The sequence below is a fragment of the Pogonomyrmex barbatus genome, unplaced genomic scaffold (assembly GCF_055798465.1).
Source record: "Pogonomyrmex barbatus isolate J1 unplaced genomic scaffold, ASM5579846v1 scaffold12, whole genome shotgun sequence".
NCBI classification, from domain to species: Eukaryota; Metazoa; Arthropoda; class Insecta; order Hymenoptera; family Formicidae; genus Pogonomyrmex; species Pogonomyrmex barbatus.
This window is the reverse complement of record NW_028297108.1, coordinates 4340568-4917283: the sequence shown is the minus strand read 5'-3', so window position 1 is coordinate 4917283 and position 576716 is coordinate 4340568. Positions and strand designations below refer to the sequence as shown.

General features: G+C 35.6%; 37 protein-coding genes, 1 non-coding gene and 4 pseudogenes across 96 annotated transcripts in view; 16 read left to right on the top strand and 26 right to left on the bottom strand.

Moving 5' to 3' along the window:
• Mp (collagen XV/XVIII-type protein multiplexin) overlaps positions 1 to 17229 on the top strand; it is a 215302-nt gene extending 198073 nt beyond the window's left edge. For 9 of the 16 annotated variants that reach the window (XM_089071493.1, XM_089071495.1, XM_089071489.1 and 6 more), the window contains 18 exons: positions 1 to 69; positions 884 to 978; positions 1899 to 2075; positions 2405 to 2602; positions 8735 to 8764; positions 8917 to 9277; positions 9795 to 10186; positions 10470 to 10481; positions 10754 to 10858; positions 12332 to 12587; positions 12898 to 12972; positions 13116 to 13210; positions 13304 to 13396; positions 13473 to 13595; positions 13687 to 13704; positions 13919 to 14113; positions 14226 to 14341; positions 14589 to 17229. The exon at positions 1 to 69 is cut by the window's left edge and continues 13 nt beyond it. In XM_089071493.1, the coding sequence (XP_088927619.1) occupies positions 1 to 69; positions 884 to 978; positions 1899 to 2075; positions 2405 to 2602; positions 8735 to 8764; positions 8917 to 9277; positions 9795 to 10186; positions 10470 to 10481; positions 10754 to 10858; positions 12332 to 12587; positions 12898 to 12972; positions 13116 to 13210; positions 13304 to 13396; positions 13473 to 13595; positions 13687 to 13704; positions 13919 to 14113; positions 14226 to 14341; positions 14589 to 14886 (2708 nt within the window). In that variant the 3' untranslated portion in view covers positions 14887 to 17229. The remainder of the gene's footprint in view (positions 70 to 883; positions 979 to 1898; positions 2076 to 2404; positions 2603 to 8734; positions 8765 to 8916; positions 9278 to 9794; positions 10187 to 10469; positions 10482 to 10753; positions 10859 to 12331; positions 12588 to 12897; positions 12973 to 13115; positions 13211 to 13303; positions 13397 to 13472; positions 13596 to 13686; positions 13705 to 13918; positions 14114 to 14225; positions 14342 to 14588) is intronic. The other 7 variants (XM_089071490.1, XM_011644685.3, XM_089071498.1 and 4 more) reach the window with 5 other exon arrangements.
• An 840-nt stretch (positions 17230 to 18069) lies between these two features.
• On the bottom strand, positions 18070 to 21275 carry Hpr1 (THO complex 1-like protein Hpr1). 2 transcript variants are annotated; one of them, XM_011644683.2, is made up of 9 exons: positions 21031 to 21275; positions 20261 to 20953; positions 19933 to 20180; positions 19759 to 19785; positions 19392 to 19685; positions 19160 to 19309; positions 18756 to 18903; positions 18422 to 18658; positions 18070 to 18352 (listed from the first exon to the last, which is right to left on the bottom strand). In XM_011644683.2, the coding sequence occupies exons 1-9, from the start codon at positions 21064 to 21066 to the stop codon at positions 18197 to 18199; spliced, it is 1989 nt and encodes a 662-aa protein (XP_011642985.2). In that variant the 5' UTR covers positions 21067 to 21275; the 3' UTR covers positions 18070 to 18196. The 2 variants fall into 2 exon arrangements, with proteins under 2 accessions (XP_011642985.2, XP_088927627.1); XM_089071501.1 differs by lacking the exon at positions 19759 to 19785.
• A 687-nt stretch (positions 21276 to 21962) lies between these two features.
• Positions 21963 to 29629, bottom strand: LOC105430903 (aminopeptidase N-like). Its single transcript, XM_011644681.2, has 13 exons — positions 29525 to 29629; positions 28809 to 29299; positions 27751 to 28212; positions 27376 to 27559; positions 26945 to 27101; positions 26585 to 26666; positions 25884 to 26233; positions 24884 to 25161; positions 24479 to 24663; positions 24026 to 24352; positions 23861 to 23930; positions 23511 to 23624; positions 21963 to 22375 (listed from the first exon to the last, which is right to left on the bottom strand). The coding sequence occupies exons 2-13, from the start codon at positions 29297 to 29299 to the stop codon at positions 22241 to 22243; spliced, it is 2835 nt and encodes a 944-aa protein (XP_011642983.2). The 5' UTR covers positions 29525 to 29629; the 3' UTR covers positions 21963 to 22240.
• A 488-nt stretch (positions 29630 to 30117) lies between these two features.
• On the bottom strand, positions 30118 to 39929 carry Smurf (SMAD specific E3 ubiquitin protein ligase). 2 transcript variants are annotated; one of them, XM_025219255.2, is made up of 12 exons: positions 39710 to 39929; positions 38685 to 38723; positions 38505 to 38613; positions 38291 to 38424; positions 37219 to 37483; positions 36675 to 37147; positions 36322 to 36571; positions 36077 to 36240; positions 35470 to 35660; positions 34947 to 35344; positions 34396 to 34856; positions 30118 to 34312 (listed from the first exon to the last, which is right to left on the bottom strand). In XM_025219255.2, exons 1-12 carry the CDS (start codon positions 39762 to 39764, stop codon positions 34125 to 34127), a joined length of 2727 nt encoding a protein of 908 aa, XP_025075040.2. In that variant the 5' UTR covers positions 39765 to 39929; the 3' UTR covers positions 30118 to 34124. The 2 variants fall into 2 exon arrangements, with proteins under 2 accessions (XP_025075040.2, XP_011642980.2); XM_011644678.2 differs by having other exon boundaries at positions 36077 to 36243; positions 39710 to 39927.
• Positions 39930 to 40979: 1050 nt separating this feature from the next.
• Positions 40980 to 48774, bottom strand: LOC105430900 (protein snakeskin). Its single transcript, XM_011644677.2, has 4 exons — positions 48633 to 48774; positions 45229 to 45282; positions 42529 to 42687; positions 40980 to 42053 (listed from the first exon to the last, which is right to left on the bottom strand). The coding sequence occupies exons 2-4, from the start codon at positions 45271 to 45273 to the stop codon at positions 41865 to 41867; spliced, it is 393 nt and encodes a 130-aa protein (XP_011642979.1). The 5' UTR covers positions 45274 to 45282; positions 48633 to 48774; the 3' UTR covers positions 40980 to 41864.
• A 133-nt stretch (positions 48775 to 48907) lies between these two features.
• On the bottom strand, positions 48908 to 67001 carry LOC105430899 (uncharacterized). The gene is made up of 6 exons (XM_089071503.1): positions 54162 to 67001; positions 52538 to 52738; positions 52013 to 52231; positions 51559 to 51753; positions 50916 to 51224; positions 48908 to 50181 (listed from the first exon to the last, which is right to left on the bottom strand). The coding sequence occupies exons 1-5, from the start codon at positions 54336 to 54338 to the stop codon at positions 51111 to 51113; spliced, it is 906 nt and encodes a 301-aa protein (XP_088927629.1). The 5' UTR covers positions 54339 to 67001; the 3' UTR covers positions 48908 to 50181; positions 50916 to 51110.
• Positions 67002 to 67256: 255 nt separating this feature from the next.
• Positions 67257 to 109073, top strand: LOC105430898 (uncharacterized). The gene is made up of 3 exons (XM_089071500.1): positions 67257 to 67288; positions 67554 to 68672; positions 104215 to 109073. Exon 3 carries the CDS (start codon positions 104331 to 104333, stop codon positions 106698 to 106700), a length of 2370 nt encoding a protein of 789 aa, XP_088927626.1. The 5' UTR covers positions 67257 to 67288; positions 67554 to 68672; positions 104215 to 104330; the 3' UTR covers positions 106701 to 109073.
• A 726-nt stretch (positions 109074 to 109799) lies between these two features.
• On the bottom strand, positions 109800 to 110938 carry Mrm2 (Mitochondrial rRNA methyltransferase 2). The gene has a single exon (XM_011644673.3). It carries the CDS (start codon positions 110646 to 110648, stop codon positions 109908 to 109910), a length of 741 nt encoding a protein of 246 aa, XP_011642975.2. The 5' UTR covers positions 110649 to 110938; the 3' UTR covers positions 109800 to 109907.
• Positions 110939 to 111807: 869 nt separating this feature from the next.
• On the top strand, positions 111808 to 114985 carry LOC105430895 (WD repeat domain phosphoinositide-interacting protein 3). The gene is made up of 6 exons (XM_011644670.3): positions 111808 to 112078; positions 112725 to 112901; positions 112971 to 113228; positions 113306 to 113507; positions 113596 to 113819; positions 113900 to 114985. The coding sequence occupies exons 1-6, from the start codon at positions 112009 to 112011 to the stop codon at positions 114004 to 114006; spliced, it is 1038 nt and encodes a 345-aa protein (XP_011642972.1). The 5' UTR covers positions 111808 to 112008; the 3' UTR covers positions 114007 to 114985.
• LOC105430896 (uncharacterized) lies at positions 114820 to 117589 on the bottom strand. Of its 3 annotated transcripts, none has more exons than XM_011644671.3 (6): positions 117288 to 117589; positions 116876 to 117004; positions 116624 to 116798; positions 116416 to 116501; positions 116206 to 116341; positions 114820 to 115938 (listed from the first exon to the last, which is right to left on the bottom strand). In XM_011644671.3, the coding sequence occupies exons 2-6, from the start codon at positions 116954 to 116956 to the stop codon at positions 115745 to 115747; spliced, it is 672 nt and encodes a 223-aa protein (XP_011642973.2). In that variant the 5' UTR covers positions 116957 to 117004; positions 117288 to 117589; the 3' UTR covers positions 114820 to 115744. The 3 variants fall into 3 exon arrangements, with proteins under 3 accessions (XP_011642973.2, XP_011642974.2, XP_088927628.1); XM_011644672.2 differs by lacking the exon at positions 117288 to 117589 and adding an exon at positions 117140 to 117280; XM_089071502.1 differs by lacking the exon at positions 117288 to 117589 and adding an exon at positions 117079 to 117216.
• Positions 117549 to 120262, top strand: LOC105430894 (UPF0193 protein EVG1). The gene is made up of 6 exons (XM_011644668.3): positions 117549 to 117674; positions 118429 to 118545; positions 118703 to 118833; positions 118906 to 119002; positions 119085 to 119228; positions 119422 to 120262. The coding sequence occupies exons 1-6, from the start codon at positions 117566 to 117568 to the stop codon at positions 119646 to 119648; spliced, it is 825 nt and encodes a 274-aa protein (XP_011642970.2). The 5' UTR covers positions 117549 to 117565; the 3' UTR covers positions 119649 to 120262.
• A 159-nt stretch (positions 120263 to 120421) lies between these two features.
• Positions 120422 to 134908, top strand: LOC105430893 (sorting nexin-8). 3 transcript variants are annotated; one of them, XR_016138069.1, is made up of 10 exons: positions 120422 to 120779; positions 122065 to 122192; positions 128203 to 128335; positions 130602 to 130792; positions 130930 to 131047; positions 131267 to 131726; positions 131990 to 132206; positions 132448 to 132636; positions 132922 to 133130; positions 133434 to 134908. XR_016138069.1 is itself a non-coding variant. In XM_011644664.3 (9 exons), the coding sequence occupies exons 1-9, from the start codon at positions 120755 to 120757 to the stop codon at positions 133003 to 133005; spliced, it is 1545 nt and encodes a 514-aa protein (XP_011642966.2). In that variant the 5' UTR covers positions 120422 to 120754; the 3' UTR covers positions 133006 to 134908. The 3 variants fall into 3 exon arrangements, 2 of the variants coding, with proteins under 2 accessions (XP_011642966.2, XP_011642967.2); XM_011644664.3 differs by having other exon boundaries at positions 132922 to 134908; XM_011644665.3 differs by lacking the exon at positions 120422 to 120779 and adding an exon at positions 120791 to 121251 and having other exon boundaries at positions 132922 to 134908.
• An 87955-nt stretch (positions 134909 to 222863) lies between these two features.
• LOC105428261 (dipeptidase 1) lies at positions 222864 to 345994 on the top strand. Of its 5 annotated transcripts, none has more exons than XM_089071859.1 (13): positions 222864 to 223004; positions 248306 to 248849; positions 255046 to 255354; positions 293920 to 294200; positions 294763 to 294919; positions 318578 to 318710; positions 322553 to 322703; positions 327350 to 327419; positions 331799 to 331975; positions 335022 to 335106; positions 335707 to 335782; positions 336806 to 336944; positions 337591 to 345994. In XM_089071859.1, the coding sequence occupies exons 2-13, from the start codon at positions 248520 to 248522 to the stop codon at positions 337678 to 337680; spliced, it is 1998 nt and encodes a 665-aa protein (XP_088927985.1). In that variant the 5' UTR covers positions 222864 to 223004; positions 248306 to 248519; the 3' UTR covers positions 337681 to 345994. The 5 variants fall into 5 exon arrangements, 4 of the variants coding, with proteins under 4 accessions (XP_088927985.1, XP_088927983.1, XP_088927984.1 ...); XM_089071857.1 differs by having other exon boundaries at positions 222865 to 223004; positions 248265 to 248849; XM_089071858.1 differs by having other exon boundaries at positions 222935 to 223075.
• A 1052-nt stretch (positions 345995 to 347046) lies between these two features.
• Positions 347047 to 364252, top strand: LOC105428257 (uncharacterized). Of its 4 annotated transcripts, none has more exons than XM_011640451.3 (9): positions 347048 to 347689; positions 353199 to 353247; positions 354127 to 354202; positions 355009 to 355111; positions 355991 to 356122; positions 357337 to 357776; positions 357969 to 358191; positions 358511 to 358772; positions 359101 to 364252. In XM_011640451.3, the coding sequence occupies exons 3-9, from the start codon at positions 354128 to 354130 to the stop codon at positions 359753 to 359755; spliced, it is 1890 nt and encodes a 629-aa protein (XP_011638753.2). In that variant the 5' UTR covers positions 347048 to 347689; positions 353199 to 353247; position 354127; the 3' UTR covers positions 359756 to 364252. The 4 variants fall into 4 exon arrangements, with proteins under 4 accessions (XP_088927988.1, XP_088927987.1, XP_011638753.2 ...); XM_011640450.3 differs by having other exon boundaries at positions 347048 to 349179; XM_089071862.1 differs by lacking the exon at positions 355009 to 355111 and having other exon boundaries at positions 347047 to 347689.
• TRNAT-UGU (transfer RNA threonine (anticodon UGU)) lies at positions 356789 to 356861 on the bottom strand. Its single transcript has one exon. It is a non-coding gene; the product is annotated as a tRNA-Thr (tRNA).
• Positions 364253 to 377711: 13459 nt separating the features above from the next.
• Positions 377712 to 385458, top strand: Sans (SAM_USH1G_HARP domain-containing protein Sans). 2 transcript variants are annotated; one of them, XM_089071710.1, is made up of 8 exons: positions 377712 to 377995; positions 380302 to 380445; positions 380606 to 380619; positions 381784 to 382056; positions 382329 to 382596; positions 382802 to 383113; positions 383733 to 383934; positions 384123 to 385458. In XM_089071710.1, exons 2-8 carry the CDS (start codon positions 380392 to 380394, stop codon positions 384368 to 384370), a joined length of 1371 nt encoding a protein of 456 aa, XP_088927836.1. In that variant the 5' UTR covers positions 377712 to 377995; positions 380302 to 380391; the 3' UTR covers positions 384371 to 385458. The 2 variants fall into 2 exon arrangements, with proteins under 2 accessions (XP_088927836.1, XP_011638751.2); XM_011640449.3 differs by lacking the exon at positions 380606 to 380619 and having other exon boundaries at positions 377714 to 377995.
• Positions 385459 to 388444: 2986 nt separating this feature from the next.
• LOC105428253 (HUWE1-associated protein modifying stress responses) lies at positions 388445 to 393911 on the bottom strand. Its single transcript, XM_011640448.3, has 5 exons — positions 392939 to 393911; positions 392527 to 392598; positions 390403 to 390574; positions 390078 to 390217; positions 388445 to 389734 (listed from the first exon to the last, which is right to left on the bottom strand). The coding sequence occupies exons 1-5, from the start codon at positions 393129 to 393131 to the stop codon at positions 389589 to 389591; spliced, it is 723 nt and encodes a 240-aa protein (XP_011638750.1). The 5' UTR covers positions 393132 to 393911; the 3' UTR covers positions 388445 to 389588.
• A 3321-nt stretch (positions 393912 to 397232) lies between these two features.
• Arp1 (Actin-related protein 1) lies at positions 397233 to 400420 on the bottom strand. The gene is made up of 7 exons (XM_011640447.3): positions 400243 to 400420; positions 399869 to 399933; positions 399286 to 399612; positions 398849 to 399158; positions 398558 to 398731; positions 398355 to 398417; positions 397233 to 398246 (listed from the first exon to the last, which is right to left on the bottom strand). The coding sequence occupies exons 1-7, from the start codon at positions 400288 to 400290 to the stop codon at positions 398103 to 398105; spliced, it is 1131 nt and encodes a 376-aa protein (XP_011638749.1). The 5' UTR covers positions 400291 to 400420; the 3' UTR covers positions 397233 to 398102.
• A 532-nt stretch (positions 400421 to 400952) lies between these two features.
• GCS1 (mannosyl-oligosaccharide glucosidase) lies at positions 400953 to 405675 on the bottom strand. Of its 2 annotated transcripts, XM_011640445.3 has the most exons (4): positions 405213 to 405675; positions 404426 to 404633; positions 404118 to 404308; positions 400953 to 404045 (listed from the first exon to the last, which is right to left on the bottom strand). In XM_011640445.3, exons 2-4 carry the CDS (start codon positions 404621 to 404623, stop codon positions 401990 to 401992), a joined length of 2445 nt encoding a protein of 814 aa, XP_011638747.2. In that variant the 5' UTR covers positions 404624 to 404633; positions 405213 to 405675; the 3' UTR covers positions 400953 to 401989. The 2 variants fall into 2 exon arrangements, with proteins under 2 accessions (XP_011638747.2, XP_088927825.1); XM_089071699.1 differs by lacking the exon at positions 405213 to 405675 and having other exon boundaries at positions 404118 to 404304; positions 404426 to 404567.
• A 1752-nt stretch (positions 405676 to 407427) lies between these two features.
• On the bottom strand, positions 407428 to 415857 carry SecS (Sec synthetase). 7 transcript variants are annotated; one of them, XM_011640434.2, is made up of 6 exons: positions 415719 to 415857; positions 413831 to 414077; positions 413476 to 413749; positions 412812 to 413187; positions 412133 to 412629; positions 407428 to 411891 (listed from the first exon to the last, which is right to left on the bottom strand). In XM_011640434.2, the coding sequence occupies exons 2-6, from the start codon at positions 413942 to 413944 to the stop codon at positions 411626 to 411628; spliced, it is 1527 nt and encodes a 508-aa protein (XP_011638736.2). In that variant the 5' UTR covers positions 413945 to 414077; positions 415719 to 415857; the 3' UTR covers positions 407428 to 411625. The 7 variants fall into 7 exon arrangements, with proteins under 7 accessions (XP_011638736.2, XP_088927834.1, XP_011638737.2 ...); XM_089071708.1 differs by having other exon boundaries at positions 413831 to 414018; positions 415719 to 415851; XM_011640435.2 differs by lacking the exon at positions 415719 to 415857 and adding an exon at positions 414357 to 415310 and having other exon boundaries at positions 413831 to 414018.
• Nt5b (5' nucleotidase B) lies at positions 415519 to 432769 on the top strand. Of its 11 annotated transcripts, none has more exons than XM_089071700.1 (11): positions 415519 to 415921; positions 418402 to 418527; positions 428841 to 428899; positions 429039 to 429112; positions 429192 to 429405; positions 429481 to 429904; positions 430211 to 430367; positions 430466 to 430706; positions 430795 to 431032; positions 431126 to 431245; positions 431329 to 432769. In XM_089071700.1, exons 1-11 carry the CDS (start codon positions 415658 to 415660, stop codon positions 431494 to 431496), a joined length of 2085 nt encoding a protein of 694 aa, XP_088927826.1. In that variant the 5' UTR covers positions 415519 to 415657; the 3' UTR covers positions 431497 to 432769. The 11 variants fall into 11 exon arrangements, with proteins under 11 accessions (XP_088927826.1, XP_011638738.2, XP_088927827.1 ...); XM_089071701.1 differs by lacking the exon at positions 415519 to 415921 and adding an exon at positions 417096 to 417289; XM_011640436.3 differs by lacking the exon at positions 428841 to 428899 and having other exon boundaries at positions 418402 to 418523.
• On the bottom strand, positions 432484 to 435281 carry LOC105428245 (protein FRA10AC1 homolog). The gene is made up of 4 exons (XM_011640429.3): positions 435025 to 435281; positions 434248 to 434413; positions 433949 to 434108; positions 432484 to 433850 (listed from the first exon to the last, which is right to left on the bottom strand). Exons 1-4 carry the CDS (start codon positions 435129 to 435131, stop codon positions 433555 to 433557), a joined length of 729 nt encoding a protein of 242 aa, XP_011638731.2. The 5' UTR covers positions 435132 to 435281; the 3' UTR covers positions 432484 to 433554.
• Positions 435282 to 435366: 85 nt separating this feature from the next.
• Positions 435367 to 437732, top strand: LOC105428246 (bridging integrator 3). 2 transcript variants are annotated; one of them, XM_089071711.1, is made up of 5 exons: positions 435367 to 435521; positions 435634 to 435785; positions 435865 to 435972; positions 436179 to 436353; positions 436422 to 437732. In XM_089071711.1, exons 2-5 carry the CDS (start codon positions 435778 to 435780, stop codon positions 436926 to 436928), a joined length of 798 nt encoding a protein of 265 aa, XP_088927837.1. In that variant the 5' UTR covers positions 435367 to 435521; positions 435634 to 435777; the 3' UTR covers positions 436929 to 437732. The 2 variants fall into 2 exon arrangements, with proteins under 2 accessions (XP_088927837.1, XP_025074313.2); XM_025218528.2 differs by lacking the exon at positions 435367 to 435521 and having other exon boundaries at positions 435557 to 435785.
• LOC105428244 (activating signal cointegrator 1 complex subunit 2) lies at positions 437104 to 441573 on the bottom strand. Its single transcript, XM_089071698.1, has 14 exons — positions 441177 to 441573; positions 440955 to 441032; positions 440676 to 440836; positions 440214 to 440598; positions 439705 to 439919; positions 439312 to 439497; positions 439070 to 439225; positions 438908 to 439001; positions 438664 to 438837; positions 438456 to 438578; positions 438260 to 438381; positions 437974 to 438175; positions 437727 to 437901; positions 437104 to 437356 (listed from the first exon to the last, which is right to left on the bottom strand). Exons 1-14 carry the CDS (start codon positions 441189 to 441191, stop codon positions 437220 to 437222), a joined length of 2223 nt encoding a protein of 740 aa, XP_088927824.1. The 5' UTR covers positions 441192 to 441573; the 3' UTR covers positions 437104 to 437219.
• A 703-nt stretch (positions 441574 to 442276) lies between these two features.
• O-fut2 (O-fucosyltransferase 2) lies at positions 442277 to 446054 on the top strand. Of its 2 annotated transcripts, XM_011640425.3 has the most exons (9): positions 442277 to 442383; positions 442868 to 443162; positions 443296 to 443432; positions 443511 to 443636; positions 444157 to 444421; positions 444506 to 444698; positions 444768 to 444945; positions 445269 to 445398; positions 445548 to 446054. In XM_011640425.3, the coding sequence occupies exons 2-9, from the start codon at positions 443020 to 443022 to the stop codon at positions 445696 to 445698; spliced, it is 1323 nt and encodes a 440-aa protein (XP_011638727.2). In that variant the 5' UTR covers positions 442277 to 442383; positions 442868 to 443019; the 3' UTR covers positions 445699 to 446054. The 2 variants fall into 2 exon arrangements, with proteins under 2 accessions (XP_011638727.2, XP_011638728.2); XM_011640426.3 differs by lacking the exon at positions 442277 to 442383 and having other exon boundaries at positions 442764 to 443162; positions 443325 to 443432.
• Positions 446055 to 448184: 2130 nt separating this feature from the next.
• On the bottom strand, positions 448185 to 456822 carry LOC105428242 (insulin-degrading enzyme-like). Its single transcript, XM_011640424.3, has 15 exons — positions 456175 to 456822; positions 455289 to 455661; positions 454781 to 454974; positions 454482 to 454678; positions 453806 to 454090; positions 452866 to 453201; positions 452151 to 452284; positions 451912 to 452053; positions 451418 to 451531; positions 451221 to 451341; positions 450805 to 451017; positions 450127 to 450413; positions 449482 to 449691; positions 448876 to 448999; positions 448185 to 448772 (listed from the first exon to the last, which is right to left on the bottom strand). The coding sequence occupies exons 1-15, from the start codon at positions 456353 to 456355 to the stop codon at positions 448567 to 448569; spliced, it is 3117 nt and encodes a 1038-aa protein (XP_011638726.2). The 5' UTR covers positions 456356 to 456822; the 3' UTR covers positions 448185 to 448566.
• A 927-nt stretch (positions 456823 to 457749) lies between these two features.
• LOC148937661 (insulin-degrading enzyme-like) lies at positions 457750 to 466403 on the bottom strand. Of its 2 annotated transcripts, none has more exons than XM_089071696.1 (13): positions 465811 to 466403; positions 464446 to 464940; positions 464128 to 464327; positions 463429 to 463704; positions 462931 to 463320; positions 462157 to 462281; positions 461918 to 462059; positions 461179 to 461292; positions 460951 to 461071; positions 460519 to 460722; positions 459898 to 460181; positions 459052 to 459261; positions 457750 to 458494 (listed from the first exon to the last, which is right to left on the bottom strand). In XM_089071696.1, exons 1-13 carry the CDS (start codon positions 465983 to 465985, stop codon positions 457967 to 457969), a joined length of 3264 nt encoding a protein of 1087 aa, XP_088927822.1. In that variant the 5' UTR covers positions 465986 to 466403; the 3' UTR covers positions 457750 to 457966. The 2 variants fall into 2 exon arrangements, with proteins under 2 accessions (XP_088927822.1, XP_088927823.1); XM_089071697.1 differs by having other exon boundaries at positions 464446 to 464954; positions 465811 to 465907.
• Positions 466404 to 467002: 599 nt separating this feature from the next.
• On the bottom strand, positions 467003 to 475979 carry LOC148937660 (insulin-degrading enzyme-like). Of its 3 annotated transcripts, XM_089071636.1 has the most exons (14): positions 475513 to 475979; positions 474960 to 475378; positions 473667 to 474161; positions 473349 to 473548; positions 472650 to 472925; positions 472152 to 472541; positions 471375 to 471499; positions 471136 to 471277; positions 470404 to 470517; positions 470178 to 470298; positions 469746 to 469949; positions 469125 to 469408; positions 468285 to 468494; positions 467003 to 467754 (listed from the first exon to the last, which is right to left on the bottom strand). In XM_089071636.1, exons 2-14 carry the CDS (start codon positions 475132 to 475134, stop codon positions 467188 to 467190), a joined length of 3303 nt encoding a protein of 1100 aa, XP_088927762.1. In that variant the 5' UTR covers positions 475135 to 475378; positions 475513 to 475979; the 3' UTR covers positions 467003 to 467187. The 3 variants fall into 3 exon arrangements, with proteins under 3 accessions (XP_088927762.1, XP_088927761.1, XP_088927763.1); XM_089071635.1 differs by having other exon boundaries at positions 474960 to 475979; XM_089071637.1 differs by lacking the exon at positions 475513 to 475979 and having other exon boundaries at positions 473667 to 474175; positions 474960 to 475056.
• Positions 475980 to 479256: 3277 nt separating this feature from the next.
• Positions 479257 to 500552, top strand: LOC105428239 (uncharacterized). The gene is made up of 8 exons (XM_011640419.3): positions 479257 to 480053; positions 493953 to 495655; positions 495897 to 496366; positions 498311 to 498426; positions 498635 to 498772; positions 499283 to 499484; positions 499629 to 499853; positions 500000 to 500552. Exons 1-8 carry the CDS (start codon positions 479931 to 479933, stop codon positions 500086 to 500088), a joined length of 3066 nt encoding a protein of 1021 aa, XP_011638721.2. The 5' UTR covers positions 479257 to 479930; the 3' UTR covers positions 500089 to 500552.
• Positions 500375 to 503679, bottom strand: Vps52 (vacuolar protein sorting 52). 2 transcript variants are annotated; one of them, XM_011640422.2, is made up of 10 exons: positions 503449 to 503679; positions 503042 to 503217; positions 502552 to 502936; positions 502287 to 502469; positions 502091 to 502216; positions 501777 to 501961; positions 501584 to 501668; positions 501270 to 501473; positions 501008 to 501185; positions 500692 to 500916 (listed from the first exon to the last, which is right to left on the bottom strand). In XM_011640422.2, exons 1-10 carry the CDS (start codon positions 503677 to 503679, stop codon positions 500912 to 500914), a joined length of 1758 nt encoding a protein of 585 aa, XP_011638724.2. In that variant the 3' UTR covers positions 500692 to 500911. The 2 variants fall into 2 exon arrangements, with proteins under 2 accessions (XP_011638723.2, XP_011638724.2); XM_011640421.2 differs by having other exon boundaries at positions 500375 to 501185.
• A 775-nt stretch (positions 503680 to 504454) lies between these two features.
• Positions 504455 to 508930, top strand: LOC105428238 (DIS3-like exonuclease 2). The gene is made up of 8 exons (XM_011640418.3): positions 504455 to 504943; positions 505100 to 505746; positions 505923 to 506184; positions 506260 to 506795; positions 506907 to 507192; positions 507286 to 507476; positions 507562 to 507841; positions 507920 to 508930. Exons 1-8 carry the CDS (start codon positions 504455 to 504457, stop codon positions 508010 to 508012), a joined length of 2784 nt encoding a protein of 927 aa, XP_011638720.2. The 3' UTR covers positions 508013 to 508930.
• MARCH6 (membrane-associated ring finger (C3HC4) 6) lies at positions 508916 to 514523 on the bottom strand. 2 transcript variants are annotated; one of them, XM_011640414.3, is made up of 7 exons: positions 514322 to 514523; positions 512966 to 513414; positions 512547 to 512868; positions 512049 to 512422; positions 511286 to 511942; positions 510755 to 511208; positions 508916 to 510595 (listed from the first exon to the last, which is right to left on the bottom strand). In XM_011640414.3, the coding sequence occupies exons 2-7, from the start codon at positions 513350 to 513352 to the stop codon at positions 509847 to 509849; spliced, it is 2943 nt and encodes a 980-aa protein (XP_011638716.1). In that variant the 5' UTR covers positions 513353 to 513414; positions 514322 to 514523; the 3' UTR covers positions 508916 to 509846. The 2 variants fall into 2 exon arrangements, with proteins under 2 accessions (XP_011638716.1, XP_011638718.1); XM_011640416.3 differs by lacking the exon at positions 514322 to 514523 and adding an exon at positions 514065 to 514268.
• Positions 514524 to 515860: 1337 nt separating this feature from the next.
• Positions 515861 to 518888, bottom strand: Ndc80 (kinetochore protein Ndc80). The gene is made up of 2 exons (XM_011640413.3): positions 518518 to 518888; positions 515861 to 518190 (listed from the first exon to the last, which is right to left on the bottom strand). The coding sequence occupies exons 1-2, from the start codon at positions 518738 to 518740 to the stop codon at positions 516467 to 516469; spliced, it is 1947 nt and encodes a 648-aa protein (XP_011638715.2). The 5' UTR covers positions 518741 to 518888; the 3' UTR covers positions 515861 to 516466.
• Positions 518889 to 519653: 765 nt separating this feature from the next.
• Top3alpha (topoisomerase 3-alpha) lies at positions 519654 to 525489 on the top strand. The gene is made up of 11 exons (XM_011640409.3): positions 519654 to 520534; positions 520850 to 521196; positions 521410 to 521528; positions 521623 to 521969; positions 522036 to 522324; positions 522415 to 522916; positions 523014 to 523353; positions 523430 to 524033; positions 524110 to 524338; positions 524488 to 524744; positions 524885 to 525489. Exons 1-11 carry the CDS (start codon positions 520304 to 520306, stop codon positions 524923 to 524925), a joined length of 3306 nt encoding a protein of 1101 aa, XP_011638711.3. The 5' UTR covers positions 519654 to 520303; the 3' UTR covers positions 524926 to 525489.
• Cby (beta catenin antagonist chibby) lies at positions 524792 to 526090 on the bottom strand. Its single transcript, XM_011640412.2, has 3 exons — positions 525656 to 526090; positions 525457 to 525572; positions 524792 to 525238 (listed from the first exon to the last, which is right to left on the bottom strand). Exons 1-3 carry the CDS (start codon positions 525837 to 525839, stop codon positions 525146 to 525148), a joined length of 393 nt encoding a protein of 130 aa, XP_011638714.1. The 5' UTR covers positions 525840 to 526090; the 3' UTR covers positions 524792 to 525145.
• A 271-nt stretch (positions 526091 to 526361) lies between these two features.
• iPLA2-VIA (calcium-independent phospholipase A2 VIA) lies at positions 526362 to 530897 on the top strand. 2 transcript variants are annotated; one of them, XM_011640408.3, is made up of 3 exons: positions 526362 to 526820; positions 527678 to 527768; positions 527928 to 530897. In XM_011640408.3, exons 1-3 carry the CDS (start codon positions 526597 to 526599, stop codon positions 530010 to 530012), a joined length of 2400 nt encoding a protein of 799 aa, XP_011638710.2. In that variant the 5' UTR covers positions 526362 to 526596; the 3' UTR covers positions 530013 to 530897. The 2 variants fall into 2 exon arrangements, with proteins under 2 accessions (XP_011638710.2, XP_088928076.1); XM_089071950.1 differs by lacking the exon at positions 527678 to 527768 and having other exon boundaries at positions 526683 to 526820.
• Positions 530553 to 534695, bottom strand: LOC105428230 (cytochrome P450 9e2 pseudogene; annotated as a pseudogene).
• A 153-nt stretch (positions 534696 to 534848) lies between these two features.
• On the bottom strand, positions 534849 to 539516 carry LOC105428231 (cytochrome P450 9e2 pseudogene; annotated as a pseudogene).
• A 135-nt stretch (positions 539517 to 539651) lies between these two features.
• Positions 539652 to 540976, bottom strand: LOC105428259 (uncharacterized; annotated as a pseudogene).
• Positions 540977 to 541095: 119 nt separating this feature from the next.
• LOC105428229 (cytochrome P450 9e2 pseudogene) lies at positions 541096 to 544279 on the bottom strand (annotated as a pseudogene).
• Positions 544280 to 544646: 367 nt separating this feature from the next.
• On the bottom strand, positions 544647 to 559591 carry LOC105428228 (uncharacterized). 2 transcript variants are annotated; one of them, XM_089071954.1, is made up of 4 exons: positions 559466 to 559591; positions 548064 to 548241; positions 547629 to 547716; positions 544647 to 546575 (listed from the first exon to the last, which is right to left on the bottom strand). In XM_089071954.1, exons 2-4 carry the CDS (start codon positions 548168 to 548170, stop codon positions 545856 to 545858), a joined length of 915 nt encoding a protein of 304 aa, XP_088928080.1. In that variant the 5' UTR covers positions 548171 to 548241; positions 559466 to 559591; the 3' UTR covers positions 544647 to 545855. The 2 variants fall into 2 exon arrangements, with proteins under 2 accessions (XP_088928080.1, XP_011638706.2); XM_011640404.2 differs by lacking the exon at positions 559466 to 559591 and adding an exon at positions 554006 to 556584.
• A 306-nt stretch (positions 559592 to 559897) lies between these two features.
• On the top strand, positions 559898 to 575845 carry LOC105428227 (transcription factor SOX-10). 4 transcript variants are annotated; one of them, XM_089071952.1, is made up of 6 exons: positions 559898 to 562311; positions 566573 to 566719; positions 571547 to 571883; positions 572437 to 572765; positions 573079 to 573357; positions 574964 to 575845. In XM_089071952.1, exons 1-5 carry the CDS (start codon positions 562079 to 562081, stop codon positions 573344 to 573346), a joined length of 1314 nt encoding a protein of 437 aa, XP_088928078.1. In that variant the 5' UTR covers positions 559898 to 562078; the 3' UTR covers positions 573347 to 573357; positions 574964 to 575845. The 4 variants fall into 4 exon arrangements, with proteins under 4 accessions (XP_088928078.1, XP_088928079.1, XP_011638703.1 ...); XM_089071953.1 differs by having other exon boundaries at positions 566591 to 566719; positions 573079 to 575845; XM_011640401.3 differs by having other exon boundaries at positions 572452 to 572765; positions 573079 to 575845.
• The last annotated feature ends 871 nt before the right edge of the window (positions 575846 to 576716 follow it).

Here is a 576716-nt window from a genome sequence, read left to right as displayed (position 1 = left end):
CGGACGAAGACAAAAGTGAGGAGAGTAACCCACCGCCATTCATCACGCCCCCGCCTCCGAATCCAGATTGTGAGTAAGGCTCAAGTAGCCGCGCTAAACTGATTTTTTGACCTCTCATAGAATATAATGTCTTATCTATAAATTACGTTCTAATAATTTAGAAGACATCTAATCTATCACCTATAATATCACATATGTGAAGGGAAAAAAATGCTTTATTTATTCATATATTTTTAATTAATATAAATTAAAATCCTTTTGCTTTGATACTTTTAAATCAATTGATGCTAATATTCAATCCTAGTTTTTCTTTTTACTTTTTTTTTTATTTCTTATCACATATCATGTACATTTTATTATTTGACATTTTAAAATTTTCAATCTTTTATACTGAAAAATGTAAATCAAAATATTTCTATAATTTTTCTTTTCCGCTCGGATATATTTTTTATTATTTCCTCTCACGCTCGTAATACTTACTCTTTTAATTTATTGCGGAGATATTTAAATAATTTCAAAATATCACTGTAATATAGACATCATGTTACTATTTATATTATATTATATTATATTATTTTTAAGACAGTTTTTTAATTAATCAATGCACCGAAACATCAATATCTTTTTATTTTTTTAATTTGACATCCCCCAGCTTAGTAAAGATAGGGCAACGCATTAAAAATCGTTTATTAATTTTGCTATAGTCAACATCGATGCGTGACGTCGACTTCGAAGATATCACGTCGAAGAAACGATGATAAAATATGAAGCAAACTTTTTTAATCTACTTTTCGCGCGCATAAATCACCCTGGCGTGTCAAAACAGAGAACGACGAAGTTGCGTGGACTTATGGCGGTGCATTCGTATTTTCTTTTTTCTCAGATAAAGGTCCGAAAGGCGAGAAGGGCGACAAAGGGGAAAAGGGCGAGAGTGTCAGAGGTCCCCCGGGGCCTCCTGGCCCTCCTGGTCGCGACGAGGTGAGTGCTTTACTCAATCAACGGACTTTTTATGAACTAATATCAAAGACAACCGCAAAAGAAACGGTTATTTCTTAGACTTCCCCTGATAATAAAATCGATATATTTGAATAATTAATAACACAATTAAATTAAATTATCGGCTAAAATTGCTATAATTTATTAAACATAATAAGAATTTATTCCAATTTAATGAGGATAATATAATCGCTTTTATTTTATCGTGGTTATTATCGTGGTCATCCATTTTGTAATTATCAGATTCATTTATAAATTGGCACGTATATTCGTTTGTGATAAAACATGAAAAAATATTAAATAAAATAGCTAATTGTTTATTACTATTATACATGTATGTATATACATATATATAAGATTAAAAAATGTTTTAGCTTATTCTAAAATTTATCTATTTCTATTTAGCTATTCATATCGCGTAGATATCGTAGTAATAAGACTTTATTAGTGAAGCGGAGTATCTGTGCTTCTCCTGTGGTTGTAGACACATCTCGTTATATTAACTGTAGGGACCGCGATCGCATCCACAGATCCGAGCGCAGGTACGATATTGAAGGCGGCCTGAATGCACCTGAATCCGGGATCACTCATTTATCTTGTTATTCGCGTGAGTCAATTTAGCATCGACACCGGAGAACCGACGCCTGTCGCGTATAACACTGATTACACCAAAGCCGCTTTCACGGTGCTTACTATCTTCCGCTGTTATTGGTACGTGGCGTACATGCGTATTTGTTCGGTTTTAGACACCATCGGAACTTGATTGTATCGCTTTATTTATTATTGCAACAAATAGCTCGCTGATACTTAGTCGTCAACGCTATTACAAGTGATTTATTTGTGCAGTTAATAAATCATGATATTAAATGATATTAAACAAATTTAATCTTTCCGCTTTCAAGGATTGGCTAATGAAGATACCACAGGGACCACCTGGTCAAAAAGGAGACACCGGCAGTTGCACCTGCAACGCCACGGCCTTAATGTCTTCCTTTACGATGCCAAAGATGATACAAGGGCCTAAGGGTGAGCCAGGAGTACCCGGACAGGAAGGCAAACAAGGCTTAATGGGCCTCACGGTAATAATTTTTATTTTTACGATTTTGAGATATTATTTAATGAAAGAGTTAAAGATGATACTTAAGCTGTTTGTGATAAATTAAAATTGGTACAAAAATTTTTATACTCCCAAGATCATCTGAAATGCAATAATTGTTAAAATATAAGTACAAAAAAAATTATTTACAAATTTATTTAAGTTACAAAATTTCTTAGATTTCTTTTATTTCTTTTTCCAAAATTTAATTTTTCTGGTCTAAAACTGTATCATTTTCAACGCTGTTGTATTTTGTGTAGACAATACTGTGGTGCATAATTGTATTATGCTTAATTAAGATTACCATTTCAGGGTGCGGCAGGACCGCCAGGGGAAAGAGGACTGCAGGGTCCGTCCGGGGCTAAAGGTGATAAGGGTGATATTGGAATACCGGGACCGGAAGGTCCTCAAGGTCAAAAGGGCGAACCGGGTCGAGATGGAATACCCGGAGAAAAGGGTGCGCAAGGTCCGCCGGGGCCGCCTGGAAAAGGAGAATTTTCTGGCTATGACGTAAGTAGATTGCCACACTGGAATATGATCTGTCATGCTGAGACCGAAAGCCAAGTTAGAATATTTTCTCCGGCACCTTTCCGTGGCTTGGATTTGCCATTTTCGCTTATCCTCGCGAGATTTTCTTTACGTTTGCTATTCGCGATGAGAAGTTATTTTCATTGGGACTTGTATTTATTTTCTATTATTGCTAAATAATAGATGACTGCGTAGGCTATTTTAACGAAAAACGACACGGTAATAACAATCGTCCAAAAAAAAAAGATTTGATTCTTTTTATATCTTATTATAAAAATTGCATTTCTTCGACAAAACGTTCATCAATTTTTGTATGTGGATTATTTAATGGTTTAACTATATTTAGAACAATAGGAAATGGTCATTGTTATCGTGCGCACGTGTGCGCGTTATGGAATTAAAAATTTAATACATTCCATTATTGTCAAATGAGACTCTGGAAGGAAAAGCGGGATGTTTGTCTAAATGGTTTCTGCAGGATATAGCAACGGCATGAAAACGAAGGCCGGACGAATGGAAGGGTAATGTTAACGCAAGAGATATGACATTGAGAAATTTGCTAGAGAAGAACATTTATTGTGTACGCGATTACTGCGAAGTAGCGGAAATTCAAGCGCGCCCGACCGTACGAAGTCGTCGCTATAATAAGTAGATAAGTATCTCCATTCAAGAAATTTTCATTATCCTCGTATGAATCTAGCTCAGTCGTATTATTCGCTATTTTCCCGAAACGGACACGCGGCAGCGAGAAACTCGGAGGGAAATGGAGGGCCATATCTTCTCTCAGGGAATTGTCGAGCTGTTATCAAAAGTATACTATTTAAACATCGCATTCGACGCCATCCACCGTATATTAACTCAAGCAAATTATCCCAGTTAACCATTTTTCTTCTTCATATTTGCAGTTTATTATTATATGACTTTTAATATTTGTGAAAATAAGAAAAAAAAATGAAAGTTGAGCTTTTTAAATAATCTTCCTGCAAACAAGTTGTTTCCGCGCGATGAGAATTGTTTGTGTCACAAATAATTCTATTATTTAAACTACTTATTTGGAAAAGTTAACTTTGAAATTACGATAAATTTAAAGTGGTGACGATCAAAAAGTGGTGCAATACAACACTCTCATCATATCTTTTTAAATTCCTACTATTAAATATAAATAATCAAAGTTATGCTGCATTAGATAAATGATATTTATAATATTAATGATACATGGAATTTTGATGTTTCTCTAAAGAGAGCGAATATCCAATTTATATCCGGTTATTGAGATGGCGGGATATTATTGCTATATTATCCATGCTATCGCGTTTCGAAGTGTATGAAAATGCACGCAAAGGTGTATTCCAAGCCATCGTCGTAATACTCGGCTCTCCGTGCAACCGCTTTTACGTGTACCGAAATGACTACTACAGCGATCCTGTCCCCACCCGACCTGACAAGAAATTCGTTGAATGGGAATGGAAACGCGTATCGCCCCGTGGAGAATAAGAAACTGTGCACGTAATAACGGCCAAGTTGTAAGTCCGATCCTCAGCCTCCTCCCTTTTCTCGTTCGCATTTCCCATTGCGCACCTTCTCTCCCCCCCCTCTCTCTCTCTCTCTCTCTCTCTCTCTCTCGTTCTTCACTTTTCTAGTTCGTTGCAATTTATCCCGATCCGTTCTTAACAATGCAGCGAATCTCACTCGGTCTTTTTTTTTTTTTGCCAGCAACGAAAAATGGCCCCGAATCGCGCTGACAGGCCTGCGATATTAAAATGGTGTGCAGCATACAGCGGTACATCTACATACGTGCGATATTAATGGCGGTAAAAGTTTTAGTAGTGAGAGAGCGCTCCATATGAGCGATGTGGTTTCAGGGATTGCTACGCAAATATATATATATAAAACACGGAAAATTCCTGATCTCTTCCCATTTTTCCAATAAACAAACTCTTTTTTCTGCCCGACCTTGCAACGAAGTGTAGTTACAACATTTCCGACTTTCTCCATAACAATATCAAAAGAGCATGGGAAAAACCTTCGATCGATAACAGAAAAATAAAAGTACCGGCGCGCACGCATGAAAGAAAATGACTTTGTTTTCTCTTATCTATATTTGTATTTATAAGCATAATATTTAACAAAACAAAACGCAGATAAACATTGTCCATTAAACATCGTACTTGTGTTTTTATTCATCGCGCTACGGTGGTACGTTCACGAGCATTTTACATCTCCCATATTTCATCGCGTATTTTCAATACCCCCGGATTATCCTTTTTGATGTTTCGATCTTTCGATTGCAACGGCTCTTTGGAACTGACATCGATCCCGCATTGAACGAGTTAAATCTACTTAAGATTGATATTCCACGCTGTCAAAGTCAGCGGGAGTGGTTCAATTCCTGAAACCACGTTTCTGGCCACGGGAGAGAAAAGAAATCTCCGCGCTGTCGTGGGAAACGTAACGATCCTGTCGCGCTTCAAACCGTCAATTTACCTCCGGAGATGTGGTCGTTTTTCACCTTGTTCTCTTGTTACGCGATTTTCGCGGCGGAAAGCGCAACGACGTCGTGCAGAAATATAGTGGCGAGCGTGAGGCAGAACGAAGGGCATCATCGCCGGGCACTATCGAACCGCATCGCTTCGCTTTATCAACGACACAAACCCGTGACGCGGATGCACCCGCATATCGCTGAAAGATCGGCGATGACGCAATATTTATCCCACCCTCATACTCGGCTTACGAAGGTATAAAAAAAAAAAAATAAAAGAAGAAGGAAAAAAGAGGGAGAGAGAAAATGCAGGGGCGCGCGTTACGGTTTTGCTGTTTTTTATGCCGGTGACACGCTTCCAAACGTTACACCGGAAAAAAAGGCCGAGCTGACTGGTAATTGCCAGCCTGGTAATTGTTGAGACGTCGCAGCGAAGGAAAAATCTTGTTACTCTCGTAGCTGAAAGCGCGGAAAACATTGGAAAACTTCCTGCTGTTGCAATCGTACTCGAGATAATATCCATCGTGGGATTAATACATATATTTGAATTTTATATTATGATAAATGAATTCGACAAATGTCATTTAATATAATTCCTGTGTCATTATAATTCTTCGATTAAATTCTATTGCTTACGACTGTCAACTTGATCCATTTGATGTCATATCAAATGGAAATTTTTAATTTTATTATTTGATTAAAAATACCGCGAGAAATAATGCAGACGATGCGTAATGAACAATTTTATTCTTGATCAATTTAAATAAACTTTAGAGATTACTTTCTAAATCTTTCTTTGCTTATACAGATTCTTTCTTACAAAGAACTGAGCATGTTGCAAAGATGATCACTTTGCGAATTAGATCGTCTGTCGTATGCGTAATATATTATCATATTGTAACTGTGCGGCAATATCGATAACTTAAGCAGCTATAAAAGAGACATACGTCTTTACGACATAACGAAACGGTAAGCTTGCAGTTTTGCTCGAAATCGAGGAACCGAGGAAAATTGTAACTGTAACACAATGATCTATATCCAGATATGCACATCGTGGAATATAGGATAGCATGAGACAATAGAACTGTGTCACTGTTGGCTAATGCATTAACGCCAGATATATGCCATTGATAAAGATCCCCAAAAAACCGCGGATAATCGTTCAAATCGTTATAATATTCCAGATTATTTGATTCTAAAGCTCTGCATCGTTAATTCTTTTTCGTGAAAAAAAAATTATTTTATCCATCACCAATTATGTACATTTTGTTCAACGAATTGATCATTGTGAAAAAAAAATCTAAATTAAAATGTAACAACAATATATGTAGTTTATTTTAATTTTTCCAATGTTATTTTTTAATAATAAAATAATTCTGTTCTCGACGAATGTAAAATCGACTATTTTAATAAATATGTCTATAGCTTCAATTAGTGATTACATTTTTATGGAGAATGATGTCAAATTGATGTTAAATATATCTTATCATGTTATCTGTCTTTTTTTTCATAAGCTAGCAAGATACATTAGATTTCATTCTTTATAAATATGACAGTATCTTGTATATTTAATCGTGTAGTAGTTATTGTTAATTAATAACATTTTAGTTTCGATTGATACTCATCTCATTCGGATGATAACGAAATTAGGATTTCCTTTCTACCGCGGGATTAAACAACGTTAATCGATTATTTCGATTTACGAATAATTAAACTACCGATCGATCACGAAGGTACGGAATCCAAATAGAAAGATTGAGAATACGAAGATGCGTTTGAAGAAGGCTCAAGTGCTTCACGATACGATCAGAAATCATCATTGTCGCCAGAATCCTCAGTTCATGCAAAGACAGATACCCGGTTGCGCATATGTATAGAGTAACGGTTATCTTACATGACCCTCCGGCCTCGCATCGGTCCTTCCTCTGGATGTGCAAGAGCCCCGATTTCCCCGGGGAATACAGAAACCAATTTCTAGGCTGCCTACTGCATGTGCCGACTAGGTGTACGCCAGGTAGGAAGGAAGGAAGAGGCTCGGAGATGCGCGGGTGTTGCGTCCCCCGGAACGTCGGGCTAGTAGTTGAAGACGGGCTAGTAATACTCGATTCAGATGTTCGCGCGTGTTTCGATGTGTGCGTGTGTGTATATGTGTGTATGTACGGGCGCCGCCGATCGGTTCGGCAGATGTTTCCCAGCGAGAGCGATCGCGCGGACTAGAATTTGAATGAACAGAACGGAGTAGAGGAGAAAATTCGGAAATTGTATTAAGGCCATGCCACGACGTATTACTGCCAGAGAGAACTGCTTTAAAGCAGAAACGGATTTATAGATACGTGCTGTATATGTATATACGTATATACATATATAGTGAGAGGGTAAAATTCGATTCGCGAATGAAGTGTCATTGAATTCTAACAAAAAGAGAAAGATACGCGCGGAATGGACTGCCTAATTTTACGATCTGAACAAGAGCGACTTCGATTGGATTTTATTGTGAATGAAACTCGTTAGATATTAATCGTACAAATTTGCAAATAACGAACGCTACATGCATATCCAATATCAAAATGAAATATTAATGAATTACGAAACATGTGGTTAATTGAATCAAATAATGTCATATTTGTTAGCATAATGTGAACTGCTTCCGAACGACAAAATCGTTCGTTATAAAATAAGATAAATATTACGTAAATGATTTTCATAATTTTATAAAGAGGAAGAACGTATGTCGGCACATATGTCGATGCAGTTGTACATAGAAAACGGAAGAGAAGCTGTACATATATTGCTGCTCTATCAATAGCCGAAGAAGTCTAAAAGTTTCAAATGTTCGTGAGAAGCTCTGAATGGATATGACGAGCTATGAAACGAATGGTGGCGTTGATATATAGATACATAGAAATCACAGCGACGTGATTTATATAGTGAGATGCCGTACTAATGCGAAAAAAAAGAATAATCGCTTCGCGAAGCAGATACGCGAAAATACTATTTAAAAAAAATTGAAAGTATTTACTGTACCAATATATTTTATTCGATTTCGATGTATTTTATTCGATAAAGAGTTCATATTAAAGTGAATTTTTACAGAATCATCTTAAATGTAAGAAAACATCAAGTATCTAAAAAGTATCTAAAAAGTAATACAATGTATTTATTTCTAAGTTTTTCCGCATTGGAAAATATGTAGATTAAACTCTGAATATTATCTTCGAAACATTTATATATAATTATTTACTATATAATGCATATTACATTTTCTGCAAAATTAAAGAATTTCATAAGCGATAAGTGACAATTTCCTTTTCCGTTATTTTCCGCATGCTTGAAAACTTATTTCATCATCAAATCTTATTTCTTTGAAAGGATCCGAATTACGTATCGAAGGAAAAAGGTTAGCGTATTTAAGAATGAAATTCGCACTTATGATTCTAATAAAATTCGATTTATGCTAAAGCGATTGTGAATCACGCGCCATCAACAATTGTTCGCGCAACAATTGTTCGCCATTAATCAATGGCAATGGATGCAAACGTGTAGACGGCAATGTCGGGCCGGCCCGTAAGGCTTTCAGTCTCGCAACGTTATTCCAACGATCTAACAGGGAAATTTCGATTATTATGCGCATGCAGCCGAGTTGGAAACCTCGAAATATTTACAGAGTGAGTACGGACCAGAGCATTCTGATTGCGTCGTAAATACCTTCCCCGATACTTGAATTTCCTTTTTCAAATTATAAGATCTTAATAAATAGCTTGTATATGCAATTTCATCAATTTAATATAATTTTTTATTTAAATTTTTGCCTATCTAGCCGGAAGGTATTACAATGAGACCAGGACTCCCAGGACAAAAGGGTGAACCAGGCACTTCGGGAAGTCCCGGTCCGAAAGGCGAGTCTGGAATACCTGGGTCTAAAGGTATCAAAGGCGAACCCGGACACAAAGGTGCCAAGGGCGACCATGGGAAGGATGGTCCTAGAGGAATTCAGGGCTTCAAGGGTGAGCCTGGTGCACCCGGTGCACCTGGGTTGCCCGGAGCACCCGGTGAAAATGGACGGCCGGCAGAAAAGGGTGATAAAGGCGATACGGGACCTGAAGGCAAACCAGGACCTCCAGGACCACCAGGTCCATCAGGTATAGGCGGTCCCGGTGGCATAAATGTGGGAGATTTAGGTGAGCGAATGCTTTTTTTTTAATATATCAAACAATAATGAATTTAAGTACTAATTCATTCATTTATTCATTTTATTTATTATTTTTACGCAATGTTAACTTTAATAAGCAAAAAATTATTTGAAACTTTTTTGATTGTTGTTAGTCTATTTTGTCTTCAACATAATTACAACAAGTCAGCTTGATATGAATAAAACACTAAATATAATTAAATAAATATATTGTAGTTGCTTTAAGAAAGCATTGGCAATTATATTATTTATTACTTGTGATTGTATTTTATTATGTTAATAATTATAAACAATAATAAATATAAATTTTTAAGACTTTAGAAGATATTGTAAAAAATTAGAAACTCAATTTCTCTCGATTTTTTTTTTTATTTACGACATAGACGTGACTCTATCACAATAGTTGAGGATTATGTATTATTAACGATATTTTCTTACCACGAAATATCTCTTATGTTAAAGAGAAAGACAATAGGATATAACATTCGAAATGTTATTTAATCAAGGATTTGGCATAAGAGGAGACAAGGGTGATTCTGGAGCGCGCGGGTATAAGGGTGATAAGGGCACGAAGGGTGAGAAGGGCGATAAGGGTGATTCCGGGCCAGCTGGCATTCCCGGAATAAACGGTATTCAAGGACCTCAAGGAGATAAAGGCGAACCTGGTAAAGACGGAGTATCTGGATTACCTGGCATACCTGGTACTAAAGGCGAGAGGGGTGAAAGAGGTCCTCCTGGAGCTACTACCATCGCCAATTCCGGAGACTATATTACTATCAAAGGCGAGAAAGGCGCCGAAGGAAAGCGAGGCAGAAGAGGACGACCTGGACCACCTGGTCCCGTGGGTCCTCCTGGAAAACCAGGAATTACAGGAGAAATCGGTCTACCAGGATGGATGGTGCGATATCACTTTACGTTATAGTAGTAATAATTAATTTAGCTCACTAGATGTAATTATGTATAATTAAAAAACAATATTAACTAAAATAATAATATATTTATTATATAATATGGCAATATTATTGATGACTTAATATTATTTGTACAGCATAATTATCACATTATAATAATATATTAATATTTAATATTATTAACGATATAATAACATCAGATAAATATTCTGCATTACTTTGAGATTTCATTTCTAACTCTTGTTATCGTTTTCATAATACCCATTGAAGAACACGATAAAGGTGAGCTTTTAATTAAATTGCATGAAATAATATGAATTTTGTAATGTAACATTTTTTTTATAATTCTTGGGGTGAATGATTACAAATGGCCTTTTTTGCATCTTCTTAAAATAAAATGTGAATTCAGTTGTCGTAGTTAACACAATATATAACAGAAACATTTATTAAACGTTTAAACGCAGATCAAAATTAGATACACTGTGTCATAAGTATCAAATCCCTGCGCTAATTAAAACGCAAACGAGCGACTCATCTGTCACTGTCTTCCACAGGGTCGTCCTGGGACACCTGGAATTCCGGGAAGTATCGGACCAATGGGACCCAAGGGAGAAAAGGGGGAACCTGGCGCACCAAGTCCTTACGGTGTTTCTCTCGGTGTAAGTATAAGTTTCAGTTTCAGTTTCAGTCGTGATATCGCCCGTGTAAACTTCTTGCGCGCTAACTTTACATATAAATCCAAGCGCTCACTAAAAGGCGAGAATCGAGAAACAAGGAGCCTTCAAACCGAAGCTTTCTTTCGTAAAAGAATCTCACGTGAGTAACCCGTCAGTTCATCGTCCGTAAACAACGAGAACGAGGAATGTTACCTTCCTCCGTTTCAAAGGGAAAAGGCAGAGATAGGGGCGGAAATAAAAATAATACTTTTCACCTCGCGCGGTTTCGGTCTGGCAGATTAAAGTGGCGGGGCATATATATATCCTTGTGAATAGGATGATGCGGAAGTCTTTGAACAACGGGCGGCGTAACGCGAGTGATGGAAATTAATGCAAGAGTGCGCCTGGCGTGCGCCCTTTTTTTCGCGTCTTCGTCGTTGGATTTATTCGTTGCGCCGAACAGAAATTTTCTCCGCCGCGGCGCGCGCAGTTTCGCGAGCTGTCACAGCCGACAACTGACAAATAACGCATGCTGATACGCGCGATAGCGCTTTGCTGCACGAGCCTGCACGTGTGTGTGTAACGTATTCTGCCAGATGTGTCAGAATAACATTCTTTTTAAATATTACAACTTCTACAAAGTATGTAAAGCAGTCCAATAATTATGCTAAATGAAAAATTAAAATGTCATGAAAGCAGTTTATATGGGACTAACTGACTGAACAACATTTTAGAAACCTTTACGAATTAAAGTTTAAAACTGTAAATGGAAACCTTTGGTTAATTTTAATTTTATTTTGATTAACTTTATTTTCAATATTTCCTCCAAAATTTACTCACAAATTTCGTAAGATCTGAAGAAAGGCGACAAAAATCCTTGAACAATTCCTAAAATATTTTTTTATGTATCTGGGACATTCTACTTATGCAAAATTTCTTACGATGCTATCGGCAGATATCTACTGAATGTAATAAAAAGAAATCTCCCTGATAGAAATTCCATAAAAATACAAAGTACAGGGTAGAGAACGATAAAAATTGCTCGAGATATCCATCATTTTTCTAAGGGCATAATACAACATTGATAACGACAAGGATAGATTATTTCTTGAGAAAGAACGCAATCGAGCAACAGGAAATTCCGATATCGCCTTTCCAGGATCGAAAGGATGCCTCTCGCGCCTAGCACGTAAACCGTCTTGGTTGAACATTCGTGGAAAAGAATGCAACGAAGGAATGTCGACAGAAAGCCGACGTGATGCGCCTAAGCGATTGTTGCATCTCATGTTTCCGATAAATCACTCCTGTTCTCTTGGTAACACTTGGTTACTTATTGACTCCGCAAAAATCGATCTGCCTATCTGCGGAAGGAAAGGAGAGAAGGAAATCGACAATTGCGGCTTTAGAATTACATCGACTATTCTTGTGAAAATCGGCTGCAAAAATATTGTAGTCTATATGTGTGTACTGTTTTAGATCAAAGGCGACAAGGGAGATGACGGTTTTCCCGGAATACCCGGACAACCGGGAAGAGACGGTCAAAGAGGGCCTCCAGGACCTCCCGGACCTCCTGGAGCACCATCTCAAGGAAAATATATACCAGTTCCAGGACCTCCGGGTCCTCCCGGACCCCCCGGTCCGCCTGGTTTGTCTTTAATTGGGCAGAAAGGTGAACCTGGAATCGGTAGGAGCCACGTTTTCGGAGAAAGAGATTACTATGGTCCGAGACAAGGTAAAGACAAATTAAAATATTAGAAAATTGATAATTATTATAATATTCAAGTACACTACTTCGATAAAAGAAATTAATTTGAAATTGTCAGATAAGATTATGAAATAAATTATGGTTAATTTTAATTACAATGTTCAATAACATTGGATCAATATAATATTTAACAGCATTATAAATTAACAATTAATTTTACTAATAAACATTTTCCATGCTGAACTATTATTAAATGCATCTGCTTCTTATCGCGAGCGCACTTATGCCTATCGAATATTTATAACATAATTAAATTTCACACTCGCATACCCACAAGGAGCCAGAAGTAGTCTGGACGAATTGAAAGCTCTACGTGAACTCAAGCAACTGAAAGAACTGAAAGAGCAATTAGGTAATATCAGCACTACGATACCAAAGTGAATATATATCGAAACTGTCGTTCTTTCGAACGCTTTATAAAATAGCTTTTATCAATTGCACATTAACATCGTTATATTCACATTTTTTTAATAATTCCAAAAAAATTGTTTCAAGGTGTTGTTACTGCCGCTACAAGAGGACCTTTAGAAAGTACAACGAAAATCGTGCCAGGAGCTGTTACGTTCCAAAACACAGAAGCCATGACGAAAGTAAGATTCTTCAGTTAACAAAAAATTGTTTCTTTATGCAAGTGTAAAATATTTATTATAATATTTTTAATATTCCTGTTTTACATTTTTTAGATGTCTAGCGTTAGTCCAGTCGGGACATTGGCTTATATCATAGATGAACAAGCATTACTAGTCAGAGTTAATAACGGATGGCAATACATAGCGGTCAGTCAATCAAAATTTATTATCATTACAAATTTATAAAATAGAGAAATATTAAAATTGAATTTCTCTTCTTTAGCTCGGATCACTTCTGCCTATCACAACGCCAGCACCACCAACGACGTCACCACCGCCAGCGAATCCTCCTTTCGAAGCATCCAATTTAATTAACCAGATACCTGTAAAAGCTGACGGAACAGGAGTAAGTTGACGAGTTTAATTTATTTCGCATAACATAACGTAGAAATTAAATTGTATTAATATCAAATTTGCACTTCTTTTTTCATGCTAAGCAGTGGTATCCGCGAATGGTGAGATTATATTATATTTATTATCGAGATCTTTCTATTCGTTTATTCGTGTTATATCTGCAATATTTCGTTTTTTTCTTTAATTTATTATGCATAAATGATAAAAAAGATTTTAGATAGATTTAATTGGAATTTTCATATAAATACTTTTAATTAATATATATGCTATTATTATGATTGAAAATACTTGCTCAATGCGGCTTATGCTTTCCAGTTGAGGATGGCTGCACTGAATGAACCATTCACCGGAGATATGCATGGTATACGAGGAGCAGATTACGCTTGCTATCGACAAGCAAGGCGAGCAGGTTTGAGAGGTACTTTCCGCGCTTTCCTCAGCTCTCGAGTCCAAAACGTCGATAGCATTGTAAGACTGGGAGATCGAGATCTTCCTATAGTTAACATAAAGGTAATTACGAATGAAAATAATATTTATTGTTATAACATTTATTGTTATAACTTTCTATTGAAAATTAATTACTTTCTATTGAATATTAAATATCTTGCTAAATAATATTTAGGGCGATGTGCTATTCAATTCCTGGAAAGAGATGTTCAACGGAAATGGGGCGTACTTCTCTCAGAATCCCAGAATCTACAGCTTCAATGGGAAGAACATCCTGACTGACTTCGCGTGGTAAGTTCAGAGAAAATATATATATAAAATATGAAAAGAGGAATATGTCGATTTTGCTGCTCAAAAATTTAACATTTCTCAGATATAAATTTAAAAAGAAATTCTAAATCGTTTATCGAAAGTATTACTAGTTTTGTTTTATGCTAAAATAACAAAATAAAATTACATAAAGCTCCATAAAGTTATCATGTAATGATATTTACCTATAAATTAAATACGATAAATACGACATACTTTCGATCGACAGGCCTGAGAAAGTCGCGTGGCACGGCTCTCACAAACTTGGCGATCGAGCGATGGATACCTACTGCGATGCCTGGCATTCGAGCAGCTCGGATCGCTATGGATTAGGCTCGCCGTTGACCGGCGGTCGACTGTTGGAACAAGTACGATACTCGTGCGACAATAAATTCGCGTTGCTCTGCATCGAAGTAACGAGCGAGCTGGCAAGGAGACGACGAAGCGCCGGCAATCGACCAGACGACGACATCGAGATGACGGAGAACGATTATATGGAGTACCTGGAGGAACTCATGCAATACTGAATACACGCACCTTCGACCATCCACTCGCGACGCGAAAATCCGTTATGTAAATAGGAATGCAGATGCGCGCTCGCTACATTTCTTCGCGCGCCATATATAATAATATATATATATATATATATATATATATATATATATATATATATATTATTATTATTATACAAAGAAAAATTCCACATTCGAATAATAATTCATATCGATATACATATCGTGAAGTCATAGCGTGTGCAAGTCATCACGAGCAGCATCGCATCTCATTTCTCGCGTTCTCAAGATTATGAAACTGATCACGAAACGATTCCGAAAGGTATAATTACTTGTATTTTCATCGCGAGTTCATCACTAGCAATTCGCTTCAACCGCGCCTCAGTTCTCTTTTCTCTCGATCTTTCTTAAAAATAAAAAGAAGACTGATCGTCTAGATATTCGTCAGTGTTTCGTCGTATCGCGTATTCGCACCGAGTACTCCCCCTTCTATCAGTCGCTTTCGAAAGCTCCGTTCGCTCGAGATCTTCCGAGGAAGCTATCGCGATTCAGCATTCGTTAAGCACTTCCCCTCATCACGATAAACGTCCAAAAATACTTATGGATTGTGAAACGAGCGACGTAAAATCGAACAACGCATTGTTCAGGCCCGCGTTTATAGCGTACTTTAAATGCTGAAACCGATTATCTATTTTTTTTTCTTATTAAATATAATACGTAGCGACGTCTCAGCGATTCTGAATTATTCAAAAGATAGAAAATGCAACCGAATAATTTTTGTAAGTAAATCCGTATCGATCGCTCATTATTTCAAAAATAAATGATCTGAATGATGGTAATTTAAACAAAAATAATAAATTTTCGAGGAAGAAAAAAACTTAAGATTTAATCATTTTTACCTCTAATTTCTTTTATATGATGTATTTAGAAAATTCATACAGTTTTCCAAATAAATAATATATAAAATATAATTGTTTCAATTATGCGATATTTTTTTTTTTAATTATAATAGATAGACATGCAATTATCAAATTTCAAATTGCATTTTTATAAATTTATTTGATATATTGTAAAATAGTAAATTAAAAATGTTATCTTTATATAACTTTATATCTTTCTAATAAAAAAGAATTAATTTTTGTTTTTTAATACAATCCAAAATTCAGGTTCTCTGAATCGCTCGCATAAATTCTCTTCATTTTTGATAACCTAATACAAAATAGTTGGCGTAATTACTTATGCAAACCTTCAAGTGATTGAAAACTAGGTAGTTATGTTTCGTACAAATGTCGAAATAGTATAAGTACGCTGCGAATGCGGACTGTACCGTTTAGGGAAGTAATTACCTAACACTGCCCTAAATAAACCTAAATGAAGTTCGTATTCGCGATCAAGTTGCATTTACATTTTAGCTGATACATATTGAGTGTGTATGTTAGACGTAAGAGGCACATCGATTAAGGAGTTTCAGACACGAGTCGCTCAACTTGCTGTCGAAGATTTATGCTCCGTGTATCTTGTGGGTCATCGAGAAAGAGATCACTTGTATCTTAAATCATACATCGATTTCACTTTTAGACTAACTTACGCTCGACTTTTAAATTATTGAAGAATTGTCATTGAGATTTTCGTAAAAATTCTCGAAAATTGGGAAAACTTAAAAACAGTTATTAAATTAAAAAACATTATACATAGTTATTAAAAGAAAAAAATAAAAAGTATGAGACTATGTTATTCTTCCTGTATTTATCTAAAAATTTTTTTCCTGAAATCAATAACTTCTTGTATAAATTTAATCTATATCTATTATAAAATTAAAAAAGTATCCTTAATATACAACTCTTTAATACCCATTTAATGTAATATAATTTATGTTACATGTAAACTCATCAAGTTGGCTTAAAAACGTATAAATTAACAACTTTACCAAAGTTTTATTGTCATGAAATAAGTATAATAATTTATTATATATCTCTCTCTCTTATATTTATTTATCTTTTTAACTCCGTAAGATTTATGTTTCTGGTCCTTGGATTACACCGAGCATAAATCGGATCTAAGTCAATGTCTATAACTCGAAGGTATACTGTTATTATTAACATAATTTATTACAGTTACATAGAGATTGATCGTGAAACTATTATATGTATATTTAGGTTGTCAGCAAGCTTGTTGGCGAATATTTCTTACGTATATACGTAAACTTTTTTAAATGTCAGTAGCAATTCGTGACATGTCCAAGAAGAACGTACAATCAATTGTCCTTCGATATAATTTGCATCGAAAATGTTTCGTTTCCAAATTTTATATTATTTGTACAATTTATTATTGTCTTTCTAAATAAAAGACGAAAAGGAGTCTTCTCGAGTTATATCTTCTTCCTTCGTTTTATATAAAAGCGATGCACATAACAATTTACAGGTTTGTACGTTTTTATCAAAAAATTTTATGTAGCGTAATATTATAGATCTTTGAATCAGAACAGAAATAATAAATTTTAAATAAATATTTCAAAATTACTAATTTTTAATTATCTTGTATTAATGATATATGTAAATACAAGCATCTCTTAAAAAGAAAATAAATTTCTCACCTTGAGTCGTAACAGACTACAAAAAATTAATGAGATTGCAGTGTCTCATTTCATCTCCAAAGATTTTCAAGATATCGCAAACACAACTCATATAGGCTCGCAGTCCATTTTCGCAAATATGATGAAAACGATTAATTTTGTTTTACATCACACAAATGGCTTTATATTACTTATTCATGCTAATTATTATTTGTTTCAAACTTATCATGTATGTAAAAAATGCAATTTTGCAAGTACTACTACGATCGCACGGAATTTATTTGAAAATCTCATACATACGCAAATTTACGATCGTCGTAAAAATATTATATCAATACATCAATAAATACATCACATACACAATAAAAATTTTTATATTTTATTGACTGATACATTTTTTACAGTAGGTTGCAACCGTGTAAAGTCTTGACAAAATATTGTATATTCGCTCCAAAAAAAAGCATGACGCGATATACAACTAAAAAGCACCGAATTAATTTAACCGAAATTAATATTTTCATTATTTTTTGTATTAAACTGACATAATTCAAATAATTAAAATTTAATAAAACATAAAATTTAATGAAAGCGAAAATTTAGTCTTTTATAAATTTAAAATGCATATATATGACGAAAAAATTAAAATTTTATTAAAAATTTTATTACAAATGATAATATATTGTACAATTTTCATAAATACGTAATCAATATAATAATACAATTATCATTATTTAATAAATTAAAAGAGATCACCTAAGATTTCAATATCATTAATGCTTCTGTGTATTTTAAACCTTCTAAAATATAAGCCAAATTTTCAACTGATGCATCTTCGTCTTCTTCTGCCCATATCTCGAGCATAGTTTTACATTGCTCGTACGGTGTTGTTTTGCTTTGGAAGAAAGCAATCTAAAATGCGTATTAAAATTCCATAATTGTAATACTAGTATTACAATAAGAAAATTAATATTTATATACCTCATCATTTGTATAACCAAATTTCGTAGCTAACTTTTTCCAATCATTTTTCAGACTTTCCGATAATTTCGCTACCATTTCCGATGTGACTTTGTTCAACTTCCTCGTTTTCATGTCGGCACTCTCAGCATCTACTTGTTCACTTTCCTGCTTTAAAACATCTTCATTGAATTCCTGATCGGTAGATTCTGATGGTGGCGTTTCTTCAGTTTCCAATTTCACATCAGATTGTGTCTGCTATAGAATATAAAAAAAAAAAAAAAAATATCAAGATTAAATATAATATACCCACAGAAAGAGTATCTAATAAACATTCTAATGCATCTATGCTTACTGGACGATCCTTGGCAATTTTCTTGATCATTGTCTCAAGATATTCAGGCAATTTATTTATAGGATAATTGCCATGTACAAAGAAATGTGGACTTCGCCTCGCTAATAGTCTCAACGCTCTCCAACCAAAATTACCATCATTTACTTTCCTATAATACAAAATTATTTTATCATTATTAATCATGAAATAAGGAATGATGAGTAACTCCATGTTCAGATATTCATATCTCTTTCAAATTCATATGTCTCATCCCTTGTATTTTCTCAACTTACGAGATTGATTGAAAAATTAATATTCATGAATAGGAACATGAATTGAATTAAATTTTACTTGTTTCAGAAACAATAAACTAATATATTAATAATCACAACAAAATCAGATGTAACATAAATAATAACATTTACTTGTATTTATCATCAACCATCGCCGCAGGATCTAATTCCATTATGGCATCTTCGAAATAAGTTTCTAAGGATGGAAGAAAATCTCTATCCTTAGATTTGCATGCCTCGAGATTATTTGGACATAGATTCCATAATTTCGTAAGTTCTGGACTATTAAAAAATAATATAAAGTTTAGTTATTCAATCTTTAACAAAATGTTAACTCCATTTTTATATTTTAAAGGCTATTTACTTTCCCACGTGATATTTGCCAACTGCTTGCGCATCTCTAATTACATCACCAATACGTCGTCTTGGTCTCTTTGGTTTTCGCGGTTCCTCATCACTGACATCCGATGTCGGTTTTTTAAATGGCGGACAACCTTCATTCTTCCATGCGTTCCAATGTTCCTCACGTTTCAAAATATTTTTCACGGTCTCCGCAAATGTGGGACCATCTGGTGGTGTCTCAATTAATAGATTATAAACTTGTTCAGTAGTGGTCTTCACCCATTCGACTTGATCCGGCTTGAGCTCGTGTGTTTCACTTTAAAGTGACAAATATCATAGTGATTTGACAATGCACACATAACACAACATTTAATTTAAGGAAAGCAGACCTTGTCTCATAGCCACTGGCAAGGAAGCTTTGAAAAACAAACATTTGTATAACTATTCAAAGGCATTTTACTAATTGTCGAATAATTTATCAATTTGATAAAGATATAAATAAGATTTGTAAAATTATTAAAAAATACAATTCACCATATTGCATTAATACAGATAATACTTACGCCTTGAATTTTACAGTGCTATTCAGATACTGGAAAAGAATGAGAAATTGCAGCAATACATATCGTCTAAAATTGGAGTCTGACAACTGCAATTCCAATAATTTTTGGTTAGTTAAATATTTTGCAAAATAGTGAGTTTCTTTATGAGAGCCTTCCATAGAGGTATCCATCTTGATGCATGTTGAAGGGTAACTACGTTGCTCCTCCAATTTAAAAGAAGCAAATGCTGACAGTACATTAGATGCATGCTATAAAAAAAAACATACACACATATATATTATGTTAACAAATCTACAAACAAGTATATATTTAGAAAATAAATAATCACAGCTGAAAAGACTTTCCAATGCATTTTACTATAACACTGATTCGGATTTCTGAAGAAATCTTGTAACGCCCAAAACTTTCTATATAAATTATAATCAATTGGTATTTTGTTCTCTGATTTGTCATCGTCCTTAGTTATCTGTTCCAAATCATCTTCCTCAGTTTTTTCTGAACCAAACTCGGTATAATTTTCCAAATTAAACTCGCTAATAATATTCAAACCAGATCTCTCGGAAAATGGAAAGAATTTTGCCAGGAAAAGTAGAATTCTGCCGCAAAATACAGTTTGCTGCGAACGTGATAGCCTTCTCAGCAAGTCATTGCACATTCTCAATAAGTTATTTTTACAGGCAGTAAAAAACAGATCCTCTTTCCACACGGTGACATTGTTTTCCACAAAGGTGAATAACTGTTCGCATCTATCTAATGTCATTGAATCAAAGATATCGCCGAGTAGCATTACTGGCATACTAGCTGTTGCAAGATCCTTCCTGCATAATTCTATACAGAATGTGATATACGATTCGAGAGAATGCACATTGCCAGAAACGTTTTCCGCCAACACCACCAGTAGAGTGTCTCGGAGTGCCTGATCGATCGCCGCTTTCCTATCACCGTCGTTCGCACAACGTTCGATGCATTTCTTTTGGAACAACGAAACGTCCAACAGCTTGAAATGCTGCTGTAAATAATCCTAAAAGAAGAAATAAGATGTAAATATGCAATAAGAATTCGTCAATGCAACGCTTAATTATTATTATTGTTACTTACACTATAATCTTTCCGCAATACTTCGAACATTGCCATGATTTTCCTATAACTATATTACAGATGTATAATTATTTTCATTAAAAATTACTTCTAATTACACATTTTACATATTTTTGTCTTTTCAAACAATCCGTGAAAATAGAAAAGTAAAATAACTTTTTATATGCATTCCGCAATCGACTTAGGTTAGGGAAGAATTCGATATCGGAAAGAAGATTGAACAAGTCTGCTCGCATTTTAGCTGAAAGCTGTCCACTAGCGCCTCTATGTATAATCAGTTTAACAAATCATTAGTACGAAAAATCTCATTTTGTTCAAAGTATAGAATATGTGCGTACTTGGGAACATTTCATCTTTTTTATTAATAATATAAGACTCTGAATAGGTATAAATTTATTAAAAAAATACAAAACGTCTTTATAAGAGATATATAATACATAATAAAAGTAAAATTGTATAATATATAGAAATTCAATTCAAAATTATCTAAGAAATTTATGTAACAAATATTATATTACTTATTTTCTTATAAATTTTAATACTGTTAAATATACAGTCATATAATGCTGTCCAAAATTTATAGAATTAGATTTATGATTGATACGTGTTGGTATTTATACATGTTATTAATTTTTTTTGCTTCTCATTTTGTAATTATTTTATTATAATGTGCGACGATCAATTTCAGAAATAATACTAAATTGAGATTGTTAGAAGCCATTTTTGATAATAATTTTAATAGATAACTAATTTCTCAAAATTTGTTAATAAAAAGTTAATAAAAACTCAAATAAATAAACTTGTAAACTTAAATAAACTTATTTTTTAAGAGATATCAATTCAAAGCTCCTCTTTCCGTTTTATAAGAAAATATATGTTTCCGGCTTATACCTTTACTTGCTCAAAATTATTTCTTATATTAAAAAGGCTGATTATTATGTTCAAATAGATATATTCAAATTAATTAAATAAAAAATGTTTACAATAGATAGATACTATAAAATAATTATAATATTTAAATTATAATTATATACATATATAATTATATACATATGTTATCAAAAATTTGTCAATCGACAAGAATAAATTTGTTGTCATTATATTTCACAACCTTCCATACAGTTAAATGTAATATTATTTACAATACAATACAATATAATACAATGTAATATTCCATAATTTTTACGGAAGGAGATGTAGGGAAAGAAATTTATACATATTTATTTATATAATAATTTACATGTTTTTGGATTTCAGATCGGCGTCTATCGATCTTTTGTTGAACCACCATAAATAGTAAGACATTAATCTGCCGCTTTATATTTTCTTCTATAATTTTATTGAACTGTAATATCATTTTAATATATGTAAGTAATATATATAAGTAAGTATATACATTGTAAAATATCTAATTTTTAAACTACAAAGTAAATTATTGATATCTAAAGATGATGATATTGTAACTGTATTACATTTCTATTGTGTCACATGGATTTATATCCAGTTATAATTGCATGATATTACATAGACAGTTGAAGAAATTAAATTAAGTAGAAAAGTATGTTTTATCCTAATGCGCGTTTTACTGTTACAATTATTAAAAATAAATTAAAATTCTAGAAATAAGCATGCATGTTAGATGAAAAGAAAGCGCTGTTAAAAATAACTATCCAATATTATATATTATTCGCTCTTGCTATAACTTCTTGTAAATCATACAATCAAATAGTTATATGTATAGCTAATTATTAATGTGAGTAACCTCATCGCGCAAAGGCACGCTCAATCGTGAATTTTTATTAATTGTTTTTTTAATTAAAACTTGGCTCTCTCGAGCGGCCAACTCGGTTTTATGATATCTTAGACGAGAAATGACTTTCTTGCGACATATAGCTTCATTTATTAACTTTCTCATAAAAATATAATAATTTCGTGTTCCTGAAATTTCTAAAATCAAACTGAAACATTTGTCCGATCTGTCATGTAGAAGTGTAAAATAATTTTTGAAAAAATGAGTCATTTTTCAGCCATTCTCAAATGATAATTGATTATGGTTGCAACATGATCCATTATTTTAAAAATTATTTTAAAAATTATTTTAAACTTTTAGATGACAGATTTGAAATATTTCAGTTTCCTTCAAATTTTAGAAATTTCATGATCACGAAATTATTATGTTATTAAGGAAAAACAAAAAGATAAAGCTATTTGTTGCAAAAAAATTATTGTAGATTATTTCTCGTCTGTGATAAGTCAATATATCTGCAGCGAGAAAATCAAGCTTTAAGGTGTTACAAAAATTATAAATTAATAGAAACCTTTTGTACTCAGTTCAATCCATTGTAACTGCTATTTTAAAATAAATAATGAGGACTCCATATAAACATATATGATAAACAGAATTACATGAGTTTACAACAAATTTTAATATGGAATTGGTTTTATATAAATGAAATAATATTTTTGAATTGTGTACATACCCGTTTTGTTTCTTCTGTGTTAAAAAATACTATTTTTGAACCAAAATAATCAGAATTAAAGTGAAAAGTTAGGTGTCCTTTTCTCGTTGTCATATCCTCGGCAAATCTTTTTGCCTAGAATACATTATTTTACATAAAACGTACATGAAAATACATAACTTTTCGTTTTCTACAAAGTAGAATGTAAATAATAAAATTTATTTTATTTTTATATTTTTTTTTATACAATTTGTACTTCTTGATAAAATTAATTTGAAATGTTTTGGTAAAGGAACATATTATTTACAAGAGAAGTTTAATATAAAAATGTAAGAGAATTTAATAAAAATATTATGTTTAATAATATTTACCTCAGTAAGTTGTGCCTCAGAATAAGCATTATTTATGATAGTTATTAAGATTGCAATTTCATTAATTTCTCTAGAAAAACAAAACACATATAGTAAAATAGTTTTTTCAGTGCATATATAAATCTTAGTGATTGTAAAAAATATTTATAAAAATGATAATATTACTTTAGTTTAATTTTTTCCCAATGGCTTATTATGACGTGAAGTAACTTGTCTTTAGCATGTCTCAGAATAACATCAAAGAATACGCTAATGCAGTTTCTAACAATAATATTTTTTCTTGAATTATTTTCTGAAGAAAGATTTTTGCCTAATACAGCAAGTTGAATATCAGAAGTTTTATTAGTGCAGGCCAAATATTCTAATATTTTCGAATCATTCGTTTCAAAAATGTCATTCAAATTATGAAACACTTTCGAAAAAGAAGTTGTAGATATCGACAAACCATTACAATATGTCCATTTTCTCCACCATGGTAAAAGATAGTTACTTCTGAAAACAACATTCAAGAGAGTGTGACACGATTTCAATTTATTCAAAGATATATGAAGTATTAAATATAAAAATTATGAAATATATAAAATATATAATATAAAAAGACATTATAGGAATATTTACGTCTTATTCGATAAATGCCATTCCAATTTTCTCTCAGCCATTTTCTTACATTCAATATCACCAAGAACACATGCCCATTTTACAGCTTCCTGCTTTAAACATTTAGTGAGATCGTCTTCATCAATGTTGAACTCCTCGTAACCTATTTTTTGGAGGAGTGGACGCAATAGGCCGAGTATTTTTGTCTAATACACAGAAAAGTAAGTATTAACTTTTATTAATAGATTTTTCTAAAAATTATCTATTTAAGTTAATTTATAAAAGCAATAAAAACTTTTAATACTTTTAATTATTTTTTAATTTCAATCATTATTTTTTAAATATAATTTAATTTATTAATAATTGAATTAATATAATCAATAGTGTATCAACTTTAGGATCTTCTTTTTCGTAAGATCTTTTTACCTTGAAATGAATACTTTCATTAAACGGTATAATGAATGACATACGTTCCATAGCTTTAAACATGGGATACCATGCTATATAATCTAATTCTTGATGTAAGTATGCTACAAGATACCAGAATGTGGCAGGTGAATCAAATTCGCCTGTTGTTACAAAATGAAACGTATCATCAATGATTTGAGCACGATTGAGGACATGAATATTCGTATAATTCTTGGTATGAAGATATCCTCCAATTTCTAACAAGTCATTTTTTTGATAATTTACACGATAATATCCTATTATACAAAAAGCAAATGTTAAATGTCCGTCGTTATATTGTTTTGATATTATATTTAAAATAAATCATTTCCTAAATGTAATTTTTTTATTTCAAGAAATGTTTGCAAAAATTGTTTCTATGATAAATTTTCCACGATTACAAATAAATAAAATATAATGTAATGTTAATATTATGTAATGTTTATGAAATAATGTAACATTAAATTTTATGTTAAATAAAATTAAATTTTATATGGAGTATTGAATATATACTTATATACAAGATGGTAATAGAAAATTTTTTGCAAAATTTGTCTTTATAAATCATACATTTTTCAATTAAAGTACTGTCAAAAATCTTGATTAATAGTGCGTGTATGTAATTTACACACACACACACACTCACCCACACACACACACACACACACACACACACACACACACACACACACACACACACACACATTTTTTTAAAATTAGTTCCATTTAAATCTTGAAATAAAAAATTATTTTAATATAAGTTAATAACTTTGGAAAATTTAGATAATTACAAAATACTTGACTTAATTAATTAAACGTTAATAAAAATTTTAGAATTACAGAAGGTTGATGTAGAAAATAACGAAAATTTTTCTTTCTTTACATTTAGCAAGCTTGGTTTCATAAAAGGATTCAATTAATGGCTACATTACTGAATAATTTATTCAGTAATGTAATAAAATATTAGAATATTATTTACCAGTCTGTTGCAGATTAAGTAGCAACCATGTAACATATGGGAACACAAATGTCAGTCTTACTACACTTTTAAAGTATATCCAAAACTTTGGTAAAATATTATGGAAATTAGGTTTTGGTAGCCTAATGTATGTCACTGGTATTTTGAATGTTCCAGACATATTTTCCATTATTACATTAAGTTTCTTCGTATTGCTATTAAGCTCTGTGTGTGATTTAAGAACAGGGTATTGCTTTTTCTTTACCCAAGGATCCATCAGGTTTTTCAAAGAAATATATCCTCTGTCCGTATTCTGCTGTTTATCCAAAACAGATTGCATCAGATCCCAGAAATCATCTAAATTACTCCATCTAAAAATATTTCCATAATTTAATTTTACTTACAAAACAATCAGTTTAAAAGATACTAAATTTACGATGAGATGTTTGAAGATTTAACAAATGTCACTTATAATATTTATAGTAAAAAATATTTAGAGAGAATTTTTATAACTCGATCCACTTACACACAAGCACTGAAAAATTATCAGACTTCCTATATGTTATAAATCACATAGAATATATCGAAAAAGCAGTAAAATATGACAAATTATTATATAACAGAGTTGAGATTTCATCAAAAGCTATCAAAAAAACGATAATTATTTCTTTTGATGGAAAAAAAGGAAGCAAAAGAGACAGACAAATATGATATATACTTACTGTTTTTTCATGTATACTTTTATACCTTCTAGAAAAATTTCTTCTTTTAATACATACTGCAGCATACGCAATATACAAGGTGCTATAACAAAAAAGAACATTAAAAATAAAATGTATATATAAATAAACTAAATAAGATATAAATAAATTTACCAATAATAAATTTATCAATTAAATATCTTGCACTTTTAGGATAATAACTTTTTAAAAGTCTCATAGATTTTAATTCTATCTAAGTATCGTTTTACTTATGTAAATTAAATTTAAAAAAATGAAGAAAATAAAATAAAAAGTTACTTTCTAAACAGTATCTAAATAATTTTGCAATTATATTAATGTTGCTTATTTAACATTATGTACCTTTTATATAATAGACAAAAGAGAAGAGAGAATCAATTTCAGAAATACTGTTAATCTGTGATGTAAGAGGATTCATAATTTGTCCATCGTCCAAATGGAGAGATTCGTGTTGAGTTCGTACCACAAATAAATCCAACGAACGAAAACTTGGCATAATCTAGACATTGAGATATTTTAATTATATTATTTAACTAAGTGATATCATTATCAAACAAATTCGCATTAGGAAAACAATAAAAATAGTTGAAAATGTTATAAATAAATTTTAATATAATACATATGCAACGAAATTGTCTTATTATTCTGAGAAAAATATTATAAGAGTATATCTAAAGAGTATATCTATTTATTTTATTATTTCAATATAAGTATAAGTATGTGTTTTGTTTTTAAAGTATTTGATAAGTATTACTACCGACGTTAGGAATTACCTTATTAATCGTATATATCCCAAACAACGTGGAAATACCTTCGTTCAACCACATATAGGACCACCATGATGGAGTAACTCTAATATCAAACAATTTACTAATCACTTTACGTCCTATTAAATGTGATATCTCAATTTTGCGCGCAATGGGATCTATTATATCACTGTAGATAATATCTTCTTCTCTAAAAACCGATTATAAATTTTATCGTTATATGTTTAATTCAAATCAAAAGTATTTATATGTGCATCTGCTATCTTCTACCAATATCATTATCTACTACATTTAGCAACTTTATCTATTCTGTAATTGTCTGTTTTGTTATAAAGATGTAGAAATTTATTTGTATATATTTTTCTTTAAAAACATATATACCTATAAAATACAAAGTTCAATTTATCCATGCCATCGGTTTTCAAACCTGCGATCGTAAAGTGATTTGCTAATAAATATCCTTCTTGTAATTGCCAATCGGCTTCAACAGTATGTGTAACATTTGCAATATAATTAAATGCAAAAATTTGATCTTGTATCGTCAGCTTTCTGCACCATAATCTCTGAACGATTTTCATGGAATTCATGAAAATATAGTCATTCCGATCAAATAACAAAATTGCCATGCGATAACTTGGTATTTTAGAAATTTTAAAGTGTGTCACTACTACATCCTTAACGTCTGTCGAATGGACTTTAGGAACAGAAAGTGTATTTGATAAAGCAGTATAATTTTTATGATGCTTTATATAAATGCTAAAATTAGTTTTTATTCCTGGCTCATCCCAGCATGGAAATACACGTCGCATTCCTATCGCCGAATTATCTGATGCGATAAACCACCTACATATTTTTAATAATTTTGTTGGTACATTATATAAGAATAAATTTTTAATTTGTATAGACATTGGAAATATAAAAATTGAAGAAATTATAAATGTTTGTTAATGGAAGCGTTTTTTTCCGGTTGTTAAATTAATTACGAAATATGCCTTTCCTTTTTTATGATTTTTTTTTAGTATTTTTTTAGTATAGTATTTACAGTTTGATACTATTAATTTACTTGTAACAGCTATAAACTGTGAATAATATAAAATTGAAATATTGATATACTAAAGGATTTCAATGCTATAATGTCTACATATAATAAATTAGTTTAACAGTACGTCTTTGAGGAAAGGGAAATTTTATTTTATATGTTTCTTGTTTTCTCCAAACTTTTTGCAGAATATTTATGTGATCTAAATGTATATTTTAAAACTATTAATTATTGCCAAATCTTCTTAAATATTATAGTTACTGTTATGCTCTTTATATGTTTTGGAAATTTTTATTACGTATATTACATAACGTGAATTGTTAATTTTGCTAATGGATATAGTTAATAGACTGTTTTTAATTATAACTAAATTAACTTAAATAAGTATTTTTATACTCACTTTTTATCTCCTACTTCATTTATATATGAAATCTTGACAAATCCTCCAATGTCATTAGAAATGATACCGTTAAATGTTATATTCAAAGTATATGTATCAGGTATTAGAAAAGAAGTAAACTTAAAAATAACAAGTTGCATTTCTTTAATATAGGAAATAGTAGGTGCATCATATCTTATTATATTATCAATAATAGTTTTGGTCAATGAGACCTGACTTATGTTCAAATTCATTGAACGCAAAAATATGTCTTGTGTAATGTTGAATATATTAATGTCGATAATACATATTCCATGGAAAATATCTTTTTCGGTGTCTAATTCTAATTCAATAGTATATCTTAACGGTAGTATTGTATACAAATGAAAATCGGCTACATATTCAGCATTTTCCATGTAGAATTTAGAGTTTGCATTTCCATCGAGAGGAAGAGCATAAATAATTATTATATTGCTATATAATAACAAATTTATGAATTCCATGAGATCCATCTAAACAGATTGTTGCTATTTGGACACATGTATCATAGAAAACAAGAATACGAAATTGAATTGTATTGTAAAAACTCTATTTTTTAAAACTTCTATTCAAAACTTAATATATGAATCTTCTTTCAAATAATTAATTTTATACTGTAAGATTGTAATAAAAAATAGATATCTAAAAAATTTAAAGCAATTTTAAAGCAAATTTAAAGCAAAACTAATAGTACTTACCGTTATAAATGGATGACAATGTATATATATTCACAGAATAACGATCTTCCCGTTTCGACAATTTGCTATAAAGTGACAATTGTGACAACAAACATCGATATTTATAAAAGATTATTTCATATTCATAATATAAAATATGAAGTAAACATAGCTAGTTTTTCTCTCATTGCTGCTGAGTAATAGAAATAATATTTAAAAATTTAAAAAAATTAACACATAAAAGGTTAACAAATATTTAAACATTGATAGATTTTATGCTTTGTATATTTTATTAAAATATACATTCCGCTCGAAATACAAAAGGAAAAGTTATATACACTTGTTTCCTAAAAAAATTGCGCAATTAATGTATACAATAGCATCAAATATAATTACCTGATAATAATATATCTGCAGTAATATAATAGTATGCATAATCTCGCATAATTCTAAATACAAAAGAGGTGACCATTTATAAATTAGTTATAAAGGATTGTAAATTAATTACATACATATTAATTGACAATTTGCATTTAAAATTGTTATACGAAATAAAGAAATAACAGAAATGCTAAATTAATCTTAGTTTGCGAAAGCTAAATTCAAATTCCTCGTTATTTTTTTTTTTTTGGTTGTAACACTTTTCTTCATATTCTTCATACTAATCAATAACTTATTCTTGATTAAAGAAAAAAACAAGTTTTTCCAAGGACCAAGAGATACTTTGACCAAGTCAACATTAGAGAAGAGAATAGTATTTATAATTAACTTTATTAATTATTTTTTACTTCTTGTAATATTATATCTTGTAATATTTTATCATTTACTGATATTCCTCGTTGTATTAATTGCAAAGTTCTAATATAAGTATGTACGGGATAAAGCTGTCATTTCTGTAAATAAATGCAATATCATTTTGTGAGTATAGGCTTTTCCTTACTTGATCCTAAAAATATTTATAGAACCAGCAGAATGAATCAGTAAACAATTAAAAAGCGATTAAAATTAGTTGGTAATTTAGAATAAAATAAATTGTTAATTTTTAATGTATTTCAGTTTACATAAATCTCTGTGAAATATATATATGTACGTATTCTATGTGAATTCTAAATATTGTCACACTCGATGTCTTTTTCTTAATTTCTTTTTTTAACTTTTAAATCATTTTTTATTATTTATTCAATAAGTAACAGAGTAATCCTTCTGTCATGTAAGAGTTTTACTACACGGAAATTAGTGTTCTATATATATATATATAAAACAACTATTAAATTAATATAATTCGTAAAGTATATACAAACTACATTCTGATAACGTATTTTATTTTATTTTTTTATAATAACGTCTATCAAAATTGAAAAGTATTACTACTTATTAAAAAAGAGATATTAATATGATGATAAGTTATTAAAATATTGCAAATTGTGTTCAATAACTTAGTTATCTCGAAACATATGTAAATAAATTTTGGATAAAAAATATTTAATTTTTCAGGATACTTCTTTGGCTGCTTTTTGCTTGAAGCATAATATTATTACTTTGTCATTTTTAACCACTAATGTAATCGTCATAATATAAACTGACAATTGTAACACATATATATATATATATATATATATATATATATATGTATTTGTTTAAATATAATTTTGAAAAAGATAGATAAAATTTATTTTATTCGAAAATATTAAAAATATACTGCAGCATTATTAAGGCCAATAACAAGGCACTTTCAAGGCCTTTATTGCTATCGATAGATCGACAAGATAACAATTAAAGAAAGCAGTGAAAAAATTATAAAAAAAATATATTATCTTTTTTACTAATAGATCCATATATTGAGTTAAAAGATTTAATATAAAAAATTACTTTTAAAAAATAAAAATAAAAATAAAAATCCATTATTCTTTAACATTCTTCTTAACATTTTTCTGAATTTGACGAAAGATTTCGTTGAACCTTTCTTATATCTTCGTCACTTTCCTTAACTTTCCTGATATTTTATTATTTTCGAAAATAGTTCTCTTAGTTATATTATATTTGGCGCATAAAAAATTAGTGTGTTTACTGCTAGCATATATTATTATATATCACTCATAGAATATCGAAGCGTTGACTGCATCTGATAACAAAAAGCAGACTATTACATATGAGTGTTCATGTACATTTTAAATTAAGGCAACAGATATAGACATCATTAGAGGTGTCCGTTTTATCCGAACGATAATGTTAGATTAGCGCTACAGCATTAGCGTTAGCTGTTTCCATTATTCTACTTGAGTAATAGCTACGTTTCCCGTTATAGCAAGTATTCAATATTCAGACCATATTTCAGACATTAAAAATGAATGATTTTGAATGACTTTACACTCAGAAAAAGTGCGAAACGCATTATTCAAGAAATAATTAACAAATTATATATATATATATATATATATGTGTGTATATGTATGTACACATACACGCATATATATATATATATATATATATATACATATACATATACATATATACATATATGTGATATATGTACATATGTACCGTGTGTATAAAAATGAATATAAAATTATGTATTAATTCTCTAGATTCAAAAAACAGATTTTGAGTGCCCTTTCTCATTGGCATGTTTTTCATCTATGATATGTTTCATCACAGTTTTGTGCATAATACAAATATAATAATGCAATTATCATTATACAAAACAATGATGCATTAGATATTTTTACAACAGCGTCACATGCTAAACTAAATGAAAAATGTATGAGATAAGAATGTAGCGCTATATCTTACTAAAAGCAGTTTAGTAAGGTATAGTCATGTTTCGTGAAGTTCTCAAACAAAAGAGTCAGTTCGATCGAAACATTTTAAGCTTACATAAACCCGTCGAATGAACTCTTTCCTTAAATAAATATGCTCTTAAATTAAAGCTAATGTACACGATTTTAATTGTCATTGTTAAAATCCGATCACTGTCTGATTCGCACGCGAAACGCTATTACATTACTCTATTATATTAATATCTAATAAATTATTTACATTTTGTTAACGCACTCGGTGACATTAACTCTTAATAAGCAACAATAATCTTTTTGCTGCATAGATTGCGCAGCAATCATGTTTTACCGATTACGTTACGGAAACTCCGAACGAAAGTGTCATAATCTCGAAAAAATATACGTGATTAATTTTAAAGCATTAATTATGTTCGCGATTAACCAATATATTCTAATGGAATTATCCAAATAAATAAAATATATATTAATTTACAAGGTGGGCCTAAATAATTGAAAGGAGTTTATAAGCTAAAGACTTTTTCTTTGTTTTGTAAACTCGAGGGCTCAAAAAAAATTTATTATATTATTTTAATTTATTTTTCACTATAGACTCACTCCTCAGTTATAATATGTACTTGATTCCATTCTGTTTTACTATTTTTATTTGTTATCCCAAATTGAAGATTTAACACCTAAGTAAAAATATATGTCAATATATAGCAATATTATCTTTTTGTCATTTTTATATTTTTCATAAATTATAACAATTTTTATTTAACACTTGCGTTCAGAATTATACACACATATATACAAACTCTCTATTTCTTTTCTAGGACAACAAGGTCCAATAATACATTTTAGAATACTAGATTTTCATCATTTTGTCTAGCTGATGTCTGCCCCTTACGAATGAGCGAATTTTATATTTATATGTATTTTTCGCTCGCAATACTAAATCCTATTATTAAATAGATATGGAATTAATTGACTGTGCAGTTTGTTATGATACTTATTGTAAAATGAAATTGAAAACTTCCAAATGTAAATGTAAATTGATTTCCTGTCATATATTGCTTCGTTTACTACGAGATTCTCGGTACTACTCGTTTTATATTTTAATAAAAAAATTTATATGAAGATCATAGAATAATTATTATCGTAACTTTTGGAAGATTTCATCTTTCACAAATACTTGTGCATGCTTTTATCATGTGCATCCTATATACTATAATTCAAATAAGAAAGCTGAATTTCAATGAATTAAACAAACTTAGTGATTTAATTTGATAAAGATTTGAATCAATAAGAACTTTGATAAGTGTATTTGTGCGTAAGTAGAATAATTGAAATATTCATTAGAAAAAGATAATAATTCTCATACATTTAAACAAGTAATAAATAAATATTTATATATGTATAAATACAAAATGTGTCAAAAGCCTGGAGACTTGATTTAAAAGCCAATGTAATTATTTATTTTCAGAAATCATTATCCAAATTTATGTCCAAAAAGAGATATGTAAGATATATGTATGAGATATGTAAGATATGCAAGACTTCTAATTGTAAGGCCATTTAAATATTGGTATAACACGAAACAATTTCGCTTCGTATATACAGCTCATGTATTAATGCTATAAAACTCATTAGATCTCATTGAATCTCTGTAAGGTTTATTGGATTTTCCAAAGTTTCTTTTTAATGTTTTATAAAAAATAAATATAATTTTCTCTCTTCTTTTATCAAAATTTATAGAGTATTATCTATTATGGAAATTTAGAATTGTCGAAATGTGTATCAGAAGCGTGATAGAAACGCTTAAGCTAAAGCTGTATTAATCGTACCGATCACTCGACAGCGAAGCCACAAGTTTCTTCTACTGCTTGCGTAAGTTTGTCAAGCATCTTTTGATAAGTCGGATAATTCTGTGGTATGTCTATTCTATTAAAACATGTATGCGCTTTGGGTAGATTTTCGCTCGGAGCATCAACGGCATGGATCGTGAAAAGTCGTGGACCCGCAGCTCCTGTCGATCCTATATAATCAAATATGATACATGACATTATTTACATATTATATTTTTAATGTAATCTGTCTAAATATAAAATAAGCATTTACCTTGTAGTGCCTTGAATCCTTGTAAGGGAACTCTCGAGCTGCCAGTAACGAATTGAAGCAACCTCGCCCTCATTTCTTCACCATATGATTCCACTATCTGCCAAAACCATTGCACAACCGGTGTATCGGGTGTACAATGTTTGAGCCGAGTATGCATCTTCCAATCATTTATATCGATAGTACCCAAACCGCCAATAACTAATTCCAATTCACGCTCATCGAACGGTCTTAGTAAGAGGGGAGGTATCAATTCGTGAAATCCTTTCTGCAGCGCTAAGAATTGTTGTTCGATTCCACGCATGAATCGATAGTTTACGTATAAACGAACGTATTCTCTCTTATTCTCTTCCGTCACCAGAATGTCTTTACCACCTGGCTTTAGCTCGTGATTTTTCAATACTCCGAAACTACTGTGTTCTACAGAAAACGTGGCGTCCAACACGCCGTCTATGCTATTTTCCCTGATAATGTAAAATATAGTAAATTAAAAATTTTTTTTTATTATCTTCAGAAACATTGATAAAATCTTTGTAAGTAAACATGTTACTTACAACATCCACGTGAGACTTCTGTGTAATTCTGGATCAACTCCTTCTATATCGCTCAATGTTATAGCTTTATTGAGCAACATTTTATAAAACGGAGTCGTGAAACCGCCATCAATGTGATGACCGTGAAAAACAGCGATACCTATAATTCTGCCGGCAAAGTGAAAGTACGATAGGTGTTCTGGATTTATTCCTGAATCCGGATTAATTTGAAGAGTATAATTGTCATCTCTCGAATATTGAAAGAGTCCATATTGTGGATTCAGCATTTCATGAGACAATAAATATAACCATTCGCGTGCCACGCCGCCATAATCAAGACCTTCTTCACCGCGGAATTTTACCATAAGCCTTTTGCGCATATCTTTTGGGCGCATTTTCATAATCAGCCTATACGATTCCTGTAAGAACGAGAAATATTATTCATAAACTAAATATTCCCGTAAAACAAGATGTTTTTCTTTCATGTTAATGATATTCAAAATATTTTTGGATACAAATATGTAGATGTTTAACGTTTGCGTACTTCGAATATTTCATTTCTCGACACCTCCAATCTACAATGCCCACTCTGAGGCTGAAGAGCATTCAATTCCGCTCGAAGGCATTTCAACTTTGCCACTAAATCACGTTTATATTTCGGAAGAAGCTCATTGTCCATAAGCTCCTTCGGCAATTCCGACACTGTTTGAGCATTTTGAGACGAAGCGCTTTCCACTGAAATGCAAAGAAACGCTTGTTACACCGATCGCACTATCCACATATACTCACGGAATTAAAAATCCCGATGTTTACGATAATGCGCCCTGATGAACAAGACTCTTCCAAAATGAAATGGCATTTTGCCCGAATGACAAAATAACCGAGACTGATTACTGGGTCAGATTCACGGTTATTGCATAGATAACTACGCTCACAGATAAGATAAAATTGTGAAACGTACATAAATGTTCTTTTGTTTTGTTTTTGCGTGGAAATGAGTAGATTATGCGATCCATATTGTGCAAAAATTATCAAAATACATAAGACTTACGTAAGTCAAGGATGTACGCGCTTCGGTTATTCTACATTGTAAAATCTATTTTTCTTTTCTAAAGAAAATACGTTTGAAAAGAAATTTTGTGTTTACTCACTCGTTGGAGAATTGTTGTTACTTCCGTTTTCATTTCTCGTTGATTGCTGCGGCGTGGTAGGCTGAACTATCGATGAATTCGTTGTATCCGCCTCGGCGGTTTCGCTCGTTACCGAATTGTTTGCATTATTCGCCGTTTGATTGTTCATGTTGTTATTTTGCCTCCTACTATCGATAAAATAATAATTTTACATTTTTACGTAATCTCATTTATATATTTTTATTTTATTATTTTTCCGTGCTTACTTCAATAGATTGCTTATTATTTGACTGGACAGCCTGGGATCGGTGAATTGCGTTGTCCTGTTATTGTGATCTACGAAATATACTCGTCCACTTTGGGTCTGTCTCATTTCCCAACCGCTAGGAAGAGGTCCAAGCTCATTCGCCAATTCGTTAGCTTGCAAGTCACGCGGAATCCTCGGGTCATGCCAGGTAGAAGATCCAGTTGGTATGTGATAGAAATATACTTGACCTTGTTGAGTTTTCCTCATTTCTACAAGAGTAGATAGAAGCGTTTTATTATATATGTGCATTGTTTTATTTAAAAAATTTATACAAAAGTTTATATAAGAAATAAAAAAAGTCTTCATTTGTACCGTAACCACGGGGTAAGTCTGGCGGTTGTGGCGGATCAGTTCGTCTATCATGACTCAACATGACGCTATTTCTGTTCCTGTTATTGCGATTGGGCCTTCGAATTTGACCTCCATTGTTAAGACCACGTTCTACTCTTCCGTTCACGTTTTGATTGCCATTTTGTTCATCGGTGCCTCTGACGGCGCGTCGCTCCCTCGCGGAGGATGCCGGCGTCGTCACATTTCTTATATTGTGCTGATTATGATTCTGCTGTTGCTGCTGCGTCGGAGTGTTTCTTGGGGTGTTTTGCGCCGAACCGTCTCGACTGGGTGTTTGATTGAGTGTCTCGGCCCCGCTGTTCCATTCGGGTGACGCATGTCTTGCAGGACTTTCCTCGTTTCTTACATTCGGTGAACTGGCGCTACTACTGGGAGATGTAGGCTCTGACAACGGTGGTGGTTCCGGAGTTGTTGATATAATAGCATTGTTAGGCCTGTCAACGATATCACTCGAATAAATTTATATCGTATGTATCACACTTTGATAGTAGATGTCGAATATTACCGAGCGTTTGGACGAATCCATTGCGTACTCTTCGTGTGATGATTTACGTAGTAAAGTCGACCACTTTCCGTTCTTCTTTCCTCCCAACCATCAGGCAAATCATTTGGACAACTCAAATCTCCAAGTACGTCAACCACGGCATTATGACCGACCGTATTGCTAACGGCACCGTTGTGACCATCTCGCGACATCAGAGATACTACAATTTGTCCTTTCACAACGTCCGTGTCATCGGAATGAGCCTTGCATAAGTCCAAACGTTGATCTAAGAAAATATATATCGTAAATCCTATCGTAATCCTTGAAAACATAATTTAATATATAAAATAATATTTTATTTTTATTTTATTTTTAAAATTAAAAAATATATATTTCTTATCTGTATCTGTAATAGATTTTATATTTAGAGAGAGAGACAATTTTAATTTATTTTGAACCATTTAAAATCAAGTGTTTCTTTAAATTTTTTAAATTATATATTAGAGATTATTTTTTAAGTATTGTAAGTATTGGATTGTAATAAGAGCGATTCTGATTAATTTTATTTTGCTAAATACAAATTTGAAAACTAATCTATGGTTATTGATTTCATTAAAATTTATTTTATTTTTACTTTATTTTATTTCACAGATAATTATCTCGCTAAATATATTAAATAACAAAAATTAAATAAATAACATGATAATGTACTAGATTATTATTTTATCACTTCTAAACATTTTTTTACATATTCATTGTTTTGCTGAAATAAAGAACAGTTATTCTATAATATTTTTATTCATGTATCGGCCATTTTTAAATTTAATAACTTTATTAATATATGGATCTTATTACAATCTTAAAAAATAAAAATTTGTTAAATTTATTTGAATAAAGATTTCAATAATACAATACTTTAAGAAAATATAAAAGAAATTTTTACTCATGAAAGTAAATTATTTTTAAATTATTTTTAATTTTATTTCTCGCGCCTATACATTTGCCTATTAACCGCAAAATGCTATTATATGTTTTTTTGTTTTATTAAAATTAAAAGTTAATTATGTAATATAAAAGAAGTACAAATACATACATCCTGTATCTTTAAGTCTTTGGATAGTGTTTGATAATATGCGTACACATCCTAGGAACCCTCCATTTTGTTTCTTATGAAATTTTCTATAATTCCACACTGATATGGTAATTCCATCGTTCTTTCCGATATATCTACATAAAGAGATAATAGTGATTCCTTTTCTTATGCACTCACACAAAATGTTTTCATACTCGGTTTAAAAAATACTCACAAATCATAGTGTTGATTCCATTTGGGATCAAGGGTAGCTTTACAAGTATCTGTACTATGACACTGTCCAGAACCTTCAACAGTTATTTTAGCAAAAGGGTCGGGTAAACCTAAAAAAATCATTATTTTAAATCTTTAATTTATATTCCTACTCTTATTCATTGTGAAAAGCAATACTCACGAAATAAATCCTTTCTAGCGAGATTGCGGGCACATAAAACTAAAACATATAGAACATTATGTAATTGTGTACTTTTGTAACATGCGCAAACTAGTATCGTGATAAAGCACTTCTAATATTATTAGTTTTCCATCATGCACAAATTAGTAACGATATCTACATGTTATTTATAATAAATTAATCATATATTATTTTAAAGTTTTATATTATTAATTAATCATCAATATGTTTTAATTTAAATTATTTGATAATGTGTGCAATTTAAAACATAATAAAACATAAATGTGTGCGAATAATCTAACTTCACTATCTTCTGCTTGTATCCATTCCATATTTGTTCTATTTAATTATATTTCCTGAATTATAAATATAAATAATATGATTAATCGCACAATCATGTATTTCTACTATTATAACGAAATCGATTCGAGTACGGTGTTATAATTTATGTTAAATTGTTAATTATCATTAACAATAGTTTAAAGAGACTAATTAGAAAATAATCTTATAAGTTAATTCAAAAATTAGTAAAAAAATTCACATTAGCCATGAAAAAAACAAGTTTTCTTAAGGAAATTTTGTAAGGCAAAGATATATGAAATAATATATCCGTCTTAAATTTGTATTAAATCCTCGTTCTCGTCGGTCCCCCGGAGAGTACTCGCAGGAAGGGGTCTCCCATTAGCCTTGTTGCCGAGGAAAATTAGCGCAATCGAAGGGCAAAGGAGAAGTCACGACGGAAGTCGTGTCCTTTGCCCAGGGCATGCATTGCACCTACGAGACCTCCCGGGAACCAAGCGGACGTGTGATTTGACGTTTCGCGTCGCCCGTCAGGAACCCCAACCGCCCGGGAATCGAGGAAACGAGGGCGGCGCGTGGTGCCAGGGCACGTTGGATAACGCAAAACAAAAACAGGCCGTGCGTGGGCAGGTGCCCTCGTCGTGCGTGCGGGTCGCGTCGGCCCGACTTTCACGCAAGACGAGACGCACGGACGCCCGAGGACGAGACGGCGCCGCCGCACTCACTCGTCAGACGGATCTTCATGGCCCCGTTCCTCCTGCTACCGCTCGGGTTCGACATCTTGCACGCACATTTAACGCACCGCACCGCGCATCGGCGCTATAATTGACAAATAAAATGCGGACTGCTCTCTCCTGCGAAGAGAATGCGCGACGGCGACGGTGTTCGCTGCTCGCCCGCACCATGCACATACATACACATGGACACACACACACACACACACACACACACACACACACACACACACACACACACACATACACGCGCGTATGTACGAACGCGAGTGAGAACGGTCTCTTGTCGAACGTACTATCGACTTGAAACCGCCGGTCGATTCTTAGAGCGAATCTTGCACGCGATCTCGAAAACTCTCCCGAGTTCGTGCAACGATTCACATAACGTAAGATTTACTATTTTTGTCGTAGATATAAATAAATGACGGAATGTGTGTAAGATAAGCTTTTTAGAGGAGAACGAAATTAAACGAAGAAGAAAGGGAGGGAGAAATGTTCATAGCAAATTTAATCGACTACATCACTTCTAACTGCTTTATTTCGATGTATCGAATGAAGCGATTGTACCTGTTTCTTGTGTCGCCATTGCGTGACGCGCGCGTTTACATTTAGCTGAGTTAAAGAATTAAATTGAATATTTACTAGTAATCGAGAATAGAAAAACAAACATATTTTATTTTCTCATATTAAATATTTTAAATTCTCGTTTCTACATTAAAAATCTTTTTCTACTTTAAAAACATCAATTAAATTTATTTACTCCAATATTTAATAAAAAAAACTTTATATATGTATATATAAATTAATATGCTTATATATACAAGAATAATTTAAACGTATTCTAATTAATTTAATTAGTATTTAATTAACTCAGATAAAAATTTATTAGAATTTCAAATTTATTGGAGAATTTTTAATCTAATTTTTCTAATCTAAATTATTATAATCTAATTTTTTTTTTATTTATTAAATTTCAAAACATTAATTATTTTATTTAAATATAAAACATTCACATATAAACTGTTAATTGTCAATTAAGTCAATTGGAGTTGAAATTATGCTAAGACTATTTTTCCAAGTGCGCTATTCTCGAACAAAAGTTGCGTTATATAAAACTTTCATTGCTGTATTATATAATGTTGCGTCTATTTTGTACAACGCGATAACAAACAAATCACTTGCAAAAATTTTACATTCTTTAATAAACGAATGAAAAAAGAGAGCTTGAAAGGAATGCGGATACTGAGATGATACAAAAACATTATCTATCGTTTCGTAATTTTTCTTTATTATTGAAGTCATAGCGTAAAAATATATAAATCAAGGATAAATATTTCGCAAATACTGAAAGAATGGCAAATATAATGAATTTGTTCAGTGTCGAGATACATTTCAAATGATATCGTATATAAAAATTTTCTATTGTTTTCTTATCTTCTTGTTGTCGCTGTTTGTCACACCTTAGAATAACTTAAATTTTATGAGTGTGATATCAGTATATTATTTATGATTATGATACTAATTGGCCTGCTTCTACAAAGGGACTGCTTCTTATTAATATTAACATACATATATAGATATAATATGCAAGTATATATCATTATTATATATAGATATAATATGCAAGTATGTATCATTATTATATGACCCCTGCACATTTTTGTACTATCATCGATTAGATATTGTCGCGAAGTCATATTTATACTGAAAAGCGTAATTTATACCAGAAATTTGCCTTTATCAATAAGATACAATTAGACTTGCAAATATTTATCTTCATTAAATTTTCAAAAGTTTTAAAATAAGAATTTTCCAACAAGTTAATAAGTTAAAGAAATGGATCGGTCTCGATAAAATGGACACTTTGCGAGAAATACAAGATAAACGGCGCAAGTCGTGAGTTTCACAAAGCTTCGGAACTCGTGCTTCGCACAATTCCGATAAAGCAGCGGAACTTCGCGACATCATGTATGATTTGTGTTTGCCCACATTTGGCTACCCGGTTGTAAAGAAAGTTCCCTTTGGGAAACTCTTTGGCAGTTTCCAATCTCTTACAGATTAGAAAAAAATTTCCGTCAATTGCGGAATGTGATTAACACCGTTTGGCCGTGCAGTCCCTCGATGTACTTAAAAGGCGATTCAGATCTCAGTTCTCTCCCCGAAACGTGAGGAATGCGTCCACGAGGAAAATGGCACCCTCGATAATACTGAGAGAACCCTTGGCCAAGCCGGTATCGCGAAGTGTTGACTTGTATGTCAGCTTGTGGAAATGATCGATATTCAGCGAACCCGCAGCGATGAACAAGGCGCATCCAACGAGTGAAAAGAAGAGATCCTAAGAGATAAGAAAACGCATTTAATGAAAATCTATATCTAGATCTAGCTATAGTATACTATAACACTTTGTTATTATCACCTAATGTATAAATATATGAATAAAAAAATTTTATTCATTTAGCTTATTAATAGATAATTATAATTAATAATTAGAAATCAATTCGAGTTAATTTATTAAACTCCTTTCATTTGTAAATTATTATGTTAATTACTTTGTAATTACTTTGTTATATAAATTTATACACATAAATTAGGAACTAATGTATCAAATTATAGTAATTAAGTAAATTATAGTAATCAAATTATAGTATAAATTAAGAATTAAATATATCTTTTTAAATTTTTTATAGCTCTCTTTAAATATTCTGCTTTTGAGTCTCAAGTTTTCTATATATTTATACTTCGTTTATACATAATTCTATGCTGCGATTTCTCTATCTAGTGTAAAAGATATATTTTGCAATATTACATACCACGCGACGGTTCACCGGTGTTCCCATCACGCTACCAATAAATAAGCCGACCAAAATAATCAGATATCCTCCAAAGGTGCCCATGGTTACCATCGCTGTGTGTTGATCTCCCACATTGAAGGAATTATAGTGCAATCCAATAAGGATGCATACCAAGAGCTATGATAAAAAATGGACATTGAATAGACAAAAATTCATTCATAAATTTTCTTTAAAATATCTCCTTGCTTTTTCTTTATCATCACCAAAAATTTCATCTTTTGCTTTTACCATTTGCATACTTTTCACTTTTATAACAACCTTTTTTTGTTATAAAAGTGAAGATACAGATTGCCCATAAAAGGGGGTCGACTTGAGGGGAAAGTATATTGATTCTATTTCGGTTCGTCATAAATAAAATATTGCCCCAGTTGACAACTTTTTACTTCTATACAACAGGTTGTAAATCTAAACGTATATTGGTATAGTTCATCGGATCATTAACACAGTTATAAAAATAATATCTACTTCGAACATATTGTTAACCGCGATGAATAAAAGACATTCATGATTAATAACAATTCAAATTTTAAAATGACTTTAATCAAAAGATTTTCAGAAATCATGGAATTCATGGAGTATTTATATTATCATGGAGTATTTATATAAAAATAATAAGTATGTATAAATTTAAATTTTTCATTTAGTAAAAAAGAATCAATTTTCTATAATATAAAATATTATAGAAACTTTTTTATTACTATGACACACAATATTTTCTTAAAATTTATAATAATATATAAAATTAAGTAATAATGTAAAATATTGCTGTAACAAATTGATGTATAATAGCGACTAAAATTAAAAAATGTAAGCAAAAAAACGTAGAATAAATCTATTTCATGTTTTATTTCGTAATTACATAATTTTTATCTTGAAGTCATCCATGGCGTCAACATTAAAATTGCATCGACCTTGACGCGATGAGCGTATTCGCTTGACGCCAAATGTATCTCAAAGAATCCTGGGCTTGGTCACCCATATGTATACCGATAAGTATGCGGTACGTCACATTTACTACACAATACTCGTCGCTAAGGAATGCTATGATGTGGTATTAATACATATTAACAATATAAATATATATTCCAATGATGTGTAGAGGAAATGGCGCGATAAATTCGATAAATTTCATTTTATTAATTCATATTTATATGATATTTTCTTAATTTTATGCAGAACAAGTATTATTGTTATTATTCGTATTTATTTAACATAATATATTCATTTAATATACACTAATAATATTTATTAATTATTTTTAACTACGCTTTATGAATAAAGCGTATTTTTCGTCAGCAAATCATTAAAATATTTAACTGAAAAATTATAAAATAATTTTGCATCGTTAGGAAGACTTTAATCAAAAATTAAACAAAAGAAAACAAGGTAAAATTAGTAAAATTAGGTATAGTTAAAATATCACAAGTGCTGAGAATCATCGTTAATTTGTAAACAAAGCTAGATAAATGTTTAATAAGATAAATATAATTGATTAATAAGATAATTATTTTACAGAATAGCTGTTTCTAAAAACTTGGTTGATTTTGATAAATAATTATAATAAGCTTTTTATCAAATGGCGCATTCACGCTTTCGATATACATGTTACACGTTTCGTTAAATATTAATGTTATAATTGTATATTAATGTTATATCAATATCAATAAATATAAAATAAAATGTATAATATTTTATTTGCAATTATTAAAATTTAATATCAAACTATTTTCTATCACTTAAAGATGCAATAGAAACATTATACAAAAGACACGGGATTCTCACGGCACTCATCCTTAATTTCAAAGAATCCTAACGGAAGTTCTCGTACCGATCGGCTTCCGGGTGACTTGAAGCGAATCGTAACAAGAGAAGAGAGAAAACGCTCTTGTGCGATAATCAACGCCGATTATGTCACTCTCCATTCTCGTCGGCTTACGATTCGTGAAAGATATGCAGCGCGGAATGTCGCACGACTAACAATACCTCGACTTTGAAATATGCGCCGATTTTCTCGAGAAAACGCGATTCAAGTCGAATGGACGCAAGCAACGCGAGAAATTGAATCAATCGATCAGAAGAAACAGCGCAGTGATGTTAAAAATAAATTCGAGGGCATGATAGAGTTCCTGAAGGGGTACGACGCGACCTCGAAGATAGTGTTTCTCTGGAGGCTGGAAATATATATACGCAAGGAACGCTGATGGTTTTATGACGGTTTTATGTCAAACTTGCACTTTCTTGAAAATCTGATTTTACGCAATTTAATGTAAACGCTAAGAATAGAAGAGCTCTTCTTCTAGAAGAGAACAATCTATTCTTGTGATTTGGAAATGATATAAGTACGCGTTTCCGATTATGTTAATGATTATGTAATATGACATCATACGGTTGAACGTTGAAAAAGAAATCTGATTTATCACATTCATAATTTTTTTTTTTTTGCTTATGATGCATACATATACAATCTATGTTAAGATAATTATATAATAACATTTGTACAATTCATCATCCAAGCGATCGTATTGATGTGTATTAGCTTATATTTCTTCATAAAAATAAAATATTATTACATTTTCGAAGTTAAAACTTTAAGCCAACGATGTCATGTCAACAAATGATTAAAGAGGAGTAATATTTAAATAATTTATTAATGCTTACCAATTCAAGGAATTTTATGATTGACAACCTCGTAATGGTAGCCATTTTTCTGATCTGTAAATAGGAAAGAAACAGAAATTAGAGAAATTAATTAATTAGGTGTGTTATTTAATCACGCGTTTAAACAAGCAAAAATGATAAACCTTATAATTTTCTCGTATCTTAAATTATAAAATTACGATTACGTGTCCATTGACCGAAAATGCGCCGTACAAATGCAATTACAATGACTATAAGCATGGAATGTAAGTCAAATGAAAGCGTAATAAATAGTAAAGAGGAATGGAGACACAGCAATCGATATAGTCTTATTACAGTCGTATAAATGAAACTGGAAATGTGTAGTATTAAAATAATATATTTTCTATCTAAGAAGGCATAAACATATTGTAAAATAATAATGCACCGTCTGAGAAGAGAAGTGACTAATGCATAGTGATAAGATTCAGTTTGATAAACTTCTGCGTAGTGCAATTAGACTTTGACTGCATTAATTTATGTACATAGCAAAACAGATTAAAAAAAATTTTAATGTGGTGTAAAATTATCACACAGATCTAGATTAAATTCTTTTTCTCTCTTATATATAACTGCTAAATTAAATATCTAGCATTTATCTCTTATAAAAATATCCTAATTAAGATGCGTTAAAATACTACATATATAAATAAAAATTCTTTCTATAATTAATAATATTGAAATATGATTTTATATTTTATTATAAGGCGAAAGATGCACACTATAACAAATTTGTGTCTGCACAGTTTGCAATGACATGTTGCGACTGCGATGACCTTAATATATCATCGCAGCATTTATTACTATTTTAATGACTGTGAGTCTAAATTCAACTCTTTGATCATTTCCGCAGAAATTTCTTTCCGCAGAAATTAGTTTGCTCCATTTATATATATTTTATTTGCTTTTTCACATAGAAATTATTTGTGGCTAATTTTGCGACGTTATTTCTTCAGGTGATGAAAATATTATACAACGTGGAATATATATATATATATATATATATATATATATAAAAATTATTTCATTAGTAATATATCTTAAACATATTAAAAGCTATGGCATTGGAAATAAAAAACTGAAGCACCAAAATCACCAATCATTGTGTTATATTTTAATATATTGGGCAAGTCTCAAGACAGGCACCATAAGTGAAAAGTTTATGAAGTATTGAACTTCGAAATTACGAATTACTTTTACAATGAAATCAAAATTAATACATGGAAATGTACTTATATAATATAATCAATGTGAACCGAATGACAAGTTTCAAAGAACACATCAGAGAAAGCATTAGAAGAGATCTATCTAATAATTCTTTTTATTGAACTTATATTTATCTATAAATTCGGAACAATTGATTATATCGTAAACTACATACTATTATTTTTAACAGACTTAAAACGCAGCTCAAAGTTATAGCCAAGAATTTATTCTAACGAAAATGAATTCATGAAGTCGATTAACTCCCTATAGAAAATTTTTATTGCGAAAAATATTATCTCAGCCAATTATTCCGAATTTATAGATAAAAAAATTCATTAAAAAGGATTATTAGACATTTAAGATTTTAGTCCACCGAATATAATGCTCTCTCTGATTTATAATATTAACTATATATTAATAACAATCATAATCTGCAATTCCTAATAGAAACAGAAATAATTATTCTGAGACATCATCGATTACATAGGTAAATATTATGCGTGCTTAATTGCACTGAATCAAACTTTACGTCATGCCTTGTTGGATGACTTGAGCGGGTCGGCACGATGACCATGACATACCCAAGATGGATAGAATGCAACGAAACTAGTAAAAAATAGTGCGATGTGTGTCCTGCATGTTCATATCGTTGAGCAAGAAATGTTTATCAGTCAATACATCAAACATTTATAATGAAAGTTTTAATCGCAGTTATTTGAGTCATCAAAGTGATATTGATATAGCATGTGTCAGTAAATCATTTTTAATCACGTTAAAAAAATGTTGTCTCAGCAGAACATTATTATATGCTAAAGAATAAATATGCCAGATATATTTCGTCGAATTTTTTTGTAATTGCACTAATCTTGTATATAAATATTTAAATGCATTAGCAAATATTTTTAAGTGTTTATCTTATTTAATTTTAAAAGATATAAAATGTAAAATATATTTTAAAAATACGAATTATTTAGATTGTTTATCTTCTATAATATATAATCTATAATTATGCCGAATATCTGATATGTATAACGAAATTTCATTGTTATTCTCTATAATCTGTGATTTTAAAGGAGTACATAGACATAAATTAAATGTCTAGAGATAAATCGCGGTCGAATAACGCTTAAAAAGGAGGAATGCATTTTGTACTGAAAAGGAAGACACTTTCACGTTACATACCATTGCCTTGACTTCGTTTTTATAATTTTTTTTAAACTTTTTCTCTCGAAGTCACAGATTATATTCTTCTAAAAAATACATTAAAATTAATTATATATACATATATATATATATAAAACTAAATAAATAGAGAACATTGCAAAAATAATGAAAACAAATTGTCAAATCATTAAATTTTCATATTCATATAATTATTAATATTAATAATTTTAAATATTTCTTTTATATATTTAAACAACATTATTAAAATTTTGTAACAAATAATTTTATATTTTCGATTTTAAGAAATAACATTAAATATAAAATATTTCAAAACTAAATTTTGATAACACGTAATACGATGCTATCCTACATCTTTTTTAACTTAATTTTAATTAATTTAAATTAATTTAATTTAATTTTTAAGATCTTTACATTCTGTAACAAATATCATTTAAAAATATCCTATATCCTGCGTATATAAATAAACAATACTTTCAAAGTTTACATACTTATTTTCTTCATGAATTATGTCACTTGAAATATAAAAAAAGATAGTACGGCATCATCGGAGTTATTTAATAAAAAAAAAAATTAATATATATTTATCCTAACAAAATATTGTTTCACTTTTCTAATAAGACGTACATATATACAAACATGTTTATATATATTCTCTTTTAAAATATCTTTAAAAATAAAACCTTGACATTCAATTTTATAATCGATAATATATTCTATATCTTTTTGCAAATTTTTTTACAATAATTTTCGTGCGTTTGTGGAGCAGCGTATCGTTTGTTATTCTAATATCTTATTCCAACGGGTCAAGGCTAATCCACAAACCAGCACACAAAAGAACAGTACGAACAAAGAACCCGCGGCGTTGGAAGCGTCTTAAAACATTCCCAATATCAATATTTTCGTTAAATTTCCAATTGGTGAAAAGTGTGTAAGAAGATTTCGGAAGGCCATTCATTCAAGCGTCGGGCGTGTTCGGCGTCGTGAAGCGTACTTACGTGTTCACACTTTCGATTCGCCGGACGATCGTAGCTGCTCGCGAGACGAGGGTTCAACGACGACTGATGCTGAAGACCGACCACGCATTGTGGAGGCGCGTCAGCTAGCCTCGATTTTTACGATCGACGGAAACACGTCGACTTTTACATCATGGTGTTCACGCATCGAGTGAGCACAGACGCTACGGTCCAGTGGCGCTCATTTTGGCTGTGGATGGGCTTGGCGGATGTTACCATAAACAAATATTTTATCGGGGTTTTTAATGTAGAACGAAATTAAAATACGATTAGCAAAGCAACGAAATGACAAAGTTGCGTGTACAAAAGTAAAAACTCATAAAATCCAAAGCAATCGTAATTCGTTCTGAGAAATAAACTTATCTATTTTCATAAATTTATACTTAATCAATTGTAATTAATATCTCTATGAAAGAAAAAAAAATTTAAGAAAGAGAAATAGTTTTGCTCATAGGATTTACTTTATTATAATTTGAAAAAAAGCTTCTCTAATTTATTTTGTAAGTTTGTATTCAGTCAATATATCATTGCAAAATTATATGTTACTATTTAGTCAGCCACTTGACTTCTAAATTGGTCATTTATGTCATCTCGTTTTATCACAAATGTGAAGATTCTATTTAGCGATTACTTATTTTTTGTAATCGTGTGTAATTCCGAGATATTATCTGTAAGCTTAAAACAAAATCCCTGGAATTGGTAGTGACTCGAAAATTACGTCGATCCTACGCCTTGAGTGTGACATCACGCCGCTTGCTATACGATGACATTACGTATTTTATCGAGTTAGAAAAAAAAAATAAGATAAATGTGAGGCTGGAAGCAGGAGTAGTTTTATGAACAGTTTCTGATACATATAAAAAGAAACTTTTTATTCCAAATTTTTAAATTTATATTAAATATTTTAAGATGTTTAATTAAAAGTCCGTGAAAACATAGAGTGTTTAAATTTAAAGATAATTATAATTTAATCATCAAATATAATTATAATTTTAATCATTTTCAATCTCAAGATAATCAAAAATATTTTGTGGAAGAATTTACTGTCAACATTATATCATCAGTAATTTTTGAAGAGCCTGTTATCAAACCTTATGATACAATTCTTTCTTTATATATCGCACAGATTAACAATCATTGGGAAAATTACAAATGTGCGTAATAAGTGTCATCTGTTCATGCCTGATATACAAAAGCAAAGGCATTCTTTAACACATATTACTCATGCGTGCGAAAGGATACGACGATTGTAGAGCAGTCTCGAAATATTCCGTATGCCTGCGTCCAATAAAGTTTACTTCACACACAAGTATCTTCGCATGTTCGTGTTACGTTTTCGCCGTCTTTATTTCCGCCATCGTTCTTCCACACCCACCCGCACGCATACATGCACAAATGCATGTATACGTGTGTACGCCACCAGCAAATTACCCACGATCGTTCGCGTTCGCGTTCATTAGCCTCCTTTCGCCAGTTACTTGTGATACAACACACATTTTCGCCGGATCCTCGCAAGATTAACACGCCCACCCTAGATATAAAAGAGTCTCTTATTAGGATATACGGTCCCCAAATACCTGTGTAAAGAAAGTGTAATTAAATTTAAAAGTTAGAATTATTAATATTAATATAAAATAGATAGAAATATTATATAGAGTATCTTGCTCAATTTAACTAATTTTCTGTTTTTTTTTTTTATGGCATTCTTCTTGTAAAAGTGGATTCTTTTGGAAAATGGAAATAGATTTGTAATTAATATAAAAATGCGATTAAACAACACACATATTGTTAATGTCATAATTAGTTGAAGTAACAATGTGGGGTATTGATTTTTTCTCTTTATTTTTCTCTCGTTCTGTTGAAAAAATTAACTCATCAAATAGATTTAATCTACCGTGTATATGCTGTTTCTTATCGATATGAATCATTTGTGTGAAACATTAGTATACTGAATATTGATGTTATAAATTTATCATCGTACTTCGTAAAGATAATCAACTTAAAGATTATTAATTTAGGAGTTTTAAAATAAATCATGTTTTATTATTTAAAAAGTCTTAAAATATAAAAATTTGTTAAAAAGATATGTAAAATGTTGTTTATGGCACGTTTTTATTGTTGTATTATTCATTTGTGTTAATTATTGATATCATATCAAACTACAAAAAAAAAACTAAAATTAATAGTAAAATTATTTCTAATAGAATTGATCATCCAAGCAGATTTGAACGAAAAAATGCGTTTATTTTATAAATAGCTCCTTACAAATAAACTGTTTTATTCACAGAGCTGAAGTTCAGTTAGCTTCATTGATTGATATTTCAAAATCTCTTCAGATGGCGTGATGGATGTCTGTTCAACACTTCAGAAAAGCAGCGACTGGACAATGTACCAGCAATCGCTATTCTGAATATGTTTAATAAATCGGTAATAATTTTCATAAAAACAATCTCAGACATGTCACATGACGTGAATTACTTGAAATTCATGCTTCGGTTTACTTTCCATTTTTATTTTAATATAATTGTACCAGTCGACGAAACAGCAATAAATGATTGGTTCGTCATCCACATCCTAAAAAAGAAATCAATTATTTTTGTATTCCAAATTAAAAAATTCTGAGTTTTATTTTTTACAGAAGAATTTTTCTCAAAACTTTTTTATACGTCAATATTTTCAATGCACAAGTATATTGTACATCTCAGAGAAAATCTTCAAGTCAGGAATCGTTCTACTGATCATTTGATAACCTTAGAACGACCAATGCCATGGATTCTATAGATGGAAAATAGAATTCTTATCCTACATCTGAACATGAAACGCTTCTTTTTTTATTGGCACAGGAAGACGTGACCTGTTTCAAGATCTAATGTATCGATAAAGTTGTGAATAGATAGTAAATTCTTACAACGCTATCAGCGATTATAGCGAGAGCAGTCATTTCTTTCAGGGTAGGAATCGGTGCCAATTCTCCAATCTTCTGTTTCGAATTATATTCACTGATTTTTTCTTCTATTACGGAATGCTCACTTTTATCAGTGTCTGCACTAGAATCAGAACTTCGACTTTCATCCGAAACACTTGTATCTTGCTCCTTTCGAATCTAGAACCACAGATATTTACGTCACGTATCAATCCAATTATGTAATTCAAGGAAGACAAAAAATATTTGTTTGAACTTTCAAGTTTGAAATTTCTTTTTAAAGACTTCAATAAATGATCGTGATTTATAATTTACCTAGACTTTTGTAAAATATCGCATATAACAAAATATATATTCTAAATGTGATAATTTAACTGGTAATATTATATAAAATAAAAAAATTTGTCTTATATAACATTTAATAATTATTTTCACGCACCCATTGCCAATAGTCGAAAATAATCCACGCTTGAATTAGGTAAAGAACCATAACGAAGAGCGATAATATGCACATTACAAAATTATGAATGAAGACAGGATGCTCCAATATTTCTTCGTCAGTAAATTCGGTAACATCGATGTACATATCGGCATGTTTCATCTCCATTATGCCTGTCCCAAGCATCAGAACAGCTCCTGTCGCGCATATTGTGAGAGGCTTTGCAAGTTTATTTTCATAGCAACACATAATTATTTAATGTTGATACATGCAGTTAAAATTTTATTTATTATACTGATCGCGTTTGTAGACTTATTCCGTATATAAAACGTAAATATAGAATTAAATAAAAATTTGTTACGCTAAGATTGTCACTATAGAAAAATTTTGTTTATTAATTATTATTATTAAAGTATCTAATTTTTAAAATTGTGTTAAAAATTATATTCATCGCAAAATTATATTCATAGTCAACTAATAAAACACTTGTACATCTTTTCACGTATTTTTAGAAAAAAGACTCACTATCGCAGGCCTCTCAGGTAATATTTTTTTAACAAGCCAGAAGATCATAAGAAGCAGACTCAGCAGCATGCAGACAGGATATAGGAAGAAAATAGGATTTCTCTCCTCCGGCAATGGTGGAATCGTGTCATCCTTTTCTCGCGCACATTTATTTATATAGTGATGTGTGTAATGAAAAATTTCGATAGCCGATGTAAATATCTAAGAATATTCATAATAATTCCGATATGTCTAACAACAAGAATATTCTCAGCAATAAATGTAATTTAAAAATGTCTCTCTTCAAATAAAAAAACTAATTTAAATTAATCATTATTAAAAAAATAAATTAATTGTCCTTAAAAGGATAAATATAAAGAAAAAAGCATTGCATTGTAGTTTTTTTATAGGCGCTCGCGAGATATCTTCGCCAATATTTGCTGTATTATTATGCAATTTTCGAGTGTTCGATAACGCTATCTTTACGACTACAATTTATTACAAAAAAGACCAGATAAAGAGGGAGAATTTCCGCCGCCCATTGGAAATTCAATATTTATGAAGAAAAATTATTTATTGGTGAAACGCTATCTACCCTTTTAGCAAAAAAAAAAAACATATTCTTATTGGACTTGTCTATTCTAGAATTTCCATTTCACATCGACACCAAGATTTATTTGTCTTTTACGTGAGAAATCTAGACTTGATCGAACAAGAATACGCATTCCCTGAATTTATTAATAGAAAAAAATTAAAAGGAAACAACCTGACGGTTGTTGCAATAAATATCTGTTGTCTTTGTCGACCAATAATTTATTTTATTACGTTCTTCCGCCGAAGGATTTTATGAAATTGTCGAAAGAAAGGAATCGTAAAGTATCGAGAATGTAACAGTATATTGAAGTAACGAGGCTCTTAGCAGGTTTCCACTGATCGTGACAAAACTGTCAGCTGAAATAGAACGCGGGTAATCAAACACTGCGAGAACCCGCCGGTCTCCTGAAGCGTTTTCAATTCGCGGAGTACATCGCATCGATTGACACGTGCTCACACGTAAATACGTCCGATGCGTGTCCTTATCCAACGCACATGATATCCGATTACATAATAAAAATATCGATGTCACGATTATCGCGGAACTGTTGCACTGAATCACGGCACAGCGACGACAAATCCCGACTGAAAAACTGGGTCGGTTGCATTGTTTCCAAGACTAAAATTATTTTATCTCGCACGGGAGACACGTAACGATAGCGATGTGCTATCTTAAGGTGTTATGTGTCATGTTTTTTTATCGTGTCAAAGAGGAAATCGTGAAATATTATACTCCTATGATGCATTTACTTCATATGTTGTGAGAATATTTTTAGATTTGTGCGACCTAATGAATGTTTAGTGAATATTATATGAGAATACTATGTACAATAAATTCAGTCATTTTGTTATTTTTTGCAATATAACCGCATATTTTTACATTTTACACATTTTCCTATTAATTACGTATTGCATATACTGAAGATAATGCGTATTATTTTCTATCGTCTTCAGTTCTTATTTGGAGATAAAGTTTGGAGATTTATTGCGCATATAAAAATTAAATTCGCTCACAAGTAAAATAAATTTTTTATCACGTTCGATTTCTTACAAGTTGAACGAAGTGTAAACTGGCGTGCACAATATGCGAAAGATCCGTTCTTCTCTCAAACTTTTTTTCATCGTTGTAATGTATAGCCGCAAGCTTGGCAATTTCTCGGAATCTGTGAAGCTCCAGGACATCTTCATCTTCTCTAATCGATTCTCTATTTTTGGCTTGACTCACCATTAAGACATTAATTATTAACTCAAATTGTCGGTATAACCTAAATGCAGTGACTGAACGTGATATTCCTGAATTATCTGACAAATGAACAATGGCAGAAACGACATTCACAATCAATTTTAACGCCAATTAAGCTGTCTCCATTAAGAATCAGTATTAAACAGACATAGAGAATCAAATAAAATTATTCAAAAAACCGGTTCTTAGATAATTTAAAAAGATACATGAGATGCAAGAATATAATAGATACAAAACCTAAGTACAATGCGTAATTACTTACATAACAATATAATTCTTCATAACAATACAATTTTATTTTACGAAATAAATTTCTATAAAGTTTTGTATAAGGTATTGACTATAATTTAAATTTTTGCTTTTTTATTTAATCAATGTCTCAAAAAAAAATTTATTTATTTGAAAAAAGGTTAAACAGATGGCAATAAATTGTTTCAAGTGGTGTGTAAGAATCGCTATCTTCATCTTCTTCATCTTCGTATTCGTCTCCGTCAAATAGTTAAGAAACCGACATACATCATTCTCATGTGCGATAGGCTCATACGTGTGTTTTGTATTAGGTTCGCGTCAAGCAGATAGAGATTTTTTTTCCTTCTCAATTTCAAGCTTTCTCGATCTTTATCTCACCTTTTTGCTATATTTCGACATGGCATACTTCGTTGCACAAACACGTATCCTCCATTCTTAAGTTCACAATTTCTCTTTATATCTGCAACATTAGAGAAAATATGTAGATTCTCTTAGGTTAGATGAGCAAGTGAGAAATAATATTATCTCTCAGTGATATATAATGACAAATAAAATAAAATTAGCGAACATTTTTCTTATATTCTTCAATTTCTTCTATTTCTTCGCTGACGCTCCGTGCAATCGTTCCAGAAGCGTTTGCAGTTTCATGAGAGTTGAACAAATCTGAAATCTTCGACAACTGCGAAAGCGAAGTTTATGATCAGATTTCGATACGACCGGCGAACATGCGACACACTGTGAAAGGCGTTTTGGAAATTTTCCAATGGAACGTCCGTGCTTTTAACAAGAGAATGGCGAGGATATAAAAGAAGGTTGTTGGCACTATTGCCGAAAGTGTTCCCGAAATAACGCGCTGATCTTTTTCGATGATATATTAAATGATTTTCATCTGTGAGAAGCAAGATCAATATGACAAATATGTTACAATTTGATGTTACATTTGACGTCATTTCTGCTCTATTTTGATTTTGTCGTGCATTAAGTGAAATCGAACGTATGAGTCTGTTGCTTATTCAAATTATAGAATCGCAAACGTTACGTGATACATTAAATATTTAAATATTTAAAAATTATTGAATTATTATATTCTTTCTTTTATCCTTAGAGATACGAAAAAAGGAATTAATTATTATTAATTAAATTATTTAATCAAAAGAAATTTTCAAAAATCTCTAGCAAAAATTGTGACTCTTGTTAAAATTTCTCTGACAATTATAACCTTTTTTATTATTAAAATATCAATATTGCTACTTTAAATTAAAATTTAAAATAATATTAAGGAACTATTAATAATATCAATACAAATATGCACTTTTACTTTCTAAAAGAGAACAAATTTCTCTGTAATAAATTTCAGGTATATATTTAGCATAACGGACGAATGAGAACGATTACACGAAACTGTAAGTCTCACAGAATAGTTTTCCGGGATGATATAAATACTTTCTTTAATGAAAGCGAACGTTTTACACCGGATAATAAGCTTTACGATCCCTTTCGAACGTTTAAACATTTTTATAATACTTTCACGGATGTTCTTCGACATACATTGGCGCGTAAAATCCTTTTTTTGTTTTTCTTTTTGTGACATTCTTACAGATTTATGAGAAACCCTTAAAACTTTTATGATGCTTTTTATGATACTTTTTATAAGACTTATGCGTGTCGTTTAATATGTTGCTGCAATTTTTATAATATCGTAAGTAAATTTTAAAAATATATCTAATTTATTTATCACACATTTAAAAATATATGTTATTTTAAAATTACTACAAATCGACTATTTTTCTGATTTTATTATACATTACAATTGCATAAAATGAGAAAATTATACAATGTTACAATTAACCAACAAAATACCTTTTACATCCAATGATATTTTCAAATAATTCGAACATGCATTGTCGATCAGCATGAGATCGCTCGTGTTAGGCAAATAATTTTTTATGGGTCAGAAAATTATGCGTCCTTTGCTATTCTTTTCCGATCGATTAAAAATCTAACATTTGATTTATAATCATTTCCTACTATTCAAATAAAAAGTTATTTATGATAAAATATATTATTCAAAGCTGCACTCTACAGTTGCGTATGTTGCAATTATAATGCGGTCTATTCTCGAATGCCCGATGTAAGGACAAATAAACTCGGAGGTAAGATATTTTATTATTTTGCTTATCCTTCGAGTTGCCGTTCAACATGTAATTATAATCAAAGGTGACACATTATGCTGTAGTATGTGCATCCAGGGGAAGAATGCGTGTCTCTTTTTTCTAAATTTATCATTTTCTCCGTATAGTTCTCATTCTTTCGATACTTTTACGAAGAGAGAAAGAGAGAAAGAGAGAGAGAGAGAGAGAGAGAGAGTGAGTGACAGAGAGAGGGAGAGGAGAGAGGGAGCATGGATGCTCCGTGTAATTGCGCCTTTTGAATGGCGCCTCCATTCCTTTCTCCATCGTCGTTCAGACGACCTTGGCGATGCGATCGAACAGAAAAATCCGATTTGCTTCTTTTACTGATGCTATTACCGATTCGATAAATCTCGGGGTAATCGTCGACGAGACATCGGCGAGTAGGAAGACACCGCACGAGGAAGAAATCAATTTTCCAAGTGAAATTTATTTCTTGCCGCCACGGTAAAGGCACGAGAGGCAAAAACGTCTCTGCTCGTCTCGGCTAAACAAGTGGCTCTTAAATAACTTTCTGTTACGCAATTTCTACTTACATATATTTTACCATCTTCCGTTATTGCATGCGTTATTACTTAACGAGAGATGATTATAAATGAAGAAAAATTTACAAAAGTCTACTTCTTTAAAGAAGGATCAGAAATGTGTTAAATGCACGAGAAAGAAATCATATTTCATATTTTATCAAAATAATATATCGTAGCTTACAAAAATAAAAATTTCTCTGTTACAAGCAGAAAAAGGTAGGTTTGTACACAAAAATATATTAAGAACAATATATGAACATATGTGACAAACTGAAATGTAATGACAGAAAGATTGACAAAGAATTTTCACAAAAGATTGTTATGACCGGAAGCATACATATAAACACACACATACACGGTGATTTCGGAACAAGCAGTCTGAAAAAAGATTTTAAAATATCAAGTATTTATTAATTTTTATTTTTAAACAAGTAGAGGAAAAATATAAAGATATTTTTTTTCAGAAACCTAATATTTTTAGTCGCGTTTACAATAAATTCATTAAATTGTATGTATTGGTAAAAGCAAAAATTGAAATTATCCAATTTCACATGACTCTATTTAATGGACCAATTGTTTCCCGAAAATGCAAACCGTAAGTAACAAATATAGCACCGACAAATAAACGCGAAGAGTTTGCGCGATGAATCAATCGGCTCTGCGTATTTCTTGGCACGTATCGAAAACTTCGACGTTCATTTTCACCTGCGCAGCATCCTTTCCAAAACCATCGGAGATTTTGCGGGAAGTTTGCGCAACGGGTTATCCCCCCGTTTGTATTTACATCGCGAGGGAGAAGGGTGGGAGTTGTTTACGTCTCTCCCTCGGGAAACACGGGTGGAGAAACGCAGGCGTGCGCCAAGTAACAAAGACAGAAGTGTGCATAGGGCATACAGAGATATTCCCACGCGGAATAATATTTTCTTTTGAGAAAGGAAAATACGATGCGGAAGAAGAAACAGACGCGCAGTCTTCTGTCTTCCACGAAAAATGGCTCGTCTAACGCGAACAATCTCGTACCGATTCGCAAATTGCTTGTCTGAATTATTTGATAAAATATATCTTCTGCTAAACAGTGTTGCAATTTTCTCATTTAATAAAATTATAATAGAATCAGAAAGAATAATAGGTTTCGAGAAATTTTAAAATAATTTGTGTAATTCTTAATTATATATCTGATAATTAGTTTATATAAATTTATAATATTCTTTATATTATTTCATAATATTCTGAAATTAAAAATTATTTCGTTTTCAATTAATCATTTTATAATTAGTATGTTTATATATTCTTTTATTATTCACGATTAGACAGATGAGCAGAGCGTAAATGAATTTCAATTTTTGAAACGAAAGTAAGTTTGAACGCGGCATTCTCCGATTCACGCGAATTTCATCGGCAGTAAAAGTGCATTTCAGTTCAGCCTTGAGTCAACTTTTCGCCGGACAAAAGTCGTGTTTGCAACGAGTTAAGCGACCCTCTCCCGACTTTCTCGCTTCGCGTCTGCGGGAGTTTCGTCGGCGGGGTTATTTTCGGTGGCCGCCGCGATCGCTGCCGCCACCGCTTCGGCCGCCTCGCAAAATTGCACTTCCGGTATGCGCCCGTGGAATGCATCATCCGCCAGCGAACCGTGCCGTTTTCGATCGCGTTTTCACATCTCTCTCGCCGTCGTCGCCGCCTCAGTTAACCCAGTTACGATGGTGATTATTTATTGCTTTATAGCTCGGTCGTAGTTATTAACGCACCGCCCGCCGTTCGCCGGTACGCTATTGCACGTACACACACTGTCGAACACTAGGCTCTTTGTCGGCAAAAGAATTTTAACATTAACGCCACGCGGCATCGCGGCGCGGAATTACGTCGTCCTGGCGCGGGTCGTTCCCGTCTGATTTTTTATTTTACGCGCAGTGTAAACGCGCTTTTAGCAATCAGCCGCTCTGATGCCATGCCAAACGATGTCGTATATATCAATTAATTTCTCGAGACATGAATTTGCTTCCCTCTAGGGCGCGGCAACTCGTTCTCACGATGACCAGACCTACCGCGTTACTCCCTATTAGGAAGAAGTCCCGGAAACGAAGCTGAAAGGAATGACAATTATTTCGATGCCAAAAAACCAATCAAATTCATTATGTAATTGTCATACGATAATCAAGATTCAAATTTATCTTTTATCATCCGTTTATGATAGATAATTTATGAAAAATAATTATTTTTTTTAAAGATACACATAAGCTTGAAATACAAATGAATATGTCATAATAATCCAGCAAGTGTTAGCCCAGTAAATCGGATTTATCTTTAATCTTTTGAACCAAACATCCTGTTAGAAAGTGAGGACTCTGGCTTTGAGGAATTCGACTACGATACTTAGTGGAAAAAACCGATGTCGAAAGTGATTATGCGGTAGTGATAAATAATATCCAAGAAGATTGGCTTCATTTATGACTTACTACTTCTATAATGTATCTGAATATTTGAGACATTTCAAATTGCATGGTTAAAATTAAAACTTATAAGACGAATCATTTTTTTATTACTTGGAAGTGCTCAAAAAAATTTCATTGTTAATTAATATTCGATGTATTTTTAAATTTAGAATTTTACTGTTTTCTTTTTATGACTAAAGAAATGTAACCTTAAATTTTGAAACTTAAGAAATAATTAAAAAATTAATTATATATTTTATAAAATGTTTTACCAATGTATTTAATTATATTTTGAATTGTATTTTATTTAATTTTAATGGTATTTTAATAATGTATGCTTCTTCGAAAAAGTTATTATAAGATATTATTTTATTTTTCAAAATACGTTCTTGAATCAAGAATTCTTTAAAGAAGCACGATGATAAACATGAAATCGGAGTAAGGTTAAAATTCCTGCGGGTAATTAATTAACACGTCTATTAATTACTACCGTAGGCAAAAGAAGCGGGTTAGAATCAAAGGAGCACAGTGCTGAATAGAATCTTTATGACTGCAAAGAAATACGAGAAATCAGATCTCGTGTATTTCAGCAAACTTAAACTTTACTTTAATTCGTCTTCTCTTTCTCTCTCACTCTCTTCTTCTTCAATCGAAATGAAACGAAAGCCATTACTTCTTATCTCCATAACGTAAATGTAAAAATGTAAAAATCATTAGCTTTTCAGAAATTTTTTAAATATTTAATTTGATACAAAAAACTTAACCAATTTCTTGTGCATTATCGATAAGATTATTTGTTATTGGTACTGCCAAATTTAATTAACAGATTTTTGCGAAACTCAAACGTGTTCGCCGTGCATCGGCGAAGTCATTCGCGATGCAGGAAACAGGAAATCCTGAACGGTGAAGTCGTGTAGAAACATCGAGAGCACACAGAACCTCCACTGTCTAGGAATTCTCGGTCGGTGAAACGAGATGAAGCGAGCGGTGGCGGTGACCAACCGCCGCGACCAGCTGCCTTCTCCTCGCGATCGCAAGGAGGGATGTAAATGAGGGAGTACCTCCTCATGTGCGTACGTACCTATCTGCCATGTCTTTTCTAAATAGCTCATCGCAATGCATACATCTCAGTCTGTAGCAGCGGCATGCGTCCGTGCCGTTTTTATCGGCGCCGCGCGTCGCCATTAATTACGGACGCAGTCAGAATAAGAACACCCAGCGTGTGCATAAACGAGTATTTAACGAAAAATACAGATGCGGTAGAAAACTGGGATGCCCCGTGAAAAAACACAAAAAAAAATCTCCCAACCGACGTGGAATTCAAATCTTCCTCGAGATAGCTTTTAGATTAGAAATAAGAAGAGAGAAATAGAGCTCTACAAGAGCTCTTTATATTTCTTCAAACAGAAAATAGCAAACAGAAAATTTTCTCAAAATTAAATAGAAGATGAAATAAATATTTCTTTTATATTTCATCAAAATTTTCGATAAATTCAGAATAAGAAAAAATCAAATTTATTTTAATTCTTTCAACATTTAAAATCAATATGCGTATCATAAACATATATAATTTTAATAAATAAATATTTATTTAAGTATAATAAAAAATGGAAGATATGATCCAACTGAAATGTATTTTTCGCATCACTGACATCTAATATCATTTTTATGGCAATCTCAATAATTTAGAGAATACACAATAAGCATAATACGATGACACACGCTCTGTGTCAGACGGCACGCTGATCGGCCGGATTATATCACCTCTTTGTGGAAATTATAAGCACGGATTTATCTCGCGAATGCGATTCTGCTTTGCGTAACACAAAGCGCGTGACTGAATCGAGAGAGGGGCGAGAAAGCAAAGAACAGCATACGGTACACGCGGCCGTATCGCTGCAATTGCAGCGTGCACAAATCGCGATCGCTAATCACGAAGCAGCTGGTCGGCTCCATGGCGCATTAAAGGTCGATCGATAACGCGAAATTGCGAGAGTTGGAAAGCACGTTGCGCAACGTTTCTCTAACAGGCATCTCGGGAATATATCTATCAACACTTGGGCCGGTTGCAACGTCGGTCGGATCATATTAAATTCCGGTTACCTGAAACTTTTTTCACGTGCATAGTTTGGACTTTCATCCAGGAAAAGACCGTTGCTTGAATTTTTTCATCTGCATGTATAATAGATTGAACTTTCATCCAGGAGAAGGTAGCTCACTAAAAAAGTTAATTATTCACGTTTTACTTTTGAACGCACAAAAACATGTATCCGAATGAAAAAAATATATTTTTAAGTTTCAAATATTTATACGTATATTGTTAGACAAGCGTGCATTTTTAAAGCCGGTTGCAATATTAAACATATGGATTATGATATCTGTGACGATCGGTTGTTAACTTTTGTTAATAATAGATCAAATTTCGTATCTCGTAATATTAAAAATAAATATTTAAAATAAATTTCGTATATGTAAAAAGAACGTGTTCCTTTTTCATCGCAGATTGTGTAAAAACGCATCGTGTATATTAAGTTTGATATCATATGTGTTGAATTAGTCTAAACTATTCGCGGAATTTAGCCTGAGATGACCATCAGCTCAGGCATTTATGATTCATACACTGCGCATACCACTCCTCCAAATCGATAGCGATTTATCGCACATATTTTCTCTCTTCCAAATTAGAATGATTCGTTTCGATAAAATCCTCGTTTGTTCACGTTCAAAAATTTCCTTCACTCCCGCGCAAAAAATGCGGAAAGCAGCAATCTTTTCTTTCCCCGTCTATTCTCGTATACGTCTCTTGTTCTCTCGCAGCCCGCGGGCGATCCACTGCGGATATGCTTAACCGACAATTAAACTTTCATAACTTGTCCATTAGCGCGAATTAACGCGCCGCACTAACTCATCTGAATTCCACTGATGCAACGCACTTAATTTACGTGCAAGCGTTGACCGGGCGCGCGTGTGCGTGCTGTGAGCCAGGGGTTGCGTTTGTCCTCCTTTTCCCCCGAGGATCGCGTTCGCGCGAGCAAAACGGTAACGGAGTGGGAGCGATCGAGGGACGGAGATCGAGCAGATCGGAAGAGAATGAGAATGAGAGAAAGAGAGAAAGGGAGATGCGCGAGAGCGGGGCAAACGACAGAGGGACATTTAGAGACTGATGGCACAAACCTTTTAGGCAAACTAATGCATTGAACCTGTAATATCACAGAGGCTACTCCAACAGCTCGATCTGTTCCGTCCCGCACCCCTAATACCCTCGATGCTCGTATACAAGCGTGTACGTGCCAGCGGGTTCATTATGGGAAATGCATCGCGTCGAGTCGCACGAGTCGCTGTCTCTGTCTCTGTGTACATGAATACCCGATGATAACCAGCAACGTGCATCGCGTATTTTTTTTTTTTTTTTTTTTTTGTGAAGACTACCTCCGCAAGAAAACTACCAATTGCGAGTTTGTCGAGAAGATGAAGATACGCCAATTAACAACGATAACTTTTCTGTCTCTTATTTCAACAATTATAAAGATTCCGTAAAAATTCAAGAAATCAAATAAAATAATCATTAATAAGTTGATGAAAATTATAACTTAAGGTATTATAAAAAAATATATAAATATTATATTTATTATATATAATATATTTTTTTTCTCTTTCTTTTTTGCCGTTTCTTATTTGTATTTTTATTTTGTACTTGCTTATTTAATTTAATTAAATCTTCTTATATGAATCAATTTAGCTATTTTTCTGCGGAAAATCATATAAAATTTTTTTAAATTCCTTTACAAAATTTTTAACTAAATTTCTACAAAAGATTCATATAAATATATACAATATATATATGAATCTTTATCTCTAAAATTAATTATTGTTAATTACTGTTGTGTAATTACTATGTTTTTATCGAATTTTTCTGAGAAAAACTGCCTCTAGATAATTCCCAATAATTTGACAGAAAAAATAAATATAAAATAATAAATATATATATATATTTTTTATATTTTACTCAGAAAACTTCGATAAAAGCATAGTTCACGACAATAATTAATGTAACACAGATTAGGCAATTCTAGACTAATCTTCATGCTAGTAAATCGATAACGAAACTCCACTTTTCAGACAATTTTAAAGGCAATTTAATTTTGGACAAGAAACTAATCTAAGTTTTAATTTAACCAAGACATTTATTATATCGAAGCTCGCGATAGTGTTAAATTTAGATACTAATCTCCTACGTTTTTCTACCGTATAACTCAACGTATAAATTTTCAACGCTACACGCATTTATCCACATCGCGTGTCCGTGTAACTCACTCGTCGGAGTTCGGATACGCGCGCAGAACGCGTATCTTTTATTTATGTTATTGTGTGTTTTCGCTTAACGTTTCCACGAGTATCCGAGCGTACACGCGGACGGAAGCGAGCGTGTGCCGGCGGGATTCATTATGGCAAATGTACCGAGAGTTCGACCCCCGTATGCGAGCGCGCGCTTATGCACGCTTGCATACTGATACGCGCGCGGGAATGCGCGCGTGCAATTACCTACGAGCTTCCCCGTCTCCGCTCTTTCTCCGCGCACCCTCCTGCACCCTCCGCGCGGCGATTGTACACATAATTACCGCGCGGGAAGGCGCAATTATTAATTTAGATATTACTCCACAGACCTATATGCCGTGGCCAGTTCCTTTGCGGGACATTCCGCGGCGCGGTGAAGGTTTCCGTCTCCTCGACCGGTCGGCTTTGGAAAGCGAAAAAAAGCCTGGAAAAATGATTTAATGGCGCATTCGCTTTACGATCGAAAGATTCCTGAAAGAACAGATCGCGATACTCAACATAGGATCAATATACAGATTTAGCAATCTAGAAGCTAGGATTCCTGCTACGAGCTTCTTGTTAAGCGAATTGTTTTAAAAATCGGATTAAGAGCAACAAGAGAAATTTATTATTAATTAAACTCGTAACGGTAAAAGGCAATACGGTTAATTGCACCGAATAATTCCTGGTTTCTCGACTTTCTAGTTTACTTAAACACTTTACGTGGACCACTCTGTATAGGACGATCACGATTGGCGAATCGATTTGTGCCTCGGGCATACCGTCCCGCCGCCTCCGCGCACGAAGCTCCATTTATTATTCTATTAAATTCGTAGTTTCCCGTCGGGGGTCCACCCCTGCCTAGAGCTATCTCTCACTCACGACTTAATGCGATATTCATACCGAGGCGAGCGAATGGACCACGGCTGGGGTCCGGTCCATATGCCCCGGTCCGTAATTAAGTCGGACACCGTGCGGATCCTCTCCCGCGCGCTTTTTCTTATCCCCGGGGCGGAAAGTGGTGGCCTTTACCTATGGCGACTGAGTAGTTGCAACGAAGTTGCAACGATAATAATTCGTCGACGGCCGATCTTTCTTATCGCTATCGCGCCACCACGTCGACACCTGCAATTATTTTAATGATCGTTCGTACGATGACAGCGCGCGCTACTGTAATTGCCACGTGCGCCGCTGGGATTGCGTTAACTTAATGTGTAACAAATAAATAATCGCATTTCACCTAGAGCGATAAGTAACGGAGCCCGACATGGAATCTGGCAGGATTCGCGTTTCGCGTATTTCATGAGATCTCAAGAGAAAAGAACTCGAGAGAAGAACTCTTCTCTCCTGAAGACAAAGGCGCATCGTCAAAAAATTTATTTATATTAATAAGATACTACTTTACAACGTTTCTTCTTAGCTATCGACACGTTCGGGTGCGTTGAAGAATCAAGATTTAAATTCAGAATTTCCTTTTTCACAATTAAAATGAATTATTCGGCAATACGGGTAACATCTCGCGGACATCCCAAAGTTTACTTTCGGCGGTTCTGGAGCGCTATCGAAGAGATTCGCGCGCGAGTGAAGTCACGCGCCCACGTCGGCAGCTACTAATGCTGCAGCAGATGTGCCGCTTGGAGAACAAACACGCGTGCTATGCTGAATGCACGTTGAAAGGGCGACAGCTTGAGGGACGACGGAGGAGACGCGGCAGCGTCCGTTGCACGCTGATAACACAATTAGCTTGTCTCGTCATGCGCGACCTCCGATAAGGGCCAACTGTACCCCGCTCCCGGTAACCCCTATCCACCTTCTTCGTCGTCCCACATCTCCCACCGGCATCGTACAACCGGCAGGATTGTAGCCGGGCGGATCGTCCGCGTCAGGCAGGATCAGGCAGAGAACGAGAAGATCCCCCCCGGGACCACGCGCGCCGTTTCAGGGACGCGCGATAAGGGCGTGGGCTTAACCCTCTCTCGGACGCGAGGGGCTACCCCGCGACGTTAATACCTTCCGGCAGGTTTTCCTTGGTTGATTTATTCCGGGAAGGGGGCCCAAAGTCGCGCGCATAGACGGATTTGAGAAAGGGGCACGGGACCACGTGTATCTTGAAAGCGGAATACGAAACTAGAGATTACGGATCTCACATTTCTCATTTCTTCGGATGAGTATTTAAATACAGAGAATACGGAGATGCGTGTGTGTGTGTGTAGGCGTCGCGCCTACTGCTACGCAGCATCCAAACACCGCCAGTATTACTTGTTTTCTATCGAATCTCAGTTTTATCTGTATTTAAACACAATTTCAGAAAATATAAAGATATCTTTTACCCTTGAGTAAAATTAATTTATCTCATATATTAGATCAAGTCGGACAATAATGACGGAGAAAAAAATTTACGCTGATTCCGGAAAAACAATTTCTATAGATTTGGCTATATGCAACAATAAATTCAGAAATAGACACGTGCGCTTTTTACTACGTTTTATACATCTTCCTGTCCGGATTTTAAAATAGATAATTATTTTTATATCAGGGTCCATTTATAAATTTCCGGTTCCGAGAGGAAACCACGTCATTGTCGTGTCCCTACACATCCACGTGTCTGATTTTTCTGTATTTGGTATTGCACACGTGCATGAGCCAGCGACGCATCATGCATACGTCACGATCGTAGTCCTTTTCGCATGGATATTCGTATTTATGGGGATGGAGGGTCGACCCTTCAAGGGAGATACTTTAACGAATCGCATATCCGATGCCGTAAGCGGCATTAGTGGGAGGAGCCTGGGAAAAAACACCGCTGCAAGAACCCACATTTTAATTGAATTTAGACAATTAATATAAATGAAGTACGACTATAATTCAATATTAATTCTATAGTTTACTCTCCTCTTAAACTCTTCATCGTTTATTCATTCTTTTTTTTTTTTAGATGATGCATGAAGGGAATTGTTCTCAGAGAAATACCGCTTGGCCGTGAGGTTAGCAGTTTCATCGAGCCTACGAGAAGGCACGGAGTCCAGAAAAAGGAAAGACCAATGAATGGTGGATGAAGAGCACCAGCCGCAGGGGGTGGAACATGGTGCGGTAATAGCATAAATCCGTGAACTGTGTGTAGTCGGTTCCCGATGGTCTCGAGGAGGGGGAAGGGACAGGCAGGCCGGAGGCAGGCCGAGCGTTGGAAGAAACGACAGTCGCCACTCGACGCCTGCACCGAACGGGAGGTAGCTCTGCGAGACACTCGGGCCTTTTCGAAACTCCGTTTTGCACCGCGTGCTGTCGCCGCCGCGACAGAGAGAGTCTCCGTACGAGAGCCTCGACCACAAATAATTCACGTTCGTCGCGAATTCGTTACACTCGATACATCAAAAAAAAAAAAAAGAAAAAGAAAAGAAAAAGATCAAGGAAGATAAAAATTCGCAGCTCCGGATTTCTTCTTTCTTTCTTTCCTTCTATTTCTTTTTTTTTTTTTTTTTTTTTGCGGTAAAGATGCTCGCGGGAGGAACGATGAAACGTCGCGGGATCGTCCTGGATCCAGTGTGAGCGTCCAGAGGAGGAAAAATCAAGGTGTCGATCGATCGAGAAGGATCGATCGATCGTCCGAGCGGAAGCGCCTTTTCCGGTCGCGTCTCAAATTTCGGCGGAACGATCGCGCTTGATCGCTTTCGCGGAGGGGAGATCGAAGGGATTCCCGGAGAATTGGCTAAGATCGTCCGGTGTCCACGTTGCCGATCGGGTGTTTCGCCTGTCGTAGCGATTCTGCACACGCGACCGAAAGCAGCGCGACTCGTGAAAGTGCGCTGACAGTGGCGTCGGTCTGTCAGCCGGACAGGTGCGAGAGCAATTGACACGGGGACGAGGTGAAGATAGTAGGGGAAAAGGAGAAAAAGAGACTTGGAGTGAGTGAGCGAGCAGACTTGTTGTTCTCAAGCAAATCGATCGGGAATGTTAATGTGAAATAAAGTTCAAGAGGAGGCGAACGCGCGAGATACCTGGAAGTATTCAAATAAACATTTCAGTAAACAATTGTCGAAAAGATTGGATGGACGTGTCGCGCTAGTTTATTATTGAAGAAGAAGAAATAGCAACAAAGACAAATAGAACAAACTGTGACGCTTCACGGATAGACAGAGAGACGAATACAGGAGGGACAGAGAGAAAGTGACGTTTCTTCGATCATACTAAGAGCGACCGAGAGGAAGAGAGAAAGCAGACGACGGGTGGGTCGACGAAACAGGTCTCCACGTGACACGTACAAAAGTTCGCCGGCTGCAGAAAGAAGAGATCGATGCGATCGGTAACGGAAGCGTGTGCGCGAGTGTGACACATTCGGTTGCATCCTCGCTTCGCCTTTTTTTCTTCCGCGGCTATTCCGTGAGAAAGTGCGGGCCTGACGTTCGCCGCAAGGCGGAAGACACACGCGGATTACTCCGGGATCGGAGAAGAGAGAAATTTCGCGACCGAGCGAGAGCAGGCGAAGGAAGAGGAAGATCGCACGAACACGCGCGAGGAGACGCGATAAATTGATATTGCTTTATCGGATATCAGCGAGAACGAGAGAGGGAGCAACGGATCTGCGCTTCCCCTGCGGGCGAATCCGCGAGCGTGGTAAGTGCGTTGTTTCGTTTATGTGTACATATATACAGAGATGTAAACACGCGGCGGAAACACGCCGCCGGCGCTCGGCGGAAATCGATCGTCCTCGCGATTGGTCCCCGCGAATATCGCGAACGTCACGTATCTTACGCAGGACTGCAAATTGAGGTAGCTCCGGTGGTTTGGGTTTGCACGGGACGATCGCGAATAACGTCCGGGGGAAAAAAAAAAATTCGTGTGCGAATTGGATCGGTGCTGCGCTCGGAGTTATATTTCGGAAACTGCGCTACGACGAGAAAAATACGGGATAATAATTTACACATTTGTTAGAATTGTATTTCCCGTTGAGCGTTGACAAACTCCTCTTGGAAAATCTCATCCATATTAGTCCTATAATTTAGAATATTTTTGCAATACTCGCGACACTTTAATAATCTCGTTTTATCAATCCTGCAGTCGCAAATTCACTACACGCGACACGTGCACGCATTTAAATTTCAAATTGCACTCCGCTATATTTCGTATCGAATATATATTTCAAAATTTTTTTTTCCTTACGAGATTTCCAGCGTAAAAAATATGTGATTCTACACGTGACCAATAATATCGCGATAAATCGGCATCAGCAGCGTCGATCAGCAACGTTATACAGACTGGCCATACATGACCGATTAATTAACTCGCGGCGTGCTGCGGGTTCCCGCGGTTTGTTTGCTTGTAAACAAATGATGTGGAATCAGGCTAAAAGCGCGATTGTTGATACGCCGACCACTCTTTGCGTAATTACTTACCTCTGCGATTGTCGCTCATTAATACGAGGCACGCTGCGCTCGGCGCGCGGACGAAGGTGCCGTGTAATTAAATCCCCTCGTATATCCAAGAACAATTACGTTCGTTAACGAGCGCACTTCGCGGTTCTCAATTAGTTTCTCGAATACGATTCGAGACATAAAGCACGGATTTAATCCTTTAACTGTTAGAACGAGCTTCACCTGCCTTAGAAGACGATCGAAAATCGCTTGTGTTTTGATTAAAGTATCATGTGACATGTCGATGTGACATATCTTTTAATGTGGCTCCGATTTAAATATCACGTTACGTCTCGAGTAAGCGCGACTTACGGAGCGATTTGTGACTCTTCCGAATCTCCATGCTGATGTTTTCATGATCCTAACGTAAAACACTGACATTGATTTAATCGTCGCTAATATCGTCGGCCATTTGCCAAGTCGCAAGCGCACACAATGTGCTGTTTGATAAAACTACTTTACACATGTTATTGTGCAACGAAAATTACTCCATTTAGCATACTCGTTACTCGCCATTGAACGCGAGGACGATCAATTATTGACTTTTATATCTTTATTCTCATCGAGTATATGTGTCACGCGATAAAATCCGGTGGAATGCATTTTAACAGGATTATGAAAAGGTACATCTGTCAAAGGTTGTTTAACAAACGAGAAGAATTTTTTTTATTTGAAAGCCTTAGCTTTATTGTTAACGAACAAAAATAAAAAACAAGATGGCTTTCCGAATTAGAATTACAATTGTGTCTTTTTTGTGTAGACTAAAATATTAGACTGTACTTTTGTGTAGATTGTAGATTAAAATGCTTATATACATTTGAAAAGAAGACGTATTTTCAACAAAAGTCTGAAAATTTTTTAAATATTTTTTAATATCTAGATTTCCTATCTTTACGTTTTCAAGTTAAAAATATATTTTTTTAAATTTATCTTTTCCACTTTCAGGTAAAATTTTTTAAGTCGCATTTATAACTCTTTTGACAATTATTTTTCACCTCTTTATCGCAATATTTTAGGGATGAGTCTTCCTCGTAAAAGATAATAAATGGAGAACGGATGATAAACTACTAAGAACGTGACATCACCGGGCAGATAATTCTATAAAATGTTAGAAACTTAATGTCCTTAATGTCCATTAGAGGAGAAATAACTAGATGTGATTAGTAGTTAACGTTTGGTTGTGACGAAATACTTCTTGTTTCAATTTCTGCGTGTTATTCCTGATTTATTTAGAAAGTTTTTCTAGGGAATTTTAAATCGTTAATTTTTATTAATAACAGAATGAAAAGTATTTTATGATTAAACTAATAAAATTGCAATTTCAAATAAAATATATTAAAATAAGTAATTCAGAGATTAACAAAAGTTAAAAATAAAAATTAAAAATATCGGTTAGTAGAACATTCATTTTTCACAGAAATAAATTTTTAATCATTCTATCTTTAATTCACGGAGAACGATTTATACTGGTCCGTATATTAATTCAATTAATGTAAGCTAATATATATATATATATATATATATATATATATATATCCTGTCAAATCAAAATGTGGGTAGTCTGTATTCTCATATCGGGTTACGATCTAATCCAGTTCGACTGGTGAGGTCACCGATACCCGGTTAACGGAGGTCAGGATCCGCGTCCAGATCGGACAGTAGAGAAGCCAATCCAGATCAAAGTAGAGTGCCGTCACATGGCGATGTCAGCTTCTTAAGAAGTTTAGTTCTTTGAGTATGTTCTTTCAATAGCATACGCTTTACAATTGTATTAGTTTTATAATTGACAATCAAAATAAGTAATTGAATCTTCACATCTCTAAACAATCGATTGTTTTATTTTTTATTATTATCAATATTATTATTAGCAAATTTAAATTAATATGTTGATATATAAATATAACACGTTAATATAAATAACAAAAATATTAAAAAGAAATATCTTTTTAATAATAGAATAATAATTATGTAAATGAAGAATATATGTAATAATCTAATTATTTTGTGGCACGCAATAATAACATAATAATTATTATCATTTTTTTTTAATTTTGATCCTATTACATGCGATTTAATTTGCGAATTAAAATGTCAATTTTATGACAGGATCTCTGTTACACGTGTCTTATATAAACTGATATAATTTTCACTAAACTTCAGCGCTGTTAGAGAAGTTAAAGAGCAGCGTTCATCTTTCGCAGGTGCATACCTTGCAACAATATTATGAGTGCTGCTCGTCGATCCTGTTTTGTAACATCGGGATGATTCTCCACTGGCGTATCTACTTTGCTCTCGATTGTGCGGACACGAAAAACAAGAGTGCGGATAACATCGCGCCGATCGCCGTTCACGTTCGAGTGCACCGTCGCGTCATCGCCAGTTAACATATTCCACACAGTAATTAACTGAATATCGACGGATAATTACCTCATCTATCACGCGATTCGATCTCTCCGAGAATCTAGCGAGGCACGCGACATCGCTAGACGAGATTGAACTTGAAAATGTTAAGAAGCTTATCAAAATCAAGTCACATCGAAATCGTAATTTATAAAGGATGGACACAGGATAAACAAATAAAGAAAGTAACATAGTTCATTTTTAATGCAATCCATATTAAATTTCTATTTATTTAACTTGAGCGATATTTATGTTATATATAATTAATTCGAGAAATTAATAAATATTTATGGCATCAATTTTCTGGATATTTAATAGAGATTTACTTGCTTATACGTAGCATATCTCGAAATTGCTCATATAATTTCGTATTTTGTGATACGACGGTCGCGCAACACTTTCTAATGAGACCGGATCGAAATATCGACGGCAATTCCGGTCGTTTAATCCGCAGATTCATCTCACGTTTTCGGACTTAGCGACGAAAGTATACGTGCCATCAATTCGGGTCGACCGTGACACTCTTCTCTCGGAGCTTTCCAATGCGTTAACGGTTAAGACCGATGTTAATATGAAGAAATGTTCGTCAGGGTCCAGACATAGAAATTTCAAGATCACTCTTTTCTTTTTATAAAAATTAATACCTTAAATTATTATATCCAATAAGTCTCTTCAGGAAAGATGAATAGATTGCTTATTGCATTAAGGAATCCTTACTCGATAATCTGTACAATCGATCCAATTATCGATATTATATTATATGATGAAAAATATTTGCGTGAATCATTTTTATCTTTTTTTTTTTATTTTTTCTTCGATATTACATTATAATTAAATACGTTCTCAATCGTCTTTAGATTTAACAAAGATGATTTCATCTTTTAAATAGAAGATATTCAATCGCAAGAGCGGCTTTGTAAGAGCAATTCCGCTTGGAATTGCACGTTGTTTATCCGAACATCATTTGGAGCCATTTGGATTCGACTTTACCCTCCTTCGTTGCCCTTTCTATTAAAGACAGCAGCTGCGTTTAGACGATTGTCACGGAATTTTCGTGGCGGATCCCGGGCTTGTTCGTAGGCGCGCGGATAAGAGGGACCGGGTCGATAATTGTGACAGAAATTCAATCCTTTGCAAGCTGGACCTAATGCCCGCCACTGACCGCCAATTCAATCAAGCGCCCGCCAATCGCGGCCCCCGGAACGGGATTTTAGCCGGCGCGCAGCGCCGAGGGATTTCGTTACGGTCCGCTGCCGCCAAATAAAATTCTGTGGAACGTGTACGGACCAAACGAAAATAGGTATTAACTACTCGATGGCGTACATGATGGCTCCAAAACACTCGCCTATGTAAATCGTTCACTAACGTCCAGCGAAGCGCGACAGCAGCACATCCAGATTGGTGAAATGGATTAAAAATAAATTAAATCGCGCAGAGGTCAGTGACACGCTATCGAATCACATAGGAAACGAATATCATGATTCTACCGCATTCTACCATTGAAATCTTGCGAGCTAGGTATTCGCGAAATTAAAAATTCGCGTTCGCAGTCTGCCCTCTGAAAAAATTCCTTAAACTAACGCGTGTGAATTTCTAAGGGTTGTTATATTCATAACTTCCAGCACTTTCAGAACTATTTTTTAATATTTTGCCTCCGAAAGAAGAAGAATGCAAAAAATATATTTTATTTCATTAAAAGTGTAATGAAAGTGGAATATGAATTAAAAGTCTCGCGTACGCTGCTCCTCCTTTCCGTGAGGCGTTAATTAAAATTATCTCAGAGTATCTAAACATTCTTCTTCGAACTTCGGCGCGAAATGCACGGCAGGAGGCTTCGTCGCGCGTGGAAGCGAGAATGTTCACGCTCTCGCAGCGAAATGCAAGAGACGATGACACGAGCGTTCGTGATGTTTTCTCGCGCGGAAAGAAACGTCCAGCAGCGAGCCAGGAAGTGACGAGAATGGCTCGACGTTGCGGTACATCGTCGCATGTACACAAGATCGCGACGTTATTTTACACGAGGACGATGTTAACATCGGTACACCGGTGTTCATCGTCGCGCGAACCGATTTAAACGCTGAATCGACGCTACCTCGGCGACCGATGTTTTTGAAAAATGAAATGAATTCTTCGTACCTGCAACGCTGCGTAACGCAGTTGCGTTGCACACAACGCAGCGAGATGTATATGCGCAATTTTAACTTTCGATTTAAATTTTGGCGGATCTGTGAATGTAACATCTGATGCGTATGTTCAGAGAGTATTATATATCATTAAGTATGATTACATGTTGTATATTTGGGAGATATATTGTACTTATTCTCTGAAAATGAAACACTTTTTGTACTCGCGCTCTGCTCGTAAATACCTCCGGAAATTGAGACACTTATCATTATTTGTTGATTACAAACGTCGCGTATGAGTCGAAACGATTAAGAGAGAAATATCAATGAAACGCCAAAACACGAGCTCACAATGCATAACATTTGCGTGTGGTTTATGTGGCGGCTTGTACCGTTATGTGAAGCACAATTCGAGGAGGCAACTTAACAAGGATTTGTTTTGTGTGTTCGAAAAGGGCCACGGAAGAGGCTTCATTGTAGTCAGTTTGTGGGCAATTATGGCATCATCGCTAATTTCTACACCGTGTCGACGGGTCGTTATATGGCGCACACTGATTTTCTGGTAGCTGGAAATAATATCAGTATTACGAAAACTGTTTTATGCCTTTACAATTTAATAAATTTCACTCGCTCGAGACATTTCCAGACTGTCGTGCAGTTTAAAGCCGAAATCTTTATATACGCAATTAACATCAAATATACAGATTGCTTAATATTATTAACAAGATTAATTTCCAGTGAGTTTAATTATTTAATAAGTAAATCTAAGAGAGAAATAGATCTCCCAATTTTATTTCGTTGTGAGAATCAACGGTCACATTCTAACGAATCGCTACTATCTCGCTTTCGTGCTTTTATCCCACGGTTGCGAGCGGTTTCAGGTTCAAGGTTCTCTCGTCGTACTACCGTTTTGTGTAACTGCTGACGCGTGGGCAGCCTCGATTTTTGCTGGCGAATTTGGCTCGCGGCTGACCCCGTTCAAAGACCCACGCCAGGGCAAAGAGTTCGCCGGCGAACTCGCCGACACGATCGGAGAAAGGAGCGTCGCCGTTTGATGCGGAGGTTGGAAGCAAGCGGTATTAATTACGGTCGGAGGGGAAGAGGAACGGCGTTACATAACGCCAGGATGTCCGTTCGTTTGTTCGTACTTCATAAGGCATTCAGCGCGTGCACTTACCGCTTCCACCTTGGAACAGTTTCGGATCGGATAAAGCGCGATGGGATCGGAAAAAGAGTCTTGCTTTACGTGCAATATTTTCCGATTAGCAAATATCGTGGAAATCTTTTAATAAAACAAATGAAGCGCGAAAAGAATTTCAAGTGACCTATCTTTTGAGTTTATTTTTTCAATGTGAAAAAAAAAATATAACATTAAAACGATAAGAATCAAACGATGATTATCCTAAGTGACGATAATGATCCTATAATACTACAAAAAATATCCACCTTAATTATGCAAATACTAATAAGAATAGTTGTCACTGTTGCAACTTGCACACATACGAAGCGTGATTTCTTTTCCTCTCATTAATTAAATCCGCAAATGTAATCGCTCGAATATAATTACAATATAAAAGACATTATAAAAGACTACCGACGTTGCAGGCGAACTTTCTTTTATCGAAAGGCGTACTCTCTTTCATTGCCGCAGAGGAAATAATCAATGGAGTCGGCCATGCAGGAAAGCGTCTTCCTTTTCATTGACCGACAGCACCCGGGAGGTTCGCTATTAAAGTAATCATAAGACTTGGCGCGGGCAATTATGCGACCAGGTATTTAAACGGCGAGATACCTGTCGTGAGCGTTGAAATATGACTCAGTCCGGAGGTAGCTCTGGTCGAATCGTTCTTTTAGAGCGGATATATCCGCGAGACTGCGGGATTCTCGGAATTTGCTGTAAGGGATCTCGAGCGTGCCTCCGACACGGACTTGCCATTGTCGCGAGACACGTTCGAATGTCGAGGAGAACTTTGCACAATGTGTGTACAAAGGATAGACAAACGAAACACTGCGGGTCTGTTTAATACCGCGATGACGAAGCGACGCAACAAAATTGTCGAAGAAAGAAATCAAAACTGTCTGGAGGAAAAACGAAGAAAAATTAGAAACAGAAGAGTACACCAACCTTACAAAATATTTAAAATCTTTTAGAATTATAATTAATCGTTAAAAAATTTTAACATTACACTTTTCTATCTTTGTTTCTTTAGCCTACTTCGTAATAATTACAATAACATACTTGCTTTTTTTTTACTTGTACTTGACACACTTCAGCTATATTCGATTGTGCATATTAATAAAAAATGAAAAATGATCTAGTCTCGATATTCATCTTTTTCCATAAATGATTATATCAAATTTGTACAGCTGCGACAAACCCCTTTTTCTCTATCGTCGATCAGGGAGATCGGGCAAAGTTTACGGTCGACCAAGCATGGATATAATTCGCCGACGCGTTTACACGGACGACTTGATCGTCCCGCTCGTGCGAAGTCACCCATCACGCGTTTTCATTCCATATTCGACGCGAGCGAAATCAATTAGACGTGGCTTAATTATAGGGGCGTGCGCGCGTGCACGCGCACCATCTGGCGCAGTGATTAACGGGAGAACTATTTTCAGTCGTTTACACCGCGGTTTCCCGCGTGTAACGGTTCCCACGGGTAAGGGCCGGGAGAGTTCCCGCGAAACGGATGACGTTGTCGCTCATTCGCCCGGCAGAGCGGCCGTCTTCCTTTTGTCTTCGTGCTCGACTCGACGGCCGGCAGGAAGCGGCCAAGTAACTTCCTTCGCGAAGTGATGATGCAGAGGTAGAAAATGCGTCTATTCAGGATTCTGATTCTGCAGTCCGCATTCAGCGGAGCAGAGTGCCCGTTGTTAGTAAGATCACTTGAGAAATCCGTTAAACTGGCCATTGTTAAAACGGCAGCTCAAAGACCAACCGTACGCTGACCGTACGCAGATCCGTCCTCGTGCGTTTAGAAAACGAGATTAGAAATAAGATTCGCTACGGAATTACGAATTTCGACGACCTCGGTGTCCGTGTCCGTGGAAAAGCGCGTGATCATCGGCAACGCCAGCCGTACGCATGGTGCGTAAAGTGGGCCAGGCGGCGTGTGTGAGTCAGTGCCGAACCCACATTGAAGGTGATCATCGCGAGAGGGATGGGGCTTTCTCAGGGCCAGCGACCGCCGCTGGCGGACGAATCATCGGCTCGGTATTGGTATCGAGATCGATGCGTCGATCGCGAGATCACCCGCGTCTCGCGTTACAGCGGCGGATTGTAACGGATCGTCCGCAACCGCAGCTGCGATGACCATTCTAATCGGGTCGATCCTAATGCTTCAGGCGGAATGTGTTCGAGATAAACAAACACAGAGATGCTTCGATTCTGCCTCTTCTGCTCGAGACGACGAAACGCGCGGCTCGATCTTAACTTAAATTTGACTCGTAAACATAGCTGATCGAAATAGCTGACTATTCCCCATGTTAATTATTTAAACGCGAAAATGGGATCTCGATTAGTAGCTAAATATTCATCATCTTCTCTCCTTGTTATTGTTATGTAATTTGCGTTTTGTCTCCGAATTTGCATTCGATAATTCGCGAATTCGCGACTTTATCAAATATTTTCCTTAGGATGCAACGAAGAACGGAAGAAAAAAGGAGGGAACGGGGCATTCTGTTCACGCGGAGGCGATATATAAGATACCTATGTTTATGCAATCGATATAGCGCGCATGGAACGACACGGGATGAATTGATAAGACGCGTCGAGTGAAAGCAAGACGAATTTCAGGCATCGATGGTGTTCTCGACGGCACGTTGTCGCCCCGTACGTAGGCACCGATACACGGCTCCGCGTCGAAACGGACATAAATGTCGTCGCTCGGGACTTGTCGCTTTTTTTCAGTGTGAACGATACTTAAATCATTTTGAGACGATGCTCTCTGTGCAAGGCGGTCTGCTGGCCTTAGGCTGTCGGTCACTGACACTGTTTCACAACCCGCGCGACGGGCTTCGACGGCCCGGCTCGTATCCTCACGTGATCGCACGGCGGAACCGAAAAGCATCCATACATCCGAGATACTTCATCTCATTTCATAGGATTATTACTTTTGAACTTCTTTCAAGATATCCTAGGATATAATTCAATCAATTTGAGAATGAATCTCTCGCGTCCCATCGATCGAAAAAAACTCGTTATTAAAATTTTCTTTAACGTTTGATATAAATTTATGGAAAAAAAAAACTATTTTGAGGTTTATAGTCTAATTGTTTTAATTGTATAATAAACATGTTTTTAAATAATATTTCTCTCGAAACATGAATAATAACCATGATCATTTATATTTTTTCGCGAATATTTAGGGAGGATATGCGGTTAGAGATTCTCGCATGAGATGGGGAGCCAAAGGGAAGCTTTAGATGGAGGAGAACGAAACTTTTTCGCAACCTTGGGGAATTTCGGCGTAAATCGCGTCGGTAAGCGTCGAGGAAAAGCGATTGAGCGACGCCTCGCTACGCTCGATGAGTCTCCCCAAAGGGCATTCTAAAATCAGTCTTAAGGTCGTCCAGGAAACCGCAATACCATTTCTTTCCCCTCGAGAAACTTCTGTTGCAATATTGTTGTCGCCGGTTCTCAAATCCCGACGATATCCGTCGCTCATAATACCGATAAAATGAACGGATTACATTGAAGCGTGAAATGTTTCTCGGGATGACGAGTCTGAGCTTTACATTGATTTGAAAGCGCGATGAAATCAAGCAATTAGACGGTGAGATTAAATTGACCTTGCCGACAAGTTTGATACTTCGGAGCAACGACCGGTCCTGGTCATATAATCGATATGGGCCGCATTCAAATTGCGCTTCGAAGAAACGCGAATCTTCCTAAACTTTCGTATTAGGCCAAAGGCTATTGCGCGAATTGCAACAGAAGAGCCGAGCTTCTCTCGCGAGACTAAGAGGTTAACAATCGGGTCAATTCGTCATCTAAACCAGTTAGTCGGAAGACCAGATACGATCAACAAAACCGATCGTCTAATTGAATTACCTCTGATCGATCGGGCATATAAGACCCACTTTTCGCAGCATTAAAAATTAACAACGATATCGAATTAAAAATTAACAATGATATCGAATTTTAGAATAGAAATGTAATACTTTTAACATTATGATTCTTTTAACAATTTCTGTAGCATAAAAATTTATCTCATGAAAGATTCCAATTTAAAAATCCAGAAATTGTTTTTATCGAAAAGATAAAGAGAACGGAGAGAAAGAGAGAGTGAATAAAATAAAAATAAAAATGCAATTATCTTCTTCACGCACGATGGAATCATTCACGTTTTTATTCTTCCATTCTAAGCTGTTGCGTCGATTTTTATTACTTCGTAATTTCGAGGTCAGAGAGTAAAGCGCGTAAAGTGCGTGCGATGATGTCCATACTTATACTTCCTCGCAGCGTCGTCGCCTTCATCGTGTTATGTTTCAAATTCCTGTGTCGGCGGACTGTTATAATTGCGGTACGTAATCGCGATTGCGCAAGACTCTTTCTTTCTGCGTTTCCTCGCGTCCACAAGAATTCGCGCAAACAATAATGTTTCCGGGATGACGAGCGATGATAAATCTCCATCGAGAGAGATCAAAGCGCGGTTTGATTATTTGGAACGACTTCGATGAATGCTAACAATTACATAGACGTCATTCATGCAGCTTACTTAAACTTCCGTTCGCGATTACTACGTAGCTTTCGTCGGAAGTCTTAAATATAGTCGGCGTGAACGAATATGCTATGAAACGGCTTACTCGAAAGTCACTTCTCCTTTTCTCTGTAAGGAAAGCATATTGATCGTAAATTGCAACTTTTTGAAGAAGGGAGAAAATAAGCCAGTGAATGAATTTTTAATTTAGGATACGATTCACTCTCCGATCTGCCATGGCTATAAGCATACCGAGGCACATTGCACGTCTATTTCAAGTTGCATGAAATTTCATCGAAATTTCTGCTGTCATCGCTCGTTATGTTCACGTCTATCGCGCTTTTAACGGAAAAAAGCATCCGCCATCAACTTGACGGCTCCGTCAAAATTTTTATCTCTCCTCGGTTATAGGGTAATCCTCGGCCATACAGACTGAGTTCACTTTACGAACACGACCATTCTGGACGACTCTCTTCTTGAAAGCTCCAAGAATATAACGGCCAAGGGCTTTTACGCACAATATGAAAACCACAAGTGTTTATTATGTTCGCGATTCAGAGTTTTATGTTTATTAATATTACGTTTTCTCTTGGATGTAACAAGAGAATGATAATATTATATTATTACCTCATAGCGAGAATAATATTTAAATAATAATAATATTTTATTGCGCATACGGAATATTATTTAAATATACAAGAACTCTGCTACCAGACATGCTACACATATTTCTACCTAAAAGCACAAAATATCTGACGTTTCAAATAAGAAAATTTTTACGCGAGAGCCTTGTAAGTTTCGCCGAAAGCTCGCGTGCTCGATCCTCGATCGTTACGCATGCTTTTATCTGAGAGAGAGAACGAGGCAAAACGTAGAAACCGAAAGCTTCTTTTAACGCCGTGTATCTTGGAGCTCGTCCAAAAGCTTTCCAGACTGTTGGGCGCATAACTCATCTTGGGCGCATAACATCTCGGGGGAAGGTTACCGAAGAAGAAGCTCGTCTCGCAAATCTGAGAATAATATTTACGGTAGCCGAGGTTGATGGTTAAGGTGGATGGGATCGCGCGTGTCGGCGTTGAGATTAAACGGAAGCTGCCTCCGGAAACCGCAATGCGGACGCATGTCGGCTGGTCCCCCACTCCCGCATATATTACCTGAAGCATTTTGCTCGCCAATAAGAAAATGTTGACCACTGCGATTTTTAATTTGATATGATATGAACGTAATGTCGAGGTCGCCTAAATGAGCTGCCGGTTCGAGACGAAATTTGGGTCGACATTGACTACGAACGGAACACACCGCACTATTACTTTGCAACCTCGTCCTTGTTCGCCTCCGATTATCTTGGCACTTCTTATTACCAAGTGTTGCGCAAAACTCTTTGATTTATAATGGATTCATGGTGCTTAGGGAGCAGATGTTCGACGAAGGTAATAAATCCAAAGCGGACGATTACAAGTGAACTTGCGCCACGCGATAAAAATTGAATTGGGATAAATTGGATGGAAAATATACACGCATGCATACCACATACATAATATAAATTTAATCAAATAGGAGAAATTCTTTTTCAGAGTGTAATTAATTAATTAATTTATTAATTTTCATGCAAGTGATCTAAATTGTAAGATTGTAGATATAACGATTGTAGACGAAGTGAATTAATTTCGTTTTTGTTTAATACATAAATAAAAACATATTTTGATGAGTTTTAAATTTAAAATAATTTGTTTCTTGGAAATAATCATATATGATAAAATTTATGTCTCTTAGTTCCATTTATACCAACATGTAAAAGTCTTTTTTTGGTATTTCCTCCTTCCTATTTGCTAAAGATATTGGAAAAGTATCATGATTTATTTCATTCGATTTATGAGCTTGAGTATTCTTCAAGCAATAAATTTCCAGCTAAAACACATATTACGCCAATCGTGAATAATGTTTACCAACAAATCATACTTGATGTATCGAACACACAGTTTTGACATAAAGAAACGACCATTGTATTCAATGCCAATTTTCGTCTAAAAGCTCTTGTTTGATTAGACGATATATCTGCTACTTGACTGATCTGGCAATTTCAATATGTTACAATTTTTTCTTTTTCAAACATCTTTTTTGATATACATATTGAGATACATATTCCAATCATTTTTCATTTTTTTTATATTTCTTACAATAGATTTTCTTAAATATAATAACATACATTTTTTAATTCAAAAATCGTCGTAAATTTTAGGGTAATTGTAATGATAATCGAGATATTTAATACATGTCAGTTTCCGTTTTGGGTTTCCTATTTTTTTATCATTCTCGGGAACGGATGCGGGTCTCGATGGCTGCTAAAGCCGCCAGTAATGTTCACCGAGATATAACCACGGAGTATTGGAGTATTCGCACGCCGCATATAAATCGCAATTCGAAATCCGCACATAATACAACGTTCGAAGCGTTGGGAATCGCATCGATGATGATGGCGCATCGCGGCCTCCCGTTTTTTTCCGCGCACCTCGCTGACCCTCTTACCTTGACCATGGCACTCCTGAATTCCTGCGATAATTCCTCCACGGCGTAGCACGAAAGTAAATACCGATTGCGCTTCTCGCTTTCTCACTCCGACGTCGCCGCGAATTTTCTTCGTTCTCGTCGCTGCCGAAAAAAATGCCGGGACCAGCCTTTTTGCCGGTCGACCTTAACGAGTCCGGGTAAGAACGATTATTGAAAGCCAGAGGGGAGGGAGGGGGAGTGTTCAGTGGCGCGCCGATCTCAAGGTAGACTCGAAATTAAACTGACGACGGTACGATGCTGCGTTTTGATACGCGAACCGGACCTACAATGTGACGCAGAAGCGAATGTCGATGCTAAAGAGACCGATTCGTACTTTGAAAAAGAAATTATATAAGAGACTATCGTTTTAATCGCTTTTACGACAAGAAATTACAATTTATTATTTTTAATTTTAAATATTACGACAATTAAACATCAGATTTATAGATGGTACACTGAACTTTATAATGTTATGTTAGGTGTGTATAATAAGTATAGAGATATACCTTCGCCTCATGAAAATTTCGAAAAGTTGAAAAAAGAATCGATTTCGAGAGTTCATATGGTCATTTTGATAAATGAAATGATGTTCGTCCAGTGAGAGATCTTCATTTTATAGCCGATCACGTTCAGAATCTTTCGGCCACCTTTATAGTTCCAAGAAGTACATTTGTCTTCATGGCCATTATTTTCTTTTCTGATCGGTCCGGCAAAGGAACGAAAGTTTTTCTTTGCTTTCTACGTGACTTTGAAACTCGTTGAAGTGAAAGAGTACTACAATTCTTAGACAGTATATTACTTATTGTTACAGACACGTCCATTTGAAGGTCCAAAACTACGCAAAGCACAAAAAATAGCTTACATCTTCTGGGAACTTTTTGTTCGGAAAATAAAGCTAACAAATGCTTTGAAGACGTGATATATATAAATGTCAGATATATTTTCAACTTGTTTTTTTTTTCTCTCTACATAATAATTTTCCGTTCTCTATTGGTAGAGTGACAAAACGGATCCAGGGTGTTTTTCTCTGACGTACTTGGCACGTATCTCGCGTCGCAGTCTCGTTCAGAAAATTCAAGCTACTCTTCGATAAGCGAGATAAAGTGCAAGAGACTCGAGAGTCGCGTTCCTGCATGGTCAGCTTCCCCAACTGGAATCTCGTTCATGCCATCGTGCGATTTGGCACGTTTTTCCAGTATTGTGGAACACCCTGATTATATTTTGGCACCAACTATAATCTTCAATTACATTTTAATCTTCGGTCGTATTTTTTGGATTTTCGTTCGTTAAGTCAAATGAAACTGTCTTAGAGACCTAAAACTTCGATATATTAAAATTATTGTTATTGTTTAAGTTATTGTTATTGTTTAATTTAAAAAAAAAACATAAATAACAGAAACATTAAAATAACTAAATGATGATTTTTTTGTAGGAAAAAAGTGCGCGAATATTATTCCAAGGAAAATAGAATTAAAAATTTGAAATTTCTTTTTTGACAATAATTAATCTATTTTATAATTCTTAATTATTTTTTTTTCAGTCTCATTTAATTTACTCAGATAAACATTTAAACAAAATTAGAAGAAAATTTACATAATAAATGATATCAAAAAATAAATTAAGTATATACACTTAAATATAAATTATATTATACAATTGCAATAAATTATGAAGTCAAAAATATTTGATAATGGAAAATTTGTCTTCCGAATAAAGAATATTTGCGATTACGTAGTGACCGCAAAGTCCGTCGACTTGTGTGCGATTTGTATCTCTTCTTCAACCGGAAGTGGGTTGTATCACCAACACGATTGTCGGGTTTACGACTTTGTGACACGCTTATTGTGTTTTATTACGAACGACGGACGCGAGGCAATTACGTCTACTTAGATTTTATAGCGAATGTATCAAAGTATTCAAACAGAAGGTACTCAAATATTCCAGTTACTATCCTCTCCATATCTGGATGTACTAGCATATATTTACAAGTCTGTAAGTTTTAACTGCACTCTACATTTATTTTTGAAATATTTTACATTCAAATTTCTCATAAAATATGCTGGTAAACTTTTCCCTCGTCGACGAATTTCCGGCTTCACGAAAAGTCCACCAGTGTTCTAAAATGCAAATGCAAAAATAGTAACCGACGCGAAGGAAGATGGGCCGTTCCCACGTTTCATCCTAAATCTCCGGTGAACTCCTGCCTTCCAATCTCTTCCTTCCGCCCTTCCCGCCGCTTCCGCTAGTCCGTCGAGGCTCGACTCGCAAATCGTCACCGTCGATTTCCATAATTTCCGCGTGAATGCACGCGCGTGTCCCATTAACGCTCCGGCCATGTCCGGCTTTTGAAAAAAGCCGAAGAAACGACGTTTCACAACACGCTCCATTTTGCCGTTCTCCATGCGAGTGCGAGTTCACCGTATCATGGTGAATTATGAATGCCGATACTACGACCCTGAATCCCGTGGTGGTCCGACCGGTGTTACTTTATGGGCGGCAGCGAATATAATGCCGCAATTAACACAATGAATTGTATCGCTAATGAGGTGAGAGTTGCCGCAAATTTTACAATTTTGAAGGATATATGTTTTTGCGAGGGGGTGAATAGTACAAATGACTATAAAGCGGTCAAATTTTTTTCAATGCATATCGCATTGAATACCGCAATAAACCGCTTTTTTTCCATTGCTATTTTTTATTTTATTTTGTTTTTAAAAACGTTGAAACGAACGAACAATATAATTTAATGACTAATATTCATGATAATTAATATTATCAATATCCAATATATAACACATTATACGTAATAAAATATACATTTGTCTTTTATTATTAAATAATACTGATATTTTGATTATGAAATATATTTGTTATTAAAAATTCATTGACTGAAATTAGACTTTTATTACAAACCATAGGAATTAAGAATTAAAAAATTAGAAGAAATTTATCATTTTATAAATCGTCATCCACGAGACATCTAAACTAAGCCTGCGTTTCAATTACGATCCTATGATCAGTATAAAATAAATAAAATTCTTCTTCTCAAAGAATCAAAGCTCAATGAGAGTGCAAACGCATTCAGACCGCATTCCTCATCCTTCCGCCGTATGCATCGTCATGCACACCTATAGCGACTTCCTATTTATCGTGATCTCCGTTTTCCTCGTCACATGATGACATTTTGAAGTGTTCGTTGGCTTGATCTCGTGTAATAGGAGACCTAAATTAAAGCGAGCCGCCTTGATGCTTAGAACATATTAGAGCAATTATCAGAATGACTTATTAGAGCGAGAAGAACGGCGGTGAGACTTTGTGGCACTCATCAGTCCGCTAATTAAGTAATACCGCAACTTGTAGCCGGAAAGATCCACGTTGTGTGTTCGTGTTGTTCATTTCTTTATGGTGCTATATTTTGTAAATAAAATCAACCGTCAGAAAATTAAATAAAGACACATAAAACATGTAAAAGATATCAATTATAGATATCAATCTATAACAGTTGATAAACTTTTTTTTTCAGTTTATATAAACTCTTAAATTTCCTTCATAATTATTCATATAAGATATAAATTGAATATTTCATACGTATGTATTTGAATATCAATTTATTTAATATACAAAGTATGTAAATAACGAATATTATTAAGTATTATCAATCAATTGTAAATTACAATAGAATAGATTAACGGTGTAATTATATTACGTAACTAAATTGCTTGGAATAACCGGACGTATCAAGCGAAATAGCAAAAACTGAGATTCCTTCGTTGAGGTAGGTTCGGCACGCGACCAGATTTGCGACGAATGTCGTGATGATGGCATGCGCCATGCCGCGGCCAAATGTTCACGGATGCCAGAAATGCCTCAAAAATACCCGAGCAAGCGTATCTCTGTATCTCTGTCGGATGCACGGTAGTTTCCTCGTTTTTCTACGTAAGCACTTTATGAGCATTTGTAACTTCAAGAATGATTGTTCTCTCTGGGACAAATTTCCACAGTCACACCTATCTCATAAAATAAGCCAAAAAACGAGGTGATTTTATCATTGTTATTTTTTTTTTTTTTTTCTTTATTTGTGCTTTCTCTTATCGATTAAATACAATTTGTAATAAATAAATGATTTATAAAAAAAATATACTTAATTAGAAACTAGAGACAAAACAAAAAATTGGGAAAAAGAAGTTTGTTGTGTAAAATATGAGATTCTAGGATGTTCCTGATGTGATCTAATTAGATTCGGCCTGTACGAACGTCTAATAACGAAAAATCAAAATGCGAATCGCTTCAGAGATGAGAAATTTGGAAAAAGAACGAATTCGAACGAAGAGTGATCTTCATAACGTTAACAACGAATCGAGCTAATCCTTCCCTTGACACTATTACGACTAATTGTTTCGCGCTTGCGGCGCGAAGCTGTACGCGATCGTGAGGATGGAGTAGTATCTCGTATTATTACTTCATCGGCATGAAGTAATCGCTATTTCTCTCTCGCTCTTGGACATTCGACGGGGTGGCGGGAATCTTAGGAATTCGAACGGAAAAACTATTCGAAAATCGTAAGGCGATACTAATCGCAGGCCGCACGCGCGCGCGCGCGCTTGCTATCGCTTCTAATTTGATCAATCGGTGTAATTATCGCGCGTGAATTGTTACCTCCGTCTGTCGCTCTCCGGAGGAAACGAAAGCGCTCGCGGTTAGAGAGCCGAGGCGCGAACGCGAGCTCGCCATCGAATTGCGAGAGACTTGCGAGCGTCGAAGTCTATCAGAGCGTGTCTGAGGGAGTTGCATTGATTTTTCATCGATTCCAGTTTCCAGCGATGGCTGACATTAGCCAGCGGCCGCCGCGCGTTGCAACCGTCCTAACAGTCTCGCTTAACTTTTATATGGCTCTTACATGGAGGCTGTTCGGTAATAAGCGCGTTCATCGGTGAGCAGTATATTCCTTATCGTATCAGACCAATATACCTATCGTAAACTTAAATAAAATCTTTTTCCCCGCCCATGGAATCACAGTTGCAGACATTTCCGGCATTGGATATCTTCGTAACTATCGAGTAACTGTCTGGATTCACAAGCGAGGATCACCTGAGATTCGAAGGCTCTTATTATTTTTGTATATATTTATTTTGCCGAAATTCTCTTTATATTATTTATATCCAGACATTCTTGTTAAGAAGTTGCATTAACTTATCTCGCCCGTAATATTCATTTTTCAGGACAAGCGTAACAGTAGGAGGTCTCTTAACCGCCTACGTTGAACGTATCAACCTGTTCCTATCAAGCTAAGCTAATAAATCAAAAAGATACATTGTTCTTATTACTTGCATTCTTTAGCATAATTATTCATTTCGAACCTGTGATCTTGCAAGAATGTGCCCCAGATATCGAAACCTCCTTGTCATTGTAACATTTATGCGCTTAGGTAAAGTTTCTTTTTTCCCCCGTCAGATCGTATCTATTTTGTAAATGGCGGAATATGATGACGTTGAAAAAGATGAAGACTTTTTTAACGCTGGCTCGCGTGAAATACAGAGATAAAAATAAAAATAATACATTGCAATCGGGCATATAATTAGGGCGATATCGCGGCGCTAGCCGGTTTATATATTCATAGTAGGCATTTCACGTTATGGCATTGTGGTGTGCCCGGCGTTTTTTTTATTTTCAGTAATGAGCAACGACCGGCGGTGATAATATTCGTCACGCGATTGGCCGCGCGCGCGGCGAAATAGAGGACAATTGGAAGTGGACAATTTGCCGAACCAGTTTCCTACAGATTTTACTGCGCTCTTTTAAGCCGATCGTTCCGCCACCGGGATCACGCGCGGACGCGGGCGATAAACACGGTTTTACTGTCGCCGCGCATCTCGTTTAAATTTTCGCCTCTCATCGCATTACTTTTATTATCTCACGCGCCAGTCTTTAGTGCGTATCGGGCCGTAATATAGCGAGCGTTAACCGAATACCGTCCATCCGGTATGGTCGTATTGTCGCTCATTCCCTTTCGCCGCCACCGCTCGTTCTTTTCCCTTCCGAATTATATCGCGGACTGCCGTAATTTATCGCGAATAACGTGCCTCGAGAAAAGGGGAAATCGTTTCGCGCTCTTTCGCCCGCTCGGTTCGCGCGCGAACTGCCGGCGCCGCGACTCGCGGAAACATAACTCGCGATAAAGTCCGGCGATCGCGCGAGCAGATAATATACGACTTTACTTTACGACGTGCTTAGCACCGCGCCGATTAATTAGTTTACACGAAACACTGCTGATGCTATCAAAGCGAGACAGTTGGCCTCGAAGTCCGTCCGCGTGTCGTGCTGCGTTCCGTCAATGACGACGACGACGAGAACGATGATGAAGTCGCTGTTAAATAACGCCGCGATTCGCGCGCGTTAACTCGCCGCCTCGACTTTGTAACTGTATTTTCTACAAGTATCCAAAGCCTGTTTGCTCGCGAACGTGTTGCGCCATTTTTCTAATTAGCCGACCGCGACGATCTATTAATCTTTCTCAGTTATGAAACAATCGTAATCTCGCGTGTTCCTTATAAAATACCTTGTGACACGACGTTTAGTTGAGATTTGCCAGTTACGCGTGTACAGGCGTATGAATTTAACGAAGAAATGCTTAAGCTCCTCATTGTTCGAGATGATTTATCACTAATTACTTCGTTAAAGGTTATTTGCAATCTCTAAAGTTTCGATATGAAATATCTTTTGAAAAATTGAAACTAAAATTCTGTGGAAATTTTTTCAAAATTTTGGATAAATAAGATTTTATTTCGTAATAAAAAAAAAATGATCAATTAAAATCCTCTAACTTTTCAGTTCAGTCGTTTATGATCAAGCAATTAATCATTCGCCTCGATGACATCTTGGAATAAAGATCGTAACGGGAAGACGCAAGGTGCGTTCTAAATATTCTGAATATTCTAAGTGCATTCTTTTAAATACATACATCTAGTCAAGAGGGACTTGGAAAGATATTTCTCCATATCTTAGTGCCGAGACGTGGAGAAGCTGGCGGAATTGAATATATTATTCTCGATAAAATGGGAACGTGCCTTCGCCTCGCCGAAGAATTTCAGCGCTGCGAGGATTACAGTGTAAAATTTTCAAATCGCGTGCACCCGAAGACATATGACGGTCATAATCGTTCGATGCCGATGCCGAAATCAAAGTCGATTTGTTGAAGACGATCGTTGAAGAGATTTATACCTCAAGACAAGAATGTTCTTGTCGGAAAAAGACAACCGCCGATATCCTTCTCGTTTCTGAAATCCAAATTCACGCTCCAATAATTAATTGCTTTTCGCACATTAATTTTCAATATTAAGCGAGGCATGGATTTTGCTGGAATGAAACGTTAATCACGAGATAGCGCTTAATTGTTCGTCGGTCTTTGTCGCGCGATACTCTTATTTCATAATAGCCTCGTAATGGAGTTTGGTGTTGGTTTTCTGCGGAATCGCGCCGATATATACATGCACAAGGAGCTCCATATAAATGCAATTCGCTGCTCCAGGTCAGCGTAGTAACGGAGTCTCATTTCTACTTTCAATTTGCCTTGAACTTCTTTGTCTTCATTGCTCGCCGCGGCCCGTTGAGCCCGATCACTTGTTTCAGAGCTTGCATAATCTGAATACCTGCCGCGAGATCTTTGCCATTCGCGGAATAATCGAGATATCGTTAAACCGCAAAGTGAAAAGTTTATCTGCTTCCCATAGACGGTAGAAAATGTTAATAAAAATCACGGTACTCCTAACGGTTTCATATGGTAAACACGTATTGGTTGTTTATTTTTCAATTCCCAATGAAAGAATTACATATAGAATCCTTCTAAAATCCTTCTAACACTTACTATGTTTGCGGAGGGGGCAATTAAATTTAAGTGAACAATTAAACATTGTTATCGTTTTATTTTGCGCTCGCTTCCATTATGTAACCAGAGCCTGCACGAAATGAAAGAGAAACTTCGGTCGGTGATTGCTAATCTTTGAAAAAAAAGCCGATCATGAAAACGATCGATGGAATAATTTCCGCAGATGAAAGCCATTTCGGTGCTTGTAAGTGAAACTCAAAAGCCACTGGACTGTCAGACACTTTTACAGCCCGCCGCGTCTCGATACTGCCTATCCTCTCATTCGTTCCAAACAAGAGTGGAGATAAAACCGCACGAGATGAGGACCCTGTCAGAAAGGCAGAAAAAAGCCGTGCTGCGATCATGCCAAGAAAAAGACATTTGATTCTAAATATAGCCAGTTGTTAAACGAATTTAGAAATCCGGTTTGAGTCACGTTTTTAAGCATGCGTTTCTGACAAAACGTGTTGGGACAAAAAGGAATAGAAGCCGGGCTTCTCCCTTGGATTCCAAACACGCATCATTTTCTACGCCTGGCCGTTTAACGAAATCGTTTTTGCCCATCGAAGGATATATTTTTGACGGGATTATAATAAAAACGTTAACTTCGGTGAGAGATTAGCACCGCTCTCGCAGCAAAACGACGGAATCCGTTATGGCAGGTTCGCACGAAACGAGGAGGCGAGTCAAATGGACTAGTTAGCTGCTTGTCTTTTTCAACGAAAGAGGATAAAGGGAAAGAAAAGCATGTATCGCGCTTCTTGTACCTGTACATTGTTCTTTTTGTCAGGCGGTATTATGGCGTATTTCGTGTTGAATAAAAAGATAGATCGATCGTACAACCCGATGGATGCAAAATAATTCGATTGGCTCATCTCATGTGCCCCTAATCAATTCTTCCGATGATCATTCAAATTTTGGCACTTGTACAAATTCAAATAATTTATTAATTGCTCTGATACAATTACATTCTTTAGCGTCAATGTGTAACTAGCGCAGAATCTTATCCTAAATGCAATTTTACTTCTTTTGTGCGCCGGAATCACGTCGTTTCTCACTTCTTCCACGAAGAAGTTCCTTTCGTGCCGCGATGACTGACTTCCTGGAAGAAATACAAAATGCGTTGTGCTCGATTTTCCAGGAGTCAATCAAGCAACCGGTAGTCGCAGACCAGAGAGGAGCACGAATGGATCCAGTCGATCGCCAAAAAATTAGATAGTAATTGGAAAAGTATAACGAGAGTATAGAATCGCTATTTTCTATCTGACGTCGTTATACCATACGGCATTTTTTGTCGTCCCGTAACGGACATTATTTTATACGCAACGTCCCACATACGGTGGAAAACGATGTTCAAATGGACATAACGAATAAGGTTGCAATTGATCGATTGTTTTTCTTTTTTTCCTCATCTTTTTCCGTCGCAGCAGCGTTTATCAATACGTATGTATAAATTAAGATGCTTATCGAGTCGGCTGTGAATTGGCACAGCTCGTCAAGATTGCGTTTTTTTACCAGACACGTTTCTTAGAGCGGCTAATAACTTCTTCCCTACTTTTTATTTCCGATAGAAAACAAACGCGGTTTCTCGGTTAGGAAGAGCAGCGAGTGCGGCGCAAGGTGGAGCGTTATCTACGGCTCGTATTGTTTCCTGCCGGTGAGAAACGTCTTCGTAATGCATTCTCCAAGCTGGAATAATGCTAGGCCTTGCAGGATGCGCCGGCGGCGATCGTCGTAAAACCAACGTCGCTTATACTTCATGCAGAAGTAGTATGACAACAATAATACAAAGATGTTGATTGTCCGCAAATCTTTGGTACTTGATATTGTTGTATTTGTTCAAAACACCATTGTCAGAAAATATTATTTTTGAGATTATTTTTAAGATTTGAGACTATTAAGATAGAATTATTCACTTTCTTGTGCCAAGAGAGACAAAATAATACAGACGAAATATAGACATCCTGAAAATAACATGAGGATGACAGTGACGCTACCTTAACACGAGACAATTGCTGATTCGTAGAGCAGAAAGGATTGCAAAACGCGCTTGATCGGCGATTTGTGCGAAGAGGCCTCATCATTTTTTCAAGAACATTTAACCATCTGAAGAAGACACATACGCTCGTAACCTTGAAAATGATGTATCTGATCTGGTATGATGATGTAGTTTCTTATAATTCTCACTTGGGAATCCTCTATTACTAAAATAATAAAAGCTCGTTTCGAGAAAGTGAATCTGCTCTGAAATTCGCTCTCTCAGAGAAACTTGAGATTTATATATGATCTCTTACAAAATTTTTATTGTTTGCTTAATCTAATTATGTTTTAAAGAGAATAATTTGCATTAATTTTTATTTTCAATAAATGCGAGAACTTATATAATATTTGCAATCAAGTTTTTATCGATTTTGCTATCTATTTGGATTTATGATAACTCACTCCACATAATTTCAAAATTTCCGAATAGTGTGAAAAAAATCAAGACTCGGAGGCTGGCGTTAAATACAAATTCGATCTCATCTCCACAGACCGACGAGAGAGATATGGCGACGTCGAGCCGTCGCGATAAATTTCGGCACGCTTTTTCTCTTCGTTTCGTATATTTCCAACGCGAACAATCGCACGTCATATAAATATACTTTTACAACATATCGGCGACGGTAAGGGACACCCCGCGTCGACGCTCGGATTTAACATCGTCGTCTGCGGTATTCAACACGGAGAACAAACGTTTCGAATTATTGTGTGCGTATTTTCGGGGAAAATCCAGCATTTTTTATAAATCTCTCTTAGATAGCAAATAAAAAGTAAAAAAAAATTATTTAAGTGACAAATTTACAATGACAAATTTATAATTTTTTTTGTTTTCAAAAACAAGAAAAATAAAAATTAATTTTACTTACTATATTTTAATTAAATTTTATTTATCGTTATAACCTTTCTCTACTGGATCTTATTGTAAAAGAAGTCTTTGTACCAAAAGGTTGGATGAGAGTTTTTCCAGATGGTTTCCTATGAGTACTCTCTTCTAACTGAACTGGCGTTTGTAGTCTACGCCGACAGAGCCAAAGAAAGAAGCCACATGATCCAGCAGTCCAGACTCATAAGTCAGTCTTAGGAGCAGGTGTCTACGATTAACGTTATCGGAGGCAGCGCCGATTCCTCAGCGTGGTAGCGAGTTTGGCGACGCGCCAGAGGCTCAATTCTTACGACTCGGACAAACTTTCGGTCGTGCCGATTATTACCGGTGCGTCTTCCAACCTCCTTGGACAGCGGCCAGACATGTTGCAAACGTATACTGGAATTCCCGTTGCGGACCTTCGAGTCGCGCACGCGATATGTCATGGACTCGCGACTCGAAGCTTTTACGCGGACGGACTCCGAACGCGATTTCCGCGACGAGCATGACGATAACGCGGAAAATTCCCAGGATGTTCTGTTATATTGATACAAAATGATTGTACGAATTGGCTGAGCCTAAGTTCCAATTTTTCTGTCAACTTTGAGAAGCTGGATTTTTTTTATAAACTTGTGAAAATTTAGCAGCTGAAAAAGCTTTGAAATAATATGTCGAATTTCTTCTACAACGTAATTAATATTTTACTTTTTTACCAAGATATATTTAGTATATATTTTTTTTAATTTTTCTCGGCAAATTTCACCACCTTTTGCATTTATAATGTCAACACTGGGAATCCCCTTTGAGGATGCGTCGCGCGAGCAAGTTCGCGAGCGTATGATCCCATCGCGTCGGCGAGATGGTGCAGCGGCGAAAAAAATAAAACAGCGAGGAAGAAGAAGAAGAAGAAGAAGAAGAAGCAGAAGAAGAAGAAGAAGACGAAGAAGAAGAAGAAGAAGGGAGCCGCCGCCTCCGGGAGAGGAGGCCTCGAGGTCGCGGCTGCGTAGTTCCCCACGGCTGCGGCTCCCACGAACTCAGCCACCGCGAGTGTATACGCTTTCTAGATCAGATTCATTGACCCCGCTGAATCTCTCGGAGCGGAGACTCGGCCGCTCGTGCTTTTTCCTCCGCGACACAAACGCAACCGATCCGCGGTGGCGGTAAAGCGCCGGAGATCCAGAACGAAGAATTGTAATATATATATAGCTTTATCCGAACATAATGCGCAAATCCAGTAGTGTGTGTGTATATATATATATATATATATATATATTAAATTAACGTACTTAATAAATGTAGTACGAAATTAACGAAATTAATCGAGAGGAGAGACGAGAATGAAAGATGATCGTCCACGAATTGACTTCTGAGAAAAATGTTGAGAGTCTAGAAAAGAAATAAAAAGAGAATAGAAAGAATAAAAAAATAATATATTTTGATAAAATTTTATTTATTTTAAATCGCTATGAAATAAAACTTGATTTTTAAGTTCGAGAGTTTTTCGGCGATATTTATATATAAAAAAGATGTTTCACGGCTTGGAAACATTTTTTCCGCAGCAAATACTTTTTTTCAGAACGATAGCGCCTTCAGCTAATTAATAATAATTCTGGATAATAAACACGTTAGAAAAATGCAAAAATGTAATCTCGTGTTTATACATGACACACGTGCGCGAGACATCGGGACGATGTCTTCAGATTTTCGTTGTGATAATCTAAATGAAGGTCAACGAATAAAAATAAATTATGACGGATAATAAATGATGTGATAAACAGGAAGAGCGCTCTATATTCCAGGCGCAGAGCCAACATCGATTTTCGATTTGAGGTGAACGTACTACCACAGAAGATAAGATGGTAACGGAAAAAATGTATTGTCTGAATAATTCTGATGACGATGTTCGCAAGCAAAAGTGACGCGCGCAGTCCAATATTATAAGATATCAAATCAATAAGCGATTTAGCCACTTTCGATAAACTGTCTTTAACCTCGTGACGAAAACATAACAAGAAATCTTAATGCGCAAAAAAGAAACTTTCGAGAAGAACTTATTGGAGGAGAAATATTCAGGTTGTGCCACATAGAATTTTTTTCTTATATCATTGATTCTTTTCTAAATAGCGCTCGCAAATTCCCACTAACAACTCAAGCAGCGACACTTCTTAATTATTTTACACAGATATCTCTTTTTTTAAAAGTCTTAAAAAATTGTTGTCGATTAAATGCTATTTGTCACTAGTTCTGCGGTATAAGGCACGAAATTCTGAACGTCTCCGATCCTAATCGTTGTCGCCAACGTGGACTCGCGCGTCTCGTGATTATCGATTATCCTTGTTAAATCGATGATCGCTCATTGTCCCAAGACAACCCGAGGCCAAGTATCGAGCAGAAGTGTGTCACATCTGCTCGGTGAATGAGACGCTCCGAAGAAAATCGCACTCGCGTCTTATTAAAAGCTTAACAGTTCGTCGAGGCCGTCCTGCAGCCGGCGAATTACGGTATCGCCTTCGTTTGAAGCGGCGTCGAACTTAATTTTACGTTTAATCGCGCGCCAATTATATTAGCTGGTCGCGCCAGCCAGGATACGATCCTCTCACTGATAAGCCGGTCAGCCTTCGCGGCTGATATGACGAAATTTCGGATTCGTAGCAAAAGGGTTTCGAATCGGTTGGTGGAAAATTTTACATATTTCAAGTTCTAAAAAAAATATTTTTTTCACAGCTGAATAAATACACGATCCCTAATCTTGTTCTTCGATTTATTTATTTTGACGGGCTAAATGGTTGACTTAGTTACTCTTAACTTGCTTGACATATAATGGCAACTAACAACTCGAGCGATATAAGTCGGAAAGTTTTACACGCGTTGAGTGCCAAGGAGATACTTTTACATAACATTGAATAAATATGAGTCTAGACTCTATTTCATCGAACTTCGACAGTTTATTAGTTTTGCTGTCATCGATATTGAATACGATATGAATACGTGAAACTTTAATAATCCTTCTAAAGTCACGAACGGTTAAATAATTAAAAAAGCGAAAGATTAATTTCTCATAAACACATTTTTAGTCATCGTGATTTATTTATTAGCATGACAGACCGAAACAACCGTCGCTTTAACAGACAGACATTGCTCTAACATTTAGATCTATGAAATATTTATAGCTCGAGATAACGCTCGACGTGATTAGTCGCCGATCATTTCAGCGCGGGTATCCCCGTAGAAGTCAGTCGTGAAAATTCAGCCGCGCGAGAAAAAGCGAAAGCTACTCGGTTGAACAACACTCGTGCAACAAGTACGCAAGAAACGGTGGTTGTTCAGTCGGCGAGGTGTATCGGAGCTAGAATGCCTATGTAGCACGAGCGAGGCACGAGAGACGTTCTCTGAAATATATATATATATATATATATATGTATACGGCCACGGTCAAACTCGGCCTCAGATAAACTCAGCCAGGATGCACCGGCTCCGGGATACGTAGCAGACAAAGTGCATGCCGTCGGAGATGTAGGAGAAACCTTAGATACACCTGCTGTGCGACTTGTACGCGAGCCCCCGGCTACGGGGTGTCTCGGAAATGTTGTATCGCACTTTCAAAGTTTTACTCGCGATTTATGACGCCGATCCACGCTCCTCTCAACGAAACTTTAATAGGAGGGTACTCCATTTTCTACCTGAAACTTGTCTAAGAGACGTATGGAGACGTCGTAAGCGCGTACATACGACTTCTGTTAAGTCTCTTATGTAGTTGAACCTTCAGACTCTCTGCAAAAATGCAAACTCAATTTTTTTCAATTCAAATCAACTCAATTTCAATTTTGTAATTTTTTATTTAATCGCTATGACAGGGTAAAGATTTACCCTGTTATTTAATTATTGCAGTTCTTTGTATTAAAAATTAAAGAGTATCGTTGACGGAAACATTCGACGGTAGAAATCTACTGTTCCAGTGCCTCTATTTTTAAACGCTATATATATATATATATATATATATATATATATATGCATTATATATAATATGCAACGAACCGAATGCATACTGATCAAATGCATAATATTAGATAAAGCAGGTATGAAGCATCAGTCAAGTTTATCGTGAAAATAGGCTGACAGCTTAAAATAAGATAAATAAGTGGATCGCTTACTCGTCGATCGCAGATATCCGGATACCAAGTCTTCAATCAGTCGATTATTTTTTTCTTTTTTTTTTTTTTTTTTTCGAAATGCTCTCTGTCACCGAGCGTCATCGACGGAGCGGAAAACATGCTGCGGGAGAAACCAAGAGAGAAGCGGATTTACTAATCACGCGAGAAACGCCGAGATTACAATCCCGAGGAATGCGCTTAGAACCGTCGTTTCGAAAGGCCGCTACTCTCACATTCTAGCAGCACCGTATTATATTCGTCCACGCGTACAGATTTGTGGTTTCTGCTAGCACCAAGGATTTATTTACCGCGAGAAGTCGGGCACGGTTTAATTTAATCGCATACCCGCGACTATTCATCATACGCGATCGATTGCGTTATGATAAAACGATGATACGGCTTCGTATCCGAAAAGAATATCTTTAAAAGAAGAAGGATTATTCATATTATAGCGCAATTTTATTGTTATTAAAGCGGCGATTTGGATTGTATCTCGAGATAATCTGAACGCGAGAATTCATTGCTTCGCGATTATTGAACGAATATTGTTCGTTCTGCTAGCGTTATTTATGGAGAGGTCAACCCGCAATGAATCATCGTAGATTCGAGTAAAAAGGCATTCACGAGAGACCTCAGAGCCACGAAAGTTGAAGAAGCTGTCACCACTGGTCACCTCGAGGCCATTTAAATGGACCGAGAATAACAACTCGGGATAAACCCCTGCAATTTACAGCTACAATTTTGTAAAGTGTACCAGACTTATACCTTCTTTCAACTATATTTCTTTATTTATATTTGCAATCGATTGGACCATAACGAAAACATTAAATATATATTTTGATGTAATGATTTCTTTTTCAAAATTTTATTATTTGATAATTAAATCAAAGTTAACATAACAGTAAGATTAAAAACAAAATTTTATTAACAAAAAAATAAAATCTCACTGTTTTATTTAAATTGTAAAAGTAAGTCAAAAATACCGTTGATTTTTCTATAAATAATATTATCAGACTTTTGTTACGTCGAGTACACATAATGCATCGAATTAAAAATAAATGCCTGCGTAAACAAATTGCAAATTGCAATATGCAAGCTTCGAGACGAAGCGTAGTATTCTCCGAGTGCAATCACGATCCACTTCGAATAACCCGAATGCGAAGCGTGCAATTGATGCATTCGGAACATCACTCGGCAATCATGTGCGTTTACGCAGCCTCCTCGAGCGGTTGCGTCACAACATAATGAACCATATTAAGAAAATACAGACACTTTACATATCTCTTTCTCGATGAAACAAACGACGAGTCAAGTCAAGCAAATATCTAGCCGTGGAGATGCTTGGCTGGAGGAATTATTTTTCTCTATATCTTCTATCATCGTGTTACTTCGATAAAATTTATTAAAAAGAAGATATACACTTTCAATCTGTTAAACTTCTAAATGGATCTTCTTCATTTAATTAAAATTGATATCGCCGTTATCGATTATATTCATATCACTCTCTTGATCAAATTATAATTTTCTTAAAGAAGGCATCAATTTTCTTTCAAGAATAGTTTTATTGGCTCAACTCAATTATCTTCGTAAATTGGCCTTTAAGGATTGTGATGGAAAAAAACCGGTATGCAATCTAGGTGGGAGAAGTTCGGCACGAGCGATAATTAATCTGCATCTGGAGCGCCGGAATGTAAATGTTAGTGCTATGGATTATGAGAGCAGACGCAAGACAAATACGCGATGTTTTCTGTGTCGGTAGCGACAGGAAGATTAAAGCTGATGGAGCTTTACAGTCGGCTTGTCGTAACATAGTAAAAGTATGTGTCTTTAACTCTTCGCAATCCTGCGTCAAGGTGAATATCGTTTACAATATGAGATAAGCGATGGTAGTAAAACGCATTTATCTTTATATATTTTTAATACATGTATAATACATGTGTGTACAATAATATACGTCATAAATCATGTATTTATTTTTCAATTTTTTTTTTACCATTCGTACTTTGTGAACATTGCAAAAGTGGTGAATTATTACAATTCGTAAATTCAAATTTTCTTTGTCAAAACATTACACTGAAAATAATTATTAGTAATTATTGAGCATCATCAATGACGTTCAAATAATTGCAGAATACTTGATATCGACCTATTTCTCAATGTTATCTCGGTTCGCAAAGGGTTAATAGTTCTTCTCTGCCAGCTGTAGCCAGATTTGTCCGAGCAACAAACGTTCCAATAGATCGAAAAAATTTAATAGTCATATCAATGCGAATAATTATAGCGGATATAGTGCAAATTATGTGATAATGCATGTAAGCAAGAAATCTTTGATGTTGCACCGCATCGAAGATCTTACGATATATTTTAAACTTGCGATTTAATTTCTTATTATTTATTATTTTATTTTTTGTTTAATCATATATTTATATAACATTTATATTACATTTATACAAAAGTCTCTTGCATAAAATACTTTTCTATTTTAAATAAAAACTTAATGCAGAAATCTATATTTGTGCTTAGATTCTTCCTGCTAAATTTACAAAATGTTTAGAAATTTTGAGAAATTACATAAATTATATTTTAACAATGAAATGAGTTTATAAACGTTTTATATTAAAAGCATGCAATAGGAAAGTTTATATCACAATTGGCTTGAAATTGATCTTCTTTAATTTAATCAGTTTAATTGAACATCTATCTGACTGTAATTAAGACTTAAAAGGTTTAAACAACGACATTCATAAACGCTGAATAATTAAATCAATTTTCTATCGGCGAATCCTGTTGGTCCCCCAGTCAGCGTCACATCAAAATTAATATCTAGGAAATTAATTGCACGTACCACGTTAATTACAATCTCCTAAACGATGGAGGATAATTAACGGATTTTCCGAGAATTTTCCCTATTCCTCTTTTTCGCTCTTTGTTCTCCCTTTTCGTTGAAAGTCACAACTTCATCGGAGAAAGCTTCCGATATAGAACTGCTTGGTGGTTGGTACACGAGTAATAAAATCCGCTGGTCATTGACAAACGCGGATAACGAATTACTCGCATGCTCACATAGGAAATACTCTTGTCATCGGCTATCAGTGAAATGACTCTTAAGCATTTGTCGGAATGCGCGAACAATCATCGCCGAACCATTCACTGCTCGTGCCCCGGTCTGTAAAATATAAAAACTTTCTCGTGCCGCAAGCCGAATGTTCCACATTCGAAACTGAAATGGCAGATCAATTCAACATATGAAAACATGTATGAAAACATATCAAGAGATTATGGACAGACATTTAAAATGACGTTGATGATATCGCAGTATGAATATTTTAAATAATTTTATATACAAGAAAATCGACACATTTAAAATGTAGTAAGAGAAAAACAGATTGCTAACATTTAAATATAATAAATATTATTATTATATATAATATTTTAAAATTAGAGGGATAATTTTTAAATAAATTTTTCTCTACAAAGTCTTGTTTATATATAAACATCGGCCCGTTATTTCTTTATACTTTTGATCTGACACTATAAACATCACTCATATTCGTGCCGGAAGCTATTAATTTATATGTGTGGGAATTAAACCCCGTAAAATTCTCATTAACTTTTCATTAAAGCCACGTTCGATAACACGAATAATATTGAAGATAACGGAGAACGAAAATATGTGACAGAATATAGATTTCGTGCGCTGATGAGGAACGTTTGGAGCTGAATCTTGAAAAAGTCTCGTCGATGTCTGGTCTCTTCTCTTGCCGCGGGAGTTCGATGTTATTAGGCTGTATCTCATAAGATTCTTTATATATAGAAGCACGTATGCGTATTTTCGCGAGATAACGCGCTCGAGATCCTCCGCCACGTTACGACGACCGCATAAAGTGCCGCTTCGCGTCCGTTAATTTTCTTTCGGTGACCCCGAGCAATATCGTATTCGGCGAGCAACAAGAACTTTAGATATACTATATTTTATTTTGTTCTGTCCGAATCTCTGGATTTACAGCTGGATTACGCGCTTTGCATTCGTTCGCGCTGCGCTGCGTTAAACGTGATGTACTCGCTTTTACACTTTTTTTGTTTTCTTCCTCGGCTACGCGCATTACACGTTTTGTTTAATAATAAACGAGCGCGCACAACTTCGATGGACGAAACGAAGATTCGATTTTTTTTTATTCAAGTATGAAATCGACGACAAATTACAGTACGTGAGTACAGTCTTGCCTTTTTTCCTAATAACTGAAATTATTATTTGATTGATATTTAATGACAATTATACGAGATTATAAAAAGATATTTTAGGCATTTACATTTTAAAATAATATTTGTCTATATTTATCTGTTTATTCCACTCTCATTCTCACTCTAACATTTTATTTTAATTCTCAAAATTCTAATTTTTAAATATATGATGTAGTAAAAATTGTTTTATTAATATCTTCGCACAAACATTCACAACGTGTCGCGGTATTTTATTAGCGTAAAGTATTAAAGTTAAGCTAATTTAGCGATTAGAGCTGAAATAGGCTATAGAAGATAAATGTCCTAGCCTTAATGATTTTATCGCGATCGGCTATGAACATTAATCGAGCGCCCTTACAGCTCTAATGACCCTTAATAGAGACGCTTCCACGCACTCGCATGGTGCGTCGCGAGATAGAGTCGTTCCGAGAGAAGTGTCAGATCGATATCACGCAAAGATATCACGCAAGACGATCTCGGGAGGCACGTAAGGATACTTAGGTAGTTCTCGCATAAATCAAATCGCCGATGGTCCTCTCTCCCGTATCGACGTCGCGATAACGATTATCGGTATGTTTCACGTTCAAAATATTCCGCGTCTCCGTTCCGAACGTATCCGCGCCGATACCGCGCGTTAATCCAGCTCGGATTGTCAATATCGCACCGCGACTCGGAAAATCGCATTTTCCGTCGCCGTCAGCAAAATTATTGCGCGAAAGGCACGCGAGCGAGTAACATCGCGAACGGGTAAAGCCAGACGACGGCGCTTCCTGCCGCTGTCTGACATTTGCCTCGATGTTAACGCATCGACTTTCGTTGATTGGAAAGGCTGATAAATATGGTCGCGCGAAAGACATTCAATCTCCTCCGATCGGTCGTTACACGCGTTTTATTTATGGCATCGATTCCAGAGTGTCCCGGTGGGACGCATCGAACTTTTAGGAATGTTAACGGGCTCGCTCGCAGGAAACTGTATTTTACGTTTGCATCGGAGCGTGTTCAATAAATTGAGTCGTTTAAGTTCACCAGCACCGCGGTGTGGACACGTCGTATCAATTTGTATCCGGTTCTCCTCTAAATTCCTCGTGTTTTCGGACTAGGCGAACTCGCGCTTACTCTCAGAGCAAGCTGTTTTGAATAAATTCGATGTTCTCACCGGAAATGGATAATTTATGACGTCTTTCTTACGGCAAAACTTGATTCAAATTACACGTGCGATTTATTTTGTTAGGAAACAACGGCCAAGCGGAAAAAGAAAGAATTCCGAAGAATACACAACTTCTATCTATACTTCGTATCAACTTGTCTCGACCTTAAAATAGTTCGTGATATGAATTACCGACATAAACTGACAATAAGATGTCACGACGATTTTGCGACTTCACACTTGGAGCACTATAAATTGCCCGCTGCTCCTGTTGTTGCTACTGAAAATAGAAGGCGGAGAAGACACGCGTATTCCCGCGAGGCGACGACACGTAAACGATCGGGAAGTCGATTCTCGTATTTGTACGTCTTATTCACGAAGCAGACATAATCCCGGCATGTCTGCGTAACGGTAAAAACAGATCGGCGTGCATTCACTTTTCCTTGCTATGTATACGCACACTCGCAGGCGCATTATCCAGCCGCATATGAGGCACGCACTTTGCAGCACGCCTTTTAAGGGTATATGCGAACGGTAACGCGTCAGTGCCTAGTAACAAGCCGAAACATATTGTATTTCTCGAGAAATACAAATGGCGTATCACGCGATGCAATTGCATACGTTTAATCATCCTTTTATGCGTGTTTTAGACGCGGAAGTCTCAGTTAAAAGCGAGACATAAAAGAAGATTGAAGAGGAAATGCGGGACATCAGAGATGAGCGTCACATTATGATTTTTCTTCCGTACGCAGACACATAAATTGCACATTATATTTATGCAATATTTATGCACACATGTTATAGTTATAATTAATGTTTATCTCTCTCAAAAAGATGCTTTTAGAAACATTTTTCGAAATTAATAAACAAAATTACTATTTCAAGTTTTTTTATACATAATTTTTAATTATTTCCGCAAATTATTATGTTCTGACAAAAATATTTTAGCTGCATTTCCTTCCTCGCGTATCGCTCGCATTATTAGTACAGTAAATTAAGCAATTAACTAAATGTTCATTTGAGCAATCGAGTAAGTCACAAAAATCATAAGAGGCAAGGAGAGAAGTGTATTCCACAATTTTTTATCATTACGAGCGCTTTGCATACCTCCAAAAGGATCGGAAACAACTTTCACTTGATAATAATAGCTGACACTTATTCCTTTCCGCGTATCACGCTGCGTCACTGTGGTTACTAGTTGTTCGGGGTTCTCTTTTCTAATTATTCAAGTCACAAATATGGCTTGTAGAGACAGATGGAGGCGACTCTTTAGGGGCACTTTAGAATTGCCCGAAGCAGATGCGCAACATTCTAAGAAATTCCTGAGGAAACTCGCGGCCCTAAACTGCCTCGGGGAACGATGCGTCCCGGTATATGCGCGCCGTCGGCTAAGTGTCTATTAAGATTAGAAACTGGGTTAATATTGCTCCCTAGGATGAACCACTACTTAAGTGAAAGCCTTGGCGGCTCAAGTTAATTCATCGCCGTGTTGCGCAAACGTATCGCTAATTTCTCCGCTCGACCATTTAAATGCCTACCAAACGTGATGTGTGTGTGTGTGTGTGTGTGTGTGTGTGTGTGTGTGTGTGTGTGTGTGTGTGTGTGTGTGTGTGTGTGTGTGTGTGTGTGTAGAAAATGATTAATTTAATCCTTCTATCTGTTGGCAGATTGATTCGATGCTTTCAAGAACGAGGGACAGGTGACAAGCAAGATCCAGACGAGCGTCCTGAGTTATCTTTTTCGAACTTTGTGAGGCATCAGTCGGGAGCACAAGGACGAAACAATGCTGAGCCAATGGCGAAGACATTCTCGATGGAGAATGTTCTCCATCTTCCTGATTTTCGGATTGATCTGCAACGGCGACCTGGCGCCACTCAGTGTACCTGATGCAACATTATCATCGTCAACATCAAGTCGTTCCCTGGGTGATTTCTCTTGGGGATGGCTCTTTACGCTGGACACGCAGGACGGCCTCCAGTCGGGCATGGACTCGGCTACTCTCTTGCGAAGGATAAAACCGAAGAGCGTGTTCATCGCGCCGGCATTACCCGCCTGTGCGGATGGTTATGTTGCGGACGATAAGGGCAGATGTGTAAAAAATGTAAACCTCGACATGGACAAGCACAGAACTTTTCTCTTGGGGCGACTCAACGCCAAGTACGCCACCAATCAAGAAAGCCAGAAGACGGCATCGACTGGTCCTCTGCAGCTTAATATCCCTCTGATACCTAATACCAATTTGCAATCAGCGGTAGTCGAAGTCGATGAAATGTATTTGAAAAACCCATCCGTTACGGTGCGAGTTCGTAATCAAACTAACGCAAAGATCGAAGAGAAGACGAAAGCGACGGAGCCGCACGAGTCGAATCTGTATGATACGAAAAATGACACTCTAAACGAGCAGGAATCGACGTTTTCTTTTGAGAGCGTCGACAATGTTGGAAAGATTAATCAGAAGCTCGACCCACTAATTCTCCTCGAGAAGACGAACACTAATACGAATTTCTCGGAAGTGCAGGACTACAAGGTCCCGATAAATCTCAAGACGTTGTTGAACTCATCAAACGTAAAAAAAATCAACTTGAATGACGATACGAAAGAAGATGTCTCGATGGCGGAAAAGAAGAAGAACTCCACCGAAACGTCGTCCCAAAGTCTGCTGCTTTTGATTTCGCCTACAAAGTTCATGAACATAGTGAATGACCTGCCGTCGACACAGAACAACACCGCCGAGCAAATCTCACAAATATCCAATCAAACCTCGGACACTATCATAAAAGAGAACATCGGTATGTCGGATTCTACGCTTCCACCCAAACGATTGACGTCGATTCCGCTAGACGAACAACGAGATAATAATAACGAGACATACGCGGAAGACGAGTTGACATCGGAAACTTCCACGTTGAATGATTCGCAGGAAACGGAATTCTACGACGAAGAACAGGAGGATTATCCATACAGCACGGACATACCGGAAGACGAAGACTCGACGGAGGTGGAAGGTGAGATTTTGAAGCATGGAGAGGCCGGCATGACGATTCCCATGCGAAACATCGAGCGACTCGATCGCGATCGTGATCAACAGCAACGAAACCGGAGCGCAGATCTGCGGGAAAAAATGCCCGATATCCGCGATCAGATCATGATTCGCTTTAACGATTCCGTGCCTGAGAATAAGGACGAAGCAGAGAGTAACATCTCCAGTGAAGTCAGCATCGACGGTGACCTCATTTTAGAGACGACGCTCTTAGACGTGAACACCGAGAGGCTGCAAATCACCACCAAATCGCCGGACGTGAACCAAAAAATTGTCAAAGATAGCGATGACGAAAAAGAATCATCCGACAAGAACCCCGATATAGCGTCAAAAGTCGTGTTCTCCGAAGACGCTCAAAGCGCGAAGTCCACGAGCTCGCACGGACAGAAAAGCGAACAAACGGAACGGTTCTCCGCAAGGCTCGAGAATGAGAAAAACAAAGAGTCGAAAGATGCATCTTCTTCGTCCGAGTCACTATTATACGATCCGCCGGAGGATGATCCGATAACGGAGGTCGCCACTACCGACGAGGAACAATCGAATGTCAAAGGGAACACGCCGCAGGAAAACCCGCCAGACTCAAATGTCCTGGCAGACAATCTCAGGCCGACTACGGTGAACCTAGAATCCTCGGACGAGGATTTCGTGAGATTTCCCGATTACGTGAGACAATCGCAGCGGAGCGATTACGTGAGGTTCCCGTCCAGCAAAGTTAACAGCATACACAGTCCGAGTTACAAGCAGGATTTGCGTTCTTCTACGGACGACCTCGATCCTTACGACAGCACCAGCACCAAGAGCAGCGTTCCTGTACGTCAGAAACCAGTTTACTCTCTCACGGCGTCGAGCTGGAAGCCGGACCGATCGCAGTCCGATCGCGTCCAGGCGACGACCAGCAAGAGGCAGAAACACAGATCAGATTTGCTGCATTTCTGGAACAAGATGCCGCTGATCGAGGACCCGGTTGTGATCTATCCCTTCGATCAGGATGACGACCAGCCGATACAATTCCGATTTCCATCACGAAGGCGAAGGATGAGCTCCTCCGCGGAAACGTCACCGGAGAACATCAACAGGGTTACGCAGAAACAGAGAACGCCCATCGATGTGTAACTGTCTTCACATCGTTTCCCTTGAGAAAAAAAATCTAATAAATTGTGTTTGGAACTGTATCGAATAATTCCGAAAATAATTCTGAAACTGCGTCAAAGTAGTTCGCGGGTTATCGTTGCGATCGTACGAGGACTCCGTTGAGAATACAAAATCGACGAGGAGAATTGTCAATGAATGATATTCTGCGCTCTCTTTGAAAAGTTCATGAACCATGATACTACATGTATTGTACCTAGTATTTCTTTCTGTTGCTCAGCGAATGCTGTTGCACATCGATAGAAATTTCGACGATCTCAGGAGGAGTGATCTGAAATCTAAGTATCTTCCATAGTATTGCCTTCCGTGCTCTCGTGTGAGAAGAAAACTGGACTTGCTAAGAGCGGAAGAAATTTAGTAGAAGCGTACTTAGACATTCGTTTATTACGTTTACGTCACATCCTGTCGGCGATTAAGCTCGTATCCGAGAAAATCTTTTCGAGGGAAATCTCAAGAAGAATGCGTCTTAATAATAGTTACGTCGAGCAATTAATAGCGATAAGCGTTGGATAGAGAAAGTAGTAAGAAAGTAGTAAGTAGTGTGCTGGTGTAAAAGATTTGCGGAATCGATGATAAATTTTGCCGCCGTTAATGAGACGTATGGCTTTCCACGGAAAGTTCAAACTGCATCATGCATTTCAAAATGAAGGCATTGATGAGTCGCTAAAGGACATTAAGGATGTCTTTTGCGAAATCGTTGCGTCTGGCGATAGCGAGATATTGAATTGCGTGAAAAAAATGCGTCGCTGCTTCGAAAACGATCGAAGGAATCGATTTCTTCGAATCATTAACATTAACTAGGCTATTTACGAAACAAACGAGCGTAAGCTAAAGTCTTCTACGGTCGTATCAAAATGCGCTACACTAGAAAAAACACTGCCGAAATAACTTTTAAATTTTTAAACTTTTTAACTTTTTAAATTTTTTTACGAGTGATTTTTTACATTTTTTCGACTGTAGAAATTAATAATCCACATTCTCATCACATATTTGATTTCACACGCGACAATTTGATCTTTATATTTTTTTTTTATAACTATCGACGTGTCATTAATACAATGACGTAATATAATTACATCTAATAAAGTTGTATTCGTATTGACTCCATTTTATAATGCTATCTTTTATTTTTTCTTTTCTATTATTTTTTCTATCATCTATTATTTTTATCTATTATTTCTTGAATCTATCATATTATCTATCATTTTAATGTGAAAAATGGACTCGATCAAAACGTAGTAAAGCATAATCGCATTGAATACTAAATAAATGATGAAAATGTGGGATGATGATAATAAATTTTGTAATGCAAAATATATCATTGATAAGACTATTGCATGATAAAATAATCATTAATTTCATCAGGTTTCGTGTGGAGCATCATTGACGAATTTTTATTCTCTGTTTAGCAGAGGAATAGTTATTAAACTCGTCAGTGTTAACATTAATTACAACATAAAAATGGTTGGCGGCGTTTACGAGCACGTGAGCGATATATCGAGCTCGTTTACTAACGGAGGTGTTATTGAAGCACAGACTGATCTTTAGAATTATTATAGAATAGTCGATTTTCGATCGTACGGAATCGTGTTGCTCTCCTCAGTAATGAAATACATCGAACAGCGTCAATTTTGTATTCGTCGCTGTATGATTTGCAGAGAAGAACAGCTTCGGTTACATGCCCTTTTATAGATTCTTAGATGACTCAATTGTTTCATTTGTGTAACGAAAGTGCGCGAGCGTGTAATTTCGATGTTTCATGTCAATTTCTATCAGTGTAAATTTATTTCAATCTCGGTTTAATTTTCTTTCTCATTTACTTCAATCTTGGTTTAATTTTCTTTATGTTTCTCTAATTCTTGAATCTAACAAAAGATAAAAAACAAGTTAATCTGATCAGATTAAAATTAATTCATATTGATAGAAATAGATATTGGATTTCTCTTTTGTAAATCATGATTATACCTACATTAGCCAACCTACAGCGTAGAATAAGTGTTTTCGGTGTGACTTAATCGATCGTTTCACGTCGATAGCTTTGAAGATGACTTCGCTCAAAATAGCTGTCAAAATCAATGATCGAAAAGTTTCTTGCTGTATTTGCCTTGTCTTTCATTTACAGTGAGAGTTCCATTTCGACGAAAACGTTATCGTTACTAATACCGCTATGATAAACACTTCGGCTATGATGTAACAGATAATAAGCAAGACTACTGAGCTTTTATTTATATAGGCAGTATTAATAATATAAAAAAATCTATTTCTTATAAAATAATTTTTTATAATTATCATCGTGTGAACAAGTTTTAATAAATCAATTTTTATTAGCGCTCAAAAGTGCGCAGTATTCTTCCTCAAAATTTAGGATGTGCTATTAAGAAAATTAATTTACATTTATTTTTCTTCCCTTAAAAAAAAAAAAAAATATATAAATATTTGTATGTGTTGACAGAACGAAATATTAATTAAGCAGCATTTTATTGAAAAACCTTTTTTATTTAATCCTGTTTATATACTGAAATTATATACTGAAATTCCCTAGCAGTTTATTTCTTCAGTTTAATCTGTCGCATGCAGCATCGCAGCTAGAGAACCGCGTTTTTTTTTTTTATCGTAGCGAGTATTATCGATACTCCGTTATCAGCATCGAGACATTTCGAATCGGCTTTTGTTATTCTTACGTCGTGTGTTCCGGCTACGAACGCGCGACGGTGAAGCGGAAAGATTTTATGATACTTGACATTGTGCGGCCAGTAAGTCTACTGATCTACGTGCGTTTCAATGTGGTGTGTAATGTCTCTCGTACTATTGAATGTCGATTCGTGTACATATTAATTTTATTATCGAGGAATGTATATATGCATAGAGGCATAATATAAATAAATAAGTGTTAACAATAGCCCAATCCCGATGCGCATTAATCGTGTAACTACATTAAATCTTACCGTATTATTTATAGCAAAATATATCGATGTATATTACATTCGTCGTGTCGTGCAGACCACCTGTTAGGTAACAGAGTGAAAGGAATTATAAAAAAAAAAAAAAAAAAATCGCATGACATCCGTATGATACGAAATTATTGTGCTTTTTTTTTATTCATACAACCTGCCCACACAGCATATCGTCCCATCCTACAATTAAAATGTCATATATCTATGGATAAGTACATCAGCTAGTCTTAAGACCCTTAAACCCCCTAGCTAAAAGAAAGTTCTCAGTGGACTCGTCCCTCGTTGCATCAGGTCTGACTACCTTAACGCTATCATAAAATTTTAATAGATCCTGTTCAAATTGTGGTGCTTTGCCGCCATCCCAGATTTTTACAATGAGCGTACCTTGCACCTTGGTGATCTGCAACGCGAATCTCAGTGCGGCGTACGCAAGTAACATTATATTATCATGGTCCATCTCCCTCACACCGGATGCGTTTGGAGCCATGTCGGAAAGGACAACGTCGGCCGTACTTCCTTCCAACAATTCCTTTAGCGCCTTCTGCGTCTCGGCGGTTGTGAAGTCCATGTTTCCTAGGATGGTCGCACCTTCCACGGGATAAAATGGGAGTTTATCAACGGCGTATACCTTGCCAATGGGGCCCTCCTTCTTGCCATGTGCGTTGGTTAGATTAGTAGCGACCTGTGTCCAGCTGCCAGGTGCCGCTCCGCAATCGATGACTGTTAGGCCCGGACGGAAAATCTTGAACCTCTCGTTGATCTCCAGGAGTTTGAACGCGCTTCTGCAACGGTAGTTTTCCTGCTTCGCCTTCTCCACGTACGGATCACGCATCTGCCTCGTCAGCCATAGCTGCGAACTGTGCTTCTTGTTTTTTAAGTTCCGCGGAATCTCCTTAAGCAACGCGCAGTCAGTGTGTATGCGTCTCGTTTGCGAGACACTCCTGTAGAGAGAATTCATCTCGGGAAATGCGGAATCTGACCATCTAACCTATTCAAACGCACGTGGTCTAGATTTCTTGTAACCTGACAGGTAGCGGGAGATCAAGTTCTATGGCTGTTCGATGAATTTGTCGCATATAAATATTGTATATTACGAAGATATACACGTAAAAAGAAATAACCCACGCCGCAGACAAACAACACAAAACAATCATACGCCCCTCCATCTTACTCGATCGCTACTGCACTCTCGGTAGCTGTGTTCAGCAGAGAAAGTAACCTGCAACTGTGAAAGATTCTTTAGGCTAGCGTTCCGAAATTCATTGCCAGCACTAAAAACATATAGTTCATGTCACATATATTATAGATTTTCACTATTGGCAATGAATATCGGAACATAGCCTTAATATGATTGGCTATTACCTTTAATTCCCCCACTGGTTCTAAATATATAAACCAATCATATTAAAGATTCTTAAACAGACATTTTGCGAAGCTGCATTCTCTGCTGAATGGCCATTGGCTGCCGGATAATCAGTATCCACATCAATTAACATTCTTGAAACCGCTTTCTGTCTAAAATTTGGCACATCAATTGATAAAAAAAACTCATTTTAATCTTTCTAATCTAATCTATAACGAGATGACAAAAATATTTCACTTCGAAACCAAGGATGTAGATTTGCACTTTGTAGTTACACTTTGTTGCACTCGGAGAAAGAGAAGTATGCAAATTGATGGAAAAGAGAGGAAAGACAAGATGCGTACAAAGTGCAATGTGTGTATGTGTGCATGATGATGATGTGTGTGTGTGTGTGTGTGTGTGTGTGTGTGTGTGAGATCTGGCGGATGCGTATGTGTGCGTGCGTTAAGCTATATAACTTTATTAGTGTCGGTCCACAATAAGTATTTAATCTTTAAGTCGTAAGAAATTGATCAATCATAGTCGATTATTCTTTTCATATTCGATTATAATTGGTCAATTTCTTACTTCTTAAAGCTTAAATCACCTATTGTGGACCGACACTTACATATCAGAAAACAAGACGGTGATTGACTACCGCGTTGCCGGGTTGTCGCGTTGTTGCTGATTTGCCGCGTTCTGTGTGCAACCAGCCTTATGTGTACAGTAGTACGTGCGTACGTGTATAATGCTTGCTTGAGTGGTGTGTGTGTGTGTGTGTGTGTGTGTATGATGTTTGGAGAAAGAATCGCGCGCGCGCGCGCGACACGCTCTCGGGCATGCTCGTAGCGGCAGAAAAGGAAGAGTGTCGCGGCGGACCGGCGGCGACAATGTGACCGAGACCGAGCGGTGCGAGCGCGAGCGCGAGACACATCTTCGAGGAGGCCCGGATGTTTTCGTCGACGGACGGTGATCCATGATGAATCTTACCGCGGGCAACGCGCACGGCAACGGCCTGCTCTACGCCGGCTTCAATCAGGACCAAGGTATATCCCTCTCACGAACGGCGGGTGACAGCCGTGCGTGGACCATCCATCTCCCGTGTATTTGTCAACTCCGTCTCACTTTCGCGTCTAACCTAAGCCCAGCCATGCCATCCGTGTGTTTGCGATACAAGCGGTATTGATACGTCGATCAGTGTTGAATGTCCGATGTCAAAATAATTCTATCGCGACACGAGTTTCTGATTTCGCGCCTGTAATCTGGAACGCCAGAGGATCGCCGTGATCTCATTGATGAGGAAACTGATTCTTCGTGAAGTACCTCGTCACGAGGAATGTCGACGACCCTCGAACGTTCGGAGTCATACGGACAATTCGTTTTGTTCACTCTGTAAGCGGGCTGCGATAAAGGAATGGAACAATTCTATGTTTATGTCTTTCTTTTCTTCCCGTTTGTTCAATCTTCCAAGTGATACCGTTGCATGTAACGCGATATCGCGATATACACACTTGAAATAAATTTCACGCGATATCGTGTTTATGTGTGTTATGTGTGAGTTTATCAGGTCCAGTCATCGTGTCAGTGCGTATATGTATCGTAAATACATACGATAGTTGATTAATATTGCTAAGAAAAGAAATGTATGTATAGTAGATAAAAACTGTATCGCTGCTGTTTACTTATTTGCAGGATGCTTCGCCTGTGGCATGGAAAACGGGTTCCGAGTATATAACTGTGATCCATTAAAGGAGAAAGAAAGACATGATTTCAGTGACGGTGGTCTTGGATATGTTGAAATGCTTTTCAGATGTAATTATCTGGCATTGGTCGGGGGTGGAGCTAAGCCGATGTATCCTACAAACAAAGGTTCTATTCGCTACATGTTTACAACATAAATATTTATAGATCAAAGTTACTTATGTTTAATAATTGCAGTCATGATATGGGACGATATAAAGAAATTACCAGCGATTACTTTAGAATTCAATGCACCAGTGAAAGGGGTCAAATTGCGGAGGGACAGGATAGTAGTAGTGCTAGAAGGTGTTATAAAGGTTTACACGTTTACACAAAATCCCCAACAATTGCATGTATTTGAAACTAATCCTAATCCACGAGGATTGTGCGTTCTCTGCCCGAACAGCAACAACTCCTTACTTGCCTTCCCTGGACGAAAAAATGGCCATGTACAAGGTAAGATTTATCACAAACAAGATCGATGCTCTTTATTTATGAAATGTATTATGTAACGCCAACGTCTTGTATTTCAGTTATAGATCTGGCTAATACGGAGAAGCAGCCCTTAAATATAGAAGCACATGAAACGCCTTTATCTTGCATAGCTTTAAATCTGCAGGGTACCAGACTGGCTACTGCCTCAGAGAAAGGTACTCTGATAAGAGTATTTGACACTCAAAATGGTAATATGATTAACGAATTAAGAAGAGGAGCGAATCATGCAAATATTTATTGGTAAGCATGAAAAATAGAATGAAATATGATGAAATATACCTTAGCACTTAGCGACACAAAATGTTGATTGACGTATGCTCTATTTCAGCATAAATTTTAATCATGATTCTACGTGGCTGTGTGTTGCCAGTGATCATGGTACTGTACACGTATTCGCCGTTGAAGATCAAAAACTAAATCGCCAATCTAGTTTAGCGTCTGCCACGTTCCTGCCAAAGTACTTCAGCTCAAGTTGGAGTTTCTGTAAATTTCAAGTGCCGGGCGGTCCGCAGTGCATGTGTGCGTTTGGTCAGGATAACAATAGCATCATAGGTAAGCGAATTAGAAAAAAAATGCGAATTAAAAATCGTTATATATTCCGTTCAATTTCTGATATTTTATACCTTATATAGTGATATGCGCAGACGGCAGTTATTACAAATTCGTGTTCAACAACAAGGGTGAGTGCACGAGAGACTTTTACGCACAGTTTCTTGAATTGACCGACGACAAAGCGTGATTGGAGGATATAGAACTGCGGTGAATTCCTAACCGCGCAACGAGAGACGACTTTCGTGTTTCTTCGTTGTTTTCACTTATTTCAGCAGTAAACAGACGAGCAGATACGGCTCGAAAATACATCGCATTAGAAATTGCAACACACGAGCTGTTTGTATAGGAGAATTAATGTTCGTACTGAACGTTATGATAGAGGACCAAATGAAGAGTTCTATTAATTGTTAGTGATACCATTCGTTGGTGTATTGTGCGCGAGTTTTCGAAAAGAAAAAGAAAAAAAGAAAAGAAAGATTATTGACAGATCGAATTGACGAAAGATACGTTAATAGAGATTATGTCACAAATTTGTTACACGCGCGAGCCTATTCGCTGACACTTATTAATAAAAAAGCAAATTTTTAAATATAACAAACAGAAGGAATACTCTCTCCCCAGGTGATAACGGGGATATCGCAGGTTACTTGTTGGCGTGATACTCACGTTTTCTTACATTTTAGATAAAGATGCTGCTGCAGCTAACTAAAGCGAATATTGCCCATAAATCATCATTGTGGCAAAAAAAAGCAAATAATCACTTTTTGTAGCTTTGCAGTACGAGCTTCGCAATGCAATCGTGTATCCCTATTGATCATGTGTTTCGTAGTTTCGTAAATTTTTTCGTTATATATAAATGCAATTACTATAAATGATATACATCCCTATCCTTTGACGATTTCAGATAGATTGTTATAATCGCATTCGTTTCAAGATTCGACGAACACTTTGTTTTGTAGCCGGATCATATCATATATACGTCATATACATATGTATCGTATTGAAGTATATTGTAATTTTTATTTTTACGTTTTTCCATACATTTAATATACATATACACAAGAGAAGTGATTCTATACTTTATATCACACGGATATCGCCCCAGATAATGAGGTTGTAATTTCACAAACAAGTTGGATTTAAATAATAAAACTATTATGCCACGACTCGGAGCCCTCCGCTATTTCTCTAGTAAATTAATCTACGATTCGTATATAGCATTCTTGACATTTTACCGAGAGCAAATCTTCCGAGGAGATCTCGAATTATGCTAAAAAATTAACTTCAGTCTTGCGCGTGAAAAGAAGTGCGCGTTTGTACAGTGAAAAGAGAGAGAGAGAGAGAGAGAGAGAAAAAAAGAGATATTTTTGGATTATTGTGTGATAATTTAGTTCATCAGAATCCTGATGATAAAATCCAGAATGTATGTGTCGCATGTGAGCATACGGTGAATATGCAATTTTTTTTTTTATTGAATGAAACCTAAATACTAGCGTATCTGTGCGTCGCATTAAAGAACCACCTTAACGAACGTAAAAGAGCATGTAACTTTAATAAGGCAGAACAAAGAGAACCGTTTAAATATGAGAAGCGCATTTCTTGCAGGTCCTCTTAACAAGTCTTCACAAAATTCTTTCCGTTCGTCTTGTCCTACGTACGCGCAATACACTTTATATCGTATTGTAAATCTTTCGTCAACTTGTAATCAATTTCTCATTTTCGAGCTAACATTCCTTATATAATTTTGCAATCACTTTTAAATTGACATCTCAATTTCAAGATTTCCGAAAGCACATGATACTTCTTAAAACGCATCTACGTCATTGACAGCTTATTGCGGTTGAATCTTGCGGTTCTTTTACCGAATCACGGATTTTTTCATCCTCGTCAAAAAATAAGTTTCTCATTGCTATCTCATAATATCTTTAAAGTTCGTAGGGCTTGTTCACTGAAACCTGGATCGCCTTTGGTACCTCCAACGGTACGGGTACTGCGTACTTTTTTTTCATACTGTGCACTTCATGCGTAAGTCCTTTCTTCGTCTCGAGGCTCTTATAAGTACTGTATACCACGAACCAGACGTAAAAGCTCATGATTATCAGGAAAAAGGCGATTAGACCTGAAAATATTACAGCTTCTCTGAATAGAAAGCATCACGGATATTTTGCAATAATATTTAAAGATAAAATTCATATAAAATTCTTCAATAAAAATAAATATATAAATTGTTTTAAAATTCTTATTTTATGTGATGCTTTTTAACTATAAAAGAATGAAGACCCAGTTGAGTTTTTTTTTGAGATGGACAAAATTCAACCGGAAAAGTTTAGCGTGTTTTAGCATGTTTTACATCTTACGTTATTTTATTTTATTAATTTTTACGTACGTTCGCAAATACCCGCTCTTCCGCCTAGAGTAGCAAGGAAAGGACAATCTTCCTCTACCAAGAATAATGAGATTGCTAGGGCTGATATAATAGTGATCTTAACCATCATCCAAGGCGCCATAAAGTGACGATTGTTCTAAAAATAGAATACATTGTTAAAAAAATCTAGTATTTTATTTTATTTTATTTTTTTTCAAACAATTCGATTACCGTCAAGGCTCCGTAAAGAAGTAACATGGTGGAGATGAAGTGAATAACTGTGATGACGAGACCGCAATACATCGCGTATACCATTTCTGCAAATACATAAAATCATCTTTTCGGAAATTATATAACAAGATGAGTAATGATCATTTTATTTTCTTTTTCGTGCATGATCTTTGTGCCTTATGTGAATGCAAATATTTCTGTTAATAACCGGTCGCGTTATGATGCGCAAGGTCCATCTTTTTTGTGTTGAGATGGTTCGATGATATCTCCTCCAAGGCTTCTCTTTCGAGGGCATCTTCGGTGTCTCTCACCACCATTTCTTGAATCCCCATTGCGTGCGCCAGAGCCAGAATGAAGAATATCATACTGAATCCGGACGAAAACTGCGTGTAAAATTTTTTACGATTACGCTTAGCAAAGTAGATAATTACTTGCCAGATTTCATAAAAATTATTATTACCAATTGGAATATGGCAATTAATATCGTCCCCTGCCTCAGATTAAAATAATGCAAAAAATTCTTCAACAGCCCGATCTTCATCTTGGCTTTCGAGAATTAATCCAAATTATGCTAATTCTTCAAATACTCCTGAAAGTTCATTAATTATTTTTTACACAGTTTATAAACATCTGTGACAATATACGCATCATTGTAAAGCATACATTTCGCTGTTACAATAAAGTACTGAGATTTGCGAATAGAGAGTTTGTAAATTATACTAACATACGTGGACACTTCTTTTTTATAAATAAAATACTGAGAATAATGTCAATAACATTTCGAGATGTCCCATGCCTATTGATAATATTTCGCCGACTAATAATCCATTACGAACTTTGACAACCCCGGTTGTCAATGCGTCGAGACGCACCTTAAAGCAATCGAAGCCGCAATGATGTTGAAAGTAGGTGAAATGCACGTCGTCGCACCTCGCGACAGGTGTGCTCCGAACGTGCTCGACGAACCACCACCGTTCCTTCGCGATGGGAATCAATAACTTTCGCGCACACACCACGGCAACGAGACGTGGGTTTTCTGGCACGGTAGATCTCGGGGGTGTCGGCGAATTCTCGCACTCACTGTAATCGCGGACAAAAAATGTAACGAATATAACACGTCTCAGAGTTGGGGCGCTTGCGACGCGCAAAAATGCGAAGGGTGGCTTCGTGGTCCGAGGGGGTTGATAACAGCACTCTGCCAGTGGACTGCTCGACGTGCGCGCACGCGCTGTGGCACGCACGCTACCACATCCCTTGGGGTGCGTCTACTCTGAATTGATCATTGTTTATTTACATGCGTCGCGTTGGCGTCAGTTAATCACGACTTGTTGGATCATAATTCTTTTAAAATAAAGTTCCTGATTTAATTAAATCCGATTAGCGCTTTGGTAGACATGATTTATTTTTTTTTTCCTTATAGATGGATTAATTGAATGCGAATGTTTATTTGAAGGATTATCATTGTAAAAAAGCAATAATTTAATGAAAATTGTTTGTTTAATTTTAATTTAATTGATTTTAAAGTAAAACGAAAAAGAAATATGAGAAAAATTGAATTATGATAAATTTTAAATGTTAATGATAAAAATTTTTATATACTTTACGTACTTCGGATTTTAAATAAAAATTTTTAAGTACGGAATCCCAAAAATTTGTCTCAAAAATCCAAACGCTTAAAAAGTGCAGTAATTAACAATATTATAACGTTGTTTTATTGTACGAATTTTTGTATGAATTCGAGCGAATTTTTATTATGGAAGGATTTGCAATCTGCTGCAGAAATTATTAGATCCTTCGTAGCATGCAATTTCAAATTCTAATCTGAAAGTTAGTTCGATCGAGTTGAGTCATCTTTCCAAGTAGTCATAGAAACGTGCGCCTCAGAATGGTAGATTACGGGGTCGAGGGTCGAGGGGGTTGAATACGTGATTGTACGCTTTCGTAAGCCGCAAGAGCCGCAAACTCGTGACAGTCCGTTTCGCAATTAACGTGATTGCGCGCGTTGCTTTCAAGAATTCGTAATTTTCAAACCGATGGAACGAAAATATCAGAGAGTTGGATTGGGGGTGGGCGCGTTCCATAACCCCCCAAGAGCGAAATACAGCGAAGAGACTAGAAATCTTATTAAGCGTAAGTAAAAAATAACCAATATTCGACTCCCGAGTTAAATAACTCGACTCGATACATTAAATAAAAATAAATAAATTGAATATTGTGTTAAAAATCAAACTTATTTTTTTATATAATTCGGTCATGTTTGTAATATCTGATAAATTTTAAATGTTAGTGTTAATGGAGGAATCCAAGCTAACAATGTTGCAAAGGAAGACAATCCAAGAAGCGATAGACAAGGGAGAATCTTTACCGCCTTCCATCGACAAGACGAAAAATACGAAGGATAAGATTGAAACTTATCAAGTAAATGTCGTGACATAAGTGAGAAATCTAGAGAAAATTATCAAGATAACATTTTGTAGCATTTTCCGTTAGGTTAAATTTCCAAGTGCTTGGAAGAGACGTTCACAAGATACAATAATAAGCAGCGGTGCTTACGAAAGAGAACAATACAGACGGACAGCGCCTTTACGTAAAGATAAAAAATATTTTTTTCAAGATAATAACCGAAAATATAAAACACAGGTTGAATAATATGAATTTTACGCAATTAGCCAATAAGGAGAAACAAAAACGTCATTTGGCATGCATGATGGCTTATGGGAAGGACATGCCGGAAACTCCTCATGGTCCCAAAATCCTTCATAAGCTTAAACGAGAGCCGAAAATACCTGAGAACGCGGATTTTTTAAATGAGAGTAAGTTACCACAGTCTCTCGCGTATGGGATAATATATAAAATTAAAAAAAAAAATATTAAAAAAAAATTTTCTCTCTTGAAGTTATCATTATTTACGACAGTAGTAGAGCGTCTCAAACTAAAAATAAATTTTCGTAATGCATGTTTTTGGACATCGGTGAACGACAAATCGCGTCGATCTGTTTCTTATAGTGGTGCAAGGGATTCGCGAAAGGATGGACTTCTTGCATGATATGGAGAATCTCGGAATGGGGAAGAAATATCAGCCCATAATAAAACAGGAGATAGCGGAGAAAATACGACTGATCGAGTCGTTGGACAGTCAAATATCTAATGACTTACGAAAAGAGATTTGTGAAATCAAGCGTGGAAGATCATCGTCGAGCCCACTTTCGCTTACTGAGGTGGAAGAAAATTAATCTCGTTCTTTTTTCAACGTAATATACATATAATGCACGAATTACGCGAGATAAATCGGGTTATATGTGTGTCAAATATAATCGACCATACGTTTTATCATATTTCAAACGTCATATTTCACAAGTCTGATAAATTACAAGTGAATTTCTTTGATAAGAACATAATAGATAATAATTCAATTGTCCGAAGTTATAACTAGATCGATATATGTGTAAAATTAGATTTATAATTTTATTTTGTGAAGAGAAAAAATTAAGCGATCTTTATATTTTCAGTTTTTTTCTTTAATAAATTTTTTCTTTCTCTTATCTTTTATTATATACATTTTTTACATATATTTTTATTATTGTATTCCTATAACTAAACAATTTCTCTGTACATTATAAATTAATAGATTTATCAATTCTTTTTATATTTTGATAATTTTATCCAAGAATCTCTATTTTAGAATAGAGATAATTGTTTATACGACGATAGATTCATTAATTTTTTATTCATGATGATAATTCTTAGAAAATCATCCGATTCGCAAATTGAAATATAATTGTACGCATCTGTCAAACTATCATCTGTAAAACTGTCGTTTTAAAGAGAAAAAAAAATGTAAATTCGATTCTCTCTCTCTCTCTCTCTCTCTCTTTCTCTCTCTCTCTTTCTCTCTTGATCTCTTGATTCTGATTTCGATGTAAACACCACGGCACGCTTCCATCCGGCTCCGTTCGTCGCTTCGCGCGGGTACCGCGGCGAGACGCCGCGATCGCACGAGCACGAACACGAGGATCGGCGGTATCCCGTTGTCAGTCTTCCGCCGTGCGGCGACAGCGTGTAGTGGGTTGGCGTTTCTCGTCGCGTTGTCATCCTTATTGTTGACGTGTCGTAACGCCGTACGCTCGCGAAGTGCCGCGAGTGCGCGCGGTCCGGCAGCGAGATCGGAGTACCGAATTCTTGAAGTGTTCTTCGTGCGATCGTCGTGATATCATCAACTATCGATGCTTGTCGACGACGATTGATTCTGTCTTTTTCTCTCTCTCTCTCTTTTTCTCTTCTTCATTCACCGCACGGGTCCAGCACGGATGATCTACGGATGATCCACGGATGATCCAACATGGCGTCGACCGATCTGTCGTTCGGTAAATGATGAGCTTCTCCGAGAGCCCCGTAACAACCTCCATGACAAGGTCCCTCACGAGGTCAACCGGTTTTCTCGTCGGTCGATTGTCGTCGCGTCGCGCTGCGTCGCGTCGTCGTTGGCTCGCGAAAACGCGGTCGCTCCCTTCTCTCTGTCTCTTCCCCCCGGATGTCCCGATCTTCTTATCAATGCGAGCGCAATGAAAATACGGGACAAATCGGGCGGACGTCTCTTGTTTGCTTTCCGCTCGCCGAGAACGAGTCTCGAGAGATGAAGCTTCCTTCCCCTCTCTCCCTCTCCCTCTCCCTCTCTCTCTCTCTCTCTCTCTCTCTCTCTCTCTCTCTCTTTTTTTCCCACTCCGAAGTTCGCGTGTCCGGGATGCGCTCGTCAGATAATCAGCTGATCTTTAGGACACCTTGACATCCGCGATATAATCGCGTACACGCGGCCGATGCTGCCCGATGATGATAACGGTAACAACGGTTGCGTGCGCTTGAGTCCATCTGATTTTCGTAACGTTAACAAATTTGCGAAACAAGGGTGAATTCACCGATTTTAATGAAGTGATTTCGATATGCTTTCCGCAAACGCGAATCGATTAAATCGCAGGATTGAAATATCGAAACTTGCTGGCGTTAAAGAGAAACTGAGATTCGATTTTCGCATGTCTACGTTAATACGAGCTAATAACCCGAGATGTTTCATAATTGCTTCACCTTGAAATTTTATTTATTCTTCTTGACATGGAATCTTACCGAAGAATTAAAATTATTGAAGAATCAATCAAAAACTGCCTGAACAGCATATTACTTAAAATTTAATTTACGAATATCATTCAGTCTCAAAGACTCAATTTGACTGATTTAACCAATTACATAGATCGATTCATGATAAATTAGCACTTCGAAAACAATTCCACGTGAATCATATGCCAAAGGTTTTACTGACATAGTTTCACCTTATAGCATATTACACGTAGACAAATTCGGGACAGCGAACGTAGCTAGTAGGGAAAAAAGTTCAGCGTAGCTGCATTTCCGCGAGGAACGGTTTCTCGCAAGAAACATGGAGAAAGTCACTCCCTTTAACAAAAGCACGCTCGTTCGCGGGACGATACGAAACGCGTGCACGTACCTACTTTGCGTTTCGTCACGCGCGACCGACGAGAGCGGTCGCGAATAGAGCGGACGCCGCTCTCGAAGGCCTCGTTATAGCCGTCGAGGAGACCTGTCTCCTTCTCTCTCTTTCTCTCTTTCTCACGTGTTTCTCTCCTGCACGAATCCCAGGCTCTATACCGGCGTTCTACAGAGAAGTCTACGAGAAGGTCTGCTCACCCATCAGCGGAAACGTGAAGCTCGAGGTATTCAGATCCCTCCTCGTCAAGTCGCAGCTAAGCGGTTCCGTCGTCAATCAGGTACGATCCAGATTATCTTGGTTTTGTATATTCCATTTTCTATCGTCTCTCGTCTCCTTATTTATCTTATCTTTTATTTTTTTTGTTGAGGGTTATTTTTAATACACGAAATCGTATAGAGGAAGTTTCTTCACTGATAACACTTCCGGTGAGTGAAGAGATGTTAAAGTGTAATCCAAATACGATTTGAATGATCCAATAAACTGCACTCAGTTGAAATCGTAGTAATTTTAATTACAACAATGAATAAATAATTACTTGAAGTATAGACAAATGTGTAAGTACTTTGGTATTAAAATTAAGAAATTTATAAGAAATGTTGATCACAATTCAAATTTTGAATATTAACGTGTAACTTTTTCCCTAAAGCGAAAACGTGAAAAATGAAAATTTTTTAATATTGAAGATAATGGAAAAAAATTTTATTTTTCACATTTCCGCCTTAGAAAAAAAATTGTATGATCGATATTCAGAATCGAATTGTGATCAACTCTATTTTCTATAAATTTCTTAACAATTTACTACCACGAGCACACGATTTTAATTCGTAATTTCATTGGTTTTCTCTTCTTCTTATTTTATGGAGTCGATCAATTTCGCTTTCGAGAGGTTCGCACAAGGCAATGCTCCCTTTACTGATTGCGGCGAAGATCTTATTTATTTTCTCATCTTGCGAATCCATCAAGAAATAAATGAAGAAGATGGGGCTGAGTAAGAACGGAAGCAGGCGTTCCGTCGGACTGCTACAAAGAAATACATTACGCCGTGGAGTAAATCCGATAGCGAGTTTGAACGGACGGTACTCTCACGGGTTTCAATTTCTAGCATACCGCCCGATCTTTCCCAAGAGGAATTTACTTGTGTTATGTTTGCGATCGCACATGAAACATTTACAGCTATTCAAATTCATACTTTGTACATATCGAGTAGATATCGCGATGATCCAGTCTTTGTACTTTGTTACGTGACCTTTATCGATCTCGATTATCACTCGAGTAAACGAACAGTTATAATTAGTTAAGTTAGACTGGGATTATATTGTAATTCTTTAACCAGAAGTTACCAGGATAACTGATTTTCGATCTCCGTATTAAATAAGCGAATAGTCTTAATTGATTAATTTTATATATTTTATTTTGAATTAAACCAGGGGTATCGAAATAACTGACTGCTCACCGCAAACGATCAGATAATTATTGCTCGTTCTTGTATGATGAAGATTTTCTCTGGCGACTTTTCACCGCTCTTGAAATTAGTGCGCGACGAACATGAAAATTTAATAATCCGGTCATCCTTATTCGACTTTCTATCTGGAATAATAACCAAGCAATTTAATTATAAATACATGCGTCACAGTTCCATGAGCACGATGGTACATCGTGAATGTGTCAGATAATATAATCAAGGAATCGTAAAGGAGGAAAAACGTCATTCATGTCACAATTTTGTATAATATTAAGAGCGATGCTTGCGTCGAACTTTGAATACCGCCTCAGGAGTGAAGAAATTCGCGCGAGCGATTGTCATTTATTCGAGCGTCGGAAAGGATTTAATTTCAGCCTTATAATGATTCCTCTCTCCCCCCCCTCTCTTCCCCATAATCGGTTAAATCCCGTTAAGGCGCTTAACGTTTTCCTTCTCGCGATTTACGTCGCGGAGAAACTCGTCACGTCTAGGAACGTGTGGACCTCATTGCGACTGACAAGATAATTTGCTGGATCTATGACGAATTCACTTCTCGTGTTACCGATCATTTCGATTGTTTAATGCGACGCGCTTACTCCATCGAGAAAAATCTTCACGGCTCTGCGCGTGTCATTTAAGATTAAGATGAGCAAATTGCTATTTCCAACTATTACCGATATTATTGGTATTTTTATTTTAGCGCGTGTGTATACATATGATTAAATCTGACTTCGCTGAACGCGCGAATGAGAAATTGCAGCGAACCGAGAGACTTTTTTCTAAACGCTTTTCCTTATAAGTCATTACTCATATTCGTATCGTGCTTCGTAATGTTATCGTCATTTGCGATTTCATCATCGTCTTAAGCATCGTGCTATCTAGTTTTATTCAATAATTACCCCGCTCGGTAATATTTCTTCAAATCCGAAGCAGAATTGAGGAGACGGAAATATGACGAAACGCGAGCGAAAGAAATATTTTTCAGGCAGTTATTCTCTAACTTCCACGTTACGTAATTCCATTCCGATGACGCGAACCGGTTGCGCCGGTACCATCCACGTCGTTATCTCGCTTGCAGTTCGGGTTCATTCCTGTTCCGCTTTTTCGTTCGGCCCGTTCGCCGTTCACTCCTGCGAAAGTCGTCAATTACGCGCGGCAAATGTTTTCGTAAAAATGATTAAAATATTCCAGGCGCCTGTATCAATGGCACCTTATCATCTTTAACAGCACGCCCGGCGATGATAGCGCGCATGAACGCCCCTTCATAATGATGCAAGATTACGTGGCAGGGTCAACCGTACCGTCATGTGCAGTCTGCTATGCTGAACGACGTCATAAACGCGTTCCAGCATGTTTGCGATTGGTCTACTCACCTTTTATTTATTATACACGTTTATTCCATCGCACGCTCAGAATTCACGCGCGATTTTGCGGAAAGTTCCTGGGTCTTATCGCGCCTGAATAGCATTAATCCTCGGAAAAATACTGACTTTGACGGCGCAAAATCAAAATATGCATGCGATTTCTATTGCATAAAACATTTCTCGGCGACAAATTTCTCGACGAATATAAGATGAAGTGAACTTGGACTGGCCTCATGCGAAATGCCAACGTCCGCTAGCATTAAGTAATCTTAACAAATTAAGTCCGACTTTAACTTCCGTTAGCGTAATTCGCTCGGAACTGCGTAAAGAAATATGAGTTTAGTTTCCGCTTGTATTTTCTTGGAGTTTACATATTTACATTTCTGGATGTAGATTATGTAAAATTTCATCGAATTAAAATTTCATGAGTTTTTATCGAAATGTTAACTGGTTAATATTTTTAGATATGTACGATAGCTTTGAGAAACTTGATAGCGCAAATTGGAAATCAGTTTTGCAAAAATTTCGCGAAAAAGTTAATGCGATTCTGCCCAGAAATGTCACGTCGCATCGCGACGTCATTCGCCGTGTCCGTCTCTCGTTCATTGTGCTAACAACACAATCAAAATAGCATTACGCAGGGCCGCGCCGAGGTGTTGCGAGTAGAATAGCAATCCTTTTAGCTATAGGGTGTCTCAAGATTTATAAATTTATAAAGAAACAATCCGTCATTAAAATTAAAATTAAATACAGTTATAGTAAAACATATAGACGAATTTTTTTCCGTAATAATTTAAATAAAAATTTTGTTTTAATTTTTTTTTACTACTATTGCAGAGTTTGTGCAAAACTTGTCAGATTAGTCTGCACTCCATTTCTTTATATATATATATATGAAAAAAAGAGAAGCAAAAGGAAGAAAACATGATAAAGTCATATCTCGTTTCAAACTCTTTTGCGAAGCTGATTTACTCTGAAACTATATAATTTTACGCTGCCTCTCAATTAAGTGCGATAGATTAAAATACGCCCGATACTTCCGCAGGCATACTTTAATATCCATTTCCAACGTTCAAAACAGCAGCTGGTACGCGAGTCGTCTTCCTGCTAGGTGAAATCATTTGATTGCCGTCTTCCGCATTGGCACGCAATGTGTGCGGTACTTTTATATCGAAAAACTCTAAAACACGCGTTATTTCGACGCGAATACATTTCCCGTACTTTTCTCGGCGGTCATCCTCGAAGTAATTCGTGCGATTGATCGTTAACAGCTGAACGATCGTTCAATCGTAAAATAATTGTCTCTTCCACGTCGAGCAGCACCGCGAGAGTAAACGTCTTTAAAACGAGGCGCGACATGTGTGGCTTCGATTGTGTCGCCGTCGTGTTACAACTCGCGACGGGATGTTTGAGCATCGTCTTTTCAGATTACACGCCTCGGGCTCGCAAATGGGAGATGATAATGAGTTGCACCGGCCGATTCAGGGGCATAATTATCTCGCTTAGAGACGTTGCGTGACGAGCCGGGCACACACGCGGGCTCTCGTTACACAGGCGGGGCCTGGCGTTCACGTGCGTCCTCACACCGAACGTCACATCCGCTTCTGTACCCGTGCGCGATGTTGCATCGAACTGTATCGACTGTAGCGAATGTCAGCCCACTCCCACGTTCTCGCTAGTGTTTCGCCCTCGTCTCTCCCTCGTCTAAAAATATCCTTCGCGCGAATACGCGCGTGGTACTCCTCGAAATCGGCGTAAGTGATTTCGTTACGTTGTGTGTCAATGACATTAATCAACGCTGATTAGATACAACCCACGAATGATTCGCGGACTTGTAACGAGGTAACGAGTTATGCAACCCCCCTCCCCCTTCCGGTGATCGCGCAAAGATATTCGCTCGATATTGTACGGGCGCTGTTATTTTTTTTTTTTCCTCCATTTTCGGATCTTATCGTATTGCGATTAATAACGATAAGATCTCGCGCTTATATTCACGCGTGTTCCAAAGCGCGCGAAACATAATGTCTCGCACATGAGATAAGGCGCTCTCTCGACGCGATATCGCTCTCTTCGCCATCATAAACCTGTTTAGACGGCGCATTAAAACTAATTTGCGCATACCGGCGTGCACGTTACGTCAAATAGACGAGACTCTTTCTTCGTTCTCTCGCTTTTTTCGTTCGGCTCGCTTCATGAATATATATTCTTTTTTGCGAAAAATTCTTTCTGTAAGCATCTCCTCCACCTCTTCTCGCCGATGTCTCCATCTCGATCTCTTCCTCATTTATTCCTCATTATCTACGAGCTTTATCATATTCTTCCGACGAACAAAACACGCACTCGTGCGTGCAAGAAGAAGAGACATGCCCGCCTGATGCAAAACGGCTCGTCGATTCTCGTTGTTTACTCGTGATTCGCATACGTAATCAGAATGAGAAATCTAGTATTGTTTCAAGTTTTCCTCCTGGCTTGAACTTGATCGGCGATTAAGATTTAACAATGCTCGAGAGAGCAATGAGAAAGCGAGGGTGCCCGCAATGGCGTAGTCGGCCTACTCTTTTCAACCGCACTTTCCATACTCATATCTTTTTTGTTTCTCCTACAAAGCATCAATCATTTCGCTGTAAGTGTATCTCTCGTTCAAAGCTCAAATATAAAGTCACGCATATTTACATCAATTTAAATTTATTATTAGAAATATGTATAATTATATCTTTCTAAAGATAAAGAAAGATGACATGATTACAGAGACGTAAAATTTAATTTCTTATGCGCACGTATGTCCATAAATTGTAATAATTATAATAATCAAATTATAAAGGGAGGAAAGAGGAGTAGTAGGTCTTTTTCTTCCTCTACATTTAAGCTTCTGGATGCACTTTTGTATTCAGTGTGAGTCCGCGTGCACTCACGTCTTCCGCTCAGTGGTTTCTTTGAGCAGGAGGGTGAGGGAAGAAACGCGATGATAAGGAGAGAAGAAGCAATACGGGGGAATAGCGAGAAGGTGAGATGCGAGTGAGGATGGAAGTAGAGGTGGAATGGTGCGGCAAGGTAGAAAAATCCCCGGAATGCAGTTACTTTCATTTATGGCCTAATCCTTAGGCTTCTCTCACAGAGAATTCACCGCCGCGCTGCCCGTTACTCGGGCACAAGGTGCAGCGTGTATAATTTTATTGCGAACGTTTTTTCAAGTATCTTCTTTTTTTTATTGATATATATATATATGTGTGTGTGTGTGTGTGTGTGTGTGTGTGTGTGTGTGTGTGTGTGTGTGTGTGTGTGTGTGTGTGTGTGTGTGTGATTACTTGTGATTTCTAAAGGAATCATATTTCCAATAATTGCTTTATTTTCAGATCAAATTATTAAAATTAATTCATTAGTTTTGATTTCGCGATATCTATAGCATTAGGATGTGCTAGAAACGATCCTTTAAAAAACATTCTTCATCTATCTTTCCTTAGATATGGAAGCTAGTAGACAGCAAGACGGGTTATCTTACGAGAAGCGGACTTTACAAGGGTCTCGCTCTTGTCGCCTTTGCTCAGCAAGGAAAGCAACCGAGCGACAAACTGCTGGAAATCTCCGAATCCCAAGGTTAGTCAAATTTAAATTAACAAATTATAATTAAACTTAAATTATTCTAATTTGTTACATAAAATGTTATACATAATATATGTCGCCTACGTATCTCCAGAGGAACAAAAAAATTTTCAACTCGGTAGATACACTATTTCATTCGATGACAGGTTGTATGGATGAGAATATTTATTATATTTATTTATTTTTTTAGTTTTTATTTTTTCTACTTTTTTATATGAGAATATAATATTTTATATATATAATATTTTATTACAAGACTAAGTAAGTATAAAGACTTTATTTTTAAGAATACGTTTTGATAAAAAACTATTTTTTACATTTTTATAAATAAGATAAAACTTGGTTACTTTCGTTATGTTTTTGGATAATAAACACAAATAGACGATAATTGCGGTGGAAAAAATCGCGAGTAGCGAACATCTCGTGTTGTGTGTGGATAAGAATTAAATATTCGTGTTGAACTTGCCTTGGATTTTTTTGCAGCGATTCTCTTACGGTACCTCTTTTATAGCTTAAGTAATTTGCTTCGCAAACAAGAGAAGCCATATACATACAGACAGTCTTCCGTGCCGTTAACACAATCCGTATATAGACTGCGATGAAAGTAGGTCTTGAATAAGTCTATTATCGGACAGGTGTTTAGATAATGCGCGAACGTGCTTTAGCGGCATATCAAGAGACCAGTAGGCGTTTACCGGAGTCATTGACCAGCAAAATCATTACCGTTTTGCTTATCGTTAGAAAGTTTCGTACTGTCGCAACTCGAGAAAACGTACTGCAACTTTTCATTAAAATTACGTGTGTGGATCACTGTGCTGCGTAACGTATTTTTCATTTGATAATAACAAAACGAATTCTTTAAATTATAACTACATTATTTCATACGTTTCATCATATGAATAAGTTATTAGATTATCTCTCGCTTAGATTCCTCTTTCATCTGTAAAAAGAATTGTTTCATAAAAATTGGTGTTTATTATGAATTATATTTTGTTGAGATTACGCGTACACAATCTCTTTCCAGAGATTTTTACATTTTTTCGCACGACGAAATGAAAATTTAGCTTAGTGCGAAAATAATCATTTATGACCTGTCCTTGTTTTGAAATCGCACAATATGATCACTCTTGTTATACAATTATAGGAACTGATAAATTGATATCCCTGAGTGTGGGGACATTGGTGGTCCTGGCATAACTAAACGGGGGCGCGAAAAAAGAGACATACACTGAATGGCTGGAGTCCGAGCAAGTCGTGTCGTATCATTAGTGAAAGCTCACGCTTTACGTTTCTTTCGTTTTTTTTTTTTTTCAACAGTGACGCGATTCCCTGCATATCGTATCCCATCCGCGTTAGTTAATCCCACACAATGTTGAATTACAAATGCAAGAAGTGAAGGCGGCTTTATGAAAGTCGAGTGGTGAATGGTAAAACTGTGGGAACATAACAAGCGTAGTTGTACGTAGCTAAGTATTAGCTGAGGTCAGAAGACTCCTTCGTTATCGAGGTTGCAATGACGAAGATTATTTGCCACGTCTCATAGGAATTACAATACCGCGAGATCTCGCTTCGGACTGAGATAGACGAAGTAGAACGAGAAAAATACAGAAAGAGAAGACACAGTTATCTTTTTTTTCTCTTGGATGATTGTTTCATTCATTACCACAATTTCGTTTTTATCTGTTAAGGTAGTAACGGCACTGCGAAAAGAAACGGATTTTACTCGATGATATCGAGGTCGAAGGAGTTGTTGAATTATCAGCTTTAATACTGATTATATCTATTCACACACAACACAAAGGCAGGAATAATGGCAAACATTAGCACACTTGTAATATTTAAAAAGAAGAGGCAAAGATAATCAAAACGAGATAAACCAAAATATTGATAAAAATATTCTTGAAAGAGTATTATTTTCAATCTATTTCATATATTAAACTTTTGTTTCGTTAAATCACTTTGAATAAATTTCGCTTAAAGGATAAATATGTAAAATAAAAATAGATTTTTAATATTACAAAGATCTAAAAAGTATATGACGATATTCAAGTTCAAGGGGGCGTGTTCTCAAAGCCAAGAAACACTTGCAGTATTCCCATCCCGCAGTACTCGAGAAGAATTTAATTCGTTAAACTTAATATATATCAATCAAATTTTATTGCTACTAAGTAATCGTACAACTGTCATCTTTATTAAATGTGACCAGCCGGCAATTATCAGAAAATGCATCCTTCACTCGAGAGGATCTTCTTATTCGCAGAATTACCCGTCCCCGCTCTGGGAGATCTGTCGGAAGTGACGCTTCTGGCGCAGAGGCTACATCGAGGCAATCCCGCAAAGTTGAGTCACACCTACTCGGACATCTGTAATCTGGACACTATTGAGGTCAATCTTGTTCCCGAGAAGAAGGGCATCTTTTTGAAGCATGTGGAGTATCAAATCACCAGCAAGGTATTATCCGAGTTCTGTCCACGTACGACAAAATGATATTATTATTCAGATTGCTTTAATAAAACTACGTTGTCCGGATTCTCTTATACATCATAACGGAAAACGTAAGCTTACACGGATAAATTTTATGTTTCTAGAGGTTCAATTCTGTGGTCTACAGGCGTTACAATGACTTCGTGTCATTATATGATCTACTTCTGGCTCGGTTTCCTTATAGATTGATTCCCAAGTTACCACCGAAAAAAATCGTAGGAGGTAAATACACACATACACATGAGCGCGCGCGCGCACGCGCACACACATATAATTGTTAACACAAGCACAAAAAGTTATATAGTTTTACAGTTTTACAGTTCATTATAGGAATGTAAACAATCGTATATTTATTATTTATCGTATAGTATATTATTACAGTTTTATAATATATTATGGAAAATATTCTTGGGAAATACATTTCTTTATTTCCCGTTGCAGCGGATTCACAATTTCTCGAAGAGAGGCGACGTTCTCTCCTACGGTTTCTCACGTTGATCGCTCGTCACCCAGTGGTCAGCGACGATCCGATCGTCCAGTTCTTCTTCACGTACACCGGCGACGAGACGCAACACAAGATCCGCGAAGTGTTCAGGCGTGTGCCTGACGAATTCGCCACGTCCGAGCTGTCGTCAAGGGCGAAGGAGCTGATGCCACCAGAGACGCTGACCGAATTTGCGAACAGTCGCGATCAGATACGAGTGATACTCCTCGGGATCTCCCGACTGAAGCACATCGCCGACAGCTTGGCAATCAGATCGCATAATTATGCGGTGGACATGGCCGAGCTTGGCAATCAGTTGAGCACTTTGGCTGCGGAACAGCACGGCACCGGTACCTGGATCACCGGAGGTTCTAGTCTTTGGCAAGATATGAAAAAAGGCTTTCACGTAATCTCGAAGTAAGAATCCGATATCGATAAGGAAAGCTCTTGAGATTTTACGATACTTGTCCTTGTGTGATGTAATCGTTATTTTTTTTCATTTTAAGAAGAGTATTGATAACACGAAAATACTTGAAATTTTTTACGTTATCGTTGCGTGCTATACGATACAATCCTCCCCTTTATTTTCGTTTTTTATACTTTAGAGGAATTTAATCTCTCGCGATCGCTTTGCGCTTAAACGAGATAAGATATGAAATAAATGGACCTAAACATTTTAGAGAATTTAACCTGCTATCGACTAGAGCGCTCCAACAAGCGGTCAGAGAGGAGACTACGGTTTGCGAAAGGCTGAATCTTCTACTCGATATTTTAGTCGCGCACAGAATGTTGTGCGAGAGACACGAACGAGGTGTCAGCGCCGATCATCAACGCGCCCTGTCGACGATGCTGTCTCTCAAGAAGCGGCAGATGCAAGGCGTTATTCGCGGTACTGATGTACGTGCTCACTTAAAATTTATTAGCTGGTAATTTCCGCGCAGATTATAATCGGCAATCATGTTGTATAATTACTTGCCGGTAGTTTGCAGTAGCACAACCTGAGAAATCGCGAAGATTCTCTTATAAAGAGTAAACGTAACTTCCTGTGACCTTACGCAATCCGTCATAGTTGACGAATACGTCAACGCGGCGTACGTTCATTTCGAGAAGAGTACACGCGATCTTATCGTATGCCCAGGCCGACACTGTCGAATACCTCGAGAACAAGATGGTCTCCCAGGAGTCCGTGATTGCCAACGTCGAGCTGAGGAACTGCTTCTCGTTGCTTTGCTTGCACATGGAGACACAACTCGTTCACGCGCACCTAGAGATACTCGCCACCGTTCTACAGAGTCTCGTGAGCGTGCAAGTTCGCGGACATTCCGAGGTAAATATATGATCGACAATCAATAATTCAAATTACATTATTTAATGAACATATTATTAATGAATACATTCATTTTTCAAACAAACCGAAGAGGTCTCGGTGAGTCATTGCACATTATTCCTCGAGATTTGAATACGAGAAATTTTTTTTCTTTATTTTCCCTTTATACCTGCAATACTACTAGGCGTATATATCGAGCAAATATCTTTAATGCTAGAGTACACACGCATACATCATCGGATTTGCAAACGAATGGAAATTGCTGATGCAAACGTTTGTTTATAGTTGGCTGAGGTGTGGAAACTAATCGAACCGACGATTACAAAATGTTTGCCAGAGAAGTTAGCAAGTGGGTCCAACGGAGGATAGCACAGTGACAAAGTTTCATACCGCGACAGATCATGCGTTAAATAATTGAATACCGAAACTTGTATACAATTCCTAGTAAATGTGACTACTGAAGCGAAATATCGTTGAAGAGAAAAAGGAGAAAGGTTCAAAATTTTCATTCTATTTTCATTCTATTGATTACATAGATTCTCTACTGATTATAAATTTTTGCAGCATTTGTGTATCCTTTGATTATCAGATGTATTCTGCATGATATTTTAAATGAAGAATATTTATCTTTTATTATTATATAACGATAAGAAGCAATCTCGAACATGTATACCGCGTTCAAGTTTTAAACATTCCCTGTTGTGTACTTAATATATTTTATGAATTAGCTAATACGCAAATGATATTTTCTAATTCTCTAATAACATAAGTCTGCAAAATTTTATTTTTTTTTGCAGTTTGGAAAAGAAGAACAATTTCTTATAGTTTTCTCATAGTTTTTGTCCGCCAAATTTAAATCCGCAAAAAATGCCCCCGCGTTAAATTTTTAAGAAAAATATGTGGTAGAAACATCCCAAAACATGTTTTTAATTATTTTTGAAAAAAATTAATAAATGTGAGATTTCGAAAAGAGCTCAAATTAATGTTTAAACATTAATATGAAAATATTTAATCTTTTACCATTAGTATCGAATGTCTGGCATCGAATGGCATCGAATCTCTGTGCGTTTTATTTTCAAGGATGGGTACTATCTACTTGATAGTATCAAGTAGAGCGATTGCTCCATGCAGTCCCCAGTTTCGCATGTGCGAAACAATTGTAAATAATAAAAATTTCAATAGCGGTTTGATATTTTATTCGTATAATATTTTTTTTTCATACAATAAAATATTTCATACAAAGTTCGTTTTTTTAAAAAAGTGTTAAAAATCATTTAATTAATAATTGTTTATACAAATAAAAAATTGTACCTTGTAAACGAATAAAAATAACATTTTTATTATAAAAAACACCTTCAGTCCTATGTAGTAAATTAATTGAAATTTTTACTATGTGCAAAAAGGCAGTAGGCTACAATGACCAATCGTCATTTTATGATATGTGCGTCTAAAAACTGACCTCTGAAAACAAAATATGCCTGAGGTGCAATAATACCTTGCGATAAATGATCCAATTCGTATATTTTCATATTAAAGTATGATGTTCAAGCATTAATTTGAGCTCTTTTTCTATAGATCACATCGGCTTTATCGCATTTTGCAAAATTAAAACTTTATGAAATTTTAAAAATATTTTAAAACGTTTTTTTAAGGAGAGCGAATTTCTATCCTATTTTTTTTTTAACTTGATGTGATAAAATATTCTTATTTGTGGATCCAGATTCAGCACATAAAAAATTATTTTTAAGAAACTATTCTTGTTTTTCAAATTGCAAAATCGCGCAGATCTATGTAATTGTTATATGTACATAAAGATTTGTAGTTTGTATATACATATGTCATATCGATACATGAAGTACCTAAGTAATTGTAAATATATACATATATAGCTCGAATATTTTACAAGAAAATTTATATTCATATCGTATATACATGTAAATAGTCTGAAAATCTTTTATGTGCGCCACGTGGACCGTGGATCTTTTCCATGTATTACATATATTGGAATTTCTCTCAGAATTATCGTTATTTTATTGATTTAAATGAATTTTATTTTAACAAAATCTATATTTACAAGTTTAAGTGCTAAGATGTTTGATGTAAAAACCTTGAAGCTCAATGCCCAGTCAACATTTCTAGGCAAAAATAATTTAATTTTAAAGTGATAAAGATAACTCATAAATTCAAAACTCAGCGGTAGTTCCGAAATATTTTGCATGATACTCATGTTTATAACATAATGGTGATGAAATATATTATTATTATAAAAATACATTTTTATTTTTCTTGTCAGTAAAATCACGTGATTTTACTTAATGCTTCAATGAATATTTAAAACAAATTTTTATTGACGGAAATCGATTGGAAATAATCCGTTTGTTATCGACGAAATGGATATTATCCACTGTGCTGGTCCGTTATAATAAATTCATGATATCCAGAAATATTCAAGGCGAATAGCATATTTTTCCATAGTTTATTTATGCAAATATGCGATAGCTACAACGTTACATGACTTGAATTCGAAACAGAGGGTTTGCAACGTGCATTTCATTTTCGGAGGTAACATAGTCCGCTGTACCAGTTTGAATTGCAACGTCACAGATGTCGGCACGAGGATCTCTCGTTAAGAAATATAAAATCCTTTGGTAGGCTTATGCATCTGACATTAATTATATTATTGATGTGACGTTGAAGATAAAATTTTAAAATTTCAAAAAAAAAACATGTGCAGTTTCGTGCAATTTTATTTAGCACAGACAGTCTTTGTTCTTCGCGCTCAATTTATATTACAGAAGAGCAATGCGTTACGTTAGGGCACGAAACGTTAATTATTGCTGAGTCGTCAGAGTGGCAATTTACCATCGTGTAAGGAGTGACGACATGTAGAACTCGTAGGGTCGCCTCTCGTAAACGGACCCTGCCGAATGAGTCGTATTCGCGTGCACATCAATTCGAAATAAGGTTCTTAAAAGCTTCATCAAGCGTCCTCGCTCTTCTAGCATGACGAACGATAGCCGTGTAATGCTCTTTGAACGTCCAGCATTTTAGATTAAAGGCGGTTAACCTTTCTCTTCTACGTATCCTGAACCGTCGAGAGAATAACACATTCGAGCTTCACCCGAGCGGAAGTAACATTTATCTCCGATATTTCTTCACGAAAGGACTTGTGCCGGAAACTTCACGTAACACAAATTGGTTCACATCGGACGGATGTCCGGGGATCATGAATTGACTTTCAGAAAAAAATACAATGGAAAATACATCATATTGAAGTTATCGTATTCTTCTTGCAAATTTTGAACATTTTTTTCCCTTCAAGATAGACGTGTGTTCAAAATTTTAAAACGTCTCAAGTGAAAGACGACTGATATCATTATTATTAATAATAATTCTGTATTACTCTTTATTTCGCTAGTAATAAGTTTCGACAAGTTCACGAAAATCATTCGCGTCGATAAAACCCAATCAACATTGCAATTTGACATTAATTGGCATCCGCAACAGGATCCTCGATCGATCGTCCGCCGCGCCCAGAAAAACTCTTCGACCATCCACCTCGGAGACCTCTTTCGTTGCACTTGAATGTCAACATCATCAGATAATGTTCCTCGGCAAGCAATTGAGAACTCGAGAATGAACGAGAATATCCCCCTCTCTCCCCTTCCTCCCGTCCTCGTCGTCGAGGAATCGGCTGGAAGGGTATATGCATGAAGGATGCTAGACAGAAGGGACGTGCTATTGAACATTGCAGAGGCAATTTTCCCCGACAATACCGGCCACTTTGTTCCGGCCCCGCGTGCGTGCTTTGTGAGTCACGCGTGAGTCAGGTGTATTCCGCTCCTTCCGCCGGCGCCGTTGAAGAAATTCCGGCGCAGGAAGAGCACCGGCGCATCGGGGCCACGGGAAAGAGGAACAGGGAGGAACCGTGATAACGCGACGCGTTAATTAGGCGCCTTAGGTCATACCGACTAATTCGCCTCCTTTGTGCGTCCTGTGCCGTCCGCTCGCGTTATCTACTCGCGCTATCGTATCTCCGTACCTCCCTCTTAATTCGATTGCTTAAACAGAGTACTCGAGTATTCCGAGTACTCTCTCTCTCTCTCTCTCTCTCTCTCTCTCTCTCTCTCTCTCTCTCTCTCTTTCTTTCTCCGAGAGGATATCCCTGTCACTTTCGTTTCGCGAATTTTTACGACTCGCGTCCGCTTGGATTTATATCCTCCGTGGAAGTACGCTGAATTAAAGATCGAAGCTCCATTAGAAGTACGCCCACGTTCCAAGGAAGCTAGGTTCCTTTTACTTTTAATCTATTTATCTTCGTATCGTTATCCCAGCTCACGGATACGGTAACACAAATATGAAGAGTCAATATAATAATTCCATTAATTGTCTCTTTATTTACACATGTACATTCCCTTTCTGGTATTATTATTATTATTATTATTATTATTATTTTCCCTGGCAGTTTCTTACACGCAAAGTTTAAAAATACATAAAATATGGTAAAAACCGTTCGCGACTAGAATTTTCTAATTTATGGCACTGAAAATGAAACGGATTTTTGCAACTAAACGCAAAATTATCAAAAAGAGATTCGTAATCGGGAAAGTGAAACTTTCTTCTGAACATATAAAAGTCACATTTCATTCACTCGTCTTTCAGTTGCCTTTTTGCCTTTTTTAGAGCGACTTTTGCAGTTCCCGATCATTCCAGTACCGAATTATAGGCTCGCGATGCAACGACGCGTGGTGCTGCACCGAAATGCAGCAAAGTATGAAATCATCTTGTTATCGTGACCGGCCAGGCAAGTGCGGCTCGTTAAGAGGATTTCCTTTGACGAGCTCTTTTTTTTCCCTCACGCCGCTCCTACTCGCGCGTCTCGTTTGCAGAATTTCGCGTTGCTGCATAAGGAGATGATACGATTAAAGTTGCGCATTTATAATTGGACGGTATATACGGTATAGTGAGAAAGGCGCAATTAGACGTAAGCCTGTTTATCCAGAACGGATGTTTTGTCTCGCTGAAAGTAATACGTTACGGTTGCCGGCACGTGCGCGATTAAACTCGATCAGAATCTCCTCTATTCAATCCGAAATTGACTTAGCAGGTTTCTTGTTTTCGGTAGAATGATAGAACGATCGGTGGATGAAATCGCGTTAAGGCGGCACAATGGTTGTTTCACTCGCGCGATTAGGCAGGATTTGTTGTGTCAACCGCCGGATATCGTCAGCTCTAATTCGATAAATTTTCCTTCTCCCCTCGGAGTGACAGTCGTCAAAGTCTGCGGCCTAAAATTACAGGAAATCAGCTCGATCTCGAGCAGCATATTCGACAATGAATTTCATAACCAGAACTCTGCGGGAAACGCGCGCTCGTCAAGTATCACCGATACGCGCCGCGGATAAGCTCGCGAGAATCCATTCGTTTCATTTTGCCGGATTTTACGGGCGGACGAATCGGCGACGACGGCAAAATTTTGCCGGCTGTACTTTCATATTTTCGTATATTACGCGCGTGAAATTTGCTGGCGGAACTCGGCGACGATGACGATGCGTTGGGAAAGAGCGGCTGTAGACGTTTTACGAAACGGTGAGTGACTGATAATTTCAGTCGAATTTACACGGTTCGTTCATCCCGCCAAAGGGATCGTGATAGTTGCGGTCAGTAGCGATAATTATAAAATTTCTGGGCGGTAATTGAATTTCATTGAGCTCAGATATCTTACAGATTTTTTTTAATGTAACATCGTCGCAATAATAATTACTGCTATATCTAAGAATAAAAAAAATTAATCCTTTCATTTTTATCATCCAGGCAAGAGAGATATGATGAAAATATTTTATTTGATCTTGCAATAATATTGATGAATATAAACAAGCTCGAGTATTAGATTGTATAGAATATAATGATTATACTTTATGAAGTAGTTAGTATGTAATAATCTGTATTATATACTTTAGATGTTTAAATGATGTTTCTAGTATATCGCGATAGCATATCCGCATTGCGTTGGATAAATTCACTTCTGATAATATCCGAACGAGAATTCGTTCCGTGCAGCGAATTCACTTGCGCGGAATTCGTCCGGGATGATCATCAGAAGCAAATCGGGCAAAATTCTCTTTTGGTGGGCCGCGAGGAGAGAGAAAAGAAAGGAGAGGCGGTGGGTTATGCTCTTTTCGAGCTCTGACGATCCCGCCTGGTTTTACATTCGGTGCGCCGGATTTTTATTGTCGACCTGTTTCACCGGAAGGATGTGCTGCCTCCGGAGAATTTAAAGCGCCATCCCGGCATTCTCTATTCTGTTGCGCCGCGGGAATAAACCCCGCTGGCCTGTAAAACGCATCGGTTTTTCGGCGGTTAGGTCACTTTACGCCGCGCTGAAGACGAGGTTGTCTCCCCTGACAGTTGACAAATGATTTGCATAATTCTAACAAGGACGAGAACAAGCGAAAAAAAATCCAAAGAGTATTAATTAAAAAGTGATAAATTAAATTTAAGACACGTGACCATTAATTAATCAGAAGAAGTATAATATGCATCAAACGTATATATAACGTTATATATTTCCATAGCAAGAGAAAAGTGCAGCTATCCGTATAAAGGAAAAGCCTATGAAATATGACACACCACCGCGCCTAAGGGCTAAATAAAACACACTATCAACGGGTTACAAAGGCCATAATCTAAATATCATAGCCCCTAAAAATATCTCCACACCGTTTCGCGTGTCAAAAGGTTACTATCCACGTAATACACAGTATAAAAGGTGTACACGTCATAGCTGTGAATTTGCCTGATTCCCAATACGATTAATCAAACTATTCGCAAGATACGATTTCGACTCGAGGTTGACTCACACGAGTGATTTGAATGCGAAGACGCGATATCTTAGAAATATAATGTACGAATCATTTTTCATAGTACACAATATACCCCGTAACGGACGTGCTTAAAGGAAATACGTATGATCGAAACTGGAGACTGTAAATCCGCTTCAATGCGAAAATAAATGAGGGAAGCGCGCGTCTCAACGTCGAAAGCCAATGTGGCATATTTATCATCATACCCCACTTCGCCCTTAGTTAAACAGACGTATATCCGATATTATTGAATAATCTACTTGCGTTATCAAGCTGACAGCACATTTCAAATTTACCGTAATCGATTGTTAAAGTATCGCTTCTTAAACAGAAACGAAGGGCATAGGGTATAGTTCGCGATAAATATAGATTGTATCCGACACGTTGACGATATTATCGAAAAATGCAATATTATATAAAATGCAACCGAACAAAACTCTGTATTTCCAATATAAATAAATGCTCCGCACGATCCTATTTTCTTTCACTGTGTAAAACGCGTACGTATTAATATAAATTCTTTGAACTCTTTTCTCTACCTGTAAATCCTAAACTTTTTATTTAAATAATCGTGCAATCATTTTTCTAGAAATGAAATTTTTTAATATACGCATCGTGCGTTTTCATATGTTTTTTTTAATATATGATAAGCGAATGAATTCTAAATAATAAAAGAATTGACGTAGAAATTTACTCTAATATTTTATTTTCACATTGAATTATTGTAGTATTGTTTAACCAAGTGAATTTAAGATACGTTTGGCAGAATTGCAAATTATACTTCATGCAGAAATTAATGTTTATGTTATGCCTCTTCAAATTCTGTTTTAGAAGTCTTATGTCTTTGTTAGAAGTTATGCATTTGATATTATCGAATAATTCCTCATGATTGACTTAAAATTTCCTTTAGCTCGATACAGCATGTTCTACGCACGCGATATAAATAACATAGTTTTTCAATTGTAAATTAATTAATATAACATATTATAAAAATACAAATAAAGAAATAATGCGCTGAAAACAAAATATAAAATGATAAGCAAAGAAAGAAAAATGCGTGTCAGACGTGATTATAATGAACGCAAAAGTGTCATAAGAGATGCTCAAAGTATGCTTGAAACTACGATTATAATAATCACTCCACTGGGCTCATAAATTATCGAGACATCGATTATTATTATACGGCTTGTAGCATCATTACCGGACGATATCTTGCATTATCGGGTAACGGCGGATTTACATATCAGATTTCTGGAGCCGTCTTACCCGATGCACTCGACACTCGATTCCCGCAACAAATTCCTCCGAGATGTAACGGAAGCAAGAATAGAAATGAGATCCGAGTGGTTTGCGACGTTCGTTCGAGTTTTCCTTTTTGTTCTTCTTTTTTCAATAATACAAGGTAAACGAGTTTTCTAATAATCGTATAGCCATTAAATTGTAACGTTCTGAAGTGAACGTAATCACGAAACGATCACAAAATAAATTAAATAAATTAAATAAAAATAGAAAAAAGATATGTATCCATAGAGAAAGAAATTGAAAAGGGGAAAAAGAAAAAAGGAAATAGTCTCACCCTCCCTCTTCTACCCCACCTTCTCTCCCTTCTTCGCTTTTCATCGCTTCACATGCATACGGAATGGAAAAAGATGAACGAGCGCATAGAAAAACGGCGAACGCGAAAGGGAGACGCGACGGTGGGCGAGAGAAAGGCAGCCAGGGGTCCGGGATCGATAAGCATTAGCGACTATTTCACAAGTACAGAATCCACCCCAGCATGGACCATGCATAGCTTTACCCTCTTTTTCATGCTTTCCAACGGCCGACTTCGTCTTCTCCGTTCTTCCGCTTCGCCCTTGTAGCACGTCAACATTGTGCCAAGAAGAATCCCCTGTTGCAAAACACGACGGCCATCCTCGTCTTCATGGTGAGGGAGAGGGGGAGGGAGAGAGAGAGAGAGAGAGAGAGAGAGAGAGAGAGAGAGAGAGAGAGAGAGAGAGAGAGACGGCGAGGCGCGGGGATGGAGAAAGAAATGGAGAGAACGCACGCATTTGAAGCGCAGCGGACGTAAGTCGTGTACGCTGCATCACCAACGCCAAGGTGTATAAACCCGCGGCAGAAAGTGCGAGTCACATCCCATAGACGCGAGTACGTAGGATACGCCAGACCTACCTATCTCGCGCAAACCTTTCAGTCGCAGACAGTAGAATTTCAACTAAGACAAATAGCTGTTCTTCCGAAGTCGATAGTTTTACACTTGACGGAAAAAATTACAATTCCGAGAACGAAGCTTCTCAAAGCTGCGAGATAAATAACAGGACCTTCTTACCCGACGTTACTTTAACGGACACTTTGGATATGAATTTAGTTTTATGAGACATTTATCGAGAATGTGAAGAAGCTGTGCAAAAAATGCTCTGGGTAAAATTGAATTGTGAATTTTCTGAGGAATCTTGTGGACAGCCAGCAATTTGACGCGAGAATCAAATCGTGTCGGCACAATTAAATATAATTCCACTTTACACGGAAAGTGAATCATGTCACGATGAGGTGGTTCAAACTAAATACTTTTACTCGATAAGTGATAGTGATAACATGTTCCGATGTTACACTATTCTCGAATCCTGAATTGTCACTTGGTTAAAATAAATACGGTAACTCCCGCGGTTTAACTCCTGCAAATTCAATCGAAGGCGTAACCAATGGAGTTCAACCAGTTTGATCACTTCGATATGTTCATCCTTGGCGTGGAACCATCCTCACGGTGACCTGATTTCGGAAAGCTGCAGCCACACAAGGAACTATAGTTCATCCGTAACTTTCACGCTGAAAATCCGAGCGGCCTATATTATCTTTGTTCAACTTGTCAGCATATTTTATTGTTCTCCGTATCGATAACTCGCCATGAGACTTATCATTTACAAAAAGTATATCAATGACAAGGAGAGTCAATAGAAGAGGAAAGAGAAAGAGTGTCATAGAATTATCTGAGAAAATTACAGACACTTGCTAAAAAAACGAAAAATTTATGCATATTAGATCGTCAGCAATATTAAATTTATTTACATATATATTTATGATTCAATAAAATCATTTTCGGATCTGTCTCTAGCCACATTTCTCATCCAGCAAATACGTTCTTTCTTTTTGTAAATTAGATTTTTGCCAGATTGTAACATGCACAAAAATCGAAATCGAAAGGGATGGTACTTCCCTTGTTGCGAAACTTTTTCCCTCGTCGCGCAAAAGGCGGACGACCTGGTCAGATGACCTGCATAATTCAATTCAAGCGTAGCGAATAGACTGGTTTGTAATACGTACGACATGATGCATTCTTTAAAACGGTGCGAATCGTTTTGCAGCAGCGGCACGCGCAGTAAGAAATTGAGGTGACATGCCCTTCATATTAATGCACAGGCTGACAAGCGGCGTTAGTGCGACCTGATTTCGCGGCTCTGCAGTTTGGTAAGAAGCCGGTTAATCAAAAGTAATACTCCGTCGTTACATGTGCGCCAACTCGAACACGACTATGCGATAGGAACAGCATAATACGCAACGCTTAATTACGGTACATTTATCGTCAGCCGTATTTCGTGAATTACGATGTTCTAAGTCCACCGCTAAGGCCATCGTGCAAATTAACGCCAGACATTACGAGCCTGCTTCTCTGGCCTCCTTGAGAGAGAAAACGTGCGATATATATATATATATATATATATATATATATATATATATACAGAAACGCACACGTGTTTACGCGCATCTAGTGACACGGCAAGATAGTAGATATTATGTTATCTTGAGAACGTCTTGCGCAGCCGCGTGTAAAATGTTCGACTAGTGAACTCCTTTACATCACCATACTGCTGTAAAGGCGAAGGAACACGACGTGCGATCCATTCAGAGTGTAATTAGTTTCGTTCAGCGGGGATATACGAGTGAAATTTCAGAGTGCGAAAATTTCAAATGAATAATTCGAAACGCAAAATACGTGAGTTTACGGGATTAAAGAATATGCCAATCAGTATCTAAGGCTGTCTAATTGTCGGTCCACAATAAGTATTTAATCTTTAAGCCGTAAGAAATTGACCAATCATAGTCGATTATTCTTTTCGATATTCGATTATAATTAATCAATTTCTTACGTCTTAAAGTTTAAATCACCTATTGTGGACCGACACTAAGGGAAACGTCAAAGCCCGAGATTCAGAGGGGCCGATTAATTTAAAGAATTTGAGGAAAAGTTCGAAGCTCTCTTATGGGAAAAGTAAATACCCGCGCGTTTAACGAAATATGCTAAATTTCAAAAGCGGATCACAGGAGTTCTTATGTTTACGAATTCGGGATCTCTTAATTGAAAATTTCGCAGAAATAAGAACTTGCCGGACTCGAGAAGATATTATGAAGAAGATATAATAGAGGGCTGAAATTTTGTGTAAAATCAACGTAAACCTTGTTCCGTTCTGTCCTCATTTCTTTCTATCTTAAAGTTAAAGTTCTTTACTGAAGTAATTATACTTGCGATTTCTCTCGCAGTTAATGAAGGCACTGGACGGACAAAGTATGCAAAGGGCAAAGTACTAATTTACCATATTCCTGTGCCGCTATGCGAGAATTATGCGAATAATGCGCGAAAGTTACGAGAGCAGTTGAGAGGAGGATTTAATGTCTTTGAGCCTTTATATTATTTAAATGTAATCTGTAAACCTTAATTCATATACCATTAATTAGATTAAAACGGCATGAATTATAGCGAATAATTCATCCGTCGCAAATAAATTGCCTTTATTGATGCAAATGCTTGATTTACAATGTGTTTTAAGTACGATAACATCTCCTATTATCGTAAATCCATATTGCACTCGATGCTTCGATTACATTGCCGCAATTTATATGTTTGATTAAGCACTGCGCAAAATTTTCCTAGGGTAACATGAACGTCTATACTCCGTCCCAACTTTTCCATTTACGTGGAACGCGACAGCAAACTGCATATTTGCAAACGGCTAACTACAACGAAACGAAATGAAGGCTTTATTATTAACGTTTTCCGCTTTAAACGTTTGCGTTTGACGAGTTTATACTCGAGAGCCGGCGAAAAACTTGAAACAGGATTAGCGATTTCTCTCTAACGAGAGTTTATTTAAATATTTCACGTTCAACATCATATATTGTAATTCATTCGTGAATTGAATTTGCGCGGAAATTTTATCAGGCGTCATTTCTTTCACTTCTTCTTTAATTATTATCGCATCAGCGTCTCATTAAGCTCAAAAGGTGACCGCCGGTGAAAAATTAACTTAAACTTTCGCTTTCTTCATCTACGAGAAATTCTTTATTCGCAAATATCCTTTCCGATTTTTTTCCCCCCGACATTTTATCTCCTTCGTAAATATGAAGAGATCCATTCGCCCGCAGATGAATTCGCATTGAAACAACAATAATTTAGTTTTTATCGTCCGCGGTTCACAGGTAGCACGCAACTTCTGAGATACTCTACATGACATTTTACTTTATCGCTTTGCATTTGCAAGCGACACGTTCGGTTTTGCGCGCCAGTGCACCGAACGCAATTCCGAACGCATTCTGGGGAAAAGGGAGTTTGCAGTTTCGCGAAAAGCAATGGGAATATCTAAATTCCCACGCGAGGCGTCGTTAGCAAAAATAATGTGTCCTCGTGGCGCAATGGCGCGTTAAATACTACAACTTTCAGTTAGATATCGTGTAACCGACAATAGCGGTAATCTACCCCAAATGCACCGAGCTTCTATCCAGCCTAGACAATCTCGCGATTCATCGAAATTTCCAATTAATCTGAATTGTTAATCATCAATTGTTAATGTGCAACTGGCTCAACGTAATCACGGAAGCACGTCAAGTTTAATACAATGAATAGCATTATTATATATTTATATATATGCGTGTGCGTGCGTGCGTGCGTGCGCGCGCGCGCGCGCGCGCGCGCGCGCGTGTGTGTGTGTGGGTGTGTGTGTGTGTGGTCAATTTTTGTCATTTCTATTGAAATGGATTTGACGGAGTGCTTGGGAATTTCTATATATATAAAATTCTACATATTAAAATATTGTATGTAAAAAAATAAATGATCATATTATATTTTTAAATATTTACGGAAGATTATAGGTAATTGAATATTAACGCTTGATAAATTTTGGTCGTTAATTTTATTACAACATTTTATGTCGAATATTTAGACGCTATGACCAAGCACTAATCAATTTTAGGCGGAGAGAAACTCTATTACGTTTCGGAAAAAATCCCTCGCAAATTTTATCCGAGCGGTTCAGCTCGGCTCACCGTGTCATCCATCCTGTGTAAATAATTATCTCTCGCGAACGCAACGATTCTGAAAAATGAGTGGCGCGAAAAACGGGCCGTCAAAACTGTAGGCGCGCGAGAGTCGCGGATCGTAAAAAACGCGATCGTTCCGGCGTATCGGTTTTTTATTTTCATTTTTTTTCCTCTTTTTACTAAGTTGCGAACAACGTGAAAAAAATGTACAAGCAAGAGCGTCGGTTTTCAGTATCCGCGATCGGCGGAAGTCGTTTCGCGGCGTACGACTGCGTAATATCGAAGCTAATGCGCGCTCGTTCGCGATATCCGGCTCGTAAGAATGCGCCGAGTTATTCGAGTCGTATCGGCTCGTTCGTCGTCGCACCACCGGATGCGGCGCGATGCACCACGATGCAATCCCCCCTGGAATCCAATCCTCCACGCCGCGATAAGCCTCCGCGTAATGCTTCGACGATCCGGCCGCGTACAAAAGGAAACGGCACACGAGAAAAAAGCGCGGCGACTATTCGCAGCCATCCTCCGCCCGTCACAGCCATTTCGCCGTACGTAATGGCGAGACGGAAAAAAAAAAAAGAAACGTGCAAAGTGGGCGAATTCCGTCGGATAATAATAGGGTCGGGCTTGTGTCTCTTTTTTTAATTACGGTGAATGGACGCGTGCACGTCGGGACTTCCAGATTTTTCCTTATTACTGTACCGCGCAGCCACCATGGTGATTATCCTGATAATTGATATTCTGATAATTCCCGGCAGGAATTGAAGCGGAATGGTTTACAATACGATAATAATTATATAAGTATTAAAACATTAATTTCGCGAGGAACAACAAATTTATTGCTATTACGTGATAATAAATTTAGATCTTCAGTCCGTTCTGTGATATTAGCCTAGATTATCAGTGATATACGAGTCTCAGGTGTCAACAAAAAAGAAAAAATTTTGCAATATATGAATCTAATCCTATATAAGCAGGATATAATATACTGCTGGAGACCGTTTATACGTCGGAAAAAAACCTTGCGCTTGTCTCGGGTAACAGAACTTATGTGTATGTTCACATCCCCGTCGTGTACATCGTTGACCTTTATTCCTGGATACTAATTCCGATTACACGTGATCTACAGAAGGTCACTTCTAAAAAAGGGACTCGTATCAGGATAAAGTTTTTTTCATCTGCATTAATCTGATGGAGGCATTTGTTCGCCGTTCGTCCGACAAGAGTGTGATAGGCTTCGTCACAATTTTGAGCAAGAAGATAATATAGATAAGCGCTAAACTTATTGTTTTATATAATATTTAACATAGGTGTGAAATAAAAATGTGAAAATTATTACGCAAGAGGAAAGAGGAGGAGGGGGGGGGGGGAGAGAGAGAGAGAGAGAGAGAGAGAGAGAGAGAGAGAGAGAGAGAGAGATCGGTTCATGCGATGACATTAGTTTCTCAATATGATGTTATTCCGGTATCCTGGGAATACGGCGGATAACGCATACGTGCGATTCGTGAATCACGGACTCGCACGCATTCGTGCCTATCCATCAGAATTAACAGCGACGCACGCATTATTCCCGCGGTCAAATCTATCCATCTAGTCGAGCATATTGGAAGCCGAGCGTAGAAATGCGCGCGACTGCATTATCGGAATCATTTTGACGCGTTGCGCCCGCCATTGGATGCATAATGCACATTTTGTGTTAATGCCATTTCTAAGTGCGATCCTAGCAATGCTAATTACATACCAAGAATAGGAAATTCTACGGCAGTTAATGACGAGTGGAATTTTGAATGGGATTTTATTTCTTCTGAGTATCGGGCCAAAAAAATCATACGATGCATAAATCTCAGTCAGAGAAAGGGAAGGAAATGTCTTTCGACGATCATAAATATTCGATATTTTGATAATGGTAATCTCTTCAATTTGTTTTATTCTTGGTGAGAATTTTCAATTTTTATTTCCCACAGTATTTTTTATCAGATATAATAATTAGCGTTTCTTCATTACTAACAGATATTAAAAACCTTCAATGAAGATTATAAAATTCGTACGGTAAGATTCTCGCCGCATATTTACACCTAAACTAGTTTCCTGCTTCCCATTTCATATTGATATTAAACGCGATATCTTTACGTTAGAAGTTAAATATTCATTTTGCTCTAGCTTAATCACAGGATTTTTATTTGATGCTTAATTTCCGAAAAAATAATGAAAATTAAATGCACATAAGAGATAGGCGCGCGTAAAATATTTATTAAATCAATGATTGATTTTAATATTAACCACAAAATTTTAATAATCTCATTAATATATAAACGTAATTTTTTTCTAATATATTATGTAATATAATAAACTATTTTTCACTAATCCTTCTCGAACTTCTCGAATTTACGAACGATTTATCGAATATCGCGGTCACGCATTTTGCGGATGTGCATTACGTATCCGTTGAATTTTTGTATCGACAACGATCTCGAGTCCCCGCAAAACCAATCTCGCCCCGCGTTTGTTGTCGCTGGCGAGGACAGGAAGGCAATCGAGAGTACGTCGTAAACGGTTTTTGCACGCAAAACAGCGTATAATGCCGATATAAATTGCACAGAGGCTTAATTAATTGCGGCTCGCTCTCGCTCGCTTGCGCAAGCCCGACAAAACGACTTGGCCGAGAGGGATGTATGCACACGGAGGTTGCATGTGCAACTGCATACGGGCAAAATCAATGGCCGCGGTACCGGACGGTTCTCTCTGCCATTCTACCACCCCGTGCATCGGCCCGCTCCTCCGTCCCGCAACGGTCTGTCTTTCTCTTGCGAACGACGGGACATATCGCGAAACGTATGTCACCCATTCAACGGCTGACAGCCGAGCGGCGCACTCCAATTAAGGCTAATGACTTTACGCGCCCGTGCGCGTCCCCTTACCTTTAATTGTCATCTCTTGTCCGCGTTTCTGCTTTACTCTTCCGGTCCTTCGCACTTTCCCTTCCTTCCCTTATTTCTCTCCGCCTTTCTCCCCCCCCCCCCCTCTCTCTCTCTCTCTCCCTCTCTCTCTTTCCGTCCTTTTTTTTTATATTTCATCGATTGCGCCGCATCGGGTGTTTCGTTGCCGTACGACGGCCAAGTCGCCGATAGAGGCGTCTGGGGAGTTAGCGGGCGGAAAACGCGGGAGTGAATTAGCTCGAACCAATGAGGTCCATCGCGACGAAATGAAATTGGGTACGTGAGCGTAATACTACGGTCGTAATACTATACCGAAAGCGTAGCTCCTTCGGCATGCGTTCGCGACGGCGAATTATCATGACATGTATAAAGACATGTATGTAGGACTTTGATTTGGACTATGTCCCTTAACAGAGGTCCTCCTGAAGATCCGTAAAAAATTAGTTTACGTATAAAGAAAACTTTATAAAATAATCTGTAATTACTACAATAATAAACAGCTGTGAATAATGACGTCTATTTTCGCGGTAAAAACGACGAAACGTTCTTGGAAACGACGTTGGGAGCAAGTCAATCCGCCTTCGCGGCGGCGAAATCAAAATCTAGTATGATCGCATGCCGTAATGACATAAAAAGGAGAATGGTATAAACTGAACATTCCTTTTCGGATTTCCCAAAAGAGCGACTACAATAGAGATATAAGAATGGGCGACCCGCTGGTATTCGTCAGGGACACGTGAGGCGTTTGCGAGATTTACAAGGGACGTAAGGCGCGAGGCCTACATCCTGATGGCCAATAAATGTTGTTCCACGCGCCGGGAATATACATTATTCGATACGCCGAAGATCTTAGTTATTATCGTGGAAGTATTTCGTTACTGCTACGTGAGAGTTGCAGTGCACCAATCCTCCCCCTCTCCCCTCCCCCCCCCCCTCTCTCTCTCTATGTTTCTATCCATCTATGTATCTATCTATCTCTCACGCCATTAATAATTCCGCTCGCGGTCGTTTCCTTTGATTACGAAACGAAGAGAGGACCGCGGCGCCGGTTCTCGCACGCGTTTGTCTGCCTGCTCGACCCCCGATGTGTTGTACGACACCCAACGGCATTGCTCCATCCCACCGCGGTAGGATTGCGCGGTACAATGGCCCATTACATAATGGAATACGGACGTGCGATATACCGGGGGGCCGACGCCGCGATGCTGCACGAAGCATCGGAGGGGGTGCGAAAGAGACTCCCTGTCCCCCTCAGAACCTTTGGGGATTACATCACGCGGAATTTCTCATGCGACACGATTCTCGTGCATTAAGGCTCCTGTTTCCTCCGTTGCAACCGCACTGAATTACCGCGCCGAAAACGAGAAACCGTGTGAATGCTTCTCTTCCGATATGTGTACATTACAATAGATTTTTCCTATATCATGGATTCATCTTTGACAGTGCAAAATGGTAACAATTGATAAACTTTATTTTCTGAAGAATTGCACCATGTAATATAAATAAAAACTTTTTTTATCTGCATATTTATTATTATTTTCCTTATTCTAATGTAATCTTCGCTTTCTTGTAAAGTTTGAGGATGAGAAACGATGGAAAATTTATAAAGTTTCACATCGATGCTAATACCAATCGTCTGTTGCTCGTATGTGGACTATTCATCGCTTTGAACACGAAAGTTTAGTTTGTGCGCGCCGTTTTATTCAACCCGGGAAAGTTTGGAAGCTTCCGCGTGATGGAAAGAATACGAGAGTAGATACGAAAGTAGATGTTCAGCCTTACGTGCGAAAACATTAATGATATATCGTTCCATGTTCGTTTTTTTCTCGTTTCTAACCACTACAGAAACATTTTTTAATAAAAATCTGAGAACTTTTTTTAACATTATATGTTTCTCTGTAAATAAAATTATTTACTCTATTATTCACGTTCATATATATTATAAAAAAATTATCACTTATCCTTACGAAACAAAAAATCTAAGATATATTCGTATTTTTTACACATATTATACACATATTAATTTTTTTTTATTATAACATTAAAGAATATCGTGTCAGAATAAAAGTAGAGCACTATTAATTTTACATCCTATTAATATTTCGAAGAGTAAGAATAAGTAATCAATATTACTTTCAAAAGTACACATCTATATCTATCTATATATATTTCTCTTTCAAAATTATGAGAAAAATTAATTGGTTTATTTATATATAATAACTATAATAATAACAATAAAGTTGCTATAATAAGCAACACAAAATTGTTAAAAACCATCGGTTCTTAATTAAAATGAACGTATCAAATGATACAACAATTATATTAATTAAACTTATTTTTCTCTGGATTTCTAATTTTCCGATATCCGCGGATATAGAATATCCTTCCCATGGTTTTCCAACGTAAATCTTAACTAACCAGTTCCTAAGCGCGCGAGTTGATCTGCGGATACTCTCTGCAAACCAGCTGCCAGCGAACTCCGGAATTTAATGTATCCAGCGCATTCCGGAGGTCGTTGCGCGGTACGGGCAAATCCGCATCGGAATTACAAGGCGTTGCAGTTAATGTCCGGCCGCGGCGCGAGGATGTAACGCGTGCAAGCAAGACTTTGTTGAATATTCGATGCTACCCGATACTCGATACAGTTTCAATTCGAACTACGTGCACTTATCATTCGACTTCCTCCCGCTTGACTCGTTACACACTGCTTCTCCGCTTGTTCGCGTGCCTCCTCGTAAAAACAAATACACTCGAATTCCGTACCAGTGATGGATTTAAAATATCTCAGATTTCTGATCTTCAAGGCAAATTTTATTAGCTTTTTTAGGAAGTATATATATATATATATATATATATATATATATATATATATATAATCAACTTAGGTTAAATTTAATATTCTAACTTTAATATTTTATAACTTTAATATTTTAATATTTTAATATTCTAACTTTAATATTTTATATTATAATTGAAGCAAGAGCAGGCCAAGGCCCATAAAGGGCTGTAGAGTCACATAAAAGGAAGCTAATTGAAGCAAATCCTAAAAAATGTTTCAAGCTTAAGCTTAAACATTTTTTTTACTTAAAAAATAATGTTCTTGATGAATCATTCCATATAAATAAAATTAGGAGAGATTTTGCTCTTTTTAGCAATCATAATTTTTTGCATCTAATAATCTTTTTTTTTTTAATATTGTATACTTGACTCATTCATTTTTCGCTGCATGTAACTTATCCAAACGAAAACGAACTGTGCAAATTTGCTTTAAATATCACGGGATGTGGGCAGCGATCCGGCAAAGCGGTATGATCTCGGATTATTGTTTGCGATGCAAGCTTTACTTGCCAGTATCTGGTATGCGTTCTTGCATGCGAGTTCTTAGTAAAAGTTACATAATGGATATCAGAATCACATATTTCATAATATTCCCCAGTACCATCATCTATTGATAAATACATATCATTTTTATTAAATGTGCATTCAACAACGATAACATATATTTATTATACGATAATGCAACATTATTCAATCGAGTTATCAGTAGCACTGACAAATGTGACATTACAATATTTTCCAACAACAGAATTAATTACAGAAATAATTACATTATTCCTAAATAATTTTATCGTCGAATGAACTCTTGTCTGATAATCTCCGAATTAATATTTTACATTGAAAATGTTGCGGTGTTGTAATTATGCTGATTGATCCGTGAAAGTTTGTCACATGAAAATTGTCATCGCGACGCGTCTCCCCCAAAATATTCTCGATGTCGCATTATCCGCAGTCAGACTAGTGGAGACAAAAACGGGGGTTGAAGAAGCGGAGTTGTCGACTCATCGAGTGTGCAAAGGGAGAAATGGGAAGAGGAGGGATGCGCGCGGTGGCTCGAGCCTTCGTCGGCGTCTATCGCGAGAGAGCCGCTCTCGCCCTCTCGAAGCACGACGGGATCTCGGGGAAAAAAAAGCACTCGCATGCGGTTGACAAATTGGAGTATCTTCCCGTCGACGTCTTGAGGAGTGCGGAATGTCGACGGGTCGATGGTTTTCCCGCAGGTAAACACGGCGAACGGGTGTGTGCACGCATACTCGAGTAAGGGCCGACCAGACAGTCGGCGAAGCTCCCCGAAAAAAGGAAACAGAAGACAACGCGACGAAAAGGGCGGGCGCTTTATTTACGCGTCTCTTCTCCCCACAATGAAAAGGAAAAAAAGCACACGTTCAACACCCGTGGTGAGATTAATTTCTCTAATTCCGGCGTCTGCCGCGATGCGTCTAAAAAATAAGTCGACGCTCGGAACGTGTCGCGGAAATGGAGATTACAGTTCAGATATTCTTTTAAAGAAGAAATTAACTTCGGTTTTCCGATGCGTTTTTTTTCCAATCACGTTTGTCGATCGCATTTTTAAGTAATATTAGTTTCCGTCACAGTGAGAAAGAGAGAAAGAATACATATATTAATATATCGATATGTATCTCCTTTTCTAGCAGCTCTATTAAAGAGAAATAAAATTATAATAAATAAAGCAGACTCGGAATAATTGTATTCTTTGCATTTTAAAATGCTGCACGTGACGTGAGATATGACGTTTGTTCATTATCGATTTACTTATTTCGTATACTTCATCCCGTCATTACAATTGGAATAATTTAATGCATAGGGTAATAGAAGAGAGCCGCCTCGGGGATTTGTTTATCGGAGATTTATCATAAACCAAGTATGGAGTAACGAAATGCATCGGGAATAGGCTGCTGGGACTAAACGCCTTAATTATTAACGAACATAAGTACCGTTTCGTTGCTTATAATCCCTAATTAAACCTATCTCCCGAGAGGTATCTCGACTTACGACCCTCTTGCAACATAGAAGAGTCGTGACTGTATATCGGGAATGTTCAACCATGTCAAGAGACACAAGCTTTAAGAGCTTTGCCGAATCTATTAATGGGAGTTGCCAAGATCCGCCCCGAGAAAACATTTCGTCAAAATTACAACACGATACACGCGACGAATGACGCGAAATGAGCCTTCTATATCCAATTGAGTGTGATTCCGATGATATCGGATATCGTCAGGATCCAAAGTTCTCGAAGAAGACCTCTCGAAACTGTAACGTGACGTCTGCCCTTTCGGGGGAAATGCGAGTTATATGTAGCAATTAGTTAAACCGAATTGGTGTTATTATTATTACAGTTACGATTCCCGATTTAGCGATCGCTCGTATTACAGTCAAGAGCACACCGAAATACACTTTACCTTCTCACATAAACGTATCATCATTATCCATATGTAATATTTATATTATTCGAGAATTGCTATGGAAAAGAAATAATTCACTTTGAAGGAGCTTCGGTCCATTGCACATACGAGACCATCGAGAGACGACGTGCCGTTCCGGGGGAAAACGGGGGTGACGTTTAAAGAGACGACCGCCCCGTTTCCGGCAGGAAAATTCACGCGCCGACATTATCTCGTCGCGATCAAATTTATTCGACGTCGTGTCCGTGCGGAATTTATATTCGACGCGGAACCAGGGGCCGTGCATCATCGGCTTAAGTCAACGAGGCGATCGCAAACACAATTCGAACGGTTTCACAACGCGCAGCGCGCCCCGCATTGAGTCTATGCACGCGTGCGTACGTACGTAACCGTGTCTATTTGCGTGTATGTAATGTATGCGACGTAGGAAGACGCTCGAAATTTTCGCATCCGTGAATCGCGAATCGTGACACACGAACGGAATCATCCCTTACAATTTTTATAAGCCGATAATGGCAACTAGACACTTTCTTCCTGCTTCCAACTCAAATCTATCGAATTCCGAACCTGCATACATGCAGCATATATATTATTACGTATGTATCCTCATATGTTTTCGCGTACTTGTGTCTAAATGCAGAGAAAGAGGAAGAGAGGGAGAGGGAGAAAGAGAGAGAGGGAGAGAGAGAGAGAGAGAGAGAGAGAGAGAGAGAGAGAGAGAGAGAGAGAGAGAGAGAGAGAGAGAGAGAGAGAGAGAGATAGAGAAAGAGATTTCTACGTAGTCGTTCATTTATGATATATAAAAGAATATAAAAGAATGTGAGAAAAATGTGACTTAAATTAATATAACGGAGGAAAGCGTATGAAAAATGTTGTCGCACAAGGAAATTTAAATTCATTAACAATTTCATTATGCTAATTATAACGGATAGATAATGCGCTGCCAGACTTTTACTATAATAAAGCGAAGTTCTCTCGTCTTATCTTTTATTAAGAATGACATTTTTCACACATATCTCATAAGTGTGGACAAACTTATCCAACCATAAAAAAGTTAAACGAAATTTTTTAGTGAAACTTGGATCGTAAAATGTATATGAACATATCTGAAATATATATATCGAATTTGATAGCAGCTGCTCACACTGCATAAAATGTTCAAGATTCATGTCATTTTATTATCTTTCTCAAACGTAGTTAAAAAATACATACTAGCTCGTATAATTAAAAATTAAATGAATAAATAACGCATAATGTAACGTTTGAATTAATTTCCACTAAACTATACTACAATAGTTTAATAATAAAAAATATGAAATTTCAAAAATTATAAAGCTTTAATATTGCTCTTTAGTTTTGTGCGAGAAACGTGTTGCGTTTCAACGCAATTTTTTTCTGCTCCATTTTCTATAAGCTTTAAATAAATGTAATTAACATTATTTCTGAAAATGTACAAAAATATCTAAATTTTCTTATTACTCATTAATGCAATCCGTTCCACATCAGTTGAGAGTTAATTGAAAACGTAATTATAAAGCTCTTTGCGATTAAAAATTAAATTGTTGATATAATTAAAAAATCAAGTTCAATAAATATGCACACATAAATAGATATGGTTTTGCTAAATATAATTAGAAGCACTCAACATGCGCAGGTATGTGTTACATACATATAAACGTGTCAGACCACACGTAGCCTTTTCTACTCACGGTACTTGTTCTCGAGAGTCTCGCGTGTCACCATCTCATGTACCATGTATTATTGTATTATTGTGTAGCCGGTAGAAAACCTTACAGAAACTCCACGGGAATCGGCCAAATGCTTTCCACTACTGCGTTCAACAAAGGAGTAATATTCGCATAGTAATGGTAAAAGGCTCCGTTAATTTTTCTTCGCCACATAAAAATGTAACAATTTTGTTGAAATATGTTGCGAGATTAAAAAAAAAATATATATATATATATATATCGGGAACATCGACGATGCACTTTGTAATCTGCTATTTTCACAATTACATCTCGCGATGTCGGAGCATTACATTATGTAATTAATCCGCATTTACGTTTAAATAAAAATTCTCTAATATCAAACAAATCCATTATGAGATATTCTTGCAGTGAACCGCATAATCGTTTTATATAAAATTTAAACTTTAACATTTGAATATCATTATAATGTTCAAATATCGTATTTAATATTTAATATATGTGTGTGTGTGTGTGTGTGTGTGTGTGTGTGTGTGTGTGTGTGTGTGTGTGTGTGTGTGTGTGTGTGTGTGTGTGTGTGTATTTTATTTCCAGTGTTCCCTCTTTTTTATAAGTATAAGTTATATTTTATATCTCCAATATTGCATTTAACATTTTTAAAATAATAACAATGGTTTTCTATCTAAAGAAAAATTCAATAATTCATTTATAAAAATTTTTATCCATTTTAAATATAATCGTGCACTGAAGCTTAACGTCTAAATGTAATTCTAATTTTACTATTTGTTGTACGCAAATTTCATGTAACAAATTTTTAAATTAAATGGTCATTAAAGTATTTATTTACAAAATAATTTAAATTGTCCTTTTTTAGAGTAATGTGTTGATTGTGATTTGCAATCAGCTCGCTTCGTTGATTTTCTTATGTCCTATTAAAACATTAATACTATCAAAATAACACGAGTGCATCTAGTCTAGCTTAAGCAAGTCAATCAGCCGATCTGTCGCAGTTCGAAATGAACCGATCGCGTGTTTTCTCGAAATATTGCCGAATAGATTGCTTGACTCGCATGCACCGCATTATGTTGAATTAAACACGAAAAAACTCCCGTGAGGACGCAGTTGCACGGTCAATCACATATTATCTTAATTGTCTTAATTGTCTTCATTTCCTTTGGCACGCGATGCCAATAAAAAAATCTATGCTTCTGCAGAAGAATCAGACTTTTCATCCGTATTTCGCCTTATGCGTGATTTGAAACAAATTGCTTTTTTGCAAGAAACTTAAAGGCAATTAAATTAACTGTATTATTAAACTAAATATAAATTAAGGAAAGCCATCTATTGTCTATTTGTTTTAAATATAAATTAATTAATAACAGTGACGAATTAATATTTTTCATGAAATATTTGTGCATGAATACTATTAATATATATTTAATATACTCAAAATAATGTCATTAAATAACGATCACTATTAATATTATTGCGTAAATATCGAAGTGTCACATACAGCTCACTATTATGCGATTGACCCTAATGCCTGTGTTTATTAATCTGCAAATAATATTCTGCGAGAATCAATTGTTACAAATCACGAATTAGTTTCATTTAGTGGGAATAAATATTATATATAAAAAATCAACTTGATAATATTATATTGCAGTATTTATGTAATTTTCTTATTAATAGTTAGTTAAAAGAATGTTTAACGATACAATTTTAATTTGCTCAATGTCATGTCAATTATTGCAAATCGTTTATTAGAAACAATCTGTGTTTGTATATTTTATGTAATAATAGAGGCATAATATCAAGGCGTCACGATTGCACCCATAATTTCGTGAAATGAGATCGATAATCCCCTATCTCTCTGTTGAGAAACAGACGAGAGAAGTTGTACCCTTAACAATGTACTTTAGACCATTAGTTATATTACTTCCACTTTCGCATTCAAAATAAATTTACTTCATTTAATTTTACACGTTACTGAATAAAACATTTCTACAATTATACGATTGAATTTTCAGAACTCAAAAATACACAAAACAAAAATTTGCGAAGACGAATTATTCATTTCGCGCACTGCATCATTTCACATCCATCAATTTCCATCTATCATTTGCGAATTATAAAGCACCAGTCATTCATTCATTCATGCACAGTCAATTTTCTAGAATTATCAAAACAAAAACGAAAAATTGCGTATTGTTCCGTCCTTATAAACATATATCAAGACTGTGCAATAAAAATCTTATTATTCATACTTTATAATATTTAAAAATATAAGTTAATATATAACAATTATATATAATACATAATAAGAAATAATATTTAAAATGTTTAATGAAATCAAATATAAATTCCGTTTTTTCAACCACAGAATAAATTTAAATAACTTCGTTTCTCTTGTGTATGCTTGCTATAAGTCTTTTCGAATCGGCTCGTATTGTAGTACATCGTTTTACGCCACATGCGTAACAATGTCGATTTACTTCCAATTCCTCCTTCTCCGATTTGAAAACACCAGTAGTGTCGCTACGGCATTTGCCGAGTCTCTCTGTTCGCGTATGTTCGAGTTTTTTTTAGGATCACGTAATTGAATTTCACCGGGAAAGTCCGAGACCGGGGTTCGCTATCAATGATATACGACGAATGCAGCCGTTTCCTACCGTTTTCCTACCCCCTGCCCGCGTCTCACCCTTCCTTCTTCCGTGCGAACCAGAGTCTCGACGCAGGAGCCTATTCTCCGTCGCCATTGTTTAGTCGGTTACACGACCTCGCAAAACTTTTTTTTTTCTCCTTGCTTGTCCATTTTTCCACCCACTTTTTTGTTGAGCCACCTCCACCTCTTCTCTATTTCTCTCCTTCGTTGTCATCGTCGTTGTAGTTCGTCGTCATCGTGTCGTTACACCCCGTCCGCACAACTTTCTTTCTTATTCGTCCTGCGCCACCGGATGCATCGCGACATTCGCATGCTGTTTTATTGGCAACGCCAACTTCCTTTCCGTCCATCCCTCAAACGGAACGACACAAACCACCCCCCCATTCTCTCGCAGTTCGAAAGCTACCCTTGACTTTTCCGCATAGAAACGGATAAACTGCAAAAACAAGTATGAACAAGCGCTTGAATTTCCACTAGGTTAAATCTGTAATAGCCGACTAAAGAAGTATAATAACGTAATGCTGTTTTTCTGTGACATAGAATATAGAAAGACATATTTATTACATGAATTTATTTAGAGGAACGATATTTAGAAAATATAATTTTTCACAGGTAAATGTGCATTTTTCTGTAAAACTTTTATTTAAATAGGCTTTAGTACTATTTTAAATTTACATATCGTATAACTTAGAATTGTTTTTTGTTTAAATATTCACATAAAATTTATATTTTTACAATTATTTCATAAAATTGCTCGATTTAAACTTCAAGTTTCCCTACAACAAATATTCATTATAATTTCATTAAATTGTGCATAATATTGATATAATATCATTTCCATATCGCATTAAAATAAAATTAAAGTTATATATAATATTATTTGTCGTATCAAAAATCAAGTTTTAGTTGCGCGAATTAATTCAATTGACATGATTGTCAGTGAAATAAATTAATTGATCTCGGTCAGAGTAGTTGCGGTGTATATAATGTAACCACAAATTCACGCATACGTACTAAAATTTACACCGTGAAACTTTGATCAATTTAGCGCTTACCTATGTTTAACAAAATGTTGATTGGTATCAATGGTTTTTTTATGATATTTCGATATTCAATATTAATACCTCGATAACTAATCCCCAAATTAAAAATTTTGTTAAAAAAGGATTTGTATGAAAAATGCCAGTAAAATAATGGTTTGTTACATAACGGAGATTAAATCATGAAAATCCCTGTATTTTAATTAATAAAATACTTTCAATGATTGAAACGTCATCAATATCCGTATTGAATAAAATCTCCATATTAATGAAAGAATTTTATGTGTTAAGCATTTATTTATGGACACCCTGTAAGCGTTGCGAGCGCGTTGAAGTATTTACAGATTTCCGAACGTTTGAGATTTTTGCGGAAAGCCAAGGTTTTTCAATGAAGCACGCGGCGTATTTATTCGCCAATTAAACGCTCATGCAATCTGCATATTTATTTTGCACGGCCGCGACAGCCCGAATCGCGAGATCAATCTATGAAAGTGACAACACAACGTTATAAATTCGATGAATTCAAATCGCGGTAATTGCAATGAGTGCGCTCGAGTATATACAACCAGCATATACACTTCCTACATAGTTTTTCCCATATACTTCCCAAATAATTTTTCTCATATACTTCCTACATAGTTTTTCCCATATACTTCCCACATAGTTTTTCCCGTATACTTCCTACATAATTTTTCTCATCTTCTTCCCACATAGTTTTTCCCATCTAACGCCCACATAATTTATCCCATGTAGTTTCCACATAGTTTTTCCCATCTTCTTCCCACATAATTTTTCCCATCTTCTTCCCACATAGTTTTTCCAATCTAGTTCCCACATAGTTTTTTCCATCTAGAGCCCACATAGCTTTTCCCATATACTTCCCACATATTTTTTCCCATATACTTCGCACGTAGTATTTCCCATATACTTCTGACATAGTTTTTCCCATATACTTCGAGTAAATAAAAAAGAATTATTCTCGACGCGTTGTTGTCAGAGGTAAACTGATTGCACGTTGCTTGGCTTTCTGTCCGAACGATACGAGAGCGCGGCATCACAGAGAGCTAAGTAGATTAATTATAATTGCAACCAGACGTGATGTATGTGCATTTGGTATTGTCATCTATACAAAGCTTTTTTATTTGCAAGTTAAAATTCGTATCCCTTCAATGAAGCTTGAAAAAGTTGCTTAAAAAGACGTCGACGAGTCTTGTACGAAGAGTCGTACTGCCATCACTGAAATGTGTGCATAGCCATTAAATCCGTGCTTCTCATTCGTTTTGTTCATTTTTATAAATTCCAGTTATCGTATTTTTAATAATAAGGAAAATATTACAGGTAAAATCACATGCAATTAAAATAAAAACTGCATTACGTAAAAAAATATATTTTATTATTATAATTAAATATACACATCACATGTTATAATGAAAATTCTATATTTTTATCTGATATTTTAGTTCATATCTTACCATAATTAAAAATTGTATAAATATATTATTTGGTTTTAGATAGAAATTAAATTTTGATAAATTTGAAAATTTTTTCCTGAAGTAATATCAAAAGATATTTTTAACGCTCTTTAAATTTTACATGCCAATTGTTTATTTAGTATTGAAAGTTTCATTTACTTTCCCCCTTCATACAGCTTTATGGGATAATGTAATGCATTATAGTTTATCCCCATGGAATCGTAAAACGTCGTAAAATTACATGTTCCGTACAACTGCGTACACTGCTTTTTGCCAGCAATTTAACTTAAAGAGTAACTTCATCATCGCAGAGCCATGAAATATCTTTAATGATTATGATGCAATAAATACTTTCTTCACGCTGTCCTATGCTTTTATGAGTCATGTTTACGATCTTGTGCAAATTAATATGAAAATATGAAATTGGCATTAGTCGCATTTTGCTATTACGAACATCTGATGAATAAATCGTCTCTGCCTCAAAATTACAACAGAATAGACTTTATTATTTCAAATACGCTTCTAAAAAAGGAATTATTACGATAAACATTAAAATTATAATAATTAAAATAATTAAATAATAATTAAAATAATTAAAAATGTAACTACACTTCTCTCTCTCTCTCTCTCTCTCTCTCTCTCTCTCTCTCTCTCTCTCTAACTATATAAATTTGAAATTGAATATTGAAACAATTAAAAATAACAAATATCTAATCAAGATAGTTTTATTTATATGATTTTTAATTATATAAATAATTTAAAATAAAAATATAAATTATAAAGAATAAGTTTAACATAACATTACATTTATTTTAATTTAAACATGTACATTATTAAAATATTTTTCTCTATAATATAAAACATAATATAAATTATTAAATCTTTCTTATTATGAAAAAGTTATGAGCGCAAATCTCTCTTAATTGAAAAAACTATCCATTTCTTTATCTACGTTAAATTTCTTCTTTATCGAATGGATTCCATCCTGTTATACGTCATGGCTTGCCAGAGACTGGACTAAGGGATATCATTTAATCCGCGAGACGTTCCGAGAACTTTGCGAGGTGGACTCGTTCAATAATCTCTTAACCTAGTGTTACGCCCGACGTTAGAGAACGGAAAGAAGCAATATAAAGATCCCTAGATAAACTCGTGCCCGTTCCGCGAGGTCATTAAACGCCGACGATAAAGACCTTAAAACCGTTTCCGTTTCTCTCGCCTGTTTCTGCCCATCCTTTTTCTCTCTTTCCGACGATACACGACAGATTCCGATGTCCTAAGTACACTTCCCATTTAGGTACATGTTGCACGTGTCCGCCGCTGCGTGGGCAGCCCCCGAGTGCCGCTTAGATATTTATTATATAATAAATTGCGACGGAAGGGCCTGTGCGGAGGTGGACTTTTACCACAAAAAAAGGGTCAATATAGTCCGCTCCGAGAAAGGAATAACAAACCGCCGGGGAATTTCGGGGTACATGGTCGGCGTAAACGATTCCTCTCGCCGTATCTTTCCTTCCGCGGACATAAACGTGAAAAAAGAGTATTTCGGATCCGAGGATAAGTAAAATTTATAGCGCACTAACATAAAAGCTCAGACTCTCGTTCTTTCGACTTATATTAGTTTCGTTTGTAGATACAGGTATTGGAAGCGGCATGATAGCACGATTCGCCGAGGTATTTTATCTGTAATATTATATCAAGGAATGGGATGTTGGTACACCCGCGCGTATAGAGAGAGGAAACACCATCGCAAATTTCTAACCAACCGGTTCTGTGCACGCCGCGCTGAATTGCACGGGCATAATTCCGCGCGGCCGCGGAACGAGCGGTCGAACTTGCGCGGAATGGCCGCGCGCGGCCGCGAGATTAATATTAAGAAAAACAATGCCGCGTTCACATGCATCACGCAACGAGGCAATATCAATTTAAACTTCACCCCCCCCCAGTTCCGCGGGGTGGCGGAGAATCGCGCGGTCGTGTAAAACGAGCCACAGTGATCAAGCGCGGTCGATCGCCTTTCCAATACGATGGTAATTTAGTTTTAATCGACCCGACGATAAGCGCGATAACAACGCAAGCGCGTATCGGGAAAAATCTGCAAATTGATATAAATCGACAATAAATTTAAATGCAACCTTCGCGGAAGCGGAACGAAGGTTTATACGGACGCTCTTTAAGGGAGAGGAACGACTCGCGCGCTTGTGAAATATCGGCGAGTAATCATCGGGACCTTAAAACGCGCATATCTCGCTACGTTTCCTCTCCGCGCGATATCTTTATATTAAAATCTGGCATGCGGTTTATTACAGAACCCCCGTAATATTCTCATCCTTGGCGCGGGGCGGTCGGTATTCGTTATGCAGCCAACGTGCGTTTCGTATTACCTTACGCATACTTGCACTTGTTCGTGTGTACAATATAAGCCGACACCAAATATTATTCAATTTGCTTCTGCAAAAAGGATGTGTAGCTCGTGAAAAAAGTAGGAGCGTAACGAACGTTCGAGATATCGACTGCTGGCTCTCTCTCTCGAGTGTTCGTTACGCGAGATACGAGAGAAACCCCCGGCTCTCTCTCTCTCTCTCTCTATCTGACGCATTCTTTATTCGCGACGACTTTATTTGCATGCTTTACGTCGTATTTATGTCGCGGAGTTTCTCTGCCTCTCTTTTTCCATATCCCCCTTGTGGAGAAAGATCCATTTTCCGCCGTAGCGACACGAACCCCTCCGCCTTCCTCCCCCGTCACGTCACCGTACAATCGTCTATGGCAGACGCACCGGCGAGGTGTGAATTTTTAAATTCTAATCGCAGAGCGACGTGAAACCGCGAGTTTGAATCCCGAATTAACCCGGTCTCGTCACGGCATCGTTGTGCCGTTGATGGGACAAGTGATTGTCGATTTGCATAATTATCTCATACATGAACAATTCAATTTAACCGCGGGGAGGAGAGCTAAAATAAATCAATAAAAACATTTCGTGTAAGGCAATATCTACGATACGTTGTACACAAAGGAAATTGATGTTTGTGCCTGATTGAATTATATTAACTAGGTAGCAACTAAATGATCAATAATTGCTACATAATAATTGCACAACATATCAAAATTACACACCAATTACACATACGTGTATAAATATAAATTAACATTCAAAAATTAATACAATTGATTTTAATAACTCACGGTACTTTTTTATCATCTATTCCACGCGATCAGATTACCTTGTATATACGAGTAATGATTTATTAATAATCAAACTCCGCTCGGTGTTCCGTTGAGTAAAATTCGAAATTCCCAGATAAATCGAAGAGTGTCAGAATGAGAAAGATATTTGCATCCGGCACGCCGGATATGCGACGCCGCCTTTGGGAAACAATAACGTTATTTACGCCTCTTGAAAAATAGGCGGAGGTCACCTGCGATAGCGCGGCTTTCGGATACAAAAATAGGAATACGTATGTGTACGGGCTGCGGGATGAAATATGCTCGGCAGCGCGCGCCAAGTAGAAATGGTCGACGCTCTGGTCAGACGCGGGTGGTTCGGTATCGTCGGAACGTGCGCGGGACGGGAAATGTCGCGGACGTGAAAACATCGCGCCTCTTCTAATGTACGAGCACGTTCTTATCTAGAGGAAAAAGGGGGGAGGAATCTCTCAGCGTCGATATTTCCTCTATCTTTCCTGAACTGTCCTTTCTCGCGAAAGATCCTTAAACGGAGGAGAACTACCGCGAGTTATGAGCTCGTTCATCTTCAGCGATGAACGAGCGGCATGCAAGCGTTTCACGGCCGCGTTACAACGGGTGGAGAGGTTTCAGAGGCACGCCGGAGAAAGTGCTCCCGTTACCATTCCCGAGGCGTGGAGTACGCACTTCTCTCGTAATCGCTCGAATGGCGTCGTTTCCCCGCCCAGGTACCTCGCGACATGTTTTATTCGCCAGCGTTCTCAACGCTGGTACCTCCGTAAGCATTTGTCGCCGGCGACGGGGATGTGAGTCCAATGATGCGTCAGTTGTAAAATTTCGGAATACTCTCTCATCGATTTTCATTTATTGCGCTAGGAATAATATTTCTTTGGTTTAAAAAAAAATCTTTTCTGTAACATACGTTGTTATTTTTTATACCTGTAAACTTATAAAAAAACGTATATAAAATGAAAAACTTATGTTTTGAAAAATTTGGAATTTCCAAAATCCGAAAGATGAGTGATGAGTTTAAAATAACAAACCAAATATGATAAGTTTAAAGTGACTATTAATGTCACACGAAATTTTGATGAGAGAGAATGCAATTTCTTTCACGCATATCCCTCGTGTTACTTTACATTCGATGGAGGTGAATTCTTTGTTGATGATACGGCAAATATCGATGAACAATATACCTGAATTTGATCAAAATAGCGAAAGCTCATCAGCCATTCTGCTTTGTGACGTGAAAGGAAAGGGTCCTATCTTCATTCCCAACCGTCAAGAATATTTCGGTCTTGGCTTCCTCCTGTCCCATAAATTCGTTGCCCACCATAAACTTCAGCTATCAAATTCTCAACCGAAAACCAAGTGCGGAATACGACGAAACGTGAATAGCAAATTTATTTTTATTATTAAATTTATTATTAAATTAATTATTTTAAATATTAAATATAAATAATTAAATACAAAGTATACTCAAAATATAAAATTTACTCTAAAAATTTATAAGATTTCAAAAATGTTTAGTTGCTTGTGACATAACAATGATCGACAAACGGGAAAAGGAATCTGGACTAATTGTGAATCTTATATACGTCATTTAAAAATGGTCCATTAAAAATTTACGAAGTATTTCGTAACGGACAATACCATATCAGACGCAGTATTAAACATTTTATATCCAATCCACGATAACTACTCGAATCGCGCGATAATTTCCAATATTGGACACAACTGGTCCATAAAACGAAAACCTTTTCGCGCAATTTCGCGATTGTTTTCTCCAATTCCGCGGGATAGCACCAACCGAAAAATAGTAAGCTTATTTTAGAGTTACGCTTTTAAATTATTTGCGTAATCTTATTGAGTCAATATATCGCCACGCTGTAATTCCGCCAAGATTGAATTGAAAAGGATAAAAGAAATTTCTAAAATTTCTAAAATTTCTAAAAGAAATCGTAGTAAAATTAGAAAATTTCGCGATCATTTATGGTTGCTCAGTTAAAAATTTTCATTCATCGGAAATAACAGCGTCGTTCGAAAAGGAATTAAAAATATTGTGCAAAGCTGCTTCTTATCAATTATTAATTTACAATTAAATTGACCTGTCGGTTTTTAAAAATGTTAAAAAAAAACGTGCTGATTTCACCGGCCATCAGCGACGCATCGTGGCGTAATGCTCGCAAGCAAACCCGCAAGCAATTAATTAATCAGGCAATTTAAATGCGCGTACTTTGCCGTGACGCGGCCTCGACGCATACTTGTTGCGTTTCCCATTGTATGTCGACGGCATTGTATCGTCGACTGGAAAATATTGATTTAGTGCAGCTTCTGCGTGACCGAGCCGATGGATATCATTAGGCGCTTTCATGCAACGAAAAGTCGCCACACAGATTTTATAAAATAATAATTTGCAAGATATTAATTTCAAAACTTTTATATCTATGTTTCTATTGCGTAAAATAAGCGAGGATAAAATCGCTTTGTGCAAAGTTACACTTATTTATTTTCTTTTTCGTTACACTTATTTATTTATCACTTTCATAAAAAATGTGTCCAGATATGATTGCATTAAATATAAAAATATCCTTGTTTAGATTATTTTTGTTATTTTTATCAATTAAAGCTTAACAAAAGGTGCTCCTTACAGCTATTTTAAATATTGAACGGTAATTTTAATGTCACGCTTAGCCAGTTAATTGGAGGTAACTGCGCTGATAATGACTGTATACTCTTCGTAAAAGAGAGTAAACCAGGATTTATTATCAAACAACTAGCATGAATACTGCAGGATGATAACCTAATATTGCATGATTATTAAATATAATCATGCAAATATAATCATGTGCGTGTTTATAAGTAAATCATAGAGAATCGAATCCAATAGGCAATGAAATTAAATCAATACTATCTCTTTCTTTCAGTATATAATAATAATTTGAATCTGTAACAATTCTGAGTTATCAATGTTTTTGTATTTGTCTTTTCCATTTTATATATAAATTAGAATGATCATATTTACGATTTGTATTTACGAATCATATCTGCTTGCTGCTTTTATTTATTTTTTTGCTGTTTTCTTAATTCAGAAGCCAATTTTGATGAATGCATTATATTATAAAAAGCTCACAGATTGTTATTGATCATTTCATTCTCCGCAAAACCGATGGATTTGCATAACGGATTTATAGAGAAATAATATAGGCATTGGAATTGGCGCATATCATTTGGAAGCGCATAGACTGTCCTGGATCTGGTTCTGCGTGCAATATCGCAACGTCAATTAATTAAAATTAAAATTTCACGCGCACCGTGACCGAGTTTTTGGCGGGTTGTCCGGATGAAATTGCGATATGAAATTCTAATTTCAATTATTCAAAATTGCCCGTCACCTGCCGCCAGTTTCGCTGAAAGACGCCATTGTGTCCCTTTTCGAATGCACATGTGTCTGTAAAGATATTCTTAATATTTATATTAAGATTATATTAAATCGACTAGTGCTTTTACTAAAAGAAACATGAAGAACAGATTTACATACAGAAATAAACCGTAATATTAAAATGTAATAACTATTCAAATGTAGAAAAAAAAAAAACATTAACTATTATCTAATATATTTATCAGTTTTTAACAAAGTTACTATCAATTATAAAAATAAATTCTTGCAATGCCATAAAGAAGTAAAAGCTAATCATTATAGAAAAATAATATTTAACATTTTCTTTAAATTAATCCTAAGGAGATTTTTTTCAAGCATTAGAAATGTGAAATTTATTTAATTCATACCGATTGCGAATATAATCTCTCTTTTTTCTTAATTTTCTCTATTTTTTAATAATCTGCTATATAATTTGTCCGAACTAGTGATCAGGTCGATGTGCCAGACGAAGTTTCATTATTCATCTTTAACTCGCGACTAATCTTAGCCGATTCATCTCGCATCCGCGCGACATAGCGGAAAAGAGTGTTTTCGTGCGCGGCCGCAAATATAGCCCGATGTAATTTTCGTGCTGGCCTCGATTTCAATCCGTTCGCCACGCGCAAATTTGGTCGGCGAATAACGTCACTACGATGTCGTCAAAGCGACGAATTATCGAGCGGATAAGTGAATTATTTCGAGGCGAGTGCGACGCGAGATAAACTACGGTGCGAATAACGTTGTAGCGTCTAAGAAATTTCTTGCAGAAAGCTGCTCAAACCCAAAAAGAAATTTTTTAGAAATTTCTCAACTTTCAAGGCAATTTATTGAAAATTAAATGTATCTTATAAATAAAAACATATTTATATTGTATTGTAAAAAAAAAAAAAATATATATATATATATATATACATACACATACAGCGTGTGCCAAAATTGTGATAACAATCGAATACCTCGAAAACAAAGCATTTTTGAGAAAAATGTTTCAGATCAAAGTTGTAGAGTTTCAAAAGACCTATTTAATGGACGTGTCAGTTTTAACCTCGGGTGGTGTTGTTAAGATCAGGTCCAGGTTGTCATCATTTTTTTTTTTAATGGAGACCCCTATTTTGTATTGCATATTTTTATAGCCTATCACGAGAACTTTTCAAAAGACTACAATGAAGTTATTTTTCTTTAACAACTTTTGGATAAGCCCACTGTTAAAATTAATAATTGTTAACAAAATCGAAATGAATTTCCAATTATAATATAAAAACAAAATATCTTCAAAAAAAAAAATAACTTCAAAAGAATTTTCTAACTTTTAATAAAATCCTTGAGAATTTTTTTATTTTTTTCAAGACATAAACAAATTCTCTGAGAATTCCACGTTTTCCCAGGTAATAGACATGCTGGGTAATTTCAAGTTTCGATGAAATTTTAAGTTTCGACCATGCTTGTCAATCGTTACAGTTAAAGTATTTCAGTTCACATTTTAAGATTGTTTACCTTCTACGTCCATCTTTCACTTGAATACCGAACGATCGAAATTCTATTCACGTAAACCTCGCGAAATTCGTTTATCGCGAGGGAACATCGTAGACAGATCTCCTTCAAACCGCTTAAAAGTGCACCGAGAATATGAATAGTTTCTAAAGAAATAACCCGATACGCGTCTGTCTCTCATCGCTGTCAAATGCACGTTCGAACTCGAAGGAACGCGTATATCGTGACGTCGCCTTTGAAGTGGCGAACAAGAAAGTGGGTGGGACGGATGGCTGGGGGGAGGAGGGGGGGGGGAGGACAGAGAGAAAACGAAAGGACGCGGAAGAGATGCCCGACGTCTGCATGGCATGTCTCAATGGCATGTCTCTTCTTAGGACGGGACTTCGAGGGGTGCACGTGGAAACCGCGATGCGCCCCGTCCGCGCTTTATGTGTGCGTCGAGGGTGCATTTATACGCGGCGCGTAAATACGCCGTCGCGCGCTTGTAAACAGCATATTTTCTGACTCACTAGTGCAGACGTAACACGATGCGCATACTTAGAATTCAGTATAGCACGCGCGCTACCCCGCCCCTGTCGCTCGCCTCGTTCCGGACTTCATCCCTGGCCGCCCTTTCGATCTCCCCGATCGACTTGCATCCGCTGACGCATCGAGTTACAATGCGCCGGAATACTCGGACGTTACTTTCGATCACGAGTATGTATATCGCGTTTCCAGAATGGCGAGAATGCACCTGGAAATAGATGTTTGCTTGCCCCGCGAGAATCAAATTTAACAGCACACCCACTGCGACTATGATGGAATGTAACGTGAACTGGAGGACATTTTATACGTCGAAGCTATAAAGAAGAACTTTTTGGAAATGGAGTTTTCATAACCGATGACGATTATCAATAAGATACTTGTGTAGGAAACTTATTACTCACTGTCATTAAATTTCAAAGCTGTTTCCGGAATTATGGACTTAGTGCTTGCTGTCTGCGAACAATCAAACTACTATAAGCGAACTCTTGCTGCGCGAGTATATTGTGAGAGTTCGCATTACAACAATGTACATGTATATACTAGATGTAATAAAAATAATCGTAGATTTCTCGAAATTAAAATATCATCGTCTTTTAAAATTGTTTATATACCTTTGAAACAAAATATTTTTTTAAAATAAAATTCATCTAAAACTAAATGAAAAATATATTCGTGGGATCATATATTACAAATTACAAATCAATAAAAAGAATTTCTGAACACTTAATTATTTTCACTTTAAAATTAAATCAATTTGTAAATAAGCGACAATATTCTTTGAACGTCAAGAAAAATTTTACATTACAATTTTAAATTTAAGATTTATACATAATATATGAAAAGGGATCGCATGCAAAAGTTTTTGGAAATTTAGTCCTACCATTTTTGGTTACTGCAAGATTAATCACTTGAGATCCCATAACATGTTATAAAAAATTACGAGTGCATCATATCACACGTCATAAATTACGAATACCAAACACGCTGCAGCAATAAGAGTAACTCACAAATATGTTGTGGCAAATAGCGTAGCAGAGCTTGGCCCGTTGAGGATTGCTGACGTTTAAATATATTATTTGACGCGTGATGTAAAACGCGCGCTCTCTCTATGCGTCTTCCTTCCGTGTATCCGCCAGAATAGAATTTTATATGGCGAGGAAAGGAGGCGAAGACGACTACGAAACTGCGATATCGTGCTCCTGCAGATGAAAATAGCACAGCAACGGCATCTTGTGTACTTCAAGAAAACGTCTTGCCAGTAGAGCGGCCGAAAATGCATCCAATTATGCGTCTCTCGCACACGTAGACTCTCGGAAAAATACCGTTTGCGTTATTAACTTTCTCTGATTGCGTTTTGAACAATCATTATTTCCCAATCTCATCGAATGATCCCGTATACGATATTGCGTGTTTTTCTTTGCCAGTAAAGAAAACAATTTGACGCGAACAATACAGCTTGGAAAAGCGATATCTCTTTGTGAAAAAATTAATTGCATTTGGAAGTAAGGTTTTTCATATTTAATTGTTAAATGGAATCTAGACCAACCGGAATCGGATTAAATAAAGGATGAAAGGATTTACTCGTTTGATTTGATGTATGCACGTGCTGATTTTATACATTTAATTCCAATTTTTACAATCAAGATATTTTAATTAATAATACGTAAATAATAAATGTGTCATTCGATAATGACGTCGAATGTTGCTAAAATTTTAATAGCTTCGTTATTGCCTTATTATCAATCAGTCAGTTCTGATGTTTTATACGAAGACAACGAAAAATTCGCGAATATTGTCACGCAAAACTCACAGGCTTCCACATTCTGGGACAAGGGTGTGGAAAAAGAGAGAAGTCGATGCCGAAAACTCGGGGAGAAGTCCTTATTTATTTGCAGATGGAAGGAGCGTGCGAGGATGAGACGACACGCGAGGAATTTCGAATGGAGAACGAGCGTAAGCCCGCATCCGGGCCAAACTTTGACCCGCACGCAGGCACGTAGACACATGCGTACACCAGTCCTCGCGATAAAACTTGAACGAAATTTAACGTAATTGTACTTTCAGCACACAATTCTCTCTGCAGATAGAACGTGCGTTACAATAGGCGGGCAGTCCTCTCGATTGTTGCCAATCGATCGATCTCTCGGATTTTTATGCGCGCCTCCCTTCCGATATTACCAATCGTAAATTTCTATTCTCGCGTCAAGTCGAGTCATATTAAACTTCATCGCCACTCGGCTCGCTCTTACGTTTCCCAGTGGCCTCACGCATGTTCAGCATTCATAAAAAGGGAAGCATATTCGTGCCTAGCAAGCGATCGTACGGCACTGCGGGTAGCATGCGCTCGCAAACGGGTTTGGAGCGTATGTATGCATGACTGCCTTTGTGTTAGCGAAATGCGAGGCGTATATGCCGGATCAAAGGGAGTTCTCTTCCGTGACTTTGCAATTCGTACCTGCTCGTATTTTACTGCCGCGACCGAGGGCCGCGAGCCGAAGATCCTCTCAAAGGAGGCCGCTACTTGAGCCTTCTCCCATACTTTCTTTTCGGAATAGGCAGAGATAAAGAGAAACGCTTGGAAAATATAGTTTCTTGATATACGCACTCTTTTTCCATGCCTCTCTCCTCTCCCTCTCTCTCTCTCTCTCTCTCCCTCTCTCCCTCTCTCTCTCTCTCTCTCTCTCTCTCTCTCTCTCTCTCTCTTTTCGTCTTTATAAATACGGAAATACGTTCACAATGGCGCAAACAACAAACTTTCATTACCGGAGGCTGTACACAGCCTTCATCTTTCTCTCCGTTACATCGCGCAGATGTAGACATTGCTACAGCAACTAGTGATGATAATTACAAAATATCTTTTACTTGAATTAACGAAGTACTATATTTGTATAACGGTATCTTTAATATAGAACTGCATTTTTATAATTAAAGTTTTCATAAAATCATAACATAATCACAAAAAATATTTTAGAAGCTTTAAATGTATGTTATGTATGTGTTATCGGTAAAAACAAAATAAAATCATGATTTTTTTTAAACGTATACAATAATAATGATTTAATTTTATTATGCATCAGTATTACGTATGCGAAGTAATAATAAAAAAATGTCATTTACAAAAACTTATTTTGTTCATTGAAAAATTTGTAGATAACAATTCTGTCTCCCGTACAAAGCACGCAAATTTGGATAGATGGGCAAATTTTCTCGTCCCACGTACGTATGTAATTTTTATATATATGTATAACGTCATGTATAAACTTGTTATTTATCGTTATGCATTTCATATGATATTCATGAATAATCCGTTACAGCGCATAGAGATTATTTGCATTGCTATTCACAATACGGATATGTTAAATTTAATTTTTCTTCATTTTATGGAACTTTGATGAATTTTTTTTCATTGTACATTATGAATACTAACACATATGCTAAACAAGACTTTCTTTCAATTGCCGCTGCAATTCTACTTACTTACTTTAAACAGAACACGCTATTAGCTCGCGACGGTCGTCTGATCATAACGGTGAATATCTACTGTCTCTCTAATGCTTTGAGCTGGCGGGCCGACTAAAGCCGCACGCTTCCACTGCGTGCATGGAACTAATCACTGATAACCAGCTTACAGCTGGGCTGGCAGTGCATATTCTAAAGAGAATGTACGATAGTTGAGTGAATATAATCGCGTGCACTTACTGTCAATTAGACACAAATGTGCATTAGCCATCTTCGGAAGTCTATGATTTACCTTTCAGCGTAAATACAATTTTGAGGAACAAATCGAGGAAAAAGGACTTGAAGGATACTCATAATACATATTGCACTGTTATGATAATTGCAGTCTTTTCTGTAAGGAATTTTTACTTTAAAAGTGTTATTTTTTAACAAAATCAAATGATAATATGTTTTTAATGTTTAATTAAAGATCTGAATTCGTATTTGTGTGAATTAATCTGATGTTCTCGAGCGAACTCTCGGATGTGCAAACCAGTATTATCGGAAACAATATATTGCTAAGTATGATCAAGTCGCATTATAGAATATGGATAATTAATGACATAATTTGATATTAAATATTGTGTATATCCATTCATTAAGGCTAAATTCATCCGCGTCGTATTGATGTCTCTGTTTCGGAAATAAATAATAACAATGCATCAGGAGTGAAATTAATTAATGTTTTCGTAACTGAATAGGCGGAAAAATTATATCGTCAATGAAATACAATCGAGGTAATTACGTGTATCGAACAGAACGGTAAAGCAAAATTCCGTATACAAAATCTGACAGTCTAATTAGACGTTAAAAAATCCATGTTCGCGATGCGAAATTCATTTACGATGACTCGAAAAAGTATACACAACTTTAAATCAGAACGTAAATACGTAAACGCGATAAATTATCCGGGTGGGATAGCACGAAGAGTGGAAGCAACGAATGAAGAGCAAACCAATTTGGCGTGCGTGTCTGTCGTCATATTTTCAGTGACCCATTATAGTGTCACGTACCGATGTTTACCAGGTACATTAATGTCCGTAGAAATTTGCATGAATAAACCCAAAGACACTGAAAAATTTTTTGAAACAATATCATAAACGTTAAACTAGTACGACGAATACCTATATCCTTTTAACCGACAACGTGAGGTAAAATATTTTTAATTACGCGCCATGTCAATATTTTTATAGTATATAATTTAATCTGCTCAAATTTATTCAAAATGTTTAATTTTAAAATGTGATATTTAAAAACGTGATGGCGCCACGTTCGAAATTAAAATTTTGTTAAAACCTCTTGATTTTTAACCACAAAAAAGATTTCAAATTCTACTCGCGTGCCGAAAAATCTTTTAACTCTAAAAGATTTTCCTTTAAATTCATATAAAAAGTTACTTACATTCATATAAAAAGTTACTTACATACACAACGACTAATTATGACATCTTTAAAAAATGGCATCTTTATTAAAACATAAAAGAAACACGCCGGCGCTGGAACGCTGTTTGCACACCTATTGTCTCGAGATAGATATTAAAATCTAAATTAAGATGTGATACAAAACCGATATATCTTAGTAGTAAGCTCTTATACCTGCATATTTACAAGCTTGAAGTGTCCTTATTCATTTACATAGTTTGCATGAGCCGATCGAATTTTATGAAAGTTTCAGCACGGAGCAACTCAATATATGCGCGTCAAGCTAGCTGTCGGATACTTTCTGTTATAATATGCGCGTTGTAAGGCCTCGATATCTGATATTAAAAGTGCTTCGGCGGACTCTCGCGTTTTTAAAGCAGCGCGATGTTGTGCGACTTCAAGATGTAAGAAGTCGCATATATACATACACACACACACACACACACACACATATATATATATATATATATATATATATATATATATAAAAAGTTCGCACAGCCTTATGCGCTTTTACCGGTGAAGATCCTTCCTTTTTCTTTTTTCTTTCTTCTTTTTTTTCTTAGTTTATCATTTGCGAACTTTGTTTCTCGGTTCTTCGTGCTTACGATATTACGCGACGACTGTAACGCTACTTTCATGAGCGTACGAAAAATATATTACAATTTTAAAATAAGAATATATCTCGTATTTTGCAAAGCTTTAAATAAATGCAGTGACATTAGAATTTGTTAATAATAATTGTACATTGAAATTCATCTATTTATCTAAATAACAGTATTAAATGACATCAGTCACATTTCCGAATTTATAATTCTTTTCTCACTCAAGGCGGAACTGTGACTATAACTGTTACAATAGCACGAATCTGCAAAATACAAATATAGCTAATAATTACAACATTCAAAATATTTTTAATATCCTAAAAAATAATTCTAGTAATTAAAATAATTTTAATATTTCAATATTGTTTTAGAATTTATTGCTTGCTTATTTACCTATGTATCTTTCAAGTAGCATTAGACAAATAGTCACACACACACACACACACACACACACACACACACACACACACACACACACACACGTGCGAACAATTTTCTTAAATATCAACTTTTACAGCATGTTATATTTAAGTCTCTCTCTCTTTGGTTCTTATTTAAATTATTCTACTGAACAAGAATAAACGATTAATTCCGCAAACAACAAAAAACATATAAATAATGAATTATTCATATCGTTGTTCCTCGCTACCACCTAATGTTTCCCAAGCCCCCTCTTTCTCTTCTGATTCCCTTATTACATTTCTCACGATACTCCTTCACTCACCCACTCGAGAAACCGCAGTTAATTACAATCGCGTGTAAATTAATTGTCAGTACGGGGGGATTGCGCACGACTTTGCATGGCGCTTTTCTGAAAGCTAATTAAGATCCGATAAACCGCGGCACGCTGCGATGAAAGATTCAAGAATTGGATTGTATAATAAAGCAAAGGACGACTATAAAAGCCGTCATGCAATCCTGCCCACATGTCCTCCACAATAACACATCGAATAATCTATTCTACTTTGGGTATGTTATAGCTTTTCCTTCCGAATAAAGTATCCACACATTGAGCCTTTCTACCAACGTCTCAAAGACGTACTTATGAAAAAGTATCGTTGTCGAAAAGGGACGCAATCGAGATAAAAAGAAAAAGAATAATGATCGTTGAGAATTGTGCGGCACGTGCCAATTCATCACCGTCATGAAATATTTAATGCAAATAAATAAACGCCGAAATTACCATTCAAAAACATTTAAAATTCATTTCGATGAGCTATTATTGCTGTTGTCGTGGTTTTATATAAATTTAAATATCAAGTAATTATTAATCTGATTCAACGCTCGCTTTTTAGATATCTAATAAAAAGAATTTATTCAAAGAATATTTTTATGAATTGATATATTAAAATCTTTTATTTTAATTAAACTTTAGTATGCATTCTGTCCGGGATACAGTGATTATAGAAGATTCTATGTATTAATCTTTGATCACTATAGAAGGCTTTAAATAATCAAATCTTTTAATAATTCCACTTGGATTATATGAAATAATTGACGACACTTTATTTAGATAAATTTTAATCTTTTAAAAGATTCTTTCAAAAAATTTCAAAAATTTATGTCAAAATATATATATATATATTTATTATTTTAAAAAATGATATATATGTTCTATTTAATAAAAATAATAAATTAAATTTTATACGCGGATATTTACCCTAAATATAATCCGGCTAGATAGATTTCACTTATGTAATCTATAATAATGGAACATCTTAAATGTATAAAACAATCAGTCACGCGTGACATGTAATATACGAATGGAAGTTATATTTTTTTCCATGATTCCTGAAACATATAACTCAAAGGATGTGTCTTGCGTTGGGAATAACTACTTCAGCTCTTGTCGGAAGTTTTGTGGAGCGACGTAAACTTGTGGCGTGCGCGAGACAGATGTGAGAGAGAGAGCAGCGCGACAGATATCCCTCGAGGACAGCAGATATCAAATGAATACGACGACGATGTGTGGCGCGTTGTCGTTGCCATTTCCGAAAGGACATTGGCAAAGGATATTGCGATGCGTTTGGAGATGTTTCTAACCAGGCTCGTAGAAACATCTCCAAACATCCCCGGCGGAACATTAACGATGCGCGACCACGATGCACCTTTTGCAGGATAAACGTTGCCGATGGAATTGTCGGGCGCAAGCACACGCTTCTGTATAAACAGAATGAGTATTTCGATTTGCCGCCGCTACCACGCGAACGTTAAGCCATTATCAGAAACGATATCGAGACGAGGAGAAAAAGCCAAAGTGTTTCAAGAGACCGTAATCGTTTCTGTAAATGTTATTATTGTGTAAATTCTGATGCGATATTCCTCCCCGGAACTTTTTCAATCGGTAACTTACTTTTGAAATTGTAATCTTTCGAATTAAATAACTTTTTCGTAATTATTTCTCGCACTTACTTTTATCATTGACAAAATAATATTTATATTTTATATCGAATTTACGAATTAAATTGATTTCAATTTTCAATTTTGCGTTTTATTCAATTTTGCGTTATATTCATGAATCTATGAAAGAACTTTAAAACTCTTTGCGGGAGAAAATCCAAAGTCTATCGATTCTACTGAAATTCCAAAAACAGGATATTAACTTCACGGGGATACGGTAATCTCGTTGTCGCAGAACTTTAGCAAATGGTACATTATATCAGCGTCTAGATTGCTTATCTCGTCCGATGTAACACGTAGTCGTCGGAAATCGCCACTTAGAGATAAGATCCCAATCTCGTGACGCTATCCTTGAACGCGGTAATCGCCTAGTCGATCTATCGATTGATATCAAACAACCCGTCAAGGGTGACCGCGATGACAACGACGACGAAGCGAGCAACAGCGACGAACCAGTCGTTTTCTCGATAATGAACCTTTATTTAAGATATCGAGGTCGCCACTTCGGAGGTGAGGTCGATAGGCAGAACAAAGCCGCGGCGAGCCGCTGAAATAGTCCGATCGACATGAGGACGGGATATCGAAAAAAAGGTGTCCCCTAGTCCTTGGATGTTGCTCGCTTTGGAGACGTTAAGAAGATACGAAAGTCGATAACGTGCTCCCGAAACATCCAACGGTGTCGCGAGTAATGAACGCGGGGCAAATGTAATCGTACGAGCGGAAGGAATTTCCGTCAGTTCTGAGAACGTTTCCAGAAGAAATTAACGAGCATCGCGAAAGGGCTGCAAAATTTGTTTGCCGGCGAAAGTTTAATCCTACGGTGATACGAAGCGTGAAACATCTCACGCCAACCCGTTGCAAACCCGGATAATTTGTTTTTAATTCGATGTGACGTAAGGCAAGGAACGTTGGGATTGAAAAAGATTTCAGAATCATTTAACATCCCAAATCTTTTTTTGCATTTCGCACGCTCCTTTTCGAGGGCGTCATTCGCACCTGCGAACAGCTCCCTTCGGTCGAAGTTGAGAGCAGTTTCTGATTGCGGGAACGTCGCGAATACGCATCTATGCCGATTTCCTTCCTCGTACGACTGACACGACGCGACGTTTCGATTGAAACTGAAGGGGGGAAAAAGGCGGGACGGAGAACAACGGCGAGGGAGGCGGCGGGGTGGTGATCGCGTGACAGGGGTAGACAAGGATGAAACAGTGGTAGACAAGAATGAAATAGGGCAATCCTCGGGGGTGGGAAACCGAGGGGAATGTACCAGTGACCTGAATACGTCACGCTCGAGGGCACAATCTCTGAACATCTTCTTCTAGTAATGCTCTTGGCGCGCGAATTCCTGTACCATGATCGGCCCAACGTTTCTCTCTTTTTTTTCTCCCCTCGCGCACTTCGGCCACTCCTTTCTTCAAATCTTTCAGTTTCTGCTGTTCTTGATTCTGATATGTGCAAAAATCCATGAATATCGAGGACGCACCGTTGTCTCTCTCAATTTATAAATTGAATTATTTTATATACATAATCAATTTTAAAATAAATCAGCTTTATCAAATTGCTTAAATGGATGGAATGGACTTGCCGAGGAAGTAAATTATTCCACAATAAAATTTAACGATGATAAATTTTCCTTTTTTCTTGTTAGAGATCGATTTGCCGAACAAATTGCTCTGATCGCTACCGACAATTGATGTTTATTACAATGTTTACTTAGAGTTTCACTCTGATCGAATCACTCAATTTTAAATGTAGGTAATTCGTATCCAAATATTTCTCTTTTATCTCTACGCTTTTCAATCCTTTTGTATACGGCTGCATTATCGCTACAATTTCCATTAGCTTTCTGCACGTAATTGCACGTTGCTAATTTATTTTTCATAATTGCATTATTTTCGTTTAGTTTATTTCTATTTTTATATGCGTATTCTTAGTCTGACTGGGCTCGACCCAGCGTAATATAATAAACCGATTTCAATCTTATTTTCCCTCTGTGCGCGTGTAAGCATGAAGCTCTTCTTTACTATGTATTCTTCGCTAATTTGCAGTTTGCACAAGCATGCAAATATGTTCGCAAGCATACGAGAGATAGGCACAGTCAGTGAAGAGAAATGCGAACAACACCCACGAATTTCCGTAATAATGAAAACAGTGTGATGGCGCAAAGAAGAAGAAACGCACTTTTATCTCTCTGAAATCTCAAGAGAGCGAAGAAACTTAATTAGCCTGCTTCATTTGTTTCCACGATGTTCTGTAAAACTAGAAAGAAACGATTTTCACAAAATTTTGTCATTATACAACATTTGTTATATGTTGCGTAAATATTTTTACGAGCAACTCAAAAGCACACAAAAAATTATTATATAAAAATTAAATTATTTATGTTTCCCTAGTTCTCTAATTCTTAAATTGTAATAATAATGTGCTCATATTATTATTATTAATTTAAAAGTTTATAGGAAAACAGAGATAATTTAATTTTTATATTTAATTTATATAATAATTTACGATATTTATATAACAACTTATAGAAAGAGATTAAATTTTTTAACAGGGCTGAATAGAAAATGTCGTCTGTCTTTGTGCTATTCTCGATGAAGAATTTCACTGACGTCCAAAGAGGATAATTATATCGGAGTAATGTCAACTGCGATACAAGTCGTATATGTACTTAACGTTCTCCGATTCTACGCACGTAGAATCGGCATGCGCAGGCATAACCGTAAATGTTCGTACCCCACTGTTGGATGGTAGCTCGAATGTGTTCAGTGAAAGCGTTATGTCGCTTATACGGCGCGCGATAAGACGCAAACTCGAATGTAATTGTTTATGTAGGATGATGATGTTTATTTGTACGAATTGTTCCGCCGTTCGCTTTATCCGGCAGGTAGCCGTGAAACTTAATGCAATAAAGAAACGGTGCTTTTTACTCAATCCCCTAAAGTTACCAGCTGCGGCACGAGTCTGATAACAAATATTTGCTAAGTGCCCGGGGCGAAGCTTACGGCGAAGTTCGAAACTGGAAGGCTTGCCATTTAGGATAAAGGAAAATCGAATTCGCCGTCTGCCAAAACCATTGGCGAACGCTTAAATGCGCTACGTGCTTTTGCGCACGTGTCTCGCACAATATGTAACTAGTCGCTCTTACAAGGGACACTTCCTAATGGCGGGAGAGCTTCCCGTGTGAGCAGTCAAGCACGAGATCCAGCCGAAACGTCACAAAAGCTGCATGAGTGAATTTATGCCAATGTGCCAACGCGCGCGGTTTGCCTTTAGGTAGAGATGATTAAACGGTTTTATAACTTTCAAGACCAGTTATGAAGTTTCTCTATAGCACTTCGGCACCTATACTCTACGTGAATTCCTGCGAGACGTCAATTAACTACCGTCGCACGAATCAGGCGTCCGAATCAGAATTCTCGATATACAGGAAAGTAAATAATAAAGAAATAACTTTTATGCGTAAACTTTTGCTAAACCGTCGTGCTTAATTGCCAAATAAGAGGATTTGCATGGCTTTAATTTAAACAGTGAAACCTAATTAATTATCTCGTATGTACAAAATAGTTTTTGACAAATAGTACTTATGTACGCTTTGTTTCATCAACTAAGAAATCATAATCAAAAATTTTGACATAAAATAATGCATTATTATGTTCTACCTTTTAAATATCGCAATCATCATCATGCTGTACTTGATATGAAATTAGGCGAATTACGCTCATAAACACGTTTCATCATCGCATAAATATTAGAATTCCACATACGCACGCGATTACAATTGTTTGGTTAAAAATTAATCAAACGAAGTTCCATTAATAACCCGCAAAATCATTTCATCCAACAAGTCAATTTTATCGCTTGAGTGGACCTCTGCTTTTTTCCTCTCGCTATTCCCACAACGCAACGCACACAAAACGTCCCGCCGTGACAGGCCGCAGCATATAGCTTTTTTTTGTCAATAGAGAAATTATTTTTCTGTTCCGCTGAAAAAAAACACGCAAAAGCACACGGTACTTTTTGTTGTTTCTATCGTACATGTTTCGGCCTGCGAATTTTATGACGCTCATCCTCGGAGATACATATATATATATATATATATATATATATATATATAAAACACACACACACACACACACACACACACACGTACGTGTATATTCGTGCGTGCGTGCGTGCGTGCGTGCGTGTGTGTGTGTGTGTGTGTGTGTGTGTGTGTGTGTGTGTAAAATTTAAGCTGTTACATATATCTACGTATATACGTGTAAAGACAACGCGCGCTGAGCGTGATTTTAAAATTTTTTCCAGCTAACCGTAGTTGGATAATTAAAAGATCATATTCTTATCCCGGTTTAATTTTCGCTGCGGCATTGTGCAAAAAAATCTTATCTTTCATTCTGCGGCGTGGGATTAAACTTCACATCCGTAATTACTTGTAAAAATGACAGCTGCCGGTATTCGCACTGAGAATTAAATCAGACGTTGCTCGCCTCTCGTCTCGGAGAATATCTTTGTTGAAATTATACGCGGCCGGAAACGCGAGACGTTTCTCCTCGCGGTATTAAACATTTTTATGCGGGAAATAGTATTGCACTTCGCCGCCCTCTCAGGAGCATTGTGCGGTATCGTAATATCAATTTAAAATTGGAAAACATATTGTGAAGCCTGACACTTGCGCTAAAGCGAGTTGTTTTGAGCTAAAGTCAACTTCAAAGAATATGTGTGTGTCAATATTGACGAATATACTATTTGTATTAATGCTGAGCATACATAAACGTGTTGATACGAAAAATATCCATTTGATACATCCAATATTAATTATATAAATTTAAGTCAGTATATAGCAAATACAAATCTTAGAAGAAGTAAATATCAACATAAAATAATTGCAAGTATTGCTACATTTATTATTTATTTTGCAATTTTTATTACGCGATAAGTATTTCTTATATTATTTATTTATTCATTTAACTTATATAAAAGATATAAAAGATATAAAAGAATATTTAGTAGATTTATTATATACTTTTTACAAATAAATCGGAATATTATTGAGTATAAATTTCTTTTACGAAATAATAAATATAAACACACCGCAAAGTGTTGGTCTATACCTAACTATTTAAATGGCATCTAGATGGAAATACCAATGTGTCGGCAATAGTTGACCAACGTTGGTTAACCTCTTCAGTTTTTTTTTGTTTTTTTTCAAAAATCCATTGTCATAAAAAATATGAAAAATACATGGATGCAAGTTAGCTTATGGGATGCTATATAAAGTTAGAATTACCACATAGCATTGGCAAATGACAATATATATGCTATCATCTAAAGTTTGTTTAAGAATCGTGCATTTTACTCGCACTTAAATGCGAAAATTTCATACTTAAAAATACTCGCATATCCCAACATAAATATGAACATTGCAAATAACAAAGCATGCAAATTTAAAATTTTTGGAGAAAAACGCTGTTAATTACATCCATAGCTATATATAAAATCTTTTAAAGATAATAAAATGCAATTTCTTCCTTCCTCTCTTTCTATAATTATTTTATACAATTTGCAACACATTGTTTTACATAAATGTACAAAATTTTTGCGAAATCTTAAGTTTACTAATAATATAAATCATTTATTTTTAACAAAATTTGAATTTTATCTTTGTTCTCGGAATATACGATAATAAAGGTAAAAAAAGTTCGTGAAATAACAGGTTTAATTCTGTTAAGTTTTTAGTAAGAAAGATAGTTCATTACGAGTTTGTCAAGAAAATCTGCTATTAAAGCTTCATCTGGCAATAATAGGGCGCCAATCACGGTATAGCTAGAACATTGCCGAAAAAGGGAGAGAGTGATAAAGAGAAAGAGAGAGAGAGGATCCATTTTCGCCTGTGAAATTAAATGCCGCACTCTGATGTGAAATTGAATACTCTTGTTTCGACATCCGTCGTCATATGGACGCTGTTTAATTGGATAAATTTTACAAAATGAGATCCGTCACGTGTTATTTTCGTGATGGAATGACCGGATTCGTCTCGGTCGCATTAACGTTGAGAGGTAAACGTGCGAAATCACGGATTTAATTTATGTCGCGCGAAAAATCGCGAGGAGCATATGTTACGTGTAACGAATGGGGATTTCCTCTATCGGAACGAGTCGACGTAAAAGCGCGACGAAGATCACGCGAGTTAGGTTTCACAGGGGCGAATTAATTGGACCGGACGCGGAAAATGCAATTCACGACGCTATCGCAATCGGAAGCGTGTACAATACCCTGTATAGCGTGGTGTATTGCGTGTTGCGACGCCTTAATTGCCGCGATAAAGCGGACAGGAACCATAAAGCGTGACACAGAGATTGACTTATTATTTTCGCTACGACAATAAATCCGCGATGTACTGAAGAAAGTTAATCATCTCGTATTGTATTTTATATATATATATATATATATATATATATATATATAAAAGACTGGCACATATAAGGGATAAAAAATAAAGACGTATATTTATTCGAGCGTTCAAACATATCAAGATGATAAATTTAATTTGTTTTAAATATTAGCTGTTTCTTCCGCTTTTTCATTTCTTAGGCAGTTAGATTAGCTCGGATACCGATATATTCAATTAATTAAATTATTTAAATTAATTAATTGAAGAATAGTGATATATTAATTTCTTGAGAGATCTCAACGCGATTTGGTATTTAATCATCAAATTTATTATGTACGCACGGGTGATTTTATAGAATCACATTTTGTCAGGTTACAGTATTTGTAACGATATATCGTCGCGAATAAAGTTTCGAACGGTGAATTTAGCGACTCGGCGACCGCGCGATTCGTGTCGTGCGGAACACCATCGCAATCGCGAAACATGAGTCCAGCAGTTAGTCACTGTTAGCGGTTAACAATCGGATCGCAAAGTTCCCACGGTACTGCGGCGTGTCATGGCAGGGTGAGACGCAAAGCCATCGCGGATTAACCATTCGTGCGCGGTGATGTCGAATAAAATTTCTTCACGCTCGTTGCCGCACTCGTTTATCGAGTCGGCGCGAACGTGTGGATCTGCAGTTTTATATTTTTACGAGTTTTTTCTGAAAGAGAGAGAGAGAGAGAGAGAGAGAGAGAGAGAGAGAGAGAGAGAGAGACAAAACTATGGATTGCTCCGTGAAAATTTATTTTTACACATTTCTTATTAGGTGATACGAGATGATATACCATGACACGTAATATAACGCAATTTTCAATGCGTATTGCAGATATGCATCAAAAAATTATATATTCTAATTTAATTGTTAGATATATTGAAATGTATTATTTTTTCTCATTTTTTTATTAACGTCAGGTTTAAAATTATAATTTTAAATAAAAAGTGAATGAAAAAGCGTAGAAGAATAAAAAGCTTTTGTCGTAAAAGAAAAATCGATAAAGTCGTATATGTCGCGACATTATCCATTAATTAGTTGATTGTATAATTAACTACCTCACTATGTATTAAAAGAATAAAATATGATAATTACAGTGTTGGAAAATGCACGTTGTGTACTTTCTGCCAGAGAATATTTAAAAAATTCTATTTCAGATATTTCGCTTTCAATTTTCTTGTTAATGCGCGAAATACATCAATCAGAATCCCCTTGATTTATCACGTAACACATACATTTCCGAATTTTTTCTCGACAATGCGAAAGCCGCTTAATCACATGTAAATATGTACGACACAGGATATCAAGAGCATCGAGTATCAAGTAAAATTGTAAAAGTTGTCCCGTATATCGTCCCGTAATTCCATCTGACAACTTTGTTGCCGATTTTTGCATAACGCTAATCCAATCGGAGCATATATCTTTCATCGTTATTTATTTCTTTTATTAAGTATATCTGATGGACGAGAAGAATATTTTTCTATTAAATATCTGTAGTACGGAATTATTATTCTCCGTTAAAATCTGCGAAAATCTGAAATTTACTTGAAACAAAATAAAAAGAAATACGCCATCCGAATTCTTCAAAGATTTCATTTTGAGTACTTTACTTTTCGTTTCTCGATCGCAAATAGCTCAAGAATTATTGAACGCTCTGAGAATCATTTTTCTTAATTCTGTTTCCAAGTTAAGGTTCTGAGGAAGTGCACTTCTTTTGTACGGGAGCCATTCCGTGTCTCATTTAGAACCGTTACCACAATACGGAGGTGAGAGGCAAGTGGTCACTAGAAATCGGATGGCGAAGTTCTCGCGGCGCGTAATGTCGCGTCAAACCCCCAGGCGGATTAATTTAAGGGACAGATAAATCATGGCGCTATCTCGGCAGCTACGGCAAAAACATTTATCTTCCGGCCAGCGCGGTTGGAAGCGCGAACGCTCGCGTACGCTCCACTCAGCCGCTATAATGACGTGAATTGCGTGCGGCTAATTCAGTGATTTACAAAATGCTCATTTAAAAATTTATCCCTTCGTCAGTGAATTAACTTATTTCATCAGCAACTTAATATCTTATCTCTCGTAGAAGTCTAAATGTAAAATATTTTTGACCGGAAATTTTATTACGGCAAATCAGATTGAAATATCTCAGAAACGTGACGTTATGATATGATTAATAATATTGCTAGAAAATAGAAATTCTGAGTTTTCGAATTCATATAATAAGTATATTATCATACCCCGTGAAATATCGACTTTCCTCTAAGCGTTCTTTTCTTAAGCTTGACTGCGACAAAACAGATTACGGTATATCTATTTACGTTTTAAGCAGTTTGTATCCATATTTTCAATAGACGGACTGAACGACGATTAATATCATAAATAATACTCAATAAAGTAGACGCAAATAACCGGATGAACCGCTTCGTCCAACGTCACCCTCGACCTTTCGACCCTTAATACTTCAGCGTCGCGTCTGAACACCACGAGCACTCGGTTCTGTCTTCGCAAGAACCGACAATTCTATCGTTTAAAATAGTCGCCGACAGGCGACCGGAAATAAATGCGACGAGCGCAAGAAGAAACACTTTGCACGACCGCCGCCCGCCGGTCGGTCGCGGAGAAGTTGCGACCATTAGGGGATTAACGACGATAAAGTGACGTAATAAGGAGAGACGGGGCATCGTTTCAACGGGACAATGTGCAATCCTCCGGGATCGTAATGAATTACGGGCCGCTTTAAAGAGCCTTTTATTGTCGGCGCTCTACGCGACGAGCGGTATATTAAATTTATCAGAATCCTCGGCAACGCGAACTATCACCTTTGGCTTACACACGTTCCGCGGGGGTTGTGCGCACGTCGAAAAAAGTTCCGGCGTTCCATCATCTCTTTATCTCCGCGAGACGTCGGTTGTCGTTAAATTTTCCCCTCCGGACAACACGTTTGGTAAGTTACCGGAACGGAAATCTTCTCGGTACGTTTCACCGGCTTCCCGTTCCGCAGGATTGTAATCACGCCATCATTGCTATAACCCTTGATCATAGGGACAGATACGGTAAGCAGCGTATCTGACGTGTCACGTGGACAAAATTTCAATTTAAGTTTTGTTAAAATATTTATTTCGTTAGTGAAATCGATATTGATTGTAATTATAATAAGATAGGATTATAATAAGATTATTTTAGGATTTCATTGCATATCTATATGTCTATTTCAAATCACATTAAAATTTTCTCTTCTGTTATTTTAAGATTTTTTTCAGTCGATCATTCTTGTTCCTCTTCAAGAATAAAATAAATACGTAATAGTTTTGCGCGCATCTGCATTTTTACGATTAATATTTACACAAAAACAAAATTAGTATTTCGGAAATTAGTCAACTGAGAAATCAGAGATTGAATTGTCGAAAATAAAACACCTGCGCTCACGGCGAGAGATAACATGTCTATAATAAAAACTTAAATAATATTTTGACTCCGCAGTTTCTGTATCTTTAATGTGCCATTTCAGACTTTCAGTAGTCGCTATGTAGACGATGACGCACATAATGTTCACGAACTTATGCGCATCGCAATATCTTCTCGCGATATGCTTGCGCGGATGCACATGAAAAATGAACTGCGCAACTCCGCATACGAAACTCCATTTGGCATCTTTATCTGCCATGTATTATTAAAGGTTCCACGCAAAGATGCGAATAAATGCATGAACACCTTATGTAAACCGAGGAGCATTCTCAGGCCTCGATTGCGCGAATTCCGCTTCTCATAGAAGAATTCGAAGCAAAGCCAAGAACGTCCCTGAATGTCTATAGCTGGCGTGTTTATAGTTATCGATACGGTATGCGGAGCACCAAATCCTCTAGTTTCTCGCGTACAACTTTGTATGCACAAAGAAATCGACGTTCCGCCGACATTATTTTCCCAGCGATAGAAACAATACGAATCTACCATTGTACAAGTCCGCGCTTTTGTACAAATATCTCGATAATTAGTAAACTCAACTTGAGTAAAAATTAATTAAAATTAAAAAGATATAAATGCCAATAGAAAAGATATAAATTATAACGTTAAAATACTACTTAGATATGTAAATTACACTTTTTGTAACACTTAATTAAAGGCATGCACAAATTTATCTAAAGATTCTGATATTTGTAAATTATTAAATTAATTACATTTTTTCGTGTATAACAATTGAGAACTATGCACGCCGTTGTGATCGGCCCGCAATCGATAAAACGTATTACTTACGATGATTAGAAGGAACGTCAGCGTTATCGATAGCTATCGATATGTCGCGAACACTAAAGTACCGTAATAGCAGCGTGGCAGCGAGTGTTTTAGGTGGTTTTAAAAATTGATCGTCACATCGATCGACAGTAAACACCATGGCACATACGCGAGAAGGACTCGCCCCTCGAGCGTCCTTCTATCGTTTCGCCGTAAATGGTGTCTCCGACCGTTTCTCTTCGGAGCCTGTCGCCATTCGAGCTGGTCACACTGGAGAGCCTTGATCCATTCGTCACGACCGCAAGGATACCACGGACATTCGATCATTAATCCACGTGTCCGCGCGCGCGCATGTCGATGTATCATCCACGTGTTTGCAAAATTTGTATTCAGCATTATCCCTCAACTAATCCAGAAACGTGCTTTCTTCGCAATGCAAGCGGTAACAAATATACCGTTAGAATATATCGAAAACCTCTATTTAAATTTGACCCTCGTGTTCAAGAGCGAAGATTTAGAATTCTCCAATAGCATCTCATCTCGCAAAACGGATCGATAGGATGGAATTGCGACGATTAAAATTTGTCATTCATCATATCCGAGGTACAGGGAAAATTGTTCGAGTTCCGAATTTGACCTGATTTCCCTCATTAAAATTTAATTATCCGTCTATCCGTCGTTATTTCTTCTCGCGTCTAAAGAAAAATTTCTTTAATTATAAAAAATTTGCTGTCGCATGATTTTGCATAATTTCAGATTTTTTAGCTTACGAAGGATTTGCTCACCTCCAAGATTTTGCCTTCACCGTTGAACTTTTTTAATAGATTATTACTTATTCCCTTTCTCTCAAGGATATGCCGCTTCGCGAAATCTTTTCTTTTTTTATGAAAAGCGAAATGTATGAAATAATAATTACTTACTAATAATAAAGACGGGACAAAATTTTCTAACAATTTCAATACTAACATTGATGGCCATTTGGAAATTTTCCAGATACCTCTAACGGTTTGAGATTGCATCGAGGATTCTGTCGACGCAGCCAGCCAGCGTCAGCGCGCGGCGGGATAACATTCGACCGAGCATTCGAGTGTGTCGGATGAATTTAGAATGAATAAACGAGGGAGAATTTTCAGCGTAGACGCGGCCGCGCGTTGGATTCCGGGGACTAAGCGTAAACCCGATCGCGATCGCGATCACGCGTCCGAACATCCCCTGGCCGGCTTTATCGCTTTTCTAGTCCGGTATCTATGGTACGAGGCAAAGGTATCTCCCGCTTCGGTTTTATACCCCCGTGGAAAGAGAAATGGTGTGCAACGCGCGCGCATTCGCGCCGTGCTCGCGAGCCGCTCGGCGTGCGCTCGAGATTTTTATTCGATTGCCGCAGGACTGAGAATATACACTTTTTTTTTATCGGCATCCGGTACGCTACCGTTTGCGGAATCCATCGTTCTCCCGACGAGTATCCACAACGCGTATTACAGCGCGATGGGAAAAAAACGTTTATTCTTTCGCCCCTTTCGTGACGGACGTGTGTGGAGGCGATTTAGTGGTGCGCATTAATGCAAAATAAAGTAAGCGCTTCTTCCAGCGAGCGCGTTGAAAATTGTTCAATTTCCGGCTGTTACTATCTTCATCATATTTTTAAACGTAATACAAAAAAAAAAGAAAATTTAAATATTTTAATTATCTTATAGCAACTGTTTCGTTAATTTAATTTTCTCAATAAGTAAGTCCATGGGTTTCTATGTGACGCGTGAGAGACACCCAGTAGATCGCCATCTCGATCGATTCTTTCGCAAGTGGGTGAACTCGCAGCTTGACATCCGTGGTATATCACGGCTAATCAACGGACCTCGGTGCGCGAAGTGATTTATGTGGTTTACCGCGGCCGCCTGCCAATAATAGCTCCGGTTCTCGCCTCCTGTTCGCTCCTTGGTCTTCACGCGCGAGGTAAACGTAAAGTTTTCCGCGTAACGAGCAGGAAGCTGCCACTACGTTAAATAGCACGCAAGTGTGAAGAGCGATTAACGCTGTTCACCTATTACTGTTTACGCTACGGCATCTATAAACGAAACGAGTTCTTCATCGGATGCTATCGATTTTTTGTGTATTTAACCGCAAACGCGGCAAGACGCGAGGCAGACAGAGATAGATTTATATTATTTCTCTGTGTACTTCGCTTTTTTTTAAGAGGCAGCTCAAAGCGCTGCCAAGAATCTACGATATTTAGCGATAAAAATTCTTGTAACAAAAGAATTAATTAAACTATTATTTTCTATTAAAAAGTTATGTTAACATATAAATGACTAAGCGGTATAAAAACTAACAAATTAGCAAAACGAGAATTCGAAATAAAAAATAAATAAGGAAAACGTGGCTTAATAAATTTTTGATGCAATTTGTCATTACTTTTAGTAGTATTTCGTATCAATTATGAAAGAGCGTCCTACGCGATACGATTTAAAACGATAGTGAGAGAAAGATAAATATCAGAAACACGTTTCATCGATAGCTCCGCGCTGAGTTCCAGATCCCAGGCTATTTCTCTCTTCCGGACTCCACGCTGCGCAAATAAATACTTATGGCTACGCGAACCCAGTAGTTTTATCGTCCCTAAGCTCGGCCGCGCCTATATACATACGTTTCACTTAGAGGTCGGGGCTCTACCCACTCGAAAAGGACGACAGGACTTCCCTGGACCGTGAGGCTAGCTATCTCGAAACGTATAGTCGGAAATGTTCAGTAATCTCACTCACTTTTACAGGCTGATAGAGAGCAGTTCGAATTCCACGCCGATAGAAAATATCGCTCGTGAAGATTTATGAGATATTTCTATTATTTCTGAAAACTCTTAGGCAGCAAGGAATTTATCATCAATGAAAATATCGAAAATTCTTTGGTATATCAAACAGATATATATCATAAATTGTATTAATTATCAAAGCATACCATTTCCATACAATATGCGTTGCTGATTGTTTTCTATCGATATAAATGAATAACATTGTCAAAGCATCGACGATCGATATTAATAATGCGAAGATGCACGTTGTTTCATCTTCCATTATTTTAATTTTATCTCATCAATCCCTCAATCCCTCTTATTCTATCCGATTCTATTTTATTCTATTTTATTCTATTCTTTTCTGTCGCGTCTCCACGATAACGGTTTTTTCCATGACACTCCCTTAAATTATCGTGCCCTTAGCTTTTTATTACTTCCAAGGGCTCCCCTCCTGTGTTCCGAAAATAATCTTCGCACAGGCGACGTCACAAACGTGGTGCTCAAAGGGCAGCTCGGGCTATCTGACGCAACGGGTGTCGATCTTTATCGACGTCACACGATATCAGGGACTGAGACACCGTGTCGCAGTCGCGGCGAGATAATAAAACGGAGACGTCAGACGATTATTTAATTAACTCAAAGCCGAACGGGCGAAAGTAAGTACGTGCGGCACGATAAATCGTGGCGCGGACTTATTAGCCTTTCATGCGAATCCACCTCGTACCTCCGTTCTTGCTCCGTTGACCCGAGAGATTCTCAATTTCCTGAAGACGCAACGTGGCGACGACGAAGACGACGACGACCACGATGACGACGACGACCACGACGACGACGATCACGACGACGACGACGACGACGACGACAACGACGACAACGACGACTACGATGGTGGCGGTGGCGGTGACGGCGACTGGGGCTATCTGTGTACATTCTGTGCTATAGGGTATAGCGCCTGCTCGTCGGTGCTGCATTATTAACCGGGACTTGTTAACGTCGTTTCTTCCCCGTCTTCGGTAGCAGCTGCCACCCCGCGCCGCAGTGTACACTTTCCTCTGTGTCCCGCAACCATTGTGTCCCCTTGCAGACATTGCGGTCTACCTTTACACAGCCTTACGTAACGATGGCATTCCACTACGCACGACATTAACCCCTTAGCGGCGGAATTCTTCTTCTTAAATGCAAAGAAAAAGAATAAGAAAGAAAGAGAAAGAGAGAGAGAGAGAGAGAGGGAAATTTTTGATGAAATTCCTGGAATCATTATAGAAAATAATAATATAAAACTTAATGAGAAGATGATTAATGAAAGAATTATTTTGCATCTTTCATCAGAGATACCTTCCCTCCTGGAAGTCAAACCTGGATGTTAAATAAATTAATTCAATGAACACGAAGTAAAACCCGGAGCATTAAATAAATTAATTCAATGAACACGAAGTAATTTGAATTTTCTATGTTAGCACAATTATAATTATCATAACTTGTACAAATACATATATATAAATATATATATAAATATATATATATATATATATATATATAAATATATACACAGCAGATGAAAGCTTAAACACATTAAATGGTTATATTAAGCCTTAATTAGACTTAATTTTGAGAAAATCTTAAATCATTCAACTCTCGGTTAATGTACTTTGATATATCCATTTAATCCATGTGTTTAAGCTTTCACCTGCTGTGTATATATTTATATATGTTTGTACAAGTTATGATAATTATAATTGTGCTAGCATAGAAAATTCAAATTACTTCGTGTTCATTGAATTAATTTATTTAATGTTCGCGAATATGGTCCGCTTAATATTAATCCCGCACAGAAATAGGCCGTTTGTTGATGCAAGTGTGAAATAATTCATGACGTATCAGAAATATGTATATGCAATATCATTAAAACATCATTATTTTAATGCATCACGCAAAATAATATTCAAAATATTTCCAATAGTCCTCCTCAAATATGAATATTTTCAAAAAATAACGCCTTAAACATCAAATTTAGTTAAAGAATTTGACGCTAAACTTTAATCTGTCAATTCTCGAAAAGCACACTTGCTTTTATAATTGTTATTTAAATGGTTGAATAAGAGCTTTTTTGTACAAAAAAAAGGTTGCAGTCGCTTTTAGTATTAACGTTCCACGCAAAGTGCGAGAGAAGCAGATTTGAAAGTTTTCCGCAGACTGCGAAACGCCGCTAAAAAATCATATTTAATTACGCTCGACGAGCGCCACGCTTCACCCTGCTCTCGATTTTAATAAGGATTCCGACGGAGACATAAAATTTCACGACTATCCGTTCATTGAAATTCTACTCGGTCCAGCCCGATCGGTAGACACACGTGACGGGGCTGACAACCCCTTTTCTTGGCGTAGCAACCGCCACTAAGAAGAACGGAACGAATGTTTCATAAAAACGATCACGGATGAAAATCCAATCAAGATGGAGCTCGGTTCTTCGAGTTCGGAGGTTACGAAGGGTGAAAGGGCAATGATTCTTTCAGACAATAGAAAGAGCATCGCGAAGTATACTTTATTAATATACTTCACGACGAGCCCTTAAGAATACATCTAAATTTAAGTTTAAAATATCGCGTGAATTTTTGAGGGGAGGTTATAACAATCTTCCAGGATAAACCAAGATAATTTTTCCCTTTTCAACATTCATCGTGCGACACTCATTTTGCGATTTATAATTACAAATGATACAAATAATTATAAAGACACAAATACAAAAAAATCAGGCATTTTATTGCCATCAAGTTACGCAATAATACGTAATAACTGATTATTATTATTATATTATCTAACGAGCAATTACGTAACGTAATGAACGTTATCAATCATTCTTTTATTCGTTTGTTGTAATATAAAAGTAGAATAAATATATTGCGTATGCAGTTGAAACTTTAATTAAATTTATTCCTTTCTGTGTTCGTTAAGACTGAATAAGCTTTTTACGTAAATACGAGCCTGAGAGATTATGACTTAAACTATGCTCCAGGGTTATGTTTCTAAGTAATACTATGAAATTATACGGAACGTATTCAATGGCGAAGAGTCCTTAAGCATGACACAGCGCATCTCGAGAGATTCGACGGAACCAATATTTTATACATCATTCACATTTATGCAAGACGTATAGTTTATTTTTAAATGACGTAGAAATAAGGATCCTTCTTTGGATAGATATAAGTTCAAGAAGCTGTCGCATAAAAGAGAGAAGAAAGACTCGGCGTGGGAGGAGAGAGACTCCGAGGAATGGGGACGAGGACGAAGCGATGGAAAAGGATTGAAATATATTCCTTCGTACCGCCGGAGGCGGCACGCTCGCAATTGCAGTTATACCGAGCACTCACATCGCTCGTCTCTTCTTCTCCCCCCCCCCGTCTCGTTCTGTCCATCTCCGACTCCTAGCTTTTCCGTAGGCAAAACCTCTTTGCGCGGCAGTTGTCTTCTACGAGACGAACGCGAGTGAAAGTAGAGAAATAAAAGAAGAAGTATGTAGTAAGAAGGAGCGAGTTTCTCGGAAAAATTCAACTTACCGGTGATATAACCAATAGTGAGTTTTCGCCGAAAAATGAGCTTTTAAATACATTACTAACATAAATTAATTAAAACGATTAATGCGCTATGAAAATTCTTGCATTATTATACTAATCAATCTCGCAATCTTCTTCATGTGAAGTTTACTCAATGTCAACAGCAGCACGATCACTCCCGATCATCTCGAACGTCACTCGCTTTATGTTCACTTTTCTCCTTCCAGGAGTAACGACGAAGAAAAATCGAAGGTAAGGAAAATCGCCGCAGAATTCGCAGCTTGAAACTTGCTGCGATATCGTAAATCGGATTTTGCTATTTGCGATCTGCTTCTCCTTTCTCTCAAGCAAACATTCTCCATCCTAAGTTACGTATCATGTATTTTTCCTCGTTTTTGTATCTCTCACTTTTGAACCTGCAGGGGCAACTCTGTGCACGATTTCATCTTCTAAATTGAATCTTCTAAATTATAAATTGAGCCTTTTAATAAATTGATGAAAGTCGATTTTTATGTGTAACGTCGCAAAATGATAACGAATTTTTCAGAAGCACAATTTGAAAATTCTCCCCAAGTGTCTTTATAAATTTATATATTTTTCAACTTATTAAGAGTATCGTTATGTCAATCTAGAAGAATAAATATATAAGTTCAGTTATTTATGGGTAGACATCGGATTTTGGTACACCGATCTATAGACCTTATCTCCGAATGGAGATAAGGTCTATAATTGGGAACGAAGAGCAAAGAAGTTAAACTCGACTTTAGGGTAATTTCCCAGGTTCTTAATGAGACGGGCTTCTGCAACAGAAATAATAATCCTCCGGCTTGACTTGACAACGACGACGAGATTGCTCCTGAAGACGTTGGGCTGGACCGAGAACGAAGTTCGGTCCGTAACTTCCGCGGCGAAAGACGAGCGGTAGAGGCTCAAACGATAGCTCATTAAAGTCGTCTTTCGCGACAACTGCAATTCGCCGACCCGGTTTCGCAGCCGGGTCTTCTTATCCGTTAGTTTTAAGTTTCCTCGATGTGTAATTAAGTCCTTACTGGTCATCGCTGCCCGAAGTCACGAATTCTGCCTACTTGTGCTTTTATGGCTGAGCTTTCAATTCTATATATTGTCCCCACGACATGTAATTTTTGACAAATTTGGAGTAAAATTTTTTCCTTAATTTTCGGAATTTATTTTAAACTAAACATGAATAAACGATGACTAAATATCCATCGGTTACATAATCGCATTGACGAGATAGATTATCACATCCAAATAGATTGTTCTATGTATTAGAGGTGATACAAAACATGACGCATGTTACCTCGTGCATTTTATCGCGTGACAATTAATCATCAGCTGGATTTGATAGGACCGACCGCGATATCGAAAATAACGTGACGGTAGAAATTATTCCATGTACGGTAATTTCGTTATTCCATTCAATAAATAAGTTAAGTTTAATCCGTTTAAGAGGAACTGTATGCATTTTAGTGCCGAAATGCTCTGTAATGTCGAAACGAGGCATGATATGATTATCGATTGCACATTGCATTCCCTGACTTTTAGTGAGCCGTTTCAATCGGCAGAATCGAAACGAAACGATATCGAAAATAACACGACGGCAGGAATTATTATTGATCATCGACGAACGTCGCGAGCGACCATATAATATTAAAACAACGCTCCTCTCTGTCTCACCCCGTCCTCTTTTCTCCTCTATCCCCCTCTCGTTCTAATATCGGACAGCAATAGATTTCTCCGCATAATTTTTTAAGCAGATGACATGTTACGGCACGTTCTCGCAAAAGATGAGTTATCCTCGTGCATAAGTCATCATTCCCTATCGTATCAAACACAGCGTCCTAAAATAAATAGCAAACTCGCAATTTAAAGAACTTTATTAGCATTTTTAATGTTTTATAAATTGAAAACGTTCTTTGTATCTGTCGGAATATCAATTGACCGCCGCGAAGTTACGCTTATTAAAATCTCTTCAACTGTTTCAATGAGCGTTATCGGGACATCTGTGCACGTCCCAATAATCTTCTCGACATGTCGTGTGCAGTATTCATTCGATAATGATAGTCCGCATGCAGTGATACCCGCTTCGGTAATTTGGCTTTAAAATGGACGATTCAAAAAATGCGATAAACGCGCGCGCGCGCGCGCACATTACTCTTGTCCATTCATTAACTTCGCTGTTTTCCTAATCGAAGTGAAGCGAAACGAGCGCCCGAACGCGATTCACATAGGAGAATATATCGCTACCGAAAACGACCGAATAGAGAGCTCGTTTCTCATTATCATTCACTTTGGACGATGTTAAATCTTCCTAGCAGATCATATCTCGCGATTTATGGGAGAAAAATTAAAACTTGCGCGCTTTGTCCGCGCTCCCGCCCCGAAGTTTAGCGCTCGTGGCCACCTATTTTGCTTCAACGAATAATACGTTCGCGACTCGACAGTTCCCCTGGGACTCGATGAATAAATGATGGCGATGCGTTCCCCGTGATTTCTCGTTAAATAGTCTTCAATAAACAATACGCCACACCGAACTGCATGAGCGGGAAGACTGAAAAAAACATAACTTCCGACATCCATTAATCGCGAAGTAATTGAGTCCAATTTTTACGGCGTTATTGAAAAATAAACGGGAAACAAAGTGTAATAATTTTTTCTGTTTTTTTTTCTTTTTTTTTACTTCAGGTACTTCGTTCTTAAATATTTTACTGTCGCCAGAGAAAAGCAAGAATTTCAAAAAAACTTCATAGTTAAAAAAATACAAATATCACATATTTAAAAATAAAATAAATGGTATTGTGTAAATATATGTATACACGCACGCACGCACGCACGCACGCACGCACGCACGCACGCACGCACGCACGCACGCACACACACACACACACACACACACACACACACACACACACACACACACACACACAGTTCTATATCGAATACTGTCTCTCTTTCGAGGATGTTGTCGTTGTTCACGCGATCGATGTAAGCCGAAAGTCCGATACAAAAACAGTAAACAACGACACTGCATACTATTTTGATTGGCAGAGCGCAACGGAATTGTAAATAAATGCAAATTTCGATATAATTCCGATTTGCTAGGAATCAGAGAGATTTTGGTGAGATATTCGAGTACTTTTTGTTTTACATTTATGTGAATATCTCTGAAATCTCGCTTCCATCTGCATCCATACATCTAATCGACATTTGCGAGAAAATTTACTTTCACATACGCAAATCTCAAACCTCATTAACATTATCTTTTAATATTAATTTTGCATATATTTATATAATATTTAATTACTATTTCACAAGTAATCGATATATTAACCTATAGGCAGCTTCTATAAGCATTTCGTTATCGCAAACACTTACCCTTCTAAAATTTTCAATTTTTAATCGCTAATATATTTCTAAAAAAATCACGATTATTTAATCAAACAATATAATAAATTCATGTTACAAAATGGAAGGCCAGCAATTTCCCTTTTTTCAAAAAAAAAGAACGTGTCACGTGAACGAATAGCCCGTTCTCGGTTTTCGGCACGTTCTTCAGATTTCGCAGTTTTTCCCAGGTCGTGAAATGTGTCGCTAGACGTTCAATTTGCAAAACGTTTGCGAGACAGTTTAAAAAGAAAGGTGAGACGCGTGGGAAATCGGAGGGAAACGAAAGAGGACGGAGATTAAGGGGTTGACTCGATAAAGACGGCCGTCTCGGTGGGTGGTTGGGATTCTAACGTCGCGCTGATATTCACGACAGCGCGTTGGGAAATATTAAATTAAATTAAATTACGTATAAGTGTACGAAGGAAACTCGTAGATTTAGTCTCGCTTTCATAATGCTGAGAATCTGGTCTGTCGAGATTATTTGAACTATTTTTTGCACAATGGGAAATAAACTTATCTTATATGAAAATCCAAGTCTTATTCTATTGTTATCTTTTTAGAGTTTCATGCCTTAAACATTACAGATATTTTGATACGTTTGCAAAGAAAATATCACAATGCTAAATTAAATATAAAATTTCGATGTTATTCAGAATTACTCCGTAAATTAATTGGGATATATATATTACATTGATTAAAAAGAAATGTCATTCCTGCCAAGACTAAGGTAACAATGACTTTTTATAAAGCAATAAAATATAACACTTTACGTTATCTCTTTTTACGTAATAACACTTTAATAAGCGAAAATATCACGACGTACGCGATGGGGGTTTGTCCAATTTAGAAAACGTCGCTGCGTATAGACCGCCAAGCGAAATTTTCTCCGGAACGTTTCATCCCACGTCTTCTCGTGCCCGAGGCCCCGCCGGCATCGGTCTCGGATCCATTACCACCATCGTCGAGAACTTTCCTCGAGGGAGTATTCTGCGATTCCGAGATGTCGAGCGTGCCCTAATCTCCGTGATCTGCGATTGTCGCGCCCGTATATGAGGACTGTTCAAATAAGAAATGGACGCGCTCGCTGCGAAGCGGCGATCCGATCCATTTAGGAAGGCGATCAAAGCCACACGCGTGAAAATTTATGTCGACGGGCAAGAGTTCCACGTGAAAAATACGTATCCGGCGAATGGATGGGGAGAAGCTGTCATCATTTCTGATATTTTTATATCGTAAAGATGTAAATAGTTCAATAAAAGATAGAGAAATAATCGTAAATAACTCCATACGCGATATATTGAATGTTCTGTCATTTATCACATCGTCTCTCTCTCTCTCTCTCTCTCTCTCTCTCTCTCTCTCTCTCTCTCTCTCTCTCCGTTTCTTTCCCTTCATTGATAATGGATTCTTTAATAAATTCAATATCGATATTTCAACCTGAATTTTTTTAAACACAGATTCGATTATAGTTTGATAAATGCGACAGCTGTGAAATAAGAAAACACTTTTATACGTTGAAACTTATATTTAAAACGATAAAATTATCAGTTTGAAATCGGACGAATTTGTTTCCATCGCTGATTGTCAGGGGAAATATTCTGACAGGTAACCTGAACTTTGAATACGGTTCAACGATGACGTTTTTAAAATATTGCTCTCGCAGCAACGTAACTGAAGAGAATAAAGAAAGGTTGAAAGAGTAGGAAGGGTTGTCCTTTGGACGAGGGAGTCGTCGTTCCTTATGGGACTGAAAGTAACAAGGAAGACGGAAGATAGGGAGATGCATTGCTTTCGGATACTTCAACCGCAACAAAAGCTCGCCCTGCTCTCTCGATCTCAAGCCACCCGGTATAAACCAACGGTAAAGACGTCACTTCTCTCGTTCACATCTATTCGCCCCGCGTCCGAAGTAAGAAAAATTCCCCGCGACGCAATGTTCTTTCAGCGATTGCATGCTCCGCCGATGCGACAAGCTCTCCTTGGTAGAACCGGAGGACAACGTTAGATTCTCAGACCGAAAAGGGAAAGCGATCCAGTAATTACACAGCTCTTAGATTAATGAAAAGTATCAGCCAGAGCGATTTTTCATCAGCCACAGTACTCACGCAGATTGGTCTATTAAATTACATCACGTGCCTTCTTTATTAATTGATAACGGTAGGATTATTTGCTTGTTCAAAATTTTTGTGCTCCACTTAAAAAAATAAAAATTGACTAAACGCGAGATTCTACAAGGTTATCGACTATTCTTGAGACATTCCTCGGCTAGATTTTATCATCCCATAACGGCGATCATCGACGATGTTTCGCGATATTTCTCGTGCGGCGACACTTCAAGGAGAAGAGACAGAAGCACAGTTTGCCGCTCACGACAATTCATCTTTGCCCGCAGAGAGCACGGCGAAGGATGTTACGGAGAATAGGATTGTAAGAGAGGGTCTCGTCGCGAGTGAGTCGCTCGAGAGGAGAGAAAACGAGGAGCTGGCCGCCGAGGTCCGAGACTCTAAGTGAATACTGAGCAAACACTAGAGCGAACGAAGAAACCTTCGTGGACCGTCTGAGAGACTCTTACTTGTCGAGAATACAGTGTAAGATTATGCGAGAATAAAAATTGAAAGGAAGAGAAAGAAAGAGAGAGAGAGGGGAGGGGAAAGAAAGAGAGAAAGAGGGATAATTATGATCTTCTTCCAAGCGTTTGTTGGAGCCTTCTTATGACTTGAACGAATAAGTTTCAATTTTGATACTGATTTTGAAACTGAAAAAAATAATCTTTATTCAAAATAATGGAAACGCGATATTTTGCATAAAATCGCATATCTGTAGAAATAAACATTTTTTATCCTTTTTATAAATTTTTTATAAAATTCTCTTTGGTTGTTAATATTTTCAATGATAAATTCTTTTATTTATTTGGTACGTTCTTTAAAATGAAGCCGATGAAGCTGCATAGTTATTAATTCGCGATTGAAAATCAAAATTTTGTTGCTCATTCCGATTCGATATAAATTTAATCTACATATTCTTTCATGCCATGTGACTTTGGATTAAATTCTTGCAATTCTATTTGTGAAAGTGTCCAATTAAGATACTATCAGTCGCTTCGTGGAATAACACAGCTCTCAATATCTCTCACGATCGATATGCCGACCCCGAAATGCAAATATTGGCGACATTTGTCAATGGTGTTTCCGCCGAACGATGCTTAATGAAGCGAATTAGCAGCTAGTCTGATTTCCACGTTACAATCTCGCGACAGTCGTTAAAATCGTGCAACAAGCCGCCATCGTACTTGTTTCAAAAGAATACACGCTAATTAACGTCCTGTTCAAAGAATTTCAAAATTACTGTTCAATCCTCCCAATTTCGGAACACACGCGAACGAATGAATGATCGACGCGACACGTGAATGCTGTTATAATTATAAAAGAGATACGTGTCTAATTTCAACTCTATTAAAAGAGAATCGCGCGCGAGAACATCTCCAAAAATCGATCAAATGTTGATAACGAGATATGTTCTCCGTTTCAATCCGGATTCCGTGAACTGGGCAAGAAAAGAGGGATACGCGGGGCAAAAATAAAAGATAGAGATAATACGAAACGACGGGCGTTGTTTCATTACGGCGAGCGTCTGCCGTTCGATGTTATATCGGCCGACTTTATCTGCGCGGCGCACTCAAAGACGATAATTACCTTCGTTTTTCGTGAGCCCTTCGAATCTCGCGCAAGCCACATCGAACACGTTCGAGAGAGTCCAATTATTTCTCCGCTCTCCGCGCAACTTGGTCTACGTCTTGAAGGAAATTTAGCATCTCTATTTCGGTTACGGAGTAACCGAGATCAGTGAGCGGCCACTTTTTTTTCCATCCTTTGCAACGAGGAAGATCTCCAATCTCTAAAATGTGTCGCAATCTGAAAAATATTTTCCGAAGGTAACTTATTCAAATTTCTCTCGCTCTTCCACGTCGCGCGATTAATTGTTAACGAAAACATAATAATAACATTTCGATATATCTATCATTTGATCATGTCCTCAGAACGCCGCGTTGTTAACGTCGCTAAAACAAATCACGCGCCGATTGATATGCAGCATGCGGGATTGATGCAATTGAAACGCTAGTTGTCGAGCAATCAGTTTAAGCCTGGGTGAAGGAAGGTAAACAGCGATGTTAAAACCACGTCCAGCCGCATCGGCCGAACCTATCGTTTCGATATCGGCAGTACCGCGTCGATGATGTATTTTTAGTCAATGAATATTGTACACTCGCTCTCACCCTCTTTCCCTCTCTCCTCCCCCTCTCCTTCCTCCCCCCCCTCTCTCTCTCTCTCTCTCTCAATTTCTTCCTTTTTCCCTTTCTTCCTCGCTTTATTTCTCTTTCTTGCTGAACTGTAGTTACCGAAGCTGCAACTACCATCATCCCTCACGCCCCTCCACCCACACCCACTTTTTATCTTCTTCGGGGCTACCGCGCGGTCGAGTGGACTTTAATGAAGACACAGACACAACGCGGTTCCGGCCTCGGTTCCGCGTCTCTAACAAGATAATCAAACAAAAATCGATGCGCCGACGGGTCGAGCTTGTCCTCGGGACAAATGACGCCCCTCCGTCAGTTTTAGCCCTCCAGGCACCAACCGCTTCTCTCCAAGTGGGTAAAAGACCAGTGAGGGAGGTTAGTCGGGCGGACGGGGGTAACTAACGTTCATTTAATCGCGATGAGTTTCTTGTCGATGGGGTTTCGGAGTTAGCGTAATCGGGGACGAAAAGTCCCAAAGTTCTCGAGCGGTGATTTCCTACGGACGCTAAATACGTTCATAATTTTATCGTGCTTTCATTATTCACTTTTATCGTATTCCGATGATATCGCGAGGAATCGATATCGTAAGTGGGACTAAAACTTGAATACCTAACCGTTGTCGTTTGTCTTTTCGTGTTATCGTGATCGTGAGTTAAAAATATTTTAATTAAAACACCAGATATGAAATCTAACAATTTGAATTGCGGAAATATCCAACATTATTTTTCCGCGCCGAGCGCCGTCGAGGGAAACCATCGCTGCCCGAATAATGGCGAACGAATCGGAGTTTACTATACGTAAAAGCTGATGTATTTTTTCTAAACATTTCCGGAGGGAAAAAAAATAAAGAGGAGAAATAAAAGCGCCCGTCAAACGTGTTACATTGAAATGGTAATTCATCTAACGTGTCAAACAGAATTTCTTTACGCGATCGAAAGGAACAAATAAAATAAAAGATGTGTTTAGTATTTCGCGATTCTCGAATTTATTGCTGACAGCAAATAAATCCGAGACGGATTTACACTGGCCTGGTCACTCGGTATTTCACTAAAATAGTGATCGATGGGCAAATACGTCTTTGCCAATATCACCGGATGCAGCGGCGCGCAGCGCGTAAAGTACAGCAACGGCCAATAACAAAAGGGTTACGACTTTTTTTCCGCCACGTTTAGACTTTACGGGCGCGACGGCGATGGCCGGCGCCCGCCATAATTCGTGAGCGATAGGCATAGTTTTAATTAAAAACAGAAATTCGCCGCCGCTAGCGGAAATAACGAGGGCGGAAATATTATGTGTCTCGCGGCCGAAGAAAAACAAAACTTTAATTGGTACGAACGCGCGTATATGCGAGAGCCACACGTGGATAAGAATCTGCGCGCGAGATACGATTGGCTTAATTAATTAAAGCCTGAGGCCGCCGCGAGCGCACATCGGTCGGATATGCTTCAGGAAGTCTCGTATATTATTTAACATTTGCATATTGATGCTGTAATAATACTCACGCAATTTCTTGACGCCCGCAGGGATACATCGATAACTTCGATCTATTCCTTCACGCGTCTTAACTTCATCTCAAATCACCTTCGAGAGTTAAATTTAAATTCGAATTTTTCATTCAGCTGGTGCTTATTACTCGCTATTTAATTCCGATTATTTTCGCAAAAAGAAATATTTAACTTACCCAACTCCACGCTGAATAACTCCGTCGAATGAGATTATTCGTCAAATTATGGTATCATAGAATTACGATAAAGTTCGAAAGAAAAAGTTAGAACCAAGACGCTGCCAGGATTAAGAAAGGAAATTCGTATTTTTTTTTTTACTTCCACCGTACCGGTGGCTTGTTTGTATGCGGTATGTTCTGCAGTTTCGCATGAATTCGATGACCCAAAAAGCGTTTACGGTCCGAAAGGAGCGTAAACAAAGCCACTGTCGACGCCGGCGGAAACCCGCTTTTCCGAATTGCGCGTCGATAGACGAACCCGCTCTCTGATAACGCTCTCTCCGCGTTTATTTTTATTTGGTTTCTCCATTACACCGTTGCGCCAGTGCGAAGTACTGGTCGTTTCCGAATAATTCTTTTTTTCTTTTTTTCATGAGCATCCGTCGGCGAGGAATATCGTCCAAGTGAGCGATCATAACGCCGGCCGATTCGCGCCGAGTTTACACGCAGATTCATTTAACCCGTCATCCGAGCGTTACCGTCGAAAAAAATATATGCTATTAAGCGTAACGCTCAGCGCGATTACGGAGGACGTAATCGTAAACCGGACGCAAGCGTTGCGGAAGATGCGCGACCGCTTTACGATAAACTGTGCAGAACGAAACCGTATTCCTTGGCGCGCGCAAAACCGACTAATTCATCGCGATTGTTCGCGACGTAATTTCTCAGTGGACTCCACGGGAGTCACGCATGGCGAAAAGCCGAGCGATTGACACTCCGACAAGTTTTGCGCCCCGATGCGACTCACGTAGCGCCCCGCTGGATGAAAAATCTCGATCATAATTCATCTCAAGCTGTACTCCGTACTTTTCTTCCTAACCGGCACAGAAGTCCCCGCGCACGTGCATGTGTGCATAGGTGTGCGGGCGGAGATTGCACGAGAATATAAAATCACGTAATGGAAAACGGCGCGCGGGAAGACGGCATCGTAATGCAAGCGCGGTGTTCACCGGTCTATTCTATTTTAAATCTGATACCGCGCCTGGTACCGCCAATGATCGTCGTCGCGTATCGGACGATCCGCACGAATTTATTATTCAACTCGTAGAAAGAGGGTACGTGGTGAAAAAATTCTGTGTTAAGTTCAACATGTGTCGCGTGTCCCAAGCCCTGTATCGCTCAAATTGTGTTGATTTAGTATAATATAGATATGTTAAATAATGGCAGTAATATTATGTCAATATTTCAACATAAAATGAATTAAATCTTTATCTTACAATGAAATTAAGTTATATTTACCGTGAAAAATTAACAAATTGTATTAACTTAACACCTATTAGAACTGTTTCAATAATTTTATATCTTAAATTAATTAAATATAAAATCACGGACAATTCAACTTACATGACAAATGTACGTTGAATATTGAATTTAACACGAAAATTTAATCAGCACATTTTTTTTTAAGCCAAAGCATTCTTTTATATCATTAGATTGCCTTCATTGTATTAATCTTGTCTCAATTTTATGTTCAATTTTATTTATTTGTTATTTACTTTTTATTTTTCGCAATTATAGACGCTATCTCAGTACTAACAGTAGATTCGCCAATAGTAGACGACTAAAAGAGCAATTAACTAGTTCTACCGTAAAAATTCAAATGGGCTCTTTTACCTTCATGCGTAGAATGCTTCACACGTTTTAATTTGCTTGATTCCATGAATGTTTGTTCAAAGCGAACGTGTATAAAGTAATGTTAATTCCTTTCTCGTTTAACATAGATGATTAGTTTCGTAGGAATATTCATTAGAATTTAACGTGAGAATTAAGATCTTTGAGTAAACGGAAGATTTAATTAAGATAAAATTATTTCCTCAAATAATAAGATTAATAATACTTTCTTTAATATTTCTTCTTCATAATTTTAGGATTATTATTAAATCAAAACTTTTTTTGTAATGTCAATTCTATAATAATGATAAAAATAATGCATTATGATTCATTATTATAATATTATTATAATATTATTATTAAAAAAGTTACATGTTGTTTTAATTATTCGAAAAGCTATATGTTATTCTACATATTGACTTTTCAATACAAGCATCATGCAATAAACTTCGGTTTTATATCCCTCGAAAGCAAAAATCGATTGCAGCATGTCGCTTTAAATTAAATGCAATTGATGAGGTAATGTTTCTTGTAGATTACGAGGCTACTACAAACTAAACGATTCTGAACGATATAAAAACTGAGTCAGGCTTCATATAATATTTTTTTCTGCTTTTTTCTCCCACTTTGAATAATTCAATCATCGTCAGAAGTAAACCTTGTAAATTGGCTTTAAACACGCCCGTCTTTCGACTTCCGCTTTCCCCGCGAGCGCTTCGCGATTGAAATTATTTCAGTCCCTTTGAGGCGCGTATCCGTCAACGTCGCTCAAACGTCACACCCTTTATATCTCCCTAAAGTTACGATCGTTCGTAGTTTTATGAGATAAGAGAAAACATGAAAATCAACATTCATCATATGCACTCTGTTTTTATATTTTAAAATAATCCACGCTTTTCTGTGTTCTATTAATTTCAAACTTAAATCTTCATAAAATCCTTTATGAAGATTTGCGACATCCATTATTTTATTAAACATATAAATGCGTGTATTTCTTGAATATATATTTTTAAATTTATTAATGTTAATAAAATAAAAGGATAAGATATATATTTCTGTCACAGCAGATACTGAATTGAAATATATCGCATTATTGTCATGACGAAATCTCGCTTTTTCTTCTAGAAAATTATATTTACTGACGAACTGCTGACTGACTTTCACCAATCGTTACTGTCGCTGACAAGTCGTTTCACCGATTCTTTGATGCACAAGTGAAAATATCACTCTATTCCACCGTTTTCTCTCCTTAAGTATACACGTGCGCATTTTTCAATGGCAGAAACACCTGCGTACAGTGAATAATTCGTGTTTATTTTGTATCTCGTTACTTACGATGTCGTGAATATTTATATATGACGCGATGTTACACATCGCATTTTTCCCAGCGCGTTGCAAATCCAACAAACTCACGAACTTTGGTTGGTGATCTTATATGTGTACATTCATATCGCACTATCTTTGATATTTCAACGTTCAAATAACTACACCGTACGTCTATAATTTTGAAAGAAAAAAGGACTATTCCCTTCATTCACGTTCGGTCAGTTGTTTTCAATTTAATTTTTATATCTAAGAATATTTTTATAACAAAATATGACTTATCATATTTATTTTAAAATTTATTAAAGTCCGATCGAATATCATTTTCTGTATCTTTTATAGAAATATTCAATTTTCGTATATATTTCCCTATTGTTTAACTTCAAATTTCACGTTTGTCAAAAGAATATTATGTATATGATAAAGAATATTCTGTTTATATCTTTAAAGTGAGTAAATTCCGACGGATATTTAATTCGATCTAAGAAACCGTAGAGCAAAAGATAAGAAAATCGGAGAGCCTTTGAGGAGCTGCTGTATGTGTCGCGAAGAATTAATATCCGAAAAGCCGAAGTATCCGCGAGCGGTTCCGCCAATTCTCTGCGGAACAATCGTGAATATCATTCGTGCCTTCCGAGATGGGGAGAAGGGAATTCTCGCTCTTTTAATCTCACGACATTCGCTCCGGCTGTCTCCGCGCGAAACAAATCACTCTGGTATACGTTCGCTTATAACTCGATATCTGGGTACACATACAATACAGAGCACGGTCTCATTGTGAATGAAATATAGCGGGTGGAAATGTAAGAGGGGCGCGTACACATTCGAGCGATAAGATCTGGCATAGTTAATCCGTAAAATACGTTTCCGTATCCCGACAAACGTCGAATACTAATCTAGAAATTATGTTCTTCATCCAGCAAACTGATATCAAATAATTGTCAAACAAATGCTGCACCATATTCGTGCAAAATAAAATTATTATAATGAATTTGGATAATATTCTGTTATATAAATGATTTTTGTTACGAACGGAATCGAGAGTGGAAGTTACTTTGTATCAACTTGTGACATCTTTGATGGTCTCTTGAAAACCAACGCTACGTTGCAACAATAATTTTATTCGCTATTATATTAATAAAGATTGCGGTAAAATCATGTGGTTTACAACAAGACTGAATTTTAATTTGTATTATCTATTATTATATTGTTATCGAAGCTTGTAACCGAGTTTTGTATCTAGCCATTATCTGCCAGCCTAACGCTACCAATTCGCCGTAAGTAAAACGAGATCAATTATTCCAGTTTCCAGCTGCATGGAGTTATCGGCCGAACTTGATGCACGCAACACAATCGCGTGGTTATACGATTAGGGAAATCGAATTATTATTTCCGGATGCAAAGAGCGCGCGCGAGAAACTAAACATCGACGAGCACCGAGCCAAGATTAAATCAGTGTAAACTGGTTTGGCAGTTCGGCTACAATAATCCACGTCGTACGGTTTTGCAAAGAGCGAAAACCTTAGCTCTCGGCTAATTCAAGCGCAGTCGACAATGCGAATAATAGGGCAATATTCAGGGCGACTCGATGTTTAAGTAACGTTCAATCGGGAAGCGATATAATAACCATGGCATAACATTTGTTCCCTCCCACGCGTTTAGGCTCGCCCTAAAATATTTCACGGGGGGGGGGTCCACATCACCGGGGGAGAGAACCACCACAGAAGTCCGATGTAATGCGGTACACGAGGGCTAAATGGCGCTCAATCCAGGGTAAGAACCAACCAGCCGCTTCTCCCACGACAAGTCCACGCGGCATTCCGGCGCGTTACAAATGACCGGTGCGCCGGCTTATAATTGGTACGTGTCGAACCAATACCTGGATACTCGGGATACCGTAACTCTAGGAATGTTTGCTTTTGGCTAGCATCGCTGCCACCGCCACCGCCGCCACCGCCGCCGTCGCCCGCCACCCCCCGCCGCTCCGCCACCCCGCCGCCCGGCTGGTCTCGCAGCTTCTTGGTCCGCTGCAGCGCTGCAGCGGCATTAATTACTACCCGCGCATCCTTCCTCTCCCGGTCGCGCACCCGCGCTCACCCCCTTAGCGGCCACCCGCTCGCCCAGCTATGTCTCCCGATGCGGCTACCGCTGACAAGGTGGCATTCTGAGCAAACGCCTCTCGTTGGAGAATCGTGCAGTTATGGCATAGCGCGAGTGTAGTTACGGGTCCGATTGCATACGTCATGATATTAATGTAATGCAAATGTGTACCTGTCCTGTTGTCATGAAATATTAGAAAAAATCTCTCGTAAAAATTAAAAAAGGTTCATAAATATATTTCAGCATAATTTCTGACTCATGGATGCTGCAAGAGGATTGTAATTAAAGGTGGCGCCATTCATAGAAAAAGAAAGGAAGCTTGTGTTTTCGAGTGAAATTTGATAAAGTAATTTATTAGCTAATATAGATTCCATTGCTGAGTTCTCACAAAAAGTACAAAGTTCGAAATATAAAGTTCTTGCTCCGACTCCTAAGAAAATGTACCTTCCCGAGAAAACTTCAGTTGGCGTCAGCGATAGAGTCCTAAAGTCGCACGGTTCGATAATTATGGTATCGCGTTGGGTCTCAACAATGTAGAAAAAAATCAGTTGTGTCGTAGAGTGATACACCATATCGGTCGTAGGTTTTATCGACGCGCGATATGTAACGTGAAATCGATAACGCGAGAGGTTGTTTTTCCGAGCGCGCACTTTATGGACCGCACCGTATATCCGATAAACAAACGGAACGGATAAAGACGAATTTACACACTTCAATGTGAATAAACGTTTCTGGCGATTTGAATTAATCGCCACGAGACGAGATTTGAATTTCGTTGATTAAACGAATTTCCTTCTTTGCATGACAAATATAACGAGCAACGGTCCGACTTACAACGAGGGAAGAACTCGAAATATTTAACTGACTTCACATCTTAAGCTGATCTAAATTAATTAATTTAATAAACTTAAATTACGAATTTAAGTTACTTGGTTAAGTTACTTTAAGTTGTAACGCTGTAAGCGGTAAGCCTCTGCTGCGAATCTAGGGCATTTCCTCATGGCCTCTGTGTAATATCACGGTATCAGTTAACGCCTAACTCGCCCCGTTCCATTGTGCACGCATGCATCCATGTGTCAGATGCGCTCGTGGTCGCGAGAAGGTGTTTGCTCATAGCCTGCGGCCATCGTCGGGTTACCTTCGGGTTTCTCCCGAAATTCCTCCCCGGTGATCGCCGCTGCGCGGTTCTGGTTACCAGAATCTACCCCGACCGACCCCACGGACTGACATCGTTCGATTGCACGGCGCGCATACACGCGCACCTCGCACGCGCGTAATGGATACTAACCGCGCGCGATTATGCCCCGGCACGGAGCGCTAGTAGCGCATCCTTAATCCTTCCGCTCGCGAATCGGAAAGGGGAGAAAGGGGAGGCCGGGGGACGCGGCCGCGTCCCCCGAGAAAACAAGTTCGAATGGAGGCCAGCCGTTATCTCGAGAAGAGTTTTATGATGCAACTTATTGACACGTCCGGCGTAAACTTTATAATGGACTCGTTAGCCCGAGAAAGGGGGCTCTTAATATCAGTAAATTCCAGCGGAGAATTTATGCGGGAGCCTTACTTAAAGAAACAAAAAAAAAAAAAAAAAAAAAAAAGAAAAGAAAAGAATCGACATCGATGGAATCTGTGTCAGCCGCCGAATTATTTTCAGCTTTGATAAAATATCACGTACGAAGTACGTTTTGATCGAGCGGACATTGATGGTTGTTAGAATGAAAAATCGCACGAATAGATACCGCACTTGGGGAAAAGATTAAATATATTCTTGCAGGAAATAAAATTCGCGCGATAAAATTTATATTAACTTTAGAGCTTGCTTCTTCCTCGTTTTTTTTTTCTTATTATACATTTACTTCATTCTGCCTTCATTAGGACATGGTACATGTGTATGAATTTAATATTTAATATTTCAAACTGTATAACGTGTGATCCTTGAAGAAGAAAATCAAAATTAAATAGGATGTATTAAAAGAGAATTAAAACAAAATTATATATGTCTCGTGACTGAAAAACTAATCCTTTTGACGCTAAGTATTCTGCCGCATTGCACTCGCGGTGCGTTTTCAATGCCGTAAATTATTCGAAGCACTCACGGCACACAATGCGAATAAATTTGCCAAATATGTCGAATAATTTTGCTCGTCCTATTTTCTCGAAATTAAATCGAACGTGTGCGCTCCCTTCAAATATTCCACATCACACACTCACGATAAATCCTCTCAAAACCTCAGGTTTGATTTGCATCCATAGTTGTTTAGTTCAAAGAATGTTGAACACAGAAAAATATTCAACTCGATATCTTTTTTCAATATTCTAGATATTTCTCGTTATCTTATTTTTACTACAATTTAATATGGAATCAAAATAAAATATATAAATATTTTTTATTAAAAATTGAAAATTACGTTTTATGATAATTAATATTTTTATATCACCTCTTTTTATTTTTATCCTCAATATATTATATGTACCTTTTGGATTTTATAATTTAAATATTAAAATTTAGATATCTAGGTCAAAAATACGATACAGATATTCTAGGAAATCTGCATATGTTTTGCAGATATATGCAAATATATCTGCAAAATATCTGTTGCAAAAGTGCCTCATAAAGCCAGTGCAGGACACGATGGACATCTAATTTGCACACATTTTCATATGAAGCTGGCATTATCTCAATTGAATGAAATTTATATGACTTGTTTAAAGCTCCCATGGAAAACCTCATAGAGTAAATCTACGATTATTCGTTGCAATATTTTCCGGTAACCGCTTATGTTTGATAAATATACATCGTGAAAATAAATGCTACGATTTGCATGAGCTTCTGGCGCGATGAAAGCCGATATTTTGGATATCCCGCTTAGCGAGTAACAAAGTAACATAATTGCAAGCTCAGCTTAATCTCGGGTGCAATATTATACAGCCACGCCGTGATAACCCGTGAACATTAGACATGCGACAAACTCGATGTAACGTGTCAGTGATGCAAAGCCGCATTTTTCTCAACATAAAAGTCTGAATGCCACACATCTATCGTCATATTACCCCCTCATCGCTGACACCTCCGCAATTTTATTTTACGTTTATCAATTTTACCTCGAGAAAATATGTATGAAGATATTTCCCAGAAGAATTTGAAACTTAATCCAACAACAAGTAGAAACAAAGAAAATGGAATATTATTCAAGATTGCGAGGTAACTTCGAATCGAAGTTTCGCACAATACGAGCACACATTCCGATGTTTCGGTATTATTATTTTTGTAGTTTTGTAGTCCTACTGTTTTGCGAATTTGCTCGGATGCCATAATCGATAGCTAACTTTGCCGAAATGGAAAATACATTTCTGCACTTCCTCGCGCAGAGAGAGAGAGAGAGAGAGAGAGAGAGAGAGAGAGAGAGAGAGAGAAAGAGACAGATAACGTGCGAAGAGGCGAGCAAACTGGAAATGATCGGGTGTCGGATCGAAATTACGGGTCCGGCGCGATCGTTCATCCTGACATGGAAACGATGAAGAATAGTGGCGAAGGCGGAGAGGGCGGGAAAGTAATAGTAAAACGTTCGCAAACAGCGAGGCCGGCTTATCAGCTTTATTTATTGCAATGGGAAACCGCAGCCGGGAGCGCTTTCGGAGCTTTTCCAGAGCTTAACTCGACCGTGGCCGGGAGCTTTCGTGCGGCCAGGTTGCAGGCGAGGGTCGTCACGAACGAGCAAAATTTCACTTCCATCGACATGGAACGATTCAGCCGCACCGAGGAGTTCGTAATACGACGCGGGCAGCGAGTGCTATTGTGAAACTGGAAGAACGAGATGTCGCAGTTCAACCAATTTCCCATGGCTTATCTTCCACTCTTCCTCTCTTCCTCTCCTTTTTTCCTTTTCTCGATCTCTTCATCTCGAAAGAGAAAAGCACGGGTATTTTACTTTGACAAATTATCTCCTTTGTTATTTCTAGAAATACGATTCGATCTAATCAAAACCGTTGACCGGCTCTGTTCTCCGATTGGATAACGACACATGGAAACGCTAAACGACTAACGAAATAATTTAAAAACTGTTCGACACGATTGTACACACGAACGGAGATGCGATTGCGACAATTTTTTTTTTTTTTTATTAAGCTTCGTGAACGCAGAAACTTACGCAGCTACGACTTTTGTCATTATGCCTTTAGCTTTGCCAATGAAACCACCATAACTTCGTCAGGTTTGCAACATTGTTTCGCACCGCAACTATGTTGATGCGAATTTCTCTCCTCAACGTCTCTTAACTGACGCATTCATAGAGCGATGGCGGAGTGACGAATTCCGACCGAGACCACTTAAATGATATTACGCCGAAAATATATCAAGGGAGACGACAATCTATTCGACGACAACAACGGCTTTGCGATGGGAAGAATATTGCGGGCCATTCATCGGGCAATCTCAGCACGGCCATGATTTCGGGGATCGATCGGTATACATCGGTCGTGTTTATTCATCTTCGCATTGATTTGCGTGGAGTATTAATGTAATAAATTCATTAGGGGATCAATGTAACGTCGTGTTACAGTTAAAGGCTATTTGCTTTGTACATAGCAGCGAAGAACCCTCAAATAGAAGAGTCGGACGTGCTTAACCGATCGGGCTGGAATATTCATCCCGTTTCGTTTGCTTATGGCATGGCATGTTCAAGGCTAACATTGTGTACGTAATTATGTTTTGCACATCCACATTTACTACGCGAAGGATTTATATAATATAATAATGTAATATAATAATATTACAAAAATCTTTAATTTTTCACAGGGCCATGAGAAATGTAATTAGCAGTTGGGATCATCTAATGTATGTAACTTTTTCTCAATCTTTTTCCATCTTTATAATTTTATACGCATATAAAACAATTTCCTTTAATTATCATAAAAGCAATTAACACAAGAGAGAATTAGTAAATGTTTCTTATGGTATGATATTAATTATAGCGCTATTTAATTATCGGAATCGGAGAACATAATATCTATTGTGTAATTTCACGTTATTCAAATTCAAATGGAATTACATTTAATAAAAAAATTAAATTAATTAAATTAAAAGTTACATTTTTAATTTAATTTTTCTATATCTTTTCTATCTGTACGATTTCTTCTTTAGACTTCTCGTTACCGAATAAAAAAAATACCAGATTTTACTCCAAGATCGCCACTGCGACGAATTAAATCTTTTAGAGCAGAAGATTTAGTGCGCTCGCGAATGCTGTAAAAAGAGCTTAAACTAGGGAACAGGTTTGTCTAGCATGGTTGGCCGATCCATCCAACCCGTTTTCGATTCAGTTGAACCGTTAAACAATAGGCCAACTGAATAAAACTATTCGTCAGAGTGCCTCGGGCGCACGGCCGGTGCGTCATCTTTTTGCGCTAGTTCCAAGAAACGAAAAGGTTAATTGGTACTCGAACAAACGAACACGGCAGAGAGACGAAGATCAGATACGCTGCTTCTTCCACAAAATGCCCGGCTGCTGTGCTCTTGTTGTTTGTTGGAGTCGCAATAGAATTTATACGACGCGTATTCAGCGTAATTACGAGTCCCCGGTGTGCCGCTTGTTTTCGGGGATGCCGGAGAAGTCACAAAGTCGCGCAAAGTGCGCGAAGACGCACTTCACCGTGAATTTATCGGGGCAACTTCATCGTTATACGATTTAAACCGAATCGTAAAATAAATTACGTCACGCGAAAAAAAAATATCGTGTAATATCGGATAGATCTGAAGGTATCAACGGATCCTTCTCCACAGCGCGAGATTCAAAGGATTAATGCCGTCTAAATATAAATGTAAATTTATACATCAGATGTTAGCTTACACAAAGAGAGCTTAATTTATAGTTTGTAAATTTATAGCTAGCAAATGTCAAGTTTTATCTCATAAATCAAACTAATTTTCCATCTTCTGCTTACATTTTATCTACATGACACCAAAAAATATGTATTTATCTAAGAGCATATGCAAATAATGATATTCTCGGTGTAAAGGTAATAATCGTGAGGTCTAATATTTTCTACTTTCAAAACGGAGTATTTTCTAGCTGAAGGTAGGAAACGTATACGTCATTTTGGTGAATAAATTATTACTAATTCCGTCTCTGTTAAACATGATAGTCCCTCGCGCATTTCGTCACTTATTAAATTTTCTCTGCTCTCTACCGCCGTATTATTTCGTATTTCATGCTTTCTTTGAGCATGCACAAGATATTGAAACGAGCGACGTTCCGTCAATTAAACTAGATTTTTAAAGGACATCAATCAATTTGTCGCAAAATGACATTCAGCGTGAAATTTAATTACACGATCCAAATGCGCGCGGACGAACAACGTCAACTATCTCGAAAACGTATTGTTACGGAAGCATTACGTGGTCTATTCATTACGCGAAATCTAATATACGCCACGCATATCGGCAAATAATTGCGATGTGTTGCAAATAAGTATGCCGCTTATAATGACTTAAATGCATCTAGCGGGTGAAATTAATCGTTTGCCTTTTCTCGCGACCACACTGAGTGTAGACAATAATATATAGCAAACAAATATCACAGATATTTCATTTTTTTTTTAGTTGAGAAAATTTCACATTTAAATTATAAGTACGTTTAATCGTGACCGATTTTTATTTATGTATTTACGCTATGTTTTATTTAAAAATATTCACCAAGTGCGACGGAAAAACAATGTGTAATTTTTCTGCGCTCGACAATTTGTAAATTTCATCACGCGCAAATTCACATTTCTTTTCGAAAACAACCGGACTTCTTTATACGTGACGAAAAAGGTGACGACGAGGTCCTTTCGCGACCGTAGCGTTTTGGCGACCAACGAGAATAATGATCGCTCCGATAAGGATAATTAAGGGGTAATTAACGGCGCCTGTTCGTACTTCTTCTCAGCGATATGTTAGACAAACTCAGTCTAATCTCATTAAAAGTGTCCGACTAGGATCCGGCCAAGTCTAGTTGCGCGGAAATCTCTAGTTTTCCCTGGCGTATTTATCTTCGTATTGTTCTGCTCTTCATTATCTCTCGCGAAGTCCTTCGCGATGAAAAATATTGTAATTGCAAATTTTATTTTTGATATCCGCCCGCGAAAGCTTAACTCGTTAACCCAGAATTTCTCTCCTTCTAATGGAAAATCCACTGTTGTGATTTCGTTCGTTTCTACTATTCCGTACTCCAAACTGAAATCTATTTATTCGGTATAAATGATTGCCGACTAAGCGATGCCGCGGGGAACTACATCCGCGCCGCGACGCAAAAGGGGCGGAAATTTGCCTATTTGATTATCCGTGCGGATTACGCCCGAGTTGCTTGGACGGTTTCGTACATCTGCGTTTAAACCCTTTCGAGCAAGATAGTCGAATCGGGGGTGCGGAAGACGATCTAGAAAATCTAGAGAAAGACAGAGAGAGAGAGAGAGAGAGAGAGAGAGAGAGAGAGAGAGAGAGAGAGAGAGAGAGAGAGAAGAGGACGAGAGGGACGATTCTCTCGAGCACTATATTAAGATAGATTTATCACATCGTGATAATAATTACCTTTTAAGAGCGGAGGATACGTTCGAGGTAATCGTGACTGAGGCGAGCGAGTTTCCGTTGAAATAAGTTCGTGTATTTTGCGACACCGTGCTTATGTGCCTCGTTGAGATAATGTAAACCCCGTTTGCTTTAATTTTAGATTAAATGGCTGTGCGGGCTCCCGGCACTCTAAATTATTATCTGATTATCTGTCATAGGATATTTTATGTATATTTTTCATATATCGTATAATTCACGACGTGCGTGTACGCGTTCGATATTCTTTTCTTTACATGCAATAGAAATTTTTTCGTCGTTACCCAATTACAGTTCATAATTACAGTTCACTTCATTTCTGCAATTGTTGATTTCTGCTATTTTAATAAAAAAAAATTGGTGTCTTTTGTCGAGCTAAAAGAGTATACGTACATTTTGTTTCAAATAAAAGGACTACATATATTTGCCGTATGCTCATGTCGCCGACGTTTTGTCGGACACTTTGTTACCAGCGTGGAATCTAATCGCGGCAATTACGACAGCTTTTAACAGTATCGAATATTGCGGATAAAAGCGTACAATACCTGTGGTTTCTACAGCGATACTTTTCATATAGAAATTTGTTTCTGAATCACTTGCCGAGATTCTTTTGTTACTGTCGTTTATACAATTTTCAATAGTAGAAAAGAGACACAACTCTTTATCAAAGTGAATTAAAAATTCTATTGCAGGCATATTTTAATATTACAATGCATTTAATTTTGAATATATTTTAATCACAACATTTTCGTTTGTTGAATTTTAATCACAATACTATTTCTTGTTCACATTTGTTTATAAAATACTTACAAAAAAATATTAAAAAACACAGAAATTCTTCATCACATATTTTTATAAAAGACAAAATACATCCAATGAATAATATAAATACATCCACTGAACTTCCTCTTTTCCTTTTGAGAAACATTAATTTCAAATTGTTTAAAACATGTGATTAGGAAATGGACATAGAATTTCGAGAATATCTTGCACTACAAATAACAGAGAGCAATTAATTCTTTCTAACTCGTTAACGTCCCTCTTATCACCGTTACGTATCTTATTCTAACAGAGTAAATAATAGTGAGGAACATACAATTTAAATACGTATCCGTCTTAAATAAACTTCGCACGATATCACGTAAAAATGACGAGTTTAACGACTTCTCGCACGTAACGAGACAGAATTAACGGACCGTGTGCTTTCAATTAGAGTTTCGCGATAAAGCGGAAACAGATTCGGTGGAATTTGCGTTCGGGTAAAATGCACGGAGAATACAGACGAAAGGTATTTGGATACACGACGGGATTCGTAGCAATGAAGCTGTTTGACTCGTCGGGCGTCGCGAGAGGAAGAAATTTGAGAAAAAGCGCGCGTGAGAGCGCGCGCACGAGGTGGGACAGGCCGACATTCCAAGGAGCTGTTCCTTTGTAATCCATCCCGGTTGACTAGGAGCAGGCAGCGAGGCGGCTCCATCCGAAGCTACATGCTTTTTTTCATCGACGATAAAACGACGGTGTCGGGCGCATTCCGCGAATAGCGCGGATATTTAGTTTCATTCACCGGTTGGGACGGCAAAGAAGGCGAGATAAGAAAGGTAAACTTCGTAATGCGGCAAAGGAATTCGGGGCAACGAAAGTGTAGCGATTCGAGAAATTAACGAGGAGTAAGGTCCGAGTATCTAGAATAGATTAATAATGAATAGAATAATAACAGATGATGAAGGCACGCTCGTTTAATCGCTAGGGCGGATTTTTCGACTCTCATGTATTCCATTATATTTAGCGGCACGAAGAACGTGCGGGAAATACTAGACTCACAGCCTTGTTCATTTTCAAGTATCTCGCTGCCGGTATCGTCTCCGGATAAATTCGCGGGTTTTACGCTCGCCTCGGCATGGTTGTGCTAATGCATTTTGCGTTTACATTAACGTCGATCCGCGTAAATGGCAGCATGGAGCTGCGAAAATATGAAAACTGTGAGTCGTAACATGAAGACGCGCGTTTTACCGTAATGCAACTTCTAAGTTATTCCAACCGGTAAATTTTAAAAATTACAACGTGCGTGAGCCAGTAATATTATGTGATTAAGAGGGAAAGCAAAAAAAAAGTGTGTTTCGTTTCGCATTTATGCTTACATTTGTATTAGTACATGCCAAGATATTCTTTACGATATGGCTAGAAAAATTTACTAAAATTTAAAGATGATTTTTCTTCGATGAAAATCTGGCAATCTATTTATATTTTTTAATACATATATACACAGTAGTCTTTTAATTAATATATGTCAAAATTTATATTAAATTAAATAAAAATTAAGTATCTTATATCTTGAAAGTTTATTATTTTGGAATTTTCTAATTTCGCAATTATGTTTATATATATATAAAGTAACAATTGTTTTGAACAAATTAATTCCTTACTTTTTGTAAACTTTGTCTTATTTTTTTTATCTGGCATAAGAATAAGTTGCGCCTAAAATACTCTGCATTTACATCTGCTTTTTAATACCTTCCTTGTCATTTATTTCCTAGTATATTTTTATTTTAGTAATCTTTGTTATGAAATTGGTAGACAATATACATATATATGTATACAGTATATCGAAATCTCCATTAACACTTTAAGCCGGGCAGGGCTAACGCTTAACGGTTGATGCTTTATAAGCTCTACAATAGCACAGTATTACAATGCAGTGGTACTCACAACGAATCGTTAATATCAAAAATAATGACCAAATAATAAGGGATTTTTTACCGGTATTGTAACGTATTCTTTCCCAAAAACATTGCGAAATTGCACGTAGCGAAATTGTTCACGAGGGAATCACGGATTTTAAATGATATATGATAACGACACCGCTGCGTGTTAGAATTAAAGTATTAAAGAAAACTCAATAAATATACTACTTCTGAAGAAAATTAGCGAGCGTAATACATCTTTTCGTTACGAGCGTAATACATTCTTTCCGAAACTAGAGAGAAATTGAAGGAGAATCTGAAATATTTCGATCGATCGGCGCTTTTTTGGCATAATAAAAATGCTTCGCTTCTAAATCTTTCATAAGTTTTTGCCTTTTACTCCCGTTGCGCCGTTTTGTCCTCTTTCCTTTTTCACGAACTATAAGAATAACAAAACAACTTTAAACCATTCTTAAACGAAATAAAAGCAGCGTGAAAAGTGCCGGTGTAACGACGCGCTCGCCCTTGGCTTAAAAATGCCGTAACGTCCTCGAATACCTTGCGAAACAACTCGAATCTCATTACTCCGACGTGAGAGTTGCTTAAACCGCGGTGCTCAAACATCGACTGAAAAATTCACAGACTGAAAATTCGTTCGAGTGCAACCCGTCGCTTTTACGAGCGGACGCGAAAATATGAGAGTATATACACAAATATATACATATAGCTCCCTTTGTTCACATTTCCAACTATTACCTACTTCATGTTTAGATAAGTAAACAATACAATTTTTATTACATATTGAATTTTAATATGCAACAAATAAATATCGTATATCATTGTAATGAAACCAAATATATATATTGTTTAGAAAAAATTCGCGTTTATAAAAATTTTACGTTTTAATATAACAGATCATTCGATATGTTTCGATGAAGAAACGATGAGGAAACTAAATCGAAGAATTCGAATCAAACGCAAATCACGAGAATAAAAGAGAAGTAGGTATATGGAAAAAAAATATTATTTAAAAATGGAGAAAAAAGAAAAAAAGGGAGAAGGAGAGAGAGAGAGTTTGCAGAAACTACTCGATGTAAAGTCTAAGAGCGTACCATTGAAGTTGACCAAGTGGTCCATAGAGATGTATTTAATAGCGTTAAAACGGTAACTCAATTATCCATGGAGATCGAGGATTCCACAAGGCGGAAATTCTCGATTACCCTTCAGGTAACCTCGAGATTCCGGTGGGTACCTTTAAAGGGAAACCACGTAACAGTTTCTTACGTGGGTTTAAGATCGTCGGAAATACCGCGCGCGTCTTTGAGACTCGAAAATGACTTTCACCGTGACGCCGTATCTAAAAAGGAACCAGACGCAAAAATAGGGAAAGGGAGCGAAAACCGAAAGCCACAGGAAAGCCCATAAAAAAGTAGCGTCCCTCTTTCTCACACTCTTCTTTTACGCTCTCTCACACTCTAAGAGATATCTCGAGATCCTTTTCATGAAAAGTACTTCTTCTCTCATGTTCTTCTTTTCATGTTCCTTTAAACGTGTAATCTAACGATTTTTCATTTTAATAATGTGATAAACTTACATCCAAGTAATTTTCTTTAGTCAAAAAAATTTATTACACGCAAAATAATTTAATAAAAATTTTTATCAATTAAAAATTTCAATGATGTTAGATATATTTCAAATGTTAGATATATTTGAGAATAATGAATAATAAAAAGAGGAGAAGAAAAGAGAATATGTATATATATATATATATATATATATATATATATATATATGAAATAATAAAGGTTTCTCTATAACAGTGTTTCATTAGATAATAATTAAAACTTTGTATGAGAAAAATGTATTAATTAATGTAATATATCTTTTATATGATCAATTAAATTTTAAAAAATTATTATACAGACCATAGCCTCAATGCAATTACGAATACCGCAACAAATTTCGACTTATTAATTTATGGTAAACAACTATATTAAATTACCAAGTTTAGATACACAAATCTATATATCTAAATATAATATTTCTCACGAGTTAATAGTAAGTTTAAAGACCGATTACAAATTTGCGGCAACCGACGTGTTTATATCATGATATAGATATAAACATTTCTAAATACTTTAGATTGAATTAAGTTTAAGATTAAGTTAGACAATCTAAAACAATACCCGCGTTTGTTCTATCAATAAATGACTGTACTCAAACTTGGATGGCTTACACACAGTTCAAGTCGTCCCAATGGGAAGAACAATTTCAAGTTATTTTTTGAACATGCTTATACGTCCCTCCAACGTTTTGTCGAAATTTGTCACTTGTCTCAAATGGAAGTCTCGAACGTCCCGAGACAAAACTTCACGTAAAGCGTTTTGCGAGCGATCTACGTCGCGAAGCGTTATTCCCGAGAAGACAAACAGGATGCCGGAACGACGAGTTTGTAACGGGTTACATAGAGACTAGAGGTCTTCTTGGAAGCCGTGGTTTTCCCGCGATTTCTCTTAGTACTACGAAAGCTCCAAAACTAATGTTGCACTCTATACTTGAGGGAGAAATACGATCGCGGATGTGAAGCTACGCATTGTACATTAATACTTGAAAGAGCTAATCTACCAATCATAAACATATTACGTCGTACATCGATTTTTGTTTCGAAAAAACATCCATTTGCAAGCTCGCGTATGCTGTCGTTAGAATTCTGGAAAACGGAAAACAAAGTGGATAGAACGAAAGCGGGGAGAAACTCGCGAAATCTGCCGTAGCTTGTGAGCTTCGCAGCATCTTTTTAGACAGTAATGCAGGAACTTGTTACAATTATGAGAAAAGGTAAACTAATACGTAAAAGTTTAATATTAAAAGTCGGACGCAGCTGCAACGCCGACAGGCTGACCTAAAGAAGGTACTCTGGAAGCATCTCGAGTACGGTCGCCGTCATCCTCGGTAACCGCCGGAAGCGGAGTATTGATGTACTTTAAGCATCCCTTGACCCTTACATATCCAAAGCAAAGATACACCGATATCTCTTTCGTACGAGCATCTGCACTCCGTTTTATCGGCGATATCGAGTGGATACTCGCTCAAAGGAAATCGTTATGACAGCGGGGGATGAAGGACAGGAGTGAAGGATGGGAGAGGGTAGAAGCTGGCCGACAATATCTTGGGCCCCGTGGCGACTGTAACTGCTCGATATCGGGAGGGAAGCGACCGATACTCCGGGGCACATCACGAGCGTCTTGTAAACGCATCTCGAAACGAGATCTATCCGATACCCCCTTTCGCGCGAGCGTCTGCACTCCGTTTGCATGAAGTTGCACTCGCGAGTGGGTATCGGTTTAAGGACCATCGCTGATAGAGGAACGGGGAAGAGACGAGAGACGAGAGAAGAGACGGAAAGATGCGCCGCACGCGCCGTGCCGCTGCTGCTACCGCCGTCGCCGCCGCCGTCACCTCCGCCACCTCCGCCATCTCCACCACCTCCGCCACCGTCGCTGCCGCCGCTGCCGCCGCCGCCGCCGCTGCTGCTGCTGCTGCTGCTGCTGCTGCTGCTGCTGTGATGCGGTGGAGGAGAGCGCGAGCGAGGGTGCGCGAGACATGGAGTCAGGAGATGAAGCTTTCGGGGGTGGTTGCCATGGCAGCTACCCCGGCCGGGAACAGCAGACCCCAGTCTTGCCGTGGCGGTCGCCGAGTGCGCGACGGCTCCGTTTTCCTTTTCCCTCGCGTTCCCGCTGCTCTTTTTTGTCCGCTCCGCTTCGAGAACCGCGGAGCGACCTCCGGCACTGTGTGATACAGATTTCGGTACACGTCGCGTCGATTTCTTGGTGAACGTCCAACCCCCGGTGCCGCGGGGATCTGAGTGAGTTAACGGAGTTAGCGAACGCATACAACGTCGAACGCACGATTCAGATCGTCCGCCGCGACAGAAATGTAATGCTCTCGCAATCGTGAAAAACCCGGTCGACGACGACAGCTCCTTCTTTTTCTCTCTTTCTCTCTCTCTTTCTCTCTCTTTCGAGTCTCTGCTCCCTCTCAATTTCTATTGCTTTCCGAAAATTTCTCTTCCGTAAACATTTTAGAAACGCTCCGGAACATTCGTATCCTGATCTCGTACACGCGGTGCTCGATCTTCGTACATGGATCCCGGATAGATCTTCCTCTTTTATTTTAATCTGTAAATACGCATCGATTATGATTATGGGGAAATCGAGATATTTTTATTCAATTTTAAAATTTCTAATTTTTATTTGTTTTTGTTAAGAATACGATGTAACGAAAAATACCGCACTTATATATTAAGCGGAATATTTTTTATCATCTTTAGACCACGATTTTACAGAGAAATGGAGAAATTTTTATGCAAAATTCTAAAATTTCTAATTCTCATTTTTCTAATTTTCTTTGTTAATTTTCTAAGTTTCTTTGTTATGAATAGTACGTGAAAAATATCTTATATATTAAGTAGAATATTTTTATCATTCTTATAATTATCATTCTTGTATCGTAGATTTGCAATTAACGTAAACAATATTTCGTTTTATTAAAATTATTCTATTATAATATAACAATTCTCATAATTCTTATACATGCTATTTGTCATAATAAAACAATAGCACATATGTAATATTTATATTACATATAATGCACTACAATATAATGCGTAACACGATACATAAACAATTCATCATCGCATCGCTTAGTTAGTTACGATCGCATTATTTTCATGTGATATCCCTCGGCTACTTAATAAAACCAAAATTACATCCAATACATCCAATTAAAATGTGAACTATATGTAAAGTCCATTATACAATTGAGAGAAGTGGTTAAAGCCCCGTGTAATATCTCGACGCGTGATAGTGTAACCAGATTTACACCGTAATGGTATGGTATGGTTGAAATGTAGTTGATACACAATTAATCAAAGGGTCGTTTCGCGTGGAATCGTCGTGTCTGAGGGAAACACAGTCCGAATCCGATATCGCGTACTACAATTCCCGCGGAGTGTCTCCGTAAGACGTCGACGTAATGCCGCGGTTCGTAGCAAAACCAAATTTACATCGCAGCGCATAGTTAATGCACGGTTACCACGGTCGAGGTCTCGCGGTGGATCCAGCCCGTGTCTTAGCGCGGGTATTTGTCGAATGCGCGGTGACCTACTCTTATCTCCCATTTTCCTCCGTTGCGGCATGACAGTTCGGATGAAAGTTTACCTCCGCGATGCGCGAGATGAATTCAGATCTCGGCATCTCGGAAAGTAATCCACATGATATTTTTGATATTAATCTCGCGCACGATGGGACATTATTCCTCGCGAAATTAAATTCGCGAGATAGAGTCACGCCAATCGCATCACAATGATCGGATCGCTTTTCCTCTCTCTCTCTCTCTCTCTCTCTCTCTCTCTCTCTCTCTCTCTCTCTCTCTCTCTCTCTCTCTCTCTCTCTCTCTCTCTCTGTTTCTCTCCGTCTCGGTGCTCGTCTCGTGCAACGGAAACGCAATCCTCTCAATCGCAAGGCTGCGACGAACTCGCTGGGGCCGAAATGAACTCTCCTACAAACGTCAACATTTACTTACAACTCGGATATTGCTCGCAATGTGCAGCTAGATCTAATTTTTCGAGATGAATCTCATGATAAACTCGAAACACTCGCGGAAGCTCTTCCTTTACTCTCGCAATCTTGCCTCTCTTCGATATTATTGATTTGCTGGACAAATATAACGAAAATAAACTATCTGATGGACAACGTCTGTTCACAATTGGCTTTTGAATTGTAAGGGAGACAATTATTTCGAATATGTTTACAAGCTCGCAGGAGAATATCGACTTTAATTTGATATTGACAAATTTGCTACATATTATTATATTATATTGAAAAGTATTATTTTTATTCATCGGCTAAATGATATTTGAAAAATGCAAAACCTGCAGGCAAATGTTGGACTTCAAATAAGTAACTCGAAATAGGGATATTATAGAAATTTTACGCCTTTCATGCGCGATAAAATAAACGTTCACCGGATGTTCGCCTAATTGATTAATTGATTAATTCCGATTAAATGGCGTTGCGTTAGAGTAATTAAAAATACGCCCTGCTCTCTGACATTCATTTATATTAATACAGACATTATAAACGATGCATCGAAATAGCGTTCGTTACGTTTTGCGATTCCGTTTTCATTCCGATGCGGTATTTTCCATATGAATATTTTGTTGATAGTTTATGATATAAATATCGCAATAAAATTAATAGCTGCTCGTTTTCTCGTGTCTGCAAATGTTACAATCCCGTTCTTTGAAGTGTTGCCTGCTATGGAAGAGAAATATCAACCCCGAAGGAATGTCTATCTTGCGAAATACGAGATACATTGTGCAAAACGTATGTTAAACGTATGATAAAAATGTAACGGTAAAAATCCATGGTACAAAGAATCTATAATAGATCTTTTTTCCTCAAGGAAAAGAAATAAAATTTTTTTTATAATTCCAGGGATAGACATTCGAGATTGGTAGCTTCGTTAATATTCGGTATAACTGATATTCAAAGCTTCGCGGAACTTTTATTGAAAATAATTTAAAAAAAAATAACAGTGACGGTCTCCACTCGTGTAGAATTTCAGAGTATAATTTTCTACAGTAAATCCCTACGTGGATTTACCGCCGTGATATGTTCGGCGATGTCAATCAATGAAATTTTTATCCATCCGAGATATGCTTTCGAGCGATAATTTTCGATATGTTTCCAGTCGTCGATATCCGTGTTCAATTGTATTTGCACGACTCGACGTGACGCCGCGCCATGAACGTTTGCGTAATCGTAACTGGGAAAAAGTATTGTCTACTCCAATCAATCTGGATTTACTTCGTCAAGGTGAATTTAGGTCGCGAGAAGAGTTCTCTCGATTGAGTGCCGACACGACTGCAGTTGCAATCGTTGATTACGAATCGCGCCGTTAAGTTTTTCAATTGTAATTTACTTTACAATTTATTTAATCTCCAATATGCAATATGTATAAATAAATTGCACATTCCCGAACCGAATAACAGATCGCAATACGCGTTAAATAAATCTTTAGATATGCTATTATTAAAGGAAGATTAAAACGAGAATTATCGGAGAACCGAAAAAAGAATTGAAATTTTTTATATATATTATTTATTAAATTTTTCAATACAGCTGTTTTGACTTTTAATGGAATATATTAATCTTGTACATAACTACGTTGTATAATAATAGAAGAATTGCGATCGTGCAAAAAGCCAGTCGCTCGTGAGCAATCATGTGACACAAGGGAAATATGGAAAAAAAAACTGATCGGTTATTTTCTTACACTGAATGGTACATCTGAAGTGCGAGCAATAGCCAAGAGAATAATTTTTCTCGCATGTTGCATGTTGAATTTATTGTATCACGTTCATTGGTACTTTTTATACAGCATTAACGATAATAATAATCAATTTTAATATAAATTCTATTTATATTAAAAGTAACATGCCGTGGATAATTAAATCGCTTCATTAAAAGCATTTGACGTTGTTAAATATGGAGGAATTGGAACGGTGTCATATTTGTGCAGAGTGCTCCGTGATTCCGTTACACTTTTCCAGCTTGCGTAGATTGACGACCTCGTCGGCGGCTCGCAAAGGATATGGGTGAGAGATATATTTTACCTCAAGACAAATTAGAGAATAAAGAGCGAATTCCGCGCGTGGCGCGAACGCCCGCCAGATATCGCCGAAGCTCGTTTTGAGCACGCTCGAGAATTTAATTGCTAGCGTTCTTAAGATTCTCAGCGGAAGTTTCTTTTCTGTGCCACTACACGTCTTCATTCTTCCGATCGTGGGGCACCCCCTCCACCCCCGCTAACATGTTTGCGATTCTATTCTCGTTCTAAACGTGCTGACATTATTTGCCCAACTCTTTCCTCTTCTTTTTTCCGTATAAATTTATTTTCATATAACCCGTCCACGTAAAGAGAAGCGTATATCTTGGATCATACATTACGCGTCGCATTTCTTCAAGAAGTCTTCTTCATTCTTCTCATGACGAAAGATATTATCACATTTCTGTAGAATTCTTCCCTGCGATTTTTTCATCATATGCGTACAAGAGATTATCAAATTAATAATAATAATTTAATTTTACGGCATGCATATGAAAAGTATTTTTTTTTTTCTATGAGCTTTCTGAATTAAATTGTAAACTTTGAAGAAAAGGATATTTTTAATTTTGCTTTTGCCTCGTTTTCCCTCTGTTTCTCCCTTTTTATTCTCTCTTCTTCCTTTCGTGTATAGCACGACGACATTTTAATTCGTCTCTCTATCGGATCAACGGTGTCCCGCTCGTGTATCGTGTATGAATATTGCATAAACGCGACGCGCAATTTTCCCTGTGCATCGTCGGATTGACAAATTTACCGCGGACGCGTCGGTGGAACTTTGCGGAGTGGACACCTCGTTAAAGATCGCTATGCAACTCGGTTAGCTCGGTTAGGAAACTACATCCGATTTTCTCTATCGCAAATAGATAAGCTGTCGAGTAATTTTCAAAATTGAGATGACGCTAATTTAGGAGAAGCTTCAGAGAACCTTCAGTAAAAGTAAACTATACGAACAGTTATTGATACGATTGAGAAAAATATTTTAAACATAACATAAATTAAACATAACATAAATTAAAAAATATTTTAAACATAACAAAATATTTTAAGCATAAAATTTTAAACAATAATTATTCGGTGATGTAAAATACGAATTTTCTTGAAAACAGAAAAATTGAGAATTGTAATTAAGGAAAATAAATAGAAAGATACACGTGAAATGTATAATGATTTCAGAAAACATTAAACAAAATATATTTTCTTACAAGTATAAATATTCTAAATAAATAATGACTAAAGAAAAAATGTGTGGAAAAATATGTAAAAATGTTAAAATGGCTCGAGATTCTGACAGTAACAATCGTATTTTTAATTTTTCTCTTAATTTTTACTGTTTTCCACCTAACTTGTCCATCATATTACAATCCAACGTAGATTTTTCGATCTAACGAAATGGACAAAACAGAAATTCAATTTCTTTAGAATTGGCAAAGCTTACAAAATGAACTACGAAAGTAGAAGTGAAAGCAGGGAAAGTAGAAAACATTTCGCATCTTTTCTTCGTCCCTTTAAAAGGCCTTGTTCTTTATTTAATTTCTCTTGAAGAACATCGTGAGAATTGCACCTGCTTCCTTTCTTTCCTTCTTTCAGTGATAATAAATCTTCGTGACTATACTCTCGTTGGATCTCAGTACCAGAAATTCTTCAAATCCACAACCTTCTTGTTACCGCGCCCAACGATTTGTGGATAAAAAGAATAAGACAAAATAAAATAGAATAATGCATGAAACTAGACCCCGCAAAGAATTAATTCTTCACTATTCATGCTATTGTCATTATTATATTTATATTTAATTTTCGCAGTATTTCGTGAAATCAGAAATCAATATGTCTCTAATCGTAATATTTTGATTTTTAACGATAATAAAACATTATTTATATAAAATGCATATTCCTCTCAGATATTTTATAACATCTTTCTGCTTTCTGTATTCTTTCTATCTTCAAATTAATGTGTAAAAGTCAATAGAGATGTAATACCAACATAATATTCACTTTATTCAACAACTACATAATATTCACTTTATTAACTTCATTAACTTCCTCGAAACAAGCGAGCATCTTTATTCCCAAACAAAAGTCATATAACTTATATTACAGTTAATGCCTGTCGCGAAGTTTCCATTCAATCCAAATATTATGTAATCAAATAAGATTTGAAACAATCTAACTAGGTGCGTATTCCTAACTGTAACAACACTTACAAAGCTTTCCCTCGGGAAGTCGCGAGATAGACGTAGCAGCAGCAACACCACCACCACCGAACTGTCTCTCTACTCTTTTATTATTATTATTATTATCATCCTCATCCTTCCGCAAGATATCGCACGCATTCGTTCGCGGCCGGGGGAGCTTATTTGTTATTCAAAGGACGTCGTAGGAAGAAATGCAAATGCTACCCGGCTAGGGGTTTCAACGCTTTCTACGCGTACCGCCATGGCTTCACATTTTCCCGCGTCACACATATATTCCCTCTCTCTTGCTAACATTTCAACCAGTTGATTCGCCGTTTCGCTTTTTCCTACATTTTCATGATGGGAAATTGAAAGCCTGGGCGTAAGAACCAAACAAGCCCACTTTTTTTTTAGCGATGCGTCACTTGGCAATCGATAGTCAGTGACGAAAATATTATTCAACTAGCAGTATTTAAAAAATAATCGCCTATTTTTATTTATTATTCAAGTAGATGCGAACTAAATAATATTTGTGTGTGAATAATCAATTATTTACTGATTTACTCTTCACCATTGAAAAATGGACATAATATTAGATGTAAATTAAAATAATAGTGAGAAAAAGTTATTTATTTATTAACAATTTAATTAATAACATATCGATCGATCGTAGAAAGACGAAAATTTTTCTTATTATACGTATTGCAAAAAAAGAAGAAAAAAAAACGAGAACTCACACATGATTTCTGCAGCAATCTAAGCGCGTCGTAAACGTTGTAGCAGCACTTTCGGTATTCACTTCTCAATGGAATACGATGAAATGCTCGATAAAATTTCAAAATGTCTCGGACAGCTTCTTGGCTCTCTCATAAGATTTGAAAAAGTGGATTCACGCTACGACTGGCTCTCTCACAGCTGGCGCTTGAATTCCCATTTAACACGTCTTTACCTTTTCAAGCTAGATGTCCCTTTCCCTTTGGCTTCTATTCTCATTTTATATCTGCTGCTAAATGTGGCTGTGTGATTCTCACCTCGTGATAACATCAAATGCGATCTTGATATTCGATAAGCAAAACTAAAACATCGGATAATCACGCTTAATGTCGCTGAATGATTAAGGCTTAAGCTCTTAATATCCACCTGCAGATTTTTAATGATTATTTTTTAAAATAAGTATTTCATGATCCCTGTTTTTATCGAGGGAAATTACAGTCATGTAATATTCGTTATTTTATTACATGGCCATCGAGGGAGCTTGTTAATAAAAAGGGATTATCTTCGAATAATGTCGATGTGTAAACAACATGCTAATCCGGTCGATTATAAAATTACTACATACAATCGAGGCGTTCGATTAGAATATGAAGAATTCGAAATGATAGCGCGTGACTCGCTTAAAGTCAACCGGGGTTACATTAAATCTCGAGATTTTCGAAACGGAGTTTGAATATCAATGGCGCGAGCGCCGCGTCGCATGCGAGATTAAACGTAGTCGTCGACGAGCGGCACTTTATTCGGCTGTAAATTTCATCGGCCGCGCGACGATATCGGCGACGTAATTATTAATTTAATTAAGTCGCGCGACGACGCCGATTCATCCCCCAATACTTCTATCGCGAATCACCAAGGAGATCTTCGTGATTCCCCGGCAATTTCTCGTGTTTCTCTCGCGGAAATCTGTAAATGCAATCGCGCTTTTTATAGATTTTCGATAATTAAAGTCGTGCGGAAAACGCACACGCGCGCGCGCGAGCACACAGCGGAACCGTCGTGAAAACTTGGCAAATGATGCACATTGTTTGTATGTCATTCGATTTACGGTGCGCAAACAGCGTAAGCGAGAGCGACGACCTACTTAATATGTATTCGCCGGGAGTAACCGAGAAGCGACGACAGTTATTCGTAAGAGGAAGGATACACTTTGCACTTTCGCGCACACTAGATTAGTCGCTTTCCATGTAAATCGTATACGGTACATCACGGCGAACGTACTTTCGATTTTAACCCTGAAATGCACGGGTCTTCGATTAAGAGTGAATAAATTAAATCTCGCTTCCTCAGTTCCTTGCCACTTACTTCCCTAGATAAAAGATACGAGATTTTGAGGAAAAAAAATAACTGATTAAAAATGAGCTCTTTCTATTCCTTCTTTTTTTAGAACTTAATTATTAAAAACATACGAAATTATTGTGTATTTTCAATCAAAGGCTTGATGCCGACTTGAAAGTAAAGCTCACGATTGAAGAAGGGTCTACATAAAAGTTGAAAATAAACGTCGTGGAGAATAACGGTTGTATTGCACAATTCAACAATCGATTCGAATCGCGCCTCTGTCAAAGTGAATCGCCCCGACTAAACTCGCTTCCGATCAAACTGCGTTACGAATACAATGCAGCACATTTCTAGAACCGTCCGAGCTTGTTACCGAATAAATCGTTATCTTGTAATTGCCGCGCACAATAGCTAAACATGTCTATTATCCGTCTCTTGCTCTCGTATTTGCTAGAAAATACGTTATCCAGGAATGTTGCGAACTTTCGCGCAAATTGGTTCGTTTCATTACGCTTTCATCGAGTAATTTATTAACGTCATTTTGTTTATTGGAACTTTCCCTATAACTAACTAGAAAAAAGCATATTAAATCTTTTAAAAATTATTAAAATTCTAAATTAATTTAAAAATTATTTGTATTATTTAAAAATTGTGTCTGTCTCCAAATACACAAATGTCATTTAAAAGAAATTTAATAAAAGTTATAAAAAATAAGATGCTTCATTTATAAATTGGATTTGTGTGAAAATCTTCAAAAAAAATTAACACTTTTCAAGAATTAGCTTCCCAGCCGATCCACGATAACAAATAATAATTTTCCAGCGCAGATTTAATCAAACAGAATTCACGAAATATCTCTCGCGCGCACAAGTATCTTGAGGTGATATTATCACGAAGGGAATATCGAAATTGTACTGGACGATTTACTCTAACAAAGCAACATCGTCGCGGTTTTGTTTCTCTACGAGTCGCGGTAAGGGAAGATATTATTGAGTTAATCCTCACTTATAATTCATAATTCCGCGATGAGAACGGGAAATGGCGACAAACATTTGCACGTTTCTTCAGAATCCAATCGGAACGTTTGGAGCTTGAAAATCAACCGTCAAAGAACTAAGATATATAAAATAAATTGCATTTTGGTTTACTTAATAAAATTGTGAATTTGCTCCAACGATACTGCACTTCCCGTCATCCCCTCCCCCTCCCCAAATAATCCCGCCATTTTGGAGACGATCAGTTCAAAGCCTCGTATGTATGCATAAGTTATTGTTTCGAATACGTACGCTCGGTACGGGATTATGGCATGGTGATTCAACTTGTTCACGGTGAACACAAGAAGCAATATATTTAAATCGAGCTGGTACACTCGCGACTCGTGTTGACGAGAGCGTCCCGGGTGGCTCGATCCGCCGAGTCGAGAGTCGCGCGAGATGAAAGGCAAGGTGCCCCTTTTAGCTTAGCTGGGCTCCCGCGGCGATAAAACTTCCCCAAAGCGGCGCGGCGTGGTGCGGGAACACTTAAACGAGATCTACAATTTATCTTTGGCGAATCGTCCGATTCCCACGGCATGCCATAAACAAGTTTCCGCCTCTGCGAAGGCGCCTCGCTCGCGCGCCTATCGCGGACGCGAAAAAGCACGAGTATCCCGCGCGAGAAAACTTCAATTCAGCTCGAGATATCACGTCCTTTGAAGATAACACACCGGTCACTAGGTCCGAGATAGAAATTTTCATCCGGATACGCGGCTCGATCCGCGGCTCCAAAATCCAGCGGTATTATGGCGATGCGATCGCGACCTCAACAGATCGATCCTAAAAGCGACGTCCACGAAGGGTAAACCGCTTTAACCAAAATTTCGTACACTAATTCCACGATACTCGGACATTGGATACCGAACCACCGCAAGTGACACGCAAATAAATCATATATATTAAATGATGCTTGTTAGCAACTCATGTGATTTTCAAATGGGTCTTACTTAAAATTAAAAATTTCAAAAGGAAATTGAATCTAAATTTGCGCGATCCAGATGCTTCAAATATAGAATTTATATGTATGTATTAACGCATACACACACACACACACACACACACACACACACACACACACACACACACACACACACACCATGGAAATTTAATACTTATGGATTTCTTCCAAAAACATCATTTTCAAAAACATTTATTTGCAACAGGATATAAATCGCGTAACGATTTGATTAGAAATTCAGGAAGTTCATTTGAATCTTTCAAGTAAGTTTTTGAGTCAAACATTATAAGCCAAGCAATAAATTTTAATTGAAGGAACCTCTCTATATCTCTTTCTCTTTCATTCACAACTTTTTAATTTCCTACTTTATATGACTTGGTGATTCTTTCTTCCTCTCTCTCTCTCTCTCTCTCTCTCTCTCTCTCTCTCTCTCTCTCTTCTCTCTCTCTTTTAGTCATGAATTAAAATTACTTGCAGGAAAAGTTTACTGAAAAAATTGATCGAAGGATGATTCTTTTTTATTATCTATATACGTTCTCTTGGAGAAGATAACACATTGTCTCCTTAATTCTAAACTGTTTATTTCAGAAATTGTCGATGTAATGATATTGGAAACTTTCCACCTAGTTTAGTTGTTACGTTTTTGGTTCGAAGAAAATGTGCAATCTATAATACGCCGTATGTGAAAGAAAGAGAGAGATGTACCGTCTATAATGTACTTAATTCCTTCTTGTGGCCGATAATACCGCATCGTTTCATCGAGATCGATCTTCTGGGATGATGAAAATGCTCGAGACGGCTTTTCATCACGAGCCAAGAGTTCTACGGAGTGTTCCAGATATATTATATATCAGGGATTAGATTAAACAAAGATACTAAAGATTGAAAAATTATGGTCTATATAATAGTCTATATAATATAATCTTCCATATAGTCTTCCATTAAAGTTTTCCTGAAGAAATGTCAATTTCGCGGAATCACAAATCTTCAACATAATTTTCTATTAATTTTTACGATGGATTCTTTATTTGCAAACAATCTCGATTTTTTGGATTATTTATTTCATTGTGAGATTTTCATTAATTATACGGGAAAACAAATTTTTCGCGATAAAACGGAATTGTGATATTTATAGTTAACGTCTTATACTCTTGACGCATAAAATATGAATGAAATTTTCTTCGCGCTCAATGTACTATCGACTTCCTGCTTTATAAAATTCAATTACAAAACTTTACTTAACTCAACTTAACCGTATGTAAAACGCCGTTCCATAATCTCTACGTTACATCCCACGACGTAGATCGAAATCACTTTGATCCCGCAAGTTACTCAAACCTATAATTATTTTCAAACTTGTCGTCGTTACTTAGCGAGTAGGATATTCTACGTAAGTAAAGACCACGTGTTGCCTTCTGTTAAATAAAATCGCAACTGCATACTGCATACTTTTAAGTAAATCAATTTTACAACGTAGGTCAAAGTATGAAACGCCTTGCGCTAAATAAATGCGTAAATTATTTGTTATTCATAATTTTATTCCAGTATATATTATAAATAACAGGCTTTCAATTTAGTAGTTTACTAATATATTGATTTATTATTCCTTAAAATTAATTAAAAATTTAATGAGGAAAGGATAGAAAATATTCGCAAATTTGTTAATTTGTTGTTGTTTCACTTATCGCGCTATTAAAAGACAAAATACGATAAAATTCAGTTTACTGTGCAATTTTTTTTCTCGCGAACGGTAGGTTTAATCTACTTCAGCGGCACATTAAACGTGCTTTAAAGTGGCAAGCACTAAATAGATACCGATTATAAACGGTATTATCTAATTACACGATTATCGAACAGCGTGCGCAAAGGGAACCTGCCTCTAAAGTTAAGGCTAAAGTTGGGGCAGTTTGCGAACCGCAGGCTTTGAAGTTACCTCGACCCACTAAAATATCGCCAGATGCTGCACAGAGTTTCAGATTTTTCGTGCACTATTATGCATCTCACATGAAGAGAGCGAGTGAAAGAGAGAGCCTTGATAATGAGCTGCAGATAATAAATTTAAATTCATAAACACATATATATATACAAAACATTAAGATATCTAATTAAATATTAAATTGATACATTAAATTAACCCATTTTTTTTTTTCAAGAAACACACGTTTTGTTTTCTTTCTATTAAACCTTAATTTAGGAAATGTATAAAATGTTAAATCGCCTGTGAAGTGAATTTTAAAACCGTGAATTTCTTTCATTTATATCTCGAACACGTTATATTACTCTAAATTTAGAAATATGAGGATTAATAATTTTCCAATGGAGCTTACCGTGTCGCGAGCGCATGGCTCTCTCACGCTTCGTCTTCTGAGAGCTCTGAAGCTTGAGGAGAGAAGAAGAGCTCGTGAGGGAGAAAAACGTTGCGGTACCGTGAACAAGACGGAGGAATCGGGTGGAAACTCCGAAGCTCTTGAGGAAATGGCCTACAGACCTTACCGCAACCCGCTTAAGTACGACTATGGCGATATATTTCACGCAAGAAACTCAGAGCTCGTTAGCACGTGGAAATCGCGGGAAAATCCGCGTACGTCTCGAGCTCTCCCTCACTCGACTTGCGGAAAACCGAGTGAAATTTGCACAAGCGTGAATTTCTTTAACCAAATATATACTTAATAACATTGAACATTAATAAAATTAAGAGCGATAGGAAACTTAGAAGAAATACTTAAATGAAATAATTATCTATTAGATAAGATTTAAATTTAGACTCGAATTTTTAGGATTTAGGATATCGGAAAGTAAAATATCCTCCAACATTTAAATCTCGGATTTCATGAATTTAATTATTTTTCGACAATTAACGTTAAGTGAAAAATTTTTTTTTTTTTAATTCTTTGAAGGTTACACAACCTGCGAGGTTATGCAATAAAAGACTACGCGTTTCGCAATGTTAAAAGATAACTTTCGTTATCGCGTGAGTGCAAAAGTATGAATGTCTACGGGTTTGCAATGGAGGTACGGGCGGCGCGAGCGAGAAATTGTGTTCCAAAAATTCTGACGAGATTTTCACGAGCTGAATTGTTTCGCGCGCGGAAACAGTTTCAACGGCTGTCGATATCGCGTAATAGACTGTTGCCACTGAAAGGCGGAATAGGAAAATGCTCGAAAGTAAATACGTTCATCCTGGGAGCAGTGAATCGTCGCATTGTCGAGTTCACCGTCTCGAACGCGAAGTTGACTCGCACACAACGACGACGCAGGCATCGCACGCATTGTGTCCTGAATCTTCGTCGTCGCAAACTTATCCAATTACTAACGAAACTTAACGACATCTAATTAACGATTAAACGCCGTCAAACTGTTACGACAAGAAACGCTCGCAGGCGTGTGTACATACACGTAAATGCAAGCATGTTTTACGCACCTTCGAAAATTACATTAAGAAAGGAAAATAGATGTCACGCAATAGGATGTGAATAATCCCAGTTAATGCATTTATCCTTTCTTAAATTATCATTATAATGTAAATTTTCAAATTTATGTTTACATTATCATTCAAAAGTTTCAATTTACTTTATGTTTTGGTTAACAACTTTACTTTTCACACATAAAACAACAGAATTGTGAAGATTCTTTTATTTTCTATCAGAAACATCCAATAAGTTTACGAATCTCTGATAAATAATTATAAATATAGACGTAAGGAAATTTGTTAAATAGATTTATTAAATATTAAGCATATCAGAAAAATAATGAAACTTTTAAAAGATAGTATATATATAATAAACAAATGATCTTTATGATTTTATGATCTTTATGATAAAAAGAAAAATTTTGATGAAATATATAAAAGTTTGGTTAGATACAAATCTGAAAATAATTTTATCGAGTCATCAGAATAATTACATATTATAATGAATAATTATTATCAGGATATTCAAATTAGTTGCTACAGTAAAAAAATTTTTTGCAGTTTCGATAAAATTTTTTTTTCTATGATCGACTACGGAGAATTGTTTGAAGAATGCAATCCTTTTTTTTATCAAGATTACAATCAGTTCTATGGATAAATGTACAAGATAAACTTGCTCAGTGTATTATTGTCACGAATTCTTCATACGATACTACGCTACGATGAAGTCGCCACTCGGCGAATATCGATTCGTACCATCGTTCTTCCGCTCGCTGAATTCAAGTGTAACCTCTTCCTCGTCGTTGATCCTTTTCTTTCTTCTTGTCTTTCTACTAGCATTCATCTTGCTTTACTCCGGCATTCTCTCTCCTGATCTTCCGTGTCTTCTCGGCGATTTATCGCTCCGCTCGATAGGTCTTCACAGGTCGTTCTGTTAAATGTATTCGCACGAAACTTTCCAAGGCAACGGTTTCAAACAATCTCGAATTTGCTTACGAATGTATCGCAAAAGTCAGATTATTTGATTTATTCTTACTAGAACGGCGCATACGAAATGAATCAGATTTCAAACTCGAAACTTTTCATAATAATGATTCATAATAAATATCGTCGCAATTTATTATTACATATCCGCAACATATTTATTTATAAGGATCTTATTTCTCCGAACGAGTGTTCAAATTTTCAGTTTAAAAATTATTATATTGTTATCCAACGAATGATTTTATAAAAAATAGTTTTTAATTCTAAAATTTCCGGGCATTATCGAGACGTGATCAGAAAAAAAATGTGAGGTATTCGCAATTGTTTCGGCGAAACATATTCAATATCAATAAAATTAAAAGATCATCGGTAGAAAATCCAATATTTCATGCGCAGCAACGCAGGCATCGAGCTAAATGTACTAGCGCTTTGCCCGATTGCTTTTTCAAAAATTAAAATACACCGCAATGCATGGTATATCGGCTCGATGGCACGTGCTTATTTTTCGTTTAGCGATCCGGCAATCTAACGATCTACGATTAAAAATATATGGCTATGTCGAAAGCTGATTATCAGCTTTAGTATATATATCCACGACTGGTGTCGGAGTTTGTTATTCATGCGATGTGCGCGAGCTTTCGTCGCAAGGCCGAATTCGATCTTCCAAGACGACGACGTGCGTCCCTTTGCCATAAGACGAAAACTCCCCCGGCAGTCCCGTTTCCATTTGACGTATAACGACTTTGGCGTTCAAACGGGGTTACAGTAAGCCACCGTCGTCGATTTCCTCGAGATACTCGCGGCAACAGAGATACGTAAGAGTAAGAGTGGATTAAATTTGTAAATTCCGTCTTAAAAATAACGTTATCTCTAAAATAGAGAAAGAGGATATAATTTTTTTATAGCAAGAGTTGCGAAGTTGTTTTCTTTTCGCTGGAGAATAATGCGTTGGCTGCATAACAAGTTATGTAATGTTATTTACGTATGCGAGGTTTCAGCAACATTATGCCGGAAATATTGTTTTACGCAAACATGTCTTATATTCTTCGCTCGCGAAGAAGGAGCCAAGAGAGCCTGAATCGCGGAGCGCTAAATAAAGTCTCTCTCTCTCTCTTTCTTTCTCTCTTTCTTGCTTTCCATTTTATCGGACTTCTCGCGGATGTCGTACTCGCGGAAGCGGAGAAATAGCCGAGTCAGCGCAGATACGGAGAGAGTTATCGGCGGGATTCCCGGGAATTCCCGCGAAATATCCTCGAGTTTCTTACTCGAGCGGATCGGGCTGCGAGTCACGTGGCCGTTTTGAAATCGCGAGCACGCGAGAGAGCTGCGAGAGTTTTGCGTTTCGCTTGCACAGAGAGGGCAGGGATATTACGCGAATCCTCCTTTTAGTAGAAGGGAAAAGCTCATTGCCGATCAATAGCATTTACCTTATCCGGCGGCTAGACATTTAATTTTATTTGGATAAACGCGATATTCGCGCTACCGTGAGCGGATATTCGATTATACAAATGCGTTTGATTTTACTATCGAAAAAATTATTTCTATCTCATTACTAGAGAATATTATATTTTCATTTTTTTTTCTTTTTCTATTAAACTTTCCACGATTATTTCTCACGCGTAAAACTTGGTCCACGTCCTTGTATCTCGATATCCTCGCTTTAAACTTCAGAATCTCCCTGAGATCGTAGAGGAAGAGGGAAAGAAACGTCGATAGAGGACACGAATAGGATATAGACGTTCCCTTGTAAGTTAGTATCCGGCGAAGAATGCCATTTCCTGCTGTTATTTGACGCTCGCGTCTTGCGCGTTCTAAAACGACGGAAGCGAGCCACGTTGCTGAGAACGCGAATTCGATAAACAAGACTCGCATCGGGTGGCTGTTTCTTTCTCTCTTTCTCCCATCCTGGTCCGATTCCTCGTACGTAAGGAACTCGTAAAGATCTCGTAACGATCTCGCGAAAGGACTCACCACCGCACGATGTATCTTTGCGACTTCGTCCCATCGACACGGCGATACAGCGGAGTCGTGAAAACGCGGATATAGATCCGAGCTCTCGCGGGATATCAAAGCTGAACTTTTAATGCAGAGGAGGAGAAAAAAAATAAAAAATGGATCATCCTCTCTCGCAGCGTACTCGTGTCGAGATCAAGTGACGAGTTATCGCGAACGCACTCGACGATCATGTTCAAAACGAATCGAAGAGTTATCGACAAGTTTGTAAAAATGAGAAAATCGCAGCTCGCAAATCTCCGACGTAATGATCGAAGGCTACACTGGCTGTACTAAAAGTAACCGGAAAACCCTTAAAAGAGAAGGGAAGCTTTAAGCAAAACGTTACAAACGACAAGATTAAATGAACTGTAAATTTGTCGAATAATTTGACGAAAGAAATGGACAAAAAGATGCCATCTTCGAGGGAGGTCTAGTAGATTAAGATAACGTAATATATCATCGCGATAAGAATTCCGCTCGTGTCCGTTGATCTCAACGAGAAGGTCATTAGTGCGATATAGGTGGGTTCATGCATTTCGACTCGGTAGAAATTAACGTTTTACTCACCATAAAACCCTCTTTCATGCCGTTTGAGAAACGTGTAATTAACGGATAGCGCGTTTCAGATCTTCTTATGTTTAAACTTTCGTAACTAAGATCGATGAGGCTTCCGCCATATGTCCGCCGCTTATGGTGCGTGATAGGTCGTGCGAAAAAAAAAGAAGAAATATGAAAATGAAATTAGGCAACGATAGATGATTGGTCGATAGATGTCATGAACGGAGGACAAAGGATTTCCGATTTCGCGCGTTTCGAAGACGGCGAGTTATTGGAAGTATCCGGCGCGTTTTCGCATTTCCCCTTGAAACGGATAATCCCGCCGCGCGCCCAGCCGATCCGTAATTAATCAAACTTATCGGCATAGTTCTCGGATCTGCGATCGCGACGGTATTAGAATCGAGCCTCGCGAAAAGCCTCAGCTTGAATCTCGCATTCAAGTTTTGATACGTCGCGATCGCGGAGAATCGCAGGATATTATTACCGCTTCCTCCCCCTTCCCGCCCCCCCGCCCTCTCCTCGCTCCGATCCACTTCGTTTATCTGATCTCCCGAGAAAATTGATAGACGTTACTTTCGCTATTTTAACATCGGGTTAAGGAAAGATAGTAGATATAATAGATTAAAATTCATCTCGGATTTTAATCGCGAGTGTTCATTGATCAAAATTAAAGTTCAAAAATAGCGGGGGGAAAACCTCGCCGCGAGGCGAGGGAAATGGAGGCAAATTGTTGCTTCTCCGCGGAGCGAAGCTTAATAATTGGCGCTGGATGAACGTCTTGCCCCGCTCGATCTTGACTGATCGTCCTGTCAAGAGCGCGAGTCTTTTCTTATCGGAAAAAAGGGATGGCTGACGGCTCTCTAGCGTGCGTCCAAGAAACGCGGATAACACACGCGATCTACAAAATGCCGGGCGGACGAGCTTACATCCCGGTAATTTGTGAAGAAAACGATACCGACGCGATACGTTGCAACAGCTATATCGCGCTTAATATTTAAATTAACAAACTTTGCGCGCCGCGCCCAGTGCAACGTATGTTCGAAATCGACGATCGTGAATCATCGCTAATTTCAATTGTGTTACATGCGATTTCACGCGAGTGCGGCTTTTCGATTTGCATCGATAAGTATGATATAGTACGCCGCGGGTAATTTCGGATATGTAAATTACAGTATCGATATATCCCCGCGACAAGTCGACGGCGAAAAAGTTCTACATGGCTTGTCAGATAATATTTGCTGCATTACATATTTACATCTCGAGCGAAGCTGATACGATGGTACACGCTATATCATATGCAATATATAGGATCGCCGCTCAAATAAGATACCATTGCAGATTCATTCATTCGATTTAGACGAGAAATAGATCGTCGGAAAAGTCCGATGCGTTATACACGGTTATATTAATTTTTAAACAAATTTTTTATATTATCAGCTCTTATTTTACTATCTAAAAATTGCAGATATATCTTTTCGTGATGAATATGTAATCCCACGTATGTATTGCACATCTCTTATTCTACGAGCATGATATAACTAACTCTGAAGATGCATAAATTTCCGCGCGATATTCATACTTAATAATTTCGTTCTGATAATTAACACCGAAATATTAAATCTCTTTTAATTTTTAAATGCCATGCAAATGCGATTTTTTTTTTAAACGCAAATTAAACACAGCTTTCAAAACAAACAGCTCACTTGCATACATTTAACATTGAATTTTATGGAAAATTCGTTTTAGCGGCTTTGACAACTGAAAATTAATTTTCAGCAATTTCTCAATGATTACATATGGCGTGTCCATCGCCGATTTGCAGGCCCCGACACGGATTTCGAGTAGCGCCGATTTATAATCGGAGCGTAACATCATGTCATCGCCGCATGTCATTATCGACGTAATGGCACGACGGTATATCTCCCGCGTGCACGTGCGTTATTGTGCGTGTGCGTTTACGATCGGGACGCGTTTGGATTGCAAGATTACGCCCCGGCAAAGACATCTCGTAAAAAGATATTATTCAATCGGCCTTCGCCGAGCGAGAAAGAAAATAGCTCGGAAAAAAGATGAGAAAATTAAATTGATCGGTGCCAATAAAGTGAATCCGTGAATCAAAACGCCAATGTACTCGCGCATGAATTTTGAATCAATCACGAGCTGCAAATTTTATTCTGTTCCTCGATCTCTAAAAAGAAACAGATGAGGAGGAGATTTTTCCGTGCAGTCTCGGTATTGATCGTACGTTATTACGTAAGGTTGTAACTAACATCAAATTTACAATAATAGCGGTTGACCCCTCTCTCTTTCTCTCTCTCTCTCTCTCTCTCTCTCTCTCTCTCTCTTTCTCTCTCTCTGCATGTTAAAAAATCTTTGATAAAAATAACTCTATTTCTTCTTACCTCTAGTCTACTTCTCTTACATTTAAAAAACATTGAGAGTTTCAGTTTTTTGTAATACCTGATTACAAATAGATGTCTTGCATATGAACATTCATAAGAAGGAATGAATTGAAACGTCATGAATGTCATCATTCGTTTTTGGGGCAGGAATGATTCTTCATGGAAGACGTATAAACTGAATGTCTTTGTAACTCGGAGTCAATTCTAGTCAAAAAGATGCAACCTCCGAGATGCAAATCTTCCTTCCCGGAAGGAAGAGACCTCGTAATTGGGAGATGAACGTGTTACCCTTGCCTCGCGAAGATTGATGATCGCGTCCGATGAAGAGCCGGGCACCCGGTTCGTCCTTAAATGATGAAGACTCCTTTCGCTCCGACGGGCCACCCTCCGGATCCATCGAGAAGAGAGAAAATTATCTGCCCGATCTAACGGCAATTTCGCCACGACGATGAAATTGCCCCGGCCGAGCCGCGGCGTCGCCCTCGTATCGTCCACCTCGCCGATATTCACGCGAGGGTATAATAGCTTCATCGCAAGATATTTTTCTATTTGCCGAAAATGAGAAGTAATCCGTGCAACAGGCTCGTTCAGCTCAATTCTCTCTTGTACGATTTTTAATAATATACATAAGCAATTAAAAGTTAAGATAATCCCGAACTGTTATTGCATAAATAACTTTGATAATAAATAAATAATAAATTTAAAAGTAAATAAAAATATATTTGATATAAATAAATAGCTTACAAATTCAAACTTTTTAAAATTCGTTGAGATAAAAATCCATATTACACAATGTAGCGTTTCTATGTAAAATTATCTACGCTATACTAGGTACAGCAAACATCATACGTTTCATAATTATTTCATAATTATTATCGCATTATAACTTATTAGAAATACATTTATATATTTTTGTCAACTAATTTACTTTAGAAGCCATCAGTTTCTTCCGAAACATTTCCATTATTATAGAATCGATTAATGCTTCACAACTTCGCAAAAATCGCGCGCACGTATATCGCCGTGATGCAAGCCACGTAAAGGAGCTTAACCCTAAAAGTTTTACAATATCGGCGGAAAGTATTCGAGCACTACGGTTGAATGTACTACGTCTTCGGAGATATTTTATTAAACTTCAGTTGTAAAACGCAACGCATGGCGACGTATCGCGGCACGGAAAGCGCATAAAAATCCGTAAGTAGATGTACGAAACGTCACTACGTAGTCACGTACCGTCATGGAATATTAAAATGTCGGCAAATACATTCCGATCGAGGCTCAAACTGCCCGAGAAGATTTCGACAGTTTATTGAAAGTTTCCCCAAGTTTGCATGCTTCTCCGAAGTCGCCTTATTCCTAACGAGCTCCTCTATCGACAATCTTGGACGATTTTTAAAATTCTTGTAGATATACAGGATATCACGGAACACTTTTTTGCGACAACTTTCAGATTCTTCGTCTAATTTGAAGTCGATTTTTTTTTCCCAACGAGAATTATATCAGATGTTATTCTTCTTCACAATGCTTGAAATTCCAAGTTAAATATTAATAAGTGAATTTCAAATTTTGTTGAGATTAAGTTCTAAAAGTAAAACCGGACAAGCAAAACATAATTTACCCACTTGTAATCCGGAAACTTAATTCCGGTTGAAACTTTTTGGTAATCAATCAATCACTTCAATCTAAATATTTTTGTTTTAGAGGAGACGATCTAAAATTATTCGATAATTTAATAAAATAAAAAAGAGGGAATATCTCCTCTCTTTCTCTTTCTCTCTTTCTTCAATATTTATGGAATAAACTGTACACGTTTAAAAAAAAAAAATGAAAAACTGTAAGAATATACGGCATGACAGATGGACAAACATTGATTCGACGAGACAGATACAAATTTCAGAATAACGGAACAAAAACAGGATTCCGATCGATTAATCGAGTGTCCGTGGAATCGACTGTAAATGCAGAGCCGAGCTACAGTAGCGTTGCGACTACGGGCGATGAATAAAACAGTGCGCCGTGCGGGAAGTCGCAGTCAACGAGCCTTCTGTACCACCATCTCGCTCTATTTCGTCCTACCACCCCCAGCTGCCGTTCCTGCTGGTCATCGAGAGCGAGCTCGTAGGAGCCTTGGTTTTCACGGACGGTGCTTCGCTATCGCTCGTCACGGACGGAACTCGCGGGGGCGGAAAGGGAAGAAAAGGGGGGGAGGGAGGGCGGAAATACGGGATAAGAACACGTACACCGAAAGCGCCCGCCGTCGCTCCGAGAATGCGGTATGGGAGACGGTCAGAGATGAGAGGTGAAGTAAAACAAAAGGGAGCTGAATCCACTGGCGGGAGAGCGAGCGAGCGCGACCGCTACGCGCGCGCACGCTGAATTCGTGATCGAACCGGGCTTCCGGGAGAGCTAGCGGCTGGATTGCGCGCGCGTGTGTGCGCGTCGGAACCGTGGGCTCGTTTTGAGACCCTTCGATGCACCGTTTAACATTTCATTCCGTGTATTTTGTCAATTAAATAATCTAAAGTAAATATGTTCGTGTCGATTTAAACAATCTTGATGCGACACAACATTCAGAAGCCCTTACACGTAAACAACAACATTTATTGTTCGCAATTTTCAAGCTTAAACATATCTTGATGATTAAATCTCAAATTAAAATTTGAGGGAATCGAGAATGTAAAGAATAAATTCTGGAATTCGAGGAAACTCTGTCTATATATCCGAATTCGAGTATTTTAAATTTTTACAAATCCGAGTTTGTGCACTGTGAAAAATTTTCCCTCGATACCTTCCCGGCATCTAATTCACTCGAGAAAACCAACGGATTCACAGTTCCGAGCACGTTCGTATTTGTTGGTCGAAACAAGTTATGCCGTTCTGCGATACAGCGGAGGAAAGAATCGCCGTTGATATCTTTCGAACTATTTGCGGAGAGATTTTTGATTTCCGACACACGAACATCCGAAACGTGTTACTCGGCGTGAGTAAGTGAGAGCAAGAGTGTAACAGATAATAATAAGATTGTCTCAAATATAAGCCGCGAAAGACGATCATCTTGAACTGCAAATTCTTGCAGTACACACATATATATATATATATATATATATATATTGAATATGATCTCGAAACCAATCGGTATTACATGCCAAAGAAATATTAGATTTTATCGATTAATTATTCATTATTCGCATCTGTTACAGAAAAAACAAATTTAAATGAATAATTAAAGAAGTAATTTCTATTTTTTGTAAAAATACAATTTTCACAAAAAGGTATCTTTCATAATTATAGAGATTATTTTCCGATCTACAGATTTCTCGAAATATTAAATATCATAAATTACGATATCGCACTAACATATTCATTTATGATTGTAAATGGCAACTTCCGATTTTTGCTTCCTCTTCCCTTCTTTTTTTTATTTCAGAGAATACTGAACAATTTAATAAATCATATTTCTGTTAATTTATTAAATGGATGAAAATTACGATCGTAATTCATGCAGAAATAATGCAACCGAGAGGAAAAATTACACGCGTATTAATATCGGTCACTGATCGCTTTTGGATGGACAAAATGATGGAGCAAGTTAAATGCAGCGCTGATGTCATCTTATAGATACTAAATGTGGATTAAGTTTGGATTACAGAAACCTACGAAGCTGCTCTATAATCAAAATCATAAATGGCAATGATTGTTCGATATAACGCTATATATAGAGTTATTGTTAGCGTTTATATATAGCTGATCTATTCTCTGTAATTATAGTGGTGAACGGTATATTAGTTTAATATCAACATCATGTAGACAGCCGGATAAGAAATTAAAATCGAGATAATAATTGAAATATTGATAAGAATGAAAGCGAAATAAATTATTTTAGTTACGAGTTTGTAATCAACATTTATAACGAGATAAATAATAATGTCATTCTTGTTATAACCGAATAAATTAAATATTACACATTATTATTTAATTAATTTTAATTTTAAAATATCTCGTATTCAACGCGCGCACAAGATTCCACCGACATTGGATTGCAAAAGCGTTCATTCGCAGTAAAAAGCGACCCTTTTTTAATATTAAATTTTACTAAAAATTTTAAGTTTATTTTACGTTTCTTTTTTATTTCGGTTCATAAAAACGAAAATGAAATATTTTGTTTGTGAACAAGCAGAACGGAAACTAAATATTTCGCCTCTGTACAGAGATTGAAACAAGCGTTATATTTTTTTGTTTTCAGTTTCGAAGTCCAACAATGTGCCTAGAGATTTCAGTTGTATTCGCCCACTGATATTTGCTCTGGAAAATACGACTTGTATACCTTGCGTTTCTTAACACACTGTACTACAAGGGTGCAATCAAGAAAGATATTTTCTTTTAAATATAATAAATATCATTTATATTATATTTTTTTTATATTATATTATATTATATTTATATTATATTTTTTAATAAATATCATTTATTTATATTTTTGCCTTTGTTTGGCAATAACGAAAATATCGATCGTTGGAAATAAATTGCATTCTATGATCGTGTTTCTGCGGTATATGTTGATATGTTATTCAGATATTATGCGAGTTTAAATCATCCTTGATTGGTAACGTTAATCGAACTCTACGTAACTATTCAAGCTGAGAGAAAACGGGAGCGGAATAGTCGTTCCAGATATGCCGATCGATTCGGTTCACCTTCCGCGATTAACATATCCGAAAGCCGCGGCAAAGACACGCCAACGTGTCCCAAATAGACACGTTCGGTCTTTACACGGTCTCGCCTATACGCTGCTCTATCGTCGTATCAAAGTTTCAGTCGAGCACGCCTGTATGGCCCTTGCACGATAAATTAAGAGGCGCTAATTACGATCCATATACCTAGACACTTCATCCAACTTAGTTCCGTGCATATCCGAGATCTATAACGAGGATGTATCGATACGTCAGCCGAAGCCAAGGCCGCACAAACGCTGCAAGTTTAAATTAGGAAGACACGTGTAGTTTTCAAAGCGACGAAACTTATTTCACGTAAAGGATGAATTTTCGATAGAACGTTCGGATGAATTTCTCGAAATTCATGGTCATATGTATCCAGAACACTCTCGTAATCGACTTGAGAGACGTGAAATCAGCTTGTATTTAAGTAGAAAGGAAACCAAAATATAGTTAGTAATTAGATTTCTAGTGACTAGATTTCTGGTTAATTACTGGTCACATTTCTGATTTCTCTCGGTCTTCTGGTCTCTACTCGGGCGAGTATCCAATGCAGCACATTAGATTCTAATGTATCAAAATTGTATCCGACGAGAGAGCATCGATTCTTCATTCCACTCCTCGCAAACTCATTAGTTTACACGGCAACGCCGTACGCTTCGTCAGACAAGGGGTCAGAGAAGATCAATGGTTGGATCAAGCCTGGCACGTTGATCGAGCATCCCGGCATTCGCGAATACGAGTATCTAAAAGCTTACGCCGCGGGACGACGCTGAAAAAGCGCCCAAAGGGACTAAGATTAAAAGAGCTCGAGTAAATAACGCAAAAAAGACCCTCCCCTTAACTCGTAGATACGCGCGCGAAGTAAGTAAAGAGGATAGTCGGCGGTTTACTTTCGGCAGTTAAGAGAGGATACGGATGGTCCAGAGTTACACCGGTCCGGGTAGTAATGCGGTGCATTAATTCGAGTAGGATGCAGGCGTGCTGAACGCGCGCAAATACGAGCGACGTTCGGTACATTCCTACTTGATGAATTAACGCAACCGCGGATATACGCGAGGGCGATGAGTCTCTCTCTTTCTCTCTCTCACACACACACACACACACACACACACACACACACACACACACACACACACACACACACACACACACATTAATCGCGCGTTAATCGCGCAGGTACGAGTTGGAGATGGGCTAAAGGGACCCGATGCTCGTAGAGAGGAAGAAAGTGCGCAAGGTCCACGGTGTGGTGGCGTGGTGAGGATGGACCCGTGCGAAGAGGGCCGCGCGACAGAGACGAGGCACGCCGAGGCCGCGGACTCGATCGCGTATCGCGCGCCACGCGGGATTAGGATGCAGTGATCGGGGGAGGGTGGTGGTGGTGTGGTGCGAGGTCAGGTGAGAGGAGGTCCACGAGAGTGGACAACGACGATGCATCACGCCGGCGGTGGAAGCGGCGGTGGCGGCGGCGGTGGCGGCGGCGGTGGTGGTGGTGGCGGTGGCGGTAGCGGTGGCGGCGTCGTCGGCGGCGGTGGCGCCGGCTACGGAGGCGGGCCGCAGGAGCGCGTTCACCAGGCTCCGCGAACGGTCCAGCCCGATCCGAAGTGTCCCTACGAGAGCTACCAGGCGCAAATCCCGGACTGCTGCGCGGCCGCGGTAGCGGCGCAGGACTCGTACCCACGGCCGCCCAGCGGCTACGACGCCAGGTGTTACGACGAGTGCCATCGCAGGACACCGTATCAGGAGGAGCAATATCCTCAGGTACAGATTACAATCGATTAATTATATCCGGTACATTCCGTGTGTAAGGATCCGTGTGAGATTTGCGATCTTTCACGACCCTTACACGCGGAAAAATATAATTCTAAAAAAAGTCTAAATATAATAAAATTCTAAAGAAAATTCTAAATTGCTAAGAAAAGTGATTATTCAGTTTACTTTTCTTCTTTCGAGTAATGGTTACCTCAAAGAATATTTTCTCAATAATAGTATTAAAATATATTTATAGGTAAATTTTATTAATTAATATCATAAATTTAGAAAAAAATTTCTATATTAAAAAAAATTTATTTTCTTCTAAAGAGTATTATAAAATTTTACCGAAGAACAATCATATTTAGTTAAGCAAATTGATTTTTTAATTTAATGTGATGTTCTTTATTTAAGTATTATACTTATTAAAATTCAGAATATATTTGAATAAATTTGATGCTTATGATAGATTTGCGGACATATGAACTTTTGAATTATTTGAAACGAGTAATATTTAGTCAAATACAATATTTTTGTATTTTTCTATGTGTACGTGCAATTTATTTTCTATTCTATACGAGCACGGAACATTCGAGACAATTGTGTAAAAATATTTAGTAAATCATATAACGAAGAGAAACATTTTTCTCTTAAATATTACAGAGAAATTTGATCGTTGAATGCTGTGTATCGTTACTGCATTCAGCTGTATACAAAAATATACAAACGAGGTGTAAACTTTTAGCTAGTACAACAGACTGATTTGTGTACAGGTATTACCGTATAACTCTAATTGCTTAAAAAAATTCAAACAATACAGCCTTTTCGCTTGGAATTACATTACAGTTATGTACTATGTTCTTGATGTATCCATCAAGTTACGTACGAATAAATATGAGTTGTAATGGAATAACTAGATAAAATTTAACTTCTGGGAGCAGTTACGAAATATATTTACAAAGTGCAAACGAATACGCCCCATTCATACGTTTTGTTTACACCTTCGTGTATAAATAATTTTTCATTGGAAAGATATTCAAGAAAACTAGAATTTGGTTTTACATCGTCATAAGCTAAAATTAACATTATATAATTTATTTTGATGCGATTAACATCGGTTGTTCGCATCGAGTTTCAATGGTACGGCATGCCACTGCACAAATCGATGTCGATTAAATTTGATATCACCTCCAGGTGCGAATATTACACGATAATTATCCAATAGAACCGAACGAGTTCGCCATTTTATAACGAAATCGCTCGAGTCTAGTATTTATGATTATCGAATGGCGAAAATTGAATTTGCTGCTTCTAGAGAAATAGGGAGCTTAGTTAGCGCGGAAAGGGCAGACTTTAAGATCGTGATTCAGCGAATTGAAACGGTCGCTATCGGTAATACGAATCGCGAGAACTTTTCATGCATGAAAACACCCTGGCTTTTTCTGATATTAAAGATGCAAGAAAAGTTATATTTATGAGAAGCAATTCGTACCGCAATATACGCGCGAGACGAGAAGAATTATCATTGCAGCTTTTCCCCGGGAAAACATAAAATACGCTTACCGAAAATTGTCATTTGTAAATTTGCAACTTTTTTGGTGCAAAAAAATTAGCGACTAAAACGCGAAATGATAAAATAAGATACCGAGTGCCTTTAAATGTCGCCCAATAAAAATGCACTGAGCTCAAAAGAATGCGCCTCTAAATCTTCCGCCCACAATTTCTGAATGCTCTGTATATTCTGTCGCAACGCGGAAGACAAACAACTGCAATTAGAACTTCCCGGGCGGAATGTAAAGCAGAAAAAGAATGCGCTCCTCGAAATATTCCGAAATCGAAGTTTAATGCAGCGCCGTCGCTAAAAGCATCGTATCGTTTATCGCAGCGAGCTTATTTTCCTTTTTTTTTTTTTTCTTTCCCGCCAACTCGATGGCGTTCAATAACGCGGTGCTCGTGAGAAAAGGAGATGAGCCTCGACATCCATCTCCGGACAGTCTCATCCAGTGAGAGGGAGGGAGGGGGTGCCTAATAGCCGCGCAGTCACGAGTTTCGTCTTCGCCCGTTCAAGTTCGGCAGGATCCCGCTTTAACTTCGCCGCGGGAATCTTCGAAGAGCCATTACGAGTTTTCCGTATCCGAAAATTGATTCGGCTCACCGCGCCTCGGCTGTCCAAATTTTGCCATGCGAGCATCCGTACGGGCTATCGATTTGACGAAGGCAGTTCCCGTTCGCGAGATCGCGAAAACGATGCTAAATCGAGGATAAAATCGGGGTTATTAGGCTGAATTAATTGCCGCGCGAAATGGAACGTGGACAATATCGATATTTTGTTTTCTGCACCGAGTATTTTTATCATCGGTGAATTATTTTTTATTATATCATACAATCGAATGGCGGAGCGAGCGAAGGGGGTAAAATCGGTGCGATCAAAGTGTTGAATAAAGATGCGTCAAGTTGCGTCAATTTTCATCGCTTGCATTTGTGATTGCTCAGTGGATCTCTGCCGCCTCTTGCGTATCATGGATCGGCATCAATATCAATATTTATGAATGAAATATCGAGTATGTAGAAAATGCCGATACTTGCGGTATTTTATATCAAAAAGTAAAAGTATTGATATCCTATTAAATTTCAACATCGCTAGCCGCGAGCAGCATCGCCTACGGACGCAATTTCGCGGATGCATAACGCGTATACAAAGCGATCACGTGCCGATCGTCTGTCTATTCCTCGATGTTCCCTATGAGACAATGTCGTCGCGGATGGTTTTCCAACCATTCACCAACGTGCACCTTTCCTATTTAACTCAATTGCTCTATCTTATTATACTTCCTTTTCTAACAAAAAAAAAAGTTTATTAAAAAATAGAGTAACAAAGCCATCTTTAAATTTTAGAGAAAAGAAACAATTCGACTAGAAGAAGAATCGATCGAGTTTAAAATAAAACAAAAGAATTTTTCAAGAGTAACTTTGGAGTTATCTCGTTATAATTTTTCTTTAGTTTAATTTCTATCCGAATAAGAAATTGAGCGCGCAATGCGTAACGTGTCATCTCGTGGAATCTGATAGAGTTTGAAAAACCTTCGAGGAAGTGGCAGCAAATCTCTAGAAATCGTCACTATCGATCGCGACGCATTCAAGACTCTCGTGAAATCGCAAGGAGCGAAGTGCTCTTACAATCTCTATCGTTCGGAATCGTATAGCGATGACGGCGGAACGTTACTAGGTGAATTTCAGGATCCTGCGCCGTGTATATGGCCTTCTGCTTCAAAGACCGTACATACGTTCCGGTTATTTTAGCGATATCGATACTTTACTGTTACGGGGAACCGCATTGGTGTGCAGCATAAAGATAGCGGCGATAGAGAACCGCGCGATTCGCGCTGGCGGTCGTGCCGCCGTCCATATCGAACGATGCGGCAACATACCGCGGAATATGGTAGCTCGTAAGCCATCAAGTACTGCCACGCGCAATCGCGGTAACTGCGAATGTATCGAAAGAATAAACAAGAGATAAACACGACGAGTAAAGTTCCTATTTTTTTTCATATTTTCTCCCTTAAGCTACGACACACATAATCCACAATTCCCAGACGGTATTTTATATAAATCATATTTGAAATAACGGTGCGTATTCACATAACAAAAACACGGCAATGCCAATCTTAAATATCTAATTTATAATAAAAGTTATTTTGGATAAAATATATATGTAAAATAATTTATATATATTAATATAATTTATATAAAGTAATTAGGTTTGCTGAAAATTTGAAACGTTACCAGTTTCCGTTTAAGCAATATACAGACTCTACGGGGAATGTTCTATAATCATTATTTAATATTTTAATTTAAGCGTATTCTTGATTATAATATCGGATTATATCAATTAGAATTGGAATTTCCAATATGCAAATGTTAAAACCACAATAATTTCTGATAAGCGATGAGCTTAAAGCTAGCCGACTACATTGAATAAAGGCTCGCAGCTTATATTATTTCTACAGATATTACTATTTTTAATCTATAATCGATAAAATAATCAATAAATTTGAAAGGATAGAAAGCCTATTAGGATTAGGATAAAAAAGAGATGCGAAAATAAATTTAATTAATCGTCAACAACTTTTCAAATTAATTAATTGTGAAATTCTGCATAACACTATGCAGAATGAAATGCACTATGCACTATGAAAAATTTTCTATCCATTTTATGTTTCTGTTTGCGGTGCAACAGACATAAATACTGAAAAAACAACTCCATGTGCTGTGTACCATTATCTTGCATCAATTTATTATATTATTTAAATCTGGAAAAAAAATGCATACATGTGTGTTTGTACAAACAATAAATCAAGAAATTATAAATATTTATTTATTTTAAATAAATCTTAATCTGTTTTAACCAATTAATTTTAAGGCAATGAATCTGTGAAATGCTATACTTTTGTATTATTATACTTTTTTATCTTCTATCGTGTTACATCTAATGCATATATATATATATATATATATATATATATATATATATATATATACTTACATTTACATATGACATCTGACAACACTTTCACAGATCCATTACCTTAATTTAAAATAAAAGTTAATTTGTCGTTCACGATATAATATCTAACAGCGGAGTTGTAAACTATATTGTAAACCACTATGTTGAATTGAAAACACAAATACATTCATGTTACAACGTCCAAAGTAATTGAAATTCCAAGAAGAAAAATTATTATTATTGTGCGCGTCTAGTAAATTTTAAATATCAAAAACAAAATATTCTCTTCTAAAAGATACAATTTTCTATAAAAATTTATAAATAAGTATTCTTTTCTTTTCTTAATTCATATTTTTGAGAAAAAAATAAAATAAATCTGTAAATACGAAGTAGATTCAAGTTTATGATTGACTTTAATAAATAATTATCGCATATATTACATTTTATTTTATCGACTTTTTTCTTTAAGAATTAATTAAATGAAAATTAATCTTAAGTAACGATGAAAGAAAAAAGAGAGAATTTTTTTTATATCATTATTGAGATTCAAAGTTATGCGTAACATACAAACACATACACACACACACACACACACACACACACACACACACACACACACACACACACACACACACACACACACAATGCGTTTTTTTTCTAATCTGTAAATAAAAAGGCTATAATTGAACCGCATAGCGGGTAATTTTGTTCTGGCGAAAAGATTCTATCCGCAAATGCGATTGGCACGTTATACACCCCCTTACGCAATTGCAATTCCTACGCCAACGCATTCCGCCTTTGTGCTGCATTAAGATGATTCTTTTCAAATTCTAAATGCTCGCCTACGTCTCGAATATTAAATTTCTTCATATTCTGGGAGATTCTTGGCATGTCTTGGTTAGTGAACGGTATCTCGTTTATGAGGACGGATTAATCAAATTGCTTCCGACAAATACATAATATACTAGAAACGCAGAAATACTTTAATCACATATCGATAATCGTTGGTGACAGAGTAATTTATTTTTTATCACAGTTTAATTTGCAGTATTTTTTCCGCAATATTTTAATAAAAAGAATATTATTTTTAGATTATTTCCAATATTTTCTATACATAAAACCAATTAAATTTTCTATCAAATACATAGAATATATATGCCATTTGTTTTAACCGATATATAGCACAATACTGGAATCAACAAACATGGAATTATGTTTGATTGTATGCATTTTCATTGTACGCTGAACAAATCATATTTGTGCGATTTCAAACGTGACACAAAAGCGAAGTCTGCGCGTTATAGGTTCAAAAATCGCATACGCAGAAAATTCAATAATTTATCATTTGTAAACAATTTTATTAAAATTTTTTACTAAAAATTAACGTTTTCGGATTTAAAACATATCGGATTTTAAACACAAATATAATTATTTCTATAGAATTAGAACAATATATCTTATGTTAGAAACTTTTTTTGAAAATAAGTACAAATCCATAATTGAATTACCACGTAATTAACGTTTGATCACGAATAATTAAAAAAATCGACACGCCTTCGCATGTGAAAATTGTTTGATGAAAAAATATTGCAATTCCGTGGATTCCGGCACCAATTACGAACTGCCAACCGCTAATTCTGGCGCAATCGAGGCGGAGGTACTAAGTGATTTGTTGCAGAACAATCCTTCTTTTTCTTTCAGGATGTATCCTCGACATTCCACCGGTCCCAGTCTAGACTGGGCTACGAGGAACGTCCTCAGTCCCGAGTGGGATACGCCTCGGATTCCAGGTGCGCCAGCGGGCTCGGATACGACGACACCGGTGGGGGTTACCTGGATCAGAGTGACCCGAGAATGTATTGCACCGGCGGCTATTGCATGGGAGATACGATGATGGCGACGAGCAGAGGCGTATGCGGCGAGGAGGTCGAACTCGACATGCGGAGGCACATTCAGGCATGCGCCTGCACATGCAACCACATGGGCTATGGGAATTACATGGACTATCAGGTGAGTTAGGAATAATAATATACGCTCTAGCTATAGTAAGAAATAATCAGTCGTTAATTAGTCTAAATAACCGGAAAAAAAATCCAATGCTCTCTCCGGTCGAAGATGCATGCCTGAAAATTCATCTTGCTCGTCGAGCAAGATGTGCGAAAGCGTTTGTCGCGCACATGGAACGATTAATTGTAATAGCGTAGTTAACGAATAATATTTTGTACGGCGAAATTATTTATAACTGGTCGGTTTTTACGATGATGATATTACGGCGGGAGCATTTTTTGCGCAGGGTGTAATGACGAAAGACCTGGACTTTCTTATGAATTCTGTGTAATATCGCGCGTGTTATGCAAGCCATATATGCATGTTTGTACTCGCGATGCGATATTGCGTCCTGTCGAGGACGTCTCGCGAAAGAGATTGTGGCCGCAAATGTTTCGCGATGAGGAAAGTTAGCCTTCATAAATATAGAGGAAAATGGTACATCCAGACGCGGGGCATAATGATGAGATCCTGGATTTTCCTGTCGCGAATGACACAATAACTGCGGCCAGCATCACTCGTAAAACTGTGAATATGATATTTTCTCTCTGTTTCATCTCAAATTCCGAAATTGCATGTGCTCAAAAGTTTTAAAGTTAAAGAAAGATACAACGCGCGAAAAAGGCTTCTCTTTTCCCCTTTTTTATGCGTTTCGAGATATTACATTTTTGAAGTCTGAAACAACACTTTGGTCAGCTATGCTTTGTCGTATGAAGAAATGAATATTTAATTGTATATATTTTCTTCTATCTGTGAAACGTTCTAGTGCATTCCGCGTTACCATAGTGCTCAACTGTGTAATTTGCCGGATCTATAAAACTTACAAAAGGAGGTGGCGTCTAAGATGCAAATTAAGTCTTTACGTTAATTCTTAGTAACGATGGATCATCGCGCTAGAGTTTCAAAAGCATGCTATCTTTTGATATATTCTCCACAGTATAATTTAATGAATCATTAGATATTATTGAAAACATTTTTAAAATTGCACAATAATAATTCGTGTAAAATCCAATTTGTATTTAAAAAAAAGTATTACTATAAAAGGTCAAACGATCGATCTGTTGCGAAAATGACGAATCCGAAAATTCTTTCGATTCCTCCTCGATTGCCGGACTTTCATTAAATTTATCCCTCGCTCGAATTTTGCCCAAAGCCTCAAGAATCAATCGCTTTCGCCACTCACCTCAGCTCGTTCCGCTCGCGATAAATGCGTAATGCCCGCAGACGCAGTGCCTCGTCGAATTGTTACAATTCGCGCGAACCATCTGCCCATCCGTCCTTACAGGAGCCTCTCGTCTTCTGCTCTGCGTCCGGACTTGCTATCAGAGGTAATTCATCGCGGACTGAAAAATTCACAAGGCAGCTTCCTGCCTTGAGACCTCCCGCCGTCTGCTTCTCCCGCTGGCGTTTCATCTTTTACGTGCGACCGAACTGTCCGTGAAATCCTCCCGCGAAGAGCCGGAGAATAGCGCGAACACTTGGAGGAGGAGGCGGGGGTGGGAGGCGAAGACAGGAGAAGATGGTGAAGAGATAGCCGGAAAGGAAACGCAACGTCCGTAGTTTCAACCGGGTTTCTCGGTGAAGGAGAGCCGGCCGCATTGCGCTTAAGCCTTTACGATTATGCGGTAATATACGAGCCTCTACGAGGCGTCCATAAAGAATTCTTTCTCCGCAGACGAACGTGCGCTACATATGTCTTCGCGAGCGAAGAGTTTCTATGTTCCTCTGCGGCTGTTTCCCGCGAGGGTGGCTGACATATGTCGGTGACAAATCTTTCGGAATCCCAGACACCGCGGATTCGGTGCGGTGATGACTTTATTTCATATTTCGTTAAAGCCACTGAATTAAAGCCACGGAATTTCGCGATTATATTAACAATAAATTAAATGAAGGAAAGTTATCATTCATATTCTCTTTCCGCGATCAATCATCATTCTATGTCGTACAAGATATACGAGACTTATCGAGACAAAGGATAAAATTTTCGTTTGCAAGTCTCAATATTATTTCATCAGTAAGACGCGCGATAAATCATCTCTTTTATTTTTGAATTCAATCCTATATTCGAATAAAATAATTGCAGCGCGCGAGCGGTACATCTCCGCTGCATTGGTGTTCCGTACGCACTAATTAAGAAACCAAATCCGTAACATCTAGCAATCTACCTATTTATCTATTTATCATCGTTACGGAAACATCGCGTTCCAAAAAATCACGAGCTCGCTCGGGAAAGTACGCGAACTTCCACGGCGCTTCCCTGCCTCGTTCGACCGGAACGCGTTTCACGCGGAAAAAGGAACAGGAAAAAGGAAGAAGCGAGCAAGCAAGCGAGAGAGCGAGAGAGCGAGAGAGAGAGAGAGAGAGAGAGAGGGAGGGAGGGAGGGAGGGAGGGAGAGAGGAGAAAAATTCATTTTGAAATGGGCGCTACCTAACCAGGACTGCGCGTCGAACTTCAGGGCTCGCGTCCTGGTTCGAATGAGCTCGCGATCCTGGCCGGTTGCCAGGGGAATCGCGAAGGGACCGGAAGCGGCGAGGATGAATAAAAAAGCCGTACGCGAGCGTATCTATCATCGCGATACCTGTCAAGGTGCGACGGTGTGCGAGCGTACGTGCGTACGTACGCGGCGCGGCCGAGAGAGGAACTCCGGTGCACGAGCGGCGAAGCGGGACGGACTCTTCGAAAATCATTCCGGGGGCAGACAGGTGGGGAGGAGAATCCATTCTCGACGCGAGAAGGCACGCAACATCAACGCCGACGAGTCGTTACCACTGCAGTGCGGAGAGTAAACTTCGTCGAGTGCATAGATTGTACACACTACGCGGGCTTCACCGCGCGACGTGTACGGCAGAAACGTAGTTACTGTATAGCAAGGATACGGGAAGTATAACAGTTTCATAAACCCATATTTCTCTTCCTCATACCACCGCACGTGGAAGAGCAAAATGCCGCGTAAAAACAGCAACCGCCGTATTCTCACTGGAATTGGAATTTCTACCTAGGATATTATTAATGATTCGATTCTCGAAATCAGTTTTGCATTCATTAAATTACTCTTAATGTAATAATAATATGAGGATTTATAAATACAAGATAATAGATTTTATCTTTCTATTGTCATTTAACTGATTTTCTTTTATGCTGATTATCTTTTATGAGAAAAAAAAATGTATTATTAGAATAAAATTGAAGTCAGTTTTAATGATATTGGCTACGGAATTGTAAAAAAATATAGTTCTGCGAGAAAGAATACTAAATTTCTAATTAAAGAGGAGAATTTTTATATAATTTCGCGTGTGCATTACATCGTTCCATTAAAATAATTAAACAAATCCGAACACAGGCGGAGCCTGCAGGGAAAAGTTTAACACTGTATCGATAACGACCGCTTAACTGAATGTACTTCTCGTCCTGTTTCGCGAATGTGGTAACACGTTAGATATACGTCCGAGTAGTGGGTCTCAACGTTCCGAGTGTGTTTGGGAATTAGGTAAAGGGATTCCACGGATTATATTCGGGAACTTCGAGCTCCTGGAGGATTTCGGACGGACCGAGGATCCTCGAGTTTCTCGGGACCACAAGTCAGGATAATAACGTCAAGGAAGAGCTGTCGTCGTCACCGTCGAGACAGATTCGTGATAGTCACGTGAAAAAAATTACAAGCGGAATCGGGACGAGGGCCCCCCATCTCTCGGCGCGAAATGCTGTCCTGGATTTTACAATATGTTCCGCGACCGCATATGCCGATATAATTACATGGGACGCAATTATGTGGCGGCCCATTGTGACGACTTGGGAATGCATCAATTATTGCCGACCGCCGAACAAATATCGTCTAACCGCCCAATATTAACTATCATCGCTTTGGAACGTAGCATTGATCACGAATGAGTCATTAAATCGCTACGCCGTTATCATTGATTATCAATCGACGATGGAGTCAGCGAGTGATTATGCAATAAGGCACTCTCCATAACGTATGGAGAATTCGCTTCATTTTGTAATATAATGAAGATACAGATACAAAGAAACTTTCTGATATTATTGAGGAGGAAAGAAGGGGGGAGAGAGAGAGAGAGAGAGAGAGAGAGAGAGAGAGGTGCGTACTTATCGTTTTTAGAACATTCATTTTCGACAAATTCGTAGATAAAACAAGATGTTCATAAATTTTGACTGAACTTATCTCTGTGCCCATTAGCGAAATAATTATCTCTTCAGAAAGTTGGAGAACGTCGGAGATTCCGATGTACGACATACCGAAACTCCGGATAATAAATGCAAATTACGAGTCTTCGAAGTGCTCAGCCGAAGATGTGCCGTCGTAAGTATGGCGCTTTCATTAGCATACGGCAGAATTGATCTGTTCTGCCCTCGATAGAAGTGCAAGTACAGTAAATTAGCAATAGAATATAATTGAATTAATTTAAAGGATAGAAAAACGCAATATTTCACATAATGAGAAATGCAGCAAAATAATTTTCGATATTAACTCGATAATGATGGAAATATTCAGAAATAGGATAGGCACAATGTAGAATCACGGCGATTCGTATCTATTCGTTTAAGCTTTGTCGCAAAAATTTTACGATAAGAAATTTTAATTTCCGTCGATATATATATATATATGTACTCATATATATTCTGACATATATATCGCATGTCAGTATTGCCATCGTTCTTTTCATTTATGACAGCCATTTATCTGAATGTTCATCTCGAAGATACGATGGAATAAGATTTTTCATTTTCATTTTAAAGTCGCACGTCCGCTTTAAATAAAAAAAAAATTACTTTTAAATAAATTAATATCTCGAGGTTTTTACACGTGGAAAAAAACAATACGCGAGGTGATAATCTTGAAATACCTCATATCACGCTTGCTAAAGTATTGCATAATATAATGTCACCGCCGTTCACCGCTCCGTGTCTCCTCCAGAAGAAAAAGTTGTCATGTTGTTCCGGCGTTGTTAACTCTCGGGTCAACCTCGATCAAACACGCGGAAGTACGGAAAAATCCGATATCCGCTACGACGTTCGAACGTGGTAATCCGCCGCAGAAAATGTTACCTCGATGAACGTGCGCTCTAAATTTAGAAAAGAACTCGACATTACACGCCTCTTCGCCGTCGAGGAGCGACCTACGGTATTAGATCGCGCCTTAATTAGAAAAGAAAAATGGTGCAAACTATAAATGCACAGAAATACTCGTGTATTCTCTTTCCCGGAGTGGAGAAAAGCCTTCTGTTATTCTCGTTTTCTGCGAGATATTCAATTAGCGAGAATACGCAACGTTGTATGGGCCAACGCAAACGGGAGTCTGCTGTTAGAGCCTTAAAATATCTCTACCATAATATCTCGTAGGCGAACGGTGTAAAATATGAAAAGAGATCTACCTTTTCAAATCAAATAAAAGGAAGATGATAGAGGGAATATGTGGGGAATATACGGAGGGAATATATGTGGTTGGGAGGTATAAATAACTTTTTTATATAAATTTGCATAAACTATTGTAACTCATTTTTTTCATGGCCCTCCAATTGAAACTTTCGGAACTTGACTTCTCTAAAACGTGAATTTGATAAAAGACTATCCCCCTTTGCAACTTTCTTTATAATTTTTGATATCGAAGATTCTTATAATAAAAGTTCCAGCTAACTTTCCGCTAAGATAAACTCCGAGGTATTGAATAAGGATTTTTGCTATTAATCTACACCTCTAAAGTTTAATTTATCCTAGCTATATAATAATTCCCGCAAGAACTTCAATATTCTCGATAACTTTGATATTCACCTCAACACGTTACAGGCACCGATAACTGTCGAATGTTACATAACTCGGAATTCGAGACCTTACGATCCTTTCCGAACGTAAAAGAAATTATTCCGATCGTCTCGTCCAGGTCACCGAACACTCAATGCGATAACCATTCCGCCATTACTTTCGCCGAAAACAATGATCGCGGTGGCAAAACGAATCCGCTACCCTCTCGCGCACGGAAATTAGAAAACACCGGCGCGCCGCGGCGAAATCTATTTCTCGCTCTTCTCTCGTGCTTTCCTCAGACCTCTAACCGTGCCGACGACCCTCTTTCTTTTTACGCGAGTACCTTCCAAGACGACTGAGGGTTGTGCTGCCTTTTGTTCGCACCCCCGGAAACGCTCTCAGGCCGGCCCTTTCTTTTCCGACGTTCCCGTGTCACCCTTATCGTTTTTCACCCTCCGGCCACCACCGAGGAGCTAAATATTTAGCTCAAAGGTGAAAAACTAAAGATTCTTCGGACCAGAGAGAAGAGAAAAGAAGAGTCGCCCCGCTTGACAGCGGAGGAGGAATTTTCGATCGGGAAAGATCGACGAATAGAGGAACGTGATCGTCGGGCCGAAAGCGGAGCGGAAATGGTAGAAGTCGAGCGACTCTCCGGCATTGTGGCGGCTAATCGAATTTTTCAAAACCGACGCTGTTACCGCCAGCCTAATTGGACGCGGCGCCGCCATTTTTGCCACTGGGTAACCGTGCATCTGGCTTGGTGTTCTCCCGCACTTCTCTCTTTCTGCCTCCCGATGAAGCGTCTCCCTACCGCCACTTCGATCACCTTTTAATTGGATTACGGCCGCGCGTACAAACCGGAAAATACGGTCGCGCCGGGACGAAAACCGCCCTCTCTCGCGTGTGTGCAAGCGGCGAATTTAAGGGAGTCCAATAACAGTAATTTGCAAATTCGTTATGGCAGAGCGATTCGGCAATAACGTTTTGTTATCGCGCCAGCGAGCTGCACGCGCAAACTTTTAGCGCCGTTGAGATGCGGCTGAATAAAAGTGTGTGGAGGAAATTAAATTCTACCGCGAACAATGCGTAGAAGGAAGCGCACAGATATTAAACCTGAATATTCGGCTCGACATTTCTTTTAAAAGTTACACGTGTGTAAAAGCCGACAATATGTCTGAAATATCGTGGCGTTTCACCGCGAAACTAGTATAGCCGCAAAGGGTTAAAACGTCAGGAAAGCGAGTCTGCTTTTTTTCGAACGAGACAATAGATGGAAAGAGCCGAGTGGGTACGAATAATGGAGAAACATTAATGGAAAAATAAAGCACACAAAAGGGAGAATCGCACAATTTACGATGTACTTGATTACAAGAAATTCTCATCGCTCCTATATTTCTATAGGAATATTCTTGTCACGGGATATCGAATTATACGACTATACCTTGTTTGAAAATTCATATTAAATAGAAAAATAATAAGAAATCGTAATACGAATATGAAATACGAATATAAATTACTGTTCTATCTATTCTTTTTTTTTTTTATTTTAATACTTAGCTTTTATAACAGAATGTAACATCAGTTACTTATTTAAACATTACCTCCGTCTTTGGAATTCGCGATGTGAATTTTCACTGTCTCACCCTTGTCATTTTGTCTCTCATCCTCCCCGAATTTCTGAAAGCTCGCCCAAGTTTACGAGAAAGACGCAATTTCGGCGCGACAGTAAAAGCACATCGCCGCAGAATCATCGATCGCGAAGTTTGTGAACTTCTGAAGCTTCTAAAATTTTAAACCTCTCTCTTTTTCGGCGCAAATCACATTCCCCCCGCAGGTTATCCCATTAATCGAAAATCCTCGCAGGACCAATGCGGCCTCCCGTAGTTTTTTCCCTCTCTTGCACCTGTTGCCGGCAAAATCGCTTTGCGCGGCTGATCGACGAGGAGAAAAAGGCGTTATTTATTTAATGGCCTCAACCCGCATTCAAATCAATCCCCTCGTTTACGAAGGTTACAGTACGAATTAGGAATCCCCCATTAAATAATAATGTGTACGAACACATATCCGATAATTGGATAACGCTCCCCTGACCCGTAGACGAGAAGAGTTAGAATTTGTTTTCTCGTTTCTTAACGGATCACCATTAATTAATTCCTGACAGCTACATTTAACGATTACCGTTAACAGTTTAAATTAAATATGCGGCCTTGTTAATAATAACTATTTTCTCGGGAATAAAAGTCGAGTCACGCGACATAGTTACGAACCGTCGTAGTCAGGGAGTCCATTGCCGTTACTGGAAATGACGAACTTAATTCGCCAACTGTTAATTCCCGTCGTGCGCAAACTTAGCATATGTATAGCGCATAAACGTCCGATGATACGCTCAGCAACATAAGTTGTAACACCATATTGTTCTCCGCAATTTATGCCGGGTATCCTATTGGTCAAGACGTTTATATGCTACGCTTGTAGTCCTATGCAAATTTGTGCGGACGGGGCTTTACCCTTGCATATTTTGACAGACGTGCGGTTGTGTGTCATTTAGGAAAATAACCGGCTAACTCTCACGTCGTATGCCCATTTATACATTACATTTTAATTTCAGGTGGATCAATAAGATGTATAAATAACAACGGAGATATATCACTGTATAAAAAATTAATTTTTCCATGACAGCACCGTGACGTGGATATTACAGATAGCGTCATACTTCGTGATATTTAATGTATAATTGAATGCATAATTAGTCGTAATTATTTTTTTTAACGTAATATCGATTATACGCGCAATGTTGCGAGACTCACGCCGGATAAATATATTCCTCGAATTTGCAAAATTTATGGACCGGGTTCAATCCTCGCAGATTAACAAAATCTCGTTAAAGCGACGAAAGGATTTGCACCGATTACACGGTTTTGAGACCATTGTTGAAGCGTTAGGATTGTCACGGCTACGCAGGATCGGACAGGCAAGATTCGTTTCGGCGCTCTCCAGAGGAATGAGACGAAAGCGGAGAAAGAGAAAGAACGATATACGTAAAAAGGGAAACAATCGAGGAGAAACACGGGGACAAAGCACGAGGCATAATTTATCACGCGCGACGGCTGCCTCCGGCGGCAGGGAAAAAGCTGCATGTGATAACACCGGAATTAGAGTCGTGATTAAGCGCGCGAGCGCATCAACGATGTAAGAATGTGATAATAAGATACTTTTATCCATCTTCTCTCGGAAAGGAGAACAAGCGGAGTTCCTCGTGAGAGGAGCATCTAGTTGATTGGGTGACTGTCGAATGGCGATAAATGGATGAAGGTTATTTTTAACGGGTGTTAACTGCGTCCAACCTAAAAAAACGCGATATGTTTGAGGAACATGTAGATGAAGTGTCCCGTTTCTCGTTTCTTACGACAGCCCGACGGAGTAACCTGTTCGCCAAGACGTCGTAATTTCACATTGTACGCCGTAACTATGTCCGTCCGCGTAACGGTGTTTACACAAGGGATGTGGATTCAGGGCTTACAACACCGGAGGGATGTTATTCACATTTGTCCATTAAGATTATGTCACGGGTTGTTTACTACCACGAGACTGTTACTCGCATTACTAAAGTGAGCGCGGCAAATCGCTGGAAATTTGGATAGATCCGACGATTGTCGTTCGCCATTCGTCGAGGACGCGGTATCGGATTACGCGTTGGAAATTAAGAATTGCATTGTGATAGCGTATTGGAAATTGGTGTTCGACCGATGAGAGTAAAGCCAGCTAAGTCGTATTGATCATATCCCAATCTCCGACATATAATTGCAATGCAATCTCAATCTCCAACGGCGGAGCCTGATACGAGCTTCACTGCGATAGTCCTTCTGGTCGTTTAAGATGTCACTGGTGGTCATATGGATATGACGAATGACTGTTAGACATCCCGGAAATCCTAGCAATCATGAGGCACGTCCGTATGATTACTGACATCTTAGATGACTAACGAGACCAACGCCGTAACAATGATCTATCGCTAATCTTGATGGCTCTCGCGATGATTGCACGATCTATAATATTGAGAATCTATATAGTCACATTCTATAGTCACACTTATAGTCAACAAATATACAACTATCGCTGAATATGTAATATTAATATTCTTAATATTCTTAATATATTTAAGAACTAAATTTATAATTTTCAAAATCTTCAAAATTTTTTAAAGTTTTCAAAATCAGTAATATATTGATTTAAATTAAATGTGAATTATTTCAACTAAAAAAATCTCTAAAAAATCTCAAAAAATTTGCTGATAGGGATATGCGCGTAATCAAAGTAGAGTATCCGAGCGAGTGCCTATTTTTTGCAGCAACAGGCCTTTTAGGTGACCATATGGGCGCGTCTAATGGCTAGTAAAATATCCCTTCAGTCTTCATAAAGTGACAAGGACAATTTCATATTTTTCACCAAAAGGTCGAGTTAAATCAAACTTAACTCGGCAGAAACGAAGAGGGACGTAAGCAGAAGGGGAACTTGAAACCCTTCAAGGCGATTCCTAAAACTCCCGGTGAACTCCAGGCTCGATTGCAGAAGCGAGAGGCGAGTGTACGAGGCTGCCTGTCGGCGACGATTTTATCCTATTGATTTCGCGTGCGGAGTCTCCCAGGCCGGAGGAGAAGAGTACGACCGAGATGAAGGACCTTGACATCAATATCGGGCACAACAGGCAACCCCCGAGGCCCCGCCGACGGCGGCGGCGGCGCCGCCGCCGCGCGCGCGGCCGTCCGTTTCATCCCTCCGCACGCGCACTATCTACTCTTCCCTCCGTTCGTGGCGACGACAACCACCATATGACGGAATCGCGTCGAAGGCTGCCGAGGCCGAGCAGCTCGGCGTCGCTCGGCACCGCTCGTACACGCTCGTTCGCCATTCCAGAGCGACTTCCAGAGAAACATCTGGCCCGGACGGCCGGACGTAAGTTACTGGCGTAATATGGCGCGGAGCCGTGAAATATTCCTGCTCGAAGCGCTCGCCTCCGGCGACGTATATTTAAATAATTACTCCCTCACCCCCTCGTACGGCGCGTATGCTACCCCTGGCTACCCGCTCGTGGCCATATTCCACCCTCCGCCCCCTCCCCTTCGGTCGTAATTCCTTACGTGATATTCGCCCTCCACCGCCAGCCTCCCGTCCCCGCGTGATTCCACGCGTCAGGAGAACGCAGCCAGCCGGCGCGGTGACTTGTGGAAAAATTAAAATTCCGTCCCGAGAACGCGCGATGGCAAACCATCCCCCGATGGGGATGCTTTCTCACGCGATTTTCGTGTGACTCTCTCCTCGCAGAAACGTGCGCGACTACTGGTACAATAATTCTTGCTGTTGTCGCTTAAAGAGCAAAAAATCTAATCTCTAAAAGATCACCCTCCAAAAGTAAGTATTCAAAGCAACAAATATGTAAAATATTTTTTCTCTTAAAGCAGACTTGATAGTAAATTTTTCAATGTGAATACTTAATTAATTAGTGGACAGATTTAATTCTTGACTTGAATGTTTAAGTTAAATTGATATTTTGTTGACTTTCAAAATGGTTTTGAAATTCATTTTGAAATTTATACAATAAAAGAATATCAATGTAGCTTATCAATTTAGCATATCAATTTTCTCATTAAAAGTCAATAATTCTCTTCTAATTTAGTTCTCATTAAAATTTAAATGATGTGAGATTTATTATCTAATTTCTGAAATAAAATTGTACGTGTACATTAAAATATAAATGTTTAATAAATCGAATATTATTAAAAAATTAAGTTATATTTTCGTTTTCATATTTTATGCATCGCTTTAACGTGTATTATATTAAACATATACATATATTTCTCTTTCATCTAGATAATAAAATTAATTACACGGAATAAATTGTTATTAACCGTTGGGAATGACTAAATGAAATAACGATGACATCGAGAAATGTAGACAAAGTTTCAATCTTACTTTTCAAATTGAAAGTAGTCTTTATCTTGACAAATATTTGATTTAGAACTTGTTTGCTAAGACATTTAAACCTTTGAGATCGCAATTAGGATATTTAAATTATTTTTGGTCTACCCAGCTGATGGCTGCAAAGGAGATTAACATTGAGAATTTAAGTTGTCTATTGATATTGATGGTTTCTCATTTTTATCTTTAAAATGTCTTTGTTCTAAATTTATCAAGTTATTATTTCACAAAACGCTATGAAATATTTCTTACTCACATTTAAATTCATAATTTCTATTTTGAAAAAAAAAAAATATTTTATTATATCCCTCTTTCTTATATCTAAATTATTTGTTTAAAGAGCCAAAGACATCAAATGCCCCGATATTCGTTTTCGAAATGCCTACGGCTTCCCAAGTATTTCAGAGTTAACGCTTACATCCGAGAATGGAATCAGGATGCAGGAATACCGCGTGAGAGGTAGTCGTGTGCGAAGGAAGAGCCGAGGTATCCGGAGGGTGAAACTTTATTGCGCGTAAGCTTAAATCGATCAGTAAAGTGGCCGCCGCGCGCGCTCAATCGCTATCAGAGCCTCAGGCATAAATTTGATGCACGCCCGTGGATACGTACGCCAAGAGTGGCTGTATCAAATCACGATCCAAACATACCTCATTAACCGTACGTTTACCAATCCGGGGTAAATTCAAAGCGGTGCGTTCGGTCGCGATGCTGAATTGCATCGCGCACGCCGCCGCGCGTATTTCGGAGCGCCGGGGGTTATAATAATGTTCCGCATTCATATCGAAGAGAAGTCGCGTCTTGTAACGCCATTAGGCGAATCAATCTGCTCTCGCGGCACTTTGAAATCGGGGAATTCTCCCTGAGGAATACATTATCGTCGGGTCGAAAGCGTTTGACCTTGTTTCCGTTATGGTGGTTGAACGCCCGTATCGATTGGCGGACTTAAAAAGCCTACACTGTGAAATTTCTCGTTTTGGCAATGACCCATTTTCAAGTTTCGGATTAATCAGCTCGAAAGAATTCGAAATGTTACTCTTTATTTAAATTTACATTTTAATTTCTTTCGAATAAATTACACGCGAGTAAATAATTTCGATGTTGCATGTAAAATAAATACGAATTTTGCAGATATTAAACTCTATTCAATTTTCATAATATTCGAATTAAAAAAAAAAACCAAAAAATGAACAGATTTTTTCGAGTTGCTGCCGCTTTAAAATTGACCATCGATGTTATCAATATATGCAGAAAATGAATTATCGTTTTGACATTAAACTTACGTGGATTTTTTAATTGATTCTAAAAAAATCCATTTATGTATGTATAAAAATTATATTTGTCAAAAAGAATTGAAGAATTAATGACTATTTGTACCTTTGTTTGGTTTATTTGAATTCTTGTTACAAGCAAAATACGCATTCGACGGATTTGATAGATGTTTGATAGGCGAATGTGTTCGTGCGACATTAAACGAAATTTACTTGCCTGCGCATCCGAGAGCGATGTTTAGTCAGGATGGTAATTCGGAGTCAGTGCACGCCGCGAAATTATAGTCGATGTAATGCCGTTCTGTAATATCGAATCGCGCGCACGGCCATATTCCGCCGTCGTCATTATTACCGTCGTTGTTCAATGCATTTTCATATGCAAATCGCAATGGGATTTAATCAGTCGTCAAAATATATTATTCGCTCGCAAGACGCTTGGTACTCGTGATAGCCACAATAATTCCATTAATATCTTTCACTGCGCCATTTGCGATAATATATTTTCTAATTGCAAATTTACAAGCCAATGAATATAGCGTCAATAATTATTTTACGTAATCGTTCTAAACATGGACATTGTAATTTCCAATATGATTTTCTACATTATAATAATTTCACCTAAATACAGAGGATATTATAATTAGAAATTATATTATAATTACTATCGTTTCACTTTGATGAAACTCAATTGCAAAATACCTTTTTAATATATTTTTTGTCCGTCTGCGTTCTTTTCCTTTAAACGGTTTAGACATCTTTTATGAATGTATAATAAGGCTAAGTAAATGAAAGGGTGAAATGTATTGAATTTAGTAAGTTTTACCAGGGAAGAGATATCGATTGGACGCGAAACTTGATCAGGGAAGTTAGTAGAGATAACGTGAAATAAAAGCGAGATAACGTGAATAAATTTTTAATAAAACAATATGGGGAAAACAGTTGCCCAATATCTGTTTATCCGCAATGTTTTTTCAACCAAATGTTACAGAGATTCGCCGGTCCGCAATTGCATTAATGCAATATTAACATTTAAACACATTACGCTTTCATATATTCAGAGAGCTTGTTCCATTCAAAACATACGAAATGACGATTGCACGTTATTTTTAATCTGGGTTTACTAAGCTCTTTTTTTTCGTCAGCGTTACATTGCATATATATATTGCAAAATCTTGTTTTGATGCACTCCAAAAATGCTTATATGTAAGCACTTTTCAAATGGAAGCTTTAATGGCTTTAAAATAAAGCCAAACTTCATATTTTAATTTCTATTCGAAGCAGATTATCCTGTACAGACATCTTAGAGAGTACTCAAGCTAAACTTGCTACACGAGTGACCGAGGAATTTATCTTCGCCAGTGTATAATGATTTTTTAATCGAATTGTTTCGATGCACTCAAAAATGCTTATATGTTGGCACTTTTCAAATGGAGCTAAAATAACGTCAAGTACCAAACCTTGCATTTTACTTTCGACTCGAAGCGGATTATTCTGTACAGATATCTTTGAGAGTCCTCAGGTTAATCTGCTAAATGAGTGACCGAGCGACGATCGAGGAATTTGTCTTCACAGTGGCGTATAATGATTTTTTAATCGAATTATCGGTCGCGAAGCAAAGGGGCCGGCTGATAAATGCGCGCATTCGTCTGGCTCGTAGAGTCCTATGCTTAGCCAATCTGAGAACGGAACGCGCAGCGCCGTATAACGAAATTTATGGATGCCACAGGCCTTCACATTCGCGGCTTTCGACGGTCTGCGAGGAGGAGAATGGCAGTCCCATTGGTACCGGCTGCAATAATTATTATCGAATTTCCATTCGACTCTCGTTTGCCTCTTTACACAGCCGCCGAGCCGTCGGAAGAAGGGAGGTCCGGGTCACCCCGTGTATCTGCGCCCTCGTAATGAAACGAGTACGCGAACGACGAGTCTGCGAGCACGATTGTGCCAACCAAGCCCGAAAATGTCACTCAATCATCGCGCTGTACGGAGTGTCTGAAACATCCGTGGAAACCTCAAGAACATCTCTCCCTCGTGTCGAGTTGACGCTAGACATTTTCATCCTTTCGACGCGAAAGACATGTCGTCCTCGGGATTTCCCGAGCTTGACAGCGTGGATCTGTAAATGTTTCTTTTTCGAAATGGAGCTTTACTCAAAGTGTCACGTTAGCGCGAACGTCTACTACCGATTGCGTGTTTGTTAAGGGAATTTCTATGGACTAATATTGAGCTCTGAAATATCATTGGATCATAGACTGCGCGAATGGAAAGATTAAATTCCACGCTTACACTAATCGCCATATTAAATTATGATTAAAGGGAATTGACGCAAATATACACCGGCGGACAAGCTACTGAATTTTGTCAACGTATATTAACGTATATTAACGCGTACGTACATATATTTACTGCTTCGGCTGATATTCCTTTGCAACGTTATTAGTGTTGTCACAGCTATACGCAGCAGAGAAGGCGATAATATATTCACAAAATCAAATTGCCAATCAAATGAACCAATCAAATAAAAATACATTAACAAAATTTTCGTAATATTTACAAAAACTATAAAGAAAAATATCAATCTTCAACATATCTAATTCGGCATAACTTTTGTTAGAAAAAAAGACATGATGTCTTCAACAATAAATTATAATTTTCAAAAATTTATTCCACGATTCGATTATCGCGATATATAAATTAAAAATAGATGTTATATTTTGCTGGCAAATTTTCTTTACTCCAAATTTATCAAAGAATTCAAAGGAAGATCGAGGATCCTGAACACTCTGTGTACATGAACGATCTCAGGACTGCAGATACACGTATCAGCATCGGCTTCACGTGCCTCCGAAGAGAGGTGCGGCATATGGACGGGATTTACGACAACGATACGTCGAGCTGTCGTTCGACGAGTCGAGTGGAATGACGCGATTAATTGATCCTGACTCCTATTCTATGAAAATGATTCAGATCACCGATGTAAATTCGATAGTATGTGACACTACATCTGCTTCTTTATTAATTTACGGCATGGAATTGTATGCGAACTCTTCTTGCAATTTAATTAATCCTCTTCATGGGATATAATGACGACTGATTGGAACACTCGGCACTCGGTTTATCGAATTTTTAATTAAAACCGAATTACACTGCTCCGCTGATAGATAATTCAATTTGCCTTGCTAGCTCTCCTGGTTGCCAGGAAACAATAAATTACTCTTACCCTCAATCACCATACTTCCTTTAAAATACGAGTTTTCAATTTCATTTCGATTCGGTCCCGACAATCGCATTCAATTCATGACGAAACTTTATATGAATCACCGGCGGGGATATGTTAACCCATTTTATTGATTTCGCTGATATAATATTAGAAATAAATGGAATTTCTAAATTTAATAATTCTCTTTTAATCAGATTTAATCAGACTCTCTTTTCCATTTCCATTCTTGATTATTTGTGCCATTGATTAGATTTGATAATTAGATTCTTCGTACATTCGACGTATAAAACGAAGGATTTGCAATATCGACTGTAATAATCTGAAAATTCAAACTTTTACTTATTGTTATTACTCATACATACAAAACGCACGCGAAAACTAGGAAATTCATTCAAGCATCTATATTTACAACGGATAATAACTAAAATTATTACCAAACAAAATACGCCTCGCAATCCTCCCAGAAAATAGAACGCGGGAACAGCCAAGTTTTGTTAATACACAGGCAAGTACAATTACAACGCATTCGGACGAAATAATGCAGCAAAATTGAACGGTTAGCGGTAAGCTTCTTATTTCCGCAAACAATGCCCCAGAGGATTACGTTCAGAATGAATCGGGTCCAATTATTCTATTCGAGTAATTATCTGATTCAGCCGGGGCGGGTCGCGGGTAAGCACGGTAATATTATCTGCAATTGGACACGCATTTTACCAAGTTTTTCGACAATAAAATGATTCGCGCGCTATAAAACGCGATTTATCGTCTCGCCCCTCTTCCTGTCGCGCGAAGAAATGTCGATTTATCCGGCGCGAGTATGCAATTTTCGGGAAAATCGAGCGGACTCATACAAGGAACACGACGCCGCAACCGGCAATAATGTATTTTATAATTCATCATGTTGCACATTACAACGGTCCCGCTGCGTAACATATAATCCGTTTGCATAATGTGGCCTACATATGAAACGCCCCAGAAGGGCTTTATTACCCATGCGTACCGGATGACACGGAAGAACCGCTAAGAAAAATCGATATATTCCATTATAAATAATAAAACTGCTTATGCGCCGAGGTATAAATGGAACCAACGCGCGATATTGCAATTAGCTGCCTGATTAACCCCCTCATGTTTATAGGCTGATGTTACCTCCCACCGTCGCGAATTATGCTCGAGTTATGATAGACCGTCGCCTCCCCAGCTTATGCTGGAATATATAGAGATTCCGAATTTACGACATAATTTTATCTGATCTTCTTATGTTATTTTCTTCTTGTTTCCATCGCGAAAGAAAGTATTGGTTACGTTTCTCTTTTCTTTATACGTCCTTAGGGACCGATCGAAGTCATAAAATATATCCATTTATTTGTCTTATTTATGAGTGTGAAAAAACTCGATGTATAAATCATATTAATTGAGGTTTTCGAAAATTAAAAAATACAGTCTCGAATTAATATTAACATTTTTTTTTTAGTCTGTTACTTGATATAGAGGAAATCGTAATTCAATATTTGTTATATTTCAGCGTAAAACTTTACCAAGTGTATTTTAACACGTAAATTAAATTAATATTTGAACAGTAACAAGTGTTTTAATCGTTTTAATCAGAATTACCTGTTTATACCTGTTTTGCACTCTATTTTTATTTATTTACTTTTAGATATCGTTAGGTATATATGATGCAGTTTACGGTTGATCTGCCAACTCAGATTTTTGTCACTTGGATTCAAGCATGTTCGAAGCCTTTGATCCTTATCTTATTGATCCCCTTATACTATACCGAGTCGCGAATTTCCGACTGCCTCGAGACATCGACATCGTTGGAAATCCTCCAGATCGCTTGATTTCCTGAAAAATGTATCTCTGATAATTTATCCGGTTACCAAATCTATATAGGAATACGCAATACCGATGCTGGGAAGCAGAGAGAAGGTATGTCCAAAGGGAAAATTTATTTAACTACCTCCTTCAATTATTCGTAATGGCACGATTCCTCTCCGTGATATTCGTTGTAACAATTTACTGTACAAATATTGTACAGCAAAAATTTAGAGTAGCAAATTAAGCTGTAAGTTTTCTTTGCAAAATAAAATGTTCTCTATGTAAGATTTTTGATTTATCAAAAGATTTTTGATAAATCAAAAATCTGATAAGAATTCTTTTCGATGAAATTTTGCTTCATAAAAAAGGTTTGCATTTAACATTCAAAATCACGAAAATATAAATAATCATAATGTGAGCTTCTACGCAACAGGTTTTTTATGAACAGAAAAGAAAGAGGGAGAAAGTCAGCGTACCGTAAGAAATGTCTTTCATCAAAAAGACAAGTTCGAAAATTTGTAACATTCACGAATAAATGAGGATGAAGCGACTATAGGGAAAAATAACACGGATACGCAGGCAATTTTTCTCTTTGCATTTCCGACTCGCATTCGCGATTGTATTTATTGGAATTTGGTGTTAAATTGCAGCCGGCAATGGAATTTACACGCCACACTGAACATTAATTTAAAATCGTTCGAGGAAAAAAAAAGCGTCGACAGCGTCGAAAGAGGATAAGAAAACTTCAGCCTTTAATGTAGTTTTAATGTCTCTCTATGCGAAATGTGCAAGAAATCTAAAGAAGATTCTCATATTTTAACGTCAATATTTCACAAATATATACAACTAAAAAAAAAATAAACAGATAGTTGCAATCATTATTTTTTTCAAACTTCAACATATCTTATCTGAAAAGCGTTTTCTCAGAAAATTACAGAGGACAGAATAAAAAAATCATGCCTTGTTAAAAAATGTATTTCTCATAATTCAACAGGCAGGTACGAAACAAAATCTGATATTTATTAAAAGATGCATATTCTTCGTTTGTGAATTGAAAAGTACAGATACTTTGGACAACTACATTTACAATTGCAAATTGAATGTTTCAAATCTCTCAAAAGATCGTCTCAAAGAGATAAAGTTCTCGTTCTTTAAACTTCTGATCACGTGGCCGACAACGTGCGTGGAATTTAAAAGACGTGATCGCGAACAATTAAGTGAGAGAGGGCCTTTGGAATCATCCGGGCTGCAGTTGGCAGTTCCGCAAGCGTGAATCTTAAGCGAGAACTTAATTACAGTTGAACTGTAAAATCTCCTCAAGCATCAGAAAACAGATCGGGGAAATGACACGTTACCTCGACGTTTTTGCGACTTTAACACGCCCGATTCGTGTTAAAGAAACTCTTTTTATTCGCGGAGAGAGAATAAAGTTCGCGCTCGTTAGAGTGTGGTCGATATGCAAATTTGAAAACCGACGGGAACATACATATCACTTATGGTTGATCGATTTAAAAATCCCGTTTGAAAAGCCCGACGAGGTAGAATGGGGACAACGTTTCACCGGTACATGCGGCGGATAAAGTGCAAGTAAAACGCGATAGACAAGAGATAAAGGCAATATTGACGAAGTGTAGTTTTAGGCATAATCGAACGCTTCAATTTGCAATCGTCTCTTTAACATCAAATTACTTCGCAATTTTGCAATATCTTAAGGGCAAACTCGCCCCTAATTTGATCGAATCGCTTTGGACTACAGCGATTCAACTCGATGTGAGACAAAAACATTATTCTGCCTTGTTATCCTCCGTTATCGTTGTAATGTTTTCATTTTGACATCGATTTCCTTCCATCACGTACATTTCTCCCATAGAGGAGGTTTTCCACCGTTGCGATTACCGTTCAGATCATTTCATTTCACTTAAGTCGAAAGCACGTCGTCGGAATCGAACGATTCGTGGTAGGGGAACAAGCAAATTACAAAAGAGAGAGAGAGAGAGAGAGAGAGAGAGGAAGGGAGGGAGGGAAGGGGAGAATTCTGTGGACACTCGAGCAGAGAAACAAAGTTCACTTCGCTATCCATTATCCTCCATTATGGAGCACGATAACAATTTGTGAGAGAATTAACCCCTTAACGCTAGAATTTTTATTCCGAATAGAAAATTGTTTGTTAAGCTGCAAAATTTCCAAGCAGAATTGGAATCTCAATATTTCAACAAAACCACATATTTTACATGTAATAATTCTTTTTAATTTATATATAACTTTTATAGTATCGATTTTTCTTAATTATTCATTCAAATTTTGCAAATTCTTTTAAAATATTATCAAATCTTGGAAATATCACGAGCACATTTCGTTTTCATTTAAACTTTGCGTGTTAATTAGATTAAAATGCGAATTATGCGAATTATCTGACTTTTAGTTGCAAATTTACAGCTATTTGCAGCAACTAAAAGTTATATATATGATTAACAAATATAATGTACTCAGCAACAAAATCTTCTTAATAATATCAAACAAATAAAATTTACTAAGAATAATAACTAATTTATGACATAATATATGTTTGTGTAAAAAACAGCAAGTGATTCCGTCGATGGAATTATATATAGCGTCTATTTATGCCGTCAATAATTTGAAATGCAACCATTGTTCAATACTTGGCCACTATCTATCAAGTTTTGATTCATTCCTATTATCCATGTATCTATAAAATCCGATGTTGTTATTCCATTCTTTTTGTTACTTTTTTTTTATTTCCATCAGTGATATTGACAGCAGATGTGATGCACGTACCATTAAACACTCCATAAGTCGAGAACGAGAATCGAATACAATATAGACAGAAATATGAGTAGACAGAATTATGTGACGGAATTACCGAAACTCTGGCTGACAATTAAAGGCTCATTGCTAATCTGCGGAGAAAATTTAAAACGCGACAGAGAGCGTTTTACTTTTCCGCGTAAGAAATTAAATTTTGAAAATAAGTTACTAAGCGAATGAATTATACTTTAATGGCCACATTGCAGTTACGAAGAATTAATCTATTCACGTTCCGAAACAACAAACAACACGTATACGCCAAAAATGCATTTTCATGATTAATTATAACATTGACGTAGTATGCTATTTTCCTTTAACAAATAATGTTTTACGTAATATCCACGATAAGTCGTATAATAATATACAATTTCAACATAATGTAAAGGTAAAATGATAACGAAGCATCATAAACATTCACATTAACAATCGTAAACATTCGACGAAAAAATTTAATATTACAACCGTAAGATTAGGTAATGATGTAATTATATTATTAATATGCAACAAATAAATGAAATGTTAATCTTCATTCTCTCCAGCAAATCCATTCTGAGAAATTATCTCTTAATTGTCTATTATCGAAAAAACGATGTAACATTAGCCTCGAGAGGGAGAAATTATTGACGATGTTGATGTTTAAATATTGCTCATTATGACAGATTATTTTTACTGCAAATTTAACACAATAAAGGATTGGCAAAATGCGATAAGTTATTTTTGCAAAGATATCAAAGTGGAACGAGCATAATAAAGCGAGATGGAAAGTTGAAGATATCCCGAGGGGAGAGTGTACAATGAAAAATTGCGTGCGATCCGGCCAATAGGCGAGCACAATAACGTTTTCGAGATGCGACAAGTTCGAGAACCCCCTGTGACTCCTTCTGTACAAAGCACCCCTCCATAATTTTCTTTTCTTGCCTTTTTGTTTGCCTGAAAAATCTCGAGTTTCGCGACGAATGGGGCCTTTTCATGCGAATGTCGAGCTAACGAGGCGATTGTCGCGTGTGCCATATTTTCGGATACACCGCACTCTCGCGCCATAATTTTCTGGAGGTCGGCCAATGATAGCCGACTCCAGAGTACCGAAAAGATATGAAAGAGAGTAACGAAAATCGAGGTGCTCAAGATCTTTTTTGCGAATCAATAATATCGTCGAAAATCGCACGAATCGTATTGTGAATATTTTACAATTTTATATGTAACAGCGCTATAATTATCGATGTAATAATATACACGTCCATATAACCACGAGAGATAATAATATAATTAAATGCAAAACCCGATTCGGATTTATCAGATTCAATTATAAATTAAAGGAGCCGTACAACTCAATTTATATAAACATAAATTATCATTATGTTTTCGAACTTGTAAGTGTATTATCTATATTTAACTGTTACATCACTCGATTTTTGTTCATAAATCCCGTCATTTCCAATAACATTTAGCCGCATTAAACTGAGCTCCGTTCTAGCGTGTCGCGTGTACACATAACATAAATCTATTCCTAAATTCCGATAAATAAATAAATAAATGATGAGTTACACAATTCAGCGATCCCGATCAAAAAATATATCCCGTATTAATGGATCGACCTGAGAGATCGTCGACCCTTGTGCACTTGCTCGTACGGTTTTATCCCGTTCACCCGTTTGTGTTCGACTAAATCGCGGGGTCGTGGGGACCAACGGTCACCATGCGGAAGGGGACGCTTCATGCCTCGTCAAGTTGCGGCGAGTATCATTATATCGTGGAGGGGGTTGTTTTACCGTTAGATCTGTGAGCCTTTACGCGTCGGTCTCGTGCACAGGGAAGGCCGGAAAAATCCGAGGTGAAAGCACGTGTTTCGTCTACTCGTCGGAAGTTGGTGTTCACCATTGCGAGTAGACCGTCTGCTAGAACTGCGTCCGACATCTCGGTACTTTATGTGTAAATAGTTCCAACATGGAGTTGTTCAATAACGATAAAACGTGAACGGTATCGATATATTTTACACGATATCCGATAACGACGTGACGGATGTAACAATTATAGCGTAAAGGATCCTCAAAAATTTCGTTTTAAATAAAGAATCGTTTCAGGGAAAAAAACGTTAACGGAAATTCACGGAACAATAATTATTCGGCATGAAAAGTATGGCGACGAATACCGCATGATGACGAATACCGTAGATGAAATCAACATTGGCCGCTATATGTGTTCACTCTCCAAATCCAAATATTCACACGGCACTGACAAACATCAGATCATACACATGACGTAATACCGATATGTCAATATAAGCTAGCTACAGGCTATATATTAAGCTATACATATTTATAGAGTACATATAACATAAAACTCATATAATAAAGTTAATAAAAACTATCTCGGATTATATTGAAACCGACTTTTTAAGAAAATTTTAAGGATGACCAAAAAACTTTAACATTTTATATATTGTTTTGAATTAAACTCAATACACATGCAATCATACGTCAAATCTTAAGTCAAACGTCGGACGTCTAAAAATAGATTGTATGAAGCAAAATTTTCAAAAATTTTACAGATTTAAAATTTCTATTTGTTTATAATTTCTTAACTTTTAATTGTTAGTATCCTGATATATACGATATACAGGAAATTCGATATCGTCCCTTTAATTTTCGGCTCGATATCGAGTAGTACCAATATTTTTTATAGAGATAAGATAGACAAAAAACTATCGAACCAGTAAAGCTATTGATACCCAAACGTATCGATTGCATTTCCAACCGCGAGCATTAACACTGAGGCGATTGGTATGGTCGGAGGGCGCGGAAAACACGTTTTCATTTAGCTGTGCTGCCGGGCGATTTAACGGAAAATCGCTGGACCGTGGAACACTCGATAGGTCTAAAAGGTTCATGGCTGGCAAAATGGCTGAAGCTAGGATGCGGGACAGGAACACGCGACAGGAAGAACGCTAGGAAACGAAAGAGAAATCACCCGACATCGCATGCGAAACAAACTGACATAGAAACATAGACATATAAATATGCCTCGTCCAATGAGATTAATGGTCTCAAATCTCTTTTATATTTTAGTTTCACGTACTAGTTTTGCTACACTTGCTTGTTTAAAGAAAATGATATTTGAAGTAATAAAAAAAATTGTGTGAAATTTAAGGAGTTCATATCAATTTATTTATATGACATAAAAATTTCAATAATAATATCGAAAGAATAAAATAATTCTTATAAAAACTTTAGGATAATATTATAATTTTAAACCTATCTCTAAAGTTTGTTGTAAAAAAATATATATTAATTTGGAGTTTGCTATATAGAAATCTCACAATTTAATTAATGCAAATTATAATTAATATGTCATGAATATATTACTTTGTAAAGAGTAAGATCATTCAAAAGGTGCATTACTTAAATATATTCCAAAAGGAAGTTCGTCTGCACGATTTCTCGACAAAAGTTCGTAAAATAGCGCGGCTATTTAAATCGTGAAATTTAATATAAAGTACGCCATATAAAGTGGTGCATCGTAATTTTTGACAATGGAGATTCGATAACGTCGGACAAACCAACAAGAGATGGGCTTGGGAGAACCTCTTAAATATACGAACAAGAAGTTTTCTCGCGCGCACTACGCTATGTATAGCGTGTTTCAAAGTTATCTGCTCATATTTTAATAACTTTTTCGGTTCTTCAGATTATTGAGGTGGATCTATGCTGAGGAGAAAATTAAAAGAAAGATCATGACTTTTACGTAAAAAATCGTGATCAAAATTTTTCTAAGGTAAAATCTATTTCGGACCACTAAAGAAATTTGCTGAGTGTCTCTTTCCAAGAACACTTATAAAAACGTCTTTTCAATTTCGAGCGTGCTGCATACCACGTAAAATTACACTAAAAGCTTGGAGAACCGCACTTTATATAGCCAATTAAGGGTTAAGAGCTGAAGGACTTTAAACTTTCTCCTTTAAATTTTTATAGTGAAGTAAACGCTCGGGAAAAAGGTATCAATACTTCTTTTTATCTAAATTCTTCTGCTTTGTTCCCAACTGGAAGGAAAATGCACTTTGAAATGAAAGACGACAAAGAGACGTACATACATGAAGGGACACGTACAGATAGCGGCGAGCTTGGTCGATTCTAGCATTCCAGTTTTTCAGTCATTCTTGTTGTGTCAAATTTTTTTTTTCGACAGTAATAAATCAAAATATTTTAAAGCTATATATGTTATAAAATGTGGAAGCGAACAGCTGCTAATAAAATTAAAATCAAAAGTTGCATGACATTTTGAAAACAATTAAAAAGGAATCTAAAAATAACATCTTTAAAGAAATATTTATGAAACGTTAGATTTATTAATATTATTAACTATTTGTAATTTAAAGATACTTTAATATGATAAATTTTTTAATATGCGACGTTAACATAATGAAATTTAAGGTCTTCTTTCGTGATATAATCTAAAGTATGCACATGTCCTTTGCGTTTAATTCATTCTATTGTTTTATGGGAGAAGTCGAAAAATCAGGGAGAGACCCATAATTATAAAGGAAATATAAGGGAACAAAAATTCTTTCACAGGATCGCAACTAAAGCCAGCAAAGCGGCAGTATTTTAACGAGTACATCGATTTTTAAGTTGTCGCCGTTTACGAGAACGGTAGCGAGATGATTTTTTTCCATGACGATATTTTCGCACCTCGCGGCGATTTTCCTGCGAGTGGCATTTTGAGGAATTTTGTGAGGTTTTCTCTTCCTCTCGAGAACTCGCTCGACCGTGTTTTCCACGCGCTCTGAATATCGCAAGTTTCGACAGAGTTGTCAGTCTTCCGGAAAAAATCTCAAAAAATCTTTAAAAAATTGGAAAAATCTAAATATTCTGTGTAGAAAAGTAAAACAACATAATAATCAAGAAATTTTATAAGTTTTCAATGTTGCAGTTTTTGTCAAGATTTATTAATTTATAATTTTATATAATAAAAAAATCACGCTAATATTAAAAACAAAATGCAATTATTTCTTTCTTTTAGTTATATTTCGTTTCATTTTTGTTATTCAACAATATTTCAAAATTTTTTTTATTTATACAGAATTTTTTTATATAAATTTTTATATCAAAATTTTTTTATATTAATATATAGAATTATTTGTTATTTAAATTATTATTTGTTTTATTTAAATAACAAAGACAGCAAAAAATATAAATTCGCATTTTGCTTAAAACAAGAATATATAATAATTATAGATGTTTATTTTATTTTAGTTATTTTAAAGCAACATGTATTTTGTGATAGTATACTTGTATTTACACGCGGGGGGTATCGTGCAGGGATCACTTAAACAGGATTTAACGCGCAAAGGAAGCTGGTCTTATTTGTCCCTAGACTCTCCCAAGTAACCTCAGAACAGATACAGTAAATTATTCGCCTAAATTATTTATCGCGCCAGCAATTCGGGAATTGCTACTTAAAACATCAACGTCATTTGGAAAGTAATTTACATAGTTAAACGTCCAACATTACAGATATTAATGCGAAAATTATTCTCAACAATTTCTTATATAATAATATTTCTCGAATGAGAATAAATCTCAAAACAAAGACGGAGAACGAATGGGGAATAAATCTCAAAAATTATTCGAAGATTATAATTTAATGATATTAAATTGTCGAAACTGAATTTTAAATTTAAGTACTTAATTCTTCAAAAAAGTTAATATTCTAATCATATATTGCCAGAGTCAAGTTCATCAATTTTTATTAAAACGATAAATTACTTAAAAATTTTTGTCGATACACTCGTATCTACATATAAGAGTTACTTCTTTTCACGTTTCATTGCTTTCTCTGTGTGTAAATAAAGAAAAACATTTTTTATAAAAATATTTAAATCCACGTGCTTTAGAATTCATTATGTTTCTCAAATTCAAAATTTTACTAAGTTGTCCAAAATAAGAACTCTTATTTTCCTAAATTTCTAAAAATACATCAATGAATAATACATAATAAATAACTATAGATTTAATATTCTTATATCAAAAGATAAACTAATATATTATTATAAGAAAAATTAATTATTATGATATATTTGTACATGATTAATATTTTCAATCAGCTACCAATCCTATTGAAATAAATCTGATTTTGATAATTCAATAATTATTGTGCTATCCAATACACACACACACACACACACACACACACACACACACACACACACCCCACACACACACACACACACACACACACACACACACACACATTGTATATATGTATATCCTCCTTTAACTTTTTCAATATTTACATGCCGACTATTCCGCATTGCATTTGTGCACCTTTATATAATTAAAGAATGAAATAATTAAATGTTATATAATAAAATAATGTAATATAATAGATTATATAAAATAAAATAAATTACATATGTTAAATATGTAATAATATAAATTAAATACATAGTATATAAGCTTTCCAATTATTTGAAGAGGAAAAAATTCGTGACTCGTCAATATATGTTATTCCTCGTAAAATTTCAATTCCTCATTCATATCGATGTTTATGGAGAATTCATCGTACTTTGTTCGCTGCATTTAATTTTCTATATTTTTACGCATCGCCTGCAGCTTAATCAGAGGTTGTGAGTTTAACATAGATACGTTTTTAGTGTATAATATGTTTGTGTTCGACCATACTGTGTACATAAAGTACAAAATATAAAATTCCGAATTATTGATTTTATATTTTACGTTTCAACAAAAAAATTATCTGAGCAAATGAATACAGAAAGAAGATAAAAAAGAATCCATCGTGATGAAAATAATCAGTGATAAAAATAAATTTTTAAATATTGATTAATATTCGTACAAAATATTTCATTTGTACACAACATTTAAAAAATGTAACGGTTTAATGGAATCAAATAAAAATGTCCAAGAAAATTTACATAGAAGTTTTACATAATTAAAAAAATATTTTTGAGAAATTGAATGGTGCTTTTTGCAAAAGTAGAAAAATTTAACAAAAGTACGTTTCCAAAAAAAATTAGAAAAAAGATCCGCGTGGTCAATATCGACGGACACGATAAGGCAGAGAGGACGAGAAAGGTTTCGTCAATCTGAAGCCAGAAGCGGCGACGGCAGGTCGTAATCCGATTCATTTTCCACGAGCGTTTTTCATAAACGCGGTGGTAAAGGGAATACACGTTCGCGGGAGTCGAGTCGAGAATGGGGGGCGGAAGGAAGATAGCCTTTCAATGGGAGGATGCTGACCCCCGCAGCTAACGGAATGCCGATAATGTTTTATGCATTTTTCATCTTCGGACGACGAGGTAGGAAAGGACCGAGGTAGGAAAGGACCGAGGTAGGAAAGATGGCCGAGGGCAAGACTCGGCCGAGCTTCTCGAACTTCGATCACTCGCGCGGACTTGGCCGTCGGAGTTCCTCTCCTCCCTCGAGGTGGGAAAAATCGCATTTTGATGTCGACGTTACGGCGGGGCTGACGTCGCCCTTCGATCTCGGCGTCGTGCATTACGCGATCACGGGATGACGAGTTGTTCGAGCGATTCCCCGCCTGTCGCAATATCGGATTATCGTCATACCCGCGCGATTTCATCCCGTGTACCATTGCCCTGCCACGCCGCGCCTCCCACGTCGACAAATTAATTACGAGAAATAAATCGGAGCGTCACGCCGAGCAGGTGATCGATCCAAGAGGATGAGGCGGGTCAGGAATTACGCCACGCTGCCGGCGAAGCGACTGTCGATAATGTTTTATGCATCATTCATCCACAGCGTTGAAGAAGCGGAAGAGACGGATCAGTCGCGATTAATTTCTCGCTCATCCAAGTTTTATTCCTCAGTTTCCTCCTCCTCCTTCTCCCCATTGCTCACCGATGTGTTCGACGCGAAGAAGAATTTTTAGAATATTTTCAAGTAACATCTCGCTCATATGAACGCAGTTTCATCGCCGCGTCAAGGTGTTTTACATCATATTCGAATGTTCATTGCTAAATGTCGAATTTGTCGTATTAAGCATATTTATTCGTAAAAACATGTGAGCCCAAGGCTGAAAGCCTATGCGCCTACGATATATTATAAAATTATTTTATCTTCAAATATACAAATTATTGTTTTGCACGTGTACCAGTGTAATAATTACAAAAACGCTGAATTAATCATAAATTTTGCTTTGTATCGTTCAGCACAAGGTATTTATAAAATTATACCACTATAAAAAAAATAAACGCGATAAAAGTAACGTGTAACGTTTTAGCGTCATGTTCAACTAACTATATGAACTTCGTTAAATCTTAAATGAATATTTTTAATACAAAAACATGAAAATTCCATCATCTCAACAAAAGATGTATGATTTCGATCATTTTCAAGTTTTACTTCGATAAGTTGTAGAAATATATTAATCAATAAAATAATCCTTATTTTATGCCACTTTATTTTAGGCAGAGATTTTTCAATTATCACATATAGACATTAATGTTAACTAGTTACGACTTTGCGTGTGTTCTAAAACTGAGTGTAATGAATGGCAGTGTATATAAATTAAGATACTTTAGCTGAACTTTTTAAAAAAAAGTTCCAGATAGATAATAGGACCGCCATGCTGCGCAGTGAAATTAAAAAATCGGAGCTCGGTAATGTTTTATGCATCTCTCATTGTCGATTCGCAAGAGAGGGGAAAAAACAAGGTGGCGGTCGAGAGTACTTTGGGGCAGCGCGCAAGTTAACTCTCGCTCACAGAGAGACCAAAATTTCCTCTCTTTCGAAAGAGAAGGAGAGAGGGAGAGACAAGAAAAAAAAACGAGGCATAATTTCGTAAAAGTTATAGTCCAATCGGGAGACGAGAAAAATATGGAAATTCATGCACAACAGAGACTCAACAGAGACGCAGCGAAAGAGACAATAAAGAGCAGATAGAGAACGTCGTAAGAGCGCACGTAAAAAATTATCGTATTCATAGATATTTAAGAAAGAACAACATGCGCTTCCCTCATGCATATTAATTTCCTCACACCTTTCTGTTTCGGTTCTGTATTTAGTTACAATAATTTTCTCAATGCGCGCGCCTCCGCGGCTAAAAAGAACCAACGTTAAATGCATAATATTAAATTCAGTTCAGTTCGTTACGTTCGGCACTGAATACGGCATCTACATTCTGAATTTAAGAATAAAAATCACATTACAGATTACTAACCGAGGGATGTGGTGGAGTGGGGGGGAGAGGGCGGAGATGCATCGCGTTTGCCCCGAGCGTCGCGGATTCTCTCGCTTCACCACCGATGCACAAATGCCATTTAGTTTCGCCGTAGCGACGCCGAGGAGAATTGCCGCGGGCAACTTTTTCCCCAGAACCGCGAAAATCGATTGTCTCGCACGCACACGATGGACACGAAGGAAAACAACACCTCGGACAGACGCGGAGGAATAAACCAAATTGAATCACATTTCAATTTTTCAAGACGAGACCGAGGCTCTCGGAAGATTTTGCAAAGATGCATGAGGCATCGTGTATTGTATGTCATCGTGAAAATGACAAGCGCGAGAACTTCGGTGAAATTTATCGCCGGGATGGGAAATGGGCCAAGGCGAGAAGAAAAGATCTCGCCGGCGGTACACAAGAGCGTGAAGCGCGCAAATTTAATGGAAAGGCCGGAGTGATATCAAAGTTGTTACATACGCCATGCACCCCGGAAATCGCGTACTCTTTTCAAATTTTATTACGGATTTTCTAAAATAATTTCCTCGAGCAGAACGTTGATCGCTTTTTTTACAACGAGCGGTCCTGCAAAATTTATTAAACGTTTTGTTCGAAGTAATCGATCGCCGCAATAGCAATTTTGATTAAATTATACTTCGATTAGACTTGTTGAAATATATATCGAGTATACAACATTGTTTAATTATTGCAAAGTTTGCTCCGATCAAAACAAATTGCTGTTATTTGCAAGCCATATGTTATTATTCTGATATTTTCCACTTGATCAATTTTACTTATTATGTTAATCAATATTTTCAATATTAAACTATCTCTTTCTCGCATTAGCCGCTATTTCGCAACAGTAAACAATTATTGCAAATGAAATTATTGTAATATTAAATGAACACTATTAATTGTTAAAAGATTTCTATATATTTATTAAAAATCTTTATTTAATATTTCAAATAAATTATAAAATAATAAACAAATGTAAACCGGACAAAAATTTAAATATTTTTTACATTTAAATATTCGGATATAAAATTCATAAAAATATCGGATTATTTGGATAACATGATGGTCGGAATTACATGAAATTTTAATCGGATTATGGAAACGGTAGACAAACGAAACAAGACAACAAAATTTTCTACGATACGGTACAATCGTTGGGAAAAGTATTACAACATTTGAAAGTTAATTCAACAATGCGCATTATTTTGTTCCGCTCGCGGAAGGATATCGAAGGATATCAAAGTTTCAATTTAGATGTTGAGCACAGTAGTTCGCTCCGGAGAATTTCCGGAAGAGCTCGTGGAATTACGCGACGCATTAAATTATTTAATTCCAATAAGAGAGACGAGTCCCTTCGACGAGCTTCCGTTTTACAAAGGCGAGCCATTCGTCCGCCTTGTCGATTCGCTTCTCCGTTCTTTCTCGCACCGGTCGTATAATTGTTAATTAACTAAAAGCATCGGAAAGGCTCCTGGCCGTCATTAAAGGAAGTGATCTAAAGACAAGCAAGAGTCAACGTGTGCTTACACTAAAAAATGCATATGATTTGAAACGAATCCAGAAAACTCAAGAATACATTAAAATACATAAGAATACATCAAACTCAAGAATACATCAAAAGTTTGAAAACTAACTATACCGTTGATATTATTTTTGTTGCAAACTCGAGTACATAAACTTTTATTATTAGCAGACATCTTCGAAGGAAAATTCCAAATGAGTCAAAAACACTTTGAAATGTAGCGAGTCCGATGTATATTGTGTACAAAATAATAATTATTATTCCGTGCAATATACAGACGTATCAAATCGAACGTAAATTATCTGTCCATCATCCATGAAAACATAGATTATATTATATTCGGCTGTTCAACAGGCGAGGTACACTGTCATTTTCTGACCAAACAAATGCTCTTTCTTCTCATTTCCTCTCTCTCTCTCTTTCTCTCTCTCTCTCTCTCTCTCTCTCTCTCTCTCTCTCTCTCTCTCTCTCTCTCCCCCTCCCGCTCTCTTTTCGCATTATTATTTGCGCCAATTGCGGTACTCATTATTCAAAACAAAATGTGCACGCGGCTCGCGTGGGAACAAAGGTCGTCCTTAATTCCGACTAAATGTCCCGTGTATTGGCGCACCTCCGCCTCGTCGTCGACACTCGGACCGTTGAAATGGCGTAAATTCATTAAGTCTAATCCGCGCATGTCTAAACCGCGCGTACCGACTGTCGTTACCTTCACCGTACGCGTTGTCACACGCGGAAAATTTACATTTAACGAGCGGCTTGCACAATTGAAGACAGAATGGCGAAATTAACGTTCCGACCGGTAGGGATAAAAAGAGGGGAGGGAAGGGAAAGGGGTTGGAGGAAAATACGTGCGGCGTGTAATGATAATAAACGAGCGAAGCCCGCGGTGTTTGTTCGCCATGACAAGCGTATATTGATAATTTCGCGAATAAAACACAATTCTCCCCTCCCAATAATTATAATATTTCTCATTATTTCCTTTTAATTAGCTCGCACGAAATGACATTAATGATGATATCCCGATCGCATTTCCGCAGTATATCAGGATTTTCTTCTTAAACAATGCTATTTAATGTACAGAAAATCACCCCTTCCACGGTCGTGTTCATTCATCCGATTCAGCGTTATGCACAGCGCCACTCGATTAAGCTAATTAATAAAAGAAAATTCGCACGATGTCGGGTTCGTTGCAAAATAGATACAGCGCGACCTTTGTTATACATGATATAGAAATTTAACCCTGATTCTTCGAATGCATGCCTACAAAATACTACAGATCTTTCAATCATGACATGAATATCTTTATTTGCACGCAACAATATTAATTTTATCTTTCATTAATAACATTGTAATATTAACTGTCACAAAAAATCTCATGTTTAAAGCTGCAATAATTGGGAAAAAGAGATAGGAAGGAATAGAGATGCCAATGCGTTAAAGAAATGAGAAGTAAGAAAAGAAGCAGAGAGCGAAGGACAGAAACAAGACGGACTAATTTCTCGGCGGCGCGGACCGTTAATCGTACCGGAATTAAGAGAACGAGGAGACAGTCGAGATAAAGGCAAGAAAAGGAAGAGAGGGAGGAAGGGAGGAAGGGACATAAGGGGGTGCCGTAGTCACGAATGCCACCTGCTCTTTAGGCCAGCCCTCCGCTCTCGTTTCGTCCCGACTACCCTTCCGACCCGGCTTTATGCGAGCCTCCCCGCGGCGGTCTTTGAATTCACGTCGGGGAGAAATTTATACGAAAACTTGACAATGCTCTCGCACGCGATGTCGCTTTGGTCTCGCCCCTCCACCACGGTGTGTCCCCCCCCCCTCCTTTGCCATGCACACATGCAAAGAGATGAAAAGTGTCTTCGATCCAGAAAAAGTATAGCTTTTGGCTCTAAATCGAAAACACGATCACGAATATGAATTATTATAATATCCGTTATTGAAGAGAGAGAGAGAGAGAGAGAGAGAGAGAGAGAGAGAGAGTTTCCCGCTTCTTTTTCTCCGGTCCTCTTGATCCTCGACGCCGCAATGGCGCGCTATTAATGACGAGTAAACTGTGCGAAGACTTTACGGCTTAAAACTTACCGTCCGTCTTCGCAGCCGCGTCCCACTTGTCCGATTTCCGAAATTATGAACGGCGAGATAAGCGTTCTCCAAACTCGCGTGGCTTTTATCTCCCGTCGTCATTATAGCAAGACATAAAATTTGGCGCACTTCAAGAAGCTCGACGGAGAACCCTGTTACGAGAGTTTGGCGAGGAGCCTCGTTATGGGACTCATTTAACGAGAATGCATCTCCTCTAGAGAAGACTTTAAGTCTCTTGTCCAACAAGTTCTCGATCCATCTCTCGCAAAATCCTTTTCTCTTTTTTAAAGCGAGGAACGAGACGAAGAAAATTTTGATCATATCCATCACATTGCATTCTTTCGTGATTTTTATTTGCTAGCTTCCCTTGTATATTTTTTCAGTAAAGTAAAGCTATTTAACATGTATACGTCTAGACTTTATTCTATTTGTCCTTAAATTATCATTTGTTTCAATTTTTTTCAATTATTCATTGCGCCATTATTCACATCACTTAACACATATAAACATACCATCGTTTAAATCGAAATATATTTAATGTGATTTATGAAATGTCTCTCGACATTTTGATTTATAAAAAGCTTTTTATGGTTCGGTTCACAAAAAAATATTAAATGTTTATCAAAACAGCTATCTCTATACGCGCGCGGTTTATTATTTTTTTAACAATTTTACATAAAAGCGAGATTTTATTTTTATGCTTCAACGCGCTTTTCATGGATAAAGACGAAGGCAGGCACTCGTCACAGGCGGATCAAAGCCGATGTCCTTTGCAGCAGTTAATACGTTTACGAGCTTCTTAGTTCCATTAACCAGACACAAGGCGGAATCAGCTATGGCGTTCGCCTTAGGGGTTTCCCGGGGTGTACTCAAAGAGCCAACTATGAATCTCGCACTTCACATCTCCTCGAGAAGTCGAGCCCGGACTTAATCGCGTAAGAACACGTCAGATGCGGAAGGACTTCCATTATAGTTTCAGAATACTACAAGCTATATAGGATAAAACAGTACGACTATATAGAATATATGGCATAATCGTAACAAGTGGATATACGTGACAGTATATTTTACAATTGCAAATCGGAGAAAGAGTATAACTAACTAAAGGCATTATTTTTCAAGTATGGAAATTTCAAAATCTTTTATTCATATTATATGTCACTTTTGTTTTGTCGAATTTCTCATACATCAATACAGTTAAAAAAATATTGGCGATATTAAAATTCCGAGGAATATATATCGAAATTTTAAGTTTGCATCTGATTGACATAGAAATTAATATCGCCTATGCAAGGCTATTCTTATAATATCATAAAGTTCTATTTTTATCTCTCTATTATTTCTAAGATTCTCTGCAAGATAACGATAGCACGTAACATAAATTTATCTTTTCTTTAGTCTTGGTTTAATAATATAATAATATTTTAAAATAATATTTTATACTATATTTCTTCGGGAAAATTAGGGCGTTGAAATTTATCCAAATCTATGTAAGGAAAATAATGTTTTAAGAAACGTGTTGATTTTTCGCGCTAATGAATGGAATTTCGTTCTAAGAAAAGCATGAGAATGAGCTGAAACGTTGCGTTTTCTGTATCTTATATCTACATAACAGTCTTATGTGCCGTTTCATTTTTAAACGTGCTCAATTAACATGCTTAATTAATACGTTTACGCTCGTGGTAAAAACTTTTAGCACGGTTATAAAAGTACGTTGAATTCGCTTTTTCGTTAAATTCTAGAGGAGCAGCGCTAAAAGGCAGTCGCCCATTATTACTATCACGAGCGACAATAATTGTCTTTACGTAGGAAGCGCGGCAAAGTACGAATTAATTTGTCGGCGATTGCTCGAACAGAAAAAAAAATCATAATTTCGGGATTGCTTCCTTTATTACGTCATTAAATAAATTCACGAGTGGAAACTATCTTCAATTTTAAAGATTACTTTCAATTTTACTGTCTGCATTTGTATTTAATGAATGTAAAGTGGAATTTGCTCAATGTTATACCGAAATAAAGAAAAAGAGAAAAGCGGGGTACTATGTAATCACCAGACTTGATTTTAAACAATGAATTATAAGTATTATTGAAAGAAGCCCTCTCTTTTTCTCTCTTTGTCAGTTATATGCGGAAGCGGCTCGCGCCCATGGCTTTCATTTTCATTACCTCCAGGCAGCTATTAATTACCCGCGGTATCGATAATCGATTCTCACCGAACGGAGTCGCCGAATAAGAAAACGGAGAAACGGCTAAAAATGGGAATCGCGTTCGCTGTTTCGCGCTTCGACGATAACGCATACCGCCGTTTCTTTCGCGTGGGTAATGCCGACGATAACTCTCGCGGCTTAGCTCGTTGAATTCGTCGGTTTCATCCGGCGTTCATCGCTCTCGTTTGCGAGCTTCTTCTATTGCGAGTTTCTTCTACAAATATTCCGCGAAACTTCGTATCCCTCGCATAGAACATTATCCGGCGCCATAAATACGCGAAACTTGAAATTGCAATACAGGGAAGAAGAACATGCATCAGAACGACAGAAATTCACCGAAAGAAACACGAAAAGCAGCACGCTTTCTCAAAATTGTTTTATAACCCTTCAATTGTTTCAACCCTTATCATTTGATAAAAAGACTTCAAATCAAGACTCCAACTTTCAAATTATCTTCGATTATTAATGTTTGTTTCTATCTTTAATCATGTCATGTGTAATATCTCGCTGGAAGCTAATTGTGTACAGTTTCCCTAACTAACTAATTAACCAGGCAACAATTAAACTAGGTAAGATTTTAATTTTATATAACAAAAAATTGCATCTACTAATTATATTCTATTAAAATAATTATAAAAATTGTGGAAAAGTTTTTGTTTCTCTTTTATCACGAATGCGATATCAATCGCTTCGGCAACGACTCGTGATTTTATTTGATTGGAAATCCGTGCGAAATCTGATGAGTATAACAAAGTATCACGAAGGGGTGTGTACGCGAGAATTATGACTTGGTGAGTTGTTTACGACAACTGTAGAAACTGAGAAAATTCCCAGAGGCTCGCCAAGCCCATCCCAATGCCTTTCGCGACTGTGTTCTACACTGTATGCTATATACACGCGGAAAATCTGTAGCCGGGCGTTAACGTGTTTTATGGTGGTCGAAAGGAGGGCGAACAAAAGTTTACCGCGCGTTGCCTGCAGAGCGTCGCAGTGACGCCGCGAAGGAGTCCTCCTTTCATCCAACACCCTCCTCCGAGGGGTTGCACTTCCATCCGCCGCGGTTGTATTTTTCTGCGGACAAGTTACAGCCGCCGTGCCGTCCATTTCCGTTGTATGCGCCACTAGCGTAATGCACTTTCTAAGAGACGCTTAAATAGTCGTTAACACGCGCGATTGTCTAATTTCGTCCGGATACGAAAAGCCTCGTCTATGTCGAAAAATCTCGCGTGTGCGCGAGACGACAGAATTTATATTCTTGTTAGCTACAAAATTTAAAATAAAAATGTTGTAATATTTGGATTAACATTGCATTGTATATAATATATACAAATAGTTAAATAAGGAATTTTAATAAAATATATTTGACATATCAATCAAGAGAAGTAACTTTAAAATATTATTAATACATATATTTTCTTTATAATAAATCATCTTTATTTTTAATATTTTTTTTTAATTGTTGACCGAATCTTATTGTAAAAATGCGTCTCGTATGTTTAAAACTTCTTGTAATACTCGATGATCCCTTTTTACTTTGTTAATATATTAAATTCAGTTATTCAAGAAAGTATTAATTGGTGTGACTTATAACGCACAAAATTATAGACAAGTAATTATTTATTTTCATAAGTGTACGCGTCCGCTGGATAACAGTATATAATCTCTGCGGCAGCTATTAGCTAGATTAATTAATTCACCAAGCAAATATCTTGAATGTATGCGCGATATACTAAACCGACCAAAATGTTCTGTCTATTCCATGAATGAGACGTTATATGAACTTAGTTACCGCTTACACATACCATTTAAATTGACGAAAGAACGAACTAAATGAATTAGTAAGACAAAATAATTATGTATCTTATTAAGCCTGGTAAAATTTAAGGTAAAATTTAATATTAAAAATCTGTATTAAAAAATGCTTAAAAATTTATGTTTTATCTTAAAGTGACCAAGTTTTGGAGTTTTAAAATCAAAGCCGTACTATCCAAATAAAAAAATGTATATATTATAATTTCCTAAAATTTTTCAGAAAATGCTACAAACCATTATCATATTACATTAAAACAATATCGTAATAGTTTTTTACTGTTGAAATTTCAAAATTAAAGCGTATTAACTACATAAAAAATGTATACATTATAATGTCACAAAATTTTTCCAAAAATGTTAAAAAATCATATTAAATTAAAACAATATTAGTACAATATTAGTTCTTTTACCGTTGAAGTTTCAAAATTGAAGCCGTATTAATTAAATAAAAAAGATTATACCTTATAATTTCAACAAGTGTTAAAAAATCATTACCATAATAAATTAAAATAATATCGTAATAATTCTTTTACCGTTAAAGTTTCCAAACCGTATTAATTAAACAAAAAAAATTTACACATTATAATTTCACAAAATTTTTCAAAAAATGTTAAAAAAACCGTCATATTAGTACAATGTAAATTAAGAAAAATGTAATAGTTCTCATACTGTTCTAATATCGTAATAGTTCTTTTACCAGTTCAGAGAATCCAATAATTTATTGATTTCTCATAACGAGGTTACATGACATATCTTTATGCAAGATTAATAATTCGGTGAGATCGGCGGAATGTCGATGTACGATTTGGGGTTTCTTTTTCCAGACCACGTGCCTAACAGAACTGCCAGATGTGGCGCCTTGCAACGGCACCGTGCGGTTGCCGCCGCCGTGCGAGGACTCGCCTAGCAGCGGCAGCAGCAAGGATCGCAGAGACGAGAGTCCTCGCAGGAGGTGTCGGCTGTTGGCGCCAGTCCTGCTCTTAGTGGCCGTTCTGCTCCTCGGAGGCCTCTGTCTGCCGTTTTTACTTCAATCCGCGCCTGCCACGCACCAGCAGAGGCTGGACGTGATCAGGAGGATCCTCACTGAAGTGCCTCTGATCGACGGGTAAGCGTTTGTTGCCATAAATTGGCGGTAAAACCTCGCAAACCTCGCGGGGGTCGAAATCGAACAAAAAAAAAATTTGGGCGTACAAAGATACTTGAAAAAGCAATTATTCTGAATTTCCCGACTGCGAAGTGTATCATCTCATTAATATATGAAGTAATTATTTCAACATATTCTGTATATATCATACGTATGTATCATATATATCATATTATATTGCGGAACGATATGGATACAACCCCCCCTCCCTTGGATACTCGAAACCAGATAAATTTCATTTCGATCTTGCTTATTAATCTCAAGTAATGTTGTAATATATATATATATATATATATATATATATATGTTGATCATCATACATTTCGAATGTATTATTCAAGTATATAATGTCCCATAGCTCATATTCGAATAGTAAATATCTCTCAGTATGAAATATCATAAATAATAAAAATTGATAATGAAGATAGTTGTTTATTCATACTGCCGAGCGTAACAAAATATCGTATATATTGTGTGTGATATTTTTGTTTCGACTCCTACAATATAAACTTTTCATTCGCAGGCACAACGATTTGCCCTGGAACGTCAGAAAGTTCGTACACAATCAACTTGGCGAGGTCAACCTGAGCAGCGACCTCGGCAGGGTCGACCCTTGGGCCAGATCAGACTGGAGTCACACAGACATCCCTAGATTACGCGCTGGCCTCGTCGGTGCACAGGTAAATTCAACATGGAATTCATTAAGTTCTCCATCCTTTCTTTCCGTCGGCTGTTATTTCGTCGTCTTGCTTTTTCTGTCGAAAGCGCATCGTCTGTGCCGACATTTTAATATCGTCTCGCAATTTCTGTGTTGATTCATTATTCATTAACAAAAAACATTATTTCATCAAATATCCGCACTAACGAGAAATGTTGTTGTCACATATTATACCATTTTTCAACGACTAATAAGTAAGAATAAAATGTATTAAAATTCTCTGCTCATTACGAAATAATGTTAAAATGCCGGAATAAATATATATCGCATATTTTTTAAACCTTTAAACTTTTAAGCTGCTCATTTCACATCAATAAATGTTGGATTTATTAATTAAATTATTTCTCTCATATTAATAAGATTAATCTGGTATTTAAAGCAAAAGTTTCAATAAGCTAAAATCATTTTGCAACGAACTTCCGCTTTAAAAATAATATCCGCAACTATACAAGGCAATTAGATATCGGAGGGAGCAATTCAACTTAGACAAAGACACTCGCGTCGTGGCGTGCGTTTCCGAATGTGACAGGTTGACCTTATTGATAACGGGAGAGACCCATCATTGGCATAGTAACGTGCAATTCCAATCGGACCCGTACGTAAAAGCCTCCAATTATCGAAACATATTATACGAACATATTATACGAATAACTATGCGCGCAATTGTAGCGAATGGCGGTACTCGCGTTGTTGCTAAAGCGCCCGTGCAGTTTGCAAACAATTCCAATTCATTATCGGTTCTATCTGTAGCTATCCGTTGTAACGGATCGACATTGGTCGGCGTACCGCGTCTGTAATTCTACTCCACTACGCGGACGCGCCGCAATCCAATCGGATCGTGCCGAATGACGAGTCGAAATGCCTACTGTCCCGCGATAATTTGCATACAAACGATAAAACAGAAAATTTACTTGCCACGCAACGCGCCACTTGGCTCTCGCTAACGCTGTTAGATCGGCGGCTAACTAATGACACTACAACTGGAATTGCCCGTAGATAACCGTTCACCGTTGATCTCTCTTTCGGTATGCAGTGCTAATTTTCGAGCGAATTAAGTGCCGATGATGTAACAATGATGTAACAACGAGCGTCGATGAGATGCGAATCGTTCAATTAATCGCGAGTCCGTGAGTCGAGGACCGCGCGAGGATCAGCCGATTATCAGAGTGAAAATCCGCACATTAAGCCGCATCGGTGTCGCGCGATCTTTATCGCACACGTCGTGTCAGTCATAAAAATCTCGACGTCACCCGACGTTATTAAGACCTCTCGATAAATCCGAGACTCCGGAGTCTGGCCGCGCGTCGTTTCTCTCGATCGCCGGTCTTGTATCTCGATAAGTTACGATCGTCGAAGCGGGTCAACAAGTGAGCACTAACTCTTTATCGGAACCAAGAATCCTGTCTGTTCGATCCCGCCGTCTCTTGCCACCGTCTTGCCAAGATATTGGCAATCGACAGATACAAACGGAGGAAGGAAGCATCATCTACTCCGAGGCTTCATCGTCGCGTCCACGAGGTGTCCCGAGAAAGATATATATACCGGTAACGAAAATTGATTCTCGGCACCGAGAAACGCATTTCGGAGCCAGTTTCCACGTGAAAAATTCCGCTCGAAATTTCCGCGTATATCTCCACTCCGATAAATTATAGTAATTTTTCCGATAAAAATAAAATTGTTGAAAAATTCAATCTTCTCGAATCAAACTTAATCCAGGCGTGTTATAAATTATAAAGCAGCGATTTTCTATTCATTTTTTTTTTCTGTGGAAATATTGATTACCAGTTGATATTTAGTAATATTGATATGATTAAAAAAGAACAGACATGTACAATAATATGTACGCCAATAATAGCCAATATATAGAATTCGTCGTTGTGCTATTTGAACGACAGAAAATAGATTTCCTTGATCTCCAATAATTACTCAGTTTTTAATCCAATTCCAGCAAACGACTACCTTTGAAAATTTCAATTAGCTGATAAAGGCTGATAGAGCCAAACCATAGCTTTCAGCGAGAAAAGACCAATTGCTGAAGACAATGTTATCTTCACTCGCCACGTAATTCTTCGCGTCAGACACACGTTGTTTTTCATTTAATTCTGTCGTGCGGTCGAAAAATCAGCACTCCATCAAATTCCGCATTCAACAAATTTAGATCGAATTAAAGATCGTTATTTTAAATAAAAACCGAACGTAGCAATTTATTCCATGCATTATTATTACTGTAAATTACTAATATTTTTTTTATCTTAATAAAAGTCACATTTGTAAATACGAGGAATATTAGAAACCATGTTTGTAAATATTTATTCAGCCTTTAGATTAACATTAATATTGATTGATTTTAATGTTAACATTAATATTGATAATATTAAAATTAATTAGAATATAAGAACACATATTTCTACAATATGCTTTATTTTAATGTTAATGAGTGAATAATGGAAAATGCAAAGCATTCATTTATTATCATCGACAACAGATGATCTGATTCATAAAATAATTGCGTGAAATTTACTGTTTTGAATTATTCCGACGCAAAAAATTAGATAACTCTATGTGGCTATTTAAACAAACGTTAGAATATTTATTCCACAAATAAGTTATTCATCGGATTGAAAAGAGCAATAAGCGACGTAAAAGCAAGTCATAAAGGCTGGTAAATGATCTAAATTAATCCGTTGCTATTATTGGCGTATTTCCGATGCTGCATAATTTATCTATATCGGAAAATTTCATGGATAAATGAAATGGCGTTTGTACACACCCGATCCGATATTTATAACTTGTTACTCGCATCGAGGCAACAGTGTGTTAGTCCATAAATTTTATACTTCAGTGTAATTCGCGCGATCAAATACGAGGCGTCCTTATTCTTTTATAGTCCGCTGTAATTCCCATTAATCAGGCGACAGGGGGATGAAGTAAAAGTGTAAACGAACATCGAAATGATCGGTGGCGCATGAGAATTACGATTCAGTTTTACATCACATTCAATCTCCGAGAACACTGCATTTATTACTAATGGGGAACCCTTTTAATCCTGACAATTTATTAGTCGCATCGAGATAGACAGACGAGAAGTAGATTATCATTTTTTTTTAATAATAATTTAAAACAGATATATATGTATCAGTCTATTTTATCATTAATTGATTTTTTAACGTCAAATATTATCTGTTATCTGATTATTTGCCATCTATCACTAAAACTTATATAATATAATATAATATTTTTCTTCAGTCTAATATGTTTCTTCAACAATCTGTTGAAAAGTGCGTTGGAAATTGTCTATTTTTTCCTACAAACTGAGATCTACTTTTAATGCGATATTTATAAAAATATAAAATATCAACTTAATATTACAAAGAAAATATCTCTTTAGCAAATTCTTTATAGTCCCTAGTGAATGTATCAAAAGCAACATATTTTTATAATTATGTGTCGCTATTTTTTTTTTACGAGATTAAGAAAGAAAGAAACGCTGCAAGTTGCGCATATTTAAAATGGTGCGAGTTTTGCATATTTAAAAAATTAATGCGCGTAAAAAATCAGATTTGTAGATATGTGCTGGTGCTGATGTATATTTTAAAATACCAGAGTAGAAACAGAGAATATTTTCATTTTTTACAAAAAATATTTTCTCTGTACCTTTACAAACAAAATATTATAAGTCTAACAGCATTATAAGTCTAAGCACTCTTTCGCTGTGAATCATTTTTCGATTGTCCAGAATTGTTATTTATAGAATCCCAAAGAGAAACCCTCGACGGGCAGTAGAAGCGTTCGTATGTTGATTATTTAATCGTTTAATGAGCTGATATATCCAGACAGCAACGAGAGGAGCTTCGCACCTCGATCTGTGGCTATATTTGCCGATTAGTTGCCTCTTCCTCTCGTCTCATCGATACGAGCGTCGCGACCGTTCGCTCTTAACCCGCGGAGGATATTAATGGTCCTCTGGGCGCGTTCCATGACAGAGGCAAGCCAATTTCGATCTGGATCAATGGCGACGCCATAATCAGCAAAGCCCTCGGCAGAGCTATTCACTTAGGCCGAGGCTGCTGGCGGCAATCGTAGCGCTAATACATCGCTATAGAATCGCCAATACCTAAACTCCCTCTACCCCCTTCCCCCTCCCCCGTGCCTCCCTTCTATCTTCACCCTCACATCTCTCCTCGCATCGTGATTGCGCGTATGACCATTCGCATTCGCGTCGTTTTCCGTCATCGTAGGGGCCGCGCCTTCAAGATTAAGCCAGAAATTAGATCGCGCCCGTGTGAGTGGCCACTCGACGAGGAATGATCGCGTGACGAGAAATTATCTAGGAATTTTCGATTTCTCTCGAGCGTGAAGTGTTTTACGATGAGCGACGTGAATTAGTGAGGTAAGAGCTCGATCCGACCGCGTTTCAACGCGGAATGTTAGCTAGTCCATGGACAGTTGTAAAATTCTCTTTATTAGTACACATTATTAACTATAATGATGGTTAGGCAAAATATAAATATGAAATTATAATAATTTCTCCTTTCGTTCATTTTTTTTTTATTAAGCGATTTCGTTATTAACAGAACGTATATTGCTAGGTTATTTATCGAAAAAAATATTTCTCAGTTCCAAACGAATTCGACCATATTTATTCAAATCTAAAGCCACACAGTAACGAGTTATAATTGTGATTCCTGTGTGTGTGTGTGTGTGTGTATATGTGTGTGTACGCAAGTTTCATTCGCTACGCGAATATTCGCCTGAGGCTCGATAGCGAGGCATATCGAACGATTAGTTATAATGGGCCGGTTCATATAATAATCCGAAGTCAAGAGCCCACGTACTCATTACGTATTCTACTTACCTAGCTCGAGCTACAGTCGGAAGTTGGACAAGTTTGCACCGACACTATTTGAATGGTGAAAGAAGGGTGGGGGGGGGGGGGGGTAGTTTAGCGGACTTGGTAACGGTGCAAGCCAGTCAATGGGCCGGTAAGGTCGAGGGGAAACTTTAGGCTTCGATTATCAAGGCGCTAATTACGCACCTCGCACCAAACTGTATTAAAATTTCTCGTTAGCAACCAGTCCTCGCACTTCGACAATAAATATAATCTAATAATACAAATCATCTAATACATACGGTTGAAATAAATATCTTGAAATTTACAACAAAAGGCTGGAAAATCAACTTTTTGTTGATTCAAACATCCCTATTTAAAGTTGAGAAATAAATCAATTATGAACTCGTACTGACATAAAAAAGAAACGGGTTAAGAAACTATTTTCATTACTCCAAGTTTTTATAGATAAGAAAATTTCTATTCACTGCGCTTGGAGTTATTAAATTTCTTTTATTTTTACCGAGTATTTTCATGTTAAGTATTAAATATTTTCGTAATGTGATGCTAAATTATAAATTTTTAATTTAGCATCATGAACATTCCAGTAATTTATAGATTTTGTTTGGGAATATTGTAATCACCGAAATCGTCTGATTAGTTCACACATTGCAGTTCCCAAGTGCCTCCTTTCAATTTAATCTTTTTGATCAACTAATAAAAATATAATGCGAGCTTTCTTTCCTCTGGGAATTAACTGTTGGTAATTAACTGGTAAGTAAACTGTTGCTAACACTCTCTTTACTATTAATCCTCTCGTTCACGCAACTTGCGGTGAATTAATTGCGAATCATTCGCGCTTCATTAACAAAACATCTTGTTGCCAATTTACGAAGAATTAATAAGTGACTTAATTAGAAACTTCACAATTTGATTATTGATGGTATTCACTCTTCCCGAATGGAATTTTAAACATTAGCGAAAACTTCGACGCGATCGCTCGAGAAAAAGAGCTTGCTTTGCAATTAAATTGCAAAGTATTACGTTTCGCTGGGAGGCAAGTTTATAATCTTTTATCACAACTATTTATTTCTAATAAAACGCTTAATACTTAAATCCTAATTTGCTAAAATCTCGGCTTATACAAAAAAGTTGATTTATTTCATCAGTTATGACATTCTACATCACCGTTAAAATTATTGAATTATTTAAGAGCGATTGTTGCACAAAATTGAGTTAAGTTCTCAATCTCGCTGCCCTTGAAATTAATAATTAAAAACTGAACCAATCGAAATAAATGGATCGATCAAAGATGTCAATTCATCAATCACATATTGGATTACAGGAACGAGAATGACAACCGACCTGTCGCTTGTCTCTCTTGTTACCTGTCGCTCACTTGAATTTGTATCCATGATTACATCATGTTATTGTTCAAATCACGTTGCTGTAGATTATTTGTTAAGACTTAAATATGCTAAATGTTACTTTTATGAATTTTGCTATATCTCATATATGTAATTAAATTAAATTAAATGTTTATTATTGTAAATAAAACTGCTTACTAAAACTCTCGTGTAATCTATAATAAGTGTGTTGTTGATATTATACCGTGATACATTATTATATTTAATTAATTCTATTAATTTAATTATAACAAAAATAGATTATAACAAAAATTGTTTCGCATATCAACTTTAGTTATTGCAAATCTATTTGCGCTCTGCAAAAAAATCAATAAAATATCAAAATTGTACAATACAATAACGATATCAACAGGATAGCAGATGTCGATACGTCAATCACTTTCGAAAATTATCAGAATTTAGCCTATGTCCTTGTTCATCTTTAGTTTTTGCGAGAAAACACTCCAATATTATAAAGATTGATTATCTTTGATAAACAATAATCGTCAAATAATACTTCATTTGCTGTCAAAAGAAACAACTAAAATATATTACTATTATTAACAAATAGAATGTGTAACAATCACCAGCAACCTTAATTACACCAACTTAATTATCCATTTAATACATTTTTAATTTTTATGTAATATTAAACATTAATATTCTTTCTATATCAAAAATTTTTTTCTACGTTAACATAAAAGACAGTAACATAAATAATCCAAAAAGTTTTTATAAAGTACAGATAAATTATTTAAACAGTTTTAAAACCTTTTCATCGTGATGCACGCCATACTACGTACGAAGTCCGATTTAATATCCAGCATCATGTGTCAAAAGTACTAGCTGTCGCCGATGGCAATCGAAAGTTCACGCTGCGAGCTTTCTTTCAGCTCGTTGTCAATCGTCGACCGCGCATGTTTATCACGATTTTGCGAGGGGAAATCATAATCGACCGCGATGCGAAGTTTTACGAAAGTCAGCGGGGTAGCGGCGACAGGTGTCGATACGTCAATCAGCTCTTGGGATCGAATCGATAGGATTCGGCATATGCGACCACGTTTCTCGGGCCGCGATGAGGAACGCGGTGTGCGGCGGTGTGAGGAAGTTGAACGAGAAACGCAAATTGGTCGTTATTACGAGAGGGGGGAGGGGGGTATTATATCGGCGTGCGGTACCGGTGGTGGTGCACGCAGGACTGGTTTACGTGGGGTCCATTTATAGCGGATCGCATGGCGCTACGTCGGTGCACCACTATCATAATTATGGTCATATTGGATAATAGCATTGCACCTGGCCATTCGGTAGGAACGGACCTCCGTACTCCCTCCCGAAGGCATTCCCAAAAAGATGCATACCTGATCATCGAGGAGGAGGCTGGGCGCGCGCCGGCTTAATTTGCATTCATGGCATAGAGGACGGGTAATTAGACAGTCGGGACGGAGGTGAAATTAAATTCCTCGGAATAGGAGGATCGATATGTAATTTTATGACGGATAAAACGCCGCTATTGCCGCCACGTTTTACATATACCTTGTATAGAAAAAAAACCTATCTTTTTACACGTTTTACGCGATGTATCGACACCGTTACATTTCAATTTGTTAGACGTCAACTCGCTGAGGGGACATTGCATGGCAGTTTGCCACCATTTCCGATTAATTGTCGGCTACGATGATTAAATCTGAATACTATGACCGCCATATGACAATCAATGTGACTCCAACAAGTAAATGGCATTGATTTTTCATGACCAAAAAAATTTTATAATTTTAAAAACAAATATTGGGAAAAAATATGAGTATTTCGTTTGTAAATGACGTATAAGAAATTGTTTCATTTCAACTATGTCGAGATGTGCCGTCAGTGAATTAGCGAAGTGTATCCATTTCTTCTCTTCTCTTCTGATCAAAATATTTTTTCGTTGTTCCTCCTATTTCCTGATTGTAAGACGCGCCGCGCTAATAACGAACGTATTTTACCGTACGTAAAGAATATTATTGATTACCCGGGCTTTCTGCCAAAAAGTTCCGGCATCACGCGGAAGATGACTTACATCGATCGTTTCTCGAATCGACCGGGTACAAGACATCGTAATCAGAAGAGACGCGACACATTTTTTTCAACGTGAAATGGCTCGTTGCATAAGCGCGGAATAACAATAGCGAAAAAATTTTCCTCATTTACCCGATCGCTAAATTGAAAAAGAGAGAACGAAAGAGAGAGGATCTTTTCATCGCTATTATTTCTCCTGCCTGTGCAACCGGAGCAAGCCAAATCGTTGTTTACCCCGATCTGTAACTTGGCACCGAAGCCATCCGCTTTAAGATCGCAAATAAAATTCCGCTAGTGCTAGTGAAATTCGATTTTCGATTCCTTCCGCTGCCTGGAATAAAAGGTTCGAGACGCGCGAGACGCAAGAAATATGGAGACTTTCTAATTTTTTCCTTATCTAATTCTCTTCTGATCTAAAACGAACTGAACGAAATCTCGTAAAAAGCAAAAAATTGTTTCCCCTAGACACATTTGCAGATAACGCCTAATTTATATATTTTCCTCTCCCCGTTCGATTCGAATTCCGGGTTTTATTCACTTATATAATTCTTGTGTGAGCAAGAACTCTTTGAAAATAGTTCAAAGTAAATCGCAAAAACGCACGCTTCAATAAACTTTTCTCGCAAGAAAAATCGGCTCGCTTTGTATGCTTGTGCTGCGAACTGCTAGCGGACCCTGTATTATTCGAGCATCATTTAAATGGTAGACAATATATCGAGTAGAACTCTACAGAAAATCAGGTATGCATGTGGAATTCGATGATACGAAGCGGACGGAGTCTATGTTTCAATGTATTCCTGAATGGTAATTCCGAGCGGGCAAACGTCGTCGAAAGGGTAGGTTAACAAAAAGAGCTAGCAGTTTTCGCCATCCCGAAATTTCCGTCGCAGCTTTCACATACCTGACATTTGCCTCTCTGAAAATTTATTTATATCAGGACAGCTGCCTTCTCGTCGGTTGAGAATGGCTTTTCAACCCGTTAAGACATCGCTTAATAAATGACATGAGGACATGAGGACTGGCTTTTCAATCCGTTAAGACATCGCTTAATAAATGACCGAACTTATAGAAAAGCAGTATGATATATGTGTGGAGGAAAAAAGTTCTGTACAAACACGCGTTTCACTTATACGATACAAAATCCAAAAATTAAATTAATTTGTTATTAAAACACTTCTGTGAGAATCATATTTACTTTCATGTATTATTAAAACTCAATCAAAATACACATCATACTTTTGTTCTCTTCATAAAATTTTAATAATAATTATTCATCCGCATGTAATTGTTATGATACTCGAGTGTGATAAATAAATTTCTAAATACTCTCGTGCAAATATTTATGCAACAGTTTTTTGTATCGGTTACTACCAATTTCAAGCTATTATGTAATTCGACATTATTAAATCAACAGTTCAATAATAATTATGATTAAAATCATTGGTATGAAGCGCGCCAATCTAGCTAAATTATTTCATGTATGAGATATATCGGACAAATGTAAATTTTGTTTTACACATACAATTTCTAAAATTTAAATAATTTTCTTCGTAAAAGGGCAACATAATTATGCGATTCAAGTTTGCAATCTAAATTCTGATTTTCCTCTCGGATATTCAATTCATAATTCACTTCCATTTCCGTAACGTAATTCATAAGACGGTGTATGTACCATCGTTTTACACAAAAACGAACTATGCGATCTCGTGTTTGCGCGATCTCGCAGTGATGAAAATCCGAAATTAGCAGATTTACCGTATGCGAAAACACGTGCGCGCGATTGCTCATTCGTTCTCGGATCAGTTTACTCGAAAAATTAAAAATCGCTATTGGATTAGTTTTATGTATAATTAACGCATTAAGTATTTCAATTCTTACTTTATTTGCGACCATGAAGAATTTATAAAGTTTATTAAGCTTTATTATTTCAATTATTTCTGTATATAATATCTTATCATATATGCAAAAATCACTTTAATATTTATATGAAACGGAATATAAAATTCTCGATAAATATTAAATCAATAAACTGACATTACATATTATTGCAAATACATATTTATATATATATATATATATATATATATATATATATTCATATTGCGATGCACATCACGTATTTCAGCATATTGTATATAAAATATTAGAGACGGCGCATTCAAAGCGCAGAATGGACTTTCCTCTCAATATCGAAAAATTCAACTTTCTCTTCAGCATCGCAAAATTGTACTTTCTTTCTAGTATCGAAAAATTGCGCTTTCTTGCAGCCTCGGAAAACGTACTACAATGTCTGCTCGTCCGAATGCATCGCGCATCAAGCATGATAGACTCGTCAGTGCATCAAGTGCAGATGCTTCCAACAGACAAAATATATTGTAGATGCAAAAGTAGAAATGTTATATACATGACATACAAAGACGTAGTATAACTTCAAAATTTATTATTTTACACAATATTGAGAAAAAGCTATTTTATCATAAAGCTAAGTGCAATATTTTTGTTAAAGACGCAACATTGATATTGATTTGGAGAAATCAATAATATAGCACCTTGAGGTAAAAATAAAAGTATCGTCAATGTCCCTATGGAAAAGAGAAGGAAATTTCGTGTATCTGTCAAGCATCTGCTTCCGAGATTAGTATTAAGTTGTAATATAATTGCGAAGATAAAAAAGGATAAAAATACGACTCCAATAAAAATGAATATCTTCGTATTCGTTGAGATACGATTCGATTAATACAGATAGATTTATTAAATGTCTTGAATCTTTAAATCTTATCGGAAAAAAAACGATAGTTATTACCGTGCCGTCAATTGTCTAGATCTTTGAAACAAGAATTCCACGAGGCACATATATTTTTCTTTTGTCTTGACAAGTTTTATAAAAAAGATATGATATAAAAAATTCAATATAAAAATGTAATACGAAGAAAAATATAATACATAATATAAAAACATTTATATTCGTATTATCATTGGCAGTGTCTCTCTTGACACCTACGGATTTCATAATTTTACAGCGTACTTCATTTTGTATCGTTGCCTGGACATATTTTTTTTTAGAGTGCTGTGAACTGTGAACACACAAACCTGACCTGACTATCCAGCGACAATGGAAAGAAGAAGGAGCATATACGATATAAATGATTCGCGTTCAATTATACGAGCGAGAGAAAACGAGCGATAGATAAAACCGAGAGGTCGTCGGCGACGATAATAATCGCTCGTTCGCTTCAACGAGAGGTTCTGCGTTTTACGCGATTTATGTCGTTGGAGCGCAGGAAGCTGTTTCGAAAAGCTCAATGCCGCGACATAAAGAACATAAAAGCGCGATCGTAAAATCCGCGATTCTTCGAACTCCCCGAAAAATTCCCCTAAAATTTCGTAAACCCGATGGGACAATGTTAATTCGGATTTCGACGAGTATTTCGGGATTTCGAGTATTTCGGGATTTCATTACTATCCAATTGTTTGTACTACGATGAAAGTAAACTTTGTAGTAATTTGTGTTTTTCGCGAGCCAACACGCGAATCCACCGATGAATCCGCTGATTCACAGAGGATATTAACCACGTTTATCAATCACGAGATTTCCGATTCGATGTAATAACAAGACTGCTTTCTTTTTCTCTCTCGATACCAAATAACGTCTAACAGAAGTACATACAAAGCCAATGAGAGAAATGCGGGAAAGTCGATTCCTTCGAGTACTCAGAGAGATGAAAGAGACAAAGGGTAATAGCGCTCATCGCGATTCGTCGTACGTTACGACAGTAACGTCGAATGAAATGCGGTTACGTCATAATCAGATTCGTTTGCAGCGGCGTATCATTTATCCCTCCCTCGTACCACCTTTTTCAACCCTCTGTCGTCGTTCTTTCATCCCGCGCGCGGGGCACGATTTTGCGTCTCATTTCCCTATCAACGTTGAACTCGCGCTACTCTAGCAAATTGACGATGGATTTTATCGACGACGATGAGATTGGGGGCATACTTTGAATTTTTTGCACGGAATCAGATAGCACAAAATGGAAATACGTAGACAGCTTGAAAGAAATTAGAACGATATATCCAAGGAAGAGAGAATTTGCAAGAATGAGAAAATTCACGGGAGAAAAGCGTGCATACGAGAAAAAGAAAGATCACTCTCAAGTGGTGCGCTCTGTTTTGATAGCGCAAAAATAAGAAATATCACAGACCTCTGAATAAAAAATTTCTTTACATTTTTCAGAGAAATAAATGTCCAATAAAAGCTAAGATAAATAAATTTTCATACATTTTTTATTCCACAGTGTTTTCATTTTATCGTCTCGTTTCATATCGTTCATTAATAAATTTATTATACATTTTTTTTTACTAGAATTCAAAGTTTGCATGTGAATAAAATTTAAAAATTACGTTAAATTTTTAAAATATTAAAAAATTTACGGCTTCATACTTAAAATCTTAAATAATAAAATAAAAAAAAGATGCGAACTTCAATTATATTGTAAGATACTTATACTTAAAGTACTTATACTTAAGGTACTTATACTTTAAAGAATCAATTTTCAAAATCAAACAAATTGTTAAACGCAATGTGTGTATCTGTTAATAAGAAAAAGAGAGAGAGAGAGAGAGAGAGAGAGAGAGAGAGAGAGAGAGAGAGAGAGAGAGAGACGTATATCGAATGCATTTTAAAGTTGGGATATTAATTCTCCAGTGATAGCGTTCCTGTAAAGCTGCAAATTACATGGATCACTATATTGTGTGCGACGTGTCTACTATGTTAACATACTGCGGAGTAGACTAACACGCATAATCGACGCATATAATCAATCTTCATTCATACATGATTCCAATGCACAGTCTAATTAACCCCTCCACGTGGTATCACTGATCGACTGCAAGCTGTTTTTATATTATTTTCTCGATTAAATATGCAAATATACTAACAAAACCACAAGATATTTTTTTTATCACTCTCCTCATTAGTTAAAGCCAAATATAAGTGGTTTAATTATTATCAGCGTAGTATAAATAAAGATATTATATATAAAAGTTAAATAACTTAAGAATTAAATATTCATTGAATTATTTAGAGAGTAAAACGAAAATGTCCTACGCGATGCGGTGATAACCGAAGACCACAACAAAGGAAAACTGAAGAAAGTCGAACCTCAGGCAGAGCGCAAGCAATTGGATTTGGAATTCCGAGCGCGTTATGAAACGGTCGCGAAAGCTTTTTTCTCTCCTTCTAGTAAACCTTGCCGGAGATACTGGCGGCTTCTAATTCAATTATCGAAACAATCCCGATGAAAGGCGGGACCATTGTCGCTGACGAGAAGTGGGCATTCTCGTGAAATTCAATTTTTTAGTTTCTTGAAGCAGCTCTTGTCCTTTCGCTCTCTTTTGAACTCAGATAAATATTAAGATTCGGTAAAAGAAAACTTCGGTCTCCGACCTCGTTTGTAAATCGGACTGAAAACGACTAAGTGAAATCTCGCGACAAAAGGGCTACTAAAATGGATCGAATGCATGTAACGAGAGAAATTGGCCGACAATCTCTTTCTTCTTATTCAGCAACGTGTTCAATGCTAAGTTATCTAAGCGCAATATTGAATTTTATTAGAAAGAAAGAGTTTCTAATGTAATGCAGTGAACGCCCATGTTTACCATTAAGATATATTGCGTTAAAATTAAATTACGATTTCGCTTTATCGCCTACCCGTCATCTTGCAAGATACGAGCGTTTATTTAAAAAATTATAAATTGTAAACATAATCCTCCTCTTTGCATTCTTTCACAATGTATCAGTTCAGTCTTAACTCCTCAGCATATAGAAATAATAATAAGAATGAGATAATGAAAATAATTTATAAAATTGTTTTATAAAATAAAAATAAAAATCACGTCTCTTGTTTGCACTTCAAAGAAACACATCTAGTAATGTTTCGATATTATACAGTGATTAAAAATGTATTAAAAAAAAAGGAAGAGATAAGATTTGTATTGCCCGTGTAAAAGTAAATTAAAAAAAATAAACAAGCAATTTCACCATTAATTTATAACAAAAAGGAAGAGTGCGCACAAAAGAAACTAAGGGAAACTGAGATGAAAATGTAGAACAACGACGAGAGGGCGGCAGGAAAATGTTGCGAGTTCCGGACGCCATTATTTTCCAAGATGGAACAAAACGCAGCGATGTAAAAAGAGCAGTCCGCCATTTGCGTATCAATTTCAGGAGCGCGATCTTTTTTCCGTACAAAAAGTGACACACGCTTTTGAACCATTAATATTTATCAAACAACAATGCGCCATCTAGAGCGTATCGATCCGCGCCGTCGAGTCCCTTCTAGATATACGCGTTGACGTTACGCAATATAAATTTTACGCACAATCGTTCGCGTTACAGGACAACTCCGTCGCGTCGGGGCCGTCAGCTATGATTTACCGTGGTATCTACACGGCTGCGCGATTTATTTAGCAATTTTACGACTGGCAGCAATATAAATAACGCGCTATAGTCGCGTAAGCCCTACGACAAATCCATCGAGGGTTAAGCCGGAGTCCGCCCTTAATGGCGAGTCCAAGCACGGCAGTAAGCACGTCCATACAGACGAACTTCGTTGCCTCTGAGTGCTCGTCCGCGGATAAAAGCTTGCTCAGAAAATGGAGAGAGAGAGAGAGAGAGAGAGAGAGAGAGAGAGAGAAAACTCGGAAACTGAATACGGAATCGTTTCGCTCTACCTCGAGTCCACCCCAAAACTCGACGAAAACGTGGCGAAGCTGTAACTACGGAAAGACTCGAATTTCGTCCTTCCGTTGTAAATCAATATTGCTAATGTAAGCGCTAGCTAACATATCGTGTCCGCCCGAAAACGATTCTTTGTAACGAGAGTGAGCGGTGGATGTAAACTTTAAGTGCGACTATCAATGATTGTTCATGTGAGAGTTCCACTCCGCAAGAACTCCATCACCGGATGGTAAAACACACTCGACAGTTTTATTCTTCGAGAATGATTTTCAATGGATGTTCGCACGGAGATCTCACCCTCCGAGATTTCAATAATAAAACCTACAATCTTGATAATGTTGTATGATCTGTAAGTGCGATAACAAAACTCAAAGTTGAAAGTTATTGTCTACGTAAGATAAGTCTATGTAAGATTGATTTTTGATGAATGTTCATTTCAAGTTTGCACTTACAAATTTTATGAAATCATAGATATCATATAATGTCTCGTATTATAACGCGAAAATATTATCAAATTATTTTCAATATGATACAATTATCTAAATATAAAATATTTTAACCTAATTGAAAAATCTTCATATTCATAATTGAAACTTATAAATAATCTTTATTAAAAAACTGTTTTGATTCTCTCGAGTCAAAACAATGATTGAATTTAATTTTCCATTTTTCTTTGTGCGATGCAAAATCGAATTATTGACAGAGCATGCTCTGTAGCCGCGCATGGACGAGAGCATTTTGGTTTAATTTAATATTAAACAAGACTTTATTTTATTTTAATTTACGCAATGTTTATATTTTATTTAATCCTAAAAAATAGTTCAGAAAAAATAGAAAAATACTTCTAGATTATCTGTTTTCCTATCTACAAGTAATAATTTATTTGTATTTTTTTATATTTTTCATATAACTGTACATATAAAATATCTCATATCTAAATCTCATATCAATTTTCATCTCATTCACATTTTCCCTACATACACATATGTCAGCATAATAAACGCAGTAAATAAACGGAGACATGTTCCATATATACATAATAAATTACATAATAAAATATTCTAGAATTAAATATTAACGATAACCAATCTTAATCCGTTTTTAAAACAGATGAATCCGTGAGACATCTGTAATATTTTGTTTCACAAATACTTATCCATTATATTTCACACATGTTTAAATAAAAAATAATATCATAACAACATGATACGCAACAGCAAAGTTATTATACAATTACGTAAGATAAAAGTATATTCAAGTTAAAACAGAAGCCAAAATAAATATTCGATATTTAATTTAATAAAAATTTCGCGTTTAAATCGCGAATATGAAATTAATATCACAATATATAATATATAACAAATTAATAAATTACTCACCACACATGGTTGCCTAGTGTTTTTCGATGATTCCCCGGAATTTTCATCTCTTGTTTTTTTTTTTGCTGACTTTTCATCATTTTTCACAAACTCAAAATACAACAAAATACAACAAAATACAACGAATAAAGCGAAAATACAACAAAGCACATTTAGACAAGACTACTGAAGATTTGTTCAATATCCACGACGATTTGTAATCGATAACAATTCTCAATTTATTCTGTAATGTTATTTCAATCAATAATCAAAAGATTTGAAGATAGAATTGGCAATTTTATCTTCATATCGCGGGTGACTAATCAAAACGCGATAAATTACAGAAAAATGTACAACGTTGAACTTCAATATTATACGCGCCATATAACTTGAGATAAAACATGCGAATCGCGGAATTATTGAGCAAATTGCATTAACGTCGGTGAAAAGAACGAGAGCACGGGGCGAAGTGTCTTCTAATACGAGCATTGTTAAAACGCGGTTGTCGCTCATGAGTCTCGCGACGAAGCAATGAATCTCATTTTCCTCGAATTGCGCGAGATACTCGCATTCGGGCTTCATTTCGCACGATTGATGCACGATTTACGATACGAATTGGTAATCGCGAGGGAGTTAATCGTGCAGGATGGGAATCACTAATTATTTGAGGTGATCGCGTTTTGCGTCTCTCAGCAATTGTCACGATCGCGGATCGTAAGATATTACGATGAACACGGACCAGACTCGCGCGGCTGTCTGCCTGTTCGACTCACAATAAACAATAAACGATAGCGACATCTCCGCCGTACAATCACCGTTGGTGCAAAAATTTAAAATGTTACAAATGTAAATTTTGAGCGTCCCTCGCTCCGTGTTTGTATTGGATCTTTTTGTGAATACGTACGCTCCTCGTATCTCGGCTCAATCTCGACAAGCCGGATTATCATGCCCCCCCCGCATTTTGTGATCTCGTTAACGTCGCTACGCAATTGTAAATGCAACAGATTCATCTATGTAATATTCGTAATATCACGGATATGAAATTGATTTTCAAATTGCAATTATTAAGTCACAGCATGTCTCGGGATTGGCTTTGAATTTTTTTGAGGAGAAATGCGTTTTTTGGTTTTTTGAATTTCTTTGAGGAAAAGTGCAGTTTTCTGCAACAAGGTATTAAGAATAATTATCCGTAATGAGGATCTTAATTAAAATTAATGTGCTAATTTAAGACATCTATTTATACTGAGAATGACAATAAAACTTTTATAAACGCAAAATAATTTTTAATCGGTATCTTTAAAAAAACAATCACTATCGAGTCTGCTAAAATAAATTTTCACTTATAAATATTTACACCTTTCCATTTGCGATTATAAAAAGAAAATTAATTTAACCTTTTTAATTTATTCTTAAAAAAATTTAAGATATACAATGTCTTGTATATCTTATTTGATTGTCGTTAATATTCTTGTGCGAGAATTCCAGTACATAGCGTTCTTTATCACGGTAATCTCTACAATATTGCGTTATCCTCGAAGCATCGAAGAGCCGTACATCAAATTTTCTCGAGAAGACAGCGCAAACCTTTTTACTTTGCAAAACCAATTTATCACGCCACGGGTGTTCGCTCCCATTTCGGGCTTACAACGAAACAAGCCGGGGAACGAATCGAAGGTGCATTAACGCGCGGTGGAAATCCACAGCGGCAAAGTTCAAGGCTCTAGGGGGGTACTTATGCATAGATAAAAGCACGCCGGCGGAATGGCGGACGGAGTTTGATGGCGAAACGGTTCTCGCACGTTTTCTGCGGGTAGCCGAGAAGAAAGCGCCACGAAAAAGCGCCGCAAACTGGGAGCGGTGCGGAAAAGCATTCAGGAATCGCGCGGATAGTTGGCGGGAAAGTTTTCGCGAGTGACGAAAATTTTACTAACTGCATTTTGATGAGACATGATAGATTTGAGAGACAGAAGTTGCCACGTACTAGTTAACAAATCAACAATTTTTTGTTTCAAACTACCCGCGCGGCAAAGTCAAAATTAGTTTGTAACAACAAATTTAAAGAAAATATGATATAAATCATACCGCAAAATATTTGGACTCTGTTTTAATATAATTTATGTGGAATATCTATTATGCTAAATATATAGACAGATCCCTATCTCTTCTCTTTCTCTCTCTTTTCTTAAGAACACGGATGATGTCTTAAATGTAATAAGAAATGTTTATATAATAAAAGGAATACAATTTTCTACAATAGTAGAAAATTTCTTATTTTCTACAATATTTTTTTCGTACATAAATAATCTTTAACTTTGACATATCTCTGATTAATAAATAAAAAGCGAATTAGTCTTACAAATACTATAATTGTCATGATTAAATATACACGTAACATGGCTTATAACGTTAATAATGTATATATTATTAGCGATTACCCGATTAATTTCAATTCGTGAACCGATGAGGTATTTTGAATTTAGCACAATGCACTAATACGCCAATAAATGCTCTCTCATACCAATTAATTAATGGAAATTAATCAATTATATTTTAGTTCAAGAATATCTAATCTATCTGTCAATATGATTTTACTGATAATATCAAAAGGTCATACACGGATGTGAAACATAACATAGTGCCCATAATTAGTAATTAATATAATATACATTTCAATTACAGTAATAAAATATATCAATATATACACAAAAATATGTTTGAAATATGTTCGAAATATGCGTTGGAATTATCAATAAATATCGCTTGACGCTTATACACATGTTCATACAAAAATAATAATAAAACGAGATAATAGATATAATAAATATCATATCGATCCGTAAAACGGGACATTAGTATTATGATCCTTCATGATATATTTATTCAATTTGTGAATTTGAAAATTTTATTCTTTGAAAAGTTTATCTTTCATAAAATTTTGCGAGTTCACAGGATGTACGGCGAATAAATTTCATGCAGATACATAATGTAGATATGCAGAACATTATTAATATCGCCATATAATTTCCATGAAAGTGACAGCAAAATGAAGCTTTTTTGTTCTTAGAGCAAACGTTTGCGAGCGCCAAAGAAAATTCACTCTGTTTAGCTACTACAAAAATACAAGTAGAGGCCACTAAGAGACAAAAAAAAGCACCGTTGCACCAGCTTTCCGCCTCAAGCTATCGTGCAAAAAGTATGACGATAAAACCGACATAACGAAACGAAGAAACGCCATGTAATTCGCGAGGCGACTGTATCGAGGCGCATTCGTTGCGGCAGTAAACCGGTTCCTTCGAGGTCGAGCCACTCAAACTTCGCGTCCGTGCGATGGTGAACTCCATACCGACCCCGGGTTGATAGGTAGGTAGATTTCTTTAACAATAGCAATCCTGTTTACGAACAAATTTCCCGCAGCAGGAGTGCGACGAAATTCCATTTCTTCTCAGTTCGTTCGGGAGCGTGCGCGCGCGCGCGCGCGCAGTAACGGAAACCGAGTTTCTCCGTTCAGTCCTCCCCTTTCTCCTCCTCGTCCTCATCCTTTACCCTGCTTTCGCCCCGTAACTTCCGTCGAAAACGTGGAGAAAGTACCGTGACCGCGAAAAGATTGCCGAAGTTTGCAACGGGAGAACGGCGATAAAAGACAATCAGCGAGACGCAAGCTCTATCCACGAAGTCGGCCGCCGCTGGACCAGTCGCAACCCCCGTCCTCGTTGTTGTTTACCCCGAGCCTTACCACCTATCTCGCGTTTCTTCTATGAGCTTTCTTCTAGCGCGAAACAAACACACGGAAGCACGCTCGTTGGCGCGGGTCGTTTCAACGTGCGCACAAGAAAGTGATTTTCATCGTTGGGGAAAGACTGTTTCGAGAGAATACAAAATGAGAGTGAGAGAGAGAGAGAGAGAGAGAGAGAGAGAGCTCTCTCATTTTGCACGACGTGAGTTGTGTGAGTGCACTTGCGTGCGGAACGCATCGAAAGCTTTGTTTTCGAGAGGCCTTTCAGCCCGCGACGCCGCGTCGCCTTCGCAAAGGGAATATGTATCGCGATTTTCTCCACGCGCCGTAAGGCAGGCAGCGTGCATTTGGCAAGTTCTGGCGAACTTTACCAGAGTCGCGCAAAGTAGCAATTCTAGATTATTCGAAGCGTTAATCATGTTAAAAAAAGATCGCAAGTGCCAAAAACAAAGAGGAAACGTGTGGAAGAAGCACAATTCCAAATATCTCGCTTATTTAGAACGGAGATGTCGTTTCCGCAAATGGCACTGCACTTAGCACTTAGCTCTTTAGGTACACCCCGACAGCGGAATATGACGCCACAAATGTCTGAAGACGCACCACGCACCGTCGCGTTCCTCCCGTAAGTTCAAGTATCTTTGGCGTTCATTATCGCGATTACGTCTGTAAGATTTGACACCGTTCCGCGAGGCGACGACGAAGCGCGCCGTCTATTTAATCCGCCCCGTTGTTTATCCTTCATCCAGAGTTCACGCCGACGCGCGCTCAAGATACGTTTTCTTCGATAAATACATTTCCGCCCCGGATTTCTCGAAACGTTGCGCCGCTATCGAGCGGATATTCCGTTGGCAGCCGTCGCGTGTTTTGAACCAGCCCCTCCTCCCCCCTCCCGGCCTCGTCAGTGTTATCTGCTTTCCTTCTGCAAGAAGGCACGTAGCTTTCCGGTCGGATGGCTTTATCTGCCGCACCCCCCCACACCCCCCCGCGATATCATTATTAACTGCGATTCGCCATGCGATCGTCCGCACGGACTGCTGCAAACGCGCGGGGGGGTCGTCCGGAAGATAGGCAAATGTCACAGATCCGCCCTCCGCTCGCTGTTCGCAACGCTAAACTCCATCAGTTAGCGGCGTCAGATTATTAGCGTCCCCGCGTCTATTTCGCCGTGACGAATAACCCTCTATCGCGCGCATCTGCCACGCGATGTACCGGAAAGATGTCTACACGCGCGTCACGTGCATCCGCACTCCGTGTAAATTATGCGCAAAATACTATAAATTATTTGAATTCGTCTAGCCGGTAGCCAGCGAGGGTGATAAATCGCGCGCGTTTAGGTCCCGCGAAATCGTACAAACATCGAGTGTTCACGAGGATCTGTGTTACGATATCACGACTCGCTTAAAAGAATGGTCAACTCGATGTAATAAGATATAATACTGTTACAAATCTGTGCAAAGTAACGGCTCATGATTGCTGACATCTGTATTGAATTTATATACAAATATATTCAAAAAAATTAAAATGAGACGTTTAAGATCTTGCCTCACCGAATATTTGATATTTGTTACACTTTGTTATAAGAAGACTCGGTAAAAAATTTTCCATATATAATTCTTGCATACAGCATATCTAAAATATCAACACGGTTTCAGTTCTGTTAACACATAAACATGGATATTTCAGAGCTTTCAGAATATCTCGTTCTTGATTTTGGATGAGAAAAATATTGAGTTTTGTAAATCATAACTTCAACTTTAACTTATTTTTTTAAATTTCAGAGGGAGTTTTGAATCCTCTGGACACGCCCATGGTCAGGAAGTAGAATTATATGTAAAACACACCACTTGTACCATCCGCGGTGGACGTAAGCGTTAAAAGACCGTTGGCGAAATATTACGCGTCGTCGAGACAATGGCTCCGTTTCCCCGCCACCGTCGTTTTTCCGCCGAAAGAGAATTCGTTTGAGTTGCAGAGAGAGACTTCCGTGACCGTTCATTTTATCTCTCGCGTCCCTCCCGTTTTTCTTCCCTCCGCGCTTCTTCTCTCCACCGTGCCTCCGCCGTGCTTCGCCTTTCATCCCTCCCGATCCCGAATGCGCGTCGTCCCGCCCATCCATGTCGTCATGCGATTAGTATAATAATGTTGACGTCGGAGGAGGGCCGGCAGCGCGAGAATCGAGGATGCCAATCGCGTTAGACTACACTCGGAACTGAAATTCAATATTTACGCCAGCACGCGGCAACTCGGTGCTAATTAGACCGCCGAATAATTGGTAACGCTAGCTCTCTCTCAAAGCCTCTATGAGAGAGCGCAGCGAAATTCGGGCCGAATGCCGTATTCCCGCAACTAACTGCACCGCGTGCTGCGTGTCTTCTCTCCCCTTCCCATCGTCCTCTGGTACAACAGGACGATATTGACGTTCGATTACTTGACGACGTATATCGGATATTCGGTCGACCCGAGGAATTCCACATTCGCCGAACTGCACGAGCGTTTAACTCGAATCGTCCTACGCGTAAATTAGGATTACGCCAGTTATTTAGATCATTTCTGGTGGCAAATCAAGATTAAAACCGACGTAACCACAGTCGTGAACTCGGGAACGTGACTTTACGACGGTCTTAGGAGGAAAATAGGAAGCTAATATCTTGCGCTTATTACTATCTTAATCGACCATTACTTTTACTTCGATTTAAAATGTTGAATATTTCCTTTTATTTATTTTCTTTAGTACACATTATAAATAAAAAGTACAAAAGAGAGCCTTGCAGTCAGTCATAAATATTAAGTTCTTTCATAATTAATTTAATTCCGCAAATGAAGAGATTTCTGAATTTTTAATCAAAACATCATGTTTTAAATGATGCAAAGTAATTAGATAACTATAAATAAATAAAAGGGCCGAGGTATTTCAGGAATAAAGTAGCGATAGGAAAATAACGTGAAACTCCTCTTATCGACAAGAAGCTAAATAACCTTTCTCGCGATAAAGTGACTGTTCGATTCAAATAAAAAAACCTATTAATTCTTTAACGTAAAGAATTAATGAAACATTTATCGTGCCGACAATTGCAAAGCATGTGAATAGTTAGGCGTGATTGTATTATGACGTAATCTATAGTCACGCGATGTCAGAGTCAATGCAAAAAAATACGCAAGACGTACCATTAATATTTTTACATTTTATTTTTAGTATTTTCCGCCACTTTATTTGCTAAAAGTAACTTTAACACAATGTTTCTCTGACGCAAATATATATGGACATAATTCTTCTCTTAAAACCTTTGTTCCTAAGTAAATTTGCAATTTTTCTTGCAATTTTTCTTTGCGAGAAATATTTTTAAAGGAGAAATTCAAAGTAATCGTTTCGGAGACTTTGTAATTAAAATATTTTAAAAATTACATTTTGTAGAAATTGATAATTAATTTCTAAATAATTACCAGTCATTTGAGAGTATATGTGTATTACAAATATGAAAATTTAATATTACATGCTCCTTTCAGTTTTGGTCCGCCTACGTTCCTTGCGGTGCCGCTCAGTTAAATGCAGTTCAACTCTCACTGGAACAGATCGACGTGATTCGTCGACTCGCCGAAATGAATGCTCAACACTTAACCCTGGTTACCTCCGTCAAAGGTGAATACATATGCTACCACTGTCCTGTATCCAACAGTCTTATAATTTATTCCCTGCATTATATGATAATAGTTACATATAATTATACATAATTTTTCTTCACGTCAGCAATTTTCTTTTCTTTTCTCTTCTTATTCTTATACAAACGTGTGTAATTTTATTTCAAATGACTTGATACTTGAGTATTTAGCATCGATTTTAAAGACGTAAAAATATTTTTTTTAAATATTTTATAAAAGTGCTTTATAAATTATATTTAATTAACTGATTAACAAATAAAGTTAGTTGTGTCAAGTAAAAAATGGAATCTGAATCGGTTAGAAGCGTTAATAATAAAAGTGCATATAATGAACGGGTCTCTAAAGTATTATCGAAAGAATCTCCGTTGTGTGTCTTCAGGGGCAATTCAGTTTATTTGATCAGAGCCTTTTGTAGCTGAAAGAATTCTTGTGACCGCCGTATTATGTTATTAAATGTAACACGCTAACTGGTGGTACCAATAGATATGAAAGCGTCTTGGAGAAAGTTTCTCATCGGGACGATTCGAGGGGATAAAGGACCGCTATTAATTGCTCGACTTCTCCAAAGTTGAAGAGGAAAGTCGTTATTGGATTCGATTCGATGGCGTAACTTGGTATTGTGGAAGATTTATCAGCAGTGGACAAAAGTATTAGACTATCGCCCATGCCATAATCGACGAAGGTTTCCTACTAATTCACGAGACAATAGAGATGTAACATTCAAAGAGAAGACTTGATAAGAACATTAAGATTGCGAGAAATAATGTCAGATCTTTCACCTTTATCACTTGGCAGTTCGAACTAATCTTGACGAGTTAATGCCGACTAGTTTATTTTAATGCGTTTGTTGTAATGCTTGACGCGATAACATTTTGTACATTACAAATTTTATTTACTTTACGAGTTTAGGGAAAACAAATTGAAGCTGTAATATACGGTATTCCGTATTTTTAGAAACTTGTTATAAACCATTAGGTATGTCAAAAATTTATCTCAATACAGGCTAAAGGTTAAAAAGATTATAAAACGTTGGATGCAAATTTTTTGTTTCGCGAACGTCCATTAGCGCCTGATGACTGTTGAACCATCCCTATTTTTAACGAAAACTCATTTGCCGTTAAAAATTGATGGGTCAATCTATCGTTTGTTAACGAGAATTTGCGGAATGTTGGTGAAATCAACTAATGGAGAATAAATTTCATCGATATGCAATAGCTACTTTTACGATACGCTCTCGGAGAAAAAAAAAGAGAGAATATATATCGAGACAACATCGGCACTAAAACAAAGAACAAACTGCGCGCATAGCCTGAAAGAAAAGAAAATACCAAGCAAGAGAGGATGGCGGGAAGGATATACGCGAAAGCTTGTGAAAGTTTTTGCGACAAGTAACTCACTTCGGAAACCCGACTGCCATTTTCATAAGCTCGTTGAAATCAAATCGAGGTCGCGCGAGAAAGAGATAAGAATATAACATTTTACAAAAGCTTCTGCGAGTGCTGCATAAATAACCGAAAAACGATTAAGAACATAACGAATAAGTTTTCAACGCTGTACACATCGTATAATGAAAAACGTGTAATTTATTCCAGATTGATAATTGACTTTATTATATTTATAAGAAAATTTTATTTTGATAATTTTAATACGAATCTTTATGTGAAAAAAAATATCTTATAAATTGAACATTTTGTGTGATTGATAAGCGACAGTTAATCTTTCAGTAAAAAGCTCGATCCCTTCACGAGAAACACCCTTATGCAAATGGACAGTTGATTGGACACGTACGCAAAATCAAGTTACGCACGTCGGTGAAATATGAAAGAGGGAAATATGAAGGTTGAGCAAAGAAATGGGACTGGCATTGCCTCGCAACGAAAGCATCGCAATGGAACTTACCGCGAGTAACCCGGCCCGGAAAGCTGTCAGCCATTTTCATAAGCTCGAGAAACTTCGCCAAGTGGGAAGTGGAAAGGAGGTCGCAGCACACGAAGAAGGTAAAAGGTGGAAAAGCCAGCGGCTCGTGCATGCGAACCTGTCTCACAACGACATCCCAACAGATAAAAAAAATCGCAATTCTGAAAATTTACCACATTGAATTTTACGAGCCAAAGCACAAGAAAACTCTGTTAATAACTGGCAGAATGTGCTTCGCAGCTCCTCTTTCTTCTAGTCTGTACGGGGAAGATACAATAATAACAAGACAGTTATCGTACATTGACATGACAGTGATACGATTAAGATTAAAATCAAAAAATAAAATCATTGAAGTATAAATTTATATAATAATTTTTATTTAATCCTAAAGAATTTCTTCTTTTCATATATTATATGTTATCATCACCGTACTATGTACAATTCACGAAATCATTCTTAGATGCTACATTACGTACCTGATAAAAAGGTGACTAAAAATATAACGATTAATAATGAAAACAGGAACGTTATTAAAACAGAGGACATATTCATTTACATCCATTTTATTTTTTTGGAAAAAAGCAAGCTGCTTCCGAGCGAGCTTCGTTCAAAGCAGCAAAAAAGCAGAGAACAGTTACAAGAGAAGATTACAGCTTTTTAATTTTCGAGATCAGTGGCGCGTTTCTCTAAAGAGAGTATGCGGCTTTCTTGTATCAAGATAAAAGGTATTAAATCCCATTAAATGCTATAAAATGCTTTAACTTAGCGTATGGCATGATAAAAGGTGAATCAAGCAAGCGCGTAAAAACCTTAGGTTAATATTAATTTATTGTTTTAGTTTTTCTTCATAATTATTCAATGTTTTTTAATTATAACCACATATTCCTGGATTTATTTAACGTAGTTATGCAACCATCTACAAGTTTAATTAAATTATAATTATTATTAATTTAACTAGCATCAATAACAACTAACTGACGATTAAGCAGAAAAGTGAACAAGATGTCATAAGTGACGTAAATGAACATAATATTTTAAAAAATGTGATTTTGAGAATCTTTTTTATTGGTGAGCGAATGAAAAGCAACGGGATGATAAAAAAAAGTAGACAAGTCCAATGAACGTATTGATCTTGAGGATACAGATACATATAATTTTTAATGTCGCAGCAAAATGGACTTTAAATCCAGGATATGCAGTTAAATAGATAAGTCGCGCGAATCGACATATTCGATGTAAAATACGATACGAAATCAGCCAGCTTAATATCCCACCACCACCGTCTCGTTGCAGTGTAAAAGTTTCAATGAGGCGATCGACAGCCACTTCTTGAAAGCACTTCCGAAAGCGGATCTGAAAGCCGATTTTTACCGATCTTTTCATTCATTCTCGACCTGCCCAAAGCGCGACCGACTTTTCGAGATTCCGTCCGATCTCTTCACCGACGAAGGTCGTAAATAATCTATGAGCACCATAATTCCACGATCCCGGAGCCCCGCTTAATCTCATAAAGTGTCACTTCAATCTCGCCCGGGGAGGGCAAAAAAAAAAGGAAGAATTATAAGACTCGCGTCGATTGGGCGGGCACGACGAAAAAACGGGCGAAACTTCGCTGATTCGCGAAGCGAAGAAGCTGTAATTCGGCCGAGAGCAAAGTTCACCGAAGATGACTTGAAGTTCCGCGAGAGGATGAGCCTCGAATAACTCGTGTACTTAGATGTTTCCCGAGGTTTAAGTATTCCCAGTTCGGAAGTTCATCGCTAGACAGCGCTATCGTAGTTTTCAGCGTACTTACAAGGTTTTAATACGATAAAAAATGATGAAGTTTCCATTATCATAGAACCTAAGATAAAGACACCGCGAGATCTTTTTTATTTGAATCACGATACATGTGTATGTGTGTAGGTCTCATCGAGGCGCATAGAGAAGGCAAAATCGCAAGTCTAATCGGAGTGGAAGGTGGTCACTCCTTGGGGAATTCCTTGGGTGTTCTCAGGACGTTTTACGGCCTGGGTGCGCGATATCTCACACTGACACATGCGTGCGATACCTCCTGGTGAGTATGAACTACGAGAGAGTGTACCTATCTTGTGAATAATTAATTTATCGCGATTTCAATGAGAGAAATAATACTTTAACGATTACGTGATAAGAAAAAACTAACGAGATAATAAAGAATTATCGTTGTGATCGAATTTAATCACGAGTAAAAATGAAGTAATAAAAAAATGAGAAGCTAATATCCTGTGGTTCGGTTTTCAAATTATAAATGAATTATGGTAAAAAATAGATTATAGCAAGGGTATTTTTACAAGAGTATTTTTTTTATTTAAAACAAGATGATCCCATATATATATATATATATATATATATATATATATACCTATTACATATTATGAGTCAATCCCATCTTAATTCACAGAAAAGATTAACTGTTTTATAATTTAGAAAAGTGTTTTAAGATATATGATTCTCCACTGAAACGTGAATTTACTAGAAATTATATTTTCACTTTTGATGTTATATTTCTCGTGTCAATGTGACAATTCATTAAGTTGAAGGATTGCATCCTCTCATTCACGAGATCAAGATAGGGTGTTTTGTTTCCTCGGCATCATTCTTGTCGCGCCTCCTCTTACCTCTCGCTCAAGAAGTTTCCCCATGTACAAGCCGCTCGTTCATCGAACATCCACCTTTTTTTACTCGAGACTCGTTGTACTTCGTATCACGATCCACTCTTAGAGGCAAACCAATTCCACGGTTGATCGGCTTAACCGAGAACCGAAATAACCTGAAATCTGGACGCCCGGAAGTTCTTTTCGGTAATTTCGAAAGCACCCCAAAGCTGCCGCTTATTTTCCAGCGCGTTCGAAAAAGAAACTTTACGGTAAAAGAAGAGTATTTCGCAGAGGAAAAGAGACGAGAATAGAACATCTTATCCGAAAACCTCCATAATCCAGAAGTCAACTTTCACAATTTAGTTTCCTTAATCAGAGTGCCTGTAAAGAAATATATATATTTCTCTCTAAGGCACTCTGATTAAGGAAACTAAATTGTGAAAGTTGACTTCTGGATTATGGAGATTTTCGGATATATATGTATATATATTTATATATTAGATTATTCTACTTTCGTTTTTCAATTTATCAGACACATGTTGCTTGACGCTGTTTCTATTATACTATTTGTCTCCAAAAGTTGACTTGACAAATCAACTTCAACGTTTTGATGAAAATTTACAATAATATGATTCTCGTTTATATTACTTTACATACCGTTGCTGCAGTCCCTTGCGTATTAGTTACAATATTGAAACATAAATAATTCCATATCTCTTCCCGCGATATATATCGAAACAAAAAAGAGAGAAAGAAACATAGAAAACATAGAAACAAATTATTCCACGATATCCACGACATAATCAGAGTTTAAAGTTAATAAAGCCTTTTATTCTACGTTTATTCTTCTACATTGTACGACAACACTTTTATTTTTATTATACACATTAATTTATTATCCACTTGTTTTTTCCGGACCGAGGAAAATCGCGAGGCAAACAATGTTCGAACAGAATCGTTTTTCGTCTTCCACCTCGAACATTGATCTTTAATCCGAAGTTTATGCATCCCTTGATGCCACATACCGCGCGGAGTTGTAAATAAAGTCCTTGCTTTTATGCGTCGGTTCGATCCGGGTCATGTGAACTGCGACAAGTTGCGTTTTCGCGGAAAATCCAACGTACATTATTTGCGAGCTGCGAGTTACGCGGACCATAAAACAGAACTACACGAGCGCGAAACAGGAACATTCGACTCCCGTGTAACTCCACACTCATTTAATTACCAGCGCCACGGTCATTTACACAGATCTTTCCCGTCGGAAAAAAATTTTATTCGCAATCAATGAAAAATTTCATCCGACTTCTCGCCTTATTTTCTCGAACTTCGCCAAAACTTCGCATTTTACCTTTTTAACATAATAATATTCATAACCCGGAAACTAAAGTTTGGGACGTTCTCCTTGCTTTTTTTTTCTCACGAAACTTGTGAACTATCGTTAATTCGCAACGCCAAAGTTGTCGAAATGATTCGACAACTTTGGCGATTCGACAAAGATGTATTCGAAAATATGCTTCTCCCACCCTCTCTTTCTCTCGCTCGTTCATTCGCTATTTCATTTTCATATTTATATTTATTACATGTTGTATGATTCTCATCCGTTTTATTTCTTTTTCGAGCCGAATTTCGGAGATCGTCAACCGCGTTGATCGACCGTACGTACCCACCGTACCTTTTACGAGCGCGGAGAATCATGCTTGAACCGTAATAATCTCACTCTGTGTTCCCTGCCACGCGAAATAGGATTTACGCCTCGAGGAGAGCGACGCTGGATGCCTCGGTAGCTTTCGGGGATGTAAATTACGACGGTGACCGTCGATGTTACTAACTTTAACGCCACTTTAAGGTCGAAGTATTATACGACAATGGGCACCGACCTGGTTCGCCGTGCTCTTTCCAATGCTCGCCTGCTTTATGTCTCCCTCGAGCCGCGATGCTTACCGCAGTAAATAAGAATCGGGAGTCATGTCGGGCACCCTTACGTGCAAATCTCTATTCTCGGATAGTACATATTTTTCTCTTCTGACCCCCCCCAAAAATTACGCCGATGTGTCGCCTTACGATATATATACGAGACGGCTCTTTCCTCGGTATCAAATTGAATTCCATCAGAATCACGGAAAAAAGAACAAGGAGTTCATTTCATATAAATAAATATATCACTGAAATAATGATATAGATGTCGAAAAGTTATAGAGATATCTATAAGATAAAAACAAAAGTAATATATTTATTTAAATTAAAAATGATTTACTTTTTTTTCTAATTCTAAAGTTATATACAGTAGATTCTTAAAAACAATCCTTCACTTAAGAATTACTTCAATTAAATTCAAATTAATCATTTAAAAAAGTTTCCAAATACTTCTAGAACGTACGTCGAAATAAATCGTAATAGAAAAAGCAACATACATAATACAATTTTTGGTAACGCAGAAGATATACATGATAGTTACATAAATGGAAAAAGATGCAGCCTACCGCCTACAGAGAACATTTGAAGAAAACTCGTCGTAAAAATGCGGTTTCATCTCTGTGGTCTGAGATTTCCGGCATTCATGAGGAAAAGCGTGCTTTTATTGAGACAATATCCGAATTGCTTTCGGACGTGTACCCGAGGCTTAATGTCAACCTTTGACCCTATTCTCTCTCTCTCTCTCTCTTTCTCTCTTGCCTCTCTTCATTTTCTTCCATTTTCTGTCGCGCGTCTTCCCTGGAGACGCGAGATTGTCGATCCGATTGAATTTTCTACAATTCTAGATGACGATGCCGAATCATCTCTAGCGTTTCCACGTTTGGAAACGAGAATCGACCATGAAGAATTATCGGATTCTCGATACCATTCGCGCCTTTGTACCACTTGTTTTTTAACCTTCTCTTTTTTATTTTCTCCATTTTTCCTGTGTATTCAACAGTAGACAGAGATAAAATGCAAAATATATTCATCATAATTGAAACACTTACTTAATAACTTCTTTAATGAATTTAAAAATGTATTTTTTTTTAACAAGAATTAAAGCTGTGCAAATGTTTAGTTATGAAAATTAGTGTTAAAAATGTAAATACATAATAAGATATTACATTAATTATAAGTATTAAATAATTATATTATAATATTTATAATTTACTATGAAGTTATATAATTGAAAAGTTACAATAAATTACAATAGATAAACAGTTTTCTATAAAATTTATTGTGGAAATATCAAGTTTGTATTTTGTAAAAGCTCTTACATTAAATCGATATATCGAAACATATCTTGTACATAATCATTACATAGTCATTACATATTCGTATCTCGAGGTAAAGTTTTAGAGATATTTTGAAACTTTTCCCAATTCCAATTAATTTGTATTTAACAGTCAGCAAGACAACTGGAATAAATAATAGAAATACGTGTTACTTCCGAAAAGTTACATGAAACTCGGATAAGCTTCGAATTGCTTTAACAATTCTAAAGTCAACATATATGATAACGAAGTGCACAACCCCGAAAGCAGAGTTCGTGCACATTTGACCTGAATCACTTGACCCAAAGTTTCTCGAATATGCCTATCCGAGTGCAAGTAGAAAGAAATTTAAATCTCAGTATATGTCCAATATTTATTACTAATCCAATTAAAAATGTAAAAATTTACTACAGAATGATAATGAATTTTTGAATCAAATATACGAAAAAAAAATTTTTTACCGCCTCACGCGCAATTAATCATGGTTTGTTCGGACATAAATCTTTATGATAAAATATATTTATATGATATCAGATACATGAATATATATCTTTAGGAATAGTAGAGGAAATAAATAGAATAATTAATTTTTTATGAATAATACACGCTTCCATGATAAACAATTTGCGATTCGTTTCATTTCACGTTTAGAAATGAAAAAATATGGCACGATGAACGTATCCGTGTAGTACGTATGAATTTACAAATTTTACAACCCTGATACTTGAGAAAATATGATTTGCTCCAAAATCTCGTCCGAGGGGAGAGAAAGCAAGCGGTAGCACGCAGTGTGACCGCTGGACTTTCGCGGCGAGAGACGCAAACCGACGTTCTAACAGACATTTTCTTGGCAGGGCAGTCTGTTCTGTTGGCGAGACGAACAACACTCAGGACTCCACGCCGGGCCTCAGCGAATTTGGGAAAGTGAGTCAACATTTACATTGCACGCTCTACTGCGGATTTACCTTTTTCAGCGAGCAGGGAAATATCGCGTTCGCAAAAAAATGCCCGCGTGTACATGGACGCTTCCGAAAAAGTTTCCGTTTTACGACCGCGGACGCGGGAGTCGCGCGACATTCTGCAGAAAAATAATACTGCAGACTTCCGGCCAAGACGCGCCCCGGCATTATTCCGCGAAACGACCGCACGACAGTTTAGATTATAATTTCACTATGAATTTCGTGCGTTATAATATTGCGCGCGAATATTGCATTAAATATTTTCAGCTTTTTTTTTTACGGAAATACGATGTTCCTTAGATAAATAGTAATATCAGCGTGGAACACCGGAGAGAATATCTCACGTCGTTAAAACGCGTGAAAAATATCCGAAGGCAAATAACAAAATTGTTTCTTTCAATGATACATCCCAAGTAATATTATTGCCCGAGTTAAAAATATTTATCGTCTAAATCATTAACTATTAGCGGACGTTATTCAAATGAATCGCATAAATACACTGATAAAAAGTAATGTCCGTTAATTTTTACCGGCGCTTCGCGCTTGTACGTCAAAATTTCCCCACGGCTTACCTCACTCCGAAATATCTAAATAAACGAGACGTCACGACGGCACATTACATCAGGGACGTTCCCAATTTTCGTGGTGGGATTTAGATCGCGGCTTCACGATCTCGATGGCTCGAATTATTTTTCCACGACGTAACCGTCAACGAACACGCGACCGATCGCGTCCGACCTACATTCCGTTTATCACTCCCGTCGCTCCGCCGCGTTCATAAAATTATATCCCGACCCACTTTCGCGCGCGTGGAATTTGTCGAGGGATTTCGAGCGTTAACGCACCAGGCTCGGTCGGCGTTCGGCGATCTCGTCGGGGCGAATTTCTGCCATTCTAGCGTCGTGCAAATCCCGAAATCCATCCGGAAAAAGAAACCAAAAAGAAACGGATCGTTTCGGATCGATTGAGTTTTTGTCAAAATTCATACTCTCTCGTGGTAACAGCAGTTTTCGATTAAAAAAGAAAAGAGGAGAGGAGGAATTTAGCAGAAATAACGGACGATGGGAGAAGTGAAGGGGAGGTAAATGCGCGGGCGAGGAAGACACGTAAGAGCGTATATCAAGAGAATCACTTCGTTATCTCGCATCCCCCTTGCAACGGGGAGGGAGGGGGTAAATCTCGCAAATGTCATTAATAAATGACAGATCTTCCAAAGAAAAATTCTATGCGCGTCGCTGAATGCTCCGCAGTTTGTAACTGACATTCTCGTAAAGCGCTAAACAGCTCAAAGTTTTCAACAATTAAAAAATTTATAATAATTTATTGTCGCTGTGATGATCTTCCGAGTCATCATTGTTTATTTCAAAATTTTAATAATTTTTATTATTATAGATATTCTATTTAAATATTTCCTTGTTTTCCCTATATTTAGCAATCAGTAATATATTTTATTCAGATGCAATTTATTTTTTATTTATTTATTTGCAAACAGGAAGCTTAATTAATTAATGAATATTACCAATTCGTCTACATTTCGGTATACGTTGTAACTGACTATCGAAAAACGGCAAATGTGACTGACCCACGGTTACAATAAATTACTTGGAAAAAAGAATTTTCTGGGCGATCTCAACCGTGTTCTATTTTGTTTACTACATAAACGAAAAGTCGCGTTGCCTGGCGTGTCTCGATTGTCGCAACACACCGCTGGCTATATTGAAACACCAGCGGTACAAAAGTGTTATTGCTGGTAGCCTGGCACTGGGCGAAATTCCGATAATCTACAAGTCCCGGAAGTAATATCGTTTCCCCTCCCTCCCATCTGCAATACCGAAATATTTTTATCAGGGACAATAACCCACTTCGTATGCGTTAGTTCGGTTTTTCACAAAGGTCTATTCAGAGAAAGAGAATTCTCTCCGCTTTCGCAGTCGTACCTGAGAGTCTCGAAATACAAACGAAAGAAAGAAACGAACCTTCACAATCGCGCGTAGCGGACAATAGGAGACTTGAAATGCTATTTAAGCAATTGAAGAGCATCATAAGTGAATAACTTGCTACCTCGTAATCTGCATCTATCGCAACCAGACGCTTTGTGCATTCGGTGATACGTTTCAGCCGAGACGGATGTCACTTCAAATAGCAGCATCGCGACGTCGCGGTTCGTTCAAAAAGACAAATGGAATTATTTGAAAAATTCCTCGCTCGTGTCTCCGCGTACAATTTAGCGTCACGCCACTGCAAATACCGGCATGTATTTCCGACGATGGACAGCGAAATACATCCCAACGAAGAGAGTGACTTGGCGCGCGCGCGCGCGCGCGCGCGTGTTGTGTATGTGCGTGTGTGAACGAGCGCACAATTCATTGGACATTTTTGCCCTTTGCTTACTTGTTCCTTTAGTCTGTTATTTCTATTGAACGACCCATATTTTCCGGTCCCATTATTCACCAGATACGCGGGTAACGCGAGTGTGCGTACGACACGGCCACGATGCATCACGTACGCATGCATGCACGCACGCACGCACGCACACCCGTATTTATTTTGAATCACGCGACACAGTGATACACCGTGGAATTATAGCGATAGCTCGCGGCGTTGTATTTGTCACGGTTGCAAACGCGAACTTGATTTTATTGCGGCTTTTGGATGCGACGATTAGTTCCGACTAGTCTCGCCGCGCGCTCGATATCCAGCAACAGGCATCGGGTTACACACGAAAATTCGTAGTTTTGTTTGCGGCGATACAGATTATCGCAAAATCGATTTTCCTTCTTCGATTTCCACAAAAAAATCGATACCGGTATTATGCGATATTGATAATTGAAAATTATTCCGATTAAACCTAACTTAATCAAAAGATCAGCGATGTATATTACTGAAGCGTAAATTAGAATATTTTATATGCTAAATTATTTAAATAATTTTTAACTTTTATTAATTAGATTATATTTTTAATTAATTCGTTTTATTAATTAATTATAGCTCTATGCGATAAAATTTCCCAGCTGTTTATTCGTCTATTCCAGCTGTCCATGATTTTATTTTTCGTTATTTTATTTTTGTTGTATTTTACATGCGAGCAACATTTTTTACTTATCGATCACATTAATCTGTTGATAAGAAATCGTTCTCTATTCGCATAATCGTTTCGCTAAAACAACGCGTAGAGAGAGCGTCTCTCCGCAAAAACAATGCGCATCGTTTTCTGCCATTGACGCTCGCATCGTTTGCGTGAAATCAAGTGCACCAAGAAAGGCAAGTCCTCACAGTTAAAAGCTGGAAAAACGAGACCATTGTGATCTCAAATCACTGATTTGTTTTTCCACTCAACTCTCTCCGTTTCTTCTTCCATTGACAAAATTACCTTTATCTAAATTTGCTCATGACGTTTGTAAAAAAATACGCAGGAACATCCGAATAAGAATTATTCAACTTTACTCAAAATTATTAATTGAAAGAACAAAAATAGGAAAAGTAAAAAAAAATGTAAAGCAATTAATTCTTCCATGTTTGTTTGCCAATTATTTTTAGCAATCCCAAACTAGTTTAATTGAATAATCCATCAATCATAAAAGCGATATAAATTGAATTCAAACCGGAAAATTGAACAAAATTGCTGCGCTAATTTATGAGCTCGTTTTAACGCTCACAACATTTCTCATAATTAAAATTTTACTTTATTTTCAAGATAAGACATCCAAGTAATTAACATTTATGATAGCAGAGGGTCAAAGAAATATATTAAGCTCGAGCTTGCGCATCAACTATCCGCCAATACACCGAAGCTTTTTTCCGTTATCACATGATGAAACGGATGGTTGCTTGCGTTCCCAGCTAATGTTCGTTGGTTGAAACGCCGGTATTTCCTTCGTTTCCCATGATATTTTTCTCTCACCGTTCCCGGTCGATCCTTTCCTCCCTGTTTTTGCGCCAAAATAGACGCACCTCGTTCCAGACCCATCATCCCAATCGATAGTTCGATCGCCTCAAACTTAAGAATTTACGATACTTTGATTTTTTCCTATAATTTATTATCAAGTATTTTCTTTTAAAAAGTATGTTTCTAAGTATAAAAATATATTGGAACATATCAATTTACCGAAAATATCTAAAAAGTACAGATCAAACCCTAAAATGGTGCGTAACATCTCCTTTATTTATTCTTTACTTATTTTTATCTATATTACTTTTTACAAAAATTCATAATTTATTTATTTTTTGCAAAAATTGCTGTGTTAAAATAATTTTTTTTAAATTCCATCTTCCATCGTTTTCTAAGATACCACATGACTTTGTGCGGATAAAAGTGATTTTAACATTCGTTTCATTATTCCACAGGCAGTTGTCAGGGAATTGAACAGGCTGGGCATGTTGGTCGATCTCTCGCACGTCTCGACAAGAACGATGAGGGCGGCCCTGCAAACGACGAGGGCGCCGGTAATCTTCTCGCACAGCGCTGCCAGGGCGCTGTGCAATTCTACCAGAAACGTGCCGGACGACGTGCTCAGAAATCTGGTGAGTGTTCCATCGCATAAATACGGATAAACAGGAATGCAATCGGACTGAGCGGGGAAAAAAAAGGGGGGAAAAACGTAAAAGGAAACAGCGTGGAAAAGGAAAAGGATAAACGGATCAGCTCGGTTACCATCCCGTCGGTGCTGATATTAGCGCATTTCTCGCGGAAACAGGTAGCGGAGCCGGGGCGGAGCACGTTGTCGCGAAAAAAAAAAAAAAGAGCGATATATACGTCGATCGCAATATGCACAGGTGGATTTATTTATTTATTTACTCAGGTCTCTCGGTACTACGCATGCCGGTCAGTTAGAAAATATCGCGGAGTACTCGCGTGTACGGAAAACGAATAAGATATTTCTCCGCTAGCGCGCTTACAAGGGACGGGAATCAAGAGAAAATCAAAGCGCGCGCTCGCGAAAATGTAAACCGGCGCGCATGAAAGTTGCCGACCGCCGCCGCGGCTGCAGCCTTTGTTCGAGATATACCGAGATTATTTGATTTCGGGTCAGCGTACATACACGCCGCGGACCAACCGGGTCACCCCGAAGCTCGGTTTTGGGTACGGTTTAGTTTGGTGTGCGACAACTGCCCCGCAGAACTGCGATACGTGTAATATTTGAGGAGCGGAGGGGAATAAAACATTCCGCGCCTCCGATCTCGTAGAAAAACTTATTTAAACATATCGAAATTAATTGTAATTAAAATAATGTTTATTTATATCGGAATAATATTGTTGGTAATAATGTTGGTGTAAAACATATATATATGCGCGAAGAGTATAGTAAAATATACGACAGCATATTAAAGATATACAATAGGGTTCGAATTTCGAGGAAAAATGAAGCGGATAAATATTTGCCGACGATTGTCGTTTCATATATCGCGATCGTTCAAGTATGAATGGAAAAGAATAAAAAGCGATGCGAAAGCAAAACGAAGGTGTGCGTGCCGTGCCGAATAATTAAGCGCAAGTTTTATCGACAGATCTGATATCCGGGGGTGAGATGCGTAACATCGAAATTAAATTCGTAGCGTACATACGAGAGAAGCAATACATACGAGCTAGCCGCGAACGGAATACGCGATACGAGAGTAGTTCGTAATCCGCGAAGTTGTAAAATGCGCGCAGTGGAGGTGTGCAAGAACGCCCGGCATCTGTGTAACCAAATACAAAGTAACGTCGAGGGCGCGAATTGTTTGAGTTCGAGCCATAGAGATAATCGCAAACTGTTCGCAATCGACGCGGAGCGAGGCTTGCGGTGGAGATATGTCAAAACGATTTCAAGCGGCGACCTTCCGGAAACAACACGCCGAAATAGCACGAGAGTGTGTTAGAAGTTCGAGGCTTAATCCGCGTTATTATCGGTAATTCTGGCGCCCCAGCCACCACCACCACCAATTGGCGTTAATCCAATTGACGCTAATCTCGTCCTCTCAACCGCGCACCGAAATTTTTCCTCGCCTATTAAATTCGCGAGAGGCATAAACGCGATATGATAATTGACGTTTCATTAATCGTATAATAGTTGGCCGAGTAAGGACTTAAACGCGACGCTTCATTAAAATTTCATCCCAATTCTCGTGCCGCGCGCCCGTCGATTAACGATTGACGAATCAATGATGAGCTCAAGGAGCTCTAAGTTAGCAAAATTAAATTCAACTTATTGCCGATTAACTCGATTTCAAGCTTTATCGCAAAGGATACAAATTTTTTGTTCCATGGTATCATAGTATATCGTTATTTATGTGAATCCATACAAAATTCTAAATACTGCAATTTGAAAATACACGTTCAATTATGTGAAAAATTAATAATGATATAATTAAAAGTTTATTATTCAGAAAAATATAAATTATAAATGTATAAAATTACAAGACATAAATAGTAAAAGCAATAATAACGATAACATATAAACAATAAATATATAAATATATAAATATATAAATATATAAATTTTTAGTTTTGGCCATATGTTAATTTATTTTTAATAACATATTGTTCTTGAATAAATATATCATGTTACTGATTCCTCGACAGACATATCTTCAATTAAATCTATCTTCAACTTGTAAGATAATACGCGTGTTATCATTGTTAATTATCCCCAAGAAACAAGACGGTTACTAATTAATTAACCAACTTAATTTCTTGAAGTCTACGTAACGTCTCTATATCCACAAACTTCACTCTCTTCTCTCTCCATGGGCGATCAATATTCCCTTAATTATACTCACAGAACGAGAGGATGAGTAACAGCGATCTAAGCCTGGCTGGCTTGTCCGGTAACATGTTATTAACCGCGTCGTCCTGCTGCCCTAATTAACATTGTAGTTTAAGCAGGGATAAGTATCAAATAGACAATTGCTTATTCCTTGAAACAGTTTTCTCAATAGGTTTAGTCAACTTGATAAAAAAAAAAGATTTGAGCAAATAAAAAAAGCGGTATTTTTGGAATAACTTTTATTGATTAATTTTAATAATATTTATTCATTAATCATAATTTATTTTCTTAAATGTTTTCTTTGATGTAAGCATGTCACAAATCTTTCTTTTAAAGTAGATTTTGTAACATATTGCGACACCCTACGTTATGTCAAAATTTTAAAAAACTACAAATTTATTCTCGCTTAATAAATTAAAATATTTAAAAAATAAACCATGTACTAATTTTTAATTATTATATAATATCTATTTAATAATTGTAATAAATTGTTATGAAAAACCTAAAAATTCGTTCTTATCAATTTATACACTATAATATTTTCTGATAAATTAAGATTAAAAATACATCCGATATTTTAACAAAATAAATTATAAATAAAAGTATTGCATTCATTTTTATATCTGATTTTAAAATATTTCTAATCTAATAGCCGTTAAGATTTTTTCAATAATCACTTTTTTGCAATTAAGTTTCAGTAGTGCGATGAACATTATGACTTTACTGCAAATGACTGCGTACGATGTATTTTCGTGTCATGCATTTAAACATCGAAAGAAATACGATCGCGCAGCGTGTATGACATTAATGCATCTGTTTCACAGGCTAAGAATGGCGGAGTGGCAATGGTCCCTTTTTATACCTACTTCATAACATGCAACAGCACCGCTACTATAAAAGACGTTATTGGTACGTGCAACACTATTCCCGAGATCGTGCTAAGTTACGGTCCGGGAATAAATTATATCATATCAATATTGCATGTGACAGTCGCGCAATTATCGTACATGTCATATTTTATATTACTTTAAAATGTTTTCCAATGCAAACTTAATAATTTCTCGAGTCTCGCATCTTTTCTTAGACGTAAAACTATAATAAACTATAATAAAATAAATAATGAAATATTTCTTCAAATATTTTTCAAACTAGGAACAAGCATGTATGTTTTAATATCGCAAGAATCATGCAATTCATCTTACTCAGCCGTTTTTCCACATGGAATATATGTTTACTTTTATTTTACGCTCACAAATATTTGGAAAGTTCGTCAACCTGATAATAACACATTTTATTTTATCCACCTGTGCACGACAACCTCATAAGCGCTTTATCTCATGTGTATAACCGCGTACTTACTCCCCAATCACATTTTATTCCCACAGGTAAATGTGCATGCATTTATATTAAAATATTTTATATTAAAATATATTTTGCGATAAAATATATTAAAATATATTTTACGCGTCGTCGCCAGGACAGAATGATTAAGGTCCTATATTGTTTCAGCACACATCAATCATATTCGAAAGGTGGCGGGAATCGATCATGTTGGGATCGGAGCGGGTTTCGACGGGATAAATTTGTAATTATTTTTTCACTATATCCATTTTCACGTGAGATGGCGGCACTCAGAGAGACGCGACGTTGTATATAAAATTAATTTGGTTCAATAACGTTTGCGATTAATCTCGTTGAAAGATGCGAAACCGCGATAAATCTGAAGCCGACGTAAATATGTATTTAACCCATGGAGTTCCACTTTTACAACACTCGGGGATAATTGCTTCGCTTGTTTTGAAAAGCGCGTGAGTCCCGTGAGGTTAATTTTACGGGGGACGCAAGAAACAATGCCCAAGGAAGTGCTTTTGTTCCACAGCCATGAAACTTTCACAAAGTGCCTATCATGGTTCTTGTAATGCATAGTAAAATATATCGCTGCTAACATAACTTTCCATGCCTCTTTTTCGTCACACAGTAATTTTTTCCCCAAATTTATTTTAGTTTACCATCCAAAATGTTCGGCTCTTGTTTCTTCATAAAACGGCCACAAAAATTATATTCAAAATTTATATTCATGTTACATTACGAACATTGTTGATAAAACTCACTAAACTATATTATTCCTAAACAGAAACATACAATTTTATAATTTTATAATTAAAACTTACATTGCATATTTGATTTAAAGATAAGTTTCACAAAAGAAATAATTAATTATGTTTTTCTCATTTTCTCATTTTTCATTTTGAAATTTAAAATCCATAATAAGAATCATTCAGAAATTATCTAGAAAGTTTACATCTCTGCAATAATGCGTGGGACATATGTCAATTGCGAAGCAGAAATGCGAGTATTAAAGACTAGTTTAAATAATATCAATTGAAGCTAAGTATACCAAGCCATTTTAGTTAAAAATAACTCATTGTTTTCAAAACGAACCAGACGATTCTTAGCTTATTGTTACACTTAGCTGTGGCGCTCTTTTACAAAATGAAAATGACACGACGAGCAGCAGTCAGATAAAGTTATCGTCGTTCTCTGAGTGTTACCTCAAATCAGTGAAGTTAAAAAGATCGTTCGATCATCAGATTTGTCCCTTTTGCAGTACTCCCACGGGTTTAGAAGACGTCTCGAGGTATCCGCAACTATTGGCCACGTTGCTGGAGGATCCTACATGGACAGAGGAGGACATCAAGAAACTAGCTGGCCTCAACTTGCTGAGGGTATTCGCGAAAGTCGAACAGGTAACAGGATGCGATGCTCATTTTTAATCGGGGCTTTAGGAAACGCCAATCTGTTTTACGCTCACATTATTTACGACGGTTGTAAACGAAAAGCGCTTCAAACGCTCGCGCCCGAACAAAACGTGTAATCCTACGCGATGGCGAGCTGCGTAATTCCAAATATCTGACTGCGATTAATTGCGCGCGCATTAAATTTATCGACGCGATTGGACGACGGTTATTAAAGTTTTAACACTCTTTGGTAAGCACGCACCGAGCTAATTGGGCGCATTACAATTTGGCGTCGCTCTCCGTTTTCCGCAGATTTATTTTCAGAATCATTTTCACACATGAAGTAAACATGATTTTACATTGAAAAGAAAAAAAAAGCAAAACCAGCAGAAATGGATTTTTCAAGGCAAGTCGAATTAGAATAAAAAAATAAAAAAATTGATGGACAATGAACTACGTAGTTGAATAATTAGATGTGAGCATTTTCGCAAACCAAATTTACAGCAATCGCGATTCCAAATTTTCTTTTCAGAGAGATCGCTCTCGATGATCTTTGGAAAAAGATTTCAGAAGCGATATCGAGCGTCGAGGTCAATCTCGTTCTCCATTTTCTTATCTCGCCGCAGTGTGCAATCACTATCTTTTCCGGTAACAGGTTCGTGACGAGTGGCACAGAGCGGCGGTGTTACCTGTGGAGAAGATCAGTCCACCGGACAACTCGGCCTGCGTCTATGGCGCGTCTTGATCCTCTTTGAGGACAATTGTGCCGGGATTTCTTGACTTTGCGCGATCGCCGAAGATCCTGCGAGTGCCGCAGTATTACTGGAGCCTGTAAGGACGCGTGCCCCGAATCGCCAAAGGATCGTGCCATAAGAAGACCCTTCGCCGCGGATATCTCCAACGGAAAACGATCGACCAATCTACACCGAAAGAACTGCCGACTTCTACTTCAGGGACTCCGTCGCGCCTTAACGAGAGACGAAGATTCAAGCGCGGGAATGCGACCGGTCCTTCGCGAATTAATGGCGTCGAGGATCCTTCGGAGACACCTTTGGGACGGCAAGTCCGTTCGCCCGCGACATCATTCGGTTAAGAATCTCAAAGGATCTTAACTTAGCGACCGCTAAGTTGCGTAAATTGCGATCGCGATTTTTGAAAAATAATTATCCGCTTCTTGTAAACGCCACTTCATTTTGTAATATTGGACGAGAATTAGTAATCTCATAATGTTAAAGAAAGATTAATGATTGCTTTTAACTGAGTACTTTCTTCCGCTAGTAAAATATTCAGCATAATTTTGCGATCATTTGTCAGACGAATTTCCGTTCAGACATCAAACTTGATTTAATAATTTCGGCACTTGTTCATTATTTGGCAATTTGCAGCACGAACATTATGTTGAAACATGTATCTTGCACATCGTGCTGTATCTACATAAAATAAATAATAATAATTTTAAAAAAACGCAAAAAATATGAAAGTTTGAAAATGCGAATCGCAGCAAAGCTTGCTCTTTAAATCTTCAGGAAAAAAAAATTAAATTCACGAAAATATTTGTTATAATAATTAATATAATTAATATTATGCACTTAATTCATTTCGCAAAGGCGATCAGAAGGATTCTCGAAGAAATTTTATTGAAAGAGATAAAAGGTCTTATTCTCAGCGCATGTTTATTACCAATTATGATCGCCTGATTCTCATATCATGCTTCCAGCACGTACAACATGTTCTTCACATATTAAATTAATTAAATACAGAACCAGGCAATCATATTTAGCCTTAAATGTGCAAGAATGTGAACAGATTGCATATGACAACTATACGTGATTAATCTTGTAAGATTTCTGACGTTCAAAGTAAAAGTCGAAATACGAAATAATTGGCATCGAACACACGATTATCATCTCAGGCGTTACAAGTCGTTCTTTATACTTTCAATCAAAGAACGATCCTAAATGACGTCACTGTCATACACCAACCAAAGAGATAAGTCGAACTTTTATAATTTTTAGATAAATTAACAATGATATACTATATTAAAATATCTTGCGTCCTAAGAAATACTTAACTTCGATTTCATATAACGAGAATCATAAAAATTAATAGGTAAACGCAGTGATATTTACAGAAAAATTTTTTCTCCGGAATTTGCACTTTTCTCTTTTTGCATTATCAATTTAATATATTATATCGTAAAAATTTTGAATTTTCCAACAAATTAATACATATGAATTCCTTGATAATTTTATACTTAATCTTTCCTGATAAAGAAGAAAATTTAATAAAAAAATCTATCTTCTTTTAATTTCCAGTATTAAATGTATAGATGAACATTAAATAAAAGCTTATCTTAAAATTCACTTAAGATTAAATGTAAGAGTAAGATTTCGTTATCCGTTTGTACTTTTCAAAGATAATATACGAAAGATTATTCATATCCAATTGTTTATAATTGAGAAATTATTAATATTTCGATAGTTTTTAAGATGGAATGACTCCAAATTCGTCAATGAATTCGCCACCAATGGTGTTTGTCAGTGTAGTTTTGAAACGCCCTAGACATGAATATCGAATTAGACAAGTGCACTTATGATGTGCGAATATGACGAAATCTCCAAAGGGAGAAGATTGAGAGTGCAAGAGAGATACTAAAATTTCTAGCGATTAATTAACGCTTCGAAGATAGTTCCGCGCGAATATCAATAAAAAAAAAATAAAAGAAAGAAAAAACAAACCGCTTCGCTTAATGGCGAACCTCTTGTAATTGATAGCAACGCAACGAATCGAAGTTTCGTATAATCGATGCGTCGATTCTCTTTTTGTCGAAAATCAGTTTGTCACTTTATATGAGATATGAAAACGCTTGTTCAGATATACGCTACATCAATAGATAACACTTAAATGCTTTTAATTGGCCCGCATCGCTAAGGAATATCGACTATTCGACACGTTGCTTAATTATGCCTACAAATTCGTACGTAATACGCGAGTCGACTCGTTGCCGATATTTTCACTGCCAAGCCACACTTATACCGAACCTTACGAACACCTCGACTTACATCTGTACAATTCTCAGTTTCGAAAATGTAAAAAAAGTACATAAAAACATTGATTAATGATTCAATTGGCAATTCAGCGAAATTCAATTTTTACGACTCGCGACCGATTATTTACATATTCGCGTAGAATTCCACCGATTTACAATCGCTCGAATTCCACCGCTGTTACTTGCTGTTCCGATTGCACGAACCCGAATTGTCCTTTAGCCACAAGTGCTTTGAAAACAAGATGCCGATTTGACAAGCCACCCGCATACATGTAACGCGCGACCTATACTCTTCGGAAGCTACCGCTCTGCGCAAACCATTTTGAAAATGGCGTGTAACAGTTTTAAGAGGTAGAACTCGTAGGGGCACATTGCACGAATTTATATCCCAGAATTTAGAATGCGTCAAACTTGAACTTACGCTACTTTCAAAATAACTTTATGACCAAGAAACTCCTGGATGCGTCGCGGATAGTTTCGTGACTTCTCTCAGGGCTGTGATATTTTCCGCGGGCCTCGTGAAACATTTCGTGCTTCCATCTAAAAAAAAAAAGAAAAAAAAATCGGGGCGTGTCGCAGAAGGGAGAAAATGTATCGTCGAGGAAAGTCGAGCGTGTACGATTATTGCGAATTGAAAAGACGTGGGTACGCTACGCTCAACAATTTATTAAAACGATATAATAGTCGGTTTAGCTACGCGGCAGAGAAGGCGGCTTGTGTGAGACGGAAAAGGCAGATACTTTGTGAGAAATATTTCAGACAGCGTGTATCCAGAGCCTCAGAGAGAAGATAAAAAGATCCACCGAAGCTTTTTGGTATTATAAATATAATTTTTAATTTATAAATCTTGTTACAAACCACACACATAGTCTTGTAAACGCTTTTATAGTTATACAGAAAATTAATAGTAAGAGGTACAAAGGTTATCTATAGCTCAATCGACCATCATACCGCTTTAATCGAAGTGAACTTTGTGAGACAGAAGCAAAGAGAAAAGCGTGCACATTTCGTCGATGCGCCGAGATTTTCCGATTACGACTTTATTAATATCACAGTTAAATGATAGCAGTACGGAAGGATAGAAATCTGTAGAACAAAGACGATAAGAAGCGTTACGTAGTAGTCTAGCATGAACTGTACATCTACGAGAAATATTTCGATACGTACGTAAACTCGCTCTTAACGAGCGAAAGCACACGTATTTGTGAGAACAATCGATGCCTTCGACGACTCGCAGCGCTACTCCACGAGCTACGGGATTTTCGTCCGCACAAAGAACTAGACTCTTGACAAGAAACATGCTTTTGCAGCATCCGAGAAAAAGGATGTGGGAGTTTAAACAACTTAGTCGTTAATTAAAAATATATCGTTGGCTGTACGTCTCCCGCGGCAACATTTGAATCTCGATTTAGCAAGAAGAGCAAATTCCTTTTTTTCCCTTCGAAATAAAGGTATCAGCATACATTTATCTCCCAAGAGTTCTAGCGAATACGAAAATTATTAAAATGCAAAAAAAAGAACTTTACGATTAATTGATAATTGATTAGAGAGAAAGAGAGAGAAAGTGAAAAGCGAGGTGCAGCTCCCTTTTACATAAATTTTAGCAGCAATAACGCAAGTAACCGCCAGATAGTCTACTGTTAAGTAGCATAAACGACCAATAGGAGGATACGTATAATTTCTAATTCGTACCGAGTAAGTCTAACGAGTACGTAATTATGGCACTTTGCTCAATACCACCGATTAGGACGTCAGGAAGACACACACATACCGTTCTTTCCGTAGCGTTTGCGTAATGTAAACTTTTGTAACTTAAACTACGTTTAGATGAGAACAAACGCGCGGTCGGTTATTCTTTATAAATAATTTATGGATCTTTCCTCCCCCTCCGCGCGAGCAAACGCCGAGACAAATATTGTGAACCGACTCGAGAGTCGAGAGGGGAAATCATAGATAATTTTGAGCGTGTATGAGTGAACAACACATGCGAGCGAGGCGAGAAAGAAGATGTATTGTCAAAAAAAAAAAAAAAAAGAAAGAAAAAAACGGAATAATTTCGAGCGTTTCGAGAAGGAGGACGCGAAAATTATATCCGAATAATGTCAATTATTTACGTAGATGAAATGAAATATTTATCGATACGCCCGTGTCTCGTATCGTTTGGACAATCTATAATTCACCTCGAATTTAATTTGCCTCGAGGCAACGTTTCGGCTTACGTTCACGACCACGTTATTACTTGCGATGTAAAAAAAAAATTCCATTAAAAAAAGGGATATGTAAATATATGTGTATAGATGGATGTAAACGTTCTTTTCTCGAACAGCTCGACCATTATTCTCCCGATAGATTAACGTGTTCATTTTGTAATACCTAAACAAGTAGAGCGATCAATCACGCATGCGAAATAGAATTCATTTTTTCTAAGATGACACGAAACGAAAGAAAAATCAGGCGAAGAGGCAGGAGGTGAGACAATGAGTGAGAAGAGAGGAAAAGAAAATCTTCTAGTTATATAAACCTTAATGTATATACCGTAAACAACACACAACTGCCTAGAAACTCAGATTAAAAAAATATATATTATACTTATTACATTATATACAATTAATTAGAAAAAAATGACATGTCTAAGCGCACAACAACGAGCGAGTTTGATAGAAGAGACATACGTACAAGGTAGGATATATCCATCCTCGCGTACGTACATGTCCCAAAACCACCGGACATATTTCAATAATGTCGGAAGCTAAGCTAAGAAGAGCTAAGATAACAAGATACTCGCGATTTTAACGTCGAAATGTCGACAGCGTTAAATTAACGACAACGTTAAATTAACGCGGAAAAATATGATTATCGAAGAGGGAAGCTTCCACAGATAGGGGATAAAAGTCGTATTGTTTCAAGTTTAGATCAAGTTCAGGCTGATTTTACTTTGACTAAAGAGTTTACGCGATCGCCGCGACTTTGTGGAAATTGAGAAAATCGCGACACGATGGTCTTCCGTGAGATTCTCCCTGAAGAAATATATCAAGCCCGCGGGATGAGAGGATAACAGGACCGTTTCATCGAAATACGTACTGGTAGTTTCAAAATGCACCGCACGGGAGGAGACGGGGGAAGCGAGTCAGTTTCTCGGCAACTGTACTCGAGAGACCATAACGCGGCACGTTTCCGGCCGTAGCTACGATTTTCCACTTCGTCTGGCGAGAATAATGCACTCTCGATCACTTACCGCGAAACAAGTTTTGCGGTCGAATGTCGATACATCGAGCAATGCGAGCGAAGACAAGCGAGATCTCTACGCGGATAGTCGATCCCGCCCGTTATCTCGGGCGAAGTTGCGAGTTTTGAAAAGTTAAACGCGTCCCGCGAGAATCCCGCGCCGCGTTTCTCCTCTCAACGCGTCAATAATGCAAACGCGAGGAAAAATCAGTTACCACAAAACGCCAGCTCGTCATGTGTTCTCCTCTTTTTTTCCTCTCTCTTATTTTTCGATTCGACACGCGCTGGCACCGTAGAGGCTTCTTTCCCAGTTAGCCAAGTTCCATTCCATGCCTGGCGCTTTACTATTCGAATAAAATAGTAATTTCAGTTTCGCGTGTCTTTTGTCGTCGCTTTGACGTCGAGAATCTCAGGACGAGGCCAACGCCGATCGACGTAAACGAGTCGAATCGACGTCGAGAAGTCGTGCAAGTTGGCTCAAAAGCGGATAGCCGTAAATTCTCGTGACAAACTTCGACAGAGATACGACGTGAAACTTTCGCCCGCTCGCATTTTCGATTTATCACTTTGTCGAACGCTCGAGATGAATCCTAAAAAAAGAAGCGACAATCGCGAGTTGGGGACACTTTGTAAAACACCGTTTCTGAAGGGCATCGCCCCTTTATATCGCTTGCGAGAACTCGGAAATGGAAAGCAGGGAATGAGCGGAGGCGTTTAAAAGAGAATCTCATTATCAACAAATACAAGTACAATCAGCAGGATGCCTCGAGCTGTTCGATGACTATATACAGCGTGTAAAAGTTTTTAGAAGAATTTAACTACGTGACGAGGTGAGAGAGAAAAGAGAGAAAGAGAGCGAGAGTGAAAGAACGAAAGAGAATAAGCGAGAGAGACTTCTGTGCGATAAAAAAAAAGTGCACGGCCAGATATTAAAGACACTATGAAAATGAGAGAAGACGATAGAGAAAGTTTTAATAAATTAATTCTTAACACTATAAAAAAAAGACAAGAGACATTATTGATACCTACTACCTAAGAAACTTAGTATATATATATATACATATATATATATATATATAAATATATATGATATAATATACACACAGCTACACAATCAGAGAGAAAGAGAGAGACAGAGAGAAAGAGTAAAAAAATGAAAAAACCGAGAAACATAAAACACATGTACATGACATCCTATGAACGTAATTATAAATATATACCGATATGTACGTGATTACATTAATATCTATACAAATTAGACATCAATGTACTTGCGGACGTAAAACGTGCATGAGACTAACTCACTTGCTATTATCTATATGATGACAGATAAATATATATTATATTCATAGAATATTCCAAAATCCTATCGCCGTTTCCTTCATTTGCAAATCGTTAATTTTGAGCCCTTTCTTATAATTCTTCTTCATAATATTAAAGAATATTAGAATATTAGATATTCTGATTAAGTAACTCTTAAATAAGATTGATAAAAAATAATGTTCACAAAACTAATTCAAAAAGCTTTCGTGGCAAATAACAAGAAAAGTCTTACGTTTTTATTTACATATAATTTGAAAATTGATATTTTTATTTAAAAATTGAAATCAAAATTAATCGAAGAGTTTAAGAAAACGATGGATTGACGATAGAGCTATGGAGTATTCTATATGTAACAAAAAAGAAAAAGAGAGAGAGAAGAGTGTGTATGTGTGTATGGAGAGAGAAAACTTGTGCGAGAGAACGCAAAGAGAATAGGAATTAATTAATCGAGGATTTTTTAAAGAAAGTCGAGCCGCGTTTTTCGAGCGCACATGCTCGCCGGCTCCGACAAACTTAGGAAAATATTTACAAGTAATTGCATTTACTTGAGAGAAGTTTTAGTTAGAGAGAGTGAGAAAGATAAACTTAGATCGTGTATAAACTAATTTTAGGAATTTTTGTTGGTTTGATGTTAGAAGCGACCCAGAAAAACGTCGAGTCGATCGTCGTAGAAACTGCGCGTGAACTGCGGCAATAAAATCGAATCGTGTCATTAATGAGGTCGTGTCCGCGTGTAATTAAGGTCGGACTCTTTTTATCGCGACGGCAATTTGCAAAACGATTTTCCCTTAAACTCGCGCACCAATTTGTCGAGGTGTAATAGCGTAACTCGCCCTTCGCGATTAAGCGGCTTTACATTAATTAGACGCGCTTGCTCTGCTATGAAATTCAATTTTACGATACTGTACGATACCGTATAAGCCATTGTAGCGATGAATCAGCAGCGTTTCCATTCGATTTCTTATTATTAATAGACGATTGTTGACTTTTTAGCAGCATGTACGCGTATACAAGTATAAAGGAGTAAAGAACATTGTTACGAGTAAAAAAAAAGAGAGAAATAAAGCGAAAGAAATATATTTAAAAAGGCATTTTCCCAAGGGTGGAGTTTGCGAATATCATGGATTACGCGCCATTTTACGGCGTAGGCCCAGTTATCGAGATGATTTAGGTAATCTTGCAAACTTCGACCGATAAATGCGAGAAGTGATAACCCGCGACCTCGGCGAAGAAGAGAGATTCGATTTTAGGTGTCGATTATTAAAAATTGTTACTTCGCGCAACGAAGTTTCGCGAAGAGCGAACGAAGACGATCGCGATGGCGATGATTTTATCTACGTTAATCTAGAAGACATTGCTGGAACAATGATTTGTACGCCTTCTATGAAGGACCCTAGAGTACTATTATGTTACCTAATACTCGTAAGCACACATTATCTAATAAATATTATTTACAAAATCAGCCGGCCTACTATACGACATTTACTTTGTGATCCTCCAAATATTATAAAGCTTTTAATTACAATATTTAGTGCATTGAGAGAGAGTAAATGAATAAACGATTGCTTACGATATGCAAACACGATAGCAGTACTAAATTTTATCTTCTCTGAAGGATAAGCTTAATCCTTCTTCCAATTAGAAAAGTAAAGTGTTATTCTTTTCTAAAACATTTCTTCATATTTCAAAGACAATGTAAAATTGAGAGATTCTAATAACTTGAAAAGAATAAATTTAAATCGCATATATAGTATTCCTGCAGCGATTTAATTTGATTGACGATTGATTTATCAACATTGTAATTCTTAGTTTATAATAATAAAATTATATGATTCAGCAATCATAGAGTAAATAACAATTGAATAAAGAAGACGTCATTTGTTTTGAGTAACTAGTTATAAAATTTTAATGTGAAATATTATCACACTGACAATCTCGACTATAAATAACATCAACTTGAACGAAAATAACTGATGTCGGAAAAAAAAATATCTCGACTAAATTCCAATATTATATCCACTGTTACGCATCTTCTTACCATGTATAAATAAATAAATAAAAATAGTATCATGCATCGCATATAAGATTAAAATAAGATTGCTAAGTGAAGAAAGTTTAAATTAGGCAGCATAAATAGACGATCAAAATGAGATACGCAAACTTCAACGCGTTCAGACGTTTCCTGTTATGCATGTCGTACTAGTTTCCTTAATAATATTTGTATCCAGATACCATTCGCATACTCAAATATCTACCTAGACCACGAGGCTGTCATTCGCACGCTACCTGGCCGCGACAGGTGCATTTGATACGCCGCGAAATCGGCGGGTAAACGCATCGCGAGAGACGCACGTATAACCGACCGTCGAGAGAGAAGGAGGAGACCCCTCCAGGTTAAGAGGACCCTTATCCTCTCTCGGAGAGCGGAGAGAAATCCGCGATATAACACACATCGATCTGCGGTGCTCGGCGAGTGCGCACTGGCGCGACGCGAGACGCTGCGCCGCGCCGCGACGCGCCGCGTCGCTTCGCTCCCGGCCGCGGGTTTTCAGCGTGCCACCCCGTATAGAACCGTGACCGGGGTCACGGCGCGATACCAACAGGTGATGCCGAAGAAGGAGGAGGACACTCCCTCGAGCAGCATCTCGTCGAGCGTCTCCCCCGGGTCCCGCCGCCGCCGCCGCCGCCGCCGCCGCCGCCGCCGCCGCCGCCGACGACGACGACGGTGATTTAATATCGCTCTCTCGAGCTTATCGCTTTCTCTCTCGCCCCGCACGGATCGCCCGACTATCCCCAGGATTCATTCAAGCCGGACTACTCGCCGCTCAGGATAAACGCGCGGGGTTCGCAGCTTCATTTTGCAGTTTCGATACGCGTGAACAGTATACAGAGCGGAAAAACAAACGGCGAAGACGGAAAACGTCACGGCGGGGAGACGCGGCGGAAAGTTTCGATCGGTCGGATGATTTAGTGGGCAGGCGGCTCATATTGTGCTCCCCGAGCGCAGCTTCCCGCGCGCTTCTCGTTTCTACCCGCGGGAGCAACCGACATACTCCGGGGATGATGTAGTTGCGCGGTTGACACGAGTGCGGGAGATCGACGTGCGGACCCTGCGATGATTCAGTGAGATACCCCTCTGGACGCGCTGGATTTCAAGGTGAGCGATTTTGAGATCTTTCGATAGCGGCGGGTGGAAAGCGATCTTCAAACGTGCTTACGGTAGCGACGATAAGGTGAATCGAGCGAGTAAATCTTCGAAATCCTCTCGAAAAGCTCCAACTATCCTTCCAACTCGGACCAACTGTTCCTGGCCGTTAAATCTTGCAGGAGGGTCGTTGAAACTTGAAAATCTCGTCGATTTCCTGCGTCTCATCGGGGCATCTCCTGTTTTTGACCTACCGCGTACGCTGGCCGTTTGTCAAACGGAAATATCGACGAGCGTGCAAATTAAAAGTAAACGATTCAAAAAGCGATTCAAAAGACAAATTTGTATGTGGAAATACGAAGTACGAGAGCAATGAGATTATCCGATTACGGGAACGAGATCGAACGGCGCGCGTGTAAGATGAGAGCAACAACAAAAATGCAAAATTCTTTCCGAGAGCTGGAGATGTCTCATTGGCAGAGGTACATTAAAACGTTTTATAGGAATACATAAAAGAATCCAAAGAGCATTGTAGCCAGACAGGATATTTCACTGTTCAACGGGCCGCATAACGGACATCTTCACTTTATATGAAATCATTGATTTCCTCTCGTTGCTTCGCTTTCAGAGTACGATTGCATGGTACTCTGACTGACTTATTAATAATCGAATCCCGATTTCAACGCAATTTTTCCGTTTCGTTCGCTGCCCGCGAGAAAGCTATCAAATGCGCAACCATCTGGGATGCTGCTAAGATTAATCTCGGTCAGGGCAATCTCTTCATTGCCATTATACGAACGCAAGCAAACACGCACAAAAATACTTTCGCCCCAAGTGAGTACAATCGCCTCGGATCACGAGCTGACTTAGAATTGCAATAAAATTACACCAACAGTGTCGATACGCTCGTCGTGCGTGGCACGATTCGAGAGAAAGTTGTACGAGGCGATCGGCGAGGATCGCCGTCATCGTTAAATCGAACGGTTCACGTCACAGCTGTCTGAGGAACATTGACAGGTGGCATTAGAAAGTTTAAGACGGTTTAATTATACCGCGAGGAATGACGGAGGCGAGAGACACGGCGCGAGGATGAATCGCCCTGGATATCACCGTGTTTTCTCAGTTCACCCGCGCAACACGTGTCGGAATAAAAATAAAGCCGCGTCGATGCTCTCCCTCGGGTACGATGCCCAAAATTCCCGAGTTTATCGCGCCACATCGTTGATTAGCGGTTCGAATTGTGCTTCCCGGAGTCTTCATCGCATGGAGTAACTTAATACCATAATACCATAATAGCGGAACGTTAGAGAGCGAGGCGCGTGGGCGGCACGGTTAATTTCGATGGAGTTTTGATTCCGGCGTCTGATACGTCGGTGGAGAGGAAAGTCAGAGGTGAATTGTAATCGTCGAGCTCCGATTCTCCGGGCTTTGCGTGAAACGCAAAACACGAACGGGATGCTGTGATGATCGGGAAGAGAAGGAGCACAGAAGAAGAGAGATAGGTGAGCCGTAGTAATTTAAATAATTCTTTAAGTAGCTCTCTCTCTCTCTCTCTCTCTCTCTCTCTCTCTCTCTCTCTCCGCGCGAATAAAAATTTCAGATGTTGAGTTAGATGGGAGAAATGTTTTAAAAGCTCGTTTACAAAAGTAGAGACGCGACGCGCAGAAGCGACAGAGAGAGAGAGAGAGAGAGAGAGAGAGAGAGAGAGAGAGAGATGTGTACCTTTATGTACTATTTCAGAGCGTAGTATATAAAGGTACATATGCAGTACGTGAAAATGGCGAGATAAATGATGAAGTCGTGCGCGATACTGTGAGCAAGGACTCGCTGCATCAAGAAGATTGCATTACGGAGAGTAATTAAAAATGCAAATTCAACAGCGGGGCGATCCATTAAATCTCTCGCTGTATATTTATGCGTACATATTTTTATATTCCCCGAAGCGACGCATGCAAAAAGCTAAATACCATAATAGATATAAACGAATCTCCAGACGGGTAATCACGGTAGAATATGCAAACAGGGTACTTTTCTACTAAAGATAGATATAGGTCGGTATTTCGTTCTTACTGTCTTCAGATACTCAATACGACTCTGCGATTGATCTTATATGGAAAGAAAAGTTTTGCTGGATATAGGTCTGAAAAATAATTTTGTTGAACCATCAAAATAATTATAGAACTGGTAAAATTAATTGCCAGAATATAAAAGAATTTTACAGTCATCATATTTACACATTTGGCTCAATTTTAAATCCTAAGAAAACTTACTCTTTCCGTATAAGACAACTTTAAATATAAAAATCGACTATGAATACCGGCTATAATTTTCTTTTTACCGGTTTGTATCAATATAAAAAAAAAATTTCGCTAATATTGAATAAAAAGCGATTTTACCCAAGTCAATTACAGGAGATTTTGCTTTAGTAGCGAAAGAAACGTCCGATGTTGATTACATCGATATCCATAACGGCGTAGGCCGTATTGGAATTTTTTTATCTCGTTCTTTTCGTCAACACTCGCCATGAATACCGGATGGTTCGCTTCGACCATACCTCAAAGGATTAAATATAGATCGCGACCTCTCCATATATAATATTTGCGTGATATTAAGGAATAAGAATACAAGACCTGCATACTCGCGTATATTTACATGAGACAGTGATGCTATAAAGACGTAATAAAATGTATCTATTACATCGTCCGTACGTGCAATCGATGTTTGTACACGTAAAAAATGATACGTAATATTGAAAAATTCATTGAGCTTCCATAATAAACCAAGAGGAGGAAACATTTTCCGCGAGCATTTCAAGAGCCAGGTACTTCGGAGTAATGTCGGAAAAAATCATTCATGAGATCTCCGTGAACCCGATAGAAATCTCGTACGGCAACGGCTTGGGAAACGATCGGGAAACGATCGGAAAACTCCCGGGAACCGTCGTTTTTCCGCGATGCATTATTCAAACGAACCATTCGGTGGATCAGAAGTCGGGCTTTGATTGGACAAGGAGGAACACGCCGCGTATGACAGAAGGTCGTGGTTATCCAAATGGAAAACTCCGGCCGAGTCGGTCGTTATGGTAACCGATCCTCTGCACAAGCATCGGAATTCATTATTTATCCCCGGTAACGTGGCACTCATTCGTGAAAGGCGAGCACAGGTGTCAGATTTTAATAATCCAGATAGATATAAGCGAGAGCTACGCGAGAGCCACGTTCGGAAGTACCCCCGGCGTTGCCTGAAATCGCGGATAATTCGATCACTTCGTAAATCGCGTCTTCCATAAGGGGGATAAATCACGCTCTCGTGCGAAACGTGAGCCACGATAAAATCGATATTTTCCCGGCTCAACGGCTCCTATAAATGATTTACGCGCGTACGCGTGTCGAACGTAGGAATCAAACGGAGGAAACGACGGATTTGATTTTATAAGGGAGAGGAACGAGTTTGGGGTAAGATTTACGAAGGTAATCCCGAGTTTATTGCGTTTTCTATTTTTAACCGTGACATATGTGACCGTAATCGAAATTCTGGTTTGAAAAAGCGAATAAACACGCGAAATAGCTTGGTCAATGTTACGGAAGTAAAAATCGTAGCTCAAGAACGCGTGTTTAGAAACAATTGCTTAGGAAAACATACACGCCGTTGGATCAGCCACACATTCTTCGATAAATGCGAATTCGACTTTTGCTCGATAGAAATCGAATAGAGGCTCTCGAAGTCGGATGACGTCGTGAGAAATCGATGAACAGCTATCTCTTGTTAGTTACATATATAAATCTCAAATTAGATTTCTATTCAAAGTCTACTCGAAATCCACTTGCGAAGGAAATCGTAGTCATCTATATATACACTTTACCGAGTTTTAATTCTTTCAAATCTCTTTATTCTCAACCGCTCATAACTCTCTGAAAAACTTGGCTTTTCCAAGTTGAAAAACTTTACTACACACATGGCTGGGCGGTTGCGTGATAAATCCATGATATCCTGTGTATTTATACAGTTCCTGTTCCATAAAAAGATTTCGAAAGTTACGAATAAATAACCATTCAGCAGCAATCTCTCTTTTAATTTAATTTGAATCTGTCGGAACGGGATGAAAAATTTGAACTACAGAAAAATATTCTTAAACAAGGTGAGAGAATTTAATTTACTTGTTATCACGAGTGAGCGATCTATGGTAACTCGCGTGTGTTATATATAGATCAACCCAATTTAAGGCCTTGAAACGCCATAACGTGGAAACGTTCTCCTGAATTGGGTATTACGCTGTGCGGAATGAAGTGTGAGAAGCAATCCGGCGGAAAGCAGTTTCTCGGGAGCCCCGTCGGATCGAATCGCTCTGAAATAGCCGAGTGGAGTTCGCAACATGCAACTTAAGTAGACTTGTGCACGTGCTCTCGTGGATAGACAAGGAACAAGAGCTATATAGTATTAAATCAAGACTATTCATCATCCTGCACGAAGTTTCGTGTTGCACCTAACGCGAATAACGATACGCAGATCTCTACTGTCAAAACGCATCCTTGAATCTCGCCTATCTCGATTGCTTTACGTAATTAAATTATACGTCCCATGGATTTTTTGTTTATTTTTCTTTTTACAAGCTACGGAATGAACAAAATAAAGTTTCGTAAAATGTAAACTCTTCCGGTCGCGTGCTATTCTTCGCGGAGAAACGAGTATTTATGTTACAAATGCCAATTCCTGAATTCTCTTTTTGCGAATTCGCTTTAAGCTATTAAAGAGGAACATTTAATAAGACCGTGCTCTGTCGATGACTCGGACGATTTCAGCCGACGAGAGAGACCGAGCTTGAGAACACGAGCACAAACTACTTCGGCATCAGCGGGATCTCGAAAGGCGGCTGCTCGAAAGAAAAGCTTACCGCCGAGAAAGCTCTTGGCAGGCGCAAATGGCCAACTTTCGAGACGTTAAAGAAGGATCACTGCTGCAACTGTAAAGAGGGATTTGAATCGATAGGACGCGCACGAAGTTTCGACATTGAAAGACGAAATGCACACGGAGAGGCGGCACAGACGCAGCCAGGAACAATGCACTTCTGCCGTGTATGCCGTACACGAGAGCGACGCAGTCAGATAATTCTCACATACACATTGTGCGCGGCTTCGAGTGATGTGTGCCAGACCTGTGTGGTGTACGAGTGAATGTCGATGTGTTGGAAACGTCGTGCTCGATGTGCGCGAATGTCAAATTAAAACACAACGACGCGGACGACACTACGCGACGAAACCCGCGATGAAAGATTGCGCATAATACCCCGAGATGCATTCAGAATTTAGTTAATTAACGAGCTCGCGCGTTGTTAGATTCTTCCACAAATCGAACATCTTACGTGTGAATTTCAAAAGACGCAAATAAGATTAAATATGAATTTTAACCATATTTATTTATTTAACATTGTAATTTTATACGTTGTTCAATTGTTCAATTTTGTAATCTCTTTTTTAATAATTTTATTCTTTTTTTTATAATATTTGTTTGCAAACATTTACAGAATCCGGGATCGTATGTTTCTGAGGCCTAAGGATCTAGAAAACGTGAGGGTAAGCAACGCAATAAACTTAATGTCCAACATAAAAATAAACTTAGTCTCTTAGTTTCGTTAAAAAGAGATTTAAGTTAGAAACTATTTACATGCGTTTGCTAAAAAGCATTTTTTTTCTATTATTACTACTAGTGAGATTTTAGTTTAAAAAGTTTCCCGATCGTTTTGAATGCGATGCATGAATTTTTTAGCAGAAAGATTGACTTACTACAGATTTATTAATACTTTTTAGGAAAATAGCTTTCTTAGAAAATAATATCAATATTCCAAAGCTGAATTAGATAAAAATAAGTAGACTTATATTATCGTATATCTATAACTTTTTATATTCATCATAGGATAAGATTAGTCACTCCTATTATCAATTTATACCTATTTTAAGAAAAACGACGTAATTATTTCGCATACTGGTGCAATAATAAATTCTTAACAAGCAAGTATTTAAAGCTTATACAATAAAGCCTTAAAGCAAATCCTATTAATGAATTATTATAATTAAAATAAAAATTACTATTTAATATCAGATAATAATTTTTTCCAATTTTGGGAAAAAGATATATACTAGTGAAAAGAATTTTTGATGAAGATTGTGAACAGAATCCTAGGTTACCACTTCAATTTTTAAGCAAGGCGATAGAAAAATATGACTTGCATATATATTCAACCATTTGCTATGCTGAAAAATTAATTTCTGAGATATAAGTCTATTTCGCATTACAAGATGAAATGTTACGTCAAATTTTACGTGGCTCCTTCGAAATTCGAAACATAATTTGTATTGCACAAAATTTAGATTTTTCTTTCTATTAAATTATGTCTTATGTCTTTTCTTCCGCATTGCAAGATTAATATAAAATATTTATTTTTATGAGCACAGGATGCCACAAGGAAGTATTCAATGGCAGGGGACGCAGAGAAGAGCCTGCGGGCCTGGGGCTAATTGGAACGTGCAGGTACATTCTCATCGTTTATAAAAGTTCGAAATCGACATTGATTACAATGATTACATCCTGTGTCATGAACAAACAATTTTTCTCTTTATCGGCCTCGTTAGTGTTATTAATTATTAGGGAGTAGATTGTGCTAAAGACTATCAGGGAGAGGAAGACAGACAGGAGAAAGAGAGAAAGCCCAATAAATACATATATAATGTAGAGAGCATGTACATACGTAGGTACGACATATACGTATTTTAATCGTATTTTATAATACGTATTTTAATCATCTCTAGCACGTTTATGAATCTCTGCGGAAATTACTTCCGATCCAGAATTCGCCTGCATAGGAAGTATATGCAGATTTCATATAAACAAAAAGCAAACTGTAATTGTAACAGACTACAATCATTATCGCTGCTGAAAGAAATTACTGTCGCTCTCTGCTAATAATACCTGTACACGATTCTGTAAATATGGAACTATTCTCAACGAGACACACAATTTCCTTTCCGTAGAAAGAATGTTTATTATAGATTTTCTTTAATTAGTCTCTGATTGATAAAATAATTATTCTAGCACTGTACTGTCACTGTGCAATAATTTAGATAAACGCTATATAAAAGTACACCGCCCATGGTTATCAGCATCGACGAAACGTTACTATGTCGTTACACCGTTAACGTAATATCGTAAATCGTACTGATCGATTTAACGGCGCCGTGTACACGCGGTCGTACGAACGTTTGTCGCTACAGCTGGGTAAACGACTGGACCATCGTCCAGGTTTATTAACTGTTAACGACGGCAATTAAATCGAACAGGTGGTGAGAGGCAAGGTGACAACGCGGTGCTTGTGGCACGCCTGCAAAGCTCTTGGAATTGGGCTGCTGCTAATGCTTTTAGGAGCTTGCATGGCGACCATAGGTGAGTAGATTACGTAAATTAAACATCGGTCCATACCAACGAGCGCCATTCTGCCTTGGCCTCTAAACCACTAACCATTTAGAGGCATTTGCAAAGAGCACTTTGGAAAGATCAATCCCTTGCAAAAATCAATCCCTGATCCAATTTCTATCGTCTTTAAACTGCCTCGGATTTAAAGATGTTTGCAAAAACTTATTTTATTTGTAATGAGAAAATAATTGGAAAAGCTTATATATTTTTAATATAAATAAATTTTATAGACTGCGCAAAGAGTTTGATCTTTTTTTACGCGCAAGCTTGCAATCTGCTTATGTGCATGAATTTGCGAACTTATATTTTAAATTTAATACTCTTTTTAAAAACAATTTCACTTCATATTACCACAAACAATCATTTTTGGATATCTAATAGAACATTCGATAGCCTACAATATCCAGATTTCACATAGAATGCAAGATATTTGACTATCTTTTGAATATAATCTTTTGAATATAAAAACATATCTATCAAATAAAATATCTATCATCTAAAATATTCATATTATGTTGAAAATAAATGAGCGAAAATGGAACATAATGGGACGAGGAACAAAGTTTGCTTGGAAAGCATGGAAGCATTATATCTATTAATAAGACAGCTGTCCTATGATGTTAAACAGCTCACTCGTCATATTGTCATGTCAATATGTCAACTTGTCAAATGTTTCATAAATTAATTTTATACATCGATTTTTAATGTGTTAAACATCACGCAAGATCTCGCACGAATAACATTCAAAATACCGATATAGATATATTTTTCTCGTTCCATTATGTCTCATCAGTCACTACATGTATGTGTGATAGAAAATAAAGACGTGTCTCTCGTTTCGTTAAATAGGATATTATGCGGATCAGCTGTCGGTGGCACAAGAAATCAGAGGTAATATCACAGTAAAGGTGAAGAACGAGTCGCGCGGATTTCACCTGAATAATCTGAGCTACGCTGGCCCTGTCGTTATGGGTCTGGGAGGTAATAGTAACATACATTGCACAATTTACAAGCGTGATACACTTGTTCGACCGAGCGACTAGTTACACGACACACTGTTCTCCTTGAAACGATAACTGCGCGGTAATAGATAGATGTACTGTCGCAAAATGCACATAAATGTACTCGAGACCGTATATATGTCTATATATAACAGCATATAATATTACGTAATACAGAATGTGCATATCGACATTTTCGTTACATAATGTGATGTAGTAACGTTGCAAAAAAGTGAAGTGAATTTCTCGTAAAATTTTTTACAAAATTACTTTTTAAATAATACCAATATTTTTTCTAAAATTCACACAATTATTCTTTTTTCGGCATAATCAATACGTACTTAACATGTTATTTATATATATCACGTAAAAAAATAATATTAATTTCATAATTTTTTATATATTTTTGATCGATAATATATCGTTATAATTTTAAGGAATAAAGCTAAAAAAGTACACAATATATAGTTTTACACATGGAATACAAAGATCGAAAATAATTACGAAATAATAATGTAGCGGAACGTCAAATAATGTAGCGGATGTAGAACGGAAAATTGCAGGTGAAACGCGAAAAATATGCAATACACTCCAGAGCACTACACGAACGAGAATACTCGATAAAAAAGTAAAAAAAAAAAATAATTGCCCCCAGAGAGATTTGAACTCTCGACCCCTGGTTTACAAGACCAGTGCTCTAACCCCTGAGCTATGGAGGCTCACGCTCACTTATCGCCACGTAGCCTCAGATACAAGCGTCACATAAATTATCTTATCTACACATCTTTAATTATGTTTACATCAAGAGAGAATATATTTTTTAAAATCTCTCTAATTCGCGTGTAACATCATTTTCGATAATCTTGAATGAAAAAATATAAAATAATTATATAGCGATTAAATTAAACAATCGAATTACAATAAAAATTACAGTTAAGAGATTATCGTCATGCAATGAGATAAAATCCCGTATATTATCATTAAATTATGCCTCCGTTCTATTTTGAATTATTGAATAAATTGTTCAATCTACATAGAAATCTATAATTCATTGAAACTTGCATAACACAACAACATGCAACACATGTTGAATTATTAACAACTGCGAAATATAGGGAGATAATGTACATAGACGCAGCTCGTGATGTAAAAGTTACTATTTCATAACTTGTACATAAATAACGATATTTTCAGGTTTCATTGTAGTGGCCGCCTGCGTGATGACTTTCGAAGCACGTGACAGTGCGGCCAAAGTGGTACCGGCTCGTTATCGCTTCAACCAGGCATCAACGCTCAGGAGTTCGAAGAGCCAACGCAACAGAAGATCGACATCGAGCCAAACGACAAAGTGGGACCATCAGCTGGGCCTGTTCCGGGTGAACCGCAGCCCGAGCCCCAGTACGCACGAAGTCTCCAGGAAACAGCTGACGGCGGAGTTCATGCAATTCTCGAAGAACCTGCAGGAGAAAGGCGTGGCGCACTCCATAAAGAAGAGCCCGAGTGCGCCAACGTTGATCGACAAGAAGTCACCACGCCGTAGATCGCCCAAGTACGCGGGTTGTTCGCTACTGAATCCAGAATTGCTGCAGAGACACGCTCTTTCGGTTGACAATCCGAGCTATAGCCCGCATCAGGTAATCGAGAGAGAAAAATCAAATTGCAGGAAGAACAAAATTTTTTGCGTCAACTACTACTGTTCTTTAAAATAAACGAAAAAAAAAGATGTGCCCTATATATTTTGTATAATATAAATTTAAACAAATTTAACGAGTCTTTTGTCTCGATTGATAATAGTTAATAAAAATTTTTTTCTCAATAATTAACAGGTCAGCCGAGAAAGCTTGGAGCATCAAAAGAGTGGTAGTCAAGCTTCAATGGCGATGGACCTGCACATTCCGAACAAAGGTCCTGTTACGCTCAAAGTGAAGGATCGATCTGACACAGCGAGACGACATCAGCTGCTTCGTCAAACAAAAGTAGAAGACGTCGAGGAAGTCGATGAAGCTACGCGACCAGCACCGACTCTCGTGCACTCGCCTAAATTGCCAGGTGGCTATGAATAAATAATTTTGAATGTGATGTAATCATTCAGATATGTAAAATCATCGCCGTGATCATCTGACATTTGAAAAATATAAAAAAAGTAGCTTCTAATATTATTTAGTTTAAACACTACGAAAATATGGAAATTTATTCTGCCTGCGTAAAATCGCAAACTTTATTCGAGCAACCAGACTCCGACTCCGATCATTTTAGTCATGGACCAAGAAGATTGCCTTCCATTTATACCAGACAAGAAGGTTGCCCGGATAAGCGTTAAAAAACATCGACATGTCTAAATATCAATAATCATGAACATCTCGATCAGGTGCCTATTGCAGATATCCAGACGACTTCGTGCCAAGAAAGAGAAATTCGATAGACCTGAGATTATTGGAGGAATTGACGGTCGTATCGAAAGAATTTGATAAGGCCTCGCCACGAGACTTCCGCAAGATTTCATCACCAAACTTCCATAAAATGTCCTTTGACAGAATCGGCAGTGATCGTCGTTTCGAGAGGACAATAGGACATCGTAAGGCTAGCCTCGAGTTCCGAAGAAGTCCGGATTTTCGAAGAGGAGACTACAGGTAACAAAAAATTTAGGTTTAATTTTTATAATCATTTTTATTATGTTTTGTATTATTTATTTTATTATTACAAATTCAACAATTATTTTTTCCAAGAATTTTTTTTCACGTGCTTGTTATTTATCTAATAACTATTGCGTTCTACAATTTGCGTTTTATGAATTTAAATTTTTTACAATCTTAAATTAATAATAATTTAAAATGTTTAAATTTAAAACGGATTAATATTTATTTAAAATCTGATTATATAATTTTAATTTCACTTCAGTTTTTTTATCTATTTTTATCAAGAGACGTAATGAAATTTTTCTCTTAACCGAATTTGTAGGAAACTTTCGATAGACAGATTCAGCGTCGATTGTACCCGATACATGATCGAGGAGACGGAAATGAGATCGCGAGCGAGCAGCGGGGAGAATTTGCGAAGACAATCGCGTCATCCTAAGCTACATCATTCCAGGTCGGACGACAACAGGCGACGATCCTTCGACAGGCATTCAAGAGATCCCCAATCAAGCCGATACTCCCTGAATACTCAGGCGGTCGTGGAGGGTTCCGGATGCGATTGCGAGCCAAAATACTTTACGACGGTGTCTCTCGACACCGAGGAGAGCCGCGGCGACAATTCCGATGAGAGTCACGTAGTAGATATCGAGGAAGCGAATCCCAGCGCTTTGTCGTCCGACGGACCTACGGAGGCTGACATGCTGCTGGAAGAACCGGAATTGGAGAACGTCACGGAAATCGACGTGGAGAGCTCGGGGGATGATCTCGACGACGATGGAAAGTGCGAATCGCGCAAATCTGCGAGCGAGAGGACCGATACGACAACGTTACGAGGACAAAATCCCACTATTATCGCCGACGACACGGACTCGCAGACGATAGTTGACGAGGAAGCCGCGCACAATTCGGAGCAAATTGAGCATGGGAAATGCGAAACGACTTTGTACATAGAGGATGATGAGGACGATGAGGTATGAGGAGCGAAAAAAATTTTTGAGGATTAAAGAATTAACGGACCCAGATTATTCTGGGGAAGTAACAGCGAAGTAACGGAATTGATGTTCAACATTCAATGACAATGTTTCGCCAAATGTAAATTTGAGAAGATCGTAAGGGAGGATTTGGCAATGACAGATCGATCGATCCCGATTGCCCGAACACGACGTCATGTCGCGAAAATCTGCTCAACGATTTAAGACTTAATCCACGGCATAAATAGAAACGAGATCACGTACGAATTGCGTTTTGTAATGAGACAATCATTTTTTATCGGCGTTTCGCTTTGCCTTTCGCACAAAGGTAACGAGGGTGTAATATTTGCCACATCGATGACAAATAATTGTTACCAAGAAATTTTGACGTAGCACGTAGACGGTAATAGATCTAATATAAAGTATAAGATTCGTTGAAAAGCAAACGTGATTAATCATACCGAAGAGATTTTTCTACTTGTAACGGAAGCTACGTAACGTTCACCTGTAAATACGTTTCAGACTAACTCGTTCGAGCGTTTGTTGAATCTGACGATAAAGTCAGAGGGATTTGCGTAGCGCGATTCAAAATGAATCTTATATGGTAGAAAACAGTGTTGTTAGAATATACCAAATGTCCCAGACGACTGGCTTATTTTCGGCTCTTAATGTAATAAAGAGAAAAGAATAATGCAGTCTTTTAACGAAATAAAAAAAGACAAGAATTGTATCTCAATAGATTCATTTTGCTTTAATTTGCATTTTGTGAAGTGCATGGGTAAATAAGAAATTTTTTTTTACGGAATTTCAAGTATACTTTATTTTAACATCTATGTATGGAATTTTTTTTAATTCATTGCAAATTTATCAAAGCATTCACCTTAGCATTCACGCAGTGTAAAATACGCGATACTGGGCAGCCCTAGACATGTACCTTTATGAATATTTACGAAGATTGGCAATGTTTTAAAGGAGATCTGCAAGGAATATATTAACCGTAATTGTATTTACATATACACATACGTTATTCTTTACATAAGATTCATGCATTTATATGCCACAATTTTCTCATACGAAAACAAAACATTATAATCTCTTTGACGTGAATACACCCGAGAATCGATACAAGAAAAAAGTTTACTAAAGCATCTTAGCTTTAAAAAGGATACGAGCTAATAAATTATTAATTATAATATGTAAATTGCTAGATAAGAGCATATGCAACTGTTTAAAATTACCATATAATTTTTCTTCTTTACACTTGTTATTTATTCTACATTTTTAGTTTCTTTATATTTTTATTTTACGCGCATTATCTATACATTTATACTTTAAAAATATTGATTCATATCCCTTTTAAAGATACGATTGATTCGATCATGTAGTTTCGTATAAGAAAGATTCATAAAAAAATCATATCGTAATTATAAGAATTATATAAGAATTATATAAGAATTTTCATATGAGGTTCAAAAGAAATTTGACAAAAATTTCAATATTAATTCATTCGTTACAATATTAAATTATCTGATATAACTTATGTTTTCTGGAAATATACGTTTGACATTTTTGATAACTTTAATTACGAAAAGTACACTCGCTTTTTTTAAATTTTGTAAAAATTCTTGCATATCTATTTTATAAAACTTTTTTCAAATTACACCTTTTTATTATATATACTAGAAATAGAAAATTCCAATGTTAATAGTTTTTACAAAATGAATTTTTGCAGAATTCTATTTCTTATTTTTTATATCAGAATATATTATTATAAAAAATAAAGTATATATTAAAATATATAATTTATTTTTAAATTAAATTAAAAATATAATTCTTCTTTCTCTATCTAATGTATAATATGAATGTATGTCTTTATAAAGATCAAAAGATTTTTAAAATAATAATGAATGAATTAATATGGACTTCATCATAGATGTTGGTATTATCGAAAGTATATTTAAGATTCTCCTTGAAACCAATCACGAAACATATATGGGAACTGAATGTTTAATAAATCTCAGGTCTCTTCCTATCTGTTGTTAATGCGTTTGCAGTGCGTGCACGCGAAACTGCGGCCTATTCCATATTTCTTCGTCAAACCATTTAGGCGATGACAAATCACAAATCGTAGAAGAATTCGACAAGTACGGCGAAGAATGTCTCGATATACTCGGATCGCCTGATGAAAAGTGAAATCGCAAAATTTCTAACGAAATACTGCACATTAGCGTCGAGTAAAACAGTTCTTCTTAACCAAATGACGGCTCAGCCGCGCGTGTAATATATTTTTATATCCCCGCAGCGAGTTCGTACAACGTTAATTGTATACGTACATTAATGATCAATCTCTCTCTCAAGACGATTGATCGAAACGAGGTGATTTTTATTTCGGTAAGCGCTCAGTGGTCGACCGTAATTGGGCGAATTTTTTCACTTTCCCACTTTTCGTTAATTTCATAAAATCCCATCATTTCGTAAAAAGTTATGCGATTGCGATTGCGATAAATTCGATGTTGAAATTTTCACCTTTCCATCCCCAGTCGCATCGTGAATAAGATAAATAGATTTGAGAAAACTGTAGAGAAACAAATGTTGTACTTTAATAATGGTTATCTCCATTTCTGAATCAACAGTATAATCTGTCAAAATTTTAGACTTAAACAATTTATCTTTGTCAAAAAACAAAACATACTGCCCAAAATATTTAATTTTTATTTTGTGAGATTTCTTTGAGGATGAATTTTCTTTTATATTATGATTATTTGTAAAAAATATTTTTTATTTATTACGGGATGAAGTGGGATTCATTAACGAGAGTCTACGAATTACGCGAATAGGGAAATTGCATATTGATACCAAATTTTCCAAGATTTTATAAAAAGTTTAAATAATTACAAGGATAATGTGATGAAAGCGCACGCGATACTATTAAGAGTAGTTTAGACGAAATTATTAGACAATATAAAAATTTCCACGCAATTTCAGATCGACGTCTCAACGTAAATAGAAAATCGATATGAACATAAAAAAAGTATAAAAAAATCTTAAAAACTCCTAAAAATTTGAAAAACTTTCGCGAGCACTTTCGACTGTATATAATAAATTGTTTGTTGCTACTTTTTAATATTTAAAGGTAAATTTTGATAGTTAAATTCTTAATCAAAATTTTGAAAAAACAAGGTTTATTCAAGTTTAAATGAACAATAAATTTAATTCATGGAAAGATCTTCACATTTTGGAGGCTTGTGAATTAAAAATGGTGCCTCCATGCCTAAATCATAAAGAATTACCTTTAAATCGATCAAAATATATCCATTATTGGCATTAATGTCAAAGATTGTAGAATACGCTGCGTATTAAAGATATTGTTTAAATATAATTAATAGTTAAATATGTTATTGATTAAAAAACAATCAGTCTTTGTTGCAGGATTTCACTCGATTGTTTCAAAATATAGGAAATAGTATCAAAAAAGTGATGTAACAAGTAAAAAATGCAATCATATGCAATATATTGTTGATATGTAAATTAACGTAACATATAATATCGGTAGATATTATAATAATAGCGCGCCTCTCAAAGTCGTCTGATATTTTTCTACCAAAAATATAAAAAAATTTGTGTATCAGATGACGTATGAAACCAAGGTATGTCGATGTCTTTCATAATTTTCTAACCTCTCGTTCAAACGGCTTACGTGTTCGCCACGCTCGTTTTACATAGTAGAATATTATAAATTGTATCTACAATTATTTACTCTGTAACAAACACGAACGTATGAACATGTACATAACTCATGTTTAACGGAGTAAACATAATCGAACTGTGATCGAGATATAATTCAATAAGAAGCACTACTAGATAACGTTTCTCACTATTGTGCTGCTCGATTCGTAATATGATATCTCAAATCGAAGAAGTAAACAGCAAGAGGAAAAACGATTAAAAAATAAGAATTATCAGAATTCTTATTAAACACGTGACAGATATTCTTAAAGCAAGTAATAAATACTTTTATCCATATACGCGCAATGGACAAAAGTTAAAATAAGAATAACTTTGTTGATAAATTTCATAGCCTAAGAGAGAAATTCTGCAATGTATTAGTTGCATTACGTAAATTTATGCAATCTAAAAAAAAGTTATTCTCAATATTTTGATAAAGATTTTCAATTTTACTTCGTATTGATAATTTAAATTATTTAATCCGTATTCAATCAATATGCGCCTTCATGAAAAATCTAGATTGTTTGAACAATTTCTCGTGACATACAATCAAATATTAGAAATATTTTAATTCTTTCGAAGATTTTGACGATGTCGCAACATTTTACGAATGATATCTTTCAGAGTTTCCTAAAGTTCTCTTCAAAATGTGACCGATTCTAGTTCTGATATAATTACTGAGACGCGGATAAGCATCGATGTAAAATTTTTAAGTCAATGTAATCCTTGCATGCTAATTGTTGTAACATATCAATAAAAAAGACATTCCAAAATTAATTACTGTATATTTATCGAAGAAAAACTATATATAAAATTATTTACTGCTATGTATTTATAAAAAAAAAATTATATATTATACATATATAATTTATTCATAATATTTTTCATGTTACATTATATATTAATTTTTCTTGTAAATTGAAATAATTAATGTCCATTTCTACCATTTCAATGTAAATTAATTTTAATCTCAACTTAACTTACTTTTAACTTTTTTAATTTCAAGAATTAGGAAAAGATAGATAAATTAAATCGAGATTAAAATTAATCTACGTTAATAGACATGAAACAACGAAATTTGATAAATACTTCTAATGGATAACTAACACTATCCATAGAAGTCACTTTTATTAACAACGAAACTATATTATATTATACAATTATATAATATTTAATTTTAAATCTTAACTTATAAGATTCTTTTACCTACTCAAATTTTAATAAAAACAATTTTAATATAGTAATTTATAAATAATAATTTTGTTTAATCTTTAATTAATAAATAATTTTTTCTGAAGTAAAATATTATAATTAACATTACGTAACATTATGTAACTTTTTATTTTAAAAAATAATTTTAAAGTTTAAATTAGGCTTTAATTTAGGTTTTAATTAACCTTTAATTTTAAGTTTTAATTTTTAAAGCTTAAATTATAATAGTCTAATAATTTCTTTACCCCTCCGAATTTTTATACCTGCCTATCCGCAAATTCTTTCGTAATATTCCTATTCGCGAATTTTCATAATATTCCTACCTGCCCGTAAAGTTTTATTATCTCTACTTGCAAATTCTCATAATGTTCCTACCTATCCCGAATTTTCATAGTGTTCCTATCCGCAAATTCCGATAATATGTCTGCCTACCCGGATTTTTATTTTACCCGGATTTTACTGCACTAACAATATGCGATTATCCAACGAGAAATATGAATTTAATAAAACAAAGGACAAACCTGAATGATGTCCTATCTTTACATTTTCGTCCATAATTACACACAACTGTATGTATACAACACAGTCATTATTTACATATCTCTTTTGATCAATATTTAATTATTGCTTAACTGTTGTTCTTCAAGCTAGATTGGACTTATCTTTTGTCGCTCCTGACCACGTTGCTCTATGTCAATTCTGGCCATATAGCCAGACATTCTAGCCATATATGGAGAGAAGAAGAAGATATACTTCTTCTATTCCGGCTAATTACTAATGCCGATAGATACGTTCGATTTGATCGCGTCAATTATGAAATCCTATCGATCGCAAGGACCATTCAAATATTAACAAAGTACAAAATTTGAAACAACGTTTGGCATAATGTTAATTTAATAAAATCGTTTCTTCGAAATACGGGTGATTAATAATCAATTTAAAATTTATAGAAACTCTCATATGTCGACATTAATTATTACTTTTCGATTTAATTTAATGAAACTTGGTTGTATATCAGATTGTATATAATTGTCATTCAGCCATGAAATATTTACTGGATCTCATATCATGTTATTTCACTTTAACTTAAGTTAAGTTTTTAATTAATATACATGGATAGATTAAACATGATTAGAGTTAAATCGGCACGTTTATTAATTCATTATTACTTTTCGTTATTCATCCATTTATATTTGTAGACATTACTAAAGAATTTTGGTATATGTACATATACATTATATACTATATATATCTCACTTTTATGCACCGATTTAGATATTTAATCCTGGTAAAATAGAGGAAGAGGATATAGAGAAGTGAATAAAAAGACATAATATAAACGTATATTGTTATTACACATAAAATATAAATATTTTTCTGTAATCTTCGTTTCTTTCTACTGAGAAATCATGAAAAAATTTCAATGAAAACTTATTGCTTTAGAAAAACATTATTACTTTAATATAACTTTTTTACGCTATTTTGAGTTAATTCTATTATTACTAAATATTTATTTAAAAAATTTGAAAATATAATAAATTTAAATAAATTCCATTAATATATTTTCAAAGAAACATCTAATAAAAATTCAACTCTATTATTTTTAAATTATTTATATTACTTTATATATTATATATATATATATATCTGTATCTAATTTCTTAAAACATCTAAATTATTTATTCTTTTTTGGGAGAGTGTTTTATAACTTAAAGCAATTAATGCAAATATCTCACAATTAAAATGCAAAAAATAATATAAACTCAGATATCGACACAATGAACTTTATTTTATGTGTCTATACGAGCGTATTATTACAATATATAAGTAATAAACATATAAGTATATTATTCCAGGATTAAATATACACCTTAAACTGTTTAAATCTATCCATTTTTAGGGCAACGAATCTATGAAAATATATCTAACTGCAATATTTTCATGTTGAATATATAAAAATAATTTACTAATTTAATTTTCACAAATTTGTTAACCCAGTAGAAAAAATTCATCACTCACCAATCTGATGCGCAACAGCTGAGTTAATCTGCCATGTAGCTACGATGATTCTGTAACACACAAATAGAACATTCAAATTATAACAACATTCCAAATAATAGATATTTTAAAAAGTAATCGCAAATCTATTTGTCTCTCAATTAAATATTTATTAAAATATATAATTTATAATTTTCAAAAATCATTTTCCAATCATTACATAATTTTCAAAAAAGATCTTTTTAGAAATAAACTCTTTAGATATAACATTTTAAATAATTTCTCTCATTCCCGAATTATACCAATTTTAAATTATCAATATCTAATGATTCAAATAAATGCAAAGACGATTAATTTTAATTTTACTAATAAGAAATGTATATTTACCCCAAGGTTGCTCCGCCGATGCCCGATGCCTCTCCTAGGTCTCCTCCTCCTCTCAAGGTATCGGGTCGTCGGATGTCCTCGCAGCACAGGACACTCACGAAAAACACTCGCGAATAATTATAATCGCGCGCGGATTAACTTTTAATAAAAGTCTTTCGCGCGATACTTGATTTACTTATATGGCACTCCCGAAGCAACCGCGCGGCGCGACGAACTGGCTACAGTTCGTTCATTCATAATTAAATCGACGGCGGAATGTCGGTTAAAAACCGACGATTAATGCGTGAAACGCATTAATCAACTTTGCCACATAAGAGCCATTTCACGACTCGTGGCTATGCTGTGTTAGTACATTATTAATAACAGTAATATTACTTAACGTTAATATTAATGTTATTAATAACGGTGCAATGGGTACTGTTAGCTTCTTCGTCTTTGGGAATTTCGTTGGAAAAGCCAATAGAATCCCTCGGAATACTGAGCCCCTCTGCCACGTCAAGGCCGTACCCTTTAGAGAGGTTAATGTTCACAAAAAGTTATGAATTTAAAAAAATAAGTCACGCATAAAATGTGTATATTTCATTAGAAAGTTATTATTTCAATACGACGAATCATTAAGCACGCCAGTCAACAAGCATTTATTATTCCATTCATAAGATAGAGCACGTTTGATGTTGTTCAGCATCAAAGAAATGCGAAGAAATGCGGAGCTTTGCTATCCGTATGAACGCCAGTGAAAGAATGATAACACATAAAATGCTCGTAAATACAGCGCTCGCCATACACAAAGAGCGTTATCCGCGGCATGTAAACTTATCAAGGTTACGCTATCAACGATCTGATTACCACGAAAATTCGACAATATTAAAAATATTATCCAACTTACACGAGACGTTATAATAATATAATATCTTTTAATAATTGAACATTAAATCCCAGTCAGCAAAATGTAATAGAATGTCGACAGACTGGCAACAGATTTGATCAGAAAATGTTAACAAACTGACTTTACCTGAAATCGCATTCTTCTTACGTTCTGTTGACAAAACCTGTTAACATTTCTATGCCAGCAGTGCTGCAGAAATCGAGCAGAAATCTCTGCTATCAGTTTGCCATCATGTTATATCAGCTTCTGTTCAATTTCCATTAATTTGTTGACACAGCGTGTTAGCAAGCTTTGTCATATTTCTGACAGTAGTTTGTCGACATCGTCATTTATTATAGATCTTGTTAAAATTTGTTGCCTTTCTGCCGTTAGAAATTGATAGCGCATCTATTCAAAATCTATCTCTGTAAGTTGACTATTGGAAAATAATATGCATATACATGTATCATGCATATATATATATATATATATATATATATATATATATATACACATACATACATACACACATACGGTAATTCGGGAGATCATTCAGAACTTATTTAAAATATAACAATTACATTAACAGTTATGAAAAGACATTCCTCGTATAGCATCTCGTATACGTTAAATATTATTTGTAATATTTGTATTTTCATTGAAAATTTCATCGTAACCGAACGTTACTATACGTAACCTATTGGAAACGTATGGTAACGTATGATATGTCATATAAAGTAATATTTAGTATCATTTAGCATTTAGGAAATGTGAAGAAATACAGAGCGACGTATACCACTACCTGCCCGTACGAAAGCTATTGTGTGAATGGTAGCGCGTAGAGCGCTCGTAAACACGTGATTGCCATATGTATACAATGAAGCGCGCTATCGCGGCGCGTAAACAATTTTCAAGGGTACGCTACCAACAATCTGATTCCGATGAAATTTTCAACAATGAAAATATTACAAATATCACATATAATATTTAACGTACTATATGAGGTGCTACAGCGTCTTTTCATAACTGTTAAATAATTAAGTTATTTTAACTTTCGAATGATCTTGTGAATTATTATACATTTGCTATTGCATTTAATTCATTACGATTTATCTAAGATAAATATATAGATATAGCTTATGTATTTTGTTTGTTTTATAATAAACGATTAGTAGCGGTCGCTATACATATGTATGTATTACAAAATAGTATGTAAATTACATTTAAATTGGCCAGAATTTTGAAACAATGTTAGAAATATTTAGATTAGATTATCATTAAGAAAATAATTATCGCTCATAATTATTGTGAAACTATATTCTGTATCGTTTCGATTATATTAAAATGAATTATATTAAACATTTGTAAGTAATAATTGATGCAAATTCTCATATTCCAAGGAAAATTTAATTAATATAATGGGAATACATTAAGAGACAAAGAGAGTGAATTTTTCTTAGATTTAGAATCTTAGATTTTAATATTATAAATCAAGCAAATGAAATCAATTATGCATGTAATATATACTAGTAAAATATATAAATAAGTTATATAATATTATAATTATATAAGTGACATCTCTTCTTACATTATTATATTTCTTATACATATTACCTTGCTATAGATTTCTTATATATATTTCTTTGCTATAGATTTCTATTGCATTTCTATTGCAATTTCTATTGCTTCTCTTCTATAGATTTTAATATTTTTTTTATTAATAATTTTTCTTTATAATTTATTACAGATTTGATTCTTATTTTCCACTATAGATGCAATATATTTAAAAAAAAATGTTTCATATAAAAGTTGTAGAGTTTCGAGGAAGTCACATGATTGATATTGATTTATTTGCAGATACTGTCGAAATTTTTTTGATAGACATTTTTTTTAATGGAATTATACATTTTTTATTACTCAGTATGATTCCTCTATTTATTTCAGATACAAAAATATCGAAATACAAATATCAAAAAATCAATATTTTACGAGATATTTAATATTTTATTTCGACATATTCGGAAACCCGGTATATACATATGACATATCTCATGATAAGAATATATTTATTTAACATAAACATTTGCGGAACGCGAAATAAAGAAGATTCGTCTTTGTCCCATGTCTCTACGTCTATTTTTCGAGAAGTTATAGCCTTTTAAAGATCCGCAGGTGCGTCTCATAAAAAAAGTCATAAAAAAGTGCCGCGCGTTTTTTGCTTGGATGTTCACATCTTTTTTACCTCCCCAAAAAAAGTATGAAAACACGTGTAGTACAAGCACTTTGAAGCATGCCGTCAAAACGTATGCGTGCGCCATCCATCGGATAAATCGAATAGATGTATGTCGATATTGTCAATATCTTCTTAATAGGGTAACAATTTAGACGAGTTTTTTTAATTTATCAATTGATCGGTGATTTATCGATTGATTTAATTAATCGCATAGTGTGCAAATGCTGCTTTTATAGAACAAAGTTGCATTCGCGCATAATGCGATTTATTAATCGCAATAAATTAAAAAACTCACTTTATTTATAATTTTTGCTCCTTCGCGTGCGCGCTACTTATCTTTTTAAATAGAAGGAGCAAAAATTATAAATAAGGCGAGTTTTTTACTTTTAAGTGTGTATCTGTAGTCTGTAGTATTGTAAAAATTAATTGCAACGATTATATAATTTATGCGAATCTTGAAATACATTTTAGATGCTAAAAAAATAACTGCCAGCATTAAATCAATATAAAAACTTAAAATGATATGTTATTCACCCGCACACGACGTGCAACAGCAAAATTGCAATATGAAGCTTGTTCTTTTTAGCTTAACTTTTTGCATAGTTTATTTTACTCTTCTTTTTTTCTTTTTCCTCCTGTTGTCTATTATATAAATCTGCAAATATTGAAATTAAAAATATATTTTAATTTTTACCAATACTTTAATGTATGATATATAAGTACAATCCTAAAACATACCCGAAACAATCAATATTTCAAGATATAATCATCACGTTTTGAAATTCTTTTTTAGTTTCTTAAATAGATTATTAATTAAAATATTTTAATAAAAATGTAATTACGCTTGCGTTTAATTACCGTAGCAATTGCTATTTCAATCGTAACGTGAGTAATTAATTTGAAAAGTCATCGAAAATCCAAATATGCTACGATCGAGCGAAGCGCACTTGACGAAAGTATCGCGATATCGTTGTACTACGATCGCGCGAAGTTCACTTGACGGAACTATCATATGTTCAACTCGCTCAACTCCACACTATCGCGTATACACCATGAATGGTGAACGCAGCGCCATGAACGATCACAGGTGGCAGCAAATCGCAAGCGAGAGGTGAAGTTATCGAATCCGCGGAGCGAAGCATGACAGCCGGCGAACGAGCCGGGGGGGGAGGGGGGGAACCGGGATGCAAGCGGGGAACCGCGTATCGGAGATTCCCCAGGCCCTCAGACCTTTAGGTGTAACTCGCTGTTCGAGCAATTCACCGCCAGACGCAGTGCTTGCGCCAAATCCTCGCTTATTATTGCTTAGCTGTTGTTCTTCAAGCCAGATTGGACTAATCTTTTGTCGCTCCTGGCCACGTTGCTCCATGCCAATTCTGGCCATTTAGCCAGACATTCTAGCCATATATAGAGAGAGGAAGAAGATATATTTCTTCTATTCCGGCTAATTACTAATGCCGATAGATACGTTCGATTTTATCGCACGCGTCAATCATGAAATCTTATCGATCGCAAGGGCCAAATTCAAATATTAACAAGGTACAACATTTGAAACAACGTTTGGTATAATGTTAATTTAATAAAATCGTGTTTTTTCGAAATACGGGTGATCAATTTAAAATTTATAGAAACTCTCATATGTCCGACATTAATTATTACTTTTCGATTTAATTTAATGGAACTTGGTTGTATATCAGAATAAAATTTGAGGAAGTTAAATGATATTGCGTAAAAATAGATAAATGAAAATAAAAACAATTGTAAACTATTTAATCAATAATATTTGACCGAATCAAAAACTCTAAAGTCCATATTATTACGCCAGTATTCCCGTATAATCGAAACCGTTATATGAATCTCACCATGAATTAGGTGAGAACGATATGAAATATTCAAAGGAATGATACGAGATCCAAACGGGGATAGTGAATTTACCGCATAATCGTATTTTAGTATTGTGCGATATATAATTTTAAATTATTATATCAATTATTATATCAATATAAACTGTAAATATTAGTTATTGTACATGCATCAAATTTATTGAATATAATAACTTGATAAATTCAATAAACAATGTAATTTGAAAATCTATGTTATGTTATAATGTATATCTATATATATTATTTCAAGTCAGGTTTTAAATTTAAAATCAAAATAAAATTTTATTACAAAACAGATGCATTCTAAATGAAAGTAAATTGAAATAAAATAATTTATAATTGTCAATTCAGCCATGAAATATTTACTGGATCTCATATCATGTTGTTTCACTTTAACTTATATAAAGTCAAGTTTTTAATTAATATACATGGATAGATTAAACATGATTAGAGTTAAATCGGCACGTTTATTAATTGATTATTACTTTTCGTTATTCATTCATTTATATTTATGGTACACATTATTAAAGAATTTTGGTATATACATATATACATATACATTATATACTGTATATATCTCATTTTTATGCACCGATTTAGATATTTAATCCTGGTAAAATAAAGGAAGAGGATATAGAGAAGTGAATAAAAAGACACATAATATAAACGTATATTGTTATTACACATAAAATATGAATATTTTTCTGTAATCTTCGTTTCTTTCTACTGAGAAATATCATGAAAAAATTTCAATGAAAACTTATTACTTTAGAAAAATATTATTACTTTAATATAACTTTTTGTACGCTGTTTTGTGTTAATTCTATTACTACTAAATATTTATTTAAAAAATTTGAAAATATAATAAATTTAAATAAATTCCATTAATATATTTTCAAAGAAACATCTAATAGAAATTCAACTCTATTATTTTTAAATTATTTATATTACTTTATATATTATATATATATATATATATATATATATATATCTGTATCTAATTTCTTAAAACATCTAAATTATTTATTCTTTTTTGGGAGAGTGTTTTATAACTTAAAGCAATTAATGCAAATATCTCACAATTAAAATGCAAAAAATGATATAAAATAATCAGATATCGACACAACGAACTTTATTTTATGAGTTCTATGTGTCTATACGAGCGTATTATTACAATACAGTACATAAGTAATAAACATATAAGTAATATTATTCCAGGATTAAATATAAACTTTAAATATAAACTTTAAACTGTTTAAATCCATTTTAGGGCAACGAATCTACGAAAACATATCTAACTGCAATATTTTTATGTTGAATATATAAAAATAATCTATTAATTTAATTTTCACAAATTTGTTACCCAATAGAAAAAATTCATCACTCACCAATCTGATGCGCAACAGCGAAATTAATCTGCCATGTAGCTACGATGATTCTGTAACACACAAATAGTACATTCAAATTATAGCAACATTCTAAATAATAAATATTTTAAAAAGTAATTGCAAATCGATTTGTTTTTCAATTAAATATTTATTAAAATATATAATTTATAATTTTCAAAAATCATTTCCAATAATTACATAATTTTCAAAAAAGATCTTTTTAGAAATAAACTCATATAAAATTTTAAATAATTTCTCTCATTCCCGAATTATATTAATTTTAAATTATCGCTACCTAATGATCCAAATTAATGCAGAGATGATTAATTTTAATTTTACTAAGAAATGTATATTTACCCCAAGGTTGCTCCGCCGATGCCCGATGCCTCTCCTAGGTCTCCTCCTCCTCTCAAGGTCGGGTCGTCGGATGTCCTCGCAGCACAGGACACTCGCAAAAAACACTCGCGAATAATTATAATCGCGCGCGGATTAACTTTCAATAAAATATTAATATATTGCCCGATATTCCGCCGCCGATTTAATTGTGAATGAACGAACAGAATATTAAAAACCGACGATTAATGCGTGAAACGCATTAATCAACTTTGCCACATAAGAGCCATTTCACGACTCGTGGCTATGCTGTGTTAATACGTTATTAATAACAGTAATATTACTTAATGTTTAATATTAATGTTATTAATAACTGTGCAACGGGTACTGTCAGCTTCTTCGTCTTTGGGAATTTCGTTGGGAAAGCCAACGGAATCCCTCGGAATATTGAACCCCTCTGCTACGTCAAGGTCGTAGACCCCTTTAGAAAGGTTAATGTTCACAAAAATGAATTTAAAAAAATAAGTCACGCAAAAAATGTGTATATTTCATTAGAAAGTTATTATTTCAATACGTTGACGAATCATTAAGCACGCCCGTCAACAAGCATTTATTATTCCATTCATAAGAGAGCACGTTTGATATCGTTCAGCATCAAAGAAATGCGAAGAAATGCGGAGCTACGAGCTTTGCTACGTGCGTATGAATGCCGGTGAAAAAATGATAACATGGAGCGCTCGTAAACACAGCACTCGCTACTCGCCGTACACAAAGAGCGTTATCCGCAGCACGTAAACTATCAAGGTTACGCTATCAACGATTTGATTACAATGAAAATTCGACAATGTTATAAATATTATCCAACTTACACGAGACGTTATAATAATATAGTATCTTTTAATAATTGAACATTAAATCCCAGTCAGCAAAATATTAATAGAATGTCGACAGACTGGCAACAGATTTGATCAGAAAATGTTAACAAATTGACTTCATCTGAAATCGCATTCTCCTTAACAAAACCTGTTAACATTTCTATGCCAGCAGATGCGGCAGAAATCGAGCAGAAATCTCTGCTATCAGTTTGCCATCATATTATATCAGCTTCTGTTCAGTTTTCACTAATTTGTTGACACAGCGTGTTAGCAAGCTTTGTCATATTTCTGACAGTAGTTTGTCGACATCGTCATTTATTATAGATCTTGTTTAAAATTTGTTGCTTTTCTGCCGTTAGAAATTGATAGCGCACTCTGTTCAAAATCTGTCTCTACAAGTTGGCTCGCGCGCGCACGATAATTCGGAAGATCATTCGGAACTTATTTAAAATATAACAATTACATTATTTAACAGTTATGAAAAGACATTCCTCGTATACGTTAACACCTCGTATACGTTAAATGTTATTTGTAATATTTGTATTTTCATTGAAAATTTTTTTCATTAAAATCGTAACCGAACATTACCATACGTAACCTATTGGTAAGGTAACGTATGGTAACGTATGGTATATCATATATAGCAATATTTAGTATCATTTAGCATTTAAGAAATGTGAAGAAATACGGAGCGACGTGTACCACTACCTGCCCGTACGAAAGCTATTGTGTGAATGGTAGCGCGTAGAGCGCTCGTAAACACGTGATTGCCATATGTACACAATGAAGCGCGCTATCGCGGCGCGTAAACAATTTTCAAGGGTACGCTACCAACAGTCTGATTCCGATGAAATTTTCAACAATGAAAATATTACAAATATCACATATAATATTTAACGTACTATATGAGGTGCTACAGCGTCTTTTCATAACTGTTAAATAATTAAGTTATTTTAACTTTCGAATGATCTTGCGAATTATTATACATTTGCTATTGCATTTAATTCATTGCGAGTTATCTAAGATAAATATATAGATATAGCTTATGTATTTTGTTTGTTTTATAAACGATTAGTAGCAGTCGCTATACTTATGTATGTATTACAAAATAGTGTGTAAATTACATTTAAATTGACCAGAATTTTGAAACAATGTTAGAAATATTTAGATTAGATTATCATTAAGAAAATAATTACCGCTCATAATTATTATGAAATTATTATTCTGTATCGTTTCGATTATATTAAAATGAATTATAAATTTGTAAGTGGTAACTGATGCAAATTCTCATATTCCAAGGAAAATTTTATTAATATAATGTGAATATATTAAGAGACAAAAAGAATGAATTTTTATCTTAGATTTTAATATTATAAATCAAGCAAATAAAATCAATTATGCATGTAATATACTTACTTGTAAAATATATAAATAAGTTATATAATATTATAATTATATAAGTGACATCACTTCTTACATTAGTACATTTCTTATACATACTTATATTTCTTTGCTATAGATTTCTATTGTATTTCTATTGCAATTTCTATCGCTTCTCTTCTATAGATTTTAATATTTTTTTTATTAATAATTTTTCTTTATATTATAATTTATTACAGATTTGGTTCTTATTTTCCACTATAGATGTATGTGCAAGATATTCTATTTTAAATAATGCATTTTAATATTTCTTGAACAATATGTTAAAAAAAAATATTTCATATTAAAGTTGTAAAATTTCGAGGAGGCCACATGATTGATATTGATTTATTTGCAGATGATACTGTCGAAATTTTTTTGATAGACATTTTTTTTAATGGAATTATACATTTTTTATTACTCAGTATGATTCCTCTATTTATTTCAGATACAAAAATATCGAAATACAAATATCAAAAAATCAATATTTCACGAGATATTTAATATTTTATTCCGACATATTCGGAAACCCGGTATATACATATGACATATCTCATGATAAGAATATATTTATTTAACATAACATTTGCGGAACGCGAAATAAAGAAGATTCGTCTTTGTCCCATGTCTCTACGTCTATTTTTCGAGAAGTTATAGCCTTTTAAAGATCCGCAAGTGCGTCTCATAAAAAAAGTCATAAAAAAGTGCCGCGCGTTTTTTGCTTACATGTTCACATCTTTTTTACCTCCCCAAAAAAAGTATGAAAACACGTGTAGTACAAGCCCTTTGAAGCATGCCGTCAAAACGTATGCGTGCGCCATCCATCGGATAGCTCGAATAGATCTATGTCGATATTGTCAATATCTTCTTAATAGGGTAACAATTTAGATGAGTCTTTTTTAATTTATCAATTGATCGGTGATTTATCGATTGATTTAATTAATCGCACAGTGTGCAAATGCTGCTTTTATAGAACAAAGTTGCATTCGCGTATAATGCGATTTATTAATCGCAATAAATGAAAAAACTCGCCTTATTTATAATTTTTGCTCCTTCTATTTAAAAAGATAAATAGCGCGCGCGCTTAACTTCTTGCATAGTTTATTTTTCTCTTCTTTTTTTCTTTTTCCTCCCATGTTGAAGATTGCCTATTATATAAATCTGCAAATATTGAAATTAAGAATATATTTTAACTTTTATCAATACTTTAATGTATGATATATAAGTACAATCCTAAAATATATCCGAAACAATCAATATTTCAAGATATAATCATCACGCTTTGAAATTCCTATTTGTTTCTTAAATAGATTATTAATTAAAATATTTTAATAAAAATGTAATTACGCTTACGTTTAATTACCGTAGCAATTGCTATTTCAATCGTAACGTAATCAATCTGAAAATTCATCGAAAATCCAAATATGCTACGATCGGGCGAAGCGCACTTGACGAAAGTATCGCGATATCGTTGTACTACGATCGCGCGAAGTTCACTTGATGGAACTGTCATATGTCCAACGCTCGTTCAACTCTACACCATCGCGTATATACCACCGAATGGTGAACGCAGCGCCACGAACGATCGCAGGTGGCGGCAAATCGCAAGCGAGAGGTGAAGTTATCGAATCGGCGGAGCGAAGCACGACAGCCGGCGGATGGAGAACGGGGATGCAAGCGGGGGACCGCGCACCGGAGGGCTCCCCAGGCCCCCAGACCCCCAGGTGTAACTCGCTGTTCGAGCAGTTCACCGCCGGACGCAGTGCCTTTAACGTCGGGTCGTCGCGCCGATTCCTCTCCGCGCTTCTCTTCCGCGCCGAATCTTCGTTTGAATCTCCTCCTGGAATCGCGGCGAACGATGCCGTTCGGATAATCGAATCCGCATGCACCAGCAAACGACGGGCGAAATGTCCGAGCGATTTCATAAGTGAGTACTGTCGTTTCCTTCTTTCTCTCTCTATCTTTTCGAGGAGATACCACGAGTGTTTTTTCTCCTCATCGCTCTTTCTTTCTTCCAAGCCTCTTCTTCCGTCGCTTTTGTTTTTCGTACACGCATACAACTTGTCCTGGAGCCCGGAAAGCGGAGAAATGTCGTGGGGCGAGGTACTTACTCGCCTTGGAATTGGAGAAAAAATATCCCCGAGTCGAGACGACGCGGCCGATCGCGCCGAAGCGATTCGATAGCTTGGCAAAGAGTGGCTAAATACGCACTTCACTACGCAAATATAGTATTGATAAAACGGATCGGCTTTTTTCGAATATGCGCGAGGTTTTCTCTCCTGATTTACAAAAATTAAAAATCTCTGATTTTTTTGGCAAATTAAGCAATGTAATATTTAAATCTTAATTCAAAATTCATACTTTACTTTATTAATTTTGTCATAGGAATTAAAATTTTATTTCAGCATCACGTAACTCTCCTCCGATAGATTTTTCGGCAATGTACGATACGATAATTAAACGATAAATTAATTAGAATCAGAATTAATAGCAATCGTTTCGTCTCATTGAGGACCGACGTTTATCGAACAAGTAAAACGAAATGAAAAGATATGAGCCGAATCTAATCCCTTATGTTAAAGTGCAATGAGCTGTTAGAAAATAAATGAAAGCACGTTAAGCACACAATAATTAATAAAATATCGATTTTATCAATGATTATTAATATCATTAGATAGATAAAAAAAGATACTACTAATACATGTGCATGTTAAATGAAAAGATTAAGAGATCTCGCTTAATTGTCTGTGAGCACAGAATAACTATGATTATGGATTATTTCATTATAGTATTATGCGGATCAGCAGAGCGCGTGCGGAATTTATGCACTCTGCTGAGGAGGCCTATGCTCTTATTTCATTCACTACGGAAGTTTATCGAATTACTTGTAAAAAGTTTCAGCTTATAAAAACTTCCTGTCAACTTTTTTCGATGGAGAACTTTTGTGATGGAGAACGCTGTATACTAGCGATCGATGTTAATTTTTTAATATATGTAAATTTGGTTCTTTGTTATCTCTCTATAGAATTGTGAGATACTTTCCTACAGAAACTTTCAATTCACACAGTCGCGTCTCCTCAGATTCGAATTTTCAATAATTAATTTGAAAGAAATATTTAAGTCTGAGAAATATCTAGTTTTAAATTCGCTTTGAATCGGATAAAGAAAAATGATTTTATTACTACATTGCTTTTGGAATTCACTCTCGAAAAATTTTATAACTTTATAAATTAACTTCATACATTTTATAAATTAGTCAAGTCTTACCTGTACGGCTTATAGAGAATAAATTGCAAAAGACAGTTAAATTCAATTTTATTTGAGAAGCGACGTTTAAAATTTAATTTCGAAAATAATTTAGGATTTAAATGCATTTAAACGTTTATAATGCAATTTAATTTTTGAATAATTTTTAATATATATGTGTTAAACTTAAACTTTAAGATTAATTACAAGAGGAGATTACTAATGTTATGACGTGATGAATGTTATGACATTGATGAAGTACCGAGAAATGATATGTGTTGAAAGTGATTCGTAGAATGCAACATCGGCGAATTGAAAGTGCCAGTTGTCTCACCTCACAAATCACGCGCATTTTCCTTAATATCCTAATTTCCCTAATTAAAAGGAGGGAAAACGCGAATCGCTTGCATCGCGCGAGTACTTTAGCTATTTAATTCATTAATTAAAATCGCGAGCGAGAGATGCCATGAAGATTATAAGATGTTAAGGTGAATATTCTTTCCAAAGCTACCTGCTCGTGCTGAAGGTCGCAATTTTTCGTCGAAGAGCCGCGATTAATTAAAAAAACAACCTGATTAAAACCAGATAGACATCATGATACACGACACGATAAAATAACAAGCATAATTTTCACAATACCGTACTTCGAAGAAGTAAAAATGTACTTTCGTTATAACAGAGAGAAAAGCAATACAATGCAATGAATTTGCAATGAATTGTATCAAGTTACAAATTAATACTCAGATAAAAAAAATTCGGAGAATCGATACATCCTTTTATATTTCCTACATATTCCTTTTATTTATATTATAATGATAACAATTTGAATTGATGAGGGTATGTAGGAGTTTTTTTAACAAACGAACAGATTATAATTTTATTTCCTGATTAATATAATCTTTTTTATTAAATATTTGATTTTTAATGATGCAAAGCCTAATTGATAACGTAGAAGAATAAAATAATGCAAGCATCTCTTTGTCAAAGGGCCGCGCGGGAAGGTATGCTGGATGTTCTAAAGGAAGCAACGAGAAAGGATTGTAACGCGCGAGATGAAGGAGGAATGACCCCGACATTATGGGCAGCCTTCGAAGGCCACGTAGATGCTCTGAGACTGCTGGTCGCCAGAGGGTATGTGCATGCCTAATTTTATCCTTCTCTTTTTGCAATGACCAAGTATAGTACACGCCATGTGTAATATTTTACAATGGCATACGATCGCTGGTACAAGATATTTCTCTATCAATATTCTTGCCTGACTATGTGTTTTTATTATTGTTACTTGTTGTAGATATGTACGAATATGTACGTTAATACCTCATAATAAATGGAAATTAATAATAAATCGCACGTATATTTATGATCGACGTAGAACTACATCGGAAATGGATGCAGAAATGAAACACGTTCGATGAAAACTGTAGCTTCATGTTTTATCCACTCACACGAGACATTGGTACCCATCAGGCACGAGGTCGTCGTGCCTCGTGAGCACGACAGCCCCACTAGTACTTCATAATTAATACTTACCTCAACTGTAAGCCGCTCCATCCAACTCCAAAATGCTGAAGAGTCCCTCGACGCTTCCGGTCGTTCACCGTGAACACTCGGTTGTTGGATATTCATAGATCTTTTTGAATAAAATGTCAAAAGTAATCGCATATCGATCCCTTGGAAGTCGACAAAACGACGAGACGTCGATTTGAATTGGCCCGTTCCCGAAGGTTCCGCCATCGAGCCCTTAGTTCTGCTATTGTATATCGTGATAATACCATGCACGGAACCGGAAGCACGCATTACAGGTGTCCATCGACTACACAGTTGCGGAAACCGCGGTCGAGTGAATGAAAAACAATAGGACGCATACTTGATAAAACGGCAGGCCGACAAACAAACTCCACATATCCAAAAATCCTCTCGTACAAAATATCATTTATTTATGTTACAATTTAAATTGAATATCGACATCTCTCGATGTCTTTTTTATTTAGATATTTTATCTATCTTTTTTCTTATTTATACAATATGACAATCGATTTTTAAAAAATCATAGACATTAAATTCTAAAATTTTTCCGTAAAATTAATGCAAAAATAAATGTTTATGTATCGTTATATGAATCTAAGAATTAATTTTCGATTCAAAAGTTGACAAAAATCTTCTCTAAATTTGCGCGAAAAGTATTCTCTTTATATAAAAAAGCATATTTTACGTTTAAATATATTTATTTACTTTTAATAAAATACAAAAGTATCTACAAATATCACAAAGAGAAAATCTAAAGAGAAAATCTTTTCTCGAAGAAAAAATATATTTTTAATTAAATATTTTATTATTTTTATATACGCAATATTTATTTAGTATATATTTTTTGTGCGAGTTTTATTACAAATTCCGTATTTTTTCTCTCTGTAAAATCTGAAAAATCTGTTCTGTTTCTCTCGACGTAACATGATCGGTTTATTGCAGAGGTGATCCAGATAAGACCGATTATTTCGGTAATACTTGTTTGCACCTGGCAGCGGCGAGAGGCCATGAATTCTGTGTGAAATTCCTGGTAAAATTCGGTTGCAATATCTGGTCATTGGACATCGACCGTCATTCTGCCCGTGAATTAGCGGCAATAAACGGCTGCGAGAGGATCCTGCAGTTCCTGGACGTCGCTCAGGCCGATCAGGAATTGAATAATCGCAAGAAAAGCCGGTTACTCCGGGAAAAGGCGGAGAGAGATGCGGAGAAGAGGTATAGTTGTGGAATGTGAATTGTTTTTGCGCCTCCTACTCCTAAAAGAGAGAGTGAGAGGGAATAATATCACTACCATTCGCCGTTCGACTAAATGTGTTCTATGATGCAGCATTAATAACCTGTGTTGCTATTATAATCTTTTTTTTTGCAATTATCTTACTGTATTACGTTGTGTTTGTATATGATTTTTTTAACAATTTATTTTTCACTTTGAATATATATGTATATTAAGATTTTTGTATTAATTACAAAAATATTTTTCTGTTAAGACTGAAGGAATATATGAAGAAACAGAAAATGGCAGAAATTAGGGCAGAAAAGGAACAGAAGAAACTCATAAAAGATCGTGCTAAATCGGACTTCGATACGATGAATGAATTGAACTCTCAACGGCCCGGGGTACTGACCTTTAGAGGCCGAATGAAACCTTCTCCGACATTCAGCGACATCGTTGGTACCACTACAAAGAGACACGGCAGTACAGTTTGTCGAAAAGCTTTAGCTAAGAAAGCTGTCAACGATTTCAAAGTCGTGGAGGTAAAACAAAGATATTAAATATAAAAGAAGAGTTTTGAATTTTTCACTCAGAATGAGAATTTCAAAAACCTGATTTAAAAATAACTTTTAAAATTAGAACGTTCTATTTTATCAGATAAAAATCAAAAATTTAGAATTATAATTTATTTCAAATAATCATTTATTTAATATAATAATAAATTACATTGCATAATTATTATTACAGGTTGAAGTAAATGGAAAGAAGTCAGTTCGAAGTCTCACCGGCGTTCGACGAGATTCTGAAATTATGTACGTAGGCACGTATGATACTCAGCCTCAGCATATAGGCATCAGAAGAGGAAAGATCTCTGATGTATGGGGCACTCTGAGTAAATCGCAAAGCACACCCGATCTCTTAGGTGAAAGGATATACGATGAAGAGGAGGAGGACAGAGAGGAAGAGAACTTGAACGTTGCGAAGGACACTGCTTTTCTTCAAGAACCAGCCAGCATCTTTAACCGACCTGGTTTCGGTTCGGTGGCTTTTCGAAGGGCGGTTAGTATAATATTTATATCTTAGATAATCCTTATCGCGAGTAATCGATAAATCGTTTGCATAAAATAAAATCAGTATAAGGTTAAAAAACTAAAAGCTAAAAAGCTAAAATAACAAACTATTCTGCTGTTTATATTTTCAGCTGTATATATATATATTTCGTTTTCTTTAGAAATCTCAAGTTATAAAAAGTTATAAAAATTCATGTTTTTTATTTTTTTAAATCGTTTGAATATCATGTTTTTTACACACCATGTAATCTTCATCTTGCAAATGTAACTGTTTTGCATGACTACCTTCGTAATAACTACTCGACTTGTAGAAATCGGTACGTTTCAACGTTACATTGGTGCGTTTTCTTTCACAACGAGATGAACTATCGCTTGATTTGAATCATGAGTCAAGAAAAACAAAGAGATGAATAGTGGGAATCGTTGCAGAAACGCTAACGATCCTTTAAACGATTATACCGTAGAAACACGTAATAGATATTCATCGGATGTGCTAACTGCATAATTATGCAACAAAGTGCGAATAGATTGCAATAGAAGTGCAATAGATGAACTAATTAATTTCTTCTGTATTCACTATTGTGTAAGTTAATACGTAATTTTTATAGATAACATCTACGCTGGACAATCTACCGGTCACGCAGACGGACGTTCAACTGCAAAACAGTAATTTTTCTGCGAATGGTTCTACAAACGGATCTATAAACAGTAATAAGTTCAGTCCAAACGGACACAACGAGGAAATTAGTATAGGAAGTGCCGGTAGTTTGGCACGCAGGCAAAGTTTGTGGGACGAGGATCTTCTTTCAGGTAAGTTCAACGAACTCACAATATATCATATGATTGTAATACTTACACGAGACTTTGCAATATAAAACACGGCGATGTATCTTATACGATAAGAAGAAAAAAATAATTCAATCATTTTCCGTTTTCTTACATTACCGTATAAAATAAATGTAATAAATATTAATATTATCGAATTTACCTGTGAACAGAAGGTGAAGAGACGGATGAAGAATGGACACCTTTACAGAGATTTTTGGTCGCCAATAATCTCACGTCTATACATCCCATCCTGGAATCTGAACAAATCGATCTGGAAGCTCTAATGCTGCTCACTGAAACCGATATAGCGGCCCTCAAGCTTCCGCTTGGTCCCAGACGAAAACTCACTAATGCAATCGCAAACCGGAAAAAAGCGCTGAATACGCCGGAGAGTATCATCAAGGACAGTAAATTGTGAAAAGAATATTGTGCTAGTTACAGAGAATATATGTTGCTGTTAAACAAAATTTTCCATCCATCCATCCATAAATACGAATAACTGCAAAAGAATAAAAATAATTTTAAATATGAAACATAAAATTGAAATATTTATCAAAATCATGCAAAAAAGTAATCATTGAAAATTTTAAAAAGAAACGAAATTATTAAAATTATTATTAAATTATTCGACATCAAGAAATCCTTAATAATCGAACTTCCTTGTGCCTCATAGTTCTATAATCTATTATCAATATATTTTCTATTTACAATTATAAAATATATATATATATTTAATTGATCTCATTGGTTAATGACGTAATCAAAATTATATGATTATGAAAAAGTTATGTTGTAAAATTAAAAAGAAATAAGGAAAGAGAGAGATGGCACTAATACGTAAGATAGAATAGATAGTTCATGCCATAAAGAAACAAAAATTCAATTCAATACTGCCATAAACTGTACCATTGATGTTGCTCCATTCAACATCAACTTAATTTGTTACTCTAATTAGATCTACATGTACCATATTGTACTATACACGATATTTCAAAATTGTTACAAACATTATATGAAAAATATATATATCATATATTTTATGTCCAACAACATTAATTATATTAGACTGTTCATGAAATAAATTAAATATCAAAATGTAAATATTTTGAATAATTATTCACGAATTCGCATAATAACCAAGATTCGCAATTTCCATCATTCATGTATCAAATCATTCCATCATTCATGTATGCGTAATTATTAGGCTTCGCTGCTATGTAATAATAATTGATATTGATTATCTTTTAGGATCCAATGATTTAATGAGTGATAGTTCACTCGTGTGTGACGATGTTAGATTTTTATTATTTATATATTTATACATCATTTATATATTATACATCTGCACGCGAACTCTGGTAATTATAGATTATATGTTATGGATAATTGTGGATTACAGCGAATGTTTTATACATTAATTTGTAACATCGTGTATAGCACATATTATACTCATAAATAGCACAAAATGTACAAAATAATTGTATGGCAATAAATTATATATACATAGACGACGATTTCTATATTCGCAGAGCCGGAGGAAATTGCAAGCGTGGGCGGAAAAACGCCACAGCGAGTTTCTTTTTCTCGTGATTTATTTGTAAATGATTATCTTACAAACAAGAGGCGCAAAAATATACAAGCTTCTTATGTTCGCAAGAAAGTAACAGCACCATTTCACGCCTTGCCATGAACGCGTCGTGCTCGACCAAGGCGTCATGTTCGTGCAAGTCTCATGTCACGGTACACCAGTTCTCGCGAAAGTGCACCAATGCAACTTGCAGCAGTGTGCATCGGAATAATAAAGAAAGGAAAGAAGAAGATACGTTTTGTAAAAAATTTTTTGGTGCCTCGCGTTCGTTAGACGTACGCGTTTATACGTTCCTGCGCATCACGAACGTACGAAGTATAATATAATTGTGAACGATATAATATACAAGTGATCCCTCCTGACTCTCTTCACCTCCGTCTTTTAGCTTATGAATACACTATTACACCGGTCCTTGTATCATATTGATTTCATTATATTCTCAAATATGTATTGTTTTTTTTTATTTAAATGCTTGTTAGGCGCCTATTCATCATCGCATTATACATGCATTTATACATTTTCATATAAACATATCATTATATTTCATAAACATAAAATAATATTTCACACAATTCATATCGCATTTTAACATTAAAAGTATCTTTTATATTAAAAAGTCAAAAAGAATTCCTTCTTTCAAATTTCACATGAAAGAAATTATTAAGTTTGGAATTAAATATACATTAAATTTTCAATATAAATTAAAAATTACGTAACACATCATTTAAACTTAATCGTATCTTAATCAACAAAATCATTTTAATTTCATATTTGCTCGATGTACGTTATATCTATATATAATCATATAATAGCCCACAGATTTCCGACGAGATAGTTCTTCCATGAGAAAGGGAAAGCTTCCTCGCGTGTGGGAAAATTTTTTCGCCGACCTCCAAGCGTCATCTCGTGCGCGCTATTGCGCAAGATAAAAAAATGCCAATTATACCGGCGAAACCGCGTACTCAAATTGCTTACTTGCTAATGAAAAAAAAAAAAAAAGGGAGCACACAATTGCCACTGATCTGTCTATTTGAGAGCAACTCTCGGAAGTAAAGAGAATGAGAAGATGTAAATAAGAGAGTGTAACTCTCTGTGATAAGTCCATTGGGTAAGCACGACTCGAGAGAAATTCTTGATGATGTCTCTCTTAAATAGATACTAAACATTAATGATCAAGGATGGACGTTTCGATTATGCAGTCAGAAGACGTACCACGAACACATGAAACGGAAACGAAAACAGATCGGTGTTTCGTAGAGTTGCCCCGACGAGTTGTCACGTCGTCGAGTTTGGTGCGCTCGCTTATGGATAAAGTGTACCTAAGTATGGCATCTTCGCATACGATAATACCTAAGTAATGTATTACTTTCTTCTATATCATAGTTACGAAAAGAATGACATTTACACAGGAGATACTTCCGACGGCTGAAACGAGCGAAGGAAGAGATGTGTTTAAAAACGATGCGAACGTACAAATTTGTCGATCGATTTTTTTTTTACATCATGAAAACAACACCTTTCTTCCGTGATCGTTTAATCCGCATATACAATAGACATGTAAATGGTTCGCTCGCGAAAAATAAATTCTTCTCCACGATTGTTATGTTCTCACCAGCGCGAGACTTCTCGGACCCTGCTTCGCCGATCTCGTCCAAGGAAGTGCGTGAGTCGAGAACAAGGTCCTCGTAATTCTATGAAACTGCCGGTCGCACGGTATCATTGATAAATATTGTTAAAGCTATCGCATAGTAGTTGATACTAGTAATGATAATATTAGCCATATATCTATGTTTATTGTTTATCGTTATTAGCGTACGCTATATTTACAACTGAACAACAATTTTTACTCCTCTCATAAATGACGCTCGAACATCTTGCAAAGAAATGAATAAAAATATACATTGACTTTTATGTGATTTTCAAGAAACGATTTGCAGATGAATTAATGGCTCGTATATTTATGAGAAAAAAGTAATAAATTTGATTGATAAATATTAATCTGCCAATTTATCCATGACATTTTTAATCCTTTCGAAAATTTAAATAGAAGTAATGTGAAACATAATTAAAAATAATGCACATTTACAATATCATCTCCATTGAGAGGGAGAGGGGCTTTCACTCTCTGACACGACTCGTTAAACGCAATCGTCAAGCGCCTTTTTTACAAAAGATACATCGTCATATATATGTATATATCAGTACATATATGTACACATATATACACATATTGCAACCATTATCACATCTGACAAAGTCTACGTTTACGTAAGTTCTACATAGAACACATTACGCTCCTGTGTGAGCGATGGAACACTGGATCCATTTTTCATTGTAGAATATTAATTTAACGTAGATCTTGTTCGGGATGTAAAACTTGGTATCTTTCTTATTGATCTATCTTTTCTTATTAGCCTACCAGCATCAACAAAAGATAAACTAAATTTATTTACTACCGCATCGCTTTGCTTTCCTCAGCGTATTGATATTGAATTCTCATAACAGACCAGATACATATACCTGCCTTTTACCTTGTTCTTCATCTTGCTTCCCACACAATGAAAATTCTTATACTAAAAGTTTGGTTTACCATGGTAAAGACCTATAATGAGATCTTTCTAAGAAATATATTTTTGATGCCCCTGTAATTTCATAATATTATTATCAAATATAATTCAATAACTAGCGCTTTTTGTAGCTGAGAAATGAGATATTTTAATACTCTACTTTTTTTTTGAGAGATTTTGTCATTATAATCTTAATTTAAACTTTATAAGTTGCTTCAATAACACAAGAATCCGATTGATAAAATGAACAATCTGAACGATAATCCGTTTGATAACAATGTAAATGATGAAATATAATAGATACAGGTAGAAAAGAACGTATAAACAATGAATCATATAAACGAAAAAATTATATATATTACACAAGATAATAAACTTAAGTTTATTATACATATAGAGACACTTCAACAAGAATCTAGTGAATTAATTTTGATAATTGACAAACTTAATGTAGAAAAAATTTAAAGATTTTATTATCTCATTATTATCATTTTATACCGTTTCTCATTTTTCTCGTCGTATCTGGCTCATCAACAAAGCAATATGAAACAATCATTTTATTGATTGAAAAGCGTCTGAAAAAGTTTAATCATAACAAATCGCGATATATTGTGAAGTAATCTAATATTAATTTTAATTTAATATGAAAACAAATCTTATATTTATATCTTCTTTCTATTCTATTATGTATAAATTATCAATTTTTAGATAACACAAAAATATTCTTTGCTTTATCTATTAAAAATTTCGAAATTTTCTACAAGAAACAATATTGATTGACAGAGTTAATAGAATATTTTTATCAATTACAAATTTGAATACATATATCGATATATGTATTGTGACATTTTAAAATTTAACATTTTCGGTAATGTCACATATTCAGCTAAAAAAAATTTCTTTGTAAATTGATTTACAGATCGACAAAATGACAGTCTCATATCACAAATTTTTGTGCATAAAGTCAGATCGATCATTGTGTGTGTGAGTGTGGGCACTTTAAACAGTAGTTGTAAGACACGTTCGTGTGCTCTCATTTACATAATTTTACATCGTTAAACAAAAAATACGTACATATACATATATACATTTCTGTGATATAAGATTTCACGAAATTTTCATGAAATCGCAAGAAGAAACGAAAGCTTTATAATGAGGATAAAATATTCTTTTGCCAATATATAAAATATTCTATAAATATATATGTGCGGCACTAAAAGCATTTTAAATTTTATGCATCAGCATTCTCTACATACCATTCCGAGATTAAGTAATTTTGAACATCATATGAAATCAAATTGAGATCGGCAATAAAAGTTATCAGAGACATACGAACGTGCTTATTTGGCAGTGTGAACCACTACCGTTTCTCTCAAATGATTACACATAACCGAGAGTTATGTAGGGGAGCTGAGCTATTAGTCATTAATCAGGTCGATTAATTAACGAGGGAGTAAAGCTATCGTACGCGTCGCGCGCCGTTACAGTGTAGTACGCATACGTTTGTGCGTCGGTGATCCCATATCTACGTCATGTGAAGCAGGCCGTTTATGATGCCGAGCCAATTCGTTGCTAATAAAGGCCGACAGTTCGGCTTGCCTTCCGCCACGCCGAGAAACCGGAGAACCTGAAAAAGTTTAAAATTTGTTTCAATACAAGTATATATCATTCCGCGTAAATCTGTTTTTCGTCGCATGATTCTACATTGGGTGCTTTCCATTTAGTGGCACAAGTCGACACAAATATCGTTCTATCTTTCTTGGCTTTCAACGATTAACAGGGACAAAATGATACTTGTGTCACTTAATGGAAAGCACCCATTCAATCAAACATGATTTGTCTTAAATCGAGATGTGCGTTACAACATAAATGTAATAAATAAAATTAAGCAGATATATTACTATTGCAATACCTGATGTAAAATTTTTGTAAAATCTTGAAATAGTTAAATTAAGAATGAGATAACGTACCCGATAATGCTTCTCTAAATGTATGCAATTCAGGATCTGGATCAGTGCCTGTTGTTGGCGCAGGAGCAATAACCATACTCGGTGTTTGACTTTGTGACGACGGGGAACCACACACCATCATACGTGGTTTAGGTGAACTTCTATAACATTTTTAATATATTACATTATTAATTTAATAAGCGCTCGATCTTACTTACTTAATTTTTTTATTTATCTTTTAATTTAATGAAATACATTAGCTACGTTTATAAATATATATATTAAAGTATGAAACGGCAATCAATAAACCAATGATTTTTTTGGAATAAACAGTTTTGAAATAAACCTGTGCGAATGTGACCGAGGTGGAGGTGGTTTTCCAGCAAGATATGCAAGAAGATCTTCCCTACGAATCATACGTCTTTTTTTCCTAGCCCAATTCATTATTTCTTTACAACGTTTTTGCTTGCCCATTTCCACTCCCAAATCGCTGCATCGCCTCATGCAGTCCACTGAATCTATTTAAATAATTCTTGATTAATTTCATAAACAAACAACATTCTCATATATGATAAAGAAACATATCAATAATTAAATTTAATAAAATTCATAATATGGATTTTATTACATTAATTTATATTAATTTAAAATCAGTAATTTCTAAAATAATTATTTCATTTCTATAACAATATCGCTGCATTTAAAATCATTTAAAATCGAATGCATTCTCTTCATCAATTCATCGCTTTAAAACTTATAATAGCGACACAAAATATTAATATAATCAAGATATTATAAAAATGTGTAGAAAAAAAATAACAAACTTTTTTCATGCAGAATCTTGTTAAAGAAAGGAAAAATTGATAATGATGACAGAGATAACGATCGCTAAAAGCGAAAGACGATAAAAGCCATTGTATTGACAAAGAAAGAATGTGCCTTTGTGTTATCCCTAAGCTAACATTTTTGCGACTGTTATCTCTATCGTCATTGATAGCATAAATAATGATGTTTTTAAGACCGAATCAAAACGATCATTAATCATCAATATTTTAACACTAACCACAACAGTGCTCTAGTTTTAAAATTGGCCTAGTTTCTCTCTCCCTCGTTTATTAAGATTTCATTAGGGCTATACGTTCAACGTGTCAAAATGATACAAAAACGTGCTCCCTTTCATCCCTTTCATAAATAGATCCCTTAGATAAATAATGGATTACTCTTATCAAGTTATCTATGTTATCTATTAATTAATGATCCTTTCAAGGAGTTATTATTCTTATCATAAACATCTTAACGCATGATCCTTTTTCAAAAGTAAAATACAGTTCTGCAAATCGTTATATCTCAATATTAATTACAATGTTCTCTTTCAACTTTACAGGGATGTACAAAACTCGTATCTATTTCTACCAATATAGATTAATTTCCCAATATAAAATCCAAAATTAAAAGAGAATAAAATATCCTTTAGATGTTTTTAAGATGTCTTATATCCCAATTTTGGACTTTGTGCTGTCTAGATTGATCTCAGTATAATTTATTTTTTATCTAATTATAAGAAAAACATATAAAGATTAAATTCAATCAAATTTGAAGTTAATCTTGGTAAAAATAGACATATGTTATCTATGATTAAGATTCTATATTTTAAAAAAAGTTATGTTTTTGGGCTAGGAGCAATTTACTGGATTAAATGTAAGCCTACATATTACGAAATACCGAAATAATTAAGAATTATTCAGAATCAAGTGTATAACTTGTGAAAAAAATATCAATCGAATTGACCTAACCTATAAAAAATGTGATCAAAAAAATAAACTATAAACAATCCATGCAGTAACTTCATAATTTTTAACAGTCAATTATAGCGAAGTTCCCAAAAATCTTACATTGCACGAAACTGCTCGTTAACTCATCAGTCAGATCATTAAAAAGAAACTTACCGAGTTCCTCCAAAGGTTTGCTCGGAATAATTTATGCAAAAATTATTTTTATCTATTCGACGTGACAAAGTAAATGCGATTCAACATGGAAGAGAACACGCGGAGGTAGGCATTGTCAATCCAAAGTGTAAATTTCTCCGTGCCCACGTCAATCGCGACATTCGGAACCGAATTAAACAGCTGACCCTGAGCGGTCAGCCATTATGGGGAGGGGGTATGAGAGAGAGAGAGAGAGAGAGAGAGAGAGAGAAAATGCCATTTTCATCCGCAATGATGATTGCACACGCATTTGAAGTACAATAGAGGACAAACAAGAGCACGGAGGTGAAGACAGTAGGAACAAAGATTGAATGTGGAGAGAATGCTCCGAAGCGCCGCGGCATGAGGAAAGGAGATGGCGGCGGGGGGGAGGAGAGATGGAGGCGGGGGCGGAGGGAAGAGGCAAACGAGAGACAGGATAGCCGTGCCGTTTATCTAGCGGTCATTGTTGACAATGGGGCACCATAAGACTGAAGCACACGCACCTTTGTACAATGATGTGACGGTACCAGCGGCCGTCTGAAAGGGCACCCACAGCGAAACGCCCAGCGTGCGGTCTGTAAGAGAATAGAAAAAAAAAAAAAAGACAAGAGGTTAAACGGAGCCGATCGATATTCGCAGGACGGGGGTCGGCATTACGGGAACGAGCCCGGACAAGCGAGATCATTCCTCGTAACGACAAAATGGATCTCTCGCGTTACACGAGACAGACAGACGGACGGACGGATGGACGAGAGCGTTACGGAGAACGCAAGTCGTGCGACCTTGGGAGATGTTCGCCGTAGCGCGTTGGAAAAGGAGAGATAGAGAGGATACGAGAGCGAGAGAAGGAAGGGAAAGAAGGTAAGTGGGTAGGAATCCCGACGGTGTCGCGGGATCTCGGAACGCGGGATTCACCTTTGTATAACTGGGCGATGGCCGACGCGGTGGTCTGGAATTTCGTCCACATCTGCTGCGAGTAGATCTCCTTCTCATTGTGCAGCTGATTCTCGTAATCGGGCTCGGTCTCGAGCGCCTCGACGCACTGCTGTTCCCAGTTGCTGTACCAAAGGTCCATTATCGGATCATCCTCGCTCCTGTCGTCGCTCATCGCTGACGATCGCACGATCGACGCACCACCGCGGCTGCTGCTGTTGTTGCTCCTCCTTCTCCTCCTCGATTACAATCTCACGCACGCACCTACGAAGCGTATCGCACACCACGCGCGGCGCGCACACGACTTGACACACACACACACACACACACACACCCACACACACGTGCGCGCGCGCACGCTTGCACACGCGAGCGCTCGCAACGACGAGGATGACGACGACGGCGAGGATGACTCCTCGAGAGCACGCGAGGATCAAAAGCGAGAGAAACACGCCTCGCCCACTCGCGCACACGCGTACGAACGCAGTACGCGGTACGTATCAAGCGCGGAAGCTCGCGGTGTGTGACTATCCGTCGCTCTCGAGAATCGTCGAGAACGAGCGAGCAGCTGAAACTTGGACGACAACGAGAACTTTGTGGACGTTAATCGCGTTTCACACTCGCGTTCCACCCAGCTCGCACCGACCGACCGATCCCCGCCTTCTCCCGCTCTCCTATCCTCTTTCTCCCTCTTGCACAAATTCCTGCGTCTCCTCTCCGCGTTGCCTCACGTAACGTGACAAACACGCATGCCTTTCCGCCTGCAATCAAGTCGCAGCCATTACGATACGCCTCACGTCAGAGGTTCGCTCTTGCGGTCAGCAAGTATTATATACGCTGCACGTCACGCTCGAATCATTCGATAACCGAGGTCCAGATAGGCAGCTCTCTCTCTCTCTCTCCGCAGAGGGACGATGTGATGAGCAAGTGATACCACCAACCAGGCAGAGGGACGAATCTGTAATGATAAGAGAAGAGCTCCCTCTGTCAGAGGTATCAACGTACGTAGAGTCAATTGTATGATTTTTGCGTCATGGATTGCGCAAAAATAACTAAACTGTACTGATAAATCAAAATGATTTGAGAGAGAGAGAATCGAGAGATGGCAAACCTGTTCGTCAGATGTAATTAATTCCCTTTTGATAGCGAAGTGTGATTGGCCATCATAAACTTTTTCCGTCATCGCACATAAGCACGTAAAGGCTTATGATCGATATCATATAAAAATATAAATTATAATGGTATATAATAGTATATAATAGTAGTACAAAAAAAAACCAATATATTTTCTCTTATATTGGACAAAATTTCTATAAATATTTTTTTCTTTTTTGCATTATCCATGATTTTATCTCAATGTTATCATGTCGCGGGAATGATATTAAAACTAAGACAAAATTTTAATAATTGTAAATATTCCTGATGAATCCAACGCAAATGAGATTTTTTTCAATAAAATTGAATTTGTAATAAAGATTAAATTCAAACTCACTTCAGTCACAGACACTTCTTCAATTTCTCTTTTCTCAATTTTAATTGACAAAATTTTTTTCTTTTCGAATTAGATTCTGTTTTTTCGAAATATTATCTTTTCAGAAATTTTCATTTTCCTTTTTCTTCTTCAGAATCAATTTGAATCCAAATATTAGAATGATCTGTAAGCGTAATCCTCTTATAAATATTGATTTTACATATAAACTGGATATAACGTCAACTCTACTCCTCGTACAATCATACTTACTTCTTGTATAAGCTGAAGAAAGAAACGCAGATATCTCGTTAATCATCGTAAGAAATAGATGAATTTTATATGATCTAAGACATCTTACGATTGTAAAAAGCGATATTATACAGCAATCGCTTAATATTAATCACAACTCTTTTTTTCTTGTTACTAAAGTTTTGGTATCAACTCGTTGTTTAGCCAAAAAAATTAAGATATTTTTCTGTGTTTATCTCTCCCAGGAAACGGCTGAAAGATAATCAATCATCTATATGAATCTATATGAATGTGACATTAAGAATGTGATCTACTTGATGCTAAAAAAATGCTAAATACCTCGAAGCATTTGATCGACCAATCAGAATAAAGAATAAAGCATAAAGAATTTTATTGACCAATCAAAAGATGTTTCGCGAAATATTCGTAGCATCAAGTGGATCACATTCTAACGCATCCTGATTGCGAGACTTAAATATGTACCTGTCTTTATATTCCTTTCTAAATAGATAAAAACAGATACATATTTAAGTTTCGTTTAAAGCCAAAATAATGTTAGTACAACCGAGTTTAAATAAATCATAAATATGTTAATCCTTTTAGAATTAGGAAAAAATTTCATTTTAAATCGCTACATTAATCAGATTAATGAATTTGTATATTTTTTGGCAAATCACCTTAAATACGATATATCAAAAAGCTACACAACTTTATTTCATTTAGAATCCAACTTAAAGCTGTCATCTCGCGCCAGCCATATTGGCTGCGTTCAGCAAAAAAAGCAGCTTTGCAACTATGTAAAAATCTTTGATATGATTGGTTGATATGATTGCCATTAGTTTCTCGTGGATCTAAATGTATAAACCAATCATGTTAAAGAATTTTACACAGTTACAAAGCAGCTTTCCTGAACGCAGCCATTGTTTTATGACGTCATAGGCGAGGAATAACGTGCAACGTAACTTATTCACAACAAATAACTCTTTTCCGTTAAAATAATAATTTCGTGATCTTGAAACTCGTAAAATGTACAGAAATATTTGTTCGATCTGTTACGTAGAAATATAAAATAATTCCTTAAATAACGAATCATACTTCGTTTTTATTGGCACTTGTTTCTTACATTAAACCATAAATAATATGGTAATAATGCGTCTGATGGAATACAATCTGAATACAAAATCGAAATCAGGAAACAAAGACAAAAATGCGTGATAACGCAATACAAAAATTAGCTAAGGATGAGACACGTCCACTCCACACAACGGTCCGGAAACGACTCTTGGGTCTTATTCTTGAAACATATCGCATACGAAAATCCTATAATATATGTCACATAAACTATAGGATTTTCGTATAGATATGTTTCAAGAATAGAGGCCCAGAGTCTGGATTATATCTTAACCAAGGGCTGTTAGATTAAAATCTTGGGCCTAAAAATTAGTTAGAAAGGAAACTGCATACAACAAAAAAACGTATATGAGCGCACGTGCTTCTTTTTTGGCTGCGTCCACTTAACGCTCATAACGCTCATCATCTATTCTTTTTTAATATTTGACAACAAAGATGAAATGATTCTTTGTGGAAAATCTTTAGTAGAGAGAAGCGACAATTGGATCTTGTAACCAGCTACTCCACGATTGGCTGGCATCAATATGAGCAGATTTGGACATTGGCGACATTGATTGATGTTTGAATAGATGTTGGTGACATATGAGATTGGTGATAATTGTGCTTGAAATTAATATTATATACTTAAATTTATAAATTTGACGAAAAACTAAATTAAATTACTTTAATATTACAAAAATTAAAACGTTAACAATCAATTTCATATTCAGCTGCGTTCTAGCATTTGTTTCCACTTCTTTTTGACCAGTTTGCGCATATTTTTATTCTGCGCGCATGTGCCTCAACATTAAAATTTGAATATATATTTTTTTAAACTCGTTATTTAAATAAATATTTAATGCAACGTGATATTACTTTCGCAAATAAAAAATTAATGAGATTATTTGCATTTTCTCAGTATTCCAAATATTACATATAAAACCAACGCGTATCGTACAATTTTTATTTAAATAAAAATACATTTGTCAAATAATTAAAAGTATAAATATTATAAACACTTGTTACGCTAGCTTCAGCTATAGAAGCCTTTGCAGAGTATTCTTTAAATAATATATCGATTTAGATATATTTGCTAATATTTCTATCTTGTGCAGAGCGTGTCATATTTTGAGTATTTTCCCATTAGATCTGATGTTAAATAATGTAATATAATGCAATATGAATAATATAATAGTTAACAAGTTTCTGAATGATATTCTTACTCTCTCCGAACAATGGACATATAACGTTCCAACAGATAATATATGATTGAATCCATTTCAAATTGGATTTTTATTTAAACTTTTCAAATTATATTCTGTTGTTTTTTTTTTGTTACGTAGCGATAAAAACTTCGTCAATAAATTTTCTGAGAACTAAATCCCTACATTCTATTTTTATCACAGCTAAAGCACACTGTGTAAATAAAAGAATATCAAGATAATCTTCTCTTTCAGCATTTAATACATGTAAAAATTAAATGGCTTATGCATGATACAAAGTACGTGTTGGAATCAATCGCTTATGTAAAGCTACAAATCTCGATGTTACAATATAATTGTAAAAATTCATATTTTTTTAATCACATGCACTTGTATATGTATGTGTGTCTATGTATGTATATGTGTGTAAAGACTATAGAGATTTATTTTTACGAAAGCATACATATTTACAAATGCTTTGCATAAATATTGCCGCACACATAGAAATTACAGAATATTTCGTTTCGCTATATTGAAGACGAAACAGAACACTTTTTCTTAATAAACAAAAATTGTGTATTTTGCCATAATACACGTATAACAGGACTGTATAAATATATAAATAAATAAATAAGTTTTAAAAAGAATTTAGAAACTTTATGTCTCATAATAATTCAATGGATTTCCAGAAGACATTATTTACATTTTTAAGGGGTCTTGAGATGTGTTAGCATTCTTTTTATTTTTATCATGTCACACAATCTTTGCAGAAATATTCGTGTATCTAATTGTATATTAACACAACCATATATATATATATATATATATATATATATATAAAATCAAAATAAAGTCCCATTAATCGACTAAAGCAAAATGACAACAAATTAGAATAGTCTTTTTGTATATCATGGCCCTTAAAAATATGATTAGAAATATGTAATGATTCTATGAAAATGATACAAATTATGCAAGTTACTATTCAAAATAATTATGAATATGCTTGTTGCGGTACATTTTGTTATTGTGCCGAGTGTGTGTGTGTGCCATCATTTTATATTATAATAAAATTATTCGATATATAACATTCTCGAAAAGCTTCTCTAAATTAAGTTCAAAATGTTTTACGATGAATAGCCCGTATACCATCTTCATCGAATTCTCTTTTGCTCACCCACATTTTTTTGAAAGTGTCTAAAGACGCCAAAATGGATCCGCCAATCCAAGTGCTGTATAATCGTTCTTGAGGCGCGGATATCTATTAACAATAACATAGATAAATTTATAATGTTATTTTTGTGTAAACGTATTAAAAATTGTACTTGTATTTATTTTTTATTTATATTTTTCACATTTATTTTCTTACCCTTATTTTAATGTCTTTTGGTGACATCCTACGAATCTCTGACAGTAATCTATCACCAAAACCCTAAATAATAAATAAAAATTTTATCATATCGCAATTATTTTTTAAAATATAAATAAGTAATTTTTATATAGTCTTTATTTTATATATACTAGTGTACTTATTATATAGTACTTATTATATATACTAGTTTTTGTACTTACGCGGAATAATGTCGATCCTCCTGACAATACAATATTTTGGAACAGAACTTTTCTCAAATCCAAATCGGATTTTTGAATGGAATATGTTAATACTTCATGAAGGCCTTCACATTCTTCACCTATCAAGTCTGGTCTAAACAGCACTTCAGGTGCTCTAAATCGTGCTGGACCGATCTGACATTGAATGAGATGTGTATATAGAAAGTTTAAATTTGTTATTTCAAGATTATGTGTAATGCATGTATTATATGTAACATTTTTTTTAATTGCCAAATCAAATTATTTCATTACCTCCAGGTGACTACCATCAGGTAACACATATTGAAACTTCTCCGTTTCTATTGTTTCTTCTTTTTGAGGATTGCTGGCAAGGTAGCATGCACGCTCCTTAATTATTCTGACAATTTCAAATTCTGCTGTAGTCTTGAAATTAATACCTTCCTTGCGTAACAATAGCCTAAGATGCCTTGTAACATCACGTCCTGCTATATCAACTCGCATTATACTGTGAGGCATAGCAAAACCTTCATAAATAGGTACAGCATGTGTAACACCATCACCAGCATCTAGAACAACTCCTGTGGTTCTGCCTGTTGCATATCTAATAAATAACAAAGATAATTTTCATATAATCTCATAATCCAAATTATCAGATGTATATATAATATATAATAAATGTATATATATCCAAAGTTTTAATTTTATAATTATGACAAAATGTAACTTACAAGCTAAGTACTGCTTGCATAGAAACAAATAAAGCTGGAACATTAAATGTTTCGAAAAATATTTCAGCCGCCTTCTCACGATTCTTTCTGGGATTTAATGGTGCTTCTGTAAGTAAGACTGGATGCTCCTCACTAAATGTAGCTAACTGATCTTTACTATAAACATAAGACCAGATACGCTCCATGTCATTCCAATCTGTGACTACGCCATGTTCCATTGGATATCGAAGAGATAAAAGGCCACGATGTTCTTCTGCTATTGGACCCACAAACAGATCTCCTTCCAAAGCACCAGCCATAACACGTACATGTTTTGGCCTTCCAATGCTAGAAATTATGTATTAATTTTATTATTGATTGATAATGACAATGTTGTATATTGAATTAATTTAATCAATGTCAAATAAATAATTCAAAATTTTGCTACAAGTAATTCTATCGATTGAATCAACTGTCAATAAAGTTAATCGAAACCATCCTCGATATATATCATCGGAATACAGAATTTATTACAGTGACAGTGGCAGTAACCTCCAGAAACAGAAAGCACTGCCATGAATATCAATGATATTCTGCTACTTACTAATTTGGAAATCTGCATTTAGGTATTTGGTCGCCTGCGAAGCCTGCTTTGATCACGCCGGATCCCTGTACAGAACAAAATCAGATGCAATATTATTATTGATTCAAAATCGGAGAAAGGTTTACTTATCAATGACATCATCATTATTATCATCGTCATCAATCTGATTGTTGACGATATCAATGATGTTTCCGTTTCGTAAACAAAATCAAGACGTGATAAATGCAATACGGCAAGAAACGCGAAAAAAATGAACGTCATGCGACTCTTGAACGATAATTGTCACTTGTCATTCGATTGGCGACCGACAGTGTTGAAGTTTGACATGCTGCTGGCTTTCCAGAGACAAGAAATCTCGAACGGCGGTCACTTACGTTGTCGATAACCACCGGCTGATTGACGATCACATCATACGGCTCCATATTACGAAAACGGAATGTCCACGCGACTTTGTTTCGATCGAGACTTCACGACCGTAACCCCTAACAGGCACACACCTATCCTTCGAGCGAAGCGTCTGAAGGGAGTCAACAGCGATCCCGCTAATCGAGGATCGCTTCTCGAGCGTCGCGAGCAGGGATACCAACCACAACGAGGTTACGCTATGTCAAGTTAGGTTAATCGGATTAATTAAATTGGATTGGGTTGGCTTTTCTTCTCTTTCTTATATTTTGAATTTGACAAACTTGACAAATTGTGTATTATAAGCCTGGTTCGATTAGAAATATATAAATAAAAAAAAATATTAAAAGACTTATTGTAGAATAAATATATTTCATGTAATTACATTTTCACGTAATTCTAATAATACATCATTTTATGACGTTAACTCTTGAAAATGATTAAAATTCAAAACTCACTATCTTCTCTGATAACATCGGTAAGAATAATATTAAAAAGAAAAATAAATTCCAAAATCAAATTATATAAATTACAAAATATGAAGAAGACGAGCATCACCATTTTTATGTATATCCTTTTAAAAAAGAAATTAATATAATTAATAAATTGTGAAACTAATTTAATTAATTTATAATATAAAACTAATTTTTTAATCCTGTGAATACAATATAAGATGAATTAATTTTTCAATGTATAAATAATGTTTTATTGCAATATATCCAGACTACATTTATATTTTGATAATCATTTAAAATAATAACTAGATTAGCAAGAGCTCCTTTTTGCACAACCACAAAAATAAGTTATGATTCAAGCTATATCACAATGAACATAGCGTTTCCCCAAAAAGAGCTTAAGATTAGAATATACAAGTTTTTCAAGTGAATCACAGCCAGAATTTGAAATCTAGTCTCTTTTCCTCTTGATAATTATACAATATCATTACCCCGTTGTGCAATTTTATAAATTACAATATATTCACAATTTGTAACATTAACAAAATAAGAACAAGATACTTCATACAAAGAATGAAAATAAATAATTCTTTTATGTAAATAAAAAAATTATTTTTAAGAATACAGAATATTCCATCAAATCTGTCAAAAAGCATGTACGACAATATGTACAAAAATTACTGTATAGTATTTTTAAAATATTCTCTTATTTCTAGTACTTATATAAACAGTATAACACTTTTATCCGAGGAGGTCTAATTATTTTCAATTTATAGAATCCAAATTTAACTATCAGGCCATCTAGATGTCAAAAAATATTATCTTTCCAATTTTATATATATATATATATATATATATATATATATATATATATATATATATATATAAGCGTATTGCTTGACATGCTTACAAATGTTTCTCTTACAAATAAGACGATGATTTCCATTTAACATCATATAAAAGATAAAATGTAATATACATATACACAAAATAATAATTTAACATAATAGTTTTACAACTCGTTCTGTTTAATTTTATTACGAAGTGCTGTTAATAGAGCATGCAATAACTCTAAGTGAACACTTCTCAATGTCTTTTCAGTAATTCCATTTTTCATGAAATGGTGTGTGTGTGTGTGTGTGTGTGTGTGTGTGTGTGTGTGTGTGTGTGTGTGTGTGTGTGTGTGCGTGTGCGCGCGTATAGTTATATATACATGTATATATGTACATATGTATATATGTACATACATATGTCAGCATGACATTTAATATATTTCTGCCATAAGTAATACAACCAAAGAAGTCCAACCCGTAAAAGGATGGCTTCCTTTACCATTTCCTTCAGTACTGTCATAATGCTCCCACAAGTATCCGGTCTTTCTATACTGTCTAATAATATTCTGTATCAAATTTTTTCGCAACTCCTGGTATATTCTTTTCGCATTTTCCCGATACGGTCCTGTCACGTTAGAATAATGATACGCGGCCCGCACCGTCAAGTAATTCATGTTTATCCAGATGGGACCGCGCCAGTAAGGCGCATCGTGCTCCGTATTGTATTTCATATATAAGGGTGATGTTTTCGCGAGCGAGCGTAATCCATATTTCGTCCACAGTAAATCAGGATCACGTAGATCTTGCAATATTTTCCCCAATTGTGGCGAATCGGGTTCGATGATCTGCAAAATGAAAGGGAACAATGATACATATCCAAAGGTTGTGTCGACGAACTTGAAAGATGGATCCTCCAATACAACGCGCATCATTTCCGGCGGTTGTATGTTAGATTGCTGTTTATGAGGTGATGGTGGCGCAGGTTTCCGTAGAATCACCTTGTCGGTATGCAAACCGTAATCAGCATATGCTTGCGCGTTTGGCGACCAATGTAATTTATTCAATAAGTTATTGTCGGATAGATACTGGAATGTTTCCTGGTACTTCTTGGCAGAGTAACTCAATATTTCAGCGATTCTAGCTATAACGCGAGCGGCGAACGCAATCCAACAACGCAAGTCGACGTGACGCTCGACAACATTCGGATGAGAAGCCCTGGGATAATCATCCAAGCCGGATGTAAGCGTTTTAGGATTCAATTCTCTAGTAGTCGTCCCATCTCTGCCTCGCCATCTGTACGTACTAGGTAGATCGCCAACTTGTGTGACGTTGAACCATGAGAACCATGCCTGCAATCGTGGATATAGTTTGTCTAGCAATCGGAAATTACGGTTCAGCAAATCCTCCTCTTTATGCTGGAGCATAAAGTCTAGCGTTAAGAAAAATGTTGGCGGATTCGCATTCGTGTTAATCTGAGTTACAAATTCTCCGGGCACTTTAGCCAGAGCTTCCTGGCCCAGAATCATTTCTCTTGGAATCCAACCCTCGATATTCATCAAATCAAACCAATGACTTATAATATCTAATTCTATCTCCGTGTCCCAGGCTGAGATAAGTAAACCATGAAAACCTTCGTCCCACAGGAAACCACGCGGGAAAAAGCTCCTGCTTGGTACAGCGGTGTACAAAGGTGCTTTCCAGTAAGGCACAGGTCCCTGAGTATACATACTTTGTACCTGTGAAGCTCCATAAAAATAACCTATCGAACCTATAAGATTCGAGAATGCCATTTTCGCGAACGCTACTTCGTCGTCTGTATATCCCTTGGACTTCAGCTTAAAAACACTTTCAAATTTCTTCGAGAACGATTGTCTTTGTTCGTTAAGAGCCTCATCATAGTTCTTGCCCGTTAATTTATCTATCCTATTACTAAAACTGCCAGATTCATAACTGATTTCGATCTCAAAAGGGATTTTTCCTGTCACTTGAGTAGCGACAAAATTTGGATCCTTTTTCTTGCCTTCGGGCAGTAAAGATAGTTGTTCGCCAGCTAAAACTACATGTTTCTCCATGGATCCCTTCTGAGTTGCAACACGAAGATTTTGTAAAACCGTTTCTTTCAATACATTTAGACCAGGAGTAACTGTTGCCAAAAAGGAATGTTCTTCTATAGTGCCGTTTATTAAGTTTACATTTATAATGAAAGATCCCAATCCTTGGGTATTTCCTTCGATTCCCGTCAAACGATTGTAATCCCCTAAATTAGCCTTTATCCAACCTTTCGTGCCTTCCTCAATAGCGGTATAAAATAACAGCGATATCTCTTCTCCATTTCGTTCTCTTTCTGATGACACTGCAATTCTCGCAGTCCAATCACCACCATGATATCCTCCAGGCTTTTTCACGAATGTTGTTCTTATAGTTACAGCATTATCTACTATTTCCTGAACGCCAAATGTTCGCCCGTCATGTTCTAGCCATGCATATCTAGCATTTAAACAACAATTAGTCACATTGATAAAATCTTTATCTGATTCAAAAAGATTTTGATTACGATACCTGTCTAATTTATCGCCTTGCTCACACCAATGTCTGAAACCACTTCCATCATGACGTAGAAAACGTGGAAAATACCACATTAAACCAGTCACCAAGGAATGCGGATCTCTTGTTTTTAAACCGAAATATACACCAGGTCGATAGGTACCCCAATATCTATCGGGGACATCCAATCCAGATGTAGTAACTAGCTAATTTTTAAACAATACTTCAGTTATAATAAATTTATGAATATTGATTGTATATACACATACAAAAATATCTTATTTATATTGCAATTTCTTAAAATGACTAAATATTCTACATGCCTTTTCTACATCATATGGAGTATTAACTCTGGTTTCAAGATATCCCTTATATCCGAACCAAGCAGCAACAGCAATGCATACAGCAGCGATCATAAAATTTATCGGTAATTGTAAACTCTTATTTGTCTTAACCGAGTTTGTGTTTGCAGGCTTGACTTTTATTTTAGCAGGTTTCTCTTGCACTCTACCTTTCGCCATTTTAATCTCTCTGAAATAAAGAAGTTGAGACAATATTCTTATTACTAGCTAGCAAGTACAATAGATGGAATAATTTAAAATAAAAACATCTACAATTTTTATTGAAAAAAATATATATATATTTTGTGTGTGCGCGCGCGTGCACACACAACACACACACACACACACACACACACACACACACATACACACACACACACGTATACATGCAGCTTTTACATTTCAGAATTATTTTTATCAAAAAGGTTTAATTTTCTTTCATTTCCTCAATCGCTTTTTTATTCTTATTCAAAATCGCTCGTCAAATTGAACGACTTTTTGAATACTCCATATATCCCTTAATTTATCAAGCGACGCTGTTAATTAATTATTCGTAAATATACATTAATGCCTAGTTGCCGTGCAGCAACATACAATATATTAGTTTAGTAATATACAAAGAAAAAAAATTAATGAGCAAATTTATCAAGTTTGGTATCAACATCAACAAAATCCTTCGAGAGAAAGATGACATAAAAGATTCATCAATTGCGGTTTCGAAGTTCAGGTTGTCAACGGCAAACAAATCTTGCGTAGCGAATTAAAGTACCTTTAAAGTACGGAATGTGGTCTCTCTCTCTTTCTTTCTCTCCTCCCTCGCAGTATCAGAGAACTCGTGATCGCTGATGTTCTCCCCGACATATGGCACACGGCAACTTAGGTTATCTTCCGTCGGCCGCCTCTCGCGCCGCTTATGAAAATCTCACGATAAAAGTTACGGAACGGTCAAGTATGAATGTAGCCGAAGTATGAATGTAGCTCTTCATAACTTCACGACTTCGTCGATGTCGTATCTCGAGATAAGACATTCGATTTTTTGAAGAAGCAAATCGACATTGATTCAAAAAGAAATGCACAATAAGAATTATTTCTTTTTCCTCCTTTGGGATATTAAAAAAATTAGACTCGTGTAATAAAGGCAGATTTCTGAAATGCTATTAACAGGAAATTTCTCGGTTTAAGAGAAAGGATGCAAAATTTGTAGCGTTCTCCTCTGGCTGCACTATCGCTTACTAGTGCAATACTGGGACAGTGTAGCGTGTTTCCATGGCTGGTGATGGGCAAACTTAGACTGGTGTCCCATGGCGCGAAATCCACAGCGGAACGGAACGCGCGAACCAATCACAGCAAAAGAACGAACAGAATGAATGAGTTTTTCTTTTGATAAAGAAGAAGACGATGAAAAATTTATTATTAAATTAGAAAGATTAAATTAAATTAAATAAATTAATTTTTTCATTAATTAAATTAATTAATTTAATTAAATTTATTATTAAATTTATTATTTATTTTATCGAATACAAATTCTATGCAACTTAAAACTGCCGCAAGTTCGTGCTCTGAAATAAACACGACAGCATGAAGTGTGTACATACATATACCACTTGAGTGCAGTGCAGCGCTTACACACCACTGGTGCTACACCAAACACGCTCTCAGTGCGTTCCAAGGGAAAATGCTATTATACTACACCGCAGCCATGGAAACACATTACACCGAATAAATTTGCCCAGCTATGGAAACATGTTACACTGTCCGAGTGTTGCACTAGTGGGCGATAGTGCAGCCAACGCTATTATTTTGCTGTAATGTCTTTTTGAAACAAAATATATTCAAAAGCAATATTAACTGCGATAAATAAATAGTAACATAAAACGTAATATTGTGCGAAAAGACATTATACTTCCTTTTTTGTTGCTTGATTTAAATTATTAATATTTTCTTTCTCTTTGTTTAGATTAATCAATAAATGGAAGATATTTTCGAGGATTTATCTTTTCTACTTGGATGCTCTAAGAAGAATTGTAATTTTTAATATTTAAAATTATTAAATTGTTGTAATATTTAAATTTAATATTTAAAGGTATTAAATTTTGTACATATATATTTTATTGTTTATTATAGTTTATATTTGTTTCTGTATGTAAATGTATTTGTATATTCGTGATTAATGTAAATATATATTAAATTTAATTATACAATGATAATAATTATTTTCCTATAATAAATTAAGAAAAATAATAAATTTTCCGATAGCAATGATGTCACAATTTAAATATCTGCAAAACGACAGAGTCTGCTCGATTTCTGCTAGTCACATAGAATGTCAAGGTTCTGTTAACAAAATGTTAGCCTCGAATGCGACCTCAGATGAGGTCAGTCTGCTAACATTTTTTGATCAAATCTTGCCATCAAGTCTGCCGACATTCTGCTAACATTTTGCTAACTGAGTATGAAATCGGGACAAACTATGTTCTCTTCCTCGTTACTCATATCTTTCTTTTTCATTCTTTTTCTGGAATGATTATATTTTGATGGGTTGTTTTTCCTAAATAAATTCTTTTTGAATAGTTTGGAAAAAAATGAATGATTTCTTTGTAATTTTGATATTGCTCGTAACTTTTAATACTATTTTTCAAAATCGAACGATCAAATCGTTATTTATTCATTTTTAAAGAGATTAAAAAAAGAATCATAAAAATTAATTAATTCTGAAAAAAAATAGATAAACATTAAGAAATACGTAATTTTTCTATAAGAAAGCGCTTTTAAATTTTTTCGTATTATCCCGTGTTTTCCCACAATAATCTACCTTCTTTTATTTTAAATCAAAACAGATACAGGATATTAAATGGCAAATGAAATAAAACAATAAATGAAATAAATTTTCTACTTAATTACGCAGGAAATAATCAATTTTTGTTTTTTTTTCTATATCAATGTTTCGATAATCGCTAATACACCCCCTCTCTTAACAAATTACGTCGCTTAACAGTTTTTAATTTATTTATCCAATAGTTGCGTATATTACAAATAAAGCGTTGACTATTACACGGTAATCACATATTTAGGGAAGAGCTCGTACATTACGCCGCTTACATTGTTCGCTATTTTGTTTGATTAATGTCCAGCTTGTCATGACTCTTTCTTTGAATTGCCGAACGGAGGGAAGCTAGGTGGTACGCTTTCCAGAGAAACATATATGAGAAAATCGGGATCTGCTCATCTCGCGTCTTCATATTCAGAGAATTAGTCCTGTACACATTTTTTTTCTTCTCTTCTAAATCATTTTTTTTCCATCTGGATACTCGAGAGACATTGGTTTTTACTACCAAAGAGAGATGCCTCGAAGAGATATCTCAAAGAAACATTATCTTCATGATATTCAGCTTCTAAAATTCTCTTGTCTCTTGCGTATCTTAATGATGAGCCGTTTAAAGCAATTGTGTTATTTACAATGTCAAGGCGGATTGCGGATCCCACCGATGTCCCGATACACATTATTAAAAAAAATCAAATGCTCTTTGGAGAACACGTTTGCGTGCAAGTGATTATCTTGTTTCGCTTTACGTTCTTAATATATCTTGTGTATATTCGATAAGCCTTAACTGTTCACTCGCGATACCGACGCCCTAAACTTTAATACAGCAAGTCAATTTGCATATATTTATAATACATATATCTTTTTTCATATATATATATATATATATATATATATATATATATATATAAATAATGTTATTCCTTATATAAATACACATTGTTCTATGTGAACATAGCTGCTGCTTCCTCGAATCAACGCATTCGCTGTCTGTGTTAGAATATCATTTTATATATCGTTATAAAAAGACAATGAAACTGCCAGTCAGAGCCGGACCGATTCTGCGTCGGAGGCGGAACTCAAGAAAAGTGAAGAAATTAGGTCCGCAATATCGTCGTTGTTGCGTGAAAGGCGTGTAACGGTATGTAAAGTAAGTATAAGCTGGCCTTTTTATTGCACGGAAACCCAGCTGGAAAATGGAATGTGAATCAAATAAGACAGAGACTTCTTTATTTACATAGGAATGTTACGAGTACGAGTTATAAGATAAGTATGCCTGTGTCCTAGAATAATTTCCTATTATTACACACATATATGCATATGTATATATACATGTATAAATACATATATAGGCTGATTTGTCTATTGCTCTTCGAGAAAATCCAATATCTTCTTGCTTGAGCATAAGAATGAATAGAATTAAAGGAGATATACTTGGAATCATTTCGTTTTTTAATTATTTGTTTGCTGAAGCGAAATGAAAGGTAAATCTTCAATGTAAGATACAAATTATTAAGTGATTATCTGTATAATTTGAAATGGCACGATTTCAATAATAGCCCGAATACATCAAGTCATGATATAAATATCGCTTCGTGCATACATGTATATTATGTATATATGTGTATATATATATATATATATATACACACACACAACATATATTCCTCTTTATTAAATAATATCATAACGTCAATGAAACGTGTATTTTCTATTATAGCATCATATATGATTTCCTTATAACAGTAATTTTGCGATTTCTTTGTTACTACATCTTAGAGATTTCTTTTCTGTATGTAACACTCATTGTTGAGATAAACGAATTAATAAAACGTATAATTTATAACTTACGGTCGAAAAATACGCAATACAATAGCAGTATATAACTTACATATTATATATATATATATATATATATAATCTAAAAGTATGAGTATAAAGTCTAAAAGTATGAGTATTGCCGTATGTATAGTTCCGAATCTACTGAGCCACATTTTACATTTTTCTTTGATTAATTTGGAACTGATTTTTTAAAAAAGATTTAACAATTCATGGAGAAAAAATAGGGAGCTAGAATATTTTATAAATTATATAACTTTTGGAAAGAAAAGATGTATTTATATGTATATATATATATATATATATATGTACTAAAAGATTGTTTCTTTATATAAGAGACATAGTAATTATAATTAATTGAAAAATATAATTCTATATAATTATTAGTAGAATAATATATTGAGTAATTATTATTAGGAGCTTCACAAAATCTTGATTAGTACTGCTATCCTAATAAGCCGTCAACTAAGCTTTTAATTAAATGCTAATCGTGTGTTTCTTTTACTCGTAATAATAATAATACACTCTGAAAACCTCCATGATTTAAAGTCATTTCGCGCTGCTGTGTCAATTTATCGGATGATTTACCGACTAATAATCTTTCACCCCGACGTTCAATGTAAAATGTGCACTACAGAAAAGTCAAACGTATAAAAAATTAACAATATAAATAATCAACATTACTATTTAAAAAAAGTGCAACAGGCATTATAATTATATAAATTATACATGCTTTGCATTATTTGTATAAATTATACATGCTTGATAAAGTTTTAACAGCACTAGTAATCTCTCCCTCTATCGGTTTACTTCTTTTTTATCTCTATTAAATATTTATAAATACAACTTTGATATATCATTTTCTAAATTGCGTGAAACTTCAAATAAACTATTCTTTATACGCAATGAGAGTTGCGCAAGTATAAATATATATATATATATATATATATATATATATATATATACATATATATACCTATGCACGATAGACATCTGTATACATATAGACATATTTTCTCATATGTATAAATCTATGTGTAGATTGTATGTGTGTACGTGCGCGCGCGCGCGCGTGTGTGTGTGTGTGTGTGTGTGTGTGTGTGCGCGCACGAGTTATTAATCGATGTTATTTGTGAATAGTACTAAATAATATTAATCAAATAATATTAATATTCATGTAACATAGTCCTAGTTTATTCTATTTATTATACAACAGTACAATTAAAAATAATATCTGCGTGAAAAACAAATTGATAATACGATCATGTTCTAATTCTTGTCGTTTTTTTGGGACAAACCAAATATATAATATCTCTATCTACATATTACAAACTTTCTATAAACCCAATTTAACATGTTCGTATACCACGTTGTGTCATTACGTGTACTATGTACCTAAATTTTGACATACTTTCCTAATAGTGTGTTTCCATAAATATTTCTCACTACTACTTCCTTTTTTTACAGATAATATATCATTTTACTAATGCCGTAAACACGAATATACTCTGCTTAAATAAAAAAAGAGCTTTCTCATTCTTTATGTATAGTCTCTATTTAAGAGTAACAAATTACATAACGCAATCAATCAATCAATAACAATCAATTCTATTAAATGTGCATAAGTTAATGATAAATTATATAAGAAATGCTTTTATGAGAATAATGGTAAATATAACAAACGATTAGAATAATGGATATTGTTACATGTGTTGACAGAATTGTAAATTTTATAGTTATTCTTTTAGAAAAGGAATTTATGTATTATATAAACAAACCTATGATTTGTTTTGATTGACATGTCTCTTACGTGTTTATATCAAACTGTATTAAAAAATAAGAAGGTAAAAAGAGAGTTGAACGTAAGAATTCAATGTTGCCTCTATCTGTGTCTTTATAAATGATCATATCATATACATTTCAATAAAGAACATACTCAACAATTATATATCGGCGGCCAGCGCTTATCTCTCTCCAAAATAGAGCCATGAGATTCCGAATGCCTCGTGTTTCCTGCCATTTTCTTTTCTTTTCAAGTATTAATTTTGATCACTCTTTAATGTCTGAAGATTTATCCTTCGTATGTAGTTTAAATTGACAGTATCTCAACGCAAATGGGCAGACGAATCAGTACATTTGTATCTAGCATGTTTCTGCGAAGATGCTTATAGATTATTGTTTCTTTCAATATTCAAATATTAACATAGCAATAGTTATTGCTGTTATTTTATTTAGAAGAAGAAAGAATTTCTACATATTTATTCTTCCCTTCCTCCTAAGAAATGTATTTTATATATAGTTTTTAAACTTTAGAAAGGTTTAAGCTTGTCTTTCACATTAAATTTTTTTCAGATTTTGTACAACTTTTGTCAATATAAATATATAATTGATATAATTATAAAGGAACAATTTCAAATCGCATTTCTCAGAAACATGCTATGGATGTCAATTTGTAAGCGATAAGCTACTTACAAATTGATATTAATGTGCTGATTGGACTGGCCAGTTGCGTTGATTACGGTTCATTTTCTTAAACTGTCTTTGCTACTTGCACGGCTAGTTGAGGCTGTGCTAGATTCTCCCGGTCCACCAGTACCACCTGCATCTCCATTGATGCTAGAACCGGCAAGTGATGCAGTGGGCGTTACTGGCGCCGAACGCCTCCTTACTTTCGTTAAAGCTTTGTCCAATCTTTGAATGAATGCATCCACATCAGATCGCTTCATGCCTAACGCTGCCGCAGCAGTTAGATATGGAACTCTGTAATTGCTGTTGTGTGCACCCCAGCCTATGTTGGCACAATCATAAAACAATTATAAAACCAGAATTATCTTTAACAAGGATAAAAATGCAAATAAATGAGATAGATGTTTGAGATATTCTTGAATGGAAATTATAAACTATATCTTAATAAACTTAATTTTATTAATTTAATAAAATTAAATTTATTGAGTTATAGTTTATAATTTCCATTAAAGAATATATATAATAATTTTAAGATATTAGAAGTTATACTTCCAAGTATGTACCTTCAAATTTATGTGAAACGATGTGTTTAGAATCTGTAGTCGTTATTACTCTAGTACCACTAACATTACGCAGAAATAGCATTGATCCTAGCATAGTAACTTGCTTGTTATCGTGCTGATGACTTAGACACTGAAGAGTCATAGCCATGGATATTGGATTACCCTTAGTGTCTAATAGCCTCTCTCCATGCCTTGTCGCTAACTTTCCCAATTCATCTTTCAGGTAAGAATACATCTCTTTACGTTGAGCAATCAATTGCTTGTACCCTGCCATTCCAAGACTCAACAGCGTTATCATTACATCCATAACGGAACTCGCGCTTGCACGTCCTGGATACATCTTCGATATGCGATCTAAAAGATTCTTGTCAAAGGAGCCTATGATGGCACCACCCACTGGAACTAGAAAGTTCTTGTCCGTGCTTTGAACGAAAGCATCCACGCGACCCTTTCTTGACGCTTCTTGTATGAGATGCATACATCGTGTACTCTGCAAGCTTTGAGCAATATAGTGTAATATATTCAGTAAAATTGTTTTCACTCGGAATATATATTTCGATATCTCGAAACTGGAGTTCTAATTTTCAAACAGAAATTCTGCCGTTGGTCGCTTCAGTATCAAGATATCGATCTACAGATATATATACGCGTAAAGAATCATGTGTATCCTTTTACCTACCCATATGCATTATTCACCAAATGTGGTATATTGTATTGGCTGCAAAGAGCCGCGATCGCGTCTACAGAATCGCATGACCTGGGCGCAAAGCAGCTAGTTGTTGTAAGTACACAAGCGACGCTCTCGCCTAGGGCTGCCATTTGAGCCTCGAGTCTCTGCATGTCGGTTTTTAATTCATCTCCTATTATTTGCATCTCGATAACAATGGGTTCTAATCCAGCCGTGATTATAGATTTGAAGCTAGATTTTTGGTCGATTCTAGGCCATAAAACATATTTTGCACGTGGTCTGTCTTGCTTAAGCGTTAACATACATAAAACTAGGCTCATTCCTGTAGCCATTGGTGATAGAAAGCAGCCTGCTATGCTCTTCACTCCTGCAATTGTAAATATCCCAGTTAAAAGCAACATATAAATTCTATTTAACATTATGTTAATGAAGAAAGCCATTCTCTATACACATTCTTTTTAAATAAGTCAGGAATAAAACAAAATAAACAAAAATAAAAAAATAAAATAAATTGAAAAAATAAATTGAAAAGAATAAATTGCACACATTAAACTTTATCTCTCTTAAAATCACAAAAAATATTAGTTTTTTCTAATTATTAAATATATATGAAAATGTTCCACTTTCTCTATAATATATATCACTGTTTCCTCACCCATATATCGTATAACTTCAAGTACTAAGGAGTTAGTTAATTTATACATTAAACTGCTACCAGCAGCTTTCGGTTGTACTTCTTCTAGATCGCCGGATCTACCTATGCCGTGTCCCATACGAAAATGTCGTCTCGCGACGATATTCGACACGATTCTCGCCTCGCGTTCGCCAACACTACAATTCGAGGGAAAATTATTGCTGTCCATTTGTGATAAATCTGACAAAAATGCCTCTATCGTCGCGTCGTCCCAGCCTTCCTCTGGCCATTTTCGCTGTTCACGAGACAAATATTACATTATAAAATATATATCAAGCAATATTTACTTTATGCTAGTTCCAATTTCAAAACTTACATGCTCGATAAAATGCCGTATAAGGTTCTCCCGGGATTTCTTGGCATTCAAGCCCTGTTGCACATAGGTCGAAGGTATCAGCCTCTCCGCCAAACTAAACGCTTGATTATTCATTTTTTTCAACTTGATGAGTTCCCTTGGTCACTTAGTTCATGTACGTTACCGTTTGGTCTTTTAGTACACCATTGCTTTGATAATCAGCAAAAAATGGATTACCATAGATCACATGTCACTCTTGTTATTTCAGCTATAGAATATTATTATATAAGTAATAAAAAAAATATTGGTCTTATTTCTCACACTAATATGACACTAATATGACGATTGATTTTTGTTTCAATAACGCATTCCTAAATCTTACAATCCAGAAGATTAAATTGTTGAATGTTAGATGAAGAAAATTGCATACTCTTGGGAGATCCAGCAAGAATAAAAATAATAATAATCTGAAAAGAAACGCTTTGCCCAAAAGAAAAGATGAATGATATGCAAGATTTCTTTTCTTTTCTTAATGCTTAATACTTACGAGTACTTAAGTACGTGATAATATCTGTGCAGAATTGGCGTGTAAGGGAGAAATGCAGGAGATCCGGATGTGGTACGATGTGAAAGTGTGTGAGTACAATAAATGAAAACACAAATCCGTTTTGCGTGAAGAAAAAGAAAATTTATTGATAATTCGATATGAGAACAGAAACACAACTCAAACGTACAGAACAGATTGTATCCTCGAGATGACGCCACGCGTGAACAAAAGTATACAGAACAGAATCAAACTAAACATCGTCAGGTACAACACAACGAACACGTAGTGCATGTGTATCGGGGTTCGGGGTCACGATGCAAACAATGAGAACGTCAACGAGGGAAACTAGACCGATTCGCGATTCCTCCGAGGCGAGGCAGAGCTCAACGTCGAAGGATCGTTGGATTTTCCGTGAGGCAACGTAACCACTCGATGAAGGTCCGACAGTAGATGCAGACCGAGGACAGTCGATGACGCATCGCGCGTCACGGCGCGGTACACATCGTGCGTGTCGAGCCGAGGAACGGACGCGATATCCCAGGGCGATGGGTTTTAAAGGTTATGTGGACGCGCTAGGGGAGCTCGTCGGAGCATCACCGTCCCGCAAAATTCCATACCCGTTTGGAGGTGCAGTGGGCGAGGCGAAGCGCGGTGAGGTGAGACGAGAAGAGACGGAGCAGCGCAACGCGATACCCGGGACCCGGAGACCCGACCGCGGGAGAATATACTGCTCGAGGTATCACCGCGGGTACATGGTTCGCGGACCTTCCGGGCACACCGAGCGGCACCACAAATCAAAAAGTGGGTTGGGCCGCGACGCGAGCGTACCACTCACCGCGATCCGCGCACCGCGCGACGACGCATCGCTCTCCCGTGAGAGAGAGCGTACCGTGAGCGAGAGGAGACTGCGAGTCCCTATCGCATTTCCTCTCCTCTCCTCTACTCTCTTCCTCCACCACCTCCTTTCCTTCTCTTTCCTCTCGCCTCCCTCTGTCGACGTCAGAAGCGATTTTACTGCGACGCGATGATGATGGATCCACGGTAAGACCCGCGAAAACGAGCCGCGAGATGCAGCCGCGGCGGTGACGGAAAGGACAAAGGGGAGCGGCGAAGATGGAAGGGGGAGGGGAGAGATGCACGCGCGAGGTCGCCGTTTAAATCGGATTAGTTTTACGCAATAGCGATGACCGACCGCGAGCGACGTCGTAATCGGTTCACGTTCACGGTGACGGCGAGCTGTCACTCGTTTCGCGACGTTCGTCGCCGACGATGACAACGGCTACGGCGGCGAGTCGACGACGATGATCAGCGGCGCGTACGCGTGGCGGAGGCTCTCGAGGATCGCGAGGCACGGGCTTTTACCTCCTTCTTCTTCTCCTCCTACTACTGCTACTCCTACTATCGCCGCTACACCATGGACTTCGGCGTTCAGCCGACGACGGAACGACGACGACGGGTCACGCACGGCGCCACGGACAAACCCGTCCGCCGTCGCCGTCGCCGACGGCGGCATCCCCGCGGGTCCGATTGCACCGCGTGTCACTCGCGCCTCGACCGTCCGACAGGTGCATCATTTATTGTTTAATTACACGTGTCTCACTGCCTCCCTCCGCTCCTCCCTCCCTTGTGCCCCTGTCTCTCGAAAATCGCATGCCGCCAAATCTGGAGAAGACGAGATAAGCGATTCGTTGCATCTCTTACCAAATGCTTTTCTCTCCCATTTCTTTTTTTTTTTTAAGTCGTGTTCACGCATGAAATCGTTTCAACTGATTTTTCGCGAAGAATGCGCGACTCTGTTGCGTATTTTCTTCCGTGTATTCTTATAAACATGGGAGATTCGTTCTTTTTACATTTGCAGCGCGATGTGATTCGCCTTCGATGAAGACGTCGCGGTTGTACGATCTGCAACACGAGTTTCAATAATTTCTTGAAATTGATTCTCGTACACCGTGCTTCTTCCTGTCACATTAATTATTACCGATTTATCGATCTACCTTCCCCACCCTCCGACTTGTGAGTGAGGCTGCTACTGCCGGATATATCAAGCAAGAGCCTACGAAGAAAAAAGGCTGAAATTACATCAAGTGCGATAAATTTCTAACAGCAACGTGAGGGATATCACAAGATAGCTTATGTGAATTATTTATCATACGCACGTGTATTTTTAAAGATATTCCTTCAAGTATGCTTCAGCATGTCAGACTCGTACATTAAAATATTGCAAGAAAAAAAAACATACGAAACCTTTAATTATTCTTAAATTAATTTTTATATTTTAGAAGGATACAAAATTTTTCTCGATTCCTAGATTATATTTGTGCATGTCGGGAATTCTTCGTCATCTGGAGGTTGATATCCTTCAAAATGAGATGAAAATTAAAAAAATGAGGAAATTTATTAAATTTAGATATATGAAATTGCAGATATTCCAATGAATTTCCTCACTTTTGTAATTTCCATCCTTTCAAAGTACACGATCGATTTCCCGCTCCGATTCGTCATGCGTTCGTATTTATTGCGTCTATGCCGTTCAACAATGGCCGCAACAACAAACATTACGTCACTGCCAGTATCATCGTGCTCGAGAATCGAGTAGTTACCGAGTAGCTCATTTATCATCGCGATCAATTTTCGATCGTCGTAACGCTATACGTTTCCCTTATGATCAAATGTCGCGCGCCGGACGCGCACTGAGGACTTTTCGCCGCGTTCGGTTGGCGCGCCTGCGCCCCGAGGTCGCCGTATTTCAGTGAATTGACCTCAGTGCGTCGTGAAACTGTACAGTGGAAGGGTGTGGCGTTCGTTCGCTCGCTCGTTCGTTTTCGCTTGTCGAATCTCAGATGACAACTCGCAGCGTCACGGACGATCTTGCGAGTGGGAATCGTCAGCTTTTGCATCCGTCATTAGAGCGATAAGAAAGTCCTGCCGACGAGGTACGAAAGAGGAGCTTCCGCGTTTTTGGACTATAACCTCTGCGTTGACAGCATGAAGTGTGCGTGTGCGTGCGCGTGTGTGTGTGTATGTGCGTGCGTGACGCGTAACGTTGCACTGTGTATGAGAGAAAAAGAGAAAATATACGAACGAGCTGTCTATCTTTCTCCCATGCGTTTCTCACATAAATAATACATCGGAGTATCGTACAGTGGGAAAATTGTCATCGATTTCTTATTTCGTTCGAGAAGAAACCGCACATCGATTCCGTCGAATTTCGACGAAAACGCCGTCGCGATATCGTCGTGCTGATTGCCGATTGCGAAGGCGATTATAATAGAGGAATATTTCTTTTGCAGAGGAATTCGAAACCCAATGATCATTTCATTTCATTTTCAACGGTCTCGACGCCGCGAACATGCGAGATCGATCTTCACGTTCACGTTGCGACGAAACGGTCATGTAAATCGTTAAGCATTTTCTCGCGTGTCTCGCGTGTCGGAAATTGAACTGTCGAAATTATCGCCGGTTTTGCCACATCTTTTGCGTACGAATCGCTCGTATTATAATTTACGGAAGGTTCGATTGTTGCAACAAAATGCATCGCATACCCAGCGCGCGAATATAATATTGACTATTGGCAAGCAACATATCGTTATTGCGCTAACACGATGAATTTTTCGATGGTCTCTACTAAAATTTTAATCTTCAAATTGCGGCTAAAAAATCTTTTATAATATTTTTAATATTAAAAACATTTTTTTAATTTTCTCTTAATATTAAATTTGTTTTAACACTACAAGTATCAAGCGGTTATTTTTTACCATTCCTTTTTTTGATTAATTTTGATTATTTTTTTTTGTGTCAAGATAAAGAGTGAGTAATGATGAAAAATTAGAAAATTTTTAAATTGTAACTTTTTAATACGAGGCAAAAGATTAATTTAGAAAAATAGAAACAGTGAAAAATGGTTGCTTTTGTAACATTAACGATTAAACAAATTTGAATGTTTATTTTTAAATAATAATAATATTATACATAAATACATGTGTATATAGTAGCTATACATTTGAAGAAAGATTTTATTAAATATTTGTGTAAATCATATTTGCAGTTAATCATGGAGCTTGAAAACTGTAACGCGCATGGGGATCAGGAGAACACGGGGCCTAACACACCACAACATGATAATGATCCGAGTGGTAACAAAAAGTGGTACCGACAAGCCAGTCAGAGGTTAGTAAGTGCCTCTTTTTATCACCTGTGTACACGTCTTTATGTTATCTGTAAGTCATTATATGTTTTGAAACTTTTGAGTCATATTTTTGTATCTTGCATTTTACATATTCGATATTCAATAGATATAAATTTCAATTTCTAAATATTCATACGTGACTATAAGCTAACATTAATTTTTATGTTAATAGCTGTTATGTTAATAGCTATAAAATATGCAGCATATGTAAAAAATATATGACATAATATAAAAAGATGAATAACAAGTTACATACGATGTTTAAGTTAATCGTTGAAAAGATTAGTTTTATGTCTTTCAATAGTCAAGTGACATAAATATTTCAAACACGATGCGTTTCATCTGGAAACGATGTTATATCATCGTTTCCATTGGTTCTACCAAATATATTCCCATCAAAATCTATTTAAAATATTAATATATTTTAAATAGATTTTGATGGGAATATATTTGGTAGAACAACAATGAACAACAACTTGCTCACATAAGATAACAAATTACGAATATATTTAAGTATTTTATACTCGAGGATAAAGTATTATCAACACAACAACGATGAACTGTATGCGCAGATAAGAATCCTAAATTTAATCGTTCACACGTTTTTACTCGCACTCGAAATCCTCGTAAATATTTGGATTTTTCGTACGTGTTTACGCTAATTTTATTGAAAGCTATAAATTATCGAAGTTATTAAAACAGTTGTTATTACGCCCTTCGACGAGATTTTATTTTGCGATGATCTTAATTTATCTCGACGCTCGAAAGGCGTGGGCTAACATTACTTCGATGAACAAACTTCTGGAATATTTTTGGACCAATATTCATCTGTTTTCTAATACTTGCGACAGCATCAAAAATATACCAATGCGCATTTTCGAAAATGAATTCACGTGTACCGCGTAAAAATAACTCGTTTAAATGATACACTTCGGCCGCGATGTATTTCGGGACGACTGCTCGACATTCTCTTTTTCCATGGCTAATGTCATGCAGCGATACATATACAGGTGCAATTAAAGCAAATAATCTTAAGAGGAAAGCACAAGAAAGATTTTTTAAATTTGTAAATCGTAAATATATAAAAAAATATTTAAATAATAAGTAATATTTAAAAAATAAATAATTGAGAAGCTCATCCACGATCTTTTTATTTCGAAAATAAATTGATGTTAAATAAAGATTTTTCAAATAATCGTTTAATAATGATAAAAATTATAAATATTTATATATACTTGTAAATTATAAATATTAAAAAAATATTATAATTATAAATATTGGGAAGCTCATTCGCGATTTTTTTATTTCGAAAGTAAATTAACGTTAAATTAAGATTCTCCAAATAACCGTTTGATAAAAACCGAACAAAAAACTGATAAAAGTCATGGAAATTTGCATAATGTCCGACGGAGGAATTTTGAAATAAGCCAATGGAATATCGAAAATGACGCAGATGATGTGCGTTAACGTGTTATCTTTGCTGAGGGCAACATCGAGATAGTCCACGTTCCAAAACAGACATTTGAGCACGTACACACGATCAATTTTGTAATATTCTTTGTTCTCTCTTGGTTTGTCGAGGTTAACAATAGCAAAGTGCATCCAAGTGTTGTTGCAATAAAAATCTATTTCACTCTCGTTCTTATCTTCCGAGCAGAAAAATCCGTAAGAAAACTATGAAAATCACGGGGGTATCACGCGAGTCGCGATCATTCTGACTTCTTCATCGCTTTCGTTACGCGATTGACCCTTGGGCTTGATCCGCTGCGTTCTTATCGTTTCTCCGTGCTTTCGTCAGACTACGGAATCGTGCTGTTTGTCCGCGATTCACGGTCGAAAGTTGTACCATTCCGTCATTACAACATTACACTCCTCCGGGACGGAACTTGAGGAGGACTGCGGAGACTTTACGTGATCAGCGATCGGTTCACATCGCATTTCGGCCGCTCGAGTTTTCGAAAAATCGACGACTCGCACCGTCATTAATTTGCGCGATGAATCGTCAAAATGTCGATGTGATCATTACATCGCCGAACAACGCTATTGGTAATTATCGTTTTTCTCTTTTTTTCCAAGCGCAACTGCTTGGCGCGCGTGTTGCTTTCTTTGTAGATTTTTCATAGTAGTTTCGAGCTGCACGACGGTTTTATTTATGTGTTAACTTTATATATCTAATCTGTCTTTCAATAATCAATACGATCGGACTTCGCGCTGGAAAATATCGCGCGCGATATTAATGATACTTGAAGAGATATATGGAAGTGTCTCGTTAATTACGCTAATTTACAAGAAATTATTTTGAACCAAGGTGTTTCTTATAGATTTTTGAATGTCGCAAATCGAATTTTTCCAGCACGTTAATATTTTCAAAATAATTGAGATTTAATATGCAAAAAATAGCTTGTTTACGATATTTGAAGATTTTTTTTATAAAGAAGATTAATGATCTTATCATTATCTTGTCATTATCTTGAAATTCTGATCAGTAGTTATGAATGTAGGGGAAGGTTCATATTTTATTCTTTAACCATGTTATGAAAAATTTTAATACAGAATTTTATTAAGATAACATAAGTCTGTATTAGCAAAACTCTATATTAAAATTCTAAATTTTACATAATTAAAAAGTAAGAAATTAAAATTTAAAAAATGCATTTTATAGGGAATGAATAATATTGTGATTTCTAATGAGAATTTCAGGAAATCATTACCTTTTTTCTTCAAGGATAACTTTCTTTATAAAAAAATTTTCAAATATTATAAAAAAACCATTTTTTGCATATTAAACCTCAATTATTTTGCTTACAGCAAAAATTTAAAAAGCACCTTGCCTGGTTCAAAATGATAAAAAAAAATATTTTTTGCAAACTAATTATTGATTATTCTCTTCTAAATCACTTTCTTAGAAGTGAGAGGATTCGATATAATGAAACAAGTCCATAATCCGTAAAACTTGTTTTCAGCACAGAGTAAAATGTTAAATAATTTATCTCGCACAAATCATATTTTGTTTTGCTTCAATTAGTTTTGGCTTTGTAAGAATTTGCAGTTTTAAATTCAGTGTATTTTATCTCGCGGATATTATGAAAAATCGCGAGGAAATGCATAGCTTGCGAATGTGGACTTATCTCATTAATCGCGGGAACTCGAATTCTCATTAATTGCAACGAAGACGACTCGAATTTCACGGTGCAGGACCGAGGGTGCGATTCCCAGATGACTCGAACGTATTCCCCGAGGAATCGATTCACCGTACCATGCTCAGCCTTAACGTAGGACTGACCAGGAACGATCGTAGCGAGCAAGACTTGGACAGCTACAACGAGGGCACGCACGGCGCCCGCAGTGATAAGCGCGAACTGGGGCACAGGTAAATCTAGGATTCTGCATATTAAAGCCGGGGTAAAAGCGGACCCGGTCACAGGACGCGGCGTTATTAATACGTGATAAGGCGGCTTCGACATGCAAGACACAGTTCACCTCGTCAGTTCACCCCGGCGAAACTTTTCGCCTTACTCCAATTATAGAATCTGGCCCTGGGTCGAGTAATGCAGAGTTTTCAGCCTAATTTTAACTTATTTTACTTCGCATTCCGATCGTTGAGGATCACGCCACTCCTCATTGCTGGGAGTGGCATCCCAGATGATTAGTCGCGATACGAGATCGCTTTCTGGTACATTAAGATCAAGATGTGTGCGCCAGATTGCTCGCTCTAACAAACTCGCGTACTTTCGGTCGTTTATTTATTCTCATCGTTTTACCCCGACGCACCGCGGCATTCATCCTCGAGTGTCTTACCCTCGAGGAAAGAAAAATCCTTGGCGTGAATTCTCTCGATTCTCGCTCCGCGCGGCGCGGCGCGGCGCCGGGATTGAAATTTTCTCGCGCGAGGAGAAGGATTCGCGTGTCGTGTCGCGGCATCGATTTTGCGTCCGGGAAAATATAGGATATTTTCACGTGGTCCGGGAAACACCGTGGATGTATGCACGCGGCGTCGCATCTCCCGATAATGTGCGCGCGCGCGCGCGCGTGTTTGCCGCACAACGATCTGCAGTGCTCGTGTAACGGTGCTGATGCAAAGACTGAGAGGTACGCCTCTCGAGACATCGCTCGCCGATCGATTACCGCTTTGAATCCAGCAATCCCCCGATGTTGTATCAAACTCGCGAATTTTATTATCGATACATCCACGGATTCGGCCGATTACATCCGGCCGATTCTCACAGCCGTGTGAGACCGCGACTTAAAAAAGAGAAAAATTATTTTACGGTTTTTCTCTTCTTCTTTTCACTTGCGTTACATCGTATATTATTATTATTATTCTCGTCTCATGTTTATCACATTCACACGTTCACACCATGTTCACACGTTTTTCCTTATATACCATAATAAATACCATAGAATGTCCATTGTAAGAAAACAAATGTCCTCGTGAAGAAAACAAATGAAGGATATGAAAGGTAGATTCTTCGAATGGCTGCATTTTAATGCACTTCTTGAATGTTGCATATGTGCTGTCTCTTATATCTCGAATAACTGCAATATTCTTCAAGTAGTCATTCCCGCGTTCAAAGTTGCAATTTATTGACGAGGAAATTTATCGTCTTGTGTCAGAGAGCGAAGTAGTGCCAAACCTCAAAGATCGAGGGCGTTTCTTCAGGCATCATAATTCATCGTCTTCTTGTTGAAGACGAAAATAATCATTATTGTGCTTTTATCGGTCTTTTTATTTCTAAAAGCACTATGTGTAATGCTCGCTATTTCATCGTTACTATAATCAGTGCGGGAGGAACAATGCGGGAAATCAATCGGAGCGGTACACAGAGAGAATAATCGGGATAGATTAACGCGCTCAATGGTATTATTAGATAATGAAAGAGTTTCGTCACTCTGCAACGTTAGTAATCTTTTTTAGAATTTTATTGTGCTAACCGCAGTTATTTCATTGTGTGCAATTATTTCCAACTTGTAATTCTCACGACATACCAGTAACTTCTTAACAAAATATTTAGAAAAATGTCTTTTTCCATTTCTTTTTTTTCTTTCTTTTTATTTATATTATATACATATTTAGAGTTAATATAAAATTAATTTACTTAATATAAAATTAATTATATATTGTTAATTTGAAATTAACAATTGTTAGTAAATTTATTCTTTCTATCTTGTATTTGGAGTTAACAAAAAAAATTTATATACGCACAACATAATTGCTTAAAATACACAAATAATTCTTGATAAACTCATTTATTTAGTTTATTCGTATTTATGAACGACGCACAATGAAGAGATTAATTATACTCGATGTAACAGTTTAAAAAAAAAAAGTATTATCTCTGTAACGGCGCTAAACGTTTCTCCTTCTTATTCTCGTATTGCATGTTCATCGTACCCGATTGGACCAAGAACTGTCAAGACGCTTTTGTGAGTCAATTGCGATAAAGCGACTAAAAATTTCCAGCGACGCAAACAAGTTTCTTCACTAAGCAGATAGTAGCAACAACTGATGTTCTACGTAATCGAGTAAAGTATTACTCCAAAGCACTACTCCATAACAATGCGTTATAATAATAATAATAATAATAATAATAATAATAATAAAATAATTAGTATATTTATCTTCGACAAAGATAAAAAGTCGTTTCGATATCATATTGTTATAATCAACAAAATATTTCGATATCATATTGTTATAATCAACAAAATAAGAAACATGAAACTTTACAAATAAAGTGATTAGACACGTTCTTTTATCTTTCAATCTTAATGAGTTTTGTCAAGAATTACATCGCTAGAAAATTATTGTTTGAAACACATCTTGATAAACGTCATCACATTGATCAAACGTTTTTCTTTTTCGTGGGACCCATCGTGGAACACTACGTGGAACGGACATTTTTTTTTTTAGAATATTGATGAATATTGATGCAGCAATAATTACCATGATGATTGCCTTTATACTGCCTCCGCTGTATAAGAGTAATGATCAAGAACTTACGCAACGAGCACAACTTATTTCAGTCACTGGCAGACACTTCTGGCACAACGTGAGAAGTTCCACGTCGCAATAGTAAACGCGTGTAATTCATTCATGTCGTTATTAGCGTTACGCTACAAACGTTGAATCTGTCAATGTTTTAACTGTCATCTTCGAGTAATGTTTTATCTATATCAAATATACAGACGGATTAATAATTAAAAATAATATGTAAGATATCTCAGATTTTCTGTGATTTTCTTTCTCATATCTATTGATTAGGATTTAAAGTAGGACCTGGAACGCACTCGGTTTAAATTTCTCTTTAACAATGTTTTTATTAAATGCCCCTTTCTTTTTTCTATCTTAACTCATAGTTAATAATTAATAGCTCTCTCCTACTCAAATTGTTTTGTTGAAAAAAATTTACATAATGTGTAAACAAACATTGACTTTGGAATATGGCCTAACAATTTTTTCAATTTTTAAATATTTTATTATAAAAGTCAGATCTCTGATATACAAGACTTGTGATTCATTTTTATTATAAGATTACTTGATTACTAAGGAATAAGATTGAAAAATGAATATATGATTTCACAGTTACGTAATGTTGACTGAAAGTTAACTAAGTAAACTATTAAAATAATTTTATGTGCGGATGTAACGTGCGACATGGATATCGTGAATAAATGATTGGTGAAAGTGCAAGCGGTGCGTGTCTCAGTCGTGACTTGCGTGCCGATATGCACACATCCTCCTGTCTGCAACACTTTGACCGACTTAACTAAAAATCCATAGAGATAAGAAAATCGTGTTAGGAGCAATTAATTATCAAGAAAAATTACGCGAAATCGTTGAAAATATCTTCTTAAACAAATCAGATATTAAGACGAAATTGCCTCGGAGTATCAACTGCAATATACATAACCATCGTAAAGGGGATCAGGAGTAGTTTCTCGAAAGAAAACTTTAATAATCTCACAAAGGATGGCATAACAAAAAAAAGAAAGCTATATACGCATATTTAACATCGCACATTGTCGACAAATGGGATCGAGTCGTACGTAAGCGATCTCTAATCGCGTGTTCGTGTCGGACGGATGGGGCCACATACCGTGCATACGATAACGCGAGCCTCGTACTCAAAGTTCATACCGTAGGATCGAAATCGACGATTTTAGGATGTCTAAAATTAGACTGGATAAGGTCAAGTTCTCATGCGTGTATCTCAAGTGATGTGACTCACCTGGCGCAACCGGATGGATTCGCGTGAGCCGTTTATCCGTTCCGTAAAGTTCGCGGGAACATCGATACGTCGTAGGAAAAGGAAAGCAGCGGTCTCTTTTTCTCGCGACTCGGACGAAAAAGAAGAATATGGGAGAAAATATGAGGGAAGTGTGAACGAGGGAGAGACGAGCGCGTTGCTCAACGCGTTTTATTTCGCACGCCTTTCGTCGGTGCACCAACATGTGCGTTCACCATCGCGTCGAATAGCGACATCGTAATTACGAGGTGAATCCCAACACACGTACATATGTACGTATCCTTACAGATACATAGACACGGGATTCTCTAATCTAGTCGGCGACGAAACTTGAACAGCAGTCCTGCACGCGATCATCTCCGATTGGGGGAGGTTTGTGTCCGGAAGACGATGAATTAGCTCCCATCGTTGCGTATTAATCGACTCCGGCGGCTCGTCTCGGACCAGTTGACGGTTGCTCATTGAGCAGACAGCATCGTCGTCGTCGTCATCGTCGTCGTCGTCATTATTTATTTTTTTTTCTTCACCATCAAAGCAACGCCTTTCACACGCTCGCTCGTTCCGAACTGCAACTTACATTACGGTAATCCGACTCGAGAGCTTTCGTCTGCGTGAGTACGTCATCGAGAGTCGATGACTTTTCCGATTCAGAAACGATCGACTAAACACATAGTAGGATTTCACAGAACGTTTTGCGCAGACAGTTTTCCTTTAACTGTGAACGCGCGTTCTCTTTGTGTACTACTTGCGTCATGTTTCTTCGATTGGTGTCAGGATATTTCGCTTCTTCTCTTTGAAAATTTTGTCAAATTTTAATAAAAGAAGGACTTCTTTTTGAGCTCATGTGATTGTTTCGCAAGGTTGTATCATTTGTTGTGTCAGCGTTATCATCAGCGTGTCAAACAACATTCCTTTTTATTGTGTTTAATTGTCTTTATTAGTCCGTTCTATATGATCGGAGCGATTTATACGAAATTTTACTTATAATTTTAATATATATAATTTCAAATATAATTACAGATAAAAAGATTTTACCATTGTGAATTTCGTATTATTATAAATTTGGATAATAACGCGTAAAATGATTATTAAATCTACATTTAATAAATGTGAAGCGTAAAATAAAAGGAAAGTTCCTATCAGTTACAAAGATGTTTGTTTTTGGAATTATAACATATATTTTGAATTCAATGTAATACCACTAACACCATCTTTATATTACATGACATTTATTGTATATATTGCTTTAAATGGAAGTTTTCGAATTTAGACATATTAGACATACTTTATCACCTAGACATACTTTATCTCGAGTTTGACTCATCTCTTTAGCGGCTTTGTTACATAGCACACTTATGCCGTGCTTGATAACATAAACGCAAATCGATCGCAGGGTACTGATGATTAGTTGATATTCCGCGAAAAAATGTGGCTGAAGGATATGAAGAACGACGCCTTGCCAGCTGCGAATTTTGTGAATTCGCGACGGTGCGTCCAAAATGAGTAAGTTCACCGTTCTCCATTTTACTCGTATAGATTTGTAAATATTTAACATAAAGCGAAAATCCAACAAATTTTAAATTTATAAATAAAGAATCAAACGGCTGAGCCTGACGCAGAACGGAAGTGTGATGTAGATGCGAGTATTCTAATCAATACTGGAAACGATATGTATAAAATAAAAATACATGCATTTCTATTTTAGATTGTCATTAACATAAGCAGAGAGAAGTAACTTGATCGAGAAGTGCGAAGTAGTTTGGAAAGTTTACGAAGATTTGGAAGATTATTTATGTTTCCAATATCTTTGGGAATTCTCCAATTCCCTCTTTCTCTTTCATATTTTTATATTTTCCTTTATTTATTTTAAATTAGATTGCTTAGATTATTAGATTCTTTTATTTATTTTAAATTATTAGATTGCTAATTAGTGCAAAGAACATTTCTATTGTGCATACTTATATTGATCTTTTGGTTTTTTTTTTTTGGTTGGAATACTCATTCTGCATCGATATTAGCCTTATGGCTTTCTAAAGACTCATATTCACTTTTATAAATGTAAATTAATTTAATTGATTTAATTCATTTTTTATTTTTTTTTAAAGTTTGTGGAATTAAAAAAATAAAATATAAATTAAATCAAGATTAAAATAATCTGGCAAAAACAGACATAAGAATGGCTTTATTATACTAACGAAGAAAATTTTTAAAATTTTAGAATTTTTTGTAATCGAGATTAGAAAATTAAATGTTTATGTTGAACTCAATTTGATCAGTTAGTGTTGCAAAAAAAATCACTTATGGAATTTTGATTTATCGACTTGAATATTCTGACACTTTCGAAAGTTGAACTAAAAACGTGTCTCGATTTCAAAATGCATAACTTCCAACATGATTGCTTCGAGCGACGATAAGCAGCGTATCTTTGTGGCTTCACACGGTTTGAGATAATTAATTCAATCACACTGTGTATCGAGAGTAATTGTTACATGTGCATGAATTTCCACAGTAGCATTTATTTAAGGAAGCTGCTTGATTTTAATGGAAATTTAATTTACCACGTTTACGTTGAGTTTACACTAAGCTGAAATGCTGATGAGATATAAAAAAATATAAAATTGAAAATTAAGATTATAACTTATTAAAACATCAGAACCAACATCAGAATTAAAATAATTTTTTTCATGATTTGGAAGAGCATTATTTTATTAGCTATCATCTTGTGAAAATTATCGATAGGTAGATTTGTAAACTTAATTGTTGAATACATTATAGATCTTCTTAACTTTGACATACTGTTACTTAATACAGGTTAATAATAAAAATCATAAAAAAAAGGGAAAGGAAAAGAAAGAGAGAGAAGAAAATCTTTTGTTACTCAATTATCAACACTTTATTGGTATCTATGAAATTTGTCTGACATGTCAAATTTAATAATACAGCTTTTTCCATCATTAATATCCATAACGAAATCATTATTATTTTGAGCAGCATGGGCGAGAAATGAATTCTGAATTTATGAGATTATCACGATTATCGTTTCTTTATCAACAGGAAGATGTCGAGGAAAACGAATTGTTCATTGATATGCCGCGACAACTCATCGTCAATAGGTTTCGTCGAATTTTCCTCTTTAAATTGATTTTAAAATACCTACTTTTAAAATAATAAATTATATTACAATTATATTACAATTACAGGAAATCAGTATTATTAATTTACGATGTTATTTAATTGAACTGTTCTTTGCAGAATCTTCGTTAATCGGAGTCTTCACCTGGAGAACATCAAGTTCTATGGCTTCGACATGGATTACACATTGGCAGGTAATTATTTTGATGAATTACATATTTCTCTGTTTTATAGGACGAGATAAACAAAGTTATGTTATACAAAATGTTTTAGAGTACAAATCGCCACAGTATGAGCAATTGGGCTTTAATCTACTCAAGGATCGTCTAGTGTCTTTAGGGTATCCGCAGGAAATCAAGGCCTTTGAATACGATCCTAGTTTTCCCGTTCGTGGATTATGGTTCGACACCTTGTACGGGAATCTCTTGAAAGTGGACGCTTACGGGAACATCCTAGTCTGTGTCCACGGCTTCGAATTCTTGAAACAGTAAGAAGAGATGAAAATAATATCCGTATCTTGTTCTTTCATTTTTCTTTTTTCACTTGGTCTGTTTCGTTTCAGTTCTCAGGTCTATGAGCTTTATCCAAATAAATTTTTACAATTAGACGAGTCTAGAGTTTACGTGCTCAATACCTTGTTTAATCTACCGGAGACCTATCTGCTGGCGTGTCTGATAGACTTCTTCACAAACTCACCGCAATATACCAGAGATAAGACTGGAGTGAAAGAAGGAGAGCTCACTATGAGCTTCAAAAGCATATTTCAGGATGTTCGAAACGCGGTAGATTGGATACACCTTCATGGTAATCTGAAAACGAAGACTATCGAGAACTTGGATGAATACGTAAAGAAGGACGAGAGATTACCTATGTTCCTCACGAGAATCCGAGAGAGCGGAGCAAAAGTGTTTTTATTAACTAACAGTGATTACGTTTTCACGGACAAAATTATGACGTATTTGTTCGATTTTCCATATGGTGCACGGGTATGTTTTCTCCCATTCATTGTTAATATTTTCTCCTATTCTTAAAATTGCCTCAAACGAATTAGCAGTTATATATGAAAATTAATAATTTGAAGAATTCCTCGATATTAGACAAGTAATTTACTTTATAATATTCATAAATTTTTTATTTTTTATATTTAATTTAGAATTTAAATATTTATACGAGAAATTCTCAAAAAGATGATCCAACAATATTTCTTATTACAAAATGTATATCATATATACTCACATTAAATAAAATAATAAAAAAATTTGTATGTATGAAACATATTATTCTCATTTCAGCCTGATGAGCCACATAGAAATTGGGAAACCTATTTCGACACAATTGTAGTAGACGCCAGGAAGCCATTATTCTTTGGAGAAGGGACAATCTTACGACAAGTGGATACGAAGACGGGCGCTTTAAAACTTGGTACACACAAAGGACCGCTTCATACAGGTAAACATATCAATCTTAATGTAATCTAAAATGTAATCTAAAAAAACTTTTGCTCGATTATAAATAAAATTTTTAATTTTTGATTTTATTTGAAATAGGGGAAGTATATTCGGGAGGCTCGTGCGACGTGTTTACAGAATTAATTGGCGCAAAAGGAAAAGATGTATTATACGTTGGTGATCATATATTTGGTGATATTTTAAAGAGTAAGAAAATAAGAGGATGGAGGACATTTTTAATTGTCCCCGAGTTGGTTCAAGAGTTGCACGTTTGGACCGACAAGTGTCAATTGTTTGCCGAATTACAAAGTCTAGATGTTATGCTCGGCGAAATGTATAAGTGAGTAACATAATCAATAAAAACTAAACACATATAAAATACTTATAATATACTTGCATTAATATATCTCATTCATTATTTTGTTTAGAAATTTAGATAGTAGTACAAAGGAAAAGCCGGATATATCTAAGTTACGCGCATCCATAAGAGATGTCACGCACAAAATGGATCTAGCTTATGGTATGATGGGTTCTCTATTTCGTAGTGGAAGTAGACAAACGTTTTTCAGCAGTCAAGTTGTAAGGTACGCCGATTTGTACGCGGCGTCTTTCTTGAATCTGATCTACTATCCTTTTTCATATATGTTCAGAGCACCTGCCATGCTGGTAAGTCATATGATATATTTAGAATACATGATTTACTCAAGATTTATCTTTTATTCATGAGGCAGTTATAAACTCTCCTTATTATACTTTTAGATGCCCCATGAGAGTACGGTGGCGCATGAACAAAGGTTCGTTATGGAAACGCCGATGATTAGTCGCTCGAGAACGTTTAAATTGGCAGACGAGGAAGAAGAACATAATCGACCTTCTTCTGTAAGTAATTGTAAAAATATCATGACATTAATTGATTAATATGAGAATATATTAAAGTAATATATTTTATATTTTCTGTTTAGAAAAATTTATATGTGGACCATTTTAATAATCAAATTCCACATGCAAGACCGGAAACGCCGCGTAATGTTACACATACACATGATGAGGATTGCAGCGATGAAGATAGCGATTCGCAGAAGCAAGCTAATCAAATGAGAGTGTCTACGAGAAACACAAATTGCAATTGAAGTTATATTTTATGATATTCGACTCTATTTTTCATCTTACTGAAAAACTGAAATCGACTGAAAAAATGAAACGAATATATAACGAATATGTAGAATTTTATGTTTTAAGGAATTATTGTAGCATATGACGAGTGTTTTCCGATATTTAGCCCCAAAATGTATATATATATACATATATATAGGGTAATTTATATTTTTTAAATCATATCGATGATAGGGAGCCGATTCTTGGCACAATATTTGTATTGATTCCTTAAGAGAGAAAATATTTAATACTTTTTTAGTTGGGACATCATGTAATAATTAGCACAATTATAAAATATTTAGACATTAAATTACACATATTAGATTTTATTATTGTATATGTTGTATATTAACTTCACATGATTATATATACATATATTAAAGTTTAGAAGTATTACATTGAAGTTTTGATAATAGATATTGAACTTATTGTAAAATTGAGAATTAGTTCACTCTTTTTATATATAATATAAACTGATACCGTAATTGAAATAATGAAGAAATTGAATGAGATACAACAAACCATAATGAATTGTGCAATTTAGGCTAGGTGTACAGAACAAATATAAAATATAATCTTTTACAATCATTTTTCAAATTATATAGATAGTCAATAGATATTAATTTTGATTAGATATAAAAAATAAAATATGTAATTAAATCTGGTTTGAAAAATAATAAATTATTAAACTTGTGTTAAAAATATTAGACTTTACACTGGAAGGAAATAAGACAATATTCCACTTTGTATACGATTAAATTATTGTAGAACACATTGTTAATTATCACATAGAGTTCGTAACAATAGAATGAAATCGAATGCAAAAGAATATTTATTTCTTTGTAACTTTGAGATCAATAATACACATATATACAATAATACAAATTTATTCCGTTTTACATAATTATAATATTCTAAGATTTTCAGAATATTAAAAAAAATATTCTAAAAAACTTTTATGGAAATGTCAATATATAATCTCATTCATACATATATCATTCATAGAATTTATTTATATTTCTTTACAGGAAAATATTTTGTTATTATACAATTAATATGTTGTAATTCAGGTAATTTATATTGGGCGCCAGAAATGCCTTGATATTGGAATACGCACGAATTTTTAGCGTATTTAAAATGTGCGTGCCTAGATTCGTTACATTCTCCTGTCTCTGTTTAGTTCATAGTCTTGCTCATGTAATATTAAAGAAAAAATAAATAAATAAATAAGAGTTTACGAAATTGCAATATTTAGAGTCTTGACCTGTATCATCTCTTCTATTTCATTACATTCCTTTCATAAATTTCAACTCGAATTTTTATGGTAGGAATTTGCAAACATATTAAAATTCAAGGAATCTTAGAATCGTGATTTTTTAAATTTTAATTAACATCATTTCTGATCAAATTATATTCTCTATATATTTTTGTTGAATTTTTTTCATGAACCCATAATTTTTATATAATTTTTGTTCTCCATATTTGAAAAAAATCTAAATTTTTACGAATTCATGATACATGTAGTATAATTAAAGAAGGAGTTTAATGTGTAAATAAAAACGATATACTTCCAAAAATATCAATTTTATTTATCATCTTTCATTATTTTTCATCTACATTGATTCATGAACAGAGAATAAAATAATAAATCTAAATAATAAACTCAAATATATTAAAAATTAATAGAACTTTATATGAAGGCATTTTCGACACTTTTTATATACATTTTATGCATTTATACATTTTCTTATATCATCTATCATTTGTTTAGATGACTTAACAATAACTTTATTTTGATTAAATTATCTTTTATTTTTTTCAGCTTTCTTGAATACATAAAAGATATCACTAAAAAACATTTCTCATATGTGAAATATTTTATTATAAAAATTTTATAATTAATGATTGTACGCTAACAACAAATACCTGTACAAAAATTAAACAAAATATTAAAGTATAAGAAATGAAATTATTTTTCTTGTTATCTATTTACAATATCACGTTGAACTACATATTATAACGAAAGCTTGTATTCACATAAGTAAATCTGCCAGATATTCCTCAAATTCTTTTTCTCTTGTTTTTTCTATGTCTTCAGTCGGCTTCTCTTTCCAGATATTTTCAGATTTATCTGCATCAGTATTCTCACTGCTCTGTATTTCAGCCAAATTAGAATCTCTTTCTTTATTTAATTCTATATTACTGGATACAGTAGGCACGTCGTTGTTACTCTCGGAATTTGTATCTAAACGCTTCAAAGATTTTCTTCTCTTCACCTCCCGCTTTTGTGATCGATAATTAAGTTTTACCGAACATTCTGGGCAAAGTCCTTTATATAAAAAGAAAAGAAATAATTATTTTAGACGAATAATCTTACATAACTTTATATAATTACGTTCTTTTTTAAAGTAAATATATAAGACATACTTAATTTTACTAATGCATTTTTTTTTTCGCCATGTTCTATGTAGCCGAAATTAAGTTCCCAAGAACGCAAATTTTCCTTCTCTTGGCATGTTTTACTGCCACACTCAAACTGTCCTTTTCCAACTATTACTTCCTTCTCAGTTCTCCATCTCAGAGCAACCTATACACATATTATTATGTATTATTAAACTTATGTAAACTAATATGATCTAATAATCCTGATTTTTTAATCTATTTAAAATCTAATCCAATCAATACAAAAATATAAATATAAGAAGGAAATATTATGTATTTTATACCTTGTTATATTTGTAATATGTAAGATCGCATATGCAATACTCCTTGAACAATTTGTCGTAGTATTTTTTAGCCAATCTTGCACCCCATGTATCCGGGACATCTTCTTGATTCCAAAGAAATCTATGATTCTCTCTGATGACATCATGATCAGTCTTGTCTCGGGACCTCGAAACGTCAAGTGCTGTTATAAAGTTATCCAGTTATAATTTTCACATGCTACTAATTAATGATAAATCCATTGTAAAGAAATATTTTGAGAACTCATCAGATTGAATACGCTTCTTAAAAATATAGCTTTCTTTAAATGTCCTATGCTAACTGGTTTGCCATCAAACAAAATAAACGTAATAGAAATTTCTAAAATGCTTAATCAAACTGTGTTAGCTAGTCAATGCATTCGATTAATTAATTCATGTTAATGAAAAAATATAAATATAAATTAAATAATGTTCAGCATTAAAAAAATATGCAAAAACAAAATTATTTCAATCAAATACAAAAGTATGTAATATAAATATCAGATATAAAAATATAAAGAGTTAAAGCAAAAACTATTTAGTGCCCCATACACATCACATTTTTTGCATTAGTTATAATGGTCAATTTGATGAAATATTATTTGAAGATACTCCTAGTATATTATTGTAAGGACCAAAAGAAAAATAAGATCAAAAGAAAATGAATGAAGATTCAATGTGATACAATGTCAATCTTCTAACAGTTCTTCTAACAAAACTTCTACTACACCCAATTATAAAACGAAAAATTCAACATACGTGTCTCGCTTGAATGAAGATACAGACTTTCCGTAGATTGTCAAGTAGTCGTTTACGAGTTTCTTGTGCCTGTCGTAAGCCGATAAATGTGCGTAAGCCGGAAACATCTTTGTCGTCGAGTCTCTGTGTCTTCTCGATGTAGCTATCCTTTAGTTGATCGCAATGCGTGTTTCTTTCACCGGAGAGAAGCCTGAGCTCTTTGCTTTGACTCATATGACACATAAAAACAGATGGCACCGCGTTCGCAACAATCTTGCTTCTGTATTTGGTGACCAATCAAAGACAATGTTTTTTTTACGTCACGTGTAAATAATAGGGGATTTTAATATACGTTCCAGCATGTAATCTGTCACTCTTGTTAACCAGCTTGACATTTGCGCGATTCAAGTTCATGCAATTTTCTCCACGCGTTCCATTCGAGAGGTTAAAGTAATCCCGGGGTTCATCCCGGGTAGGAATCGACGAGATGGGATCCGTCACGCGAACGCATGCGCGACGTAGGTTTACATTAGATATTACTAAACAAACGGCGAAATAATCAGTTGTTCTTATCGCGCGAATTAAATGGAAATATATAACGTGTCTTCTTTTTCTTAATGCGCATAACAGATTTCCTTGATAACGTGATGCTCGCGAATCGCTGGGTGATCAATAGATACAGAAGATTTCATGTGGCGTAAACGGCATTTTGCTGAAGATATTGCCACCTTCGTAAATAATTGTAACATTAACATTCACTAATCAACGTCGAATATGACGTGGTGAGTACTCAAAACTTCAAAATCTGTCAAATCTTTTGATACTACTGGAATTTACATGACATATATGTTGTATAAACAGGAATCCTTTAAAGAAGAATTACTTGAACCAGAGACCAACTTCTGCGCCACCGCTTTTATCCTACGTGGAGGATAAAGAATTAGATGCTGTCGTTCAAAAGCTCATTTAGTATGTATATTTAATGAATTGCTATTACTGCTGCACATCTGAATGGTCATATATTTACAAGTTGTTGTTCCTCATTAAGACTTGCTAATGATCCACTTAAATGTACTTAAATTCAGTTGCTATTGTTTATCTTTTTTATGATTAACTGTTATATGTTTGTTACCTGAAAACTATTCAGAGATATTACATTTTATTTTCTTTTCAAGTGTCGAAAGTGCAATAAGAAAATTAATCAAGGAAATGAAGAAATATATATTAGCTCTGGCAAATCTGGATAAAGCAGATCAACGATTGAGTACAAATCTAATCAGTTGTGGGCTAGCACAAAATAACAATGAATGTAGAAAGATAGTGGAAGAGTATTATTCTGTCGCCACACAGGTGAGTTAACCTGTTATATGTAATGTTGACAATCTTTGAGAAAATTTACGATATGTTTCAATTATCAGGTGGGAAAAAATGTTCAGGAAATCAGCAGTTTATGTCATAAGACATTTATAGAACCTCTGAAAAAATTCAGAAATGAATTTGTCACCATTGCTGCGGCAATAGCAAAGCGCGAGGATCTAGTAACTACATGGAAATACTTGTATAATCGTGTAAAAAAATTACAAGAGAAGAAAGACAGAACTGCGAGTCATATCGCAAAGCTGGAAAGAGAACGGCGAGCAGAAGAAGCAGCTGCTAAAGAATTGAAGACTATACATGCTCAATTACTCACGGAATTACCGACGTTTCTCGGAAAAAGATTGGAGTACATTAATCCGAGCATTCACGCTGTGATTATGATACAATTAAATTATTATGGACATGCGACACAGTTATATACACAATTGATGCCTATTCAATGTTCTGAATTCACATCAAGCATGGTAGTACCTGAAGAAGAATATCAGCGAATAATAAGTATTGAATTAAATAGATTGAAATCGCTTACTATAGTGAAAGATCATTAAATAAGTAATAACATACCCCAAAAATTTTTGAAACAGCGCATTATATAATAAATAAATAAATATATATATATATATATATATATATATATATATATATATATATTCTAAGGCCATTTTCAGATAAGAACATGTATTCGTTTGTTAAACGTTTCTAACTCGGAATTAAACAGACAAATAGAAATTATAAGAATTTTTATTTTTATGAGATGGTTGCTAAATAACTAATAACTAAGATGTTCATTGTTTGGCAGTATGTACATCGTATGGAACTTTTTGCAAAAATGTGCTGTTTTAAGATGGAACCATTCCTTGTCTTCTTTTTATTTGAGAGCCCATGCGACGATTGTGATTACCTTGTGTAGCTTTGTGTATATTTTTTTTTTTATTAATTGAGACGTTTTTGTCTTGCCTTTGACCTTTAAGCTTGCCTTAAAAAAAATGAAAAATTGCAATTTGTAATTTATATCATTCAGCAAATTTTGTCGAATCATCAAAATGTTATAATATTTGATTTGTAATGTCATATAAGCGACCAAATAGATGAAACAAAAGAGAAACAATTAAATAAGCCCTAATTAGATAATATTAAAACTTGAGAAGTATTATGCATTATAATAAATCAATAATTAAGTGTATTGTGTAAATATATATTTCCATAAGTTAAAACAGGGATTTTGCATATTTGCCAAATAAAAAAAAATTCCTTTAATTTTTATTTTGTATCTGTTTGTATAATTTTTATAGTTTAATATGACTGTAGTCTTGAAAAAAATTTATATAAATAAATATACAGCTTACCATTTATATTATGCGCATTTTTGTCTTCTCTTGCCGATTGTTTTTTTTGCTCGATTTTAGCACGCAATTCTGCTGGATTTTGTATAAAGTGATCTTTATTCCGTACAGATTTCTCATCTTCAATTTCAGTGTCATTTTCGGAACTATCATTATTTTTATTGTGTGTACGAAATACCTAAATATCAAATTCATTTTATAAAAAATAAAATTTATAAAATATAAAATTAAAAGCAATATTTAAACCAACCCTTGGAGTAGTGAAAGATCTAGCGTCTATTTCTGTAGAATCGTCCGGTGCACTACCACGAATATCGTGGCTATCATATGTGTCGTCATATTCATCATCATATTCATCAACAACAAGGCTGTATCTCTCATAAATATTCCGTGCTTTCTTAATTTCAGACTTATCATTTAATAATTCGTTTGCATTTCTGTACTTATCTTGCCTAAAAAAAAAAAAAAAAATTATTACAACAGGATGGACATTAAAATTCAATGAAAGCTTTTCAAAAGTAAATTTGATAATTTACTTTTTTCTCGTGTTTAATGTATCTAAAAACTTCTCTGGCATAACTTCAAATTCGTTATCAGAAACATTCAGTTTTTGAAAACCACTGGCTAGATTCGTAGTAGCATCCACAGTGATTGTTTCCTAAAGATATATAACATACATTAATTTGCTATATCGTCTTATCATAACGTTCAAATTGTTTTTTTGTTACTTACCATTGGATCCGGTGGTATATATGGTATTGTTTTATCAAGCTCTTTCAACTTAAAAGGTAAACTGTCTTCCAAAAATGCATTTATCACAGTTTCAACATTATATTTATAATATTGTAAACATAGCTAAAAATTTTGAAAGACATAAGTTAACGAAACTAATGGTCTTTATGTAATTCATTAATTGGAGCTTTTTTAATCAATTATCTACCTGGATAAAACCTTCACCATAGTCAGTATAAATTTCTTTCACTTTTGAAATTAGAATCTTTATATCATCTGGATCTTTAGAAACAGAGTCCACCTTGTTCATGCAAGTTATATCATTGTTACTTTTGGATTCTTTTCGATTACTTTGAATGCCACTAGGTCCAGCAATGGCCATCTATAACATAATCCGTAATAACAAAAATCTTAAACAAATATATATTATATAATATATGATTGTTCTTTACATTTGTATTATTGCAAGAAGCGTTAACCAACATCTGAATGTCTCCAATCGATGCATGTAATGATTGTAAGATATAGTCACATTTTATCATATCACTGATGATATGTAAGAAAAACTAGAATTTCAAATTTCTTTGTAAAAATAATTTTTTAAAAAAGGATACACTTCAGGACAAAGTCTGATTATATTTTCGAGATCGACATCAATTGGATAAAACTGATGATAATCCATAATAAATTCTTTTTCGGATATGGCATTCATCAGTGAGTTCAAATATTCCTCTATGCAATTCCTTATCCCATTTTCGGTTATTGTACTTCTGAAAATGCGATATCAAATATAAGTAAATTACTTTATCTATATAATTATTTTTTTCATCGTAAAACAGTATTTTCTTATACATACATCTTTTCTTGAATACTTAATATAGGTTCATAGATAATAATTCGATAAAGATTTAATATTTCCACTCTGATTACATCGAGACGATGCTTCAATTCGATGTACTTTGGCATATTTTCTTCACTATATGCTAACTTATCTAACTTTTTATACATTTCAGGTATTGTGCTCCCATAAAATGAAACTATCCTAGCGAATAGAAACAATATAGTGGTACCAATATAAAAATATACTGTGTTTATACAAAGTGTGTACGTGCACAAAAAAAAATTTTTAAATCTTCGAACATTAAAACTGATTTGAGAAAAATAAATATACATACATAAAACTAAAATATATATAAAACTAGAAAATCTGTTATCTTAATTAAATAGTAATAAAAGAATCTTTATTCACTTGTTTATAAAATCTTCTCTATGAAATGCAGCAATTAATGGAGAATATGTTTTTAATAATATAGAGAGAGTCGATGATATATCTAGAATATAGAGTATCAAATCCTCTAAATTATGTAATGACATCTCAATGGAGCCTCTTCTCTGTAAAAGTGCCACTGCTTCAGTTGTGTCATTTGAGTGATCCTCAAATTTGCGTTCAACATTTTGAAAAGCCTAGAATAAAATAGCAAGAATAATTGATTAATTAATTTAAAATCGAAATAGAAATTATAGACCTCTATATATATATATATATATATATATATATATATATATATATATATACTCTTTTCATGATCAACAAATTTCTATCTAACTTAAACTACTGATTAAATTTTGAAGAAAACTTTACTAAAGAATTAATTATATTTTAAATTTATATTTGTGGCTAATGTTTCATACATGAGTACAATTAAAATGTATGATTTATATATTTCTCTTTTATCACTATTAAAGACACTACATTACCTTTATGAGGCATGGCACAGATTTTTGAAGGTCGTCATTATACAGTGGCTGTAAGTTAAATACACATTGTATAATTTTTTCTATAACTTTGTTGTTTTCTCTGCCATATAGTTGACATAAATCAAATATAATTGGTATAGTAAATATATAATTGTCATATAATAGATTTCCTAGAAATGGACGGCTCATATATTCTGTAGTACTCATTTTGTTCGTGCAGAGACGTGCAAAGACAAGAAGTACATTGCGACGAAGACTTTCTAATGCCTCACGCATCTTTGGTTCAGCAGGAAAATTTTCCAAGACATAGAAAGGTGGAGCCTCTTGTAAAAAGGACACTAATGTATCCATAATTGAAGTGTTATATACAATATTGGACCAGAATCTAAATAAAGAAAAAATACTTATAATAATATGTATATGTCATTAATAATATTGAAATTATTAAAAGTTCTGTTATACCGATAGAATGGAAGATCCAATAGCCAGTTCAGATCTTCGATAATATAATTTACAACCTCCAACCAGCGATCTTTGGCACCTACAATTTCTGATCCATCATTGTTATATATTTCCGGTACTTCATAATGTAGAAAATAACGTTTGTCTGCCCACCTTGCATTCTAAAATTCATTATTTAATATTGATTAAGCAACATCTGGCTCATAGATATAGACAGAAATAGGACACAAATTTTGAGATATAAATTTCTATAGTATCATGTTTCAAAAATTAATGTACCAGTGCGTTTATCATAACCACTACTCCATCATTCTTGACGTTTAACTGCAGTTCTTCCAAAGGCACACAATCCGGATTCTATTTGACAGAAAAAGACAAAGATTCTTTTATTTTTTTTTATATATAAATTATATATTTCCTGCGATCGATTTATTTTGCGAATTATTTTGTCTCCAAATAAAAAAAAAGAAATTTATAAGAAAGCATAAGAAAGTTAATTACCTCGTAGAATTTCATGGTTTTACGCAATGCATTGTCTGCTGTAAGGAACAATTTTGTTTTGTCGCGTATCAGTCGACGACGAACGGGAAAAAAAACAGGGTGGAAGCGATGAAATGAGAATGATAAGAGCACACGTAACGAATAGGTATAAAGAGGGGAACGAAATGTTTATTCCGGGGATCGTTGAATGTTCTGAAAAGTCACAATTAACGATATAAAAAGCCGGGCAGTCCCGACTTACAGTGATCTCCCAGGTACGCGTGATGCAAATGTTTCTTGGAAACTAGGATGTTTATCGATATTCGATATCATCAGTCGATATATGCAGATGTTCCCATAGCATATATAGAGCCTTTTTCATCAATCTTCGGTTAAGTTAACCGACGGTTAACTCGACTATCACGATTGCCAACAACTGAGAAGTAAACTATTTATTATAGATAAGTATTAAAATTTTTGTTTAAGCGAATTGTTTAATAATTTTTATTTACATTAATTATCGGATATTACTTACAATTTCATCTATCTACCAAAATACCTACAACAGGGAGTCAATCATGTAACTCGATTGACCCCCGTGAAACGTGAAATTTTTCACTTTTCATTTTTCACACCTTGACATTTCACATGAAACTTTTCACGTACAGCGATTGTATGTAGCTTGGATGCGTGGAAAGTGAAATCATGAAATATAGTTTTCATAGATTTTATAGCTAATGAAAATTATTTTATTGGTACAGTATTATATACATCTTTTAATAACCAATTGTATATGTACTACGTATACTTAATCCTAACGCAGCCCTAATCTTCTCTAATTCCAAAGCATATTTATTAATTCCCTAGATTTCCGCTTTTCCGCCAAGGTACATGGCGAAAAAATTCACGTGAAAAATTTCACATTTTCACGTTTGAGAGAGTTACATGATCCCGCAAAATCGTACATGATCGTAAGTTCACGTGAAACTTTTTACTTTTCACATTTCCGCCCTAGGGGAAAAGTTACATGATTGATCCCCACGAAAAGAATATTAGGTAAAAAACACACACACTACTTTCTGAGCATTGAATTACAGTTGGCACTCCTGCGGGTTAACCATTGGTTAACTTAACCGAAAATTGATGAAAGAGGCCCATAGACCGAGCCTTAATACGAGGATAACTGATATTTGCGGTAAGGGGGGCACGTCTGACTTCGATTATTTTCGTAAGTTCTTGAATATATTCGGCTTCTCACGTGACTGTCATATTGTAATTAGTGATTCTTAATCTAACTGTGATACATAAAAATATTTTAAATTAATTAATAATGAAACATTCTGCTTTCGTTATTTTATATAAAATATTTTCTGTTATTTCTTAAGACGAAATAGTTTTGTAACTTATATATATATATATATATATATATATATATATATATATGTTATAATATTATTTAAAATTTTCTTGCAGTTAATTCGAAGGACCAATCGAAAATTGCATCGCGTGGTTTGTTGGATGACACCCGTTTGACCACGTCCCGATTGACCACTAGCCACTCACAGCACTTGAACAGTGGAAAAATTCTAGGTGCTGGCTTCTGTGAGTGGCTAGTGGTCAATCAGGACGTAGTCAAACGGGTGTCACCCGATTGTTTAGCTCAATTTTTTTTTACATACTTTATCTCTTTTTTTTTTCTTTCTAACATGAAGGAAAAAAGAGAAAAAATGAACGGTGCAAGAAATCAACTAACAGATAGTCCTGCAGTCAGCACAAGTCGATGAGTTGGAGGTTATTTACAGCGCGAGATATAAACGAGCGTTCGTTGGAAATTTTATGAAACGAATAGATTTACAAGTCAGAGATGTCAATCCTGAAGATTTTTTGCACCATCATTTTAACTGCTTGCATCACAAACGGCAACGAGTCCGGTTTTTGTGAAATATCCAACGAATGTACCAAGGATGTGGAAACAGGCTCCGCTCAAAACCGCTTCACTGGAAAACGGTCAGGAATTAAATTTTACAAATTGTACATCTATTTGATTAATTGAGTTGAACAGAAACGCTTATTATTCATTTATTTTTATACTTCTCTTTTCCGAGCAAAAATGAAAAATTTATGGATTTTTTTTAAACAGTTATATTCTTTACGATGTGAATCCCGCAGAAGGCTTTAATCTGAGGAGAGATGTATACATTCGTGTCGCTGTTTTCCTAAAAAGACTGATCGAAAAGGATAAAGAGTTTCAATGGCAACTAGTTTTACCACCATGGGGTAATATATGAACTAAAGATGTACTTCACAAAATATAGAATTCGTAGGTAATTATTTATACCTTCTGATCTATTCTAGGTAAATTATATCATTGGCAAAGTAAAAATATAGGATCTCAGGAGCGTCTACCTTGGAGTACCTTTTTTGATATTACAAGTTTACAACAATATATACCAGTTATTGAGATGTATAAATTTATGGAAGGTACACTTTTCTACTTTTATTAATTTCAAAATAATTGGGAATCACATATTTATGCAATTCAAATATATATAGAATAGTTCTTAATCATATATCGATATTCTTTAAAGTCAAAGTGTAAAATAAGATAAAAGAGTATTACATGAATGTAAATTATTTACAATTTTTAGTTTAGTTAGAGTTTAGTTAGAGTGAAATTTAAAATATTTTAAATATTAATAAATATTTGCAGATATTTAAAAAATAATGCTTAAAATACCACCAAATACAGAATATTCTGCTTCATCATAGAGATAAGAATAGTAGAGGAAATTTAATTTTTCTAAAGTTCACACTTTATTACTCTCAATAATTTAGAAGATACAATTTGAATAATCTGTGGTTATAAAAAAATTTGTTCTAAATTGCTTAAATATAAAAACAATGTTCTGTATGGTATTTAAGTTTATTAACTCTTTTTTATTTTTAACATTATGAGAATTTGATAAATGATTTACCTGACTGTATAACAGCTTGATTTTAGAGTACTCACAAGGCAGAGAGATACAACTTGATCGTCTATACATTCTTCAAAATGATGAGGAAATGTTCAAGACAGGTAAATTTGAGGATAAGAATGAACTGGTGGACTGTGATCATGACTCTTTACGATATCATAAACTGGGACAACATTTGTATAGTGGTCCATTCTGGGGCTATTATAATATTACTGTTCGAGATGTGAAGTGTCTCAAGTTCCATGGCATGGCATATGATCTCTCTCAAAATCTCATGCCAACGCAATACAGGTAAAAATATTTAGGATATTTTTTAAAGACTTTAACTTCCTAAAATTTCCTTTTTTAAGAATCTTATCAGAGATTTTTATATAGATCCGTAATGTTTGATCACATGGAGATAGCTTTACATGATGAATATGGATCTAGAGAATACTGGAGGGCTCGACGCAGTATGCGTTATAATTTTGAACTTTATGATATTGCAGAAAATTACAGGAAAACTTTTTTGAATTTTACAAATGAAGATGCTAATACGAAACGACCCATAAATTGGATTGAAGAAAAAGTGTATATTGTTGATTTATATTATAATATATTAATAAATTATAATTCTAATCTTAATTTTAATTTTTAGTCTCGGCGAAATGCAAAAGGCGGACCGTATCTGGCGGTTCATCTTAGGAGACGTGATTTTGTCATAGCTCACAAGGCATCAGTGCCGACAATAATGGATACTGCCTTGCAATTACAAAAAAATATGGATAAGTTAGGATTAAGCCTATTGTTTGTTGCAACAGATGCAGAGCAAAATGGTATCTTCAACTTATATATATTTGAATATTTTATAATATTTCATAAATTTTAAAACAGTTGATAAATTTAAAATCGATTTCAAAAGGAAAGAAAATAATATTTTAAGTAAAATCATTTCCTTGAGATTACTTCACAAGGAATGTTATTTTATAAGAAAATTTTAATTTGAGAAAATTAAAATTAATTCCTTGTTATTCAAATACTTAATGTTAAAATATTATAATAATATTTTTTAATATTACTAAAGAAAACTTTTGATATTGAAGTTATGATTGAAAAGACATGAGGAAAAATTAAATAATATTTAAATAATAATTTTCAGAGTTTGAAGAACTCAAGTCATATTTACCTCAATACAAAGTCATGAAGTTTGTACCATCTAATTATGTGATAAATAAATTTAAAGATGGTGGAGTCGCGATTATTGATCAGATAATCTGTTCCTATGCCAGGTAAGAATATTTATATAACAATTGATTATAAGATAAAATTGATAATAAGATGTTAAGTACACAAACTATTCTTTTAATAAATGTTTGAAATATACAGCTTGTAACAATACAAGGATCTTTTTCATATAATCCTTTTTTATTTTAATTAGATATTTCATTGGAACACATGAGTCAACATTTACATTCAGAATACAAGAAGACAGAGAGATTATTGGTTTTTCATCTGAAACTACATTTAATAAATTATGTAAGACTAATCAAAATTGCAAAGTAGATGGATTTTGGTCAATTGTCTGGTAATATGCTGTTTTGGTAACATAAAATTTATAATTTATAAATTTTTTTACGATTGTTTCATTAGAAACAAAAAATTTAAAATTCATTATGCATTAAAATAATTTTGTATTTGCATAATTCCATATAATACATGTTAAAAAAATTTAAAGAAGGAATGTTTGCTATAAAAGAAATTAATGCAATGATAATTTAACTTTTTAACATACTTACAAGTGTTTGCTCTCAATACTTTGTCATATGTTCACACTTTTTCTTTTAATAGATAGGTAAGGCAATAGAAAGCTTGTTCCATTGGTCGTAATGATTAAAAATTTTTAATATACTGTAATACATTTTTAATAAATATGATTTTATTTTGATTTAATTTATATATCTAAAAAAAGAAATCTATGCCTTTTATTAGGGATGTCGATTCTTGATTCGATGCGTCGAGAATCGATGCTTTTTTGACGATGCATCAATTATTTATTGCAATTCCTATTCCTAGAATGATCTATGAATCGAGAATCAATTCATAGAACTCTCGAATATAGATTCATATTCTGAATCTTCTTTTAAGCCAGCGGCATACGATGTTTGCTGAATTGCTAGCTGAATTCGTATATCTATTCGTATATCTATTCGTATATTATCAGAATTTTAGGTTCATATTATTGATTAATTCATAGTATTGGCGTATAATTTTTCTCTAATAATAAAAGTTATTATACTTTTCATGTTTATGCAATAATGTGAATATTGTACAAATCTTAATAACGAAGATTATTACGATTGGATCTTAAGAATAAATATGTAATTTATTCGGATTATTTTGCGGATTATTTTGAAAAAAATTTTATAATTTAAATTAATTATAACAAATTTATTATTTCGATTATTTCTAAATATAAATATTAAAAGTTTTTATTTTTATGTTAAATATTTATATTTAAAAATAATTAAATGGTAAGTTTGTTATGTTAAATTTAAACTATAAAATTTATAATAATTCTTTCTTATAAGAGAAATATCAAAATTATTTGCAAGTGGAAAAATGATAAATTTATTTTTGACATTTTATTTTATTTAACGATGTATTTGCAACCTTTATAACGTGTTATGTCATATCATTTCTACTTTGCGTTTAAAAAAACTTTTTATTATATGTAACGAAAATGTGATTTCTATGAACTTGACAAATTTAGATCTTTTTACTTTTATTTTATATAAATTCATACTTTATATTAATTCATTATGTGTATTAATTCATTATGTATTTTTAATTATTTTGTATGCGATTTTATTTCTCGTTTGTCGGCCTTACACGGTTTTATTTACACTTTGTTTATTTATTTTTGATATTTAAATGGTACTCGTTCGAGTAATATTCTCTCTATAAAATATTAAATATAAAAACTACAATATAAGTAATATAATATAATATATTATTATAAATATATTTTACAATACACAGCTCTTATTTAATAATTTTATAATTATTATATTATATAATATTAATTTAGCCTTATTAAATTATTATTAATAATAATTTAATATATGTTATATGTTAACTGCTTATTTATTGATTATATACAATACTATGTTAGTAATTGTATATAATATTATTAATTGCTTAACATATTACTTATTAACTTATTTACTTATTTATTAATTGTAAATTAGTTGTAACCAAAAGTCGTCCAGTCGCGTTCAAACTGTTTCATGTTTTTTGCATTTAAATAACTCTATGTTATTCTTCACCAAAACATGAAAAGTTGATAAATGCATAAATTTCGCCAAGTATATATTACATATGTACACAAAAATAGAAAATAGAAATAGAAGTCATGAAAGTAAATACATATAAAGTAGATACATATAAAACTATCTATAATAATAAAAATATCTATTTGTATTTATAATTTTGTTGAGAATTTAAACATGAATTTTGTATGCTAAAAATTGTTTTCTAATATATGTATATGAATATATAAGTATTACACAGACGCGCTCCAATTGAAAGCATGAAGTCAGTATTAATAAGCGAAGACAAAATGAGTCAAATACTTTTCTTAACCAATTCTTAATATTATTTATTTCATAATGAAAAAAAGAATAAAGGCAAAATAATCTGTTTTGCTTTTAAAGATGATGCACATTATCCTTTTTTTCTCTCTTATTTTTATAGCGAGTTCGGTCATCCACACTAGGTTAGTACACACTAAATGCTACTATACATGAACTTATTGAATATAAAAGAACATAAACATTCTAAATAGTTACATAAATAGTAAAACATGAGTTTATCATCTTATTTAGCAAAATATATATTAATGATTTCATTATCAACGAAATTACATTATGTCATGCATTTATATATTTCATATGTAAGTTTTTAATGTGCATTAATGGTGTAGTGTGAGTGATTGAATTTTCTTACTGTCTATTATTTTTATCATCTCGAAATTATTTCTCAAAATTATTTCAAGGCACTCTGAGAAATAGATGCATTTTTTGTTTTTTAATATATTGTTATTGTTTAATATATTGTATCAGCAATTACATTTGGAAGCGCAGTCTCTCTGTGTAAGTCTATAATAAAAATATTAATTTAATAATAATAATTGTTAATATTATGTAAGTATTTATGTAATTATACCTGCCAGACTGGATTGTATTATATCATATTATCTTTCATTACTTATATGTTATTCATATTAATGATAAAATGAAATTAATACATTTAGTTCGGTCAACGAATTACAATCTTAACATGATACTATGCCATATTCCAGTGTATCTTAAGACACAAATAAATGTTTATAATCAATTAAAATTGATATAAAGATTTACTTTATATTAAGAACAAACTTATTTGTTAACTTGTTTGGGTTATTCAAATTCGCTAGAAATGTCGATTTCGTATATTTTTCGACATGGAAGTTTGCTTTTTGTACGAAATGTAGAAATTAACGGCTTCTGTTTATGATAATTACAAGTTTGTTTAAACATTACAATGTTGTCGATTTTCTTAACGGGTGCTTTGGAGATGTTATGTTTTTTCAATATAGAAATTACTGATTCAGAAAGTTTGTTATCTGTATAGTGGATTGAATATATTAATAACTGATGATATATTAATAATTCATGATTTATAAATATTGCCACATATCCCGAATATATATTTGATGAATTTGTTACCTGATGATTCGCTCTTCTCAGTGAAAGATTTTTTTGTCTTTGATATATTTGCAGTACTTAATTTGTCTTCATGTTTAGACAATACATGCACTGACAATATAGTCTTTTTGTCACATATAAATTCCTACAAAATTATAAATAAAGAAACATAATTAATCCATTTTGCAATTAAGAAAAACAATTAGCTTAATCTCTCTATTGGAAAGCATTTACATACAAACATAAGAGTGCATATCACTCAAAAAAAGTGAAAGCGATATCAAAAGATTTTTAGTATCGTTTAAGTGTAATATTTCTTACAATTTATATTGTTTCATAAATGATACATTAAATTTGTTTTTATTTTCTTTAATATAGTTATATATGATACAAAATGCAATTAAGGTGAATTTCATTAATTGAATTTCATAGGAAAGAAGCGGAAACAGAGATGCTATTAATTTTTTAATCTTAAAAATTATTTTTCTCAAAAACTCAACGTCAAAACATTATGTACTATTTTATATTTTGTTTCTTATTTAATAATTAATTTCTTTTAATATTATTACGGATTACAATGGGCAATACAAATAAAAAGAAACAGTGCGAAAAAAAAAATATTATTACCTCGTAAAACATAATCAAATCATACTTTGTAATTTGTCTTACATATGATTTTTCAACTTCTGCTCTATCAAAACCATATTTCTCAGTAACAATCTCTTCCCAAATTATATTAGCTGCTTTATCTAAATTTAATATCTTCGAATATTTATCTATAATTAACTTCGTCTTGTACTTCTCATAATCCGTTTCACAAATATCACGAATATAATGCTGGAATTATAATAATCGATTTAAAAAGTTAATAGCACATTAAAGTTATATTTCTCGAATAATAAAAAAAATGAAATGCAGAAAGAGAGAGAAAGAAGAGTATTACATAATATATCTCTCTCTCTCTCTCTCTCAATAATATTTGCTTTGAGTAAGCTAGTTGAGTTACAAATTCATTAATTTAGCGACACATAATTTAAGATAAAGCATTTATCTTGAATTTACATATATTTAAACAAAACGAAAAGAAAAATTATTCGACGCTAAGACTATCTGTCGTTTATGATATAATGCTATCTATGCTATCTATATTTTTGTTGTTTTAAATATCATAGATAGCATATATGGCTTAAATTATTGTTTATAAAATTATTATTTGCATAGTTAATAACAAATTGCTCCAAATATTATTAATGCAGATCGCTTTATAATTACCGACATATAAGATACTAATTGTTGGATATGATGCTGAATAACATTTGGATTCATGGAACCTTCAACTGCGATAATTATGCCTTGCATACCACCTACTTTACGTCGTTTCACACACACTCTGCTGACCATTTGTTTAAATTTTTGAAAGTACACTGAACAATATTTTGATAATATAGGATACAAAAGATCTAATTTTAAATTTAGTATCATCGTTTCTGGGCCAAGTTGATAATATACTTGTACACATGAGATATCGTAGAATTCATTTTTTATTTCGAATAGCACACCTGCGGATACATTGTATCGTTATAGATTGAATTATTGATGATTTTGATCTTTATTGAATTAAATATATATTCAATCAAAATCAAAATTTTTGTAACAAAAATTTTATCATATACAATATAATGTTGTAATTATAAATGTATATTATTCTTTTCTAACTTTTTAGTATTTAATTATCGTCACATAATATATGTCAAACCTTACATTTGTATGTATTATTTTCAATATTAGTTTTAATAGTATTTAAGCTGAAAAAATTTTAGATTCTAATTCTAAAGATTAAAAAGAGTTTTAATATTTTTTACGTTTATGTAATGCTATCAAATTGATATTAATTTTAAAATTAATTTGTTAAAATTATAAGTTAACTTTATATGTTTCATGTTTACTTACTCTCTTCCAATTTGATTTCTCGTTGTGGTATCATTTCTTCTTCCATGCTTATTGTTGGAATCTCATTATTATTCGCAGCTATTATATCGATTTCTAGTTTTCTAATTATACTTAAGGCTTCTTCTTTACTCATATCACCGTATATTAGGCATTCGACATGCATCTTACGAATAAAGATTCGTTTAAATTTTTGGATTTCATTAATAGTTACATCTATATAATTTTAAAAAAATGGTGATACAATTATAATAAGTTTGGTATTCTATTAAATCAAATTAAATCATAATCTAAATATTTTCATTTAAACATATGGTTTAATGTATACGTAATATGTTTTAAAAAAATTTAATGAAAGAATATTTTTCTATAAAAAAAACAATATCATGCAATAATAATTTAACTTTTAACGTTCTTACAAGTACTTGCTCTCAATATTTCGTCATACGTCCATATTTTCTCCGTTAATAGACACGAAAGATAATGAAATGCTTGTTCCATTGGTCGTGACGATACGAAAGATTTTAAGTTTTTGTCAATCTGTAACATACTTTTAATAAATGATTTTCTGATTTAATTTATTTACTAATTAGATCTATGTTTTCTTTGTACATACATTATGTTTTAAAAGTTCGAATTTCTTCGAATACAGCTTTACATTTAATATTTTAGAAATTGTCCTTGATAATAATTTATGATTTTCCAAAGTAATATTGCAAAATACTTCAAGCTAAAAAAATAATTATATAAAATAGTAAATAATTTTTTTAATTATTCATTTTTCTATAAACTTTTTGTAATATATATTTATTAAATAAATATAGTTACAAGCAGAGAATATAGTAATAAGTAAATAACTATTAAAAAATATGGAGAATATTTTGCTTTTAAATAAATAAAAGTTCGAATTTCAAAAGTCTTTTTGCGAATAAAATTTATCCATTTAGAGAAAAGTAAAATACAATTTTCGTTTCGTAGATAATTTGAATATATTATTGTATTATGTATCTATAAATAATTAACTTAACAATGAATAGTTATAACTTGTATAAGGATACATAATATTACAATTTTATGTAATATTAATATTGTTATTTTTATTTTACTTACCAATATTCCATAGCTAGTATTTTTAAGCTTCCATTTCAATGAATTGTCCGGGAAATATACATTTTCCTTGATAAAACTTTTAATCAATTTAGCAAATATAATATTTAAAATACTATTTAAAGGAGTGTCAGAAACATATGGACTACAAATCAAAATAACAGAAAATTATGATTAATTATCTATAATAATACATATTCGTTTTCACAGAAATATAAAATGTTCATGATTGTTGCACGTACCTGGTAAAATGAAAGAACATCTTCGATTGTGGTACAACTCTATCCATTTCCGGAATTATTTCATGCATATGCCAAAGTCTTACAAACGGTGTGTCCTCTATAATTTCAGGAAGTTTTTCGTACAATAATGATGGCTGCAAAATATTTTTGTCATTAGCATCTATGATGATATAATTGCAAAGAACATTTTTTTTGCTTTTAAGTAAATCGAAAAATAAATAATATGAATTTGTTATATTAATATCAAAATATCGTTTTCCGGAAATATTGAAATATTAAAAGTTAAAAATTGGATAATATTTTTTTTTTATAATTTAGAAGGGTTGTTTTTCCAATTTATTCTAATTGCAATTAAACATTGGAATAATATAAGATTTAATAATATACAACAAAGAATTATTCAAATTCTTTAAAGTTTAATATAATTATTACTAATATTCACTGTTTAAAATGTGTGTGTGTGTGTGTGTGTGTGTGTGTGTGTGTGTGTGTGTTTGTTTCAAAAATACGTATTCCGATTTTATATGATAAAAGATTCATTCATCTTCGATTAATTTTTTATATCTTTTTTTACATTTCTGCATACTTAGATGAAAGAACATTTTATTTAGTTATTAAAAAGAAAATATTTAGCTACCTTTTTATAATAACATCAAAATTATAAAACAACAGACAATTTTAATGCGTTTAAATATTAATATTAAAAAAAAATTACTCCGTTATTTGGCCAAGACATTAACTCAGATAATTCTGTATACGATTGCATCCATTTATCAATTAAATCCTTAGATATTCCACTAACTGTACATTCTGATATTGAATCACTTTTATGCATGCTATCTTCGTCTACTACTAGGAAAATTTTAATATTCTGTGGCGAAATGTAGTCATTTAGTATCTCTTGAATTATGGACACAATACTTTGGAAATCTCCAGAATTTTGTGTGCGTAAAATAGTTTTTACTGGATATTTGTGTAAACGTTTAGCCATTTTTACAGACAGTAGAGTAACATACATTTCTTCTTCTTCAAATATTTTGTATTTACACATCTGCAAATGTAGAAGTTTGTAAGTACTTATGCATATGGATTTATATGTATTATACATATGTAAATTACATATAAATTTATATATAATACTCTGTCAATACTCTATACAATTAATTTATTGTACTATAATACCCACTAAATTGTATTACAATTAGCATAAGTTGTTTTGTTGTAGAAAAGAATTAATAAAAAAAGATAACAAATTTAATAGTTAGCTAGTTTTTTTAGAAAAGTGGTATTAAATATGAAAGTGATATTTAATATACACGTGCCTGTGTGTTTGATCGCACATGTGGATTGATATTTGTTCATTGTTTATATAGAATGAAATTTTTAATAATAATTAGTTTCAAATGAATTATAAACACAAAAAGATTAATACAAAGAAAATGAGAAAAAAAGTTTTTTGTTATTTCATGCATAAAGATTTAAGAAAAATGACTTGAAGACATGCATATGTAAGAATTATCTTTTTCAATAACAATTAATGAAGCATTTTATCTTTATTCTATTCTATAATTATGAGAAATAGCCAATAATATGACGATTCATTGAAAGTTTTATATAAATCTTTATATTAAATAAATATTTTTTTTATTAATTACATTTTGCAGTATTTTCCTCAGATGTAATTGCCCGCATTCTGATAATAGATACATCTTTTTGAACGTCTTAATGTATTGAAAAAACAATGTAATGATTTCGGTGATTTTGGAACATCCTTCTGACGTTATAGCGATATGGACGTGGAAAAAATTGAGGCATGTAGCTGCTTCATAATTATAAGTTGTTATATTTCTTGCTAATCTAATAGAATATTTATCTTTTAATGTTTTTAATAGCGAATTGGGACCTTTATATTCCAGAATATAACTAATAAACTTTACAGCCTACATTAACAGATAAGTGGTAAAAATGAGTCATTATGGAAATGATCCATATTAAAATATCATAAATAGAACAATTTTTAGAATTATTTTGAAATTTCTGTGTTTGTCTATTTTAATAATGTAATCTTTTCCTTGTTTTACATTCAATATAGAAATTGATTGTTTCCAATTAATATTTGTTTTACTTTGAAAAGAAGAAAAGAAAAAAATAAACATGAAGATAACGGAAAGAGAATAATTATAAAATAAATAGAAGACAATTAATAATATAAAAACTTTTTTAAAATTTTAAATAAACATTATTAAAAAAACATCAAACATAAATATGATAATATAATTAAATGTGATATTTATAAAAAATATCATATTTCGCTAAAAGGAATTTTATTACCTTAGTCATACAATCATCTGTCAAATAGGGTAAAGGAAATGAGAGTGTTAAATGCAATATTTCGAGATCTAGTAAATACCATTTAGTGCATAATTGATTTTTAAATGGATCATCATAATTTTTCGTTAGTTTAATTTCTTTATTTCGTATCTGACAGAATTCTTTTACTATCATGCTTTCTATTTTATGTAGTGAATCTAAATAAAAATTTAGTTATTAGATTATTGCTATTATATATTATTATTAATTCTAATGCATTTTATATTTATTATTATTGTAAGTGAATTATCGTCTCTTACAACCACTAATGACGGACAGAGTCATGATATTGGCAGAGTAATATTTGTCAAAAAAGTCAAACAACTTAAGTCTGATCTCTTTCATAGACATTTTCTTCAAGACATCGTCTTCACATAAGCCGTCTGTTGAATAAGTATAAGAAGATATGTCGTTACCGTCAAGTTCATTGATCAGCGATTGTATAACATGTTTACTGCAAATTTTATAAGAAGAAAGATTGATTAGATAGATTAGATAGAAAGATTGACAAGAATATAACAAATTTATCAGCAAAACATAATGGCAGATTGATGAGAGCAAATCAAGCAAACTTTGATAAATTTGTTACACAATTTGATGCGTGTGAATAGCAAAAATAAAAGAAGATCTACATTCGACAAATTTTGCTGTCAATCGAATGTCGAATTGTATCAGCATACTGAGTCAGTCAAAACATAAATTTAGCAAACACTATTATTAATCAAATTTGTTATCAATTTATTTGAATACTGTGTACAATTTATTTACCGATTAGGTTTTAATAAATATTTTTCGAAATTTTGAAAGAAATCAATTATATCGTCCTGTAATATATTGTTATCTTTTGCATTTGTATTAATCTTGTTTATAGTTTCTCTGATCCAAGATTTTTTAAAGAGAGGTGTTACAAAGAAATGAACAAAGCGATTTAACGCTTCTTCAAAAACAATAGTATTCTCTGTTTCTATATTCCAACAATAGATACTATGATCCGGAAATGTTTCTATATATATATTGCCATTATGATTATGTATGAAACAATCGAATTCCTTGTACTGAGGATATTTTTGAGATCCTAAAATTAACATTTCTTGGCATAATTGCGCCAATCCTGTGAAATCATCCGGATCGGAATAATTGCCTATAATAACATATTTTATTTTTAATTAAGTAGCCATACAACTTATAATTTAATTATCATTTATTGGAATTATGTACATATTAAGTAAGTATGAAAAGAAGTATTGTAGCATTATACAATTGTAAGAAATAAATGTGTTAGAGGATGATGTAAATCTGTTAAATTAGAGAGTTTCTTTGCTTTTTTTTTTTTCTTTAAATTGGCTTTTTCCTTTAGTCTGGTTTTTAAATTAATAAAATATAGATAAATATTTATGTGTTATTAAATAATTTATGTGCCTATATACATTTACAAAGGAATAACTTAAATAAAGATGATATTATATAAATGTACTAAAAACAGTTTGTATTTGACAGACGCAATAAAATGGAAAAAAATCAAATTTTTAAAAATGTAATTTAGAGCATATAAAACTCTTCTATATGTTTATTTTATTTTTACCTAAAAATTGCTAAAATAAATAAAATTACGAGAATTATTCAACGTATACAAATATAATGTAAGAAACATTACCGACGTGAACATCTAATACGAAATAGGTTGTAGTATTCCAATAATTTGATAGATTCAGGTCATTTATTAACATCACTTTCATTTCGTTAATGAGCACTAAACTTTTGTAACTTTTATGATCATCGTTAGTTTTATTTAAGTCATGTTGTTCTAGTATTACATGTGAATCTTTAGTCGTCATTTTTACTGTATTAAGCTCGTGATTTCGACAATTTTCTTTATGAAGATTGTAAGAGAAACACGACGGTACTGAAGATTAGGATGTTCGATATTGTGTTATATATGTTTACTCACAATATAAATCCAATCTGTTATTTAGAACATTTCGTATGTTTGTGTTACGCAGACTATTACTTTAAATTTATATGTAATCAACGGCTATATTGAATCAATTTAATGTAATATTAATGTTTCACTAAATTCAAATTGCAATTATTACGAGTACTTTTTCTAAAAAAAAGTGCTATATTACTCACTTTTCTACATATATAATAACGCAGATATTAAATATAATATTTAAATAATATATATATAATAATGACATATAATTATACATTACGTATAATTATTATATTATATAATAATAATTTGTAATTATAAATTACATAAATATTTATAAATTAATTTTTGTATTATATTTCTCGACAATATAAAAATTGTCATATCGCTCTTTGATAAATTTGGAGTTACTATCGCTAAAAAATCGTAATTTAATGGTAAATCATTCTATGTTTCTCGTAATTTAAACAATATTGTGTTATTTTTAAAATATAGTTTGATAAATACGCAATTTTCAATGGTATATTTTACATGTGTACAAAAAATGTCATGAGAGAATAGATACAAACATAAAGGTACTGATGCAAATTTTATTATAAAACAAATTCAATATATTAAAAAATCAATTAATCTAATATGTATATACAAATAATTACAATACTTATATAAATAGATTATTTATATAAATAGATTGCATGTTTCTGTTGAAAAGATAAGGATAGCATTAATAAAAGAGAACTATAATGAATCAGAATTTCCTTACCGATCGTATAATTATAGAAAGGAGGAATGAGATGAAACAGTCTTGCTCTTCGAAAGAAATGCGCATTATGCTCTCTGTTCTTTTCCCTCTTTTTTTATTTTTTTTCTTTTATTCTTTTTCTTTTCATTTGTCCTTATGTATTTTCTATAACATTGTCCTCCGCATATATTTGATAAAGAAAGTCATGGGCATATATCTGACCATGCATAGTTTTGTACTCCAATGTTAACATCAACTATCGCATGTGCAATCTATTTGTATAAGTCTCTAATTACAATATATATTAACTCAATACTAATTACACGTGTGCTAAATGTTATGTGTATATATATATATATATATATATATATATATATTTATTATATATATATTATATATTATATATATTATATATATTATATATATATTTATTATATATATATATATATAATGTGTGTGTATATATATATATATATATATATATATATATATATATATATGTGTATTATTTATCTATACATTATTCATGTTAATAGTAAGATTGAGTTAATATGTTTATTTGAAATGACTGAACAAATTATGATTTTATTGTATCCTTTCCCTATATCTTATAATACATTACATATGTCATACTATTAATATATTTATGTAAAATATGATTATAATAATTTAATTCAAAATTATTCGAATAATAAATCTATTCTTGTCCAATTTATTTAATTTTAGTTTCTATTAAATTCTAGTTTCTTTAATTGGTATCGAATATCTTTTTTATGATGTAAACTCTTTTTTCAGTTGAAATTCGCCTTTTTTACAATAATGAAAAGTTGACGGTAATTTACAATAACTTCTGTTATATTTAAAGAGCAAGATGTCATCAATTAAGGTAAAGGATTGAATAAATTCCCGAGGAATATAGACATTCATATACTCCCAATTTTGTAATTCCTTAAAACGTTTAAATAATATAGCTTTTTGTAAAAATGATCTTGATCTTCTCTGACCTTCTCGACGATATTCAATGATTGGCTCTTCGGCATTGGCATTGTATATATTAGTAACTGATGATGTATTAATATTAGCATTTATCCCGAATATATCAAATTCATTAGATTTGTCAGATGAGTCAGTTGAATCAGATGAGTCAGATGAGTCAGTTGAATCAGATGAGTCAGATGAGTCACTCTGATTACTGAAATATTCTTTTGATAAAATTTTAATATTTATTAATTTGTTCTTATCTTCTCGCATGGACAATACATGTACTGAGACTGTAGTTTTGTTCTTGTATATTGCATCCTACAAAATCACAAATATAAAAATATATAAACAATGTGTTTTAAAGTTAAAATAAAATAGTAGTTTAATTTCTATTAAAAAAAGTTCATACAAATGTAAAAATGTATTAATAATGTATCAAAAATTAAAAGTTATGTTAACATTGTTGATATTGTAATATTTCTAACAACGTACTGTTTCTTTAATTGAACATTGTCGTACTTTGATATAAAGTCGTTTGATATATAGTTAACTGATGTAATACATCAATGTTAATAAAAAGTTTGTTGAATTTATAAACTGTTTATAAACTGTTATTAATAATTGGATACTTATTATTGATATTTTTTTATTTTAAGATAATTTTTCTCAAAAATAAACAACAAAAATAAATAATTTATTTATATATAATAATATATTATAATAATATAATAATATATATAATAATATATAATGTTATATTTCTCATTTATTCTCTTTTATGTGGAATAATCCTTTTAAATTCATAATATGAATTACGATACACGTTGCATATAGAGCAAAGAAAACTGAAGTAAAGAGAAAACAAATATTATTACTTCGTAAAAGGCAACTATGGCTTTATGGTTTATACATTTTGTAAATGCTTTCTCAATGTATACTCGGCGAAAATTATATACTTCGGTAAAAATTTCGTTCCAATGCATGTCAATTAATTGATTTAAATCTCTTTCCTTAGAGTAATAGAATGTCATTAACTTTTTCTTATATTCTTCAAGATTGTTGCTACTTATGTGAAGAAGATAATTCTGAAATATAATTATAATATTAATCAACATAAAATATTATAAATAAAAGTTATATTTATAATATTATCAATAATAAAGTTGCATTTATGTATTTTATATTTCTCAAGAGAAAGTAAGTTCATCAAACATAGAAATGATAACATATAAAATATGAAAGCGCAATTAAACAATATATTATTTTTAAAAAATAATATTCTTAATGTTTCATATATATTACTCGGATTTAACTATTTTTTTTTCTGCTATTTTCCTAGTAGCATATATTAAATATAAATAAAATAATTTTATATCTTACACACACACACACACACACACACACACACACACACACACACACACACACATACGCGCGCGCGCGCGCATATAAGAAATTAATTGAATTATTTTATTTTTATTTAATTAACAACATTGAAATACATTGGACAAATTATGTTACAATGTAGTTAAACAATATTTAAAAGTAATAAATATAAGATTAATCTTTATTATCTTATCTTTTTTAAGATAAAGAGTAATAAAAATTTTATATTTCATATTCATAAATAATAATTTTATTTATTAAATTATTATTTATATCAACAATGAATTATCCTGTACATTATTGTGTATATGTATTACATAATGTTTTATAATTACCCGCACATAAAAGATCAATACTTTGATGTGATAATGAATAATATTCGGTTCTACGAAACCTTCAACTGCGATTAATACACCTTGCATATTACCTAATATGTGCCGTTTTACACATACTCTGCTAATCTGGTTCTGAAATTCTTTAAAATACAATATGCATTTTTCTGATAATATGTAACAGATAAAATCTAATTGTGCATATTCTATAATGATATTTTCATTAATTTGATAGTATATTTCTACGCACGAGATTCTATTTTTCGTTTCAAATATGATAGGCTTATCTGTAACAAATGCAATATATTATAATATCAGTCGAATTAATTCCTTACTCAACCCGATATTCTGTATTGTGTTAAAGTTTTATTATATATAAAATAATGTTTTAATCATAAACGTAAGTTGATTTTTTTATGAATTTTTAAATATCTAATTTTCAAAGTATATGCCAAGAATTATATTTTTAATTTATTGTTATTTTTAATTCTTAATAATATTCAAGTTAATAAAGCTTTAAGCTTTCAGAAAATAAAAAAGCTAAAAACTTTAGTTCTAATTTATATTGAATTGGCACTACTATTAATCTTTTTAAAACTACAAGTCAGCTTTATGTTTACATACCTTTATCTAACTTAATTACACGATGCGGTTTTACTTCATTTCGTGTGCATATTTGTACATTATTTAAAGCGATCACATCTAATTCCAGATTTCTAGCTATATTTAGGGCTTGTTCTTCATTCATATCACCACATATGAAGCACTCTATGTATATTTTACGGATGAACATATTCACAAACTTTTTAGTTTTTTCAATAGTTATATCTGCATAATATTATAAAAGTCTTTAAATAATAATAATTGTTTAACATCTCATTAAATCAGTTTAAATCATGATTTAATACCAATTATCTAAATGTATATTTGTTTATTTTTAATATATATTTGCAATATACTAAAAATATATTAAAAAAGTCATTTTTAAAAAAAAGAATATTTTGATAAGAAAGAAATAATATTGTTATAATAATTCAATCTTTTTTTCATACTTACGAGCACTAGCTTCTAATATTTCTTTGTATGTGAAGAATTTCTCCGATAATATAAATGAAAGATAATAAAATGCTTGTTCCATCGGTCGCAATCGTTCAAAAGCTGTTAATTTTCTTATAAACTGTAATTCATTCTTAATAAGTTAATATAATAATTATAATTTATATTATATCATAATTTATTTTAATTGCAATTTAAATCTGTATTTTTTCATTTTTTCATACGTACATGATACTTGATACTTTGAAATCTTTTCGGACGAATTTCTAAATTTAATATTTTAGAAATTATTTTTGATAAATCTTTGTGGTAATTCGTAGATTTATAACTAATTACTTCAAGCTGAAAAAAACAATATATCATAATTATTATATAAAATAAACAAATTTTAATTATTTTATTATTTAAACAAAATTTTTATACGTTTATTAGAGATATTTATTAGATATATCTATTGGACTGACATTGTTATACGAGAAAGAATGAAGATAAGCAAATTTATAAATAACAAATGATAAATGAGACATAATGTTTCACCTGCAAATATCTTTTTATTTGAATAAGGATTTGTCCATTGCAAGCGAATAATGTTCTTAAATATAATTTAATTTTTCTAGAGTACTTTATGTAAATATAACACAGTATAATTAAATATTTGTAATTATATTTTTATTCTTAAAAAACAAAATAATTTCATTTTATATTCTTTAAAATATTCTTTTATACTATAATACATATTTTTATTGAAATAAGTATTTTTAGTGGAATTTAAACATTTTATTATATAGTTGTATTTTTTTAAATGTTAGTTAGTTTTATAAAATAAGAAAATAATCTTTAAAATTTAAAATACAACGAAAAAAATTTTAAATACAAAACATATAGTTTATACAATTAGAAACTTTAACTCTATGCAAAGATTGCACATGATATTATATAATATTATTATTATTTCTATTTTACTTACCAATATTCCGTAGTTCGTATTTTTAAGCTTCCAATTTAACTTATTTTTAAGGAAATATTTATCTTCTTTAATATTATCTTTAATTAGCTTTACAAATATAATATTTAAGATACTGCACAAAGGGGTTTTGTTAACATGTGGACTATAAATTAAAATCATCAAAAATAAATATGCACGATTAAATGATTTATATTTATCTACAATAGAAATAATTGAATGTTCAAACTTGTCATGCGTACCTGATAAAGTGAAAAAACATCTTAGAATTTTGTTCTTTGGAATTGCTTTGAAACTGCTTTTGAAACATGTACCAAAGTTTTAAGATTGCTGTGTCCATTATATTCGTAGGTACTTGAGATTCTATCTGTTAAAATATATTTGATATTATTATATATAATGATATTCAAATAAAAGCAACATGATTAATCATAACAAAAATTACTTATTGTACTAAAGCAAATCAAAAGCATAAAATAAATCTTTTCTACAAGACATTATATATTGAAATTTCAAAAATTAACAAATAGAAATATCCTCTATTTTCTATAATTTTAAGTGGCCTTTAATTTATTTAAGATGAAAAAAGTGGTTTGATTGAAATATCTAATAATTTTGTCAAAACAAATAAACAAAATAATTATATTTCTCATTTTTCTATAAAATGAAATTTTTATTTTATAGACGCTGTTGAAATAAATTTAATATATAGTAAAGCATCATTCAAACTTAAAAGAATTTATTATTATTAAAAATAAAAAATAAAATTATAATATAAATTTTTATTGTGTCTGAAACATATATATATTTTTTTTTCAAAACAATGTCTTGTATGAAATAAGTTTATGCACATTTTTTGAGTTCTGTTTTATATCACATTTACGAAAGAAATTCTTAATTTATAGTAAAAAAATTTTAATCTTTATATTTATTTTTTATAAGAGAAACTTAATAATTAAATTAACAGAAAAATTTAATATATTTGTGCATTTAAATATTAATATTATAATAATTACAATTATAGGTTTTTGAATTTTTGGTAATTTTAATTGAAAATGTAGGTTAGGTAAACTTAATGGATGATGTTTCTTCAACTTTGTTAATGACTTCTTTAATGATTTTTCTATTTTTGATTTCTTGTATTTTATATTATTCCATTTTGTAATTTTAAATTCCATAAGCTTAGATTTAAAATCATCATGATTCGTGATCACGTAAATTCTAATGGTTTTCGGACATATGTAATTATTTAATATGTCTTTAATTATGCGTATAGTATATTCAAATTTTTGAGAGTATTTATTAAACAGAATATTTTCCATTGAGGATCTATGCATATTTTTAACTATTGTTATCATTTCTTCTTTAAGTTCAAATTTCTCTTCAAATAGTTTACATTCATATATCTGCAAACATAAAATTTTATACATAAACATAATTATAAGAAATCGCCGGTGTAATAACGATTTATCAGAGATTCTATATAAAATCTTATAGTTTGCTTCATCCATTACATTGCTCAATATTTCCTTCAAAAGTAATTGTCCATCTTTTGATGTTAGATATCTCTGCGTGAACATATCAAGATACTGAAAAAATAATGTAACTATTCTCATGGTATGTAAAATCCCTCTTGGTGTCAGTTTGATAAGAACTTCGAAAAAATTTAACTTTCTGGCTTCGTAATGTCTATGAGTATGGATGTGGCTAGACAACTGCGTAAATTCTAATTCATTTCGTAACGTACAAGCATCATCAGATTCTAGGAAATAACTAATCAGTTTTATAGCCTATATTAACAAATAAGTAATAAAAAAATTAGACTGAATTATTTGTATTTAAAGTGTATGTAAAACATTATAAATAGATACAGAAAATTTTAAAGTTTTCCAAGAAACTTCTATGTATTTCATTTCTAATAACATAGTATTTTTGTTACTATGTCTTATAAATATAAATTGACTTTTCTGTAGCTTTGCAATTAATATATAATTTTATCACAAAAGAAACACGAATATTACAAAAACAGAACAGAAGTAAGAAATATTTCATAAAACATCATAATTTTTTACTATATAAAAATAAATGCAAAATTAATAAATAATAAATCTAAATGATTAAAAATATACATATATAATTACATAAAAATTAATCGATATATGATATTTGTAACAAGTATTAAGACAAGTATTAAAACAAATTATATTACCTACCAAACACCAACTATCTTTATTCCAGCTGGGTAAAGGAAATAACAATTTCAAATATTTGTCAGAAAAATCTGTATAAACATCCCATTGAGTACAAAAGTAATTTTTAAACGGATCTATATAAACTATTGGAAATGTAATGTTCCTGTTTTGTATCTGACAAAATGCTTCTACTATTATGTTTTCAAGCAGATGCAATGGATCTAAATATAAATTTTTATTTAATTATTATACATTGTGTAGTCGATATTATAACTAATAAAATATTAGTTTTAATATATGTTATTATTGTTAATTATATGTATATTAATTGTCTCTTACAACCACTAACGACGTAGAGTGTCATAAGGTTGGAGGAATAATATTTCTCCACAAAGTTTAATATATTTTTTTTGATCTTTCTTAGAGACATTTGTTTTAATATATCACTGTTGCATAAAGTACTATTTGAATAGGGATGAGTGGATTGGACCGTAGATCTTTCAAAATGTTGAAACCAAGTCGAGTAACTTGATAATTCCTTTTTTTGGTTTCCATTAATCTTTTGTATTGTCTTCTTAAACCAATAGCAGAGAGGCCTTATGAAAAATTGAACAAATTGGTCTATGGCTTCCTTAAAAATAGAATCATCTGTTTTATTCATTTGGAAAAAGAACGTGGTATGATCTGATGTTGTTGTTAATGATATATCTCCGCCATGTTTAAATATGAAATTCTCGAACTGCCTGTATTCAGGATATTTTTTGGTTCCCAAAATTATCTCTTGTTGACATAAGTGTGCTAATCCTGGAAATTCCTTTGGATTGGAATAATTGCCTGTAATAACATGTCTTATTTCTAATGAAGCAGTTATATCGTTTATAATTTGGTTTATTATCAGCTGAGTTATCACTTATATATCAAGAAATTATGGATAAAACATATTGTATTATAAAAATCACGGATAAAACATATTATATTATACTATAAATTATAAATTAAAAATATATTATATGTCACTTATTATATATTATTATATATTATTTATAAATCAACTGTAAAGAAGATATACAAATGTTAAATTGAAATGTTTTTTCACGGAAAGAACATTTTTGCTGGCAAATCTAAAAATTTGACCAGATACAGATCTGAAAATAATTTTGTTGAATCATCAAAATTATTTTGTAGAACACTTAAATATGATGATAATACTGCAAAAATAAGTACTGCAAAAATTTGATCTTCTAACAATCAATTTGTACATTGTATATAATAATTTTGAAGGCCCAACAAAATTGTTTTCAGATCTGTATTTAGCCAAATTTTTAAATTTGTCAGCAAAAGTGTTCTTTCCGTTTTTATTTATCTTCTAATATAATAAACTTCTAAATAATAAACAATATAATAAACTTCTAATAATAAACAATATAATAAACTTCTAAATAATAAACAATATAATAAACTTCTAAATAATAAACAAGAAATGGATAAGTATTTTTAACAGTGTATAAGATATAATACATATGATAAAAAAAATCAAATTTAAATTTAAAATATGTAAAATGTACGAAAATATTTATTTGAAAATCTACTAAAACTGTCTGAATTTAAAATTGCTTCATATGTTTTAAAATTATTTCATATATTTGCGAAGATATATGTATAGAAAAGAATTATAATGCGATAGAAAAAGTATGATATAATTACCGATATGAATATCCAAGGCAACATAAGTCATAGATAAGTCTAGATCACTTTTTAATAGCACTTTCATTTTATTGGAAAGCAATAAGCCTTTATAAGCTGCTGTGTCACTTGTATTTTTATTTATATTATATGTTTCGGACACACGTATATCATCTTTTAATTTTGCCTTTTGCATCTTGATGATTATTTTGGTATTTCGATTTCGGTAATTCTAACCGTAAGAGAAAGCACAAAAGTACTAAAGATCAGGATGTACGATTTTATCTTATATGTTGACTTACGTGGCCAGTATGTTATTTGTATACCTCGGTATATTTCTTTGTAAACATAACGAACCGTGGTATGAGATTTTTATATAACGAACCGTTGTAGAAAATTTGCGGAATTCTTAATGTTTCGCAATGTCGATATTTCTAATGCTAAACCAAAATTATTCTGATCATGGATTTTTGTTTGAAAAATATGCTAAATTGATGTGAAATGAATCTTCCGTCATTTGAAAAATTACAATTATTAGAAAAGCGAATAAAAAAATAGTGGTTAAAAAAATTACATGAATAGCAGAAGAAAGGAAGCAGTATTGCGGTTAACAATTTTACATTCGCACTGAATGGCTTAAACAGACTTTGGAGCGAAACGTGCGCATAATCTCTGCTTAGTGCACCATCAGCGTGTCATCAGGCTCATTGTGATTACAAAGAATAGCTTCTCTATTCTAGTGAAAATTATCTTGCCACTTACGTTTACGCAATGACGCGGATATTAATTGCGGAATGCATTTGTAGTCCAATAACGGAAAATAATACGATTTAATTAATTTGTTGCGCTTTCTCGATACGCAACTATGAATAGATTATGTTCGACTGCAAATTTTAATAAAATGCTTAGTCTCTCAAGCTTAATCGAAATATTATAAACTTTTTTGATTAAATAATCTTAATTATAAATGCATATTATCGAATTATAATTTTAATGTTGTATAAAAATACATATATATATATATATGTATATATATATATATATATATATATATATATATATATATATACATATATATAATGTGTGTGTGTGTGTGTGTGTGTGTATATATATATATATATGTATATATATATATATATATATATATATATATATATATGTGTATTATTTATCTACACATTATTCATGTTAATAGTAAGATTGAGTTAATATGTTTATTTGAAATGACTGAACAAATTATGATTTTATTGTATCCTTTCCCTATATCTTATAATACATTACATATGTCATACTATTAATATATTTATGTAAAATATGATTATAATAATTTAATTCAAAATTATTCGAATAATAAATCTATTCTTGTCCAATTTATTTAATTTTAGTTTCTATTAAATTCTAAATTAAAGTTTCTTTAATTGGTATCGAATATTTTTTTAATGATATAAACTCTTTTTTCAGTTGAAATTCGCCTTTTTTACAATAATGAAAAGTTGACGGTAGTTTACAATAACTTCTGTTATATTTAAAGAGCAAGATGTCATCAATTAAGGTAAAGGATTGAATAAATTCCTGAGGAATATAGACATTCATATATTTCCAATTTTGTAATTCCTTAAAACGTTTAAATAATGTAGCTTTTTGTAAAGATGATCTTGATCTTCTCTGACCTTCTCGACGATATTCAATGATTGGCTCTTCGGCATTGGCATTGTATATATTAGTAACTGATGATGTATTAATATTAGCATTTATCCCGAATATATCAAATTCATTAGATTTGTCAGATGAGTCAGTTGAATCAGATGAGTCAGATGAGTCAGTTGAATCAGATGAGTCAGATGAGTCACTCTGATTACTGAAATATTCTTTTGGTAAAACTTTAATATTTATTAATTTGTTCTTATCTTCTTGCATGGACAATACATGTACTGAGACTGTAGTTTTGTTCTTGTATATTGCATCCTACAAAATCACAAATATAACAATATATAAACAATGTGTTTTAAAGTTAAAATAAAATAGTAGTTTAATTTCTATTAAAAAAAGTTCATACAAATGTAAAAATGTATTAATAATGTATCAAAAATTAAAAGTTATGTTAACATTGTTGATATTGTAATATTTCTAACAACGTACTGTTTCTTTAATTGAACATTGTCGTACTTTGATATAAAGTCGTTTGATTTATAGTTAATTGACAATATATTGATAATCAATGTTAATAAAAAGTTTGTTGAATTTATAAACTGTTTATAAACTATTATTAATAATTGGATACTTATTATTGATATTTTTTTATTTTAAAATAATTTTTCTCACAAATAAACAACAAAAATAAATAATTTATTTATATATAATAATATATATTGTTATATTTCTCATTTACTCTCTTTTATATGGAATAATCCTTTTAAATTCATAATATGAATTACGATACATTGTTGCATATAGAGCAAAGAAAAGTGAAGTAAAGAGAAAACAAATATTATTACTTCGTAAAAGGCAACTATGGCTTTATGGTTTATACATTTTGTATATGCTTCCTCAATGTATACTCGGCGAAAATTATATACTTCGGTAAAAATTTCGTTCCAATGCATGTCAATTAATTGATTTAAATCTCTTTCCTTAGAGTAATTGAATGTCATTAACTTTTTCTTATATTCTTCAAGATTGTTGCTACTTATGTGAAGAAGATAATTCTGAAATATAATTATAATATTAATCAACATAAAATATTATAAATAAAAGTTCTATTTATAATATTATCAATAATAAAGTTGTATTTATGTATTTTATATTTCTCAAGAGAAAGTAAGTTCATCAAACATAGAAATGATAACATATATAAAATATGAAAGCGCAATTAAACAATATATTATTTTAAAAAAATAATATTCTTAATGTTTCATATATATTGCTCGGATTTAACTATTTTTTTTCTGCTATTTTCCTAGTAGCATATATTAAATATAAATAAAATAATTTTATATCTTACACACACACACACACACACACACGCGCGCGCACATATAAGAAATTAATTGAATTATTTTATTTTTATTTAATTAACAACATTGAAATACATTGGACAAATTATGTTACAATGTAGTTAAACAATATTTAAAAGTAATAAATATAAGATTAATCTTTATTATCTTATCTTTTTCAAGATAAAGAGTAATAAAAATTTTATATTTCATATTCATAAATAATAATTTTATTTATTAAATTATTATTTATAATAATAATTTTATTTATTAAATTATTATTTATATCAACAATGAATTATCCTGTACATTATTATGTATTACATAACGTTTTATAATTACCCGCACATAAAAGATCAATACTTTGATGTGATAATGAATAATATTTGGTTCTACGAAACCTTCAACTGCGATTAATACACCTTGCATATTACCTAATATATGCCGTTTTACACATACTCTGCTAATCAAGTTCTGAAATTCTTTAAAATACAATATGCATTTTTCTGATAATATGTAACAGATAAAATCTAATTGTGCATATTCTGTAATGATATTTTCATTAATTTGATAGTATATTTCTACGCACGAGATTCCATTTTCCGTTTCAAATATGATAGGCTTATCTGTAACAAATGCAACATATTATAATATCAGTCGAATTAATTCCTTACTCAACCCGATATTCTGTATTGTGTTAAAATTTTATTATATATAAAATAATGTTTTAATCATAGAAGTAAATTGATTTTTTTATGAATTTTTAAATATCTAATTTTCAAAGTATATGCCAAGAATTATATTTTTAATTTATTGTTATTTTTAATTCTTAATAATATTCAAGTTAATAAAGCTTTAAGCTTTCAGAAAATAAAAAAGCTAAAAACTTTAGTTCTAATTTATATTGAATTGGCACTACTATTAATCTTTTTAAAATTACAAGTCAGCTTTATGTTTACATACTTTTATCTAACTTAATTACACGATGCGGTTTTAATTCATTTCGTGTGCATCTTTCTACATTATTTAAAGCGATCACATCTAATTCCAGATTTCTAGCTATATTTAGGGCTTGTTCTTCATTCATATCACCACATATGAAGCACTCTATGTATATTTTACGGATGAACATATTCACAAACTTTTTAGTTTTTTCAATAGTTATATCTGCATAATATTATAAAAGTCTTTAAATAATAATAATTGTTTAACATCTCATTAAATCAGTTTAAATCATGATTTAATACCAATTATCTAAATGTATATTTGTTTATTTTTAATATATATTTGCAATATACTAAAAATATATTAAAAAAGTCATTTTTAAAAAAAAGAATATTTTGATAAGAAAGAAATAATATTGTTATAATAATTCAATCTTTTTTTCATACTTACGAGCACTAGCTTCTAATATTTCTTTGTATGTGAAGAATTTCTCCGATAATATAAATGAAAGATAATAAAATGCTTGTTCCATCGGTCGCAATCGTACAAAAGCTGTTAATTTTCTTATAAACTGTAATTCATTCTTAATAAGTTAATATAATAATTATAATTTATATTATATCATAATTTATTAATTGCAATTTAAATCTGTATTTTTTCATTTTTTCATACGTACATGATACTTGATACTTGGAAATCTTTCCGGACGAATTTCTAAATTTAATATTTTAGAAATTATTTTTGATAAATCTTTGTGGTAATTCGTAGATTTATAACTAATTACTTCAAGCTGAAAAAAACAATATATCATAATTATTATATAAAATAATAAACAAATTTTAATTATTTTATTATTTAAACAAAATTTTTATACGTTTATTAGAGATATTTATTAGATATATCTATTGGACTGACATTGTTATACGAGAAAGAATGAAGATAAGCAAATTTATAAATAACAAATGATAAATGAGACATAATGTTTCGCCTATCTTTTTATTTGAATAAGGATTTGTTCATTGCAAGCGAATAATGTTCTTAAATATAATTTAATTTTTCTAGAGTACTTTATTTAAATATAACACAGTATAATTAAATATTTGTAATTATATTTTTATTCTTAAAAAATAAAATAATTTCATTTTATATTCTTTAAAGTATTCTTTTATACTATAATACATATTTCTATTGAAATAAGTATTTTTAGTGGAATTTAAACATTTTATTATATAGTTGTATTTTTTTAAATGTTAGTTTTATAAAATAAGAAAATAATCTTTAAAATTTAAAATACAACGAAAAAAATTTTAAATACAAAACATATAGTTTATACAATTAGAAACTTTAACTCTATGCAAAGATAGCACATGATATTATATAATATTATTATTATTTCTATTTTACTTACCAATATTCCGTAGTTCGTATTTTTAAGCTTCCAATTTAACTTATTTTTAAGGAAATATTTATCTTCTTTAATATTATCTTTAATTAGCTTTACAAAAATAATATTTAAGATACTGCACAAAGGGGTTTTGTTAACATATGGACTATAAATTAAAATCATCAAAAATAAATATGCACGATTAAATGATTTATATTTATCTACAATAGAAATAATTGAATGTTCAAACTTGTCATGCGTACCTGATAAAGTGAAAAAACATCTTAGAATTTTGTTCTTTGGAATTGCTTTGAAACTGCTTTTGAAACATGTACCAAAGTTTTAAGATTGCTGTGTCCATTATATTCGTAGGTACTTGAGATTCTATCTGTTAAAATATACTTGATATTATTATATATAATGATATTCAAATAAAAGACGCAACATGATTAATCATAACAAAAATTACTTATTGTACTAAAGCAAATCAAAAGCATAAAATAAATCTTTTCTACAAGACATTATATATTGAAATTTCAAAAATTAACAAATAGAAATGTCCTCTATTTTCTATAATTTTAAGTGGCCTTTAATTTATTTAAGATGAAAAAAGTGGTTTGATTGAAATATCTAATAATTTTGTCAAAACAAATAAAAAAAATAATTATATTTCTCATTTTTCTATAAAATGAAATTTTTATTTTATAGACGCTGTTGAAATAAATTTAATATATAGTAAAGCATCATTCAAACTTAAAAGAATTTATTATTATTAAAAATAAAAAATAAAATTATAATATAAATTTTTATTGTGTCTGAAACATATATATATATTTTTTTCAAAACAATGTCTTGTATGAAATAAGTTTATGCACATTTTTTGAGTTTTGTTTTATATCACATTTACGAAAGAAATTCTTAATTTATAGTAAAAAAATTTTAATCTTTATATTTATTTTTTATAAGAGAAACTTAATAATTAAATTAACAGAAAAATTTAATATATTTGTGCATTTAAATATTAATATTATAATAATTACAATTATAGGTTTTTGAATTTTTGGTAATTTTAATTGAAAATGTTGGTTAGGTAAACTTAATGGCTGATGTTTCTTTAACTGTGTTAATGACTTCTTTAATGATTTTTCTATTTTTGATTTCTTATATTTTATATTATTCCATTTTGTACTTTTAAATTCCATAAGCTTAGATTTAAAATCATCATGATTCGTGATCACGTAAATTCTAATAGTTTTCGGACATATGTAATTATTTAATATGTCTTTAATTATGCCTATAGTATATTCAAATTTTTGAGAGTATTTATTAAACAGAATATTTTCCATTGGGAATGTATGCATATTTTTAACTATTGTTATCATTTCTTCTTTAAGTCCAAATTTCTCTTCAAATAGTTTACATTCATATATCTGCAAACATAAAATTTTATACATAAACATAATTATAAGAAATCGCCGGTGTAATAACGATTTATCAGAGATTCTATATAAAATCTTATAGTTTGCTTCATCCATTACATTGCTTAATATTTCCTTCAAAAGTAATTGTCCATCTTTTGATGTTAGATATCTCTGCGTGAACATATCAAGATACTGAAAAAATAATGTAACTATTCTCATGGTATGTAAAATCCCTCTTGGTGTCAGTTTGATAAGAACTTCAAAAAAATTTAACTTTCTGGCTTCGTAATGTCTATGAGTATGGATGTGGCTAGACAACTGCGTAAATTCTAATTCATTTCGTAACGTACAAGCATCATCAGATTCTAGGAAATAACTAATCAGTTTTATAGCCTATATTAACAAATAAATAATAAAAAAATTAGACTGAATTATTTGTATTTAAAGTGTATGTAAAACATTATAAATAGACACAGAAAATTTTAAAGTTTTCCAAGAAACTTCTATGTATTTCATTTCTAATAACATAGTATTTTTGTTACTATGTCTTATAAATATAAATTGACTTTTTTGTAGTTTTGCAATTAATATATAATTTTATCACAAAAGAAACACGAATATTACAAAAACAGAACAGAAGTAAGAAATATTTCATAAAACATCATAATTTTTTACTATATAAAAATAAATGCAAAATTAATAAATAATAAATCTAAATGATTAAAAATATACATATATAATTACATAAAAATTAATCGATATATGATATTTGTAACAAGTATTAAGACAAGTATTAAAACAAATTATATTACCTACCAAAAACCAACTATCTTTATTCCAGCTGGGTAAAGGAAATAACAATTTCAAATATTTGTCAGAAAAATCTGTATAAACATCCCATTGAGTACAAAAGTAATTTTTAAACGGATCTATATAAACTATTGGAAATGTAATGTTCCTGTTTTGTATCTGACAAAATGCTTCTACTATTATGTTTTCAAGCAGATGCAATGGATCTAAATATAAATTTTTATTTAATTATTATACATTGTGTAGTCGATATTATAACTAATAAAATATTAGTTTTAATATATGTTATTATTGTTAATTATATGTATATTAATTGTCTCTTACAACCACTAACGACGTAGAGTGTCATAAGGTTGGAGGAATAATATTTCTCCACAAAGTTTAATATATTTTTTCTGATCTTTCTTAGAGACATTTGTTTTAATATATCGCTGTTGCACAAAGTACTATTTGAATAGGGATGAGTGGATTGGACCGTAGATCTTTCAAAATGTTGAAACCAAGTCGAGTAACTTGATAATTCCTTTTTTTGGTTTCCATTAATCTTTTTTATTGTCTTCTTAAACCAATAGCAGAGAGGCCTTATGAAAAATTGAACAAATTGGTCTATGACTTCCTTAAAAATAGAATCATCTGTTTTATTCATTTGGAAAAAGAACGTGGTATGATCTGATGTTGTTGTTAATGATATATCTCCGCCATGTTTAAATATGAAACTCTCGAACTGCTTGCATTTAGGATATTTTTTGGTTCCCAAAATTATCTCTTGTTGACATAAGTGTGCTAATCCTGGAAATTCCTTTGGATTGGAATAATTGCCTGTAATAACATGTCTTATTTTTAATGAAGCAGTTATATCGTTTATAATTTGGTTTATTATCAGCTGAGTTATCACTTATATATCAAGAAATTATGGATAAAACATATTGTATTATAAAAATCACGGATAAAACATATTATATTATACTATAAATTATAAATTAAAAATATATTATATGTCACTTATTATATATTATTATATATTATTTATAAATCAACTGTAAAGAAGATATACAAATGTTAAATTGAAATGTTTTTTCACGGAAAGAACATTTTTGCTGGCAAATCTAAAAATTTGACCAGATACAGATCTGAAAATAATTTTGTTGACAATCATCAAAATTATTTTGTAGAACACTTAAATATGATGATAATACTGCAAAAATACTGCAAAAATATTGTAAAAATAAATACTGCAAAAATTTGATCTTCTAACAATCAATTTGTACATTGTATATAATAATTTTGAAGGCCCAACAAAATTGTTTTCAGATCTGTATTTAGCCAAATTTTTAGATTTGTCAGCAAAAGTGTTCTTTCCGTTTTTATTTATCTTCTAAATAATAAACAAGAAATGGATAAGTATTTTTAACAGTGTATAAGATATAATACATATGATAAAAAAAATCAAATTTAAATTTAAAATATGTAAAATGTACGAAAATATTTATTTGAAAATCTACTAAAACTGTCTGAATTTAAAATTGCTTCATATGTTTTAAAATTATTTCATATATTTGCGAAGATATATGTATAGAAAAGAATTATAATGCGATAGAAAAAGTATGATATAATTACCGATATGAATATCCAAGGCAACATAAGTCATAGATAAGTCTAGATCACTTTTTAATAGCACTTTCATTTTATTGGAAAGCAATAAGCCTTTATAAGCTGCTGTGTCACTTGTATTTTTATTTATATTATATGTTTCGGACACACGTATATCATCTTTTAATTTTGCCTTTTGCATCTTGATGATTATTTCGGTATTTCGATTTCGGTAATTCTAACCGTAAGAGAAAGCACAAAAATACTAAAGATCAGGATGTACGATTTTATTTTATATGTTGACTTACGTGGCCAGTATGTTATTTGTATACCTCGGTATATTTCTTTGTAAACATAACGAACCGTGGTATGAGATTTGTATATAACGAACCGTTGTAGGAAATTTGCGGAATTCTTAATGTTTCGCAATGTCGATATTTCTAATGCTAAATCAAAATTATTCTGATTATGGATTTTTGTTTGAAAAATATGCTAAAGTTGATATGAATGAATCTTCCGTCATTTGAAAAATTACAATTGTTAGAAAAGCGAATAAAAAAATAGTGGTTAAAAAAATTACATGAATAGCAGAAGAAAGGAAGCAGTATTGCGGTTAACAATTTTACATTCGCACTGAAAGGCTTAAACAGACCTTGGAGCGAAACGTGTGCATAATCTCTGCTTAGTGCACCATCAGCGTGTCATCAAGCTCATTGTGATTACAAAGAATAGCTTCTCTATTCTAGTGAAAATTATCTTGCCACTTACGTTTACGCAATGACGCGGATATTAATTGCGGAATGCATTTGTAGTCCAATAACGGAAAATAATACGATTTAATTAATTTGTTGCGCTTTCTCGATACGCAACTATGAATAGATTATGTTCGACTGCAAATTTTAATAAGATGCTTAGTCTCTCAAGCTTAATCGAAATATTATAAACTTTTTTGATTAAATAATCTTAATTATAAATGCATATTATCGAATTATAATTTTAATGTTGTATAAAAGTATATATATATATATATATATATATATATATATATATATATACACACACACAACATATATGTATAATATATTTTTGGAAAATTATTGGTAAATATAAAAATTATTATTTATTGCATCAAAATTTCAATAATTAATCGTAAATAAACACTATGCATTAAATTGTATTTAATTACTAATTATTATTAATCATTAAAAATCATTATAAGTTTATTAAAATTATATTTACAAAATGGTAAAATAGAGAAATTATGAACTAATATATTTTAAAATATGTTTCTTGTAAATAATAATGTTTATAATCTTCCTATAATTAAAATGATTATTCCCAGTAGTTTATGAAACATATGTTTCCGAATTTCGGTTAAGCTATATTTCAAGAAGGAGTTGCTTAATTTTTATTTATCTGTAACATCTTTTTGCAGTTTTTGTGCTACGAAAGAGATCTTATACAAGAAATCGCATAATTCTTGTCTCATTAAGATCATTTCCGCTCCCTTTCATTCGAGTGAAACGCTTTTTAACGAGAGGATTCCGAGTATATACGAAGAGAAAAGCCTCTTTTCCCATACATGATACTTGTACATTCACATAATACTTTTCATGTGGCGACACGGCAGATGTCTTGTTTGTGATAAGTTTACAAAGATTATGTCGTTTTACGTAACGCGGCTGTTTTAATGTCTTAATTGGTATCCTACGATTGAAAAGCGTTATAATCCCATTATTTCGCAATATTAAATTCATCGCTAATCGAAAGATCATGCGGTAACCTCAGAGCTTTACATAACTGTTTTATTTATTTCTCTGAAGTGTACATTTGGAGTATAAGGAGATCTTCTCTTTGATCTCGTAATATACTTCAGCGTATTCCTTTTATCTAATGTGATCAAATATCAAATGATATCCAGCAATTTATAAAAATTTCAACATCCTCATTCTATTCACGGATTAAAGGCAGATAATTCCACGGAAGTTGCATGTCTCAAGGAAAGTAGTAGCCGTATATCGTGCGAAGAAAGAAAGTTTACACGTGCGTATATCGTGTACGAAGAACAGAATTTTCTTCTTAGGGTAATTCAGAATATTCGAGAATTACAATAATCTGCAATTAATTATTATTATTAGAAGTTGAATATAACGTCAGAATGGACGTAAAAAATAGAAGATGAAAGTGTGAAGGAGAGTGCGTTAACATAAATATAGGCATTATGACATAATGAAAATAATTTATGTTACATTGCGTTAGACTTATATGTACTGGCATCTACAAATTACTTAATAAAATACGAGGTCAAGCAATAGACGAGCCTGAGATCTTACAGATAATAATCTTGCGAAAATTCTTGTCCCTGTTTAATTATTTATACTTCCAGATTTCGTAATACGGTTTGTAAACTGCACGCGACTACATAGCATGCGACTTAGAATGCAAATGATACAAGATTGTAGATGTTAATGTGATAGAATTTTTTACACTAAATACTATTTTGTAATAATTATAAGAGTAATACATTCTGTTATTATATTAATCTTCCAAAAATGGATAATTACAAATGCTATAAAATATACAGTATACAATAATTTTAAACAATATAAATCGTTAATATAAATCGAGTATATATTAATAAATAATAACTTTATATGTATTTTCTATAAATACGATAACTATATGTTTGTCTAGATATACTTCATTTTCTTTGCAATTATTTGTTATTAGAAAACTATAAAAACATTCTCCGAATCAATATCTGTCAAATAAAAGTTGATATCCAAAGGCAATATTTCTTCTTTAAGAAAATTAAAATTTTTTTAAAATTATACTTATTAATAATATATCAGATTCTTATTTAAGTTTTAATGAACTTTGCTTCAATCTTCGAAATATAATCTAACATTCTAATTGATTTGAAAAATGTTATAGATATGAGATAAGCTATCTCAAAATTCTTAGAGAGAAAATTAACTTGCATTTTATAAATTTATTTCTAACATTAATAAATTTATATTATTTTTATCAGATTTCAGAGTTTTTTCATAAATCTTTCTTCAAACTGGACAATAAGTCTATGATATTCGTCTTCGTACAATCGAGAGTGGAGAAAGGAAGATTCGCTGTGTGGACGAGTTTTCGTCGCCCGGGGCGAACCCGAAAGTGTTTTTGCTGTTCAATCAGAAAGTGCTGGACCATGACGAAACTTCGGTGGCGCTCGAACGAGTCGCGATATGTGCTGCACGATCTTAATTCCTTAATAAAGTCGTTGCATTACGTGCATCATTAGTCATCTCAATCATTGCACGAACGGGATTCTTGCCATCGTTCTCGAGCGCAGTTCTGTTGCTTCACACGTCGTACCTTAACTATGATTCCTAGATCTACTTTTTTTTTGCTTTTAATGATAGGACTTTCGTAAGGCGCCTCTCGCGCGGTGGCTCTTCACATTTACAAGCCACCGGACTCATCTCTTAGTTTATTTTGTACGGTTTTGTACGCGAGAATCGCGAGGAGAACAATTTTGAGAAATAAATTTGCAACGAAGATACATACGTGTGCGCACGTGATACACATTAAGTAGGAAACGTTCGATACGATTTGCAAGTTGATTACGTAATAATTTCGTTAGAAATTGCATAACGTAAGAGCGGGCGTCCGAAGGCACTTTAACGAGCGGCATTTCCGCGAGCGTGCGTCTCGCTGAGCTGCGAATAAAACGTGTTATCGGAAGCCGGCGTATGAAAAAAAAGGCAACTGTAAAATGGTACGTCGCGCATTTGCTCGTTCTTCGGAACGCCGACGCTTGGACGGAAGCGTAATGGACCGATGTCCATTTCAAGCGTTCGCTCGATCTCGATCGTCGTTAAGTAATAGCTAACGGATGGGTGGATCGCTCGTATAACGTTCCTCTTCCGATTTTTCGTTTATAAAGGAAGAGGAATTAAAGAGGTTTCTTTATATCTCTTTGATCGAGACGCTGTAATGATCTCGCTTGAAATAGATGCTTCTTGCAAATGTTCTTCAAGCTTTCGAAAGTTTACTTTGAATTTTACTGCAACGTGCAACTTCCTCGTCGCTTGTAAAAAAATTTCTGTCTGGTGCATCCAGGATGGAACAATATTTCTAAAACTGTAAAAAATCCCAAAAGAAATTACGAATGGCTGAGAATTATAAAATATAAATGTAAATCAACATACAATACATGAAGCATATATGTATAAATTATAATTATTTAGAAAATCTTAATGAACTCGAAATAAGTCCTTTTTTTAAATCTTCGATTCGCTTTTCATTACGTGCGATAAAAATCCCTTCACTTCTTCTGACTCGCTTGGCTTTGATCGATATTATATTGTGTCTCGCCGGAAGAAAACACCAGGAGAAGAAGTGGGCTCCTTCTTTGTTGACGTTCACCGGCTTACCTGGCTGTCTCCCACTTTGCGGACTGCGAGAACTCTTCCCGCGTCGGAGAAGTAAAACTCTCGCACCTTTTCCGATCTCCAACAGTCCCGAACTCGTCCCCGTCGACGTGCGAACTCGTTAAGTCCCGCAGCTGACGTATCAGCTCAGCCTCTTCCTGATCTCGTCTCTTCCTGGATACTAGGAAATAAGGAAGGAAGAAAGGAAGGAAAACGCCGCACTGAATTCAATGCTGATATCCCCTGAAAGATACAAGAGAGGCACTTCTCTCGTGAAATTAAGCGAGGCCACTCAATATCGATAAGATCAAAGAAGCTAAGAACAAACGTTAAGAAAAATAATAAAGAAATCTCGTAAGCTTGATCTCACAAGGGAGATCAGTTTTATGAAGGTGAATTCATCTTTATTTATGAGGGTCGGTGACTGACTGAGATAAGCTACTGAGAGAGTAGTCGTAAAACGAGCGAGAGGAGTCTTTGATGTATCGGTGGTGAAATTCGACGAGAAATACAACGGGTGCTTCGTCATAGTGTGAACATCGATTTATACCAGAAACAGAATTCATCTTTCGTGATGAGACGAAGATACTTCTTGTGCTTTCTGTGGACCGCGTTGATGCTGCGGGAAAACATCTCCGTGGTAGCTGAGGCCGATCCTGCAATTTTAAATGGTCCCGAGTTGTCCCATCTTCAACAGGTGAGGAAACGATATTTATTTTATATAAATTTTATTATTGAATAGGAATATTAAATTATAAAAAAATATTCAATGTTATCACTTGTGATCTAAATAAAAATAGATAATTTAATCATGGTTTCTGTATCTTGCGATTTGCTTATTTTATTTAGTCGGAAAATTTGTGAGCGACGTGACAGTTTTCAGGATTACTTTCGTTTTCCTTAATTAAGCCACGAGACTTTCTCTCCCGTCAAAAAACTTTCTTCAATCAACCAATAAAAAATTTGCGGAAGTATAACGATAGAGATGAGATCTCGTCGTGAGACATCTGAATTAATATTTGATTAAAGCCGACATTGATAATTTGATTTTTCGCATACTTAATCCTTATCTCATTCTGCTTTATCGTTTCAAAGATAAAATAATATGTCGTTAACTTGTATCGCAGATTTTCACATAAATTTCCGTCAAATTGCGGAATAATGAAAGGTGATATGAAAATATTTATGATCACAGTAAAGGCGGAGTTCTTAGGTTTTAATCAATCATGAAACAATTAGAATAATGTTCTGAATGAAAATTACTCATGGCTTTATAGTACATTAATTCGCGTACATTAATCTCAACCCAGAAATCGCTCGGAGATAAGATTAGTAGTTTCCATACTTGTTTTAAAATCAGCAGCCTATAATAATAAAATCATCTAAATGCGAACGAAAATTCAAATAGCTTTGGAATTATCACTAAACTGGCACTTAGATACAAATGAATTGTACAAAGACTTGTACCACAGAAGGCTGTGGTGAAAGTAATTGCTTTATTATTCTTATATTTCACTGTTATAAAAATTTCGTCCGTAAAAAAGTTACAAAATTTGACTCGTCATAAGAAGTTTATTATTAGAATGACATTTGAATGAGAGAGAATTTCTAAATAATAAAAAAATAAAATATATAAATATAACACAAAGAATATAATATATAAATAAATATTCAATTTTCAACAATAAAATAAATTATTCTCTAGAAATTTAATCATGTTTGCGAATTATATTAATTATGATTGCGGTATTTATTATCAATTAATTATTATATCTCTTTACTTGATTGATGAAAGTTTAGGTAGTTATGTTTTTCTAAGTTCAGATCATCGTTCTTGCGACAATTTCAAAGGTTCATCATCAATCTCACTCGTGCTTTCCGCAATGAATCCTTTGACGTTTGATTGAATTTGTTTCGAAATTTCTTCAAGGACTCGATTTAATGTATCGCTGCGGCACGTAGATTATTCGAGCGCGAACTAATATGCAGATTTAATGAAACTGCTGCGCCTGACGTAATCAGGCCGTTGCCAGTGCGCTCGTTGCGTCGCGAATCCTTTCTGGCTATCTTCCTCGACGATCGCAGTGAAATTTCACTGACGGTAACCGTGCGCAAAAAGAAGAAAAAAAAGAAAAGAATTACGCTTTGCGTTAATTAGGCTTCCCCTCCGTCTTCTCTCATAAAGACGAATGTGGAATCTATATTCGCATCTCACGCTCTCCCATTTATCGATTGTTGCCTTGTGACGTTTCTACTCGAAATTGAAGTTGCAAGGCGCCAGCATTGCGTAGAAAGCGATACAATTTATCTATTTAAGTACTTACACTTTATACAGTACCGGTTTATAAATAAAGTAAAAGATAATATCTTAGATTGACTTTTCCTTACAGACATAAGGAAATGAAAATTTTGGTTTAATTGTGATTATATATGACATCAAATGCGTTTTCTATTTTATTTAATATCGATGCAGAAAAATAATTTGTTTTTTATTTCTTTCAATTTCATTTTTGTGAAGTATTTTAGATTTTTGTTAATAATATGGACAGATAATTTGATAATTATGTTTAATAAATAAGGACAGGATATATTATATTAATAACATAGAATGTAAAGTATTAATACTTTTAAAATTAATCCAGCATTACGTATACACATACTAACAAATTGCATGAAAACAGAAATATACAAACGCGACATTTAAAAAAAAAAAATACAAATAGAAAGCTACAAATCAAATCTACCAGTGTGCTACTTATGGAATAAAAAATAAATTAATTATATAATATGTGGGAAATGTAGCAATTTTAAAAATGACAATGCGATGATTGATAATTGAAAAATTGTCATTGAATTTTCTATATTATTGAAGCATTTTATTTCGACCTATTTTTCTTTAGTATTTTCTTTAATGCTTTCACAGAAAGAGAAAGATAGGATTCGCATGTCATTTGAATATTTTTCTATCTTTCTCGTAGATCAATTTGTTCAGGAGTTGGTTGGGAGTTAAGACGATAAAATTCTGAAGCGCGAAATCGTAAAACAACTGAGGCTGCACGAAAGTGGAACCGAATGCTCACCCACTAACAGAGTGACTCTTGACCCTCTCTTTTTCTCCCCCTGTTTCTCTCTTCTTCCACTCTCTTCTTTCCGCTCTGCGTATTTTACATCTGGACCAGTCTCCAAACCGCATATCTTCGGCAGCATCTCATTCTAATTGCTAGGTTTCTCTCTAGAATCGATTCTCCGGATGAATCCGGGAATGCTGCACGCGAAATCTCGAAGTCGATGAAAACTTTATAATTTAAAAATGCAAAAACACGGCAATGTTTAACAGTGGGCAAATTCTCTGTAACTATATATCCGTCAAATTTATAATAAAAATTTTAATTTAACAATTCTCTCATCTCTCGATGTCTTTTCCGTAAACTATCTAAATTTTCGATCTTATACATATTGATAAAAGATAAACAATACTCTATAAATTTCTCTTCATCTGATCGGTGAAGAAAGGCATTCTCTTAAAAAATAATTGCCGTTAATTGAGGATACAACGATCCGAACGGTATGAAATGTATCCGATCATAGAGGACCTTTCACTTCAGCCACTGGGAAAACGTTCAGGTTTCCATATATGGCTTGAAAAGTATTTCGTGCGTGTGTAAAAAAGAAACATGAGAGACATTCAATTGAAGTAGTTTCCGGTTTAAATGTCTCTTCTTCCGGAAGCCTCTTCGGATGGTGTACGCTATGTACAAAGTATAAACAGGAACTTTCTAATACGCGAACAATGAAAAAAAGTTTATCTTCATTGAAGAAGATATATCCTTAACTGATTAGATATGCGTATAAGCAAGAATGGCACAGCAAGTTTTTGTTTGAATAGCAAAATGATTATAATCTCTGAGAAGTATACTCTCGCGTAATGTTTGTATTGTATTTTATCATTATCTATATTTATTTATATTAATACAATTTTATTATATTTATAATTTATTTAGGTTAATAGAATAATTTATTTGATTATATATTTTATATAGCTTTTATATAAAATATAATCTCATATTTCTATGAAAAATATAAAAAGACACACACAATTAAAGATATTTTTAAGATAATGTCTAACATTGTGAAGTAACAGAAGAAGAGTATTGAAGAAAGCATTTCATGCATAGTCCCGTAAAATATGTCGCCATTAGACATTATATTCCGTGACCAGTTAACAGTAATCAGTAAATCGCGCTAACATTCTACGCGGCTTTTCCGCAATTTACATAAGAGGAATACTGTTTTCACCGTTCTACTTCGATTTATTCGTAATCTTTTGCGCGGACGTGCCGCAATTCGCGCAACATCTGAGTCTTTCCTCGAGATAAAAATTGAGCAAAATTAGGGGGAGCATGTAATTTTATGCGCGCGTAATTACAAACACAATGTACCTGCTCGGGCAACACATTTACTAATATTACAGATACAAATGTGGGCATCGAGCTTATCATCATCATTTTGTAATGATTTTCTGACACGCGTTAGAAATCGCCTTTAAATCATCTTTCAAACGTATGACCTGGTAGCTATACAAAGATTTTCCCTCGTCGTTCGTTCGTTGAAAGCCCTCGTGTTGATTGCTGCAATGCTTCTCTTATTCTATATTTCTTTTTTCCCGATGAGGAATACTTTATTTAGAGCATATCGGGAATAAATACGCAATAAAATACAAAATTTTCCTTATTAATGCAATATGCGTTATACGAGAGACGCGCATTTGTTATAATATTCCATACTGGGATACCATACAAGTGAAAACATACATGTCTACTTGAGAATAATTTTAAGATATATATGACTTGGAGAAATCATATTTGTTCACTATATGTTTCTATTATCTTCATAATTATTGCGTCTCGTTGTGTCGAAGTAAAAATTATATATATATATATATATATATATATATATATATATATATATATATATAATTCACAACCTTTTAATGTAATACTAGCAGCCCGGTTTTGTGACACGAAACTATTTATCCGTAGATGGATCGATGATGAAGAAATATCGGATTTTCGCACTATGAATCTTACTTAGCGACATGAGGTGAGATCGAGGCAAATATACAGGACAATGGGTGAAGGTGAAGGATGCTACGTGATCTGTCACTTTCTCCAGAAATCTCCCTCTGAGAATAATGAAGCAGGAGCGGATGTGTGTTATGACAACGCGAGAAAAATTTCGTTATTTTGTAGGAAAGATAACGGGACGGGTGAACAGATGTAATTAATTTCGCGGGCGAGGAAATTACGCAATCCAGAATTAATCGGGAATCTCGTGAATATTCTGCGCAGAGTGGAACGGACTCTGAAGCGTATATCGGAAGGAAATTGGTATCAGCGATTATCTTATTGTGAAAGCCCATTATTCATTCTAATGAAATTAATTACATACGACAGGTGCACGCGTGGAATAATCATCGATTATATCAGACGAATCACATCGCGCCATTGTTATCCAATTAAACTATTGTCCAAGCTGTACGGCAAGATCTCGATAAGGTAAATGCGGAAGAATGGCAGACTTTCATTCCGTAAAGATGTGCATTAAGAAACATTCAAGATCATCGAAAAGAAATTGCTTATTGTTAAAAATAATTAACGGCGCGATTAGATTGACGTAACAAAACAGTAATGAATAAAAAGACAATACCTCAAGTTGTTTACAGTTAATAAAGAAAATCGCGATTCATTTATTCAAATCAAGTTGTATAAAATAAACATTATTCTAGATAGAAATTTAAATTATTCAGAACTGAATCATTCAAATTTCCATCTAATGTTCTAGATATATCTCCTTAGAATACTATTAAAAATTTTAAGTACCGTGATTTTTTTCTGAATGAAAATTTCAAATTGATGAAATTTGAGAGAATAATGTGATAAATTTCATGTTTATTATTTAAAAAAAATAAAATTTGGCTTTCTCAAATAATTAAAAAAGTTTTATAGTTTAATAAAAACTACAAAATGTAATATTTTAATAGAACGCTATTCTAGATTTTTAAAAATTCTCATTTAAGAATTAAGAGAATCTTTATATCATTAGCATTAAAGTACATTAAAATTAATATTTGCTTTTATGATATTGCCTTGGGCGATAACGGAAGACTGTCGCTGACTTTTAATCAACTTAGTTTATCGGTGAATGATCTCTCTGAAAGTGTTTCTCCGTACATTTTTTTTTACTTATCTACTTTGTTTAATGTTATCTCGTTAAAAGCAATCTAGAAAAGAGGTCCTAATTAAATGAGATTACATATTGTTCTGGGAAGAAAGTTTTCAAATTGAGAAGATTTACTTATGATATATCATTCTGCTTCATGACATTTTTCATCTACAAAACATACGGCAATCGTGTGCGATAATTCCATAAACTTTGAGCATTATTATTATCCCGATTAATGAAACGATTAAGTCTCGATGTATCTCGTAATCGATGTAATCGTACGGAGTCCACGTTTCTGCTCTCAACTGTCGATTAAATGGTGCAATCAAATAATCAAGTCTATAATTGTGGATAATGAGCTGCGAACACACAGACACGTGTCCCGTTGCAATCTCCTCGCTCTCTCGTCGAAATCGATTTCCCCGTTTTCGCGTAATGTGATCACGCGCGGGTTGTAATCGTAACGATACGGACGAATTATTCGGAGGCCAATTGGCCAACGAGCGATCCGTTTCATTTTGCGCAAACGATGTTTAACGAAATATCCCGCGGCGAGAATAGTCCACTGTGATTTCGACACGTCGGACACCGATCGGACGGATCTTTACACGCGAACCATCTCCGCGGTCTTACGCAAACGTTCACGGGATTAGTCCTTCACAACTAAATTGCCGCAACGAAACAATCGTTTGCGGCCATGCGTGGACGATATACGCTCCTGGAGGTACCCCATTACGTTTTACAATCGGGAATTACGGGGGGAAAGGGATTACCTTTTGTAGGAGATGTCTAAATGCTCACTTACGTCGAGATCGCGCCGAGAGATCCGTCTCGCGGTTGCTATTAATTTTATCGCAACAGCTCATCGTGGAAGTTTACGAGAAAGAGATGCGGTGGCGAAAAACGCTTTGCCTATCGTAAACCGTCATTTTTGCTCTAAGTGTGCAATTAATTTCTTGCCTTTTCCTCGGTGAGGAATCTCGCTCGCGTCGATACCTCGCGAGGGGATACAAGGAGGATAACCATAGTTGTTACCGCATCGTTTCACTTTCCGGACTCGAAACTAACGGCACGACGAAGTCGCCCGATCGCTATAATTGGTCAAGCGTTAATAACAGGAACAGACGATCAAATGCTGCTTAAAACAAATTACGAACGAGTCGAAGAGAGCGTGACGGGTAACACGCCGCGTAAGAACGCGATATCTGCATTGTGAATGGAAAGTCGTGTTTATCGATCAATTTTACAATGAGGCGCGATAAATGGGAGTTCGATAAAATAGTTTAAACTGTGATCTTTACCTCTCGTCATATCAGCGTTGAATTGATAATACACATTCTTTTTCATTATGCTCTTGATCGTACTTTCATCTACCTTCTGATTTAAAAATTGGCTAAAATCATCACCAGAATATTTGATCGGATATTTCGTCCGTTCTGTGGAAAGGAAATCATTTTTGTTCCACTTCAGACGACTGCGACACTTCATTTATTTCTGGATGAGCTTTCTCGAAATTTAAATAACAGGCGGAACCGGAATGTTCAGACTTCCTGTAAATGGAGACGATATGTCGTCTCGATTATGCCATTAATCAATTTCTCTTCGGTAGATACGAGAAGATTAAATTTTTTTCATTTCGTCTTTTTTTCATCACCCACTTTTACTGCTTAACCTGCTAAAATAATTTCTGCCAAGAAAAAAAACCTGTTTTGGTGACAGGTTTTAATGTCGATATATTTAACAGCGCATAATCCATCTATTTATCATTTACGATCATGATAATTTATGTCTAGAAAGATATGTATATCGAGAACGAAACTAAAAACTGATTTAAATTTCCCTTTAAATTTCCGAAAATTTCACTAAAATGTTGTACTTCTCATGATATAACACACAATGTAACTTCAACACGATACTACAGTGAACTAACCATATAGAACTTCTTAATTACATAGGAAACATATCACAGGTGCATTTAATCATATTTAATGATCCGGCGGTAATAAAGAAGTCGTAGGAAATCCGCCAAGCTTCGCGGCTCCTCGCGTGCAAAATTTTCCTGACAACCGTTTCTGGTTTCAACCAGACAATTTCCGCGCGTACTTCTTTTCTTCTCGTTCGTGCGCGATACCACCTTGAAAATCGCTTCCGATTCGTTCTTTCTTCCTAAATAAAAATGCACCTGTCGGCATCAGATGATTTCAAGAATCGCAGGTAATAACGGTGAAACGGAAAGTGTGAATTCTGAATGACCCCAGGGTGAAATTTCTCTCGTCGATCCTCCTCGGCAGGAGGACACGCCGCTCGTTGTTATGGGAGAAATTTTCATCTTCACATCAAGCCTAAGAAAAAACTAACTATTTAACGTGATGCTATCTACAGAATAAAAATCTAATCATGTAGTCTTAATGTAGAAAACTCTTCCTTGATTATTATATACTAAATAAAGACGAATTTGTTATTTTCGTTTGCTTAACAAACTAGTAAAAAGTACACTTCGGATATGTTTGTTAATTGAATATATATTAAATGTCATGTGCAATTAAAATGTTTCGAGAAGGAAATAAAGGAAATTTTAAAATATATTTTAAATATTTTTACAACGTTTCTCTGATAGTCCGTTTAATCTCCATTGTTGTCATAATTGTTGGTTCTCCACGTAGAGTCTGACAGAACAGTTTATTACACCGTTGCCCGTGGGTATTCAAAAGGACGTGTGAAACACATTTAAATGAAAGTAAGAATGTTAGTGCGGAATTGGATTTGCTTCGGAAAGTTAATACTTAGTTCAATGGCAGCACCTTCCGGGACGGAATATGAAAGTAGTATTGATTCTTATTTGGATAAAGTGATGCGATTTATTGGCTAAATGTCATTGTGGAAGTTTACATTGCGGTTATTACAAAGTAAATCCGATCCAATTGGCGCGGAATATTACGTTATTTTAGCAATTGGAAAGTATATTATTTTGGTTTCCGGCAACTCGCGTAATTAATACGCGAGTCAGCTATAGAAGATAACTTTATTGATAGTATATATCTATAATTAGTTCTATAAGTGCTAAGTTTTAATTGCGTGATACTTTTATTAGTAGGGAATATCACAAAATATAATCTGCTATTAACGTAATTGCTAGAAGAATCTTTATGAGGAAACGTTCCGGACTTGTCTTTTGAGTTCGAAAAGTGAAGGAACACTCGTTGCACAAGCCAAGTATGCGGCACTACATGTCAGTTAGTGAATGCACACGTTTGATCGTGCATACCAACAAATTATGCAACCACGATTATAAAATAAGAGTAGTGCGGGGAGATTGCTAATATTATCTACTTACAGCATTCTGATTTTCGATAACTTCGTGTACGAGCGCGCTTGAACAATTTTATAGAACAAAATGAGACTTGGAAAGTAAAATGTACACGTTCCATAGAAAATATTTTTAGACATTCTTTTCTTTCCCTCTTTTTCCATTCCTTTCCTTTTTACTTTCCTTTTATCAAAAACAAAGTTAAAAAGTTAGAGTTGAAAACGTGATCTGAGAACAGTTATAAAATAACAACTATAAATAACAAGATGTAATTTGCTAGACAATAATAAGCAATAAAACAATATTTAAAAACTTAATATAATTTCACGGGAAAATTAATTTAAGTATTTTAGCATTTTTGTCTTAATCCTAATTTCACTAAATTAGGATAAATAAAATTTAAATTAAACTTGTAATTTTATTTATAATTTTTAATTTAAACTTGATCGATTTGTATGCTTTATTGAACGAAAACATAATAAACGATATATGAATTCACGACAAATAATGCGTCAATAGATATCAAATTGGAATTATACACAGGGTTTCACATTGTGTCTGACTATGGTTCGTATCTACTGGCGCAATTAAGCGGCGCATGTTCATCTTGTAAAAGTACAGTCCAGCGGCTGCGAGTTTCCCACAGGCGGAAGAGAAAAAAAAAAGGAGAATGTTTATTCCAAGTGCAGTTTCTTGGCTCCTTCTGTGCATTATAAATACCCGCGAGCTATGCCTTGATCTCTGAATTGCTAGGAGAAACGATAATCGCCTCAATATAGTGAGTAAGAGAACGCAATGGCGTTGTATGTTTTTAATGAGTTATCCTCTTTCCTCCGCTATCACAAATTTCTTCTGCGGATTATACAGCATAGACAAATGAATAGATTTAATGGCAAGCTTAAAAAGTTATTTCACGTTTGACATAGAGAGTTCTCAATTACGACGAATGAAGATTTTACTAGTTGCAAATAAATGATGTTTTATCTAATTGAGTAATTGTTAATGATGCTTTAATTTACTCTGACATTGAAAAATGAGAAGCTAATTTCAGAAAATTTAGCTGATTTCCAAATTTCATCGTTGTACGCATTTTAAGAGTTATTTTAGTACAAATTTATTGATTCCTCTCCTTATTTTATCGTGGAGGATACTTGAGAGTCCGATAGCGGCGACTGGTTGCGAATTGCGGTCGCCTTGTGGCACGAAAGTGAGAGGACTATCTTTCATGAACCGCCGCTGGTCAGAGCTCCGTCTTCGTCGGACTCGGAAGCTGTTACAATTCCAGCGATATATATCATATTTTGAGATATGCGCCACGTGATAACGGTTATCCCGTGCCTCGTTCGCGCGCGATTTGCGTTCTCCAACGTTTATCCGCGCGTGGGTCGAGCACACTGCGGGTCATTAATCTTCCTGAATTCGCCTGAATTCGCTCCACTTGTATTTTTTATGTATTTTCTAATGGCCCGTGTAACAGGGTGATTAACCGCGGTCTGCAAGGCATTACAGCGACTGCATTTATCCCTCTCGCGAAAGACTCTTAGCGACGACCTGTCTTTGAAGCGTCTCGAGCATCTTTGAAAGTTGTGTAGGAGTTTAAAAAAACATTGCTCCATTTGAGGATTAAATGTGAAAAAGAAAAATGATTCTTAAAATTATTTTTACAACAAAAATTGAATCTATGTCATTTATATTTTTATTTAATTTTTTTCTTTTTGCAATTTTCTGTACAATGAATACTATATATTAAAAAAAAACAGCTTTTGTGAGCACTTTTATTTTTAATATTTATATCTTTTTTTATATCAAGGCTTTACTCGTCGAAACGCAAACTTGGCGTGATTCTGAGCTGAATTTCCGCAAAATCTAAATCAACGTGATGAATCGTCGAACAGGACGGCTCCGTCATTCTTAGTACTCCTTAGTGCTCCAAAGTTTCTCTGAACTCCGTCGCTTTCTAGGCCTCAATTATCTTCTGACAGAGGCAGACTATTTCTCGAGGTGATCGCGCAAATTGCCAGATAGCTCATTTTCGCGGCTACGACAGAAATCCAATTCCAGAAAAGGTCTTCAAAAATTCTTTTTCACCGCGGTTTGGAACGTGCACATTTTCTGCGCAATCCCGATGTCATTTATGGATAATATATACAATCCTTTCACGGCGTTTTAACATCCGGCACGATTTGACTTACCACAGGATATTGCCGCAGGACGAACTGTATGTGCAAGGTTGTTACAGAAAGTGATAATTACACGCAGGAATCTGTGTAAATCATTGGCACGCAACTTAATCCGATCACTTAGCTAACGAGCGGTCGGACGATCTCGAAGATTGCTACTTTTTAAGTGCGTCTTACAAAACCGGGATATGCTATTTCCAGCCGCACGTGCTAAAGTAGAAAGTTTGAGATAGACGCGTAATCGCCACATCGCAGCTTGTGACACTTAACAAAGTGTCACAGTCGCGAGAGAGAAGGATATGCAGTTCTTAATTGCTATTAATCGATCGGTTTGCAACATCGGCCAAAGGCTGGAGATTGCGATCAATGAAATACGTAATTTGCAAAACACAGAATAATTTCAGAGACTGCTCCTTGCGTGCATTTATGTGAAATTATTTCGTCACGCTGCATGACGTTAAACTAGTACAACTGTGATATTGAAGAACCAGTATCAATAACCCTGCAGTTTGAAATATATTCAGTATAATGAGCATGATTTAGCAGAATCGTGTAAATATGATAGAATTATTTTAAGGTGAATATCAAGAGCACTAACAATGATATAATATAAATTTGTCATATAACAATTATACACTTGTAAATTTAGCAAAATTTCGCATACAAATTTTGGGTCGACATCTCATCGACTTTCTCATACAACCATAAGAAACGTAAATAATACATTATCAGAGTAACATATTTTTATATATTTAATAAAAATAATGATATAATTATTATTATTTAATGTAACTAATCACGATGTAAGTGTAAAAATATTGATTAGACAGATTCCTTGCCGTTAATGTCAATGTCAATGAAATCGAATACGTGTAATTGACCTGGAAATGCGGAGCGGAACATTGTTGACGTACATTGAAATTCCTCGCAAACGAGTTTGTTTGCATCATCTCACTTTTCAACGTTTTCAAATATAAGTCATTTAAGCTGTCAATCTTCTCAAACCTTGTCTGAGCAAATAATAGAATCTCAGAAATAATTCTTTCCTTAGCATCTTCTATTAAATGATATTAAACGACTTTATCATAAAATTTAATAAGTATAACATTCAGACAATGTCTCGTGAAGGCGGAGAAAAGAAACTCTGCTGATTTTTCTGCTGAATAATAATATTATGAATATCTTATATATAAAAATGCGACAGCTGCGGACCGCGTACGAGAAGATCACGTAATCATGCAAAATGCGGATATTAGCCGCAGGGCTATGCCGTTATATAAAGAACCACATCGATTCACTCGAACATGATATGTAAGTCGTTATGTGTGCGAAATGGAAACTGCAGTAGGTCGTACTTTCTACAAGAGAACGAGAAGACTCACAGGACCGACGACGGCAGAAGGCACCCAGGAGAAAGGAAGATCGAACAATGCCCCTCTTAATTATGGCCATCTTAATTATTCGCGTTTTTCTCGTGCGCACAATAAGAGCAACAATGAATTTGAGAGCGCGCCGAGCGCAGTATTGTATCGCAATAATAAAAGCGGCGATAATAGAATCAATAAACAGGAATTAACGAGTCCGCGATATACAATACAATATGTTGAAAAAAAAAAAAAGTGAAATAGATCTTTCAAGAGTACTTATTGTTAGTAAATTTAAGCGATAAAATTGTCACTTAATATAAAAAAATATGCGTTACTTTTGACACTTTTTGTTCCTAAAATTCGGAAATTAATTGTGAGTATTAATTTTATAAAATTATACGAACTATACATATGAAATAAGTTTGTTAAATAAATGTTTAAAGCGTTCTTTATTATGCTGAACGTAAAAAGAAAATTGAAGAATTAAGAAAACATTAGCTAAATATTAAATATTATTTATCCAAGAAAGATATGTGTTGCAAAATTCACGTTGACCTATTGATTTAAATTGAATGTTCGCAAAAGAGCGATGTATCCAGCAACTTTTACTAAATCATGAGAGGTAATCTCATCGATTTTCCAGTTGATTTCCAGTATAAGTCCGCCTCTCGGAGACTATAAATCTAGGATAATTTATAAATCTTGTGACATACACCGAATCATCGTCAATTGCGTTGATTCGATTTGCTTTCGCTTTTACCATTTTTTATCTTACTGTCATACAACACATTATTTAATGAAATATCTAAAGTAGATTGAAAATGCAAAATGTAATTCGCAAAGTAATTAACCACAGTAATTTATGAAAATAATCAACAATTTATTCTCATACTTTTCATATTTGCTATACTTTCTCCCTAGTACACGAAAGATTTATTGCATTTAGTATCATTATTATCAAACTTTTAACTTCATCTTTATAACGGCAACATATTTTTTATTTTGGGTTACTAAAAGTTATGTCTGTTTACTAAAAAGTTAAGATACGTTGCTTTATCGCAATACATTGTAAAACATTTTGTATAAACTTCTTGTTACGATATAAAAATGTTATTAGAAAAGAGGCAATAACTGTCGCAACTGAATTTTAAAACGTGTTGTCCACAATTGTCTGCTATTAGAGCTTTTTGGTACCGATAATAAATACTATTAGAAATATCATAGTGTTATATAATCTTGTTATTAATGCTCATGATGTCTAGAACGTCTGCAAAAATTCTACATTACATAAAATGTTGCATCATCACAGATAAATAAAGAGCGGTGACCACAGGAATTTTAACGCGCAAATAATCATGCGCTGTAAATCACTCGTTTTAATGAAAAAAATGTGAATAAAAACATATAAATGGAAACAATGAGTAGCTTTGAATAAATCACTTTGTGTTCACAAGAAATTTTAATTTTACTTCTTAAGAGAGTAGGCGATACATTTGTGTAAATTGTGTATTTGATTTTAGGGCCGTCTCGTGCACGATCCGCGACCTCGTCTCTCGGCTTCCCAGCAAGCCCAGATACTGAGCGACGTGCAGCAACATCAACAACGATACCGACGTCCCAATCAGGACTCCAAGAATCCGCGGGTAACATCTTTTCCCTCATTCGAGCAAGTACAATCAAGCACGCCGTATAGCTCTCTAGCCAAGTATAAGGTCGATCGAGCGAAACAACAGCTGCAGCAATTGCAGCAGCAACAGCAACAGGTGCAACAGCTTCTGCAACAGCAACAACAAAAGATCGCTCAACAACTCGGCACTTCGAATTTCGTGAACGGCGGAAGTGGCGGAAGCGGCGTACAGACGCCGCAATTCCAGCGGCAATATCAGCAACAGTACAATCAGTATAATCAGAATGGCTTCCAGAATCTTCATCAGGACGTGTCGCAGCCGCTGTTCAGCGATCAGCAAACGCTGCAGCTGCAGGAATATATCGAGAAGCAGCGCGAGCTGGAGCTGCTGCAGAAACAACGGCAGCAATTGCTGTACGAGCAGCAGGAATTGCGCAGGCAGCAGGAATTGCTGCGACTTCAGCAACTCCAGAGGCTCACCTCCACTACGCCACCACCCCCGACTGCGACATCAACCCCGATCGTCAGCACCACTTCGGCGCCGTTGTTGCTTTCCTCGCCGACCGCGCGGCGTATCACGCCGTCGGAAGCGGAACTTTTTCTTAAAGCAATTGCTAACCATCAGAAGAAATATACAACGACAGCAGCAAGCGCAACTACGACGACCACCACCACCACCACTACCACTACCACTGAACCACCTCCGCCACCTAGACGTCTGATCAGCACTCATCAGGAAACGTCGGACATACCGGAGAACCTGCTTAGCCTAATTCAAGATCAAGAGAGTCGACTATTGCAGCAGGGCAAACCGAAGCCGCAGATCAAGGTGATTTATCAGACCGATAAACCCAGCATGACGAAGCAGAATTCTGGCGGTAGAAACAGAAATTCTCAGCAGTCCGAGCGGGAATTGTTACTGAAGCAACTCAAACTCGCTCTAGCCCAGTCCGGCGATGATGAAGACGTTGTCAGGAATGTCACCACCAGGGATCTAATATTGCCAAACGGCAAGAAGATTCAAGTCATCCACGCGCGCAACGGTTTACCTTCCATCACATCGAGTGGAAGCTCCACCATTCAGACGTCATCCTCATCGCCATCCTCAACGACCACTATCAAGCCGCCGAAGGCGCTTTTTGAGGAACTGACGCAGGGCGGCGTGTTGCCGCCAGGTGCCGATTTCGAGGTCATTCGACAGAAGAGCGATGGTAGACTCGAAGAAATCGGCAAGACACCGATTATCCAGAATCTACCGGCGAAGAAGGTCACATTCGTCCTGTTGGAGGAACAACCGGACGGCAGTTATAAGGTACAAGGTGTCAAGGGTAACACCAACGACAAGGAAAGCAGCACCGATGTCGAGTCCATCGTCGAGAAAATCAAGAAGGGCGAGCTGAAGCTACCGCCCAGCTCACTCGGACCGACCACGCAGTCTTCCACGCTGGAACATCTCGAGGCCAATCTCGATCCAAATCTGCTAGTGTCCACTGGTACGTCCAGGACGCCGACGTCACCTCATTACTCCATCAGCACGACAGCGGCGACCTTCAGGCCTACCACTGTCAGATCTACCTCGACCCGATACAGCGAAAGGTAAGTCTCACAACAATTCGTATATACTTTATTAATAATATTTCTTCATTCAAATAATTTTTTCAGAGTTTAAAATAATCGAAATAAATTATAGGAATAATTTTTTCCGCCTTATTTTTAAAACGTAATTTACTTGGTTTCGCTTCGCTGTCTGTATTTGACTTGAATGTGTATTTTTCTTTTCTTCATTTTTTATATTTGACTTAGTAAAAAATACTGAACAATGAAATAAAATTCTCAGCAAGTCGACGACAGCGGATTACTTCCCCTACGTGACAGTGTCACCAAACTCGGTGTCTACAACCGACAAGTACGTTACCTCGGCATCCAGTGTCACAGGCCACGTGTATAACTCCCTAAATACTAGCCCAACGAAGACGACCTTGTCGGATCACATTCCGCGAGTGACCACCAAATACTCATCGTCCACCAGGAGTCAGTTCATCCCGACGATGGCGCCGGTAAACGAGATCGTGACGACGGCGACGACTCCAACGACTTATTCGCATCACACGACAAACTCTCACGTCTATTATTCCAAACACCCGCCTACGGAAACTTCCCCATCGATCTCATTGTCTTCAACGGAAAATACTGTAAGAAGTCAAATTACCCAGGAAAATCTGTCCACTTTGTTAAGGCGAGAAGGTCTCTTCGCTATGGCAAAGTACTTGAGGCAATCGGGATTGGATAATGTACTGAATGAAACCGGTGAGTTGTCAAATTTAGCTTAATTAATAAAATTAAGAAAGAAAACAGAGTTTAAGCAGCGAAGAGGCATCTTCTTCTTTTATATAAAAGAGGAAGAAAAAGAAGAAATTAAGAAAGAAAAGTATAGATTTTAAGTAATTTTCGTGTGAATATAGATAAAAATTTCGGGAACTTTCACATTTTTGTCCTCGATTGATAATATCGATTGATAATATCGAATTAATGAAATTTGACGTAAACACAAACTTTATGATTTTTTAAGTAAGAAATTTAAGTAAGAAAGCGGCTGATGCGGCTGATTTGCTTTATATGAAGAGTATTACGAGAAAACGTTAAATGTTATAACAAATTTTGTAAAGGATATTTTTTGCAATAGATATAAAATCGCCACACTTTTATTCGATATCGCAAGGCGGGATAACTTACGTCAATGTTCTGGAGACCAAACGGTTGTACAAATGATCCCGTTGGCGAGGTAGGCCGTGCCTCTTTGCACAATCCACCACCATTTGTACCTCGCGTTTCGCTTTAGTCGTGCAACATTGTTGAAAAAAATATTCTCACGACTCGTTGCCCGTTTCGACACCGACACCTCTCCGCCTTCTGCGAGAACAAAGGCGAGTGCGCGTATCTCATTACGCGGGCTCTCACAAAGAAGACACGCGATTTCATTAGTCGTTATAATTATCGGCATGACGATTCGCTTAGCTCATTACCTTTTGGCCCTTTGATATAATTTTTCGTTGAAGCAAAAAGAAATTTGACCCAACGAAAACAAATAGAGTCAATAAATCTGTAGGTTAAACATACAAAAGTGCGCAGAAAATTATGACGACGTTACGTATTAATTTACGAAAGTTACGTAATAGTTATTCTTTACGTATTGCAATAATGTATTTTTCATTTTATCTCTGAAGAATTTAGTTCAAGTTGAACTGGATTCTCTTTGCGTTAACATGTAGCGCACATTAACATGCAATGTCGATCCTTTCACGCGTTTCTTCGGTGACAAATAATTTTTGCTAAATAATCGATAAACGGCAGTACTCAATTCATTTGCCGTGACTTCATCGATTTCATGTGAGACGTGGCCTCGTGAGAAAAATATCGATATTATTTTCACGTACTGACAATTCTATTTCGACCGCGTTCGCACGCTTGTTAAAATGAAAATAAGCCACTATGTGTTTTCTCGCGTGCGAACGGCGATATTTCCTTTAATAGCGATCCCCCGTCCCAGTAACAGTTCCGTTTCCATCAATCGCGAATGCAATTATCAGTCGGAAGATTGTGTAACTTCATCACGTTCTCCAATATATATGTTTTTCCTTCGAGGATTATAGATGAACTCATGCGCGTATCCTACGTCCGGAATGGGAGAGAATGTCTGGCGAATAAAGCGTAATTACAGATATATCAGTCGCAGGAATTGCGTGTTTCTGTCGAACGAGCTACAGCAACACTGTCCCTTGACACTCGATCAACACATGATAAAATGAAATTAATACAACGAGATGAAAGAACGTTGAACGATGAAAAAAGATTTCCTTCCAATGTCTAACGTCATACTTTAACACTTGTATCCTAAATCAAGATTCAAAGTTCAATTGAATTGTTAAACAAGAAACATAATTCCTGTCTATCAACTTTAATCTCGGTTCAATTTACTCTTTATCTCTTTTTCTTAGATCTAAAAAAAGAGTAAATTAAAGCGAAATTAAAATTAATCTACGTTGCTAGAAATAAACATTACTCATGCGTTCTTTCTTCTGAACGCATTCTTTAATTTGTTGAAAGTCTCTCATTTTCAAGCGTCAATCAAGCAGTAATTGAAAGAGCCTCGACATTCGAGGAGAAGTTATTCTTAGATTAAGCCAAAGAATTTTGAGATAAAAAACTTAAAATTTTGATACTTTCCTGTATTTTATTTGTTTTATATTTCAGGTCCGTACACTATATTCGTCCCTACGGACAAAGCCTTCAGGACGTTACTGGTGCAGCTGGGAGGGCCAGAGAAAGCTGAACAGAAGTTCCACGACAATCCGAGACTTCTAAGTGGGGTACGCATCGATGCTGAAAACATCAATAATTTAACTACTGATGATAGTTTCACTGACATCGGCGATTAATCATAATTAAATTGATTTATCGATTTTTTTTTAAACTACAAAAAGATCGGAGTCGGTTAGACTAAATTAACCGATCTAAATAAAACAAGATAATAACTATTTATAAATAATATATACCAACGAAAATTCTTTACGGCAGCTTCTTCTTCACCACGTCATACCAGGAGCCTTCAGGATCGATTCCCTGCAGGACGAGATGACCGGCGTCAGTCTCGCAGGAACGCAGTTGCGGGTGAACGAGTACGCAATGCAGGATCACGAATGGAATGATGTGAAAGTAATTCTATGGCTTAGAACATTTCAAAATTCCTTTCTTGTTTTTTTTTTTTTTTTTTTTTAATCTTACGTCTCCTCATTTTAATTAATTTGTCTTCAAGTTATTGAGCCTTCTCTTCGTCTAATAGAGGATTATTCGTTGTGAATTTTCTCTGTGAATTATTAATAGCCCGTGATTTAATGCGACATCATTTTTATAATGATGATTAGTATACAGTACGTGTGTATTTGTGTGCGCGATCCAGTTTATTGACCTTCGAATATGCTAGAAATCTTCCATTCACTCGATGAATACGTTCGAAGTTGCAAAGCTGCGTCATCCGTTTCTCACAAAAGGTTCCGGATAATGCGCGTTTCTAAACGCGACGTCTCGACGATGTCTTTCTCAGGATGTTCGAAATTTAAAATTTCTCTCCGAATCACTTCGAGGCATCACGTACCAAGTACTCCCGACGAAGATGATTCCGTATCGTGCGATTGTTTCTCTTCATTTTGCATTGTTTGCAAATAGGTAACAACGATAAATGGGGCACGTGTCGCGCCCAACAAACGGGACATTGAGATTCCTCAAGGTATCGCCCACGCCGTCGACAGGGTCATGTTCCCGCTTCCGGTCGGAGATTTGGTGCAAACCCTACAGGCCGATCGTGAACGAAGGTTCACTACATTCCTTCGGATGTTGCATGCGTCGGGCTTGGAGGACACACTTACAGGTAAATTAAATATACATGCAATTGAAAATTAAAGGGATTCGATTTGTGTCAAACGTGTGTGACACACCTTTCATGTACTTATTCCATCGAGTTATCTCGATTCCTTGCGCTTCCGTCGTTTAGCAACGAAAATTGCCTTTCTAGGACCGAAGACATTCACCATATTTGCACCAATCGATTCTGCTTTCACCGATGCGTCCACGAAGAACGGCGCTCCAATTTGGAACGAAGAGGACGGTCCGGAAGCGGCAAAGGCGATAATCTCGCGACACGTGATTCCCTCGTCTCTTTATACAGCCGGAATGAGATATTATATTCAAAAGGACACTCTTCGTCCACAGTCGCCGGTTCATATCCATAAAAACGGCGGTAAGTAATTCGAATGTAACAAGTCACACTCATATTTTAATATTTTCTCATCTAATCTTTCACAATAAAAAAATGCATCAAATTATATAAAAAATTATATAAATCAAATAAGTAATTTTTCAGATGATGTACATTATTGGTTTCAGGACGAGTACGAGTGAACGAAGCACATGTTGTAACGCACAATGTGCCAGCAACGAACGGTGTGTTGCATGCTATCGACGGTGTATTGTAAAACGACAGAAATGAATATAAATTGATAATTAAATTGCAACAGCAAGTTGCAACAAGGTGATAATTATTCGTAATATAAAACAATAATTAAATGAAAGATTGAAAACCGATATATCGGGTAAAGATAAATAAATTATTTGTGAGATAAAAAAAATGCGTGGCGATTAAATTGTATCAAAGTAATCAGTAAAAAATGCTCGCCACATCGCGATTGGATTCAATCACCGACAAATTGACATGTTATGCCATAGGTGTCGCGAAATCGAAGGAAAAAGTAACGAGACCACTTTTAACGTACATGTGTATACATATTAATTTATATAAGATAAGCAACATCAGACACATCGTGTACTCGCGCGTTATGCGCACAGGAATATAGAATATTAATCGCTATTGTATAGAATGGTAATGCAATACCATGCTTAGCTCATATTTTTTTTATAAATAAATGTACAGAATGTATAAGTTGCGATTATATTTACAAGAATCTAACCCGATTTTCCTGAATATTTAATATAATAAAACCAAATTTACAAATTTATTTAATAAATAATCATAATTGCTAAAGTTCGTAATCACTAAAATAGTTGAATTCTATATACAATACTGGAAATAATTCTTTTGTGACAAACAACCAATGAATTTGAGTCACTAATTTCGTCAGAGAATTGCCTAATAATTTGTCTTATACTTTTTAACTTCTACCATTATGTGATGGATGTTTGTGAGTTGCGTGCGTGCGTTCGGCGGCAGAATCTTGTGAAGGCGATGATAATATTGCACTAACTGCGTCATTGCGCCTTGCACTAGCGTGCTGCCGAGCACTAGACTGGGAAACGATTGCAAAACTTCACGATTTATTTCTTCTAATGCACGTTTCCAATTGTTCGTAAAAGATTGCACCAATGCCAGCGCTTTACCTTCTTGTCGTTTCAAGTCATCAGCTTGACCCTTATCGATCAGAGCTTCCGATTCTTTCACCAATTGAATTATACTACCAAAATGTGGACTCAGGACTTCCTCGACAAATTCGGAAGAACGCGCGTTTAACAGCTCTCGAAAACTCTCCGCTTCCTTCGAGGTTTCTCGCGTTCTTTCCTGCAATTAAATATAACAATTTAGTTCTTTCTTGATACATATTAACTTTGGCAGACTTTTTCAAATCAGATAAAATCTACTTACCATTAATACCCTGAGTACCAGATCATAATTATTGATAAGAAATACTAATTGCTGCGTACGATTCGGGAAAATGGATGCCATTCTTAACAAGAAGCATTGTACAGTTTCTCTCAGTTCTGCTAATAACTGAGTGGTTCCCTCGCAGGGAAATCCTTCGACTACACTTACAATAGCTGCACTAAACTCCGCATATCTTCTGGTAATCTAAAAATATTCATAATTATGTAAAAAATTATTAACATTAAATATTACAATGTTATATGGTAATTAAATTGCTATAAACAATGAGATTTTGTATTTAATTAAACACTTACGTAATGCGGACCAGTCTCTTTGCTGAACTTTGATGGATCACAGTCTTTTACACTATTTATGTTTAATTGAAACACCAGTTCAAATCTAAAATATAATTTTGTAAATTATAATAATTAATACAAAATATCATTAATGATAATAATAATAAATAATAATTTTATCACAATTTTATTTTTAAACATATTTAAATACCTAGGCCAAATTGTGGCTGTTAAAGTCTCCCAGTATTTATCCAATGCTGGTACAGCTCTTTTGTGACATATTAACTGATAACGCATCACTAAATGTAAGCAGAGAAACAGAGCAATTGTATCATAACAATCCTCAACAAATGATTGCAAATTCTTTATCATGAAATTTAATGTTTTTCCCATAACCTATCAAGAAAATTAAATTAGTACATCTATTGCTTAAGACGTACGCTTATTTAAATATATCGAATTAGTTATTAAATCAATTATTAAATCATTTATTAAATCATTTATTAAATTTGACTAATCTTTTACCTGATTAAAAATATCTAATGCCTGTGCATTACGGACTTTAAAAAATTCAATTAAAAACAGATATTCTCTGCAGCCATTATCAGCTATAGCATATTGTTCACTTCTGAAGAGAGCTTCATAATGGTACTATAAAACATTTTAGAAAAAATATACTTTGAAGAACATATATATGTATAAATATGTTATTAATATTTACTCGTGTTTTAGAGGCAGTGTGTGGAATAAGGATGGGTTCTTCCAATTGGGAAGACAAAACTTGACCTCTTGTATCTATAGAAAAGACAGTGCCTTTGTGTTTTAACATTGTTTTGTGAAATATACCTTTGCCCGCTGTATCTTCAACTCCCATTAAATCATCCTTCGATGCTTTCTCTTCAAACTTGCAAAAATAATTGTATCACAATCTAATGTCTCAATTTGTTTAGATATCTTGTTTAGCTATCTTTCTGTTTAATCTTTACCTGTAGTTTCATCAACCTTGATGAATAAGACTTGAAATAAGAATAATATATCTTGCTCATAGTGTCGATATATTCTCCACAGATTTCCTCGGCCACATTTCTCTCATTTGCCAAGATAAACTCAAAGAAGAATTTATATTTCAGCATATTGTTTTGTGGAACTTGATAATTTGTCATCGGTTTCCTGAACTTATAAATTTGTTCTAGCAAATATGTCCTAATCTTTGCCATTGCTTTCACCTTCAACTTCTCTAGTATATCCTTCACATCTAAACAAGATTTTGCTTCCTTGAAACTTTGTTCCTTTACAAAGTTAATTTTATGATTAAGAATCTGCAGCTGAATCAAAAATTCCTTCTCTGTCACTGGACAATCCATAATACCACTGCAAGAAAATTCACATATATTCATATATATTTGTATTCAACATATATTCAACAAGTTTATCTAAATAATGTTTCCATATAAAACATCAACAAATATTTCTTACGCAATCAAGGCTTCAGACACCGTCATATCCTCAATGAATTGACTAAGCGGACCCCTTATTATTTGTCTATTAGACAACTGCTGGCTCATAGCAACAGACTTGCGTTGCAAGTAAACTATTTCAGAGCTGATACTTCCTAGGACTGATTGGAAATTCATCAACATTGATTCCATTTTCTATAAATAAAAATATGTTGAATAAATTTATATAAGTCTCTTTGACAAAATTTTGCTTGATGAATAATGTTACTTGGCAAAGCTATTAAACTAAATTATATAAACAATGTATTTAAATACATTAACGTATTTATTTATTGATATTATTTATATATTTGTTTTATGTTCTAATAGCAAATTCGTTATGAATCAGCCAGCAAAACGTTAACTGTAGTATCTTAATACATTAACCTCCAAGATATTGTCGCAAGCAGTGATTTGATTATGCAGATTGGCTATATTCTCGCTCTCTTTGATATAGTCTTGAATCGATTTGTTTTCAACCTCTTTGAGTTCCTTCTCGATTTGTCTGGAATACTGGCGCAAATCGGTACCAGTTTTAAGGACTTCTTGGACGACATCATCGCCAAGATCCTGTGGTAGATGCTCCTCATCGCTGTCAAAGATATCTACTTCGGCCATCCTTGGGTCCGCTCCATACAATACAACGTGATTAAAAGCAATCCGACAACTTCACGCAGTTGCAATTTAGCGGCCGAGCAACCAGGAAACTACCATCACAGAGCGTTACTTCGATCACTTCTGATCATTTCTTCATATCTTGTGATATCTAACCTCAAAGTGTCGAGCTGTCACCACGCTTCCAGTCCGCATATCGCATGCACTTAGAATCATTTCATCCTTGTTATTTACCAAATGTTAAACAAAGATAAACGATACTCACGATGTTGCAGACTTGAAACAGAACGCACTTGTGGCGATGCCTCGTGGACGACGGTCACGTGATTCACGTGCGGCAGGGTGAATTTTTGGCCGTTTTGGCCTAACCACCAAAATTTTTGCGGCTCGCACCCTCATTCTCATTCGCGAAGCAAAATTTACAGAGATAAACTGGAAATACAGCAAAGTTTTTGAGTTATGTAATTCGAGAGATAAATCAAAAACGTCGACTGGTGAAACGTCTTGTCTGGTGAAAACGACGGAGTTTCATGTGGAACATCCTCACCGATCTAACGGATATGTATTTATCTTTTTTTCCTTCCAATGTGACCTGAGACAGCGGCAGGTGACACGTCGTCAACATTCACAACATTCTTGACAAAACCGTCGGAGATTCTCAATTGACTCATGGGAGATTCCCTTTTTATCTTTGACACACACACACACACACACACACATATATATATATAAAGTACAAGCTTTGTGATCTGCTTTTTTAAATAATTCTTTGTCTTGTATGTTTTCCGATTGTGTTCCGCATTTAGCTGCAATTGTAATCTCTTATATCACGCTGATAGTCTGTTTAATCATGCCCAAGTACTTGAAGACTCAACATGAGAATGGAAGGAAATTTCATGGACGGAAAACAGTTTTAAATTCCTTGACAAGTGAAGTGTTCGCTGCTCGATACAACGAATTGATTGAGCTAAATACGCAGCTTGTGACCAATTTCAGAATCTCTTCAAGTCTTCAATCTAGATGGAGAAAGTCCAATAGGAAGACAGAAACAAATAAAATCCAGGAACAAGCAATATCAAATTCTTCAAAAGCCATACAAGATAACATGACACATCCTATGGAGTTTCCGAGCAGATTGAAGGAGAAGAACATGAATAATACTATAGAAAAGTCTGAAGATATCACAAAGGAGGAAACAAAAAGTGACAGAACTGTAACAATGTCAACTGATGACAAATGCAGGACTAAAAATTTAGTTAAGAATCAGGTTGGACATGTACAATGCAAACCTTTTTCTAATCTTATCTTGTTATTGTCTGAAGTTATTTTTTTGTTTATATAAATGTCTTGTAATATAGAAATTGATTATCTCTAAAATTGTGTTATACTTTATTGCTTTTGTTAACATTTTTTTTTTTGTTAGACTGATACTGATGATAGATTGAGAAGAGAAGACAAGACAGAAGCGCAAATAATAGCAAAAATAGAAAACAAATTTGATATAGAAAATGAACAATGTAATGGAAAGATAAGCAATGAAAATAAAAAAAAAAAGAAGGCAAGGAATGCTGGCAAGACAAAGAAGCTATTTTCGGATCATATACCTGTATCAAAAATGAAGAATATTTTAAAAAAACGACATTCTGATGAAGAATATGTAATAGGGAATCTTCGTATAAATCCTTCTTTTTACAAATTTGCTTATTTACGTTTGGAAAATGATGAACGTGACCTATTAATTGTTGGTACAGCAAATAGAAATCGTGCTTTTGAAGGAGATTTAGTTGTGGCATGCGTACATCCAGAACAATCTTGGCATAAATTCCCTGATGGACAAATACAAAAGACTGGTAAAATTGTTTGTATATTAGAGAAAGTGCACTCGAGAAAAGCAGTCGGATTTTTAAAGAAACAAGATTCACTCCTGATGTTTTATCCAAGAGATCAGAGAGTACCGTTAGTCAACATACTCCCTGAATCAGTGCCATCTTTATATTACGATCGAGCAGATCTCTGCAATATAATGTTTCTTGTTGTTATTGATTTCTGGGAAAAGATATATGCATCTGGGTAGGTCTACAATACACAATACACACATTATTCAATATATATAAAACTATGTCAACAATTTTAAAAATGTAATTTTGTATACGACATATTTATATTGATATTATTGTCTTCTGTTACTTCTCTCTTATTTTATCCTTATATATAATATACTTATATATCATATTTATTATGTGCAGACGAGTTATTTCGGTAGTAGGTAAAGCTGGCGAAATAGATACAGAATTACAAGCGATAATACTCGAAAATAATATAGATATATCTCCGTATCAAGAAACATTGTTGGAGGGACTACCAGATAGCAATTATATTTTAACAGACATTGACATGAAAAATAGAGAGGACTGGAGACACGAATGCATTTTCACGATAGATCCTGCAACAGCTGTAGATATAGACGATGCCGTTTCTTGTAAAGATTTAGATAATGGAAACTACGAAGTATTTGCAATATATCAACTTTATCTCGTAGGAGACATTCAGGGCAAGACTTGATAAATCGTTTATCAATTTCAGATTGCGGTACATATATCGGATGTCACACATTACTTAAAATTTTTCTCCCCATTAGATAAGGAAGTTTCGAAACGAGCCACAAGCGTTTATTTACCACACATGACTTATCATATGCTACCAGAGAAACTATGCAAAGTGTGTTCCTTACTACCCGGTAAAGATAGATTAGCTTTTTCTGTAATTTGGGAAATAACGCCAAATGCCGAAATTGTGAAGCATCGTTTCGCTAGGACTGTAGTAAGATCGTGTTGTCAAATGTCCTACGAATCGGCTCAAGCCATGATCGACAATCCGGGAAAGTCTTGGCCAAAAGACTTCCTCGACATAAAGGCGGATTATACCGCATCGTTATTGTCCGATATAGTGAATAAATTATTTAAATTGTCCACTCAATTGCGAAGAAAACGTTTCGTTAACGGTGCACTTAAATTAGATCAACCAAAATTACAGATATGCATAGACACTAGACTCAGTCAAGACTATGGAATGCCGATACCTATAAACTATTATTTATATGAAGTAAAAGATAGCAACAGGTGAACTTTCACTATATTTATAGCTGACTTATTATAAGATTTTGTCATTAATATTATGTATGAAGAAACTTTGTTTTTAGTTATTAATCATCCATTATGCATATATTTCAGTCTTATAGAAGAATTTATGCTATTGGCAAATATGACTGTCGCTACACAATTATATATCGCAATTCCACAAACAGCTTTATTACGTATTCATAAAAATCCGTCCAAGCACAGTCTCAATACAATACAGAATATAATGCAAAAGTATGGAATTCATTTAGATATTGAAACAGCCGGAGCCTTGCAGGCCAGCATCCAACGCTATAATCTAGAAAATGATTCTGTCACAGTCGATGCCATGAAATATATTATGTTGGTTATCATAAATCTCTGTTCGAAGTCTATGCTAGTAAGAATTTTAATTTTTTTATTTTACTATTATATAATTTATAAATGTAGATATTGATTTTCTTTCTGTAATGTTGAAAATCGTATTTTTCAGCGTGCAGAATATATATGCGCGTCTACTATTCCGATGCAAGATTTAAAACATTATGCGCTAAATGTACCTCTTTACACACACTTTACCTCTCCTATTCGAAGGTATTCTGATTGTATAGTTCATCGTTTGCTCAGTGCAACTCTTGAGAATAAACCTTTACCAAGTAAATGGACAGCCAAATTGTGTTCCATGTACGTTAATAATGCAATATGAAATTGAAGGAAAATGATATGAAATTTGTTTCGATAAGTAACGTTTACTTTCAATTTGCAACAGGATTGCAGCCAATTGTAATGTGAAGAAATATAGCGCGAAACAAGCTCAAGAACAAAGCACGGAGTTGTTTTTCGCATACATGGTAGGCCTTGCGGGTAATTTTGAAGCGGCAGCTACTGTGATGAATGTGAAGGAAGATACATTAGATGTTATTCTCTGTGATGCTGGGATAAAACTAAAAATAAATCTTAAAGACATAGAATACATCGCTTCGTTGAAGTATTCTATAGATTATGTACCAACTATGACTGTTAATTGGAAGAAACCTCCTATTATACAGGTACTATTGTAATATTTTGTATATGTTATGATACTAACACAAATATGTTATCAGCATAATGATCAATGTCTATTTTAGGTAATCAATTTGTTTAGTTTGATACGTGTACAAGTAACAAAAATTGATGAAGAATTGCGCTTGAAAGCGATTCTTCTACCACCGACGCAGTAATAGATAGAAATTTAAAACATTTTTGTTTTAACAATAATCGACTATTTATATGATTTGACGGAATCTTTATAATGTATGACGAAGATTTTCTAACATCATTTTAAAAATTTTTAGGAGTATTCATGTATATATGTACATGGAGAAACGTTATCTTTATAAATATGGAGGATCACAAATTATAATTAGTAAAAATGCAATGTCACTGCACTAAGATCGGTGTTCATAGTCATTTCTTATATTTAAGACTCTTAAGTATCTATTTAAGATGTCACAAATACAGATACAAAGCTATATCACCATCTTAAAACGGTCTTGAAAATAAGAAACTACTGGACTATAAATACAGCCAAGAAAATACAATAATCAATTTTATGCGATTGATTTTAATGATTTAAACATAAATACCCTGTTTAGTATCATATATTTATTATTGTATATCGTTATATATTGATTTATTATTATTATATCGCTATATATTATTGAAAATTGTATATAATCATTATTATTAATAATAATGATTATATATGACATTTGTATATTATTAGTTAATAATACTAAATGCAGTATATGCATTATTGAAAAACTCGAAGGCAACAAACAATTTTGAGACTAAATTTATGTATAGTCTAGAAATGTTGAAATGTCGTTACAAATTTAAACCAAATATTATCTTCAGATTTTACGTGATCCTCCAAAATAATGAAAAAAATGTTTTTATATTGATTTTACCTGTCTGCTTATATCATTGTAAATTATTAGAAGTTTCTTCTGAATTATTATTAAATATGGTTTTAGTAAATATGAATTTTTGTTATAAAAGAAAAATAATTTTAAAAGAATATGTACGCAGCTTTTGTACTAGCTTGTTGTATCATCTCGTAAATAAATATTAAAATATATACATTATGTTGCAGACAATATATTATTTTATTATAAAATATTGGTTTATTGTAAATGTTTTATGTACATGTACATACCATATCATTTGGTACCTACATGTGATTTATAATGGAAACAATTGATTTTTTTATGAACAAAAGGGAAAGAATATATACGAAACTTAAGTAAATTTTCATGAACTTGAGACTATAGCAAAAATATCCGATAGTAAAATCTCAGCCAAATATATAGACTTATATAAATTCTATTACAGATCAAAATTAAATTCTATATTAGATAACAATGACTACAATGTACTTTCATATTTTCCTTTTTTCATTAATCTAAGATCTAGAAGAACTATAGAGAAATTTAATCCATATTCTGTACATTTATGTCTGTAACATTTACATCTTATATTTTTGCGTGTCTATTTTGACTTCCTAACGATAACTGTTACTATTAATATTAAGCGCTGTTTTATGCGCAATTTTATAATCATACATTACATTAAGAAGTTACAGAATAGACACCAATTGGACTATGTCAGGAATTTCGAAATTACCTTCAAGCAAAAAATAAAACAATATTTCTCGACATTTACCGTAGTTCTTATAACTACTGTCACTCTTCGTTGCTTGCAAATAATTGAAATTTGTTCATTCTTTGTTAATCAAGGTAATTGAAATACATATAATATTAAAACTGTGAAGCATCGGAGTGAAAAGCGATACACTGGATAACAGTCTTTGATTTATTCGGTATCGCTTTACATCAATAAATTATAATATTAAAAATAAAACCATGACTGTATATATATATATATATATATATATATATATATATATATATATGTATATATAAATTATCAATCAGTAAGTAATTCTCAAAGAATGTACACGAAGCTAATCCTAATCCATTTTCAGCCGTAACAATATTATGCCTAGTGATATCGTTAGCTCGATCTTTGTGATTGGTGCTGCTGGGTCTGCGATTTGTTACGATGCTCGTAATTCACGAGTCTTTGCCCCACAAGATACTTATCGTTTTTAATATGCTCGTATAACTTTTTGAACTGTCGTATCTGAAAACAGATCACTGCGCAGACCAAGTGTACTAAAAGGAGAAAAGGATATAAACGCCTGGCGATAAGAATCTGGGTCTGCAGATTAGTCACAAAAAGTGGAACTATCCCATAAGCCACGGCATAAGGAACCGCGAGGGCAAGACCGAAGCAACAAATAACAGGAGCCGCTAATTCCTTGATGACAAATTTTAAATCCATTTCTCTTATTCCTTCATTATATGCACGCTCGATAGCGAGACGTATTCGCCAATCTGGTCCCATCATTGTTACGGCGGTAGCTATTTTCGTGTATAGTACACCTAAGGCCCAATCTTGCCAAATGAATAAGATAGGATTTTGCTCTAATGGGACACGTAATGGAACTACCACCACTAACTCGAGAAGAAGACCGAAGAGGAGAGGTATGACTCCGACAAGCAATACAAATGCTACTGAAGCCTTCACGGCCAAGATCGCCCAGTGTTTGATCCGATCTATAATTGCTCTTCGGCCGCGAGGTAACCAGGAGAATGCTAGTGCTAAACCTCGCGCTGCAGCCCAACATACATACGTTCCGCAGGCTATCGTGTATACTTCATGCACTCTTCCGGATAGAGAACTCATGGACTCGCCACCATCTAAAATAAAAATCGTAGTTTAAAAAAAGTCATCAATAAAATGTTTCGCAGATTTATAATATATAATTTATAATAAGTGTAATATTTTTTTTCAAGGCATTTAAAAATTCGTATTAATTCGTAAAAAAGATTTTTGAGAAATGGATAGTTAAGACTTGCCAGATCCAGTTAATGTAGGCGGTAGCACAGGCGGTGACGGAGCGGGTGCCCCTACCATCCACAACGCCATCACTCTACGTCCGAGCCACACAGGCAGTGTCATAGCGACTAGACTAGCGATTACAAGAGATACGCAAACAAAGAGAAGAAGTCCGATCAATCTCGCGGGGAACCATCGCGGTCTGACATAAGGTTGAAATCCCGTAGGTCCTTCTCTTTGCAGCAACGCTTGGTGTGCGGCGCCCAAGTCCGGATGTTGCGGTTCTTCGATTACCGCCGGACCTGGATCATCCGCTTGATCTCGCAGAAGATATGATTGCAGATCCAATATCCACGCTACTACGCGACACCATGTTCTCACTAGAGCCTTTAACCACGTGCGAGTATGCGATTGTTCCAATAATGCGGGAAGGATTACTTGCAATAGAAGCAGTTCCAGTGAAAGCTCGCTGACCTAGAATTTAGAGGATAAACGTATAACTAAATAATCATCATAAATAAAATAAATTGTCATTATCATTCTTTTTTTACCTGAGCTTCGCTTTGTACGGTCACGGTATAAGGTAAAAATCCTGGCCAAGCCCATCTCAGAATCTTCACGGGCAACCACAACATCAATAATATGGCCGTGCCAAATATAATCGCAGACGCGACTAGTCGCCGTACATGTCGTAATATGGGAAGATGAATCATTTCTTGTATAGGAGAAAAATCAGGGTCGTTTAGATTCCGCAAGAACCAGAGAACTCCAGGCCGCAAGACTTCACGTAACAGAAGAATAAATGATGCAAAATAATAAATATAAACCATCCCCACTAGCCAATGGATGAACATAGATGTGCCGGGAGCAAGCCTAAATGAGGATTCTCTATCTCTGAGAGTGGCGTCAAACATCGCCAACGAGCAAATATCTAACCACCAGCCGCAAACTAATGGAAGTACACCGATCTCTACGACAGAGAGCAGAGAGACTTTGACGATAACATAACAGAGTCCCAAGATTCTCTGAGAACGTTGAAAGCCTAGCAATGCGGCGAGAGTGTGAAGGACCACTAGACAAACTCCAATAACGCAGTAACCACACAATGTAGTTACCAGACCTTCAAAGTGCGACGCGGCTGCATGTTCCTGCAGGCCCAATCCTGCTATTGTGAAATGACCAATATGATATGGACAGAAAGCGAATACCTGAAAAAAGATATACATTTGAAAATAAAATAAGAAAAATGAATTGTCTTATACTTACTTTTTTAAAAAAACTTACACATTAGCTAATAACCGTGTATAGACTCACCATGATAAACAAGGTATTTAGGGACACAACCCAGAAGACATGTTCAAGAAAGACAAGAGATCCATCTAATCCTAAGAGACGTTCCCAGGTTAATTCTTCAGCAGGTCTGTCCCACTCCATAGGATTCCAATTGGCCTCCTCGGCTTCACCCTGCGCCTGCCCTACTACATGTGCTTGCACCGCTACATGTGCTCTCGCCCAACGTTCGCCACCCGCGGCATTTGGCTGTCCACCATCTACGCCGAGTTCATCTCTGATTGGAAGAGGTGGAACAGGAGCTGGTGCCTGTACATCCCTCACTAGATCTTCAGGTTCGCCAATTCGAGGATTATTGGCCAAGTTCTCTGCTATGTCCTGATACATAGGACGTTGATCTATAATTTGATTTAAAAAACAAAAAAAAATCGTTAATTTGTATAAAAAAACGAAGACAATAGAATTTATCGTATTATTGCAACTTGATCGTTCTTAAAGTTATAAAAATCTAATTTATCTTACCCTCGTTATGTAATTCTCCTTCTTGTGGAATGGGTGGATCAATAAAGGGAGGGACATTATTGTTGTCCTGGACTTCCTGTGGCATAGCACGCTGTTCCTGAGGTTGTTGTGGTCGTTGTGCGTTTGCTTGTGGCGGATTGTCAACTGGAGGCAGCTGTATATCCCTTTCAAGCCAGTCGGGACCGCCCGCGTGTAAAATCTGTTCGCGTAGCCATACTAGGCCAATAAACGCGAACAAGGTGCAAGTAACTACAAAGCAACCATGAAACACATCCGAAGATATATTCTCGGTGGAGAATATGTCCATTGGTAATGACATTATCTACAAATACACAAAATTGTTAATGAAGTTTTCAGCTTTTAAATTACAAACCTCCTGTATCAAAATCAAAGATATTATACATATTCCTCTTACTTACTCTAACTAAATCAAGCGGACCGCTGAAAAGAGCTCTGTACGTGCGACATGCAGTTAAAGGGACCACTCCCAGCCATGCAATCGCCACCAAAGTATAATGTAACCAATATTTCACAGCGGTAACAATACTTGAGAATAAACCACCGATGACATCTCTCAATGGTAAACGCCGTGGCATGTCTGGGCTATATATAGGAGTAAATGAGAAACGATAGCCGCAAAGTTCACAGTATTCCTTGCGAGAATAACGCATCCATTGAACTAGACATTCCTGATGTATCCACTTAATGCTGCCTGTACAGATACATGGATGAAATAGAGGTCTGTCTGTAAGGCCTTCAGATCGACAGACCCGACAGATGTCCGCACCCAACATGTCCTCCGTCATGTTTGGTATTTAAAAAAAACACGTATCACAAGCAAAGGGAAGTTAGAAGTGATTCTCTAACACTGAAAACATATGAAACATTTTTGCATCACATAATTAATAAACATAACATTTTTAAAAATATATGTATTTATGACATCTCGTTTTGTCAAATTTTTTGTACAAAGCTTATATTTTCAATGCAGATAACTCAATTGTGAGATTATGAGGCATTTTTCTTCTCAACTGAGACACTTCTCATTGTCTTCATGACAATTTGAATTATTATATAAGAATGTTAATTCTTTTAATACAACATTTTGAAATAATTAATTACATTCTTCCAAACATTTCAATCAGTAAACACTATATAATTTTTAAATTCATAAATTTCTCTATAACAAAAAATTTTAATTTACGTTAAACCCGCCGTTAAATCCGACAAAACTAAGGATGCAGATGCTGATTCTTTTTTCCCTGATTTGCAGAAAATAATTTAGAAAAGATTAATGAGACGCGCGTAAACGACGAAATTCGTATTTAAGATGAAAAAACAAATCTTCAAAGTATGTGAAACGGAAATGGGCGCATTAGCGAATAGCTTGAGGCCGCATTTCCGTTAAAAGATTAAGCAATCGCGTGAATTTGACCGACGTCCGTGAATTTGATGCGTGGTAGGGACGATTGTTCAATGACACGATACGACACGGCATGACATGACATGATACATTACATGACACGTCAAACTTTTGCGAAAAACAACGTCAGGATAGCTAGCGGGTATCGTAACATTCGAACATCAGGAACCCCGATCAGTTTCGCGGATCGTCAGACAAAAGGGAGAGAAGAGCACAACCCGTCGTTACAAAATAAAAATCGTGTTGCATATATGCGTACATACATACGTGTTTCCGATTTTTTTATGACCTCTGAATTTCTCACTAGCGTAATAATAACGATGTAGCGCAACGTTTGATAATCAATACTCACGTGTAAATGTATTCTAAGAAAAATCTACATCGGAGATCCAAAACTTTTATTGTGCAAAATATATATCGACATGTTCACTTCTTTCTTTCTTTCTGCGTTCTCGGCATCGCGTCTGGTGACTTTCGAAACCTGCGAGACACAAAATCACCACGCCTCGGACTAGGTATGCTTGTTCTCTAAAAGTTTCTAGCAAGCACATTTGGATGCATCCAGAAGCTTATTGAATGCTTAGCCTGGATCTTTATGGAGATCCTCCGACGCTTTGACACTGATCGCCGATTGATGAAAAATGGATAATGGAGGGGGGAGAGGGTAAATAATAAAGATTCATTTACCGTCGTTTTATCCCCACTACTCATTTTCCACCAATCAGTATCTGTTGCTGCGTTCTGATATTTATAGCCAGTACTGAAAATCTATAATATATGTGACTATTAGGGCCGCTTTCTCGCGCATGCGTATTATGATCAATAGTCATATCTAGGGCTGTAACATGACATACGTATATAATAGGCGTTAAAATTTTGGCGGGCTCCACGGATAGGATGAGATAGGTTAAGTAAAGTAAGTATTTAAATATTATTAATTGTTATTAAAGGTAAATGTTATTATTTGTTATTTGTTATTAAACATAAATATAATATGGATATATATCCATATTACCAAAAGGGGACCATTAAAAAGCATGCTTGTAATTTTCATATAAAATAATTTTATTTCATTTTAAAATATTTTATTTTAAACACATAAATGTATTTTATTATATACTTTCTTTCTTTACATTTACAAAAATATAACTTTGTTAAAAAATTAATGTTATTGTAGGTTATTGATATTAATATTAATATTAATTATATTTAAAATTCTATATAATTAAATAATTTTTATATAATTTTTATAATTTTATACAATTGTATATAATTATAAACAATTTTATATAATATAAAAAATTTCAGTAAAAGAGATATGTGATACCTTTTTTCTTCTAAACGTGATACTTCAATAAACCTGCATCTAAATATGCGAGAAAGCGTTCCTGATAGCACTTCCTGATAGTACATGACCTGAGTCGGGATTCTGTATTCGCTTACTGTCGGTATCGTTAATTAACGACAGCCAATGACAGTCGCGCTTTTTTCCAAGATCGTCCTTGCATTGGCTGTCGTTAGTTAACGACATCGACAATTGTCGGTGGACATGTACAGAATCCCGGCTCTGAACTATATATTTTCAGTACTGGCAGTAAATATCGGAACGCAGCCTAGTACAATCAGTTCAGCCAAGAAGAACAAATTTATTATTAGTCACTGATCGTTCACTGATTTCAAATAAAATGCAGACATAACCATTCTCAGATGTTTCCTTCTAAATAAAAAAAACAAAGAATCTAAAGTGCAAAGAAATGTAGATACATTTCTGTTTTTCATCAACAAATCCTATTTTCCATGGATATCGATCATGTATTTTTTCTTTAACGTAAGCTCATGAAAAATGAAAAATTTGTATTGAAATTTTCAAGATCGTACAAATTGATCAAAATGAAAAGAGCGAATATATTTGTTTTATTGATCAAATTTTACAATATCAATCCTCTACTACGCAACAATGCATATTTTGATACAAATTTAATCTGAATTTAATTCTAATTATAAGAAGACAAAGATTAAAATTAATAAATATTAATAATAGAAGAAATAAAGGCACGTTTAGTTTCATTTTTTAATTGAATAATAAATTAAATCTTATTAATTTTTACTGATGTAAAATTATAATTCTTGTTCTATGTAAAAATATTTTATATATTAAAATTTCATTTTGTAAAAAATAGAAATAGAAAGATATATGCAACAAAAATCTCTATTTTAGAAATTATTTTATAGAATTTTGTAAAGTTCGAGTTTTCTGCAAAATAAAGTGTAAAACAAAAATAAATTTTATAAAATATATCATTACCATATCATTATACTACATAATACATGTATGTAAAAAAAATTATATAATCTAAATAATATATCATTATCGTGTACATATTGTACATCATTCAGATTATATAATTTGTTTTATTATATTTATATATATTATATTATATATAGATACTTATTAGATATATAGATATATTATTAGAATATTTATACAGATATAATTTTATTTCGTTCTGTCTCTTGTTAGAATCTTATAAAGTTCTTCTCTATGGTAGCCCACACTCTTGTAAAATTCTTCGAAAAACCTTTTGGCAGTTTGTTCTAAATATGTCTTTCTTCTTATAACTGCATCTAATTTGTCTTGTGCTTCTTCTATCTCGAGATCTATCGCTTTTATATTTGGCATCATATTCTGCATCTCTTTAATCTCGTTTCTCAAATCCTCAATCTGTTTTGTAAATTTCACTTTCTCTTTTTTCATATTTTCCTTCATTTCATCAATATGAGATATCTCATCTTTCAATGCATTATGTCCATCTAGCAAAAATTTAACTTTTTCCTGTAATTTTTCCAATTTTACGGTTTCGGAACAAATAAGAGATTCTATCTCATTCAATTTTTTCGTTAATATTTCTTTGATTTTTATTATTAAAGAAGCCTTCTCTTTCATTACATCCATTATTTGTGGCTCTAGCAATCCTTTCTCTGGCAATTTTAATTCATCAAAATTTATAATATCGTTATCAGTATGCATAAAGACTTCCTTATTATATGCCAATATCGCTTTATTAAGATTATTACTGAGGGATGTTAACTGCATATCTAAAGTATATGTTTTCTTTTCATAATCTTTTAAATGCTCATCAAATTGATGCATATAATTTTGACGTTCTGTGCACTCTTTAATAATATCTTCTTTTTGTCTCTTGGATATAGCTTGATTTTTTACAATTGATCTTAATTGTTCAAGTTGTACATTTCCTATTCGAATCTGTTCATCTAGAGTTTTGTATTCTGTGTTTAATTGATTTGTCTCAGCGGAAAATGTTTTTATACAATTCTCCATGGTTTCAATATCGTTTAATTGTTCAGTTTCTCTAGCATGCAAAAATGCTAATTTCTGTTGTAACTGTTCAACCTTTTTATCGACTTTCTGTGATTCTTCTTTGAGCATCTGCAATTTCACCTCTTCTTTCTCCAGTTCTTCACGCGCTTGAATTATGTCATCGTCGGTAACGCCCTGTTGGACCGATATATTCTGCAAGTATTGTTCCAACAATTCTGCCTCCTCATCATGCTTTTCATCATTCCAAGCTTTATAGCATTTTAACAGTGTTTGAAACTCCAGATTGTATCTTTGAGTTTCTTGCTCTGTTCCTATGAATGGCAAAGTTTCCAATTTATATGTATCAAACGCAATCTCTCTCACTTGGCATACTTCTACCAGCCATCCAATCCAACCGAGAACATAAGGCCATGAATGCATTGCACTGACTGTCCTTAGCCATGATTTAGTCATTATCCCAGGATAGTGCAACTTCTTGGCATATTTCGGTAATTCTTCTATATAATTTGTCGTCGTGAGATCATGCTTAATGTTGAAAAAAAATCTGAGAAGAAAGCCAGAGACCTCTACAAACATCTTTGATGTAATCGGTTTTAAACTCCCATTACTATTTAGCATTGGTAATTGATTTGATTTAACTGATAGTATAGAAAAAAAGTCATCTATCTTGTTCAGTAAAGCTATCCGATAGTCTTTATCATTCAGGGGTCTTGTATCCTTTTTAGGTCCCTTAGCACTTACACCACTAGCACGATCACCAGATGGTGATCGACCTATTGATAATGGTGAATGAGATCTGCTCAAACTCGCTGTAGATACTAGGTTTGTAGTGAATTTAGTAAGTCTTGGCGTAATTGGAGTTGTTGATAACTGGGTTCTACCTGCATACATACATGGATGAAAATAATTGAGATAAAAATCAAAGCATATTTCAGGTTAAATAAATTAAATCTATAATGATAGAAAACATATTTTGATCTTGTAAGCTGACTCAAGTTGCTTGACTGCGCTTCAGAAATTTCATTTAGAATAATGCATATGCAAATTTTTAGATTATATTGATATAATGATGAAGTTATAATAAAATTATAAATGCCTCAAGAAGAACATTTGTTACTTTAAAAAAAACTTCAGAAAATTTTACGCTTTAAAATTTTAACGCAGCCTGAAGAAGACAAGAATTTTAGATACTCAAAGACGCGAGATACCTGTAGTAGTTTTCAAATATGATTTTCTGCCGAGTGATCCTGCTCTATCGTTGGAAAAACTTCTGAAACGAGATCTGGGAATGTGAGAGGTCTCGACGATCGATTTTTTCGAGTTTACTGTTTGCGTTTTCCGCTGATCAGTCCGAGGCAAGCTTTTGTCCTCTCGTTCGATTGCGGATATCCTTACGGGATTACTGGATGATCTACGTTTCATTGAATGCATGGTCACTTTTGCGAGACAATGCGCGAAATCACGAGAGACTTGAAGAGACGCATGGGCATCCAGCTCTAAAATTCACGAACTTCGAGGATCCGTGTTGTTGTATCGCGAAATTCAAATTTTCAGTTTCTCAATCAGTGTGGCCAAATAAGCTAGCAAAATTCTCTTCGATATTAAACTTGAAAGTGTTGCATTCCCTAGTATTATTTTTATATATAAAGTCAATACTTCATATCATGAAAATTCACAACGAAACACAAGGTTCTTTTTCAGTTGAATTTCTTGCACAGTTCATTTTTCTCTTTTTCTCTCTAACATGGAAAGAAATCTAAAATCCTAAAATTTAGAAAATTTCTCTTCCTTGATTGGCTGCTACTTGCCGCTTGCTGCGAGCAAATCAGACTTAAAGCGAGATAGATATACTGTGAGCATTGATAAAAAAAAGAACGAGAATGCGAATGCAGAAAACCGGCGTCTTTTTAGCTGAACTTCCTGTACCGTTTATCTTTTCTCTTTTTTTCTCCAAGCCAAAGAGAAAAAGAAAAAAGATAAATAATATAAGAAGTTCAGTTAAGGATACAAGGATATCAAGTTTCACTAGAAATGCTTTAAAGCATTTGATCGATCGACCAGGGGGTCAATCATGTAACTTTACGTGAAATTTTTCACTTTTCATTTTTCATTTTTTACTTTTCATTTTTCACACCTTGACATTTCACGTGAAACTTTTCACGTATTCAGCGATTATGTATGTAGCGTGGATGCGTAGAAAGTGAAATCAACAAACATAGTTTCATAGTTTTATAGCTAATGAAAATTATTTTATTGGTACAGTATTATATACATCTTTTAATAACCAATTGTATATGTATTACGTTAATTCTAACGCAGCCCTAACGCTTCTCTAATTCCGAAGCATATTTATTAATTCCCTAGATTTCCGCCTTTCCGCCACCAAGGTACATGGCGAAAAAGTTCATCTGAAAAATTTCACATTTTCAGAGAGAGTTTGAGAGAGTTACAAGATCCCGCAAAATCGTACATGATCGTAAGTTCACGTGAAACTTTTCACTTTTCACGTTTCCGCCCTAGGGAAAAAGTTACATGATCGACCCCCAGAACAAAGAATTTTATCAATTGACTAATCAAAAAATGCTTCAAACATTTGTAGCATCAAGTTAACTGCACTCTAAAAAGAACAGACTTGTACACATAACCAAATCGCGCACATGTATTCTTGATAAACAGAATTTTGGAGCGGAATTCGGTCTTATCATCGACGACAAACCGTAAAGTAGTTTTATATCCCGATGTTACGAGTACACAATTAGAACCATCGTGAATTGTGGAGAGCAAGTTTATAACCTTCACCTTATAACCGGCAGAAAAAAATCGCCAACAATTGATATAAACAATTGATATAAATAATATAATAACGAAAGAAAGCAGAATGAATGGCTTTGTATCGTCAGGTTAAGAAAATACTCAAATATCCCCCTATCTGGAGAATAGTTAAAAAAAAAAAAAATTCGCCAGCAATGCCAAATCAACGGCCACCCTTGTATTATGGCCTTTTTCAAATGGCATAATATCGCATTAAATTATATGATATCTTGCCCGACGTTCAAGACGTTCAGAGGCATAGCCAACAATTTCTCCAATAAGAAATTCGCAATTGTTTTTTATTTGCCAAAACAATATTGTTCAAAGAGCGATATGAAAGTACTTAATGTTGCGGAGAAGCACGACGCGGCTAAAAACATTGCTGGCTATTTGTCGCGCGGCACCAGCAGAAAGGTAAACACCTGCATTATAGAACATTCTCTCTATAATAATCTTGCGACTATTGTTAAGTGCTTTTCATTTGTATTTATTCAATTTCTTATTTGTGAAGAAGCTGTAGAAATTCTTATATCTAATTCTATACAGATATAGTTCTATAGTAATATAGTTCAATATAGAGTAATTTAACTTTAATTTTACTTTAATTTACTCTTAACCTTTTTTTAATTCTTAAAACTAAAAGTTATGAATGGTATAATAATATAAATTAAATCAAAATTAATCTATATCAATAAAAGGAAATACTAACACTTCTCAATTTTTTTACAGAGAGAAGGTTTATCTGTATATAACAAGATTTTTGAATTTGATATACAACTATGGAATCAAAACTGCAAAATGGTCATGACATCTGTATCCGGCCACTTATTAGGCTACGAATTTGTAGGAGCTTATCGCAAGTGGCATGGCTGTCATCCATTAAGCTTATTCGATGCTCCAGTATCTAAACAGTGCTTAGAAGAAAGTTATATCAAGATTAAAAAAACCTTAGAACGGGAAATACGATCTTGTCAAGCATTGATTATTTGGACAGATTGTGATAGAGAAGGGGAGAACATAGGCTTTGAGATTATCGAAGTCTGCAAAGCAGTTAAATCGAATATCCGTATATACAGGTAATTAAATAGCTATGTTCAAGAAACATGATTGTGCAATCATTGCGTGAGCGCTCGATATTGTTGACATTTCTTTTAGATTCAACATAGATGTAAATGTCCACTTTTATCACAGATAACGATTACTGAACGCTCGCTCAGAACAATCGTTTCCTGAATGCAATCTAGATCCTATGTTTTTTTATTTGTTTGACGAGATCTGTAATGTTCCAGAGCAAAATTTTCAGAGATTACGAAACAGTCTATTGAAAGAGCTCTTCAAAATTTGGGAGAACCAGATAAAGCAATGAGCGATGCTGTAGACGTAAGGAGCGAATTAGATTTAAGAATCGGTATTAGTTCTGTCAGAAATTGTGTTATTAATTAGAATTATGACTACTATGCTATAACTTCCATATAATTATTATTCATAAAACATATCGATAGGTGCTGCGTTTACGAGGTTTCAAACCTTAAGATTGCAGAAAATATTTCCCAATACTCTCGGGGATCTGCTTATCAGTTATGGAAGCTGTCAGTTTCCAACACTTGGATTTGTAGTTGAGAGATTTCTAGCTATCGATCGATTCAAATCCGAGCCATACTGGAAGTTAAGAGTAATCGACGATCGCAATGGGATAGCCGTAGAATTCAGATGGGCCAGAGTAAGACTGTTCGAGAAAATGCCTTGCCAGATCTTTCTGGATATCTGCCTGGAACAGCCGGAAGCTACAGTAGAGAAAGTAACGTGCAAACCGAAAAGTAAATGGAGACCTCTACCTCTGGATACCATTGTGAGTAACCGAATCAAGAGTCAAGTTGAGAGGTTTAGCATTCTATCTTAAGAATCATCAATTTAGGAATTGGAGAAACAAGGCTCTCGTAAGTTGCGCATGAACGCAAAGGAGACGATGAGAATAGCGGAGAAATTGTATACCCAAGGTCTCATCAGTTATCCGCGCACAGAAACGAATATATTCCCGAAGGAATTAAATCTGGCATCTTTAGTAGAGCAACAAGTAAATAATCAAACTTGGGGTGGTTTTGCGCAAAATTTATTGGCATCTGGAATAACTCCTAGACAGGGGAAGAAAAGCGATCAAGCGCATCCTCCCATTCACCCCACAAAATACACCGACAGTTTGCAAGGTCTGTTCTCAGGCATCTTCTTACTCATTACTCGATTGTTAATTTAAATCGATTAATTTAATTGATTAATTTAAATCGGTTTATTAACAGGAAACGAAGCGAAAGTCTATGAATTTGTGGTTCGACATTTTCTGGCTTGTCTATCGAAAAACGCAGAAGGCAGAGAAACAACGGTGGATATCAATATAGCAGGAGAAAGATTCACGGCTAACGGTCTCGAAATCATAGCGAAGAATTATCTTGACGTGTATATTTATGAAAAATGGAACAACAAAGAGATTCACTCTTATATTGAGAGGCAAACTTTCCGACCGACCAGCATCGATATGATGGAAGAAAAAACTTCACCGCCGAGTTTACTAACCGAAGCCGAGTTGATTGCATTGATGGACAAACACGGCATCGGTACGGACGCCACTCACGCTGAGCATATCGATACCATCAAATCTAGACAATATGTAGGCTTAACAGCAGACAGTCAACATTTCATGCCGGGAAAATTGGGAATTGGCCTGGTCATGGGTTACGACAACATGGGATTCCAAATGTCCAAACCACATTTGCGCGCGGATTTGGAAAAAGATTTACAATTGTAAATTAATTAACAATACATGTTTACATAATTTCTTGTATCGTATACAAAATTTTATTTGTAAATCTATTTTTACTGTGTGGCTTTATTTTTATAGGATATGTCAGCGTCAGAAAGATCCAAATGTGGTATTACAAAATCAGATCAATACCTATCGTGAAGTATTCAAAGTGGTAATGGAACGTGCTAATCTGATAGATGATTCTTTGGCACACTATCTTGACGAGAGACCTCTTCAAACAGAACAAGCACAATTCGCTCAGGAAGACATCATTATATTCAAGTGTCCGAAATGCAGTTCTAATATGGTTTTAAAAGAAAGACGACAAGGCAGAGGAAAGTACATCACTTGTATGGGATATCCGACATGTACTAACGTGATCTGGTTCCCGGAAGCTATAGAAGATGTGGAGGTTTTGAACGAAACATGCAATCAGGTAAATGTAACATTCACGTTTTACACAAACATGTACGAATAAATTAATTAAATTTGTGTACGATTAATATTTCCAGTGTACAGAAAATATGCGCAAATTAAAATTCAAGTTGGTTAGGAATATTATACCTCTATATGGTACCTCTTACACAACTTGTATCGGCTGTGATACTACATTCAATGAAATGTTAAATATTAAAGAAGATTGTATTAAACAAAGTGGAAGGACAAATTATATGGCTCACAATAATACGAGGGATACATTGAGTTCAACTTTTACCTCAAGTACATCCCAGTCGCGGAGTACTCAGCAACACCCAATTTCCAGTGGTTCTACAAGACCTGTTCAAAGTAACAATATTGGTTTGATTGGAACATCTGGCTCTTCCGCAAGATTCACGCAAAGTCAAAATTCTAATATTTCTCAGCCGAACAGATCGAATAGGCCGAATATTGCTGACAGAAGTACAGCAATATCGAATAATAGAGGAAATTCTACTTCTTGGATTAATTCGAATGATTTCAGGAATACAGAAAACAGATCAGGTCAATCTACGTCTCGAAATTCACACAATACGAATAATAAAACAAATTTGTGGGGTGACGATAATGCTGAGATTATGTGTCATTGTCATGAGATGGCAATTCAGTTAACAGTTAGAAAGGAAGGACCAAATAAAGGTAAGTGACAGTCGCAAATTTGTGATTTTTTGCGCGAAAATATTTGTGATGAAATCGATAATACTTGTGATTTCAGGACGTTTATTTTATAAATGCGCTAAACCGCAAGGTAGCGGTTGCAATTTTTTTGTATGGGCATCCGATAACCCAGTATCTCAAGATGACGATCATTCAAGTTGGGGATCCAACATGGACAGAAACAATAGTGGTGCTGGTCACTTCTCTCGTACTGTTACCTCTAACGATGATTGGGGAAACCCATCTATGAATGATATTATGTGCCACTGTAATCAACCTGCTCGAAAGTGAGTAAACTCCATTCGAACAAAATGGCAAATTTTTTCAGACGGATTGAATTTACGTCGATAATTAATGAGTTTTAATAAATTGAATTTTTTATTATTATCGTTGGTTGACAGCTAATATCAAAAAATATTTTCACGTGTTTCTTCAGATTAACGGTTCACAAGGATGGCCCTAACAAAGGACGACAGTTTTACGGATGTCCCAAAGGTATGAACTCCACTTGTAACTTCTTCAAGTGGGCAGATGAGGCTGATGCTGATAGCTATGAGACCATGGACTGGAATAATTCCACTGTGAGAAAACAAAGGAATAGAACAAATAATAGAATCTCCCAAAAGAATAATGCCCCCAAAAGGCCTAGACTTACTGGTGGCAACAGAAAGTGCGGAAATTGTGGAATAGAAGGTAATGTGTAAAAAATTGTTTAAAATTATATCTCTGTCTCTCACTAATATTTTTAAAAACAGCAACAATTTTATTATTTATGTCTATTATATCCAAATTATACATATTTTTTCTTTATATTTAACACTATCTTTTTACAGGTCATACAAGAAAAAAATGTCCAAACAATGTAATGGACTGACGAATGAATATTTTCCAATATGATATTGTAAATAGTGTACAGTTTCTAATAGTTAAGGTTATAAAAGATTTAATTAAAACAGTATCAAACACTTGCTTTTATCTCTTAAAAAATTAAGATTGACTTTTGCCTTTTTGAAGTAACTTTTACAAATGTAAAATTAAAAAAAGGTTTTGAATATTCGAATTAATGTTGTTCCATAGTTACTATTTATCTGTTTTTAAACGATAATCTTTTTGTTATGAGAAAAATTAGTTTTTAGTCTTTCCAATTCTTCTTTTTGCAAATGAACTTCGGCGGTTGTTTGGGTTAACTATAAACCAATAATTTATGATATATCACTGCCAATGCCATTATATGCTATTATGTTTCTATTATATTTATAAACACAATGAGTGATATGACTTATAATCTTAAAAATTTAAGATTCCAAATTTGTAAAATTCCAAAGGTATATATACTTTTTGTTTCAAATAATGATTTTGTAACTTTTTGCAATCGAAAAAAAGAAGTGTAATGAAAAAAAATTACCATATCCAATAAAACATCAAACTTTAATCTCAACAGATTATTTTCTTCCTCCAATCGTCTCACTTCCTTTTTTAACTTCTCATTTTCTTTAAAAGTACCTCCTGCTTTGCCAGATTCTAGAACAAAATCATCTTTTTATGTATATGGAATACACAGATGCATAAAAATCTTTACATGAACGAAATGTAATATTATTTACCTGGAATCCACAGACCAGCCTCAAAAATAGCTTCTTGATCTCCAAGACGAAGACGTATAGGGCCCACCTCCGGGCCGAGTTCCTTCTCTATTCGTTTTGGACTCAAATTCTTATTCGCCAGAAAAACTGCCGCCTTCCTAGTCGGCGTCTTCTTAGGGGAAAATTTGTTGAAGAATAAAGGCATTGCCTCAAATCGCGCTTCCGTGAATCAAGTAACGCTAAGAGACTTTTAAAGTTAACATCAACAAGGAGAAGGTTTACCTAATCATTAAAGATAAAGCAAAAAATATAACTTATCATAGTCGAACAACACAATTGTCATTATATCTCGCATTACAGATATTTAACGATTATTTCAGAAGATATCGAAAAACACAAGTAGCGTTTCGTTGCTAGATTCATATGCAGCGATCGTTCCTTTTCGCTCCCATTAATCAATCATTTTAACCTAACGAAGCTTTTTTTTCCGAGGAACTGAAAAAACACGCGAAACACTTGTGTAACTTTTGTTTACTTTCCTGTTACCAAGGCAACTTTTTTGAATTTAAAGCGATCGACTAATCGACAGGGATCGATAAGGATCGATGTTTCACTTCGATTTTCATTGTTGTCCAGCGTTACCACATTTTATTCGCGAGATTTCGCGTGCGGAATACAGCTGGTAATCCTGATTCGCTTTTGTGCTGCCAGGGAATTATTTGCTGATTCTGAGGCAATGTCGATGTCGGCGATCACTTGTCATATTATCAGCTGATCCCGATTGCGTGTGACGGTGTCACATAACACAAACGTTACAAACGAGGCGAAGTTCACGATGAAGGACGGGCGTCATGTTACCTTTTTACGAGACGATGAATAATCGGAGGTTGTGCAATATCTCACAGTAGAGGCGCTTCGCGTTCTTTCGGTCGCATCTCGTCGTCAACGCCAGGTGCATCACTATGGCTTGGCTCGGCACGATCGCGAACAATGTTCTGCGGAACATCGTCTTCTCGGACGCGCCGCCGAACGTGGTCCAGGAGGTCCGACCGGACCAGTACAGCAATCGGCACATACACTCTCGCGAGGACGGCATCGTCCTTTACGGATCGGGTGGTAAGAATCAAGAGAAATACGAGATTGTTCTGCACAGGCCGTGCGCGGAGACCCTGCATGAGGCATATAGGTACGTCTTATCGATATTTATTTCAAGACGAAAAAGAACATTTTTATTGTAATTGTATAAATATAAATTTAATAATTGTAAATTATAAATTTTTTTTCGTGAATTATTTACAATTTTTTAAATAGTAATTATCATTCCTTTGAGTGGCTGTTCACAGCCACCCTCTTAAGCACATAGTAATGAAGGCTAAATGTTTCTTGAATTTATTTAAGAAATTTCTGAATTATGTATTTCCTGTTTGAACATTTTCATCTATATATTTTTTTGGTTATTCTTTGAAGTATATTGGTTGCGTAATATTGATTCGTCTTTTGGTTGTGTAATATTGTTTTAGTTCAATAGAAAATTTAAAGGCGGGGATATACCATAAATCTCAGAAAAAAATATGTCTAGTAAAACCGAAGAAAAAATTCTTCAGTATAGAAATGCATAGAAATTTACAAGCAGTAATGTCCATTTTTAGCAATTTAACTTACTTTTATCTTTTTTTAATTTTAAGAATTAAAAAAAGATAAAAACTAAATTAAATCGAGATTAAAATTAATAGACATTGGTAGAAATAAAAGATTATAATAAACAAAACAAGAATGATATTTAGACATTTTTAATTGATAAATATAAAGAAGAACTAAAACATCTTCAAAAAATTCAATTAATTAAAAAAAAACAAACAATTACATAATTTGATTGAAAATTATATTGAATTATTTAAAGAAGGCATCCATTGTATATAATTGTATACAATATTATTGATTGTTTAAGGATTATTTTAACTTTATGTTATTTTTCTATTGATTTGATTGATTCTTCATAACTTAGATACTTTCTTGATTTTTAAAAAAATGTTTCAATTTCAGTCTGTTTCGATCAGAAACTCGTGAAGAAGCTGAGGCGCGATTTTTAATATATAAAGACAAAGTTCCTGTACTTGTGCAGATAGCACGCGAGGTATACATAATATTTCTTTATATGTTATACTTAAAGTAATGATTAAGTAGATTTTAAAGAAATGAATTATATTCTCGCATATTCCTCGTTTGTTATATATAATTTAAAAAGTATCTAAGATAATTGCCAATAATTGGTTTTATCTTTCGTTTCTCCAAGATGTGCAATGTTGGAAAGATTCAAAAACTATGTGACACTTTGATGGAACATCCAACATGGACTCTGGCGCATCTAGCGGCCTATTTCGCCCTTCATGATGCATTCATGCATGCAATCGTCAACAGTCAGCTCAACAGTGGCGACTTGGAGACCGGCATCTCGCCGTTACAAGTAGCCGTGCAGACCAACAATTTGCGTACTGTTGAGATGTTGATAGCGGCGAAGAGCTCGCTGGAGCATCTGGATCACAATGCGAACACCGTCTATCATTATGCAGCTACATCTACCAAGGAGATCATCCTTGCTTTGGGCTCGGGTCTTCCAAATAGTCTGAACAGTCGTAATAGCAACGGTCACACGCCCATCCACGTCGCATGCCAGAACGACAAGCCCGAATGCGTGAAAGCACTCCTGCTGATTGGTGCCGACGTGAATATACCCGCTTCCGAGGGTCAACCCTCTAGTCCCGGCTATGTCGGTGATTTCCTGCACAATAAACCGAACGTACTCCACGCGGAGGACATGAAGTTCGGCGGTACGCCATTGCACTGGTCACGTAGCCGCGAGGTGATCACGGCATTGATCGAAACAAACTGCGATATCGACGCGCTCAACTTCGACGGACGTACCGCGTTGCACGTGATGGTGATGCGCAAACGACTGCCCTGCGTGGTCGCTCTATTGAGTCATATGGCATCCGTCAACATCGTTGATAACGACGGCAACACTCCGTTGCACCTCGCAGTTCAGGCGGAGACTCCAGCCATTGTGCAGGCACTCATCGGCTTCGGCGCCGACATCGACGCGCGCAATTGGAAGGCAGAAACGCCTAGGCACAAAGCGAATGTCGACACCACGGAAAGCAATAAAATAATCTATATGTTAAACGCAGTGGGCGCGCAGAGATGTCCGCCAGAGATGACGGGCTGTCACCTCGGTTGCAAACACGGCGAGAATTACACCGGTATCGCGCCGTCGGAACCGCCATACTACGTGCCGCGCACGATCCTCGATCAGATGCTTCACGTCTCTGGTATGGAAAAGATGGCCGAACACGGGAATCGTAAACGGATCAAGGGCGGTAGATTGCTTTGTCTCGATGGCGGCGGTATTCGAGGACTGGTGCTCATACAGACTCTGCTGGAAATCGAATCGGTGTTGCGTAAACCTGTGGTGCATTGTTTCGACTGGATCGTCGGCACGTCCACCGGTGGCATTTTGGCGCTTGGTCTCGCCGCTGGTAAGTCCCTGCGAGAATGCCAAGCGCTCTATTTTCGTATCAAAGAGGATGCTTTCGTGGGCTCACGGCCGTATAACAGCGAGGGTTTAGAAAAAGTGTTGAAGGAATGTCTTGGCGCTAATACCGTCATGGCCGACATCGAAAGACCGAAAATAATGATCACAGGTGTGCTCGCCGATCGAAAACCCGTAGATCTGCATTTATTTCGCAACTACGAATCGCCCAGTAGTCTCCTCAAGCTACCAGAGAACCCGATGTTCAAACCGACATTGCTGCCGCGAGAGCAATTGCTCTGGAAAGCAGCAAGGGCAACCGGAGCGGCGCCATCGTACTTTCGAGCATTTGGCCGTTTTCTAGACGGTGGACTGATCGCCAATAATCCCACTCTAGACGCCATGACGGAAATCCATGAATACAATCTGGCGCTAAAGGCTACCGGTCGCGAGAAAGAAGCGATACCGCTCTCGCTGGTAGTCTCTCTCGGTACGGGAATAATACCGACCACATTCAACCTGAACGAGATCGATGTATTTCGACCGGACAGCCTGTGGGGCACCGCCAAGCTCGCGTTTGGTATCTCGGCGCTAGGTACGCTGCTAGTCGATCAGGCAACAGCCAGCGACGGTCGTGTGGTCGATCGTGCTCGCACCTGGTGTTCCATGATTGGTGTGCCATATTATAGATTCAATCCGCAGCTATCGACGGAGGTCGCCATGGACGAGAAGAGCGACGAGATATTGGCAAACATGATCTGGACCGCGAAAGCATTCATGCATGCGAATCGAGATCAGGTGCAGGAACTGGCAGCTATCATCGGACGCGATTCCAGTTCGGAAAACGATTAGGGAGTTGAATTATTGTTGAATTAGGATGAGGAAGAAAGTACCTGGTTGCAGAATCATATCGTGCGCACATACATATGTTTACACATTCGTTATGATATCGACGATTTATCGCTGGCTCGGTTAATGATTATCTGATGATTAACCTAGCAATTATCTCGTTACGTAGCATGTATTATAGCTACTACTTCATTTCTATTTGCTACTTTGATAACGGTCTCGACAAATGTGATATTAGATTGCCTTTTTTTGCAACTCATAAGCAGCATAATTTATGAAACTTGCATATCTTGTCTTTGTTTTTGTTCTATTTTTTTATAATTCTGGCCAAGAAATTAAATTATTTTCCTAGTCATTTATATATTTCATGAGATAATGTGCACAGGTATAATATATATCATAATATATATTTATTTTTTTATTTAATTTATAAATTTATTCATAAAAATTCTGTGTTTAAAATATTTTCTATTATTCTTTTTTTGCAAATAGAATCTCAAAGGATTCAAACGTCGCACACATTGATCTATAAATCAACAATACTTAGCTAATAGATCTATTTTATTTGTATTGTCACAGAATTTACAGAGAAGAATAAATAAAAAAAAAAGTTGCAAAGCGACCGAATAATACATCTTGCTTTGTAGAATAAAATTTATCAATTTAATGTCATTAAATACTTTACAGAGTTTTATTAAACCCATAATATATGATTGAAATCTCGATGAATCGCTAATATAACAATCGTCTACGCTCGAAGTTTATCAAACACACACACGCACACATACGTCGTTGTAAAATCCTCACGCATCAAGATTTAAATGGATAAGGTCGGAAGCACACACTTCTGCATAATGTATAATGCATAAAGCATAAAAAAATGAAGCAATCGTAGTTCTCCGTTTTCTTACCCATAATGAAAATGAAAGACTCTGAATAGTTGATTTTCCTATGCATTATTCGTTATGACTTATGCAAAAGTGTGTGCTGCGGCCCTAATTCACGGTCAAAGGGGGAGAATAACGTCATCTTAGTTCTATTCATCAGAAAGATTGTTTCTAATATATGGCAAATAGTTTTCTATTCAATTGATAATTGTTTACAATTTTATTTTATTTAAAGGCATTGTGTATAAAGTCTCGTACTAAATATATTTTATCAATAAAACATTCTTTCCTGACCGAGATGTATCTTTTACATAAAATAAGAACAATTTTCTGAAAATATTTTTTTTTTAAATAAGTTATAGAAAGATGCCGATATTAGCGGAGAATCTACATATTTCTGAGTACAATGATATTATGATAATGCAGAAGTACTTTCACATTTAGGAAATGTGAAATATATGCGTGCATTTTTTTCCAATTTATGTTATTCAATTTTATTATCGTTGTTGTTCCTTACAAAATACTAAGAATTTTGTCGGTTGGGCAGTCGTGCTGCTAAATGGCTATTAGGCTCTCGCTATGAATGAATGATAGCTATACTGATATAGATTCAATATGATGCCATAATTGTTTTGATGTCCGTATTAAACATTTGTACAATTGATATATTTATGCAAGTATTTGAATGCATTTAAAAAAATTATTAATACTTTGATTAACTAAAACAATAAAAATGTTATAAATGCACATATGTAATATGCAATAGCGAATTGCATCAACTGTTATCATGTTGTTATATTTACTTAAATACGTAATATTATTTAAAACACACGCAATTTTACGAAATTTCAAATAATATAACCTGATCTGATACAAAAAAGATATTTATCTTTAAAATAAAAAAATATAAAACATGTTTGCGCGCTAAAAAAGATTTCTTTTATATAAAGCATTATATAAACTCTATCTAATGATGTCGTTTCTACTAAGCTGCTTGATAAATAGAATAGATACAGTTATAAAAGTCATTCAAAATGATTAGCGTTAGCGGACTCGAGAATTTATACAAGTCAAAATGTTTACCATAAATTAATTTGGTATTTAATTTTTCTTTCCGTTATTAACAAGTACTTTGATTATACTTTATCTTATACGATGACATAACATATTATAAATAAATCTTATCACAATTATTTTCAAAAGTGATGTATACATCAAATATTTTGAAAGCTAAGAATAAAGCGAAATTTTTCCGAACATATAACTATAATAAAATAATATGTTACGATAATATGTAATACAAAATTTTACGTATTTCTCTTCTCCAAACGAATCCAGAATCCGCCGACAGGTTGCAACGTAAATTCGTTTTTATTAAATATGATTGGTTCGACGGTCTTCGGCGTAGTCTTTAGAGTAAACTTTTGTAAAAGATGAGCTAGCAAAATTTTTGTCTCCATGAGGGCGAATCGATTGCCAATACACATTCTAGGCCCCAAACCGAATGGCAGATAAGAGTACGGTACAATCTTGTCTTTGTTCTCATCGCTGAATCTTTCAGGATCGAACTTTTCCGGATCCGGGAAATAATTTGGATCACGTTGTAGAGAGTAACCAGGGTATAACAGTATGGTACCAGGTTCAATAGTTAGACTCTTACAGCCTGGTTGTGCAGGAGGCAGTTCATATTTCTTGGTGCAAACTCTATCGAGAAAAACGGCTGGAGAGTATTTTCTGAGAGCCTCGGAAACTACCATGTCCATGTAAGACATCTTCGACAGCGAGTCGTAAGATATCTTGCCGTTTCCTTCGGCGAGATGTTGCTTTATCTCCTCGCGTAGACGATCTTGTATATCCTGATGTACCGCCAATTCGTGCGCAACGAAGCACATCAGCGTCGAGGACGTGTCAAAGCCAGCCAAGAAAAAGATGAAGGCTTGCGAAACGATGCCGTCCAATGTCATCTGCACATTCGTACCTTCCTTCTCCCGAGCCTGCATTAGCAATTGAATCATATCCGGTCTGACAATACCTTTTTCCTCTCGCATTTTAATGGTATCCGCCACGATCTTCCTAAAAAATGTGGACGTCTCCTTTGAGAAGAATGTCAGGCCGATCATTTTCGAGAACCTCGGAAACGAACGTAGAAGTATGAACTTGAGAATCATGAGAAATCCATTCGAGAAGTTGGCAGCCTCGATTCCTCTCATGTAGAACTCGTTGTCCTGCTCTTTCATAGAATTCACCTTCAGACCAAAGGCCGCTGTGGCGATCACGTCGTTGGTGTAACGCCTGAAAGTCCCTTTCAATTCGACCTCGGAACAGAGCTCCGGGTGCTCGACGAAATAGTTAGCGAAATCATGGGCGCATTCCGATATCAAGTCGAACATATGTTTCATCTTGCTGGCGGTAAAGGAAGGGCTCAGTACATTCCGCATTTCTTTCCAGCGATCTCCGTGCATGAAGAATATGGTTTTGCCAAGCAGCGGTTCCAGATTCTCATCAACGAACGCGCGATGATCTTGAAAGTGCTCGAAGTCCTTCACCATGGTGTCTTTGATCAACTCAGGGTCGCGCAGAAGTATGACAGGCGTAAGAAAATCCGTTGTTCCAAAGTACTTGGCATTCGGGAGGTAATTGTATAAATAATCGCACCATTCGGTGAAATGCAAGCGACCAGTCAACATTTTCCAGCTCATGATGATGGACGATAACGAATTTGACATGTAAGGTATGCCCTTACCTGTCCAGTAGAAATGCATACGATACACCATGGCGATAACTTTTGAGGCCACGATGACGATCAGAGTGGTCAGTAATAGCCCAAAAGGCGTCGAAAACCACGACCAATCCATCTTGCGATATCACAGTGTAATAGACTCAACAGAGATGCTTCGTCGGGCACGGCACAGAACGTTATAAGTGCGTATACGTACAGCGAATCTTATTGTGACAGAAGTGGCACTAGAGTGGGAGAAACGCTCGGTAGTATTAACGATGATACGTGTCATATCAGTAACTGCGCATGTAGTACGGTTAACAACAATTATTTTTGGATTCATTTCAGAAATCAATTATTAATAATCTAATTTAATAAAAAAGTTTGCTCCAAGGTTGACGATGATTTCAGTATTAAGATAGTTCCTATCGATTACATAATCGCTACTTGATCGCTATGCGTCTCTTGCATCTGTGTATGAGTTTTGCATCTGATTGAAATGTTACATAGAAATAGCTAATGAAGAGTTTTCAAAATAACAAGAAAATTTATGTTTTATCTTCTAAAAATCAGTTGAGAGAAAGATATAAATTTAAAAGTCTACAAAAGATTTCTCTCTCTCTTTCTCTCTCTCTCTCTCTCTTTCTCTCTCTCTCTCTCTCTCTCTCTCTCGCACCTTTTAATTTCTGCCAAAGAAAACATTCAATAATATCTCTTCAAATGTAAGTTTATCTTTTAATCGAAATCTCTGTTGGCACAATTCGTATAAAATATTGCAATATATTATTTGTTATGGCTCATTAAATTAATGTATTTCATCGTTAATCGTTTCGAGATTACTATTGTAAGATGATAGTACAGAGTTTAAAGCTTGACTTTCTCGAGTATCTATAGCGGTTTTATGACTATGATTATATTTTGACATAGACAAAAAATTATGTGTAATATGTTTCTTGCTCGTGATCTGTAGTTTTACTCTCTACAGCTTCATATTTTCTTTGAAAAATATAATATAAAAAAATATATAGTAATCTTGAAACCTGTAATGTGCCACAAATTATGATAATGTCTGCCCGATATGTCACAGAATCTCAGAATCTCAAAATAATCCTTCAAATAACGGATCATTTTTTAGCTGTTACAGCCGCTTGAGCTTAAATCTAAGTAAGTAAACTCGCTACAAGAAACAAGAAGTATTGTTTGATTACTGCAAAAATAAACTTACACAGCATATTAACTGAATAAAGAATTATCAATTTAATGAAATGTTGATCTTTCTGTATTAGTCACCCATTGTAAGATTTCTCTGTAAATTGTTTGTTATCATTAATCATCATTAATCATCATTAATCAATTTGTTTTGCTACTTAAACACATACATACACACTTTTCTCTCTTCCACTCTCACTCTGCCTCTTATTAAATGGCGTAGAGATTAAAGCATTTAAGAATTTTTATCACATTGATAAAGATTGAGATACATTGATAAAGATAAAGATTTGTTAAATAGTGCAAGTCATCTGATACATAAATAAAACAAGTAACGTAACATAATAATATAAAAAGTGACATCATCTAAATAAAAAGCAAAAACTAGTTATCAAATATTCTCGAAAATATAGTCATGGTCCTAATAAATCACATATTAACATGATTGTCTCAATTAACATGGTTGATTAAAAATATATCGATCGGTGTTATGAATTACGGACAGATATTCTGTAATTCCGCTTGAGTAGACTTGACAAAGTTATGGCATCACGTAAGAAAATTGCGAATTGGTTGCACAATTTAATTCGATCATGTAAAAATGTCTAAGGATTGTTTCGTCATCTTCCCCACCGATTCGGGATCTATCGAGCTCCCGTAGTATGGCGGTTGTGCCATGAACGCTGATATGTAGGGGTAAAAAGAGGGATGCGATGATACGCTTTGCGGCTGATAATCATTTTCTTTGCCGTGTACGGTATATCCCTTCGTGGGGGGATAATATTGTTCATGTACACAGAGTTTACAGAGAAGAATAAATAAAGAAAAAAAGTTGCAAAGCGACCGAATAATACATCTTGTTTTGTAGAATAAAATTTATCAATTTAACATTATTAAATACAACTGCTATTGTTTAAATACTTTACAAAGTTTTATTAAACGCATGATATTTGATTAAAATCTCGATGAATCGCTAATAAACAATCATCTACGCCCAAAGTTTATCAAACGCACACACGCAAACGCATGCCGTCTTAAAATCCGCATCAAGATTAAATTAAGTATAATTCACGGTCAAAGGGGGAGAATGACGTCATCTTAGTTTCATTCATCAAAAAGATTGTTTCGACTAGTATATGGCAAATAGTTTTCTATTCAATTCATAATTGTTTACAATTTTATTTTATTAAAAGGCATTGTGTATAAAATCTCGTATTAAATATATTTTATCGATAAAACATTCTTTCCTGACTGAGATGTATCTTTTACATGAAGTAAGAACAATTTTCTGAAAATATTTTTTTTTTAAATACGTTGATGTTATAGAAAGATGCTGATGTTAGGGAAGAATCTACATATTTTTGAATATAATGATAATCTAGAGATTCAGAGATATGAAATATATGCATGCATTTTTTTTCAATTTATGTTATTCAAATTTATTGTCACTGTTATTTTTCTCATAAAATATTAAGAATTTTGTCGGTTGGGCGAGCATGCCGCTGAATGACTATATTAGACTCTCGCTGTGAACGAATGACAGCTATATTGATACAGATTCAATATGATGCCATAATTGTTTTGACGCCCGTATTAAACATATATACAATCGATATATTTACGCAAGTATTTAAATGCAAAAATTTTTTAAATTATTAATACTTTGAGTAATTAAAGTATTAAAAGTGTTACAAATGCACATATGTGTTATGCAATAACGAATTGCATCAACTATTATCAATGTTATATTTATTTAAAATTATGATATTATACAAAACACACGTAATTTTACGACAAATTACAAAGAATAAATCTGATTTAAAAAAAAGAAACTTATCTTTAAAACAAAGAAATGCAAAACACATTTGCGCGTTAAAAAAGACATTCTTTTATATAAAGCATTAACAATAAACTCTATTTAACAATGCCATTTCTACTAAGCTGCTTGATAAATAGAATAGATACAGTTATAAAAGTCATTCAATATGATTAGCGCCAGTGGACTCGAAAATATATATAAGTCAAGAGTCAGTGTTTACATGAATTAATTTGGTATTTAATCTTTTTTTTGTTATTAACAAGATCTGTTATTAACTTTGATTATACTTTATCTTATACGATGACATAACATATTGCAAATAAATCTTATAACAATTATTTTCAAAAGTGATGTATACATCAAATATTTTAAAAATAAAGCGATATTTTTCCGAACATATAACTATAATAAAATAACATGTTACGATATGTAATACAAAATTTTACGTTTCTCTCTTCTCCAAACGAATCCAGAATCCGTCAACAGGTTGCAACATAAAATTCTTTTTGTTAAATATGATTGGTTCGGCGGTCTTCGGCGTAGTCTTTAGAGTAAACTTTTGTAAAAAATGAGCTAATAGAATCTTTGTCTCCATGAGGGCAAATCGATTGCCAATACACTTTCTAGGCCCCAAACCGAATGATAGATAAGAGTACGGTACAATCTTGTCTTTGTTCTCATCGCTGAATCTTTCAGGATCGAATTTTTCCGGATCCGGGAAGTAATTTGGATCACGTTGTATAGAATAAGCAGGGTATAGCAGTATGGTACCAGGTTCAATAGTTAGACTCTTACAGCCTGGTTGTGCAGGAGGCAGTTCATATTTCTTGGTGCAAACTCTATCGAGAAGAACGGTTGGAGCGTATTTTCTGAGAGTCTCGGAAACTACCATGTCCATGTAAGACATCTTCGACAGCGAGTCGTAAGATATCTTGCCGTTTCCTTCGGCGAGATGTTGCTTTACCTCCTCGCGTAGACGATTTTGAATATCCTGATGAACTGCCAATTCGTGTGCAACGAAGCACATCAGCGTCGCGGACGTCTCGAAGCCGGCAAAGAAGAAGACGAAGGCTTGCGAAACGATGCCATCTAACGTCACCTGCGCATCTTCCTTCTCCCGAGCCTGCATTAGCAATTGAATCATATCTGGTCTGACAATACCTTTTTCCTCCCGCATTTTAATGGTATCCGCCACGATCTTCCTGAAAAACGTGGATGTCTCGTTTGAGAAGAGCGTCAGACCGATCATTTTCGAAAACTTTGGAAACGAGCGTAGAAGTATGAACTTGAGCATCATGAGAAATCCACTCGAGAACTTGGTAGCCTCTATTCCTCTTGAGTAGAACTCGTTGTCCTGCTCTTTCATAGAATTCACGCTCAGGCCAAAGGCCGCTGTGGCGATCACATCGTTGGTGTAACGCCTGAAAGTTTCCTTTAGTTCGACATCAGAACAGAGCTCCGGATGTTCGACAAAATAGTTGGTGAATTCATGAGCGCACTCCGATATCAAGTCGAACATAAGCTTCATCTTGCTGGCGGTGAAGGAAGGGCTTAGTACGTTCCGCATTTCTTTCCAGCGATCTCCGTGCATGAAGAACACGGCCTTGCCGAACAGCGGTTCCAGATTCTCATCAACGAACGCGCGATGATCTTGAAAGTGCTCGAAGTCCTTCACCATGGTATCTTTAATCAATTCAGGATCGCGCAGAAATATGGCAGGCGTAGCGACATCCACCATTCCAATGTACTTAGCGTTCGGGAAATAATAATACAAATAATCGCACCATTCGGTGAAATGCAAGCGACCAGCCAACATTTTCCAGCCTATCATGGCAGACGATAACGAATTTGGTATGTAAGGTATGCCTTTACCTTTCCAATAGAAACATATACGCTTCACCGTGGCGATAACTTTCGAGACCACGATGACGATCAGAGTGGTCAGTAACAGCCCAAAAGACGTCGAAAACCACGACCAATCCATTTTGCGATATCACAGTATAATAGACTCAACAGAGATGCTTCGTCGGACACGGCGTAGAACGTTATAAATACGTATACGTATAGCGCGAATCTTATTGTGACAGAAGTGACATTGGAGTGGGAGAAACGCTCAGTAGTATTAACGATACGTGTCGTATCAGTAAGTGCGCATGTAGTACGTTTAACAACATTTTATATTTTTGGACTTATCTCAGAAGTCAGTCATTAATAATCTAATTTGCTAAAAAAATTGCTCCAAGATAAATTGTCAATGTTTTCAGCACGAAGATAGTTTCTACCGATTACATAATCGCTATTTGATTCGGTATGCATCTCTTGCATCTGCGTATGAGTTTTGCATCTGATTGAAATGTTACATAGAAATAGCTGATGAAGAGTTTTAAAAAAATAACAAGAAAATTTATGTTTTATTTTCCAAAAATCAGTTGAGAGAAAGATATAAAAATGTGAAAGTCTACAAAAGGTCTCTCTTTCTCTCTCTCTCCTTTTAATTTCTGCCAAAGAGAACATTCGATAATACTTATCTCTTCGAATGTAGATTTATCTTTTAATCGAAATCTCTATTTGCACAATTCGTATAAAATATTGCAATATATTGTTTCATGGCTCATTAAATTAATGCGTTCATCGTTAATCGTTTCGAGATTACCATTATGAGGTGATAGTATAGAGTTTAAAGCTTGGTTTCCTCGAGTACCTATAGCGATTTTATGATTATGGTTATATTTTGTCATAGACAAAAAATAATGTGTAATATGTTTCTTGATCGTGATTTATAGTTTTACTCTCTACAGCTTTATATTTTTTTGAAAAGTATAATAATAATCTTGAAACCTGTAATATGCGATAAATTGAGATGTCTGCCCGATATGTTACAGAATCTCAGAATCCCAAAATAATTCTTGAAATAACGGATCATTTTTTAACTGTTACAGCCGCTTGCAATTAAATTTAATTAATAAAAGCAATTAAATCTAATTAGTAAAAGTAAAAAAACAACTCGCTACGAAAAACAAGAAGTATTGTTTGATTACTGCAAAAATAAATTTACACAGCATATTAATTGAACAAAGAATTATCAATTTAATGAAATGTTGATCTTTATCCGTATTAGTCATTAAAGATTTTTTTATAAATTGTTTGTTATCATTAATCAATTTGTTTTGCTACTTAAACACATACATACATGCTTTTTTCTCTCTTCCACCCTCACTCTGCCTCTTATTAAATAGGGAAGAGATTAAAGCATTTAACAATTTTTATCACACATTGATAAAGACAAAGATTTGTTGAATGGTGCAAGTCATCTGATATGTAAATGAAACAAGTAACGTAACATAATAATATAAAAAGAAATTATATCATCTAAATAAAGAGCAAAAACTTGTTATCAAATATTCTCGAAAATATAGTCATAATAAATCACGTATTAACATGATTGTCTCAATTAACACGGTTGATTAAAAATATATCGACCGGCGTTATGAATTACGGATAGATATTCTGTAATTTCGCTTGAGTAGCCTTGACAAAGTTATGGCATCACGTAAGAAAATCGCGAATTGATTGCACAATTTAATTCATGTAAAGATCATGTAAAAATGTCTAAGGATTGTTTCGTCATCTTTCTCACCGATTCGGAATCTATCGAGGTCCCATGTAGTATGGCGATTGTGCCATGTACGATGATATGTAAGGGTATAAAAGAGGGATGCGACGACACGCTCTGCGGCTGATAATCATTTTCTTCGCCGTGTACGATATATTTTTCCGCGGTGGGGTAATATTGTCCATGTACACAGATACAGAGCGCTTTAACGGCCACAGCAGCCGCATCACTGCTTATCTTCGCGGAGTACTTGAGTCCATTCGGATATTTCTTAGCTTCCAGATACTTGGACATAAGAATTAGTCTGCAGATTCGGCTACTTGGTTGCCGTCGACTCGTGATGATGTTGGTACTTGGTACCGGTCATTTCCTAGTGCTACTTGGCAACTTCGTGGCACTTTGCCTCGTAACTCCTGACCGTCGTCTCGTATGTCCGCTTGTTAGGATTATTGGTGGCTGAATACTTGCGACCGTTTCATTGCTCTAGACGGATCTGACTAGGTCGTAGGTATTGGACTTCGGCTCGTGGTAAGTCGTCGGTCGATCATACGCCTTCATACCGGCAGACGAGTATAAGCAGTCCGTAGCACCGGCCGAGAAGTCGAGGAATGTGCCTCGAACTGTCGGCGACAAAAGTCCGCCTCTGTGCACGATGATACCTATCTGCTCATCTGGCTTTGACTGTGAGGTTGGTACTACAAACGATATTATATTGTATTTAAATCAGAACTCTTTAAAATATTTTCTTTATGTTTAAAATTTTACTTTCTATTGTTCTTTTTTTACAAATAGGATCTCAAAAAATTTAAACATCGTATCGATCTATAAATCAACAATACTTAGCTGATAGATCTATTTTATTTGTATTGTCACAGAGTTTACAGAGAAGAATAAATAAAGAAAAAAAGTTGCAAAGCGACCGAATAATACATATTGCTTTGTAGAATAAAATTTATCAATTTAATATCGTTAAATACAATTGCTATTGTTTAAATACTTTACAAAGTTTTATTAAACGCATGATATTTGATTGAAATCTCGATGAATCGCTAATAAACAATCGTCTACGCTCGAAGTTTATCAAACGCACACACGCAAACACACGCCGTCTTAAAATCCGCATCAAGATTAAATTAAGTATAATTCACGGTCAAAGGGGAAGAATGACATCATCTTAGTTTCATTCATCAAGAAGATTGTTTCGATTAGTACATGACAAATAGTTTTCTGTTCAATTGATAATTGTTTACAATTTTATTTTATTAAAAGGTATTGTGTATAAAGTTGTACTAAATATATTTTATCGATAAAACATTCTTTCATGACCGAGACGTATCTTTTACATGAATTAAGAACGATTTTCTGAAACTTTTTTTTTACATATGCTGATGTTATAGAAAGATGCCGATATTGGGAGAGAATCTATGTATTTCTGAGTATAATGATATTACGATAATGCAGAGATACAGAGATATGAAATATATGTATGCAATTTTTTCCAATTTATGTTATTCAAATTTATTGTCGCTGTTATTTTCCTTATAAAATACTGAGAATTTTGTCGATTAGGCAATCGTACCGCTAAATGTCTATTAAGCTCTCGTTCTGAACAAATGACACAGTTGTACTGAGTGATACAGATTCAATATGATGGCATAATTGTTTTAACGCCGTATTAAACGTCTGTACAGTCGATATATTTATGCAAGTATTTGAATGCATTTAAAGAAATTATTAATATTTTGATTAATTAAAGTAATAAAAATGTTATAAATGCACATATGTGATATACAATATCATAGCGAATTGCATCAACTATTATCAATGTTATTATATTTATTTAAAAGTGTAATATTGTATACATATATATATATATATATATATATAAAACACACGTAATTTTACGACAATTTCCAAAGAATATAATCTGATTTGATAAAAAAAAAGAAATTTATCTTGAAAATAAAAAAATGCAAAACATGTTTGCGCGCTAAAAGACATTTTTTTATATAAAGCATTAACAATAAACTTTATCTAATGATACCGTTTCTACTAAGCTGCTTGATAAATATAAAATTATATAAGCCATTCAAGATGATTAGCGCTCGAATGGACTTGAGAATTTACGTAAGTCAAGATGTTTACATGAATTAATTTGATATTTAATCTTTTTTTGTTATTAACATGATCTGTTATTAACAAGAACTTTGATTATTCATCTTGAATTCTTCATTTTCAAAGTCATTTATCTTATACGATAACGTAAATACATATTGCAAATAAATCTTATCACAATTATTTTCAAAAGTGATGTATACATCAAATATTTTGAAAGCTAAGAATAAAGCGATATTTTTCCAAACATATACTTATAATAAATAACATGTTTCGGAATGTAATACAAAATTTTACGTTTCTCTCTTTTCTAAACGAATCCAGAATCCGCCGACAGGTTGCAACGCAAATTCCTTTTTATTAAATACGATTGGTTCAACCGTCTTAGGCGTAGTCTTTAGAGTAAACTTTTGTAAAAGATGAGCTAGCAGAATCTTTGTCTCCATAAGGGCGAATCGATTGCCAATACATTTTCTAGGCCCCAAACCGAATGGTAGATAAGAGTACGGTACAATCTTGTCTTTGTTCTCATCGCTGAATCTTTCGGGATCGAACTTTTCCGGATCCGGGAAGTAAGTTGGATCGCGTTGTAAAGAATAACCAGGATACATTATTATGGTACCAGGTTCAATAGTTAGACTCTTACAACCTGGTTGTGCAGGAGGCAGTTCATATTTCTTGGTGCAAACTCTATCGAGAATAACTACTGGAGAATATTTCCTGAGAGCCTCGGAAACTACCATGTCCATGTAAGACATCTGCGACAGCGAGTCGTAAGAAATCTTGCCGTTTCCTTCGGCGAGATATTGCTTTATCTCCTCGCGTAAACGATCTTGTATATCCTGATGTACCGCCAATTCGTGTGCAACGAAGCACATCAGCGTCGAGGACGTGTCAAAGCCAGCGAAGAAAAAGATGAAGGCTTGCGAAACGATGTCGTCTAACGTCACCTGCGCACCTTCCTTCTCCCGAGCCTGCATTAGCAAATGAATCATATCCGGTCTGACAATACCTTTCTCTTCCCGCATTTTAATGGTATCCGCCACGAGCCTCCTGAAAAACGTGGATGTCTCGTTTGTGAAGAGCGTCAGGCCAATCATTTTGGAGAACCTCGGAAACGAGCGTAAAAATATGAACTTGAGCATCATGAGAAATCCACTCGAGAATCTGGTAGCCTCGATCCCTCTTGTGTAGAACTCGTTGTCCTGCTCTTTCATAGAATTCACACTCAGGCCAAAGGCCGCTGTGGCGATCACGTCGTTGGTATAACGTCTGAATGTCCCTTTTAATTCGACCTCGGAACAGAGCTCCGGGTGCTCGACAAAATAATTGGCGAAATCATGGGCGCAATCCGATATCAAGTCGAACATAAGTTTCATCTTGCTGGCGGTGAAAGAAGGGCTCAGTACATTTCGCATTTCTTTCCAACGATCTCCGTGCATAAAGAACACGGCCTTGCCGAACAACGGTTCCAGATTTTCATCAACGAACGCGCGATGATCTTGAAAGTGCTCAAAGTCCTTCACCATGGTGTCTTTAATCAATTCAGGGTCGCGCAGAAGTATGGCAGGCGTAGCGAAATCCACCATTCCAAAGTATTTAGCGTTCGGGAAATAATAGTATAAATAATCGCACCATTCGGTGAAATGAAAGCGACCAGCCAACATTTTCCAGCCCATTATGGCAGACGATAACGAATTTGGCATGTAAGGTATACCCTTACCTTTCCAGTAGAAATACATACGATTCATCGTGGCGATAACTTTCGAGACCACGATGACGATCAGAGTGGTCAGTAATAGCCCAAAAGGCGTCGAAAACCATGACCAATCCATCTTGCGATATCACAATGTAACAGACTCAACAGAGATGCTTCGTCGAGCACGGCGTAGAACGTTATAAATACGTATACGTATAGCGCGAATCTTATTGTGACGTGAGAAGTGGCACTGGAGGGGGAGAAACGTTCGGTAGAATTAACGATGATACTTGTCGTATCAGTAACTGCGCATGTAGTACGTTTACGTATACGACAACAATCATTTATACTTTTGGACTTATCTCAGAAGTCAATTATTTTAATAATCTAATTTGAGAAAAAAGTTTGTTCTAAGAAAAATTGACGATGTTTTTAACATGAAGATAGCTCTTACCGATTACATAATCGCCACTTGATTCAGTAATGCGTCTCTTGCATCTGCGTATGAGTTTTATATCTGATTGAAATATTACATAGAAATACTTAATGAAGAGTTTTAAAAAATAATAAAAAATATTTATGTTTTATTTTCTAAAAATCAGTCGAAAGGAAGATATAAATGTGAAAGTCTACAAAATGTTTTTTTCTCTCTTTCTCTCTCTCCTTTTAATTTCTGCGAAAAAGAACATTCGATAGTACTTATCTCTTCAAATGTAGATTTATCTTTTAATCGAAATTTCTATTTGCACAATTCATATAAAGTATTGCTATATATTGTTTGTCATGTCTCATTAAATTAAGGTATTCATTAAATTAAGATATTCGTGAGTCGTTTTGAGATTACGATTATGAAATAATAGTACAGAGTTTAGAGCTTGGCTTTCTCGAATAGCTATAGCTGATGATTTTATGATGTCATAGACGAGAAATGTAATATGCTTCTTATTCTTGATCTGTTTTACTATCTAAAGCTTTGTTATCTTTGAAAAATATAATAGTAATCTTGAAACATTTAAATCCGATACATTAAGATGTCTGCCCAATATGTCACATCTCAGAATCTCAAAATAGTTCTTGAAATAACGGATCATTTTTTAGCCTTTTGAATAATTAAACCTAAGTGGCTAAACTCGCTACAAGAAACAAGAAATATTGTTTGATCATTGCAAGTATTGTTTGATCACTGCAACAATAAATTTACACAGTATATTAACTGAACAAAGAATTATCGATTTAATGAAATATTGATCTTTATCCATATTATTCATTGATTTTAAGATTTTCCTGTAAATTGTTTGTTATCATTAATCAATTTGTTTTGCTACTTAAACACGTACATGCTTTTTTCTCTCTTCCTCTCTCTCCTTCCTTTCTCTGCCTCTTAGAGGGCAAAAAAATTTAATCTTAGAATTTTATCACACATTGATAAAAACAAAGATTTGTTGAATGATGCAAGTCATCTGAGACATAAGTAACATAAGTAAAGTAACATAATAATATAAAAATTGACATAATCTAAATAAAAAGCAAAATTTGTTATCAAATATTCTCGGAGATATAGTCATAGTAATTGCGTATTAACATAATTATCTCAATTAATATGATTGATTAAAAATATATCGACGGCGTTATGAATTACGAATAGATATTTCTGTAATTTCGATTGAGTATTTCGCTTTCAACAAAGTTATGGCGTAAGAAAATTGCGAATTGGTTGCACAATTTAATTCGGTCATGTAAAAATGTCTAAGGATTATTTCGTCATCTTCCCCACCGACTCGGGATCTATCGAGGTCCCATGTAGTATGGCGGTTGCGCCATGGACGCCGATATGTAGGGGTAAAAAGAGGGATGCGACGACACGCTCTGCGGCTGATAGTCACTTTCTTCGCCGTGTACGGTATACCCTTCCGCGGTGGGGTAATATTGTCCATGTACACAGGTGTAGGACGCTTTAGCGGCAGCGGCGGCTGCGGCCGCAGCAGCCGCACCACTGCTCATCTCCGCGGAGTACTTGAGCCCATCCGAATACCCCTTAGCTTCCGGGTACTTGGGCAGATCGTAAGGTTTAGTCTGCAGATCCGGATACTTGGTCGCCGTCGACTCGTGATGATGATGGTACTTGGTACCGGTCATCTCGTGGTGATACTTGGTGCCGGTCATCTCGTGATGATACTTGGCGACTTCGTGGCACTTCGCCTCGGCGTAACTCCTGGCCGTCGTTTCGTACGTCGGCTTGTTAGGATGATCGGTAGCTGGGTACTTGGCGACCGCTTCATTGACCCAGACCGGTCTGGCCAGGTCGTAGGTACTGGACTTTGGCTCGTGGTAAGTCGCCGGTCGATCGTATGCCTTCATACCGGCTTCCGGGTACAGACGAGTGTAGGTGCAGTCCGATGCACCGGCCGAGGAGTCGAGGGAGGTTCCCGGCGACGAAAGCCCGCCTCTGTGCACGATGATACCCATCTGATCATCCGATTTTGGCTTCCTGCGACGAGGTTGGTACTACGAACGATATTATATTGTATTTAAATCAGAAAATTCTCTCAAAACTCTTTGTTGAAATTATATTACTTTATGAGCAACGATAAATTGTATAAGTTTTTTGTGTTATATATCAAAATATTTCATCATGTTTCTCATGTTCTAATTCAATATAATTGTAATGAAATACCAAAAGATTTAATTTCGATTTAATTTCGAAAAAAGTAACATATGTATTTTTTTATTTAAAGTTATATTCTTACATTTCTTAAAAATTAGTGACTAATTTTAAATAAATTATTGTAATTTCATGATTGACAATTCACTTAAATCGATATTCACAAATATGAGGAGTGTCCTAAATGTTAAAATCAAAAATATTTTAACCATTGATATTAATTCGGTAAATTACACAACTAAACATAATAATAATAAAATTTATTTTGTTAGTTGACATATATTCTGACATATATTCTATTTTATAATATACCAAAATACTTTTATTTTCTTATTCTTTTTCAAAAATCATGTGTCATTAAAAACCAATCCATTTTTCAGATGTCCCGTACATAGACTATATATTAAAAATTATATAAGTATTATATATTAAAAATTATATAAATATTATACTATATTCCTTTTATATAAATTTTATATATAGAAATATTTAAGCTTAACGACTTAAGTTAAAGCTTTTTCCGCGATGCGTCCCGTCCGTCGCCAACCGCTCGACTTTCTCGCCTCGCATGAAGCGGCGACACGGATGGCTTCATCGCGGTGAATTCATTTCCCCTTCTCGTAAATCATCGCCAACGCGCGGCGCGGTGGGATTTAAATCGCTCGGGCAATCGGACCTCGATTAACCACTCGAGCGCTTTGAAACGAATGCGCGTTACACGCGCTTATTCGTTCCGCTATCCCGCGCGAATCGAGCCGCTCGATCGCGAACTCGTTCGCGCGATTTCGTAACATTCCTCGCACATCCTCGATGACACACGATTACGCGGATAATGCGTTCACGTTCACCTCTCCGACTCTATCTCGGTCGTATCAGTTAATTCGCTGGTCGATTACCTTGTAGTGCGGATGCTGTTTCTTATGCGCGTTCCGCAGTCTCTCGGCTTCCTCGATGAACGGCTGCTTCTCGCCGTCGCTCAGAATCCTATGGCAGACACAAATCGCAATTTCCGATTACGGCAGTTGAACGCGAGAAGTATTTGAAAATATCGAGTAACTTTACAGGAAAGATACTGACAAAAATATCTTTTCGGTTCTATAAAAAATATATCAAAATTGATTGCAGATGTCGATTTACTTCTTCTAATGTTTTTTTTTGCTTTTTTTGTATTTTTGCAATATTTTGTTAGCTTGCTTTATACATATCCTTATGGAATAGTTTTTAGTATCAATATTTTATTTATCATATCGACATCATACAAAATATGAAATGCGATTAATTTTTGCTAATATTTACACATTTTTGTCAGAGTCTAGTCAAAGTTTAATTACCTCCATAATTTTCCCAACGTCTTCGATAACTCGGCGTTATGTAATTGCGGATATTGGTCGGCCAGTCTCCGTCTTGCTGCCTGTGCCCACACCATAAAAGCGTTCATCGGACGCTTCACGTGGGCACTTCTTCGCCCACCGGCGCGCGAAGTCACCGGAAGTAGTGTCCAATCATATCCTGCGAATATATATAGCGAACGATAGGATCTCTAATTCACATATTCACGATTTTCTTCTGAAATTTTGGGGAAAAAACATGAAATATCAAAATTCTGATTTATGTACAAAAAACGATTTTGATCATTCAAATTTATTCTAGCCGAATTTTTGAACAAAATATTCAAAAATTCGGCCAGAACAGATCTGAAAATAATTTTTTTAAGCAAAATAATCATGTAAGATTAATAATATTGCAAAAGTTTTAATATATTAGCAACCAATTTGTACATCTGATCTTAAACAATTATTTTGATTTAATAAAGTTTAATAAAGTTATTTTTAAATTTATATTTCGTCAAATTTTTATATGCTTTAACAAAACTGTTCTTTTCGTGTTTCACTCAAAAATTTTACCCAATAAATCTATAACTTCCATATGAGCTTCAAAAATTTTAGAAGCATCAAATTTCAAATAATTGAAATTTTATTTAATCAATGGATTATTCGAGTTCGAGAATTTTGAGTTTATCTAAATTTTTTTCATCGTTTTAATTAAAATCCAGTTTAAAATTTCTCTCAGCATATTCTACTTAATCATAAAAAACGATAATCACGAAACATGTGTTATAAACACCACATGACAGTGGAATTTTCTGACTCGTATCTTGCAGGCACCGGAAGTAATCCTATCCGAAAAGTTTCCTATCCTACAAAATCGGATTGTAAAGGAATACATGATAATGCACCTACACCTGTACAGTTTATTCGACCGACATTTGTTAACTCCGTTGGTTTCTCTCCCCTTCTTCCGTCTTTTCTTTATTTAACTTCGCTGCAAAGAACATGATAGGACTTTTACGACCTGGATATCGTACGAAGAAATAGAGAGAAAAGAAAAGAGGAGCCGAGCAAGCTGCTCTCTCTGTCGCTCATTATTTCTTCACATTAAGAAACTAATTATTATTACTTGTCAGCTATTTCCTCTCAAACGCAAATGACTCAATAAAACCGGGTTATGTAGGCCAACTGGGATTTTTTTTCAGCAAAATAAAACTCTATCTCTTTTTCTAAAAATAATTATTACATCAACCATCAATTTGCGAATTCGTGAGGAAAATCAAAAACCAAAGGAATAATCTGTACTAATTTTTTGAATAAAGTTTTCTAATAAAAAAGTTATTTAATTTTTAAAGAGCATTGTATAATTTTCTGCTTTGTACAATTTTTCACGATGTATTTTACATTTTAAAAAATTTGATTGCTAGCGTAACATATTAGCGAATGTGGTGATAAAATCGAACTTTATCACCAAGTACTCATATTTATATGGTCGAAGCATCAAGTGCTCCGAATTACCGAAAATTCCGCGCCGCTTAATAAGGATTTCGGCTCCGGATGTGGATTCCTACATTTCACTTCGTGGGAAAGGAGTTCCGAGCAAGTCGAGGTCGTAAAACTTTGTCTCCCTTCAAACAAATGTATACTGACTTATGTAAATCTGTCCTGCGCTCTCACCGTGGTCTCCTAAATCTTAATTCCCCGGTCGAGAAAAGCGTGGTCTGGCCCAAATTGAAGGAACGAGGAAGAGCTCGAAATACGGAGCGATAATTAGGCCGGTTCGGAAATTGCTTTGTATAAAAAAATTAATGAAATTGATCTTCAATGATAATATTTTTTCAATATCTTGTTTTATGATACATAACATTTTCGCACGATTAAAAATCACTTAGAAAAACATTCAAGAATCACTTCGTTTAATTATTTATTGTCACGTTTGTCATTTTACAAAATAAATAATGTAACAAGCAGTAAGTATATTTTTTGTTTAAGCCGACGAATAAGCATTTTGCAACCGACAATTTCATTGAGATCCTAATATCTTCTATTATTTTAATAAAATTAATATAATTATGTTTTGGAAAAAATAAAGATAAAAAAAACATTACACATTTAGAAATTAAGCGTGCGATTAAGAGAGCAAGTTTAAATTTCAATTTAATTGCAATTAAAATCGAGTTGTGTATTTTATATTTCTAACAGTTTGTTAGATTCCCAATTGCCATTGAACATTTGGGAAACGAATCATATATAATGAGGGTAAACGGGAAGGGGAAGAAGGATACCCCTCGAATGGGATCACGGGGAGACGATGCACGTGACGAAGCGTCAACCCGGGATTCGGAAAGTTGGTGGGAGCTAATTACCGTGAGTCCACGGTCCACTGGCGCGGCACTTGTGTCGGCGTCTTTCAACATTCGGGGGAGGTCCTTCGTCGACGCCTGCGCCGATGGCCGTGGCCGAAATATATAATTTTACACGGAAACGCGGAAGGGCTTTGCGGAGAACGCGACAGGAATAGAGGGAATTTCGCGCGAACCGGGTGAACACGGCCTTACGTGGTCGATTAGGCGTGCAGAAGGCATCGGTCCTTAGTGGTCCTTAGAAGGGACGGTGACAGTCTGCGAAGATCAGCCTCTCTTTGAGGCCCAACGGTACCGACGATGATGAACCTTCTGGTGAATGATGAATCCTCAGAAGCATAGAATGAGAAAAAGAAGTATTTCCGAGCACTCTTATTTATCAAATAATTTTATAGAAGAAAAGAAAGAACGGGGAGATACAGGGAAGTGATGTTGTTGCACCAGTCGAAGATAAAACGAGAATTAAGTACTAACGAAGTTTTATTTCGAGGCGACGTTGATGTATTTATTATCGGTAAATTAATCGGTTCCTGGCATCAAACATGGTCGCATTACCCATGCGATCGAGGTGATAAATCCAAAATTGCGGAATTGAGAGAGCCATTCGCCAAGATCGCGCCTAATTTTAGTCTCTCTGTCTCTCTCTGTCTCTCTCTCTCTCTCTCTCTCTCTCTCTCTCTCTCTCTCTCTCTCTGTCTCTCTCTCTCACACCCCCAGGTTTGATTTGGCTAATTACGGGCGTAACGACTCGATGAATCGGCGGATCGGCGAGTGACCGAGAGAACTCGCTCGTTTTTTTCAGGATCTTGAATGGCTTTTGAGTTGGAGATCAGGGCCGTAGTTAGCGCGCCCGTGTCACAATAGGCGGGTTGTGCGGCCTGGTGAATGAACCGGTGTGCTCGGCCATGCCAGCCGTCAATGGCGACCTATCGTCGACTCTTGCTACATTAACTCCTTTACAAATCCGTCTGTTACAAATCCTCCCGCCTTTAACGAGGCCCTCTTAAACGCTTCGACACCTCGTCTCGTCGATGTTTGACATCGCGACTCGTCGCCACGTGCCCGACGATTCTCGGCTCGCGCCGCCAATCGTCCGGTCTCGCGATACAATGAGAATTCGCCGTTTCAACGCGCGTTACGAATGTGAATTGGCAAAACAAGCGCGTGTTCGGAATAGAACAAGACGATTAAGATTTCAGTTAAGTCGAATGAAGCGACTAAGCTCTAAACGTTGATCGCCGTTGATCGATCATCCGTGATCTGATTTATCAGCGACATCTTGCTAATCATTTCTGACGAGGGTTATTACAATTATTTAAAACGCTTGGATAAAACAAATGCGAGCTTATAAAATTTTTAGTAACACAAATAACTATAAATAATTATAAATAAATAGATGTAACAGGGAAAAACGAAATATATTCTATTCAATTGATTATCCAATGAAAGCATGATCCCATTTAATTATATTAATGATATTTTATTATTATTTAATAAAGACTTTGTAATATAAAACTTTATTGTGGCATATAGGTGAGACACGTAAAATTCTCCGAGCAACAATTTACTAAACATGATAATTCGTAATGCGTTGCGAAGTTTCACGAGGCGTATCTATCCGAAACGTGTCTCTTATGATCAAGTATGATATCGAGGGACACCTGTACGTATTTTCACCGAGTGGATACTTTGTAACGAAATGCGCATCGCTTAGCGCCGATGGATCAAATATTTACTCGGCGCAGACGCAGGCTTGTCTCTTCTCGAGCTGTATGATAAACTATTTGGATTATACATTCCAGCGTGCGCTCGATGCTCCATGAAAGTCTCGCACGTGCCGTCGTTTTTCTCAACTTCGATCATCAACAAATTCAAGTGTCCGTTCTCTTTTATAATTTCTAGGATGGCATTGCGTCTAACTAAACACATCTCTTTGAAATTCTTTTTAAAACAGAACTAATTCATGATATTCATCTCACGATCGTCATCAAAATTCATGTAAGACATGCCTTCCTAAAAATTTATGTTAATTGTGAAAAGTGAGCTCATAGTGATTTCAGAGAAAAATTTTTACAGCGAGCGATTCGCCGGGAGATGTTAATATAATTGCATATCTTGCATCTAGATTCAGCTAGATTCAAGAAAGGGATGACGTATCCCGCAGCTCTTCCTCCTAAGCTAATCCGACTAGACCCCATTAATCCACGTAATTATTCGCGTCGCGATTGTCCAACATCGCGGACAGAATTAGTCCGGCAGAGATATCACTCCCAGGCGATTTTTCCACCTGTCCGTCCGTCCGTCTGGGTGCCGTCGGTCCCCGGCGGCGACCAGATCGTACCCCGTATCTCTGGCGAAACTTCGTCGTCGCGAAGACTAAATCTTGACGCGCGCCGTAAATCATAGCCCTGCGCTTCCCCTCCCGCGACGGTGATCTTTCAGATTTAATTCGGTACTAACATAATTAGCGGCGATGGCAGGCGCGTACGCCTCGTCTCGCTCTGTTCGCAGCACCTGCCGTGCTCGCGAGTTTCCCCCGAAGAAATATAACTGAGGGATCGTCTCCTCTCGCGAGGAAACGACCCCTCAGCCATATTTCTCCGCCTCGTCCGACTCCGCTCTACCGCCGTTGCCGTCCCTCTTTCTCCCCCACGGGTTCTACCCCTGCTTTCCGCTTTCTACTCTCGCGAATATCGCTCGGATAAATCTGCGAGCGACCAAATGGAGAAGAGAACGACGCGGCCGACGACGCGGACTTTCAACGCCAATTACCAGTGCCTTCCCTCCCTAAATGACTCGATAAAGACTGCTGTGAATGAAAAAAAGAAACGAGCAGCGAATTGACGAGCGCATTTCGCGTGCTATTTCGGATGATTGATATTTTTTTGCCTGCTAATTTTGTTGATTTGCATATTTTTCGTTTATATATCGCGTTTGAAATTTAACCGTTGGAAATTTAAATTATTATTAAATGTTTTGTAAATGTTTCAGGATTCTTTTAACATCTTCCTTTTCAAGAAAAATTGTGCTTATTGAACATTGATAATAAAATTATTACATAGATAGTAAAATCTAGACTAATGTTATGGAAAAAATAATTTTGAAATATCTAAAAATTTAATCAGATATAGACTTAAAAATAATTTTGTTGAATCAAAATCATTATGTAAAATTATTACATTTAAGTTGATTATTAGAATATAAAAAAATGTTTGCAATATTATCATCATGTTTAAGCATAATTATTTTGCTAGTACAACAAAATTATCTGTCTATGACAAATTTTTAGAATAAAATGTTTTATGTAATACCTAATTTTTCATTAAATAAAAAATTTTGCAAATTTTCAAAGTATAATGTTTCACAATGTTTAATCTTTGTTCAACATTATAATATTTTCTTGCATAATTAGTCAAAATTCTCATTCCTTGAAAGATGAAAAATAATAATTATGATTTAAATACTTAAATGCGTTGCTCTGCTATTTAAATGCATAAACTTACTATTTTATTAATTGTCGTAATATCTCTTTTAATGGATGTATGTTACATGCTGACAATTACAAAATGCAAATATACATACCTTGCAGTAGCTTTCCTACAGCATCATCCAAAGAATTATTACTGCTGTGGTCGTTGCTCGAAGAGCCAGCTTTAGCCTCCAACGTTGATAAACCGTTGTTATTGTGATGGGCCTCCATTTTAATTTCCGTGAAACGCGAAAAACACTTTCACTAATGGCGGTCGATGCCCACGATCACCAAAATCTTTATATTTCCCATAGATGACAAAAATTCGCAAACTCAAAAACGTACTTTCGACACAGGAACGCCAAAGGTATCACTTAAATAATTATCGATAAATTAAATGGTAAATTTCGTCGGGATGTAAAATGCATTTCGTAAATATTTGTCGCAGGGATTTTTGAGATTTCTGTCGCAGGAAAAGAGAGATACTCGATAATTAATCGAGGGTTATCAGAGTGCAATTTGTTGGGTCGAATAGGTCACCGAATCTTCTTTATGGCTACTTAGTCGATCCCGTACGACCTTATCTGCATCGAATATATTTTTCTTTATTCCGATTGATTGAACCGATTCCTGTGAACTCGTAGATCACTCGGAGACTCACTTCGTTATCGGATCCGAGAAATATTAGACAGGAATCATCGATCCGACGACACGATGTGTTGAAAGCAGGGGAGAGACGCACTTTTCAGGAACCTCCCGAACTGTTCCTTATCTTTCGTCAGTGGATCTTTTTTTAGAAAATTCTAACGTCCTTCTCGCATTCGACAAGAGACGTTATGAGGAGCGGCACATCGAACGAGAGAAGACTCATCCTGGCCGACTTCGCGATCATCGAGTCGCGTCATAGTTAAATCCACGACGTCTCTTTATCGCTTCCCTCTCCCCCTCAACCTTTCGGCTTCCCGTTTATCGGTTATCGAAGACGAGCCGTAGCGTAAACTAGAGATGCCGCGTTGTCCCTTATCTGATCTCTATCTCTCGCGACATCGAGTAAACATCCGAGGTTGGGGACACGACGGCGCGACGGATACTGGCGAATCAGGTAAACTCCGATGGCCGACTGATCGGTCGAGAGGAGAGACGCGACGATGGACCCGATGGATTCAGGGAGGCGAAGGAAGCCGTCCGCACACGGCTCAACCGCACAGGTTGGTCCACGGGTTGGAAGAGGCCGAGGCCGAAGCGAGACGAGACGAGCGTACGTCTGGCACACGCACCGAAACCGTGCGGGCGGATGGCAGACCGTCCGCGGAGGCGGTTCCGTGGACCACCTACCTCTGGTGGGGAGACACGTAGGATCTTCCTCCTTTCTCTTCTTCACCGGCCCTCGTCCTCTTCTCTTTCTCCCTCGCCGCCGATTCCTCCGCGTCCGCATCGTGCCTCTCGCATATCCTGCCCGCGATCCTGCATCTCTGCACCGTAACTCCTACAGTCCTTGAGGTTCCCTTCTACGCGGGAAACCGTGAAATCCGAAATTCCTATGGGATCCTATGGAGCCGCGCTTCGTCATCGTGCGCCTGTATTCCTTTTTTCTATCTTAACTAAATACGCAGAAAAACGATTTTAGCACGAATTCTCGCAGAAAGATCGAATTAATAACAGATTTTTCGGTCAACTTAAAACTTTTCTCCATAGCACAAATGATTTCAATGATTTCTTTTAATAACTGAAGAAAAATTTTTGCGAAGAAATATCTTTAGATAAAAATTTTTTTTTAATTACCTCGTGACAAACTTATTTTAAATCTTATATAGATTCTTATCGAGATAGAGACAAATATATTGTGCTATTCATAAAAGGGTTTCTGGCTTTCTATGTTAATTATTGTAATGTAGAATCTTTTATAGATCCACAGATAATACGCATCCGGCTTACGATATCCACTTCGCGGTTTGTCCGCGACGAAGCGACGACTAATTACCGCCCGTTTGTTGTCGCGAATGTGTGGATCGTACGTGAAAGGTCGCTGGAAAATGGACCGCTAGTTTATTGATCGTACGCGAATAAATGATTAATGATAAGGACCCCGCGAAAGATTTTTACCCATACATGGAAGTGTATTACATACGCGACTAACTATTTTCAAGCTGTTTTATTTATTTGATTGAACTTTCATAGAGAATCATAATTGTGCTCGTCCCAAAACTAAAGCAATTTTCCAGTTCGCCCAAGTGTTCATTCTTGAAACACTTTCCTCCGGTAAGCTCGAGAATAACGCGTACTCGCGTCGGGACGGAATGCGAAAAAAATGCGCGCGACAAAATAGAGCAGCATGATCCTGAGGGAAGGAGGGAGGAAAGGGGGAGAAAGAGAGGAGAGCACCGAGCGTCCCGAAGTCGGTCCCTTCTTCGTTCGTCCGTCCCAAAAGGCAGGCCTAATTATACAACGAATTTAATGAATGACTGAGCTAGCAAATACAGTGGCTCATACAAACCACGGGCGTATATAAACCACGGTCAATGCCGTGTGGCGGCTTTTGTGCGGAGAGATCAAAGAGGAGCATCTCTTGCTCTCGCACTTTGCGGGATTAACTCGCGCTACCATCGGCGCGTGAACGCACGCGAGTGCGCGACCCTCGGTGCCCTCGCGGATTAAAGATTATGACATTCCTGTCCGAGCTGCTTTGCACCGAGCGCAGAGAGCATCCTCTCTATCTGCGTCCGATCTTCTAATTGTACGCAAATATGAATGGCTCGTGTTGCAGACACGTGTGCAGAACTGACTAGCAAGGCAGTAAGGCGTGCTTAGCATATTCCCAGTTTCAAAAATGAAAGATAATCGTGCGGGAAATTATTTATAAATCAGCATGAAGATCTCTGCAGCCACATTTAAAAAATGGAGAACCTCTCATATCTCTCTTTTATATCTCTCAGTACAATTTAATTGGCAATGGAAATAATATAATGTGATAATAATAATAATAATAATAATATAATAATTTATCTGGTATGGATAAATAAATGTACGTAAAAATGATGCCCAATAATTTACCGATAAATTACTACAATTAATGTATATTATTATAAATTATTATTATTAAAATCATTTTTCTATTTTAATAAAATTAATTATGAAACCAATCTAGATTGGAACCTTCGATTTCTGCGCTGATTTCTCGAGACATTTGCTCGTTCGCGGATCTTCCAAATGTCTGTCCGGGCGCTCGCGCTCGCATTATGCACCGGCCGCGGTGAGCCGGCAATGCAAATTTAGCACGACGGGAACAATAATATTGATTTCACGAAGCCGGAATTTTGCTCTTGCCGAGATAAACATCCCGGCGCGCGCGCACGTGGCGTCAATATGCGCCTTTCCCCGGTGCACGTAAGCGAGAATTCGTTTCTCTCTCTCAGGGCCGTTCCTGAGACGTAGCCTCGACGTTTCCTCTCGGGGAAATATTCGCGCTTTGCAATCGTATCTCTTTATTCCGAGGAAATTATTACATCCTCTTCGATGAATATTCAAAGCTACATTGATATGTGAATAAAACAATACAAAGCAATACAAAATTTAAACAATAAAATTAAATCTCTCATCATCTCTCAAATCAAGATATAACACAGATATAATTTTGGATATTTTATATTTTTTAATAAATTTAAATAAACTGCACTCAATTTTTATTTATTTACAAAATCTGGAGATATTAATTCTTTCAGATATATTAATGCAAAAATGACAGGTAAAAGATTTTTATATCTAAACTAGTTAACATAAACATTTAAAATTATTTTATTTTTATTCTTGTTAATTTTGATAAGTTGTATATATTGTTATTAATTATAGATACGCATATATATATATAAAACAGGATCCGAAACGGTGAAAAAAAAATCACCGTTGGGAAGCTCAAGAAAGGATTCCTGGACGAATCGAAGGATGCATATCGAACGGGCGACTCTCTCGCGCGCGGGTCGCCGCGATAAAATAATAATTCCAGCAATTCCTGGGGGTCGGAACGACGTACCGTCGGGCACTTGAAAGGATCCCGAGGGCGGGGAACGGGGGTCCGTGGAGCCGGGTACCCGACACATGTAGCCCCCCGGGTGGCGGGCATCGGCGACTCGCGCATGGACCCCCAACGGAGACACGAGCCTCGAGACATTCTGCGCCGTCATCATCGCAACCCGGCAACGTCATTGCGTAGTACATGAGGCCGATAGCTACACGTGTACGAGTGTACGCGTGTCGGCAAGCACGCGCGGATGTACGCGATGTCGACCCGATTTTTCTCGAATCGCAATTAAATCATTTTCTCACCGGAACATCGCTATTTCGCTCAAAAATCGACTCGAAGGATGACAGTCGTAAAGCATCGCTCTCGATTTTTTAGTGACGGATTTTAACAATTGAAGGATTATAAAAAAATTCTTTTCTTTTTTTAATTTTTATAAAGGTAAATCTTAAAGATGAGGAAATTGAAATTCTTTTTTATTAATCATCTCGAATTTTTCAAAGATAATTAAGTTAGATTGCAATTGTGTAATAATTGACTTGAAGATTTATTGCTATTTCAATGATTAATTTTGACAATGATTAATTTTTTTCTCTTCATGCAGATAATAAATTCGCTTTTTGATTTTACGAAGAATATAAGAAGCTATGAAAATAATGAAACAATAGTCTTGTCTTTTCTCATGTAAAATACGTTCTGTGTGCGTTTTCGGCAGTTCAGATACGGTATATCATCATTATGATGACTTATAAATTAGATCATCTTTTCACATCAATATGTATTTTATTTGCAGAGTGTATATTTCTCTTGCAGAATAAAATAAAAGATATAAAACAAAAATTGAAACGCAGCTTCGTTCTTCTTATCTGTATATCTCAAACGCTTAATTTCCATTGTGAAACTTAGTCGATTTCTATTGCTTTCTAATTAATTCGCTCGAGCTTCCCGGACTGATGCTTACGAAATCGTTAATTACACCCGACTTGATTAATGATTCTAGCTGCATTCCAGAGACAGAGTTGTTTGAACATACCACTACGTGTCAAGATTTATGTGCGTTCGCAGATGCAAATGTGTGCAATTGATAAATATTAAAAAAACAATATATTCCCATTATGTTATTCTATTTTATAAATTAACATTTATTTAAGACATTATATAAATTATGTTATGTATTTCCAATTAATACAACAGTGTAATTATTAAAACAGCTAATTAAATAACAAATCGTATCTTAAACTACTTTAAAATCAAATGTTTAAAGGACAATTTTATATTTCGTAAATAAAAATTGATGATAATAATTAACAAGATCTTCGCTAATTATAAGACGAGAAGTTTATAAAAATTTTAAAAATAATTTGAAAAATTGAAAGTGAACAATTTTTCCAATCATAGGATTGGCATTCATCGATTCAATGATTATAATCTCGTCTTTTTACAAAATTTGTTTTCTCGTTTTTTTTTTTTTTATATCCATAATGCCTTTTCTATATCACAACTGAAAACGATACTCGCAATATTCCGTTCAAGTAAGACGATATCAAAAGATCCTTACGAATTGCGGACTGTATCTCGTGTCTTTCGTTGAAGCTTTCGTTTCCTCGTCTAGACTAGTAAAGGGCAAATATCTGGTCGCCGCGAGAATCGGCCGATGAGTGCAACGTGCAATCGTGGATGCAACCGGTCTTGATGCGGCGCGTACTCTCCTTCGCGCGACGTCATAATTGCAGCCGACCCCCGGACCAATCGTCGGGATCTCGTCGGAGGAACGAAGACGATTGCGAGCGGGACCAAGGGAGAACTGAAAAGTAGAAGGAGGGAAGAGGAGAGAAGAAGAGGGATGAGGCGAGAGTTAGGTGGAGCGAGCAGAAACACGATTGGTTCCATCCTCACAGAGGATATCGTAGCCATGGAAACTCTCTTGTCAGCAAAGAGCACCGAAATATAAATGGAATGACCGGCGATCTCCGACAGCCTGAGGAGGAAGGGGACGTGGTATCATGAAAAAGGGGGGGATGATCCGTTTAAGAACAGAGAAAAAGAGAGAGAGAGAGAGAGAGAGAGAGAGAGAGAGACAGCTCGCGATGTTATTAACGTCTGATTGTCGGTCAGCGAGAGTAGTCTTTTCCGCGAATAAATATCAGGATTGCAGTCAGATGATGTAATTCTGTCGCAGGATTCTCTTTGTTTAGTCAATGGAATAATGTTTATATCCTTTGTCTCTGTCCTCGACCGCAATTAAATTGATATTAAAATACGAAGTGAAGAAATTTGAAGAAGTAGTGATCTTAAGATGTATTAATGCAACTTACATTAAAGAATTAAGTCGATACCAAAAAAGATAGTAAATGCTTAATATTTATTTGAAATTCGGCATTCACAATAAAAATTTTTATTTATTTTACCCGACCATGTACATTTTGTCCTTAATTTTTATTATTAAGCACACAGAAGAGTTTTCATTTTTTTTTACACACTCTAAATATGCGAGATTTAATTCCTCTTTGAATGAACAAGTTGCCAATAGTCTTTCATTGATGCTTAATTATACAACTTTTCCTATTATTAATTAAAAGCGAGCTTATCAATCTCTTATTAATATTGTAACGATCAATCGCATAAATCTAAATATGTAAGAAATAAAGAATTACGATCGCTGCGAAGTTTTCCCGCTTCTGCTCTACGGTTATTGATTACGATAACGTGGAATCTTTCCATTGACGGTACATTACAATACGCGAAGAAGCGAGCGAAAAATGTAACGGCCTCGCGGGTGCCGCCTTATTTGGCCGCGTTCCTCGTCGAGGCGACGACGAGGCCGGCGAACACGACGACCGCAAGATACTCGGAGCGAATGCCTCATGCCTCTCCATGTCTCGCTTCCACCCGCGTATTCTGGCCACTTCTACCGCCGCCACCGCCGCCGCCGCCGCCGCCGCCGCCGCCGCCGCCGCCGCCGCCGCCGTCATCTCCCTCCCGGTGCACGCGACCGTCGCCGAGACTTTACGGAGCAACAAGTGTTACCAGCGCGTTGCCTTCGCTCCGCCCCCAAAACGAGCCAGCCGAGTCGAGTGAACGATGTCAGGCCTCGTGGTGGAAACTGCCCCGAGGCGATGCAACCACCTCACTCGAGCGCCGATCGCGCGACAAGCGACCCACCGAACCCCGGCTTGAACTCGGCGCGAGTCGCCGCGAGTAACGCGAACGCGAGCTCCGGCCATCCGGCGAACGGAAATCTCGGAGTTCCCCGTGCTGACACATGTGAAATTGTTCGACGACAACTACGGAAGACTCTCCAAGACGAAAACAGTGCGAAGTTTTAGGCCCGCATAGACGAGACCAGGTGGCTGGCGTGAATTGACGGTTCGAATATCTTCCGGATTTTGATGACCTTATGAGTGGTCTCGCGACGTGACTTGAATATAATTGTTGTTCTTCTCGAAGAGTACACGATCAAATGTAACGATATAAGAATCCGTTTAAATGTCAGTGGTGTCTATTGAGACATGTGCTACCTAGGCAAATCGAGGACAACCGCTGGCTTGACGCAAGAAGCAATCTGCGTTGAAGCGAACTGCAATGATTTATAGAAAAGGATAAGAAGACCAATCATCAGAAGGAGATCACCGATTGCGATTTCACACGACGCGCAGGTTCGATCTCGTTTTCTCGGTAAAGAGACCAAGCGCGAGACAGACAAAGAAGCACGGTGTAGATAAGAAACGACGAAGTCGGCGAACTGCGACGAGCGAAGAAACGACCGACGCAGATAGAAGAACGCGTGCGCGCAGAAGATATCGTGGTGGCTAATCGCGAGCGAAATTGATGACAAACATGACAGTTGAAACGTGACGATCGAGACGTGACATCCGAAACTTTACGAAGGGAAAGAAAGGCTCACAACACAAGACACATCGAAGAAAGTAATCGAGCTGGAAACTCCGAAGAAGCGGAAGCGACTCGCCGCGATGATAAGGCGATAACAAAAGCGATATCGGAGTGATAAATTGAACGATTGACGTCTCCTCATTGCAGCTGGGAGATGAGCATGTTTTTTGCGTGTCGCGCGCGATAATTCGGCACGTCTGATCGTGTGTGATCATTCATACTTCCCACGATACCGATCTTCAGTGATTTTCGTTATTCGCGCGACGACGCGACGAAGGGGATGAAGATGAACGACGTCAAGCCGGAGAGCAGCGGCACGTCGATTTCGCCGGTGAACGGCAACAATAATAACAATAACAACAACAATAACAGCATCGGTAATGGCAAAACGTCGGTGACAGCCGCCGCTGCGGCGGCGGCGACGGTGGCCGCCAATGGCGGCGAGGGAATCAGCGCTGCCGTCGCAAAGGTTCTTCAGGGATACGACTGGACCCTGGTACCCGTTGCTACCAAGTAAGTGTAGTTCACCTAGCAAACTTGTATCAACTCGTTTTCATCTTCTCAGCTTCGAATTATCGTCGCTTCCTTTCGAGAGGTGCAAAGTTTCGAAAAATTGCACGCATGCTTGAGCGTAATCTTCTTACGTCCATTTCTACCAATGTAGATTAATGTTAATCTCAATTTAATCTATCGTCTATTTTATTTTAGTTTTAAAAGAATTAAAAAAAAAAAGATGAAAATTGAACCAAGATTAACATTAATACTGGAGGTATTAAGCGGTTATTTTTCATCGTTTTGTTTTCTTCAATTCATATTTTTTCTGGTATCAAAGATGACTGACTTTAATATTCCATTGGAGTAAAATAGTAATTGATAAAAAATTATAAAACTGAAATCATATTTTTGATGCGAGATAGATATTAATTTAAAAATAAGATATTAATTTAAAAATAAGATATTAATTTAAAAAATAGAAATAATCAGAAATGATAGTATTAATCGATAGTATTAATTACTCGATAATATTTACATTGGTGGAAATGGACATTAGATTGCTGGTTTTTTGAATGTTGTTGTTTTGAAAAATTAATATAATCAACATTTCACGTCACTAATAAATATCCTCAATGTATTCTTTACATGGAAAATTTTAAATATTTTATATTTTTTCTATTTAGAATAGAAAAATTATAACGATTTGAAATTATAATCGTTGAAGCAAAAGACATTTCCAAGAGATATTCTTTTTTTCTCTCCCCTGGCTTCCTCAATATTCGGCCGTGATGTTTTCGCGAAGCGTTTCAATCTCCGCGAGTTATATAGACATGTACGCATGTGGCCATTGCTGTTAAGTCTCGCGGGCTTAACTTGCGCGACGGTAGAAAAAAAAAGGGAGGAAAAAACCCGAAGGAAAGAAAGAACGAGAAGGAACGAAGAGACGGCGCGACGGAGTCATCGGGGAGAGAGAAGAAGAGGGCGAGGAAACGCGGCGCGGTCTTAAAAATACGTAACGCTAACTCAATTATGATGCACTCGTTTCCCCAGCCTGGGAAACGCGGGTCTCGCGGAAAAATGTCCTCGGTCGCCAATTAACGCAAATTGGCTAATTAATGCCCGATCGTCCCGCGCGGCTGTTCGTCGATCCTCTTCGATCGTGGGAAGGCAGGCAGTTTTGAAATAACTAGTTGATAACGATAGGAAGGAAAAAAAAAAGAAACGAGAAAAGAGAGAAAATAAAACGCGATTTTTTCCCGCGGAAAAAAGGAACGAGATCATCGAGTGGTGTCCTCGGCGTTCGCCGATGAAAAATCATTAAATCGCGGCGAACTCGATAAAATCGCGAGCACGACCTCGATACGCGGAAAATTGTGTAATATGCCGATTCGCCGCCGTAATGGCTGCCGATTTGATATTTCTAGTTGCTGCGATGATTAATAATTACCTTCTGCTCTCGTACGTAACAAGAAAAAAAATAATATCAGAGAAGATTAAAAAATTAACAGAAATTAAAAATATCTTATCGAAGCAACGAGTAAACATGTAAAGACTTCGATAATTGCATTGCGTAGAATTATGCCTACTATTAATAATTTATAATGTTAGTAAAATAAGAAACAAGATTTGGGGATACATTTAGAAAATTGCAATCAAAGTTTTAATATATCTCCATTTTGAGAATGACTTTTTGTGTGAAATTGTCCGCAATTGATAAAGCACACGAGTTTTATTGATTTGATCGACGAGTATAATACTTATGAAATCTATTCAATAAATCGGATTGCTGATTTTATAAGGGTACTGTATGAAGAAGACTCATGCTTATGATTTCACCGTATCTCAACGTCGTTAGATGTGTACAAAAAAATATCCGGAAGATCGCGGCTGTCGCGTGCGTCGAAGATAAGACGCCGGAAAAATTCAACGGCGATTGCGCGCTAGATACGTGGTTAGATCATAGAGGAGAACGAAGCTAGGACGGAAATCACGGAGTGTATCGTTACGTGCTTATCGCTAACCCTCAATTACGGGGTTATCTCGGGGTAGCTGCAGGGTGCGGTGTTTGTTCTCGGCGATAGAGCCCGATAAAATCGAAATCTGGTTTTTTAATTCCCACAGATTCCCGTGAGGACGTGCCTCTTGCAGAGGCTGCGATCGTCATATCGAGTGTTAATATTCGAATATTCACACGTACGTTAAACGCAAAAATGTGCCAAATGATAATTGGGTCAAGAATCAAATTCAAAATACGACGCAGGATAGAATTATTAGAATGTCATGTCATTCAGCTTCTTTTTTTTTTCAAATCGATATTATCCTCGGTGTTTTTCCCATTGCGAGACAGCGGTGTTCGTGCCATTTTGCACAGTACCACGCCTATGTCGTGGAGTCGCACGCATCGTACATATTTTTTCCTTTTTTTTTTTCTTCTTTCGCGTTTATCCAGGTAAAGCGCGCGCGCGCGCGCGCGTCGTGTGTGCCGTGCGCTCCCGTCGAGGAGCGCCGTGAAAACTCTCGTTAGTGAGCCCACGCTAATTACCAACGGCTCCGCGGGTTTACATACGGATTTAACGCCCCTCTCATTTCAAAGAGGCCGAAATGTACCGCGGGGACCGCTTTCGAATCCTTGAGACGCGCGCCGGAGACCTTTTCACCCGCGTTACGCGCGTTCGCCACGCTTATCCCCGTGTAAATCTCTGCGCGAATCGAACGTTTATAGGTCCGATTACACCAAGGGCTACTGTTACCGGTAGCAGGGCTATCCTTTCGGGTTTCCTCAACTAAAGTCCTTTAACACGATCTTTCCTCACATTGATACGTTAATATGATATAATTTATCATATATTACTTATCATTATCTTGCTTTTATACCTCAGCATTGGAGGATATCGAACGATCATTCTCAACCATTTCTATTTTTTAAATTAATATCTTTTTTTTTACATATTAAAGAAATAATTTTTGAATTTCCAACATTTCATCAATTACTCTCTTTAGTCCAATGGAACTTTAAAATCAGAAAATTTTTGAATAATCTTTGATGCACTAAAAAATATTAATTTAACTACCTTTGATACAAAAAAGATAATAATTTAATAAATTAGAAACGGCCAAAAATAACCGCTTGGTATTTCTAGCGTTAATTCGATTATTTCGACGGTATTTTATAGAGCGCGTAATAAACACTCTTTATCCCTTTGTCCACCTAACGATTCTCAATGGAAAATAATCCCGTATACCGTATGCCGGCCGTTCTTCGCGCCTCCTCATAGTCGTCCGCGAGTCCTTAAAGAATCCTCGATTAAGGGTAAAAAGAAAAACAGGGGGAGAGGCCCGGGGTATCTCCCAGCGCGGCAATCACGTCAGTCACGTCGATCCTCGGCTCTGGACGGGGCAAAAGTTTTATGAAGTCATCTTCTCGGAAAGAAAGGGATACGTCCATTCCTACCCGTCACACGTCGGCAGCCACGGTGTTATTTTAAGGCCGGTTTTAAACGCTTCGCGCCGCTCGCCAGGATGACCCGGGGGTAGCCCGCGCGAAGCAGAACCCGATACGGACACGGTATGTGTGTGCGCGTGTGTATGTATATACGGTGCCGTCGCCTCTGGTTATTTTCTTCTGCAAGTCACCAGATTATCCGCCAGAATGGTCGACGGGGTAGGTAGAGAGAAAGAGAGAGAGAGAGAGAGAGAGAGAGAGAGAGAGAGAGAGAGAGAGAGAGAGAGAAAAGCCTTCTTGCCGTCAAATTTAGCTTTTATTTCTATCAGAATTTGGCTTCTGTCAAAAACAATCTAAAAATCTTGACATTATACGTATTTTTTCAAGTCGCAAGACAACAGAGATTCGTGCAATTCCGTGAAAGTTTGAGCGACATTTAAAATATACCAAATTCATACTATAAAAATATTTTGTTGGAATTGGGTATCGAAGTATTTTTTTTTGCGGATGTTAATTAGACGCATAAAATTCTGAACGTGTTAATCATTGCATCATTTGCACCATTTGTTAATCATTCAAAAAAAATAAGAATGCAGTTCGACATTACGACGATGTTAAAATGACGATGTTGCGTAAGAATCTCACGAGCTCTGTGATGGATTGAATCATTCAGAACATACGACTGATAGCAGTGGTAGATTAAACGCAGTAGTTTCTTGCAAATGTAATAATAATGAAAATTGTCGGACTCTAACATGTTTAGAATTTTGCGTATGTTTGCGTAAATTTATAGAGAGGTGTATCGTTTCCAATGAAGATAATGTCTTCGAATTGCAGGGGCTCCGGCGACAAAAGGGCGGCCCACGTCAAGAGGCCCATGAACGCGTTTATGGTGTGGGCCCAGGCTGCAAGGCGAAAACTGGCCGATCAGTATCCTCAGCTTCACAACGCCGAGCTGTCGAAAACGTTGGGAAAATTATGGCGGTGAGTGTCGTGCGTTCTTTGTGTTTGCGTCAATATTTTGAAACGTCAGGCAACACGGCAGCATAAATCAGTAACATGACAAATAGAACAGAAAAGACATAAGAGAAGCATGGCGTTTATTTATTCTAAATTAATACAAAAGTGTTAGATGTTACAATCTGCAAATTTAACCAATTATCTAAAAATCTGTTATATTTTCTTCTAAAATTTTTCAATAGAATTTAAAGCACAGTTCTTCTTTTTTAATATTTTTGCTAAAATTATTTAGTTCGAAATCTACGTAAATAAAATGCAGAGAAACGCTTTGATTCTCCCTTTTATTCGACTTTATTTCAACCGTGATAAAAGTTGTGCACTTGGGGATTAAATATAAGTGCGCACTCGAGTATTCAGCCGACGAATAACGTTTCAGTGGTCTCCCTGCCCGGCGGAAAGACACTGTTTCGATAAAATTAATCGGCACCACGTGTCTTCAATCGGATGCTTCTCCGTTCTCTCGATCTGATAAGTCCGATTCTCTCACAGATGCGAGCTCGCCAGGCGGCGGCCAGCCATGCGGGAGAATCGCGCTAGCTTTATTCACGCTCGTCTCATTCGAAGAAAATCGGATTGCGAGCCGAAAGCATGGAAATGCGCTGTTGATCGTTTCAGCTGCCATTGATTCGAAGCCACCTGTGCGTTTATCGTCGACCCAACGGTTTTAAATCCGCGCGTTGAATTCACAGGAAGAAACAAGCAACTTTTTGAACGAGACCGATGATCGTAACTTGCATCAATATTAATTGATATTGATGCAATTATAATGTGTAATAAAGAGCCAAAATTCTTCAATTGATAATTTATATTTTACTTTCTGCGCTATCGGCTTAATAAAAATTCAAAGAATTTCAGTCTCTCTCTTTCGGTCTCACGGTGGAAAAAAATCAGTCGTAGAAAGAACAAGAATAATGCTTCGACTGTTTCGGAATTGTATTCCGATTTCACTTGCGTAAGACACAAGACGTGTGCAATTTCAATCAAAATCGCTGGGCCAGAAAGAGATTTCCAACGTCGTCGAACGAAGATTACGCGGCAAAAGTTCGGAGTCACTGCGTTCCAATTCCCGCGGCCACTTGTTCGTACGTAACTCGTTCTATTTTTACCGAGCGAATTCGCGAATGTCTCTTCTTCCCTTTTTTTTTTAAACTTCTGGAGTCAGTGGCACGTACATATATATATATATTAAACACGCCCATACCACGTGGCGCCTAGGTTGCACATGGTACAAGTGTTCCTACTTCTGGAGACCCGTGAAACTCGGGTCGCACATGTAACAGCGGAGAACACACTTCGGCGTGACGTCGGCGGTCCTCTTTTACGAGCTGACACGAACCCCCTCGTGTCACTTCCCGTCAATCTTGCTCTTGTAGAAAATCCTTCACTTTTCAAAAATAAATGTCCTTTCCCGTCGCGTTGCGTAAGAGTAGAAATCGAGAGGAATGGAACAAGGCACTCCAAACGAAACGTACACGCAACGACACGCGCGACTTTTGATACACCCTGTATACCGCCGGCTCCGGAATGACTCGTGGACGATTCCGTTTCCTGGTTGGGACTAACGAGGTGCCCCAGTGGGCCATATAAACGATCATCAGAGGACGCGCCGACAAGGACCCCCGTCGCGAATCATTTAATAACACCGGCCGCGATCGCGATCGCTCGCCAAAGATCGACGATCGATATCCCGGCGATTGTCACGGCGGAGCTTTCGCCGAAAGATAAGGCGCCGTTCGGCATTAAAGATCAATCGATTTTTTCCTAACGCCGTATCGGGGCTCATTAGCGATCTATTGGTTTGTAACGCGAGTCGATGGAATCGAATGACGTTCATCATTCGTACGTGAGCCGTTATCCTCTCACGTACGACTAGATGACGTAAGAGAGACAAGGAGTACATCATAGACAAAATTTAAAGACTCGGCTACCAAAATTGATACGATTCTAGTCGCTTGTACAATCGGAAGAAACAAAAGTCGTCCTTCGGACGTTACATTGACCTATGGTTTTTTCGGCTTTTAAAAAGTCATTATTTAGCACCTTTTCGGTATGGGCCTAATGGCAATTAACACGTCCTCGTCCAAACGCGAGAGATACCCTCGACTGACTGTGCCAAGGCTCCGAATGAACTAGCCAAGTCGTCATTGACCTCTCTCTCGTCTCGCGAAAAAGATTTACGCGATCGTTCGTCGATTGAGAGACATCGCCGTGCGCCGCTCTGACGTTTTGATCCACCTTCGCGCAGAAACGAATGATACAGTCATCTTCGGTAATGAACACGCGGTACTAGAACGATCGCACTATGCGGCCGGAATCGATGAGATCGATAAATCGTCGAAGACCAACGAGGATCGTACTTGCGAGGATCGGCGTATGTACAGATCGCAATATCGATGGCGTGGTGATTCACGAAATGACAAGTGGATAAAGGAGATATCGTTACACTTGAATTATAATGATGTTTGCGACTTCATACGCAATCGATAAGAAGATAAGAAATATGAAATTAATAAGAAAGATATAAAAATATGTGGAACTAAAGCATCACGAAGACACGAGATAATGATTGATGGTCGAGGCGAAATAACGACGACGGTATAATCTACATAATTTTATCATTCACACAGCGCGGAATAGGACGAATGATTTAAAGATGCGGTATAATGGAATGGTCTCTTTTGACGCGGGAATTTCAATCTTAGCTGCGTCAGTCGCATCTTTGCGGACTTCGACGCCGACTTGTCTCACGTTAATCTTGATAAGGAGGCCAGGTGCCGATGCCTGGAAATAAATCTTTTTCTCGCATTCGATTTCTCTCTCTCTCTCTCTCTCTCTCTCTCTCTCTCTCTCTCTCTCTCTCTCCCCCGTCGTCTCGAAACGTATCGCCATTCGGATACTCCAAACGCGATGTGTTTGTCGACAAAAGGAAAACAGATATCCCCCGGTTCATCCTTGGCGCGTGCTCGCAGCTGCCGGCCGGTTCCTGCCGGAGATAAAGGGGCCCCCGGGGACCACAATAGGCGCCTTGTGCCCGTCAGGTGAATTTTTCCGAACCTGCCCCTCCGTACCTCGGGCCCGCCTGCAAATAGCGCGTGACGAGAACAGGTAAATCCTCCCTTATCTCCCGGAAGGAACGATTCCTCCACACGTTGGACTTCCTTCGAACGCGATAGCCATTGTGCTCTCGCCTCTTGCGGTAGTCGTTATCGGTTCTAAGTAAAAACGCAAATTTCGCCATTTCGACCACGACGGAAATTTCGTAACGACTTCATTGTCATCTGAGCCGATATTACGTTCACGAAATCGTGCGTCGCGTCTCCGCCTTTCTATGAAGCTGTCATTAGTCTCGCAATTTTTTAATATTCAGCATATCGGGTGATTATCGGGCTGCGATAGTCTTCTTTTTAGTATCGAGAAGAGAGAAAAGAGAGAAAGTCGGACAATTTCGCGATTTGTCGACTGTGTTCGAAACGACAAGCATGATAATTCAATTAGAATCTCGCGATGAGGATTCATCGAGATTGAGTTGGCGCGACCTTCGGCCGTGTGAATTTCTCTCCTCCTCCTCCTCCTCCTCCTCCTCTTACTTTACGAGGTAACATCTGATACGTATGTACAAATAACCTCGTGGAGATACTGGCGATCTAAATTGGCTGACTCTGCGCTGCATCTGGCGAAGAAAAAGGGAGACTGCGACGGCTCGCTATCGTCGGCACCCACTGGCCAAAAAAAAAACCTCGTGGCAAGTCCATTGACCAGATGGATTTTCTCTTTTCGTCTCTCTCCGTCTGTCTACCGCTCTCTTTCTTCCTCTCTGTGACAAAACACCATCGGTTAAGCTCGAGATACGTGCCTTCAACGTGTGTCAACTCAACTCGAGAGCTTTAGCTCCCGCCGTGGGATTTAAATCCCGAACTTGCGAATACTTCAGATGATGTATTTACACGCTTCATCAAACGACTCATAATAATTTATATTCAATTTTATTTTCAATTTATATTCAAAAATATATTATTTTTTCATATAAAGAGTATTAAAATTATCAAAATCAAAACGAATGGACATCGACCTAAGTGATAGGAGATATCTCAGATGAGCGGAAATCATCCTGTATCGAAATGCGAGATGAGTTTATTATTATTATTAATTGCAATGGCAGCGTGTTTAAGGGGTAAGAGGTGTGAATCGAATAAACTATCGTCTGGCGGAGTATCACGGAAATCCCCACGAAATCTCTCTCGGATGTTCTCTATTACACCGGAAAACCTTATCGGCCGCGAGGTTTACGAGTCCCAATGGGAATATAAACACAGAATATTTAAGGACCGTAACCGTGCACCGAGCCCCGCGCGCCCCTCGAACCGGACGCGAGGCGGACCAAGTTGCGAGCGCCTTAACGCGTCCAGAAACATTAACCAGACCCTCCATTTCGACTCTTCGAGAGTATATCAGACGCCGATGGAAACGCTCTCGTTCGAGCCTCTTCTAATGCCGGAGAGACGACGCTCGGCCACGAATGGCGCGAGGGGAGACGAGGGGATCGCTATGTATACGTACGACACGAGTGCGAGAGACGTGAATCACGTCGGGACGACGACAGATTTCACGCCCGAGCCCGGAAATTGCTCCGCGATATGACTCTCTTAAAATTATATAATACTTGGAAATTTCACGCGGTGCGGAAAAAAACTGAGAATATTAAGCCTAAGAAATATCGTCGAACTCATATGCATATCTGATAGAAAAATAAAGTCTCGTTCGTTCAGCGTGATTTTTAAATTTTTTATACAGGCTCTTGTCTGACAACGACAAGAAACCCTTCATCGAAGAGGCCGATCGTCTGCGAGTTATCCACAAACGCGAGCACCCTGATTACAAGTATCAACCCCGACGTCGGAAGCAGAACGGACCGTCTTCCGGTCGCGAGAGTTCGCCCACGAGGAATCAGAGCAACGTCACGTTCAGTGTCACTAGGTCGTTAAAGCAGGAGGACATGAGTCCTAGAGGCATTCAAGGACCTAATTCACCGCAGAGTGGCGTGAGTTCCTCGCCACCCACGACACCCAGTCAGGGTCTCTCACCACCGACACCCCCTACGACACCCAGAGGACAACACTACATCAATCAGGTATCCAGTGTGCCTCTTGCAATTGCTTTCTGACCCAAGAATTTCTAATTTGATAAAAATAGAAATTATTTAGATAATTATAGTAACAATACTCGTATAAAAAGAATGGTTTCCCTGAGGCGTCTAAAGATTTGCCAGATGCAGATTTGAACATAATTTTGTTGAACCATCAAAATAATTGGAACATTCAAATTGATCATTAACATCAAAATTCTTTGCATTGTTATTATCATCATGATTAAGCATTCTAATTATTTTTACAATCCAACAAAATTATTTTCATTTTTATATTTAACCAAAGTTTTATCAAAATTATTTTTCCGTGTGCGTTTTCTGTCAATTTAATATAATAATTAGCAAAATTAACAACAATTAAAATAGTGATACTAATAAATTGCCAATTATTTTATTTAAGCGAAAGGAGATCGATCCTTCGACTTTTCGTAAACATAATTCAATTATTGAAATTTTGCGCGCGCGAAAATCCTTTGAGTTTCCGACTAATCGCGCTAATCGTTGAAATCGTTGAAAAATTTCGTTCCACGAAATGAAGTCGCTTGATCCGCAGGGCAATCAGCTTCCGCAGAACAACACGATGTACTACCAGGAGATGGTCAGCGGCACGCCGTCGAGCGAGTCGCCGCATCAGCAACCGGCGGTCGATCTTCGGTACATCGAGGTCGGAGACGGCCTCCCCGGCGAGGAGAACCAGTTGAACGGCCTCGGCACTTTGGGCGGGCTCGGTCTGAATCTCCCGGTGAACTTCCAGGAGTGCGAGGTCGAGAGCAACGAGCTCGACCAATACTTACCGCCCCAGACCGCGCCGATACATCAGTATCCGCCCGTGCAAGTCACCACCGCCTCGCAATGGTTACTCAACAGGTAGAGACACCCCCCCCCTCCCCGCTTTTCACAATGAAATTTCAACTTTCCTCGAGTAGAAAAGTGCACCTTGAAAGTAGCATCGATAGAAAGAGTCCCGAGTTCTAAATGAAAAAGATCACGTGACAGAGAGAGAGTGACAGATGATTTTTGTTATCACGATATTTTTTACTTATAATTTTGCACGTACCTGTAAAAATTAGAGTTCTCTACCTCTTTTTGTACGATTTAAGGAATGTTGAAATCTTTTTTTTTCTATGTTTTTTTTTTTGTACGACTTAAGGGATGTCGAGACACTTTGCTTTGCTTCCAGATACGAGGAGGAGATCGAGAGACCGATCAAACGCCACTGTTCGGAACAGGCGATCGCGGAGGTGTCCTCATGGGAGGACAGGACTCAGGAGATGGTCAGATACCATGAGCTGCAGCCTCCCCTTCCGCCGGTCCAGTACATATCCGCCCATAACGCGCATCATTCGCACGCGAGTACGCAGATGGGCCATCCGCACGTGTCCACGCCATACGCACAATATGCGCATCGCTATGTATCTGGCATCGAAACGTGGCCGAATTACATGTAGACCAAAGCGAGGTAAACACGACTACCATTTCTCGTTTCGCGGCGTCAAAATACGCCGCGCTATCGTTAAGCCGGTTCGATTTTTACGAAAGCGAGTAGAGAAAAAACTCCGCTTAGTAATCCGTTTCGGAACTGCCGCGAAATATTCGAGAAACTGATTTTCGGAACTCGACACTATTTCTTACTCGAAAAGCGTCATTTCAAATTTAAATTTTCGCTAAATGTACCTCAAAAGTTCTTATTTAAGTATGATAATTAATAAAATTAAACTAAAAGAGATCAAAGACATATATTTATTGAAATTTTACTGAAGTTATTGAGAATCAAAGACTTATTCGGTTTCTGCAATTTATTCACGCAGAAGATTTTATTTTTAGTAACATAATAATGTTTGTTAAAAATATCACATCGAAGGGAGATCAATGTCGAGTTCTTTGGAGAATTCATCTACGAAATATTTTTTGGTTGATCCACGGAATATCCTGTAGATAATGACGCTGATAAAAATATGTACGAAACGCGTCGCGTGAAATAAAGAAAGAAAATGGAGATGCTATTTTGTTACATCGACTTTAGTTGCGAGTGCAGATTATATAAATAACTTGTGATCGGATCGATCGTCGTGGTGTTAGATTCCATTATATAAATAAGCCCGAAAGGGATAGCCAAATACAACGTAATTAACGATTAATTACAGAGATCCACCTTATTAATAATAACGTATACAAGTTTGATAGAGAATTGTGTACGCAAAATGCGCGACGAAACGCGAGCTTCGTGTGATAAAGTTTGCAATTAGCGTAATGCAGACATTTCGAACATCCATTTATTTCGGCAATCTTCTTTCTTGATAAGACAACCGATGTCGCTTTTAATAATATTGTTTGATAATATTGTAAATTTGAAAGATAAATAGAAAGAAAAGGAAACATCGATAAATTTCAAAGTCACCACTTTCCACAAGTTCGGTTCTTATCGCTCTAATAACCGTACAATTTTGATATCAATTACGTGCAAATATCGCGTAACATCCGTCTAGATTAAAACACGCCAAATAGGAGCTCGTTACATCGAATAGTATATGTCGAAAAGTGTAAAGAATATAATATAATTTTTATGTAACATTGTGAATATTTCAAAAACAAGAATTAAGTAGGATTTATTGCCGGTTCGCCTTCCCAATTCAAATGAGGAATGCGAAGAGGAAATATGTGTAGAGCGCATAGAAAAATTGCGCTTCAACTTACTATATAGTTGTACAAATCTGCTAGAGATACTCAAGTCAGAGTCTGGCAGAATTAAATCACTTGGCTTGGCTGATTAATCACTTTGCCCAGATTTTTTTATTCTTTTCGAGACAAAAACAATAATCCTACACATCCATCTTTCTTTTCTCAATATTTACATTCTTAGTTTGGAATTTTTTTTTTATGTAATCCTTTTACCATATGATATCTAAAGCTAACACTTTGTTATATTTCATATTGCATGTTCTTGAATAAAATTTTGATGCCATCGGAGAAAATATAGATTAGTTTCTTTAAATTAAAATTGAATTTTGCATAATGCTTTAATAGAATGTTAATCGTAAAATATAATCGTCGCGATTTGTTAACAGCATTGTTGCTTGCAATCCGAGATTGCGCGCTACGTGCTCGTTGCTCGACGCGAAAATGGCGGATTGGCCATTCTCCGGCTTGAGAGTCTCTACTACGTGGACGAGGCGCGGCCACGATACTCACCATGACATCATTCCATGACAGCCGGCCATTCCAAAGCGCAGAATTTCAGGCCAAACAAACAGGCGGCCGCTCGATATATATATATATATATGTACGGTGTCCGACGGCGCGTTCCATATGTAATAATATATACGTACGCGCGAGACGGCGATCGGCCGTCAAATTCAAATAAACGACTGAAATACGATCGAGGGTGGCAACAAATGTGCACTCGGCGCTTTCCGTTTTAACGGGCCGAGTATTTCAGGAGTCGGAATTCGCGCGATTCAAAATTCGATGGTGAAACGGTTGAAACAGGATTTTCCAATCGGCGCAATTGATTCTCTCAAAATTAGATTGGAATCGAATATCGAACGTAAATTGATAAGTTTCCAATAAACTTTCGCGAATCATCTCAATGAAAATGAATTTAAACGATATCTCGGAGTTTGCGATGACCGAATCGATCTGTCGGAAATGAATGTATCGAGGACCGATTGGCCTGATATCGAGCGTGCAGCTATTGTAAATGAGCTTACAGCTCCATATTAAATCACGTAGATCACATATACTATACATTATTAACACTTACTAGTTTCTGACACAGCCGTGCTTTTGTACTTAGATATTTATTCATCGCATTTTTACGAGAATTAATAGAAAGCGTAGATTAACATCTCGGCACTCTAGTTGTGCACACTGAAAGGCGAGCACTAAAATCGTAATTTATAAGTACGATGTACGCTAATTTGTAGAAATAAAGCAACAAGAGAGACTAAGATTTGTCGCATTATTTAATATCCCTTGCGTTCCTAATTTCCCAAAAATCGTGCACCATTTTTATATTTATTCTCTAAAAATTTTATAAATATATTAGTAAACATTTGTGCTTTATAGTATATTCTATTCTAAATTACAACATATTCTACTACTATGACGAATTAGTGAAGTTCATAAATTTATTTAAAATTTCCTTTCTCGATTAATCTAAATATAATTTCTCGAGGAACTTAAATTTCTCGAGATAAGACTTTACTATTCGGATCCAGCCGAATTTGCGGGACCGTGTGACCAAGGCCAATATGAAGCCTTATCTCTCGTCTTCTCAAATGATATTTGCAACGATACTCGTATAGCGAAATGAAATAGTATCCGCGGACTAGGTCACACGCGGTAACAACGCGTCTCAAATATTTGTCGAGCCCTTTACTTCCCACTTTTAATGGCCCGAAAACCGCGAACTGACTATTCTCTGGGTCGAGCAAACAGGGGGCTTATCGAAATCTACCCGGCGAGGGACGTGGGAATGTTGCGACTTTATTCCACTTATCCATGTCTAGGAGATTAAAAAGGGAGGAGGTTCACGCGGATTTCCAACATGTATGACTCGATGGAAACCTGTCGCAGGAAATCTCAAACGTCACTTTTTTATAGATTTCACAAACCCAAGATTTCCGTCATTCTATTACGATCCATTTGGAAATCATTTTTGCATACTTTTTAATCTACTATTATAATTATTATTAATTCGTTAGAGAATTAATAATCATCACGACATTTTCGAATTTCTTCCCGTATACATTTTCTTCGCCTTTTTGTTCTATTTGTATTATAATTTTAAGTCTTTTTCTAACCAAGCTACGCCAAGTT

Coding starts and splice junctions, on each gene's coding strand:
- Hpr1 (XM_011644683.2), bottom strand. CDS start 21,066: ATGGCAATGTTCGAAGTATTGCGGAAAGATTATAGT. Junction 19,686..19,758: donor GCCAGTGGCTATGAGACAAG/GTCTGCTTTCCT, acceptor GTCACTTTAAAG/TGAAACACACGAGCTCAAGC. Junction 18,904..19,159: donor ATGGTTGATGATAAATACAA/GTAAATGTTATT, acceptor TTTGTATTATAG/GAAAGTAAATGATGGTAATT.
- LOC105430903 (XM_011644681.2), bottom strand. CDS start 29,299: ATGGATCTCATGGAATTCATAAATTTGTTATTATATAGCAATATAATA. Junction 28,213..28,808: donor AATGAAGTAGGAGATAAAAA/GTGAGTATAAAA, acceptor AAAAATATGTAG/GTGGTTTATCGCATCAGATA. Junction 27,560..27,750: donor TTGAACTTTGTATTTTATAG/GTATATATGTTT, acceptor ATCGGTTTTTAG/AGAAGAAGATATTATCTACA.
- Smurf (XM_011644678.2), bottom strand. CDS start 39,764: ATGTCGAACCCGAGCGGTAGCAGGAGGAACGGGGCCATGAAGATCCGT. Junction 36,572..36,674: donor AGACTTACCCCGTGGTTACG/GTACAAATGAAG, acceptor CTACTCTTGTAG/AAATGAGGAAAACTCAACAA. Junction 35,661..36,076: donor TAACAACAATTCTCCAACGA/GTGAGTAAACAC, acceptor TTTGCATTTCAG/TGGAAAGCGCTTCGTCTCAA.
- LOC105430900 (XM_011644677.2), bottom strand. CDS start 45,273: ATGGCTACCATTACGAGGTTGTCAATCATAAAATTCCTTGAATTG. Junction 42,688..45,228: donor TCATAAAATTCCTTGAATTG/GTAAGCATTAAT, acceptor TTTTTATCATAG/CTCTTGGTATGCATCCTTAT. Junction 42,054..42,528: donor CACCGGTGAACCGTCGCGTG/GTATGTAATATT, acceptor CTTATCTCTTAG/GATCTCTTCTTTTCACTCGT.
- LOC105430899 (XM_089071503.1), bottom strand. CDS start 54,338: ATGGTGAGTCAAGCCAAAAATAGAGAATCGATTAGAGAAGATGAAGAT. Junction 52,739..54,161: donor GTTTACACTTCGTTCAACTT/GTAAGAAATCGA, acceptor GAATATTCTTAG/ATATTTACATCGGCTATCGA. Junction 51,754..52,012: donor TTTTCGACTATTGGCAATGG/GTGCGTGAAAAT, acceptor CTGTGGTTCTAG/ATTCGAAAGGAGCAAGATAC.
- LOC105430898 (XM_089071500.1), top strand. CDS start 104,331: ATGCTGAGCCAATGGCGAAGACATTCTCGATGGAGAATGTTCTCCATC.
- Mrm2 (XM_011644673.3), bottom strand. CDS start 110,648: ATGAATTCTCTCTACAGGAGTGTCTCGCAAACGAGACGCATACACACT.
- LOC105430895 (XM_011644670.3), top strand. CDS start 112,009: ATGATGAATCTTACCGCGGGCAACGCGCACGGCAACGGCCTGCTCTAC. Junction 112,902..112,970: donor GATGTATCCTACAAACAAAG/GTTCTATTCGCT, acceptor TAATAATTGCAG/TCATGATATGGGACGATATA. Junction 113,820..113,899: donor GGATAACAATAGCATCATAG/GTAAGCGAATTA, acceptor TACCTTATATAG/TGATATGCGCAGACGGCAGT.
- LOC105430896 (XM_011644671.3), bottom strand. CDS start 116,956: ATGAAGATCGGGCTGTTGAAGAATTTTTTGCATTATTTTAATCTGAGG. Junction 116,342..116,415: donor TTCTTTACGGAGCCTTGACG/GTAATCGAATTG, acceptor TTCTATTTTTAG/AACAATCGTCACTTTATGGC. Junction 115,939..116,205: donor AAGAGCGGGTATTTGCGAAC/GTACGTAAAAAT, acceptor TAATATTTTCAG/GTCTAATCGCCTTTTTCCTG.
- LOC105430894 (XM_011644668.3), top strand. CDS start 117,566: ATGCGAAGGGTGGCTTCGTGGTCCGAGGGGGTTGATAACAGCACTCTG. Junction 117,675..118,428: donor ACGCTACCACATCCCTTGGG/GTGCGTCTACTC, acceptor GTTGCTTTCAAG/AATTCGTAATTTTCAAACCG. Junction 119,229..119,421: donor CGCGGATTTTTTAAATGAGA/GTAAGTTACCAC, acceptor TGTTTCTTATAG/TGGTGCAAGGGATTCGCGAA.
- LOC105430893 (XM_011644664.3), top strand. CDS start 120,755: ATGGCGTCGACCGATCTGTCGTTCG. Junction 122,193..128,202: donor GCGGTTCCGTCGTCAATCAG/GTACGATCCAGA, acceptor ATCTTTCCTTAG/ATATGGAAGCTAGTAGACAG. Junction 130,793..130,929: donor AGTATCAAATCACCAGCAAG/GTATTATCCGAG, acceptor TTATGTTTCTAG/AGGTTCAATTCTGTGGTCTA.
- LOC105428261 (XM_089071859.1), top strand. CDS start 248,520: ATGCATCACGCCGGCGGTGGAAGCGGCGGTGGCGGCGGCGGTGGCGGC. Junction 248,850..255,045: donor AGGAGGAGCAATATCCTCAG/GTACAGATTACA, acceptor TTTTTCTTTCAG/GATGTATCCTCGACATTCCA. Junction 318,711..322,552: donor CCTGGTTACCTCCGTCAAAG/GTGAATACATAT, acceptor GTATGTGTGTAG/GTCTCATCGAGGCGCATAGA.
- LOC105428257 (XM_011640451.3), top strand. CDS start 354,128: ATGCCACAAGGAAGTATTCAATGGCAGGGGACGCAGAGAAGAGCCTGC. Junction 358,192..358,510: donor GCACTCGCCTAAATTGCCAG/GTGGCTATGAAT, acceptor CATCTCGATCAG/GTGCCTATTGCAGATATCCA. Junction 358,773..359,100: donor TTTCGAAGAGGAGACTACAG/GTAACAAAAAAT, acceptor CCGAATTTGTAG/GAAACTTTCGATAGACAGAT.
- Sans (XM_011640449.3), top strand. CDS start 377,952: ATGCACCAGCAAACGACGGGCGAAATGTCCGAGCGATTTCATAA. Junction 382,057..382,328: donor GAGAGAGATGCGGAGAAGAG/GTATAGTTGTGG, acceptor TTTTCTGTTAAG/ACTGAAGGAATATATGAAGA. Junction 383,114..383,732: donor CGGTGGCTTTTCGAAGGGCG/GTTAGTATAATA, acceptor TAATTTTTATAG/ATAACATCTACGCTGGACAA.
- LOC105428253 (XM_011640448.3), bottom strand. CDS start 393,131: ATGAGCGACGACAGGAGCGAGGATGATCCGATAATGGACCTTTGGTAC. Junction 390,575..392,526: donor CGTCACATCATTGTACAAAG/GTGCGTGTGCTT, acceptor TTATTTAAATAG/ATTCAGTGGACTGCATGAGG. Junction 389,735..390,077: donor ATTTAGAGAAGCATTATCGG/GTACGTTATCTC, acceptor AAACTTTTTCAG/GTTCTCCGGTTTCTCGGCGT.
- Arp1 (XM_011640447.3), bottom strand. CDS start 400,290: ATGGAGCCGTATGATGTGATCGTCAATCAGCCGGTGGTTATCGACAAC. Junction 399,159..399,285: donor ATGCAAGCAGTACTTAGCTT/GTAAGTTACATT, acceptor GTTATTTATTAG/ATATGCAACAGGCAGAACCA. Junction 398,418..398,557: donor GAGGATCGACATTATTCCGC/GTAAGTACAAAA, acceptor TTTATTATTTAG/GGTTTTGGTGATAGATTACT.
- GCS1 (XM_011640445.3), bottom strand. CDS start 404,623: ATGGCGAAAGGTAGAGTGCAAGAGAAACCTGCTAAAATAAAAGTCAAG. Junction 404,309..404,425: donor CTCCATATGATGTAGAAAAG/GCATGTAGAATA, acceptor TTTAAAAATTAG/CTAGTTACTACATCTGGATT. Junction 404,046..404,117: donor CAAGGCGATAAATTAGACAG/GTATCGTAATCA, acceptor TTTAAATGCTAG/ATATGCATGGCTAGAACATG.
- SecS (XM_011640434.2), bottom strand. CDS start 413,944: ATGAATAATCAAGCGTTTAGTTTGGCGGAGAGGCTGATACCTTCGACC. Junction 412,630..412,811: donor TTGGTGAATAATGCATATGG/GTAGGTAAAAGG, acceptor TATTGCTCAAAG/CTTGCAGAGTACACGATGTA. Junction 411,892..412,132: donor CGTTTCACATAAATTTGAAG/GTACATACTTGG, acceptor GTGCCAACATAG/GCTGGGGTGCACACAACAGC.
- Nt5b (XM_089071700.1), top strand. CDS start 415,658: ATGATCAGCGGCGCGTACGCGTGGCGGAGGCTCTCGAGGATCGCGAGG. Junction 429,905..430,210: donor ATTTTCCATATGGTGCACGG/GTATGTTTTCTC, acceptor TTCTCATTTCAG/CCTGATGAGCCACATAGAAA. Junction 430,707..430,794: donor ATGCTCGGCGAAATGTATAA/GTGAGTAACATA, acceptor TATTTTGTTTAG/AAATTTAGATAGTAGTACAA.
- LOC105428245 (XM_011640429.3), bottom strand. CDS start 435,131: ATGTTTCCGGCTTACGCACATTTATCGGCTTACGACAGGCACAAGAAA. Junction 434,109..434,247: donor CATATTACAAATATAACAAG/GTATAAAATACA, acceptor ATATGTGTATAG/GTTGCTCTGAGATGGAGAAC. Junction 433,851..433,948: donor AAATGCATTAGTAAAATTAA/GTATGTCTTATA, acceptor TTTTATATAAAG/GACTTTGCCCAGAATGTTCG.
- LOC105428246 (XM_089071711.1), top strand. Junction 435,973..436,178: donor GTCGTTCAAAAGCTCATTTA/GTATGTATATTT, acceptor TTTCTTTTCAAG/TGTCGAAAGTGCAATAAGAA. Junction 436,354..436,421: donor ATTATTCTGTCGCCACACAG/GTGAGTTAACCT, acceptor TTCAATTATCAG/GTGGGAAAAAATGTTCAGGA.
- LOC105428244 (XM_089071698.1), bottom strand. Junction 440,837..440,954: donor TGGTTATGATAAACGCACTG/GTACATTAATTT, acceptor AATGAATTTTAG/AATGCAAGGTGGGCAGACAA. Junction 438,838..438,907: donor CTTCTTGCAATAATACAAAT/GTAAAGAACAAT, acceptor ATTATGTTATAG/ATGGCCATTGCTGGACCTAG.
- O-fut2 (XM_011640425.3), top strand. CDS start 443,020: ATGTCAATCCTGAAGATTTTTTGCACCATCATTTTAACTGCTTGCATC. Junction 443,433..443,510: donor ACTAGTTTTACCACCATGGG/GTAATATATGAA, acceptor GATCTATTCTAG/GTAAATTATATCATTGGCAA. Junction 444,699..444,767: donor TAAATTGGATTGAAGAAAAA/GTGTATATTGTT, acceptor TTTAATTTTTAG/TCTCGGCGAAATGCAAAAGG.
- LOC105428242 (XM_011640424.3), bottom strand. CDS start 456,355: ATGACGACTAAAGATTCACATGTAATACTAGAACAACATGACTTAAAT. Junction 450,414..450,804: donor AGAAATCAAATTGGAAGAGA/GTAAGTAAACAT, acceptor ATGTATCCGCAG/GTGTGCTATTCGAAATAAAA. Junction 449,000..449,481: donor ATTTGATTATGTTTTACGAG/GTAATAATATTT, acceptor ATAATTTTGTAG/GAATTTATATGTGACAAAAA.
- LOC148937661 (XM_089071696.1), bottom strand. CDS start 465,985: ATGCAAAAGGCAAAATTAAAAGATGATATACGTGTGTCCGAAACATAT. Junction 461,293..461,917: donor ATACGAACTACGGAATATTG/GTAAGTAAAATA, acceptor TGTTTTTTTCAG/CTTGAAGTAATTAGTTATAA. Junction 458,495..459,051: donor CCATAGTTGCCTTTTACGAA/GTAATAATATTT, acceptor GTGATTTTGTAG/GATGCAATATACAAGAACAA.
- LOC148937660 (XM_089071635.1), bottom strand. CDS start 475,134: ATGCAAAAGGCAAAATTAAAAGATGATATACGTGTGTCCGAAACATAT. Junction 473,549..473,666: donor ACTCTACGTCGTTAGTGGTT/GTAAGAGACAAT, acceptor ATTTATATTTAG/ATCCATTGCATCTGCTTGAA. Junction 469,409..469,745: donor TGTAATTAAGTTAGATAAAA/GTATGTAAACAT, acceptor CATTTGTTACAG/ATAAGCCTATCATATTTGAA.
- LOC105428239 (XM_011640419.3), top strand. CDS start 479,931: ATGAGACGAAGATACTTCTTGTGCTTTCTGTGGACCGCGTTGATGCTG. Junction 498,773..499,282: donor ACGAATGGAATGATGTGAAA/GTAATTCTATGG, acceptor GTTTGCAAATAG/GTAACAACGATAAATGGGGC. Junction 499,854..499,999: donor TCATATCCATAAAAACGGCG/GTAAGTAATTCG, acceptor TATTGGTTTCAG/GACGAGTACGAGTGAACGAA.
- Vps52 (XM_011640421.2), bottom strand. CDS start 503,679: ATGGCCGAAGTAGATATCTTTGACAGCGATGAGGAGCATCTACCACAG. Junction 502,470..502,551: donor CAAGGTTGATGAAACTACAG/GTAAAGATTAAA, acceptor TATTTTTGCAAG/TTTGAAGAGAAAGCATCGAA. Junction 501,962..502,090: donor CATTAGATATTTTTAATCAG/GTAAAAGATTAG, acceptor TTTTCTTGATAG/GTTATGGGAAAAACATTAAA.
- LOC105428238 (XM_011640418.3), top strand. CDS start 504,455: ATGTTTTCCGATTGTGTTCCGCATTTAGCTGCAATTGTAATCTCTTAT. Junction 505,747..505,922: donor GAAAAGATATATGCATCTGG/GTAGGTCTACAA, acceptor TATTATGTGCAG/ACGAGTTATTTCGGTAGTAG. Junction 506,185..506,259: donor TAGATAATGGAAACTACGAA/GTATTTGCAATA, acceptor TATCAATTTCAG/ATTGCGGTACATATATCGGA.
- MARCH6 (XM_011640414.3), bottom strand. CDS start 513,352: ATGACGGAGGACATGTTGGGTGCGGACATCTGTCGGGTCTGTCGATCT. Junction 511,943..512,048: donor TAAATACCTTGTTTATCATG/GTGAGTCTATAC, acceptor ATCTTTTTTCAG/GTATTCGCTTTCTGTCCATA. Junction 511,209..511,285: donor CCGTACAAAGCGAAGCTCAG/GTAAAAAAAGAA, acceptor TCTAAATTCTAG/GTCAGCGAGCTTTCACTGGA.
- Ndc80 (XM_011640413.3), bottom strand. CDS start 518,740: ATGCATTCAATGAAACGTAGATCATCCAGTAATCCCGTAAGGATATCC. Junction 518,191..518,517: donor ATATTTGAAAACTACTACAG/GTATCTCGCGTC, acceptor GTATGTATGCAG/GTAGAACCCAGTTATCAACA.
- Top3alpha (XM_011640409.3), top strand. CDS start 520,304: ATGGCCTTTTTCAAATGGCATAATATCGCATTAAATTATATGATATCT. Junction 522,325..522,414: donor ATACACCGACAGTTTGCAAG/GTCTGTTCTCAG, acceptor GTTTATTAACAG/GAAACGAAGCGAAAGTCTAT. Junction 524,034..524,109: donor AAAGGAAGGACCAAATAAAG/GTAAGTGACAGT, acceptor TTGTGATTTCAG/GACGTTTATTTTATAAATGC.
- Cby (XM_011640412.2), bottom strand. CDS start 525,839: ATGCCTTTATTCTTCAACAAATTTTCCCCTAAGAAGACGCCGACTAGG. Junction 525,573..525,655: donor GGCTGGTCTGTGGATTCCAG/GTAAATAATATT, acceptor ATTTTGTTCTAG/AATCTGGCAAAGCAGGAGGT. Junction 525,239..525,456: donor TTGATGTTTTATTGGATATG/GTAATTTTTTTT, acceptor ATTGGTTTATAG/TTAACCCAAACAACCGCCGA.
- iPLA2-VIA (XM_011640408.3), top strand. CDS start 526,597: ATGGCTTGGCTCGGCACGATCGCGAACAATGTTCTGCGGAACATCGTC. Junction 526,821..527,677: donor ACCCTGCATGAGGCATATAG/GTACGTCTTATC, acceptor TTTCAATTTCAG/TCTGTTTCGATCAGAAACTC. Junction 527,769..527,927: donor TTGTGCAGATAGCACGCGAG/GTATACATAATA, acceptor CGTTTCTCCAAG/ATGTGCAATGTTGGAAAGAT.
- LOC105428228 (XM_011640404.2), bottom strand. CDS start 554,123: ATGGAGGCCCATCACAATAACAACGGTTTATCAACGTTGGAGGCTAAA. Junction 548,242..554,005: donor TGTAGGAAAGCTACTGCAAG/GTATGTATATTT, acceptor ATATATTCGCAG/GATATGATTGGACACTACTT. Junction 547,717..548,063: donor ACGTTGGGAAAATTATGGAG/GTAATTAAACTT, acceptor TGTCTGCCATAG/GATTCTGAGCGACGGCGAGA.
- LOC105428227 (XM_089071952.1), top strand. CDS start 562,079: ATGAAGATGAACGACGTCAAGCCGGAGAGCAGCGGCACGTCGATTTCG. Junction 566,720..571,546: donor ACGTTGGGAAAATTATGGCG/GTGAGTGTCGTG, acceptor TTTTTTATACAG/GCTCTTGTCTGACAACGACA. Junction 572,766..573,078: donor TCGCAATGGTTACTCAACAG/GTAGAGACACCC, acceptor CTTTGCTTCCAG/ATACGAGGAGGAGATCGAGA.